Here is a 533081-nt window from a genome sequence, read left to right on the forward strand (position 1 = left end):
CTTTTGTTCCGGCCCTCCGGTCCAGTTTAAGAACCCATTGTGGCCCTCGAGTCAAAAAGTTTACCCACCCTGATTCTATTCCTTTGGCATTACACTTGTTTGTTTGTGTGGGTTTTTTTTTTTTTACTAACAATTTTTTTAAAATATATTTTATTGATTTTTTTACAGAGAGGAAGGGAGAGGGATAGAGAGTTAGAAACATCAATGAGAGAGAAACATCGATCAGCTGCCTCCTGCACACCCCCCACTGGGGATGTGCCCACAACGAAGGTACATGCCCTTGTCCGGAATCGAACCTGGGACCCTTGAGTCTGCAGGCTGATGCTCTATCCACTGAGCCAAACCGGTTAGGGCCAAAATTGTTTTTTATTAAAAGAGATATCCATTTCCAACTAAAGAATCAATAATTAATGTGCTCAAAGACTATTGTGAATTAGTAACCGCCACTTTTTTATTTGTCATAGCTTGGTAAACTTTTGGTTTGGATGGATAGAAGTGATGACTGTGCTCCCGGAAGGATTTGATAAGTTCTATCATAGATGCAATCTGGCTTTATATGTAGCTGTTATGATCAGTTATTTTAAGACCACTGCATCTATTTGCTGTATAGGCCATTATGAGAGCTAAGTCCTATCTAATAAAAGAGAGACATGGTAATTAGCGTACGACCGCTACCCTTCCCATCGGCTAATCAGCGAGATATGCAAATTAACTGCCAGCCAAGATGGTGGCCGGCAGCCAGGCAGCTTGAAACTAACATGAAGCTTGCTTGCTTCAGTGACGGAGGAAACCAACGTTCTCCGCCTGCCTTGCTGGCCTCTGAGCCTGCAGTTTAAGAAACATTGTAACAAATATAGAAGCTAAACAAAACCCCAGAAACCTGCTTTCAGCAAGCCTGGGATCTCAGAGCTGGAGTTGATACAGAGTTTCGATTATAGAACCTAAACAAATCAGATACCTTCTTTCAGCAGCAGAGGCCTCAGAGCTGGAGCCTCAGAGCTAAAGCTGGCCCTTAAAAAAAGGAGCAGTTGGGAGCTTCAGCCCTTAGCCCCTCACCCAGACTGGCCAGGCACCCCAGTGGGGGCTCCCACCCTGAAGGGTGTGTGACCAGCTGCAAACAGCCATCATCCCCTCACCCAGGCTGGCCAGGCACCCCAGTGGGGACCCCCCACCCTGTTCCAGGACACCCTTCAGGGAAAACCAGTCGGCCCTCACCCATGCACCAGGCCTCTATCCTATATAGTAAAAGGGTAATATGCCTCCCAGCACCGGGATCAGAGGAGCTGCGAGGCCTCCCAGCACCGGGATCAGCATGACAGGGGGCAGCGCCCAAACCCCCTGATCTCCCTGTGGCTCTGTGTGTGACAGGGGGCGGGGCCACACCTCCCTATCCGCCCTGCTCTGCTCGTGACAGGGGAAGGCGCCCCAACCTCCTGATCAGCCCTGCTCTGTGCCTGATAGTGGGGAGCTCCCCAACCCCCTGATCGCCCCACAGCTCTGTGTGTGACAGGGTGCGGCGCTCCAACCCCCTGACCGGCCCTGCTCTGTGTGTGACGGGGTAGAGCCATAACCTCCCCATTGGCCCTGCCCTGAGTGTGACAGTGGCGGCGCCCCAACCCCCTGATCGGCCCTGCTCTGTGGGTGATAGAGGGCGGCACCCCAACCCCCTGACCCCCCCTGCTCTGTGTGTGACAGGGGGCGGTGCCCCAACTCCCCTATCGCCCCTACTCTGTGAGTGACAGGGGGGAGCTCCTCAACCCCCTGATGGGCCCTGCTCTGTGCGTGACAGGGTGGAGCTCCCCAACCTCCCTGATGGGCCCTGCTCTGTGTATGACAGGGGGGAGCTCCCCAACCCCCTGATCGACCCTGCTCTGTGAGTGACAGAGGGGAGCTCCCCAACACCCCCTGATGGGCCCTGCTCTGTGCGTGACAGGGGGGAGCTCCCCAACCCCCTGATCGACCCTGGTCTGTGCGTGACAGGGTAAGGAGCCCCAACCCCCCTGATGGGCCCTGCTCTATGCATGACAGGGTACGGAGCCCCAACCCCCCTGATGGACCCTGCTCTGTGAGTGATAGGGGGCAGCTCCCCAATCCCCGGATTAGCCCTGCTCTGTGCTTGACAGGGGGTGGTGCCGCAACCTCCCCATCGACCCTGCCTTGAGTGTGACAGGGGGCGGTGCCCCAACCCCCCAATCGGCCCTACCCTGAGCATGACTGAGGGTGGCATCACAACCTCCTGATCCGCCCCATTCTGTGCATGACAGGGGGTGGCGCCCCAACTCCCCAATCGGCCCTGCTCTGAGCCCGACCAGGGGCTGCACCTAGGGATTGGGCCTGCCCTCTGCCACCCGGGAGCAGGCCTAAGCCAGCAGGTCGTTATCTCCCGAGGGGTCCCAGACTGCAAGAGGGCACAGGCTGGGCTGAGGGACCCCCCTCCCCACCGAGTGCACAAATTTTTGTGCACCTGGCCTCTAGTTTATCTATAATAATGAAAGCTTAATATGCTAATTAGACTAGACATCCTTCTGGAGGTCCTTCTGGACGTAGCTAGGGCTGTGAGGGAAGCCTGGGTGCCCAGGTGCCTGCCAGTGGCCAGAGGGTAGCCCAGGTCCTGGGTGCCAGAGGGAAGCCTGTGCCGGCAGCTGGGGGAAGGAAGGCCTACTCTTGCACCAATTTCATGCATCAGGCCTCCAGTATAATATAAAAATGGGAGTACTGCCCTGGCTGGTTTGGCTCAGAGGATTGAGCATGGACTGAAGGGTCCCGGGTTTGATTCTGGTCAAGGGCATGTGCCTTGGTTGTGGGCTCCACCCCTGGCCCTGGTTGGGAGACATACTGGAGGCAGCCAATGAATGTGTCTCTCTGACGGAGATGTTTCTCTATCTCTGTCTCTCTGCCTCCCTTCTACTTTCTCTAAAAACCAGTGGAAGAATATCCTCTGGTGAGGATTAATTCCCCTCCCGCCCCCTGCCCCATGCCAAAAAAATGGAAGTACTGCAGGAACTTCTTTGTCAACGGAGAAATGAAACCAAACTCCATACCTTAAGTCTGCCAAAAACAAACCAAACTGCCAACCAGTTAGTTTATCTTTTCTTTTTTTTTAATCCTCACCTTAGGATACATTTTTTTAAAATTGATTTTAGAGACAGAAGGGAGAGAGAGAGAGCTCCAACCAACTGAGCCACATTGGCAGGGCCAGTTATTTTATGTTTGTGGTAAAATTACCTTATGGCCAATGAGTTAAGGTGGTGAAATGCTTGCCCAAACATCTTGTGGCAAAGGTGTTTACTGTAAAACTGATAGGGGGCGGTGACATTCTATTTCTTCATCTTGTGGTGGTTACAAGAATGTTCACTTTAGACTGAGCAAATGTGATGGGGTGTTTTTTTTCTCTGTTTATTTATTTTTGTTTTTTCTTTTTTTTGTATCGGTGTTTTTGTTTGTAGTTAAAAAAAGAGTTCTATGGACAACAGAAGCCTGGAGCCCCAAGGTGCTATGATGCCTTCTTTATGCATAGAGTTGCTTTGAGAATGTATCCATCCCAGAGTAATGCAGGGTCTACACATAGTTGTGAGACACAGAGTTCACAATGATCTTGTTTGATTACCTGAATCCAGCTGTTTCTGAAGCTTGATTTATCCCTGTAATTTTCATTATATTAAGCAATTGAGTTCCTTTTTATTTATACTGCTTTGGTTTATAACCAAAATAGACCATCTACATATCTGTAGATCCTGAAAAGGCTAGTGAATATTTCTCAAGAAACTAGTTTTGTTGGATTTTTAGTGATTGCTTCAACTGTCTACAGTAACTCACATTCTCTGCCACCCACAGAAAAACCTGTTTTTTCTCATTTTCTCTGTGCTCTTGAAAGCTTTATTTCATATTCCATAGTGATGGGGTCCATTTTCATTCACTGAGGCATGATTCGTTCTGTTCTGACCTTGTCTGAGGGTCTGCAGAGCTCACTGAGGGAGGGGATGGGAAGGAATATTCTGCCAAAGGCAGATAAAAATCTTGCCAAAAGTGCAAGTTTGTTGGGTTAGTCTGAAGCCGAGGGGAAGTAAGGCACAGTCCTGTGTTTCAGGTCTCACTCATTTATTCTATATTTATTAATTTCCAGGCATTAAACATGCATGGCTCTCAGGAAACTCACAGCTGGGGCTACAGGGGTGGGGTGAAGAGCTTTGTGACCCAATCTGGGGAACTCTCAGAGGCCTGCTTGTCTCTGGTATGATCCACCCGCCTCTTCCAGGTCTGAAATTTCTATCATTTGAATTTGTTAGTGTTACAACAGTTTTTCTCTGTGGGTCATTGGAGCTTAACACATTTGAGTTATCCTATATAATAAAAGCCTAATATGCAAATCGACCAAACAGCAGAAGTACTGGTGGAACAAATGGTCGCTATGATGCGTACTGACCACCAGGGGGCAGATGCTCAACGCAGGAGCTGTCCCCAGCCCGCAAGACCCAGGCCAGCCAAGGTGGGTGCCAGCGGGGGGCCTCCAGATTGCCCCACCAGTCACCCCACAGAGGGAGGCAACTGGCGGCAGCGGCAGGGTGATGGGGGGGGGGGGAAGGCAGGCAAGCGGCGCCAAGCCGGCCAAGCAGGTGCCAGCGGGTGCCCCCCAATCACCCCACTGGTCGCCCCACAGATTGGCCCTGATTGCCAGCCAGGTCTAGGGACACTACCCATGCACGCATTTCATGCATCAGGCCTCTAGTTTCTTCATATTGTTCCAAATACTCCCAGGAATCCAATTTAGAATGTGAAAATGTATTGCAAATGTGTTAATTAGAGGAATGAGCACATTTTAGGATACAATATCACTATGGTGAAAAGTAGGAGATATATTTTGATGAGAAGACAGTTTCGGGGAAGAGTTTGGAGTCCTGGGCAGCCAGGAGGTATAGGCAACAGATAATTTAAAATCATGATGTATTGTGTGCTGGCTATGTGCTAAGCAAAAAGGCTCTGCATCTTTACAACAACCCTATGAGTGGGAATTTAGGACCCTATAGGGATTTTTGAGGAATAAATAAGGTTAGGGAGAAGGACATAGGAGAAAATGTAGGAGAAAGAGAACTAGAGAAGTGACTATTATTTCATCAGTTTCCTTGGGTTTCGGTAGCACCTCATACCTTAAATCTCTCTCCTTGGTAGGAAAGTGGGACTTATTTTGTATTCTAAGCTTTGAAGTCAGACCTGTGTTTGAATGCCAGCCTTGCTACTTACTATCTGGTAACCTGCACTAAGTCACTTCTTTTATATTCTTATTTATTTTTATTAAAAACAATTTTAACCATATTTTTATTGATTTCAGAGAGGAAGGGAGAGGGAGAGAGAGATAGAAACATCAATGATGAGAGAGAATCATTGATTGGCAGCCTTCTGCATGCCCCACACTGGGGATTGAGCCTAAAACCCAGGCATGTACCCTTGACCAGAATCGAACCCGGGATCCCTCAATCTGCAGGCCGATGCTCTATCTACTGAGCCAAACCGGCTAGGGCTGCACTAAGTCACTTCTAATTTCTCAGCCTCAGTTTCCTTACCTGTATAATGCAGAGAAAATACTCACCTTACTGGATGGTGGGAGGAGTAAAAGATATTGCTGTATACAAAGAGCTCACTCAGTACAGAGCCCAAGCACATTGGTTTTTCTCTGTGAATGTTAGTTCTTGCTCTTGGATGAATACTCCAGTTGTTTGACAGCATTCAGGTTAGAGATGAAAAACTTCAAATGGATCTTTAGCTCAGCTTTACAGATGGACTTTTTTGGGGGAAGTTCTATCCTCTTAAAAAGAAATAAAGAAAAACCTAGCCTCATCTCATTCAGTTGACATTCCACAGTCATATTTCTCAATCCTACTTTCTCTCTCTTTCTCTCTCTCTCACTTCTCTTCCTGGCCTACTTTAACCCCTATTACCAGGTGTACCAGTTAATAATGCGGATTTTTTTCAATAAGATGGAGTTACACATATGTTGATATATATGTGATTTGATATGTATGCTATTTTGTTGTATTGACAGCAAGCTTCAGAACTTCATATGTCAAATTTTCTGAAGGTGTTAACATCATAGATATTTTTATGCTTAAAAATGTCGAATTTTGTGCCAAAAAAAGAGCATTTGCGGGAAGTTTTAATTCATTACTTTATTTTGAAGAAAAAGTTATCATATACTTCAGGAAGCTTATGGTGAACATGCTCCATCTCAAGATACTTGTGAATGCTGGTTTAAATGCTTTAAAAGTGATTTGATGTGAAAAACAAAGAACGTCCAGGTCAACTGAAAAAGTTTGAAGACCAACAATTACAAGCATTATTGGATAAAGATGAGTGTCAAACTCAAAAACAACTTGCAGAAAGATTAAACGTTGCTCAGCAAACAATTTCCGATCGTTTACAAGAAATGGGAAAGATTTTAAAGGAAGAAAAATGGGTGCCACATCAACTGAACGAAAGATAAATGGAAAACCAAAAAGTCATCAGTAAAATGTTGCTTCAATGGCACGAAAGTCTTTATCGCATCGAATTGTGACTGGCGATGAAAAGTGGATTTATTTTGAGAATCCCAAATGCACAAAATCATGGGTTGATCCAGGATCCAGGTCAACCATCAACATCAATTTGCAAGGCCAAATCACTTCGAAAAGAAGACAATGCTCTGCGTTTGGTGGGATCAGGAAGGTGTGGTGTAGTCTGAGCTTCTAAAACCAGGTGAAACCATTAATACTGATTGCTACCAGACAACAAATAATCAATTTGATTGTAAAATGACCAGAATGGGCCAGAAGACATGGCAAAGTAATTTTGCTTCATGATAACGCACCATCACACACTTCAAAACCAGTTAAAGACATGTTAAAAGTTCTTGCCTAGGAAATATTAACTCACCCACTGTATTCACCAGACTTTGCTCCTTCAGGTTACCACTTGTCCCGATCGATGGCACATGCACTTTCTGAGCAGCACTTCAAAACATATACCAAGAAGTGAAAAATTTGGTCTTTGAATGGTTTGCCTCAAAACAAGAAAAGTTCTATTGGGATGGTATCCATAAATTACCTGAAAGATGGGGGAAATGTGTAGCTAGAGATGAGCATTCCTTTGAATAAAGCACTTTTGATGTTTCTCTTGAAATTATCGTGTTTTCTTTGATTACAAAATCTGCCATTATTAACTGGTACACCTAGTAGGTCAGACTCCCCCTTCTATGTCAGTGACAAGGAGTCATAGAGTTCTTCCCTTCCCTTTGTTTTCTCAACACATCAGCTTCTGGTGTCAGAAGCAATCAGGAAATATGGGGAGTTCCCTTTTCTGGGCAACAGATAATTTAAAATAATGATGTATTATGTGCTGTATTGTGTGGCTACTAGTATGTACTAAGCAAAAAGGCTCTGCATCTTTATAATAACCCTATGAGTGTGAATTACTTCAGATTAGAGCCCTATAGGGATTTTTGAGGAATAAATGAAACAATGTTTGAAAAGTGCTGAGTACATCTAGATTTAATAGATGTTAGCTGTCATTATTACTATTACTTTTCAGTGAGGAAATTGAGGTTCAGGTTGGGGAAGATAGCCACCTAAAGTCATCCAGCTAGAAGGTTAAAGAAGGATTCCAGGTCTTGCTGCCCTTAAAGTCAATGTGAGAGTCCCACTGTTTCACATCTTGATTGAAATTATAAAACATTAATTAATTTTAAATCCCATTTTAACCTAATTGTTCATCATAATTTGGGGCCAACACATCTCCCTACTCATGCCCCCTTGTTGATATGCTCCTTATACAGATACCAACTTCAGTTCTTACTGACTCCCAGAGCACAGCCTCACATGGCTGACTGCTTTCCAGACCCATCTCCCACTTGTTCTCATACTGTTAGTGGTTACTATGGTCTACATCTATGATATCCCCTGCCCTTCCCTTTGGCCCCCTGGGATTGTTCTAGGGGTGGGTACCGATTCAAGATTGGTCAATCAGCACTCCTACCCCCACCCCAGCATTGTTCAAACTTGAATTAAGAGTGCTATTCCCTTTCTAGTGGTGGAAACAGTAAGATGTAAAACTTGGGGGTGCCATATTTCCAGACAATATGAAGAAAGCCAGTCTTGAGAGAAACTGAAACCAATCCAGCGAGAGAAGCAAAGAAGCAAAAGAGTTCTAGTGGTGTTAAAGTTTCTGGTTCTAGAAGTTCCTGAAGCCTCTGTTCATCACTCTCCCCACCCCCTTTGTTTGGCTGTTCAACCTTCTTTTGGCTTTCTTGAGCTAATTCTTATTCTTCACTTTTGCCCAAGCAAGTTCAAGTGGATTTCTGCTACTGGTAACCAAGAGTCCTGGATAACATACTGGTAAGTACCACACATCCACAACTAATGTGGACTACCTGCTGATCCTGAGCACACTTTGCTTATGCTGTTCTTTGTATCTAAAATGTTTCCTATTCCCTTATGTCCAAAACTAACCACTCAATCTTAAAGACCCATTTCCCATGAACTATCCCTGACCCAACCTGCTAGAATTTATCTCTTCTAAGCTCTTGTACTCAGAACTTTCTAATATCTCTATCTCTATCTATCCTATCTAATAAAAGAGAAAAATGGTAATTGGCGTACGACGATACCCTTTTCATTGGCTAATCAGGGCTATATGCAAATTAACTGCCAACTAAGATTGGCAGTTACCTGCCAACAAGATGGCGGTTAATTTGCATATGTAGGCACAACGCAGGGAGGCAAAAGGGAAAGCAGGAAGAAGCCCGCTGCCACTGACAGTGATCAGAAACCCAGGGGGGAGCTAAGAGCTGGGGGGCAGGGCAAAGGCGGCCCTGGGGCCGCCTTTGCCCTGCCCCCCAGCCATGATCGGAGAATCAGGTGCCTTTTCTGCCCTGGCCAGTGATAGCAGGAAGTACGGGTGGAGCCAGCGATGGGAGCTGGGCACGGTCGAAGCTGGCAGTCCCGGGAGCTAGGGGTCCCTTGCCTGGGCCTAAAGCGAAGCCCACGATCGCGGGGCCGCTGCAGCTGCGGGTCCCCGCTGCCCGGGCTGGACGCCTAGGCCAGAGGCGTTAGGCCTGGGCAGGGGCGGAGCCTGCAACCGCGGGGAGCTGGGGGTTCCCTGCCCAGGCCTGACACCTCTGCCGGAGGCCTCAGGCCTGGTCAAGGGGCTGATCTGGTGATTGGTGATTGGAGGGTGATGAGGGTCAACTCCTCTGGCCGAGGCATCAGGCCTGGGTGGGGGGCAGAGCCGGGGATTGGGGGGATATGATGGTCCCCTTGCCCAGGCCTGAAGCCTGGGTCAGAGGCGTCAGGCTTGGGCGGGGGGTGGAGCAAGCGATCAGAGGGAGATGGGGGTCCCCTGCCCAGGCATGATTCCTGGGCCAGAGGCCTCAGGCCTGGGCGGGGGTCAGAGCCAGTGATCAGGGGGAGATGGGTGTCCCCTGTCCAAGCCTGACACCTCTGGCAGAGGCGTCAGGCCTGGGCAAGGGGCCGATCCTGCGATTGGAGGGTGATGGGGGTCAACGCCTGAGGGTTCCCAGTATGTGAGAGGGGGCAGGCTGGGCTGAGGGACACTCCCCGCCCCCACACACACACCCAGTGCACGAATTTCGTGCACCGGGCCCCTAGTATATAGATATATTCTCTGTACTATTTTGAGAGAGAGAGAGAGAAAGAGAGAAGAGATGAGAGAGAAACATGGATTGGCCTATAAAGGCCCTGACTGGGGATTGAACCCGAAACCTAGGTATGTGACCTGACTGGGAATCCAACCTAAAACCTTTTGGTGTATGGGAGGATGCTGCAACCAACTGAGCCACCTGGCCAGGGCTCTACTATTTTTTTCTAGAACAAAGATTTGCCTTGTTCATCTTGTTCCCATTGTGCTATCAGTGTCTGGCATGGATAGCATTAGATAAGTGTTAGTTCTCTTCTTTTTCCCTTCTCCTCATTATAGGCATACTTTTTTCCTGTAGCTTCATTTTCTTTGTCTGACATCAACATTCCATTCCCTGCTGCTGAGTGAGAAAATGTTCATATGTGTCTGCCCCAGGCAGTTGTGTTTTGATAACACAACACTAACAAACTATTATAAAAATAATTTATTCAAAAATCGTTACAAAGGGGACATCTATAATACTTTCAACAATAAAGATAAATTGCAAAAAATGGTTACTTCATGAAGGCTTAAGTAACTAGTGTGAGAAGTTGTTAATACTGTTTAGATGGTGGGTTGTCCTGGTATACATGATATTTCACTTAGCATATGGATTTCATATAGGAATCCTATAAGGTTTGCATTTAGCAAGAAGAAACTCCATTTGCAAAAACTATCTGGCAATCTTGTGCTCCCATTTTTAGTATCCCTGCTTCCCTTAAAACTTCTGGCAGATCCATTATTCATTAGTGAGAAAAGAGACAATGACTGTGTTCTCATATGTAGATGTACATAACAAAAGTTCTATGCAACTTTCATGGCTTGGAGGTGTTTTGAGAATAATACATTATTATTAGAATATGTAACTTTTAATATTTAGCTCCCCTCTCAAATTTTACCACCTGAATGAAGTTCTCTCTGTCCAGCAATCTCTTTTCTGAGTTCTGGGAATATTTAATTTTCTGCATCATCTTTTAGCTTGTTATCATATTGCTTTTTATTGATGGCTGTTTTTTGGTGCAAGTCATTGTGTTCCAGAATAATGTTTGTTGGCGTTGGTGGTGTAGTGGTGAGCATAGCTGCCTTCCAGAATAATGTTAATTGATCCTTGGTTAATTTCAAATTTTACTTGTACCCAGAGAAAACTGTCATGGTTACACTGTGTTTAAAGATGATGTATTCCTGAGAATTTACTAAAATACCTATCATACACCTATAAATATCAAGTTACATTAAGCATCTTGCCCTTCCTTTTATTTTTATTGTTTAAAGTATTACATATGTCTCCTTTCCCCCCAATTGACATCCCACGGCCACTTGCACCCTTCAGGACAAGCCCCTACTGCCCCAGTATCTGTGTCTATTGGTTATGCTAATATGCATGCATACAAGTCCTTTGGTTGATCTCTAACCCCCCTCCCCCATCCCTGCCTTCTCTCTGAGTTTGGATGGTCTGTTCAGTGTTACCTTGTCTCAGGATCTATTTTTGTTCATCAGTTTATGTTGTTCATTATATCCCACATATGAGTGAGATCGTGTGATATTTATCTTTCTCTACCTGGCTTATTTTGCTTAGCATAATTCTCTCCAGTTCCATCCATGCTGTTGCAAATGGTAAAAGTTCCTTCTTTTTTATAGCAGCATAGTATTCCATTATGTAGATGTACTACAGTTTTCTAATCCACTCATCTGCTGATGGGCACTTTGGCTGTTTCCAAATCTTAGCTATTGTAAATTGTGCTGCTATAAACATAGGGGTGCATATATCCTTTCTGATTGGTGTTTCTGGTTTCTTGGGATATATTCCTAGAAGTGGGATTACTGAGTCAAATGGGAGTTCCATTTTTAACTTTTGAGGAAACTCCATACTAGCTTCCACAGTGGCTGCACCAGTCTGCATTCCCACCAGCAGTGCACGAGGGTTCCTTTTTCTCCACATCCTCACCAGCACTTGTTGTTTGTTGATTTACTGATGATAGCCATTCTGACAGGTGTGAGATGGTACCTCATTGTTTTGATTTGCATCTCTCAGATGATTAGTGACTTTGAGCATGTTTTCATATGTCTCTCAGCCTTCTGTATGTCCACTTTCGAAAAGTGTCTACTTAGGTCCTTTGCCATTTTTTGATTGCATAGTTTATCTTCCTTTTGTTAAGTTGTATGAGTTCCCTGTAAATTTTGGAGATTAAACCCTTATTGGAGATAGCATTGGCAAGTATGTTCTCCCATGCAGTGGGCTTTCTTGTTTTATTGATGGCTTCTTTTGCTGTGCCGAAGCTTTTTATTTTGATGTAGTTCCATTAGTTTATTTTCTCCTTAGTCTCCATTGCCCTACAGTGGTTCTCAACCTTCCTAATGTTGCGACCCTTTAATACAGTTCCTCATGTTGTGGTGACCCCCAATTTCATTGTTACAAATTGAACATAATTAAAGCATAGTGATTAATCACAAAACAATATGTAATTATATATGTTTTCCGATGGTCTTAGGCGACCCCTGTGAAAGGGTGTCGCGACCTACAGGTTGAGAACTGCTGCCCTAGGAGCTGTATCAGTAAAGATATTGCTTCGACATATGTCTGATATTTTGCTGCTTATGGAGTCTTCTAAGATTTTTATGGTTTCCCGTCTTACATTTAAGTCCTTTAACCATTTTGAGTTTATTTTTGTGTATGGTGTAAGTTGGTGATCTAGTTTCATTTTTTTGCATGTATCTGACCAATTTTCCCAGCACCATTTATTGGAGAGACTGTCTTAACTCCGTTGTATGCTCTTGCCTCCTTTGTCAAATACTAACTGAGCATAATGGCTTGGGTTGATTTCTGGGTTCTCTGTTCTGTTCCATTGGACTATATGTCTGTTCTTGTGCCAGTACCAGGCAGTTTTGAGAACAGTGGCTTTGTAATATAGCTTGATATCTGGTATTGTGATCTCTCCAACTTTGTTTTTCTTTCTCAAGATTGCTGTGGCTCTTCAGGGTCCTTTTTTATTTCAGATGAATTTTTGGAGGGTTTGTTCTAGGTCTGTGAAATATGCCGTTGGCATTTTAATGGTGATTGCATTGAATCTATAAATTGCTTTGGGTAGTATGGACATTTTAATGATGTTAATACATGAACACGGTATGATCTTCCATTTGTTTATGTCTTCCTCTATCACTTTTTTCAATGTCCTATAGTTTTCCGACTAAAAGGTCTTTTACCTCCTTAGTTAAGTTTATTCTTAGGTATCTTAATTTTTTTGGTGCAATGGTAAATGGGTTGCCCTTCCTTTTTAATCCTACTTCTCTGGAGGAGCAGCAGGGTTGTAGAATAAACAAGTTCCAGAAGTTGGGCACCTAACTTCATAATTTTGTTCATTTAACCAATGAAAAATATAGGGGGATAGAATCCACACTGTTGGTTATTTAGCTATCTTTTCATGGATCTTTATTTACATGTTTAGTTTTCAGTACCCTAGAGGGCATGGACCTACTTTGTTCAGCCTATATTTCTAACCAGGTGTTGTATACATAGTAGGCACCAATCAATATGAGAAATGATTGAGTCACACACACACACACACACACACACACACACATACGCGCGCGCACTTGGAGTTTCTTTGTGGGGAACATGATTCAGAATAAAGTGCTTACAGTTATCTCCAAATCTTTTTGAGAAGAAGTAGAGTATAAATAAACATACATAAAAATAAAATATTACTATCACATTTTGGAAATGCCTCTTGGCCTCTGATCTGTAATATTCCCTGGATCAGAAAGACTGGCTGAAGGGAACTACTGGGGACAGTCTGTGAGGTAGAATGCATTCTCTTTTTCTGGTTTTTAAACACAAGCTGTAAGAACAAAATGTTTGCAATTAAGATACCACTGATTTTTTTTCTCCATTAATTTCATCTTTCTTCAAAGCTAATGGGGATATATAATGATTCCACATCAAAGACTCTTTTCTAATGGTTTAGGAGATGTGCGTTTTATTAGAACAAAGCAGAATTCACAACCCACAACAGAGCAATTAGTTGAAGTTATTTTAGAGTTGATTTACGAATCACTCTTCATGAAATGAGCTGGATCCTCATATGTGCTCTCCTTCTAAACCTCCTTTTCCAAGAAGCCTTTCTAGCTCTTTGTCCTTCCTCCTGTTCCATCCTTCCCCCCTTGTCCTTGCACTCACTTCACATGGTATTATAATATTTATTTTCTTCTCTATCTCCTCCCATTAGACCACAAGGGATCTTGAGGGCAGGTATACTAGGTAAAGCTTGCTCGACTCAGTATATTCAATGCCTTGCACAAGTGCCTGGTTTACGATAGGCATTCAACAAAGATCTGTTAAGTGAATTAATAGTAACACCTCACATTTAGGTGTACTAAGGGCTTACAAAGTTCTTTCCTATGTTGTGATTCCCATGATATTCTGAGGCAGGCAGAAAACCTATTATCACCCGTATATACAGATGTGAGAAGAGATTCAGAAAGGCTGTGTTACCTGAGGGCAAATAGGCTGCCTTTCCAGGAGATACCAGGACTCGTGACTGGATTCTGGCTCTGCAGCCCTTTTCTGAACATTGGAGCTATTTGTTTCTTGAGCCAAGTGCCAAAGGGAAAACAAATTTATGCCCAGAATCCTTTTAACCTTCTCCTCTGCTCTGTCTTTACTCCTCTGTTGGATTCTTTCACTTCTGACTTAGCCCTACTTTTTATTTAGGAGGCACATATTTCCTATTTGCAGATGAAAGATGTAAAATATATATTCTTCTCTTGATTCTCCAGTTCCTCTGTCTGGGACCTCCTGGTTGGGGTGTGGGATTGTGGAATGTGTGGCTGAGATGGGGGTGGTGTACACATGTGGGAAAAGATGTAGCAGACTGAAGTGGCTAGTGTGCTACTCAGACTATCAGGGCAAAGGCCTGGGATGCTGAGGCCTTGGCCTTCAGTTTCTTCTATCCCCCCCCTTCCATGTCCAACACTTTTCTAGGGGGAATCTGGATACAATGAACTGGTAAGAGTTGGGAGAATGATCCTGACAATAAGACTCCAGCATACGGAGATTTAAGAATTAGAGTGTTTAGGGAAGGGGTGGAGTGGTCAAGGTGAGGTTGGACAGTAGTTAGGGCTTACTTGCAGACATTAACTGTATTTGTTAATTGTATGAAATTGAATTCAATTCTTTCCAGACAGCCCTGAGGGTGGAAGCTAAGGAGAGGGCAAAAGAGAGAATCTCTTAAATGGCCTTGAAAGTAAGTAGAGTCCTTTTCTTGAAAGAGAAAAGGCAATGACGCCTACATCACTAGCAAGTGAAAATGAAAATGACAAGGGGGCGTGTTGGCCTTATCTCAGCTTCACACACAATACCCAGATCATAGAGCACTAGCAACAATGACATCACTCTACATATACCCACTCGCTCACATCTAGTTTACCAGGGAGGCAGACATTTTATATGGACAAACTTGAAAGTTACACACGTTTAAATAAGGCCTAACATTTAATGCGTAATATATGTCAGAGACTTTACATATATTTTACTTCTCACAGGAACCCTGTGATAATAAGAACCAACGTTATAAGTTGACAGATAAGAAACTGAGGTTCAGAGAGGTCAAGCAACTTGCCCAAGGACATACACCTGGTAAATGGGATCCCAGAATTCTCCTCTATGTCTGACGGTGAAACCAGTTATCTCAGAGTCTAACAACTCTCCAGCTAACCTGCCTCACACACATCCAATTTAACCAGTCCGTCTTTACCTCTACCATCTTTTTTTTTTTTTTTTTACATTAGTGAAACATGCATGACTCGGATGTTGTATTTTCCTCTTATGTCCCCAATTAGTGAACTTCTTGAGGGCGGAGACCAACTCCATACCCTCAGTCAGTTGCACCTAACTGGTGCTCGGTAGAGTATTTTCCAGGAAGGACAGACACCCGGAAGGTGGCTAGACATGCAGGAGCCTAAGAGTAAGCACAGGGCAGGAAGGAAGACGGGGACGGGAATATCCTCCAACAATGTCATGAGTACCTGGACCAGTGTGAGGTGCTGGGGATACAGTGATGACACAGCCAGTTAGGGTCCCTCTCGGAACCTCATCGTAGAGTTCGGGGTTATGGTGAAGGATGTAAGTCCACCAAAGAAAATGTACCCCATGTTCCTCAGCACGAAAGAAAACCGAGGGTCGGAAGCCCCAGTATTTGCAGGATTCTGGCAGTCCGGCCGCGAAAAGACATGAGTGAGAAGATATTAGTAGGTCAAGTGAAATACTTGCATGGGACTGAACTTGACCGGGCAAAGGTCTAGCTGGGGTGTGATGGGAGATAAGGAGCGCAGAGCGCCGGGTGCGCGGCGGAGATAAAGGGGTGTGGCCGGCGGGCGCTGCAGTCAGCTTCTCCTCGCGGGGTTCCGTCCCGCAGCACCAGGAGGCCCCCGGGAGTGAAGACGGGCGCGCCGCCTGGCTCCCCACTCCTCCCTCCCTTTGTGAAACGCCCCCATTGTGCTTCACTGGCGGAGTCCGGTCCACTCCGCGAGGGCTGAAAGGTGAGGGGCCGCGCGGTACTTGAGTCTCCAAAAACCCTCGGTTTCCCTCACCCTCATGAAATCCTCTGCCCTGTCCCCTCCCTCCTGCAACTTCCTCGGGCCCTCGGGCCCTCTCGCCTCCCGCGCACGGCCTGGGGGGCGGGGCGAGGGCGCCGGGCTGCGCGAGACTTCCGCCTAAATCCCGCGAGACTCGCCTGCCGCTGCTGCTGCTGCTGCTGCCGCCGCCTCTTACGTCTTTCCCTTTGACAAGTGGCCGCTGCTGCAGCAAAAATAAAGGACGCGGCCACCACCGCCGCCGCCGCCGCCGCTGAGCGGGGCCCGGGTCACAGGATTCGCGTTTCACCCCTCGCCAGCTCCGGAGCCGCGTATGGTAACGCCTCCTCTTCTGTCTTCCTGGCCGCCTTTGCTTGCGCCCCGCCGGCTGGGCAAGGCCGGCCGGAGCCGTTCCGGGGCCGCTGCCGAGCGGGGCGCCGGGGTCCCGGGTGGGCGGCCGTCGAAGGCCTGAGGGAGCCCTGCCGGCGCGGTGAGGCCCCCTGGCCCCGGGTGCTTCTCGCGGCCCGGATGCCTACCAAGTCACGTTAGAAGCCGAGCCGCTCGCCCCAGAGGGCGGAGGGACCCGCCCCTCCGGCGGCTGCCTGTACGTGTCCCTCAGCCCTCCGGGGTCGCCTCTCTGACCTTTTCCTTCACCCCTTTATCCGCTAACGAGCGCCCCTCCCCTGGCTGGCACCAGGCGGGCCGGGCGCGGCGGTCGACTCCTTTTCCCAGCTCCGAGGAGAGCTGCGCCCCCGGTGTCCCTCTCGCCGGCCACCTTTTGAGGGGTGGCGGTGGAGGTTGGGGCGAGGTGCCTTTCTCACTTCCTCTGCTTTTGGGTGGGGGCAGCTCATCATCTGGCAAACCGTTTTCCAAATCTCCCGCCCCGGTTAAAATAATTGAGAGCCTCTGCTAGCAGGAGGGGAGACGAGATGCATTGTGTAGTCTTTGGAGTGAGATGAGGAGGAGGATGACAGGAGCTGCCCCAGAGAATATGGTGATGGGTGGCGTGTTCATGGGAGACAGGAGGGAGACCGGAGCGGGTAGGTACCGCATTTCCCAGGAGGTTATGTAAAAGACGTGTTTTCCATCCCGGAGAGCTGTGAAGCACCGGGGCGTAATTTGCCTTAATTTTGAAATATCTGTAATACTGTGTTAAATATGGATAATCAGAATAGTAGGAATACCAAACCTGAGCAGACTAACGCATCACTGTAATTCCATTTCCAGAGATAACATTTCATGGTTAACATTTTGTTGTATTTCTAGCAGACAGTTAATTTTTTCCAGTAGTACCCGGCTCATCCTTGATTGGGGTCTCTCTCTCTCTCTCTCTCTCTCTCTCTCTCTCTCTCTATATATATATATATATATATATATATTGCAGAAATGATAAATGATTTGTTTTGAGTCACATCTTTGGCCTGCTTGATTAAATCCAGTTACTTGTTCATTAACACCGGTTGTACTCTGTCATCACTCACTCTTTCTTTGGGCCTAGTTCTTTAAGTGATTGTTAGCCAAATGGTTTTAAAAATCAAACATTAAAAAGTATCTGCTTGGATCTCGTACATTACGTGTTTTTGCAGTTTTGCCTGAGGTGGATGGTGAAAAGGAGCAGTGTTTCGGAAAGCAAATAAACTTTAGTTATTCATAGAGGGAAGAAACCTGTTTACCTCGAGGTTTATGAAATTGATTTCCGTTGGTTATTTTTAGGCCAAAATAGTTATGTGACATTGTTTCATAGTGCTTTTGTGATTGGGATGGGGTGGATGTGTGCCTTTGATTATGTAGGTTTTTCTATAGCGTGTGTTTATACAAGCAAAATTGAGTGAGTGTTCTAGGTGCCTGTATGCACATGTGTATGACCTCCTTGATTTTATTTATTTTTATTTTAAGAAATGTATTTTTATTGATTGCAGAGAGGAAAGGAGAGAGAGAGAGAAACATCAGTGATGAGAGAGAATCATTGATAGGTTGCCTCCTGCATGCCCTCCACTGGGGATAGAGTCCATAACCTGGGCATGTGCCCTGACGGAATGGAACTGTGACCTCCTGGTTCTTAGGTCAACGCTTGACCATTGCTCGACCATTGAGCCACACTGGCACATCCTTGACTACACACACACACACACACACACACACACACACACACACTCTAGAGGCCTGGTGCACGGATTTGTGCATGGGTGGGGTCCCTCAGGATGGCCTGCAGAGATAGGGCCCCAGCTTGCGCCCCCAGCCTTGCAGCCCCGCCCAGCACCCCGCCTTGGCCTGACACCGCCTTTCACCATCCCCACCCCCGGCTGCTGTGACTGGTTGCAATCTGTGGGGTGATCTGTCTGCAGGGTGATCGGCGGGGCAGTCCGGCCCCACTTGCACCTGCCTTGACCTGGCGCTGCCCGCTCACCTGCTCCACCATCCCACCACAGTCCCGCTCTTGGCTCTTGTCGGGCCCATTGGGGCCAGCAGCACCTACACTACCGCCCGCCATGTTCCACACCGCCCCCTGGTGGTCAGCGCATGTCATAGAGAGCAGTTGAACGCCTGGTCTAACGGCCACCCCCGAGGGGACAGTTTGCATATTGGGCTTTTATTATATAGGATAATTATGTCATTTGAGAAAATAAAGTATTAGGTAGGGCAAAGAATAGTCTTGTAATATTTCCCCCAATCACATGATATGATTAAATGGCAGAATCTAGGGAAGTTGGAAATCTAAGGGCTTTTAAAATTAGGATAGATTGTCATCTGTCTGGTGTTGTCATTGGAATGGATTAAATGGCCTATTAAGGCCTCTTGAAATTCTAAACTTTTATGAATTTTGCTTTCATAAGGTTCTTATCACGTTGTTGCTTAAATTTCTAGTCATACTGTTTGCATATGACACTTCTCATTCATTTGCTGGTCATGTAGGTATTTCACTCTCAATATAGACATCCAAGTGGTGTATGGATGAGAAAGCAACTATAAACAATCACTTAATCTGCTTATTGATATAAATGTGTACTAAAAATCCCATTTGATTAAAGAAATTTAGAAGACTGTGTTGTTTATTGGACTGGATTGGTCAGTAGAGGTTGTACATCATAAATAGCCATACAATTCAGTTGTCCCAAGCATTTTTCCCTAAGAAAGACTAAATGGCTCTTTCTTGATATTTGGAACAAAAAAAGAGGACTGGGTACATTGAACAGCTGATTTTTTAAAATTCAGATTTTCAGAACTTAAAATAACAATGACTGCTGTTTGGAGTATGGAGAAACAGTTATGTTAGGATAAAGCAAATTGAGGCCCTAGCCAGTTTGGCTCATTGGATAGAGCGTTGGCTTGCAGACCATAGGGTCCCGGGTTTGATTCCGGTCAAGGGCACATACCTTGGTTGCAGGCTTCTTAGTGGCCCAGGCCGTGGTTGGGACGTGTGCAGGAGGCAAACAGTCAACATGTTTCTCTCTCTTTCCCTCTCTCTTCCACACTCTCTAAAAGATCAATAGAAAAATTTCCTTGGGTGAGAATTAACCAAAAAAAAAAAGCAAATTAACTTGTGAAACAAAATTTGAATTTTATAGTTGAACAACTATATAATAATAAATAACAAATGCTATAATCTATTGTAGATAATTTTATAAATGTAAATGCATTTGGTTTAACAGACAAATGAAATGCATTCTTACATGCACATATTGCAGGTTATCATGATGTTGAAAACATAAAAAGTTTCTCATGTCATTTAAAAAGAAGTTAGCATAGCCAATAAAGTCACAGCAGCTAGTATATATTTTTGATGAAATGTTTTCATTTATAAGGGAACATAAAATATGCAATTAACTTTTGCGATGCCAGATCTTATTTTTATGATTTTAGCAGAGAAGGAAGGGTGATGTAAGTGGGAGTTACATTCTTTTCTTTTTTTTTTTTTTAATATATATTTTTATTGATTTCAGAGAGGAAGGGAGAGGGCTAGAGAGATAGAAACATCAATGATGAGAGAGAATTACCGATTGGCTTTCTCCTGCATACCCCACACTGGGGATCAAGCCCGCAACCTGGGCATATGCCCCGACTAGGAATCGAACTGTGACCTCCTGGTTCATACGTTGATGCTCAACCACTGAGCCACACCGGCCGGTCTATTTTTATGATTTTAGTTTGTTTTACTGTCACTTACTGGGCTCTCTAAGTTAATTGGAATATTAAATTCCAGATGAGATCACTGAGCAGGGAAAAAGGAAATTGAATAAGATGATTGATTGATGGCTTTTATTTATTTTCAGCTCTTTACTTTGAAATGTTAGACTTACAGAAATGTTGCAAAGATAGTGCAGTTTCTATATACCTTTCACACATCTAATGTTGACCACTTACATAACCATAGTACCATGATCAAAATTAGGAAATTAGCATTGGTATACTACTATTAACTAAACTAGAGTTTATTTTTTCCTTTCTTTCATGACCTTGATATGATGAGTATTGATCAGTTATTTTGTAGAATTCTCATTTTGGGCTTCTCTGATATTTTTCTAATGATTAGATTGAGGTTATGTGTGTTTGCAAGAAAACCACAGAAGTGATCTGTCCTTCTCAGTGTATCATATTAGAGGGTACATGGTGTTGATGTATCTTACTGCTAGTAATACTTTAACCTTGGTGACTTTGTTAAGGTGGCCTCTGCTGATTCTCTACTGTGAAGTTACTATTCTTTATACTTTGAGAGATATTGTTTCTTCTCAAACTTTCTCTCAGTGATTTTAGCAACTGTTGGTGGATCTTGTCTGCAACAGTTATTACTGTGGCATTTGCCTAATGGTGATTTTGTGTTTTTTTCTTAAAAATATATTTTTAATTAATTTCAGAGAGGAAGAGAAAGGGAGAGAGAGATAGAAACATTAATGATGAGAGAGAATTATTGATCGGCTGCCTCCTGCACGCCCCACACTGGGGATCGAGTCCGCAACCTGGGCATGTACCCTGACCAGGAATTGAATGTTGACCTCCTAGTTCATAAGTCAATGCTTGACCATTGAATCACATCACTGGGCCCAGGGTCGGTTTTGTATTTCCCTCATTCTTTTTGCATTTATTATTGGAATTCTTCTGTAAGGAAGAGATGTCCCTTCTTCATTTTATTCAGTTATTTATTTATGTAAGTATGATCTCGTAGGTAATTATTCTACAGGTTATAATCCAGTAGTAATATTTTATTGCTCACATTGTTTCAGTTTTGGCCATTAGGAACTCTTTCACGTTGGCCTTCACCCTTTTTTGAGCACTGTTTTATATCCTGGCACTACAGACTATTCCATGTTTATTTTGTATCTTTTCTGGAATCAACCACTTCTCTCTCTAAGGAGCTTTGCTTCCTTTTATTGGAGAATAGAATTTAAATCGAGATCTGGATGCTAGGTGTGCTCATTGGGGTGTCATTATTCCTAGGCCCTCCGAGGACAGAACTAGCAGATAATATGTTATATACTAAATCATCCATGCATACACACATTTCTTTCTATATATAGTAATATGAACTCTGTATGAGTTCATATTGTTATCTTCTACTCCAGTCTAACACCACAAGGTTCATTGCAACTTGTCTCCTATTCTTATAACTTCTTTTCTGAAGTGAGAAGCCTGGCTCTCATCTGTAGTGTACGAACTTATTTATTCACTTTTAGAATGCACATCAAGTAGTTACGATTGCTAACCCATGCCCTTGTGAGAAACATAGTTGCTAATTAAATGCAGTATTTGTATACAGCTTTTTGGTGTGTCTTTGGCCTTACAGTATCTGACTCAAAATACTGTTTTCCAAAGTTACCTAGGTTTGTTTTTTTCTTCCCCACTCCTTTTAGTGTGGTTATGTTATTAATCTGTAATGCAATTAAGTTCTTTTCTCACTCTTTTCCATTTTGGGTTTCCCCCAGTCCTAGTTGATTTTCATTATTTGTATATTTACATTGTTACATGAAACATTACTGCTACTAAACATTAGTACATAAAAGGATATACTTAGAGAAGTATTACTCCTTATTTCTGCTACCCTATTCCCATCCCCTCTTCTCCCCACCTGTTTTCTATGTCCTGTAGTTATTAACCAGTCTCTTAAGTTTCTGGTTTATTCTTCCTCTATTTCTTCTACACAAATGAACAGATTGTGTTTTCTTATATTTCTTTTTTTTCTCACACAATTTTTTAAATTGAGATACAATGCATATACCGTAAAACTCACACTTTTGAAGTGTACGATTTAGTGGTTTTTAGTATATTCACAAGGTTGTGAAACCATCACCATTAATTCAAGAACATTTTCATCACCCCCAAGAGAAATCCTTGTATCCATAAGCAGTTATTTCCCATTCCCCTTTCCCCAGTCCCTGGTAACCACTAATCTACTTTCTTTTTTTAAGGAATTGCCTATTGTGGACATTTCATGTAAGTGAAATCATATAATATGTGGACTTTTGTGCATGGCTTCTTTCACTTAGCATAATTTTTTGAGGTTCATCCATGTTGAAGCATGTATCAATACTTTATTCCTTTTTATGGCTGAATGATATTCTGTTGTAAGAATATACCACATTTTGTTTCATGCATCAATTGATGGACATTTGGTTTCTCTCTCTCTCTCTCTCTCTTTTTTTTTTTTTGCTATTATGAATGATACTTCTGTGAACATTCCTATATAAGATTATGTGTGGACATATGTTTTCAATTTCCTTGTATATATAACTTACAGTGAAATTGCTGGGTCATGTGGTAACTCTTTAACTTTTTGAGAACTGACATGCTGTTTTCCTATTCTCTATTTTTTGTATAAAGAGTGACATGTAATACTCTTTTGAACTTTACTTTTATCACTTATAAGTACAGTATATCCTGGAAATCACTCCAAATCTGTTCATTCTTTTGAAGAGAGATTTAAAAAGTAATTCTTCACTTTTTTTCTTTTTACAGCTGTATCCTACTCTACTGTGAGGATGGATCCTAATTTATTTAACTATTCTTCTACTTATGGTCATTTATGTTTTTTTCCCCTGTGTTTTGCAATTATAAGCAACTAGAGGCCCGATGCACAAAAATTTGTGCAAGAGTAGGCCTTCCTTCCCCTGGCTGTCAGCACCGGCTTCCCTCCAACACCCGGGACTTGGGCTTCCCTCCTCCGGCTGCTGGCAGCACCTGAGACCCGGGCTCCTTCCCTCCTCCGGCCGCCGGCAGGCACCCGGGACCCGGGCCGGCTTTCTCTGGCCCTGGTTTTGTCAGGAAGGACGCCTGGAATGACATCTGGAAGATGTCTGGTCTAATTAGCATATTACCTTTTATTATTATAGATTATAGATGTTGCAATAAATGACCTGTGCAAATGTATTTTTGTATTGTTAGAGTTGTACCTTCAAGATAGATTCATATCAGTGGGATTGCTGGGTCAAAAGTTAAGTGCATATGTAGTTTTGTTAGGTATTGCCAAGTTTTTCTCCAGAAGTATTGTACTAATTTGCATATCTACAAGTAATGTATGAGAGCACTTGTTTTCCCTACAATATGTTTTACCAGAGGTAACTGATTTAAAAAAATGCTCTGTAGTCTTTTCAGTGACCCATTGTGGGAAGGACTTAATGCCTGTGGTTGGCAGGTCTTTATAGCTCAAAAATGAAATTCGTTGTCCACTAATACTGCACTGATACATGTAGGTTATTATGTGCAGATGAAATCGATTGGAATGCAATTCCTGGTCTAGCCAGAATTGTTCATTTGAAACCTTTTGCATTTAATGGAGGTGCTGCATTGATTCATAATATCCATGCTCAGAAAGAATACTTAAGGAGTTTAACAGGATAACTGAAATTGTAAGGAGAATATTTTTTTCTTTAGAGTATGTATGATATAGTAGTTATTGGTTCACACTGTATGCTAGTTATTTTGAACAGTATACAGAAGATATATTGACACCATGGTATGGGAATTATTTTGACCATTAATGGCCATATCTAGAACCTTTTATGTTTCCATAAGAAAGAAGGCCAATTTTAGGAAGATTAAGTGGAGAGTTTAAAGTTCTGAATTAGGATACATACATTTTAGTGGTGCCAATAACTAAAATAACATGAAAAACATCCTTATCTTATAAGGTAACAAGCTCTATCCAGGGAGGCTGGAAATTTAGGTTCTTTCCGAGAAAGGGCACTGTTTAGGTGCTTGGAACACATTAATGAAAAAACAGATTCTTGCATTGGAGAACTTGACATTCTGGTTTTCTGATGAATTGATGTTCTGAGGAAAACAGATGCTGAATGTTGATTGTGAGTGGATCCAACAGAGGTCTGGTGTAGTCTTAATTAAAGTGAAATCATCTTTGGTGCTATAAAAACCCAAATAATACTTGGTTTACTGGTTACAAAGAGAAGGCTATGAAACATCACAGGATGGTTACTTATTTTGTCTATCAATCTTTCTTATTTTATTTTTAAAAAATATATTCTTACCAGAGGCGCAGTGCACAAATTTGTGCACCGGCGGGGTCCCTTGGCCTGGCCTGCGGGGATCAGGCTGAAACCAGCCTGGTACACGGGTTCATTCAGGGTGTGTCTGGCCCGTCTCGCCCAGTCCTGATTGGGGCCATCTCACCTAGTGATTGGGGTTGATTGGGGCCGGCTGGCTGGGGAAGGACCCTGGGAGGTTGGCCAGCTGGGAAAGGGCCATGGGAGGGCTCCAGGGTGTGTCCAGCCCATTTTGCCCAGTCTCAATCGGCTGGACCCCAGCAGCAAGGTAACATACTAGTTAGTGTCTGCCCCCTGGTGGTCAGTGCATGTCATACTGACTGGTCAAATGGTTGAATGAACAGTCGGACACTTAGCATATTAGGCTTTTATTATATAGGATTGATTTCAGAGAGGAAGGGAGAGGGAGAGAGAGAAACATCAATGATGAGAGAGAATCATTGACTGGCTGTCTCCTGCATGCCCCCCACTGAAAATTGAGCCCACAGCCTCAGCATGTGCCCCCACCAGGAATTGAACTGTGACCTCCTGGTTCATAGGTCATCGCTCAGCCACTGAGTCATGCCAGCTGGGCTCTTTCTCATTTTATTGTATGTATGTAAGTATGTATTTATTTTTAATATAAATCTTTATTGTTGAAAGTATTACATATGTCCCTTCCCCCCACCCCCCATTGTCCTCTCTCCTCCCTTCCCCCCAAGCCTTCACTACTCTATTGTCTGTGTCTATGGGTTATGCATATATGCATATGAGGTCATTGGTTGATTTCTTCCCCCCTTCAGCCTCCCCTGCCTTCCCTCTCTTTCTCATTTTAAATGATTCCTAGTCATAGTCAACTTTGTCATCATAGTAATGGAATAATAATAGACATAATAGTGTAGGACAGGCTTTCTCAATTGGCTTTCTATGAGAATACTAAACCCTAATGTTTATTTGGACATTCATTGTATGTAAAAAATTGACTTCTCTCTAGAGCAGTGGTTCTCAACCTGTGGGTTGCAACCCCTTTGTGGGTCAAATGACCCTTTCACAGGGGTCGCCTAAGACCATCGGAAAACACATATATAATTACATATTGTTTTTGTGATTAATCACTATGCTTTAATTATGTTCAATTTGTAACAATGAAATTGGGGGTCACCACAACATGAGGAACTGCGGCATTAGGAAGGTTGAGAACCACTGCTCTAGAGCATCTAGAATGGGACTAGTTATGTACCATCCTTGGGAGAATTGAGAAAAGGTTCACTCCAGTATTCATGTGAAGTTCTGTAGTTCCAATGATGAATATCAGTTCAGAAAGGGCATGGCCACTGTAGTCAGATCTGGTTTTTTTTTTTTCTTCCTAACTCTAGCAGAGCGATGTTGGACAAGTCATAATCTCTTAGCTTCAGTTTCCTGATCTATAAAATGGGATTAATGATAGTTGCTTCCTCTAGGGCTGGTGTGAAGATTAAATAAAAAAATCTTTCCAATCTACGTTTACCCATTTCTTTGGCTTTAAAAACGATCTGTATATCTTCAGCCTAGACCTGAAGACCCTGAGGTCCAGTGTCATAGTTCATCTGTCTACTTCACATCTCTCTTGTCTCTCTGGTAGGCATCTCAAACTAAACTTGCACAACATAGAAGGTGTGATTCCTACCATCATCATTTCCTATGAAACTATTCTTAGTAAAAGGCAGGGCCATTTAACTAGCCACTCAGGCCAAAAGCCTAGATATCATCTGTAATTCTTCTCTTTGTACCCTATAACCAGCTCATCAGAAAATGTTCTTGGCTCTATCTCTTGAATATATTTTTAATCTGTTCACATATCATTATCTCTACCTTAATATTCTGGCCTACACCACCTCCTCATCTGTTTAGATCAGTGATGGCGAACCTTTTGAGCTCGGCGTGTCAGCATTTTGAAAAACCCTAACTTAACTCTGGTGCCATGTCACATATAGAAATATTTTGATATTTGCAAACATAGTAAAACAAAGATTTATATTTTTTATATTTATTTTATATATTTAAATGCCATTTAACAAAGAAAAATCAACCAAAAAAATGAGTTTGCGTGTCACCTCTGACACGCGTGTCATAGGTTTGCCATCGCTGGTTTAGATAATTACGATATTCTCTTAACTGGTTTCCCTTCTTTCTTGCTTGACCTCCCATAGTCTATTATGCACTTCATAGCTAGGATGATCTTTTTAATCAATCAGATAGACCCCTCTTCTATTTAATATTTTACGATGACTTCCTCTTACAATTAAAATGGCCAAATTCCTAGCCATGGCCTACAAGTTTCTGCATGATATAGTTAGTTCCTGCCTACCTTTCTCTATAAACTACACTTCGGCTACACTGAACTTCCCTATATTTTTTTTATCTTGCTAGGTGCATTCCCAGGGCTTAATATTTGTTTTCACTCTGTTTGGAGTGCTCTTCTCTCAGGTTTTTGCATTGCTTGCTTCCTTACATCATTCAGAGGGGTTCTCCGAATCCACCTCTTTAGAGAGATCTTCAACGATCACACTATAGAAAGCAGTGGTCATCTATCTCTCCTCCTTGTCTCTCTTGCTTTATTTTTTATGATATTTATGTGTCCTGAAATTTAGTGACTTATTTGTCTACTTATTTATTATTTGTCTTCCTCACTAGAATGTAAACTCCACGAAAGCAGAAACCTTACATGTCTTGTTCATTCCAGTGCCTAGAAAGATCCTGGCTCATAGTAAGCCAGATGCAGCTCTAGGAAGTTGTCTGTGGAATAAAATTATCTCTACTTTTTTAAGGTTTTAAGCCAGAGGAAAACTATTAAGTCAGTTAAACAACCCAACAGTACTTTGGGTACTCACATGTGGAATGTTAAGTTTTAGAATTTATAACTTTATCAAGAACACTTAATTATGCATAGGATGTGTTACATGATATGTAAAAAATAAATTTGGAGTTCAGCTCTTGTGCTTATTGCAGAGTTTAAGATACTCCTTGTTTGTTGTCTAATTATAATGGTAGTGATGTTGATGTAATAGTAATATTTTCTCTTGTTTTGTCAAGGGAATATTTTCCTCTAAACTCTTGATTTAAAGTCTCTGTTGATTTTGATTTGGGGGGAGGAGGGAATACATTGTTTTCCAAGCTCTTAAAAAAAAAACTTAATAGAGGAGCATTTATAGGAGCCTTTAAGTTTTACCATGTTTTTAAGACGTTTCCTATTAGTCACTATACCATAAAACTGTTTGGCCATGAGCAATTTTATATGATACAATTCAAGGAAGCAGCTTTGTTGTATTAGAAATATAGGATAACCTAATCTAGAAGTAGGAAGATTATATTATTTGTGTTACTATAATTGAAAACCATTTAGGAGCTAGTATCTTTTATGTAAGGTTATCATTGAACTTATACAACCAAGTATCCAGTTATATATAGTACTAGAGGCCTGGTGCACAAAAATTTGTGCACTCGGTGGAGAGGGGGGTCCCTCAGCCCAGCCTGTGCCCTCTTGCAGTCTGGGACCCCTCGGGAGATAACAACCTGCTGGCTTAGGCCTGCTCCCAGGTGGCAGAGGGCAGGCCCAATCCCTAGGTGCAGCCCCTGGTCGGGCTCAGAGCAGGGCTGATTGGGGAGTTGGGGTGCCGCCCCCTGTCACACACAGAGCAGGGCCCATCAGGGGGGTTGGGGCTCCGTACCCTGTCACGCACAGAGAAGGGCCCATCAGGGGTTTGGGGAGCTCCCCCCTGCCACGCACAGAGCAGGGCGGATCAGGGGGTTGGGGCGCCACCCTCTATCACCCACAGAGCAGGGCCAATCAGGGGGTTGGGGCGCCGCCACTGTCACACTCAGGGCAGGGCCGATGGGGAGGTTATGACTCTACCCCGTCACACAAACAGCAGGGCCTGTGGAGGGGGGGTTGGGGCGCCGCCCTCTATCACCCACAGAGCAGGGCCGATCAGGTGGTTGGGGCACCGCCACTCTCACACTCAGGGCAGGGCTGATGGGGAGGTTATGCCTCTACCCCGTCACACAAACAGCAGGGCCCATTGGGGAGGGGGGGCGCCGCACCCTGTCACACACACAGCCGCAGGGTGATCAGGGGGTTGGGGAGCTCCACCCTATCAGGCACAGAGCAGGGCTGATCAGGGGGCTGGGGCAACTTCCCCTGTCATGAACAGAGCAGGGCGGATAGGGAGGTTGTAGCCCTGCCCCCTGTCACACACACAGCCGCAGGGCGATCAGGGGGTTTGGGCACTGCCCCCTGTCACACTGATCCTGGTGCTGGGAGGCATATTACCCTTTTACTATATAGGATAGAGGCCTGGTGCACGGGTGGGGGCCGGCTGGTTTGCCCTGAACGGTGTCGTGGATCAGGGTGGGGGTCCCCACTGGGGTGCCTGGCCATCCTGGGTGAGGGGATGATGGCTGTTTGCAGCTGGTCACACACCCTTCAGGGTGGGGGTCCCCACTGGGGTGCCTGGCCAGTCTGGGTGAGGGGCTGAGGGTTGTTTTCAGGCTGTCGGGTGACTGAAGCTCCCAACTGCTCCTTGTTTGTTTGTTTTTTTTATTCTGGGCCAGCTTTAGCTCTGGCTCCAGCTCTGAGGCCTCTGCTGCTGAAAGCAGGTACCTGGTTTGTTTGGGTTCTATAATCAAAACACTGTATCAACTCCAGCTCTGAGATACCGGCGGGCTGAAAGCAGGTTTCTGGGGTTTTGTTTAGCTTCTATATTTGTTAACAATGTTTCAAACTGCAAGCTCAGAGGACGGCAAGGCAGGCGGGGAACGTTGGAGTCCTCCGTCACTGAAGCAAGCAAGCTTCATGTTAACTTCAAGCTGCCTGGCTGCTGGCCGCCATCTTGGCTGGCAGTTAATTTGCCTATCTCGCTGATTAGCCAATGGGAAAGGGTAGCAGACGTACACTAATTACCATGTTTCTCTTTTATTAGATAGGATAATGAAATTTTGTCAATTATATGGTTATAGTTTCTGCTTCCTCAAAATTGCTCATTTCTTTGAAAAGAAGGGATTATGGAGAATGATGGAGAGGTTTCTATAATTTAGTGAAAGTGGTATGGCAGAATAGACAGATGCTCACATAAAGGAATAATGGTAATACTTGGTGAGCATTTACTGTGCACCAGTCACTATTCTAAGCACTTTCATTTGAACTATGTTTAAATCTGGTTGAACTGTCTATTATTTAAACCACGTTTAGCTAATTTATTTTGCAGATAAGGAAATTAAAGCACAAGAGAGGTTAAGTAACTTGCCCAAGATCACACAACTAGTAAGTGGTGAAGCCTGGATTAGAATTCAGAAACAAGGGGCGTGTTAGTGGAAATTGTGGGGGGCAGAACATGGAAATGGCCAGCCTCATTTCAATGGTTTTAGCTGATCTAAAATTCTAGCCAAGTAATGTCGTATGGGTAGGATATAGGTGTTCAGAAACTCACAATTACAATTAGAATTTTAGGTGCTGCATGTTGCTTTGACTTCTAAAAGAATGTTTCTAGTTCTGTTCTTCCAAAGAGGGGCAATAGATGTTACAAGTGAACAATAATTGGTATAAATATTGGACTTTTCTATAGAAAAATAAATATTAGTGAATCTTTATGCTCTGAAATAGGAAGTTTTTCTTGGTAGACCTTGAAACCCAATGGTACTAAGGAGCAAGTTTAGTCTGCCACCTGTCTAAAGTGCAAACAAGTTGTGAAATAATAATGACTTACATTTGTATATTGCCTTTCAATTTACAAAGTACTTTGGTAAACATTTTCTCAGTTGATATTATAATACCTCTGTGAAATAGGCAGGGTAGATATTATACCATTTGACAAGCTTCCACAGAGGAGAGAAGTAGCTGCCTACAGAAAGAGCCCTTGAATAACCTGAGTTGCCAGACCCTCTTTTATGAAGTTTCTATACATAAAGAAAGTTGCTATTCCTTGGCAAAACTGTCAGAATGTGAGTTGTAGACGTCTCCATTGTATGGTGTTATGGGCTTAATTTCTTAAGTAAGTGATTGGAAAGTTGCTTAATTTGAAAGTAGAAGATACTTGGCATAAAGAATGGGCAAATATGGCTTGTTATAATTAGCATGTTTTTAATGTTTATTAAACTGAAAGCCTGGGCATTTTAAAGAAATACGTATAATTTAGTTTAAAATTATAATTTTAATAGCAACATTGTAATCTTTTTTAAACCAGTATTTTAATTAAAACCTACTAGTTAGGCTGAAGTGATATTGTAGATTAGCATAGAGGTGGGGAGCTTTACTTTTCTGAGGTCAAAAAACGAAAGTTTGGTAGCTTCTGAAAAGGCTGATATAACATATAGCCTTAGTGAAATGTTAATAAAAGTTTACAGTATTTCCTGTTTCCTTTGTTCATTTTGGAGTAGTTTAAATTGCTTTGGTTCATTTAAATTGGTCTGAGGTGTTAAGCGGGACTTTCAAAATTCTTAAAGGTACCTTGTATGAGGGAATGAAGTCAGATGCAAATTCATAGAATAACTTCACTTTATAGTATATGCGACTTTATTTTGCAAAAATCTAAGGAATTGCTGAATATTTTGTATTCTTATTATCTCAGTTCTGTGTTATTTTTTTTTTTTTTTGCCATGGTGCTCTTTTGCAACTGCCTCCTTATCACCACCCTTTCTCTTGTGGTCTGCCATCTGTTGGTTTGACTCTTTACTTCAGAGTAGGAAGGCAGGAAAGGGTGTTTATATACAAGATAAAACTAGTCCTGTTTGGAGCTCAGTGAGTTGGAGTGCTTCTGCAATAAGACTGCTGCTGATAAATTCCAGAAGTACCATAGGCCCATAGAACTTAGAACAGCGATTTTCAACCCTGTTCACCTCTTGCCACACACAAACTAATTACTAAAATTCTGCAGCACACCAAAAAATATATTCTTTGCTGATCTGACAAAAAAAAAGCTATTATTTTGATTCATTCACACTGCACCTGATCTTGGCCAAAAGACCGAGAATTGATTAACTTAATATATCAATATCATAGTTATTATTCCAATTCAATACATTCCAGATAATTACAGATATTCCTCATTCATTTTAATGATTGCCTTGAATCGCAGTGTATATTTATAATTTACTTAACCAGTTTCTTATTGGTGGACTTTAGATTCTTTCCCCTTTTTGTTTTTTACCTTATTTTTCTTTTTGCTATTCCAAACAAGGCTGCAAAGAATAGGATATTTTTTAGTTTAAGCATACCTTATTTCTTGATTAAAACTACATTGTAAAAGATTAAAACTGTAAGGTAAAAATGTTGATTGGGCCTAGTCTTGTACCTTCTAAATATCCTTAAAATTCATCTCACAAGCCCAGTACATTATTGCTCTTTTATTTTAAGTCTCAACTCAACTTTTGGGGGTGTCTCTTGTGTCTTGATCACTCTGTCTGTCCTCATTATTCCCTTAGTATTATCCATAGCTCCTGTTGGGTAACTTTGTTATGTAATGTTATCATATTGTGTTGTAACTGCTTATATATCCTTGTCTTATTCTGGGTTCTGAGTCATTTAGAGCACTGGGCTTTCTATCTAATAGACCTTCCTACTGTGGATCCAAATATTGCATGTTCTTGTTAAGTTCCTGGTAGAAATAAATACGCATACCTTTATTAAAATTAATATACAGGGTAGGGCAAAAGTAGGTTTATAGTTGTTCATTTGGAAAATAATACAATAATTAATAAATAATAATACAAGAATAAACTCTGTGTTTTGTGTACTCAAAACTGTAAACTTACTTTTGCCTCACTCTGTATAGCTACAGAAGAGTTTTAAAAAAATGTGCAAATAGTACTGACCTTACTTAGTTCATTAATGAATGTACTAGGGTACAACCCTTTGATTTCCCCTTCCTCCCTCCCTTCCTTTCTTTAGAAGAGGTGAAAAGGTTACTTTTCTAAAAATTTTATTTTATTGTTTAATGTATTACAAATAATAGTACATATCAAATAATAGTACATATGTCTCCTTTTTTCCCCCATTGACCTCCCCCCCGGCCTCCCCTTCCCCCCGGCACATGCCCTCCCGCCCCCCCCCCCCAGTGTCTTGCGTCCATTGGTTATACTTATTTGCATGCATACAAGTCCTTTGGTTGATCTCTTACCCCCCCCCCCAACCCTCCCCTGCCTTCCCACTGTAATTTGACAGCCTGTTCGATGCTTCTTTGCCTCTGTATCTATTTTTGTTCATCAGTTTATAATGTTCTTTATATTCCACAAATGAGTGAGATCATGTGGTATTTATCTTTCACTGACTGGCTTATTTCACTTAGCATAATGCTCTCCAGTTCCATCCATGCTGCTTCAAATGGTAAGAATTCCTTCTTTTTTACAGCACCGTAGTATTCTGTTGTGTAGATGTACCACAATTTTCTAATCCACTCATCTGCTGATGGACATTTAGGCTGTTTCCAAATCTTAGCTATTGTAAATTGTGCTGCTATGAACATAGGGGTGCATATATCCTTTCTGATGGGTGTTTCTGATTTCTTGGGATATACTCCTAGAAGTGGTATTACTGGGTCAAATGGCAGTTCCATTTTTAATTTTTTGAGGAAACGCCATACTGTTTTCCACAGTGGTTGCACCAGTCTGCATTCCCATCAGCAGTGAAGGTTACTTTTAAGTTAGTTAGGTTTTGGTTCTATTTTGTCTCCCCCAGCCCCTTTTGTTTTGATGTCATCAGATAGTCTTAATTTTATTTTTTCCTCCTCAAAATCATATTCACGTGTTGATATTCTGAGATTTTGTGAGGAGTTAGCTATAGTATCTACTTTCAACATTTTTGCTATTTCTTCATTATTTATTTTAGGAAACCTCATAAGAATGTTTTCTTGAAGTATAAAATGGATATGTCATTGGGTTCAGTGAGGATAAATTTATCAAAAACATTATGATTGCCATGACTTAAGCTTTATTTTATTTATTTTTATTTTTTTTAATTAAATCTTTATTGTTCAGATTATTACATTTGTTCTTCTCCCCCCCCCCCATAACTCCCCTCCACCTAGTTCCCACCCCACTCTCCGCCCTCACTCCCCACCCACTGTCCTCATCCATAGGTGCACTATTTTTGTCCAGTCTCTTCCTGCATCCCCCACACTCCTCCCCCCAGCCCAAGAATAGTCAGTCCATTCCCTTTCTATGTCCCTGATTCTATTATAATCACCAGTTCATTCTGTTCATCAGATTATATATTCCCTTGATTTTTAGATTCACTTGTTGATAGATGTGTATTTATTGTTCATAATTTGTATCTTTACCTTTTTCTTCTTCTTCCTCTTCTGAAAGGATACCTTTCAGCATTTCATATAATACTGGTTTGGTGGTGATGAACTCCTTTAGCTTTTCCTTATCGGTGAAGCTCTTTATCTGACCTTCAATTCTGAATGATAGCTTTGCTGGATAAAGTAATCTTGGTTGTAGGTTCTTGGCATTCATCACTTTGAATATTTCTTGCCACTCCCTTCTGGCCTGCAAAGTTTCTGTTGAGAAATCAGCTGACAGTCATATGGGTACTCCCTTGTAGGTAACTGACTGTCTTTCTCTTGCTTCTTTTAAGATTCTCTCTTTGTCTTTTGCTCTTGGCATTTTAATGATGATGTGTCTTGGTGTGGTCCTCTTTGGATTCCTTTTGTTTGGGGTTCTTTGCGCTTCCTGGACTTATAAGTCTATTTCTTTCACCAGGTAGGGGAAGTTTTCTGTCATTATTTCTTCAGCTAGGTTTTCAATATTTTGCTCTCTCTTATTTTCTGGCGCCCCTATAATTCGGATGTTGGTATGCTTGAAGCTGTCCCAGAGGCTCCTTACACTATCTTCGTATTTTCGGATTCTTTTTTCATTTTGCTTTTCCGGTTGGGTGTTTTTTGCTTCTTCGCATTTCAAATCTTTGACTTGATTCTTGCGATCCTCTGGTCTGCTGTTGGGAGTCTGTATAATATTCTTTATTTCAGTCAGTGTATGCTTAATTTGTAGTTGGTCCTTTATCACAACCTCGAGGGTCTCACTAGATTTCTTGAGGGTCTCATTAAGTTTATCGGCGGTTTCTAGAAAATTCTTGAAAAACCTTGAAAGTGTGGTTTTGAACTCTATATCCAGTAGTTTGCTTTCCTCCATTTCTGTCATTTGTGTCCTGTTTCTTTGTCTCGGCCTTTTTTATGCTTCGCTGTGTCGATAGAGTGGTTTTCTGTGCTAGGTGTCCTATAGGGCCCAGTGGCTCAGCCTCCCCAATTACCTGAGATAGACACTCTTGGTGCACCCCCTTGTGGGCTTTGTGGACAGTCTTGTTGTAGTAAAGCCTTGATTGTTGTAGGTAACACTGGGAGGATTTGACCTCCAGGCCAATTGGCTGTGAGAATCAGCTGTGTCTACGGTGGGAGAACTTCTGTGCTGAAGACACCCTTCTGGGGCAAGACATACTTCAGTGGGGCTTTGGTGCTCACTGAGTCTGCCCCCTGAGTGTGTCCCTTATGGATCTGAGGAGTTGTAATTGGATGGTCCCACTCTGACCACTGGGTACACTGGCTTTGGATCTAAGGAGGTGCTAATCTAGCCTCTGCCTGCAGCTACCCAGCAGAAGCCAGCTGTAAAGCAATGCAAGTTGCCCTGGGGCCTTGGGCAGTTGCAGCTTGTTAACTAATTTTCAGATTACAAAGGGCCGGGCCTTTCATATGCAAAAGCCTCTGTGCAGGGCTTGGGCGGGGCAGAGCCCCCCACCCCCACCCCAGGGGATCAACTGGGTGGGCGGAGCAAGCAGTATGGCTGCTCTCTCAGTCCTGTCCTCAGAGGCCCCAGCAATCGCTGTGTGTGCCTCCAAGAGAAAGCTGCCCGCGAGTTCCGACCGATTCCAGACAGTCCCGTTTCTCCCTGTATGAGTCTGGGTCCCAAGAGTCTCGCCTGGAACTGGAGCTCAGAGCCTGAGACTCCCTCCTGATTGAAAAAGACAATCGTGACCTCACCCGCCAGCCCTCTCCGCATGCACCTCCGCATCTTTGTTTACTTCCGCACCGCACCTCCTCTGAGTCTCGGTATGCTTTTCTCTTTCCTTCTAGTTGTAGAATTTCCACTCAGCCAGCCTTCCTGTGGTATTTTTGAAGTGGTTGTGCGAGACAGCAATCTCCGGTGTTTACCTATGTCGCCATCTTGGTTTCTCTGACTTAAGCTTTAGATGCTAGCAAATTAAAGGTTCTAAAGAAAGGGGGAGGAGATTTTTCTCTACAGTGTATGGTGAGGACCACTGGCTCCTTTAAGCCTCTAGAAAATCTCCTTTTGTTGAACTCTATTGTCTGGCTCATCACCAATAGTCAGCTACAAATTAAAGTATCCTGCATGTGCTGACAGTTCTATTTGCATTTGTGCACTAATTGCATCTATTTGTGTAACAGGTTGTTGAACTTGACAAATTGATAACTTGGCTTTTCTCTTTTTGTTCCCAGGGACTCTTTTTTTTATAAAGTGCATTGATGTTCTAAAATCTTATGGTTGGTAGCAGCCATTCTTTGTAATCATATTGAAAATAATAATTAAAAACATAGTAAATTTGCTTATAGCTAGTTATCATCAACTTTTTGTACTAGAAAATTGTGATGTAACAAGAGTTCAACAAGAGTTACTATATTTCTAATGTTATACTAACTTCCTATATTGTCAACAAGAGTTAGTGTATTTCTAATGTTATACTAACTTCCATGATGGAATATAAAAGAAGGAACTTAAAATAGTTCAGATTACTTCCCTTTGGGGGTTATATATTGAACAGTTAGAGACCATACAATGCAATACCTCACGTTATTTTTACAGTTTCAAAGTACTTCTCTGTAAGAGACATGGAAATTCCAAGATTAGACAGATTGTAGGTTAAGCTTATTAGAATAGGTTTAAGTGGTACATGAAGGAAGTTTAGGATTTGCTAGGAAGAGAGGAAGAGGGGGTGGACATTCTAGGGGGCAGTAGAATGAGTAAGGGCGGGAGTGAACATGTCCCAGCTGAAGGATGGTAAGGATTGGTAGGAATGCCTTCCTGAGAAGAACAGAGGGCAGCTGAGGAAAGAGCATGGGGTAAAGATTTGATTGACTGGAAGAAACAGTTGCTTGTGACCTTGGAAAACAGAGTGAGGAATTTTCAGCCTAGGGAACTATATCACTCAGTATCCTGGCAGGAAATAAGTGAACTAGTTATAGAGGTTTGGGTAGGATTAAGTAAAGCAACAAGGGATTGGAAGTTCCCAGGGCCTAGTGCTATCAGGAAGCCATTAATACTTTCAAGCCAGAGGGGGCAAGAACAAGAACACTGAAACCTGATGAGAGCTGGAGCAATCGAAGCCAAACCAGTGGAGACGACCTGTGGCTGTAGAGGGAAGGTTCCAAGGTGAGAAGAGGGACATAAGGACCCCAGTTTCTTTTTCTTCTCATCCTCTGATTTCCTGCTGTTGCCTTTTATTGGCTTGATACAGTTGAAGGCCAAGGGAACTTGGGCTAGTGGTCAGCCTTAAAGGGCACAAAGCAGAGCATGGAAGGATAGAGATTAAGTATGGGAAGATTGAGGTTAAACAGAGAAAGCCTAGCCCAGAACCCATTAAAAATTATTGTAAATTTGTAAGCAGAGGAATGTTATACTGAAAATGCTCTTTGGTACAGAAGATTTTGAGGGTCTAAAAAAAAATTACTTCAGGTAAAATTCTAATTTATAACAAAAAAGGCAGAATGCAATCTATTATCTGATTTATCTTCATACCTCACGGGGGACCTCCACCGCTTCTCAATTTTTAACCACTTCATGTGGGTGTGGGACCTACCTGTTCCTAGCCTCCATCCCTCCTATGTGTCTTCTATATATCCTCAGTTATAGAACTTCAGTTCAGCTAGACTTCAGGTGGTTCTCAATGACAGTGTTCTATAATTTAGTGATAATTTTGATGTGGTTGTGAGCGGATGTGAATACTGAGTTTACCTGCTGAGCCCTTAATGTACCATTAAAAAAAAAAAATCCTCACCTGAGGATGTTCATTGATTTTTAGAGAGAGAGGAAAAGAGAAAGATGTGAGAGAGAAACATCGATGCTTGCCTCCCGTACTTGCCGTGACCGGGGATCATGCTTGAAACCTAGGTATGTGCCCTGAGCAGGAATCTAACCTTGAAAGGTTAACATGGGTGGTGTGGGTGGGCAGGCTAAGTAGCCATCTCAGATGGTGATATCAGAAAAATTGAATTTATTTAAGGAAAAGGGTACAAGGGGATGGGATATCAAAGGGAAGGGCTGTACAGCACCAAGCCAAAGGGACATTGGGTAGATGATGGCAGCACCCAGGAGCTGGAGTTTCATTTTTTTTTAAAGTATATTTTTATTGATTTCAGCAAGGAAGGGAGAGGGAGAGAAAGAAACATCAATGATGAGAGAGAATCATTGATTGGCTGCCTCCTGCACGCCCCTATTGGGGATCCAGGCTGCAGCCCGGTCATGTGCCCTGACTGGGAATCAAACCGTGACTTCCTGGTTCATAGGTTGGTGCTAATCCACTGAGCCATGCTGGCTGGGCTAGAGTTTCATTCTTATATGCAGTCATTAGTGGGAAGCTTTTGTTTCCATTGGGTCTGGGGGCTGATTTGGTGGGCTTGGAATATGGATGGAATGCAGGTGTGTAATCAGGTGTCATCAGGACAGTTTCAGTTCCTTATATGGTCTGATTCCTGGTGTCTAGCGAGTTTTTCCTGGCTTTGTCCTGTGGCGGAAAGCTTACAAATGGCCGTTAAGGGTTATATTGCCCTATAGATCTAACAAACCCAAAACCTTTTGATGTATGGGACAATGCTCCAACCAACTGAACAACCAGGCCAGGGCCTTAACATGCTTTTTGAAGAATAAAAGTTTTAAATTTTGATGAAGTTCACTGTCTCAAATTTTTGAATCCAATTTAAGAAATCTTTGCCCAATTCAGTGTTGCTAAGATTTTTTTCCTATATTTTTTATAGTTTAACTTTTACATTTGGGTCTGTGAACCAATTTGAGTTGATTTTTGTATATGGTATGAAATTAGGGTTAAGGTTCATTTTTTCCTATATGCATATCTAGTGTTCCAGCACCCTTTATTGAGATTATCTTTCCTGCAGTAAACTACCATGGCATCCTAGTTTAAAATCAATTGGCTATATATGTGTTGGGTCTATTTCTTGAATTTCGATTCTGTTCTGTTGATCTCTCTTGATACCAGTTTTGCTTACTCTAGCTTTATAATAATCCTTAAAGGCAGATACTGGAATTTCTCCAGCTTTGTTCTCTTTCAAAATTGTTTGCTTTTCTCAGTGTTTTGCATGTCTGTCCTGAAAATTTCTGATGAGAACTTTGAAAAGTGTTTTGTTGTTGCTACCTGATTGTGATCATGTAATGTTACCTGGAGATCATGGCTAGGAGAAACAGATTTTATCATAGTACCAGGACTCTAAGAATGAGCTGAATTGGTAATTAATTCCTTAAAACCTTTTAATTTTAAAAAATTTAGAGTGATATAGAACATGTGAAACCACCATGACAGTGATAAGAAGTAGCATGATTTAGTCATTAAGAAGTTGGATGTCAGTCTGCTCTGATTTGAATCCTTACTCTCAGTTACTGGCATTTTGACCTTGGATTAAACTACTTAGCCTCTCTGTGTCTTTTTGTTTCCTTTCCTGGCAAATGGGAATAATAATAGTACCTATTTCATAGGATTGTTTTGATATTAAGATAACACATGTAAGTATTTAGCACTAGTGCCTGCCATATAGAAGATGCTCAAAGAATGTTAACTGCTAAGAAATGCTCAAATTAAACCTGGAAAGGAAAAAAAAAAAAGGGAATTTTAACTGCTATTACTGTTCTCTTCACCTAGACAATGTTAGAAACTTAATAATTCGATAAATTCTCTTGTAGGAAGTATTAAGTCTACACCTGTGCTTAAATCCTCCTTCTTTCTTCATTTATTTCAGTTTAGAAAGATAGTGATAGTGCTATTTGGTTTATTTTCCCGTCTTTTGGTAATTTTTCCAGTCCCACTTGTCATTGGTGAACTTGGTACTTTTTATGCAATTAAATTTGGATTTGTGCATTGGACCATGAGTGGAAAAAAGAATAATTGGCCTTTAGTAATAATAACCATACTGTAAATTCAAAACAAAACAAAACAGCTGCAGGTTTTTTTTTTTCTTTGACAGTATTTAGCTGGTTTATTAGGATTGTGAGTTGGTGATTCGATTTTGATTCAATTTGATTAGTTTGATTTGATTTTGTCCATAGTTCGTTATTTGCTGAATAAGCATGTCTGCTTCCTGGTTTTTTCAACTAGTTCTAATTATTATGTAGCAAAACTGCTTGACCAGTCACTATGATGAGGACTGACCACCAGGGGACAGACACTCCGACTGGTAGGTTAGCTTGCTGCTTGGGTCTGGCCGATCGGGACTGGGTGAGACAGCCCCAATTGGCCCCGATCACTAGCCAGGCCGAGGGACCCCACCTGTGCATGAATTCGTGCACCGGGCCTCTAGTGTATGATAAAAAAAACAACAACAAAAACACCTCATCACCTTGGGGATAGAGGGAATGTACCTTACCATAATGAAGGCCATATTTGACAAACCTACAGCTAACATCATACTCTGTTAAAATGCTGAAATTTTTTCTTTAAAATCAGAAACTAGACAAGGATGTCTACTTTAACCACATTTATTCAACATAGTATTGGAACTCTTAGCCACATCAGAGAAGAAAAAGAAATAAAAGGCATCCAAGTTGGAAAGAAGTAAAATTGACATTATTTGCAGATGACATGATGCTATATATAGAGAACCCTAAAGAATTGACCATAAAACTGTTAGAACTAATAAATGAATTCAGTAAAGTAGCAGGATATAAAATTAACATTCAGAAACTGGTTGCATTTTTATATAGGAATAATAAACTATCACAAAGAGAAACAAAGAAAAACAGTCCCAATTATAATTGCATCAAAAAGAATAAAATACTTAGGACTAAATTTAACCAAGGAGGTAAAAAAGACCTGTACTCAGAAAAGTATAAGACATTGAAGAAAGAAATTGCAAATGATAACCAATAATTGGAAGACAATACCGGGCTCATGGATAGGAAGAATTAATATAGTTGAAATGTTCCTATTACCCAAAGTCACCAATAGATTCACTGCAATCTCTGTCAGAATACCAAAGCAATTCTCACAGAACTAGAACTAATATTCCATAAGTGTATATGTAAACATAAAAGACTCTAATAGCTAAAGCAATCTTGAGAAAGAACAAAGTTGGAGATATCATGCTACTGATATCAAACTATACTTCAAGACTGTAGTAATCAAAACAGCATGATACTGGCATAAAAACAGACACATAGGTCAATGGAACAGAATTTGGAGCCCAGAAATAAACCCATGCCTATATAGTCAATTAATATTTGACAAAGGAGGCAAGGACATACAATGAGGTTATAGACAGTTTATTTAATAGCTGATTTTGGGAAAACTAGATGATACATGCAAAAGAATGAAACTGGATCACTTTTTTGCACCACATACAAGAATAATCTCAAGATGGATTAAAGACTTAAATGTAAGGTCCAAAAACTTCTAGAAGAAAATGTAGTCAGTAAACTCTTCCACATTGTTATTAGTAATAGTTTTTTGGATGTGTCTCCCTGACAAAGTAAACAAAAGAAAAACTACACAAATCAGACTACATCAAAGTAAAAAGTTTTACACAACAAAGGAAACCATCAGTGTAACAAAAATAAAACCTAATGGGAGAAGATATTTGCCAATGATACATTTGATAATGTGTTAATATCCAAAGTATATAAGGAACTCATACAACTTAACCAAAAATATAAACAATGCGATTAAAAAGTGGACAGAGGACCTGAATAGACATACAGATAGCCAATAGACATGAAAAGTTGCTCAATATCACTAATCATAAGGGAAGTACATTATGAGATGTCACCTCGCACCTGTCAGAACGGCTATCATCCATAAATCAACAAACAGCAACTGTTGGTGAGGATGTGGAGAAAGGGAACCCTTGGACACTGTTGATGGCATTGTAAATTGATATAACCACTATAGAAAATAGTATGGAGGTTCCTGAAAAAGTTAGAAGTAGAACTACCATATGACCCAGCAATTCCACTTTGGGTATTTATGTGAAGAAATCCAAAACACTAATTCAAAAAGATATATGTACCCTTATGCTTATTGCAGCTTTATTTACAGTAGCCAAGATAAGGACGCAACCTAAGTGTCCATCGATATGTGAATGGATAAAAGAAGAGGTAGGTGGTACATATGTAAAGTGGAATATTCCTCACCCGTAAAAAGGAATTAAATCTTGCCATTTTCAACAACATAGATGGACCTCTAGAGTATTATGCTAATTGGAAATAAGTCAGACAGAGAAAGACAAATAACATATGATTTTGCATATATGTGGAATCTAAAAAATAAAATGAACAAACAAAACAGAAACAAACTCATAGATACAGAGAACAAATTGATGGTTGCCAGATGAGAGGGAAGTTAGGGAGATTGATGAAAAATGTGAAGAGATTAAGAAGAAGGACTTGCCAGTTATAAAAGTAGTCATGGGAATATAAGGCACAGCATAGGGAATATAATAAATACTATTGTAATAACTATATAGGGTGTCAGATGGATATGCAACTTATTGGAGGGACCACTTAAGTTATAAAAATGTCTAGTCACCATGTGATGGTGGTACACCTGAAACTAATATAGTATTGTATGTCTGCTGTAATTGAAAAAGAAAAAGAAAAATTAAATTGTTTCATGGTATTATTAACTAGCAGATTTTTATAATTTAAAGGATCTGAAATCTAGTAGGTAGGTGCTCAGTAAAGGTTTGTGAATTTTAAATTCTAATCTACTTTCAAATATTAAAATAATTTACCTTGGAAACTAAATTTATTCATATTTTAGTACCTTTAATCATGTATAGAATGAAACATTTCTTAAAAATTGCATAAGATGCCCAGCTGGTGTGGTTCAGTGGTTGAGCATCGACTCAAGAACCAGGAGGTCACGGTCAGGGCACATGCCTAGGCTTCAGGCTTGATGCCCAGCCAGTCAATGATTTTCTTTCATTGATGTTTCTATCTCTCTCCCTCTCCCTTCCTCTCTCTGAAATCAATAAAATATTTTTTAAAATTGCAATAATATGTGATTGCTGGAAAATGTATTTGTTGTTGAGTGGACTTAAGTGATGATTCCCTTTAGTTGTGGACTAGATTTAGTTTTTTAAAAATACGTAATCCTTCTGAGTTTACTGGTGTTTCAAATGGGCCAACAAATTATCCTCAGATTGATTTTAAATAGGAACTTTTGTCTACCAAATTATAGAAATGAACATAAAGTTTGAACAAAACCACAGTAAAAGGCAATTGTTAGTGACTAAGAAAATGGACCAGATTTTCTTTTCCCAGGGTTTTAAACTCTCTAGAGCAGAAACTTGTGCTTTAAGAACCTAATGCTATATCCTTAAGTGTTATAATTTGTGAGTGTTCATTAAATTTTTCAAGTAGGAAATGGATGATTACTCCTTTTTTTTGTTTTGTTCCAACTGCTGAAGTTGGGCTTGGAGATTGAGGGTGAAGGGAGGGAGAAATCCTAGCTATTCCAGGGTAGAAGTATGGCATCTTCTGATAATCTCCGTTTTATGTAGGTAAGTTATTTAACTTTTTAGTTTTAAATTCTCAGTTTTATGTAGGAAACATTATTTTATTTAAAAGCATGCCATATATTATGAAGTTAAAAGTCAAGATTGTAGGAATTTAAAGTAATTTCTTGCTTAAAATGGACTACTTAGTTTGGGATACCACTTACCTCCTGGAAGTGCACATTCAATCTACTCTGCTGTTAGGACTATTTCTGGGAAGAGATTTGAAAAGTCAGCAATATCTTCTGCACTTTTTCTGTTCTTTCCAGAAGTGATTAGAATGCAATAAGATCCAGTTTTGTATGTTTTCAGACATTTGGGTTTTATTTAAAATATAAATGCTTATAGTGTCTTAGAACTGGAAGGGACTTTGAAGATTATTTCATTTGAATCTCATTTTTTAGACAAGTCCTGGGGAGTGTAAGTAGTTTTTCCCAAGGTCATTTCTTAAGTGTTATCATCTTAATTTCCTGATTCTATTCTAATATTTACTGAATCATACTTGTCTTCTTTGTAGCTAAAGTAGGAAGGAGGTTGACAAAGTGACTTAAGACATTAAGGTTTGAAAATGTTGGTTGGTTGAATATAAAGATATAAACGATGTGAATTTATTATATACAATCTTGGAGTTTCAGGGAAAATGAAAAAATAAATCAGTTATCAGTAAGTGCAACTTGCCCCAACTTAACTGTTCCTGATAACAAGAACTACACTGAAAGTGGTTGATTAAATAAACAATTTTACTTTGTTTTTGAGCAGTTGTGGGACATCAACACTAGAGATGCTAGGATTTTTTGTTGTTAAAATGCTGTTTATAAAAACAAATCCATTATAAAGATATCTTGGCATTTTTATATCTCCTGAATTAAAATAATGTGACAGTGGTAATTGTTTTATAAAGATTTTTTTTTATTGATTTTTTTTTTTTTTAAGAGAGAGAGACAAGGGAGAAAGAGCATCTATATGAGAGTGAAACATCCATCAGCTGCCTCCTGTACGCCTCCTAATGGGGATTGAGCTTGCAGCCCGGGCATGTGCCCTGACAGGTGATTGAACCACCAACCATTCTGTGAGCGGGATGACGCCCAATCACCTGAGCTACCTGACCAGGGTGATAACTTTTGATTATATAGAATTGTAATGGAAAACAATATGATCATAAAGCTTTTTTGTTTTTCCTTTTCTTGACAAAAATTTTAAGACTGAAGAGACGTACAGAGAATAAAAAGACCCTATGTTTTTTCTACCATCATTTAACAGGTGTTATAATTTTGTCGCATTTATGTGACCATTTAAAAAAATGAAAGAATGGAAGCATAACACAAAGTTATGTTCTCTTTGACACCTGCCATCCTCCTGGGCAATCACTATTATGAGTTTAGGGCTGGGGTGGTCCTTCTAAACTTAAAAAAAAACCTTTTATAATACATCTCTGCATATATGTGCAACCAATATATAGTAGAGATAGTAATAATGAACAATAGCAGTTTACATTTATTAAGTGTGCACTTTGTTTCAAGCAATGATTCTAAGAATTTCATTTGTTATTCTCATTTAACCCTTAGGGTGACCGTAGAGGTTCTCTTATTACCCTCCCATTTACAGATAAGTAAATATAGCCATGGAGAAATTAATGCTAGCTCCAGAATGATTTGTTGAAGTTTGGTTCTGCTTTAGTAATTTTCTTCATTCTTTGTCCAGTTCTGAAAAATGGTAACTATTTTTGTTTTGAAAACTTGCCCTGAAGTTTGCCACCATCTTCCTATTTTCTGTTTCAACTATGTTCAGTGGCAATTGATCAGCTGGGTCACGATAGTGTGAAACCACCTTGGAGTTGGATTGTGGCTCTGGGACATGATTATGTAGAGCAAGATACTTTTGAGGTTTTTTATAAAATCTTTATTGTTGAAAGTATTACATATGTCCCCTATTTTCCCCCATTGACCCCTGAGTTTGGATTTTCATTTACTCTGTAATCAACTACTTCACAGTGCTCTTGTGGTTTTTTGTTTGTTTGTTTGTTTTTAAAATATGTTTTATTGATTTTTTACAGAGAGGAAGGGAGAGGGATAGAGAATTAGAAACATCTATGAGAGAGAAACATCGATCAGCTGCCTCCTGCACGCCCCCTACTGGGGATGTGCCTGCAACCAAAGTACATGCCCTAACTGGAATTGAACCTGGGACCCTTGAGTCCGCAGGCCGATGCTCTATCCACTGAGCCAAACTGGTTCTGGCTTGTTTTTAATATTTAGGCAGATTCTCTGATGGGTTATCTAGGTATTTAATAATGTCACCTGCAAATAACAGTTTCTAGAATATATAATACTTATCTTTTTGTTTAATTTTATCATCAATAATAGTGGTGAAATGTGCACTCTTTCCTTGCATTTGACTCCAAGAGCAAGTGCTACTTGTGTTTTTCTTTTGTTTTGCAACTTTTATTCATTTAAAAAAGAAAATCTTTATTCTTGCCTTATTAGTAGATTTTTATTGGAAATGGATGTTGGATTTTATCAGATGCCTTTTTAACATTTCACAATATGACATGTGTTTGGTAATGTTAATAGATTTGCTTATGTTGCACCATCATATTTCTGGAATAAACCAGACTCACATTTCATGTGTTAATCTTTTAATATTTAAAATGTTAACTTTTAAACAGGGGATTTGTCAAGGGCGGGGGAAAAAAGGAGACATATGTAATACTCTTTGTAATACTTTAAGCAATAAAACAATTACAAAAAATAAAATGTTAACTTTTAAAACTTTCTAATGTTTTAAATTTAATGTCTTAAAGTTAAAACTTTATTGTTAACTTTTAAAATTAACCACTTGCTAATATTTTAGTTGTGAATTTTTACAACCATCTTTATGGGGCAGTATTATAATTGTATTTTTTGTGCATTGTTGTGTGTTGGTATTGTTACTTTACTGATTACTTAAGAAGAGCTGAGACTCTCTCCTTATTGCCCTAATGCATTTAAAGTAGCTTAAGAATTGTTTTTTTTCTTGAAGGGATGAAAGATTTCTTTCTTAAACATTCAGAACTTGGTTTTTGTTGTTGTTCGTTCCTTTGAATCTCATTACTGATTTAATTCATTAGTATCCTAACTATATTATTCCAGCTCTCTAGCTCACTGTTAATTACTGTCAAATTTGTTTTTTTGAAATGCATCCTTAATTGAGGAAGTATGAGATATCAGACACTGCTAGATATAGATATCATTTTTGTCTCCCAAACCACCAGTTTTGACTCATTACAGATTATAGAACTAAAAGCAAATTCATTGACTCATTTTTTTTCACATTCTGAATTCAGTGTTCATTTTCTTTCTTTTTTTATATTTTTAATTCTCATCTGAGGATATGCTTTCATCAATTTCTAGAGAGAGAGGGAGGGAGAGGGAGAGAGAATGAGAAACATTGATGTGAGAAACATTGGTAGGTTGCTTCCTGTATGCACTTCAATTGGTATCTAACCTGCAACCTGGGTATGTGTCCTGGCTGGGAAACGAACCTGCGACCTTTGGTGCACAGGCCAACACTCCAACCATACCATCCAGGGCCATACCATCCAGGGCCAAATTTTTTAAATAATATTTTTATTTTGTAATAATTTTAGATTTACACAAAAGTTGCAAAAATAGTACAGAGTTCCCATATGTCCTTCACTCATCTTCTGCTATTATTACCTTCTGTAACCATGGTACATTACTGTTAATTAGTCCAGACGTTACTTGAAATCACTATTGTAATATAAGATAGAGTTAAAAACATTTTATGAATTATCAATATAAGTTTTTGACTGCTTTTTCTTCTCCCTTTACAGAACTAATGGCTAAAGAATAAATCAACATGGCAACTATGGTTCCACCAGTGAAACTGAAATGGCTTGAACACCTAAACAGTTCTTGGATTACAGAGGACAGTGAATCTATTGCTACAAGAGAAGGGGTTGCTGTTCTGTATTCTAAACTGGTCAGTAATAAGGAAGTAATACTTTTGCCCCAACAAGTTTTGTGTCTCAAAGGACCACAGTTGCCAGACTTTGAACGTGAGTCTCTTTCAAGTGATGAGCAGGACCACTATTTGGATGCCCTTCTTAGCAGCCAGCTAGCACTCGCGAAGATGGTTTGTTCAGATTCCCCATTTGCTGGGGCACTTCGAAAACGACTGCTTGTACTCCAGCGTGTTTTTTATGCACTTTCTAATAAATATCATGACAAAGGCAAAGTGAAACAGCAGCAGCATTCTCCAGAGAGCAGTTCTGGTTCAGCAGATGTCCATTCTGTTAGTGAACGTCCCCGGTCAAGCACGGATGCACTTATAGAAATGGGTGTTCGAACTGGTCTAAGTTTATTATTTGCACTTCTAAGACAAAGTTGGATGATGCCTGTGTCGGGACCCGGTCTCAGTCTTTGCAATGACGTTATTCATACTGCAATTGAAGTTGTCAGTTCTTTACCACCATTATCTTTAGCAAATGAAAGCAAGATTCCTCCAATGGGCTTGGACTGCTTATCACAAGTAACAACATTTCTTAAAGGAGTAACTATTCCCAATTCTGGGGCAGACACTTTAGGTCGAAGATTAGCTTCTGAGTTGCTGCTTGGTTTAGCAGCTCAACGAGGCTCTTTGAGATATCTTCTTGAATGGATCGAAATGGCTTTAGGGGCTTCCGCAGTTGTAAATTCCATGGAGAAAAGCAAATTACTATCAAGCCAGGAAGGAATGATCAGCTTTGACTGCTTTATGACGATATTAATGCAGATGAGGCGTTCTTTGGTATGTATTGTATAAATCTCAACTTTAAAATTTTTATCTAATGATTTTGGGAAAAGTCCACCAAACCGTTAACATATTTGTGGTAATATTGAATGATTTGAGAGTTCTGATGATTGTTATTTAAATATTTTATGTACTTGGAGTGAAGAAACTTAGTTGATGTGAATAGGTAATTCAAGGACAGGCTAGTTAGTTCAGTTAAGACCATTGCATCAGGAGTCAGGATTGTAGTTTTAGTTTTATGGCTACTTATGTGACTTTGGAAGTTCATCTAATTCTTTGTGGTAAACTCATGTAAAATGAGTGTACTCATATAGTAAACTCATGTAAAATGAGTGTGGAGGTCTTTTGAAAAAACTCTCTAATTTTATCCTTCTCAATTTTTATTAAGCATTGTGCCAAGTGTTACTGTAGGCCCTAGGGATACAGCAGAGAAAAATACAGTTTCTGCTGCATGGAGCTAACAGCCTGGTAAGGGAATCAGACAGTCAATAAATAATTTCAGATAGTGAGAAATCCTAAGAATTAAAATTAGGGAGGTAAAGGGAGCCTGTCACACAAAATTATAGGCTCAGGGCAAAGAGTGGGGAGGGGAAAGGTATGCTATTAATATGGTCGGGGAAAGATGACTCTGAATTGTGACATTTGAGCAGAGACCTGAATGAAGGGGAGTGATGAGCTAATAAGCAAAGATCTGTGAAAAGAGTGTATTATTCTTAGAGGAAATTAATTGCTTGACTATTATTATGAAACTAATCCTGGGTCCTGCCGGAGTGGCTCGGTTGGTTGAGTGAAGTCCTGTGCACTGAAGGATTGCCAGTTTCATTCCCAGTGGGGGCACATACCTGGGTTGTGGTTTGATCCTGGTTGGGTCATATGGAGGGCAACTGATCGATGTTTCTCACATACATGTTTCTTCCTCTCTTCCTCTTTCCCTCTCTCCTCCTCCCTCTCTTTAAGCACGTCCTCTGGTGAGGATTAAAAATGGGTACCACATTAAAGAACAAACAATAAATTCAAGTGTAGTATGATCAATTTCAAGAATTTCTAAGACTGAAACATAATGCCTTTGTGAAAACCAAGAATAAAAATTCAAATTAAGAATACAAATTTAGCCCAGTCGGTGTGAATCATTGGTTGAGCACAGTCCCATGAACCAGGAAGTCACAGTTAGATCCCAGTCAGAGCACATGCCAGGGTTTCCAGCTCGATCCCCAGTAGGGGGGCGTGTATGGGCAGCTGATCAACGATTCTCTCTCATCATTGATGTTTTTATCCTCTCCCTTTCCCTTCTTCTCTCTGAAATTAATAAGAAAACGTAAAAAATAATACAAATTTAGAATATAAAGACTGAAACATTTATAAACTGACTTAATTTCAATTGGGTTACATGGATCAGTCTTCTGGTGTCCTTTATTACCAAATATCAATTAACAAATTTAGTTAAAATAACTAAAAATTCCACTTATAAATTATGTACGTATATTTCAAGACTCCCTCCACCCTCCAAAAAAAGGTGGGAAGCTCTTAGATTAACAGGAATGTTTCATAAAAAACAATTGTGTTGACTTTGTTTTAAAACCAGAGCATTTAATTTTCACCTGGTTTACATTAAAATCAAGACAAAGAAAGCATACAGTTTTTTGTTCAATATATGAAAGTGTTGACAGGGTCCTATGATCTTCACCTGAAGTGGAAACTGAGAGCGGGAGATGCAATAATTTAAGTAACAACATTTCTTAAAGGAGTAACTATTCCTTTAAGAAAAGTTTGAGGGAACACATGTGAGAGGCAATTAGGCCTTGTTCTGTTTTCTTATTCAATATTTAAACTCATTTACTTGCACATCTATTTTTTTAATTTTCTGATCTTAATACTTTCTGGTAACATTCTCTAAATTTACACTGCTTTCAAACATGTAATGCCATTTAATGACCTGAAATAATGTATCTATTCATGGGCATGTGTTAGTATTTCTGGGAGAGTTGCTAAATTTTTCATTTTACAATCTATTTATTTTGCATTGCCTTGTTACAAAGAAAATATATTAATGATTGCACAATTTAGTTATCCTATATAATAAAAGCCTAATATGCAAATTGTCCACTCGACCAGGAGTTTGACCGGGAGTTCGACCAGGAAGTGGGGCTGGCTGGCCAACCACCCACGACCCCTCCCCCCCGGCCAGCCCCGCCCTGGCTGGCGGCAGCAGGCAGCTGGGGGAAGGGAGGCCCCGACTGGCAACCGGCAGCTGCTAGGGACCCTACTCGTGCACGAATTTTGTGCTCTGGGCCTCTAGTATGCTTATATGCTTGCTCATGGTGTATTTTCCTTCTTAAACAAAGTGCTAAATACCTTGAGTCAGAGTTTTCTTCCCCACCTTACTCTCTAAGGCCTTATCTACATTATTGCCCCTTAGTGGGAAGAGGGTGCCCCAGGAAACTAGATTGGTTTCTTCAGTATCTGTTTAGTCTCATTGTCTTTAGGTTTGTATGCATATTTGGCTATTAGTTTAAATTGGCCCTAAAGCTTAAGAAATATTTATAGTAAATATATTTACCTACCCCAGTGCTTGGCAAACTCATTAGTCAACAGAGCCAAATATCAACAGTACAACGATTGAAATTTATTTTGAGGGCCAATTTTTTTAAACTTAAACTATATAGGTAGGTACATTGTTATTAACTTAATTAGGGTACTCCTCAGTCTTAGGAAGAGCCACACTCAAGGGGCCAAAAAGCCGCATGTGGCTCGAGAGCCACAGTTTGCCAACCACAGACTTACCCAGTGTATTTTAATCTTCATTTAATTAACCTATAATAAACATTTTATTCCTTTTTGGCTTGTTTTATTTACTGCTTTCCAATACCTGCACTTAGGGAAGAGGCGAGGTAATCTTTGTTGAGTGCCTACTACCTACCAGGTGGTTTATGTGCACTGTCTCATTTATTTATCATGTTAATTTCTAAGATATTATTTATCCTTATCTTAAGGATGAAGAAACTGGCAATTATCCTAAATTTACACACCTACTTCTCAAAAGAACTAGAAGTATAATGTGTACTTTTGATTAAGCACTTATGGGCCAGGCAGTGTTAACTAATTCCTACTACAACCCTGAATGTCTGTAAAGCCCATGTTTTTTCTGCCTCCCTCCTCCCCCCATATATGTTAAATCAATTTATTTATTTATTTCCCTATGAAGGCCTACTTTTTTTTTTAAAATGAGCTGAAAGCATTTCCTACTTCTTCTTCTTTTTTTTTTAATATATTGATTTTTTTACAGAGAGGAAGGGAGAGGGATATAGAGTTAGAAACATCAATGAGAGAGAAACATCCATCAGCTGCCTCCTGCACACCCTCTACTGGGAATGTGCCCACAACCAAGGTTCATGCCCTTGACTGGAATTGAACCCAGGACCCTTCAGTCTGCAGGCCAATGCTCTATCCACTGAGCCAAACCAGTTAGGGCATGAAGGCCTACCTTAAAGTAGACTGAAAATACATTGTTTATTTTATGGCTGTATTTCTAGTTTCTCTCCACTTGGTCTCTTTCATTCATGGGCAAAATGTCAAATACACCTAGTCAGAAAGGTGTCTTTACTCACCAAGACTGTACCCTATAATATAACCTCTTGTTAGGACAAGGGCACCCCAGAAAACTAGATTGCTTTCCTCAGAATCCTGGATCTATTCTGGGGGAAGAATTTTGTTTTTGATTTAGTTTGGCTCTCCCAAAGTCACAACAGACCTACATTATATTGAATTTAATTAAATCTCAGATTGACTTTTTAGGGGAAAGACATGGTTGTTTAATTGAATTTTATATTCAGTATTTTTTCTTGCACAATAAGCAATAGAGTCTGATGCTCTTGGTCTCCAGAACCCATGTTTCTTACACTTTACAGTAGTGTCTGAGAACTCAGAAAATATCTAGAACCTTTCCTGGTACATTGGACCACAACTGAGCTGATCATCCCTGTCTTAAGTTTCTCTGCCCTTAAAAACTGGGATAAAATTTATCCCCAACCTAGATGTTAGAGGAAGAGACACTAACCATCAATTGAGTACTTGGCATAAGGATTAAAAAAATACAAGTTTAATCCATAAGTTGTATTTACTTGTGTGATTTTTAAATTCTGCTACCCATACACATAATAATTGTGTTTGAATGGGAGTGCACAAGATATTCATTAACTTAGATTTAAATAGAGAGTAGGGAAACAATGTCAATGTACATCTGTGAATTCTAAAAAAATATCAATAAACACATTGGACTTTGATGCCACTAGGTGTTTACTGAGCACTATGTGCCAAATACTGTTAGGCACTGGGTTAAAAAAATGAATAAGCTTTGTAATGTCCATGCCCTCAGCCAGCTCGCAGTTTAAGGAAAGAGAGATACATGGACATTTCCAATTAATGATAATGGATTGTACTAGAAGTCTGTACAGGGAGAAGGTGGTGAGATACAGGAGGAGAACTGGAGGGAAAGGGGCAGGAATTGACTTATGGTGGAGGAACCCCTGAGCTTAGTTGAAATGTAGGTAGAGTTTGGCTAAAAACATATATGTCAGTGAGGGGACTGGAGAATTTTTTAGATGAGAGGACCAGATTTCACAAAGTGATAGTGTGGAAGAGCAAGCCCTGGATGGATGGATGGGGTAGAATGGGTGAAATGAGGCTGCCAAGCGAGGCAGGGCCTTGTATCCCTTGCTTCTTGATCCTGTGGCTTCTTGATCCATTGAAACAATTTTAAGTAGAGTAAAACCAGATAGCAAGAAAATAAATGTATTCCATCCAGTCTTATGTTCTTGTCTTAATATCTTCTAAGGACAAATGTGAAAAAATAAAAGGTATTACATTATTTTTAATGGTAGGTATTTAAGAAGAAGGTAATTAAATGAAGACCTATGAAACCACTAGTTTGTTATTTTAATTTCTACTTTATCTCTGGACCATTGAACTTCCTATGGTATATTGTAATGTATATAGTTATACATTTAATGTACTATATTTTTCAAAATTTAATTTCTTTTAAAATGCCTAGGTATAGCCTTTTGTTGTTGTTTTTATATTATGCAGTATGTTTACAAAACACATAAGAATTCTGTATACAATGGGTTTTAGAGATCTCTGTAATCCTAGTTGACCGGGACTAGCCTCTCAACTATTTTGGGAAGAACAGAAAACAGTGACAGTCTCTGCAGACAATGTTTGAAGGATATTTTATTGGTTTCTTATTTTTAAATCTAGTAAGAATTTATTAAAGACTCCCTGTATTTTCTCTTCTTTCTCAGTGTACATGGTGCAAAATGCAATTAGTACTTACTATATGTTAGGAACTGTGTTAGGCGTGTTTTATACATAATTTCAGTTAATCCTCTCAACAGCCCTATATAATATAGGCATTATTTCTATCTAAGGCTAAGGGATCTTATCTTTCAACCACACAGTCAAAAAGTGATGGGAGTTTGGATTTAAACCCAGGTCTGTCTGTTATGAAAACTTTTATATAGTTTTTAACATTTTCCTCTATACTGTAGAAAAGCATAGAAAAGGTATTGATGGTACTGGTGCCAGCTCTTAGGAAGGTACAACATGCTGTTCCTCATCTGCTATTGGCTTGGTGATCACTAGAAGTGTTCTTTAAACAGTGGAGCCAAAGATTACAGTTTTTCCCAATTATGGAATTTGGAGAGGCTATGCCACAAAGTATTTGCTAATATAGCAACACCTGGGATGTCTAAGGATTAATTAATTTTGAACACTCAGCTTCTGGTATGACTCCAGACCTACAAGTGGCTCTCTAAAGCCTTACCACTCAAAGTGTGAACAGTAGACAGCAGCATTGGCATCAACGGGGAGCTTGTTAAGAAATACAGAATCTCAGGCTCCCATCTATATTTATTGAATTAGAATTTGTATTTTAACAAGATCTCTAAATAATTCATGTCTATTTTAAAATTTGAGAAGTGCCACCTTAAATAATTAAAAAGAAAAGTTGTTTTGGTAGCAGCAGGTTTGTACCTGATGACCCAGTGATAAATTAAATAGCCAACATGTTCATTTCTCTCATTACTTATTAATCATGTTGATTAAAATAATTTGAATTGATAAAAGCATAATCATTGAGTTGGATGAGATCTTACTGGGCATCCAGGCCAAACACTTCCACAATAGAGGATATACTTTTCAATGGTATATCTGCCTTGTGATCTTCTAGAAGATAAATATTTTTATAATACACTGTCCTTTGAAATAAATGCCACTGATGAAAATTTCAAAATTATAGGATTGGCAAATCAGAGAAAGAACTTGACATTTGTGATCTAAAGATTTAATAATATGTATGGGAATTTGAGGGAGCAATGAAGATTAAGTTCATTTTCTGGTTTATGATTTTTCAATGAGAGAATGATTTCTAGTCATAGCCTTTGGGCCCTATTGTGGAGAGTAGGCATTTAGTCCCAGAGAGGTACTATTGTTACCTGATTGGGTCTGGGCCTGGGGTAGGTCTCCGTTAGTGTGTAGATTCTTGACTTCATGTAGGAAAGATTTCACAATACGAGTCCAGGTGATTTTGAGAGTATGTTCATTAAAGCTGGAGACAGTGAAACAAAAGAAGGGCTTAAGGTAGGAAAAGCAATAGGAGAGGAAAAGTCAGAGAAAAGGGATCCTTGAAGACAGGTTCAGGGGGTCAGCCCGGATCAAGCTGCCATTGCCCACTGCTCCCCTGGTTGCAAGTCTTGTGGGGTCTCTTAAGAGTTTAGGAGAAAAACAGCAGAGATACAAGGCCTGGGAGTGCTGTTGCCAGAGTGAGCTGTGGCTTTTTTGTCTTGAGGCTTTTTACCTCTCTGGCCTGCCGGAATTCTAGGGAAGGTCTCAGGGAGAGTCTTAACAGAATATTCATTAGCTTTTCAGGTGTGTCTTTCAGTATGTTGATTCACCAAAGTGTGCATATAGAGGGCTCAGGGGTTATTTTCTGGTTAGTTTCAGTTTTAAAAGAACATCATTAAGAAGGTCATTGAAGAGGGGTGGGGACTGAGGCCCTTCTGTCCGAGGACAGTCTGGAACCGTGGTCAGCAAACTGTGGCTCACGAGCCACATGCGGCTCTTTGGCCCCTTGAATGTGGCTCTTCCTAAGCCTTAGGAGTACCCTAATTAAGTTAATAACAATGTACCTACCTATATAGTTTAAGTTTAAAAAATTTGGCTCTCAAAAGAAATTTCAATCGTCGTACTGTTGATATTTGGCTCTGTTGACTAATGAGTTTGCCGACCACTGGCTGGAATATGTAACCCATTTGCTCCTTAGTGTCCTTGGTTAGGGAAGATAAAACCTTGTGATTCATTAGCTAGCTGTACATTGCTCAGATTGTTTGGTCCTGTTTAATTATACTATCTTATTTTCCCTTATTCCACTTGTCAAGGAATCTCCTAGCTTTTTACTGTCCTTCCTCCAGCTGTACTAGAAAAAAAGATGCTTTGTTGCTGGTATAGTCAGTTAGCTACATGAACTGACTTTAGGACTTTAGTTGTGCTGAAACTAAAAAGGGAGGGCCAGACTTCCTGCTCTGGTCAGGGTCATCACTCAAGTTGGCTATGTTCTACTTGCCTGTATCCTTGGGGGCAGTTGGGCAAGGCAGCCCCAGAGGAGTAGAATATTTCCTGGGATCCCATTTACTGCGTTCTGAACACCCACAAAGAATGTGTAATTTGCAAAATTCTGCCTCTTTGGTTGTTTTTGGCTCAAGCCCTGTGACCCTTAGAACAAATCACTATTTAATAAGGTCATCAGTGAGGGAGTGGCACTTAATTTATGGTTTCACTCTATAGCCACATCCTATATAATAAAAGGGTAATATGCAAATTGACCCTAACAGCAAAACAACCACTGGACCAGTCACCATGAGGTGCACTGACCACCTCTTGGTCCCTTTCCCTGGCTGGCAGGCTCCGATTGCATGATGGCAACCTATGGCAGGGGTGGGGCTGGCGACTGGGCAGGAACAGTTGACCTCTCAGTCCCTTCCCCCCGGCCATCAGGCACCAATCACTCGATGGAGAACTGGTAACTAGGGATGGGTGGTGGTGAGGGGGCGGGGCTGGCTGCAGACAGCTGAGGAAGATGGCCTTGATCACAGGCCAGGCCTAGGGACCGTACCTGCGCACGAATTTCGTGTGCCAGGCCTCTAGTCTTTTATAACAGTTGATTTCATGACCTAATGTTCAGATTTGATCTTAATGCACATAATCATATAAACAGTTCTCAAATGTTTTTGTGGACTATTTAAGTGATTTTAATACATATGTCTCTTTTCTTCCTCACAATGTTTTAATTATAGGGTTCATCTGCTGATCGGAGTCAGTGGAGGGAGCCAACCAGAACATCTGATGGGTTGTGCTCGCTCTATGAGGCAGCTTTATGTCTCTTTGAAGAGGTAGGTAATAATCATGGCTTTTACATTACAAATTACTTTGTGTTAAAATGCTATTGCATGTATTTATCCTTTAAAAATTATCTGTTCTACCTCTGGAAAGGATGCAAAAGAAAATGACATCAATGATTATCTCTAGAAAAGGGATCTGGGGTGTCTGGCATCAGGGATAGGGAACATATTTTTCAGCGTATACCCTTTTATTCATTTTGAATTTTGAATTTTGTATCATATGAAGATAACTGTAATTTTATCAAAAGTAAAACAGATATAGAAAGACATACAAACAAATGTATAGTTTAATGATTTATCGTTTTTAAAAATCCTTCTAATCTGTATCCAGGTAAACGAATAAAACTTTTCTTTCATGTCCTGGCCATAACCCTTTTCCTCCTCACTTAAGTATCCACTGACTTTCAGAGTACAGATGCTCCTCAACTTATGATTGGGTTACGTCCCAATAAACCCCTTGTAAGTTTAAAATATCATTTAGTCAAAAGTGCACTTAATACACGTAACCTACCAAACATCATAGCCTAGCCTACGCTACTTTAAACATGTTCAGAACACTTACAGTTAGGCATAATCATCTCACCCAAAGCCTATTTTATAATAAAGTGTTGAATATCTCATTTAGTTTATTATGCATATCATTTCTGTACCATCTTAAAGTAAAAAAGTTTTAAATCAAGCCATTATAAATTGGAGACTGTTTGTAATCACTTCATTGCATTTCTTTATAGTTCTTTACAGGTGTACATCCTTAGACACTATGTATAGTCTTGCCCATTATTGTGGAATATTTAAGTGATTTTAATACATATGTCTCTCTTCTTCCCCTGGCCATTGCGCTCAGTGGTTAGAGCTTCAGCTTGTGAACTGAAGGGTCTGTTCATGGGTTGCAGGTTCGATCCCCGGTCCCGTGTGGGCTCGTGTGGGAGGCAACCAATCTATGTATTTTTCTCACATCAATGCTTTTCTCCCCTCTTCCCCCCCTTCCACTCTCTAAAAATCAATGGAAAAAATATTCTTGGGTAAGGATTAACAATAACAAAAAAAGTCTTGCACTGGCCAGTGTGGTTCAGTTGGTTGAGTGTCTTTCTGTGCAATAAAAGATGGCCAGTTTGATTCCCGGCCGGGGCACATACTCAGGTTGTGGATTCAATCCCCAGTTAGGGGTGTGCCTGAGGAGCTGATTGATGTTTCTCTCTCACATCGATGTTTCTCTCCTTCCCTCTTTCTCTAAAATCAATTAGAAAAAATTTTTTTTAAGTCTTAAATCTTTTTATCTATTGCTTCCCTCCATTTTTTTTTTTTTCCTTTTCTTTCATTGTATTTGTTCGGAAACCTGTTTTGTTTTTTTTTAGGCTGTAGAATTGCCTACAATCTGTATTTTGCTAATTACTCATAATCCAGTTCAGTAGGTCCTATGTATTTTCTGAAAGTTGACAGGTGGATCCAGAGCCTTGGGCAAAATTATATACATGGTGGTGTAATCTTCCATCAAGTTCTCTTTTTTTCGTGATATTAGCAGCCCTGATACTTCATGACTTATTCTATTAATTCATTTGTGGTTGGTTGCAAAATGGTGGTATTCTATCATTCCTCTTTCATTTACTAATTAGAATGTTTTCATAAAGAAATGATTCCTTTATTGACCACTTGGTTACTCTGCTATAGTTCATATAGAAAATGCAGAATAAATGCTTGATTTTTCCCCACCTGATTTTTTTATTAAACACTGATTTTTATTTTACTAGGTTTCAGTTTAATGACTCGATCTCCTGTCATCCTCCAAACTTGACCAATTGATTTCATTTGAAAAACATTATGAACTGATAGATTTAAACCTATTTGAGTTTCAGTCCATTGAATTATTATCTGTAGTGAAGCTTCTGTTGTTTCATCTTTGGTCTCTTCCCTCTATGGTTTTTGTGTAATGTTTTAAAAAAAAGGTTTCCCACTATGTTCCTCTTCCCAACTGTATCCTTTCTGTTGACGGTATTCTGTTAAATTTTTATTTCTTCTCAGCGTGGGTGCGCTGTCCTGTAAGGGGATATCAATTTTAAGAGTTCACAAGAGCTAGATTGCTCTAAGTTTTAAACTTTTCATCATGGACCCCTTGTACTTTCTGCCGTCAGAGAGAGCACAGCTCTTCTCAATTGCAACTGCTATTCTTAGCTTCTTGGTTCACTGTTCTTTCCAGTGGCTGCCTGATTGGTTGTTTTGGTTTCTTTCTTTCTTCCTTTTTTTTTTCTTTTCTTTTTTTCTGTTCTGAGGTCTGTCAGACACTCTGTTGCTTCCTCCTGCACAAATGTCATTACCACACAAATTTTATTTTGTGTTGGGTGGTGGTTTGTCTCCCCTACTTATATTTGGAGTTATTGGAACTGCCCTTGTTGCCTAGTTTTGTTATGAATGCTAAGCATGGTTTTGGAGTTTTGATTTACAGAGAGAGTTGAAGGGAGGGAGAGAGACAGAGAAAGAGAAACATCAATGTGAGAGAGACACATCGATTGGTTGTCTCCCTTACGTGGGGCAGGAATCAAGCCTGCAACCGAGGTACGTGCCCTTGACTGGAATCAAACCCATAACCCTTCTGTCTGCAGACCGATGCTCTAACCACTGAGCGAATTTTGCCTTCTAGTTGCTCTGTGTAGTGATCCAGAAGGTTTAGAAAACTATGTTGCTCCTGCTATTGTTATCTTCCCTGAATCCTACCTACCTCCTAGTTGTTTTCAAAAAACACATTTCTAAGCTCTGTGAGTAGACTTTTTTCTGCCTCCCTTCTCTTGCTTTGTTGGGGGTTGGCTATGATTTTTCTTTTAAGTCATATTATAGTAATACTAGTGGCCCGGTGCACGAATTCGTGCACATTGAAAGGAAATTAATTAGAAGAAATATTTTAATATTGCTATTCACCCTTTCTCTATAATAGAAGTGGACCAAATTCACGATCGACAATGACAGATTGAAACATACTCGTGTGGTTGGCGGCAGTGAGAGCTTTATATGTATCGCGCATGCACGAGTCAACGTTTATTTTTAAATTGCCAGTATACGTTATTTGTATCAGCCGGTTGGTCGGATGGTTGGACGGACGTACAGTCAGTCACTTAGCCTTTTTTATATATAGATATCTTTAGAAGAAATATTCTAACCCACTTGGACCCACCATCCTTTTATCTCCAGCAAAATTTCAGATCTTTTATTAGGGACTGGCAGCTTTCCCTTATACATATTTTGTATGTTCTCGGAACTGTCCTCATTGTTCACTGGAAAATATTTGTCTAGACACATATTATTCCATTGTAGATACTATTTAAAGATTCTGACTTAAATTATTCTATTTCCTTTATGTAATGGGTTGGTAATCAAATATATTGAGTATTGCAGATTTGTCTTTTATTGTTTCATTTGATTCAGGAAAAAAACTAAAAGGCAGACAACATATTGATAGCAGTCATAGTCAGAGTTAATATCTGTATTGTATGGAGTTCATACAAATCAGTAAAATCTATTAAGCTCCAATAAATAAATAAATAATAAAAAATAGATGGAAAAACTTCAGTTCTATTGATAATAAGGAAATGTAAGGTTAAAATGATGCATCTTCTTTTCCCCACTTAAGTTTGCACAAAAGAAAAAAGCACAATAATTATTATTGGTTTGGATGCAGTGAAAACTTGTACTCATATCACTCTATTTCTTGGTTGGGGTAACTGGGATGGCAGTCCTGGGTCCTTCAGTTTTGGTAGGGCTGGTAGGATGGGGAAGAAGCCTGGATTTTTAAAAAGCATTATGAATGGCAACAAACTTTACCATTATATTCAACACAAATGGTAAATAAGTCATGATTTTTATTTTATGTATATACTAGGGGCCCAGTGCGTGAATTCGTGCACCTTGAAAGGAACTGTGGGCCGCGAGGCTGTGGTGGGCATGGGGCAGGTCTTGGCCCATCCTCTGTGCCCCCATCCGGCCCCTCCTGCTGCAGCCCCTGGTCCCCTGTCTTCCGGCAGCCCTGCTCCCACCCGCTGACAGGGGGTGAAGCCCTCATGGGTGATTGGGGCTGGCAGCCGCCGCTTGCACCTGCTGATGGCGCCAGCAGCGGGTGCGAGCGGTGGCTCCAGTGCCTACAGTGGGTGCGAGCTGGTCTGTCACCAGCAGTGGGTGTGAAAGGTGGCTACTGGCCCTTATCGCCTCTCAGGAGCAGGGGAAGGTAGAGAAGCCCTGAGGGGTGACTGGGGTCAGCAGCTGCTGCTCACATCCGCTGATGGTGTAGAACAATTTGGGCCATCGTCAGGCACCAGCAGCGGGTGCGAGCGGGGCCAGCGCAGGCAGCAGGTGTGAGCGCCAGGTGATACCACGGCGCATGGGAGCAAAGAATTTTCAGTAACCACAAACACCCGCCATGTTCCATGCACGCCCCCTGGTGGTTAGTGCATGTCATAGCGACCAGTTGTTCTGCCGTTCAGCCTATTTGCATATTAGCCTTTTATTATATAGGATTATATAGGATGTGTATACTGTATGTGTGACTATTGAATTGCTCTGGACTATTACTGTTTTTAGGGTAGCCCTAGTGATATAATAATGTGCTGTTTTGGAAAGCAGTTTAGTATATAGTATGTGTCAAGAATCATAAGATTGTTATTATTTTTTTTATGTAGTAGTCCCATTTCTGAGTTTTCTCTAGGTCTACTGAGGAAGTAATAAAAATGTCATAACAAATATATTAAAAATAGCTTATATTACAAATAAGTAGGAAGAATCTAAATGACCAGTAAAAGGAAAATAGTTAAATACATTGTGATTTTTATATTAGATGGAATATTATCAGTTCAGTTAGGAAGAGTAGGTAGAAATATGGAAATTTTTGCATGAGTTTTATATCATTACCTTTTTTTTTTTTTTAATCCTCACCTGAGGATATTTGTCCATTGATTTTTAGAGAGAGTGGAAGAGAGAGGGAAAGACAGAGAGAAATATCAATGTGAAAGAAACACATCAGTTGGTTGCCTCCTGCACGAGCCTCAACCAGGGCCCGGGCCAAGGAGGAGCCTGCAACTGAGGTATGTGCCCTTGATCAGAATTGAACCCAGGACCCTTTGAAGAAAGCTCTATCCACTGAGCCAAACTTGCTGGGGGCGGTATCATCACTTTTATATATCCACTGTGATAACTGTTAAAGAACATAAAATTCTGGAAGGACATATGTAAAAAAAAGAACATTTATTGTATTATGGTGAGGGGATTATCAGTGGTTTTTTCCTACTTTGGTAAGCTCTGTTTTCCTATAATGCTGTTGTATGCAATAATAAAATTTTTAGTTAAAAAAGTTTGCTTGTGTATCTCCATCTCCTCATTTTTGTCATTTTTATTTGTATCTTTTAGTGGTTTATTCTATAGTAGTACATAGTCTAGCCATCTGTGCTTAAGAATGGATGAGTTGTTAGGTTATTTGAGCAGTTGGGAGTTTTAGAAGAAGGAAAGTTAACAGTAAAATGTCTAATTTAAAAATATTTTGACAATTCATTGTATGTTTTTAATTTTAATAGGTTTGCAGAATGGCTTCTGATTACTCAAGAACATGTGCTAGCCCAGATAGCATTCAGACTGGTGATGCTCCCATTGTCTCAGAAACCTGTGAGGTTTATGTTTGGGGGAGCAATAGCAGCCATCAGTTGGTAGAAGGCACACAGGAGAAAATATTACAGCCCAAACTGGCTCCCAGTTTCTCCGATGCTCAGACCGTGAGTTACCTGCATACCTTACGGATTGGTAGATGACAGGGTTTGCTTTAAATAATGTTAAGAGTGTTTTTTAAATTGAGTGAAGATTCTTGATTGTTTCTTATCTCTGTTGTTTCTATATCATACTGTGTCAGTTTTTTCATTTTAATAGAAAAAATATTTTTAGTCCCCCATTTCCCTAATGCTGTTCCCAAGTTTTAAAAAATTAAGTTGGGATCTGGATTTTTAAAGAGTTATGAGTGGCAACATACTTACCATTATATTCAACATAAGTGGTAATACTAAATAAAAACTGGAATTTTCCCTTTAGCAGATAGGCATTTCATTTTTCTATGATGGTCACTTTTTTACATTTGTAACTACCGTTAGCCAAGCTGGATGTTCTATTTTATTATTTTCATTAAGACATTTTAAAATGAATTTAGAATATATATGGTTCTATAATGGACCCTAAGAAATTTATAGGAACATTTTATTTTTTATCCTTTAAGAAACACCATTTTACTTTGTTGTTTCATTGAACCATGACCAGGTAAATAACCTGGAAAGATAAATATATGTTAATCTGAGCACAACAAAGGTAATGTGAAAAGGCCATTAATGGGTTTCTTAATTTTCTATTTACTTTTCAATCACTATGAAGATCCATGCCCTAGTTGGCTTTAAAAGACTGCTTTTGAGCCTCTTTGGTAAAAAACAGCCTTAAATGTTAACACATTGTTTCTAACAGAAGCATTTTATATTTACATTTCTATTTGTTTGCTTATAGATTGAAGCTGGACAATACTGCACTTTTGTCATTTCTACGGATGGCTCTGTCAGAGCTTGTGGTAAAGGCAGCTATGGGAGACTGGGCCTTGGAGATTCTAATAATCAGTCTACCTTAAAAAAGTTAACATTTGAGCCTCACAGGTCCATTAAAAAGGTTTCATCTTCCAAAGGATCTGATGGTCACACTTTAGCTTTTACCACAGAAGGAGAAGTCTTCAGTTGGGGAGATGGTGATTATGGGAAACTGGGACATGGAAATAGTTCAACACAGAAATATCCCAAGCTTATTCAGGGCCCTCTTCAAGGAAAGGTATGTGTTTTCTTTTTTAACTTAAAAAAATAATTAGATGCACTGGGGCTATCTTTCAGATTTTGTTGTGTTCCTTCTGAAGTTGCATTCCCCCCAGCTCTTTGGCTTGTCTTTTGTATAATTCTTTTATGATTTACCAAACATTTTCACATATATTATTTAATTTTAATTCTTATATAACCTTATTCAGGTAGTTTTTCTCATTTCACAGGTAAGGGAACTGAATATGGGGCTCTAAGGAATTTCAGGCCCTTGCTCTCATGGAGCTTTAATCTGTGGGATAAAGATAATAAATAAGTAAACAAACAGATAAAATAATTTCAAATAATAGTAAAGGAAAATTGAGTAATGTAATAGATACTAACTTGGGTGAGGTGTGTGATATTAGATAATTAGGTCAGAGTTCTCTTGGAGGAAGTAGCATCTTAACAGAAACTTACTTGAGGCTTTTTTTCCCCCCAGGGTCTGCAGTTTTATTAGGTCCCCAAATTATGTGCTGTCATAGTTACAATATCCCTAGTTTCTGCTTTATGCATCTTAAATCCATCCTAAAAGTTTAATAAGAAAAGCTTGCTTTTATGAAAATAATATTGAAATTATCATTTCATAGGTTTACTTTTTCTGATCTCTGAGTTTGTTTTTTTTGTAAAAAAAAAAAAAAAGATTTTGTTTCATACTTTACAAGAAACATTATATATACAAATCCTGCAGTATAAAATGATTCACATTTTAAATAAATTCATTTTCAGAAAGATTTAAAACAGCATTTGTAACTAAGAATTTTGAGAGAAAATATTTTTCAAAATTATTTCAAATATATAGTATATTTATATATATATTTTTGTACATTTTTAAAATTTTTTATTTTATTGTTTAAAGTATCATATATAATATTACATATGTCTCCGTTTTCCCCCATTGATCTCCCCCTGGCCACCACCGCCCCACGCCTCCCCCCCCCCCCCATGTCCTTACCCCTTTAGTGTCTGTGTCCATTGTTTATGCTATATGCATGCATACAAGTCCTTTGGTTGATCTCTTACCGCCCGCCCCTCCAACCCTCCCCTGCCTTCCCACTGAAATTTGACATGAGGCTTTTGAAGTGGCTAAGTAACTTGCCCAAGGTCACACAAAAATAAACACTAAACCTAAATCTCCTTCCTTAGTATATAATTATATGCATTTATATGGGTCTCACCATTTTAAAATTGTATTCTTTCCATGAAAGTTTCCTCACATAGAAATCTCTTAATGTTTAAGTTTCAATTTTTTTGTTGTTGTTGTTAATCCTCACCGGAGGATATTTTTCCATTGATTTTTTAGAGAGAGTGGAAGGGATGGGGAGAGACAGAGTGAGAGAAACATCGATGTGAGAGAGACACATGGATTGATTGCCTCCCACCCACACCCTGACCAGGGCTAGGGGTTGAGCCTGCAACCTAGGTACGAGCCCTTGACTGGAATCGAACCTGAGACCCTTCAGTCCACAGATGGACAGTATATCTGCTGAGCCAAACTGGCTAGGGCTAAGTTTTAATTTTATATCTGAATTACATGTAGGACACTTTTCCTTCATGGGAGGTTGGTTGACAAGGTTGGCTAATCGAATGAATTTTAGTTTAATGTAACTTTCAGTAGTTTAATTTAGACATCAACCCCCAAGCAGTGACCTTTGGAATATTCCACTTGACAATATCAGGGGATACTTGATAAGATGTTGCATATAGGGCTCTAAGGAACTTCAGATAAACACTATTTGAAGTTGTATATTCCTAGTCTTTGTACCTCCTTTCTTCCTTAATTATAATTTTTTTAAATTAGTTCTAATTTTTTATATTAGACAAACTAGAAATTGAAAAGATATGGAGTTATTGGTGTAGATTTTTTTCCTGTGTATCTTTATTAAGTAGTCAGTGATTTTGATCAGTGTTAGAAGGTATGAGTGGTCCCCAAAATATATTGGTATATGCCTTTATTCCCCTAATTTTTACTCACCAAGTTTTTACCCTACTGTCAGGAGTTTCATTAATGTAAGCTTATATATTGCTTAGATCTTTCTGCATTGGTAATAGTGTGTTTTTGAGAGTTATTCCTATTATATAATGAGTTTTATTTGATTAGCCAGGATTGGAGGTTTTATTTTAATGGTTTATTTAAACTTTTTTTTTTTATTGTTCCATTAGTGTTTAGCCCTGTCTAACTCTTTGAGTAAAGACTTGAGTAGTGATATAATATTCTTTTTTTTTAGAAAAATATATATTTTATTGATTTTTACAGAGAGGAAGGGAGAGGGATAGAGAGCTAGAAACATTGATGAGAGAGAAGCATCGACCAGCTGCCTCCTGCACACCCCCCACTGGGGATGTGCCCGCAACCAAGGTACATGCCCCTGACCGGAATCGAACCCGGGACCCTTCAGTTCCCAGGCCGACGCTCTATCCACTGAGCCAAACCGGCGAGGGCATGATATAATATTCTTGCAAGTAATTGATTGATATATTTGGGGTTGGGGGAGTTGCTAGCTTTTACACTGCCTTTGTGTGAATTGAATTAAGAAAAATTGTCCTCTCCTTTGGGTGGAAACCAGGGTTTGTGGCCTGGCCAATGTAGAGCATATAGCCATTGCTCTAAAATACATAACGTATTTCAGCACCTTCTTGACCCTTTAGCCAGGCAGCCTTGTCCTGGATGAGTTGTGAATATCAGTATCTTTGAAGTCTCTTCATATGGGGTCAAATATGAACTATATGTTTTTTCATCTTCATGTTCATCAAATTCACTTTGTGTGCAATGCAGGTAGTTGTTTGTGTGTCGGCTGGGTACAGACATAGCGCTGCTGTAACAGAGGATGGCGAATTGTACACATGGGGTGAAGGAGACTTTGGAAGATTAGGTAACATTTTTTATTGAAATTATTCTCATAGAAAAATAGAAATGATGATGGTTATTGAGTGAGACTAGAATTAATAGGCCAAAGACTGTAATTTATTTTGTTATTTTTTTAAGTTCAGAGGAAGATAAATTTATATACAGAATACCTAGATTTTGGTGCTAAAATTTGAAAATGTAATGAAATCTATCAAGTATTTACTGAGTGTATACTATGAGCAGGCACTGTAGGATTTCAGTGATAAGAAAGATACCATCATGATCTTGGTGTGTATAATTTAGTGGGAAGGGAAAACAAATCAATATGAGCATGATACTAGACAGCATTTGACAAAGTGCTATGAGAGGAGCATAAATAGAATGTCCTAATGAGTCATTGGCAGACTGGGTGACACAGTTTGGGAGTTGTCCAGAAGATTTGATGAGAGAAGATGATAGAAATGATTCTGTTTTTCATATTTATCTGTACTTAAAAATGCATCAGTTCTATTAATTTGTAATGTGTATTCCAGCTGTGAAGTAATAGCCAAAAGAAGAAGAGTTAACATTTCTTTTTTGTTGTGTTTTACCAAGGTCACGGTGACAGTAATAGCCGTAACATTCCAACATTAGTAAAAGACATTAGCAATGTAGGAGAAGTTTCTTGTGGCAGTTCACATACTATTGCTTTATCTAAAGATGGGAGAACTGTATGGTCGTTTGGAGGAGGAGACAATGGTATGTAAATATTTATTGGTTGATTACTTTGGCCTTTTTTCCTGAGATGTTTAAAAATTATTTTTCAGTTGTACATGTCTATTGTAGAAAAACCAAATACTGATGGCAGAAATTAAAAAACCTAAAATGAATTGTTTCTACAAATGTTGCTATAACTATTGTTAAAACTGGTAGATAGACATCTAAATATGTATGCATTTACACAAATTTGTACATACTATATATTGCTGCACAGATGTCTTTTAAAAACCAAAGCAGGCCTATCTTTACGTAGATATTATTTAATAACCTGCTGGTTTTTATCTAACAGTATTTTATGAATATCTTTCTATGTCAACAAGCATGGCTCTACATTTTTCTTTTAAATGGCTCAAAGTGTTCTTTCATGCGATTGTAGCACAACTGATAAAACTAGTTTATTGTTGAGTAGAGAGTTTACATTTTTTTCCCCAGTATTAAAAACAGTACAATGAATGACTAAATCTTTGTCCATTTTACTTAGTCACTCCTGTCAGCAATGTGAGAATGCCCCTTTCCCCATATTCTTTAATACCCCACTAGGTATTAAAGTAAGATAATTTAAAACATTATTTCAGTAGTGAAAATAATATTTTAATTGCATTTCTTTGGTTCTTAGTAAGGTTGAATATATGTTAGCCATTTGTTTTTCTTCTTTAGTGATTTGCCAAGTTTTCTAGTTCATGAACTATTAAATCTTTTCAAAAATTAAAAACAATTATTTCATATGCACTCTAATATAGGAGCTATTTAGTATATCAGCAATTTTGAAGTTAGAAATATCACTATAAAAGGAGAGAAAAACAGAAAAAATAATTGTCTATATCTAACTTAAGGTGGTTTTAATTGCAAGAATAGAGGTTCTTTAAAACAAATTATTTAACTTGAGTGTGTTTGTTTTCATAGGCAAACTTGGCCATGGTGATACGAACAGGGTGTATAAACCTAAAATTATTGAAGCTTTACAAGGAATGTTCATACGCAAAGTTTGTGCTGGGAGCCAGTCTTCACTTTCTTTGACATCAACAGGGCAGGTAAGACTAAGGGATGAGCATGAAGGCTTAGATCATTTCCTAAAACTAGGTGACTAAAAAGTAATTTAAATTTTAAAGTTAAAAAATACATTTAAAACATATGTATTTTCTCCTGTTTGAAGTACAGTATCTGAGAAGGAATCAGATTTTTTGAACTGGCCTGTGTGACCCAGGTAAACCTGCCCTTAGCCCTGTTTCATTGTATTAAGATGGTTTTGTAAAACCTTTTACCACTTAAGTGTTTTCCTAAAAATCATGGATAGTGGGGGAAAGAGAGACTAGCTCTTGCTGGAACCAGTGATATGAACTAACTAACAAAGCAAGAAGGTGATCAAAAGAGAGGGTAAGGAGAACATTTTCATACGTAAAATAATCTGAGAGGTTTAGGTGTCCTGAGAAAGGGTTAGTCAGGCTTAGGATAGTCAGAATTTTACAAGCTCTTTATAAACTTTTGAACTTATACATGAGTATCTTGACTTCCCTTTGTTTGTTTGTGATGGAAAGGGTCCTGGTATGGTGATAGACTGACAGTAATTTCCTGCTTACATTCATCAGCAATGACTGTGGAAAAGGGAGCTAACCACACATTCTCTCACATATAGGAATCCCTTATGTGCCAGGTAGTGTTATAAAAATGTTTTCTAACTATATCAAAAGGCAGATAAGCAGCAAAGTGGAAATTAACATATAACTAAAAAAATTTTTTTTGAGAGACTTGAATGCCTTGTGTCCTAAAATACCTACCTCATGCCCTGGCCGGTTAGCTCAGTTGGTTAGAACGTCATCCCCTTACACCAAGGTTGCAGGCTCTGTCCCCAGTCAGGACACATATAAGAATCAACCAATCTACACTAATAAAAGAAAAAGATGCAAATTGACCATACCTTTGTGATGCCCACCAGCCAATCAGGAGTGAGCATACAAATTAACCTCATCGCCTCTGGGGAGACTGACAGCAGAGAGGAAGCAGCTCCCAGCACAGCACGGCCTGCTTGGCCATCGCTGCGGCGACCCAGGAGCAGGCAAGCATGGCCTGTAGGCAGCACCCAGGACAGCCTGCTTGGCCGTCGCTGCAGTGTGGAGCAGGCAGGCCCCGCAGAGAGCAGAGAACCATGAGGAGCGGGCCTAAGGCATCAGTAGCACATCCCCTGAGGGCTCACGGATTGGAGAGGGTGCAGGTCAGGCTGAGGGAAACACACACACACACACACACACACACACACACACACACACACACGCACTAATTTCGTGCACCGTGCCCCTAGTGAGTACATAAATAAGTGGAGCAACAGATCTATTTTTCTTTCTCTTTCTCTCTCTCTCTCTCTCTCTCTCTCTCTCTCTCTCTCTCTCCCTCCCTCGCTCCCTCCCTCCCTCCCTCTCCTCCTCTCTCTCCCTTCCCTTCTCCCCCTCTCCCCTCTCTTCTCTTCTTCTCTCTTCAACCCTCCTCTCCCTCTTTCTCTCTAAAAAAAATCAATCAATAAACTAAAAAAATCTACCTCAAACTATCACCTTGTACTTCACTACATTAGTTATCCTATCTAATAATGAAGGAATATGCTAATTGACCCTCACGCTGTTGCAAAGATGGTGGCACCCACAGCCAATAAGGAGGGAATATGCTAATTGACTGCCACACCACAAAAAGATGGTGGTGCCCACAGCCACAAGATGGCGGTGCCCAGTCCCCTCAGCCCCGAGCTGCCCAGGGCCAGCTCGAGGTGCAGGCAAGCCTCGGATGGTGGCTGCCCAAGGCTCAGGTAACCAGGGCCGACTGAGGCTTGTGCTGCTGGCAGTGGCAGCAGCAGAGGTGTGATGGGGGTGTTGCCTTCCCCTGATCACCGGGGCGCCTCCCGCCCTGAGGGCTCCTGGACTGTGAGAGGGGGCAGGCTGGGCTGAGGGACCGCCCCCCTCCAGTGCATGAATTTCCATGCACCGGGCCTCTAGTTTGTTATAATGCTGGTTGCTACCTTAAAACTTAAAACTTCTGTTTTACATCTTTCTCACTGAGAGTTTTGTGCTAAGAATCAATGAATTGAAGCCAGAAGATGCTCATTTATTTGTTGTATAACCACAGACAAATCACCGACCTCCCTTGAGTATCAATGCTTCTTTTGCAAGAGAGGGGTAATAGTTTCTGCTTTGCTTACAAATGATCATAAACAACAATTATTTGAATGGAAAGTTTCTATAAACCAAGAAGTACTGTTTAACTACTAGTCGCTAATCCTCCTATATAATAAAAGCCTAATATGCTAAGTGTCTGGTTGTTCGGTCGTCCGTTCAACTAATCAAAGTGTAATATGCTGATATGCTAAGGCCGCTCAACCGCTTGCTCTGACGTGCACTGACTACCAGGGGTTAGACGCTCCAACCGGTAGGTTAGCTTGCTGCTGGTGTCTGGCCGATCAGGACGGAGTGAGATGGGCCGGACATGCCCTGGAGCCCCTCTGTGGTCCATCCCTGGTTGGCCAACCTCCCGCATCCCGCCCCGGCCCTGATCGTGCACTGGTGGGGTCCCTCGGCCTGGCCTGCACCCTCTTGCGATCTGGGACGCCTCATGGGATGTCAGAGAGCCAGTTTTGGGCTGATCCCACAGGCCAGGCCGAGGGACCCCACTGGTGCACGAATTTGTGCCCCGGGCCTCTAGTAATATAATAATAGTGATAAATTCAGTACATTAAATTCCAAAGAAAAGTGTAAATTATTTGCACTATGAGTACACTAAGTTATGTGAAGTCAAATACATAAACTGAGAAAAAAATAAAGTGAGAGAGATACTTTTGAATGGTAAGGGTAGTTCTGTTTACCATTATACTACTTGCTGAGTATGAAATGAATATCTACTTTTTCCTTGGTTCATCTCAGTCCCTTAGGCCTCTTCAGTACTAACTCACCACCATATTAAGTATGATTCTTGTGTTGAAAAATACAGTATGTATGCAAGCCAAGTAGTTCTTCATCTTGTGTTCAAGCAAAGGAATACTGCAGTAGCAAAACTTAGCTATGTGAGTCTTTTTTTGGGGGGGTGGGGCACAGGCACGGCTGTGCTCCTGAGAGGGAGAGCACGAGCTGTGTGGGTCTTAATGAGTGACAGTATTATATTGTATTTGAATGATTTAGGAGGTTTTCAATGACATTGGCTATATATTTTATCAATTTATTTATCTTTAGTTCCTAATCCCTCCTAACAAGCCTTTCTTGTACTGGAATTATGTGGCATTCTATACTTAAATAAGTTTTCTGGCAACTGGTACAAGTATTTGCTCTTCATTTTTTTGTTGAAGAGGTTTAACCTCTCAGTAGTCTTTCCTGAAATAATTGCAAGACAAAATAATTCCCAAACTTGATGGCACAAATATAAGAGTCTATAAGACCCATTGAAAGAAAAGAAGTTGTTCGGTTTGCTGATTATTTTGATTTTGGGTTGCCACATTGGCAGTCGTTTATTCTTTTATATTCCATATTTTTCACCTCATATTTCCCTCAAACATCTTTAATCAGTATTAGTCAAAAATAAAGATGTTTGTTTCACATGATCCTCTTTCTAAGTGGTAATTAAAATTGTTATCACAATGAGATAAGGTATTTTTCAACTAAATCATAAATGGCAGTTTTATGATTTATAGATTTTTTTTTATATGATCACACCTTGGTCTAGTCAACACAATAATATTTGTTGGGACTTTCAATGTGAGAAACATGTAAAGGAGAAGTTTTAAGATAGCAACAGTATTTCTAAGCTACTAAGCTTGGGCAAATATAACACAATGCAAGCCAATAAGTAGCTTTGGCAGAATCTCTCAGAAGATCATTCTATGTTTTTTTTATGACAAATTATTTTTCTTTCAGCTCAGGTTTTTGTCTGCCTGTATAATGAACTTTTAAAAACAGCAAAATTACTATAAGCATCTTTAAAAGAATCAAAACAATAAATACTATTTTTAACAATAAAGTTATTATTTAGTATTAAACCACACTGTTCTTTATGATATTTATTCCTAATTTCTCAGGTTATTATGTGTAGTGTATTTCTATTTGTTTCAGGTCTATGCTTGGGGCTGTGGAGCTTGTCTAGGTTGTGGTTCTTCAGAAGCTACAGCTTTGAGACCCAAGCTTATTGAAGAACTGGCTGCCACCAGAATAGTTGATATTTCTATTGGAGACAGTCATTGTTTGGCTCTTTCTCATGGTAAAGTCATTTGTTTTTAAGAAATAGTATTAACTATCACCTTCCACAAATACATTACATTTAAATTGGGCTTTTCTTTTGTTCTTTGTGTTTTGTTTTTAGATAATGAAGTTTATGCCTGGGGCAATAACTCAATGGGGCAGTGTGGACAAGGAAATTCCACAGGTCCTATTACTAAACCAAAGAAAGTGAGTGGCTTAGATGGCATAGCTATTCAGCAGATCTCTGCTGGAACATCACATAGTCTGGCATGGACTGCTCTTCCTAGAGACAGGTAAGAGTGGCCACATTTAAAAAATTTTGTGTTTTAATAACAGTAGAAGTAAAATCAGAAATAATTGTGCTTTGTTTATAAAATACCCTTCTGAACATTTTTAGTATTGTTTTTTTATTATTGTAAGTTGACATTAGATTTCTTTCCATTTGAATATTGGGGTTAGATATGTTTTATAACATGAGGTTATCCCTGTATCCTATCTAATAAAAGAGAAAAATGGTAATTGGCGTACGACGATACCCTTTTCATTGGCTACTCAGGGCTATATGCAAATTAACTGCCAACTATGATTGGCAGTTAACTGCCAACTAAGATTGGCAGTTAACTGCCAACAAGATGGCGGCTAATTTGCATATGTAGGCATAATGCAGGGAGGCGAAAGGGAAAGCAGGAAGAAGCCCCCTGCCACTGACAGTGATCAGAAACCCAGGGGGGAGCTAAGAGCTGGGGGGCAGGGCAAAGGCGGCCCCCAGCCACGATCGGAGAATCAGGCGCCTTTTCCACCCTGGCCAGTGACAGCAGGAAGTAGGGGTGGAGCCAGAGATGGGAGCTGGGCACGGTCGAAGCTGGCAGTCCCGGGAGCTAGGGGTCCCTTGCCTGGGCCTAAAGCGGAGCCCACAATCGTGGGGCCGCTGCAGCTGTGGGTCCCCGCTGCCCGGGCCGGACGCCTAGGCCAGAGGCTTTAGGCCTGGGCAGGGGTGGAGCCTGCAACCATGGGGAGCTGGGGGTCCCCTGCCCAGGCCTGACACCTCTGCCGGAGGCCTCAGGCCTGGTCAAGGGGCCGATCCGGTGATTGGTGATCGGAGGGTGATGAGGGTCAACTCCTCTGGCCGAGCCATCAGGCCTGGGTGGGGGGCGGAGCTGGGGATTGGGGGGATATGATGGTCCCCTTGCCCAGGCCTGAAGCCTGGGTCAGAGGCATCAGGCTTGGGTGGGGGGTGGAGCCAGCGATCAGAGGGAGATGGGGGTCCCCTGCCCAGGCATGATTCCTGGGCCAGAGGCCTCAGGCTTGGGCGCGGGCCAGAGTCAGTGATCAGGGGGAGATGGGGGTCCCCTGTCCAAGCCTGACACCTCTGGCGGAGGCGTCAGGCCTGGGCAAGGGGCCGATCCTGCGATTGGAGGGTGATGGGGGTCAATGCCTGAGGGCTCCCAGTATGTGAGAGGGGGCAGGCTGGGGGGGGAGTGTCCCCCCAACACACACCCAGTGCACGAATTTTGTGCACCGGGCCCCTAGTTTAAGATATTTTCGTAATTTGTCTTCTAAACATTTTGAATTTCTTCTGTGTCCAGATAATGATTAAAAAAAAATGTTTTATTTCAGAGAGAGGAAGGGAGAGAAATAGAAACATCAGTGATGAGAGATAATCACTGATCGACTGCCTCCTGCACACCCCCTACTGGGGATAGAGCCCACAACCTGGGCATGTGCCCTGACCTGTTAGTGAACCATGACCCCCTGGTTCATGGGTTAATGCTCAACCATTGAGTCACACTGGCCGGGCCCAGATAATTATTTTAAAATTTAATGTATAAGCATCAACAGGAAATTATATTAAAATAATCAAAACCAGAAGTAGGCTTAATTGATTTAAATAATTAATTAGCCTCTGTACCCTTTATCTGGTTGGTTTTTTGGAAAGAGTAGTTGCCAGACTTTTAAATAAAATAAGTTACTTTTTGCAGAAATTTAGCTTTTTTGTGAAGTGATAATAAACATAGATCTGTTTAATTGGGTTGGTGACTTTTAGCCAATATTAGGAGATTGGATTTTAAGGAATTTGAGGGTTGTTTCAGATATTTTTAGATGCATGTGGGCTAATTTACAACCTAGAATGTATTACACAGTTGACCCTTGAACAACGTGGCTTTGAACTGTGCTGGTCCACTTATACATACACAGATTTTTTCCCAATAAATATACAGCCAGTCCTCCATATCTGTGCATTTTGCATCCACGAATTCAGTCAACTGCGGATTGAAAACAGTAGTTTTCAATCTGTGGCTGGGAGTCTGTGGAAGTTGGCCCAACTGTATGCATTTTTCTCTGCCATTTTATATAGGGGACATGAGTACCTGCGGATTTTGGTATTCACAAGGGGCAGGGAGGCGGCGGGTGTGTCCTACAACCAATCCTGTGCAGATACTAAGGGACAACTACAGTTAAGTTTTTGGGGATTCAAAAGTTCTACATGGATTTTTTACTGCACTTGGGTAGAGAGTCAGCACCTGTAACCCCTGCATTGTTCAATGGTCAACTGTATTTGCATTCTAGACCTTTGATTCAGGTGGGGTTTTTTATGACATTGTAACCAATTAAATACATTTATACCCTCTAAAACAAAAGCCCAAAAGTATAATAAATTTAATATAAATAATTTATTAGTATTAACTCTGCAACTTCCCATTTTATATGTAGGTAGTTTGTTTCCAAGATCTTGAAAATCTTCACAAGCGTTTTTAGGAGTTTTTCTTTTAATAGATGTCAGTATGTCACTGTATAGAGTCAGGCTATGTTTCTTAAAATGAAATAAACATTTTATAGACCCTTAGAAGGGGTTATAGTAGCTCATGTGTCTCAGCCTTCTGCCTTCAGGTGAGTGAATATCCAAACCTTACAAAACAGATGGTGGTTATATATTTTCTTCTTGAAGAACTCTAGGGATGGCCAATTCTTGGTTTTCCTCAGTTGCTAAAATGAAGGGTTTTATCACCTTCATAATCAAGAAAGTTTTCTGTGTATCTTGTTGAAACTTTCAGCTTTAGTAATGGTATAGATTTTGTTTTTGATCATGTGTAATAATTTTATGTTAAGGCGGTTCCATGATTTTTCTTAATGCTTTTTTCTAGACAAGTTGTTGCATGGCACCGACCTTATTGTGTAGATCTTGAAGAGAGTACCTTCTCACACCTGCGTTCTTTTCTTGAGAGATACTGTGATAAAATAAACAGTGAGATTCCCCCACTCCCTTTCCCTTCATCAAGGTATGTTCTATATATGTATATTTGTGTGTGCGCACGTGCATGTCTATTAATTACTCATTTCAAGTTTTGACTTATTTTCTTTTTATTTTTGGAATGCTGGATGAATTTATTTTTTTAATTCTTTATTGTTTAAAGTAGTGGTTGCCAACCTTTAGGACCTCATGGACCGCCAGTGGTCTGTGGACCACCGGTTGGTGACGCTGCTCCTAAGGTTTCCTTAAACCAGTGGTCGCCAACCTTTTGGACCTCATGGACTACCAGTTGGCGACTGCTGGTTTAAAGTATTACATAGGCCTCCTTTTTCCCCCATTGACCTCTCCCCAGAGTTTTGACTTACTATTCTTTCTTGTTTGATTTTCCTCTCAATTATATGAAATTCTTTACAATCTAAAAAAGAGCTAAACTTTAGATACTTGTTGATAATAATCTTTCTGGAGAGTTACCCATAATTTCATGAATCATGTTTTAAAAATTACTGTGGTCATAATTTCACAAAATTTTTAAAGAGAAAAAAATGTTACTGAAACTGGAAAGCACGTGCTCTTTATGTTCCAAAAGTTCACTGCAGTTTTTTTGGTTTCAGGGAACACCATAGTTTCCTCAAGCTGTGCCTGAAGCTGCTATCAAATCACCTTGCTCTTGCACTTGCGGGAGGGGTAGCTACCAGCATTCTTGGGAGACAGGCAGGTCCACTTCGAAATTTGCTCTTCAGACTGATGGACTCAACTGTCCCAGATGAAATCCAAGAGGTAAGAGTATAGGACTCATGAATCTGTTTCTCAAGGCACATTTTTCTCTGAGGTTGTAGCTTATAAATTCAACTATATCTTAGAAAACTTCAGTTGGATGTTCTTTCCCCTACTCCTATTTTCTTGGGAGAACAAATGTTTTTGGTCAATCTGTCCTTTAAAATAGAGCTCAAATGTCATTTCTGAGAAACCCTTTCAGTCCCTGCTATCCTGCCAGGTTAGGTTTCTCTTATATGTGTTCTCATTGTAAGGCATTGTATTGAAGTTGTCTATTTATAAACATGCCTGTTTTTGAGCACCAGAAAATGAATTTATGAGGACAATGACCTAGTTTATTTTTTATTATGTTAAAATACATATAATATAAAATTTACCATCTTAACTATTTTTTAAGTGTACAGTTCAGTGGCATTAAATACATTCATAATGTTGTACAGCTATTACCACCATCCATCTCCATAACTTTTCATTTTGTAAAATTGAAATTCTATATCCATGTTTAATAACTTCCCATTTTCCCTCCCTCAAGCTCCTGGCAATTACCATTCTACTTTTTGTCTCTATGACTTGGATATGCTAGGTGTGTCATATAAGTGGAATCATATACTGTTTGTCTATTCATGACTAGCTTGTTTCATTTATTATAATGTCTTCAAGGTTCATCTATGTTGTAGCATATGGCAGTGTTTACTTCTTTTTTAAGGCTGGATAACCTTCTGTTTTATGTATATACCACATTTTGCTCACCCATTCATCCATCATATTTATGACCTTAGATTAGACACTGATTTCTTAGCCAAAGCACAAGCAACTAAAGAATAAAAGGTAAATTGGACTTCATCAAAATGAAAAACATTCATGCTTCAAAGGACATTATCAAGAAAATAAAAATATAATTTACAGAATGGGAGAAATATTTGTAAATCATATGTCTGATAAGCTAGTTTCTAGAATATGTAAAGGATTCTTACAACTCAACAATAAAAAAGATAACCCAATTTAAAAAAAAATGAACAAAGAATCTGAGTAGTTGTGTCTCCAAAGATATAAATATAGTCAATAAAAACATGAAAAAATATACATTGTAAGTCATTAGGGAAATGCAAATAAAAACCACATGAGATATGCTTCATACCCACTAGGAGGCTATAATAAAAAAGACTGACAATGATAAATATTGGTGAGGATGTAGAGAAATTGGAACCCTCATACATTGCTGGTGGGAATGTAAAATGGAACACCTACTTTGGAAAACAGGTAATCTCTTAGTTACACATAGAGTTACTGTGTAATGCAGCAATTCCACACCTAGATCTATACCCATGGAAACTGAAAACATGTCCGTGCAAAAATGTGTACAAGAATGTTTATAGCAATATCTATACTACTAATAAAGGAATATGCAAATTGTCCGGGATGCCATCACAATATAACGACCAAACAGCAGGCTGCTTGGGGCGACAAGGCCAGCGGGGGGAGGGTGTTAGTGAGGGATAACCAAACGACTAAACAGCAGGCTGCATGGGGTGACCCGGTTGGCAGGAGGGTTAGTAAGGGACGACCAAACGACTGAACAGCAGGCTGCGAGGGGTGACCAGGTTGGCGGGGGGGGGGGGGGCAGTTGGGGATGACCAGGCTGGCAGGGAAGGGCAGTTGGGGGCGACCAGGCTGGCAGGGAGGCAGTTGGGGGCGAACAGGCCAGCAGGGGAGGGCAGTTGGGGGCCATTAGGCCAGCAGGGGAGGGCAGTTAGGGGCGAGATCAGGCCAGCATGGGAGGGCAGTTGGGTGTGACAGGTCAGCAGGGGAGGGCATTTGGGGGCTACCAGGCCGGTAGGGGAGGGCAGTTAGGGGCGAGATCAGGCTGGTAGGGTAGGGCAATTGCAGGGGACCAGGCCAGCAGGGGAGGGCAGTTGGGGGTGATCAGGCTGGCAGGTGAGAGCAGTTGGGGGCAATCGTGCCCGTAGGGGAGGGCAGTTGGGGGCAATCAGGCTGGCAGGGTAGCAGTTAGGTGTCAATCAGGCCAGCAGGGGAGTAGTTAGGGGGCAATCAGGCTGGCAGGCGAGTGGTTAGGAGACAGCAGTCCTGGATTGTGAGAGGGATGTCCGACTGCCAGTTTAGGCATAAACCAGCAGTTGAACATCCTCCAAGGGGCCCCAAATTGGAGAGGGTGCAGGCTGGGCTGAGGGACACCCCCCCCCCTCTGTGCACAAATTTTGTGCACCGGGCCTCTAGTTATTTGTAATAGCCAAAAAGTAGAAATAAACAAATGTCTGTTAAATGGTGGATAAACAAAATGTAATATTACTCAGCTATAAAAAGAAATGAAAAACTGACACGTTACAATGTGACTGAACCTAGTAAACAGTATGCTAAGTGAAAAAAGCCATATACAAAAGGCCACATGTTGTATGATTCCATATACATGAAATGTTCAGGGTAAGCAAATTCATAGAGATAGAAAATAGATTAGTTGGTTGTTAGGGGTTTGAGGGAGGGAGAGATGAGGAGTGACTACTAATGGGCTCAGAGTTTCTTTGTTTGGGTGATGACAAAATGTTCTAAAATTAGTGGTGATGGTTGTTCAACTCTGAATATACTAAAAACCACTGAATTTCATACTTTCAAAAGGTGAGTCCTGGCCCGTTGGTTCAGTTGGTTGGATCATTGTCCCATGCATCAAAAGGTTGCAAGTTCGATTCCCAGTCAGGGCATATACCTAGGTTGTGGGTTCAACCCCCAGTCGGTGCATGTATGGAAGGCAATCAATTGATTTCTCCCCCTCTTTCTCCCCCTTTCTCTCTGAAAATCAATAAAAACATATCCTTGGGTGATAATTTTTTTTTTTAAAAAAAGGTGAATTTAGCCCTGTCGGCATGGCTCAGTGGTTGAGCGTCGACCTGTGAACCAGGAGATCAGGGTTTGATTCCTGGTCAGGGTACATACCCTGGTTTCAGGCTCAATCCCCAGTGGGGGGCATGCAGGAATTTTATGACATGTGACTTACATGTCAGTTTAAAATAAAACAAAAAAGATGGTGATTTTTCTGCTGCAGGGGCATGTCGCTGGGATGTAGGTAGGAGTATTAACATTAACGTGAAACTGAGAATTTAATATCAGCAATAAGTAGTGAAATATTTTTTTAAAGGTTGATAAGTATTGGAATTAAGTAAGGAAAGTTAACTTAAAAAAAATATCCTTAGAATCGTTTATTTATTCCTTGAGCCTCCTTGGTAGCTCCTCTGTTTTAGGAGAGTTCTTAGGAGATGGATTCTCCCAGGGTGTGTATAAGGCTGTTTCTGTTGAGGAATGTTTGTATTCCTTTTTCCTTCTCCCCGAAACTTCTAATAATTTATCTGTTTTCAGCAATCACTGTTGCTGTGTTTTGTTTCTTTCTTTTTTAGTGCTATATTTTGAACCAATTGTAGACTTAAGGAAAAGTTGCATAAATAATAGGATTTTCATGTATCTGTCACCCAGCTTCCCCTAATACTAATGTCTTTATATAACCACAGTACAGTGCTCAAACCCTAGAAATTTCATTGGCTTAATACTATTAATTAAACTAAAAACCTTATTAGAAATTATATCAGTTTTCCACTAATGTCCTTGTTCTTTTGTAGGATCCTATCTAGGATCCCGTTTTGCATTTAATTGTTATTTCTCCTTAGTCTCCTGCACTCTGTTACAGTTCCTTATCTTTCATAATTGGGACACTTCAGGAGTTTTGCTCAACTTTGCAGAGAGCCTTACGAGGCCCAATGCTGTATTCAACACTAAATATTTGTTGGATGATGATTATCTATTTAGTGGCAAATCGAAAATATGTATTCTGGTCTTCTTAAAGACATTTAAATAAGGACTTGCATGCTTTCTTTTTTCACATAACTTCTATTTAGATTTTCATGATCCACTTTCTGTGATTTCTGTGATCCTAATGTCAGTGGATTTAATTTATCTTATTTATTAAAAAGGTAAGAACCAGGCCAATAAATACACTTTTCTTTTTTAATATTAGGTGGTAATTGAAACTCTGTCAGTGGGAGCAACCATGCTATTACCTCCATTACGAGAACGTATGGAGTTACTTCATTCTCTTTTACCCCAAGGACCTGATAGATGGGAAAGCTTATCCAAAGGACAGGTGAGCTTCTGCATGGTATCTAAGTAAACCAGTAATATCACATACAAAGCACAGAGAGAGAAAAATAAAACTAATCGATTGCCTTGTGTTTATGAAATAATAGTGCACTTAACTTGATGGTTCTGGTGAATCCTTGTATTTAATGTTTTCTGCTGGGAGAGTTCCCAGATTTCTAATGAAGGTGAAGTAAATGATAACTTATTAAATTATGGGGGTAATTATTAAAATTATGGCTAATTTTTCCAGTGTTGCTTACACTTTCAAATCAGAGACCTTTTAGTTTATTTGTAATGTACTGAATTGAAATCAAGGGCATGCACTATTATTGATTCCATGCCCAGAACTTTGTCTGAAATTGCTTACATAAAAGGTAAAAGATGACTATTATGAAAAAGTATTTGATGATATGAATGTGCTTATTCTTTTTTTAATATCTTCTGTACATTAAAGTAAGTACATTTTGCTTAATCAAGTAGAACAATCAATTGTAGAGTTAAACATGTCTGGGGAAAATGGTGCGTCCTTGTAATATAATATTCACAGGTGCCTTGCAATGAGTATTTTGCATTAGCTTAGGTTTCAGTTACATATTTTAAACGTTAGAATAAATAGTTTCATTGGTAATTCTGTAGAAGAATGTGTAGTATAGTTTATTTGTTGACGTTTCTGACTCCTTTCTACGTACAGTGCTAAAATCATTATGCAGAGTATGCCATTTTAGCTTAGAGTTTTAGGTTTTATAATAAAGAATGGAATAAAACTCTAAGTTGCATTTTCCCAAGTGGTATTAATGGGATAGCTTTTCTTTTTTTAATTTTTCTTTCTTTCTTTTTTTTTTCAGAGAGAGGAAAAGAGAAAGGTAGGGAGGGAGAAACATCGATGTCAGAGGGAAACATTGAAGAGTTGCCTCCCACATGCGCCCCGACTGGAAACCGAACCTGCTACCTTTTGGTGTATGGGATGATGCTCCAACTCACTGAGCCACACCAGCCAGGGCCAGATAGCTTTTCTTTTGATTACTTATTTGCTAAAAGATTATTGTTAATCAGAATATGAAGTGGATTATTTATCATCATTAGTATAGTTTTTTTCTGGGATCTTTTTTTTTCCTAGTGAGTTTTAAGCTAATTCCTATTTTATCAATGGAAATATTTTTCTTTAGAGAATGCAACTGGATATCATTCTGACAAGTTTGCAAGATCATACCCATGTAGCCTCCTTACTTGGCTATAGTTCACCCTCTGATGCTGCTGACCTCTCTTCTGTGTGTACTGGCTACGGAAACCTGTCAGATCAACCTTATGGCACTCAAAGCTGCCATCCAGACACCCATCTAGCTGAAATTTTGATGAAGACTCTCTTAAGGAATTTAGGATTTTATACAGTAAGTTCTTTTTTGTGTGTGGTTAAAATAATAATAATAATAAAGCTCTTATTTTTTTCTTTGTTTTTAGAGGTGGAAGATATCACTTTAAGTCAAGATATTTTGACATTTAAACACTAATGAAATAAAGCTCTAGATTCCACTCCTCCATAGGGCAAAAAACATGTCAAATCTTCTGAAATGTTCTGGCTGCCTACTGACTTATAATTGACAATTCCAAAGAGATTTATTTTAGAATTTTACTGAAATTTTTTTGATGTTAATGTACAAGAATAAACAGATACAAATAGTCAACATTTTGCAAGAAAGGAATAATGAGGATGGGTATAATAATGATTGACTTTACCAGATATAATCTTATAATTAAACAATATGATTGGCACTAACTAAGAATAGGCTGTTCAACTGGTGAAAAGAAGGTGGACACTGTAGCTTTCCCTGTATTAGGGGGCCATTAATTTTTACTTTGTGGTGTTTCTTAGATCCATCTCTTTTTTTCTTTTCATTTCTATAGGTTCTAACTCGGGCCATCAGGACCTAATATTAATAGTAGTGTTATAGCTGTTTTCACTATTGGTGTCTTCTCAGTATCCTACTGCTGGAATAACCTTGTTTTATTAAAAAACAAGATTGTATTAAATTAAAACTTTTTCAGACCTTTTATCATTTGGCTTACATACCACTCTTGATCTCCTGCACATGGCATACCTATCTTCTGCTTGCTCTTCTGTCTACCAATCTGTAACTTAAAAAAACACACAATCATTATTGTTGAAAGTATCACATATGTCTCCTTTTTCCCTCATTGACCCCCTCTGGTCCACCCCCACCCCCTGCCCCAGACCTTCACCACCCTATTGTCAGTGTCCATGGATTATACATATATGCATACAAGTTCTTTGGTTGATATCTTCCCATCTACCAACCCACCCCCCGCCTTATTCTAGGAATCCTTGCCCAAATAACCCCATCTAACCATAGCATTATAACTGCATACCCTTTAGCAATTTTTAGAGTCAAAATGTACTGTATAACTTAACTTCAACTTGTTTGTGTATCCTTTCACATTGTTTCCTAGACCTCTTCAGTGTCAGGTCTGTATATTCTTTTCCTTCTATATAAGTTTTAGTGTTTTGTTCTGCCTACATTAAAAGGTTGTTGACTAGATTAGAGTATAGTTGTTCTTATAAATTATTTTCTCTCAGATTTAAGAATGTAAATTTGACTTGATATTTGACTATAAGTGGAATGGGAAGTGATATATATATATATGTATGTGTGTGTGTGTGTGTGTATACACACACACACACATACATACATATATACACACACACACACACACATACCCACTTGTTATTGTCTGAAATTTTTTTCCAAAGTTTTAAGGAACATTTATGCTAAATTAAAGTAGTTCCTTTATTATGTCATTAGGGCTAAGGTAGATGTGTATATTATGTGGACATGGCAATAAAATACTACTTTTGGGCTAAAATAATAAATTATCTTAATCTGTTTGGTTTGCTATATCAGTACCCTGGACTGGGTGCCTTATAAAGAACACAAATTTATTAATTAGTTTGCAGATGGGAAATTCAGGACAAAGACACTGGAGGACTGGGTGGTTTTCTTGCCTGTGTCCTCACACAGGCAAGCTCTCTGTGATCTCTTTTGTAAGGGCATAATCCCATTCATGAGGGCTCTGCCCTCACAACAATTCACCTTCCAAAGATCCTGCTTCCAATTATTAAAATATTTGAGGAGATTGGCCTTCAACATATGAATTTTGAGGGGATACAAACAGTCAGTTTCTCTTTAATAGTGCTTATTTCGGAGCTTATAATGGTGCTTATATTGCAAGGGTCTTAAAATGTTCTGAGATCCTCTTTTGCATATTGTAAACAGACCATATATTATGCATAAAGATGTTCATTGCATCATTAATTATAACCAACTAGAAGCCCAGTGCATGAAATACTGCATGGGTAGGGTCCCTAGCAGCTGCCCGCCAGGGCCTCCCTTCCCCTGGCTGCCTGCTGCTGCCGCTGGCCGGGGCCTCCCTTCGCACCCGCCTTAGCCAGGCACTGCCTGCTCACCTGCTCCACCGTCCTGCTGCGGTCCTGCTCTCGTCAGGGCCCATCTGGGTTGGCAGCACCTCCATTGCCACCCACTGCCAGCGCTGTGTCGCTGACACCTGCTATGTTCCACGCCACCCCCTGGTGATCAGCGCACGTCTAACTCCTGGTTGGTCAAACTCCCGCCCGTAGGGACAATTTTCATATTAGCCTTTTATTATATAGGATAATAAGAAGTTAGAAACAACTGAAATGTCTAAAATATGGGAATGATTAAATTATATGATATATATATATATAATATATATATACATATATATATTATATATATGTGTGTGTGTGTGTGTATATATATATATATATATATATATATATATATATATATATACACATACACATTATCAAATAAAAGAGAAACATGGCCCTAACCGGTTTGGCTCAGTGGATAGAGCGTCGGTCTGCGGACTGAAGGGTCCCAGGTTCGATTCTGGTCAAGGGCATGTGCCTTGGTTGCGGACACATCCCCAGTGGGGGGTGTGCAGGAGACAGCTGATCGATGTTTCTGACTCTCTATTCCTCTCCCTTCCTCTCTGTGAAAAATCAATAAAATATATATTTAAAAAAAAAAAAAGAAAGAAAGAAAGAAAAAAAAGAGAAACATGGTAATTAGCGTACAACTGCTACCCTTCCCATTGGCTAATCAGGGCGATATGCAAAATAACTGCCAGCCAAGATGGCGGCCGGCAGCCAGGCAGCTTGAAACTAACATGAGGCTTGCTTGCTTCAGTGATGGAGGAAACCACCGTTCCCCACCTGCCTTGCCGGCCTCTGAGCCTGCAGTTTAAGAAACATTGTAACAAATATAGAAGCTAAACAAAACCCCAGAAACCAGCCTTCAGCGGGCTGGGATCTCAGAGCTGGAGTTGATACAGAGTTTTGATTATAGAACCTAAACAAACCAGATACCTACTTTCAGCAGCTGAGGCCTCAGAGCTGGAGCCAGAGCTAAAGCTGGCCCAGAATAAAAACAAAAAAGAAAAAAAGGAGCAGTTGGGAGCTTCAGTCCTAGCCTGAAAACAGCCCTCAGCCCCTCACCCAGACTGGCCAGGCACCCTAGTGGGGACCCCCACCCTGAAGGGTGTGTGACCAGCTGCAAACAGCCATCATCCCCTTACCCAGGATGGCCAGGCACCCCAGTGGGGACCCCCACCCTGATCCAGGACACCCTTCAGGGCAAACCAGCCAGCCCCCACCCATGCACCAGGCCTCTATTCTATATAGTAAAAGGGTAATATGCCTCCCAGCACCGGGATCAGCAGAGCCGCGAGGCCTCCCGGCACCGGGATCAGCGTGACAGGGGGCAGCGCCCAAACCCCCTGATCGCCCTGCGGCTCTGTGTGTGACAGGGGGCGGGGCCACAACCTCTCTATCGGCCCTGCTCTGTTCCTAACAGGGGAAGGCGCCCCAATCCCCTGATCGGCCCTGCTCTGTGCCTGATAGGGGGAGCTCCCCAACCCCCTGATCACCCTGCGGCTCTGTGTGTGACAGGGTGCGGCGCCCCAACCCCCCCCCCCCCCGCACCCCATGGGCCCTGCTCTGTGTGTGACGGGGTAGAGCCATAACCTCCCCATTGGCCCTGCCCTGGGTGTGACAGTGGCAGCGCCCCAACCCCCTGATCCGCCCTGCTCTGTGTGTGACAGGGGGCGGTGCCCCAACTCCCCTATCGGACCTACTCTGTGAGTGACGGGGGGAGCTCCTCAACCCCCTGATGGGCCCTGCTCTGTGCGTGACAGCGGGGAGCTCCCCAACCCCCTGATTGACCCTGCTCTGTGCGTGACAGGGGGCAGCACCCCAACCCCCGGATTGGCCCTCCTCTGTGCGTGACGGGGTGGCGCTGCAACCTCCCCATCGACCCTGCCTTGAGTGTGACAGGGGGCGGTGCCCCAACCCCCCAATCGGCCCTACCCTGAGTGTGACTGGGGGTGGCATCGCAACCTCCCAATCCGCCCTGCTCTGTGCATGACAGGGGGCGGCGCCCCAACTCCCCAATCGGCCCCGCTCTGAGCCTGACCAGGGGCTGCACCTAGGGATTAGGCCTGCCCTCTGCCACCCGGGAGCAATCCTAAGCCAGCAGGTCGCTATCTCCCGAGGGGTCCCAGACTGTGAGAGGGCACAGGCCAGGCTGAGGGACCCTCCCCCCCCCCCAAGTGCACAAATTTTTGTGCACCGGGCCTCTAGTATATGTGTGTGTGTGTGTGTGTGTGTGTGTGTGTGTGTATATATATATATACATACTCAGTGAAATATTATATGACTCAAGTTTTATATACACTAGGGGCCCAGTGCACAAATTTGTGCACCTTCAAAGGAACTGTGGGCCACAAGGCTGCGGTGGGCGCAGGGGCGGGTCTCGCCCCATCCTCCATGCCCCAGCCCGGCCCCTCCTGCTGTGGCCCTTGGTCCCCTCTCTGCCGGCAGCCCAGCTGCTGCCACTCTCATGTGCTGATGGCACTGGCCTTGCTCACACCTGCTGATGGCGCAGAGCGATTGGGGCCTGTGCCAGCAGCGGATGCGAGAGGAGCCGGCACTGTCAATGTGTGTGAGCAGCCATTGCTGCCCCGATTGCCCTTCACGAGCAGGGGGAGGTGGAGAAGCCCTGAGGGGCTGGCAGCCGCCACTCGCACCCGCTGACAGCGCCGAGCGATCGGGACTGGCAACCAGCGCTGGCAGTGTGTGTGAGCAGCGGCTCTGGCGCTGGCTACAGGTGTGAGTGGGGCCATCACCGGCAGCAAGTGCAAGAGGCGGCTGTGGTCACTGATTGTCCCTCAGGAGCTGGGGGAGGTGGAGAAGTCCTGAGGGGCGATTGGGGCCTGCAGCCAGCCACTTGCACCTGCTGATGGCACCAAACAATTGGGGCTGGAGCCAGGCACCGGCAGTGGATGAGAACAGCGGCTCTGGTCTCTGGTGCCAGTAGTGGGTGCGAGTGGGGCTGGTGCCAGCAGTAGGTGTGAACGTCGGGTGGGGCCATGGCATGTAGGAGCAAAGAATTTTCAGTAACCACTAGAGGCTCGCCCGAATGACAGTGACCGGTGCACTGGATCGTGGTGCCCCTGCTCACCTGCTCCACCATACTGCCATGGCTGATGCCTGCCATGTTCCACACTCTGCTGCCTGCTGCTGATGCCTTCCATGTTTTGTGTGCACCCCCTGGTGGTCAGCACACGTCATAGCGACCGGTTCGGTTCTGCTATTCGGTCTATTTGCATAGTAGGGTTTTATATATATATAGGTGGTTTATGAAAATGTAGATAATATTTGTGAATTTGTTGGAAAAGAGAAGAGTAAAAATAGAATGAGCAATATTATCAAAAAGTCACAAAAATCAGGAAAGAAATACATCAAAAATATTAATAGTGATTTTCTTTGGGTGATTGGTTGAATGATGCTTTTTAAGTTTTTTAAAATACAGTTTTGGTACTTTCTAAATTTTTTACATTATGCATTTAAAAAAATATTTTAAACTTGAAATAATTTAAAGCTTACACAAGAGTTACAAGAATCATTGAAAGAACTCCGTGTATTCTTTACCCAAATTTGCCTTATCTATCTATCTATCTATCTATCTATCTATCTATCGATCTTTTTCTTCTGAATCATTTGAGGTAAGTTGCAGATGTCATGCTGGCTATTCCTAAGCACTTAAACATGTATTTCTTAAGAAGAAGTACATTCTCTCACATAACAACAGAACATTTATAGAATTCAAGAAATTTAACATTGATGCAGAACTACTATCCTATATAATATCACCCTAATATGCAAATCGACCGAATGGTGGAATGACTGGTCGCTATGAACTGACCACTAAGGGGCAGACGCTCAACGTAGGGGCTGCCTCCTGGTGGTCAGTGTGCTCCCACAGAGGGAGTGCTGCTCAGCCAGAAGCTGGGCTCACAACTGGTGAGCTCAGCGGCAGTGGCGGGAGCCTCTGCGGCAACACTAAGGAGCAGCGAGCTGAGCTGTAGGGAGCAGCAAGCAGGTGGCTGGTAAGGAGAGAGGGGTCCTGGACTGTGAGAGGGCACAGGCTGGGCTGAGGGATCCCCCCACACCCCCAGTGCACAAATTTCATGCACCCGGCCTCGAGTCTAATATATAGTCCATATTCAAATTTCTATAATTGTCCCATTAAATTGTCCTTTATAGCAGCTCCCTTTCAATCCAGGATCACATATTATATTTAATTATCATCTCTACTTAGTCCACTTATTTATTTTACTTTTTTTTTTTTATCTTCATCTGAGGACATGCTTCTTAAATTGATTTGAGACAGAGAGGGAGGGAGAGAGAGAGAGATTGAGAGGTTGGTTGCCTCCTGTACGCCCGATGACTGGGGAATTGAAACCACAACCTTTTGGTGTATGTGACGGCACTCCAACCAAGTGAGCTATCTGGCCAGTGCTAGTCCACTTATTTCTTTTATAGTCAGAAATAAATTTCCTTTTTAAGAATTGTGATGTTAGAAATTCACAAGCGTGTGAAAACAAAAACTTTACAGAAATCTGGAAAACAATAGCATTAAAATGTTGAAATATGTTGTCTTTGGGTACTGTACTGTTTTCCTATTATTTTCTGTATTTTCAAAATTTCTTTGGTGAAATATGTATTGTTTCTTTAATGGAAAAACAAATTGAGATTTTTTTGATAAATCTTATCTAATAGCTAATAACAACATAGCAATGATTTAAAAATCTATAATATTGAAGAAAGATGGCAATGGCTTCTTAAATCAGAATCATTTATGGTAGGACCTTACTTTCATTTTCAAGCACTTCATATATGATCTTCATTTATGTATCATTTTAGGATCAAGCATTTGGAGAGCTAGAAAAGAATAGTGATAAATTTCTGCTTGGAACATCATCTTCGGAGAACAGTCAGCCTGCTCATCTTCATGAACTGCTGTGTTCACTGCAGAAACAGCTGCTGGCATTTTGTCACATCAATAACATTAGCGAGGTATTTGATTCTTTGCCTTTTATGGTGATCTCTCAGGGACCTTGAAACTCAGATATTTGGTTAAGCCATGACATTTGTGTACCTTGAATCTTTTAAAGTGTAGTAATTTAGCAACTTTCCCCCTCAGAATTCAAGCAGTGTGGCATTGCTTCATAAACATCTTCAGCTCTTGTTGCCTCATGCCACAGATATTTATTCACGTTCTGCAAATTTACTCAAAGAAAGTCCTTGGAATGGCAGTGTTGGAGAAAAATTAAGAGGTATGTTTAGAACTAGCTTTCAAATGTAATCAGTGATTATAAAATAAGAGTCCTTAGCCTTTCCAAAGCCTTATGAGGGCTTGAAACCTCTGAGTAGAATAAGGATGATCTTGAATCTCCTTATTGAAAACCCCTTTGGTTTGGGTTGATTTTGGGGTGATGGTAATAGTGATTGATCTGGTTAATCTTAAAAGAAGCTCTTGGCATGACAGAGGCCTAATTTTAAGACATTGGATGATATATACTCAAAGTGATTAATATTAAGTGGTATAAAGTGAGATTTTTAATTTGCTATTTCTTTTCCTTCAACATTTTCCAGTGTTCCTTTTTTCTTCTTGAAATGCCTTCTTTTCCTTGGGCTTCTGTGTAGTAATAATCTGTTTTTACTCATATATCTCTGGTCACTGTTTTTTGTTGGTTCCTATAAACTCCTCTTTCTTGGACATGCCCTTTAATGTGTATGATCCTCTGACTTTTTTGCCCTAAACCCTTATTTCTCCCTGAATGATCCTATCAGGTCCCATTGCTTTTAACCACCATATGAATGTTGACTCCTGTATCTGCACCTAGCTGAGAAGTCCCCTTTTCACATGGGCCTTTCTCTAGTTACCTACTGGTGTCTTTTTTTGTTTGTTTGTTTTAAAGGCAACTAAAATTCAGTATGTCTGTCCAAAACCAATTTACTCTGAGGTTCCCCCACTGATAAAAGAGACTGCTTACTAGACATTTCCATTTTGCTGTTGCACGGGCATTAAAATTTAATCCATTCAAACTGAACTCATCTCTGAATGATCCACCCAAAATACAATGAAGTATTGAAACAAATGTGATTTAAAACCGATAGTGATAATAAAAAGATAGATGCTTTGAGGTGATGTTAATTTTTTAAAAAGTAAATTTGGTTTAAAAAACATAAAAGGCTTCCCTCACTAAAATGTAAGCACTATGAGGGCAGGAATTTTTATGTCTTTTTTCAGGGCTGTATCTCACCTAGAACAGTGCTTGGTATGTTGTATAGGTACTCAGGAAATATTTTTTGAGTAAACCTAAAGAGGATAGATTTGTGAATCAGAAATTCATAATGCATTTTAAGGGGAGGAGTTATAATCTTTTGAATTTCTTGGCATGAGGATACGTATGCTTTCCCACAAAGTGTCTGTTAGTGGCACTCTCTGCAAGTAAGTAAATACTAATATCACGCCACCTACCAGGTAGGTGTTCAACAAAGAGTTACTGAATTAGTGTATTGTAAGTTAAAATTTATTGGTTTTAAAGTTCGTAACGTTGAATTGATCCATGTTGAATTTCTTACCCTTCATAGATGTGATATATGTCTCAGCTGCAGGCAGTATGCTCTGCCAGATTGTTAATTCCCTACTGTTACTCCCTGTGTCCGTGGCTCGGCCTTTATTGAGTTACCTCCTCGACTTGTTGCCACCTCTTGATTGCCTTAATAGACTCCTGCCAGCTGCCGCTCTTTTAGAAGACCAAGAGTTACAGTGGCCTCTTCATGGTAAGTAAAGATGGTAAAAGAGCAAATAATGCTTTTGAGAAAAGTTGTTCCTCTTTGCATTCATCAGGTAAATTCTATTTGACACTTGGATGTGTTTTGTAATGAAAAAGATAAAGTTGTCATCTTCTCAGAGATTATAGTCTAAAGTGGGCTCTTATATGGGAAAACATTATGAAGTTGCTCATATATAATAATGTCATGAGTAGGATGTTTATATGGTCAGCAGGTTTGAATAGTATATTTTACTGATTCTAAGAAACTTTTTTTTACCTAAATTTTGACATGGTTTAAATTAGAATACATGTTACAATGGATGATAGGGAAGCTTTCTTTCCTTTTGTTTCCTTTTCTTTTCTATAATATTCTTATTAATTTAAGAGAGAGGAAGGGAGAGGAAGAGAGAAACATCAATATTAGAGAGATACATCTATCGGTCACCTCCCATATGCGCCTTGACCTGGGATTGAGCCCACAATCTGGGGATGTGTCCCGACTGGGAATTGAACCAGGGAGCTTTTGGTGCACTGGACAATGCTCAACCGAGTCACACCAGCCAGAGCAGAAAAGCATTCTTTCATAATTCAGTCAGCAGCATAAGGACACATTTTATAGTCAATAGATGGATTTGATTTTAAAAGTTTTATTTCTTGCCCTAGCTGGTTTGGCTCAGTGGATAGAGCGTTGGCCTGCGGGCTGAAGGGTCCCGGGTTCCATTCCGGTCAAGAGCACATGCCTGGGTTGTGGGCTCGATCCCCAGTAGGGGGTGTGCAGGAGGCAGTTGATCAATGATTCTCTCTCATCATTGATGTTTCTATCTTTCCCTTTCCCTTTCTCTCTGAAATCAATAAAAATACATTTTTTAAAAAGTTTTATTAAGTGCAAAAATTTTTATTTTTAAATCTCTTTGACAGTAAAATATTTTTTATTTTGGTTGGATATATAGGTAACTGAATGCAAAAGATGGGAATTGAGAATCTATTTTTCTGTGTTTTCCCTTTTAGATATTTTATAGGAAATAACATTCTGATTTTAGGCAAGGCACTTGAAATCGCTTAATTTATAAAATGCTGATGATTCTGTGTATTTGAATATAGCTTAAAATATCATGTCTAGAAAACAGTGTGTTTTCCCACTGAAGTCTCTCTGTCCTAAGGCTATCAAAGGAGTTTCATTACTACAATTTTAAAATGTTTCAAGTTTAAGTGAGGTCACATGTTTTGATCTTGGACTAATGCATAAAAAGATCCTAGATTTTAGTCTTGGCTCTGCTAGTAATTTGGCTGTCTGATCTTGGGCAAGTCACTTACAACTTCTTAAAGCCTTTGTTTGTTTCTCCTGGAAAGATTAAGGTTAACAAGATGACATTGAGGGCCTATATTACTTTAACATTGTATGGTTCTGTGACAACTGGATTTAGATGAAGTCAAGTGTCAAGGTTACAGCTGTGTTGTTTAGGTTACAGCTGATGTTGATTAGGCTTAATATGGAGCCATTCGAGGTTTACCCTTCCTTTGCGAAAGCATCTCAGAACTTTGCATTAGTTGATTAGGTGTCATTTTATTTTGGATTTCCACATCTGTGTTTACAATTGATATTTTTCTATAATTTTTCTGTGATGCTATTATTGTTGTATTATTTTTACTACCACCATTATACCATCCTCATAATATCAGTTTAGAATCTTCCTTTTTCCCCCCTTTTTTTTCTGAAATAATTTGTGTAAGATAGGGATTATCTTTTCTTGAGGTTTAGAAGACTTTATCTATAAAACTATCTGTGCCTGGTTTTTTTAGATAGACTTTGGCTATTAGTTTTCTTTCTTAGAGGTTTTGTTCTCTTTCAGCTTTTTGTTTTTTTATCAAGCCCATTTTGGAAATTGATTTTTTTCCAGAAAATATCATTTGTTGGTTTTCATTTATTTATATAAAATTGTTCATAATATTTACTCATGATTTCTTAAAATCTCTGTTGTTAAGTCCTCTTGTGTATTCCTAATTAAAAATCATTTAAAAAAAATCCTTACCCAGGGATATGTTTCTATTGATTTTTAGACAGAAAATCAATAGGAGGGGAGAGGGAGAAGGAGAGGGAGAGTGAGTGAGAGAGAGAGAAACATTGGTATGAGAGAGGAACATCCATCAGTTGCCTCCTGTATGCACCCTGACCAGGGATCAAACCTGTCCGGGAATTGAACCTTCAACTTTTTGGTGTATGGGATGATGCTCCAACCAACTGAGGCACACTGGCAGGGCTTTTATTCCTAATTTTTGAATTTTTTAAAGATTACTTTTTTAGAGATTTATGCATCTTTATTAGTCTTTTCAAATAACCAATTTTGGATTTATTGATCTGGTTTCTCCCCTCCCCCCACTAATCCCCCCTACACACAATTTCACTGATATCTGTTTTTATCTTTATGGCTAAGTTTTATCTTTATGGTATAGTTTTTTGTTTTTTGTTTTTTTAATGTGAAGAACTGTTGAAAGCAAATGTACAAAAAGAAAGCATGGGTCAGGATCTTAGTATAATTCTCAATTCAAGCTTTAAAGGTATTAATACTAAATGTAATTTTACTAAATCAACCTTGTTTTGATTTTGGATGGATGAGTTGTTTCAAGTACTCTTATGGTAAAATTTGATCTGGATAATGAAAAGTAGGAATAGAATCCTTTGGGTTAATTCTGTCATATACTATTTTAATGTTTATCTTAAAATTAATAATTTTACAAAGGAAAATTTTGATAAGTATAACTTATCTGAATGTTTTAAATTAGTAAAGGAAATATATACAGAAAGTGTTATAATTTCTTTTCATTATAAGATTATTTTGCTTCAACGTCTTATTATAATGCAAGAGAAAGCTTGAGAATCTTGAATACCTGATAAGGACACAATTACTAATGATTTTTGTCTTCAGGAGGGCCAGAACTGATCGATCCTGCTGGTGTGCCATTACCTCAGCCAGCCCAGTCCTGGGTGTGGCTTGTGGATCTGGAAAGAACAATTGCTCTCCTTATTGGGCGATGTCTTGGTGGCATGCTTCAGGGCTCCCCGGTGTCTCCGGAGGAACAGGACACTGCATATTGGATGAAAACACCACTTTTTAGTGACGGTGTAGAAATGGACACCCCTCAGTTAGGTAATGTGCTTTTTCACAACATTTAAAATATATAGTTATGTTTGTACCTCCATTGGAGATTTCATTTATTCTGGATTTGCTGAATAGAAAACTGATAGGAAACTAAAGTGGCATTTGCAGGGTAGGGTATCTGAGACTATAAATTGGAGCTCTGAGAAAAACAGTTAAATCCTGCAGCAGTGTGTAGTGAAAAGAGCCTTTAAAATAGGAAAATGAAGGCCTAGTCCTATTCTGTCATTATTTATCACTCATTTGGAGCAACTTATCTAATCTATAAAAATGGGAAAATTCTTGATTGTCTTCTGGGGCTTAGAGGTTATGAAACTGCTTATAGAATATAAAGCTTTGTAAGTTTACCACCATGACTTACCAGTGCTCGGTTTTCAAACACCTCTCAGATGAGAGTGGCAGTCCTCCTCCTCCTTGCCGGTCCTGCTTTCATGTTGTTGTTACCTTGTGTGATTCTTCATTTATTTCCTCCTTATTTATGGTATCTTTGGAGATTCCTTTGTTCTGCCTCATCTTCTACTTGTCTACTTTGCTGGGAAGCTACCTCTCTGACTGTCTGAACATAAGAATTTCTCCAGTTCCTAAACAGATAATCTAGTTGTTTATCTAGGATAGGTCCTTTAATTAATGTCTCTGGGTTTCTAATTTTAATCCATAAAATAATGAGTTAGATTAGAAAGCCTACGTGGTCATATTAGATCTAAAGTTCATTATCTCTATATATAAAAGGCTAAGTGTCCGTCCTTTCGTCCATCTGACTGGTAGCTATGATGCACACTGATCACCAGGAGGCGGACACTCAATGCAGGAGCTGCTGTGAAGTGCATGGGCCACCTATACTAATAAAAGGGTAATATGCTAATTAGACCAGATATCTTCCGGACATTCTTCTGGACGTCCTTCTGGACAAAGCCACAGTGGCGGGGACTGAGGCAGAGGCGGTTAGGGGCGATCAGGCCGGCAGGCAGAGAGGTTAGGGGCAATCAGGCAGTCAGGCAGAGTGGTTAGAGGTGATCAGGTAGGCAGGCAGGTGAGCGGTTAGGAGCCAGCAGTCCCGCAGGGATCGGACATCCCCTGCGGGGTTCTAGATTAGAGAGGGTGCAGGCCGGGCTGAGGGACACCACCCCCCCCCCCCCCCGCACAAATTTTGTGCACCAGGCCTCTAGTTTAAAAATAAACAACACCATGGACCTGGCACTGACAAAACCAGCACTCTGCTTCCCCCAAGTAGGACACAGGCCCTGCACCACCCCAGAGCGACACCCTACCAAATTGCAGCCAATGCTGCCAACACCCCATGGCGCAAAATGTTGCCCACAGCCCAGCCCAGCCCAGAAACGGTCGCTGTGGGCACCAGGTAATGACATCGCATAGCAATGCCTGGCCTCTTCTCCCTAGCAACTAGTCTCCTTGGAGTTTCTTCAGCCCAGGAACCCAACTTGCTTTATACCCAGGTGCAGACATTTTACAGTTTAACCAAATGTCTGTGAAGCATTTTCCTGTGCCTCTTCTCATTTGATCTTCAATAGTCCTGGAGTACGTAGATAGGAGACTCAGTAGAATCCTATTTTCTTTTTATTAGCTGGAAAATGGAGATTTAGAAAAATGTAGAAACTTGACCCGACTGGAAAGAAGTAAGAAATGGTGGAACTTGAAAATGACTTCAGGTTTTCTCACTGCGCAGAATATAGTCAAACACTGCTGCAGTTAAATATTTTACCCTTTGTTCTCCCTGCATGATCTACAATAATAATCTGCTTCATGTTGATATTTACTGCTGTGTTGCTGACAATTACCTGAGAGAGAAGTTGGGGTGCTTCACTGGGCTGGAAAAAGTTTAAATCAGAAAACAGGTCTAATTAAGCAAGTTTATCCTATATAATAAAGAGGGAATTTGCAAATTGACAGTCACTCCGCCACAAAGATGGCGGTGCACATAGTGGATGGGGGTGTGTGAGGGTTTCCGTAACACAAGGTGACTGCACCCACAGTGGAGGCCAAGTTCCTGTAACGAGCCTTAACGAGCAATCAGCAGGGACCTGAGGCTGTGCCCTCCCCAACACCCCCCCCCCCCAGGGGCTTGACAGGACCTCAGGCTGCACCTCCCCTGCCTGGCAGGGCTTGATGGGGGACCTCAGGACATGCCGCCATGCCCTGGCACCAGGCCAGGGGACCTGAGGCCGTGCCCCCTGCCTGGTAGGTCTTGACAGGGGACCTCAGGCCATGCCCCCCTGCCCTGCAGGGCTTGACGGGTGACCTCAAGGTGCGTCCCCCACCCCGGTCCTGGGCCGGGTGACCTCAGACTGTGACCCCCTGCCCAGGGGGCCTGATGGGGGACCTGAGGCTGCGCCTCCCTCCTGGCGCCGGGCCAGGGGACCTGAAGCTGTGCCCCCTGCCTGGTGGGGCTTGACGGGGGATCTTAGACTGCACCCCAGCCCGGCTTGATGGGGGATCTCAGGCCGTGTCCCCCACCTGGCGGGGCTTGATGGGGGACCTCAAGGCGTGACTCCTGGCCTGGGATAGGGACCTCAGGCCGCACCCCTCTCCCCGGCACTGGGCCAAGGGACCTCAGGCCGTGCCCCTTACCCCGGCACCAGGCCAGGGGACCTCAGGCTGCAGCCCCACCTGGCGCCGGGCCAGGTGACCTGGGGCTTGACAAGGGTGGGACTGGCCAGGTCTGGATCTAGCCCAATGGGGGTGGGGCCAGCCAGGTCTGGGTCTTGCATGATTTTGAGGCACACCTGGGTGGGTGGGGACTTGACTCTGGGTCCCGTGGTGTGCCCCAGACTCTGACAGGAGGAAGATTTTCATATACATTTTACTAATTTTCTTTCATCTCTGACACTTCTATTATAGACAAAGGGCAAATAGCAATATTAAAATATTTCCTCTAACTAATCCCCTTTTAATGTGCACGAATTTCGTGCACCAGGCCACTAGTTATTCTATATATTAAAAGAGAAATAAGCCACGCCCATAAGCCACACCCACCAGTCAATCAGGAGTGAGTATGCAAATTAACCCAACTAAGATGGCGGTGGCCATGGAGCTGGAGTGAGCAGGAGGCTTGGGTTGTCCCCAGTGATGGAGAAAGCCAAGTTTCCCGCCTGTCCTGGCCAGCCCTGGCCTCTGCTCAAGGCTACAAAGTTTCAATTATAGAAGATAAATAAATCCCGGGAAGAAAAAAAAACAAGAGGCTGGGAGCTTGGGTCGCCGGGGGGCGTGGCCAGCCTGAAAATGGCCATCAGCGCCTCACCTAGGTCAGCTGGTCACCCCAGTGGGGACCCCCACCCTGAAGGGGGTGTGGCCAGCCTGAAAACAGCCCTCAGCCCCTCACCCAGGCTGTCCAGACACCCCAGCGGGACCCCCACCCTGGTCCAGGACACCCTTCAGGGCAAATCACCCAGCCCCCACCCATGCACCAGGTCTCTATCCTATATAATAAAACCCTAATATGCAAATTGACCAAATGGTAGAATGACCAGTCTCTATGCACGCACTGACCACCAGGGGGCAGACACTCAATGCAGGAGCTGCCCACTGGTGGTCAGTGCACTCCCACAGAGGGAGCACCACCCAGCCAGAAGCTGGGCTCACGGCTGGCAAGCGCAGCAGTGGTGGTGGGAGCCTCTCCCGCCTCCACAGCAGCACTAAGGACCCCTTGGGGGGATGTCTGACTGCTGGCTTAGGCCCAGGTCTAAGCCAGCAAGCAGGCATCCCCCCAGGGGTCCTGGACTGCAAGGGCTGAGGGACCCTTCCCACTCCAGTGCACGAATGTCGTGCACTGAGCCTCTAGTATATTCATAAGTTTATTTATGAACCAGAAGGTGAGTTTGGCCATGGCCGATGAATGCTAGACTAGTACTTTATGATACATGTATCAAAAAAAAAAGTAAAATCATGGTTTTTCAAGCAATATTTAACATCATAAAGATGGTTACAGTAATATCAGTGTTTAACTGTGTTAACCCCAGATGTCCTCCTTGGACAAAAGTTATCTCTACCTTTCTCATATTTCTGTTATATTTACTTTAACTGGCCTTTAGTATGAATAAAATCACTTTTCATTTCTTTTTTTTTTCTTTTTATTGAACTTACTAGAGGCCTGGTGCACAAAAATGTGTGCACTCGGGGGGTCCCTCAGCCCGACCTGTGCCCTTTCGAAGTCTGGGACCCCTTGGGGGATGTCCACCTGCTGGCTTAGGCCCGCTTCCCAGGGGATTGGGCCTCAGCTGGCAGTCAGACATCCCTCTGGCAGCCTGGGAGCCCTCGGGGGATGTCCACTTGCCAGCGGGGAGCAGACCTAAGCTGTAGTCGGACATCCTTAGCGCTGCTAAAGAGGCGGGAGAGGCTCCTGCCACCACTGCTGTGCTGGCAACCATCAGCCTGGCTTGTGGCTGAGCAGAGCTCCCCTCTGTGGGAGCGCACTGACCACCAGGGGGCAGCTCCTGCATTGAGTGTCTGCCCCCTGGTGGTCAGTGTGTGTCATAGTGACCAGTCATTCCCAGTCGTTCTGCTCTTAGGGTCAATTTGCATATTACCCTTTTATTATATAGGGTAGAGGCCTGGTGCACAGGTGGGGGCCGGCTGGTTTGCCCTGAAGGGTGTCCCGGATCAGGGTGGGAGTCCCGCTGGGGTGCCTGGACAGCCTGGGTGATGGGCTGAGGGCTGTTTTCTGGCTGGCCACACTCCCTTCAGGGTGGGGGTCCCCACTGGGGTGCCTGGCCAGCCTGCGTGAGGGGCTAATGGCTATTTTCAGGCTGGTCAAGCCCCCCAGTGGGGACTCTCATCCCATGGCGGTGTGGCCAGCGTGGTTGAGGGGCTGAGGACTGTTTTCTGGCTGGCCACACTTCCTTCAGGGTTGGGGGCCCCACTGGGGTGTCTGGGTGAAGGGCTGAGGGCCATTTTCAGGCTGGCCATAGTCCCTTTAGGGTGGTGGTGGGGTCCCACTGGGGTGCCTGACCAGCCTGAGTGAGGCGCTGAGGGCTATTTTCAGGCTGGCCACGCCCATGGGCTGGAAGCAGGTATCTGGGATTTATTTAACGTCTATAATTGAAACTTTGTAGTGTTGGTCTGGCTGGAGCCTGGGTTGCCCTTGGCAACTGAGGCTCCCAGTGCCTCCTTGAGCAGAGGCCCTGCCAGCTGGATGCAGGTATCTGGGATTTATTTATCTTCTATAATTGAAACTTTGTAGCCTTGAGCAGAGCTCAGGGCTGGCCAGGGCAGCCGGGAAGCTTGGCTTTGCTCCATCGCCGGGGGCAACCCAAGCCTCCTGCTCGCTCCAGCTCCGTAGCCACTGCCATCTTTGTGATGGAGTGATGGAATGACAGAGTGAGGAAGTGATGGTTAATTTGCATATTATTCTTTTATAGATAGGATTGGGGTGACACTGGTTAACAAAATTATACAGGTTTCAGGTGCTCAATTCTACAACACATCATCTGTACACTATATTGTGTGTTTCCCACCTCAAGTCAATTTATCCCCCCTATAGCCTTTTCCACCTTCCCCTGACAATTTCCACACTGTTGTCTATGTCCATAAATGTTTTCTCCTTTTTCTTTTTTGCTCAATCTCTCTACCTCTGCCCATAGGTAACTCCCCCCCACCCATAGGACAACTGTCAGTCTGCTTTCTCTCTATGAGTCTGTCTCTATTTTGCTTGTTTGTTCATTTGTACATTGGATTCCACATATGAATGAAAAATCATATTATACTTATCTTTCTCTGACTGGCTTATTTCAGTTTTAGTTTTCATGTTACTTTGGAAATTATAATAGATCATAATTGATCTATTAAAATATTACATTTTATGTTTAAATACTTGCATATATTAAGAAAGGGTATTTGTCCTTTGTAAAATTGTAAATGTATGATGATTCAGTTTTATTATGGGTTACATTGACTTGGTATTAGCTCAAGAACCTGGCTATCATTTAGAGAATTGTTTTCTTTGTTTTTTAAATGGAAAATTAATTCAGAATATCAAATGTCCCATTGAAAAGTTAGGAACCACCTGAACAAATGTTTATGGTATCACTGATCTCTCTTGAATCATACGTAAGTCTAGAAAAAAGAAAAAAATTATCTTCTAATCTCTTTCCCAGTGGTCACATGTTTCTCAAAAAGGATGTAATTACATTTTGAACAAGAGTGTTCTTTGTTGTATATGACAGTGGTGCAGGTGTAGGCTCCCTGCATACTAATATGCCAGACCTCTTCCCTGGAGTGTTACATCTAGTCACACATCCTTCTGGAGCAGACGGAAGAGGGATACTACCTGCAGTTGAGAAACATTAAAGAACTTTGTAGCACCTACTTAAACGAGTTTGAAATGTACCATTTTATATGCATTAAGTAAATGTAAGATTTTGTTTGTGGCACCAAAATTTATGAGGTTCAAAATGAATAACTTGAATAATTTTCTTTTTAGATAAATGTATGAGTTGCCTATTAGAAGTAGCTCTTTCAGGAAATGAAGAACAGAAACCTTTTGACTACAAATTGCGACCTGAAATTGCTGTCTTTGTAGACTTGGCATTGGGTTGTTCAAAAGAGCCTGCACGAAGCCTTTGGATCAGCATGCAGGATTATGCTGTTAGTAAAGGTAAGATGAAGAGAATAAAGGGGATAAATATGTAGCTAGCTCATAATACTATGTATGTGTGATACATGTAAATAGAAGATCATAGCCTTCTCCCTATACTTTTTTTTTATAGAAAAGGGTATTTTAGAAATGACATTTTTTAAAAATTTATTTTTCCTCTTTGTGAAAAATACCCTTGAGGTTTTTTTTTAATTTATTTTATTTTAAATCTTTATTGTTGAAAGTATTACATATGTCCCCTTTTTCTTTTCTCCCATTGACCGTTTGTAGCCCGCCCCCACCCCTGGCCTCCACCATCCTATTGTCTGTATCCATGGGTTATGCATATATGCATACAAGTTCTTTGGTTAATCTTTCCCAGGCCCCCCTTCCCCACTCCCCTACCTTCCCTCTGAGATCCGTCATTCTGTTGCATGACTCCATGCCTCTGGATCTATTTTTTTCATCAGTTTATTTTGTTCATCAGATTCCACATATAAGTGAGATCATGTGATACTTGTCTTTCTCATTGGTTTATTTTGCGTAGCATAATAATCTCCAGGTGCCTCCATGTTGAGGGACTCAGTTTTGCTTACTGCTGTATGTCTAGCACACAGAACAGTGTGTGGGATCTAGGAGGTGTACTTGTTAAGTAAGTGTGTAGAAAAATGACATTCAGATGTGGGATTACTAAAGCTATGACCTCTGAACTGTTTTCTGAGCCCTTTTAAATATTTAATACATCATTTTTATTTTCAGATTGGGACAGTGCAACTTTAAGTAATGAATCACTCTTGGACACTGTGTCTAGATTTGTTCTTGCAGCTCTTCTGAAACACACGAATTTACTTAGTCAAGCATGTGGAGAAAGCCGGCAAGTAACTTAAAACTATCCTCTGACAAATATTTGCTCTCATGATGTTAGAAATTAGGTAACTTTTCTATTTTGGTTCTTTATTTAGATATCAACCTGGTAAAAGCTTATCAGAAGTGTACCGTTGTGTGTATAAAGTTCGAAGTCGTTTACTTGCTTGCAAGAACCTTGAACTTATTCAGACCAGGTCATCATCACGAGACAGATGGGTAAAGTTTGAAATTAGTTAATTTCTGTGTTTTTCTGCAAGCTGTGAGAGATAGCTAATTATTGATTTATGTCAGGAAAAGAAAAATGCCTTGCTTATTGCAGATGTACAATTAAATATTGAGCAGTTCTTTTTCTAGTGAAAAAAAAAATTGGACAAGTAAAAGATTTGGGGATTATTTAACTCCATATTTATCAAGTATGATACGGCTGTTAAGAAAGTTTATATATTCTTAGGCTATATAAATTATTTAACGAATTGTCTAATCATGAAATATTATTCCTTTATTTTATGCTGATCAGACCACATTTGAATTATCATTTAATTTGGGGTACCATAATTTATGAGGGACATTAACAAACTACCTTGGATTAGTGAAAGGTCCAAAAATCATACAGAAGTGAAAGAAATGGGAGGCACAGGATAGCTACCTCAGAAATACTGGGCACAGGTAGGATCAAAGGGTAATAATTTTATGGTGAATCATTGCTAGCTGAATGTAAGGAAAACAACCTTCTATGTTAGGGTTATGTACTATTGGGGGTAAAGATTGAAACCTCTTATTAAGGATGTTCCAGAAGTAATTCATGCATCAAAAATGAGATGATTTTTAAAGTACTTGGTAATCCTGATAACATGACCTTGTAGTTATAAGTATAAGCCTGTATAATACATCAACTTCAGAAATGCTTACTTTGAAAGTTTATACAGTAGATGTTTTGCACTGTACTCTTTAGATCTTAGATTTTAAAAATCAAACTCTATCTCTACATTTCTATTACAGTATTCTTTTAGCCTGCCCTTATTTAATATTTTGGATCTGACTATTTGCTAGTGACCTTGAAATTCTATGAAATGTATTAATTTGTCATTTTGTTGAGCCTCATATTTGAAAGTCACATATATAGTGATAATGATTTATGTACTGTGTGAGACTGACATTGCTCAGTATCTCAATCTCAGTGAAATTCTTAAGTTATTTCCTGGCCATAAATCATAAAATAACTTTTGTTATGCGTTAAAGGATATCATTAAAATCTTTATTTGTGCTTTGTACTTATATTGGTGTGGGAAAAGATGTACTATTATGATACATGTGCCTCTCTTGGTACCTGTTTTAAGGATTCTTTCCTCTAGATGACTTCTAGATAGCACAACCACCATGGGAAATAAAATTAACATTGTTCTTACCAGGTTTCCAAATTTGGGTTTCTTCAGGGGCAAACAGAGTAAAGAAAAACCTAAAAATAATACTGTTTGAAGAATTGAAATTTGCTAAGAGCAGAATTTAAATGTTCTCACCAAAAAAAAGTTAAAAATACTGTTTTAAATTAGAATTATTAAACATTTATACAAAGTAATAATATATATAACTTAAGGGGAGACTGAATGGAATCAAAATTATATTTTTTAAGTACCTTTTATTCTTGGTGTCAACTCATTTTAAGTTGCAGAACTATAGTTTACAGCTGAATAACAATATAAATGTCAATTTATAGCATGGCATTTTTTATTTTTATATTTTTATTGATTTCAGAAAGGAAGGGAGTGGGTGAGAGAGATAGCAACATCAATGATGAGAGAGAATCAGTGATTGGCTGCCTCCTGCATGCCCCACACTGGGGATCAAGCCCGAAACTTGGGCATGTGCCCTGACCAGGAATCAAACCGTGACCTCCTGGTTCATAGGTCGATGCTCAACCATTGAGCCATGCTGGCCAGGCTGCAGCATGGCATTTTAATAAAAATACTGAGACACAAAGAGTATATAGGTATCTCTGTATGTATTTTGTGTAGATACATTCTTTCTATTTTTTTCAGATTTATCTAGTATGTCTTTTTGTAGTAACTTCATTTGTTATTATTGGTATTAGTGGTATTTTCCATGATAAAAAGTCAGGGTTTTAATGAAGTTTTTCAAAGTTTTTGAAAAATATGTTCAATATAACTTGATCATTTCTTTAAGATCTCAGAAAACCAAGACTCTGCAGATGTTGATCCTCAGGACCATTCATTTACCCGGACCATTGACGAAGAAGCTGAAATGGAAGAACAGGCTGAGCGAGACCGGGAAGAGGGGCATCCAGAGCCAGAGGATGAGGAGGAAGAGCGGGAACATGAAGTGATGACAGCTGGCAGTGAGTATACACCTTACTTTACAGAGATGCACAGATGTGTGTTCTTTTTGGTATGGGAACTGAGTAGAGAAGAAAGAGAAAGACATGTTTCTCTATGGTTTTTCTAAAAGAATTTGATATGCTACTTGTGATCTGAATGTACATTAGTTAATATGTCAGCCCTGTGCTAGTTATTGAATTTCATGTTTGGGGCTGAAAAGTTCTGGAAGGAGGCTTTGGAAACCATACCAGTTCCACCAGTCTCATGCATGAAATGATGTCCATGAGTCATTAGATAAGGTCATTCAAAGTATGTCCTCTCAGGGGTTCCAAGTTATCCATTGATCAGGCCTACCTCTGTCTGGTGAGGAAGAGAGCCCCCTTCTATGCATATTAGGAGAGCCCAATTATTTCATATGTAGAACTTTTTAATAAGTTATAAATTTTACTCACTGACTACGCTGCTCTTCTCAGAAGGGAACAAGAATATATGTGAGAATATTGTTGGCTGGGTAAATAACACTTTTCATACTTTCATATCCTGGGGCTATAGACAGTTTTTAAAGGTAATCATTTATATATTTAAAGAGAAATATTAAAGCTTTTAGAACAGCGGTCCTCAACCTGTGGATCGCGACCCCTTTGGGGGTCGAACGACCCTTTCACAGGAGTCGCCTAAGACCATCGGAAAACACATATATAATTACATATTGTTTTTGTGATTAATCACTATGCTTTAATTATGTTCAATTTGTAACAGTGAAATTGGGGGTCACCACAACATTAAAGGGTCATGGCATTAGGAAGGTTGAGAACCACTGTTTTAAAACATTTGTTATTTTTTGAGTGATTTGGCTATTTCAAGTTAAGGTGTATATTCACTTTGTAGCCTAAAACATTATGTCCAGCTATGCATTTATTTTTGGGATTGTCTGTCTATATCATTTAGTTGGACATTTACTTTATTATCAGTTTGTTTGTGTTCTGGGTACTTCTAAAAATGATTTTGAGGCTGCTCAAAACAAGACCAAAAACCATTAAAAACGAGGGAAAGATAAAGTCTAAATGGAGAAAAGTATATTGGAAATGGAAACGGAGAATAATTAGTAAAAACGTAGGCTGAGAAACCTTTTGCAGTTGAACTTAAAACTTTATGAAAGCAGAGTATAACACACAGTTATAATAACAGAAAGCATAATAGTCATCCGCAGAGTAATAATTTTTAAACTAGCTACCATTTTTGAGCACTTACTGTATGCTGGGCACTGGGTCAAATTCTTCACATAAATTAACTCATAAATCCTTGCAAAAGTTTTATGAGATGAGTATTACTCTATTCTTAAGATGGTCGAACAGAGGTTTTAAGAAGCAAAATTATGTGTTAGCACCACAAGTAGCAGCAGCTGGAATTAGAACCAGGTCTGCCCAAAATTCCAGTGACTATTCTCTTAATCACTTTAACTGATTTCTAGTTCTGGACTCTGTGTTTGTCGCTTTGATTTTCATTGAAATAGAGATTTTCAACAACATAATGAAAATATCATCATAATAATCCGATAAAACATACAGATGCATTTTTAAAGTTTGTATTTCCATATAAACAGATGAATCTAATATTTTACTAACTTTCCTGCCTTGGTTCTCCAAGAATGCCCTCTTCAGTTCAAATTTGAGCAAAATATTATTTTCCTATTGTGAAGTATCTGCCACTACATCAGAACCTTGGTACACCCACTGACTTTTTACACTTATAGGTTGGCACGAGCTGCTATCAGATAGGACATTCCTGGTGATGCCATTTGACTCTCGAGCCAATCTTGGCCATATATGTAATCAGACTCTGTTTCAGCAAAGACCTTTAGAGGTTGTATTTTTTTAATGTATTCAAGTTATAGCAAAGTGTAGGTGTTAGGTATTATACGGAATTTGGAATGGGAAAGAGGCCTTTTCATTGTAACTATTGCAACTTAAATTTTTGTCTGTTTCTTTTGTAACCTGACATTTTTCATACCAAGGTCATGAATGTAAGTAGTTATTTTTATCTAACTCAGTGCTTCTCAAACGCTTGTGGACTTCAGAATCATCTGGAAGGCTTATTAAAACACAAATTTTTGGTCCCATGTCTAGAGCTTACATTCAGAAGTTCTGGGATGGGTCCGATAATTTGCATTTCTAACAAGTGTTCAGATGATGTTGATGCTGCCAGTCTGAGACCACACTTTGAAAACCACTGATCTAACTTATAAAAAAGAGTAGAAATAGAATTAATCAATCTAAATTCTATAAAGGCATGAGTATTTCCTGTTGTAATTTTCATGAAAAGTTTAATATTTTGTGTATTTTTTATATAATTTTAACTTAGTTACTATGCTGCATTTAATATCTAAAATAAGATTTTCCCCTTTTTCAGTAAGTTTTTGGTCCAAATATTTTGACTATTTTTATTGTTATTTTCTTTGCTTTTCTCTCCCCATGTGTTAAGACCTTGTTTTTGTGTTGCATGTTACAGAAATCTTTCAGTGTTTCCTCTCAGCCCGTGAAGTAGCTCGTAGCCGAGATCGAGATAGAATGAACAGTGGGGCAGGGTCTGGGGCTCGATCTGATGATCCACCTCCTCAGTCTCAGCAAGAGCGAAGGGTCAGCACAGACCTTCCCGAGGGTCAGGATGTGTACACTGCTGCCTGCAACTCCGTGATCCATCGGTGTGCCCTCTTAATATTAGGAGTAAGCCCTGTGATTGATGAGCTTCAGAAGCGGAGGGAAGAAGGACAGTTGCAGCAGCCTTCAACAAGTGCCTCTGAAGGGGGTGGACTTATGACCAGGTGGGACTGGCTAGAAACTTAACAATTACTCTCTTCCCTTTGTTTATGCATTGAAATGGTTTATTCTCAAAGTTAGAGTATTCTTCTGAAATTAACACAGACATGGAATAGGAAATGCAAATTGACTAGGAGTAATTAAAAGTAATATAAAGAATAATACTATTTTAGCCTGGAATGTAAATTTCTGAGACACAGTATTTCATATGTGTAAACAGCAGTAGTTAGAAACATATGAAGTTATTGCATGTCTCTGTAATTTAGTGGCATGCAGATTATTTTGATGTAATTGAGAACGACTTTGTGCTTAGATAAGAGCCAGGATTTCCCATCAACAGGTGTAATTACTCCTCATTGTGTCTGTATTATCTCTGTGCTGCCAGTTCCATTACATTTTATGTTCACTAACAGTCCCAAATAAAAACCTTTTCTTTGTGCATGTGAGACAGGAGTGAAAGTCTTACTGCAGAGAGCCGGCTAGTCCACACAAGCCCAAATTATAGACTGATCAAATCGAGGAGTGAATCTGATTTGTCTCAGCCTGAATCAGATGAAGAGGGTTACGCGCTGGTAGGTATACCTAGATTCAGCCAAGAAGAATTTTTGTTTTTAAGGTATAGATACTATATGAGGCTTTAATTAGAGTAATATACATTTGTTTTAGACATATAAAAACTTTTTTAAAAGAACTTTTAGATAAATTAGATACCTATATTGCATAGATATTTTCCACTTACCTGTTAACGACTCTCAGATTTCTGTCTTTAGCTCTGAGTTCTTAAACTGCAAATTCATGTCTCTGATGGATATTTCACTTGAACATGTGGGGTTACCCCAATCTTTTTTTTTTTTAACATATATTTCTTTATTGATTTCAGAGAGTATGGGAAAGGTAGAGAGAGATAGAAACATCAATGATGAGAGAGAATCATTGATCAGCTGCCTTCTGGATGCCATCTACCAGGGATTGAGCCTGCAACCCGGGCATGTGCCCTCGGTCGGAATCGAACCTGGGAACCTTTAGTCCGCAGGCCGAGGCTCTATCCACTGAGCCAAACCAGCTGGGCATGGGTTACCCCAGTCTTAACCTGTCCAAATATGAACTTATCTTTCTCCTAAATCTCCTTCTCTCATATTGCCTTTCTTAGTAGGTGGTACTGTTAACTAGCCAGGCTGGAAACCTGGGCTTACACAAATGGTACATAAACAAAAGATGTTTAAAAGGAACTTCTAGCTGAAACCGGTTTGGCTCAGTGGATAGAGCGTCGGCCTGCGGACTGAAGGGTCCCGGGTTCGGTTCCGGTCGGGGGCATGTACCTGGGTTGCGGGCATGTCCCCAGTGGGAGATGTGCGGGAGGCAGCTGATCGATGTTTCTAACTCTCTATCTCTCTCCCTTCCTCTCTGTAAAAAATCAATAGAATATATTTAAAAAAAAAAAAAAAAGGAACTTCTAAGCATAAAAGATTCCTCCTCTAAGGAAAGTCGAACAGTGTCTTCAAGCAAGCTTCATTATCTCATGATGTTTTTGTTCTTCTTTCTTTTATTCTTTATTCCCATTAGTTTCTTTGTGCTCTCAGTTCATGTTCCTAGTTTTGCAGTCTACTGAGATTTCTCTCTGTCCATTTTCCCTTTCTAGTCTGATAAGTCTCATCTAATCTCCCATCCCTGTGATAATTTTATAACATAGATCATGTCCTTCTCTACTCAAAACCTCCAGTGACCTCACTTTTTCTCAAAGTAGAAGCCTAAATCCTCACAGTGGCCTACAAGACTCTATACATCCTGGCCACATTACCTCTCCTATCTCCTCCTCTACTACTCTCTTGGTGATTTTCCTGCCACACTAGGCTTTTGGCTTTTCTATAAACATACCACACAACTTCACCTAAGGGCCTTTACTTAGCAGTTTCTTCTGACTGGAATACTGTTGTCTACATGACTAATTCCCTCACCTCAAATAATCATTCTGTTATTACTTTTTCAGTGAGGCCTATTCTGACCACTCTATGCACTTTTAAAAAATGTTTATTCCAGAGAGAGACAGAGTAACTGAGAGATAAACATCAATATGAGAGAGAAACACTGATTGGTTGCCACAATTACACGCCCCCAACTGTGGATTGAACCTGCAACCTGGGTTTGTGCCCTGACCAGGAACCAAACCCGCCACCTTTTGGTGTACAGGACGACACTCTAACCAACTTACCACACCAGCCAGGGCCTGACCACTCTATTTAAAATTTCAGTTTGCCCTCCCTTCTACATATTCGTTCACTCCCTGTATACCTTGCCTTGCGCTGCTCCCCTTTCCCCCCACAGCACCTAATGTAATTTATTTATTATATTTATATCAGTTTCTGTTAGCCTACAGTAGAGTATAAGTTCCTTGAGGACAGAAACTTTTGCTATTTTATTCACTGCTGTAGGCCAAGCATCTGTACTTCCTGGCACACAGTAGGCAGTCACTGAATATTTTTTGAATAAATGAATGACTGTTGAATCTATTTTGGTAAAATTTCTGTGCCCATTCTTTCTTTTTTTACTTTTTGATTCAGGCTCTTGTTACCTTTGTCTGAAATGGTAGTTTTCAAACTGAAATCCCTGCTTTTCCCCGTTCCTCTCCTTAGTCACTGCTCTCTAAGATAGAGCTCTTGAAGACACAAACAACAAGAACAACAAAAAACCTGCTTATCATGCTACCTTCCTATTCAAAACCTCAGTGATTATACTGACTACTAGAAATCAAAGATTCTGGAACATATTGCCTGCCTGCATTTGGAACCAGTTTTCTCCTGCAGTAATCTGCATTTTTGCCATACTAGTCCATCTGCCAGACTCTAAACATACCTCTTGAGCCTCCCCTCAAGCATTGTTTGCTTTAATGTCTATTTTCTGGGTTTTTTTGATCAAGCCCTGTCTCTTTTAAGGATTGGCTAAAATGTCCACTGTTAGAGAAAGCTTCCCAAGATTACTTGACTCACATTGACTTTCACTGTTTTTTTTGTTTGTTTGTTTGTTTTTTTATAGCAGTTTTTAGTAGCTTTGATAAACCACTAGGGTTTCAGAATTATTTATGTATTATTAGTATTTTTTTAACTTTTTGATTTAGAGAGAGAGAAACATCAATTTGTTCATCCACTTATTTATGCATTCATTGATTGATTTAAAAAATATTTTTTATTGTTGATAGTATTACAGATATCTCCCATTTCCCCTTCTTTTATCTTCCTAGTCTCTACCCAACCTCCAACCCCACCCCACCCCCAAAATTGGTTGATTCTTGTCTGTGCCCTAACCGGGGATCGAACCTGCAACTTTGGTGTATCAAGATGATGCTTTAACCAACTGAGCTACCCAGCCAGGGTCCCAGCTTCTTTATATTTGAAGTGGGGAATAATACTCCCTGTTACGCTTGTCTCAACTGGACTGTGAAGATCAAGTTTGGTAATACAATTTAAAACATTTTGAAAATTGCTTGTCCAGTAGCTCAGTTGGTTGGAGAATCATCCCATACAACAAAAGATTGCAGGTTCAATCCCCAGTCAGGGCATGTATGGGAGACAACTGATTGATTTTTCTCTCTCACATCAATGTTTCTCGTTTTCTCCTTTCCTCTCTCTAAAATAAATAAAAACATATCCCCAGGTAAGGATTAAAAATTTTTTTGAAAATTGTTTGTTTTCAAAACAAAATGGGAAGATAGATCAGTAGAGGTGGGCCAAGTCTAGATTTAATTGCCAAAATTGTTCATTTAGTTTCTACAGAATTTAAAAAAAATTAATAAATACATTTTTGAAAAAGATTAACTCGATTATTTTTCCTTATGGAATGTATAGAAAGATAGTATCATAAAAGATAGAAAAGTCAACTAGAGAAAAGCAGATTCTGTTGCAGATGAAGGATGATCTAGGCACAGCTTCAGACAGCCTGCCTGGTGCAGATGAAGCGCAGAACAAGCAGTGGAGGCAGTTTCGGTTTTTCCGCTGAAATATGTTACCCTCCTGTCTGAGGTTGTGTGGTCGTGTTGCTATCCTCAACATCTAGTAGTACTTCATTTATCCTGAATTATTAGTGACTAGAATGGTTTTTTAAAAATAACTGAAGTTAACTAGTTTAATAATTCTAAACCTTTGTTTTACCTTTCATAAAGAGTATTATGTGATACATTATCTATTTCTCTTAGTAAACAGAGAAGAAACCTAAGTAAACAATTAAATCTAAGTTTAACTCCTACCCCCACTCATTTCACAATGGATTTGATGTGGTGTACACAAATAAGTACTTTATAAAAGGATAAATTAGGATGAAAGAATAAAAGATGACAAAAATAAAAGATGACAAAGTGATGTTTTCAGGGGCTGGGTGATAACCATTTCATGTTTTGTCCAGCACCAAATGGCTTGAGAATATATTATTTCTGGGGGGTGTGTTTGTTTGACAAAATGTATTTATCTACAATGTGAATACTTGTGTCTATATGTGTGACCAGGTAAAGATTTTCTATAATAACGTTTACTAAATGGATCTATTTTGTCACTCTGCAGCCTTTCTTCTTTGCCACCATTTTTTTTTTCGTGGGATAGAGGACAATTGAAATTGTTGAGACCATAATATCGAGTCTGTGCATAAATTTAAGACGTGTAGTTTGTGCATGGTTGATTGTACATAAGAGCAGGCAGTTGTTTATACTGCCCCCCCACCACACATACACAGAAATATACTTATGTTCTTCCTGAAGCCTTTACTATTTTATTAAGCTCTCTGCCATTTTAACAATTTGAGATTTCTTTATTTAATAGGCTCTTAAAAAAATTTAAAACCTTTAAAAATACTACCACAAGGGTTAGGACTATGCTATTTTTCTGTTAGTGTGGATTGGATTCATCGGATTCTCTTTCTCTAAACACTTAGCCAGGACTAGTGGGAGCTTTGAAAAGAATGAAAGTTAAGGATAGAGCAAGTAAGGATTGTGGAAAATGGGACTTTGCTACACAGGCTTTAGGCATCTAGAGGATATTAATGAGATGTGTTTGGAAGGTAAAAGACAAAGATTCCAGAGAAGAAAAGGTGGGAACAAAGAAACACTTCTGCTACTTCAGTGTTTGTTAATGTGAACATTTGTGTTTTAGTTTCTGAGAATTAGGTGCTATGCTTTCTTATAGCTGTTTTCAGTGAGCTTTTAGAGACTTATTGTTGATGTGACTTGACTGGTAGCACATTAAGTAGCAAATTATTATAATTATATAGATTAATTTTTGTTAGTACTCTGTTACATTCTAATTTTATTAATAACTTTTATTACGTATATTTAACGTTAATAGAATGGAAGACGAAATGTTGATTTGGACTTGGCATCATCTCATAGAAAGAGAGGTGAGTATTAAGAAATATTAAATATCTGGTTAAATTAAGTAGTTGTTTTTATATCTGATGTATTTACAATTTGATTGTTTGAAAATTAATTGCAAAATTTAGAAACATTTTATTAGAAGAGTTAAATGGAAGATCATTTTCTTTAAAATATACACCCTTTTAAAATCTAGGAATGCCTAGGAGTTAATAATAGGCTCTGTTTCTCATTTGTCATGTGTTTTGACTTACTAAAAGGCCTATGGAATGCCAGAAGTGGTGCTTTATAATTGGGGAAGAGGGGTTATGTACATAATTTGTCATGTTTTAGCTCACTAATATAGTTGTTATAGTTTAAATGGTATTACAGGGAAAACTCTTTACCCCATTTGCCTCCATATATACACACTTTCAAACAAAGTTTCTAGTTTTCCTCTTTGCCTCATAAGATAAAGCATGTAAGGAGATGAACTGATGGTTTCTAAAAAAAATTTCCCATGAGGAATAGTTTTAGTGTCATCAAGAGTTACACTTACTTGTTAGAAGCTCTGTCTTAGTGAATAATATAGTTAACTCTTGCTTATATGGGCAAATGGGTGAAAGAACAGCAGTTTTAAATAATAAAAATACAAGGATAACTAAAAATTCTCGAAGTATTATTCTCTATTTACGGGCACTCTTATTAAGCCCATGTGTATTGTGGTTTTGAAAAGATGAAATATTAAAAATTGTCACTAGTGGTAGTTTTCTATAAGCCTGTGGGGGAAAACATTTTTTTTTTTCATGGATTAAGTCTTTTATATTTCAAAATGAAACCCATTACCTGATAGTTTCCTTGGCAGAATGTTAAGTGCCCTTCATAGGAAAAAAATGGAATGAGGGAAGAAACACACACACACAGTTTTTCATTTTTGTGTTGGTACTTCTATAGAATAAAATATGGCAATATTTTGTCCTTTAATTATTAGAATATATGAAGGATTTTTCTCAAATATTAGGAATAAGGACTAGAGCTGGTGCTTTCTCTATTGAAAAGTCTTTTGAGACTATAACATATCAGTGCTGTTGAGTTTCTTAAAACAATTATGTTATTTGTGATAAATAAATTAAATGATGTACTAATGTGCAGTATGTGTTTCTCTTCTGGTTATTTGAAAATTGGCAATTCATGTGCTATAATTAGCCAGAATATCTTTTTCCTTAACAACTGACTTAGGAATTAAATTTTTGGAATAAAAAATTTTGATTAACTTCAGTGAATAGTGTTAAAAATCTGTTATATTAATGAATGCATATCATTTTATGCTAAAGAGAAGATAGCTCCAAACTTACTGAGTAGCATAAGGGATCCAACTTATAGTTTAAAAGCTTCCTACTATATTTATAGATGATAATCCATTGGCTAAAATGATTCTTTTCTCTCAGATCTTTATCATGCTTGTAAAATATAAAATTGAGATTCAGTCTATGTTAACCATGTCAGCATGTACCAAAGTCATCCCTTGGAATAAAATAGAAAGTGTTAAGAATAACCTAGAGCCCAATGCAAGTTATAAAATTTTACTCTTAGCCCTAGCTGGTTGCTCAATGGTTAGAGCTACAGCCTGAGAACTGAAGAGCTTCAGATTTGATTCTGATTAAGGACCTGTACCTTGGTTGCAGTCTCAATCCCCGGCCCCATTTGAAGGGGAGAGTCCATGTGGGAGGCAACTGATGGAAGTGTCTCTCACACATCAATGTTTCTGTCTTTCCCCTCCCTTCTACTCTCTGTAAAAATCAATGGGAAAAATATCCTCCAGTGAGGATTAACAAAAATAAAATAATACTAAAGGGCTTAATTCAAGCAAAATATTATTCAAACAAGTGTTTCAGATGTACCAAATGTAAGATAGTTAATTTTCATGCCTCCCTGCTCCTAAAAACGTATGTTTTGTGTGATCTGGCAGCCATTCCAATGCTAAACCTATGTTGTGTGTATCTGATGTCATTTTCCTATTAAGACCAAGCATCATGTTTGTGTTTGTAAATCTTGTCTTGAAATCAGAGAAAAAGAATAACCTAGAATTATTAACTATTAGTAACCTAGTGTTATTAAGAATAACCTAGAATTTGAATATAAATTCTTAGGAAGAATTAGGTAACATTTTAAAATTAGCCGTAACCAGTTTGGCTCAGTGGATAGAGCATCAGCCTGCGGACTGAAAGGTCCCAGGTTCGATTCCGGTCAAGGGCATGTACCTTGGTTACAGGCACATCCCCAGTGGGGGATGTGCAGGAGGCAGCTGGTCGATGTTTCTCTCTCATTGATGTTTCTAACTCTCTATCCCTCTCCCTTCCTCTCTGTAAAAAATCAATAAAATATATTTAAGAAATAAAATAAAATAAAATAAAATTAGTATCCTCCGAGTTGCTACCTGTTCAAAAATTTTAAACAATTATCCTATAAGTAGATGTGGAATTCCTGTAGTTTTAGATCTAAGTAGATATAAATTAATTAAGCCATTAATTCAAGTTTTGTTTATAGATAAACCAGTTTCTCAAAAAAGCTCAAGGTAGTACCAAAATCTATTAACTTGTTGGAATTTAATTTTATTTTGTTGAAAACAGAAAAGCAAATGCAGGACCTCATGGAGAATTTCTTTTTAATTATCTGTTAAGGAAGTTAGACAAACTAGTTATGTCACTTTTTAAAAAATACATTTTTATTGATTTCAGAGAAAAAGGGCGGGAGAGAGAGATAGAAACATCAGTGATGAGAGATAATCATTGATTGGCTGTCTCCTGCACACCCACTATTTGGGATCAAGCCTGCAATCCAGGCATGTGCCCTGACAGGAAATCGAACCATGACCTCCTGGTTCATAGGTTGACACTCAACCACTGAGCCATGCCAGCCAGGCAGTTATGTCACTTTTCATGATATAACTTAATGTGGTACCAATTTATTATAGTTATTACATTTTTAATGTTCCCAGGAGAAAATTTTGCTGATGGCTTTGTCTCTAGGAAAAGGTAACTAGAAAATAGAATTACTATTCCAGAAAGGATAGTAAAAATAGTTTTTAATCTCATGAATCCTAGAGCTTGTGGATTATACAATAAAAATGTACTTAGAATTTGAAATGAAATTGCTGCTTCTCCCCGCACTCCAGTTAATGTTTCACAGTTGGTCCAAGGAAGCTAATATGTTAGGAAGGGGTAAAGCAAAGTGAGCTCTTTAGAAGCATCAAAGCTAAATTCTAAAACCAAAAATGACATAAATTACTTTAAAAAGAGACAGGTGACACATATTTCTGCTGAGCACCTCAGAGATAATATGAAATTTATACTCATTAAACACTTATAAACTGCATTGTTCTCATCACTTCAAACATATTAAGTTATTTAATTCTCATAACAGCCTGAGAAAACTTGTTAAATATGTTGGTGTTCTGGTACTTTGATAAATAATTTAAAGATTTGCTATGGTTGTGCAGAACTGGGCTCCTCCTTTACTGAAACTTAGTAAAGAAACTTAACTTCAGTTTTCATATTTAAGCTGAAACTGATACAGTAAGAGATAGTGGGGGAGGAAATGGTGGGTATGCCAAAGCAATTTAAGAAGCAACATATAGTATTAGTAAGAATACTATATAGTTTGACTATTTCCCCCACCCTGGTTCTTTAAATAAAGTTAGGGTTTTATTGCTAAAATGGAAACATTTATCAGCGTGTGTTTTGTGGTGTAACATGAATGGGTGAAATGCTATTTTATCTCTGCATTTCAAATTAGATTATATAAAGAGGAGCAAATGTAAATGTTGTCATCTGTATCAAATTTCTCCTTTTGTCTTCTGATTCTTGTGTGGTAGTGTATTTACTCCTTTTTGGCCAGTTGAGCCCCAGAAAAAAGAAGAGCTTCAAGCAAGTACATGATGGCATGTTTAATTTTTTTTTCCCTTTTAGCTTGCCTACATATTTTATGGTTTATAAAGTATGTATTGCAGCTCTGCCATGTTCATTTTGAAAATTCCATTTAAGAACCAAAGTTGTAAGGACAAGTAAACAATTTCAAAAATTTCTTGTTGGACTTTTATATTATTTTCTTTTCATAGTAGGTGATTCTGAATTAATGTTAAGTAAGAATTGGGCTTAGTCACAGTTATGCTATAGAAGCTTTTGATATGCTTTTCAGACACAGTATTTGCTATATTCAAATAAAAAATATAGAACAAACTGAAGTTACCAGGTTGTTATAATTTTTAAAAGAATTTAGAATGCTTTCATCTCTCACTTTCATACTGTTTTTGTTTTAAAGTATTATTGATGTCAGCCTAATGTTTTATCCTAATGCTTTCAGATAAGTGTCCTTTCTGTTCTTTTCTTATATTCACGCAAAGTTTTATTTGGGTCATATACCTAAGTTGTATCCTTTAAATTAGGGGTCTGCAAACTATGGCTAGTGGGCCAAATTTGGCCTCCCACCTTTTTGGTGTGTTTTTTTAATCTATAAATAATGTTTTGTTGGAATACAGCTACACATTTGTTTGTGGCTGCTTTCACCCTATAGCAGCACAGTTAAGTCCTGCAACAGAGACTTTCATGACCCACAAAACTTAAAATATTTACTATCTGGCTCTTTACAGAAAAAGTTTGCTTACCTCTGCTTGAAATTGTAGAGAGGATTTAATTTGGGTGTTGGCCACCCACTCCATAGAATATTTTGGAGTGTATTAAGGCAATTCAGTATTTGTATATGCTTTACATTCAAACCTTAGTGTAGGCAGGCAATTGAAATTCCCATGGGTTAATGATTTATGACTTGATTGATAACAGGAATATATAAGACAGCCTCCCATAAAATTAAGGAATTAGTATTAATAATTTAGCAGATCAATTTAATTGAACACCTCTTTCCTCAAGTTCAAGGAAATTGGACAAGATAATCTTTAAGATCTCTTTTACTTTGGTCCTAACACTAACTCATTGCACATTTTTTTCATTTTGAAAAGTGGTTTGTAAGTGATGGAAAACAGAACTTTTTATTCTGAATTGTATTATTGAACAAACAAGCTCAATGCAATGAGCCAAAAACTATAATTTGTAAGTTAAGGATACATCTAGATTCTGAATATGCAATGCTTAGGAAAATGGAAAATAATTTTTTTTCCCTTAACCCCTACTTTAGTCTTTAAATACTTCTAATTTAATTAAAAATTATATATCTGTGACATTATTAATTACTTAATTAGGCATCTTTGAAGTTTTACTCTTTTCTATTTTACATAAAAAAATATTTAGCTATGTAATTTGGGGAAATTTCAGATTGGTATTTTTCGTGTTCAGTAAAACAGAATATTCAACATTTTTAAAGAATTCTTGCTAAAACATGAAAGGCAGATAAACCATATATTCTTTGTCATTCTAAATTATTTAGTAGAATGTATATAATTGTTTTACAGTTACTTTATATTACTAGCTGCCTGTTATGACTTTCTATTTTGATTTTGCAGTCCTGGGGTTTTACTGACACCAATGTGATAATTCAAAAATAAATTATACAATTACTATTTTGTTAGTTTGTTTTCTCTGTGGGCATTAGTGCTTAAATAGTTCTCTTCCCAAATCTTTTCCATCTAGTATGTAACAAATATAATTTTTGTAATGCATAATTTATTGGATACCTTTAGATACATTTCTAATAGAGAAATTTAGTATATTCACATGATAGAATATTATGCAGCACTCAAACAAATGAGCCATGACTATATGCAATAGTGTGAATGAATATTAGCAATATACTATTGAATGAAAAGAGTATGTCATATATATATACATATGTATATAAATTATACTTTTTTATAAAGTCTAAAGTAACTAGAACTAAACTTTGTTAGGGAATATATATATATATATATATATATATATAATAAAACAATATTTTACAACAATAAAACCAAAGGAATGATAAAACCAGACTTACGGATAGTAAAAACCTTAGATAGGAGACAGGGAGAGATGGGTTGGAAGAGGAACAGATAGATACAAGTTATTGTTAGTTTTCTAGTTCTTGTGTTCACATTTATTATAAATAAATATAAATACAAAAGCAGGCCATGAATGGACCAACGATGAGAATATATCATGAGCCCAGGATTATGACTAATCTAATTTGTATACCTGAGATCAGTTAAACTAAAAAAGACAAAGCCTGTAGGAATTGGACATTTCTGTATTTATTTAAAGCTAATATTGCCATATGACTTGGACAGTTGTTGTATTCAAACATATTAACATTTTTGCTGTCTAAAGATTTTAGTCTAGAAAAGGCTCATTGGCAAAACTAATGGTATTATATTTTGCAACTACTGTGAACCATTTGGTAATTTTATATACCTGTCACTTTATGGTAAATCTTACATATTCTTGTCTGTGAAACTTTGCTTCCTCTATATAGGAGTTTCACAATGTGTAATAAATATGCACATGAAACAGTGAAAGTGTTCCTTATATTAATGAAATCCAAAGGGTGATGTTTGTGTCTCCTTTTTGTGTAAGTTTACTTGCCCTTCAATATTCATTTTTTTGGTAATGTTTTATTGCAGATATGTAGACACTTTGCACAGTCTTAACTTACTTTTTGCAATGATACGTTAAATCAGATGAAGTCCTATTACTATAGGTCTTAGCAGCAGTGTCCTAAGTGCCCAGTTCCTTTTTGTTCATAAATAATGGTCTGGTTTAATACTGCAGAGCATTTTAAGCTAAGCATTTTGAGAGCAGCTTCTGCCTTCCTTTTTCTTGTGGCAGTGTGTTGCTAAAGCGCTTACAGAGATACTGGTACATCGAACAGGGCTTTCCCTTTATTTTCTTACATTGCTATAGTTTTTGTTTGTTTGTTATTTTTTTACAAAAGCATTTTGCTCAGATTCACTTAATGCATGCATGTATTCAAACATAAGTATCCATTTCTCACCAGTTGGTATGGTAGCAGTAATCAGCCCTCATCTAGTTTCAAATTGTATGCTCTACTAGGTTACCATTGATGCATGTTTGTTCTGTTTGTATGTAGGTCCTATCCACAGTCAGTTGGAATCCCGGAACGACTCTTGGGCTCGCCTGAAACATAGCAGAGACTGGTTGTGCAATTCCTCTTACTCCTTTGAGTCTGATTTTGATCTTACCAAGTCTTTGGGAGTTCACACTTTGATTGAAAATGTTGTAAGTTTTGTGAGTGGAGATGTGGGGAATGCCCCAGGTTTTAAAGAGCCAGAGGAAAGTATGTCTACAAGTCCCCAGGCCTCCATCATTGCAATGGAACAGCAGCAGTTAAGGGCAGAAGTAAGTCTTTGATATTTATTCCTGTGAGGGACTATGGAAACTTAAACTGAACCACTGAATGGAAAATTGTGGGGAAAACTTTTCCTTTTCTTATATTCATTTCCTCCCCCTTTCCTCCACCTGAACACTTTGGTATCATTATCTTAACTGTAACAGCATATTTTGTTTGAAAAGTGCATTTTTTATTTCCATCTCTTAGAACAAGATACTTTAATCAGAAGTCTTATCTCCTAGATTCTAGAAACTAGAGTGAGACTGGCTATCTCTTCTCAGAGCCTCCATTTGTCTTCCTTTAAAAAGGGTTAGATTAGAACACCATAGTAATAATGATGAATGCTAAAATTAGGGAGCAGAACTTTAAGGAGACACAGGATGTCTGCTTAACCTCAAAGTATCTCCCTCAAAATATTTATTAATTATTGTGGTTTTAACACGTCCACAAATTCTTTGATACTCGTCTCTCTGGGAGCTGGAGCTTAACTCCTCCTCCTTTTGAGGGTAAGTTGGACTTAGTGACTCAGGGCTAACAACAGTATGAAAAGGGAGTAATTTTATGTTGCAGAAACCTGGCATACATCTCCTGAACCAAGTGATCAAGAATAACATTGCCCTAGCTGGTTTGGCTCAGTAGATAGAACCTTGGCCTGCGGACTGAAGGGTCCCAGGTTTGATTCCAATCAAGGGCACATGCCCGGGTTGTGGGCTTGATCCCAGTAGAAGGCATGCAGAAGGCAGCCAATCAATGATTCTCTGTCATCATTGATGTTTCTCTCTCTCTCTCCATCTCCCTTCCTCTCTGAAATTAATAAAAATAGATAAAAAGAAAAAAAAGAACATTACTACCTGGCTAGTATGGCTGTGATTAAGCATTGATCTATGAACCAGGAGGTCACAGTTCCATTCCCAGTCAGGGTACATGCCCAGGTTTTAGGCTCAATCCCCAGTATGGTGCATGCAGGAAGCAGCCGATCAGTGATTCTCTCTTATCATTGATGTTTCTGTCTCTCCCTTTCCCTTTCCCTTTCTCTTTGAAATCAATAAAGATATATTTAAAAAGAAAGAGTAACATTACCAGTAATAAGATGGTGATATCATGTAACTCTGATAATGTTAAAAGAAGACTTTAAAGTATTCTTCTCCCAAATCCATAACTCTAGTTCAGTCATGAGAAAACATCAGGCAAACCCAAATTGAGGGACATTCTATAAGCTACATGAATAGCTCTTTCAGTGTGTCATGGTCATGAAAAACAAGAAAAGACAGAAACTGTCATAGATGAAAGGAGATTAAGGAAACATGACAACTAAATGCAATGTGATATCCTGGAATAGAAAAGGGATATTATGGGCAAATTGGTGAATTCTAAATGAAGTCTGTGGTTTAGTCAGTAGTGTTGTCCCAATGTTAATTTCTTAGTTCTGTCTCTCTTTCCCTCTCCCTTCCTCTCTGAAATCAATGAAGATATATTTAAAAAGAAAGAGTAACATTACCATAGTTACATAAGATATTAACATTAGGGGAAGATATGCAAGAACTCTATCTTCAAAACTCTTCTGTAAATGTAAAATTATTTCCAAAAAAAAAAAAGAGGAGGGTTAGGCTGATTGATTACAGTGATAGATATTGTCCCCCTAGGGAAGGTAGAGTCAGAAGTTGAAGCGAACCACAGAGAAACCTTTCAGAAATACTTCTCACTTATATGTGGGATGTAAAACTGAAATCAACAAATGGACAAACAAGAAAAGCAAATAGACAAATAAAACAGATAAAAACGCATAGACACAACAGTATCTATGACAAGCGGGGGAGGGTAGTAAAGGATAAGTCAAATATTTGGTGATGGAAAAAGATCTGACTTTAGGTGATAGACACACAATGCAATATAGATATGTGTCATAGAAATGTACACTTGAAAACTATATAATCTTATTAACCAGTGTCACCCACTAAGTTTAATTATAAAAAAGAAATATTTCTAATTCTTGAGCTAGAATATTATAAAGTTACTAATATAGCAGTAACTATACTACCTTACAGTTTTGAAACCTTCACATATATCTCCTCATGAGCATCATAGTAGCTTTGCGAGTAGGTTACAATAGTACTGTTAGCCTCATTTTACATCTGAAGAAAGGGAGACTCAAGAAGTTAAGTGAGTTTCCTAAGGCCACACAGTAGGTAGCAGGGTCCAGCCTTGAAACCAGGTCTTCTACATTCAAATCTATTACTTTTCACATTGTACTGTAGCCTCTTTTGTACTATAGTATGCTTATAAGGTTTCTAGAGATATTTTGATTTTTAAAAATTTTCATCTTAATAAAATAAATTCCTAAGAAATGTTAGAATATTCTGTGATATATAATATATTGTTTGTGACATACAGAGTTCCTTTGTGTCTCAGTTCAGTGAAGAACTCTAACCTATGTTTATTTTACTTTTCTTAAGCTTCGTTTAGAGGCACTTCACCAGATCCTCATTCTGTTGTCTGGAATGGAGGAAAAAGGTAGCATCTCTCTGGCAGGAAGCAGGTTGAGCTCAGGCTTCCAGTCATCCACACTGCTCACATCTGTGAGGCTGCAGTTTCTAGCAGGGTGTTTTGGTTTAGGCACTGTTGGACACGCAGGAGCCAAAGGAGAGAGTGGCCGACTGCATCACTATCAGGTAGGTGACGATGACACCTTGCAGTATATTCAGATTTTAACTGTTTTTTTACAAAACCAGTTTTGTAATTTTGGGTTTAAGATTGAAGTTTTAAAATACAGACTTTTAGCCCAGCCGGTGTGGCTCGGTGGTTGAACATTATTGACTTATAAACCAGGAGGTCACAGTTCGGATTCCCAGTCAGGACATGCAGGAGTCAGCCAATGATTCTCTCTCATTGATGTTTCTATCTCTATGTCTTCCTCTCTAAAATCAATAAAAATATATTTTAAAAAAACACTTTCAGATGACTCCTAATGATATCTCATTGGCTTTGTTTCCTGAATAATAGTATTATAGTTGGGGTTAGGTGAGCCATAGCACTGTTGTACTTTCAGATTCTCTGCTGGCTTAGTTTTATTAACCCTTAGCCAAGTTGGTAGAAAGAAATCTAAGTTGGGATAGGGTGTTTGGAAGGATGGGTTTCAAAAATTTACATTTTAGACTTAATCATTCTGTCTAGATTCTCAGGTTGTTTGAAAAAACGTTTTTAAGTGTTATCTTTACATCTTTCATATTTACAAAGGAACACATGCTTTGTGGGAAAGGAGAAAGATTGTATAGAATTAGGAATTATCAATTTAAAAATAAATTTATTTTAAAACTTTTATGTACTGAAATATACTAAATAATTAAAAGCCACCATAGGGCTCTACCAGTTAGCTAGACTAAGGATAAAAGGGCTATTACTTTTATTTTGGTAAGAGGAATTATTTAATAGAAAAAGTAAATCTTTATTTGTAATTCAGGATGGGATCAGAGCAGCTAAGAGAAACATACAGATTGAAATCCAGGTGGCTGTGCATAAGATTTATCAACAATTGTCTGCTACCCTGGAGAGAGCCCTGCAAGCAAACAAGCATCACATTGGTAAGTAACTGCCCGTGGAAATACAGGTTGCAAATTATTTTTGCCTACGTTTATGCTAGATAGTTGTGCTAGACTAGAGGCCTGATGCATGAAATTCGTGCAAGGGCCTTTGCCCCTGCCGCAGCTGCGGCGGCTACCTCTGCCTCGACCCCTGCCTACTGCAGCTTTGTCTGGAAGGAAGGACATCAGGAATGACGTCTGGTCTAATTAGCATATTATGCTTTTATTATTATAGACTAGAGGCCTGATGCACGAATTCATGCATGGGTGGAGTCTGGCCAACCCACCCCAATGGAGGCCAATCAGGCCAGGCCGGCGGGGAGGTGGGGAGGGAGAGGGAAGGTGGGAGGTTGGCAGCCGGCCCGTCTCCAATCGGTGCCCAATCAGGGCTGAGCTGGCCTGGGGGAAGGGCTGCGGGAGGTTAGGTGGGGGCAATTGGGCCAGTTGGTTGCCGCAGTGCGCGTCATAGCCACAGGTTATCCCAGTTGTTCTGGTCGTTCTGTCCTTCTGGTTTGTATTTGACATTAATAGATCAACTTACAGGTAAAGAATAAATATTTGAGCCCTAACCGGTTTGGCTCAGCAGATAGAGCGTCGGCCTGTGGACTCAAGGGTCCCAGGTTCGATTCCGGTCAGGGGTATGTACCTTGGTTGCAGGCACAGCCCCAGTGGGGAGTGTGCAGGAGGCAGCTGATTGATGTTTCTCTCTCATCGATGTTTCTAACTCTCTATCCCTCTCCCTTCCTCTCTGAAAAATCAATAAAATATATTTTTTTAAAAAAAGAATAAATATTTGAAATTGTAATGGTATTCCATATTAGTATTTATATTTTAGAATATAGTCCATTTTAGTAAATGCTTCATTTACTTAAAAGGAGATTCTCAATTGTCTTTCTTTCCCATTTTTTTTTAGAAGCCCAGCAGCGTCTCCTTTTGGTTACAGTGTTTGCTTTGAGTGTTCACTATCAACCAGTGGATGTTTCTTTGGCAATTTCCACTGGTCTGCTAAACGTATTATCGCAGTTATGTGGCACAGACACTATGCTAGGACAGCCTCTGCAGTTATTGCCGAAGACGGGCGTTTCTCAGCTTAGCACAGCTTTAAAAGTGGCTAGTACAAGATTGCTCCAGATTCTAGCCATCACTACAGGGTGAGCATTATAGATGTCTTGATAGAACTGTGTTGAATCTGGTATTTTCACATTTTAGTAATTTCACTTTTCTCCTAATCTCCTTTATGTGTTTAATTATAACATTTGCCCTTCTGTGTTATTACCATTTATTTTTTTCCTGTTATTTCATGTAGGACCTATGCCGATAAACTGAGCCCCAAGGTAGTTCAATCCTTGTTGGATCTACTCTGTAGTCAGTTGAAGAATTTGTTATCCCAAACTGGTGTACTGCTTATGGCCTCTTTTGGAGAAGGCGAAGGAGAAGATGGTGAAGAAGAAGAAAAAAAACTTGACTCCAGTGGAGAAACTGAGAAGAGAGATTTCAGAGGTATCTGTCACAAACCCTTTTTTCTGTCATTATTTACAAGCATTTATTGAGTCCCCTTTGTGTGCATATCATTAGAATGTATACTTTTTTCTGTTGTGGGCATGAAAGGAATTTTATTTGTTCATTTAGAAACTCTTTTTCTATACCAATGTGTATGATATCGGTGGGTTTCTAACTAAACCTTCTTTCCTTAAAGTCCATTAAATCTGATATGGTGACCATATTGCTTACTCTCTAGATTCAGTGTCTCCTTGGCTGTCCTGGTTCAAGAACCTAGAGGTTCTAGGTGACTAATTTCCCCAGGATATGTTTTTTTAGCATCTGATCCTGACAACCCATCTCTAATCATACTTTTGACTTAAGTGTTTCCCCAGGACCAAGGGTTTTATTATTTGGGAACTGGGTTAGAATTAGAGGAGTTGAATTTCTTGCTAGGTTAGCTGCTCTGTTCCCTAGTCACGAAAAAGATTCTTGTTATCCTTAGCCATTATAATTTTTGATTGCTGTAATATGATCATCTGCTCATAGCTTTAAAAAAGTATAGTGAACATTGTATTTCAGTAAATTAAATTAAATTAATTAAACCCTGAATAGAACCACCACAATGTATGTTACATAATTAAGGAAGTAAAGGTCTAAAATTGGTCATTTATTTAAAAATGTGTGTGAAACTACCATATCTTATTACCATAATGAACTCCAGGGGATGGGTAGATACATAGATAACACAGACAAAATGAAGCGTGGATGTATAGATGAATGGATGGATGCATAGAGAACAAGTTACTTAACCATTCTGTGCTCCAATTCCCTAATCTATAAAATAAGAATAATAGAACCAATTGCCTAAGGTTGTTATGAGGATTAAATAATTTAATACATGTAAAACAGAGCAGTGTCTGTCACACAGTGAGAGCTCAATGGATATTAATATTATAATATGATATTCCAATATCTATAGATAGGTGGGTAGATAGAGGAAATTACTTGGGGTTACAAAAATGATAAACTATTGTTGTTCTGAAGGACCTTCTAGGATAATAAGGGAGGCACACATGTAAACAAATAATTATAGTGCAATACAGGAAACTCATAAGAAATAGCTAAATCTCTTAAGTCAGAATCTAGGAGGATGTATGAGTCTGATTAAGGACTAGCTTTTAGTTTCAGAGACTGAACCTATGGCAAATTTTTTTCTCCCGTTTTATATAAAGAGTGTGGTGCTTATAGATAGAGCATATACAGGCTCACAGGGTCTGATAAAATAAATACTAGCATTTAATTTCACCTCCTATTTTCCTGCGACCTAGTCGTAGATACAGGGTTGTTAAGGTGATAGCTTCTCACTATTCTGTGCTGAGTATTGCACATATGGACAGCAGGGAATACATAGTAGAGTTACTTCTCAGCCTATTGGTTCCCAAGAAAACTGGATCCTCCCATATCCAGGAAAGAATGAAACAGTTCTGTGAGTCAATCTCAGCAGGTCAAATACACATCCACTCCCCTCACCTCATCCTGGAGAGAAGGCCATTGCAATTTTTGATTTATGGGGATGGCTGGGAGTGAGTCTGATTCTAGTCAGCGCTGGCCAGGTGTTCAGAGGCAGGCTGCCCTCTAAAATTCTTAATTGAAAGGTGTACCCTTCATTTCAAATGTACTATTGATAATGAAACACAAATTATATCAAGTTCTATCAACCAGTTTTATATATAATGTCTCCAGGCATTATTTAATTTAATTAATTTAGTGTCTTATAGAAATACTTGCTTGGGAGTAAGGGGGGTGGGTAGGATGGATGCCTCATAAAAGAAATTCTCCCAAGTATCTCCACCAAAAGCTAAAGGTTTATTGAACTGGATTTTGAAGGAATGTGTTGGAGTGAGATATGTGGGTACTCAGGGCAGGCTAATAATTTTATATTCTTCAAACTAATATTATAAAAAAATATTTGCTTATTAACATTAAGTAAAGAAGAGGTAAAACTGTGTAGAAGAAATGTAGAGGAGTTACTAGCTTTTTCCCTCATATTATTCCTAGCAGTTTAGTCACGGACTTGCACACCCATCTCAGTAAAACGTAAGTCCTCTAGTTAATTAGACATCTGTGAAGATAGATTACTGACTATCTAAGCATGCCCCTTGGTGGCAGGGGTTGGGGGCCGGGGTGAAGGGGCATGCTTAGATGGCCAGTAATCTATCTATCATCTGTCTGTCTATCTATCTATCTATCTATCTATCTATCTATCTATCTATCTATCTATTATCTATCACAAGTGACTTGTCTGTGTTTTCCTTAATTTAATATGCCAGGATCTTCCTGAAAGAAGTGCTATATACACTTGTCTTTAAATTATTAAGATTTTCTATGTTTTAATGCCCCTTGGGGATTGACATTCTGGGCAGCTGCCCCACTGGCACACTTTCCCCTGGTTCTGAGTGGGACTTTGCCAGGACAAGGAGGTATTTTAAAGGTTGGATGATGAGAGACCATACCATGGTGTATTACAGGAAGAACAGATGGTTCTCTGGCTTCAAAAGCAGAGGGTGGAGGGAAACTATGACAAGAGAAAGGCTGGTGCTGATGCTGATGGGAAAACTAGGAAGTTTGGTTAGGGCAAGTTTGTGTCAAAAATCTTATAGATTTTGAGCTTAGGCAAACCAGAATCAGGCCTAGAAATTTGCTTCTTTGTAGAATCTGAAAATACAGTCTTTTTTAGAGATATGATTCTTAATTTGACTGGTGGAGTGGAATCATGAACTTTTTGAAAATGTGATTAAATTTATGAACTCTCTTATTAGTCATATACACATGCATACATAATTTTTCATACATCTCCCACTAATTCTGTCCAGTAGAACTCTAGACTTGGGTAGGGAACTATTGTTTTATAGAATAACATTAAAAATATATACAAAACCAAGTATACATATTTTATTCTAGCAACACACTGTTGTACACAGAGGTAAAAGATGTTTTATATTTGGCTTTATTTTCTATCTTTTCCCCATTCTGTTATTTAAATTGTAAAAATTCAGCAGCAGACAATCTAGACGTTAAATTTAAGTTTCTGCTTGCTGCAATCTAAATGTAACTTATTTGATATAAGGCTATTTCCTGTTTGTTGGCTTTTGACTGTAATGTAAACTTGTCTCTTCATTCTTCAGCTGCTCTTAGGAAGCAACACGCAGCCGAACTGCATCTGGGGGATTTTCTAGTTTTTCTTCGCAGAGTTGTATCTTCAAAAGCAATTCAGTCAAAAATGGCTTCCCCTAAGTGGACAGAAGTGCTTCTGAATATAGCGTCTCAGAAGTGTTCTGCAGGTATATTACTTTTGTCTTGTTTTAGAGTATTTTTATACATCACATGTGTTTTATTCAGATAATGCCAGACTTTAACAACATCGGATACTTGACCTGATTTCAAGACTTTTTTTTTCTCGTTTTATAAGTACTTTATTTGTTGAAAAGAAAACTAATTTTAGAAGTAAAATTGATAGGAATTAATAATAGAAAATAGCCCTGGACAAGATCATGGATTTAATTGAGAACTTGTTCGTTTGTTCAAATTACAGTAATAAAAATAATCAGAAAATATCCTGTTTAATATGATAATTTGGCACAGATTTTGAATATCAGAATACAAATCTGAATGTGTTCATTCTTTCTTACCATGATATGATTACTTTGTTTTGCTTATAGCTTCTCATTGTGCTTACTTTAGGAATGTACAAATTGCTTACTCCCATTAATCCTAACAATCTCTCTGAGGCAGTCAGGTCAGTCAGAGAAGAAGCAATGAAAGGGTATGATAAATCTTACCTTTAGAGATTAATAGATGTGTTTAAAACTCTATTTCTGCCTCCACTGAGCTGTGTAGCTTCATCAAGTTAGTTAATGTTTCTGAGCTTCAAATTCCTCATCAGTAAAATCAGGATATAATACTGTAGGGTTTGTGAGGATCAACAAAATTATGTGTATGAAATCCATCGCACAGTAACCTGGCACATGGGTATGGGTATGGGATGAGTCCAGAATTATTGTGATAATAAGTTGAAGTGAAGTCCATTTCACCCATATATGCTTAGCAGCCTTGAATATTTTTTCAAGAAGCTCATTTAAACTTTGAATTTCAGTTACATTAATAATAAGAAAATGTCTTTCCTTCCTCAGGTATTCCTCTAGTTGGTAACTTAAGAACAAGGCTTCTTGCCCTTCACGTCCTTGAGGCTGTGCTACCAGCTTGTGAGTCTGGTGTAGAAGATGATCAAATGGCCCAGGTTTCTATTTTTAAAGTTGTTAGAAAATGTTTTTGACATATACAACATGATTCAACCAAAATCTAAACCTACAGCTTCTTCAGTTGTAAATGTGTTATTTTCTCAGTAGCAAAACTTCTACTTCTGAGATTCCTTTCTTATAATTTCATCTCTAAGCAAGGAGAAAGAAATTAATGGAGTGTAAGAAATTAATGGAGGGGATAGTGAATGCTTACAAGGTCAGAAGGAAAGGAACGTCTGTGAAATTTCTTACTAGGTTTGGGCATCTACAGAGAAATGATGAGGTTGTGCAGCCTATTCAGAGGTCTATATAGTGAGGCAACATGAGGGCAATGTAACCCACTTTCTAGTGAGTTAATACTCTTTCTAAAAAAAAAAAAAATAATAAATATATATTTAAATTGCAACCACCCAAAATAGCTGTAGGACATTGATATAATAAAATGTTACATGTGACTTAGTATTATAGTTGAATGATTTTATTTTTCCTAAACTTAAAATTATCTTTACAAATTTTATTCTTTTTCCTTCAATAAATAGGTTGTTGAACGCCTATTTTCCCTTTTGTCGGATTGTATGTGGGAGACACCAATTGCTCAGGCCAAACATGCTATTCAGATAAAGGAAAAAGAACAAGAAATAAAACTACAGGTAATCGATTTTCCCCAAAAGGTATTTTTAGACAGCACAAGTGAATATCCTGTCTCTTGATCCCTTTTCCTCTGAGGAACCTTGTTCTATCCCATTATTCTGTTTCCTCTCCACATCTTCTCTATTGTCCTACATTGCTAAGCTTCTCAGAAGAGTACTCTTATACATGTTTCCATCACTTCCTTTCTTCTCATTATCTCTTCAACCTAATTGTTTATCTTCCATCAAAGTATGGAAATTAAATGACAAAGCTAAGTGTTAAATACAGTACATTTTTTCCCCCCTGTCTTACTTGACCTTTTGAAACTCTAGCCTTCTATTGTTTTCAGAACACTGCCTTCTCCCAGATCTTCATCTATTCTCTGCCAATTCTTTATTCCTTTTGGAGGCATCTTTCCTTTGCTGCCACTTTCTCTTTGTCTTCATCTCAAACTTTGGTGTTCCTCAGGATTCTGTCCTTAGCTTTTCCAGCAGTCTCAGTCACACCTGCCCATATGCATTACCTTCCAAATTTAAGTGCTAGGCCAGGTGTCTCCCCCTAAAACCTTTACCCCTGAATTCTTGGGAACTCTAGACATCTCCTAATGTCCCTATCCATGTAGTCAGTAGGCCTTATTGATTTTACCTCCTAAATAGCTTGAATCCATCCATCTAAAACTACCTAATTCTTCTTTTGGTTTTCAGATTTCACACTTTTTCTGGCTTTCCTTCTGTCTCAGTAAAATGGCCTTTTCTTACCATTCTCTTTTATTGGTTGTTCCTCTTCTATTTAATCTAAGTGTTGGAGTATTTCTTGGGCGTAAAACTTAATATTAAAATAGCATTCAAGGCCTTTTATGCTTTTGTTTCATTTTCTCTTTGTAGGCTCCTTTTCTGTCAATCTCCTCCTCCAGAACTTCCACATTGCTTGCAATTACTTTAAATCAATGAATTCTGTTGCACCTTCATACACATGCTATGCATACTGCCCTAAATGCCTTTCTCTCCTTTGATCAGCCGTTAAAGGCCTTATCATTCAGGACCCAGCTCACAAGTTATTCTCTTTTGAATGCTTACTTATCCTTTCCAACCATAGTTAGATACTTAAACTTTTATCTTGCTGCTATATACCTGTTATGTAACTTCTGTTATTCTCTTAGCTACAATATTGGTCATATTTATTTGTTTCTCTATCCCCTAATTGTAAGCTCCTTATGGGCAAGGGCCATGCTATATTTATCATTGTGTTTTTATTGCCTACACAGTAACTGGTATGTAGTAGATACCAGTTATTTCTAGGCTCAAACCAAGTAATTTTAGAATATATATTAAGTGAGATCTAGATTACTGCATAATACTGACCCAGCTTCCTTTCTGGTAGAAGCAAGGAGAGTTGGAGGAAGAAGATGAGAATCTCCCTATACAAGAAGTATCCTTTGACCCAGAGAAAGCTCAATGTTGCCTAGTGGAGAATGGACAGATATTAACTCATGGCAGTGGAGGAAAAGGATATGGATTGGCATCAACTGGAGTAACTTCTGGTTGCTATCAGTGGAAGGTGCGTAGAATTGCAAATAGTTTTTAACATTTTGTATTTTAGTCCTTTTTCCAGGTTCTTTTGAAAAAATGTATGAAATTACTTTTTAAAAAACCATTATACGTAAATATTCTATCATTGTGTACTATGTTACTATAATGGAAAGTGAGTGAAAAATATACATAGCGTATATAGGAGGCAACCAATTCATGTTTCTCTCTCTCTCTCTCTCCCTCTCTCTCCTCCTTCCTCCCTCTCTAAAAACTAATAAAAAAATAAAAAATGTTTCAAAATAGATTGACCAAATTTTCTACCTCCTTTTATCATAATCATTTATCCAGTGAGCAGCCTAAGAAAAGATCCATCTCTTTCCGGGTAGAGCTTCATCTACTAAGGCATGTATATCGGAAGAAAGATGAGACATGTAGAGATAAGCAAATAAACCAAAAAGCTGAACATAATAAGTCAATAGCAGTGGGAAATTCCCAAGAAGAGGTCAAAAGTCTAATTTGTTAAGAGTAATCAGAGCAGTCATACACTCTGTGGTGGTATACCCTTTCAACTTTCAGCTTACAGTAAGAATCACAAGTTAGGAAGGTAATCAGTTTCTATGTCAGAAATCTAAGAATAAGACCTTTCCCAGGGGCATTTGCAAGAGATCTATACAGTCCAGCCAGAATCCATGATGTTTTCATAGTTTATGATATCAGAGAGAAATCCAAAATCTGCAATAGTCCCAGAGTTTGAGTTTTGTCCATTGCGCCTTTAGTTGAGCACAGTTCATGTTGGGTTGAAACAGCCCATAGCAGACAGTAACAGGTTTTAACCTAGAGTCAGGTCCAGGCAATTAGAATCTGTGAATTCAGAATTCTGAAAAGCTAGTAACTTTTTTGACAGCAAGAAATCCTAGATGTAGTCCCATACAGCTGGTTTTTAAAGTCCAAGTGATAAGGCTTTCCTAAGCCCTTTTTAAGCATTGTCAGTCTGAGTCCAAATTAACCCACTCAAAAAATAGGCACTTCAGGCTGAATCAGACATCTGATTTTACAAGAATTCATTGGCAACTAAAAACTTCTTTTTACAACTCTAAAAATTGCTATTCTTTTTATTTTGTCTCCCTTTTTCCAGAGGCTCCAATAGTCAAAAACCATAGCAAAATATCACCAGTTATGGATACCTGTTTTATTTCTAATACTTAAAGAGTTTAAATTCCAGTATACCCACAAGTGGCAAAAAAAACAAGGAGGTTGTGTCCCACGAGCATGTTTTTTCTTTGCAGCTTTAACTGATCAGGACTATCTCTTAGCATTTATGAAGTTACACGCCTATAACATCTCACATCCATTTTTATCATACATCCAGATGCAGTAGCCATAAAACACAGCTGTTTTTAAATTTTACTTCCCCTGCTCAGATCCCAAGTTTACTGAAACTTTTACCAGTCAATTTACCCTTTATAGGGTTAATTGATTGGATAAAAGGCACTGCTACAGCAGTGGTTGTATCTAAAGAAAATAGTTGGCATGGCTTTTTTCTTTTTCTTTCTGTAATCTTTTTAAGCTTTGCTCTAGCCCTAGAAACTGATTTAATACCCCTTTCCCTCTCTTTTGGAGGAAAGAGCAGCATACAGTTCTCTTATTTTTGGTCTACCCAAAACTCATCTTCAGGGATTTTGTTATTGTTAACCTCACCCAAGGATATTCTTTTCCTTTTTTTTTTTTTTTTTTTAAGAGAGAATGGAAGGGAGGACAGAAAGAGAAACATTGATGTGAGAGAGACACATCAATTGGTTGCCTCCCCCATGTGCCCTGACCAGGGTGGGGATTGAGCCTGCAACTGAGGTACTTGCCCTTGATCAGAATTGAAGCCATGACCCTTCAGTCTAAGAGCCAATGCTCTAAACAGTGAGCCAAACCGGCCAGGGCACCTTCAGGGATTTTTTAACTTTTCCCCAGCCACCTGGAGAAAAGAGCAACTGCAAGCTAATGTTTATTCTTTGGCCTATCTAAAGTCTATTTCTTGGAATATTTAGGTCCTTTTTTTTTCTGTCTAAAGTAAAAAACAACAAATTTTCCCTTGGCTTCTCTTTTTCTTTCACCCCTTTGGCAGTCGAATGATCCTTTCACAGGGGTCACCTAAGACCATCCTGAATATCAGATATTTACATTACGATTCATAACAGTAGCAACATTACAGTTATGAAGTAGCAACGAAAATAATTTTATGGTTGGGTCACAACATGAGGAACTGTATTTAAAGGGCCAGAAGGTTCAGAACCACTGCTAGACGCTGATGATTTTCCAGCCTGAAGTGCATATTTTTGAGATGGATCATTTTTTTGTTGTTGTTTTTTCTGTTTTGTTTTGGATCTGTTATTTTTTAATTCTATAGGTAACTTTTACCTCTCTCAACAGTTAGCAACTCACCTGCTATTTCATAGCAGGTGTAACTCCATAGCCACCAGGCACCAGAGTTTTGTCTTTCCCTACTTCTCTTTTTTCCCCAAGTCAGACTATAACTATATTTTAATGAGTTGGAGTTGGAGTGAATCTCATGGTTGCCATCACTGTGTTGGAGACCCCCAAGATTATCCCTATATTCAAAGATTTGTTAGAAAGACTTATAGAACTCAACATGTAGTTGTAGTTACGACTAAGATTTCTTATAATAACTTTGCTTATTAAGGACACATAGCTGGATCATAAGGGGAAAAGATGCAGGTGGAATCTGGAGGAATCCATGTGCAAGCTTTCTTATGTTCTCTCCCTCCTATGAGAGGTCACATGGAACATACTCTTTACCCAGCAACAAAATGCAACAACATGTGTGTGATGTTTTAGGTAAGGCCGTTAGAGACTTAACACCCAAGATTTCTACTGGGGGCTGGTCATGAAGGTATGCTCTGCCTGTCATTACCAAAATTCCAGACTTCCAGAAAGAAAACAGGTTTCAACATAGAACACATTGTTTGTTCAAACATTCTAGGCCACGCTTACCACTTTGGGACAGTTTTGTATCAATGTAGGACATTTTACCAGTTGAATTCCCAGATACCAACCAAGGACCTGTGTTAAAAGCATGCATTTTTAAAGATAGCGGTCTCAGGCCTGCTATATTAACTCTTTTCTGTATAGAAGTATACACGAGAGTTGTTAGATAATTTGTATGTAAAGAATTGAAGCTTCCCATTAATAATTTTCTGGATTAGATATGCTTCCTCAGCTTCATAATTAAGATGTAAGCTAAAACTGCTTATTTAAAATAAGTACTCAAGCTAGGGAATATTATAATAACTATGTATGGTATTGCGTGGGTACTAGACTTATTGGGGGAATCACCTTGTAAGTTATAAGAATGCCTAACCACTATGCTGTATACCTGAAACTAGTATAAAATATTAACATTCACTAGAATGTCAACTCTAATCGAAAATTTTTTTAAATAACTAAATGTTCTACAAGGTAAAAATTAATTTTGTTGAAAAATCTTTACAGAATTATGAAATTTATTTTATTCATATATTAGTTTCACTTGGTCTAAAAATAAACTTAGGCGCTAACTGGTTTGGCTCAGTGGCTAGAGCATCGGCCTGCAGACTGAAGGGTCCCAGGTTCGATTCTGGTCAAGAGGATGTACCTTGGTTGCGGGCACATCCCCAGTGGGAGGTGTGCAGGAGGCAGCTGATCGATGTTTCTCTCTCATCGATGTTTCTAGCTCTCTGTCCCACTCCCTTCCTCTCTGTAAAAAATCAATAAAAATATTTTAAAAAAATAAAAATAAACTTAGGTTTCCATAAATGGATAAATATTATTTATAAATATATTCCTCAGTATTGATTTATGCAGTTAATAGTATATGAACAGATTTTTTAATATTAGTGAATGTTACCATTTTCATTTTAGTTTTACATTGTGAAGGAAAACAGAGGTAATGAAGGCACGTGTGTTGGAGTTTCTCGTTGGCCAGTACATGACTTTAACCACCGTACTACCTCGGATATGTGGCTCTATCGGGCCTACAGTGGTAACCTCTATCACAATGGAGAACAGACTCTGACATTGTCCAGCTTTACTCAAGGAGATTTCATTACCTGTGTGTTAGATATGGAAGCCAGGACCATTTCCTTTGGGAAAAATGGAGAGGTACTAAAACTCATTCACAAGCATTGCATGTTTTCTTGTTTTTATTTACACTCAAATTAGTTTTCAGATGCTAGTTATTCAGTTTATGGATTATCCATTCTTCTTTGCCTTTCTCTGATACTTTTTGGTTCTTATATATTTACTAGAGGCTCGGTGCACGGATTTGTGCACTGGTGGAATCCCTTGGCCTGGCGTGCGGGGATCGGGCCGAAACTGGGGTCTCTGACATCCCCTGTTGGGTCCTGGATTGTGAGAGGGCGGTTCTCAGGTGACGCACCCTAGAATTGGGCTCCCTCTTCTCTGGTTCTGGGTGCGTCACCCGAGAATTGCTGCTGCCAAGTGACCACAGCTTGGCAGCTCCTGCGTTGAGCATTCGCCCCCTGGTGGTCGGTGTGCATCATAGCTACTGGCCGGTCGGCTGGTCGCTTAGGCTTTTATATATATAGATCACCAGATCAACAACAGATAGTAAAATTTCAGTAACATGGTTGAAACAGACAAACAAATTAGGATTATTTATTATGTGTAGAATTTCCTTGGTTAGTAAGGTTAATTGAGATTTGGCTGTAGTAACTTTGTTCTGTTTCCTAAGAGCTTTGAATCTTTTGGATATTACCAATTTTTAAAAATATTTTGTTTCCTTTTCTTCTCATCATCTGTGCCACACTATAGGAACCAAAATTAGCTTTTGAAGATGTTGATGCAGCAGAGTTGTACCCATGCGTGATGTTCTATAGTAGCAACCCAGGGGAAAAGGTAATGAAACCTCAAGTCTAAAACATAAAGTATTTGTTAATACTTGTTAACATCAAATAGAGCTTATAAATATAAGTTATTACCATTAAAAATTCCTGCTCAGGTAATTTACTATTCTAGAAGAAGATTAGATTTCTTTTAGAAATTGCCTTCACTTTTTATTAAGGCACTATTTGATATTCTGACAATGTGAATAGAGTGAGTCAACTTTCAAGTATATGTGCAATTATAACAATTATAGAAAATAGTTTAGGAGATTAAAAATGGTGGTAGAGTAGGAGGATGCTGCATGGACATGTTCCCAGGAACAAGCTGGAATTACAACTGAAATACAGAAAGGCTTCCTGAATAATCAACAGACTATTCACAGGAGAGAACCCAAGGTCCAAAGGTGTAGACCGCATAGAGACTGGTAGGAGGGGCAGAGGTGCGAAAGGCCTAGCCAGGCTCCCACAGACGGCAACTGAAGTAAGTCCCGGAGAGATAGCTCAACTGTGGGAGGGTACCACTGAGAACTCTGGGATCTAATCCCGAAGCCTGGCTCTCCATCAGAGAACACCAAATCTGAGGAGGGTACCCACATAACACCTCGCTGTGAAAAGCAGTGGAGTGCTGTCTGCCAGGGAGTGGCAGCTGAAAGTTCAGGCACCCTCTTGAAGGGCCAATGCACAAAAATTCCCTGTGGAACCACCCACCTTGTGCTCTGGCAGAAGGAGGCTGAATTGGACTAGAGCTGTGAGAGCAGAAGCCAGGAGTGGGGATATGGGGGATAGAGCTCAGAAGGCAGACACCCCAAGTTTCCTGGGCTGAGCCATTCCCTCACACAGCAGAGGACATCTTTCCTACATAGACACCTGCCTTGCCTGGGGTGAAGACAGTTGACCCACCTATTGGAAAACACCTTGCCTTAAGGCCACTTAAGAGATTAAAAGTAACAATTAGCCTCCAGGCAGAAACAACTGCCCCACACTGTTGAAAAAACTCCTGCCACACCTGAGGATGATTGCCTGGGGGGAATTAAAGTCAGAATCCTATTAGTCTGTAGACAGAAGTGGTCTCTGGAGGCTTTGAGTCTTTGCCTGATCCAACTAGTTAGAAACAACCTTTATCACTGTCCTGCACTAGAGATTGAGAGGTGTAGAGGATCTACCTAATACATAGTCACAAACCCAAACAGACAACCAAAATGAGGAAACAAAGAATCCCCAAATGAAAGAACTAGAGAATTATCTGGAAGAAGAGATAAATGAAGCAGAGATAAGAAATTTATCTGAAACAGAGTTCAGAGTAATGATGTTAAAGATGCTCCACAGCATGAAAAAAGATATAATAACTATGAAAAAATAACAGTCTGAGATAGAGAATGACATATCACAAATAACATATTGGAAGGGAATATACAGCAGATTAGGGGAAGCTTAGGATGAAATGAGTGAATTAGAGGACAGAGTTGAAAATATCACTCAATTAGAGAACAAAAAGAAAAAGCAATTAAGAAACAGGAGGACAGCTTAAGGGAGCTGTGGGACAAAGTGAAACGCAATATTAGAATAGTAGGTGTGCCTGAATAGGCAGAAAGGAAAAAAGGAATAGAGAAGGTGTTTGAAGAAATAATGGTAGAAAACTTCCCTAACTGGTAAAGGAAAAAGTCACACAAATTCAGGAGGCACAGAGAACCCCAAACAAGAAAAACCCAAACAGACCCACGCCCAGACACATCATAATTAAAATGCCAAAAATTAAAAACAAAAGAGAGAATTTTAAAGGCAGCAAGAGAAAAGGGATTCCTATAAGGCTGACACCTGATTTCTCATCAGAAACTCTAAAGGCCAGAAGGGAATGGCATGAAGTACTCAAGGTAATGGAAAGCAAGGATCTGAGATCAAGATTACTATATCCAGCAAGGCTATCATTCAAAATAGATGGTCAAATAAAGAGCTTCCCAGATAAAAAAAAAAAAAAAAGGCTAAAGGAGTTCATCACCACCAAGCCAGCATTACAAGAAATGCTAAAGGGATTGCTTGTAAGAGATTGCTGAGAAGAAGAAACAGAGAGAGAAACCTAGCCATAAGTACCTCTCAATAATAACCCTAAATGAAAATGGATTAAATGCTCCAATCAAAAGGTTTGGGTAGCTGAATGGATACAAAAACATGACCCAACTATATGCTGTCTACAAGAGACTCACCTCAAAACAAAAGACACACACAGGATGAAAGTAAAGGGATGGAAAAAAATTTCCCACACAAATGGAAAAGGAAAAAAAAAGTTGAAGTAGCAATACTCATATCTGACAAAATAGACTTTAAAATGAAGACCATCACAAGAGACAACACAGGTCATTACATAATACTAATGGGATTGATCCAGCAAGAGGATATAATCCTGATAAACATTTTTGCACCCAATATAGGTGCACCTAAATATATAAAAAAAACTTCTAGAGGACTTTAACAGAGAGATTGATAACAATACAGTCATAGTAGGAGACTTTAACACCCTCTGACTTCCCTGGACAGATCTTCTAAAAACTTAACAAAGAAACAGAGACTCCAAAGGACACTCTGGATCAGATGGATTTAATAGATATTTATAGAACATTTCATCCCAATGAAGCAGACTATACATTCTTCCCAAATGCACATGAATCATTCACAAAGTATGGAATTTCCTCAAAAAATTAAAAATGGAACTCCCATTTCACCCAGTAATCCCACTTCTAGGAATATATCCCAAGAAATCAGAAACACCAATCAGAAAGGATATATGCACCCCTATGTTCATAGCCACACAATTTACAATAGCTAAGATTTGGAAACAGCCTAAGTGCCCATCAGCAGATGAGTAGATTAGAAAACTGTGGTACATCTACACAATGGAATTTACGCTACAGTAAAAAAGGAACTTTTACCATTTGCAACAGCATGAATGGAATTGGAGAGCATCATGCTAAGCAAAATAAGCCAGTTGGAGAAAGATAAATATCATATAATCTCACTCATTTGTGGATTATAATAAACAACATAAACTGATAAATAAAAATAGAGCCAGAGGGAAAAATATTTGAATTTAATAGAAGTAATCCTGTCATTTGCAGATTTTTAATATTTCCTACAACTTTTGTGATATCATACTATGTTAGTATAGTTTTGGTAATATTATTATACTTAAAGTTATTTTATTCTTGAAATATTAATGTTTATTGCATGCAATATTATATGTAAGATAATTTTTCTTGAATAATTGGTGTTTATTGCATGTGACATTATCATATTTAAAATCATTTTTCTTGAGATATTAATATTTATTCCATGTAACATTATTATATTTAAGATCATTTTTCTTGAAATATTAAAGTTTATTGCATGTAATATTATTATATTTAAAATTTTTTCTTGAAATAAAAAAAGCTAAAACATGAAATAAAATGTACCATAAAGGATTGAAAAAAGAAGAAGAAGAAAATATTTTAGGGATAATCTGGTTCATTGGCAATTATGAATATGAGAGAAAAATATAGAAACAACCTTAAATGTAATCAGGTATTATTAGCAGAATAATGGACATTCCAACTGTGGTGGGGAAGCTACCTTTCATTTATTCAGTTGAAGGGGTTCTCAGATCTTGTAGTTGGTATAAATTCAATCTCTAAACTTTTGGGAGGACTGTATTAAAGAGATGCCCTTTCATAAACTCTTTTTCTCCTCATATAAAACTTAGGCCAGACAGACTTCTCTATGGTGTCCTATACTGGTGGGTCCGTTTGTTTTCCACCCTATCCTTTTACTTGAGGATGTTGTGCAGCCTAGATCTGATATTCAGAATTTCTAGTTATTCTTTAGTAGAAAGTTTTCACGCTGTCTCATATATAATATTTCTGTAATGGAAGGCCTGGACTTGGTAAATCCTAATCATGAAAGTTACATTTTAGTCTCTGCTTTTAACTGTATTTTTTAAATTTTCAAAAGTTATAATTTCAGGCTAATCATTGACATTTTTGAACATTTACTGTGTCTGGCATTGTAGTAATAAGCATTTATGTGCAGTCTCATTTAATCTTTAAAATAACCTACTATTACTATTAAAGTAACCTACTAGATGAAAAAGCTGAGGTTTAGTGAGATTAAATTTTCTAAGACTGTGCAGAGTTATGGTTTGAACTAAGTCTTGCTCTTCTTTTAACCTCTATAAGTCTTACTTGAAATGCGTGTTCAGATTGGGACTATCCCAATTATCTAGATTTATGATTTTCTTTCTGTCCCTTAAACAATATAAGATGGACCCATAACTCAGTATTATTCTGGAGTCTTGAAGATGAAAGAGAATAGATCCTCAAGGCTTTTTTTTTTTTTTTTTTTTTTTTATTAAATTGAATCAGTCACATATACCTTAGTCTGTATCCATCTTTCGTGTGGCCACAACAGTTCTGATACTTACGGGCTTCAGGAATTTTAAATGACTGGGCAGCTTATTTCAGAGAATCATAATGCTACTAATTTAAGTAGATCTGTAATATTTGCTCACTCCTTACTGGGGCCAGTGATATAATGCCAGGTATTAGGAGGCCAAACACTAGTTTCACATGGGATTGCACATGTCAGAATTTATAGTGACTAATAATTTGGGAGAACTATTACTATTATGTATTTTCCACTCCTTTTCTTTTACAGGTAAAAATTTGTGATATGCAGATGCGTGGCACACCACGAGACTTACTTCCAGGAGACCCCATTTGTAGTCCAGTAGCAGCGGTGTTGGCAGAGGCCACTATTCAGCTTATCCGAATCCTTCACCGAACAGACCGTTGGACTTACTGCATTAACAAAAAAATGATGGAAAGGCTGCACAAAATTAAAATATGTATTAAAGAGTCAGGCCAGAAGCTAAAGAAAAGCCGCTCGGTTCAAAGCCGAGAGGAAAATGAAATGAGAGAGGAGAAGGAGAGCAAAGAGGAAGAGAAAAGTAAACATAATAGACATGGCCTTGCTGACCTCTCAGAGCTACAGCTGAGGACCCTTTGCATAGAGGTGTGGCCGGTGCTGGCAGTGATAGGAGGAGTTGATGCTGGTCTTAGAGTTGGAGGTCGGTGTGTTCACAGGCAAACTGGGCGCCATGCCACACTGCTGGGAGTGGTCAAAGAGGGCAGCACGTCTGCCAAGGTCCAATGGGATGAAGCAGAAATTACTATCAGGTACGATCTGTTGAGTTATACTTGTTACAAATGAGTATGTAATGGTGACATGGGCCATTGCCTATGGGCAGTGAGAAATTATGTGTTTAGGTGAGCTGCCAGTTAACTTTTTAAAATACTTTTGTTCATATAGTTGTGTGTGAGTACTGTGATTTCTAAAGGAATATTTCCCAAATTTGTGTTCCTTGGAATACTAGTGATTTATAAAGTTTATAGTTTCTGTTTTGTTTTTTTGAAGAAATGGTAAGCTTACTAGTTTATGTTTAACTGGGATCTTTTCTTCTATTTTTCATTTAGTTTCTTGCTTTTTGAACATTTCCATTACTCACTGGGATAGAAAAAAAGCCAGCCAGTAGATCCATCAATTACATTTTGTGTAGGAGGTCTTTGAATGTATGACAGAACATTTTTGTGACTAAAATTAGGTTTTGGATTATCTGTGATTTTAAGTATTCTTTTTTAAAAAAGATCTTTTTATTGATTTTTAGAGAGAGGAAGGGAGAGAGATAGATAGAAACATTGATGAGAGAAACTTCATCAATCGGTTGCCTCCTGCATACCCGCTACTGGGGATCAAGCCCACAACCTGGGCATGTGCCCTGACTGGGAATCAGATCAATTTACCTCTTGGTTCCTTGGTTAAGTGAAACCAAGACTTAGGTTAATAAAACAAATGTTTACCACCAAACTTTTTATACTTGCTAAAGCTTTCTATTACATTTTGTATACTTATAACATTTTTAAAAATCTGGAAATTCTTGCCAAATATCAGGAAATATGTGATTATATTTTTGCTTAAACTATAAATTAGAAGCATTAATTGAAGATTACAAAGCAATTTTTTTAAAAGAAACAATGCCTTCTCTGGGATAGGTTATAAATGGCCATTACCCACATAATAAGCTATATTTATTATACAGACTTTCCAAATAGCTTTCATCAGGAATTGTCAGAGAACATCTAGCCCACCTCCTGTTTTTATAAATAATATTACATAGCCACACCCTTTTGTTTAGGTGTATCATTGGCCACTTTCACACTATTGTGGTGGGGTTGAAAGATTGCAACAGAGATTGGCCTACAGGGTCTAAAATATGGGTTGGGCAAAAGTAAGTTTACAGTTATTCCTGTGGAAAAATGTATAATAAAGAATAAATACTAATGCAAGAATAAACTCTGTATTTCATGTACCCACACTGTAAACCTCCTTTTGCTCACCCCATACTTTTTGGCTCACAGAAATTTTGCTAATTTCTGGCTTACATTATGTTATGGTAAATATTCTTTGAAAGCACATGCACATCTCATTGCTTTTGCATTTAACATCACATCTCCCCATTTTCTCATAATAGACTAATTTTTCTCTGTAATGTCTTTTCTAGCTTGTGTAGATTATTCTCTGTAGTGTGTACATGATGCATCTTATTTTGTCTACATTATATTCTGTACCTTCCTCCTGTCTATCCCTCACTTGCTTCTTCCTGTGTCATTCTGATCTTTATTAAAGCTTCCCAACTTTTTGGTCGCCTAGTGATACTCCATTGTATAATCTGGAACCCTGTGAACCACTGCCTTTTGACGTGGCGCGATTCCGAGGCCTGACGGCTTCTGTGCTGCTGGACCTCACGTATCTGACTGGCATTCACGAAGACATGGGCAAACAGAGCACCAAGCGACATGAAAAAAAACACCGACATGAGTCTGAAGAGAAAGGGGACATTGAGCAGAAAACTGAGAGTGAATCTGCTTTAGATACGCGAACAGGCCTAACATCTGACGATGTCAAAAGTCAGGGTACTACAAGCTCCAAATCAGAAGGTGAAATAGCTTCATTTTCTTTAGATCCAACCCTGCCAGGTGTGGAATACCAACACCAAATAACAGAAGGAAAGAGAAAAAATCATGAACACATGTCCAAAATCCATGACATACCCCAGACAGAAATCAGAGCAGTCCAGTTGTCTTATCTCTACCTCGGTGCTATGAAATCACTTAGTGCTCTTCTTGGCTGTAGTAAATATGCTGAGCTGTTGCTGATACCAAAAGTTCTGGCTGAAAATGGCCACAACTCAGACTGTGCAAGCTCTCCAGTTGTTCACGAAGACGTGGAGATGCGTGCAGCCCTGCAGTTCTTGATGCGACACATGGTGAAGCGAGCAGTCATGCGGTCCCCCATAAAGAGAGCATTGGGATTAGCTGATCTGGAACGAGCTCAAGCCATGATCTATAAATTAGTGGTCAGTGGGCTTTTGGAAGACCAGTTTGGGGGCAAAATTAAGCAAGGTATGTTATCTGATTTTTTTTAACTGCTTTTGTGCTGTTGAAATTATAATTGTCAGAACTGATGTACTCTGTAAGTGATTTATAAAAAAAAATTTTTTGGCAAAAGCAATTTTCATGTCATTTTTCCTTTGCAAGGTGAACAGTTCTTTTTTGTTTCTTTTATATCAATAATCTACCTATAATTTTCTGTTTTAAATCTATAAAGCATTCAAATTTAATAATTACTACTACATTTTGTAAAACTGAAATTTAATTCATGCCACAAAATATACTCAAGTATTTATTGATATGATTCAAAATACATATTATTCTGATGACTTCTCAGAGGCATTTTAAAGGATTACTTTTATAGATCCTGTACTGTATGTAAAAAAATCTAGTTTTATCTTTTATCCTCACCTTTGGAGATAATTTGAATTCTAAGATTAAAATGAGATTCATTCAGTAAATATTTATTGAATGCCTACCATGTGCCAGGTACTCTTCTAGGTTCTGAGGAGTCAGCAATGACAAAACAAAGTCCCTTGTTGTAATGAAACTTCAATTGCTGTTATTCTTTCTTCCCTTCCTTTTTCTCCTTTCCTTTTTCTTTACTCCTCTCCTTCCTGTCTTAGCTTAGACAGCGAATAGGCAGAGAGAGGTGCATGGTGCATATAATAGGAGTGTTAAGATCATGATGTTTATGAAAGTATGTGGCCATTTAGCAAACCTTAATAGAATTAGCTATCTTTGTAGCAACAACCCCCCCCCCCCCCAACTTTTAGGAGTAGTTTGTTTTGTGAGCCATTGTCCTTTTCAGAGCATGGAGTTTCTGTCTAGGTTTTCATAATCTTGTATTTACATGTCTTCATCTTTGCTTGCTTAAAGACTAAAAATAGGCATCAAAATAAAAGTGCTAAGGAAATACAGTTTTAATAATAAAATACCTTTAGGGAATCTCTGGTCAAATCTCACATACACAAATGAGACTTTTTGTTGTTGTTTTTAAGAGAACCTTTCCTAACAGAAAGAAATGAATAATTACAAGGGCTGGTTCCTTTTTTTTTTGTCTGTAGAGTCTACAGTTATGAGGATAATAGTGAATTCAGTGTAGATGTAAAAACATTTTTTCTGTAAATCTTTTATAGAATTGATATTTATGAAATATGTTAGAAACTTTCCAAGTTAAAGGTTAAAAGCTTTCCATTCCCATTTGAAAGAAAAAAAATCCTTACCACTTTCTTAACCTTGGTTTATAGAGATTGATCAACAAGCTGAAGAAAGTGACCCAGCCCAGCAGGCACAGACTCCAGTTACCACTAGCCCATCAGCCTCGAGCACGACTTCCTTTATGAGTAGCTCGCTGGAGGACACCACAACTGCCACCACTCCAGTCACTGACACAGAAACAGTGCCTGCATCTGAGTCCCCAGGAGTGATGCCACTAAGTCTCCTCAGGTAGGGAAGTTAACCTTTAAATTGTGCCACATTTGATGCCTATGGTTATGAGCACACAGGTATTCTCTTATGAAGAATGTGCCCAACTAAATCAAGGTGTTTTAGAGTTAGAAGGAATCTAAAGAATCATATGGTCAAACCCAATTTACTGAAGTTGGAAATGTCCTTCAGAAAAAGTTTAACAACTTGCCCAAGTCTCATAGCTAGTTTTGGTCCCAGATCTAATCAATGGTTCCATTGCCAATCAGGTACTCCAGCACTATTCTATCTCCTTATAATGGTTCTTTCATTTTTTGGCTAGGCTTTTGAATATGTTTTCCCTGAAAAAGTAAATACTTGTGTTTTGATTGTTACAACTTTAAGAAAGAGCTTGCCTCCATGAGTTAATTTTCTTTTCTCAGGTTATTTTCCCTTTAGAATAATTTCTTTATTCTTTATTTCTTTCTTATTATAAGATCAAGAAAGTCTACTTTTCAAATGAAAGAGCGTGTCTTATGATGCTTCTTCAACCAACCCTATTTTAATAGATTTATAAATTTCAAATAATGTTCCAGTTTCTTTTTGCTTCAGTTTGCCAGATGTATACACAAACCAAAAACCTTGAGAGAAGATCTCTAGGGAGGGAGTGTTTTGTGAACTTTCTCACCTAGGGCTTAAGTGAAATAAAGGGAAGGAAAATGAATAGTATCCTTTTTTCTTATTTCTTTTCCCCCTTCTCTTAATTGACGGGTCACTATTATTCCCCTGTGTGTAGATTGACTTCTTAGGGAGAGTGGCTATTATTGTAATAATTCTCAATATTTGGTCTTCACAAGAGCTACCTGGGAGGCTTTTTAAAGCTCTGGGGATGTATTCCCCAAGTCTCTCACTAGGTCTGGTGGGGGCACATAATTTGCATTTGAATTGTTTCCTCAATAATTCTGACACAGTGGCCACACTAAGAATTATTGCTCTGTCTCATGACCTCAACCCCCTGGCATGAGTGGGGGGGATGGGAGGCAATGTGGGGATAAGGACACATATGTAATAACTTAATCAATAAAGAAATTTTAAAAAAAGAATTATTGCTCTGGTTTGGGGCAGAAGGAGCACTAATCCTAGTAGCTGTTATTGCCCACTCCCCACACATCTCCTCCCACTTAGCTCTCACTTAAGTAACACAGATCCAGGAGGTGCTTCTGTTTAAGAAAGCAAGAAGAGAGAAATGATAGAATATTCTAATATGGTTTTTAATTCCTCCAGCAATTAATAGAATTCAAGGCATCCATAGAGGATCAATAGCACCATGACTCCTTTTGCCTTTCAAGTTCTGTAGTGTAGGCATGGGATTCAGTGGTATAATAATGCTCCCTTGCTCCCAGAACCATTCACCAGGGCTTGGGACCCCTCCTTTCTTCTTAGTCTTTGTAGTCTTTGTTTTCCTGTTAATGACTGGGACTATATTAGAGCTGCAATTGTGTCTGCCTTCCGAATATCAGAAATCAGGGAACAAGTGCCTCTTACATGAATATGATCTTACAATTATTTGAGTGCATCGACAATGCTTTCTTGATGCTTAAAAGTTATTAGTTCTATTGAACAAATCGAAAGAGCAGTCAGTCGGTGAGGATCTTCCTGGACTTTCTTCTTTACCCAGTGTCTGCCTTCTCAGCCTGAGGGGTCTGCCTCTCTATATCTTGTCTCCTTTACACAGCTGGTATCTCATTTTTATGCTATATTTCAGTTGTGCTGGGTGACTGAGCAGTTATCTTTTCTTTTGGTAACTTACCTATAGATTATTACTTGGAATCCATGTGAATAATTTCATGGCTAGCTAGTGAACTTATGTTTGAAGTAATTGTAAATTATCTATCTGTACAAGTTTTTTTTATCCTGTAACTGCTGTATGCCTGTCAAAATATCCCTGTTTCTTGGTATTATAGTAGAGGAAAGCTCCTTAAGACAGGGATTTAAAAAAATGTTTTGTTTATTGCTGTATTCCCCCACATGCTATGTTATTGGCATTTTGCTGAACAAATGATAAGGTATTATTACTTGTATAGATTACTTGTATTACTTGTATAGATTATCTTATGAGATAATGATTTTTAAAACTGTGGAATCTTCCTCACCCCAATTAATTATAGCTAACTTGTGTAGTTTTCCAGGTCACATATTCTTTTATAAGACTGTGATATATATATACAGGGTGGGACAAAAGTAGGTTTACAGTTGTGAGTATGCAAAAGAGTTTATTCTTGTATTATTATTTATTAATTATTGTATTATTTTCCATATGAACAACTGTAAATCTACTTTCGCCCACCTTGTATTTTGTAATTGGATTTTTATACTAACGTTGTTTTCTTTAAAGGCAAATGTTCTCTAGTTACCCAACTACCACCGTACTTCCCACACGTCGTGCACAGACTCCTCCAATATCATCATTACCAACCTCTCCTTCTGATGAAGTAGGAAGAAGGCAAAGCTTAACTTCTCCTGATTCCCAGTCAGCAAGGCCGGTTAACCGCACAGGTGCGTGTATTATCATGCGCTATGACACCCAGACGTTTTGACATTCCAAATGTGTGAGACTTTATTATGTAGGCATTGTGTTTTGTCTTCATGGAGGTAAAAGCAATGATTTTAATTATGGGGGATAGTCTGCCCCATCAAAATGAGCTGTCTTCTGTATTTTGAGTCTCTAGATTGAATTATGGCTATTTGGGAGGGAAATAACATACTGTACATCAGTTATATTAGTCCTTTTTTTAAAAAATTTTGAAAAATTTTTATTTAATTACAGTTGTCATTCCATGTTATATTAATTTCAGGCATACAGCATGGTGGTTAGACATTTATTTAACTTAATGAATTGATCCTTTTGATTTATCTAGTACCCACCTGGCACCATACATAATTATTACAAAATTATAGACTGTATTTCCTTTGCTGTGCTTTATATCCTGGTGACTATTTTGTAACTACCAATATGTACTTTTAAAAAATATGTACATTTTTATTGATTTTAGAGAGAAAAAAGGAGAGGGAGACAGAAACATCAGTGAGAGAGAAACATCGGTCAGCTGTCTCCTGCATGCCCCCTACTGGGGACCCAAGCCTGCAATCTGGGCATGTGCCCTGATTGGGAATAGAACCGTGACCTCCTGTTTAAGGGGCTGATGCTCAACCACTGGGCCAATCTGTACTTCTTACTCCTTTCACCTTTTTCACCCATCCCTTTAGTCCAGCTTCCCTCCCATCTGGCAACCATCCTTTTGGTTTTTTTCTAATAATATAGGTATTTTTAGTGCTACGAATTTTCCTCTAAACAATACTTTTGCTACAACTCAAACATTTTGAAATGCTGTGTTTTCATTTTCATTCAGTTTAAAGTACTTTCTCATTTACCATAGTATCTTCTTTGGCATAATTAGAAGTGCAGTATTTTGTTTCCAAATTTGGGGAAATTTTTCAAATACCTCTATTCTTGATTTTTAATTTAATTTAATTATCATCAAAGAACATACCTTGTACAATTTGAATTTTTTAAATTTATTTTTTAAAATTAAATCTTTATTGTTCAGATTATTACAGTTGTTCCTCTTTTTTCCCCCCATAGCTCCTCTCCACCCGTTCCCCGCCCCCCCCCCCGGCCCTCACCCCCCTCCCCACTGTCCTCATCCATAGGTGCACAATTTTTGTCCAGTCTCTTCCCGAATCCCCCACACCCCTTCCCCCCACCCAAGAATAGTCAGTCCATTCTATGTCCCTGATTCTATTACAACCGCCGGTTCATACTGTTCATCAGATTATTTATTCCCTTGATTTTTAGATTCACTTGTTGATAGATGTGTATTTGTTGTTCATAATTTGTCTCTTTACCTTTTTCTTCTTCTTCCTCTTCTTAAAGGATACCTTTCAGCATTTCATATAATACTGGTTTGGTGCTGATGAACTCCTTTAGCTTTTTCTTATCTGTGAAGCTCTTTATCTGGCCTTCACTTCTGAATGATAGCTTTGCTGGATAAAGTAGTCTTGCTTGTAGGTTCTTGGTATTCATCACTTTGAATATTTCTTGCCACTCCCTTCTGGCCTGCATAGTTTCTGTTGAGAAATCAGCTGACAGTCATATGGGTACTCCCTTGTAGGTAACTGATTTTCTTTCTCTTGCTGCTTTTAAGATTCTCTCTTTGTCTTTTGCTCTTGGCATTTTAATGATGATGTGTCTTGGTGTGGTCCTCTTTGGATTCCTTTTGTTTGGGGTTCTCTGCACTTCCTGGACCTGTAAGTCTATTTCTTTCACCAGGTGGGGGAAGTTTTCTGTCATTATTTCTTCAAATAGGTTTTCAATATCTTGCTCTCTCTCTTCTTTCCGACACCTCCATAATTAGGATGTTGGTTCGCTTGAAGCTGTCCCAGAGGCTCCTTACACTATCTTCGTATTTTTGGATTCTTTTTTCATTTTGTTTTTCCGGTTGGGTGTTTTGCTTCTTCGTATTTCAAATCGTTGACTTGATTCTTGCGATCCTCTAGTTTGCTGTTGGGAGTCTGTATAATATTCTTTATTTCAGTCAGTGTATGCTTAATTTCTAGTTGGTCCTTTATCACAACCTCGAGGGTCTCACTAGATTTCTTGAGGGTCTCATTAAGTTTATCGGTGGTTTCTAGAAAATTCTTGAAAAACCTTAAAAGTGTGGTTTTGAACTCTATATCCAGTAGTTTGCTTTCCTCCATTTCTGTCATTTGTGTCTTGTTTCTTTGTCACCGCATTTTTTTTATGCTTCGCTGTGTTGATATAGTGGCTTTCTGTGCTAAGTGTCCTATAGGGCCCAGTGGCTCAGCCTCCCCAATTACCTGAGGTAGACACTCTTGGTGCACCCCCTTGTGGGCTTTATGCACAGTCTTGTTGTAGTTAAGCCTTGATTGTTGTAGGTAACACTGGGAGGGATTGACCTCCAGGCCAATTGGCTGTGAGAATCAGCTGTGTCTGCAGTGAGAGAACTTCTGTGCTGGAGACACCCCTCCGGGGCAAGACTTGCTTCAATGGGGCTTTGGTGCTCACTGAGTCTGCCCCCTGAGTGTGTCCTTTATGGATCTGAGGAGCTGCAATCTGGATGGTCCCACTCTGACCACCAGGCACACTGGCTCCTGGATCTCTAAGGAGGTGCTAATCTAGCCTCTGCCTGAGGCTATCCAGCAGGAGCCAGTTTGAAGCAATGCAAGTTGCCCTGGAGCCTTGGGCCAGCTGCAGTTTGTTAGGTTATTATCAGTTTGCAAAGGGCCAGGCTTTTCATATGCAAAAGCCTCCGTGCACGGCTTGGGTGGGGCGGGGTCCCAGGGGATCAGCAGGGCAGAGCAAGCAGTTATGGCTGCTCTCAGTCCTGCCCTCAGAGGCCCTGCTTCTCAGTGTCCCGGCAATCGCTGCAAGCACCCCTGAGAGAAAGCTACCCTCGAGTTCCGACTGATACCAGACAGTCCAGTTTCTCCCGTATGAGTCTGGGTCCCCAGAGACTCACCGGAACTGGAGCTCAGAGCTTGAGACTCCCTCCTGATTGCAAAAGACAACCCTGTACTCAGCCGCCAGCCCTTCTGCATGCGCCTCTGTACCTCTGTATTTTACTTCCGCACCGCACCTCCTCTGAGTCTCGGTATGCTTTTTTCTTTCCTTCTAGTTGTAGAATTTCCACTCAGCCAGCCTTCCTGTGGTTCTGGATGATGTCCGTTTCGTCTTTTAGTTGTATTTTTGAAGTGGTTGTGCGAGGCAGCAATCTCCGGTGTTTACCTATGCCACCATCTTCTTTTTAAATTTATTGATACTTGTTTTATGGTCCAGAATATGGTCTGTTTGAAATATATTCCACGTGCACTTGGGAAAAGTGTGTATTGTGCTATTATTGAGTGGAATGTTCTATAAATTGTTGGTTAGGTCAGGTAGGTTTTTAGTATTATCTAAGTCAGGGGTCCTCAAACTTTTTAAACAGGGGGCCAGTTCACTGTCCCTCAGACTGTTGGAGAGTCAGACTATAATTTAAAAAAAAACTATGAACAAATTCCTATGCACACTGCACATATCTTATTTTGAAGTAAAAAAACAAAACGGGAACAAATACAATATTTGTATTTGCATGTGACCTGCGGGCCGTAGTTTGTGGACCCCTGATCTAAGTCTTTGTTATTTTGATTTTTGGTCTACTTATTCTATAAGTTATTGAGAGAGAGGTGTTAAAACCTCTGTTATAGTGGATTTGTCTATTTTTCCTTTCATCGATCAGTTTTGTTTCATGTATTTTAAAGCCTTGTCTTTGGGTCCATAAAAATTTAGTATTCTTATGTCTTCCTAATGAATTGACCCCTTTATCATTATGTAATGACTCTTTTTATCCCTGGTATTATTATTTGCCCTTAAATCTGTTTTGTCGGGTATAAATATAGCCACTTCTAGTTTTTTTCATTAGTGTTGGGTGGTATATCTTTTCCCATCATTTTACTTTTAACTTATTTGTGTCTTTATATTTTAAGTGGTTTTTGGAAAGGCAGCCTATATTTAAGTCTTGCCTTTTAAAATCCAACCTGATGTTTTCTGCCTTTTAATTGGGGTAGATCATTGACATTTAGTGTGATTATTGGTATGGTTGGGCTTAAATTTACCATCTTTCTGTTTATCTCACCTGTACTTTTGTCCCCTTTGTCTACTTTCTTTGGATTAAATGATTTTTAAAAAATTTTATCTCCTTTGTTGGTTTATTATACTTTGTATTATATTTTTAGAATTTACTTTTAGGTTTATAGTATACACCTTTAATTGTCACAGTCTATCTTTAAGTAATGTTTTACCATTTCATGTATACTAACAGAATCTAACAACAGTGTGCCTTCATTTCCCTTTTCTCAGCCTTTGTACTTTTGTTGTAACACATTTAACTTCTACATATGTTATAAAGCCCCATAATACATTTTTATTATTTTTGCTGTAAACAGGCAATTATCTTTTAAGGAGATTCAAAAACTTATATATATACTAGAGGCCCGGTGCACGAGGTTTGTGTACTTAGGGGGTCCCTTAAGGAGATTCAAAAACTTACATATATGCTAGAGGCCCGGTGCACGAGGTTTGTGTACTTAGGGGGTCCCTTAGCCCAGCCTGTGCCCTCTTGCAGTCCGGCACCCCTCAGGGGATGGCCTACTGATGGCCATCCATAGCACTGCCATGGAGGCAGGAGGGCTCCTGCCACCACCGCTGTGCTCGCCAGCTGTGAGCCCGGCTTCTGGGCTTCTGGCTGAGCTGCGCTCCCCCTGTGGGAGCACACTGACCACTAGGGGGCAGCTCCTGTGTTGAGCGTCTGCCCCTGGTGGTCAGTGCACATCATAGTGACCGGTCTGCCATTCCGTCAATTTGCATATTACTCATTTATTATATAGAATAGGATTATATTTACTCACATATTTACCAGTTCTGATATTCTTTATTCCTTTATGTAGATCCAGATTTCCATCTGGTGTCATTTCTTTCTGCTTGAAAGACTTCCTTGTAGCGATTTGCTGGTGATGAATTATTTTGTCTCTTGTATGTCTGAAAGAGTTTATTTCACCTTAATTTTGAAAAATATTTTTACTGGTGTAGAATTCTAGATTGACAGGCATTATACCACATACCTGGCCTATAATCTTCAAAGTACCTAAGTGATTGAAGGATACTGAAGAAAAACATGAAAACTAAATAAATGCAAAGGGGATCCTAGAGAGGATCCTTTGCTGTGAAGAACATTACCTAGACTTTTGGTGAAACTGGAATGAGATATAGAATAAGTGATAATATTCTTAAGTTCCTGACTTTGATGGTTGTGTTGTGGTTATGCAGGAGAATGTCCTTATTTGTAGGAGTTACATATTAGCGTATTCAGGGAAGATTGTCTGAAAAAAAGTCTCAGATGGTTCAGGGGTGAAATAATCCATTGTGCATTCTTGCAAATGTCTGTTAAGTATGAAATTTTTTGTAAGTAGGTAACTATTTCAAAATAAAATGTCTTATATTATTTCAGTAGTTTTATTTTGTATTAGCAGGTTTATCTTTATGAAAAACCATAATCTATAACAGGTTTAATAATAGTTATACATTTAATGAATTCTTGCTAGAGTAAATTTTCGTTGAATTTGAACTACATTAAGAAACTTATAGTTACACGGAGAAGACTTTATTCATGTTATATAGTGATATTTAGGTCTTTACTTCTCTTTCTTTTTCTCAGCCTTGTCAGACCCAAGCAGTAGACTTTCAACTTCTCCTCCTCCTCCAGCAATTGCAGTACCCTTGTTGGAAATGGGGTTCTCCCTCCGACAGATTGCCAAAGCCATGGAAGCCACAGGTAGAATAAGTTTTTATATGTCAGTATATACAGATATGAGAAACTTAATCTTATTAAGGGCAATATTTTTTTAAGAGGCCATAAAGCTTGGTAAGATTTTTAACATCAGGTTTAGTTCAGTGACATCATAACAGACACTAGCATGAATAACTATTTTGCCCAAAGTCAATATCAGACTTGTTTTTCCCCCTGTTCAGGTGCTCGAGGGGAGGCTGATGCCCAGAACATCACTGTCCTTGCCATGTGGATGATAGAGCACCCTGGGCATGAGGATGAGGAGGAGCCTCAGTCAGGCAGCACAGCAGACTCAAGGCACGGAGCAGCAGTTCTAGGCAGTGCTGGGAAATCAAATGATCCCTGTTATTTGCAGTCACCAGGAGACATACCATCGGCTGATGCTGCTGAAATGGAGGAAGGCTTTAGTGAAAGGTGAAATTCCCATCCTCCATATTTCTGTTCAGTGTGTTATAAATGGTACCCCCAAAAGCCCCATTTGTTTCCCTTTTATAGAAGCTTCTAATGGTATGTAAAGGTGATAGACATATATGAAAAGATGGACATTTTAGTTTCAAGTTAATGTTTCTGTGAAGGGGAAGAATGACATAACCATTTTATCTTGAAGGGATGTTTTCAGGGAAAGAAGGAAAAAAGTTTATGTAAAATTGATCTGAAAAGAGGAAACTGAAAAATAATTTTCTTTCATATAGGTGATATGAAATACAATGTTCATTTTAATATTAGCAATTGATTTAATTAATGCATTTGATGGAAATGGACTTTTAAGCTTTTTTAACTCTTAAAATAGATTTATATTTTTATTCTTTAGTTTCTAATATCTGTACAATATACCCTTTTTAAAATCTGTGATAATACCTAGCCCAAAATGATCTATAATATATTTTATAGTTCTTCCTAAAATCTTCCTCCTTCATCACTTATGACTTTAAATCTTAACTTTTCATTTTAGCTCATGAAGTCATATGGTTACCATGGCTTGCACCTTATGTAATATACAGACCTTTCTGACAAGATTAGTGAATATTTTTGTAATTTATTTTGAAATACTTGTTTTTCTTATGCAAGGATGCACAATCACTTTAATTTTTAAGTATTTAATCATTTAGAATTTAGTTAAGGCCATTGACCTCGTTTCAATTTGAACATGCATTAAGCATCATTTCATTGTTGGCATAATTCAAAATCATATAAAATTATTGCTCATGGCAATGTGACACATTTAAAACTTAGGATCTTTACCAGGGACAAAAGATATGTTTCAAAGTTTTATAACTATATTTTATTCTCGGTAATATTTGGAGAAAAAAGTACCCTCACAAGCAAGCATGCACCTTTTCCTTCTATTAATGATCATTTTTAAAAATCCATGTTGCTTTCAAACTTACACTTACAGCCCTGATAATCTGGATCATACAGAGAATGCAGCTTCTGGTAGTGGACCACCAACTAGGGGTCGCTCAGCAGTAACACGAAGGCACAAGTTTGATTTAGCTGCTCGCACATTGCTAGCAAGAGCAGGTAATTATATGTTTCACATCCTTCTCTTGGTTATAGTATTATATAGCTTGCTTTTATATTTTAAAGTAAATGTAAAAGGAATGGTACAGGCAATGTAAACTAATGATACTAAGTACTCAGTTCCTCCACATTAACAGTGACTATTTTCATATTATTTTCAGTGTATTCACATAGTTTTCAAAAATTGAAACCACAGTATACATTCATAGATTTATTTTTAAGTTCCCTGAGGGTGCAGAAGGACTGGTTATTTTTAGACACTGAGAAATTTCATAAATGCTCTCTGTGGTCAAGCAACTTACAATTTAAGACGTGAAGATGCACATTTAAAATTTAATATTAATAGTGAGAACAAGCTGAAAAAGTACACAGTACCAAAGAAGTAGGCACTGGCTTTTCTGATGTACTCTGTAGACCTTAGGGCTTCATTACTAGGTAAGACCCTAGATAAGCAAAAATAGATTTCCTCATTAAATTAATAAATACTTCTAGGATTGTGTTCTGGAGGGTAAGTTATAGAGAACCTATTTTCCAAATTAAATATTAAGATACATAATTTGTCAAAACAGAGTTTGATCCTTGAAATATTAAAATATAAATAGTGATTCCATGATTTATGGGAACAGAGGCAAGTTCTAAAAAATATAGGATGTATAGTTAATATACAATATAATGAAGAGACCCATGTAAAAAAATAAACCTAAAGGAACAATAACAGCCCACATTCTTGGGTGTTTTTTAATTTAACAAACGTCATGAAGTATTTTACACGGATTATCTTATTTAAACCTATCAAGAGCCCTGCCAGGTGTGAGTGCTGCTGTCCTCATTTTAAAGAAGAGGAAGCAAAATTGATAGGTATAATTTTATGTTTATGGTCTGGAATCCAATAAGTCAGCTGAGATAGGCTCTCACCTGCATGCATGGCAATTAAGAATTGGCACAATATTCAGAATTATTTTATACATGCAAATAAAATACCTTTTTTGTTTTGTTCTGAGCGGGGTTATACCGCTCTGTGCAGGCCCACAGGAATCAAAGTCGGAGAGAAGGAATATCTTTGCAGCAAGACCCAGGGGCATTGTATGACTTTAATTTAGATGAGGAATTGGAAATTGATCTTGATGATGAAGCAATGGAAGCAATGTTTGGACAAGACCTGACCAGTGAAAATGATATTCTGGGAATGTGGATCCCAGAGGTACTGGATTGGCCTACCTGGGTGTGTGTGACTGCAGCGGGGGCTGCTCTGACTTATTTTCCTGCCCTCTTGTTTATGCAGCTTACTAATAACAGCCTTGCCTAGACTTGTAACACGGAAAATTTTTACATCTCATCCTAAAGTTTGGGGCTCTAATGGTTAATGTTACTTTCATACTTGCAAACTAATAAGAAAAAGTCTCTCTTTTTGCTATTTCTGTGCGATTTTATTGCTTCTCTCTCTAGACTAGATGAATAGAGCTGTATTATGGTAATATTTGATTTTAATATCAAAGATAGATTACAAAACAGGCATCACGTCTCAGTTGACTGCTGGGTATATAACATGGCTGCTGTTTTCACCTTGCTATCTGAATGCATGCTCTTCTCCTTCAGGTTTCATTTAATCACTGTTAATGCCTCATTCTAGGAACCAGTGCCACCTAGATCTTATAAATACCTCTATCCAGGGTCAGGGTACGTGGTGGGTTTGTATGTTTACATTATTTAGCATTATGCTTTTATAGCAGTGAAACTGAAAAGTTCACAGGTCTAAGTCCTACAGGAAAGAGCATCTACCACAGTGGTTCTCAACCTTCCTAATGCTGTGACCCTTTAATACAGTTCCTCGTGTTGTGGTGACCCCCAACCATAAAATTATTTTCGTTGCTACTTCATAACTGTCATTTTGCTACTGTTATGAATCGTATTGTAAATATCTGATATGCAGGATATATTTTCATTGTTACAAATTGAACATAATTAAAGCATAGTGATTAATCACAAAAACAATATGTAATTATATATGTGTTTTCTGATGGTCTTAGGCGACCCCTATGAAAGGGTCATTCGACCCCCCCAAAGGGGTCGCGACCCACAGGTTGAGAACCGCTGATATACCGTTAGGTTAATAAGATAAATGAATCCTAATAACTTCTTAGAAATTCAGAAAATAGATATGCATGTTATGACTAGATTAAAGAAAGTAATTTTCATTAGAGGGATTTAAAAAAAATCATTTGAGCTGGGGCAGATGGTCATTTTTATTAACTCTCTTTTCAGTAGGATAGTCACTTTTATTAGAGAGAGGAATGGCAAAAAAAACCACTTTAAGATTGTATGATGTGAATTTGGATTTGAAAGAAATTTCTTATATAGCATTAATGAACATATTGCAAATATTCCAGCATAAGTAAATAAAATAGTTAATTTAATATCAATAATCTGTTGACCTCTTCTTAATTTTGTTAAATTGACTAATAATTTGATATGTAATCATTTGTGCAGCATGTTTGTGAGTCTGAAGACAGGGAAGAAGTGGTGGTGTGTGAACTGTGTGAATGCAGTGTTGTCAGCTTCAATCAGCACATGAAGAGAAATCACCCAGGCTGTGGGCGCAGTGCAAACCGCCAGGGCTACCGCAGCAATGGCTCCTATGTTGATGGCTGGTTTGGTGGTGAATGTGGGAGTGGAAATCCATACTACCTGCTCTGTGGCAGCTGCAGGGAAAAGTACTTAGCCCTGAAGACCAAATCCAAGACCACAAGTTCTGAAAGGTACCTTGAAATTGTATGGAGATCCAGTCCCCCTGAATGATAGTCTCTCTCATTAAAGACATGGGAATAGTAGCTTTTTTCATGTTAGGAGTTACTTTTTAACATTTCCTAAAGTCCTGTGATTGCTGGATTGGGAGCAGGAAGGATGGTGGAGGTTGAGGAATTCATGTTCCTGTCAGAGCTGGGGACCTGTAGTCCAGGAACAGTCGTTTATCCCCAGGTCCTTCACTGGCGTTCGTGTTACCTTTGACTTGTTGACAAATTGTGGGTAGGATCCTTGCCTTAACCTTTTGGAAGCTTAATATATATTTATTGATTTTTTACAGAGAGGAAGGGAGAGGGATAGAGAGTTAGAAACGTCGATGAGAGAGAAACATCGACCAGCTGCCTCCTGCACACCTCCTACTGGAGATGTGCCTGTACATGCCCTTGACCGGAATCGAACCTGGGACCTTTCAGTCTGCAGGACGATGCTCTATCCACTGAGCCAAACCGGTTAGGACATAGTACATATATATATCAATGGTTTTTATTACATTAGCCCATAACATGAAATACACTTCTTTATTTTGTGTTGCTTTATTAATGACCTTTTAAAATGTTCTAATGACTTAATTTGCATTTTTGGGTACTAACTGTTTTATGTAAAAACACACTGTTCTTCGTATTTGGTGCAGGTACAAGGGACAAGCTCCAGATCTAATTGGCAAGCAGGACAGTGTATATGAAGGTAGTTGTTTTGAGAGCTTCTTTATTTTACATGTATTTTTATGTATACCTTCTGCTTAACATCTGGTTACTAAAATTTACCTTCATGTGTTTGTATTTATGTACATGTTAACTTAAATTGTCTCTAAAAAGCTCAAGATAGTTTGATAGCATCAGCCCTAGTTTTAAAAAGTTAAAGCAAAAGAACCTGGTTGAAATACTAGTTTTACCACAAAATGTGAATTTCTGTGTGGCATTTTGTTTTCAAAGTAGAAGAAGTGTATATACATGTTCAATATCCTTGTTGAGGAAAGTAAAAAAAAAAAAAATTGAAGCAAGCATCAGTTTATCTAGAGCATTCATTTACTTGAAACAATTATTTCCTAATGATTATGGACAGGGTTAAAAACTCTTTGTTGATCCTATAACAATATTTTTTATTAGTTGAAACCTTCATTACCAGCTGTAACATTTGCTATTGCCTTGGCTGGGGAGAAGTCAATGGGGAAAAAAGTAGACTTATTGTAATACTTTTAACAATAAAGAATTAAGGGGGGAAAAATAAATGGATTTGACTGCTTTGACTGCCTTTCCCATCTAGTCTCCCTATACCTTAGGAGAGCAGTTTGTCAGCTCACCAGAAGATGGTGCCATAGTACATTTTGTGGGCACTGGACTTTTAGTTCATCTGCATCTTAGACATATCTTACAATAACAATTGCTAGCAGAGTCATATCATGTTTATATTCACATACTATACATATGTTTATTTAAATTCCAGAAGACTGGGACATGTTGGATGTTGATGAAGATGAAAAGCTAACAGGTGAAGAAGAATTTGAATTACTTGCTGGACCACTTGGTTTAAACGATCGACGTATTGTACCAGAACCAGTTCAGTTCCCTGACAGTGATCCATTGGGAGCATCAGTAGCAATGGTTACAGCCACCAACAGTATGGAAGAGACTCTGATGCAAATAGGTAAATTGACATGCTAATTGGCATGGATTTCATAGAGTCTATATTTATTTATTTTTTAGATAAATAATAAGACAGTAAAGGTAAATAATAAGAAAAAGGATTCAACATTTTCTCACCCCATCAAGTATTTTGAGCCAGTTGTTTTAACATATTTTGAAGGTATAATACAATATTAAGGTTTGATGTTTGTGTTTTTTATGAAATAGTGAAGTGTTAAAAAATTGATAAAATATAAGATTTTTTTAAAAACTCTGTGATAAGAGAATCCTGGAACTGATTAGAAACTATTTTGCCAACTTTTTTTATTTAGGTGCGAGGGTGTGGTAACTTTGCTATAGGGAATACAGAATAAAGAATTGGGACAGTATTGATGACCCTTTATGTGTAAAAAGCATGCTTTTAAAACCATGTCTTTTCTGTATTTGTTAATATCAGTAGATGTGATACATGAGCAAAATAAATAAAACCAAAATATTTTAAGAAGCATGTTTCTTTTACAATAGACTAGAGGCCTGGTGCACAAAGTTGTGCCCAGGTGGGGTCCCTAGGCCTTGCCTGCAATCAGGGCTGATCGGGGCTATCTCGTCCAGTCCCAGTCAGGGCCTGCTGGCCAGGGGGAGGGCCTGCTGGCCAGGGGGAGAGCCACGAGTCGTTGGCAGGCCAGCCGGCCGGGTTGGGGAGGGACCAGGGGAGGTTGGCTGGCTGCAGGAGGTTGGCTGTGGGAGCACACTGACCACAAGGGGGCAGCTCCTACATTGAGCATCTGCCCCTTCGTGGTCAGAGCATGTCATAGCGACTGGTCGACTGGTCATTCCGGCTGTAATGGTTGCTTAGGCACATACACACACACACACACACACCCTAGAGGCCTGGTGCATGAAATTCGTGCATGGAGGGGTGTCCCTCAGCCCAGCCTGCACCCTCTCCAATCTGGGATCCCTCTCACAATCCAGGGCTGCTGACTCCCAACCACTCGCCTTCCTGCCTGCCTGATTGCCCCTGACCGCTTCTGCTTGCCAGCCTGATCACCCCCTAACCACTCCCCTGCCAGCCTGATCAATGCCTAACTGCTCCCCTGCTGGCCAATTGCCCCTAACTGCTCCTTTGCCGGCCTGATTGCCCCTAACTGCCCTCCCCTGCTGGCCTGGTCATCCCCAACTGCCCTCTCCTGCAGGCCTGGTTGCCCCCAACTGCCCTCCCCTGCTGGCCTGGTCGCCCTTAACTGCCCTCCCTTGCCAGCCTGATTGCCCCTAATTGCCCTCCCCTGCTGGCCTGGTCCCCCCAACTGCCCTCCCCTGCAGGCCTGGTCCCCCCAACTTCCCTCCCCTGCAGGCCTGATCGCCCACAACTGCCCTCCCCTGCGGGCCATCTTGTGGTGGCCATCTTTGACCACATGGAGGTGGCCATCTTTGTGTGTTGGAGTGATGGTCAATTTGCATATTACCTCTTTATTATGTAGGATAGATTATTTTTTTTTAAATATATTTTATTGATTTTTTACAGAGAGGAAGGGAGAGGGATAGAGAGTTAGAAACATCGACGAGAGAGAAACATCGATCAGCTGCCTCCTGCACATCTCCCACTGGGGATGTGCCCGCAACCCAGGTACATGCCCTTGACCGGAATCGAACCCGTGACCTCCCAGTCCGCAGGCTGATGCTCCATCCACTGAGCCAAACCGGTTTCGGCAGGATAGATTATTGATTTAGAAATATCTATTTCTCCCAAGGACTTTTCTGATTAACAAAGTTCCAGATGAGCAAAACACTTTCGTTTTCTGTATTTCCTTGCAGCCTGGAACCTAGAAAATTTGCAGTAGTCCAGATACTTTTTCCTTACTTACCATGTTGAGAACTAAACAAAATCTTGTTTTTCAGGTTGCCATGGCTCGGTAGAAAAGAGTTCCTCTGGGAGAATAACATTAGGTGAGCAGGCAGCTGCCTTAGCAAACCCTCACGACCGAGTGGTGGCTTTAAGGAGAGTGACTGCTGCTGCTCAGGTACTTCTGTCCAGAACCATGGTCATGAGAGCGCTGTCTCTTCTCTCAGTCAGGTAGGTGTTAGTTTGTGTCAAGTTATGCTAAGTTAGCTTCAAGAATATGTTAGACTGGAGTCTGGTATTGTTGGGAGAATGAGATAGAATTTTTAGAAACTTAATATCTACTATTAAATGACACAAGTTGGACATAGTCATCATTGCTATTTATTCATTCAGTCATTCAGTTAATACTTGGCACTTCTTAGGTAGAAAATAATGCCATTATAGTAACTGAGTCAACTGCTAACATTTTATTATCTGAAATGGGAAACTCAGACTGTTGATCCATTTGGTACAAGGTAGAAATAAAAGATCAAATGAGTTTTTCTGCAGAATTAATCAACTGTGTAGCTAAGTCAACCTGCAGATTCCATCATGAAGACTTGCCATGTTCATACTATGGAGTAAAAAAGGGAACAGAGCCAAAGAGTACCTGAAAGTCATCCATTTAAGAAATGGTTAAGCTAGGGTATTTAACTGTCATTGAAGATAGAAGGACCCTGAAAAAAACTCAAAATAAAATTTAGATAAGACTATGTGGTATTGGCTTAAGAATAGATAATTTGGACAGTGCTAGAGAAGAGTTCAGAATCTGACCCACATCTATAAACACTTGATTTATGGATTGATTTATGACACTGTTTATACTGCAGAGCAATGAGGAAAGGATGGTCTTTTCAATAACCTGGGCTAAGTCAGATGGTTTACTCACACTATAAAACAAATATTTCCAAGTGATTCTTCCATCTAAATGTAAAATGTAAATCAATAATATTTCTATAAGGTAACATAGGAAGAACTTATTCTTGATTTTGGGACAGGCAGAGATTTCTTAAGCAAGTCACAAAAGACATTCACCATAAAGAAAAAGATTGATATATTGAACTACATTAAAAAAGAACTTCTGTTCAGCAAAAGTCATTAAGTCAGAAAGTTTTTTAAAAAGTCACTAAATGGGAGAAGATATTAGCAATGCATATAACCAACAGAATATATAAAGAATTCCTATAAATCAATAAGATGAAGACTTACCCCCCAAAATGGGCAAAATACCAAATAATACAAAAGAGGATCTCCAAATGGCCAATGAACATGAAAGATGAATTGTTCAATCTCATTAGTTTTCAGAGAAATGAAAACCAATGAGATACTACTACATACCCATCAGACTGACTAACTTTAAAACACTGAGGGAACAAGGTGAGCATGAGGATGTGGAACACTTAACACTCTCATACACTGCTGGTGAGGAAATAAATTGGTACAACTACTTTGGAAAACTGTCTGATGGTACAGTGCCAACTGAAGGTGAATATTAACATATTCCATGACCCAGACATTCACTTCTGGGTATACATCCAATAGAAATGCTGACATATGTACACCAAAGACATAAGCAAGAACAAACACAGCAGCACTATCATAATAGCACTGTGCTGGAAATCACCTGATTGCCATCTGTATGGATAAATTAATTGCAGTACATTTTATTTATACATCAATGAAAATGAATAACCACTTCTGTGATGTAACAACATGGATGAATCTGTTACAAGTAGTGCCTTGAGCCGGTCCATCCTTGCTGTTTCCAGGGACCTGGCATATATGGCATACGGTTCTTAATATGTTTGCTCACCTTCTTGGCGCTGTGTTTTAACCAAGGTCACCTCTCAGAGAAAGGTTGAATCCCCAGGTAGGGATTTTCCCCTGCAGTTAGGGAGGGAATAAAACCCCTCAACTAAGTGCCAGGCGGGTAATTAATCCCTTTAACTACGAACAATCATGCTTAAACTACATAATCTTTTCTCCCTGGAATGGAGATAAGAAACGCCCTAACCTTTGTAATAGAGATTGATAGGATTGAATCAACTGGTATAAATACAGTTGTAAGAAGACAGAAAGACACAGAACTTAGAACAAAGGGCTTGGAAGACAGGACCAAGAGAGACAGAGCCTAGGCACAGAACCTACACAGAACGTTCTCTAGGGACAGAAGAACTTCGCTGGCGAGAGCATGCCGGAGGATCCTGGACAGGGACTGGCCTCGGAGCCTGGAGGCGGAGCCTGGCGAGAGAACATGGCAGGGGATCCTGGACTGAACCTGACTGCGGAGATTGGCAGGAGAGCCTGACTAGAACCTGGTGACTGGACCTGCCTGGAGAACCTGGACAGAACCTGGCTGGAGATCCTAAGCAGAACCTCTCTGGAGATCGAGACCAGAACTTGGCTGGAGATCCTGGCTAGGCTGCTGATCAACTGAACGCTGTCTCCGTGTCATTCCTTCTTTGCCGACTCCGTCTGCGCCTTTGGGGACCCCTGGACCCGCTGGGGCTGGACCCCAGCAAAGTAGTGTTGAACAAAAGAAGCCAGACACAAAAGAATACTTTATTATTTTAGTTATACAAAGCTCAAAAACAGGTCTGACTGATTTATGGCTTTAGAAGTGAGGATAGTGGTTACTTTAGAGGGCCCAGTGACTGAGAAGGGCCCAAGTATGCTTCTGAGGACCTGGCAATGTTCTCTTCTTGATCTGGAAGTTGCATGGGTTTGTTCAGTTTGTGAAAATTCATGATTTGTGAACATTCCTGTATGTTATACTTTAGTAATTCAGTTATTCTTCAAGTATACATCAATGTATTTTTTTAAGTTTCAGTAACAGTTTCTAGTGGACATAATATTTTTGGACATCTCTTAGGAAATGTATGATTAGTGATAGTGCAGCATGCCTTTAATTTTGTTTTTTGTACTATGGATGATATGTAGGGCTCCAAACAGTCCCTTAAGAAAACTTTTATTTTTATCCATCTGAAGTGTTTTTCTTTCCTGACAGTGGTTCCAGTTGTAGCCTGGCTGCTGGTCTTGAATCTCTGGGGCTTACAGATATCCGAACGCTCGTTCGATTAATGTGCTTGGCTGCAGCAGGGAGAGCTGGCCTCTCCACCAGCCCTTCTGCCATGGGAAGCACCACAGAACGCTCACGAGGTGGGCACAGCAAAGCCAACAAACCCATCTCTTGCCTGGCCTATCTGAGCACAGCAGTGGGATGTCTGGCATCAAACACACCTAGTGCTGCAAAACTCCTAGTGCAGTTGTGTACACAGGTAAGCTAGTTTCCAGTGCTTTTCTAGTTGCTTTGCTTATTTCTAACTGATTCTTAAAAGAGCCTTTTGAGATAAAATCTTTGTTCCAAAATTATATGTAAAAATTAAACCTATTTGTTCCAATTGCCTCTTCAGAACTTGATTTCTGCTGCAACAGGTGTAAATCTAACTACAGTTGATGATCCAATTCAGCGAAAGTTTCTACCCAGCTTTCTCCGAGGAATTGCTGAAGAAAATAAGCTTGTGACCTCCCCAAACTTTGTTGTAACTCAGGCCCTTGTGGCATTACTAGCAGACAAGGGGGCCAAACTGAGACCTAACTATGATAAGTCAGAAGTTGAAAAGAAAGGTAACTTTCATACCATTTAATTTATGCAATCTTCTAATTGATTTGTATGATCTAATCAGTTTGATTAATGTTTTTTAAAAATGTGTTTTTCATTGCTCTATATGGTGAATTACATAACATGTATACTTAAGTTTAGATCATAAAAGTACATGAATACTTTTTCAATGTACATGAAAATAAATACTAGAAAACATACCATATTAGTCTTGTTTGATTAGATAATTTTTATTAGATTATGGTTTGAGTCAACATAGATCAGTGATTTTCAACCTTTTTCATCTTATGGCATGCACCAACTAATTACTAAAATTCTGTGGCACACCAAAAAATATGTTTTTTGCTGATCTGACAAAAATAATAGATATAATTTTGATTCATTCACATGGAACAGCTATTGTGTGGGCTGTTGTCATTCTTTTTATTTGACTATCTAAGGGAAAAGAGGTCAGTGCCCCTGACTAAATAGTCAGGTATTGCATGTTATAAAAATTCTTGCAGCACACCAGTGTGTCGTGATACACTGGTTGAAAAATCACTGCCATAGATAATAACCCTGATAGGTTTTCTTAATAAAATTTAGATAATGGCAGTACTGTTTTTCTCTTAGGACGATAACGCTGTGAAAGGAGTACTTAATCACTGCTGTCTACCTTTCTTTTTATAAAGACCATGTGGTCAAGAGAGATGGGCCTTAGGATCTCAGTCCAGTCCCTTGACTCTGTTAAGGTCACTTTTGAGCAGCAAAGGCCGAATTCTTATTTTTTAGGGCATGCTGCCTTTGCCCTAGCCTTAAAATTATTTTTGCTGCATTCTTAGTCTGTGTGTCTTTAGAGTAAAGACTATTTATTGATTGACGAATATAAATGTACATTTGCAGTGAATCAGATTTCTTATAGAGTTTGATGAGATAAATGTTTATTATTTCTTGTATGCATTAGTTAGTGAAATGATTGCTTGCAAAAGTGCTAGTTATTAAAAGATATGGGTTAACCCATTTTTGTTTGTTCACTACCACCAGCTCTCACCGGGGTATCATTTCATTGTTTTGTTTAAGCAGGTTTAACTGCTCAATTGTATGTCCATCCTTCCTATGATCCTTCTGCTGTAGGCCCTCTGGAGCTGGCTAATGCCCTGGCAGCTTGCTGCCTGTCCTCCAGGCTGTCCTCACAGCATAGGCAATGGGCTGCTCAACAGCTTGTGCGCACTCTTGCTGCACACGACCGTGACAACCAAACTACTCCACAAACACTTGCTGATATGGGAGGAGATCTCAGAAAATGTTCTTTTATCAAGTTGGAGGCTCATCAGAACAGAGTATGTATTTTGAGTCCCAAGTGTGCTGATTGCTTTATGTAAGATAAAATAGTTTCTGCCCTTCTCAAAGAGCTCAAAGTTTACACATCTCTTCTCCCCCACCCCCCCGCCCCCGCACCACACACACAAAATTATCAATATTTATCTGGTAGTTACCAACTCTCTCTGTATGTTGGTTTGATATAATATTATACAAACAGGAAAATCAGATGGTGGATAAGAAGAAAACCAAAGAAATAGCCTCATAAGAGATTAAGGCTTATACATGCAAGAGGAAAAGACATTGGCCTCACTTTTTCAATATAACCCACTGGGCCTTTGAGCAGTGACAAGGGCAGTTTAGGAAATGAAGACTGGCTTCTGTTCACTAATTTTAAAATCACTTCTTGCCTGGCTGGTGTGGTTCAGTGATTGAGAATCGATCTGTGTACCAGGAGGTTCTGGTTCCATTCCCGGTCAGGGCACATACCTGGGTTATAGGCTCAATCCTCAGTACAGGGCGTGCAGGAGGGCACAGATCAGTGATTCTCTCTCATCATTGATGTTTTTATTTCTCTCTCCTCCCTTCCTCTCTGAAATCAATGAAAAAATATAAAGAAATGACTTCTTAGTATGTGTTATTTTATAAAACATACAAATATGTTGCAGTATTTATACTTCATTGAATTAAATAAACATGTTTTTATTTTTTTTTATTCTTTTTTTTTTTTATTGCTTAAAGTATTACAAAGGGTATTACATATGTGTCCATTTCCCCCCCCCCCCCCCCCCGCCCTAGACAGTCCCCTAGCCTCCCCTATCCCCCGGTGTCTCATGTCCATTGGTTATGCTTATATGCATGCATACAAGTCCTTTGGTTGATCTCTTACCCCCCTACCTCCTGCACCCCCACCCTCCCCGGCCTTCCCGCTGCAGTTTGACAATCTGTTTGAGGCAGCTCTGCCTCTGTATCTATTATTGTTCAAAAATTTATAATGGTCTCTATTATCCATGAATGAGTGAGATCATGTGGTATTTTTCCTTTATTGACTGGCTTATTTCACTTAGCATAATGCTCTCCAGTTCCATCCATGACATTGCAAATGGTAAGAGTTCCTTCCTTTTTACAGCAGCATAGTATTCCATCGTGTAGATGTACCACAGTTTTCTAATCCATTCATCTACTGATGGGCACTTAGGCTGTTTCCAGATCTTAGCTATGGTGAATTGTGCTGCTATGAACATAGGGGTGCATATATCCTTTCTGATTGGTGTTTCTGGTTTCTTGGGATATATTCCTAGAAGTGGGATCACAGGGTCAAATGGGAGTTCCATTTTCAGTTTTTTGAGGAAACTCCATAATGTCTTCCATAGTGGCTGCACCAGTCTGCATTCCCACCAGCAGTGCACAAGTGTTCCAATAAACATGTTTTTAAATTAAATAAACATGTTTAATAAATATTTCAACAGGTTTCAGATAACAAATGATTTGGTGCATAGTACTTTAAAGCTATACTTTAAATAGGTGTGTATTCATAAGCTAATTAGAAAAGAATGAGACCATGCCTATTGCATTATAACATGGATACTTTCTTTTACAATTTCATGATAGATTTATTTTTTAATTTGATAGAACTTTTTCAAATGACAGAATCATTTGAATTAAAACTTGCTCAAATATTGCTGGACATTTTCACCTTTTCTAGGTAATGACGTGTGTTTGGTGTAATAAAAAAGGACTCTTGGCTACAAGTGGCAATGATGGCACCATCCGGGTGTGGAATGTTACCAAGAAGCAGTATTCACTGCAACAGACCTGTGTGTTCAACAGATTGTGAGTGCTAACGTGACCTTTCTTATGCAACATCTAAAGTAAGAGAATTCTAAACATGCTGTATTTTGGTTGTGTTAATGTAATCAAACTGTCACTAAAATTTTTTGCAGTTTTTTTAGAATAGTCTTACTATATCCCCAATGTGTGTTTTTAAATAATCAGAACTAGAGGCCCGGTGCACGAATTCATGCACCAGTGGGGTACCCTCGGCCTGGCCTGCGGGATTGGGCCAAAACTGGCTCTCTGACACCCCCTGAGCGGTCCCAGATTGCAAGAGGGCGCAGGCCAGGCCGAGGGACCCCCACTGGTGCACAATCAGGGCGTGGGAGGTTGGCCATCTGGGGAAGGACCACCGGAGGGCTCCAGGGCATGTCTGGCCCATCTCAGTCCCGATCGGCCGGACCCCAGCAGCAAGCTCACCTACCGGTTGGAGCGTCTTCCTCCTGGTGGTCAGTGCACGTCATAGTGACTGGTTGACCCGTCGACTGTCTGCCCCTTGGTGGTCAGTGCACATCATGGTGAGCAGTTGAGCAGCCTTAGCATATCATTAGCATGTTATGTTTTGATTGGTTGAATGGACAACCAGATGACCGGACACTTAGCATATTAGTAGGCTTTTATTATATAGGATAGTATTTGGCAAGTAAAATTATTAACTACCAATATCTGGAATTACTCAGAATTAAATCAAAATCTATTATCTTACAAATAAATGTTCATTTCTGTAAAACAGTAGGCTAATATTCCATCATTCTTTAAGGATTATTTAGGAATTAGAGTAATGATATTGCTTTTGTAGTAGAAGTAGCTAACTATAGTAGGTGTTTCTTTTCTGTGAATTTACCTAGAGATCAGGCAAACAAGACTCAGTGTGTTCTGAATAGAAACCATTTACAACCCATACAGAATTAGTATGTCTTTATTGACAAATGATGTTCTATATTAAATGGTGTATGATCTAAGCATCACTCTTTTATAATTCTTTTTTTGACATTATGACAAACACTAGAATATGTGATTGTCAAATACTGCTGGCCAAGTTTTTGAAATGTTAAGACTCTGCTATTATGTACTGAGGTCTACATAAAGCCCTTACTTTAAGATTCAAGGTTTAGTTTACTTTTGGATGATGGGGATTAAAATTTCATACTTGTCTATTATTTTCTAGGGAAGGGGATGCTGAGGAAAGCCTGGGATCACCCAGTGATCCAAGTTTCTTGCCTGTTTCCTGGAGTATCAGTGGCAAATATCTAGCTGGCGCTTTGGAAAAGATGGTGAATATCTGGCAAGTTAATGGTAAGTCATGTAAATACTAAAGGCACTGTTGAGTCCAAGCAATGGCTTCCCTTCACCTTGAAACTCACAGTCTGTTAATGAACTGTGAAAATCTATGTATAATATGGTTTAAATTAAAGAGGAAGTGTTCATTTCCTGATTTTCCTTTCTTGGAGTTTCAACTAATTCAGTAGCTGTAAACTAAAAATGCTTTTCATGTACCACTAAATATTCAGAGTAGGATTTGAGGAGTAGTGGTCACTGACTTTTCAGCTATGTATTCTTTTAAAACACTTAAAAATATTTTTATTAATTATGTCTTTCACTGGTAAAAATTCTTGTCAATTTTTAATAATACCTCCCTTGAAAGTAAAAATAAATAATGTAATCCTAAACAACAAAAAAATAATGTAATCTTGGGCTTATCAGTATTTTGTTCATTTTTGCACATTTGAGGAAAGGCTATTCTATTTCACATATGTGAAGGACTAGCTAGCCTTATTGTAGGTGAATTTCTTATGTTAATTTGTTTTTTAGAAATTATTAGGAAAGGACATAAGTGATTAACATTTGTACACTATTTTCCTTTACTCTTTTTTCTACAAAGTTACCATTCTTGTTCCATTTATAGTTCTAGAAAAGCCTATTAATGTCTTAATCTAGGTCTTCTATAAATGAAGGATCTTGTCTAATATTCATTGGTAGGCTATTTTGAAAATGGGGACTGCTTTGAGCTATGTTAGAATTAAGTAGCATTTATTTTTGTTCTTGTTATTGTTTTTAAGAATTAAGTAACAAGCAGTTAACATTTCTTTCTCTTTAGGAGGAAAAGGATTAGTAGACATTCAGCCCCATTGGGTATCTTCCCTGGCTTGGCCAGAGGAGGGTCCAGCTACAGCCTGGTCAGGAGAGTCTCCAGAATTATTGTTGGTGGGGCGGATGGATGGATCTCTAGGATTGATTGAAGTTGTTGATGTGTCCACCATGCACCGTCAAGAATTGGAGCATTGCTATCGAAAGGATGGTAAATGACCAGATTTGTGTCTAGTTGGGAAAGTGATTTTCCCTAATCAAATAAACTGTGTGGTTTTTTGGGGGAACTTACTTTTAAAAATGCTGAGTGAATATTACTTTTGGCTTTGTTTTCTGAATTGTCCAATTGGCGTTTTATTTTAATTAGTCACTAAGTTGAAAGATACTTCCCTTCCAACCCATACCACAGGTCTCTATGCCAAAAGAGATCTAATCAATACTAATAAAAGAGAAAAATGGTAATTGGCGTACGACGATACCCTTTTCATTGGCTAATCAGGGCTATATGCAAATTAACTGCCAACTATGATTGGCAGTTAACTGCCAACAAGATGGCGGTTAATTTGCATATGTAGGCACAATGCAGGGAGGCGAAAGGGAAAGCAGGAAGAAGCCCCCTGCCACTGACAGTGATCGGAAACCCAGGGGGGAGCTAAGAACCGGGCCCCTAGTAGTGATATATTAGTCATTCATCTTTTGTGTATCTGAACACTTACGACAGTCTCTAAGTCTTCTTTGAAAGTTAGGAATACCCAAGAAAAAAGAGATAATCATTGGTAGAGATGAAATTGTTAACAAATGAGTGAAATTGAGGAACTGGGGGAAAGAAGAGGAGAGGGTAGTTCCTAGTCTTTCAAGAGATAGTAGGAAATCTACTTTCATTTATTTTCTCACTTTGTTCCCTTTGGGTACATAGGTATTACTAGATAGTTTTTGTTGGTTGTTTGCAGCAGTGGGCTCTTTCAAAGTTCACAGCCCTACTTTTCAGTGGTACTCTGTTTACAGAATAAAACAATTCAGGGATTTTTTAAAGTATTTTTTAAATACATTTATAGGGTTTAAAATTTTTTAAACTTAAAAAGGTATACAACAAAAAGTTTTTCTCTCATCTGCTTAGTTCCCATGTCCCCATTCTACTCACAAATAAATACTGTTTTTTACTTTTTTCTGTAGGTATCCAGTGTTATATATACTTAAAGAAGCAAATATGAGTATGCCTTGTTGGAATAGAATCTGCTTGATAGAATGTGGAAACATGCTGAGAAGGGTATATTAAGCAAAAGAAAGGACAAGGAATTTTCTTTCTATGACTTTGGCTATTTCACTTCTCAGTTTCATGGCAGATTCTGGTCCAAAAGGAAAGAACCTGGTACAATCACTTAAAATCAGCATGGGAATTCAATACTTGTCTTTTTCAATAACCACCTGAAAATAATGGAAGATTTAAAAAATGAGGTATTCCATACACCTGAAACTAATACAAAATAATACTGAATGTAAACTATAATCAAAATACTAAAATACATATACAGGATGTCCCCCAAAATGTATACACATTTGAATACCATTATTAATTCCAATGGGTTAAATCTGAAAAGAAAGAAACATCAATTGAGCTATCAGCTGTTAAAATGTATATACATTTTGGGGGACACCCTGTATATATTTTAAATGAGGTAGTCCTTGTCACTTGTAAATAACACTTGTGAAGTGGGTCACATGGAATCCTTGCAATAAGCCTACATTTTATCTAAATTCATTACAGAGATGTCTGGAAACCTACTTACAATTTTGCAGGAAGATATATTTTTTGCGGAGTCTTTTGTCTTTTTAAGTTAGATAATGACAAATGAATCACTCTCTTTTATTTTCTTTTTCTATTATTCTTATCATGTTAGTGTCCGTAACTTGCATTGCTTGGTTCAGTGAAGACAGACCATTTGCGGTGGGATATTTTGATGGAAAATTATTATTGGGGACAAAGGAGCCACTTGAGAAAGGAGGCATTGTTCTAATCGATGCACATAAGGTAAAGCATCTTTGCCAGGTGGTTATTTTTTGTGTTTCTTACTGTAGTGTTCTTTGATACTGATTTCTTTTTAAAAGTTTTTACATCAGTCACTTATGATTTAATATTTATTGTTAGCCCAGCTGGAGTGGCTCAGTGGATTGCATGTCGCCCCATGCACCAAGAGGTCACCCGTTCGATTTCTGGTCAGGGCACATGCCTGGGTTGCTGGCTCAACCCCCAGTATGGCGTGCAGGGAACAGCCAGTTGATGTTTCTTTCTGATCAATGTTTCTATCTCTCTCTCCCTCTTCCTTTCTTCCTTGAAAAAAATCAATAAAAACATATTTTTAAAAAAACAGTAAGCAGGCTTTTAATGTAAAACAAAAAATTCTATAGTTACACAAAATCTGTAAACCATGGTATATACATGAAAAAGTTTATGTAAGAAAGCCATCAAGCCAAGAGAGAAGTAAAACCAAAGCAGTAAAACCAAAGCAGTGACGGGATATCCTTGGAATATCCCGTCAGAGTACCTCCCTCTAATAAGAGAAATTCCATCTATGAGGAATGATTCCTTTACCTTAAACTAAGGTTGCCAGTTCAGATGTTTACAGGCCAGCTAGGCAAGTAACATAAATGCATGAAGCCAGGAGTTTGAAGTTGTGAAGGAGTGTTAAAAAAAGAAAGAAAGAGAGAGAGCGCAATGATAACAACCATATAAACACAAAACATGATTCTCATAAGTATTTGCTAGTTTGGTATGAGGGGTACATTTTTTTTAAAGTTTCTTCTTTTTCAAAGTTAATGTCAATAAAGATAACTTAAAAATACTAATGAGGGGTAACATTCCTTCTAAGTCAGAATTTATTTAACCAATATTTATTGAGCATTGACTACAGCAAATATGATGCAGACTTTATTAAAGGGTGAGTTGGGTCTAGTATGATTGGAAACCATATAACAGTATCTGATATGCATATAATGTTGATTTCCAAATAAGTGCTAGAATGGGTCATAAATATTGAGTTTAATATATTTGTAAAGGAAGTATTAATATGATTTTTCTCCCCTTACTGTTTTAAGGATACTCTTGTTAGTATGAAGTGGGACCCAACAGGTCATATTCTTATGACATGTGCCAAAGAAGAAAATGTGAAACTCTGGGGGCCTATTTCAGGATGCTGGTGCTGTCTACATTCACTCTGCCATCCATCTATTGTAAATGGCATCGCTTGGTGCAGCCTCCCAGGGAAAGGATCCAAGTTGCATTTACTGATGGCTACGTATGTTGTAAATGTGTGTGTGTGTGTGTGTGTTCGTGTGTACATCTGTCTTAATTTTTATGTTAATATAAACTGTTACTTGCATTACATGTGGCTTCTCTGTAGTCTCAAAAAGTTTATTGTCAGGTGTTAATCTTAAAATGTGTAACATCATAAGATCACCATAGAGAAATAAAGAATTTGAAACTTGGTATGTGATCTACTTATCTGGGTGTGATGATGTTAGAATATCAAACCTAGTTGTATTATAGCATACCTACTATAAATAAATTTTAAAATAATACTGTAGTAGTTCTATCAGTTGATATTTGAAAATATTTTTACTTCTGCATATTGACATGTTTTGGTTTTATGTGGTCATTTTTTTAAGTGGCTGTCAGAGTGGCTTAGTGTGTGTTTGGCGTATTCCACAAGATACCACACAAACCAGTGTGGCCACTTCAGAAGGATGGTGGGACCAGGAATCAAATTGCCAGGTAAACATTCTGGTGTTTTTTAAGACCTTATCTGAAACCATAGATAGTATAAGTTATCAAAGGACAAGAACCATTAAGGAAACGTGAGTAATTGTCATGCTTATGTGCTCTCTGAATTGGATTACTTTTTTGTAAGTCCTAGACACCATATTACTTGTTAAGATGATATATTCAATAAATATTGAGTGATGATCATTTATGGTAATGGATATAATCGATACCACAGATAGATGAATCCTAAATTAAGTCTTTGGTACAGTGAAATAGGAACACCACCGGAGCACACCTTATTTAAAGTATTTTCTACTGCCCTAACTGGTTTGGCTCAGGGGATACTAGAGCGTCGGCCTGCGGACTGAAAGGTCCCAGGTTCAATTCCAGTCAAGGGCATGTACCTTGGTTGTGGGTACATCCCCAGTGGGAGGTGTGCAGGAGGCAGCTGATCAATGTTTCTTTCTCATCGATGTTTCTATCTCTCTATCCTTCTCCCTTCCTCTCTGTAAAAAATCAATAAAATATATTTAAAAAAAAATAAACTATCTCCTACTGATACCAGAATTCCATCTATGAAGAGCAATTCCTTTTATCTTAAACAGAGGTTATGAATTCAAATACATGCTTACAAGGCCATCTAGGCAAATAAAAAATTCCTGAAGCTGGGAATTGGAAGGTGTGGAGAGGGTTAAAAAACACACACAAAAACAGAAGTGCACATGCTTCATATAATGGGCACAGTTGCTACAAAGCTGTTTGTTACCCTGAAGAAATAAGAGCCTATTGTTACCAAATTGTCTAATTTTTTTAATAGAAGCCCCAAATCCAGTGTTTTAAATAAAATCTCCCAATATTACACATTTTGATGCCTGACTTAAAATTCTTTAAAACACTGGGTGGCCAATCAAATTGCATCCCTGAGCTAACAGTTTGCAACTTTTGTTGCTCTTTATTTTGTTCATGACACAAACACCCCTGGAAGAAATAGGTTTTATGTCATCTTTGGATAAATGAGTACATCTGATATTATACTCTATCATAGCTAGAAGGAAGAGGAACCTTAAGGGCAGGGCGAAATGGGTAGGGAAGGATGGATAGGTAGCTTATTAATGAGAGGAAGATATCTCAAAGGTGGAGGTGAAAGCGCTAAAGGTAAATCTAGTTTGCTCTTTGTGGTAGATAGTATTTAGACACGCCTTACCTATCACACTTCTAAAACCTGCAGAACAAACACCAAATTAGACACCATATGAGAGAACCATCTGCAACAAAAAGAGGGGCCTGTTTGTATAGAGCCAGCATGTACAATTCATAAATGTTAGATGCTAAAAATGAAAATTACATAAAGCTCATGTTAAAAATTAAAACATTCATTAAGAAGTAAAAGTTAGAATTTTCCTACCTCTGAGGGATAATTAGAATTTAGAAATGTAGAAACGTCTGCCAGTTTGAAAAGTTAGGAAACAGTTTAGAAATGTATCAAAAAGGATGAAACTCACCTCAGCAAAGGAGAACCACGTTAGTGTTTTATTATTTCTTCATTCAGGCTAATCCTTCTGAGAGTTATCCTTCCCTCCTCCCTAATGTTACACTGAAATATAAAATTTCAAAGAATGAATTGTAAATCTTGAATCTATAAATTATTTTGCTTTCAATATATGTTAAAAATAAAAATGAATTGCAGGATGGATATAGGAAACCAGCTGGAGCCAAATGTGTTTATCAGCTACGGGGACACATCACCCCTGTCCGGACAGTTGCCTTCAGTTCAGATGGGTTGGCCCTGGTGTCTGGTGGACTAGGTGGCCTCATGAACATTTGGTCTTTAAGGGTAAGAGTACCGATGTTATTTTTATCTTAAATATTTTTACATTAACTCCCATATGATGAAAATTAACCCAACCAATTCTAGGAATATTTTGTGTAATAAATATCTTGAATACTGATGAAACTTCTTTCAGAATCCTCCACTCTTTTAATTTTTCTTATTGAAAGTGATCTAGGCTCTAGAAAATTGGGTAAAAGGTATATAATTGGACATTACCAAATTTAGCGGAAGTGCAGATTTTAGAATGTTTTTGTGACTGTGAAGTATAAATTTAAAATGTAAATAATAACTAAGATTAAGTAATGTGTATTGATAAATACATTTAATTTTAGGATGGCTCTGTCTTGCAAACTGTTGTGATAGGCTCTGGAGCTATTCAGGCCACAGTCTGGATTCCAGATGTTGGGGTTGCTGCTTGTTCAAACAGATCAAAGGTAACTTGCAGTTATATCAAATCATAGGGTATCAGCCTATAAGGTATCTTAGAAATCATAGTCAAACATCACACTTTACAAAGGAGAAAACTGATATTCAAAGGGATTTTTTCTTGCAGTTATTTAGTGGCAGAAAGAAAACTAGAACCCAGGTCTCCCGGTGTATAATCTAGCACTCATTCTACTATACCCTAGACATCACTGAAATGTTTAATTATTGAACGGCTTTATTTCCATTGGAAATTATTTGTGGATTTTGACTTTCTGCCATTTTTTAAGAAAGCAGCAGACTTTCTTAAAAGAACATTCCCTAAAAGAAGAACCATCCCAAAGATTTTTAACTCAAGTATACACAATATATTTTGTCTTCCAAATTTAATATTCTGTGAAGAAAAATACTAGCCCTCTGCTGTGAAGTAATTCTATGATATGACATTATTACCTACAGTATTGCCTTTTATACCCTTAATGAATAGAACCAATGTGCTGCTTTGGTTTATACTTTATGTGGTTAAATAATATTAAAGTAGAGCTGTAAACCTGCATGAATAGTCCTACTAAAGTCACATATAGAATCAGACCCTAGGCAGTAGTGGCTTGTGTATAATAAACTATAGAGCCACAGTTAGAATGTGTTGCTTCTTTTGCAGATATGTCCCTCAGCAGCAGAGGACTAGATATGTCCTCTAGTACCCTGTGGTCATGTCAGACTTTTAAATTACATTAGATGCCTGTCTTACAATTCCTATGTATAGCAAATAATTGCTGTTATCTCTTTAAGAAGAATCAGCTAATCCAAGGTAGTTCACAAATTTTATGGTTATTTATTATTCACCTGTTTTTACTTAGACGAAATTTAGGATATTTCAAAGTTCATAGGCATTAAAAGTACAGCATAAAATGTCCAAAAAGCAAATGTATTTAATGCAGTTATTGAAATGAACTTTCTCAGATGTGAATGGTAATAGAATTTTCTCTTATTAAGACAAGTCATGTGGCATGATTTATTTCCCATCAGGATGTTTTGGTCGTGAATTGTACGACAGAATGGGCTGCTGCCAATCATGTGTTAGCAACCTGCAGGACAGCCCTAAAACAGCAGGGTGTCCTGGGACTAAATATGGCTCCCTGCATGAGAGCATTTCTGGAGCGGCTTCCCATGATGCTGCAGGAACAGTATGCCTATGAAAAGGTGAGCAATTACACTTATTCTGACATTTATTGATGCCTGGTGCTTTGGAATTTGAATTATAGGTTTGAATTTATCCCTTAAGAGCATGAGATCTGAGGAAAATAAATGGGGCTATTTGGGCAGAATCAAATGAAGCTAAGTCGTGCCTAAAACAGTTAAGTCTACTCCTACTTTATTTAAGTGAGAGTAAAGTTTTAAAATGAACCTTAAATTTGTGTTGTGCTTATATCATTCTTCAGATTATTTTTTCACTCCAAAACTTTTTGAAATACCTGTACCTCAGAGTATCATCTTCCCTTTTTTAACCCATATATCTATTTTTATGTGGTTTTGCCATCCCAAAGTTGGGAGGTGGGAGTGAGTGTGGGTGTCAGAGTGAACATCCTTTCCACTTAACAGGTGGACCTCGTGGAAAGTTGTGTGGAAGAGCTAAGGTTGAACTATTAAATAGGGTCATTAAATACTAGAATGAGGAATTATGGAATTTGAGCCTGTGTGACCTGTCTTTCAGGCCTTACTAGTCACTGTGCTGCCTCCTAGGTAAAGCTTGTTGGGTTTGGTTGTTTTGTGTTTGGGGGTTGTTTCTATTGTTTGTTTTTTGTCAAGCTACATTAATATTATTTCACTGATGTATTTGCCCAGGTTTTCTATTCTGAATCCCTTAGCTCTTACAGAGTTGTTCTGCTAGGACCAGGGAGAGCCATGAACGAAGAATTTTCTTGGCTGCCAGGCTTCCCTTGGGTAAAGGAGCAGTTGTGACAGGGAGCAGATCACTATGGTTCAGTTGTTACCAGTCTTCTTTTTTTTAAACTTAAGAAAAATTAATGAAAATATACTAAATACAATGAGATATCCTGAATTGGATTCTGGAGCAGAAAAGGGGCATTAGTGGGGAAATAAAACAAATAAAATTGTGTTGTTTAGTTATTATTGTACCAATGTTTCTTTCTTTTTTTTTTTTTAAATATATTTTATTGATTTTATACAGAGAAGAAGGGAGAGAGATAGAGAGTTAGAAACATCGATGGGAGAGAAACATTGATCAGTCGCCTCCTGCACATCTCCTACTGGGGATGTGCCCGCAACCCAGGTACATGCCCTTGACCGGAATCGAACCTGGGACCTTTCAGTCTGCAGGCTGACGCTCTATCCACTGAGCCAAACCGGTTTCGGCCCAATGTTTATTTCTTAGTTTTGATAACTGCACTATAGTTACGTAAGATGTCAACATTAGAGGAAGTTGTGTGAAGGGTTTTCTGTACTGTCTCTGCAACTCTTTATATCTGAAATTATTTCAAAGTAAAAAGTTAAAAAAAAACAATAAACTTAAAGAATAAACTACAGGCTTTCGGCATTCACTAGATTAATTTAGAATATTTCGGAAAGGCTCTATAACATAATGTCCTTGCATTTTCTCTTAGCCTCATGTGGTTTGTGGCGATCAGCTTGTTCACAGTCCCTACATGCAGTGTCTGGCCTCCCTTGCTGTGGGACTTCATCTGGATCAGCTGTTGTGTAACCCTCCAGTGCCACCACACCACCAGAACTGTCTCCCTGACCCTGCATCCTGGAATCCGAATGAGTGGGCCTGGCTAGAGTGTTTCTCAACCACCATAAAAGCTGCTGAAGCCTTGACCAACGGAGCGCAGTTCCCGGAATCTTTTACTGTTCCAGATCTAGAGCCTGTTCCAGAGGATGAACTTGTATTACTAATGGTAAGTGTAAGGTGAACTGCTGTTATTTGCAGCAGCAATTGTATCATGGGTGTTTAGCATATAGCAGACCCTCAGTAAGTATTTGCTAACTTGAGTAGCTAGAAGCATATCCTTAGATAAATTTAAAATATTTTGCTTTTAGATAGTATCTTCGATCTGGTGACAGGCCTCTATGGTGATAGGAGAACTGTGGAGCTCTTGTAAACATCCTGGCTCTCAAAGATATAGTCCCATATCTCCCCCCTCACCCCTTTTTCTAAGTCCATAAGTGCATTGTTCGTATATATTTTATTTGTACAGGGGGGAGCAAAAATAGGTTTGCAGTTGTTTGTATGGAAAATAATATAGTAACTAATAAATAATAATACAAGAATAAACTGTTTTGCATATTCACAACTGTAAACCTACTTTTGCCCCATTATGTATATATTTTAACATATTTTCCTGGTCATCTTATGAGATTTATTCCACATATGGATTCAAATTATTTGGCACTTCAATCATGTTTTTAATTACCATTAAGTAAGAATTGTGGAAGAGCATTCTGATGTTACCTAAGAGTATCTTGCTATAGAAACTGTCATTTTATAGATGAGGAAACTGAAACAAGTCCAGCAAAATGAAGTGACCTGCCCAAAGCTATACAGAAAGTTCACAGGGTCAGTGACTCTTGCACATGACTTTGTATCTGCAGGTGCTCAGAAGTTAGCTTTGAATTTCCAAGGCAATTGTGATAGTGATATAATTGATAGTGAAAGTGTTTATAATAAAGGGAAATATTAACAATGCAAAAAATCAAGTTTGGTGTAATTATAAAATTGCTCTTAATTTCTCATAATATTACTAAGTTCTTTTTTGGAAAGAAGACTTAGTTATTACAACAACACTTAGTTGTTAGTTAAAAACAGATATGCAAGATTGATCCTGATGTTTACTCTGCCTTACAGGATAACAGTAAATGGATTAATGGCATGGATGAACAAATTATGTCTTGGGCAACTTCCAGACCTGAGGTCAGTAAAGATGAAGACAATTATATGGTTTTTCTCAGTAAATCTTCTCATTCTAAATGCTTGTGTGTTTGAGCCCTGATGTCTCCCATAGAGACTGGCACATACTTGGTACAGATGATTGTGTTTTTCTAGGACTGGCACCTGGGAGGTAAATGTGATGTCTACTTGTGGGGTGCTGGCAGGCATGGACAGCTGGCAGAAGCTGGAAGAAATGTAATGGTACCTGCAGCGGCTCCCTCATTCTCACAAGCCCAGCAGGTAACTAACAGGGTGAAGAAATGAAGAAGAAACTTGGGAAGTGACAATTCTGATTCTCTAACTGTCAGCTGTCAGTAACTTACAGAGGAATAAAGTTTGTCCACTTCATAGTTTTCTGTAAGGAATCACTAAAGAAAGTCATGATGTTAGAGCTTCCAAATAAAAGCTTTCTAAGATTTTTATCAGACTTAAGTTTTGTTAATAAATTCCTAAATTTTTCTTGCTTTCGTGTGTAGTGAATTAACATCTTGATTTATTAAGCCTGATCTACACTAATAAAAGAGAAAAATGGTAATTGGCGTACGACGATACCCTTTTCATTGGCTAATCAGGACTATATGCAAATTAACTGCCAACTAAGATTGACAGTTAACTGCCAACAAGATGGCGGTTAATTTGCATATGTAGGCACAATGCAGGGAGGCGAAAGGGAAAGCAGGAAGAAACCCCCTGCCACTGACAGTGATCGGAAACCCAGGGGGGAGCTAAGAGCTGGGGGGCAGGGCAAAGGCGGCCCTGGGGCCGCCTTTGCCCTGCCCCCCAGCCATGATCAGAGAATCAGGCGCCTTTTCCGCCCTGGCCAGTGATAGCAGGAAGTAGGGGTGGAGCCAGCGATGGGAGCTGGGCATGGTCGAAGCTGGCAGTCCCAGGAGCTAGGGGTCCCTTGCCTGGGCCTAAAGCGAAGCCCACGATTGCGGGGCCGCTGCAGCTGCGGGTCCCCGCTGCCCGGGCCAGATGCCTCAGCCAGAGGCATCCTGCAAAGGCAGGGGTGGAGCCCACGAGATCGCGACCCCCCCCCCCCCCTCGCTGCCACTGCAGGTCCCCGCTGCCCGGGCCGGACGCCTAGGCCAGAGGCATCAGGCCTGGGCAAGGGGCCGATCCTGTGATTGGAGGGTGATGGGGGTCAACGCCTGAGGGCTCCCAGTATGTGAGAGGGGGCAGGCTAGGCTGAGGGACACTCTCCCCCCGGCACACACACACACACACACACACACCCAGTGCACGAATTTCGTGCACCGGGCCCCTAGTCACTATATATTTATAGAAATTAAGATAATCCTAACTATTGATTCTCTCTTCGCAGCTATAGAATTATTGGGGTCTTTAGCCAGATTTAGTTGACACTCCTTCCCTCTTCTAATAATTGTGTACTATATTTCCAAACCTTTCTTTCTTTCTTTTTTTTTTTTTTATCCTCACCTGAGGATATTTTTCCCATTGCTTTTCAGGGAGAGTGGAAGGGAGGGAAAGGGGAGAGGGAGGGAAGGAGAAAGAGACAGACAGACAGACATCGATATGAGAGTATGAGAGAGACACATCGATTGGTTGCCTTCCCCATACTCTCCAACCGGGGCAAAGAGTAAACCTGCAACACAGGTATGCCCTTGACTGGGAATCGAACCCATGACCTCTAACCACTGAGCTCACTGACAGGGCTCCAAACTCTTCTTGAGGCAACTGCTTTCTCTTTTGGTCTTCTCTACCTCATGAAGGCACTATTCTTTCTCCTATATATCCTTTCTAGTTCTTGCCTCTTGCTGACCTGTAGCCCTGTCTTTACTATTTCCCCATCATCTTTTCCTCCTTCTTTTATTGATTGTGTTGTTAAGGTTATTATTTGAACTTCGCACAATTGGCTGAAACTATTTTAAACTATCTTAAATATATTAAATAGTCAAATGAGCCTCATACATCTCTTAATTAAATAAGCAGTTTTATAATAATCAAGAGCTTATAGGAACCCAAAGTCACATTAACCCCTGGAGTGAAAAGATAACAAAATTGATGAAGTATCTTAGGTATACATGGAATCATTTTGAATGTTTGCATGTTAAAGCTATATAATAAAGGATAATGTATTTAGTTATGTGTTTTTATACTAGGTCATATGTGGTCAGAATTGTACCTTTGTCATCCAGGCCAATGGCACAGTGTTGGCTTGTGGGGAAGGAAGTTACGGCAGATTAGGACAAGGAAACTCAGATGACCTTCATGTGCTGACAGTTATTTCAGCCTTACAAGGTAAAATTATCCTCAATTAAAAGCTGGTCAGAAATGATGGCCTAACTATAGGAATGTTTGTTTATATTGGAACTCATCTCAAACCTTTGCTAGATAGTTATATATTGAAGTTCTTGTTTAGACATGTACAGCCTTAATTTTCATATTTTAAACATTATTTTGTAAGTTACTTATAGTGTTCAAATTCAGTGGTATAAATAACTGTTTCAAGACCCACTGAGGAATATAAAATTCTTTAAAAGCGCAAAATTAGGCAACTATTAATAGAAGTAGCAATTATGCATGTGCATCATTAAAATTAAAAATCTGTTTATATGGATATGTACTAAAGACTTTAAAGGGCATCTCTGTCAAAGTTATCTGTGACTTGGAAAAGGAGTATCTCTAGAGAAACCACTGTAGGGGACTCTGGCTTGTTCCTTAACTTTGACTTTGAAGCCTACAAAAAAAGTAGGATTTTTAAAGTAAAAGCATACAAGTAACAAGGAGTTCAGAACCAATTCGTGATTGGCTCTGAGTTCTCTTCCCTGAGATCCTAGTGTGGAGAGGACAGTAGTGAGGATGGGATGGCTGGCTGGGCTGCTATCTGGTTCTACTACCCTACCTCTGGAACCTTACACAAGTTAATAGACCTCTTTGTAACTCGGTTTCCCCAATTGTCAAAGTGATAACGATAATAGCTGCCTCATAGGTTCTAAGTGAAAATAGAAAATGAGATACTTCATGTAAAGCATTTATAGAAGTAGTTAGAACATGGTCCTTATATAACTGCTGCTATAACCATCCTCTTCCTTGTCACATTATTGTTTAGTGTGATTGCTCCCAATTTGTTAGGCTGTTTCTGCAAATTTGATTTAAAATTAAGAAATTATTTTTATTTCTGTAGTACTATTTTGTTATATTTCAATTTTGAGAATATTCTGTGGTAGCTGCAAGTGAAGAGGGGAGTTTTAACATACAGTAACTCTTACTGGGTTTCTGCTCTGTTCCAGGTTTTGTGGTGACTCAGCTGGTGACTTCCTGTGGTTCTGATGGGCACTCCATGGCCCTGACTGAGAGCGGTGAGGTCTTTAGCTGGGGAGATGGTGATTATGGCAAACTTGGCCATGGGAACAGTGACAGGCAGCGGCGACCCAGGCAGATTGAGGCCTTACAAGGAGAAGAAGTGGTGCAGGTCAGTCAGGACATGGATAAGTTTGGCTTTGAATGTACACATACTAGTTGTCCAATCAAATTCAGGTAATGGGAAATAATAGTAAAAATATATTACACAGTCATTTTAAGAGATCCATTGCTTTTGGAAAATAGAAAATGAGATAATTCATTCACTTCTTGTGCTTGTCAGAAGTTTGAATGGGCTTTGATATTAGAATGGACTCTTTCCTGAGCCAGCTGCTTGGCCCAGGCTAGGGTGCTGCAGGTCCTTAGAGGAAACATTATGGGGTTTAGCTCTTGCCCCACAGATACGTGAATAAATGGAAAACTTTGCTTTCAACCTATCTTCATTGTTACAAAGGCTGAGTTAATATACATTTCTGAAAAATCAATTAGTGATCTAGAATAATATTGTAAAATTGTGTACCACTGCCGGGGTCCAGCCCCAGCAGGTCCAGGGGTCCCCAAAGGCGTAGATGGAGTCGGCGAAGAAGGAAGGACACGGATACAGCATTCAGTTGATCAGCAGCCTAGCCAGGATCTCTAGCCCGGATCTCCAGCCAAGTTCTGGTCTGGATCTCCAGAGAGGTTCTGCTTCGGATCTCCAGCGAGGTTCTCTAGCCATGTTCCCTCGCTAGGTTCTCCAGCCAGGTTCAGTCACCAGGTTCTAATCAGGTTCTCTTGCCAATTTCTGTAGTCAGGTTCAGTCCAGGATCTTTTGCCATGTTCTTTCCAGCGAAGTTCTTCTGTCTGTAGGTTCTGTGTAGATTCTGTCTGTAGGTTCTCTCTTCTTAGTTCTGTGTTCTGAGTTCTGTCTCTGAAGTTCTGTCTTGTTACATCTGTATTTATACCAGTTGATTCAATCCTATCAATCTCTATTACAATGGTTAGGGCATTTCTTATCTCCATTCCAGGGAGTAAAGATTATGGAGCTTAAGCATGATTGTTTGTAGTTAAAGTTATTAACTACCCACCTGGCTCTTAGTTAAGGGGTTTTATTCCCTCCCTAACTTCAGGGGAAAATCCCTACCTGGGGAAACAACCTTTCTCAGAGAGGAGACCTTGGTTAAAACACATAGTGCCAAGAAGGTGAGCAAACATTTTAAGAACAGTATGCCATATATGCCAGGTCCTTTGAAACAGCAAGGATGGACCGGCTCCCGGCATACCACTTTTGAGTTAACAGATAATTTCCCCATTCATTTCATGTAGTCTAAGTCATCTGTACACAGGTAAAGAGTAGCAACAGTTCTTCCAAGGTATGCAGTTTATTTTGGTCTTCCTGAGGATGATGAGGTAGATCAGACGTAGGGGAGCAGGAGGGCCATTTGGGCAGGTAGAACATACCAGTCTTTAAGATCCTAATTTATCAGTGAAATTTATTACTATACTAATAACCAAAAATGACTGATTTCTTTTTTTCTTAGTATCCCCTCTTAATAAATTGTTTTTCTCCTTATTTATCTATAGATGTCTTGTGGCTTCAAGCACTCAGCAGTTGTAACTTCAGATGGCAAACTATTTACCTTTGGGAATGGCGACTATGGCCGTCTGGGTCTTGGAAACACCTCTAATAAAAAGCTTCCAGAGAGAGTGACTGCACTGGAGGGGTATCAGATTGGACAGGCACGGAATAAGTCAATAATATGTTCTGTCAGATCATAGTTGCTTATATGCTCTGCATGCTCTTAGACATTGTCCTTTCAGGAAGAAAGAAGTCACCAGTTATATTTAACTTCATGCGCATTTTGCTTGGCTTGATAATTTTTCATGGTTTTTTTCCCATGTGAAAATTCACATTTTAAGTTAATTTCAGTTAGTTTGTCATATAAGTTTGTCATATTTGATTCCACATTAATTCAAGATGTTTAAAACCCCCTCCATAAAGTATTAATACAACTTGATATACAATTTTTAAACAGTACAAACGGTTGTGGCTCCCGTCCAATAGGCTGGAAGTGGATGGCTGAACTGCAGCATCACTGATAGCTACTGCTTGCCTTTTTTTTTTTTTTTTTTTTGCTACTGCTTGCTCTTAAGCAATAATTGTTCTTGTCCTGTAACTGTTAGTATTTTTATTGGAAATCTAGAGGCCTAGTGCACGAATTCGTGCACCAGTTGGGGGGTCCCTCAGCCTGGCCTGCCGGATCAGGCTGAAACCCGCTCTCTGACATCCCCTGAGGGGTTCTGGATTGTGAGAGGGGGCAGGCCAGGCCGAGGGACCCCACCAGTGCACAATCGGGGCCAGGGAGGGATGTGGGAGGTTGACCAGCCAGGGAGGGACGGCAGGAGGGCTCCAGGGCATGTCTGGCCCGTCCAGCTCAGTCCCGATCGGCCGGACCCCAACAGCAAGCTCACCTACTAGTCGAAGCGTCTGCCCCCTGGTGGTCAGTGCACGTCATAGCGAGCAGTTGAGCGGCCTTAGCATATCATTAGCATATTACGCTTTGATTGGTTGAATGGACAACCGGACACTTAGCATATTACACTTTTATTATATAGGCTAATTCTTGAGTTTATACATGCTAGTAGGCACATTGAGGTTTTCTTTTTATAAAGAGATAAGATATTTTTATCTTTTTCTATATTATTCCTTAGACTTCTCTGGTATGAATGAGTATATTTGAGTTATATGTACTTTTCCCCTATCTTTTGTGCTCTCTGATTCTGAGTTAGCCACAGATATTTGAAGGATTTCCTTTGAAGAAAAATGTTATTTTTTTCTTTGTGAACATTAGGAATTATTTCTTATGGACACTTTTTTTTTTTTTTAACATATGTAAAAGGCCCTGAAACCAATAAAAATCTTTAGAAACAAGCTAAGTTTTCCTCTAAAGTGGAGGAAAGGGCCCCAGAAATGCGTATGTGTTGTAGGTATTATGACTTGCCTTACTGAACACTCTGTTATTTCTCCAGGTGGCTTGTGGCTTAAACCACACTTTGGCAGTATCAGCAGATGGCTCCATGGTGTGGGCTTTTGGAGATGGTGACTATGGAAAACTAGGTTTAGGAAATTCCACTGCAAAATCTTCACCCCAGGTCAGTTTTATTGTTAGTGTTTCAGACAACATAGTTTTTGTCTATATCGGTACCTCTTTTTAGTTGGGAATAATTTAAATTTAGCATTTATGGTAATTCATAATGAAGCTTAGAAGCTTCTGTTGCTTATTCTTAAATGATCTACATTCTACAGCTTGATTTTAAATAAGCCATTAATAGTTAAACTGGATGTAAAAATTCTGCAAAGGTAAGTGTCTATCTCTGTACATGGCTGAACACCATAGAGACTACCTTCCATTGTAAAGAAAAAAATAGTATAAACATATCTCCAGGGTGTTTTATGGAGGGAACCATGAACTATCTTACAGCTGCCCTTATCAGTTTATTGTTATTACTGAATTATACAGATTCGCACCTCTGTTTAAGAAGTAATGAAAAGGAAATTTGAGTGCATAAACAAATAAATTAGAAGCTCTTGTTCACATTATAAAAAGTTTCTTGGCTCTGCAGAAGACCTCTTACATAATTCTTTTATGTGGATTGTCCTAACATTTTTAACAAGCAGCATGATTTACAAATACTCAGTTTATATTCAACTCCAGATTTACCATCATACATAGTCTGTGACATCCAGAAAGTTAGACAGGATTCAGCTAGGGGTTCACAAAACCAGGAAGTCCCTCTCTGGGGACATTTAAGCAGTGACTGTTGCCTCTGAAAGCAGAAGTCTGCTGGGAGCAGCCCATGTCTTACAGGAGTCTTCAAAAGGCCACAGGTTTTTCATTGGTTTCTGTTATCCAGAGGAATGCTTCCACTTCACATGAGGTTCTGGGGGTTTTGCCAAATGCCCCTGCACACTTCCTCCCCCAAATTCAGATAGTTTGCAGAACAATATGGGAAAATAACATTTAGGAGTGTGGGTTTGAGTGGAAACAGGTAATTAACTGTTAGTGTTTTTATTGGAAGATAATTCTTGAGTTTATACATGCCAGTAGGCAAATTCAAGAGTATTTTCTTTTCCTTTTTAAAGTGTGCCTTACACCTTTTATTTTGCAGAAAGTTGATGTTCTTTGTGGAATTGGAATTAAAAAGGTTGCTTGTGGAACTCAGTTTTCTGTTGCATTGACCAAAGATGGTCAAGTGTATACCTTTGGTCAAGGTAAGGCATTTTCTATGCTTTGCATTGCTTATTTTGTGTACACATATATTATAGGAACATTTACCTTCAAGTTTTATAGAAAGGGCTCTAAATTGAGTCATTTTTTATTCTGGGTCATAAGTGGGTCTATGACCTTCGTTCACTAGCTACTTTCCTGTTCCTCTCTGTGAACTTGGTCATAAAGATACTCTACTCCCCATTGATGGCCCTTCCCCTCCTTTTTTGCTGCCTTCACTGTGCTGCCACAAACACTGCCTTGACCACCAGAGTGCCTCTGGATCCTGCCTCTCTAGTCCTTCCAAGGACTGGGGCTTCAGGTCTTATGAATTCATAGGTTCAAGGTTCAAATTTTGAGGGGCTGAAGGAACCATGTTATCAGAAGGTGTTGTGGGCTCTGTTGGCTGGAGCCTGAGAAGAAGCTGCTGCCGTAGGCAGAAGTTAGTTAATGCTTTGGAGAATACATTTTCAGTACAGTAGTAAGAGTGGAAGTTAAGTTGTAGACAGTGCCCAAGCCAGACAGGCCTAGTGGACATGGAGAAACAGGGACTGGCCTGCACTTTCTAGAAGTGTGGCAGCAAAGGTAAGGGGAGAGGTTGGCTGGAAGTTTGAGGACAAGACGTCTTTTCTTAGAATGCAAGAACTTTAGGGCCTTTGTGATTTATGTACCAATCCTCTCAAATATGGGGACACTGAAGTGCCTCTTGGTTTGAAAGAAGCTACTGATTTTAGATGTACTTTTATTTTCTATTGATAAGGAGACTGTGACATTTTGCAGTGAAATAGTTTCAAACTTTTTATGTACTTAGAATCCAGTATACCTTACCAGAATAGCAGCTTTGGCCCCAATGAGTTAAATATTTCATTGACATTCCACCATAAAAATTAAATGATTCCTTAGAAAAACATAAAAGGACAATGATGTGCCATCCATAAACTTCCTCCTTGCTGTTTTTTCTCAGATCGCTTGATAGGCTTGCCAGAGGGTCGTGCTCGCAATCATAATCGGCCACAGCAAGTCCCTGTCCTGGCAGGAGTAGTCATTGAAGACGTGGCAGTTGGAGCTGAGCACACACTTGCTTTGACATCAACAGGAGATATATATGCCTGGGGGAGCAATTCAGAAGGACAGGTACATATTTATCTTGCTTACTGCCCTCATATTCTAGAGAACTGAACATCCTTCAGTTGGGTAAGAGATAAGCTAAGAACCTCATAATGTCTACCACAGTGCCTCAAGGACATCCTCTGCCACAGGACTGATTGCTTTGTGAGTCCAGTTATCCATCTTTCTCTCTCTCTCTCTTGATTGTGGCCAAGTACTATACCAGGAGCGGGCAAACTTTTTGACTCGAGGGCCACAATGGGTTCTTAAACTGGACTGGAGTGCTGGAACAAAAGCATGGATGGAGTGTTTGTGTGAACTAATATAAATTCAAAGTAAACATCATTACATAAAAGGGTACGGTCTTTTTTTTTTTTTTTTTTTTAGTTTTATTCATTTCAAATGAGCCAGATCCGGCCCGCGATTCGTAGTTTGCCCACGGCTGTACTATACCATGGTGGGGTTTTTTGGGGTGTGTGTGTGTGTGTGTGTGTGTGTGTGTGTGTGTGTGTGTGTGTGTTTTAAAATATGTTTTTATTGATTTGAGAGAGAGAGAGGAAGGAGAGAGAGGGGGAGGGAAATACTGATGAGAGAGAACCATCAATTGGCTGCCTCCTGCGTGCTCCCTACTGTGGATCAAGTCTGAAACCCAGGTATGTGTCCTGACCTGGAATTGAACTGGTGACTGGGGGGCGCGGTTACGGTGTTTTGGCCAGATTCAAGCCTCGGACTAACGAAAGGACCAGGTCCTCTCATTGCCACGTGCAAGTCCCAGCTAGAGGGCAGGTGCTGGGGTCCAACCCCAGCAGGTCCAGGGGTCCCCAAAGGTGTGGACGGAGTTGGCGAAGAAGGAATGACACGGAGACAGCGTTCAGTTGATCAGCAGCCAAGCCAGGACCTCCAGCCAAGTTCTGGTTTTTTATTGTCTTAATTACATCTGTATTTATACCAGTTGATTTTAATCCTATCAATTTCTATTCCAAAGGTTAGGGCGTTTCTTATCTCCATTCCAGGGAGTAAAGATTATCTAGCTTAAGTGTGATTGTTCATAGTTAAAGTGATTAACTACCCACCTGGCTCTTAGTTAAGGGGTTTTATCCCTCCCTAACTTCAGGGAAAAATCCCTACCTGGGGAAACAACCTTTCTCAGAGAGGTGACCTTTGTTAAAACACATAGCGCCAAGAAGGTGAGCAAACATTTTAAGAACAGTATGCCATTTACGCCAGGTCCCTTGAAACATGCTGTGCAGGTGTTTCTTCCCTGCAGCGACTGTGTCAAGCAGCAAGGATGGACCGGCTTCCAGCAGGCAGGGCCCCCCCAGCATAATTATAGCCAACGGCTGTGGTTGTAAGCTTGAACCTATGGTCCAAACATGTAGCCTCACGTGCCTTGTGCTAGAGTTCAGGTGCATGTAGTTGAGTAGGGTTGGAGCTCACAAGAATGCTGTAAACAACGTGATCACGCCCCTGCTTTGCCTTGTGACATGTGCTATAAAATAAAGACACGGCTTGTGGGCGCTGTCGTTGTCTCCCCATCAGGGAGGCAGCGTCTCACCAAGACCCAGCTATTATTTTCTTGTCTGTCTTTTCCTTAATCCTTTCACGCCCCCCCCCCCCTCAGTTTACCTTTGGCCGTAACAGGTGACCTCTTGGTGCATGGGACAATCCTCAACCAACTGAGTCACACCAGCCAGGGCTATCCCATGGTTTTAAAAAAATCACAGCAAAAAGATTAAGGGGATTAACTGAGTATATGTATGTGTTTACACACATTGATAGGTGCCTGGCACATAGTAAGCAGCACTTTGTAAGTATTTGGTACTGTCATCATCATTTCTACTACAGTAATATGTGAGGTTAGGTACTAGGAACATCAGCTGATGGAAAGAAAGAAACAACAATACTTTTATATTTTATAATATAACGTTGTGCAAAGAACAGTTGTGTTTGTGCAGGAGGTCTTGTCACCCCCATTATACAGAGGAATGAACTAAGCCTCTAAGACAGCGGTTCTCAACCTGTGGGTCGTGACCCACAGGGGTCGCCTAAGACCATTGGGAAACACATATATAATTACATATTGTTTTTGTGGTTAATCACTATGCTTTAATTACGTTCAATTTGTAACAATGAAAATACATCCTGCATATCAGATATTTACATTACAATTCATAACAGTAGCAAAATTACAGTTATGAAGTAGCAGCGAAAATAATTTTATGGTTGGGGGTCACCACAACATGAGGAACTGTATTAAAGGGTCGTAGCATTAGGAAGGTTGAAAACCAGTGCTCTAACACATTGAGGAAAGATTTGAGGTTGACAGGTTTAGCCTACCCTAGATATGGAAGAGGGAGGGACTTTGGTGGGAGATGTCTGAGATGCCTGCTACTGCAGAGCCACATCCCCTTCCTCTATAAATCCTCTCTGGGTTTGGCTGCCACTAGAGTAGGTACTCAGGTGCCCTCAAGTTCAAGGTCCAGTATTACCCATTTTGGCCCTGTTGTCTCCTTACCAGATCAGGAAGCTGCTCATCATCGTGGTTGCATATTGTCTTAATGAAGGAAAATTGACGTTGAGGACACTTTTGGCAGGTCCCTGACAAGACCTTGACATGATCCTGTCTAATGATGTTGTGGTGCTTAGCTGCTGGCACACTGAGTGTTTTGGGTTCTTTTTTAATATGTTTTTGTTGACTTGAGAGAGACCCTAAGAACAGAGATCTGGAAGAAAGAGGGAAACATTGATGAGAGAAAACCATCAGTTGGCTGCCTCCTGCCTGCCCCCTACTGGGGATCAAGCCCGAAACCCAGGTATGTGTCCTGACCTGGAATTGAACTGGAGAACAGAAATCTGGAGGAGACCCTGAGAAAAGTCAGAGCCTAAGAACAGAGATATGGAGGAGAGAATCTGCTTCTGTAACTATGTTAAAAATCAAGAAATAAATGTATTTTAAGTAAAAGCTCTAAAGATCACTGTTACCTTTTAAACTTTCTAAGAATTCATTTCCTCTCCAGAAGTGGAATCCAAGGATGTGTTCAGTCATTAAGACTCTGCTAGATTGGGAATGGCTTTGTTGTATCTTGGTTTTTAGGAGACAGTCTGAGCTCTGAGGTCCATTCTGATAGAGAAAAATCAGAATTAATTTCTTTATTTTGATGCTGTGGCTTGGTACAGATATTAACCTATTTAGACCTGCTACCTCTAAGACAGATTTCATCATCTTGGTGTCCTCTCTTCCTCTTTCTAATTGAATCTCTGTGTATTTGTAATTTACCCCAGCTTGGCCTAGGCCACACCAACCACGTTCGAGAACCGACCCTGGTTACAGTTTTGCAAGGGAAAAATGTTCGGCAGATCTCAGCTGGCCGCTGCCACAGTGCTGCATGGACAGCGCCGCCTGTCCCACCAAGAGCACCAGGTGAGGGATGAAATATCCATGCTCCTGCAGCTTCTCTTTCAGCAGTACCCAGCTGCACTCTCTGCTTGCCAGTTTCAAACTGCATCCAGACATTGTTCTGAAACCATCAAACCTTCCCCCACAAACCAAAGCACTTTTTGTGCTACCAGCACTGTAAGTACTTTCACAGCAAGAAGTTCTTCTGCAACTTCCTTATGAAGCAGTCTCTCTCTGTACCCCCAAAAGAAAGCATATCACTTAAGCAAGCAAAAATAGTTTTAGAGCAGCAACTAAGTGTTTTTATCTATTATAAAATGATAAATTGTAGCTAAGGCCTATTGTTGCCATGTTACTCCAGCATGTAGCAGGACTGATGGGGCTGTTTTTGTCTTTTCGTTGTTTTGTTTTTAATTTATTATGACATCCTTATAGATCTACAAAAATATGTTAAAGTAATACAATGCATATTTGTGTACTTAATATCCAACTGTTTACTCTCCCAATTAGACCCAACTTCCATTCCCCACAAATGTAACTATTACTTTAAGTGTGACATTTATCACTATTATGAATTTCTTTATATCTGTACTATTTCTTTCCCAGGTCTTCAAGCCCTCTCTTTTTACCACCCTCTGTTGTCTAAGGCACTAGAATTTCTCTGAAGTGAACTTGTGCCTGAGAACTCAGCATTCTCTTCCTTTTTTGCTAACATCTCTACTTAGCCACAGGTCCGTAGGAAAGACTCCCCATGGATATTTTTTCTCTTAGATAAACCCTAAGAGAACAAGGCAGTACTACCAAGTAGGTTCCAAACAAGCAGGAGGCAGTTTCTGATTAACAGGATCCAGAATGAGCAGTACTGCCCATCCACTCACAGTTTTAGGTACTTTGGGGCTTCTGATTCTTCCAGAGGGATTTCCCTCCCACTTCAGGACAGAGGCTACACGTGTGGTGGTTTAAAGTTCAGACTCTGGAACCACACTGCCTGGGTTGAATCCTGACTCTTCCATTTATGAGCTGAGTGACCTTGAGACTCGATTTTCTTGTTTATAAAATGAGGGTTATAATAGCACCTATTATAAAGAGCTATAGGAGTAAATGAACCAATTCCTGGCTCTTAGAATAGTGCCAGACACATAAAAATACTCAACAAATGTTAGCTTTTATTAATAGTAGTAAAATACCTCTAGGAATTGAGTTATACAAATCTTTATTTACAGGAAACTCAAATGAGTTGAATGTCTTGTTTCTACTTCTCTGTGCATTTTTATTAGAGGGTAACCATAGATACAGTCCTGGTAGTCTTTGCTTCTACAAAGCTCTTATTCTTGCAGTAAAAAGCTTTTATGAGTCATGCACCTATATCTTTCTTTCTGTCATAGTCACTTTCTGTCAGATCCCTAGTAAGTGTGGGAGGTGGCTCTGCTAAATTGCTCATTTTCATTTTCCAGAACTTCTTGCCTGGTCTTGGCCCACACCTAATGTTATTATGAATACAACATTTATTGAGTATGAAAGGAAGAATTTGGGTTTTGTTTTTAATTACTTATGAAATTCTTATAGATCTAAAAAAATATATAAAGAAAAATAAAATGCATATTTGTGACTGAACTGTTTCAGGTCCCACAGTTCAATGGGAAACTAAATTAAAGGAGAAATAAAACAAGTGTCCATAATGATAAATAAAAAAGATGTTTTATAAACCCATACAAGTTCATCATAAATTAAGATTAATTGATGGATAGAGAAATTGATAAATATGTGATATAGCAAATATAGCAAAATATTAATTATAGGATTTAAGTGGTAGGAATGAATGTTTGTTGTACACTTTCTGTGTGTTTGAAATTTTTCAAAATACTGAAAATGCAGGCAATGCATTTTCCTTTATAAGTGTTCATTTGCTTTCTGAGCAGGTGTGTCAGTCCCTCTGCAGCTGGGCCTGCCCGATGCAGTGCCCCCCCAGTATGGGGCACTGAGGGAGGTGAGCATCCACACCGCGAGGGCCAGGCTCCGGCTGCTTTACCACTTCTCGGACCTCATGTACTCGTCTTGGAGGTTACTGAACCTCAGCCCCAACAACCAGGTAACATGCTGGCTTGGGAACAGCACCCATGATGTGCTCGCTGTGCCCGGGCCTTTCTCTCAGCCTTTGGAAAGTTCTTTCATGGCTAATACTTTTTACTCTTAGCACCAGAGAGATGTAGAAAAGGCAACAATTCTGTTTCCATTTTATTGTTCGCTTAGTGACAGACCAGATATTGGAAATAATACAAGACACAAAGTGGTTTTCTGTTTGTTTTGATTTATCTAAACCTCAAGGAAGAATGAATGGTTAAGCATATATTTTCTATAAAGTTTTTATATGATTTTAAAATTTAAGCACAGAAAGCTATTAATACCAATTATGGCTGTTACATAAATGCATCCACTACATTTAGGAGACTTTTTGCTCTTACAAATGTGTATTCTGGGCCCTATGGAATGGGACCGGGGGAAATAAAGTAAATTAGGATGATTTAACTATATTTATGGAATAGTCTAGAAATATAGAAGAAAAGCAAGCTGGCTATGTTTGTTTGTTTAATGTATAGGCATACTAAAATGTATATCCTAATATATAAAAAGCCAGGGGCCGCCATGACCGAAACAACTGAATGGATGACTGAACAGCAGGCTGTGTGGGGCAACCAGGCTGGCGGGGGGGCTGGGGGGGGACATTGGGTGAGGGATGACCAAACAACCAAACAGCAGGCTGTGTGGGGTGACCGGTATGGCAGGGGGTGGGGGCAGTTGGGGGCAACCAGGCTGGCAGGGGGGGCAGTGAAGGGTAACTAGGCCGCCATGGGGGGCAGTTTGGGGTGACCAGCCGGCAAGGGGGGCAGTGAGGGGCGACCAGGCCAGCAGGGGGCGGGCAGTTGGGGGCAACCATGCTGGGGGGGGGGGGGCGGGCAGTTGGGGGAGACCATGCCAGAAGGTGGGGCAATGAGAGGCAACCAGGCCAGCAGAGGGGGGCAGTTCGGGGCGACCAGGCAGGCAGGCAGGTGAGCGGTTAGGAGCCAGCAGTCCAGGATTGTGAGAGGGATGTCTGGCAGTTGGACATCCCCCAAGGGGTCCCAGATTGGAGAGGGTGCAGACTGGGCTGAGGGGAACCGCCCCCGCCCCCCCCCCCCCATGAATTTCATGCACCGGGCGTCTAGTCTACATTAATAAAAGAGAAAAATGGTAATTGGCGTACAACGATACCCTTTTCATTGGCTAATCAGGGCTATATGCAAATTAACTGCCAACTAAGATTGGCAGTTAACTGCCAACTAAGATTGGCAGTTAACTGCCAACGAGGTGGCGGTTAATTTGCATATGTAGGCACAATGCAGGGAGGCGAAAGGGAAAGCAGGAAGAAGCCCCCTGCCACTGACAGTGATCGGAAACCCAGTGGGGAGCTAAGAGCTGGGGGGCAGGGCAAAGGCGGCCCTGGGGCCGCCTTTGCCCTGCCCCCCAGCCATGATCGGAGAATCAGGTGCCTTTTCCGCCCTGGCCAGTGATAGCAGGAAGTAGGGGTAGAGCCAGCGATGGGAGCAGGACACGGTCGAAGCTGGCAGTCCCGGGAACTAGGGCTCCCTTGCCTGGGCCTAAAGCGGAGCCCACGATCACGGGGCCGCTGCAGCTGTGGGTCCCCGCTGCCCGGGCCGGACGCCTCAGCCAGAGGCGTTAGGCCTGTGCAGGGGCGGAGCCTGCAACCGCGGGGAGCTGGGGGTCCCCTGCCCAGGCCTGACACCTCTGCCGGAGGCCTCAGGCCTGGTCAAGGGGCTGATCCGGTGATTGGTGATCGGAGGGTGATGAGGGTCAACTCCTCTGGCCGAGGCATCAGGCCTGGGCGGGGGGCTGAGCCGGGGATTGGGGGGATATGATGGTCCCCTTGCCCAGGCCTGACGCCTGGGTCAGAGGCGTCAGGCTTGGGCGGGGGGTGGAGCAAGCGATCAGAGGGAGATGGGGGTCCCCTGCCCAGGCATGATTCCTGGGCCAGAGGCCTCAGGCCTGGGCGGGGGCCAGAGCCAGTGATCGGGGGGAGATGGGGGTCCCCTGTCCAAGCCTGACACCTCTGGCGGAGGCATCAGGCCTGGGCAAGGGGCCGATCAGGTGATCAAAGGGTGATGGGGGTCTACGCCTCTGGCTGAGGCATCACGCCTGGGCAAGGGGCAGAGCCAGCAATCGGAGGGGTCTGGGGGTCCCCTGCCCATGCCTGATGCCTGGGCCAGAGGCATCAGGCCTGGGCTGGGGGCAGAACCAGTGATGGGGGGAAATGAGGGTCCCCTGCCCAGGCCTGACGCCTCTGTCAGAGGCGTCAGGCCTGGGCAAGGGGCCGATCCTGCGATTGGAGGGTGATGGGGGTCAACACCTGAGGGCTCCCAGTATGTGAGAGGGGGCAGGCTGGGCTGAGGGACACTCCCCCCACACACACACCCAGTGCACGAATTTCGTGCACCGGGCCCCTAGTCATTTTATAAAACTGTTCATCAGAAATCTTTTGGGGAGCCAGTCATGGGGCAGATGAGAGATTTGACAAATCATTGTTAGAAGTAAATAATCAGCCAGGATATAGAATATTGTGTGCACTAAACAAAGTGTCAACAACTGTTTATAATTAGTGTGGAAATGTTTAATGATATAAAGTTAGGTGCGAAAAGCAGTGGAAAATCATATAAACAGCGTGATCTCAACAATGTAAAAAATGTATGTCTACATAACATGGAAGAAATAGATCAACGTGTTAATGGTACCATCTCCATATGGTAGGATCACAGATGATTTTATTTGTTTCTACATGTGTGTGTCCTTTTCCAACTTTTTTAAAAAAATATTTTATCAGAAAAAATTTCTTAAGTGATTAATAGTTGCTCATTAAAAAAACTATATTCTAAAAATGACAAGTGTTACTTCTTTTAAGCCTTAGAGTATACCATTTCTGATAAGCTTACTTTCTGTTACAGAACAGTACATCTCATTATAATGCTGGAACGTGGGGCATTGTACAGGGACAGCTTCGGCCTTTGTTAGCCCCAAGAGTCTACACCCTCCCCATGGTGCGCTCCATAGGAAAAACCATGGTTCAAGGCAAAAACTATGGACCTCAAATTACAGTAAAGAGGATATCAACCAGGTTAGCATATGTGTGTATGTTTCACTAACTAGTTAGCATTTCTTTAGATGAACATTACTAACTAATCTCTGTGAGTCTTAGCTTCCTCATTGTAAACTAGGATAATAGCAGTGCTTACACTAGTACCCAAGGTGGCTATCGTGGGCCTAGCGCAGTGTTTGACTGTTATTAAACTGGCCTGTTCATTCACGGATGGGAAGATATCTTCAAGTGACCTTTGTGGTAATATGCAAAGTTGGTGAGAGTTGTATTTTATTCTGTTTTCCCTTTCTTTTAAAGAGGACGAAAGTGTAAGCCCATCTTTGTCCAAATAGCAAGACAAGTAGTTAAACTGAATGCATCAGACCTTCGTCTGCCCTCCAGAGCATGGAAGGTTAAGCTTGTTGGAGAAGGGGCTGATGATGCTGGAGGAGTGTTTGATGACACAATCACAGAGATGTGCCAGGTATATTCATTCAGTGTCCCCTGCTGAGCTGTCCACTCAACTATTGGCCATTCTATTGTTTCCAGTGTTTACCCTGTCAGCCCTCCTATATAAAAGGGCAATATGCAAATTGACCCTAATGGCGGAACGACCAGTCACTATGATGTGCACTGACCACCAAGGGGCATACGCTCAACGCAGGATCTGCCCCCTGGTGGTCACTGCGCTCCCACGGCGGGAGCTCCGCTCAGCCACAAGCCGGGCTGACGGCTGTGAGCTCAGCAGCGGTGGCGGGAGCCTCTACCGCCTCCTCAGCAGTGCTAAGGATGTCTGACTGCCATCAGTTGGACATCTCCCGCGGGTTCCCGGGCTGCCAGAGGGATGTCTGACTGCCAGCTTAGGCCTGATCCCCTAGAGAGCGGGCCTAAGCCGGCAGGTGGACATATCCCAAGTGGTCCCAGACTGCGAGAGGGCGCAGGCCAGGCAGATGGCCCCCCTCCCCAGTGCATGAATTTTCATGCACTGTGCCTGTAGTGTTTTTATAAATGTAGCAGTGATGCATTTGTGAACCTTACATAAAGTCATGCTATTAATGGTTGTATAGGTAAATTATAGTAAGGGTTTGTGAAATGCTTTATGAAGATACCTTATTGAATAAATGTCAGTGCTTAGCCATCTCCCATTGATTCACCATTTGTTGTGCTATACTACTGGCAGGGAAAACAATAGTAACACATATTTATATTTATACTTATATTTATATTTATAATGTAAAAGACAAATCCAGGATAACTCACATGCTCTGACTTATTCTGGTGCTTTTAGAACTGCCAGGTGAAGTAGAAAAGCAAGTGTGAAGTGTTTGGATGTCTTCTTATTTAAGATCTACAGTGGCAGCTTTGCTTCCAGATCAGCTCTGACCCTTTCAGCTTTGTGTGGTATTAGGATTTTCCTGATAAATCAATCATAGAGAGTTGGCTGGTTGTCACATAGCATTATAAAGTTCTCAAATATTCTCTTTTCAGTATGATACTTAATACAGTTCATTCTCTTGATGTATTTTATTTTCATTTCTCAAAAATTTTTCTTTCTTCTACAGGAACTTGAAACTGGTATTGTTGACCTTCTTATACCCTCTCCCAATGCTACTGCAGAAGTGGGTTACAATAGGGACAGGTAAGACAATCAGCAAGTGTTTATGGAATGTCAGTAATAATGATAATAATAATAACAACAACAACAACAGCAGCAGCTCACATTTATAGAGTGCTTACTGTGTGCCAGGCACTGCTTTAAGTGCCTTACGTGTATTATCCCACCAAATCCTCATTATAAACCTACGGACTAGCAACTACTAATATTCTCTTTTCACAGATAAGAAAACTGAGGCACTTTTATCATGACTTGGTATTTAATATGGGACTAACTCTGATAATATAGAAGGGTAGAGGAAACTCAGACTTGATTATGAAACCTGACATCTTGTGTGTTCATGAAGGCCAATATGTACTCTCTTCAAGGAATTTTCTGCATCAAAGTTTATTTAAAAGCTTTGAACTGGTGCAGCCACTGTGGAAAACAGTATGGAGTTTCCTCAAAAAATTAAAAAGGGAACTCCCGTTTGACCCAGTGATCCCACTTCTAGGAATATATCCCAGGAAATCAGAAACACCAATCAGAAAGGATATATGCACCCCTATGTTCATAGCAGCACAATTTACAATAGCTAAGATTTGGAAACAGCCTAAGTGCCCATCAGCAGATGAGTGGATTAGAAAACTGGTACATCTACACAGTGGAATACTTTGCTGCAGTAAAAAAGAAGGAACTCTTACCATTTGCAACAACTTTCCAGGATGGACCTGGAGAGTATCATGCTAAGCAAAATAAGCCAGTCGTAGAAAGATAAATATCGAATGATCTCACTCATTTGTGAGTGAACATATATATAATGAACAACATAAACTGATGAACAAAAATAGAGCGGGAGGGGGGGGAATATTCTAGAATATAATAGCAATCCTATTTGCAGATTTTGAATATTTCCTACAACTTCTGTGATATCATAATGTTAGTACAGTTTTATACTTAAAATCATTTTATTCTTGAAGCATTAATGTTTATTTCATGTAATATTATATATGTAAGATCATTTTTCTTAAACAATTGGTGTTTATTGCATGTAACATATTTAAAATCGTTTTTCGTGCCGAAACCGGTTTGGCTTAGTGGATAGAGCATCAGCCTGTGGACTGAAAGGTCCCAGGTTCGATTCCGGTCAGGGGCATGTACTTGGGTTGCGGGCACGTCCCCAGTAGGGGATGTGCAGGAGGCAGCTGATCGATGTTTCTCTCTCATCGATGTTTCTAACTCTCAATCTCTCTCCCTTCCTCTCTGTGGAAAATCAATAAAATATTTAAAAAATAAAAATAAAAAATAAATAAAATCGTTTTTCATGAGGAAAAAAAAGCTTTCATATGCTATCAAGTCACAGCGCTTAGTATTTGCAATTATATATTATCCCTGTATTTGCCAAATTTTGAATTTTGGATCTTTTGTTATGCATTTGTACATGATAAATGAAATGATTTTAGGAAATAGAGCTTCCTGAAGTAGATAGCTTAAGGGTTTATAGACCATTTACTTGCCCTTTTATGGTTCTTCAAAAAACAATTCAAAATGTGGTCGCTGTGCTATTCAGAATAGTAGCTACAGGCTACATGTAACTGCTGAGCACTTGAAATGTGGTTAGAGTGGCTGAATAACTGAACTTTAAATTTTATTTAATTAATTTAAATGGCCACATGTTGGGCAGCGCAGGTCTAGACTAATGTTATAGCTGTTGGGTAACTTATTCTAATAAAATTGAGGACAACTCTGTTTGAAATATTTTCTTTACTTCTGCAGGTTCCTTTTTAACCCTTCTGCCTGTCTTGATGAACATTTAATGCAATTTAAGTTCTTGGGAATTTTAATGGGGGTTGCCATTCGCACAAAGAAGCCTCTGGACCTGCACTTGGCCCCTCTGGTATGGAAGCAGCTGTGCTGTGTCCCCCTTGCCCTGGAGGACCTGGAGGAGGTGGACCTGCTGTATGTGCAGACCCTCCACAGCATCCTTCACCTTGAAGACAGTGGGATCACTGAGGAGAGTTTCCATGAGGTAACTGCAGCCAGTCCATTATTCTGCTAGTGTGTAGTAGAATATATATATATACTAGAGGCCCAGTGCACGAATTCGTGCATGGGTGGGGTCCGGCCAGCTCAGCCCCAGTCAGGAGGGATCAGGGCTGGACCTGTCAGGAGGAGGAGATGGTGGGAGGTTGGCCAGCCGGCTGGCTGGCCCTGATCAGGGCCAATCAGGGCTGGGCTGGTTGGGGAAGGGGCTATGGACGATTGGCCGATGGGGCCCATCCCCGATTGGGGTTGGGGACCAACCCGGCCATGGGGAGGGGCTGTGGGTGGTGGGCTGGCTGGCCCCACCCTTGAATGGGGTGGGGGGTGCCAATCAGGAGCCAGTGGCCTGGTGGAGGGGCCAGGGGTGGTTGGCCAGCTGGCCCCGCCCCTGATTGGGTGGGGGAGCCGATCTGGGGTGAGGCCAGGCAGGGGGAGGGGTTGCAGGAGGTCGGTGGGCTGGCCCCGCCCCCTTTGGGGGCGGGGAGGTGATCAGGGATGGGGCTGGGTAGGGAGAGGGGCTGCGGGTCGATCAGGGTGGTGGAGGCCCATCAGGGGCTTGGACAGCCAGGGGGAAGGGCTGCAGGAGGTTTGCTGGCCAGCCCTGCCCCCTATTGGAGTAGGGGGTGCGATCAGGGGTGGGGTGGCCAGGGGGAGGGGCTGTAGGAGGTTGGCCACCAAACCCCACTCCCTATCGGGGTGGGGGGTTGCAGTCCGGCAGGCTGGCCGTGGAGAGGGGCTGCGGGCCTATCGTGGTGGGGTGGACTGGTCGGGGGCAGGGCTGGCTGGGGGGAAGGGAAGGGGACATTTGGCTGGCAGCTGGCTCTTGATCAGGGTGGGAGGGTGCAATCAGGGGCAGGTCCGCAGCGGGGAGGGGCCACGAGGTTGGCAAAAAGGTCCCACCCTCTGATTGGGCGGTTCACTGGCCATAGTGGGCATCATAGCGACCGGTCATTAAGGTCATTATGGCCATTATGGTCGCTAGCTTTATATATATATATGTTTAGCTCAGATATTGTTTCATACTTGCTGTCTAGCTGGCCCACGCATGTCCCATTGCTGCCCTTAGCAGTTCAACCCCAGCAATGTATTTATTTATTTATTTGTTTGTTGTTAATCCTCACTTGAGGGTATTTTTTCCACTGATTTCTAGAGAGAGTAGAAGGGATGGAGGGAGTGAGAGAGAAGAAGAGAGAGAGAAAGAGAGAGAAGAGAGACAACGATGTGAAGGAGACACATCGATTGGTTGCCTCCTGCATGGGCCCCTACTGGGCTAGGGGATCACTGGACCAAGAATAGAACCCACAACCCTTTGGTGTATGGGCGGACACACTAACCACTTTGCCATGCCAGCCCCTGTTCAACCCCAGCGATTTAAATTGCTTCTAACAGAGTTGGCTCCAGCACCCAGCTTCTGCTCCTTCCCCTTTAATCACTCCTGTGCATGTTAGAGTGAAGGACCCAAAGAACCAAGGTGGAGAGGGAGGCCTGGGGCAAACACAGTTCATCGAACTTTGTTTAGGGGAGAAAGATTCAGCCTCATTCTTTTTTTTTAACATATTTTCTTGATTTCAGAGAGAGGAAGGGAGAGAAACATCAGTGATGAGCAGAATCATTGATTGGCTGCTTCCTGCATGCCCCCTACTGGGGATCTCACCCACAATCTGGGCATGTGCACTGACTGGGAATCGAACCTGACCTGCCGGTTCATGGGTTGACACTCGACCAACTGAGCCACACCCAGCTGGGCCAGCCTCAGTCTTTATTTATTTATTTATTTATTTATTTATTTATTTATTTTATTTTATTTTTCTCTCTCAATCTTAATTATAGCCAGATGACACAGCATTCCCTGCTGATCAAGTAGCCTGACCAGCTATCTTGATTGCCTTGTTTATCCTTAAAAATATTGATGATGCCCGGCTGGTATGGCTCAGTGGTTGAGTGTTGACCCATGAACCAGGATCATTGTTCCATTCCTGGTCAGGGCACATGCTTGGGTTGCGGGCTCAATCCCCAGGAGGGGGCATGTAGGAGGCAGCCGATCGATGATTCTCTTCATTGATGTCTCTATCCCTCCCTCTCTCTTCCTCTCTCTGAAAACCAATAAAAACAGCCCTAGCCAGTTTGGCTCAGTGGATAGAGTGTTGGCCCGCAGACAGAAGGATCCCGGATTCCATTCCGGTCAAGGGCACGTAGCACAGTTGCAGGTTCCTCCCCGGCCCGGGCCCTAGTCAGGGCTCATGCAGGAGCAACTAATCGATGTGTTTCTCTCACATTGATATTTCTCTCTGTCTTTCCCTCTCTCCTCCACTCTCTTTAAAAATCAATGGAAAAATATCCCTGGGCGAGGATTAAAAAAAAAAAATCAATAAAAACATTTTTTAAAAGTATATTGATGATGTTACTGTTTTGCTATACTTGTGTAACATACTTTTTGTTGTCATTTCTACCATGTAGTTAAAAGTCTTTTTTCTTCTATTCTTAGATGATTCCTCTTGATTCTTTTGTTGGTCAGAGTGCTGATGGCAAAATGGTTCCCATAATCCCTGGTGGAAATAGTATCCCACTCACATTTTCCAATAGGAAGGAATATGTGGAGAGGGCCATTGAATATCGACTTCATGAGATGGACCGACAGGTGAGATGAAACATTTTGGGAGGTGCCTTTGTCTCCCAACAGGAGCTGAATAAGTATTACTGAATTTTGGCATATGAATTTACTGTGTTGATTCATTTGTATCTATATTTCAGCCCCTATTCAGAGACCTTTCAGGCCATATCTCTGGGTCTCCTATCTCCTTACTCAAGGCCTTTTTTGGGGCAGCTCTGAATTCATCACTGGTTGGATTGAGGCCAAGCTCTGACATAGGCCTTCATACCCTGCATTCCTACTCCTCCTCATGTCTTACTGCTCTCCAACCCAATGTCCCCACTCCAGTTTGGTCATCAGGGTCCATATAAAGAAGCCCTGAACCACGGATCTTGCAATCCCACATGAGTGCCTCTTCCTCTCTCCTGCTACAGTCCTTCAAGTCCCAGCTAAGAGTGTGTCTCCTCTACAGACCAGCTTTCCTACAGGTCCATTACCTGTAGAGGTCTTTTTTGTTGCTTAGAAATTCCTCAAGATATCACATGCTCTGTATTGTCTAAGAATTAGGCTGCAGAGTTTTGGTCTTGTTTCTTCAATTAGCTTGTAAGACATTAAATAAAAAATGTATTCTTTCCGTCTATATCCTATATATTCTTGTTTTATGTCGACATAATAAGCATTTAATAAATGATGGGAGTATGATCATAGAAATTAATATTGTGTCCAAAAATGATTTTTTGGTTATCCAATTCTTAATAGCAACTTCAGTAATACTTTATTTGCAAAACATATTGAGGTCTTATTGAGAGCTGGACTCAGGCTCTGAGGCTTTGTAGTAATTTAAAATACATATATTCTGTACCCTTAACTCCTGGTTCCTTCTTTGATTCTGACTTTGGGCCAATTCCTATCAAAACACTAAATCCCTTAGTTGAAAGAGGGTGGGTTTGGTCAGCAATACTATTTACACAGCCTGGGCTTAGGATTTGTCTCTAGTTCTTGACTATTTTTAATCCTCAAAGAGTGAATAACTGGCTAAAAATGTATTGATCACCTCCTGCATGCCACGCATAGTTTGGGCACCTTCATGTATAGTTTTTCCCATAGTTACTCTGTGAGATAAGGATTACTACTACCATTTCACAGATGAAGACACTGAGTCCAGAGACATGCAGTGATGTGCCCAAGGCATAACCAGGATCCCAAGCCAGGTTTAACTTCGGGATCCAGGCTCTTCTGCTGCCCTTCCTCTGAGGATTGCATTGACCCTCCACTTTCTGTCAGTGATGCTCTGCTCTGCCTGGCTTTGTTCCTTTCTCATAAGGAGCCCTTCTTCCTCTTTTGCTTCCTCTTGTCGCTTAGAACCCAGTGTTCTTCCCATAGCTGCCCCCAGTTATCCCCTGCCCAAGCAGCCAGCCAGCCCATACTGTAGCCTCAGTTTTTCAGACAGCTTTTGGTTTATATTCTACCAGGCATGACATCTTGTTTTGGGATGACTTTGTCTGACGTATTTTATTCATTTTTAATTTATTTTATTGTTGATATTATTACAGATGTCCCCTTTTTTTCACCATTGACCCCCCTCAACCCCACTCCCACCCCAGGCCTTAACCACACTATTGTCTCTGTCCATGGATTATACGTATATGCATATAAATTCTTTGGTTAATCTCTCAGCTGAGGTATTTTAATATCAGTAGAGACTGCCAATCCTGTTTCTTAGTCCCAGGCATGACAACTCTATATCAATCATACCTCCAGGGCTTCCTCAAGGTATGGCCCTGTGGAGGTTCTTGGGTTTTGTTTGGGTTTGTTCTTTTTATGTTAGATAGTTTTGAGTTGGCCAAGAGTGAAGGTGTATTTATGAAATAAACCTTGAAGAGTGGTGATTCTGTTTGTATGGGATGCACTACTTGCAACCTTAGAGGAGTTCTAAACAGACTGTGTGGGCAGCCCCAGCAGCTCCCCCTCGGCATTCTCAGAGAACAGGCAGTATAAACTCCCATCACACAGACTTTCTTGTAGTTACTCAATTAAAATCCTCATCATAATTATGTGAGCAGCAGTATGTGCCTCACTTTTCAGGTGAGAAAATTACAGTAAAAGAAGTGGTAGAGCTGGGATTTGGAACTTGAGTTTCCTAATTAAATTCTCTGTCCTTTCTACTGCCCTCTTACAAAGAATTTCCAGTTTTACTTTCTTCTTTGTACTTTTCGGCCTTATTTTTTAACAATGAACACAAATATTTTTTACCAAGAAATGACTGTTTTCAAAAGAAAAACGTAAGTTACAAAAACAGTGGAAGCTGGACACGTCCTCTAAGAGCTTCTTACTGTGTCGGGGATTCAGACTATCCCACACAGCACACTTTCACAGCTTGTGGCCACATGTGTGGCAATGTGAATGAGTGGGCTTGGCATTGGGGAGGCCCAGCAGACTGGGATTGTGTGGGGAAGGGGAGGTGGGCTCCTAAATTGAACTTGAACTAGGACCAGAGGAGCATCTGAGTCTCATAAGCAGGGAGAAGCTCTAACAAAGGGTCTGAGGGAAGGAGGGTGGGCTGAGCACGTGGGCAATGGTTGTTGGAGTTCTGAGGGGTAACAGGAAGGTCTGGGGAGTGGCTGGGCCGGTGGAAGGTGCCCACTCTGTGCTCACATATTGAATGAACACCCTCTTCTGGGGGCAGGTGGCTGCAGTCCGAGAAGGGATGTCCTGGATTATCCCCGTGCCACTGCTGTCCCTCCTCACAGCGAAGCAGCTGGAGCAGATGGTGTGTGGGATGCCAGAGATCTCGGTAGAAGTGCTGAAGAAAGTGGTGCGGTACCGGGAGGTAGATGAGCAGCATCAGCTGGTGCAGTGGTTCTGGCACACGCTGGAGGAGTTCTCCAATGAGGAGCGGGTGCTGTTCATGAGGTTTGTGTCTGGAAGATCTCGACTACCAGCCAACACTGCTGACATTTCTCAGAGATTTCAAATCATGAAGGTTGATAGGGTAAGTAAGCTATATTTTCCTCCTTGGTAATGTCTGTCCTTATTGCATGTTAAGGAAACCAAATTGTGACCCTCAAGTAGGCCTGCCAATTCAGGCTTAATGCTTGGAATTTCCTAATTTAAAAAAAATTCAAGCAGAAAAACTTGTTCAGAAAAATCACATAACCTCAGTTTAAAAAGTCCAAAATGGATGTAGAATGTGCACTATAACCAACAACCTTCCATAAACCCTAGTATCTTCCTGAGTGAAAGCTAGGCTTGGAGGATGGGTCATTATGTTGCCTTTGTCTCTTATTTCCTACCCCCTTTTCTTTGTGTGACTTACCACTGGAACATGGTCCTGTTTGTTTCATGAAGATGCTAACCATTAGCTGGTGCACATGCTCTAGAAGGAACTTGAAGACGTGGGGAGCAGCGGTAACGTGCTCTGCGACTACTTGTGTGATGTGCCTCGTGGAGCAGGCAGTGCAGCGTCTCTGGGGCCTGATGAAAGGCCCCAGCTGCAGAGCCCCAGCCCAGCTGCCGTTTTGACAGATGGCCTAGGAATAAAAGGGCTTAGAGTCTTGAATGCACACTGCTGCCAGAGTCATCTTTCTCAAGCACCCATCTGACCATGTCCCTCCTCCCTTCAGACCACTCAGGAGCCCCTGCATTGACTCCAGGACAAATGCTGACCCCCTTTGCAGCCTTAAACACCTCCAGTCTGGCCTCTGCCCCACTTTGTGATATAACCTCTTGACACTTACTATGTTCTGGCTATAATGGACCGCCGGCCTTTCTCCCCATATTTTTAAACTTCCATGCCTTTGTACGCTGTTCCCTAGCTTTAGCAAGTTCTCTTTTACACACTTTTCCATCTATGCTTAGCAGGCACTTATTTATCTTTTAAGCCTAACAACAATGTCATCTCCTCCAGGAAGCCCTCCTGGATGCTTTCCTGAGGGCAGACTTAGATCCCCTTTTTTCTACCTCCTGAACATCTGGTATATCCCTCAAACCCAGCATTAAGTTAGAAGTGGCTATGTTCCCTCTATCCCTGCTCCCTCCTCCTGCCCCAAGCTGGGCAGTCCTCCAAACAGGGTCCATGGTGTTTATTCTGGAAACAGTAAGGAAAGTTCGGCCTCTTCACACAAGGGCCCTTCCTGCCAGTTTCAGCAGGTTTCAGTATCTGCCTTTCTGGTGTTTTTCCAGTAACTACTCCTGGAAGTTGCTGTAGCCAAAGCCATCCCTCCCCCACTGCCTCTTGAGGCTGCCCGCCTGGGCTCCACTCCTGGGCTAGGCTTATTGGAGAGGCCATGCACAGGAAGGGCTATGAAAGAGCCTTTCCATAAATTTTCTACATGACTTGCCAGAAACTATAAGTTGTAAATCTGTTTTGTTGCTTCAGAAAGAGGTGGGGAGGAGGAACTGGTTTATTTCTATTCAGCTCTGGAAAAACCCCTTGCCTTATATCTATCCAGGGCTACCCCTGCCATCCCTGGAGTTAATCTGCCACTAATCCCCTGCCTGGTGGGGGAGGGAGGAGAGGGCGGGGTGTCAGCCTTAGAAAATTGACCACTGCTGGTCTCTCCTTTGTGACTGACTCTTAAACCATTTCTCCAGTTTCCAAGTCCGAGCCACCTGCTAACATTCCCTCCAGTGTCTTTGCTACTTCGGGTTTTTCTGCATTCAAGCTTCCTGTGTCCTCACTGGCTTGGGCACAGTTAGGCTTCTGGGCCCTCCCTCTCCCACCTCTTCGAAATGCACTCACCTGGTGTGGGGTGTTGGTCTCAGAGAAGGAGAGGATGCTGGTTTCAAGAGGGAGTGGGCAGGTTCTTTTTTTAAAACTAAAACAACACATAAAATCAATGTAATATTGTTAAAATTATTACAGTTTGAAAATGGTTGTGTTTGCAGGGAGAGACAGGGAACATGTATAATCCTCTCTCTCTAGTCGTAGCCACTCTCACCTTACACCTTTGTGTAATTCCTCCCAGTCCTTGCCTCAAGCATACACATTTTTTATGTAAAATTTTGTATTTTTCTTTTTTCCGCTTAACAGTCTAACCCAGCCGTGGGCAAACTACGGCCCTCGGGCCGGATCCTGCCCATTTGAAATGAATAAAACTAAAAAAAAAAAAAAAAAAGACCGTACCCTTGTATGTAATGATGTTTACTTTGAATTTATATTAGTTCACACAAACACTCCATCCATGCTTTTGTCCCAGCCCTCCGGTCCAGTTTAAGAATCCATTGTGGCCCTTGAGTCAAAAAGTTTGCCCACCCCTGGAACCCCAGCACTTTTCTGTTTTGCTGCAAGTCATCAAAATTATCATTTTAAATGGCTGCATCCCTGTCAGTGAAATGGATGCCCTGGGACTTAGTTAACGTCTCCTTTCTCACTTGAGCTGTGTGCTGGTGGCCATGGCGGGTGAAGCGGGCAGAGTGCCCGCTGCAAGGACATGGAGGGAAGCAGAAGCGTGGTGGGTTCCTGGCAATTGTTCCTTCCATTTCACCAGCTCTGTTGGGGTCCTGAAGCAGCTTCACATTTGTACCCTCTTGGTGAAAGGGAGGGAACTCTGTTGCACCCTTATTCTATGGCAGGCACTGTGTGAAGCATGTTCTCTCACATCATCCTGCCAGTCAGGGCTTGCTCTCACTGTACACACGAAGGTATTGGAAGAGTGAGAAGAGGAAGGGAAGCATCTTCGCCAAAAGTCTTGATGGTTATGGACACCAGAGCCCACGCTCTTTCCACCGTGGCCAGTCTACTCCCCCCGAGTTGGCCACTCAGTCATGCCCGTGCAGCCCATCTTGAAGGCAGGGAGAAGTGCTTTCCCGACTTTGGGTGGTGGTAATGGGCAGCCCCTCTCCCCCCATGGCACCCTGATGCTGCACTCATGGCTCTGGGTCTCTCTCTCCACAGCCTTATGATAGTCTGCCTACCTCACAGACCTGCTTCTTCCAGCTGAGGCTGCCCCCCTACTCCAGCCAGCTGGTCATGGCTGAGCGCCTGCGCTACGCCATCAACAACTGCCGCTCCATCGACATGGACAACTACATGCTCTCGCGAAACGTGGACAACACTGAGGGCTCCGACACTGACTACTGACGGCTGGGGGTGCCGTGCTGCCACCCCCTTTTTTCTCAGTAATGCTCACTTCCAATTTCATGTTGATATACATAGATGTTTTAGGAACATAAACCAATATTATAAACAGTGGCCACATTTAGTTACTCTAAATGTAACAAAGAAATTAGATGTTTTTATTTTTCTGTGATTGTACAAAACAAAGACAAAGTGCTCTCAGTCAGGTTTTTCCCTCCATATTTTGGTCACTTTTGATAAGTTTGCATGGAACCATTTTGGTGCATTTTTAGTTGGGAATGGTACATTTTTGTAAACCCACCCAGTGAACATGAGATTGTACATTGTGTATAATTGTTCATTAGAAAGGACAGTTTTACATGAATATTCATATATTTATTTTGTTTTAATTTGAATTGCCTGTGCAGGGTTCCTTATGCAGAGAAATAAAGCCAGTCAGGAAACAGGATGTGGGCTGCTTTTGTTACCAGCATGGAGCTTCTGACTGAGAGAAAGCGAGCTTTCAGGCTACTCTGATGCCTGATGGCTTTTGACCACCAGAGAGATTCCTTCCCACTGAGAGTGGGCTTTGCGTGGCGATGGCCTAGCAGAGAGGCCAGGCCGCATGGGCACAGACCCAGGGGCTGGGAAGGCCCTGCCGTCATTTGTTCGGCCATCTTGGGTCTCTCACTGTGCTCACTCCAGAGGCCTTGCGTTAGCCACTCAGCCCGTCTTCTCAGCACCACCCTTCCTCCTCCATAGCTGGCTGAAAGTGTAACGTGCTAAAAAGAGCCTTTCCTGAAGCCCTGGGGTATGCCGAGTACGGCACGCAGCTGTACCAGGCAAGGGGGAAATTAACCGAAGTAACACGGTTCTGGTCCTGCCTGTGAAGAACAAGCTGATGGGATGAAAGAGCCGGGCAGTTTACGGTAACGTGCATACTGCGGGGACGAGAGACCGGGTGAGTGAGTGAGTAAACATGTGAACTAATACGAGAACGGATGAGTGGCTTTCATGTTCTCGAGTGATGGACGGTGGGGAGCGGTACAGGGGCTGGGGAAGAGGTGACTTCAGGCACTCTTGGTGCTTGTCCCAGCGCTGGAGGACCCTGGGCATGTGCTTGTGTGTGGAGGAATGTCAGGGTGAGCATGTGGTTCTAGGGGAAAGGCCATCTTGGAGCCCAGAAGACAGACTGGCTGTTGGGAGTGGGAAAGGAAGAGGACAAGACTTGTGGGTGGCTTTCTCTGCCATCTACAGCAAGTTCAAGCCAGAAGCTGCTTCGAGTGTACTTCAAGACTGATGCCTGCTCAAGGGTGCCAGACAGCCTTGCAGGCAGTTGTTTTCCACAAGGAAATAGAAGGTGTGTATTTCAAAGAGAAATTGGAAGAAGAAAATGGTTTTGTTGTCCAAGATAATGTGGTGCACGGATCTTTCCCAATGAGACTGTCTAATAATAATTAGAATAATGACATCTTATTTTATCGAACAGAGGCTTCAACCAGAACAGGGTCTCCGAGAGAGATCACAGGTTTGGGGAACCTGGGGTTTCTGGGCAAAGACAAGCTTTTACTACTTGACCTGCGAGCTCAGTCAGCAGTGGTGAAGGGCTCTGAGCTAGAAGCACTCGGGGTCACGAGGCACTGCCCAGGCCCCTGGAGCAGGAGGCTCCGTTAGGGAAGGGAGGCCTCTGTGTGCTGCTCAGATCCGGGGCTACTAGAGACGGGCCTTCCGCTTCTGTGCTGGTTCCTAGTGACAAGGGCTCTTGCTGGGCTGGGCTGGCTGAGGGTGTGCTGAGCTGAAGGATACATCTGCTGCCTCGAAGACTATTTTAAATCAAAGTAATACTTTGGCCTTGTGAGGCTCTGACCTCTGCCGTCAGTTTGCTCTGGACTGAAGGGCAGAGGCACCCCCAACAGGCTAACGCTCACGGTTCCAGGTCCTGTTGTTACCGGACAGGGACTGGGCCAGGAGAGTGTCTGCCTCAGGCTGGCCTGTAGTATGTGGGTTCTTGACTTTGTGCAGGAAAGATTTCACAAGACAAGTCCAACTGACTTTGAGAGGATGTTTCTTCAAGCTGGGGACAGTGACACAAAGGCAGCACTCAGGGTAGAAGAAGCACCAGGGGAGAGCCTAGGCCAGGAGTGGGCAAACTTTTTGACTCGAGGGCCACAATGGATTCTTAAACTGGACCAGAGGGCTGGAACAAAAGCATGGATGGAGTGTTTGTGTGAACTAATATAAATTCAAAGTAAATATCATCATCTAAACTAATAAAAGAGAAAAATGGTAATTGGCGTACGACGATACCCTTTTCATTGGCTAATCAGGGCTATATGCAAATTAACTGCCAACTAAGATTGGCAGTTAACTGCAAACAAGATGGCGGTTAATTTGCATATGTAGGCACAATGCAGGGAGGCGAAAGGGAAAGCAGGAAGAAGCCCCCTGCCACTGACAGTGATCGGAAACCCAGTGGGGAGCTAAGAGCTGGGGGGCAGGGCAAAGGCGGCCCTAGGGTCCCCGCTGCCCGAGCCAGAAGCCTCAGGCCTGGTCAAGGGGCCGATCCGGTGATTGGTGATCGGAGGGTGATGAGGGTCAACTCCTCTGGCCGAGGCATCAGGCCTGGGCGGGGGGCTGAGCCGGGGATTGGGGGGATATGATGGTCCCCTTGCCCAGGCCTGAAGCCTGGGTCAGAGGCGTCAGGCTTGGGCGGGGGGTGGAGCAAGTGATCAGAGGGAGATGGGGGTCCCCTGCCCAGGCATGATTCCTGGGCCAGAGGCCTCAGGCCTGGGCAGGGGCCAGAGCCAGTGATTGGGGGGAGATGGGGGTCCCCTGTCCAAGCCTGACACCTCTGGCGGAGGCATCAGGCCTGGGCAAGGGGCCGATCAGGTGATCAAAGGGTGATGGGGGTCTACGCCTCTGGCTGAGGCATCACGCCTGGGCAAGGGGCAGAGCCAGCAATCGGAGGGGTCTGGGGGTCCCCTGCCCAGGCCTGATGCCTGGGCCAGAGGCATCAGGCCTGGGCTGGGGGCAGAACCAGTGATGGGGGGAAATGAGGGTCCCCTGCCCAGGCCTGACGCCTCTGTCAGAGGCGTCAGGCCTGGGCAAGGGGCCGATCCTGCGATTGGAGGGTGATGGGGGTCAACGCCTGAGGGCTCCCAGTATGTGAGAGGGGGCAGGCTGGGCTGAGGGACACTCCCCCCCCCCCCAACACCCAGTGCACGAATTTCGTGCACCGGGCCCCTAGTTACATAATAAAAGAGAAAAATGGTAATTGGCGTACGACGATACCCTTTTCATTGGCTAATCAGGGCTATATGCAAGTTAACTGCCAACTAAGATTGGCAGTTAACTGCCAACAAGATGGTGGTTAATTTGCATATGTAGGCACAATGCAGGGAGGCGAAAGGGAAAGCAGGAAGAAGCCCCCTGCCACTGACAATGATCGGAAACCCGCCTTTGCCCTGCCCCCCAGCCATGATTGGAGAATCAGGTGCCTTTCCCGCCCTGGCCAGTGATAGCAGGAAGTAGGGGTGGAGCCAGCGATGGGAGCTGGGCACGGTCGAAGCTGGCAGTCCCAGGAGCTAGGGGTCCCTTGCCTGGGCCTAAAGCGAAGCCCACGATCGTGGGGCCGCTGCAGCTGCGGGTCCCCACTGCCCGAGCCGGACGCCTCAGCCAGAGGTGTCCTGCAGGGGCAGGGGCGGAGCCCGCCGATCGTGGCACCCCCCGCTGCCACTGCAGGTCCCGCTGCCCGGGTGGATGCCTAGGCCAGAGGCGTCAGGCCTGGGCAAGGGGCCGATCCTGCGATTGGAGGGTGATGGAGGTCAACGCCTGAGGGCTCCCAGTATGTGAGAGGGGGCAGGCTGTGCTGAGGGACACTCCCCCCCCCCCGCCACCCAGTGCACGAATTTCGTGCACCGGGCCCCTAGTCATTACATAAAAGGGTACGGTCTTTTTTTTTTTTTTTTTAGTTTTAGTCATTTCAAACGGGCAGGATCCGGCCCGCGGGCCGTAGTTTGCCCACGGCTGGCCTAGGCGGTGCTCTGCTTTGGCTCTCTAGAAACGTAGGAAAGAAGTGAGCCACAGTGGGGCTGCCATCAGCCCACTGGGAAGTCAGAGAAAAGGGGGCATTGGAGACAGGTTCTGGGGGTGAGCCCTGGACAAGCTGCCATTGCTCACTGTTCCCCTGGCTGCATGCCTCATGGGGACCCTTAGAGGTTAGGAGGAAGCAAAAAGTTCATGTCCGAGAAGGGGCATGAGCATACAGTAGAGGGAGCCCACACTAGGTCTTTGTTATTGAGGGTTTTTATCTTTTCTGTGGGCAGGGATTTTAGGGGAGGGTTTCAGCAGAATATTCATCAGCTTTCCAGGTGAGCACCAAAATGAGCATATAGGGGAATTGGGGATTATTCTTTGGTCCGCTTTCCTGTTTTACTTTTATCTGGGATATGCCTGGCTCTAATTGGATTTTTATTTGTTCCCCTGACTTCATCTGTCCGTGGATTTGCCTGGCACAGATGGCACTAATTGGGTCTCTATTCTCTATCTCCCCAACCAGAGTGATTTAAGCCATGCATTCTCTGGTTAGGGAGGAGAGGTATGAACTATGCTCTCGAGTGCCCTTGGTTAGGGGAAGTAAGATCTTGCAGTTTACCAGGTAGCTGGAAGTGGTTCAGATTGTTTGGCCTTGTTTAATTTTTTTGTCTGTTTCCCCATCCCATTTGCCAGGAATTTTCCTAGTGTGTTACTATCCTGCCTCACTGACTGTCAGGTCTAATGGACAGCTTCTCAGAAGGTCTGACCCTACGAGGAAAATCTGCACAGATGCCTTAGTTTGTAATATGCCGTTTCTTTGCTGGGGAGCCTGTCACTGTTCTTCATTCTCTCAACTTTGGAAGCTCTGGGGAGAGGGAGGTGTGCATCCCTGAGCTGAGGAGCTGAAATGCCAGATACGATACTTCTTTTACTCGGGTCACTTCCAGCCCCTGTGGAGGCTTGGGCACTTTCTCTGTTTGCTGGACTCATTCAGTTAGCAAATACTTGTGGTTTTTTTATGACCCGTAACTAGTCTCGAGAACTTTGACCTCCAGCCTTTAAAATTTAAGATTTCTCAGGCCCTTCAAGGTAGGGCCTTGTTCTGGGCCTCCCAGCTTTGTGGCCAGCACTCCCAGCCATGAGACACCCACATCTGGTTAACTCGGTTTTTAGCAAAAAGCAAGTCTTGGGCATGGAATCCTAGAGCTGGAGGAGCTCAAGCTAAGGGATCAGCTTCTCCCTTTACAGACCAGAAATCCAGGGTCAGGAGAGGGAAAGCACTGGATCATAGATACACCAGGTTAGAGCTGAGAGTCCCAGCTTCCTGTCAGCACACCCGTGTGGGAGCTGATGGGGGCCGAGCAGTCCTCTCCAAACATTCAGCCTTTGCAGAAACTGGCCAGTGTGTCCCTGAAAGACAGGCCTCAGCACCACCTCTCAGGGAGCAATCTGGGGCCTCTGACCTAAGAGCATGTAGCCCCAGTCTGCTGGCACTGAGGTTCCCGTGCAAACCAGCCGGCGCTGTGTGGTACCTGAGGTCGGCCTCCAGTCAGGGGGTCTGTTCTGCATCCTCCCCCTAGCATTCCCTCTATGTGGCCATTGGTTATCTCGGTCACAACAGAATGAAAAGAATTAACATTCAGGAGCTGGGGAAAGTCTGTGGTCTGTTCTGATGGAGGCTGTGAAGGCACAGGTAACTCCCAGTCGTTTCTAGGTGCCTCCTCTGGAGGTCAGGCCCCCATCTCCCCAGCTCGCCCTCCTCTGCACTATGCCTTGGGTTCTGCCAGGCACTTGGCTTTTCTAGTGCCACCCCCTCCCCCCCCCCAACACACACAGGTGTGAGGACTCCTTTTCCTACCCCTACCTTCCAGCACTACACATCTATATATGTAAAAGCCTAAGCGACCATCTGACCATTCGACTGGTAGCTATGACACACAATGACCACCAGGGGGCAGATGCTCCGACCAGTAGCTATGATACGCACTGACCACCAGGGGGCAGATGCTCAACACAGGAGTTGCTGAGCTGCGGTGACTTGGCAGCTGCAGTTCTGGGGTGACGCACCCAGAACCAGAGAGGAGGGAGCCCAATTCTAGGGTGTGTCACCTGAGAACCTCCCTCTCCCAATCCAGGACCCCTCAGGGAATGTCAGAGAGCCGGTTTCAGCCCGATCCCCACAGGCCAGGCCGAGGGACCCCACTCCGCAGACACCCTTCAAGCCCCAGTGCTGCTCCAGGTGTGGCCAGCTGGCGAAGGCCCACAGGAGGTTGGCTCCAGGATGTGTCCAGCTCGTCTCACTCAGTCCTGCCCTGCCAGCCACCTTCTAATTCATTTCCTTTCAATGTGCACGAATCCGTGCACCAGGCCTCTAGTTTAGACATGATCTCATCGCAGGGTCACAGAGAGGGTCCCATTATACAGATAAAGAAACTGAAGCTCAGAGAGGTCATAACTTGTCAGAAGTTATGGATGGTGGAGCTGAGTGAGCACTTGAAATCTCCCCTCACCCGAAGCTGCATGTCTTCTGACTAGAGTGAGTCCTTTGGGGGAGGGCGTGGCCCCGCCCACGACCAATACCCACTGTTTGCTAGATGAATTAAGCATGCAGTGAGTGCCCCTTGTTCTGTGCAGATCTGAGAGAAGACCCAGAAAGTAGTTTTTAGATTCAGCAGGACACTGTTCTGTCAGGTGCTTTGCTCAGTGCTGCTGATGGTGAGCAGTGACTGTGAGGAGGCAGAGTGCTGTCCACCTTCTGGGAGCACCTCGGATGGCCCTGGGCTCAGGGACCCAAAGCTTCCCTGGGTGGGCGGGGCAGAATTAGGAGCCCTAGAACAGTGTGGGACACAGCTTTAGTCCTGTGGTCACCACAGTCTTGGTATATTGGTGGGGGGTTGGGGGGGGGGGTTACTAGGCATTGAAGGGTTAGCTGGGGAATGTAACCTCATTTATAAATGAGCATCCATGGGAAAAGGGGCCTCAAAGGCATGCAGGTTACCCCATTCCAGCTGAACTTGCAGTGACCTCTGTTCTACAAACACACTGCTCCTTACAAAACCCTGGCAATAAGATTCTCTAGCCATCCCAATACACAGGTAAGAGAGCTGAGGTTTAGAGGGGGCTGACCTGCCTTGGCCAGAGGAGAATCAGAAACCACAACCCTGTTGTTCCCCAGACTAAACCTCCAACTTGGGCAAACAGAGCCTGCTGGGAATTGGGGTTATTGAGAAGCCAAAAGCAAAGTCCCGAGGCTTAAGTGGCTCTGTTTTAAACATTTAACCCCCTGGAAGCCTGAGCTTTTTTTCAACATTGTTGCAGTAGTGGAAGAAAAGGAAGTTCCTGCAAGACCTGTCTCCTGAGCCCAGCGTATGGTGCGTAAACTGTAAAATCCCCCATAGGTAGCTAGTCTCACAGGCTGGTGGTGGGCCCTCCCCACTGCAGGTGGTGGCTGAGAGACTGGTTCTCCCACACAGGCCAGGCTGGGATTCAGTGCCAACCAGTTTCCAGGCAAAGCACTGGCCCAAATGGGCCCAGGGGGCAGCAACAGGCCTTCAGCAGTCCCTGGAAGGGTTGGGTTCTGCTTGCTTGCCCACAGGTTCTGCCTGGAGAAATTTCAGCACCTTCCCTTGGCTCCTGCTCAGGGTAGGCTGGATGGGAGAAGTCCAGCTCTCATTTCAATCTCATAATTACCTGTGAGGCCTCCATGGCTTCCCCTGTCCCTTATTTCTCTGATCACTCCTGCTTGCCCTTCTTTCTCACTCTCTGCTCTAGACACACCCACCTCCTCTCTTTCCCCTATTCCCCTAGTATAGCAGCTGAGCTCCTAGTCTGGTGAACCGGCTACTCCCTCTTCCTGGAATAACTCCCAGGTGCTGCTCAGCTCCCTCCCTGCCTCCCTCACTTCATGTCTCAGGTGCCACCTTCTCAAATGAGGCTTATGTTGGTCAACCCCCTTGAAGAGGCTTCCCCCTTACCCTGTGCTCACTCCCCTCCCCCATCCTATCTAATAATAGACAAACATGTTAATTAACCATACCTCCGACACGCTTCCCATTGGCTAATCAGGGCGATATGCAAATAAACTGCCAACCAAGATGGCGGCCGGCAGCCAGGCAGCTGAAGCAAACAGGAGGCTTGCTTGCTCCAGTGAAGGAGGAAGCCAAAGTTCCCCGCCTGCCGCTGCTGGGCTCGGAGCTGCACTTAAGAAACAATGTTGCAATTATAGAAGCTAAACAAACCCCATGCTTTCAGCCAGCCAGCAGAACTGGAGTTGCAACAGTGTTTCAATTATAGAAGCCAAACAAAGCCAGATACCTGCTTTCAGCAGCCGAGGTCTCAGGGCTGGAGCCGAGCCTCAGAGCTAAGGCCGCTCTCAGTTCCAGTGACAGCCATACAAGGTAAATAAATCCCAGGATAAAAAAAAAAAAAAAGAGGTTGGGAGCTTCAGTCACCCGCCAGCCTGAAAACGGCCCTCAGCCCCTCACCCAGACTGGCCAGGCACCCCAGTGGGGACCCCGACCCTGAAAGGGGTGTGACCAGCTGTAAACAACCATCATCCCCTCATCCAGGCTGGCCAGGCACCCAAGCGGGACCCCCGCCCTGATCCAGGACACCCTTCAGAGCAAACCAGCCAGCCCCCACCCGTGCATCAGGCCTCTATCCCAGGGGTGGGCAAACTTTTTGACTCGAGGACCACAATGGGTTCTTAAACTGGACCAGAGGGCCGGAACAAAAGCATGGATGGAGTGTTTGTGTGAACTAATATAAATTCAAAGTAAACATCATTACATAAAAGGGTACGGTCTTTTTTTTTTAGTTTTATTCATTTCAAATGGGCCGGATTCGGCCCGCGGGCCGTAGTTTGCCCACGGCTGCTCTATCCTGTATAGTAAAAGGGTAATATGCCTCCCAGCACCGGTATCAGCGGAGCCGCAAGGCCTCCCGAACCCGGGATCAGTGGAGCCGCAAGGCCTCACTGCCCTGATGTCAAGCAGAGCCGCGAGGCCTCCCGGCACTGGGATCAGCAGAGCCGTGAGGCCTCCTGGCTCTGGAGCAGCTTGACAGGGGGCAGCGCCCAAACCCCCTGATTGCCCTGCAGCTGTGTGTGTGTGACGGGGGGTGGGGCCCCAACCCCCCTGATGGGCCCTGCTTTGTGCATGACATGGGGGAGCTCCCCAACCCCCTGATCGACCCTGCTCTGTATGTGACAGGGGAGAGCTCCCCAACCTCCCGATCCGCCCTGCTCTGTGCATGACAGGGGGCGGCGCCCCAACTCCCCAATCGGCCCTGCTCTGAGTTCAACCAGGGGCTGCGGGGCAGGCACCTAGGGATTGGGCCTGCCCTCTGCCACCCGGGAGCAGGTCTAAGCCAGCAGGTTGTTATCTCCCGAGGGGTCCCAGACTGTGAGAGGGCACAAGTGGGGCTGAGGGATACCCCCCCGCCAGTGCACAAATTTTTGTGCACCGGGCCTCTAGTACTTATATAAAGACTAGAGTCCCAGTGCACAAAATTCATGCACTCGGGGGCGGGGATTATCCCTCAGCCCAGCCTGTGCCCTCTCACAGTCTGGGACCCCCTCACTCCTTACCACCTGCCAATATCGCGGAGGTGGGAGAGGCTCCCGCCACCACCACTGCTCGCCAGTCGTGAGCCGGGCTTCTGGCTGAGTAGCACTCCCCCTGTGGCAGTGCACTGACCACCAGGGGGCAGCTCCTGCGTTGAGCGTCTGCCCCTTGGTGGTCAGTGCATATCATAGCAACTGGTTGTTCCACCGTTTGGTCCATTTGCATATTAGCCTTTTATTATATAGGAGGATTACAGCAGGCACTGTAACCTTTCATTCAACATTGTTTAGTTATAACGCTTATGAGATCTAGGAAGTTAACTTGTTTATATCAACTAGCTTATGGTAGAATTGATTTCATTATATGCGCATTTGCCCAGTTCCAAGAACCTATCAATAATAAGTGAGAACTCTACTTAATGTCTCTTCAACCATTGGAATGTAAGCACCATGAGAACAGAACTTGTCGTTTTCCTCACTGGTCCCCCAATATTTGGGCAAAAAAATAAGGAACCTGTGAGTAGGGATCAAGCTCCCCTTTCACAAAGAGGAAACACCCGGCCTCAGGTGTGTAAAGAAGGGGTCTTGGTCTCAGCGGGTGATGGGCTGAGCCAGAGTGTGAGCATCACCCACCACTCAGTGCTCATTAGTGCTGGCAGACTTGCTCCCTAAACCAGTTTCCCGCCATGTTCCTGGGACCAGAAAGCTGCTGGGTGACCTAAGTGACTAAAGCCCTGAAATCGAAGACCAGGCATGTGCCCACGTTCAACAAGTCCAACAGGTAAACACCTAACTGCATCAGTTTATAATCGTTTATCTAAGGACCTAGACAGGGTTGCTGCTTGTTTTTAATTCTCTGCTGCTTTTGTTTTTAATTATCTACTCTGGGTTTTTGAAATGCCTCATTTTCCTTTATGATATGAGAAAACGGTAGAAAATAAGGATAACTGTAATTTATGTAAGAATCTCAACAAGCACATTTCTAGGATCGTGTGTGCAGTAGCTCCTAGGAATACACCTCCCTCCCCCGAGGAAAAGCGAGCCGACTCGTGTGAGCGCGGAGCGAAGCCGCGGGCGGGGCCGGGCACCTGGAGCCCCGCTCCGTACGGAACCCCTGTCGCCCTCGGGCCGCTCTCTCGGGCCTCGAGCCCCGCCCAGATTCCTGGCCAGAGGCCCCTTTCCTGGGAAGCCGGCGCCTCCGCCGCCGGCGGGGCCTCCGGGGGCCGCTAGGGGCGCTGCTGGAGCGAGCGGTCGGCCCCCTGAGCCACTCAGTCCCCTTCCCAGGGCTCCCTGCCCGCGTCGGCCGCGAAGTCCTGGCCTCCCGGGCGGGCAGCCTCGCCCAGGCGCACCGGCCCGCTCGGCGGTCCTTGTCTCACTGGGGTTAGACCCCCGACGGCGGTCGCAGACCCCGAGGGTGTAGGCGCCTCCCGCTGCTGCGGAAGGAGGCGGGCAAGGTGCTGGAATTTAGAGAGAACCACGCGAGTGTTTTCCAAGGTTCAGGTCATTTAATCTCGTATTCATCCTGCATATAAAATCCTAAAGTGAGGTAGACATTCATATCCCCATTTTGCAAACGGGCAAACAGGCTCAGAAGATCAGCCTCCGTCGGAAGGTGGCGGAGCTGGGGTGGCTCCTTCGGCCGAGCGCCGTGGCCGGTGTCCTTCCGCGGCCCGGCGGCCTAGCGCGGGAGCAGCGTGCGGAGGGCCGGGCCTGGCGCCGGCGGGCAGCGCGGCTGGTCGGGGATCATGGTCGCGCTGTGCTCGGCTCGCAGCGCCAGGCGCGGGCACGCGGCGCGGAGGCGGCGCAGGCCGGCGGCGCTCACGTTGCGGCAGAAGTCCACGTGCAGCGTCTGCAGCGCGCGCCCGTGCGCCGCCACGGCCGCCAGCGTGCGGTTGGTGACGCGCGCGCAGTTCTCCAGGCGCAGGGTGCGGAGGCGCGGGCAGCAGCGCAGCAGCCGCGCCAGGCAGTCGTCGGTGACGTGGCCGCAGCCGGACAGCGTGACGGACGCCAAGTTGGGGCACCTGTGCAGAGAGGGTGACTGTCACAGGGGCGGGGCTGAGGAGGACGCGGTTGGCGGCCCCGGCCACGCCGGTGCAGGAGCGCCCGGTCTCGGTCGTCCCCCCCAGGAACCCTGGGAGGCGGTGCCCGACCCCTAACAGGAGGAACGGCCCAGCGACTTGAAGGCACGTCCTGGCTGCGATGCTGCGGCCGGGGCCGAGCCCGGGCTGGGGCCCCATTTCCCTTCCCCGTGCCGCACTCCGCGTGGCTGCTTAGGCCCAGGATCCCCGGTCCTGCTGGGACAGAGGCGGCGCTGGGTCCTGGAGGCACCGCTGTAGTTCTTGCCATCAGTATGCGCGAGAAGCGGGCGTGGCGAGCGCGCCAGGCCAGGCCGCCTCTCCTGGCCTCGGAGGAGGGAGGAAGGGCTGCCAGGGCCCGGCTAGAGACAGGCCCACTCCCGCTGTGAGGAGGGCAGGCTGGGGGCTCTGGGTTCTAAGCCCTGGTTTCAGCTCAGCTGACGGGGCAGTTATTGCATCCCCACTGTGACCCCAGACGACAAACCAGGCCCAGGGTGCGCAGTGAGGGACAGCGGTAGCCTGTCCAGGAAGCTTGGAGACCCTCTACCCAGCCTTGCCAGGGCCTGATGGAGCCAAGTTGGACTTGCCTGATTGCGGTGTGCCCTGGGCTGTCACTCAGCCTAATGTTCCCGGTGGGGCAGTAGGGAGGGAACAATGCCAGTGGGGATGTGAGGACTTTTATTTAGGGTGTAGAGAGCATGGGTAGTTGTAAACACAGTCTGCTCCGGTCAAGAAGGACCTATGGACCTGGCCAGTGTAGCTCAGTCGTTGAGCTGCAGCCTATGAACCAGGAGATCATGGTTCGATTCCCGGGGGTCACTTGCTGGGGTTGCAGGGTGAGGGGTGTGCATGAGGCAGCCAGTCAGTGAGTCCCTCATCATTGATGTCCCTCCCTCCCTCTCTGAAATCAATAAAAATATATATTTAAAAAGAACTCCTGGTGGGCACAGGCCTTGGCTCCCTGTAAGCAGAGGGAGGAACTGAGAGGGGGAAGTCCCTGTCCCTTGCCCCATCAGCTTCCCCAGTCCCTTGACTGCACCTGCCTAGGCCAGCTCAGCTCCCTGGTGCCTGGGGCAGAGGGTACAGAACTAAAATAAAAGACTTGCCTAGCCACATTTCGCACACTGAACCCACCCCACCCAGTAGGGAGGGAATAATGCCAGTGGGGGTGTGAGGATTTTTATTTGGGGTGTAGACAGCATGGGTAGTTGTAAACACATGTCTGCCTTAGTCTTCACATCAGCCCCGGTACCCTCGGTTTTGTGAGTGAAGACACTGGCCCAGAGAGCTCCAGTGACTTGCCTGTGACTGACTTGCTGGTTTGAGCCAGGACAAATGTCTGAACCTTGTTGAGCCACCTCCTTGTGTCAAGTGGAAGAAATTGTTACCTTCAGGAGGGTTATGGGGATTAGGTGTTTAAGCCCCAAGGGTGGTGAGTGATCCCGTCCTCTAAGAACCTTTAGAATAATCCTGATGCAGGAAGAGACTGGAAAGAGAAAGAGCCACTCCCTCCCTGCCCAGCCAGCCCCTGCTGTTCCCACCACCAGCCCCGCTGATGCCAGACCAGCTTTGATGATACTTATCTATATGCACTACATGCCAGTGCTACTGTGTCACTAACCCTCCTATCCTGTGAGATAGGCGACTTGTCCTATTTTACAGATGAAGAAATGAGGTTGAAAGTTTAAATACTTGGGTTGGGGTCACATAATCGGACAATAGAACTGGGGGACTCAGCACAGAACCCCAACCTCCAAGCCCTTGCTGCACCCAGACAGTGGCCTGGGAGGCCCATTCCACACCTTGCTGGTTTGGGGGATTAGAGCAACTTCAGGGCAAGCTTTCTGCGCCATTTTATCACCTCCCCCCCCCCCCCCAGTCTGATGTCTGGGCCCTGTTAAACCCATTGGAATGGGCTGGTCCTGTGAGGGCCTCGTCCTAGTGGCTAGGTCAGACCTAGCCTGTCTTGTTTTCTTCCTACCGCCTTAAAAGAACAGGTGGGCTACGACACCATTTTCTTCTATTCCTGTCGTGCTGCCTGGCTGGCCCAGCCTGGTGTTAGTAGCCAGCGGCTGCCCTGCCCGAAGGCAGGCCGCATTAGTGACGGCTCAGGGAGAGCCTGGTGAGGGAGTCTGTGTTCTTGCTCTGGGCAGGAGGCTGTGACAAGGGAGCTGGCATGTGGCTCAGCCTCTGTCTGCTGTAGGGTTGACGTATCGAATACAGGATGTATTTGGACATACTTTTAACAAAGATATTCTATCTGAAATTTAAACTGGGAGTCTTGAATTTTTATTTACTAAAATCTGGCAATCCTAGATTGTGGGCAAATCATCCGACCTCTTAGAGCTTTGGTTTGAAAAATTAGACTAAAACACCCTTCCCTAGAACTGTGCAGATTAGTACGTTTCTACTGGGGAGACCATGACGACGTATCACCACCCCTACCCCGAGTCTGGCTGGGTTCAGCTCATCCAGAGCATCCCAGCTCTCCTTCCGCAGCTGCAGTTCATGACCCCTGGGGTTTGCTTGCTGGAGGGGGGAGAGAGAGTGTGTATGTGTGTGTGTGTGTTGGGCGGGGGAGGGGGAGACTGATTGCTGAATCTAGGAATCTTTTTTTGAGGTCTGACCTTGAAAATCCTGGCTCAGCAGGACCCACCTAACATGTAATGGCTGCCAGGGAGGGCGGCCGCCTGAAGGACAGCGCGCTGAGGCCAGTTCTTCCTCTGCTCTAGGCCTGTGAGGCTGAGAGGAGCTTGTTTCCTCATGATTTTATCCATCTTCTGGGGGCTGTGCTGTGGGTGGGCCTAGGGCAGTGGTTCTCAACCTTGGCTGCACATTAGAATCACCTGGGAATCTTTAAAATCCTGGTTTCTGGGCCTCATCCTCCGGAAATTCTGTTTCTTTGTTATGGGGTGGGGCCACATTAGTAACAAAGAAACAGAATTTCCGGAGGATGAGGCCCAGAAATCAGGATTTTAAAAAGATTCCCAGGTGATTCTAACGTGCAGCCGAGGTTGAGAACCACTGCCCTAGAGGGTCTGAGGACCCTGGAAGCAGAGCCATCTAGGTCTTGTGAGCTGCTCTTCCCTGCTCCCCGGAAGCCTCCTAGAGCTCTGGATGCCAGTGCCAGCGCTGCCCAGGAGGCGGCCTACCTGTCGCACACCTGGAGGAGGAAGTCACTGACCAGGCTCTCGTGCCGGCTGCAGATGGTCCTCTGGAAGGCGCTCTTGAGCCAGTCCTCAACGCTGCACACCTGCACGCGGCTGGAGTGCCAGCAGATGGAGAGGCTCCTGAGCACCGGGCTCAGGAGGAAGTTGTCCTTCTTGAGTTCCGTGAGGGAGCGAAAGTGCAACAGGGGCCAGAGCGCGGGGTCCTCAAACACGGCCCGGAGCTGGGGGCAGGTGCTGGCGAGGTTCTTCCTGCTGTCCTTGTCCAGGAAGGAGAAGAGGTGCAGCAGGCATTCCCGGTTGAGCTGGGTGATGTGCATGGTGTGCAGCAGCCACGGAGTGTGGCTGGGGCCCAGGGACCTGACCTACCTCCTGCTGCTCCTCCCCAGCTCTGGGCCCGTGGACATATATGGTTGTGGAATGGGGTTTATTTTGGGCTAACAACTGGTGCTGGAGCTGGGGGGAGGGGGGGCAGTATCAGACATACGTGCAGCAGTCTGTGTCTCGGCTTTGAATGTTCAGAGGAATTGAAAATCCTGGCAGAAAAGCAGCCTATTGAAGTTAAATAGTTTCCTTAAAAGGGATCTCTTTTCCTTTTAGCTGACAATGGTGTTCAGCAGTGAGCTCGTTTGGCTTTTCCCGAGGCATTTTCATTCTAGGTGGCCAGCCAGACCACCTCTGCCCGGGCTTGCAGCTCTGCGCACGGAGGGACTGACTGTAAATAGGATCTGCTCGTCTCCTCCTGAACATCGGAGTTCTGGCCCACTCTTAGTAGGAAGAAGCCTGTTGTCTGGAAAGAGCTCAGGGTGACATTTCTGTTTCCGGAGCTGTGAGCAGACACGGATAATGCCTCTCCTGCTTTTACTCAGTGGTGATGGCTTTTCCAGGCTGGGCTGATCTGCCCTCCACCAGGCAGAGGGGTGTCCTGGGCCTCCCACGGGCTCCGCTTTTATCCCGAGTTGTTCCTAAACATTTACCTTCAGTAGCTTACCTTTCTGGTTTCTTCTGTATGTCATGTTTTAAATTTGCGCGCTTTACCTTTTTCTAATGTGTCCTATTGTATCTAGCCTGTATTTCCAAAACACTCAGGATGGATAAAGTAGCTCTTCATACAAAACTGCGTGAAACAACTTTAGGTGAAAGTATTTTAGGCCGCGTTTTCCCTTTAAGCGAACCTCCCACCGTCCTTGTGAATGCCTTACTTCCGCTTAGCAGATTGCATGGAAGTCTTTTCCATTAAGTTCTCCCTCCCAAAGTAACCCAGATTTCCAACACATGGATCCACTGCCTAACAGTGCTTGCTCAAACCCGTTCTACCCTGGACTCTGCTCTGAGGGCCTGGCTTTGGGTGCAGGGTGGGTGGGTGGGTGGTGCAATGCCGATCGGAAAAAGCTGCGTCGGACCACAGGAGCGAGGTGAGCAGCCCTTTCTCCCTCTGCTGGACCAGGAACTCCACCCAAGGGGCTACCTTTCTTCCTTCTCCCACTTAACTGACACAGGAAGGAACAGGAATTCTTTATGTCCAGTTTGTAGAGTAAGAGAGAGGAAGCAACTATGCTGGACCCCCTTCAGGAACTCCACCTTGGTCAGGCCCAGTGCAGCTTTGCCTGCCCTTAAAAGCGGATACAGCTGAGGAGGAGAGGATTCTGGCCAGCTCCCTTGCTCCTAGAAGCCCGTCTCAGCTGTCCTCCATTGAGGACAAATCGGCAAAGCGGCTAAAAGGAAGCTTTTATCAAAGGAAAGGGGAACTAGCTAATATTTCAAGCTAATCATTTTAACTGTTAAAAATGACAGCTGAAGGCCCTCCTTGGGCTCTAGCTGGACTTCCCCTCTCAAAAGGTTCGCTGCAGCAGCACAGACGGGCTTAATAGAAAGCCGTATGATCGTCACTTCCCCTCCCCAATCCTTTCCAAACCAGCACTTCTCCGAGGGCTGACCCTGGAAATAGGCAGTTCATTCACTTAAAAGGCAGGGCTGTGTGAGCCACTGGCCACTGGGAAGGGTCATTCTGGTTTGTGTGGCTTCCAGCCTGCATCCCCACCGCCCTGTTGGAGCGGCAGAACCCGGCAGGGACTGTCTAGAGCAGCGGTTCTCAACCTGTGGGTCGTAACCCTTTTGGGGGTCAAACGACCCTTTCGCAGGGGTCGCCTAAGACCATCGGAAAACACATATATAATTACATATTGTTTTTGTGATTAATCACTATTAAAGGGTCGCAGCATTAGGAAGGTTGAGAACCACTGGTTTAGAGCCTGGCCCCCCCTGCTCCTCGGGGGGGGGGGGGGGGCGGGGCGGGGAGGGCTGTAGGACAGGCCTGCGCCTTCCTCTTCTCTGTGTAGAGCCTGGCTCCTTGGCTGCAACAGCAGCAGCTGCACAACCTCTGACCAGCACAGCTGCCAACTGTATACGGGACCTGGAGGCAAAAGCTTTTGGGCTGCAGGCACCTCTGTCTTCAGTTTTATTTTTTCCCTTTTCATTGAATTTTATTAGGGAGACATTGGTTAATAAATTACATAGGTCTCAGGTGTACAGTTCTAGAACACATCACCTGTATATTGTATTGTGTGTTCACCACCCGTCTTCAGTTTTAGAAGACTTATAGGAACAGGCCAATAAGTAACAGGAAAACCATGGTATGGACACAGGGCAGTTCTTTTTTTTTTTTCTGTTTACAGGGGACATGGGCAGAGAAGGTAGTATTCAGTAGCTTGCTGTCAAGCAGAATGTTTAACAGCTCTTACTTGCCTGCTTTTACTTAAGAAGATCAGTATCCTTCACTCAGAGTCCAAAACCTGGTTCCTCAGGGTCGAGTCTAGCTGTGAAGGAGGTGAGCCGAGCTCATCTCTCTAAGGTCAGCTGGCCCAAGGAGAGACAGGGTGACTTCATTCCGCAGTGAGCTCCCACAGGCTCCTGGCGGCAGCACTGGAAGGTCTCTTCCCGCCACCACCCTGACCCACAGGCCACCTCATCCGGATCCACAGTCACCAGCAGCCCCGGATGATGAGGGTTCTGTAAGGATTTACCACCTGACTGACAAGGCCCAGAGCTTGAGGGAGGATATTATTATTCACTTGGCTCCACTGAAAGGTGTTCAGAAATAATAGTCGAAAGGAAAGAGACCAGACTTTTAATGATACTTTCCATAAAACAGTTCAGGTTGGTGAAGCAGAAAAGGGATGTGATTACAATTTAAATGAAATCAGTCACTTGCACAATTAATCCTCTCGGCATCATACACACTAGGTTTTAATGGCAAATGATTATAGCACAGCCAACGTGCGGAGGGCGGTCTGGAGTCCAGCACACTCTGACCTGAGGGGGAGGTGCTGCATCCAGGCAGCGAGCAGGGACCTGGGCCACAGCATGACACTGCCCCGCGCCCACCTCTCCCCATGCTGTGGGCGCCTCCTGTGGCTGCACTGCGGTCACGGCGACCCATGCCCCGGCTGCAGGAACAGACGGTTCATGCTCTTTTCCAGGGCCTGAGGGAAGAGGCCACTTCAGCAACAGAGGGGACGTGAGAGAGGTTAGGGGAGGGGGAGGTTGAAGTGGGGTTAGTAAATCTAAATAGACGCATGTACACTAAACCAATGAAGGAGAGGTTTGGCTTTAAGAAATAAGTATGTTCCCAACCCCAGAAACCAGGCTGCTGAGTAGGTTCCACAGGTGAGATACACATTTAACACTCAACCAGGGCCAGTACACTTGACTGGTTTAATTCTGTTACATTTGTCATCACTATACACTGAGTAGAATACAGTGGATTAGCAAAGGTTTCTCCACCATGGAGAGAGATTTGTGTTGCCACAAACTGTTCTATCACCCACCGAGGTGGGAGGACTTCTGAGAAAGGTTTCTCGTCCAAGGAGCCACATGGCGGCGTGAGGCCCGGCCTCCGCAGAAGCTCTGAGCGAGGAGCCACACAAGCCCGAGAGAGCGTGGCACAGGGAAAGCCCTGAAGAGCACAAAAAGGTCAGCTTTTAAGAGGTGTGATAAGGCTACACAGTTAAATTTTAAAATACAAACAGGCACATTTACATCACTGGCAGTAAGCGCACAATTCAAATGGGTCCAATCACTTTTCCAAAGAGCCTTCATGATATTCAAACAGTTCTGCTCAAGTAAAATCAAGCAATAAAAATACTACAGCAATTCAAAAGAGATGTGTGCATCTTTTGAGCCAAGAGTGCCAGCCTGTCTGAGGACCACTTCCCCCAACAAGTGGTCTGTTGTAATCCAGTCTGCTGCTAGATTCCATCTGGTATAAAAATACAGCTCTTCCCCATCACCATCAACACTGCCCAAGGCTTTACTGCTGAAGCAATGGCAGCTGCCCACTGGGAGACTCCCGACCTGCGTGCGGATGCTAGAAGTTACAGCTGTGCACCTTCTACAGTAGAAAAGCCTGGGTTCATCAGAGATGCTCAGCAAGATCAGAGTGGTGTTAAATTAAGGTATTGATATGTTAGATCAAATTAAGTGAAACTAATTTTTGTAGATCAAAAACAATTTCACATGGTTCACATAGTGTAATTTAGCATTGTGAACTATTTTAAATATGTTCCTCTTAATTATCTTCTAGACTAAGTTGTAAGACCTAAACATGACGGCAAAGCTTTTTTTCTCTGGAGTGAAAACTTAGACCAGCACCGTCCGAGAAAACTACAAATGATGGAACGTCTTGGTCTGCGCAGTCCCATGCCACGTGCTGGAGTGACTGAAGAACTGCGTTCTTTAACTTTAGTTAAATGTGTGGCTTATGACCACTGTCCTGGGTAGGTCAGGGTTAGACATGATCTCCGTTTGCTCCTGGTCATGCTGAAGTGTTAGCGGATGGGAGCACCTTTCTATTTACTTGGTGGGATGCTACCTGATTCACAAATTGTTGAATAAAGCCAATTAGATTTTTTTAAAAAAAGAAGTGTTTAGTGCAGCAGTTTTCAACCTGTGGGTCGCGACCCCTTTGGGGGTCGAACGACCCTTTCACAGGGGTCGCCTAAGACCATCGGAAAACACATATATAATTATATATTGTTTTTGTGATTAATCACTATGCTTTAATTATGTTCAATTTGTAACAATGAAATTGGGGGTCACCACAACATGAGGAACTGTATTAAAGGGTCGCGGCCTTAGGAAGGTTGAGAACCACTGGTTTAGTGGATATGATCTGCTCTGAGGGAATGTGGGATTTAACATGGGATTCTAGTTCCAAATTTCAATTTGGGTTAAATTTGAATAGTGCTTGTACCAATTTTTCCTGAAAATTTAGAGAGACTACTAAGAGATAGAAACTACTTATTCAAAGTGAGAATACTTTCAACTTGCTCTGCTAAGTTGGATAGGCCAATGAAATAGGGCCATAAAGACTCATTTCCTTCTGTAGAAGCAGGGCCCACAGTGTTACCTGAGAAGTAGGTGGTCAAAATAAACTCTGGAGTTAGGCGAAGTAAGACCACAGTGAGCATGCAGTTATCCCCAGGGCTACAGTGAATGGGGGAACAGATGCTGATGCAAACAAAGCCATGTTCGCATCTCACCGGGAGCACCAAAACCATGTAGCTGAGTCAGAGGATTTTTTAAACACTAAATGCATTTGGTCTTTTCTGTACTCCTATCTTCTCCATGAAAACACACATTAAAAATATACCTCAAAACCTAAAAACCAACAGAGTAATTCTTGAATTTGCAGTACAGATATCACTGAACCAACAAAGTTATTTAGTTCGTGCTGATGAACAGCAGCCTTGAGAAAGACAAGAGCTCCGTTCCCTGGTCTACTTCGTGATGCCGTTACCTTTACAAGCAGAACGGATGGTTCCTGAGCAGTCACTGAAACCTCATGGGCCAGACCACACACGCACGCGATTCCTGATTCAGAGTCAGCCTGGACTCCGGCACAGCTGTGCAGAGCAGCAGGCAGCCGCAGTGCTCTCCCATCAGGAACATGCCTTACTGTCAGCATGTGAGAGCAACGAAGCATTGATGTAAATGTGCCTCAAAGTGAGAACTGAAACATTAATATAAAAACGTCCAATAGAACTAAGTTCTTGGAACCACATATAAAAATTGAATTATTACCACTAAAGCAGCAAATCAAAATATCTGCTGAGGTTTTCTGGTAGAACTAAAAAAAAAAAAATTAGTTGGTGCCCATGTTCACTACCATTGACAAAATAAAACTAAACCCCAAATAGGAAATTGAAAAGTGCATAATGAAATTAAATCTTGGATCAAGTATTTACGGAAAATTGGAAATGTTTGTCCGGCATAGTTGACGAGTAACGATTGAGAGGAGGTATTAAAGTTTATCCGGCCCAGCTCTGGCCTGGCGCTCCGCGTAGAAAAGGATGTAGGCCTTGGCCTTCACCACGGTGTCTTCCTCCGTCAGCGTCACAGTGCTGTCATTGAAATGGAACCAGCGGCCTTCGTGAGTTGCATATGCTGTGTAATGTCCAGAACCCACCCTGTAAGGAGGAGTCAGAAGATAAAACTTTAGTAAGTGCTATAATGGAATAAACTCTAGAGAACTGTGGTTTAACACCTTTTGTACTGCATAGAAATCTCTAAGACATACGCCAGGGACCGCACGTTTTGGGGCAAACTGCACGTTATTTAAATCATCATAACTACAGATCATAATGCACTTTAGGTGTTTTTCAATAATTTTAACATTTTTATTTACAAAAACAATTAAAGAATTAAACAATTAAAGTTCCTAGTACTTTTTTAACGTATAGTACTGCATAAAACATTTTCTAAAAGCGCCAGGAACTTGAAGACGAAGACTATTCGAATGACCAAAATACAATGTAACTGCAATGCTTTATGGGTTCGTGCAATTATATAGTTTTTCGTAGATTGACCTGCACAGTTTCCACCAATGAGATCGCTTCATTCGATGTGGACAAGACAGTGTGTTGACATCTAAGGTCCATAACAGATGGCGCGCGAAACACGAGAAAGCTCGTGAGCGGTACGGAAGGTGTTAAGATGGTTTACTGAGCTCAATGTTTATCCTCAAAACCCACTGAAATGACAAGGCAGAGACTGACACTGGAACCAGAAGTGGAAGACTTTCTAGAACATAAAGGTGTATTCATGGCACTGGATTAATGGAGAAACTAGCTGAGTAACGCTCAACCTAACAAGCACAGGCTAAGACCTATAGGAAACATAGAAAACAGAACCAGACTTCCCATTAGAGTTTGGGGGTATAACTGAGCTTAAGAAAATACATAGCTCGAGGAAAGTGCCTTTCCCCTACTTTGGCCATCAAGGGCTTTTTTCTGTCAGCACGACCCACCCACTCTCCCAGGCAGAATAGCCTGCAGGTATAACAGAGACCTTCACAACTGTTAGAAAAACCTTACCATCCTATATAATCCTATATAATAAAAGCATAATATGCTAAGTGTCTGGTCATCCGGTGACTAATTGACTGTTTAACCAATCAAAACATAATATGCTAATGATATGCTAAGGCCGCTCAACCATTCGCTATGACATGCACTGACCACCAGGGGGGCAGTTGACTGGTTGACCACTAGCTATGACATGCACTGATCACCAGGGGGCAGATGCTCCAACTGGTAGGTTAGCTTGCTGCTGGGGTCCAGCTGATCGGGACTGGGCGAGATGGGCCGGACACTCCCTGGAGCCCTCCCATGGTCCCTCCCAGGCCCGATCGCACACCAGTGGGGCCCCTTGGACTGGCCTGCACCTTCTTGCAAGCCGGGACCCCTCGGGGGATGTCAGAGAGCTGGTTTCAGCCTGATCCCCTTGGGAGGGCGCCAGATGCAGGGCTCACGGTTACGAACGCTGCTGCAGCAGCAGCATGAGCCTTTCCCAATCGGGACTGATTGGGTGCGAGACTGCGGCATGAGTAGGGAGCAGCAGGTAGGAGCTGCAGGTGGCATTGGACTGGGTTTTGGCTCAATCCCTGCAGGTCACCCAAAGGTGCCCCACCTGTGCACGAATTGGTGCACCAGGCCTCTAGTTTACCAATAATGACCAATCTCATTTATTATGATTCTGAATAAACATCCCAAAATCATCAATCATGAGGGGAAAAAATAGCATGAAAGAGAAGTACCAGAAAAAGAAACACACAGTAATTAACAACTGAGGAAATGAAGGCAAAAAAACAGAGACTTTAAAAATTCTAATTAGTACCAATGTTTTCAAGAAGATACTGCAACCATAAAACAAGAACGGGCTGTTATGAAACAGTTATGAGAAAAAAATGTGATCTCCACAATATAAAAATTCATGGAGGTGCTAATCTTTAATTTGGAGAGATGTAACACAGATTGCTGATTTGGCAAAATAGGCCATGGCCGCCTTCAGGAACAAAAAAATAGAAAACGTTAAAGAATAATTGAAATAATATGTGAAAGATCCAAGAAAGTTACAATACATTTAACAGGTGAGGTGTTCCAGAGGAGAGAATGGGGTGGGGAAAAAAATTCCCATTATTGGAAGACACCAGACTAAGACTGTCCCTTATCAACTATCAAGCAGGAATATATCTGATGTTATTTCTTAAGTCCAAAGACAGAGGATCCTACAACCTTTCAAAGAGAGAAAACAGGTTGACTACAGAGAAGTGAGTTGCCCAGCCAGTGTGGCTCAGTGGTTGAGTATCAACCTATGAACCAGGAGGAGGTCACGGTTCGATTCCCAGTCAGGGCACATGCCCGAATTGCTGGCTTGATCTCCCGTGTAGGACTTGCAGGAAACAGCCAATCAATGATCTCTCTCATCATTGATGTTTCTATTTCTCTCTCCCTCTCACTTCCTCTCTGAAGTCAATAAAAAAATATTTTTTAAAAAAGGAGTAAAGAGTCAAAATTGTAGTGGGTGTGTTTATAATTCTGGGTGGTGAAGTCAATGGAGCAAAGTCTACAAAGTTCTGAGGAAAAGGGTATTCAATATAGATAGTGGTTTTTTGAAGGTAAAATAGTCATTCTCATCAGACCAAACTTTCAGGGAGAAAAATAATCAAAAATTATTCAACAAAATAAAAAATGAAGTACAGGACATGAAGTTATAAATAATTTTCCATTTTCCCTATTTAAACATCAACTGGCAAAGGAAATTACTTGAGTAAAGAATGCTCTGGATTTGTGAACAACTGATTGGGTTCTGGATGCTGGGTTCAAATAAACCATGTTCCATTTAGCTTTTATGTGCCTTCACTTCACAACATTCTTGCAGGAATATTCTTTCACACCAAAACTGAAGGAAAATTCTATTTCACCCACTTTAACCCTTAGAGTGCCCGGGAGCTCGATCACGCTCCTCATGTCTTTCGCCAAAAGTGCCGGGAGTGCTATCAAAGCTTCGAAATGGCGTCCAGTTCTAAGTCTGCTTTTATTAGTGATGATGATATTGCTAAATATGTCAATGTAGTAAAGGTTTCCTTAAGTTTTTGAATATGTAACTTCATTTACTGGCGATTCATAATTTTTTTCCTAAACTGCTGTAAAATCAGCAAAAATGCCTTGGCAATTTTAGCATAGTCCCTAGGATATTGGTTGGCACTCAAAGGGTTAATGTACCTGAATCCACATTTTTTAGGGAGTTTGGGGAGAATTATCAAAAGTGGTGCTATTCCTAACCAGGACCAGCCCGCTAACGTACTCACCCGGAACCATGGTGCACCACCACAGCGGCGAGGTCGTACAGGCAGTTCTCAGGGCCACTGTTCTCAGGCTGCGGACAAGGGAGAAGGCATCCAGGACCGAGTTAGGAGCAGTGGTCAATGGCATCCGTATCTCCCACCTCAATGACCTCTACCCTGTGTCAGTGAAGACTTAATTTTACTGAAGAGCGTCTTCTCACCAGCTTACAATGGTATTACCTTACCTCTAGTAAGTAGCATTTCATGTCTAGACCTCTCAGTGGAAACTCTACGTATGTGTCAACTTTGTTTCTTAAATATGCTGTCCAATGAAATCTTTTCAAATGTAAGCATAGCACCTGGATCAGAAACAAAGGCAAAGACTGTAAACAAACTACTTGGTTAACTGTCTCTCAAATATTTTAGGTGGCTTATCAGTTTATCTTTTGATCCTGGAAATGGCTTTCTTCCATGCACATACTATTGTGATATTATGATTTGTAATAATGAAACGTATTATTTGGTCGTAGTTCTTTTCTGGTATATGGCTCCTAAAACTTAGAATTTCCTAAGTGATGAGAGTAATCAAGGTCTTTTGTTACGTGAATTAGGTGACTGGTGGACCTCACTTTAGGATGAGGGCCCTACCTCCCTGCTCTCTGGTAGGGTAGAGGGATTGGAAGTTGAATCAATGGCCAATGGCCAGGATTTTAATCAGTTATGTCTATGTCATGAGGGCTGCAGAGTTCCAGGTTGGAGAAGCAGAATGCTTTCATATGCCCCATGCTGGGCCCCAAACTCCACAAGACAGGAGGGTCCTTTGGGACCTCATCCTATGTATCCTTTCATCTCGTTATTGATTCCTATCCTTGGTAAATCAGTAATCTAGTGACTAAACAGGTTTCTTCAGTTCTGTGAGCTGCTCTAGCAAATTAATGGAACCCAAGGAGGGAGGTTGGAAATCTCTCATTTATAGCCAATCAGAAGAATAGGCATCTAAAGTGCAAAGTGTGTGGGGGGGGGGGGGGGGGAGTGCGGGTGCGGATAAAATAACCTCCAATGTGCAGGTCAGAAACCTAAAGCGGCAACCTGGGCTTATGACTGGCTCTGAAGCGGAGGACAGTCGTGGGACGGAGCCCTTAAGATGACATTCCCTTCAGCCAGTGTCAGAATTGAGTTGGAGTGTAGGTCACCCAGCTGGTGCAGTGGGAACCTCTCTCCCCGCCACACACTACAAACTATGATGGGGACACATTTATGCCTTATCAGAGGGTTTATTTAGCTTTTACTGAAAACACTAGAGACTAATACAGGAGAGATTACATAAAGTTACAGAAACAATTTGCTTTTCATCAGTCATAAAAGCACTGTTCCCTTGAAACTGCATTAGACTTTGAAACTCAACACTTACCTTGGGTAGTTTTTGAATCCAAAACTTTTTAGTGGACTTTTGTTTCTTTTTGCATTTGTGGCACATATATAACTCTGTCTCATCAAGCTCTTCTAGGTCGGTAAAACTGCGAAGACAATCTAAAACCAAATTGATTTTGGCAGCATTACATCAGAAAGTCTTTAATAGAGGCAGTGTACTGTAGAAAAAGACTAAACTTTGAAAGCGAGCAACTTAGGCTCAAATCTCAGCTCTATTAGCTATGTGTGACTGTGGAAAAGTCAGCTCTCCTCAGTTATAAAATGAAGATAAAAAAATAACAACAACAATAATAATACCTACTGTGAAGAACTGCTGTAAGGGAGACAAATAATGTGTACAAAGTGCCTGGCATCATGTCTGACATTTGGTAATGATTAATTAATGACAGATGGTATTTTTTTTAAGTTGGTATTGTTGTTGGGTTTGCTATTGTTAATGAGATAGTCTGAATAACTCTGATTTAAAAATTTAAAAACTACCCTAATGCAATCAAGGTTCAAACAGCAATTTTCTCTCAAAGTTCATAAAAAAAAAATCACCTTTAGATCAAGCAGTTTTCAAGTCGTAACTTATTAGAAAATAAACATAGATTACAGAAGGCTACCTTATCAACCTTCCTCCTGTACTGCAACAAATCCTCTGTTCCAGACTTTACTTTCAGTCCCTTGGATAGACCACATATCTACCTAACTATCTACCTATCTATCCACCTACTTTTAAAAAAGATCTGTGTGTTCTGGAGCTTGGTAAACTGTGGCTCCAAGCCACAACCAGCCACCCTGGGTTTTGTAAATAAAGTTCTGCTGGAGCACAACCACACCCACTCCTTTATATATTGTCTGGCTGCTTTTAGGCTGCAACAGCAGGGTTGAGTAGTTGGGACATGGACCTTTATAAAACCTAAAATATTTTTTAAAAAAATATTTTTATTGATTTCAGAGAGGGAGGGAGAGAGAGAATCATTGATCAGCTGCCTCCTGCACGCCTGCAACCCTGGCATGTGCCCTGACCTCCTGGTTCATAAGTCAATGCTCAACCACTGAGCCATGCCGGCTGGGCAAACCTAAAATATTTACTTATCTGGCCTCTAATGAAACTGCTGTATTTATGAATATTAATAAAAATGCTTGGATGGTTTACTTTAAAAAACACCCAATTAAAAAATGGGCAAAGATAAGATATACAAATGGCTAACATGCACTAAAAAGATATTCAACTTCATTAATTATTAGGAAATGCAAATCAAAACCACAATGAGTCCTAGCTGGTTTGGCTCAGTTTATAGAGCGTCAGCCTACGGGCTAGATCTCCAGTAGGGGGCATGCCAGAGGCAGCCAATCAATGATTCTTTCTCATCATTGATGTCTCTCTCTCTCTCTCTCTCTCTCTCTCTCTCCCCCCGCCCCCTTTGTTCTCTGAAATAAATAAAAATATATTTAAAAAAAAACAAAATCTATGGAAAAATATCCTCAGGTAAGGATTAAAAAAATAAAAAATATATAAAGTTTAAAAAATAAACAAGACACAATGAGATACATTTTACACTCATGATGGTTATTATTTTTAAAAAACAAAAAATGGGAAATAACATGTTATCTAGAATGTGGAGAAATGAGAACCCTCATGCATTGCTGATGAGAATGTCAGATGGTGCAGTCACTGAGGAAACCAGTGTGGTGGTTCCTCAAAAAGTTAAACATAGAATTACCATATGATCTAGCAATTCCACTCCTAGGTCTATACCCAAAAGAACTGAAAGCAGGGACTCAAACAGGCATTTGTACATTTATGTTCAAAACAGCATTGTTCACAATAGCTAAAAGGTGGAAGCACCAGGCCCTGCACCACCTGCTCCTTTTCTGCTAATGAAGCCCCCTTCCTCCAGCAACCTCCCATCCCTCAGCTTCTCGCCATTTCCCAGCATTTCTTGCTTCCCAGTATTTTCTTCCTTCTACCTTTTTGAGAAGCTAAGACTTACAGGGTGACCGCAAAGTGGTCCCACAGCCCATTTATGCACAAGATAGCGCCGTTTCCTCCTTTTCATGTGAGGCCATGTGATAAACCAAAACAGAATGAAAGGCCCATGCAAGCATGTCAAACAAGCAATACAAGCTGAGCCTGGTTTTTCAAGCACTCGGTTTAAAAAATGGTGGCCCAGCTGCCTCTAGGAGCCCTTTTCTTTTCTTTTCACACCTCTCCCTGCAGCTACAACAGGCTCAGGAGTCCCACAATTGCTACTGTACCCAGACAATGAAGCAGCCTCACTGTCAGCTGCATCAGGTCAGAAGGCTGGTGTGCCCGGGGCAGCCACTAGGGAATTTCAACAAAGAAGCAACATCATACACTCTCACTAAGCTAGTGCAGAACTACCACAGTCATCTCCATCTGGGTTTTTAAAAGCTTCTTAAGCTCTTCTGAAAACCTAATGCCCATTTGTAATGGTTTCTATGGGTTAAAAAACAAAACACAGAACATACTTTTTTTCCTAAAAAGTTCCAACTGCTGCCCCTTTATAAAACAGCTTTTAAATCCGTTTTTAAACACAAATATTCTTTTTAAAGTTTTATCTTTTTTTAAAAAATATATTTTATTGATTTTTCACAGAGAGGAAGGGAGAGAGATAGAGAGTTAGAAACATCGATCAGCTGCCTCCTGCACATCTCCCACTGGGGGTGTGCCCGCAACCCAGGTACATGCCCTTGACCGGAATCGAACCTGGGACCCTTCAGTCCGCAGGCCGACGCTCTATCCACTGAGCCAAACGGGTTTCGGCTAAACACAAATATTCTTAACCATGGTATTTCTGGGCTTATTAGGAATGGGTGTTTATTTTCCTTTCTGCACTCTTGAATTTTCCTTGGTTGTAATAAGGAAAACCATTATGAAAACACATCCACACACATATCTCTTTAAGAGGAATATTGCCTCAATACAGCATCTCCTCTATATTCATAGATTTGACAGTTGCCATCTATAATAATAAAAGTGTAATATGCAAATCGACTGAACAGCCAAACAGCAGAACGACCATCCTGATGACCATGCTATGACACGCACTGGCGCCAGGCTAGCCAAGACGGGTGTGATGCGATTGGTTGGGGGGCCCCGCCATCACCCCATGATTGCCCCACAGAGGAAGGCCCAGGCCACCCTCTGCAGGGCGACTGATTGGGGAGGCGGGGCTCTGCACTTGATTGGCCCAAAGAGGGAGGCCCAGGCAACCAACCTGAGGGCTGAGACAGGTGGGCAAGGCCTCCCTCTGTGGGGCGATTGATTCGTGGGGCTCCGGGACTGTAAGAGGGCGCAGGCTGGGCTGAGGAACCCTCCCCCCGCCCCCGCACCAAGTTCACGAATCCGTGCACTGGGCCTCTAGTTTTAAATATTTGAACAGTCTGACCCTGAATGTACTAGAGTAATATTTTGCAGCAGCACAAATAGGAATTTCACTTCAAAGCTTATATATGGAAGTGAATTATCTCTAGTGGGTACCCAACAGTCACATCTAGCAAAGCTTTGTTGTTCTCTAGTGACCTTCACGTCTCTCATTAAGGACTTCAAGAAGCTGCTTAAATTTTCATTTGTATTTCATGAGGGGGAAAATGCCTTGGTGGTTTTTGAAACTCCTAAGATTTTCAAAGGTTTCAGGGCATATATTTCACAAGTGTCAGTCTTTTACATTATATTAACTGTTAAATAGGATCCCTACGGAAAGCAAGGAATAAAACTCGTTTGTTGAAGTTATTAAGTCATTTTTATGTATTATGTAAATTTAATTTAGCAAAGCAGTAATTGGGAAGTATACATGAATTAATCCACATTTTTATTCCTCTCAAATAAATACATAATTATAAAGGTGACACAAGTTAAAAAATGCAAACAATATAAAAGAACATGAAAAAGAAGTCACAATTCCATTTATTCCTGAATCCCATTCCCTAAGATAATCACTGTGAACAGACGGTGTATGCTGCTCAAGAATTTTAATGCTCATATGAATGTTTTTTTATCTTACACAAATGGATTAATTCAATATACATCCATCCATGGTGCGTTTTATCCTACAATATTTTGTATTTATCTTTCTGTGCCTGGGCTATTCATCAACTTTAGATTTCTTAATTGCTACATAGTATAATTTATTGAGCCAATGCCCTACTATTGGGCATATAAACTGTTTCTGATTTTTTTGCAGTAACAAAGAATGCTCCAATGAATACCATTTACATATGCTACTGTCCACATTTGCAAGTGAAATTACTATGTCTAAGGAAATGCCTATTAAAAATGATCACTACCCTCCAAAAACTATACCAGTTTATACTCCTAACACCAATGAGTGCCCACTTTCAAAAATTTTCACTAACAATGCCTATTATCTATCATTTTGACCAATTTTATCTTACTTATACTTGAAAATGTGAGACATTTTTCAGATGTTAAACTGACCATTTGCATTTTTCTTCTTAATATACTTTGCCCAAGTACTCTTTCTCATATATGTTACAAATGTTTGTTTCACGTTTATCAACTCCATTTGCCATTTTTCTTGTTTTTAGTACCAATCAATCACCTAAGCTGTATCATACACTCTCCAGGATGGTCTTAAGAAAGGAAGGTTGATATTAAAGCATCTGGGATGGGTAGTAAGTGCAATGCTACAGAGAGCGGTAAGAACCATGGATATGACCAATTCAGGCGGGGGGGGGGGGGGCGGGGGGAGACACAACAAAAAAAGGGAAAGAAGTCTGAAACCAGTGTCTCTTGGGGCTTCCACCAAATATCATCTGGATTTACTGGGTTTTGTTAAATATTAGGAAATACTTTTTAAATATATAACCACATATTTATATCAAGAACAGTATTTTTTAAAAATTAATGCCAATATTAATACTATTCTTATTGGAGAAATTTCAAAATGAAGTCAATCCAATTTAGATTATATAGTTTTGGGCTAATTCCTTTAATAATTTAATTTTTACTGATTCCCTCTAACTGATCAAATAATGTTTATTTTATGACTAGAGGCCCGGTGCATGAAATTCGTGCATGGGGGAGGGGGTCCCTCAGCCCGGCCTGCATGCTCTTGCATTTCGGGACATCCCTCTCACAATCTGGGACTGCTGGCTCCTAACTGCTCACCTGCCTGCCAGCCTGATTGCCCCTAACCACTCTGCCTGCCTCCCTGATCACCCCTAACTGCTCGCCTGATCACCCCTAACCACTCTGCCTGCCTGCCTGATTGCCCCTAATCCCTCTGCCTGCCTGCCTGATCGCCCCTAACCACTCTGCCTGGCTGCCTGATTGCCCCTAATCCCTCTGTCTGCCTGCCTGATCACCCCTAATCATCTCTGCCTCAGCCTTCCTGCCACAGCTTCATCAGGAAGGACGTTCAGAATGACATCCGGAAGGTCGTTTGGCTGTCTGGTCTAATTAGCATATTACGCTTTTATTATTATAGATTAAGTTCACCTGTGTTCACATGCTACAAATATAAAGTATATCTGATATCAAGTATACTGTGATATTTAAAAAATTGATCTCAAGCCAAAAACAGTTTTGGAGAAACACACAATAGCCTATATATTAGGGGGAAGTGGAGTGGATAGGGCTTCCTTAAACTTCTGTACTCCTGTTCAACAGAGACAATCAGCACTCACACAAGTGGGAACAAACTGAAAGCATCTATGAGGGTTCGTTTGCTCTTGTTTCTCAGAGTAGTCCAGTGCCTTTGACCGTCATCCATTGAGAGATTTCCAGAAACTACCTGAGCAACAGTTCTACAAGCGAGACTCTGCTGCTCCTATTTAACAAGCCAAATGCCGCACAATGCACCTGTGACACAGAGAAGCTTGCCCCTCCCCAAACAGCTATATTTTCCCTCAGATAAGTTGATTCTAGAGAGGTGCTGTCCAGTAGAATTTTCTGCAATAATGGAAATGTTCTGCACCTGTGCTTGAATACCATAGCCACTAGCCACGTGGTTACTGAACACTTAAAATATGACTAGTGCAGGTGAGCAACAAAAATTTTAAATTTCATTTTAATTGCATTTTAATAACCACATGCAACTATGGTTGCCATACAAGGCAGTGCAGTTTTCAAATCTCTTCTTTTTTAAAAACCACACACAAAACCTTCCTGTCTATCTAAAAGCCAGCGACCAGAATGCCGTAATGACTATAACGACCAGTCACTATGACGCCCACTGCAGCCAGGGAACCGGCCCGATCGAGGGTGGGGCTGGCGGGCCAACCTCCCAAAGCCCCTCCCTCCAGCTGGCCCCAACTCCAATAAGCTCCAACCAGCCTGATTGGCCCACGGCCCCTCCCCCCAGTCAGCTCCGCCCCCGATTGGCCCCTCACTCCCATTAGGAAGGACGGCCAGCCAACCACCCATGGCCCCTCCCCCAGGCTGCTGGCATCCAATTGGCCACCCAACCCCACTCAGGGGTGGGGCCAGCTGGCCAATTGGCGATCAGGGAAGGCTGGCTGGCCAACCTCCGACCGTCTCCTCCTCCCGAGAGGCCCAGCCCTGATCCACCCCAATTGGGGCTGGGCCGGCCCGACCCCGCCCGTGCACAAATTTGTGCACTGGGCCTCTAATCTAACTATAATTGTGACAATACTCCCTAAAACAGTTGAAGGGAAAAGAATTACTTTTAGTCAACATACAATTTAGGGCAGAAATTATGTTGCTTGCCTTCAGTGTACAGTTGCTTAATGATAGAACATGTATTAGGTTCTCTTTTTTCTATACTAGTTTCTTTTTATGACTAAGGAAAAAAGTTGTTCAAAATCTTGCAAAGTAAATGTAAATTTTAATATTCTTGCAATTAAAAGTAGGGCCTATGTTTAACCAATGGTAGTATCAACAGATTTCCTCACTATTTGTCATACAAAAGCATAAATAACACCATAATTCATAAAACTTTGCTGAGTTTTCTTTCTTCCTGTGATGCTAGTGGGATATCCATAGCATAATTCTATTTCATTAGGTCAGAAAAGGTTTTGTTATGAACTTTCACTTTTAAAAGAGAAAAGTGAGAAATGTTTTATGCTTGACCTACTACCTCTGACAGGCGTTCTCATTAAACAGAATTTTTTTGGACAGGAAGAGACATCCAGGTTTGATTTTTGTTAAGTTACAACACAAATTCATTAAAGTGATTAACAACACAGCACATATTGATGGAACTTACAAACATATTCGGGTATATAAGAGCAAAAAAAGAATTCTAGAAGATTAATTTAATATCTTACCTCGTAATGAACAAACTGGTCCATTTTCTTGATTCTTAGAGCGCTTATTTCTGAATTGACTTGGAATATCTAATGAAAGGTCTTAAAAGGAAATAGGAAAACAACTGTTAAAGTCATATAACTCAAAAAGTAATTTCAAAAAATGTTTTTTTTAAAAAAATATATTTCTTTATTCATTTCAGAGAGGAAGGGAGAGGGAGAGAGAGATAGAAACATCAATGATGAGATGATGAGAGAGAATCATTGATCGGCTGCCTCCTGCACACCCCCTACTGGGGATTGAGCCCACAACCCAGTCATGTGCCCTTGGCCGGAATCGAACCTTCAGTCTGCAGGCGGATGCTATATCCACTGAACCAAACCGACTAGGGCAAATGATGTATTCTTAATGATTTATCTCCACTGTCTTAATTTTCAAAGGAAATAAAATTATTTTAATACAATATCATATCTCCACATACCAAATGTCTTACCTAGGAATGGATCAAACTTTCTAGATTCTGTCCCACATATAAGGCAGTTAACCTCATTTTGGAGAATGCCTCCAAATATAGCCGTGACAACTGTAGATGCTCCATTTCTAAAGAAAATCACGTAAGAAAACATCTCAGTAAAAAAAAGAAAATAATTTATATTTAAATTACAAAATAATGCAAAAACTTTAAATTTATATAAATGTATTCTAAATAAAAGAGTTAAGCCATTGTTTGGCCTCCCCCCAAGCCCTCTTCCAATCCACTACTTTCTCCAACAGTAACCAACACTGGACATTTGCCACTCCTAACAGGAGTCACGTAAGTGCCTACACTCAGGGCCAGAGAACACCTTCCCCACAATTATATGCTGAAGAAAAGCAGGAACTGCCTTGTATTTGAGTCTTTGCAAGGCCTCTCATCTTACAGGGAACTCTCAATTCCTTTACTTTGAACCACTACCTCAATCGGAAGTAGATTTCCATTTTTCAGATGGTCATCTGTCAGGTTTGGGGAAAAAGAAGAAATTTCATACTTATTTAGTAGTTATTGAGGGAGTTCTAACTTCACAATTAAAGTGCTGAATGTTACTGTCAATGAGACTTAAAAAGCTCACTTAAAATATTATAAATAACTAGAAGCCCAGTGCACAAAATTTGTGTACGAGAGGGGAGTCCCTCAGCCCGGCCTGCGCCCTTGGGGGATGTCTGACTGCTGGTTTAGGCCTGATCCCCATAGGGTCTAAACTGGCAGACGGACATCCCTCTCACAATCCAGGATGCTGCATGCACCAGTGACCATATTTTCATACAGGTGAAAGGCATCTTGCTGTTGTATGAGCAGCTACATTTTTCTTGCCCTGATTATAAAAAGTAGTACATAACATGATCCTTCTGAGGCAGTAGTACCATTTTCCCCATCTTATGGGTGGAAAAACTGAAGCAGAGAGAAGTTAAGTAATTGGCTTTGTCACACAGTTGTGTCAGAATCAGGGCTGACCACAGAATGTGCAAGCCAGAGTCCATGCATGTCATCGCTGCATCATCCTGTTTCTTCAGTGTTAAGAGTAGCCTTGCCAGGTTTTAATTTTTAAATCTAAGAGACTGCTCCCAATATATAGATAGGGTAGGGTCCCTAGGCCTGGCCAGTGATCAGGGCCGATCTGTGGGGTGACTGGTGGACGGGGTGATCGGGGGACCCCTGCTGGCACCCGCCTTGGCTGGTGGCCTGGTGCCACCTGCTCGCCAGTCCTGCCCCCCACCACCACTGCCAGTCACCTCTCTCTGCGGGATGACTGATGTGCAGGGCAATTGGGGGACCCCTGCTGGCACCTGCCTTGGCTGGTGGCCTGGCACTGTCCGCTGGCTAGCACCACCCCCCAACCCCCACCACCAGTCAACTCCCTCTTGAGGGGACAGATGCTCAATGCAGGAGCTGCATTGGACGTCTGCCCCCTGGTGGTAAGTATCATAATGGCCAGTCATTCTGCCAATCGTTCTGCCATTGGGTCAATTTGCATATTAGGGTTTTATTATATAGGATTCCTTTGTGGAGATCAAGAATACACTGCTTTAATAAAAACACACACACAATTGTCCTAATGTTAGTGAACCTCTTGTTGCCTCAACTTCATCAAATGTAAAACAGGAACAATGTCTATTTCTCTCAGAGTCCTGGTGTGAAGATGAAATGAGTTATGTATGTATAGTGCATTTAGGCAAGTGCTTACCAAAAAGTGCTTGCCTTAAATAATTAGGATCATACCTGCTTTTTGCTCTTATTTCCTTAAGTACATATTTTGAACATGTACCCCACTTTTTTGACAGCTGCATGGCATGCCACAGTATGCACATAGAATGAACACAAGAATAACTGAGAAAGTGCACTAGTGAGAGCATCTTACCTAAGAATAGACAAATGTGTAAATTGACCGTCCCTCCGCTATGCTCACCAGCCAATCAGGAGAATATGCAAAGTAACCCAACAAAGATGGTGCTTAATTTGCATACGTAGGCATGAGGCAGCAGAGGGAAGACTGATGTCTCCGTCTGGAGCCACGAAGATTTAAGGCTCCATCCGTAGCGAAGGCCTGGGTCCTGGGTGCCGGAGGAAAACCAGTGCCGGCAGCCAGGGGAAGGGAAGGCCTATTGCATGAACCTCTTCGTGCAACGGGCCTCTAGTCTATATATATAAAAGCCTAAGCAACCGAATGACCAGTCGCTATGACGCGCACTGACCATCAGAGGGCAGACGCTCAACGCAGACGCTGCCCCTGGTAGTCAGTACGCTCCCACAGTGGGAGCACTACTCAGCTGACCAACGGGCACCAGACACAGCTCACAGCTCTCCTAACTGGGACTGACTGGGCGCGAGCCCGCAGCAGGTGCAGTGGGGCCAGGATGAGTGGGAGTGGCAGGCAGCATCGGACTGCTGGTTTCAGCCCAATCCCCACAGGCCATGCCAAGGGACCCCACTGGTGCACGAATCTGTGCACTGGGCCTCTAGTGCTATCATAATAGCACATGCAAAGCACCATTCTAAGTACTTTGTATTTATTAACTCAGTTAACCCACACAAAAACTCTATGAGGTAGACATGATTATCCCCATTTCACAGACCAGGAAGCTGAAGTCCAAAAGGTTAAGTAACCTGGCCCAAGGTCACACAGCTAGTCTGGCCTAAGCAGCTGTTCTTAACACTATGCTCTTGCTCTTAACTTAACCAATATAATATTAATGGACACTGAGGTTGTTTCAATATTTTACTGTCATTAATTGTACTACAACATACACTTATATATCACCCTTTGTGCACTTAAACAGTTAACTTCAGCCAGTAAATGCTTCTATGTTAATAGAAATTTGAGGTGTTTTCTGACACTTGCAATCAATAATGCTAATACATTGAGCTGTACTTTCTGAACTGCTCTGAATCAACTGCAGTGATGAGATAGGCAATTCTATTATTTTAAACGTTTGCTTCCTTTGGCTTCCTTCCTTTACTGGAAAAAGAAATATATTGCAGCTTTATTATTTTCTTAAGTTGTTCATAAGATATTTGGCTTTTGTTTAGAAGTTTAAAAAAGGGGAAGATATATTGGGAACTGTAGAACACAATGGCCATTTTAGGTGTTAGGTTTAGTATCTGTGTCATAAACAAAAGGCATACCCAAAAAATAACTACTGAAAATAAAGAGACTCTGACTGATCCTCTCATACTGACTCACATACAATGCTGCCTTTAATTTAAAGAGAAATTACTCTATTTCAAAGCAGAACATTTAAACTCAGTGTAGTCCTTCCTCTATCATTTCTGCCTCTGAGAAAAGGATACCAATCAAGTCAAAATACAAAACAAAGTTTTTCATTTAATACTATTTTTAATTTGGTGCTAGCAGCAAGAACAATTCTTCCAGACATAGGTAATTCCCTTTATTTTAATTTAAAATTTTTTTTTATTGATTTTAGAGAGAGGAAGGGAGAGGGATAGAGAGATAGAAACGTCGATGAGAGAGAAACATCAATATTGAGTTTGCAACCCAGGCATTTGCCCTGACCAGGAATCGAACTAGCAACCTCTTGATTCTTGGGTTGACACTCAACCACTGAGCTACACCTGCAGGCAGGTCCTTCCCTTTCTGTGCTAGATTCTAATTGGAACCATAGCTAACCTTCCAGGGCCTAGAAGGTCAAACATTTTGAGAAGTATGGAAATTCATACTGGTTACCCTTCTCTGACACAGCCAGATTAGCTATGAGGCTGCTTAGTCAGTCAAAAGACCTTATCTTACAAATCAGACTTAGCAACTTCCAGGCAATATTACAACCTCTATATATTTCCTACTCTTTCTTTCTTTGGGGAGTTTGTCTTATAAATCCCTTTCCTACATAGGTCAACACAAACCTTTCAAAAATACGAACAGAAGAAAACTACAATTAACTAATATCCAAGCTCAAATATCATAAAACATCTATTTCTCAAGCAAAATAAACATAATAATCTCAATGTCAATTCTGAGTTATTAGTACTTGAAAAAGCAACCTAAAAGGTTTATTTTGTTCATATCGAGAGGTAAGAAAAATTTTCAAGAACTTACAAATTCCTCAATTTCAATAAAGAACAGATATACTTAAAGAAAATTCAAGTCCAGAATGAGGCATTAGGAAAATTCACATTCAAATATTTTAAGCCTTTGCTTTTAGTGAACAAATATAATTACTTTTAATATACTAAAATTAAGTCTTTGAGCCATTCTTCAGTACATCTGGAGGAAAACTTTTAAGTGCTAAATTGTACAAATATTTTCTATTTTTTTTCAAGTTTTAAAATGATCTATCCCAAATAACAATCAGAACTACACCAAGATGCAAATACAAGATGCCTCTGGTCTGGAAGTGGGAGGCATGTGCCAGTCCACTGGTCACAAAGTTCAAGAGCAAACATTTGTAGCAAAGATTAAGGGAAACTCTCCACTTCCATTATAAATCTAACAAACAATAACACCAACAGAAATATCTGAGGTGCTCCTAAAACAGCAAAGGAAATTAAATCTTACATGCAACATTTGTTACTTGCAGACAGGGTAGAATTCTCCTGCAGAATTGGTGAGCAGGAAACACCATTGAAACCGCCCTGGAGTTCCAAGTGCAGGTGGTCCAAAAGGTAGCGCATGAATTCATGGGCATCCTGCTGCTGATAGCCCCTGAAACAAACAGAAACAGTCTGTCATGGAGGAGGCTCCACCTGCCCAGCCAAAGCCACAGGAGGGAAAAGCACGGGGCGGAGATATAGCCCTGCGCTCAGAGCTCAGACACAGCGAGGCTCCTGGAGACTTTTCATCTCCACATGCTCCATGTTTTACACACAAAATTTCTCAACAAGAAAAATAATTCTGTTTGAAAACATGGAATTTTAGAGCTAATTGGACTTGTAGTAATCGCAACTGACCCCACTTTAGAGATGAGGTAAAAATGGGGTGTGAGGGTGTGATTTGCCTAAAGTCCTGCAGAGACAGAGCTATAACCCATGTCTCTCTCCTGGATGGACTCTGAATCTTCCCATTGTCCCACTGGCCCCTCCAGAAGATGCTCAAATGTTAAAATTTCACATCTTAACCTCACCATAAAACTAGATCTAAACCACCACCACATGAAATAAGGAATCTAAAACTAATTCTTTAGATTGAAAGATACTAATTTTTAAGCACTGGCTGAAAGGAAAAGAAAAATTTTCTAAAAAGTTAAGAAGACATCTAACATTCTATACCTAAATCCTAATCTCGATTCCAAAGACACTTTTAAATAAATACTTTTAAAAATGCATTGACTCATACACAATTATTCTCTATCCTAAAATTTGAATATATATAGCAACATATTCTTAGGTTACTTCTTTCACTATATTCAACTAGGAAATTACGTGGAATTCTTATACTAATGCAGATCGATGACAAGTAAACAGAAATGAAGACTGACAGAAAATAAAGCTGATACAACTGGAAGGTCACAGAGGTTTATGTAGAAAAAAATAAATCAAGCAATGAAATATAAGGTACTTGCATAAAACTGTTGATGGAAAAGACTTCTGCCTACATTTTGCCAGCATGGGAGGTTCTCTTTAATCTATCCTCTAAATCTCAAGGTTTTCTGGCTTGGTCTTGAGTCAAAACTTCCACCGCTCTTCCAGGCAATGGTTCCATAAACAAAATTTCCTTCAACCAGAGTTCCCCTCAATCTATATATTTCCCCCTTTTCCTGAAATTTCTCCTGGAAATAAGAAATTATGAAAACAGTCTGCCTAATCAATGAAACTTAAATCAGAAGTCACTTCAGCACTGCACTATAACTTTTTCTGAACTACTTAGCTACTAAATTTCAACATGTGTTCAAATATTTCTTCTAATATTCATATGAATAAATGTTAACATTCCCAGTCAAAACTATTCATTCAAAGTTGGTAGTTCCTTTATGTACCTAACGAGGTGCTTTAAACCTTTTCAATACAACATCCTTTTTTTTCCATGACTCAAAGGTAGTGTTACTACTTTAGGACATGTGTGAAGTTCTGCACATACAAAAAGAGTTTCGTTCCTTCACCAAAATAACCTGATATCTAATCATCATGTTTCTAAAATGGATCATGAAAAACCAGTACTTTGTAGTTATGCCAATTTGCATTTTCATCAAATACATTAAAAAAATGTTCCTAGGGGGAATGTCAAGGAGGAAAAAAAAGGAGACATATGTAATACTCTTTGTAATACTTTAAGCAATAAAAATAAAAAAAAAGAAAAATAAAAAATAAAAAAAATGTTCCTAATGTACTAATGAATGATTCCAACCACACCATGATTTTATATTCTTTTATCAAAATACATTATATTCTAATGTGTTTTTTTTACCATTGGAAACACATTTTTAAAAAATATATTTTATTGATTTTTTACAGAGAGGAATCGAGAGGGATAGAGAGTTAGAAACACTGATGAGAGAGAAACATCGATCAGCTGCCTTCTGCACACCTCCTACTGGGGATGTGCCCGCAACCAAGGTACATGCCCTTGACTGGAATCAAGCCTGGGACTCTTCAGTCCACAGGCCAACGCTCTAGCGCAGTGATGGTGAACCTATGACACACGTGTCAGAGGTGACACGCGAACTCATTTTTTTGGTTGGCTTTTCTTTGTTAAATGGCATTTAAATATATAAAATAAATATCAAAAATATAAGTCTTTGTTTTACTATGGTTGCAAATATCAAAAAATTTCTATATGTGACACGGCACCAGAGTTAAGTTAGGGTTTTTCAAAATGCTGACACGCCGAGCTCAAAAGGTTCACCATCACTGCTCTAGCCACTGAGCCAAACTAGTCAGGGCTGGAAACACACTTTTTACCTACATGAGATCATGGAACACTCAGAATTTTTATAAAGGTAAGTTATGGGTTTTTGTTTTAATGTGTGATCTTTACCAGAAAACAGTCTCTTTTAAGACTAGGAACATTTTCTGATTCTGACTAAAGAGACATTTATCATTCCATTTTTAAACATTTAAATAAAACCTTTTATTGAATTATCTGACAGTCTTAATAAATATTTAGTATGTTAAATTCAACAAACTTCAGTTACCTTTTCAATTATTTGCCAAATATACAATATGAGCTTCAGAGTTTTCTCTGTAGTCAACTTAGGTTTCTCTTGTTAATCACATTAAAGGAAACACTGCTCTCATGTGGGTGCAGTGTTTGTGTTTTGTATACAAATTATTTAATGGATGTCACCCAAACAGGTGTTTGTGAGTTACTGAGGAAATGGGTATATGAAGAACCCATTGGCATCTGTGACAGAGCAGAAATGAGAGAAGAGGGGAATAAAAATGGCTCCAATTTTAGCACTTCCTTATCGTCACTTGTTTTACCTTAAAAATGACCTCCTTCTCCTTAATGTCTACAGGAAATCTGTGTCCTAAAGATGCTGTGAGAAGTAACTGTTGGAAAGCACACTGCAAATACAAAAAGCCTAAAGGGTCATGAACCATCTCTTCTGAACGAGAGGCTGAAAAGGGCAATACTGAAGCACAATGAATAGGCACACGGGGCAACTGGCTCTTCACAACAATTTTTGGCATAATGAGGCAACCAATATTTACCCAAATCTTTAAAAGAAAGAAATGTCCCAATAAAGAATGAATGAAGAAAATGTTAATTTGTCCTGGCTGGTGTGGCTCAGTTGGTTGGGCATCTTTCCATGTACCAGGAGGTTGCCGGTTCCATTCCCGGTCAAGGGCACATGCCTGGATTGCGGGGCTTGCAGGGGGCAATTGATCAATGTGCTCTCACATCGATGTTTCTCTCTCTCTCAAAATCAACAAACTATTCTTTTAAAAAACACACACACAAAAAAAACAAAATCATGCTCACAGTCGAGCTACAGAAAATATAAAGGGAAGAGAGATGGGCAGATTTATAGGAAAAGTAGAATTCTATTGAATAAAGGTTTCATAATGTTTCTAAACTCCCAGTTAAGAACGAGGGGCCTGAGTCATCATGGGGACCAAGCAGAACAGTATGGAGTTAGTTGCTGGCCTCACTCAGGCACGTGGACAAATTACTGTTAAAAGATCTATCATTAACCAAGCCCACAAAGACCTGGTTCTCATACTGGTCCTGACATCTACTAGCTGTACAAGACCGAACACGTTGCCCCTCCTCTGTCTCGTTGTCTTCTTTAAAATGGGGCTAACACTTCCTACCTTGACAGGAATTTTGTTTGTTTTTTAATGAAGATCAGATATAAAAGATCTAAAGTGCTAGGCACATAGTAGGCATTCAATAAATGACAACTAGCCCTAGCTGGTTTGGCTCAGTGGATAGAGTGTCAGCCTGTGGACTGAAGGGTCCCAGGTACGATTCTGGTCAAGGGCATATGCCCAGGTTGCGGGCTCGATCCCCAGTAGAGGGTGTGCAGGAGGCAGCCAATCAATGATTCTCTCTCATCACTGATGTTTCTCTCTCCCTTCCTCTCTGAAATCAATAAAAATATATTTTAAAAATAAAGAAATAAATAACTATTTTATACAATAAAACATAAAGATTAAGTCCCTATCAACAGTCTAACTAGGCGTGTCAGAAATTTTATATTAAGTCCAAACCAGATCAGTAGTAACTTTTTTTTTTTTTTAAATATATTTTATTGATTTTTTACAGAGAGGAAGGGAGAGAGATAGAGAGCTAGAAACATCGATGAGAGAGAAACACCGATCAGCCGCCTCCTGCACACCCCCCACTGGGGGATGTGCCCGCAACCCAGGCACATGCCCTTGACCGGAATCGAACCTGGGACCCTTCAGTCCGCAGGCTGACGCTCTATCCACTGAGCCAAACCGGTTTCGGCCAGATCAGTAGTAACTTAATAGTCATTTTCACCTTTCCTACTTAAGAGTCAAGAAATCTTAAAATTCTTACAAAATCAGTCTCTCCTGAGAGATTTACATGGCATGATATACATAAAAGAAGTTTCCTTCAAAACAAAGATCAGGGGTAACAATAGTCAATCACAACAACTTACAGTTCTTTAAAGTTACTATCTTTTAAACATTTCTCTATACCACCCATATATCTAAACCACTAGTAGGAAATAGAGCAAGATTTATGCTAAGTTTCACTACAGCATGCTGATTTAGTTTAAAACAAAACAAGGAGAGGGATGTACATTAGGTGCCTAAATCCTGAGTAGTAAGAACCATGATTGCTTCAGAAGGATAAAATCAACAAGGTGGTAACAGCTATTGTCAAACACCTGCAGTGCCCAAATCTGCTATTACCTGAAGTGCTAGGGCTGATGAATAAAACAGGACTAAGATAGGAGGGGAGGTAGGGATGCACAGCAGGGCTCTCTCCCTACTCAGCGAGGCTCTACTGCGAGCACAGAAAACACAGGGACTCTGAAGCCACATTAGGATGGGACCCAGGAACCTTCTGGAAAGTGAATCCCAATGGACTTGACTACAGTCTCCTAAAACCTTCAGGACCCAGAGCAGAACTGTGGATATAATACCATAGACATCTACTGTTTACATTTGGATTTTTTTTAGTTGAAATAATAAGATAGCGTATGACAGTAATTATTCTTTGTAAGGTTTTGAAAGAATCAAGGAAATTTTGGCCAGTATGTTTTCCTAGAGCACATTAAATAATTCATAAGGGATTTAAAAATAAACTTTACTGTTGAGAGTATTACAGATGTCCCCTCTTCTCTCCTCCCACTGCTCCCCTCCCCATTTCCTGCCCCACCCCAGGCTTTCATCACCCTATTGTCTGTGTCCATAGGCAATGTATATATGCATATAAATTCTTTGGTTAATCTCTTCTCACCCCCTTCTCCTCTTCCCTCTGAGATTCATCAGTTTGTTCCATGTTGCCATGCCACTGGTTCTGTTTTATTCATCAGTTTATTTTGTTTATTAGATTCCACATATAAGTGAGTTCATGTGATATTTGTCTTTCTCTAATTGGCTTATTTCACTTAGCATAGTAATCTCCAGGTCCCTCCATGCTGTCTCAAAGGGTAATAGATCCTTCTTTTTTACTGCTGCATAGTATTCTGTGGTATAAATGTACCACAGCTTTTTTATCTGCTCATCTGGGCACTAATCATCAGAGAGATGCAAATTAAAATGACAATGAGTTATCTCACACCTGCCAGAATGCCTGCCATCAATCAGTCAATCAACTAACAACAAGTGTTGGCGAGGATGTGGAGAAAAGGGAACCCTAGTACAGTGCTGGTGGGAATGCAGACTGGTGCAGCCACTATGGAAAAACAGTGTGGAGATCCCTCAAAAAATTAAAAATGGAACTGCCATTTGACCCAGTGATCCCATTTCTAGGAATATATCCTAAGAATCCTGAAACACCAATCTGAAAGAATATATACACCCCTATGTTCATAGTTGTTTATAATAGCTAAGACATGGAAACAGGGCTTTGTTTTTATAACAAAATACCCTACCCTTTGTTAAAGACATTCAAATATCTATTATTTAAACAAACATTTGTCTAGTCAGATATATCCAACTTCTGTTCTCTTCCTTTAAAAAAAAAAAGAGCAAAACCAGTCTTTACAATACCACCACTTCATTGGAAATTGTTTCAGGAACAGTATAAAGACTAATATTAATGTTTTAAGTACCTTTCGTTAAATAATACTTACCTAAAATTTGGCATAATCTTCCAAACAACATAAAATAAGGACTCTGGGCTAAATGCAGTTTGGCTACCTTGCCATAAAGCACAGAGTGTCTTTCTAAACTCTTCCACCAAAGACCTGCAAAAGAGGAAGGGACAAGACCCTGCGCGTTAATGAGAGGCTATTATTTCAATGCATAATGTCCAACTGTCTAAAGTTCATAATAAATTAAAAATAAAAACATAAAGAAGGCCTGGTCTCTTCTAAGCTAAGTCTGACAGTTAAGTAAAAGCATTTCAAAAAACCATGTAAATAGCAGTAATTACTGACAAAACCAGTTTTGTAACCATATGGTGAAGTCTGTGCCAAAATACTGTCATACTTGTACAATAAAGCAATGAGAAAGTTACAAACCTAATTATTTAAGAATATACATTTTTAAAACTTAAAATCTTCATTTCTCCTTCTTGCCCCTCACTAGGAGCACTTCTCAGACCTCAGTGTGACATCTTCTCATCTCTGCCTCAGAGAGTCCATCTGACCACAAAGCTTTAACATTCGGCTCCATACCAATGACTCTCAAAAATCCAAATCTAAAAGCCACATTTTCTCATGACCACTTTTATTCAGGTTTCTCCAGCTTCCAACAGGAATTTTCCACTGAATGTCCTCCTGCCACTTCAAACCCAATGTGCACTGAACCTCCTCTCTGTGCTCTCTCTATTGTCCCCCAATATCCATTCTCATCTTCTCCGTAGGAGTAAAACTTCCCTTTTTCCCTTTGGCACATAAATTCCTGGAATAAAAAACTTTGAGTGTGTTTAAATTCTGAGAAATTTCCTTAAAGAGAAATAGTCCTTATTAACCGTTCCTGCCTCCTTCTAGCTGAAATGAGGATGAACTGGTGGCACTCCAGCACCGTCTTGGACTATGTGGCTGAGAGCCCCATCCCAGGGCTGACGGCACAGAGAGCAAGACGGAGCCTAAAAGCTAGAAATGTCTAACTTTTGCATGAGAAAATAAACTGTGGATGTTTAAGTCATGGTTAATTTTGGTTATCTATGCATGTAGCTAAGTTGATACACCTCCTCAACTTCAATGACTCTATCTGTCAATACAACTACCATACTCATGAATAGCTAATTGATAACTCAGGGAATCTCAGTATCTTCTTTCTCAACCTGTTATCCTGTAGGTCCCTGGAATACAAAGCATATTTTTTACTTAGTGCCTGGACTTGTTTGAGGAAATCTCCACCTGAGTCTTGGTGAGAGTCAGAGCCTGTCTCCCACTATGGAAGCTGGAAAGTCCAGATACTTGCTTTCCCAGCCTATCCCTCCACCCCCACTGCAGGAATTGGATACAAGGCCTGGGCTCTGCCTATCTGAAGCAAGTGTTAGTGATGCAAAGAAGCTGGGACAGTACCAAATCCTTTCTGGTGAAAAAAATCATCATCTGGAGTTCACCAAGCACCCAGATCCAGCAGTGCCAGCAGTGGGAGCTCGAGTTGCACTGGGCAGCAAAAGCAGTGATGTTTTCATGGGGAAGTTCTGTGGGGGTGATTGTGGCTTTGGTTCTAGATGCCTAGACTTCATACCTGATTTTCTACCCATCCAGTAATGGTGAGCACACCAATTAGACCTCCAATAAGTTTCTTTTCTGCTTAACATGGCCAGAAGCAATTTCTACAGTTTGTAACTAAACCCTGAATGATATTAATGCATCAAGTACTACTCACTCTTCCCTTCAGTTTTGTGCACATGCATTTTTCCTCTACATTTCACTCTATCCCCTCCAATCCAATCCTATGTAATAAAAGGCTAATATGCAAATTGTCCCCTTGATTGGGAGTTCAACCAGGGGGTGGGGCCAGCTGGCCAACAGCCCACAGCCCCTCCACCCGGCTGGCCCAACCCCTGATCAGGGCCCCTCCACCCCTATCAGGGTAGGCCGGCTGGACCCCCCACCTGTGCACGAGTTCGTGCACCGGGCCTCTAGTTACTATAGAGTGTAAAGCCTCCCTGAATGCAGGCATTTTCCAGTTCATCCTATATGCTGTTATCAAAGTGAACTCTTTTTTTAATATATGTTTATTGATTTCAGAGAGGAAGAGAAAAAGAGAGAGAGAAACATCAATGATGAGAATCACTGATCAGCTGTCTTCTGCACACCCCCTACTGGGGATCGTGCCCACAACCCAGGCATGTACCCTGACCGTGAACTGAACCGGGACCTCCTGGTTCATAGGTCAGTGCTCAATCACTAAGCCATGCCAGCCAGGCAAAGAAAACACCACTTCCAGTGATGTCATTCCATCCCTCTTCAATGCCTGGCTTTAAAGTTGCCCCATATTTTGGCTCTAACCATACTGGTATACTCGTCTAACATGTTCTATCCTATTCTCCCTCAGCCACCTAGGCAGAACAGTACCAGATTATAAGACGGCTATTTGGAATGTGTGGGATGGGGGTGTGGGTATGGGATGGGCAGGCAGGGAAAACATTACATTAAAAGCATACACAGATGCCCTAGCCCAGTGGTCAGCAAACTGCGGCTTGCGAGTCACATGCAGCTCTTTGGCCCCTTGAGTGTGGCTCTTCCACAAAATACCATGTGCGGGCGCACATGTACAGTGTGACTGGAACTTCGTGGCCCATTCGCAGAAGTTGGTATTTTGTGGAAGAGCCACACTCAGGGGGCCAAAGAGCCACATGAGGCTTGCGAGCCGCAGTTTGCCGACCACTGCCCTAGCCAATTTGGCTTAGTGGATAGATAATCAGCTTGCGTACTGAAGAGTCCCAGGTTCGATTCTAGTCAAGGGCACATACCTTGGTTGCAGGCTCCCAGCCCTAGTTGGGGGCATGCAGGAGGTAACCCATCGATGTATCTCTCTCACATCAGTGTTTCTCTCTGTCTCTCCCTCTCCCTTCTACTCTCTCTAAAAATCAATGGAAAAAATATCCTCAGGTAAGAATGAAAAACACACACACACCAGATTATAAACCATAGACCTGTTACAGTAATGGTAAGATATGTAAAAAATGTGCCCCTTACAAATCATGATAATATGATAGATCTTCTAAACCCCAAATAGTGTGTGGCTGCACTGGATAGATACTGGTTCTCAAGAATCACTTATCAATTCTTCCCCTCTTCATGTCAATGAAAAATTAACTGTATTGTCCCTGTAATTAATTTGATGAGTACAATTTAATTTTACTATCCAAGACAGGTTTTCCTAACAATATCAGACAAGTCAATTCACAAAGACTAGTGATATTCATGCTGGTCTACACCTAAAACTGTATTTCATATATAGATGTCAGTTTTAGAATGTCCAAATTCACAAAGGCTCAGTAAGTAGAGTGCTAAATTTATGCTGGCTTTTAGGTAAATACATGTAAAAGAATCTCAACAATTATTAAGATTACCTGCTAGATACTTAAACACAATTTTTAGAAGAGTTTTTTAAAAATGTATGTGCCTATGAACTCACATATGCAATGGAAATCACCAGTGAGAGTCTTTTGTTTTGTATCAAAGCCAGAAAGGATATAGTCTTAGAACTCACACGTTGTTATCCCCTTGGCTCCTGGTGTGGTATGTTCGCCTTCCTGCCGTCTTCCCATTCCTTAACTCCACAGCGGGCAGTTCTTTGAAATAACAGCAAAACTGTTCAATGTTACTATTTAAAAAGGAAGGGAAGAAAATTATTTTTTTGAATTTACTGTAAAGAAAGTTCTATGAAACCTACATATGGATTTTGTGAAAACACAATCTCAATTTTTCATTTAAATTGTACTCAATGTATTCTCTTGCACTGGGTATCTTCATTAAGTTCCCACATTAATACTAAGTATAAATAGATGACTGCAGAAATGAACAAAGATCTTAAAACAAAATCTCTGTTCAAAAAAACCCTCAATCTCCCCTCCCCACACATCTTTAGAAATGGTTGTCACCATTTCTTTCTTCTCAGGGTGTTTATAGGTGGTCAATAATTCCCTCAAATAAAAACAACCCATAAAACCAAACATATTGTTTAGAGACACTATAAAGAGTGACAAGGAGAATTCAGTAGTGACTCAAATTTCTTCTTTGGGCAAACTGGATAAGCTAACAGTACCTTTAAGAAGAAATAAAATATGGCTTCTGCCTTATTCCCAAGGTGGTCTTGGGAAGATAATTTATTCTGACTTTTGATGGCTCATTAAAATCTAAAAGTACACAACTTTCAAAATAATTTATTCTATACAACTTAGGGCAGCCCTCTTGACCATTTTATTTTTACTGCTTATCTTACAGTCTGAAGATCTTCTAAACATCCAATCTTATGACTACACTTAAGGCTCAACTAATGATTCAAATAGGTTTTCTGAACAAGGTTCCTTGTAGCCCAGGAGTCTGCAAACTACAGCCCACACACCGTATCTGGCCCTGGGCCAGTGAGCTTTTACATTTTAAAACAGATGTTTAAAAATGGGGGGAAGGGCACGATTGAGGGGAAAAGAATATGTGAGAGACTGTATGTGGCAGGCAAAGATTAAAAAATATTTATTTAATTTGGCCTTTTACAGAAGAAATTTGCTGGTCTCTGCTCTAGCCTATTCAAGAAGCAACAGAAAATAAATAATAACCGCCAGCAGTTATTTAATGCAAGGCACTTTTCTAATAAGCACTTTATATAAATTACATCATATACTACCCAATTACCTGTGAGGTAGAATTATTATCCCCAATTTTACTGATGAGAAATCTAAGGAATTGAGGTAACTTGCCCCAAGCCATATGACTAGAGTCAATGGCAGAGAGGATCTGAACCCATAGCCTTTGCTCTTAACTATTCCACTAGAAACTAACAGCAGATACTTAAGCTCTGTCATATTACCTGAGTGACTGAAGGATGGCATTCATAAAACACGTGTTCCCCAAATTCCGAAGGCCTGTGGCACAAATGGCAGTGGTGCTTCCCTGTAAAATGGGACAAGAAGAGGCCATCAGTAATGCCAAGAGAAGGCCGATTTTTTCAAACATCAAAGCAAAGCAAAGGCCTATATTTGAAACTCCAAATTCAAGCCAATCTAGAATTGGTCCTTTTCTGTCCAATTAATATTTCAAACTCTGTTTATATTCTCTGTATAAGTGTCTACATATGTTTAGACGGTTGTTTCTAATCCTGGGACTGTTCTAAATCGAAGTATCTTGTGGACGCTTATCAGGAAAGCAACATTAATAAGTACCGTGTAGTGCACAATGCAAAAATCAGGAAGATCCTTAAAAGAAGTAAAAATTAAGACTTAATGTCGTTACAAAATTCTATTAAAACTACTACACGTTACAAAAAATATAAATGTATACACCCCAAGTATTTCTGTCACCAAACTTTTAACTCTAAGCCATGCATAAATGACCAATATATGTTTTTCTAGCATTAGAGTATTAATCTTAAAAAACTACCTGAATTTCCCTTAAACTAAGGCTTGGTTTTCTAATTAGCTCTACAAGTTCATCATGACATCTGAATACTACACCTGAACATTGAAAGTGAATCTACCCATCCAAATCAAAGCATCTCTGACCATAATTCAGTTGGCCAGAGAACACTTTAGCTCTTTCTTCCACAAAATCGTTAACACTTTGGTTAAGAGTGTGTCTATACATAGCTAGCACGAGAGCAGAGAGGTAGATGCAGGGTAAAATTATTAAAATATTTTCTGATTTTGCCCTGGCTGGTGTGTTTCAGTTGGTTGGAGCGTCGTCCAGCACACCAAAAGGGTGGTGGGTTCAATCCTGGTCAGGGCACATGTGGGAGGCAACCAAAGGTGTTTCTCTCTCACATCTGTTTCTTTCTCTATCTCTCCCTTCTCTCTCTAAAATCAATAAAAATTGTTTCAAAATAAATAAATATTTCATGACTTTAAAATTTTGCTAATCCATTAATGGCTCATACATCTGGTAACAGATGGTTACCAGAATGAGGAAGCATATTCTCTTATGGTGAAGTTGTATTAATAAAGTCCTAAGAAATAAAATACCAATACTTCAGACCCATAGACTTTATACTAGGGACCTTTAACAGAAAGCAAAGGATCTTTGCATCTTACAGAAACGTTGTAATAAGGTACGTGCGTAGGCATTAAGAACAAACACTTTGGTGTGGTGAACACACAATACAATATACAGAAGATGTATTATAAAATTGTACCCCTGAAACCTATATAATTTTATTAACCAATGTCACCCCAATATAGTCAATAAAATTAAATAATTTTAAAAAACACACACAAATTCTTGCTAAGGCAGAGGAGTACAGTGGCAATCCTGACAAAAGAAAGGCACTGAAAGATGGACTCATTGGGGTATTTAGCCACATTAAGAATCATTGGGCCCTGGCCGGCTTAGCTCAGGGGACAGAGCGTCGGCCTGCGGACTGAAGGGTCCCGGGTTTGATTCTGGTCAAGGGCACATGCCCAGGTTGCAGGCTCAATCCCCAGTAGGGGGCGTGCAGGAGGCAGCCGACCAATGATTCTCTCTCATCATTGATGTCTCTCTCTCTCTCCCTGCCTCTCTGAAATCAATAAAAACATATATTAAAAAAAAAAAAAAAAAGAATCATTGGTACAAATGGCAAACATTTTATAAAATATTCCAAATCCAAGGCACCCTATATAATAAAGAGGTAATATGCAAATTAACCCTCACACCCTCACAAGATGGCTGCCTACGACCAGGCCAGCAGGGGGGTTAGGGAGGGACAACTAAATGACTGAACAGCAGGCTGCGTGAGGTGAGCAGGCCGACAGGGGGGTTAGTGAGGGACGACCAAATGACTAAACAGCAGGTTGCGTGGGGTGACCAGGCCAACGGGGAAGCTGTGAGGGGTGACCAGGCTGGCGGGGGGGGGGGGCAGTTAGGGGCAACCAGGCCAGCAGATGGGGGCAGCTGGGGGTGACCAGGCCAGCAGGAAGGGCAGTAAGAGGCAACCAGGCCAGCGGGGGGGGGGGGCAGTTTGGGGCCACCAGGCCGGCATGGGTTAGCAGTTCGGAACGATTAGGTTGGCGGGGGGAGGGGCAGTGAGGGGCGACTAGGCCGGTGGGGGTGGGGGGCAGTTAGGGGTGACCAGGCAGGCAGGCAGGTGAGCAGTTAGGAGCCAGCAGTCCAGATTTGTGAGAGGTCCCGGATTGGAGAGGGTACAGGCTGGGCTGAGGGGACCCCCCCCCCCGCACGAATTTCGTGCACCGGGCCTCTAGTCTACACTAATAAAAGAGAAACATGGTAATTGGCATACGACCGCTACCCTTTTCATTGGCTAATCAGGGCAATATGCAAATTAACTGTCAGACAAGATGGTGGCCGGCAGCCAGGCAGCTTGAAACTAACTAACATGAGGCTTGGTTGCCTCAGTGATGGAGGAAACCAACGTTCCCCGCCTGGGGCTGCAGACCTCTGAGCCTGCAGTTTCAAACACTGTAACAAATACTGCCGGACTTCAGCCAGCAGATTCGCAACATTGTAAGCAAAGGCCAGAAGCCTACTTTCAGGAGCGGAGGCCTAAGCGCTGGAGCCAAGCCTCAAGCTAAAGCTGGCCCAGAATAAGAAAAAAAAAAGGAAAAAAGGAGCGTCTGGGAGTTCAGTCACCCCCAGCCTGAAAACAGCCCTCAGCCCCTCACCCAGACTGGCCAGGCACCCCAGTGCGGACCCCCACCCTGAAGGGTGTGTGACCAGCTGCAAACAGCCATCATCCCCTCACCCAGGCTGGCCAGGCACCCCAGTGGGGACCCCCACCCTGATCCGGGACACCCTTCAGGGCAAACCAGCCGGCCCCCACCCATGCACCAGGCCTCTATTCTATATAGTAAAAGGGTAATATGCCTCCCAGCACCGGGATCAGCGGAGCCAAGAGGCCTCCCGGCACGGGGATCAGCATGACAGGGGGCAGTGCCCAAACACCCTGATCGGCCCTGCTCTGTGTGTGACAGGGTGCGGCACCTCAACCCCCCCCGCCCCCGGGCCCTGCTCTGTGTGTGACGGGGTAGAGCCATAACCTCCCCATCAGCCCTGCCCTGAGTGTGACAGTGGCGGCGCCCCAACCCCCGATCGGCCCTGCTCTGTGGGTGATAGAGGGCGGCGCCCCAACTCCCCTATCGGACCTACTCTGTGAGTGACTGGGGGAGCTCCTCAATCCCCTGATGGGCCCTGCTCTGTGCATGACAGGGGTTCGCGCCGCAACCTCCCAATCAACCCTGCCTTGAGTGTGACAGGGGGTGGTGCCCCAACCCCCCAATCGGCCCTGCTCTGAGCCCGACCAGGGGCTGCCCCTAGGCATTGGGCCTGCCCTCTGCCACCCGGGAGCAGGCCTAAGCCAGCAGGTCGTTATCTCCCGAGGGGTCCCAGACTGCTAGAGGGCACAGGCCGGGCTGAGGGACACCCCCCTTCCTCCCGAGTGCACAAATTTTTGTGCACCGGGCCTCTAGTATACTTATAAAAGTGTATAAGGACCAACATTAATGTAATAAAGCAGACTATATCTCAACCAATTCTTATTAACACTAATAAAAGAGAAAAATGGTAATTGGCGTACGAGCTACCCTTTTCATTGGCTAATCAGGGCTATATGCAAATTAACTGCCAACTAAGATTGGCAGTTAACTGCCAACAGGATGGCGGTTAATTTGCATATGTAGGCACAATGCAGGGAGGCGAAAGGGAAAGCAGGAAGAAGCCCCCTGCCACTGACAGTGATCGGAAACCCAGGGGGGAGCTAAGAGCTGGGGGGCAGGGCAAAGGCGGCCCAGGGGCCACCTTTGCCCCGCCCCCCAGCCATGATTGGAGAATCAGGTGCCTTTTCCACCCTGGCCAGTGATAGCAGGAAGTAGGGGTGGAGCCAGCGATGGGAGCTGGGCATGGTCGAAGCTGGCAGTACCAGGAGCTAGGGGTCCCTTGCCTGGGCCTAAAGCGAAGCCCACAATCGTGGGGCCGCTGCAGCTGCGGGTCCCCGCTGCCCGGGCCGGACGCCTCAGCCAGAGGCGTCCGGCCTGGGCAAGGGGCCGATCCTGCGATTGGAGGGTGATGGGGGTCAACGCCTGAGGGCTCCCAGTATGTGAGAGGGGGCAGGGCAGGCTGGGCTGAGGGACACTCCCCCCCACACACACCCAGTGCACGAATTTCGTGCACCGGGCCCCTAGTATTTGAATAAATTTTAATTACTTACATTTACTTTTAGTAACTTGCTGTTTAGTGATGAGTTTTCCAAAAGTTTTCTTTTCCTATGCCTGTCAGCTGTGAAAGCTGAGCTATTGAAACACAAACAAACAAACAATCAAAAAGACATTCATGTACACAGACTTCACAGAAGGTTTTAGAGAATAAACTTGGCTGTTCTTAGTCAGGCAAGGAAATGACCTATTAGGTCCACTGTGGCCCACAAAGTACTGAAGTAACTGAGGAGCTCCACTCCCTGGAAAAGCCCTACGCTCCTTCAGCAAGATGAACCAGAAGAAGCCACCACCAGGTGCTTCCAAGGAAAGCTGGCCAGGTAGATAAAGCCTGTGAGACAATCCCTTGCCACCACCACTCTAACTGCCTAGGTGAAGCTTCAAAAAATGAGAACAGTCATTCCTCATAACAAAAAGAAAACCCTGGTCTGACAAGATTATTTTAAGAGTTATCATAAGTCTCAAATACTGTGCTACTTCTTTTATAATTTTGATAAAGATATCAATCATGTTTTATTCATTTGTCATATTAGGCTATGACATAATCTGAGTTTGTGAAATGATAAAAAAGTATAGACATATACAAATTCATTTGATCCAGCTATGCTAGAAAGGATATTCTAAAACAAATACTAATTAGCACAGAAATTCTGAATTAAAATTGTTTAAATTTCTCTTCATGAAAGAAATACTTTATCCCAGCCCATGTGATTCAGTGGTTAAGCATTGATTCATGAACCAAGAGGTCGCTAATTTGATTCCCAGTCAGGGCACATGTCTGGGTTGCAGGCTCAATCCCCAGTAGGGGGCGTGTAGGAGGCAGCTGATTGATGTCTCATTGATGCTTTTATCTCTGTATTCCTTTTCCTTCCTCTCTCTCTAAAAATCAATAAAAACATATTTTTTAAAAAGAAAGATATATTTTGCTTAAATTTATCAGAGAGTAAGTCCTATCTTCAAAGGGTCACTTTAAAATTATTATGTATCAGGAGGTAAAATTATCATTAAACAACACAGACTTTCAAGTCTGCCAATTCTTTCCCCTCTCCTAAAAATACTACTAAGCTTATCCATAGGAAATACAAAATTATTTCTCTTTCCAGAATTTCCACATGAACTAAGTCTTTGGAGCATCAGATCTAGTAATAGTTGCTTCAAATCTAAACACACTCATAGGAAACATTTCTTCAAAACGGCATGTCCCTCACAGTGTTGGTGGCTGTAAGGTAAGAACAGACCAGTTCCATAGACTACTATGTTAAGTTATTCCTTCAAAAATTCTCTGTAAAGAAGTTGAATCACAAGCATAGTACATATACTACTTAGTGACAATGCCTAATAGTTAACTTTATTTTTAACCTACATAAAACATTTAGTTTTTAAAAACAGAAGTTATTAAAATTTACCATCAGTAAGTCTCAAAATAGCAAAATCCTCTAGATCCACACTGTCTACTATGGTAGCCACTTGCTACATGTGGCAACATATATTTAAATAAATTAAAATTAAGTAATATTTAAAATTCAGTTCTTTAGTCACACTAGCCACTTTTCTGGTGCTCAATAGCCACATGTGACCAGTGGCTATCATACCGGACAATGCAGATTATAGAAAGTTCTAGTGCAGAGTGCTGCTCTAGAGAATATGCAGAAAAGTCTCAAGTTAAGTAAAACATAAATGTAATCATAGTTTTTAAATTGTAGCTTCCATTATAAACGAAAGCCTATGTTTGAAAACATAAAAATGAAAGTAGGTAATGTTTTTCAACACAGGAAAAACATTGATTACAAGGTAGATGTTCCAGTGGGCCAAGTAGAAGTGTAGACAAGGTGGTCTGTAATATCTTTTACATGATGAAATGGTCAACGGAAATAAAAGATTGATAACTGCATAAATACATGCAGGTTACTGAGTGTTCTCTTTTCCCTTTGACTTAGTTCTGATTAATTTATTATGGATTGGATGGTAGTCTTAGAGAAAAAATATTCTGCTAGCTACCCACTTCTATAACAAAGCACCAACGTAGTAAGATCTTTACAATGACTTCACCACACCAAAAAATGATATTGCTTCAATTACCACAGGAATCTCCTACTTCACAGTTAATTGTGACTATTTCAGACAAAATTAAATATTTTGGATCTGTTTGTCTAATCCAGATAGGGCTCTGACTGCTTTATTCCAATTAAGGGAAGAAGTGCTTTGAAAAAGAAAAAAGCCAAAAAAAAGATGACAAGCCAAAAAGTACTTAAACCCACAGTGCTTTAGTTTAGATTTTAAAGAAATAAATCCTGCCCTTATCAGCTTTATAATCTATTTAGTCAAAGAGATGCATACAGACTTTGGTTAACCAAAGCTATATAGTGTTTCACTTGAAGAACTTAGTTATTTCCTCTCAGTATACAATTTTAAAATACTCTATTAGCTTTACATTTAAGTTTGCTTTTGGCATCCTATATAATAAAAACCTAATATGCTAAGTGTCTGGTCGGCCATTCAACTAATCAAAGCGTAATATCCTAATGATATGCTAAGGCTGCTCAACCTCTCACTATGACGTGCACTGACCACCAGGGGGCAGACGCTCCGACCAGGAGGTTAGCTTGCTGCTGGGGTCTGGCTGACAGGACTGAGTGAGATGGGCCAGACACACCCTGGAGCCCTCCCATGATCCCTCCCCTGGCTGGCCAACCTCCTGCGTTCCTCCCCGGGCCCAATCATCCACAGTGGGGTCCCTCAGCCTGGCCTGCACCCTCTTGCAATCTAGGACACCTTGAGGAATGTCAGAGAGCCGGTTTCGGCCAGATGGTGGAACAACCAGTCGCTATGATGCACACTGACCAACAGGGGGCAGACGCCCAACACAGGAGCTGCCCCCTGGTGGTCAGTGCGCTCCCACAGGGGGAGCTCTGCTCAGCCACAAGCCGGGCTCATGGCTGGCAAGCGCAGCAGCGGTGGTGGGAGTCTCTCCCACCTATGCAGCAGTGCTAAGGATGTCCAACTGCTGCAGAGGGCGGGCCTAAGCCGGCAGTCAGTCATTCCCCGAGGGCTCCTGGACTGCGAGATGGTGCAGGCAGGGCTGAGGGACACCCCCCTCTCCCTGAGTACACGAATTTCGTGCGCCAGGCCTGTAGTATTCTCATAATACCTTTTATATATCAACTGTGACAATAAATTTGATGACACCTAATGACTCAGGATGATTTACACAGATTACAGTTGAGTCAGCAGTCATTCCAGGACTATGCTTCTATCCATTGCAACTTTAAAGGCACTGCTATTTGGATTTTTATTTAACTGCTTGAATTTTGGGCCCAGTGAGTTTTATCTGAATGGCCTATTTGGCTACAGCAAGAAAATTCTATTCATATAAGTACTTTAATTTTTTTTATGGTGACATAATGAAACATTTTACAGCTTCTTGTACTATCCAGTGGAAACAAAAAGGAAAAACAAAAAGGAAAAAAAAGAAACTAGGATCTTGTGCTATCACAAAGATTCAAAGTAGACAATATAATTAAACCTAATTTCCCTTAAAAAGAACACATAAACTTTAGTGCTTCTAAGAAGACCTCATAATACATTTGATAAGGATTTTCTAGTATCAAAGGTAACTGTATAAAGATTTCATATTGTCTTCTGACCTTTCCTTGCACCCCGAAAATTCCCCTTGCAAATAAACCGGGTAGCCTACAAGTCGGTGGGTTATAACTGAAAAACAGGCCCTGGGACCCTTGGATATATTTATGACAAATATTAAATGAAATAAATGCTGAGATATGACCATTAACTATGGACACAGTTTAAGATAGCCAAACCCAAAGCTTATTTTATTAACATTTCAATTACACTAAAAGCATGATGAAGTTATGGAACTCATAAACAAAAACCCCACTCAAAAATTCGGAAAGACCTCTCGACCCCAATCAATCCTTTTCCCCCACTGCTTATTTACTTACTTTTCCAAGTTCTGCAAGTGTTCTCTGACTTTCTGTACCAGTCCCAGCTTGGTGTCATTAACCACAAAATCATCACAGCGATAACTGCAAGAAAAATATTCATCAATGTGTGTAAAGAGCTTGAGGAAACCACAGTAATGAAATCACTAAAAGGTCTGGCTGCTGCCAAGATGATCACATGGCTCTGCAGGCAGTTCTGTTGGTGGCAAGTTTAAAGAGGACTTGGAATCCACAGTGGAATGTTTTTTATGAGCCTTTTTAAAAAGCCACGTAGGCAATGAACACTAGTTTATTTCACATTTTTATTCAAAAGCTCGATTCCCCCTTCAAAAATGAAATAAACTACTACTTGTATTATATTCTTTTTAGGGTGCGTAATATGTGAAAAATGAAATAAAAAGCAACCAATTCTATTTATAAAGCTTTAAAGTGATACTTCCCAACTCAAATTAATGGAGAAATTGGGGGCAGGGAGAGATTTAAATGAAAAGTAGGGAAAAGGTAACTAACCTGTAGGGATAGTTGAATAAAAACACTAAAAATAAAGCTATATGTTTTAAACATAATTTAATTAAATAAATTGTATTCAGATGGTTGAGAAGAATGAATCTTTTCATTCTGAGATGCTAGAAAACAAAAGTATAAGACAGTGGCCACCTCTTTTGGAAAACTGATAACTGCTTTGAAGAAAGATATTTAAGGTTTTCTTTAAAAATGATTCTGTGTGTGTGTGTGTGTGTGTTCACATGCTTCAGAACGTCAATAACCAAATAACATAAGGAATACACATAAATAAACTTTAACTTGTACATTAGCATTCAATTTTTTTCCCTGAGATAAGACCAATTTTAACAAAACCAATTTATGAGTTAGTACCAATATATTCTTTTGAATATCAGCTTTGTATAAAAGCACTAATCATAACTACTGAGGAATAATGACAATAACACTGCCATTCTGAGCAAACAAAACTTTGAATGCATAGGAATTAGCAAAAATTAGGTAATCTCTAGCAGAATCCAAAAACCATTTCTTACATATCTGAAACAGCAAATCTATTTTAAAAAATGGAGAGAATGGGGCAAAGTAACTAAAAATAAAATTTTATACAAAAGCATGGTTTGTGTCTTTTATTCTCATGAATAAAATTTTAAATGAATGCTTTTGAAAACTTTAAAATATTATATATGTAATAATTTACACCCCCCCTCCTCCCATTAACATTACCTATGCTGTCAATCAAGTATCTCTAATTTACTGTCCAAGTTCCCAGAGTCAAACCCTAACATTTCCATAAATAACAAAAGCCACCTTTTACATCCTAGATTGTTTCTCTTTGGTCAAATACCAGTAATGGCAGGAGAGTAATTATCAGTTTTATGATAAATATGTAAAAAATTTAAGAGAAAAGTTTTAATTCTTTGTTCCTCTCAGCAAAGATGTTAACAGGGTCAAGTCTACTGTCTAAATCTGGGCTTAAGGCACGTGGTTCTTCCATGAACAGTCAGCATTCACTGAAGAAGGAAATTGCACTGTTACTCTAATTCCTCCTTATATTTTCATTTTATGTTTGCATATATTTATGCATGTATTTCAGATAAAACAGTACTCTATTCAAAACAAAAATACTCCAAATGCTAGTGTTCATCTGGGAAATGAAGTCTAAAAGGAAATTTACATCACCTTTCATGTACTGACAGGATATTCTACTATCTAATTGAAAAGTAAACCCCTTAACCTCCATAAATAGTGTAACCTATTGCTTTATTTACACAAAGCAATAGTGGTTGCTTTGTGTAAAGAAACAAACTGTTTCAAATTAAATAACAGATTTTTTTCTTATTAAAGTAATTATTTAATTCATGCATTCAGCCGGGATATAAAATTACTTAACATTTGTTAAAGTAACATTTTCATATATCAAAATATACTTATTTTGGGCCTTGTTTCTTCCAACTAATCTTGTTTAATTGGGTCTAGTTGTTTCATCTCTCTGAACTTTTATCATTAAAGTGAATAAGTTGCTATAGATTCTAGAGCTGTGCTAATATGTCTCACGCAACTGAGGAACTGAATTTTATTTTTTTAAGGATTTTTAAGCTGATTTTTAGAGAGAGAGGAAGGGAGAGGAAGAGAGAGAAACATTGATGTGATAGTGAAACATCAAATGGCTGCCTCTTATACGCCCCCTACTGGGGATGGAACCATCAACCTTTTGGTGCACAGGACTATGTCCAACCAAGTGAGCCAAATTGGCCAGGGCTGACTTTTAATTTTTCAAAGTTGTAATTAATATAAAATTTTACTTAACAGCTGAAGCAGTACAAAATATGTTTTAATTAATGACAATTTTATGGTCTTGGTGAAACTATGTTTCACTTTTATTATATCACATAGATGTATTGCTGCACCCATGATGGGGGCATGTCATTTCTAGTATATTATACATAAGCAGAGCACCAATGTAGCTTGTGTCAACAGAATGATTCAGTTGAAGTTATTTTTCTTTGCAAAAATGCAGCACTGTAATGTCTTTATTTGAATATTTTATGAAGACAGCATGAGTTACAGTGATATTTATGTAAATCACAAATGGTAGTAAAATTGAAATATATTTTAAATTATAACATTATTTTTCTAGCTTACTAGTAAGAATGAAAAAATTTTAACTTTCAAATGAAAGCACACTAATGAGGCAGAATTAAAAGGAGAATGTATGTCACAAATTTTATAAAGAATGGCAATTATGATTTGCTACAGCAGAGTAAAATAAATCAGTTGTGTAAAACTAATCTATCCTATCTAATAAAAGACAAAAGGGTAATTGACCATACCTTTGCTATGCTTCCCATTGGCTAATCAGGGCAATATGCAAATTAGCTGCCAACTAAGATGGCAGCCGGCAGCCACACAGCTCAAGCGAGCAGGAGGCTTGCTTGCTCCAGTGATGGAGGAAGCCAAGGTTCCCCGCCTGCCGCGGCCCAGCTCTGAGCTCCAAAAGCAACAAAGTTTCAATTATAGAAGCTAAACAAACCCCAGATACCTGCTTTCAGCAGGCCAGCTCTCAGCTCCAGTGACAGCAACAAAGTTTCAATTATAGAAGGTAAATAAATCCCAGAATAAAAAGAAAAAAAAGAAAAAAAGGAGAGCCTGGGAGTTAAGTCGCCGGCCAGCCTGAAAACGGCCCTCAGCCCCTCACCCAGACTGGCCAGGCACCCCAGTGGGGACCCCCACCCTAAAGGGGGTGTGGCCAGCCTGAAAACAGCCATCAGCCCCTCATCCAGGCTAGACAGACACCCCAGTGGGGACCCCCACCCTGAAGGGGGTGTGACCAGCTGCAAACAACCATCATCCCCTCACCCAGGCTGGCCAGGCACCCAAGCGGGACCCCCACCCTGATCTGGGACATCCTTCAGGGCAAAACAGCCGGCCCCCACCCATGCACCAGGCCTCTATCCTATATAGTAAAGGGGTAATATGCAAACTGACCCTAACAGCAGAAAGACTGGGAATGACTGGTTACTATGACAAACACTGACCACCAGGGGGCAGACGCTCAATGCAGGAGCTGCCCTCTGGTGATCAGTGTGCTCCCACATGGGGAAGCTCTGCTCAGCCACAAGCCAGGCTGATGGCTGCCAGTACAGCGGTGGTGGTGGGAGCCTCTCCTGCCTCCTCAGCAGCGCTAAGGATGTCTGACTGCAGCTTAGGTCTGCTCCCCGCTGGCAAGTGGACATCCACCGAGGGCTGTCGGGTTGCCAGAGGGATGTCTGATTGCCAGCTTAGGCCCAATCCCCCGGGGAACAGGCCTAAGCCAGCAGTTGGTCATCCCCCGAGGGGTCCCAGACTGCGAGTGGGCACAGGCCGTGCTGAGGGACCGCCCCCTCCGAGTGCACAAATTTTTGTGCACCAGGCCTCTAGTATATATATATATATATATATATATATATATATATATATATATATATATATATATAAATAAAACCCTAATATGCAAATAGGCCAAGCAGCGGAACAACCAAACCAGTCGCTATGATGTGTGCTGACCACCAGGGGGCGCGCACAGAACATGGCAGGTGTCGACAGCAGAGCACGAAACATGGCAGGTATTGGCTGCAGTGGGACGTTGGAGCAGGTGAGCAGGGGCACCAGACCAAGGCAGGGCGCTGGTTGCTATCATCAGGGCGAGTCTCTGGTGGTTACTGAAAATTCTTTGCTCCTGCACACTGTGGTCCTGCCAGGCGCTCGCACCTGCTCCTGGTGCCAGCCCCACTTGCACCCACTGCCGGGGCCAGAGCTTCCGCTCGCACCCACTGTCTGCACCTGGTGCCGGCCCCGATTGCTTGGTGCCGTCAGCAGGTGCAAGTGGTGGATGCCGGCCCCGATCACCCCTCCGGGCTTCTTCAACTCCCCCTGCTCCTGAGGGTGATAGGAGCTGGCAGCCGCTGCTCACACTTGCTGCCAGCGCTGGCCCTGGTGCTGGCCCCGCTCATACCGCTGCTGGTGCCAGCCCCAATCGCTCTGCACCATCATCAGGTGCGAGCAGCAGGAGCGGGAGCGGGGCTGCCGGCAGAGGGGACCAGGGGCCATGGCGGGAGGGGCCGGATGGGGGCATGGAGGATGGGCCAAGACCTGCCCCTGTGCCCACCACAGCCTCATGGCCCACAGTTCTTTTCAAGGTACATGAATTCGTGCACTGAGCCCCTAGTTTTAAGATCAAATAGCAAGAGTCATTTTCAGCAAGTGCATACTAATTTAATAAGAAGCTGTCTCTCAACAGACAAAAAAATCAATGAAACCAGTCACAATCAATGAAATCAGAATGAAATACACAACATTTTTAAATGCTTATTAAAGGATTTGAGTTCGTAATTTTGGCCAACTATAAAATGGCTTGAATTCTTCTGTGACAGAAGAAAGAAAAACATTAAATTATCGTTTCAGGCAAGGGAATTATGTTTAAAAATGAGGAAAAAAATAAAACGTGAAAGATCTTCAATTGACCCACCAAGAAACTGTCAGTGAATAAAAGGCCTAACAATCTAAAGATCGATCATTTCAACATCTGAAAAATTGTAAGCACTTTTATTTTTAGCTTTAGATGAGTTTTACAAGACAAGAGATACTGGCCAATTATTACTTTGGGTTTGTTTTGACTCAAATGACTTCCAAATCTATGACGAATTGTCTTCATCCATTTGCAACCTTATAAATAATTGATCTCATGTTGTAGACATATTTTAATCTCTTATATCTGTTACTTTGGGCTAGAGAGGAAAATGTTTCCTATCAAGACAGAAAATGGGCCAGATATGTGAGATCAAAATCTGGATTTGCTAGAACAATTTCCCTTATTTGTTCTACTGTGTAACATAATGAAAATATTTGTGCTCTGAAATAGACTATCATTGGCCCTGACCGGTTTGGCTCAGTGGATAGAGCATCAGCCTGTGGACTGAAGGGTCCCAGGTTTGATTCCGGTCAAGGGCATGTACCTTGGTTGCAGGCACATCCTCAGTAGGGAGTGTGCAGGAGGCAGCTGATCGATGTTTCTCTTCGATGTTTCTAACTCCCTCTCCCTCTCCCTTCCTCTCTGTAAAAAATTAATAAAATATATTTTAAAAAAAAGAAACAGACTATCATTGATACAGTTATTAAAATTGCTCAGAATTGCCCTCATCGGTTTGGCTAGTGGATAGAGCGTCGGTCTGTGGACTGAAGGGTCCTGGGTTCAATTTCAGTCAAGGGCACATATCTTGGTTGTGGGCTCAGTTCCCCGCACGCAGGAGGCAACCAATCAATATGTCCCTCTCACATTGATGTTTCTCTCTCTTTGACTTTCTCCATCCCTTCCACACTCTAAGAATCAATGGAAAAATATCCTTGGATGAGGATCAACAAAAATAAAATATAAGAAGTACTTCCATTGTGTTGGAAAATACTCCTTATTTTTAAAAAAATTACTCAGTATTATGTGCAAATGCTATGAATCAACACCAGTTTATGAAACTGCTCAAAGAAATAGAAGATAATGAATTTAATGACCACATGTTCTTTGCCCGAGTCATGGAAGAATTTTACAAATATTTACTGTACTGCTAACTCTATCTAATTCAAGATTTTCTTGAAACAGAAGAAATACTTGCCAATATTCAAAGAGAAAACATCAGTGAAACCTACATTTTTTCCACCTACATCACAGTGTACATGAATGAGCTAAATTTAAAGACCCAAGGAGAGAAAAAGCTTATTGTAACCTAGCTAGACAGGTACAAAAATTCATGTTAAAATTTAAACTACTCATAACATAAATCAATAATGTTACTACACATTTTGTAACATGAATATGCAGATTTTCATTGTAACAGCATTAAATAAATTGGCTGCAAATCTATGAGAAAAATTGAAGAACACTGCTGATAATAATACATTTAAAGTTGATTTTCAGTTTATATAATATCCCTTTAAATTTGAAGTAAAGTGCAAAATATACTCTAGATTTTTGAAGATTTCATATGAAAAAAACAATCTCCAATAATTTCATATTGATTACAGGTTGACATAAAACTGGGTTAAATAAAATATACAATTAAAATTAATTCACCTGATTCTACTTTCTTTTTCAATATGACTACTAGAAAATTTAAAATTGCATTTTTGATTTGTATTAAATTTTGGACTGCACTGCTAGTCGAAAGTGTATCTTAGACACTGTTTGCTCTAATATTCTATACTACTACCCACTATCATAAAGAGGTAACAAATGACTTTATTTGAACTATAAGAAATCAATTTTGGCTGGATTTGTTTTCATTGGCTAAAATAATTTTCTTAAATATTTCTACAATTGTCCCTATTTCTCAAGAGCCAATTTCAGGTTTTCTTACATCACTAAGAAGGACACTACTCCTAAGATAACTTTTGTACTTTCTAATTTTACTAGATTATACTAGTGTTATTTGAGGGTGATGATGATGATGATGGAAGGAAAGCACCTTCTACAGGTCAAAACTTCTTAGTGTTTGGCATGTGGTAAACAATCGACAATTTGAGTTTCCTTCCCTTGTGTAACCAAGAGCTGCCTCACAGCACAAGTTTCTCTAGCTGCTCCTATTTCCCTGCTTTGATCTCTTCTTCCTCACTGGCCGAGAGGTTAATAGAAAGTAAGTGGCAAGAGTAGGAAAAACATAACAATTTAAATGTTGTCTGATTGCCTGAGTCTTTAGCTGTGCCATTGCTTTCAAACTGGAAGCTATCCAACTAATAATACTGGTATTACAGATGGCCAAGAGACATATGAAAAAATGCTCAAAGTCACTGATATCAGAGAGATGCAAATTAAAATAACAATGAGGTATCACTTCACACCTGTCAAAATGGCTACTATCAACAAATCAATAAATGACAAGTGCTGGTGAGAATGCGGAGAAAAGGGAAGCCTAGTACACTGCTGGTGGGAATGCAGACTGGTGCAGCCACTGTGGAAAACAGTATGGAGTTTCCTCAAAAAATTAAATATGGAACTGCCATTTGACCCAGTGATCTCACTTCTAGGAATTTATCCTAAGAAACCCAAATACCAATAAAAACAGAATGCATGCACTCCTATGTTCATAGCAGCACAATTTACAATAGCTAAGATCTGGAAACTGCCCAAGTGCCCATCAGTAGATGAGTGGGTAAAAAAACTGTGGTACATTTATACGGTGGAATACTATGCAGCAGTAAAAAAGAAGAATCTCTTACCCTTTGAGACAGCATGGAGGGACCTGGAGAGTATCATGTTAACTGAAGTCAGTCAGAGAAAGACAAGTATCACATGATCTCACTCAAATGTGGAATCTAAGTAACAAAATAAACTGATGAAGGAATGGATCCAGAGACATGGAAGCATGGAACAGAGTTCAGAATCTCAGAGGGAAGGCAGGGGAGGGTGGATGGGTGGGAGGTAATCAACCAAGGACCTTGTATACATATATACATGGCCCATGGACACAGACAATGGGGCAGTGAGGGCCTGGGGCAGGGGCAGGCTGGATGGGGAGGGGGGGGCTATGGGGGGGAAAAGGGGACATATGCAATACTTTCAACAATACAGATTTTAAAAAAAAATCCTATCTAATAAAGAGAGAATATGCTAATTGACCCTCATGCCATCACAAAGATGGCAGCGCCCACAGCCAATAAGGAGGGAATATGCTAATTGACTGCCCCACCTTCAAAGATGGAGACGCCCACAGCCACAAGATGGTGGTGCCCAGTCTCCTTAGCCCCGTCTAGGCACCTGCCTCCAGAGTGCCCCAGTCCTCTCAGCCCCCCAGCTGCCCAGGACCAGCCCGAGGCGCAGGTAACCAGGGCCAGCCAAGGCTTGCGCTGCCAGCAGTGGCAGCAGCAGAGGTGTGATGGGGTGTCCCCTGCTCACTGGGTCACCTCCCGCTCCTGAGGGCTCCCGGACTGTGAGAGGGGGCAGGCTGGGCTGAGGGACGCCCCCTCCAGTGCATGAATTTTCATGCACCAGTAATATTAATAATACTGGTATTAAAAAGTCCCAAGACAAACTAAAGGACTTAAAGTAAACAAGTTCTAAAAATATCTTCCTGGTTTACAATTGTGTTGAAACTATTGGTCAGAACTATGCCTACCTATAACACCTGAAAAAAATTAAATCACGATTCTTAATATTCCCTTCAAGAAGATTATGTCAGAATGAAAAGCACAAAAAATTATGTAACTTGTAGATTGCCTTTTAAAAGTTTGTCCTCTGAAACTGGAATACATTTCCTGTTTTGAAATAAATCTGGTTATAAACTATGGTTAGCCCTGGCCAGTGTTTCTCAGTGGTTAGAGTGTCAACCCAATGCCGGGGTTCATGTCCTAGCATCAAGAAGGGTTCTGGAATCTGGAAAAGGCTGCGCGTAGATGACATAGGAATCCAGACACTAATAAAGAGTCCGGAGACGAGATATAATTTTGAAAGGCACTGGGGGTCAGAGGACCTTCAGCTAAAGGAACTGAAGAGTTCCTCCTTGCCTAGGACCCTTGCTTTTATTAACACAATTTGTCCTAAGGCAAGGTGGAGATAATACACTTCAAAGGGTAAGGTGTCAAAGGGTACAGAGGCATTGTCAGTTTGGGGAATAGCCTACAGCTGTTCAGGTGTTTGGCCAGTAGGAGGCAATAACATGTAGATTAAGATGCCCTTTAATTGTCTGGCAGTCAGAATCAGTTTCCTATTCAGGTTTGGGGAAATGCCTTTAGCCATTCCCAACAGGTGACTCCATGTGTGACTCAACCCTGTTGAGTCCCCAAGTCTCATCAACCTTTTGATGAAACTCTTGAAATTATGACATGCTGGTATTGGTCTACAGCAGCCCAAGCACCAAAGGGTAGTGGGTTTGATTCCAGGTCAGAGGCATATAACTGGGTTGCAGGTTCAATTTCAACCCCAGTTGGGATGCATGCAGGAGGCAACCAATTGATATCTCTCTCTCTCTCTCTCTCTCTCTCTCTCTCTCTCTCTCTCTCTCTCTCTCTCTCTCTCCTCTCTCCCACTTCCCTCTCTCCCCCATCCCCCTCTCTCTAAAACAAAAATAAAAAAAAAAATCCTTAGGTGAGGATTAACAGACAAACAACTAAATAAAAATAAACTATGGTTAAATGTCGTAAGAAGAAAATACACCTGGTTCCCAAATGGTAGTTAAATATTATAAAAAATTCTATATCTCTTCTTTTTTTCTGTACCATTGGCAGTGAGAAGTTGTGTGAGGAGAAAGCTAGGCAGGGTTCAGATAACCTGATTAGTACTTCCCTAGGAGAGAAGTTAAGGGTTCAGTATTTCTTCATGTACATAGGACTTCAAGTGACTAACAAAAGTCAAGAACTACCTATATTTATACAACCAACTTTTAGCCTATTAAATTTATACTTATTCAAGTTTTTATTTAGTGATTTTAGGTGATTCTTCAAGTAAAGATGAACTTTACTTCTAATAGACTAGTTGTCAGATAAGAAAAAGGTTCACTTTTGTATTTATAAAAGAACTGTTTAAGAAAATGTAAGTCAACTGAACATTAAAGATAAAATTATACTTAGGAATCATATTGGGCAAAATATTAGAGATTATCAGACAAGGAAACAGAATGTAAAAAGGCAAGGTAGGAGAGGCATTGCGTTATCTTTCTTTACTTCTAATATCTTCATCTCTACATTATCATCTCAGCCATGAGCCAAATATGATCTTAAAGTACTTTTAAATTACCTTAAGCCAATAGTTAAGAAACCACTACATGTAAAATATGGTATTATATGCATACTGTGGTTAAGAGAAAAAGATAAACAGTTAATTCTACTACCTGGCACTGAAAAAATATACATCAAGTAGCATTTGAATATAAGTCAAATTTTCATAAGAAACAGAAGTTCTCTATAGTGTTATGTAATTAGGGAGGTAAAAAAAAAAGATAAAATCACAACGTAAGTTATTTTAAATTCTGCTTACTCTAATAAACACCAGAATGAAATTATCCAACTTTTTATCACATTGATTCCTTATCAGTACATTTTTAGATTTTCTAATTCTAGCATCTAATCATGCCTAATCCTTTCTACTTTTCTTCCCATAATCTCGCCCAAACCCATCTTTTTTTCTTCCCCATTTCAACTAGCATTCTATTCCAGTTGAAATAGAGTATTTCCTTTGGTGCGATATCTTCTTCCCCCACTTCCTTATACTGACTTTCAAATCCATAGATATCCGTAGCTGAGTTAAGACAGTATTTGATGGTCCCACAATGACAGCCTTATCTATATTTTCTTTTCGATTTTCCCTCCCAATTTTTTTTTACTTCAGTGATTCCTGCTTTACATTTAAATGTAAGCTTTCATCCCATATACCATTGACCTCCTTACCCTTCCTGAGTATTTTTCATATAGCATCATTCACTTGTTTAATGGCAAAAAACATTCTTCACTTGGTCATACTGATCTGTATCTTCTTCCCTCATTCTCCAGATGAAAACATACAGCATGGCTGTATTATTTTCTTGTCCTAAAATTTAATGTGGGTTTACTTCTTTTAAAAATTCTAATTTTAGAAACACTTGCTTCCTCCCTATTTTTGCCCTATTATTTTAAAATCCCCTCATTTTAAAAGGCAAAACACTAGTCTAATTATTTTCATTGGGTTCCTAATCAAGTCAAAAAATAAACTACAAAACTGAGCACCTGCCACCCCCAATATACTTATACATGTTTACATTAATTGCATATGCAAATAAATCTAAATTAATGTGTGTAGTATAAAAAATAAAAATGTTAGTTGAGCAAGAGTTGAAGCAAACTATTTAAAAATGTCTTGCTATTATGATATCTTCATACTATCATACTAAATTAATATCTCAAAGTACAATATACACATAGTAGCCGTGGGCAAACTACGGCCCTCGGGCCGGATCCGGCCCATTTGAAATGAATAAAACTAAAAAAAAAGACCGTACCCTTTTATGTAATGATGTTTACTTTGAATTTATATTAGTTCACACAAACACTCCATCCATGCTTTTGTTCCGGCCCTCCGGTCCAGTTTAAGAACCCATTGTGGCCCTCGAGTCAAAAAGTTTGCCCACCCCTGACATAGGGTATGGTTTGGCATTAATGATAATGAATATAATTCATGCTTGTATAGTCCTTTGAACTTTTTGTCCAATTTATCAGATCTGATTAGACTGTGTTTTTATTAGATAACCAATATTTTTACTTGATAATGTGTTTGGGGATCAGAATAGGAAAATCTGTCAGCTCACCTTTATTCTTTACCAGTATTTGCATTATTGTTATTATTATCATCTTACATGATTGAAATACTTTTTTAATGTGTACCCATTTGAGGAGTGTTGATTTGGTATAATTAAGTAAATTCTTAACTAGGCAGACAAAAGCTGCAATATACTGCAAAATGCTAGAAGCAACTAAGGATGAGGACACCACACGTGAAACTGATTCAGGCCACTCTGTGTGGTTCATGACACACAACCATCTATCTTACAGGCCATTGGGATAAGTACACTAAAACTTTTTTTTAAAACATAAGCTTTAATAAGTTCTGATATTTTCTCCCCATACTTTCAAGTACATTATTTTAGAGACAGCTGCACTGAAAATAGATCCCCTAGCACACAGCAGGTTTTCAACGAATATTTGTTTACTGAATAAAACACACCTGCTATTCTGATTTTTTTGTGGGGGTGTTCACACTATGTTTGAGGACCATCATGTAAATCAGACTCGATCTCAAGTAAAAGTTTTGAAGGTAAAAATTTTGGGGGGAAAGGGACAACTTATAATACCAAGTTTTCTTTATAAAGGATTTATATCTTTGCTTTGTATCTTTAATACATTTATTCCTAGATATAGCTTATGGTTTTTTCATTATATTGAATATTCATTTGTTTTGTCAGTTTCATTTTTGACTGCTAATGAAAGATATATATATATATATATATATATACACACACACACACACACACATACACACACATATACATATATATACACATATGTGTGTGTGTATATATATGTGTGTCACCATTTCAAAATTTATTAATTCTAGTTGTTTTCTACTACCCCGAATTTTCTGAGCATCCTATTATATAATTTGAAAACAGAAATAATTATTTTCTTCTTTTCCAACGTTTATAGCAATTGCTTCATTTACTTATTACTTACTTCAATGGCTGGAATTGCCAAAATGAAGTTTAATTGCAATGACAATCATGTAATTGATGATAGGAAGTATTTGTCTTGTTTCTGACTTCAACAAAAATAGCTTTTGTATTTCATCAATTAGTATAGGATATTAGCTTTCTTTTTTGGGGGAAAACTGTAATATTTTAATAGTTTCCTTTTATTTTGATGTTAGTTTTGTAAAATCAGAATTGGTTTCTTTATCAATGTATTTTTGTTTCTAATGGTACAATAATCTGAGGTTTCTTTAATAATGAATATGTTGGCAGACTGCAGGTATAATTTACTCAGTAGTTATATAATTTTTCTTTTGATACTTCTTACTGGGCTAGATTTTCTTAAAGTTATAATTATTTGTAACTATTTTAATTAGTGAAATTTACTTGTTTTCTTTTGGGAGTTTCTATCAAATTTTTATCTTAGGTTTTCAAAGTTTCATAACAATATACTCAATGTTAAATTTTAATAGTTTGAGATTGTATTATGCAATATAATAACTACCAGCCACATATGGCAATTTAACTTATATTAATTAAAACAAAATAAAACATTCAATTCCTCAGACCCCAAGCCACTTTTAATTGCTACCATATTGTATTGCACAGATGTTACATCTGGCTTTAAAATTCTAAGGTGTTTTTTTTCCATTCCTATTATCAATGTTATTGAAGCTACACAAGTCATAAGGTTCTACATCATATTCTTGAAGAACTAATACTCCCAAACCAAACCTTTCTTCACTCATCTCAAATAAGCAGCAATCATACAAATGAACGTGATTTTCTATGCAACAGGAAAGAAAAAATTCCTTTAATCTACTGGCTACAAAGCTATCTTTATACAATAAGTCATATATAATACTAAAACCAAACAAAACTTTTATGCAGAAAGTACCCTCAAGGAGGGGGCAATGGCAAATCTATCATTAAGTTTTAAATTCCTTTTCATTCCCTAGCATAATATTTTTATACCTTAGAGGCAAATTTGACCTCTAGCTTTATTATAAACTAGTGGCCCAGGGCAAGAAATTCATGCGGGGGGGGGGGGGGGAGCGGGGGGGGGGGGGGTCCCTCAGCCCAGACTCACCCTCTCCAATCGGAGACTCCTTGTGGGATGTTCCACTGCCGGTTTAGGCCCGATCCCCGGCAGTCGGACATCCCTCTCGCAATCTGGGACTGCTGGCTCCTAACCACTCACCTACCTGCCTGCCTGTCTGATCACCCCTAACTGCCCTCCCCTGCCAGCCTGATCTCGCCCCTCACTGCTCTCCCCTGCTGGCCTGATCGCTCCTAACTGCCTCTGCCTGCCTGATTGCCCCTAACTGCCCTCCCCTGCAGGCCTGATCTTGCCCCCAACTGCCCTCCCCTGCTGGCCTGATCTCGCCCCCAACTGCCCTCCCCTGCCAGCCTGATTGCCCCTAACTGCCTCTGCCTTGGCCGCCACCACCATGGCTTTGTCCAGAAGAAAGTTGGACATCCAGAAGATGGCTGGTCGACCCAGTCTAATTAGCATATTACCCTTTTATTAGTATAGATAGATTATATAGGATAGGATTGCTTAAATGGGCGGGGGGGGGGAGCCTTTTTCATCAGAAGGAGATGCTCTTGGCAGACAAAAATACATAATCCCTATTATCTGGACTGCTAGCCAGCCATATGCACTGTACTGCCAAACCGGTCATTATAAAATTGAACCCTATCTTACACCTTACACCAAATAGCTGTTGCCCTTAAAACCCCTCCTCAACCCCCTTAGATTCTGCCTTCACAGTTCACCCAGATTAAGTTCTGATTGGTCCGTTTCTATGTCAGTCAGCGTCAAAAGCTCTGCCTCCTAGGCAGCCATTGGCTCCTCGCAGTTCACCCAGATTTGGTTCTGATTGGTCAGTTTCTATGCCAGTCAGTGTCTCCGGGCCAATCTCTGGGCCTGATCAGAGAGGCGGGGCTGAGCAGCCCCCCGCGGTTGCTAGTGAGGCCTGGAGAGAAAGAGAGGCAAGGGCTGATCAACAGCTGCCATGGAGGCTGTGAATCAGACCCTGCTTTTCTCTCCAGGCCTGATCCACAGCCCTTTTGACAGTCAGTGCTGGGTCACTGCAGGACTGACTTCCAGTGTTTGGTCAAGGCTTCGGTTGTTTTGGACATTACAGACCCTGGCGCTTTAGATAGATAGATAGATTAGATAGATAGATAGATAGATAGATAGATAGATAGATAGATAGATGATAGAGAGATAGATAGATAGACAGATAGATAACATAGATACAGAAAAAGAAAAACATCCAAGTTGATACTCTAGTAGCTTCATCTATTTCAAGCCAAGAAAAGTTAAAATCCAAAAATCTACTTTAGAAAAGCAAGCTTATTTTAAAATTCTCCTTCATTAAATTCTGGTGTATTGCCATCAAATAAGCCAATTTTAGGAAATTAGGAGAATACCTGCAGAAAATACTCATATTCTTTGTTAAAAGCAGACAAATACCAGTTTTTATGCTTTCAGACCACTTCTGTTAAAGGGTTTCTTTTTAAACTTCAAAATACTGTCTTTAAATAAACAAAACTCTTCCTGTTCTCTAATCTGTACACATTGAAGATTTGTTTCCAAAGAGTTTATAATGATAATCAACAAAAAATTTTCTCCTTTTTTATTTTTAATCACAACTGCCTTAGAAAATGATTTAGTATTAACTTAAGCACACTAGGTAAGAGCTTTATTTTCATAAGTTTTGATTAAAACTGCTAATGTTACAGGTGTTTAAAATGTGAAATACAAGGGTTTTTCTTTTTAGACAAATGAATCGATTAATATCATTTCATAATATTTGTTTGGAGTTCTTTAATACATTACCCTGCCAGGAAGAAAAAAAATCTATAGAAATTTTGTTTTAATACTCCTTTTATACTTTTGCATTCTCAGAAATTCAGCTATTGTTGATAAGGATCAATTTGACAAGACTATACCAGATGTCAAAAACTATTTGTTCAGTATTTTAAATCAATTAACTCAATTTAATAAGATATCAAATTAAAGTTACTATTTTTTTTTGTTTAAAGTTTTACATGTCTCCTTTTTCCTGACTGATCCCATGCCACTCCCACCCCTGAGGGCAACACGCTACCACCCCAGTGTCTGTGTCCATTGGTTATGCTAATATGCATGCATACATATTAGCATACATTTAAGTCCTTTAGCCATTTTGAGTTTGTTTTTGTGTATGGTGTAAGTTGGTTGATCTCTAAACCTTCCCCCTGCCACCATTTGTCTCTGGATCTATTTTTGTTCATCAGTTTATGTTGATCATTATATCTCACCTACGAGTGAGATCATGTGATATTTACTTTCTCCGACTGGCTTATTTCACTTAGCATAATGCTCTCCAGTTGCATCCATGCTGTTGCAAATGGTAAAAGTTCCTTCTTTTTTATAGTGGCATAGTATTCCACTGTGTAGATGTACCACTGTTTTTTAAGCCACTCATCTGCTGATGGGCACTTAGGCTGTTTCCAAATCTTAGCTATTGTAAACTGTGCTGCTATGAACACAGGGGTGCATATATCCTTTCTGATTGGCATTTCTAGTTTCTTGGAATATAGTCCTAGAAGTGGGATTACTGGGTCAAATGGGAGCTCCAGAGGAAACTCCATACTGTCTTCCACAGTGGCTGCACCAGTCTGCATTCCCACTAGCAGTGCCCGAGGGTTCCTTTTTCCCCACATCCTCACCAGCATTTGTTGTTTGTTGACAGGTGTGAGATGGCATCTCATTGTTCTGATTTGCATTTCTCAGATTAGTGACTTTGAGCATGTTTTATGTCTCTCGGTCTTCTGTATGTCCTCTTTCGAAAAGTGTCTATTTAGGTCCTTTGCCCATTTTTTTGATTGGATTGTTTATCTTCCTTTTGTTAAGTTGTATGAGTTCTTTGTAAATTTTGAAGATTAGGACCTTATCTGAAATAGCATGGGAAATATGTTCTCTCATGCAGTGGGCTTTCTTGTTTTGTTGATGGTTTCTTTTGCTGTGCAGAAGCTTTTTATTTTGATGTAGTCCATTTATTTTCTCCTTAGTCTCCATTGCCCTAGGAGCTGTATCAGTAAAGATACTGCTACGACATATGTCTGATATTTTGCTGCCTATGGAGTCTTCTAATATTTTTATGGTTTCCCATCTTACATTCAAGTCCTTTAGCCATTTTCTTTTTGTGTATGGTATAAGTTGGTGATCTATTTTTTTTTTTTTTTGCATGTATCTGACCAAATTTCCCAGCGCCATTTATTGAAGAGACGGTCTTGACTCCATTTTATGCTCTTGCCTCCTTTGTCAAATATTAATTGAGCATAATGGCTTGGGTCATTTTCTGGGTTGTCTGTTCAGTTCCATTGGTCTATATGTCTGTTCTTGTGCCACTACCAGGCAGTTTTGAGAACCATGGCTTGGTATTATAGCTGGATATCTGGTATTGTGATCCCTCCAACTTTGTTGTTCTTCCCCAGGATTGCTGTGGCTATCTGGGGTCTTTTTTTATTCTAGATGAATTTTTGAAGTTTGTTTTAGGTCTTTGAAATATGCCATTGGTATTTTAATGGTGATTGCATTGAATCTGTAGATTGCTTTGGGTAGTATGGACATTTTAATGATGTTGATTCTACCAATCCATGAACATGGTATGTTATTCCATTTGTTTATGTCTTCCTCTATCTCTTTTTTCAATGTACTGCAGTTTTCCAAGTACAGGTCTTTTACCTCCTTAGTTATATTTATTCCTAGGTATCTTAATTTTTTTGGTGCAATGGTAAATGGGATTGGCTTTTTTTAGTTTCTCTTTCTGTAAATTCATTATTGGTGTATAAAAAGGCCATAGATTTCTGGGTGTTAATTTTGTATCCTGCTACAGTGCTGAATTCATTTATTAAATCTAGTAGTTTTTTTATGGAGTCTTTGGAGTTTTCTATGTACAGTATCATGTCATCTGTGAATAAGGACAGTTTTACTTCTTTTCCAATTTGGATGCCTTTTATTTCTTCTTCTTGTCTGATCACTATGGCTAGCACTTCCAGTACTTTATCAAACAGGAGTGGTGAAAGTTTCTGTTCTTAGGGGAAATGGATTTAGTTTTTGCCCACTGAGTATGATGTTGGCTGTAGGTTTGTCATATAAGGCTTTTATTATGTTGAGATATGATCCCTCTATTCCCACTTTGCTGGAAGTTTTTTATCAAGAAAGGGTGTTGGATTTTGTCAAATGCTTTTTCTGCAACGATTGATATGATTATGTGATTTTTGTCTCTCAATTTGTTTATGCAATATATCACATTTATTGATTTGTGGGTATTGTACCATCCTTGCATCCCCAGAATAAATCCCACTTGGTCATGGTGTATGATCTTTCTAATGTAATGCTGGATTTGATTTGTTAGAATTTTGTTGAGGATTTTAGCATCTATGTTCATCAAGAATATTGGCCTGTAGTTCTCTTTTTTTGTGGTGTCTTTATCTGGTTTTGGAATTAGGGTAATGCTGGCTTCATAGAAAGAGCTTGGAAGTGTGCCTTCCTCTTGAATTTTTTGGAATAGTCTGAGGAGGATAGGTAATAGTTCTTCTTTGAATGCTTGGTAGAACTACCCTGTAAAGCCGTCCAAACCAGGGCTTTTGTTTGCTGGAAGATTTTTGATTACTGCTTCAATTTCTTTAGTAGTTGTCAGCCTGTGCTCCCACAGTGGGGCTGCTGCTCAGCTGACTGACCTGTCCCAGCAGCCTAGCGGCAGCTCAGTAGTCCTGCAAGTTCAATCTCTGGAGAATGGGCCAGGCACTGATGGACCAGTGCTGCTGGCATGATCCTGACAGCACTGCAGGCCTCCTGGAAGTTGCTCTCTGGCACTGTGGCCCCTTCCAGTTCCTGCTTTGGCTGCTGCATCTTGACAGATATGCCTTCCCACTGCTTCCTGGGCCCAGGGCTGGTTGGTAGAAAGCATCCCACCTCTCAGGATTCCCAATCAGGGATGATCTTGACATCGTGTTGCTGGGAATGAAGCCATTCCTGGATGCAATCGGGGGCGGGGCGGGGCGGGTCAGTGCTAAAGCTGAGCATGAAATCCCTCTGGGTCTTCAGCTGGTTGATGGACTCAGTGGTCTCATGGATTCTGATATCAAGGGAGGCAATCTCCTACTGATTGGTGGTAGAGGCCAGAAAATTGCTCTGTGGGTTGTCCACCTCCAATGGCATAACAAGCTGTCTTCTTCTGGTTAGGGTCCAACCTAAGGATATGGTTGATAACAATGGGTTCTGGGGGCTGGGGCTGGGGCACAAGCAGACATTTTCGGAATGGGTCCATCATGGTAGGTGGCATGCCAGATCGAAGTGGAGTAGCTATGCCAAATGGGGAACCCACAAGGGGTTCCACCTACAAGCCAGCCATGGACATCCAGCTCCCTGGTGACATGCCAGGCCACCGGTCCTGCACTACAGGGCCTGCAGAGCCCATGGGGTGGAAGGCAGCAGCCCCAGGGGCCCCTCATACCTCCAGCTGGCCCTGGCCTCCTGAGCACTGGTCCTGGGTTGGCTTGCATAATACTAACTCTTATTCTAGACACAAAGTAACAGATATAAAACCACTCCATACTCATTAATTTGGTTTAATATTAAGCACGATTCATTATTCTGAAAAATGGCAAATAAAGAAGGAGAGTCAGCATTTACCCCCTTTTTTTTTAATTTCAGAGAGAAAAGAAGAGGGAGAGATAGAAACATCGATGAGAGAGAACCACCCATCAGCCGCCTGCTGCATGCCCCCTACTGGGGATGGAGCCAGCAACCTGGGCATGTGCCACTAACCGGAATCAAACCCGGGGCCCTTCAGTCTGCAGGCCAACACTATCCACTGTGCAACTGGCTAGGGCTACCCTGCTATTTTCATACGAACTATACCTCAGGGTAACCAAATAGATGCAAGAATAAAAGATTCTAAACTTGAGGGGTTTCTTTTTTTTTTTTTCTCCCAGCAAAACAAAATAACTTATGTTTATTTTTCTTACAAATAAAGTAACATGTTTTTCTTAAAACAAAAAACAAGAACACCATATTTTAACTAGGTAACACCTATTTTATCAGAATGTAATTTGCTGCTAACCCACCTTACTTAAAAAAGTCTTCATAGTTGAAAGTATTACATATATCCCCTTTCCCCCCATTGACCCCTTCTAGCCCACCACCTAATTTTTTTATATAAGAGGAATATTCATCAATAAGCATTAACTCAGCAAGTACAGAGACTTTAAGGAATGGCATCTCACCCGGCCAGCATGGGGTTGAGCATCAACCTATGAACCAAGAGGTCATGGTTCAATTCCTCAATCAGGACACATGCCTGGTTGCAGGCTCGATCCTCAATGTGGGGCACATAGGAGGCAGCCAAACAATGAATGACTCTCTCCTATCATCAATGCCTTTCTCTCCCCTCCTCTCTGAAATCAATAAAAATATATTTAAAAAAAGAAAGAAAAAAGAATGGTGTCTCTTCCTAGTGAGTCAAATCTCAGAAATGCAAAGGACTCTAAACAACCATGGTCTTAGGTATGGAAACACAGAGATTGATAGGCCTTCTTTCTCTTCATGTCATCAAGACTGATAAAGAAAAGACCTGGTCAATAGCATTAAGTAAAAATTATGACTTAATAAGGTAATGATTCATTCATGAATAAATATTAATAAACACATACTAATAAACTGGGCTAATTGTTATTGAAGTATTTTACATTCTTTTTCATTTGTAAGAAAAGCAATTTTGAAAATATTTTTAAGTCCTCCATATACTACATTTGGCTAAAAAATTTCTCACCGAAACCGGTTTGGCTCAGTGGATAGAGCGTCAGCCTGCGGACTGAGGGGTCCCGGGTTCGATTCCGGTCAAGGGCATGTACCTGGGTTGCGGGCACGTCCCCAGTGGGAGATGTGCAGGAGGCAGCTGATCGATGTTTCTCTCTCATCGATGTTTCTAACTCTCTATCTCTCTCCCTTCTTTGTAAAAAATCAATAAAGTGTATTAAAAAAAAAATTTCTCAATACTATATTTTCTAACTTACAAATATTCTAAAACCAGATGGAAAATTCGGGGGAGCCAATATACCTAAATCAAAGATAAAAGCAAATATTGCCTCAACTTTTTGACCTCAAATCACTGAATAAGATGGACTCCTCTGAACTGTATGTTCAATTTGGCAAATGGAGTCACTGCAGTTAGCTACAAAGCAAAACCAGCAGAGTGGGTATACAGGCAGCTATTAATGGGCCACCAGTGGTTTGTCCCACAGTCTCCAAGAAACTGAGAGCCCAGTAGTGGACTAGACCCTGAGAGTTACTAGGCCAGCAGAGTAGTGATTACAGAGGTTGACAGATAAAAAATTCCAACAAGTTTTATCTATGATAATTATACTGGCAACTTACTATTTTAAATTTAAATGTTTGATTATGGGAAAGTTAAAATATATATAAAAATAGAACACTATAATGAACCCCATGTACCATCACTGAGTTTCAATAATTAGCCAATCATGTTTCATCTATGCCTTCTACCCACTTACTGGTGCCCATATTATTCTGAAACAAGTTCTAGATCATATCATTTCACCTGTAAATATCTCAATACTAGTGGCCCAGTGCACGGATTCGTGCACATTGAAAGGAAATTAATTAGAAGAAATATTTTAATATTGCTATTCACCCTTTCTCTATAATAGAAGTGTCATAGATGAAAGAAAATTAGTAAAACGTACATGAAAATAATATATAAATTCATTAACAAATAAACAATAACAACATGATATAACAACAAAGACATATGAAAACAACAAAAAGATGATGTAAAAATAACAAAAACATGATATAAAAACAACTGATAAAAAAATGACTGATAAATTGATTAAACTTAATCTAATATCTCCCTGTATACCACATTAAGAGTAAAAACACTTTCAGAGTGCTTGACTAATTTCCCTTGTGATGAAGTTATTACAACTTTAGCGTCATACGCTCTTCGAACTCGAGAGAAGGCAACATATAACTCCATTTCGTCGGAGAAATTTAGGGATAGGCAAAATTGACATGTAACACCACATGTGTTACATTCCACCACAACTGTTCGCTAACTGCATCCTCATTTACCTCATTTTCGCTATGAAGGCAGTTCCTATCAGCACTGGTAGTACTTGTCGATGACTGTTCTTCATACATTTTCTGTCGACGACGCCGGCTTCTTTCAGTTGCAGAGGTACGTTGTGCCAATCGTTGTTCTTCAGACATATTCTGCCGGCACCACTTTCTTTCGGCATTGTCGTCAGCAATTAGTCTGACAAGAGTCCTCTTTGTACCGTCTCTGTTCTCTGCCCCGCTGTGCTTAACAGAAGCATAGAGAGCGATGGGCACTGGAGCTGAGACTGGCTGCTGGCTTACAGAAACTATAGTCGTTTTATCCACTGAATTATCGTCTTCAACTTCAGAATCCTCAATGACATCACTGATTTCCTGCCATGGCTCCAGCTCCCGCTCCTCACATTCCATGAACAGGCCTGCATCCGCCTTGCTCCCGGTGTCCACCAGGCCCCCGTGGTTGCCGCTGGCAGTCTGACCCGGAGAAGGCGCCGTTGCCTTAAAGAGACCTTATGTTTAAGTGGTAAACACCACTGAAGCTTGACTCTTAGCAGGGCCCAGTAGGAGCTGCCAAAGAACAATGAGGTACTGTTGGCGCGAACCTAATAATAACCAAATAGTCCTCTTCATGTACTTCCTAAACCTCCACACAATACTACTTCCGTTACCACTTCCGGTTCTTCCAAAGTATTGAGCTTCTCTGGGTCCAGGATAGTTCTAATCAAATCATAAACCTCTAGCGCTTTCTCTTCCATGATCCGGGGCTGCCGGTCAGCTCCCCGCTCAGAGGCCCGAGAGCCACAGGACCCTGCTCAGCGTCCAGGAGAGCAGCCCCGACACCCGCTTCATCCTCACGCTCCGCCATCCCTGGCGACTGTACCACCGATTTATCAACTTCCTGGTTTCCAAACCGGCCGAGACCAACCTAAAAGTGTCCAGGGGAGCAGGGAATGGGCCTAAAGTTCTAATTTTAATCTGCTCCTGTTTGATACAATAATGCATACCACATACAGTTCCATTTGTATTGACTAAAGGAGAGAAGTTGGGGTGGGAAGAAAGAAAATATTACTTAGCGAACAAGAGAAGTGAACACTAGCCCTTATGTGAAAATCTTGGGAAGATACTCATTGCTATTGAAAGCTTCACTTACCTCTAGCTCAGTTGATGTGACCTATCAAAGGAGTGGGTTTTGGTGTTCCTTTCTCTCGTTTCAAATAGTGACCGATTTTATCTTGTTCCATTTGCTTAATATGTGCCTCTTCCAAATGCCCTGTTTTATATCAGAAATGAAGGGAGCTGCTCTGCTAGGGTCTCCCTCTTGGGAGGTAAATGAAATTAGCTCACATATGTCTGATTTAGGTCTTCTTCGGGAATAGTGTTCTGTGGCCCAAGATGATCAGAGGGCACAGTATTACAGATTTGGTATAAACCTGCCCATTCTGGGGAGATAGTAACATAATTCAATCTTTCTAATATATACTGCCTTTTCTGTACCAGACACTAAGTACTGTGGAAGATACAAAGATCTGACATATGGTTCCTGCAGTCCCCAACAACATTTTCAAATATCTAACACACAGTAGGAGATTACAAGTATCCCAAGCACTATGAGTTTAGAAGTTACATCCAGCTACAGTTGGAGCTGGAAGGCGGGAATGGGCTCAGTTCAGTGACAATGTCATAAAGGGTTTGTAAAGATAGGACAAGGCAGGGACTCTTGAAAAGGAAAGGATAGAGAAATTGTAGGCCTCTATGCCTTTAGAGCATAGAGCAGATGGAAATGAAGTTTTACCATTAGCTAAAGTCAAAATATTTGACTACAAGCACAATTAATTAATTAATTAATTAATAATTAATAATCAAATAGGTTACACCTAATATATCAATATTTTACCTCTAAACCAAATCATTCAGTCTAACCACAAGAAATTTATGTACAAAGAAAACTTACAAACGGGAGTGGAATTACTAAAATGCCCTGGAAAATAACACATATACACATACCTCATACAGAAAAAAAGAAATATTTTTGTTTGTGTCCTAATCATAGTGAGGTGTGGGGAAAATGTTCATTTAAACTCCAGCTTCATCAATGTACAGCTATCACAGAGCTCTTTTAGGCCATCACTGTAATAATGATACAGGATGAATCCCTGGCATTTTGTTTTAAAACCCACAAATGAGACGGTAATGTGCCCAGCTGCAGCTCCCTTCCTGAATTTCAGAAGCTCTGAGTGTCGCACACATGCAGCTCTGTATCACTTCACACAAAAGGCTGGCAACTGGCCAAGAAGCCTCTGTGTGGTATATATTCCCCAAGGTTTAAGAACTGCCATTTAATTACAATTAGCCATAAAACGACATGTACTTTTAGGACATTATCCCAATATAAAACAAATTCATTTCAAATTTATTTAACAAAGTTATTCCTCCAAAATGCAATATATAAAGACAGTAAAGTATATAACCTATATTTTTAAAGAGACCTATAATTATAATTCCATTCCATTAAGATAATTCTAAGATAATTCTTAAAATTTCCTCAGATTACTATTTCCTTATAATCTTACCAACAGCGAGAAAGCCCACCACACAGAGATTTAACTGTATTTGTAAACTTTTCCATAAGCAGTTCATGCACATTGCTAACTAAAAATCAAGATGAATGAATGTTTTAACATCTGGTACATGTAGGTTGACATGACCAACAACAATGAATGTGAGATAGATACCTCAAGAATGATCTTATTTTCTGCTGTCTTACAACCCTATAGAAACGCATGGTTCTACCAATTAGGTAGCTACATCATTCTAGTATGTAAGTTTTCTAAGAAAAAGGGGGAAAAAATAAAGAAAACACTTCAACAGCTTGGCTAATACTTAACTTTCATAGAAAGGAGTGTTTTTTTGTTGTTCTTTTTTAAAAAACATATTTTATTGATTTTTTACAGAGAGGACGGGAGAGGGATAGAGAGCCAGAAACATCGATGAGAAAGAAACATCAATCAGCTGCCTCCTGCACACCCCGCACTGGGACGTGCCCGCAACCAAGGTACATGCCCTTGACCGGAATCGAACCCAGGACCCTTGAGTCCGCAGGCCGATGCTCCATCCGCTGAGCCAAACCAGTCAGGGCAGAAAGGAGTGTTTTACAAGAGCAAATAATAAACTGAGCACTAGCCTTTGTGTGAAAAGCTTGGGGAGATTTTCATCTTTACTGAAATCTTCATCTACCTCTAGCTTCTCTTTCTCCCGTGGCTGGACATCTTCCACACAAAGGATCACTGATATATTAGTGATCTGAATGAATGAACCTTAAGATGTTATATTCAACAGTCACAAGTTAATAATGTTAAGCCTGTCAAAATTTAAGACTTAGGAAGCCAACTGACCCTTTTTTCCTCCTTTTGATGGACACCGTTCTACAATACAACTATCAACTAAAGATGATGTAGAAAGGATTAGCACACAACTTCAGTAGAAAGTGTGAATTCAACATATTTGGAGTTTAAATTTCCACTCTGCCTAGTACCACTTCATATGACAGTCAAGGGCTATACGGGAAAAACAAACACACACAAAAACCTTCCAAAGAAATCCTTTAACTGGCCTTTCCCACTTCAATGTCAAAAACCTTTTGAATTGAATAAACTGATTAAAACAAGAATTGTTCATCATAATTTTCTAGTCAAGGAAAGAAATTTGTTTCACACCAAAGTTAAAATTGCAAAATACACTGACTTTCTAAGGATATGAATTGTTAAATATCACTGTAATCTAAATAACCTAGATCTAAGTAGTTCTAAAAAGAGACACTTAACTTTATTGTCATTTATATGAAAATCTCCCCCTAAAGGATTTGATATTTTAAAAAATAGCTACACATGAAATTTCTCACATTCACCTGCAGAGGAGTAGGAGAATGGAGCTATTCTGGGAGAGGGGACACGGTCACAGTAGTTTTTCATACAAAGAAATTAAATTTTTAGGGATTATGTAACAAAATGTTAACTTGCACCGTAGAAACATGGTTTTGTATCATATTCTTCAATTAAAAACAAAATAAGGAAAAAAGGAATTGTAATGAACAACAAAGAAATAGATACTTTTCATTTTCCTAAAAATTACTGGGATAGCCAAGAACATAAGGTAGGAAAGAAGAGGGGGCCAGAAGTTGAAAGGAACAATGCAAAGTAAAAGCTAAGTGAATAGGATAGGCATTTTCTGATGGCTCCAGGCCCATGAGTGAATGCTAACAGAACTAAAAGGCGGTGTTGGCAGTAGCAACTGGCTTAGAGGTTGGTGAGGAAGGGGAGCGAGGAAATGAAAAAACACTTGCACACTCATAGAAAGAATTATTTCCAGGAAAATATTAATACTTACCAGTATGTACTGTAGCTACTACAATCCATACACACTGTGTGCTGAGCTTTATCTTGTTTTTCTGATTTCTTATGGTTGGTTAAGGGTACTTGTGCATCTTCATAATGCTTCTTTGCATGGCCATTCACATACCTTACAAAAAGCAAATGAAAAATTATTTTAATCTAAATATTGCTTTGGAAGTTAAAGTAGTAGGAGATGATGATAAAATTAGATGGTAAACAAACCAGAATAAGAAAGAATTCCTCCTTGTAAGAGCATTCAATCATTTAGTTATTTATTAAGTTGAATACTTAAAATATGCTCCTTTTTCTGCAAATATGACAATCAACTTTTAATTACAGCAATATACAAGGTAATCAAAGGTTGACTATAGTCCTATTTTGTAACACTTTCCAACTCAGATTTAGTAAATCACTGTATTACAGAAAGCAGAATGAAACAGTTTGAAATAAGTGTTTATATGCACCCAAATTCATCTACACTTTCACCTAAATACTGTACAATGCTGTAACTAACCACAACTGTGAAGACCCTTATAAAACAAAACCTCCCAGTACCTAAAAAAGCAGCCAATTTGTAGAAAGCAAGGCCTAATTGAAAACTCTGAACCGTCAAAACAAATGTTGGTTAAATGGTACCAAAATAAACATGCTCAGAGTTAAGGTGCCATTTTTGTCATGAGGCACCTTAACTGTACCAGGAGCAACACTTACCTTGTGGTAAGTAGGAAAGATCTACTTCAAGCCCAGCCTCTCCATCCCACAAAGCTGGAAGTGACAAAAGCACTACTAATCTCAACTCAAAATTTGATCATGTTGTTTTCCCATGTTTTCATTCAAGTAAACATAACCAACATCTGTATGTAGTACATGAGTCCTCTGTCCACAAAAGTGGATTAAAGTGAATTTTTAAATAAAATAATGGTTAAGAGTATAAACTCAAAAACTAGACTGCCTGAGTTCAAAAGTAGGCTTTGTCCACATGCAGTCCATATGAGTTTGGGTGAGTCATGTAACCTCTCTGTACTTATGTTTCTCATCTGTAAAATGGAGATAACAGTGCTCAGATCTCATACACCAAGCATGTCAAACTCATGGCCCACAACAAATATTTTTGCGGCCAGGCCAATATAACGGTATGTAAGAAATGTTTTAATAAAAATTTCGTAACTTAATTTTTACAATATCCTGTTATGCATAATTAATAACGAACTACAATGTTCGCTAATGACTGATTACTATAATCGTGTTGTATTCATTTCCCTTACGTGCCTTACGCACAGGCGCACCATTTCTCTCCACTAATACTAGCAGCAAATATTTTAGCAGCTGATTGTCACGTCATTAGTCTTGGGCTAACTTGTTTGGTGTGCGCAACAGGAAATACATCGCTTTCGGAGAACAAGAAAAATAGGTTTATTTGCATTACACTTGTAATTTGTACAGTTATTCAGTGTCTGGTAAGTTAATGTTCAAAAAAATATTACTTTTTATTAAAATGTCCTATTATTTTATGTTAACGATTACTCATTTATTTCAGCCCTTTGTATTCAGCATGTCTCTATTAAAATAAACCTATGTTTCTATGAAAATTGAAGCTTTTGTTTTTTTATGGCCCACATAAACTTAAACCTCATTTGGACCGTGTTAGCCTTTGAGTTTGACATGCTTGTCATACACTGTTTAGTGATTAAATTAAATAATGCATGGCTCAGAATGCATGCATGAATAAGTATTAGTAATTATTTTATTCATGTTTTCCTTTATATGTTTAACTACTATTTATTCAGAATCCAAACAGCATAATTATTTAAAAAGTGGTAATGTTAAGCACATATTTTGAGATGACATATTGCACAGTTTAAGAAACACCCAATATTTAATTAAAAAGGTAAACACCAAGATGTAATATAGGCTTAAAAACTAACCAGCTCAATTTCTAATGTTTATATATATTTATTCTGTGCCATGAAAAGAATAATATTTATGAGTGCCTTTGAAATCAAAGAAAAGGTAATACTGAACAATAATAATAAAGGCATTACTACTTGAAGTCTTTGAAAACTGATTATTTGTACATTGTACATATGGTTCATCTGGCCACCACACTGTGGTCTCCAAATAGACTAGACTAGAGGCCCGGTGCACGAATTTGTGCACCAGTGGAGTCCCTCGGCCTGGCCTGTGGGATCGAGCTGAAACCGGGTCTCCGACATCCCCCGAGGGGCCCCAGATTGCGAGAGGGCACAGGTCAGGCCAAGGGACCCCACCAGTGTACGATCGGGGCTGGGGAGGGACTCAGGAGGTTGGCCAGCCAGGGAGGGACCAGAGGAGGGCTCCAGGGCATGTCCAGCCCATCTAGCTCAGTCCTGATTGGCCGGATCCCAGCAGCAAGTTAACCTACTGGTGAGAGCGTCTGCCCCCTGGTGGTCAGTGCACATCATAGCAAGAGGTTGACCGGACACTTAGCATATTAGGCTTTTATTATATAGTACGTTTAAATGATTACTGTAAATGTCAGTGATAAAATAAGAAATGTATTACTACCAATATTAAGATTAGCAATGTTTTGGCTAATACTCAAATACATCAGTCAGATGTTAACAGTTTTGTATAAAAAAATGGCTAATATAAAAATAAGTATTTCCCTCAACTAGTTTTAGATTTTAACTAGACAATTTGGTCTAAAAAGGAAAATGTCAATATTTGTCACACATTTCTAACAACAAGCACAAAAACTTTTTAGATAACTTAAATGGGATGGTATTATGAAGGCCAATAAATATATAACTCAAATATGCTGATAAACTTGTTTCCTAGTTGAAAAATATTCAATTTAAGACTTCCCTACAGACAAGTGGTCTAAAATTATTATAATCAGAATCCGTGGCAATCAACACATAATAAAAGGGAATTAACCAATCAGCTATGTAAAATGAAAATCCAAATGCAGGCTACTCTCACCTGTTTAATCTACTTAATCATATTTTCCTGCAACTATATAAAATATTTAAATTTAAGATTGCTTGCAAATGGAAACAGACTACCTGCATAGTCTAGGAAATTTTTAATTTATTTTCTCAAAACCTGCTTAGAGAACTGTTTATTGTTTGCTATTAAGAACATTAATATCTCCAATTTTTTAGTTTGTCAGGTCTTTTTGTTGGCATATGACCTTCAAGATTTAGGTTGTAGAGCACTATGAGACAACTGGAGAACAGAAGTATATAAATTTTATTGCATTATAATTCTCACCTCTCAAAATCTAGGAGAGGAATCTGTCTCTTCAAGTGCAGAATTTAAGTGCTTGTACATTTCTTCTGTTTTAAAAAAGTGTTATCTGTACAAAGTATTTTCAGGCTCCCCAAATCCTAGAGATTTCAAAACCACAACAGCCAAAATTAAGAAAGATATGCAGTTAACATTTTCCAAAGGTACTCTTAAGTGTACATGGAAAAAAAAATACTAAATTTCAGGGTTCAAAATGTAAAAAATCAAGTTAACTGAACAAAGATGCTCTCTTCATGCAATGAGGGTTTTAAAATAACAATGGGGAAACAGTCCTAATAAATATGATATAGATTTCAGCCTGTGTGACTTAGTATAATTTCCCATCTCCTGCTGCTAAGCTTTTAACTCTGAAGCAAATTCAAAGTGGATTTTTTTAAACTACAAGAACAATAGATATAAATGTGCCACTGCCAGACTAAAGGAACACAAAGGTTGATATTTGCGTTTGTGTCAAAAGAAAAGAGTTACTAAAGTATTTTAGTAACATCATTTTAAAACCAAGAACTGGGAGGAAATGCTCAGGCTTCAACCAGGATGGGGTGGGGGTGTGGAATTAGGTCCCTGGAAAACAAAAATATCTTAATGGAACAATGAAACATTTGATACATCTTAGAAATTAACTATGAACTCCACAGTGAGAACATTTTCAAGGGAATTCCTTTAGCTATAAATATTTTAGTGTTGCTTTTTCTTTCTTTTTTTTCTTCAGAAGAATAATGTAATACCTGGGATTTGAATCAAAAGTCAGGAAATTAGGTGGAGATGGGGTAGGTAATAGGTGAAACAAACTGGGCCATGTGCTGATGATTGTTGAAGCTGGGTGATGAAAATATGGGGTTCAATTATACTATCTCTCTCCTTTTGTGTATGTTTAAATTCACCCTAATAAAAGGTTTAAAAAACAACCATGAGGTAAACTTTTATTTAAATACTAGAGGCCCGATGCATGAAATTAGTGCACGGGTAGGGTCCCTAGGCCTGGCCAGCGATCAGGGTGGATCAGGTCCTTTCAGCTGCCAGCTGGGGCCTCCCTTCCCTGGCTGCCAGCTGGGGTCCACTTTCCCCAGCTGTCGGCTGCCAGCCGGGGTCCCCCTTCCCTGGTGGCCAGCTGCTGGCTGGGGCCTACCTTTCCCAGCTGCCAACTGCTGGCCAGGGCCTTCCTTCCTTCTGCACTGCCCCCTGGTGGTCAGTGTATGCCATAGCAAGCAATCGGTCTCCCAGTTGAACTCCCGTGGGGACAATTTGCATATTAGGCTTTTATATATATAGAAGATTTGAAAGTTCCCACATATCATCTTTTCAATCAAATATTACTAGGTTTAGGTTATCTTGATCATCAAATGAATTCTGAGTATCAATATAAAGGGTTCCTCCCCCCCTAGATTTTCCTTAGTTGTATCACTGGGGGGAAAAAAACCCAACAGATTCTATGGGGACAGATAAACTCTACAGAGAATTACACATTATGATTATGCAATGGTGCTAAATAAATCCAAATCAATAAACCGTTAACATAAAGCTTAAAAGCAAACTGAAAAATGCAAGTAGGGAAGCAAAGTAATAAGAATGTCACCTACCTTCCACAGTGGACACTTGAACAAGTCAAACAGACCCAGGGGCTTTTGTTGGATCGGCACACTAATAAAAAGAAAAATACACAATATACCAATTGTACATGTTAATTCTCAATTTTTCCCCTAATCCATAATGTCATATCCTATGATTCAGTTGTGAATTCAATGTCAGCATAGGCGTACTGAGCTCATAGATCCCTGCCCTGGGAGAGCACTGACACAAAGAGACAGCCTAATTAGTTCTACTGAGAAGAACGTAAATGCACATACTCAGCAGCTGCTCATTTAATTGTTGACTCAAATAGTTTAATTACTAGTTAAATGCATATTTACTTTTTTCCATTATTACTTATTCCTTTTACCAGTCTGACAAAATTGATAGTCTATTTTCTCATAGCATTTTTAAAATTTTAAATTTATCTTTCACTAAAAGCATTTTTAAGTCTAATATTTAATCACATGTCTTTGCCATGTAGATCACATACTATACTATTATAAATGACAACTTTCAGTTTATTTACCAAAGGTATACCTAAGGATACAATTAAGAACACTAAACCCAATTCTTCCCAAATCAATGTCTGTTACATAAAATATAACTCTAAATATGACAACTGCATTTAATTCTTGCTGAGAGTGTAATCAGAACATTAATTATTTTAGTTTAAGTATTATGGAGTGAGGAAAGCTAACAGGGTTATGAATATTTTAAAAATATTAATTACAATTTTGCTTGCTGTTTATTCAATTTTTTTTTCAAAAAGCCCAACAAACATAACAATGATTTTCCAAAGGGAAGGAATATAAAAATCACCTGGGAAGATTTTTCAAAACACATATGTTCTACTGGGGCAGAAGGAACGTGTATTTTGAGAAAAGCAGCTTCCCAGATAACTGCTTAATAATACAACCCCTTGAGAACCACTAGTTAGCCTCCTAGGAGCATGGGAGGGGCAGCACAGCACAACCACACACTCAGGAATATAGTAAATCCCTAGTCTGGCATATAACATGTGTTCAATAAACATTTGTTGATCAACCAAAAGACTTGTATGCATGCATATAAGCATAACCAATGGACACAGACAATAGGGGGATCAGGGCCTCTACTGGGAGGTGGGAGTGGACTAGGAGAAGTCAATGGAAGAAAAAGGAGACATATTAATACTTTCAACGATAAAGAATTAAAAAAAATAATAATAAACATTTGTTGAAAGTTTAAATTTCTTAGTTTAAAACACCAAGCTCTTCCAAAACCTGGTCCCAAGAGCCTTACTGCTCTTGCCTTATCATACATTACAACAGGCCTTTCTCACTGTTAAGAAAAATTAACCAGACCTAGCTGGTTTGACTCAGTGGATAGAGCATTGGCCAGAGGACTGAAGGGTCCCTGGTTTGATTCTGGTCAAGGGCAAGTACCTTGGTTGCAGGCTCAATCCTGTAGCCAATCGATGTGTCTCTCTCACATCGATATTTTCTCTCTCTGTCTCTCCCCCTCCTTTCCACTCTCTCTAAGAATCAATGTAAAAAATATCCTTAGGTGAGGATTAACAAAACAAAAAAAAGAAAGAAGGAAAGAGAAGAAAAATTACCCAAAATGGAGAATAAGGTGAATCTAGAACTGTAAACCCTTCAAACGTATAATGAAACATTTTTTAATAGGTCCTCCTAAAGACATTTTATTATAGTGCCACTAGAAGTCCAATGCAAGGGGCTTGGCCTGTGCAGCCCCGGCTTCATCGGGAAAGTTGTCCGGAAGGGCGTTCAGCCATCCGGTCTAATTAGCATATTACGCTTTTATTATTATAGACTAGAGGCCCAGTGCACAAAAATTTGTGCACTCGGGGGTGGGGGGGTCCCTCAGCCCAGCCTGTGCCCTCTCGCAGTCTGGGACCCCTCAGGAGATGACCACTTGCTGGCTTAGGCCTGCTCCCTGGGGGATTGGGCCTAAGATGGCAATCAGACATCCCTCTGGCAGCCCGGCAGCCCTCGGGGGAATGTCCACTTGCCAGCGGGGAGCAGGCCTAAACTGCAGTTGGACATCCTTAGTGCTGCTGAGGAGGCAGGAGAGGCTCCCACCACCGCCGCTGTACTGGCAGCCATCAGCCTGGCTTGTGGCTGAGCAGAGCTCCTCCCATGTGAGAGCGCCCTGACCACCAGAGGGCAGCTCCTGCATTGAGCGTCTGCCCCTTGGTGGTCAGTGTGTGTCATAGTGACCAGTCATTCCCAGTCTTTCTGCTGTTAGGGTCAGTTTGCATATTACCCTTTTATTATAGGATAGAGGCCTGGTGCACGGGTGGGGGCTGGCTGGTTTTCCCTGAAGGATGTCCCAGATCAGGGTGGGGTTCCCGCTTGGGTGCCTGGCCAGTCTGGATGAGGGGATGATGGTTGTTTGCAGCTGGTCACACCCCCTTCAGGGTGGGGGTCCCCACTGGGGTGCCTGGCCAGTCTGGGTGAGGGGCTGAGGGCCGTTTTCAGGCTGGCAGGTGACTGAAGCTCCCAACCTCTCCTTTTTTTCTTTTTTATTCTGGGGTTTATTTACCTTCTATAGCTGTCACTGGAGCTGAGAGCCGGCTTTAGCTCTGAGGCCGGCTCCAGCTTGAGGCCTCAGCTGCTGAAAGCAGGTATCTGGGATTTATTTACCTTCTATAATTGAAACACTGTTGCAGCTCCAGCTCCGAGGCTGGCTGGCTGAAAGCAGGTATCTGGGGATTGTTTAGCTTCTATAATTGCAACATTGTTTCTTAGAGTGCAGCTCGGAGCCCAGCAGTGGCAGGCGGGAAATCTTGGCTTCCTCCATCGCCAGGGCAACCAAGCTTTCTGTTCACTTCAGCTGCCTGGCTGCCGGCCGCCATCTTGGTTGGCAGTTAATTTGCATATCGCCCTGATTAGCCAATGGGAAGCGTGTCGGAGGTACGGTTAATTACCCTATTTGTCTTTTATTAGATTAGATTGCTTGACCTGTTGTTTACTATAGATTAGGAACCAAATTCTACTAAGTTAAGGTAAATTTGTAGATTTTTAAAATATATATATTTTATTGATTTTTTACAGAGAGGAGGGGAGAGGGATAGAGAGCCAGAAACATCGATGAGCTGCCTCCTGCACACCCCCTATTGGGAATGTGCCTGCAACCAAGGTATAGGCCCTTGACCGGAATCGAACCCGGGACCCTTCAGTCCGCAGGCCGACGCTCTATCCACTGAGCCAAACCAGTTAGGGCTGTAGATTTTTATTCAGTAGAGATCATTTCTGTCCAACAGGATCCAAAGGTTTTACTTCCCTGTAGGACATGAACCAATTTTGTACCTAGTTAACAATTTATTTAAATGTTCTTTCTTTAGTGTCAACATACACTCAATTCCTCAAATGCTTTTGGAATCAGCTTTACCATCCTGCTGTTTCCCTAATAGTGAGTTAAATAAACCTATGACATATGGTCATTCTATATTTGTCTGGGAGAAATGGAGTGGACAAGGAAGAATAAAAGAGCACAGTGATATTCTGACCAACAGGGCTCTATTTTTAATAGTTTTATATTGATATTTAGAGAGAGAGGAAAACAAGAGGGAGAGAGAAACATCTACGTGAGAGCACAACATCAATGGCTGTCTCCTGAATGCACCCCAACAGGGGGATCAAGCCACAACCCTGGCATGTGCTCTTGATTGGGAATCAAACCAGCAACCTCCTGGTGCACTAGATGACCCTCAATCAACTGAGTCACACATGGCCCAGAGCTCTAACTATTCTTGAATATGAACGCTTTGAATGTAAAACCCCTTTCCAGTTAGCCAAAGGCCCTACCCTTCTTTAGGGTAACTAACACATTTACATTAATTGCCAGGGCCATCCTAAAGGTATCTGAGTTTTTTACTCAGTTGGGTCCAATTTTGTTATGTTTTTGTAAACTAAATGACAGAAAGGCTAAGAAGGATACCTGCCAAACTGCTAACAATTATTTTAGGCAGGTACATGAGAAAACTGTTTGTGGAGGGAGACTGTTGGCTTTTCATTTGTACACTCCTGTGGTACTGGATTTATATCAACAAGATGATGATGTATTTATAGTTTGAAAAGAAAGTCCTAAAAAGTATATTTTTAAAAAGGAAAATAACCCTATCTGGTTTGGCTCAGAGGATAAAGCATCAGCCTGTGGACTGAAGAGTTTCAGGTTCAATTCCAGTCAAGGGCACATGCCTGGGTTGCAGGCTCAATCCCCAGTAGGGGGTGTGCAGGAGGCAGCCAATCAATGATTCTCTCTTATCACTGATGTCTGAATCTCTCTCTCTTCCTTCCTTTCTGAAATCAATAAAAATATATTTAAAATAATAAAGTAAAAGAAAAATAAATTAGAAAATAGCTTACATATTCATGGTTTGGGATATAATTTGCAGAATTGAAAAACTACAAATATTAGAGTTTTGTTCCTACAGCAAATCTCCTTTTATTTTTTTATCTTAGTAAATAGTAAGAAACCCTGTAACTCAATCTGGGAAAAAATAACTGTTGAAGTTTAATATTATTCTCAGATAATTGCTATAACACTAACTAGGGGCCCAATTTTTTAAAAACATATTTTATTGATTTTTTACAGAGAGGAAGGGAGAGGGATAGAGTTAGAAACATCGATGAGAGAGAAACATTGATCAGCTGCCTCCTGCACACCCCCCACTGGGGATGTGCCCGCAACCAAGGCACATCCCTTGACTGGAATCAAACCTGGGACCCTTCAGTCCACAGGCTGACGCTCTATCCACTGAGCCAAACCAGTTAGGGCTGGGCCCAATTTTTTAACTACCTAGAGTTCTTTTTAATTATGAAATATTTTTTTATTATTTTAAATGAAGGGAAAGAAATCTACAGCTAAATCACTATTACTTTGATGTGTTTCCTACCAAGTGTTCCTTTTCCCCCCTTATAGTTGTAAATATACACACAGTACATAACATTTTATAATCTAACTATTGGCCCAGTGCACAGATTCGTGTACATTGAAAGGAAATTAATTAGAAGGTTGCTGGCAGGGCAGGACTGGACAAGACAAGCCGGACATGCCTGGAGCCAACCTACAGCAGTCCCTCCCCGGCCAGCCACACCAGGGGCGGTGCCATGGCTCAAAGGGCATCTGCAGAGTGAGCAGGGTCCCTCTGGCAGGTAGGGTCCCTCAGCCTGGCCCTCGGGATTGGCCAAAACCAGCTCTTCGACATCCCCCAAGGGGTCCCAGAGTGTGAGAGAGCACTCTGCAAAGTTGCTGTCATACAGGGTGTGGAACGCAAATGCAAGTGTTCAGTAAACCAGATTCGGGGCCGACAGTGCCCCAGCAACAACATAACCCATGACCCAAGGTGGAATCGTGCGGCCCCGCGAGGAATTGGGCTCCCTCCTCTCTGGTTCTGGGGTGCGTCACCTGAAAACCACCGCTGCCAAGACACCACAGCTTAGCAGTAAACCAGATTCAGGCTGACAGTGCCCTAACAACATAACCCACGGCCGAAGGAGAATCGCAGGGCCCCGCAAGGAATTGGGCTCTTTCCTCTCTGGTCCCGGGGTACATCACCCAAAAAGCACCGCTGCCAAGTCACCGGAGCTTGGCAGCTCCTGCGTTGAGCATCTGTCCCCTGGTGGTCAGTGCATGTCATACCTACCAGCCGGTTGGCCAGTTGCTTAGCCTTTTATGTATATAGACTGGTGGCCCGGTGCACAAATTTGTGCACATTATAAGAAAATTAATTAGAAGAAATATTTTAATATCGCTATTCGCCCTCTCTCTATAATAGAAGTGTCAACCAAGTTCATGATCTACAATGGCCGATCGAAAGGTGTGCAATTGGCGCCAGCGAGAGCTTTATATGTATCGTGCATGCAAGAGTCAACTTAGTCTTTTATAAATATAGAATAAACTTGCTTAATTAGAATTGCTTTCTGATTTAGCTAAACTTTTTCCAGCCCAATGAAGCACCTCAACTTCTCTTCCAGGTAATTGTCAGCAACACAGCAGTAAATATCAACACAAAGCAGATTATTATTGTAGATCATGCAGGGAGAACAAAGGGTAAAATATTTAACTGCAGCAGTGTTTGACTATATTCTGCGCAGTGAGAAAACCTGAAGTCATTTTCAAGGTCCAACAGTTCTCCTTTTCAGTCGGATCAAGTTTCTAAGCTTTCTAAATCTCCATTTTCTGACTAATGAAAAGAAAATAGGATTCCACCAAGTATCCTATCTACCTACTCCAGGACTTCTGAGAGGATCAAATGAGATGAAGCACAGGAAAACATTTCACAGGCATTTGGTTAAAGTGTAAAATGTTTGCACCTGGGTATAGAGCAATTCATGTTCCTGGGCTGAAGAAACTCCAAGGAGGCTAATTGCTAGGGAGAGGAAGCTGGGTATTGCTATGTGATGTCATTACCCAGCACCCTCAGTGACCATTTCTGGGCTAGGCTGGGTTGTGGGCCTCATTTTGTGCTATGGGGTCTTGGCAGCATTGGCTACGATTTGGTGGGGTGTTGCTCTGGGGTGGTGGTGGGGCCTGTGTCCCACTTGGGGGAAGCTGAGTGTTGCTTTGTGGGCACCAGGTCTGCCTTGCCATTTATTGTTAAATGGCCTGCCACTAGGGAAAGGAAGCTGGGTGTTGCTACATGACATCATTACCCAGTGCCCACTACCACTGTTTCTGGGCTGGGCTGGGCTACGGGCCGCATTTTGCACCATGGGTCTCGGCAGAGTCAGCTGTGATTTGGTGGGCTATCACTCCAGAGTGGTGGCAGTGCCTGTGTCCCACTTGCAGGAAGCCGAGTGTTGCTTTGTGGGTGCCAGGTCCGCGGTGCTGTTTCTGTATAAATGGCCAGTGTGTGTCATGGCAGCTCCTGCATTGAGCGTCTGTCCTCTGGTGGTCAGTGCACATCATAGCTACCAGTCAGACAGACACTTAGTATATTAGCCTTTTATATGTATACTAGAGGCCCGGTGCACAAAAATTTGTGCACTCGGGGGGGAGGGGGCCCCTCAGCCCGGCCTGTGCCCTCTCGCAGTCTGGGACCCCTCGGGAGATAACGACCTGCTGGCTTAGGCCTGCTCCCGGGTGGCAGAGGGCAGGCCCAATCCCTAGGTGCAGCCCCTGGTCGGGCTCAGAACAGGGCCGATTGGGGAGTTGGGGTGCCGCCCCCTGTCATGCACAGAGCAGGGTGATCAGGAGGTTGTGATGCCACCCTCAGTCATGCTCAGGGTAGGGCCAATTGGGGGGTTGGGGCACCGTCCCCTGTCACACTCAAGGCAGGGTCAATGGGGAGGTTGAGGCGCCACCCCCTGTCATGCACAGAGCAGGGCCAATCAGGGGGTTGGGGCACTGCCCCCTGTCATTCACAGAGCAGGGCCCAACAGGGGGGTTGGGGCTCTGTACCCTGTCACGCACAGAGCAGGGCCAATCGGGGTTGGGGCGCTGCCCCCTGTCACGCACAGAGCAGGGCCGATCAGGGGGTTGGGGCGCCGCCACTCTCACACTCAGGGCAGGGCTGATAGGGAGGTTATGGCTCTACCCCGTCACACACAGAGCAGGGCCCGTGGGGGGTGGCGGGGGTTGGGGCACCACACCCTGTCACACAGAGCCACAGAGCGATCAGGGGGTTGGGGAGCTCCCCCCTATCAGGCACAGAGCAGGGCTGATCAGGGGGTTGGGGCGCCTTCCCCTGTCACGAACAGAGCACGGTGGATAGGGAGGTTGTGGCCCCGCCCCCTGTCACACACAGAGCCACAGGGCGATCAGGGGGTTTGGGCGCTGCCCCCCGTCACACTGATCCCGGTGCCAGGAGGCCTCGCGGCTCCGCTGATCCCAGTGGTGGGAGGCATATTACCCTTTTACTATATAGGATAGAGGCCTGGTGCATGGGTGGGTGCTGGCTGGTTTGCCCTGAAGGGTGTCCTGGATCAGGGTGGGGGTCCCCACTGGGGTGCCTGGCCATCCTGGGTGAGGGGATGATGGCTGTTTGCAGCTGATCACACACCCTTCAGGGTGGGGGTCCCCACTGGGGTGCCTGGCCAGCCTGGATGAGGGGATGATGGCTGTTTGTAGCTGGTCACACATCCTTCAGGGTGGGGGTCCCCACTGGGGTGCCTGGCCAGTCTGGGTGAGGGGCTGAGGGCTGTTTTCAGGCTGGGGGTGACTGAAGCTCCCAACCGCTCCTTTTTTTCTTTTTAATTCTGGGCCAGCTTTAGGTTTGAGGCTTGGCTCCAGCTCTTAGGCCTCCGCTGCTGAAAGTAGGTTTCTGGCCTTTGCTTACAATGTTGCGATCCTGCTGGCTGAAGCCTGGTGGACTAAAGCAGGTTTCTGGGGTTTTGTTTAGCTTCTATATTTGTTACATAGTTGCAGCTCAGAGGCCAGCAGCGGCAGGCGGGGAACATTGGAGTCCTCCGTCACTGAAGCAAGCAAGCCTTATGTTAGTTTCAAGATGCCTGGCTGCCGGCCGCCATCTTGGCTGGCAGTTAATTTGCATATTGCCCTGATGAGCCAATGGGAAGGGTAGCGTTCGTACGCCAATTACCATGTTTCTCTTCTATTAGATAGGACTAGAGGCCCGGTGCACAAAAATTTGTGCACTAGGGGGGGAGGGGGGCCCCTCAGCCCGGCCTGTGCCCTCTCGCAGTCTGGGACCCCTCAGGAGATAACGACCTGCTGTCTTAGGCCTGCTCCCGGGTGGCAGAGGGCAGGCCCAATCCCTAGGTGCAGCCCCTGGTCAGGCTCAGAGCAGGGCCGATTGGGGAGTTGGGGCGCCGCCCCTTGTCGTGCACAGAGCAGTGCGGGTCGGGAGGTTGTGATGCCACCCCCAGTCACACTCAGGGTAGGGCTGATTGGGGGGTTGGGGCACCACCCCCTGTCACACTCAAGGCAGGGTCGATGGGAAGGTTGCGGCGCCACCCCGTCACGCACAAAGCAGGGCCAATCAGGGGGTTGGGGTGCTGCCCCCTGTCACGCACAGAGCAGGCCAATCAGGGGTTTGGGGCACTGCCCCTTGTCACTCACAGAGCAGGGCCCGTCGGGGGGTTGGGGCTCCGTACCCTATCTCACACAGAGCAGGGCCCATCAGGGGGTTGGGGAGCTCCCCCCTGTCATGCACAGGGGAGGGCCAATCAGGGGTTTGGGGCACTGCCCCCTGTCACTCACAGAGCAGGGCCCATCAGGGGGTTAAGGAGCTCCCCCCGTCACTCACAGAGTAGGGCTGATACGGGAGTTGGGGCACCGCCTCCTGTCACACACAGAGCAGGGCGGATCAGGGGATTGGGGCGCCGCACCCTGTCACACTCAGAGCAGGGCTGATGGGGAGGTTATGGCTCTACCCCGTCACACATAGAGCAGGGCCCGTGGGGGCGGGGGGTTGGGGCGCCGCCCTCTATCACCCACAGAGCAGGGCCAATCAGGGGGTTGGGCGACGCACCCTGTCACACACACAGCCGCAGGGCGATCAGTGGGTTGGGGAGCTCCCCCCTATCAGGCACAGAGCAGGGCTGATCAGGGGGTTGGGGCACCTTCCCATGTCACGAACAGAGCACGGTGGATAGGGAGGTTGTGGCCCCGCCCCCTGTCACACACAGAGCCACAGGGCGATCAGGGGGTTTGGGCACTGCCCCCCATTACACTGATCCCGGTGCCAGGAGGCCTCGCGGCTCCGCTGATCCCGGTGCTGGGAGGCATATTACCCTTTTACTATATAAGATAGAGGCCTGGTGCATGGGTGGGGGCTGGCTGGTTTGCCCTGAAGGGTGTCCTGGATCAGGGTGGGGGTCCCCACTGGGGTGCCTGGCCATCCTGGATGAGGGGATGATGGCTGTTTGCAGCTGGTCACACACCCTTCAGGGTGGGGGTCCCCACTGGGGTGCCTGGCCAGTCTGGGTGAGGGGCTGAGGGCTGTTTTCAGGCTGGGGGTGACTGAAGCTCCCTACCGCTCCTTTTTTTCTTTTTTCTTTTTTATTCTGGGCCAGCTTTAGCTCTGAGGCTTGGCTCCAGCTCTTAGGCCTCTGCTGCTGAAAGCAGGTACCTGGTTTGTTTGGGTTCTATAATCGAAACACTGTTTCAACTCCAGCTCTGAGATCCCGGCTGGCTGAAAGCAGGTTTCTGGGGTTTTGTTTAGCTTCTATATTTGTAACAATGTTTCAAACTGCAAGCTCAGAGGCCGGCAGTGGCAGGCGCGGAATGTTGGAGTCCTCCGTCACTGAAGCAAGCAAGCCTCATGTTCGCTTCAAGCTGCCTGGCTGCCGGCCGCCATCTTGGCTGGCAGTTAATTTGCATATCGCCCTGATTAGCCAATGGGAAGGGTAGTGGAGGTATGGCTAATTACCATGTTTCTCTTTTATTAGATAGGATAGATTGTTTCACTATCGGTATATTGAATGCATTTCTTCTAAAAAATATATATTTTTACTGATTTCAGAAAGGAAGTGTGAGGCAGAGAGAGAAACATCAATGATGAGATTCATTGATTGGCAGCCTCCTGCCCACCTGCTACTGGGGAGTGAGCCTGCAACCAGGGCATATGCCCTGACCAGAAATTGAACTCTGACCTCCTGGCTCATAGGTCAACACTCAACCACTGAGCCACACTGGTGGGGCTGAATGCATTTCTTCATGTTTTTGAATTTAGAACAATGTATTCTAAATCTAGTCTAGATTATCTCAGAAAGTTTTATTAATATTTCAATTTCTTCATTTTAAGTTTTTAAAAAAGTACCCTAAGGCTGAGGGGAGGAAGGAGTGAGGAGTAACTGTTTAATAGGTCTGAGGTTTATTTTGGGGTGATGAAAATGTCTTGAAACTAGATAGAAGTGGTGGTTGTAGATTTTACTAAGCGTCACTGAATTGTGCACTTTGAAAGGGTTAATGTTATGTTATATGAATCGCACCTCAATAAAATAAATATAAGTAGATAAATAAGTAAGTATTTAAGACAGGAAAGAGGAGTGACAATAAAAGAGAATATTGACTTTCAAAAACATTGGAAACAAGTGACTATACCTTGTAATAAATCTCAAAAAAGACATTCTGAATCAAGATACCCAATTTCTTCTATCATAAACATTTATAATAAGAGAGTGAAGACTTATTAAGTCTTAATAAGAGAGTAAGGGAGTTGGTCTTGGCTATTTAAAGGATAGTCATCTGAAGGCTTAATACTTTCACACTGGAAAAAACATTTGAAGGCTAAGAGTTATAAAAAATAGGGTACGATAGGCATTCTAAAGCCATATATTGCATTGATTTGGGGAATATTCTCTCTGTCTATACACACCTTATCTCTCTGTCTATATAATGTACTAAAGACAATTATAAAATAGAATGAAAAATACTGGCTTTAAATTAACCTAATTCTCAATAATTATGACTAGAACAGGTCATAGCATGAATAAAAGATACATATAATCTTAAAGTCATTTATTTTAATCACCTTAAGGGGAAATAATTTAAAAAGGCAGTCTCAATTTATAGACAGATGAGTTCAAAAGTTTATCTGTAGGATGAACCTATTTCCCATGGGAACAGTATTAGAGGTACCCAGGCTCTTCTGTAAAACTCTAAATGAACCATAACATAACTGAATTTTTATAAATATATGATAGAATAAAATCATAATCCCTAAAATATTTTAAGCTCTAAATTTACTATGTATTCAGTATGACATAAAAATATTAAACTGAAGGTTTATTTTAAAATTTGTAAGTGCTAGTATTTGAGAGAAAGAGAGTAATCTGGATGGAAAGTTGTAGAAGTTCAAAAGATAAGTTTGAGAATTTATATACTCTTTTTATTACACCTAATTACATTTCAAGGTCATTTGAATTTGCAGTGTATTTCTCACACTGTTCCACTTGGCCACAGCAGGGTCATTGGACCTCATAAACAGAGACTTGTCTTCTTTCACTGAGATTATAAAATTTCTTTAAAGTTACTCTCTCCTCCAGCAATCTCTCATTGGCTTCAATTCTTCTAAACCCAAGTTCAGTGTCTCTTCTCTCAGTCTCTGGACATCTCAGCCTGAAGGTTGGCACTACCGAGGCTCCCTCCACTATTATTCTCCTTCAGGTATGGCTGCAGAACCTTCCTCTGGCCCACTTCTCACCCCAGCCACAAGCTCTGCAAGGTGTCAGCAGGCCTCTTTGGAGGAAGTGGAGAATCTTGATCCTCTCCTAAGGCCATTCTCCAGAAGGTAGAAGCTGTTAACACATGCAGAGTGGGGCAGAGGGGTGGAGGAGCACAGGCCTCTAAAACCTGCTCACTCTCAGGTCTTCTTCCTAAAGCCCCCCAAAATGTTAATCCTCAGGAACCAGGGGCACAGAGGCAGAGGGGAGGCATCCAAGTGCTCTAGAAACCAAAATGGTTTTCCGCCCTACTAGTTCTGGGAAAGGGAATTGTAGTGTGCTCCTTTATCAAGAGAGAAAGAAGGGCAGAAAACTAGGGAGTTCGGCGCTTAACACATTAAGTGCCCAGCATGTTTTGTCTTCCATACAGAAAGTATAGTGTCAGTCACCAGTGACTGACTGGGTGCTTAAAGTGTTAAAGGAACCTATTTATACAGGGGTATTTTCAGGTTGTGTTCAGGAGACAAAGAGTTCATAAGACAAAATGGCATGGACACCAAATATAACATTCTTTCCACATAACCAATAATCTTCAAAATCCTTCGTATTCATACATAGAACCTAGTAATATAGACTACATTTGATATTCAAGGCCTATCAAGGATTCTCCTAGAATTCTAAAAAAATATGATGCACTTAAGGTTTATGATACAACTTAGTCACTGTCTCTACACAGAAAACAGTTCAAGCACACAGCACTAACAGGCAAGCCATTTATAGTGCATCCATTATTGAACAGTGGCTGCAACTGGGAGAGAGGCCCTTTATCAAGAATGCAAAAGGTGAGGATCTGATGACCTGGATTTTAGTCCTGGCTCTTCCATTACTAGCTATAGAACTGAGAACATCATTACTCTCTGGGTCTATTTCTTCACTGTAGTTGGGTGATGAGCATGTCGCTTCTAATCATAAAATTATTCAAAGAGCGTAAGGCAAAAAATAGATGAAGCAATCATGTTATCTTCTCCTATAGATAAAATTTTTTTAATTCTACTTTTCACCTACTTTTCTTTAAAGGCTTAACAACAAAAAGTTAATTGCTAATGTAGTATAATTTTCCAAACTAACAGCTTTTTTTTCCTGCCTCCCACCACCCCCGAGAAGCAAACACATTCCACCACATTGCCCATCAGTAACAGCAACTCACTGCAAATGCGGGGTGGTAAGTGTGTGGAATCACTGTTCAAAACCATCATAGGCAAACATGCTGCTACAACAGTAAAGCTCAGAACATCCCCACCAACGCATGCAGAATTGTTAAAGTTCAGCACTCTAAAAATATCAGCAATCCATAAGAAAACACCCATAATATGCATTTCTTACTAAGTAAATTCATACATACTATGTGCTAAGTACTATTGCATCCACTTTATGACTATTACTTCATTTAATCCTTTACAATCCAGTGCGATGCATATTGTTATTTGGCATGTTTACAAGGCAAAGAGAAGTTATGTAACTTGCTAAGTTAGTGACAGAATTGGAACTCAAACTCAAACAGTGTGTGCAAATCATTTTAGTTTTAAAAAGACCCCATTCTCTATGTTTCTGTATATAGAGAAACACTGACAGGCCAGATTATTATGACCACCTGACGTTTGCAGGCAAATTAGCTATAATTTAACGCTGAAGTTGCTAGAGGGCCAGACCATTATAAATAGGGAAGCAGGTTGTTTACCACGACAGAAGTGATTTTTTTCTGAAGATATGGGTAAACAATGCGATTTAACAGCCTTTAAACAACAGCGATTTAACATTTTATCCTAAAATGTAGGATAGCTTGTTATGCAGCAATAGATAACCAGAATACCACCTGTAGAAGGAGGGATATCAGTGATACAGCATTAACCACTCACCCCCATCAAACAACTCACTGGAATGATTGACACTGTTGTTCAGAAGTGAATATGGGAACCTTCAAAGTGAATATGGGAACCTTCAAGGGCTGTTAAATCGCGTTGTTTACCCATATCTTCAGAAAAAAATCACTTCTGTCGTGGTAAACCACCTGCTTCCCTATTTATAATGGTCTGGCCCTCTAGCAACTTCAGTGCGAAATTATAGCTAATTTGCCTGCAAACGTCAGGTGGTCATAATAATCTCGCCACTCAGTGTATATTACATATCTTTATGTAAACTTTTTAAAAATCTGAGAGGTATATAGTAACTATGAACAATTAAGTAAAAGGAATGAGATGGAGGATTACAAGCACACGGACCACCTTTCAACTATACTGTTTGAATTTTTTCAGAAAAAAAATTACTTCTTTTATAATAAAAATAAATTTTAAATGCCTTAAATTTAAAGATACTGGTATTCAGGGTATCCTAATGAAAGGAACCTATTCTAAATTAAGCATGAGTGATAAGCTAAATCAAAATCCAAGATTACAACTCAATGGGTTTGTAAAAATTTGATCAATGAAAACAAAATTTTTGCAGCTGTTATTCAACACACACACACACCACATAAAAGTAGTATCAATAGTAAAAGTGTTATTCTTCTCGAAATTGGAGGATAGGGCACATATACCCAAGTTGCAGGTTCAGTCCCCAGTGGGAGCACGGGCGTGAGGCAACCGATCAATTGATGTTTCCCTCTCTCCATCTCTCTCTAAAATCGATTAAAAAAAAACATATCCTCAAGTAGAGAGAGAGAGAGAGAGAGAGAGAGAGAGAGAGAAACTGGCCCAAAATGTAGTCTAGAAAAGAAGAAATCCAGGTATACTAAGTAACTGCCAAAAGTGCCAAAGCTGCCAGAGTACAGCCAAAATCACTGTCTGTTGCACCCCCCTATCCGCCCCCTGCTGGGCATTGGGTTCCCAGGAATTCCCAGGAATAGGGAAACAGGAGATTTTCTCTTACAAAGCAACCGAAGGTGCCCAGGGCCAAAGGATGATCCAAAGCCGAGCTTGGGAAGCTAAGCAGAGGTCTAAATAAGGCAGGAGGAAGAGACCAAGCATGAGCACCAAATTCAAAATGGTTGGAAGTAGAGGTTTGGACTGAAGGCCAAGATCATAGGAGCAAGAATTCACAACCAAGGCAAGGAGGGCAATTATGAAGCAAAGTTTTTCTTGGTTGTCTTTCTCCTTTGTCCCAATGAGAATATTTTCCACCTTCCTCCTTCTGGCAGCTCCCTCTTGCCTCAGTCCCATTCTTATTCAAGGCTAGCAATCAATTTCTCCTGAATCATTAGATAAGTAAATTGTTTTCTGCTGAAGTCATAGTTCAGTATTTCCCATAACCATTCTCTTTCCATTTAATGGCCCTCTGATAGATTAAAGATAGCGACAAATTCTTTTGACACTCTTCTCATCGAGACAGGTCTTTGCATTCCTTGTAGGGGCCAGCTCTGAACTGCCCTGGCCAACTGAATGGCAGAAGTGACTGTGTCAATTTGCAGGTCCAGGCCTTAAGAAACTGACGGGTTCCTCTTCCTATTGCTTGGGAGGCTAGCTTTTAGAGAAGCCAACCACCATATAAGAAGTCTGATCACCCTGAACCAACATACTATAAGAAGCCCAAACCTCATGGAGAGACCTTGGAGAATATGACACTTGCCAGGGTGGGGGAGACTGGGAGAGGAAGAAAGAGAGACAGAGACCAGAGAGCACAGAGGCTCCAGACATGCGAATTAAGAAGCCATCTTGGAAGAGGACGTTCCAGCCCCAGGCACTCCAGTCACAGGTACTCCAGCTGATGCAACACCAGCTAAATTCTTTCTGAATTCCTGACCCAGAAAATCATAAGCAAAATCAAATGGTTGTTTTAAATCACTAAAATGTAGGATGGCTTGTTATGCAGCAATAGATAACCAGAATACCACCTGTAGGAGAGATATCAGTGATACAGTATTAACCACTCACCCCCACCAAACAACTCACTGGAATGATTGACACTGTTGTTCAGAAGTGAATATGGGAACCTTCAAGACTTTCTACCTGATATGAATCAAAACTCTTTAAAGACTAGACTATCCCCTCTGCAACAGAGATAGTAAGAGTAAAGACATAGCAGTCTATCATCAACTAATCTGTTATCATCCTTTGGGCTGGCTCTTTTTGTGGCCCATCAATATTTTAATAACTCAAATCCAGATGTGCTGTCATTATCATAAGGCAGAATAATTCTTTTTTTTATAAAAAATATATTTTATTGGTTTTTCACAGAGAGGAAGGGAGAGGAATAGAGAGTCAGAAACATCGATGAGGAGAAACATCGATCAGCTGCCTCCTGCACACTCCCTACTGGGGATGTGCCCACAATCAAGGTACATGCCCTTGACCGGAATCAAACCTGGGACCCCTGAGTCTGCAGGCCTACGCTCTATCCACTGACCAAACCGGTTAGGGTTAATTCTTTCTTGAGCACAAACATCACTCCAAGTATTGTTCAGTATTGTAAAAACGACCTTCAAAATCTCAAAAACAGTACTCCTATAGTAACCCCAAAGTCTGGGTTAAGTCCTTAAGAAGGTCATTGGCACTTGCAGAATTCCTTTTCTCATTAAAAGCTACAAAGCCTTACCCTTCATTCCTTTTGTGTCATCGGATTATGTTCTTTAGAAGCATTCTGGGAAACCTCAGATTTTATTGAAGGTTGAATTTGAAAAACTGACTCTGAATAAAAAGTTGAGAACATCCTACTCCATCTCTGTTTCCAATTCTATTTTTACTCTAAGAGTTCTGACACATTCCTCTGCCAGCCTGACTTGATCCCCATCATACCAAGTGATGTCTCACCCCAGGCCTTTGAAGCTGGGATCAAGAGCCCACATCCAAACCAGAATCCCAAGATTTCTGCAGAAATACACTTTTCTCTTCACGCTCTCAGTCAATTGTTGCACAGAGGCCCAGAAGGAGGAGGTAGGCAAGGGGCACACTGACCAGAATTCTGCTCCACCTCATTTTTGACTGAACTGAGCAGAGGCCTTGATGACTTGCCCATGACCTTTAACACTACCAAAAGAACTCCTTCCTTCTTTAATACAAAAATGTACCAAACTGATTGGATTACTCTCATAGAAATGTAATGCTACTCTGTAGATTCAAACATTTTACAGTGCTTGCCCGAGCCAGATAGTTTAGTTGGTTGGAGCATTGTTCTATACACCAAAAATGTTACAAGTTTTATTCCAGGTCAGGGCACATATGTAAGTTGAGTTCATCCCTGATTGGAGTGCGTTCTGGAGGCAACCAATCAATGTTTCTCTCTCACATTGATGTTTCTCTCTTTCTTCCCCTCTCCCCTTCCTCTCTCTCTAAAATCAGTAAAAAAACATATCCTTGGGTGAGATTTTTTTAAAAAAACATTGTAGAGGACATGTGATATATAATGAAGTAAGCAGGGCCTTCAGAACCAACAGTCTTAGTTTACCTTCTAGCTTTACCATTCTTTTATTCAAAAACTTAGGGGAGTTGTTCCAGAGTCTACTTCCTCATCTGTAGAATAGAATAAATACCACCTCTACTCACATGGCTATGGTAAGGATTTCATGAGATAAACAATATAAAGTGTACAGCAAAGGGCCTAACAAATAGAAAGCACCCCATGATTGTTACTGCCTTCCCCACTATTTAAATATATCTTTATTGATTTTAGAGAGGGAGAAGGGAGAGAGAGAAACATCAATGATGAGAGAGAATCATTGATTGGCTGCCTCCTGCATGTCCCCTACTGGGGATCAAGCCCACAACCTAGGCATGTGCCCTTGACAGGAATCAAACCTGGGACCCCTCAGTCCGCAGGTTGACGCTCTGAGCCAAACCAGCTAGGGCTGAACATATATTTTAATAAGCTTATTTCAAAACTGATGTAACTACCATAACCACCTTAATATAAGAATCATTAAATTTTATATATGCAATGTAAAATACACACCTTAGGAAGCAAATGCATTTTAGAAACAAATTTTGAGAGATGTGCAAGGAGGTTTAGAAACACTTAAGTAAGTATAGAAGCAACTTAGGTGTCAAACCATACTGAAATATACCGAACTTAGAGGTATTCAAACAGCAATTAAATTGTGATTCACTAATCTGATCGACCAGAATACACCTTAGGTATTCCAATATCCAATACAATAGGGTTAGAGGCCAAGTCATTTAAAAATATTTTCAAATTTCTAACTTTTGTTTTAACAAAGAAATAAATAGGAATGATTTCAAAACATTCTAGATTTAAGATAGGGTGATCAGCTTATTTTTAGGGACCAGTAAGTTCAAACTTCTACTCTAAATAAAACACTTCTTCTTTTCCACTTTATTGCCTGCTTCTCTTTAAGGGGCAATGTCCTTGGCTCTTAGAGGCTAATTTTGCTCTAGCCTACTTTCTCAACCTTTTCCATGTCAGGACATGCACAGAAAATGATAGCATCTGTAAGGCATATGCACACAAACTGAAGAGGCGTCTCAGGGCCAGAAGTGATCTGCTTGGAGGCTCTAACCACCCTTAGACTGAGATTATTATCTCAACCCACATGTAATCCATTCATGGCTCCCCTAATGGGAAGCCATGCTCACCAATCTTTTACATGGTTATCTAGCAATGTAGGAGGAAGTCCTCCTACTCCAATGCCCACTTGTTTGAACAAAAGACTGGAAGGGCCAGCAGAATTATCTGGCAATTTAAGATGCCACTCCTCTGAGAATCTGCAGTTTATAATACCCCTAATGCTCTGAAACCTATCAGAGAAAATAGATGCCCAAATCTTTATTTCCATCCTATGTAAAACTGTCTGTTCCACTGCCATTCTATAACCGCAGGGAGCAGCCAGTCAACAGTATGACATGAAGGAACCTAAAATGAATTAAATTAAAAGAGAGAAATGCCAGAAATAGATGAGTCTGAGTAGAGGGTGGTAAAACAGCATTGCTGAATATGTACAAGCAATAGTCAACTGCTAAAAATGTACCTGGATCCAGAGCATATGGTTAGCTACTACTGACTAAAAATGTTTCCATGGTCGCTTCCAGGTCTCTGATTTCAAGGTTGCCCAGGCAGAGAAATAATTACAATAAAGTATTTCACTTCAGCAGTCTTGAACACATTTTTAAGATCACAGTAAGAGCTCAAAGACAGGAGCAGGCAGACAAATATCTTGAAGTATTCTTTTTTTAAAAAAATGTTTTTATTGATTTTTAGAGAGAAAAACATTGATGTGAGAGAGAAACATCAATCATGTGCCTCCTACACACACCTCCAGCAGGGATCAAACGCGCAACCTAGCCATGTGACCTGACCAGCTATTGAACCAGCGACCCTTCGATGCTTGGGATAATGTTCAACCAACCGAATCACACCAGCTAGGGCTTGAGGTATTCTTATAAAATCACTTACATATTACTGTTCATACAATTAGAAAGTTAAAACTTTTCATCTTCCCTGTAGACACCCAAAATACAAAGATGTATTTATATAAGGCTATCAGTTGCATCATTATTTGTAACTATAATATGTTGGAGACAACCTAAATGCCCTAACATAGGAGAGTGTTTGAATTCGATGTGACACATCCACAAACGAGAGTACTATGAAACTATTAGTGCTATCCAAAATATACTGTTAAATGAAAGAAGCGAAGTCCAAAAGAGTATACTTAAGCTTGCGACCTTTTGTGAGAGAAAATAAGAAAAGACTCCTATATTTTCATAAAAAAAAGAAATGCAGGAAGGATAAATCAAAATAATTGGTTGTCTACAAGGAGTGAGTGTGAATGAGTGGAGGGGTTGGGTAGTAACACTTCTAGATACAGTTTTCATTTTTGGAACCATGCTAATGCTTTACATACTCAAAAAGTAAATAAAAATCAGCAAGGATGATGTGCAAAAACATCTAAAATGGAAATTAAACACAAACAAATGAACTTAACTGTATGTCAAATAAATAATATGTGTCGTAACAGGAGGGAGACTAACCCAAATAACTTTTGAACATATACTTTATACAGACAAAAAGAACTGTAAAGAAATACTGACCTCTAGTTATAAGGGTTTTCTTTGCAGTGGTATGGGTTAGCAGTTCTGGAACTACTTTCTCTGATTATGGCATTGAGCAAATGAGTACATATGTTGGGGATAATGGGAACCAGATTATCAGTGTTGGAAAGGGGCATTACAAGTAAGGAAAAGGGCAAGACTACATCTGTAGTGTGAAGTTGGAATTATAGGCATCAATATAAACTATTGGTTTTACACGCGCGCGCGCGCACACACACACACACGTATAGACATGTATATTTGTTTTTCTTAGCTCTTATCCACTGAGAGATCTTAGTTTATAAACATCATTTATTCCCAACAAAAAGAAATGAGTGCTACTTAGAGAAATGGCTGATTACAAGCAAGGCTGGGGCAGGCTCAGTACAAGATGAGCCTGGAGCATCTTGCTGTGCCAGAGTAAGAAAGAACTCAAAGAGCCATAGGGACATGTCAAAATTATGGCTCTAGGGGTTTCCCACTAGCCAAATCTAGGACATTTTGAGCCTCAAAATAAATAAAAAAATATCGCAAAATAAAGTAAAAATCTGAGTCCATACTAATAAATAAACAAGTGGGAGAGAAAGGAAAACTTTCCCTCATAGAATATCAACTAATATGTTTAGAAGAAATACAAATTAGAAGATCAACATCTTGCAACTGCCCTAATAATTACTGATTCAGTCAAGAATTATCAACGTGTGATAAGTTTAGGTGAAAGTTTCGTAACGAACAGGATATATATACGTACACACAAGGTGGAGCAAAAGTAGGTTTACAGTTGTATGAGAAACACAGTTTATTTTTGTATTATTATTTATTAATTACTGTATTATTTTCCACAAGAACAACCATAAACCTACTTTTGCCCCATCCTGTGCAAAGTCTCTTCCACAAATTACTTATTAGTAACAAAGAGAAAAATAATAACTTTACAGTGGAAACTTACTTGCAAACAATACCTTAATAAAGTAATCAACGTTAAAAGGTGAAGGGATTAAAAAAAAAATCCTCACAGACACAGACAACAGTATGGTGATTACCAGAGGGAAAGGGGGAGGTAGAAGATGGCTTAGGAAGGTAAATGGTAATTGAAGGAGACTTGACTTGGGGTGGTAAACACACAATAAAATATATAGTTGATGCATTATAGAATTGGATACTTGAAACCTATATAATTTTATTAATCAATGTCATCCCAATAAATTCTACTAAAAATAAAAAAATTTTAAATAAATTCAAGTTTTAAAAAATTAAATAAAAAGTAAAGTAATCAAAGTTAACATCACCAAAAATATAAACTATCATATACCTCTTAATATGTCCTGAGAACAAAATGTTACTTCTGCAGTATTTCTACCAAAATAATGCATAACCTAAATCTAATCATGAAAAAACATTAGAAAAACTGAAATTGAGAAACATTCTACAAAATCATTGGCCTGTATTCTTAAAAAACACCAAAATGAGAGAGAAAAAGGCTAAGGAACTTCTCCAAATTAAAGGAGACTAAAAAGTTATGACAACAAAATGAAATGCATGGTCCAGGATTAGATCCAGGGGAGGTAGAAGGGGGAACAAAAAAATGAAATACATAAAACAAAAAACATTATATATAAAAAATATAATTGGGACAACTGGAAAAATCTGAATATGAAATGTGCATTAGCTAATACTATTGTATCAGTATTAAATGTCCTGATTTTGACCAATATTCTGTGCTAATTGAAAAGAAAGTTCTTGTTCTTGGAGAAAAAAAGCAAAGCTAAAGTACAGATAAAGGACCATTTTATCTGCAAATTACTGGGAGGAGTTATATAAATATAAGGTGCATTCATAAGTGATAACACACATGGGGCAAAATGTTAACAACTGGTGAATCTAGATAAAGAGTACATGGGAGTACTTTGTACTATTCTTAGCAATATTTCTTTGAGTGTGAAATGCAAAATAAAAAAGTTTTTGAGATTAAAAAAAATCTATTCTTTGCTTCCAATTAAGAACATACTATTTAAAAAAAAAGAAAAAAAGAACATACTATTTTTTTTCCCCAGAACACAAAGGAAAGGCTTAAAATACCAATGTGCAGAGCCAGAGTCCTATAAACCTGACATTAACTTCCCTTTACTGACGAATGATGAACTAATCCAGTAAAAATATTACAACACTAGAGGCCTGGTGCACGAATTCGTCCAACAGTGGGGTCACTCAGCCTGGCCTGTGGAATCGGGCCGAAACTGGCTCTCCGACATCCCTAGAGGGGTCCCGGATTGTGAGAGGGTGCAGGCCAGGCTGAGGGACCCCACCTGGGCACAATCGGGGCTGGGGAGGGATGCAGGAGGTTGGCCAGCCACGGAGGGCTCCAGGGCATGTCCGACCCATCTTGCTCAGTCCCGATTGGCTGGAACCCAGCAGCAAGCTAACCTACCTGTCAGAGCGTCTGCCCCCTGCTGGTCAGTGCACATCATAGGGAGCAGTTGAGCTGCCTTAGCATATCATTAGCATATTATGCTTTGATAGGTTGAATGGCTGACCAGATGACCAGACACTTAGCATATTAGGCTTTTATTATATAGGATATTCATTGCAGTAATCCAAATGACCTTACAACTATGTTTCTTTTACATATCCACAGTCTGGCTTGTCAAGCAGAGTCAAACCCTCTGACTTACCTATTCTCTCTGCTGGCTCTGATAACAGCAAAAATATTTTGCTCAGCTTATCAGAGAAGGTAAATCAGAGTTTGAACTTTAACTCAAATACAGTCATGTAAAATTTCAATCTTAGTGATTTAACTTTCTGAATAAGATCCATTTCTGATAGGGCAACCCCTTTTTGCCCTAAAAACTGGGTTAGATATTTCATTTAAAAATAAACACCAATTTAAACATGGCAGACCAACTTCTCTCTTATCTCCTTTCTTTCCTAACATCCTACTAAAATGACAATAGAGGAATTAAATGGATGTTAACTCACAAGGATAAAGAGAGAATGGGAGGCATGTTCAAAAGCAGACAAAAGATTTCAACATGTTTTTGGAAGTCAAAGAAGTTAGAGTAGTAACAATCTTAGTGCAAAAGAAACTACAATCTAAATGCCAGCTGAAAGAATGCTGACAAGAAGAGGCTCTGAGCTCAGGGACACTGGACACAGGAGACAGCAAAGGTAGGAATAGGGCTGAAAACTACTGTCCAAGGGCTGTGGAAACAACTAAATCATGAAACTTCCTGCACCCTGCTGTCACAGCATGAGTGCCCAGAGGAAGATCTGGAAAACTAAATGGTACTTTAAAAAAAAAGTCTTACAGAAATGTTGCTTGCTTCCTTCAATGAAGAAGGTGGCTTGCTCCCTCATCTCAAGGTGAAGTCCACTGTAGACAAGCCCCACTCATTTACAGATCTTTTTATTGCTTCACTCTTATATGAAAAGACAAAAATAAAATAGATCATTGAAGAAAGCCTCTAGTCTGACAGAACCTTTTTAAAAAGAGAAGGAACCCAGAAGAAACAGAAACAATGTAAGGAGCAAGGAAAACTTTAAAACAAACTCAAAAACCCTGGAGTAATCAGAGCAGATACTGCAAAACAACAGCAACGGAATGTATGAAAAGGCAATGGTCAGAAAAATGAGAAAAAAGCTATTGAGAATTAAAAATATGATTATCAAAAGTCAATAGATGGGTGGAAGAAAAAAACAACAACAAAGAAGTATCTCAGAACTAGAACCAAAAGGCAGAATATTACAGGTTCTACTCAGGATATCCAACATTCAATTAGTAGCAGTTCCAGAAAGAAAAAGTACAAATTAGGAGATGTAAGTATGGGAGAATGAGTGTGCTATCAAATGTATAGATTGAAAGATCTCTTGAGTACCCATCACAATAAAGGAAGACTACCCATGCCAAGACAAGTCATTTTGAAATTTCAGAAGATAAAATACCTATTCTAAAAGCTTCCAGGAAAAAGAATTACAGAAAAGAATATATATATGTAAAGAAATAGTAATCAGAAAGGCATCAGGTTTCTCAACAGTAACACTAGAAAACTAAAAACAAAAGAGCAATGACCTCATAATTCTAAGAGAAAATCTTTCTTTCCTAATAGTAGAGTCAGCCAAGCAATCCTATATAATAAAAGCCTAATATGCCAAGTGTCCGTTCATTCGACCATTTGACCAGTTCCTATGACACACACTGACCACCAAGGGGAAGATGTTTGGACGTGTAAGTTAGCTTGCTGCTGAGGTCCAGCAGATCAGGACTGGGCGAGACGGGCCGGACACGCCCTGGAGCCCTCCCATGGTCCCTCCCTGGCCCCAATTGTGCACCAGTGGGGTCCCTCAGCCTGTCCTGCACCCTCTCACAATCCGGGACCCCTCGGGCGATGTCCACAGGCCAGGTCAAAGGACCCCACCATGCACGAACCTGTGCACCAGGCCTCTAGTTAAATATAAAGGTAGAATAAAAGCATCAGACTTGCATGGGGTCAAAAAGTAACCTATCGCTTCTCCGCCTTTTGGCTAAGATCAAGTGTAGTAAAAAGTAACCTCCCACGGGAAGAGAGCTCAATGATATACCCCAGCAAAACAGTTTATAAACCAAGAAAGAGAAAGACAAGGGATCCAGGAAGTAGATCTAATACAGAGAATAGCAAGGGAATCACAGGATAAGAACTGTCCAATAGGCCTAAGGAACAATTACTTCAAATGGGAGCAAGAGGGCTCTGGGAAAGAGGGCTTCAGCAAAACACAGTGGTAAGAAAGAGATTATCTCGCTGTATGAGTGCTTGGAAAATAATATTCGTGGACATTTGGCAGACTTATAAGTACACTTGGGAGAAAGCATGTAGAAGGTGAACTAAGCAATTTTTTAAAAAGGCAACTATTTACTCAAGGAAAAACAAAATGCTGGACAAAAAAGAAAAAGCAACCACCATATTAATCAGAATTTGTCATCAAATTACATTGAGAAATGGAGAGGGGGGCAGAGAGAAGGTGGTGCAACCATGAATGTCCCACTTACCATAGCAAGATGTCGAGAGATAATGCCTAAAATTGATAAATTAAGAAATAAGAGTGTATTACTTAGCAGTATGCAGGAAAATATGAGAGAAAAAGCTAAGGAGGGCTTAAAGTGGTTGTCTGTGGACAGTAGGACTGAGGGTGAAGGGGTGGGAAGGAGATTACTGTTCTATTTTAAACCTTTTGATACTATGACTTACTGTTTATATGTATTACTTTTTGAAAGCATGAATTAATATTTATAAGGTAAACTGACATATAACAGTTATATCAATTCATGAGACTACCCAAACTTTATCTTTTTTTAAAAAAAAAGTATGCCTAAAATCCACTATATGGCATAAAAATTAAAATAGCAGTTTATCATTTGGGACCAATTCCCTATAAACTGTAAGGCTAATTTGCAGAACTTAATATGTGTCCTCTAACTAGAGAAAGTAATTTCAAGCTGGCCAAAATTTGTCATGCATATGTTAACAGATCCAGATACCTACAGAGCCAGAAAAGAGAGGGCATCTGGTCCTGCTGACTTCCCACATAGAGGCAAATTTCGATCCATAAGGCTGGTCCCCTCACCGGTTCAAGCACTTTAGTTTTGAAATGGATTTTTGAAATCAGTTTTCAACATCAAATGAAAACAACATATGGAAACAATATGTGAAACCATATATTCTCATAAACTGTAATGCACTAAACAAATTTGTTATTATTCATTTTGTCACAAACTCAGACTTGTTCAGACCTAGTGTGGAGAAAAACACCTAATGAGGCTATTATGCTATAGCTACCAGTCTTCAGCTAAATACTGGACCTGTGCCCCTACCTCCAAATGAGGGGAAAGGGTAATGGGGAGAAGGATTAATACTACTAAAGCCAAAGCAGATTACAAAATCAGAGTCAAAATGGGCCACTTTTGCCTTTGGAAGACCAGACACAAATAACTACAGAAAAATTACCAGTTTACATTGTTTCGAAAATAACTTCCCCCATGAAGCTAATTATGTGGAGAATGAACACAAAAAAACATGAATCACTTTAGAAAAATTCTGACATCCAATATTTTCATTTATTTAATATAGCAAGATCTGATGCAACTGTATGCTTTTGCCAACAACCTGAGTAAGCAAAGCCAAGGTTAAACAGCAGTGTGATCTTCAAAAGAAATGAATCAAATCATAAATGTAAACACCACACAACTATTATTTAAAAATAATTGCAAGTGTATGCAATATAAGAAAAGATTCGTATGTATATATTTTTATAGGAAGCACTCCCATAAATAAATTTTAAAAAACTAAGAGCTTTAGGGACCTCTTATGATCAGACTTAACTCAGAGAACAATGTGTTTAATATTTACATTATACAAGTCTCTTCCTATTTTTTGTGATTATATAATAAAGGTTAGTGCTAAAGCACATGGGGAGATTACCACACATGTATTTATTGGTGTGCTGGGAAACTCTTTATTCTTTTAAAATCAATGGGACTATTTATGAAGAAGTGGGAAATACATATATAACAACTGGGCACAGACATACTCTGCTTAAAGGGCTGGATACCCAATATTACCAAAAATAGGCACCTGCAGACTCCAACCGCTGTTGTAATTATTTAATAAAAACCAAGAGTTGGAATTTTTTATAGCCAATAGACACAATTTTAAAATATGACACACATTTCCCCAAGAATCTCTATTATTAATTCAAAGGTGAAAAAAAAAACCACAAACACCTGAAAATATTTTTTAAAATGTATTTCTATTGATTTCAGAGAGAAAGGGAGTGGGAAAGAGAGATAGAAACATCAATGATGAAAGAGAATCATTGTTTGGCTGCCTCCTGCATTCCCCACACTGGGGATTGAGCCCCACAACCTGGGCATGTGCCCTGACCAGGAATCAAACCCTGACCTCCTGGTTCATAGGTTGACACTCAACCACTGAGACATGCCGGCTGGGCTGAAAAAATATTTTTTACACGAAGCTCTAAAAATACTACTATATACAAACAAAACACTTGAAAAAATGAAACTAATACAGTAAAACTCTCAGAATTAAATTTTCATGGCACAGCCCTGCCGGTGGCTCAGTTGGTTGGAGTTTCTTCTGGTACATCAAAAAGGTTGTGGGTTTGACCCCATTTGGGGCTCATACTGGAGGCAACCTATGTTTCTCTCTCTCTCTCTCTCTCTCTCTCTCTCTCTCTCTCTTCCTCTCTCTCTAAAATCAATTTTAAAAACATATCCTCGGGTGAGGATTAAAAAATAATATTCTCATAGCATGAACGTTGGTAGCTACGTCATATACATAAGGTGAAACTTGAGTTCTTAGTTGTTGCAGAGCAACTGTTAACACATCTATTAACATTCAGAATAATTCAGGTGAAAACTAGAGTTAATCTCAAGTCAAAGGACATTTTATTGTATGACACTAAAACATACATAAATATTAATAATGTCAGCCACAAAGTTTTAAGTTATATAAAAGTTCTTTTTAAAAAATATTATATCAAAACATTTCTCTAACATGTTATCTATCAATAATCCCAAGGAAACATTCTATCACAATAATTTGTTTACTAAAAGTTTCAGGTTGATCTTCAAAACTTTGATTAAGATAGTACAATCCCAATATTGTGCAAAAAATGTTCAAAACAAAGGAATGGACAATAATCTATTTTTTGAAAAAGAAAACCTGAGCATGGACAGTAAGGACAAATATTTAAAGAAGCTAAAACAATAAGTGTACTATCTTATAATCAGTTAAATTAAACCTGCAGGAAGAACAGTTAATCACCAGCCAGTTCTTCCCGGTGATGAGATAGTACAAGAACAGTCCATAAAATTAAGAGTCTTCTGGTTGGGCCAAGGATAAACAGGCAAGCATATTTCTATAAAGCTGTCTTAAACCCATCTAGAACAAAGAAAAATATCAGGACAGAACATCTACTCAAAATAGAAAACAGCTCACTGGTAGAGCTCTTCCATCGTAAAGCAGAATACAAATTCTCCAGATAAAATCCACTTGGTTGTAATATCTTTTCAGAGATACAAGCCAGTTCCTTAAAAATAAACTCTCAATTCCCTCCTTAAAGAGGTCTTATAAAATTTAATTAGCTAGCATTTACTTAACTTCGAAGAATTTAGCTAACACAACAACTAATACAACTATAAACTTCATTTTTCAATGTCCAAATTTAATTTCAATAGTTTTCAAAATCTGAAATATTCTTTCTAAGCTCATCTGTATTTTATGCATCTGTAAATAGCACACATATACCTACTTTTCAGTGTATCTGAAAAAGAGAGAGAAATGTGTTTTTAAGCTTTGCAGTCTAAAGACTATAATTAACTTTTGCAAGGAAGACGATTAGAAAATCTTAGAATACAACTAAATGGAACCAACAAAGTACACTACCTAAAAACAAAGATTCCAATAACCTCTGAACTACCAGAGGCAAAAGCTAGATTCAGTATCTTAACAATTTTCTTCCTCTCCCACCCCACAACAAACGACCTCCAAGAATCTTTCTACCAGAAACAAAATGAAAAAATGGGAGGGGCAACTTCAAAAACAGAAGCACATTTAAAAAATAACCTAAAGCTAACTGCATTTTATCCACAGCTATGTTAAGATGGCTAGTTTGTTACATCTGAAGTAATGTGAATAGACCACAAAGAAATTAGACCTGAACTGTAAGGAAGTTAAGACATTAAAAACCAGTTTTCTACCAACTGTACTACCAATCTTGTCCCAACTTGCCTTCACTTTAATAAACAGGGGGAGAAAGAGCTCATCAAATTCAGAATTTAAATAAATTATTTTTAAAATATGAAATTTAAAATATATTTTTATGTCAAGAATCTTCAAAGGAAGTATTTCAAGTATGTTTCTACACACTTTAAATCCTTTAAATTTATCAAGCATTAAGTTACTGGATGAGAAAATAAAGACAACCCAAAAGTATAGTTTGAATGGCATTTGAATGTAAACTTTAGGCTCTATCTACTACTCTCCCCCTCCCCCAAGTATGTTAAGCAACTCTCTTAATCTGTCTCAGTTTCACAATCTATAAAACAGGAAAAACTACAAGGATGGGTAGTTAATTAAATTAGGCATAAATGCTAGCAAACTGCTTTGAAGTTACTTTATGCTGTTCTCAGTTCTCCTCCTACTCAGTAAAACCAACAAATGAGAAAACATCTGGAATTACTATAGATACTAACATCTGCAGTCTCACAGCAGTTAAAAGATGATCTCTGTTTACAAGCTTCTAAACCAAAGTTCATTCAACAACCCCAAAAGATTTCAGGATACAACTGCAAAGAACATTTTTTAGGTAAATTTCCTTTCAGTCTGAAAGATACCTAATCTTACCTACGTTCTCAAAACAGGCTATTACAAATTGCAGAGCATCTTGAGCAGTCTTGGCACAAAACAATTCTTGGTAAGATGAACAAGCTGTTACTGTTGTTAATGCTATTTTCAGCATTCTAAACTGTCAATCAAGGTAAGCTTCATCACAAATACTCCCTCCAAAAAGTACTAGTCCCTACTGAGAATCTAAGTACTTCCTTCTAAGCCATCTGTCCAGGAAAGCTCTATTAACACACCTAGAAAGCAGTTGCTCTCAGTCTAAAGGAGCTATGAATAAACATAAAACACTAAAACATTAAACCATCTACATTTTCCACTTCTCACACTGATAAACTACCTACCCAAGTCTATTCCGATGCCCAGGTTAAACACAAAACCCATAGGCAGGTTGGTCAGAAACTGTAGCTTAATCAAAGGAGGCTAATACAGTATTTTTTTTTTCCAAAGAAGGAAAATATATAAAATAGCTCAAGAGGGGGGGAGGGGGCTCAAAAAGAGAAAAACAAAGCAGGTTAGGAGGAAATGTACATGTAAATTACTCCCTGATGGAAGACTCAATTAAATTTTAAAACAGGAATTTAAATTACTCAGTGAGCTACAAACTCAATTACTCACTGTTCTGCTTACTAGCTACAAACACTATAAAAATGTAAGTATCTCTAAATCTAATTTGAAGGATCCAAAATTAATCTATTATATTCTAGTAAAGAAGGAAGTTGCACAAATTTCAACGAGGAAACAGTAGGATGTTCTAAGAGGCTAAGGCTAATGCTATAAAAGCAAAGAATAATGAGAATGAATTATTTTGAGAATAAAGGATCAATGGGAAAGTGAACCAAAGAGTTCAAATTCTCCCCTCAACCCCATTCTTTCCTGGCCTAAGAAGACTGTTTAGAAAATAACCTCGGGTCAATGTGTCAAAACTTTTTCACAACAGCAAAATACTAACCTCAATCCCTAGAGGGCAATTTCCTCAACCAAACAAATGATACACATTCTAAATTCCAGCTCTTTCACATCTACCACAAATTATTTTGAGACTATTAAAATATGGTGAGGTTACCTTAAGGTCTGGGGGTGGTGGTGGGGGCAGAATACTACGGTCAGAAAAACTAGAAAGGCAATTATATTTGGCTCAAGCTTACAAATATTACCTTAAAAAGTTTAAATCCTCTAGAAAAGTAAGTAAAATTTAAATATTAATCTTGAGAATGTGAAAAAAGTATCACCTGCCCACGGATTTTTAACTGCCTTAGTCAGATTTACTACTACAATGTCCACCTGCCCACCTAGAAATACAGAATGTCAAAATTCAAATTCATTGTGGTAACAGCATCGCAGCAGATGGTCACGTGCTGACAATCCAGTCAAAGTTACAGAATAAAATACAGGGAGTGAGGACAGGTGAAAGCATTCTGGGGGGAAGCTCACTTGCTCTGCATTCATTTTCAACATAAAGACCATTCCAGCCACGATGTAAATGGAAGAAAATTTCTTCATTCTTTAAATACATATTTACTGTCTTATGTTCTAGGCACTTAATAAATACTTCATAAAGTGTTACTTCAAAAGGTAAATGCATTTTTCCTAAGGAACTAATCCTATCTAGAAAATTTAATCAGAATACCAGAATCCTCTTTATAAGTGGGCTGTAAGAGAAATGTGACACAAAATAACTGATTTCTTACTTTTGTCACAAATTACACATTTATTACCACTGACAAGGACTCAATAATCAGTATATTATCCTACTAAATGGATCTTCAAAAATAGGGTTTATCTCCAATATCCACTCCAAACCTGCCAACCATTTACTTGATCTATACTTACTTTTCATAAGTAATGCGAGGGGAAGTGTGTACTGGATACCTATAAAGAGGCATACACAACTCTTTGAAGAATTAATCAGGGAAAATTTTTTATGCCTGTAACTATGAAAATATTGCCAATTTAACTGGCTCACCAAACACCCTAAAGTTCAAATGCCTGGTCTTCAGCCTTCCTAAGTTATTGAAAATAGTTGTGTTTAGGATATTTTTTTAAAAACAATTTGTGTATTTTTTCCCTGTATTTTGCCTCTGGTTCAACGCTTCTATCCACAGAAAAAAATAACTGCCTAAGCCTCCAGCTTCTGAATATAATATCTGGTATGTGCACACACCAAAAAGCTTGAGAGAATTCCTAGTTTGTATTTAAAAAATTTTCATTTAAAATGAGAATGCCTTTAGCAAAGATTAGACATAAATCAGCTTTTACCTTATTAGGAGATTGCTATTTTCAACATTTACCTTAAACCACAACATGGATTTATCTTCTAACCAGTTAGCTTCCTGTCTCTCCCCAACTAGATTAGACTAACATTTTTCAAAGCAAAGGACTATTGGACCCCATGATCTGTTGCCCAGCTAATATATTTCAAAAGCTTTGTAAGTTTCCACAAAGACATAACGGTTGCTAGCCTTAAAGCTTTAAGGATTTCCCTAATACTTCATAGCTATTCTATTAAGAGCAGGTGTCCTTAGCTGTTGCTATAGTTGTATACTAGTGGGTTCTCAAAGTGTGGTCCTGGACTCCTGAGAATTTTCAAGACCCTCTTAGGGGGCACATGAGGTCAAATGATTCTCATAAATAATATTAAAGTGTTACTTATACTTTTTATCCTCATTCTCTCACAAGCATGCATTAGAGTTTTCCAGATTCTACATGATGTATAATGTAACCAGAGACTGAATGCAAAAGCAGATATGAAAATCCAGCTGTCTCCTATTATGCTAGACAACAAGTTGCAAAAATATAAAATAATGCTGCTCTTTTTACTAAATTTTGTTTTGAAAAGATATTTTATGGAAACTATGATTTATGTTAACAGGTAATGGATTATTTTTATTTGTAAGTGATTTAATAAATACACATTAAAAAATTTTTCCGTTTTAATTTCTGGTACAGCAACTTCAATAAACGTGAGCCATAGCAACAAAAGCTCTTTGGGTTCTCAATAACTTTTAAGGGTAAAGGGTTCCTGAGAACAAAAAAGTTTGAGAACAGCTACAGTACACAATTACATAACCTAAGACACAGTGCCTTCCACAGATAAGAAGCTCAAGTTAACTCTGAAATATAATTACTTCTTAGACCCTTTAATCTTGTTGAGTAATATATCTCCTTGGAAAGCATAATTCAGCATGAAGCCATTCTATCCTAGGCCCTATTTAAGGGGCTTTAGATATTTACGTATTTAGAGTCCTCTTTATAAAGATGTTCTGACCTATAATACTTCCTATTGTTTGAATAGTGTTTCTTAACCTTTTTCACAAAAATTGCCTTATTCATCCTAACAGCAACCTGTGAAGTATTACCCTTTTTACAGATGACTTCATGAAACTGATGCTTAAAGGAAACAGAACTACTTGTCCAAGGATGTACTGCTAGCTAATAGGGCCTAGGGATGTTCATCTTTTGCAATTTCTTGGCTGCTTTAAAGCTGTTTCACTGTGGTGTAATTCCAATGAAAACAGGGCAAGGGCATTACTTTTATGGTCCCAGTGCTAAACAGGGATTTTTTTTGCTCGTTAATAAGAACATAATCAGGCACAATACTCAGTCACACCATTATTCAACATATTGGCTACCCTTTGGTTCCCTACCAAAAGAGAGAGAGAGAGAGAGAGAGAGAGAGAGAGAGAGAGAGAGAGAGAGAGAGAGAGAGAGAGAGAGAGAGAGAGAAAATTCAAGAGTATTGGAGGATAAATACCAGAATATATAATCCTCCAAGATCATGAATTAGTTAAGGACACACACACACACACACACACACACACACACAGATAAGGACTCACAGATTTACTAATCATTTAATCACTGAAACAACGGGCAGGTAAGAATAAGATGGAGCTCAATACAGTAACATTAAATTAATGAATGGATGGATGCCAATAGGCTCAATTTACAGAATGGAATATGGACAGAAGAAAATCCCCACATAAAGTTAAACTTGCTTTATTGGTCTACAAACCCAAGCGAGGGGCAAAGTACCATCCTACCCCTTGGACAGAAATTATCCCTCCATTAGGGCTAGAAACGTTCTTGTTACCAGCACAAGTCTCTAGTTATGCTCCATTTTAACTTACATTCCTCAAGAAATGCCCACTTTTCTGCATCTCTTTTCCACGACTGACAAAGGCAAGACTGACTCACAAGAGGTTATCTGCCATTTGCATGTGCCCAGCGAGGCCATTTTAAAATTTGATGTGATTTTACCAGAAAACAACAACAAAACAACACAAAAACAGAATTGTGCTAACTGTCCTGTAGTTTATTTACAACAGATGAGCAAGAGTAATTTCATCATTCCTCATGAGGTATGCTTTTCCTAGTGTTTACTTAGGCCATTTTTTTTTTCAAATCTCTTTTGGAAAAAAATTAAAAGTTACAGTTACAGTATCACAGCTATAACTACAATTGTAGCTAATGCACCAACAACCAATTTGTAAAGCAATTCGATGCACCTTTATTTGTTGTTCCATACTCAACATTCACTGCAAAAGATGAATTCATATGTAAGAGCTAACTTATACAAGTTTCTGTACCCTCATAAAAGAACTGCAATACCGCACTGTAAAACCAATTAACCGGTTGATCTTTAAAAGGCTTCTTGCAGAAAAAAAGACAATCCGACTTTACAAAGGCAAGCAAAGCACCAAACCTCTGAGAGGTCCGAGGGAACCGGGGTTATTTCTACTCCTTATCCCAGAGTATATCTTTCTTTGTGGCGTTACCTATGTTTTCCTCCAAGGACATGATTACCATTGAAGAAGAAACCTGTCAAAAGTGTTACGGCAGCCTCTAAACTACCTTCCCAGCTGCAGCCCGTAACGAGAAATGTCACACTGCTGAATCGTACCAGGGCTGTGTGCCTAGATTTCTGCAAATAAATTTTAAGGTTTTTGTAGGGCACCATTCGAATTTTACCCTACAATCCAAGCTACCACGGACCGTCTCAAATCTAATAAACAAAGACTCTAGCGGCGGCACCAGGGCCCTACCAGGAAGTAATCAATGCGGTGCGGCCGGTGCGATCCTAAGTCGGCCGAACAGACAATAAGAGGGCACTGGGGTTTCCAACGGGCCGGCAGAAGGAGTTCATTTGCGTAAGCGATGCAAAAGCCTTGCATAAACCTAGTAACTGTTACGCCGCACTTCAACTCGGGAACCCCAGCGCAGTTTCAGACCACACAACACCCTCCAGGCCATCGAGCCGCCCTCCCAAGCGGCTGCTGGGTCGGCCCCCGAGCTTTCCGGGCCACAGCTTGTTTTCAAACTTCAACCTCCCCGGGTGATGAAAGACTCCAACCTCGGCCGCCCGAGCGCTGAGCGCTGGGCACCGAGCACCTCCCGCGGCCCGGAGCTCCCGCCCGGCACAGATCGGGTTGCCTGCGGGCAAGCGGAGGGCAGCGGGGCTGGGGCCAGCGGCGAAAGGCCGGGGCGCCCCGAAGCCCAGACAAAGCTGCGCCCGGAGAGCGGCGTCTTCCCGTCCCGCCGAGGGCGCGACGCCACTCGGGCCCCTCCACACGTGAGACCGCCCTGTGGGGGCCGGACACCCGCCACTACCGCCCCCGACCCGGCGACTCGGGCGAGCACAGCCCCAGGGCGGGGCGGGGGCGCAGCCGCGGGCCCGGCTCCCGGTGCGGTGCGTCGCTGCCCCCACGCGCTCGCGGCCCCAGCGGGCTCCCGCCCCGCGCGGCCTCCCCTTCGCCGGCCCGACCGTCGGGCCGCGTAAAACAAAGGAGCCGCGGCCGCTCTGCCCGCCGCGCCCGCCCGCGCCCGCCCGCGCCCGCCTCACCGCATACCCTCCCCGGCCCCCGCAACCGGCTCGCCCTCATCCCTGCCGAGTCCGCGCGCCGGCCGCCCTCGGCCCCTAGACGGCAGGCCCGGCGGAGCCGGGGCCTCGGGTGCGCGGCGGGGCCGCCTGGGGCCGCACTCACCGCTGCAGCACCACGACGACGGGGAGCCGTTGGGGAACTTGGCTGAGTCCGGAGCGATGCAGACGCTGGAGCTGAGGTGCGGACACTCCATGGCCACGAGGAGAGCGGCGAGGAGGACCGAGGCTCGGGGTCCGGGCGAGGTGGGGGCGGACGGACTCCTAAGGCTCCGTCTGGGGTCGCTCCTCGCTGGGCGCTCGGCCGAAGGCGGCTGCGTCCCGAGCCCTTGCGTCAAAGAAAGCAAAGGCTTCCGGGCGCCGGGTTTTCTCGCCCGCCGTCTCCAGAAGCCCCGCTCCGGAGAACTGGACGCTCCGGGATCCGGGTTCTGCCGCCACCCCTAGGCGGGGGCTTCCGTCTTCCCAGGCCGGCCACGCCCCTCCCCTGGACAGGCCACGCCCCATCGCCCAGCTCCGCCCCCTGCCACTCCGCGGGGTGGGGTCCTGCCGCGCCGGAGCTCCCCCGCGGGTGGCCCAGAGTCAAACTGCGCTCCTAAATGACTTTCTCAACTCTGCCGCCCGGGGCGGCCTCGGCTTCCCCGAGCCCCTGGGCTCCAGGAGGAGACACGCCGGTCCGGTCCACGGTGTTAACCGCGGCCAGCGAGCACTCGCACTCACAAGACTGATTGATCCTGCGTGGTGTGCGGTGGTCTGACTACACCGTGGTAGAAAATCTGGCCATACAAGAAAGTGTGAAAGAGACAAAAAAAAAATAAAAGAATTAGAAGAAGAAGAAAGTGAAGGAGAAAATAAAACCACTCGGGCCGACTCGCACTATAGCCCCCATGTTACACAAGACGACACAAGCTCAGGTTAAGAGCCTGCCGCCTCCCCCCGCGGCCCAGCGGGCTGCAGAGCAGTATTGAGTTCTCCTGGCGGCAGGTGCGATGCTGACCAGGTTCTAGGTTCTGAACACGTGGCCTGAGCCAGTCACCTGGGTGCTGCGTGACCGGACCCGCTGGGGCGCCCACGAATCTGAGTTCAACCCCTGTCGTTGTGACTCACCTTGTGCATTACCTCAAGCACGTGGTAGGATTTCCATACCTCACCCTACACTGGGCGGTTGAGAGATGCCTAACCAGGCTTGCTGAGCGAGAGGTCCTGGTAGCCAGCCGATAAAAAGACAAGGGATCTAACTTTTGTTAAACACCTACTACTGTCTCCCAACCAGGCACTTGCCACACAATACCCATTTAAACCTCGCTCCACCCTGCAAGCTGCAGTTAGCGCGCGCGCACACACACACACACACACACACACACACACACACTTTTTTTTCCTGCGGGGCGGGGGTGGGGGGGACTGATTCTGCCTGTAATTGGTTAAGGCGTGCGGGAGGCGGGTGGGGGGATAGGATCCTCGACGCTGACCTCTTCGTCGAAAGTGAATAGGGAAAGCTGCAAGGGGCCTTTTGAGCAGGCGTTACACCCAGGCGAGCCTGCGATCTCTCTGGGACAAGGCCTTGAGGACCTTTGGGGCTATTACAAATACTGATTCGAAGTTGGAGCTCCTTGTAAAACCCGGCGAAGGAACAGCAAGGCCAGGAAGCGAGCAGGAGGAGGAGGAGGAGGATGTGGCAATCCTGCGGGCAGGACGAAAGGAGGAAGGTCAGGAAATGATTAACCGGGCTGGGCCGGGTAGTGGTTAGAGCAGGGCACCTCCCTGCAGAGCAGGAGCAGCTCAGGGACGCCCTCTCGGTTACTTCCCATGCCTCGCCACCCCACCCCTCACCGCACCCCACCCCCTCCACCCTCCGGTCCCCCAGCACCATTCGATTTTTGCCTAACGGTGTCCACTCACCTGGGGCATCTGTGCTGGCCCTGTCTGCCAGTACTATTTCCGATTCCTCAGTTAACTTTCCACGTTTTGATTATTGTTCGCTTTCCAAGTTTTGATTGCTGTTATAGAGCAAGCTTTAGTTTGGGATTTTATGACAGTAAAGAGTTGGGAGCCCTAACTGGTTTGGCTCCGTGGATAGAGCGTCGGCCTGCGGACTGAAGGATCCCAGGTTCTGTTCCAGTCAAGGGCATGTACCTTGGTTGTGGGCATATTCCCAGTAGGGGGTGTGCAGGAGGCAGCTGATCAGTTCCTAACTCTCTATCCCTCTCCCTTCCTCTCCGTAAAGAATCAATAAAATGTAAAAAAAAAAAAAAAAAGACTTGGAAAAAGTACAACTTTAGTCCTCCCAAGCCTTTCTTTTTCTTTTCTTTTTCATTTGTAAAACTGGGACAATAATACTTATTTGGCAAGGAAGACGTGAGAGTTCGTGTGAATTGCTACCACGTGGTAAGTAGCAAGTAAATTATAGCTTTTAAAATTATAGCAGGTGAGGGAACAATTCTTAGGAAAGGGGATGATAAATAAATCTGACTTTTGCTCAACTTTCCAGCCCTCTCCTATCAACTGATTTTTTTTTTCAAGGTCTGGCTGGACCAACTTCTGTCTCCCTCTGGACACCTACCCCATTTAGTATCCATGCCCCCAGATTTAGGCCAGGAGGATGCCCTGCCCCATGCCATCTTCCATGTTGGCATGCAATGTTTCTTTTTCCACCCTCTCAGAGCCTCAGTTTCCTCATTCTCTAGACTTCATCTTAAACATCACTTCCTCAGGGAGACCTTCCTGACCCTGCTGTACCCCTAGGTTATCTCCAGGTGTGTAATGCCCTGTCTGCCTCCACACTCAGCCTTTTTAAAAACACTCTTCATGCGTATAATTATTTGTTTAATGTCTGTCTTCCCCCTGGAGTTCCATAAGGATAACAAACAAGTCTGCCTGCTTTCCTGTTGTGTTCCTAACATAACAGGTCCAATAAATGTGTTCAATAACGAGTGAGTGATCAATTAGCCATGTCTTCCATGGGCAGGAGTTTAGGAAGTGGCACAGTACATGCCAGGCATTTGCCCGCACCAAGGTGATCTCTAAGTTTCCTTCAGCTTTGAATTTATGATTTTGACATCATTGGGAATGTGAAAGCACCTTGTAAGGTGTAAACTGCTAATAATAATAATAATAATAAAAATAAAGAAAAGAAAGGTTTTTATTAGAATTCTCTCCCCAGCTAGAATAAAAACCTCTGGGGCCGTAATTTAGTCATCTTTGACTGCGGTGGTCCCCAGAGGGAGAGCTATGACTACCGGGCAGTCCCTAGAAGCTGGGCAAAATCAAAGAGGTCCTCCTGGGGCTTCAGCTAGGTTTTCCTAAAGCACAGGGAACTTTCCTGTGTCTCTGAAAGTTTTCATAATAAAATAAATTTTTTAAAAAACTCGTGGTGAGTAAATGTGTCAAATGGGGGAAGACCACGGGGCACACTGGGAAATCGGCTTTTTTAAAAAATAAATATATTTTATTGATTTTTTTACAGAGAGGAAGGGAGAGGGATAGAGAGTTAGAAACATCGATGAGAGAGAAACATCGATCAGCTGCCTCCTGCACACCCCCTACTGGGGATATGCCCACAACCAAGGTACGTGCCCCTGACCAGAATCGAACCTGGGACCTTTTAGTCCACAGGCCAATGCTCTATCCACTGAGCCAAACCGGTTAGGGTGGAAATTGGCTTTTTTAGTTCCTTGTTTCTTTGGCTACATTTAATACAACGTTTGCTTTTTTGTTCTTGGCCAGAATCGCTTTGGCACTGAGGAGTTCTGACATACATACCAGTGAGCCCTGATGGTGATGAGCCAGCTCCAGCTCCAGTGCTCAGTGCTCGGCCTGGGGGTCACCAGCCAGCCCTCAGCAGCCACCCCCCCCACACACACACCAGTTCTCAGCACACACACACACCAGCCCTCAGCACACACACACACACACATACACACACACACAGCAGCCCTCAGCACACACACACACACACAGCAGCCCTCAGCACACATACGCACACACATACACACACACCAGCCCTCAGCGCGTGTGCACACACACACACCAACCCTCAGCACACACACACACACACACACCAGCCCTCAGCACGCGCACACACACACAAACACCAGCCCTCAGTATACACACACACACACACACACAACAGCCCTCAGTATACACACACACATGCACAAAACAGCCCTCAGCACACACACACACACCAGCCCTCAGCGCGCACAGACACACACATGCACAAACCAGCCCTCAGCACACACACACACACACACACACACACACATGTCCCCATGGAGCCGTTCCTGCCCACAGAGATGAGTGAGTTTTAAGTTTATATTTTTCAGAGAAGAACACACAATTTCAACCATACTAACAAATGTTTCTCTTCTAAAGGAGATATATAGATTTATGAGGTTGGGGGGTGCTGACACGGGAAGGGGGCATACGTTGCCATGGGAACAATGATCAGGAAAGGTCTCAAGGTTGCTGTGACCTTCCTCTAGCCTTAGACTTGAGACTTATGGCAGAATCGGGAGTCCTAAAGCAAGGATCACTAGCTGACCGGGCCCTGGGGAAGACTAGCTGTGACTGACCCCATTCAGGCAAGGCTTACTGGAAGAACCCAGAGAGCTAGGTTAATTATTTACCATAGAGGTTCTTCTAGGAGCAAAGCCTCCTAGGGAAATCAAAGCTAAATCAAGAAGAAGCTTGGAGAGAATTCAGAAGGGTGTGAAGGGGTAGCGGGGGAGGGCCCCCAGGAACTCTTTTATCACCTCATTTAATTTCCCAAGCAGCATTTATCTGATGGCTCTTCGCTTGTTTACTTGTTTATCTATTGTCAGTCTCCTCCATGGGAACAGAAACCTTGCCAGTCCTGTTCATTGCCTAACTGAAGCTCCTGGAATTCAGCCTGGTCCATGCCAGGCCCTCAGGAACTATCTGTTGAATGACTAAATGAACGAAGGGGCTGCGCTAGGCTTCAGCCAGCCAGCCTCACTTCTGCACTCAGGAACACCAGAGTGGCTTCTCCCACTTCTTTCCATTCATCCCTGTCCCATTATTTTCCTGACCAAAATCATTCAGTGGCTCCCTGGCTCTGGCAAGATAAAATCAGTTGGAACCTCACAGTCACCTGTCCCTGTCTTTTGCTAAAAGGTTTTGCTTTTTGTTTTTTTTTTAACTGTTCCAGCAGTACCTAAAATAGGTCCCTCGTGATGGAAAATCTGCTTCTTCACACCTCTGTATCCCCCCCTATCTCTTCCCCTTCTACCAGGCCAGCTCCTACTCCTTTCTCCATGAAGCATATGGCCTCCTCAGGGAAGCCCTCCATCACTCACCCAAGCAGACTTCTCAGCTCTCCCTCTCCCCGCACCCCCATTCTGTCTCTGCTGCTTGTTACATGGTGCTGTTATTTTCTGTCTCCCTTGGAAACAGAAGCTTTTCTTTTTAGCTGTGGATCCTAGGCACCTAGTTTAATAATTACAGATATATTTTTTTAAAAGATTATATGGAGTGGGGCGGGAAGAGGTAGAAGAGGGCATAAAGGGGGTACATGGTGATGGAAACAAAAAAATAAAATAATAAAAAGATTATATTTGTAGATTAAATGTTGGGAGTGTCCCTTTGAGCATGATTATATCGATTATTACATGTAATGGTCCCCTAGGTATTCACAGAAAGGACCTCAACTCTGTAAGAACAAACCTCACATTTATTGGGTTCCAACTAGGTGCCAGCTACTTTATCAAGTTGTTTTCATTTCTCCATTAATTCCCACAGCAAACCTGACAGGTAGGCATTATCGTCTCCATTTTACGGAGGACAGAACTAAGGCTCGAGAAAGGTTAAATAATTGCACAGATAAGCACAATTAGTATCGGGTCTTTTGTCAAAGGTGGTAACATCCCACCCCTCAAACACATGGTTAGCTAAATGGTTTTGCAGTATTATATGGGGGTAGCTGACGTTCTCCTGATAAGGAGGATTCTTAGGGACCACAGGACACCGAAGAGCCTTCTGAGTAACTGAAGAATCTTTTAGGTACCATAGTCATCATTATTCATCAACATCTTAATTTGTATTGCTTTTAAGGCTTCTTCTTTATCATTGACATTCGAACAGCACTTTTATGAAGGAGATGAGAAGGTTCTCTTTGTTTAAAGACCCACTTTGCAGACAAAACACTGACCAGTTAAGAAAAATGGTGTTGCTCTAGCAGCAAACAACTTCGACAATGAAGGAGTCACTTCTTTCCCTGGGCGCCCTTCTCCCATCAGTAAAATCAGGGGGTTGAATGAAATGATTTCCAAGGGCCTTTCAGGAGTGAGCATTCAGGGATCCTATGCTTGCGTATGGCCACCTAGTGACACTGGCACAGGCAAGAAGGCTCTTGTACCTTTGCGGCAGGGACTGCTAACTGCTCGCCTCAAATCTGTTCTCTTTTCCTCCCAGAGGAGAAATTTCTCATCTTCCTTGTAGCTAGGTGTAGCCATTTTTAGCCAATGGAATCTGAGCACAAATCATAAGGATCAGCCTTGGCAAAAGACAAAAATACCTCAGCTGCCCAAGACAAAAATACCTCAGTGTCCAGTTTTGTTTATCAACACATGGAAGGCAAGAGGGAAATAGATTAGGACAGGTCCAGGAAGAAATGTGGCTTTCAGCCTGTCCTTTCTGTGTTCTCGCTTCAACCATTTGTTCTTTTATTCAACTAATCTTATCTGTGCTCCTGCCACGTGCCAGGCACTGAAGATACAGGGACTCAACTCTGACCAGTGTGGTTAAATGTTTAGAGCATTAGCCTGCCGTCGAGGGATCTCAGATTTGATTCCTAGCCAAGGGCACATACAGGTTCAATCTCTGGCCCCAGTCAGGGCACATGTGGGAGGCAACCAGTTGATGTGTCTCTCTCATTTTGATCTCTCTCCCTCCCTCCCTCCCTCCCTCCCTCCTTCCCTCGCTTCCACTCTAAAAATCACTGGGGGGAAAAATCCTCTGATGAAGATTAACAACAACAACAAAAAGATACAGGGACTCAGAGCTTAGTACTACTTGGGGTCCTCCTCTATTGACATCTCATTGCCACTATCTATCAAGATGAAAAACATTGTGATACCACTCTTTCCCCCTGAACTTGTCTGTGGCCCGATTGGACATCAGAGCCTCTGAGTTTCAAAGTGCTGTCTAGACATGGGGCTTTAAGCCTTTTAATTGTAATGACTTTACATGTAAAGGGCTTGTCTTGGTGCTTGGCATACAGTACACCCTCAATAAATGTTCATTTTCTTGAGACCTTGTCAGATAGGAGGATTGATGAGGGAGAGAAAAGATGATGGCCTGAAATCATTGATTCTAGTATAGCTGGCGCAGAAGGTTAAATTGTTATTCTTTGAAAGGAATATGGACCAGATCATCCATTCAACAAATATCTCTGATGCTCAAGGCTCATGGGGTATAAAAGTGGGCAACACAAAGTCTCATCTGCAAAAGAATGAGGAAGGGGCAAGAGAAACAGACCAGCAAACAAGCAATGACAACACAGTGTGATAAGTGCTAGGAGGGGAAGTACAGGATGTTGCTTAGCCACAAACAAGGGGCAACTAACCCAGGCAGATGGGTGGGGGTGGAGGAAGCATGAGACAGGGCTTCCTGGAGGAAATGACATATGACCTGAAACTCGATTGATACCTAAGATTGAACCAGGTAAAATGGAGTGGGGGGGAGGGGACATGGTATCCCAAACAGAGCGAACTGTATCTGCACAGGCTCAGAGGCTCGGAGAGGACCTGATACTGTCAGTCTGGCCGTCGAGTCATGTGCAAGGAGATGAAAAGCTGAGAGGTGAGGTTGTCAAGGCAGGCGAAGCTGCCTCCATAACAGAGGACTGCCAACACAGGGAGACCCGGTCCTCAGGACCCTGACATCGTTGAGGCTTGCACTTTGCCAGGTCTGGGAGGAGGGCTAAGGGGGCAAAGACGCAGAAAGTTAAGAGATAAGACAGAGTAAAGGAAGAAACTAGCAATTACTAAACATCTGTAAGATGTTCAACAGCAGTAGTCATCTGAGCAATGCAAATTAAAACCACAGTGCACACCTACCTAGAAACAAATAAGCAGGAATTAGAAAGCAGATGTGACTCCCCCTCTCCCCCTCCCCCCACAGTCATGACCATGAAATCCCTGAAACTGTGTGCTTGAGGAGCTTACAACCCACTGGGAGGGAGAGGCTCAGACACACCGAGGAGTAGAATTTTGATGGCGTAAAGAATCCTAGGCCCGGAGAACCTCCACCTCTGCCTTCCTTCTTTGCCAACCTTAATCTGACCTACAATTCAGCTCTCTGAACTATTCAGCTAACCAGAAAGGAATTTCTCAAACATCCAGAGCATAGATTCTTACAGCCCCAGACCCTTCTATGAGGTGCCTGGTGCATTGGAAAGATTCAGGGTTTGGGGTGCAATCAGGCTGGGCCTTGTCTCCGCCACTAGCCTGCTACGTAACCGTGAGCCAGCAGCCTCACCTCCTGAGCCTCCGCCTATGCAATGGGAATAATAGTAGCTGCTTCCAGTGTGGTGACTTGCCTGTTCTGTCTCCCTTCGCCAAATACTTATGTTTGGAAAGAGAAAACAGGGATTCATGTGTTATGATCAGAACCATTTCCTGAAGTTGCCAACACCCATAATTTATGCACTGACATAACCAGGCCAAAGGTTCTAAGCATATTTTATAAGTACATCATCTAGAAAGCACTGCTGCGCCTGACCTGGTGATAAAGGGGCAGCCGTGGGTGTGGGGGAAGGTATCGAACACTATTACCATCTAAAGAACAATGGTGGGAAAGGAGGCAACGTGCCTTGGAGCCCTTTGGGCCTTTCTCAGTTACCTGTGGAGCAGCTGGGGCTTTCAGGCCGCAAATGGCAAATGGCGGCCAGAAGCAGCAAGGCTTCCTGGAAGCACCCTTGCTGAGAGCCTCTGGGGCAGGATGATTAGACACCTGGCAGGGGCAGGCCTTTCACAGGGAGGACACTGGTCTCAGAGATTCCATGTGTTTGTCCAGCACTCCCCAGAGTTCTCGGGCTGGCTCCTGACCCCTTGGTGCTCCTCGCTTGTGGGAGTCTCTGTGCAGCCAAGTTGGAGAAGTGTTTGCTTGTGCTCCTCCTTTGGCCTTGTCCTGAACTTAGGATGCACAAGCTGGTTCTACTGGAGAAAGAGATGGTACGGAGGGGAAAGCTCTGAGTGCAGCAGTCAGTAGAGCAGGTCCCTCCATAAATAACCTTCAGACTCAAGCCAGGGAGCCCTGTGAAGGCAGCAGTAGTCCCGAGCAGAGGGCCTGGCGTGCATGAGGCACTCCGGGAATTCCATTAGTCTGGTATAAATAAATGTGCATCAAGTGAGAAGTTCAGTCTAAAGCTTGCTCTGGATGCTGTTGGCTCTGGAGAGGAAGACTTGGTGGGAGAAGGAGGGAGATTTACTTTTCACTGTACATCCTTTTATTCCTTTTGAATTTGGTACCACTGGTTATGAAAAAGTTATAATTAAAGAAAAAATTTTAAGCCTAATGTGCCCCCCTCCCCTGCCCCACCCCACTCAGAAAAATGAGTACTGCAATAGGAGGGAGAGAGGTGGGTCTTTAGAGCTAAACTAACTTAACTTTGACTCCCAGCTAATCCTGCTACTTCCTAGCTCCGTGTCCTAAAACAAGCTACCTCCTTTCTCTGAGCCTCAGTATCTAACTACAGTGGGGACAATGATCCTCCACTGGACGGTTGTGAAGGTCAAATGTAATAACATAGTAACACCTTGAGAGGCTCAACATGTGCCAAGCGCTTTTCCAGATGCTTTCTGTCTCTGTGTTAACTCACTTCCTCCTTAAGACAACTCTATTGGAGGGATACTACTCATTCCCTCCTCCCTATTTTACAGATGAGGAAACTGCGGCGCAGAGAGACTAAGGAACTTGCTTAGAGTCTCACAGCCAGGCAGATCACCTCCTGAACCTGGCTCTTCCCACCTCCACTCTGCTGCCTTGAAATGTTAGCAGCTCCTTTTCAATAGGGAATTCTTAAAAAATAGAAACATTTTCAAGATCCCCCAAAATATCTGTATAATTGTGGGCTGTTGGATGTGGTGACAGGCTAGTGAGGGCAGTGCTGGTTAAGGAATCAGCAAAGCAAAAATAGGGAGGGAGGTGGGGGGGGGGGGGGAGAGAGAGAGAGAGAGAGAGAGAGAGAGAGAGAGAGAGGTGTGCATCAGTTCTAATGCAATCAGAGAATATAGTTGAATTGTAGCATATGTATAATTTTTCTGTTTTATACTTTATTTCTATTTTTTTAAAATTCTGAATTATATATTGGAGGAGGGCACCAAAAGTTCTTAAGACTTGGGCCTCTGCAAACATTCAGAAGGTGAAGCAAACTTTTAGGCAGGTGCTTCCCCCGCACCCCTCCGGTGGGTCCTAGGCTGAGTCACCTCCTGCTTACACTGCGGATTCTGCCTGTGGTGTCGATAGTAGGTGTTTTTATGGTTTACATCTGATATTAACTTATCTGTGATCCTTTACCTCTTTTTCTTCTAATTCAATTTTTAAAACTTCCAATGAATTGAACACCCAGGCAATTGGGCTCTCCATTTCATTGACTTTCTATTGCACCTGGAAGAAAAATATGGAGTAACCTCAAAAAATTAAAACTGGGACTGCCTTGTGACCCAGCAATTCCACTTCTGGGAATATATCTTAAGAAACCCAAAACACTAATTCGAAAGAATATATTTGCACCTCTATGTTCATTGCAGTGTTATTTACAAAAGCCAAGATTTGGAAGCAGCCCAAGTGTCCATCAGTAGATGAGTGGGTAAAAAAAGCCATGGTACATTTACACAATGGACTACTGGTACTACTCAGCCATAAAAAAGAAGGAAAGCTTACCTTTTGCAACAGCATGGGTGGCCCTGGAGAGCATTATGCTAAGTGAAATAAGCCAGTCAGAGAAAGACAAGTACAATATGATTTCACTTATACGTGGAATCTAATGAAAACAATAAGCTAACAAACAATAGAAACAGACTCATAGATAGGGAACAGACTGACAGCTGTCAGAGGAGTGGGTTTGGGGGCTGCGGGGGAAGGTGAAGGGATTAAGAAAAAAACAAACAAACAAACTCATACACACACAGACAACAGTATGGTGATTACTGGATAGAGGGGGGATAAATGGTGACGGAAGGCAACTTGACTTCGGGTGGTGAAGACACAATACAATATACAGATGATGTAGTATAGAATTGTACACCTGAAACCTATATAATTTTATTAACCAACGCCACCCCAATAAATTCAATAAAAAAGTAAAAAAAAAAAAAAAAAAGATAAGATAAGATAATCACAATTCCAATGAATTGAACACCCAGGCAATTGGGTTCTTAATTTCATTACATTTTTATTGGAAGAAAAAAATTAATCTGTGTGTGCTTCCTTAAAAAAAGTTCAAAGTCAGAAATGAGTCTGAATGTGTGAGGAGTGAGGGCCAGCCTTCTTCACCATGCCCCAGCTTGTGTTTCCTTTCCATTTCCCCTGTCCATGCCCCTAGGAACCTCGATGTTTCTATTACCCTCCCACTCCGCCCCCAACAATCAGGCCACCCCTCTCTGAGCCCCGCCCAAAGGCCTTGAACGGGCCTGTGCTCGGCCTGTGCTAAGACAGGGAACTCCTCCCGCTAGAACTCCTCTTCATGCCCCGCCCCTCAGTGCTCAGCCTGGCAGTGGGCATTGGCCAAAGAAAGGAGGAACCGTAAAAAGGCCCCATCCCCACCTCCCACCGCCCCGTTCTCACTGCAAACTTGCATCATCTCTTCCTGCCGACGCTCTTATCAGAAGCTTTCAGCAACTCCCCCGCTGCTCCTAGAAGCAAGTCTGGACCCTTCCCTGGCATGGCATCAAGGCTCCCCTACATTTGGTCCTGACCCACCTGCCAGCCTGGCTTCTCTCCACACCCCCACAGGGGCCTGACTGCTGAGCAGATCCTGAATGCTCTGGCCCTGGCTTCTCCCTCAAGCTGTTTCCTCTGCTCCATTCGCTCCAACCGGTGGCAGTCCTCCCCTTCACTAAGGTGTACCACCAAGCCCATCACCTTGAAAAATTCTTCCCAGCACCCCTCATTCATATTTTCTGTCTTTCCCTCCCTCCATCCCCTTTCCCTCCCTCTCTCCCTTCTCTCCTCTCTTCCATGCCTCTCTCTCACACACACAGTGTGACTCTGTCTCCGTTCCCTTGGGCCTCTGCTTGTACCTTAGAGACAGCACTTATTTCAGTCTGCTTTGGAATAGAATTCATGTTTGCCTCACCTCCCAGTTAAAAACTGCATCCCTAGAATGCAAGAGCTACTCATTCTTCATTCACATCTGCACATTTATCATAGTACTGGCCCCAGGGTTTTGCACATAATAGGTTCTCAATACGTGGTTGGCCCTCGAGTACAGTGACTTGATGGACAGAGCTTTGGCTTTGGCAATGGACACAACTGGATTTGAGTGCCCCACCACTTTCAATAAGTGTGTGACCTTGGACAAACCACCTACTCTCTCTGAACTTCTTAGGTCCAAAAGCTATAAAATGTGGCTTATAACAGTGCCTACCCATTAGGTGGTGAGGAATGATTGAGATGATGTGTGTAGAACATGTAACTCTTGCCATTCATAAAGTAGGTTCCTAATACACCTGAGTTCCCAACTTCATCTTACGAATACTTTTAAAGCGCTGGACCCCGTGGAGTGGCTATCTGGGGGAAAGGCTATGAGAACATTTGCATTGGAAGACAAAGATGACCTCCTTTCATCCTGGGCCTCTCTTCAAAAGGATGGCAAAGGCTGCGAGGATTCTTACGAAGAAAGGGGGTGGCACAAAACTGGCAGCCCCAGGCCTGGTAGGGTGTGGGCCACACCCTCCCCAACTGAACAGGTCAGACACTGCCCAGGAAATCAGCTCCTCCAGTATCATGTGTGATGGAGCAGCACCTACTAGAGCAGTGAGGCCCAGAAATCAGGATCTTAAAAAGATTCCCAGGTGATTCTAATGTGCAGCCAAGGTTGAGAACCACTGAGCTAGAGACTCTCCATACCTTAATATGAGTCTGTGTAGTTGGAGACTAGGACAAGCAGCTTGGAGCATGTGATGGCCTTTTCAAAGGAATTGGCCAGTGTGTCTCTGGCACTTGGAGCGGGGGTGAGGGAAACAGAGGCCCAGTAGGACAGGATTCTGGAGGGCCCCCTATCATGGAGACACTCACACCTTCTGATCTTTCATTGGTTTCTAGGAGCAGCCATCCTAGAAACAGGTGAGGGGGGACAGGGTATAGTATGGGGTAGAGAAGGGCAGGTGAGAACAAAGCAATATCCCCTGTTTGGCAGCTCTGGTTCTCAGTGCACATTATTAAATGGTGGTTTTGATACATTTCAGTCTCCTGAGAATTTGGGCAGAATCAGCTTTTCTCAGGGCTGATCTACTTCTTTCTGTGCAGCATCCCCATCAGCCTGCCCAATACCTAGGTCCCTGTGAGGGGGCAGCGTGGTGGGGTTGTGGCTGGTGGTGATACTAGTTAGCAGAGTGAGAAGATCTGAATACCATATGGCAGCCTGTCCCTTGGAGACAGGATCCTGTACTAGGATCTTGACATTTCAATGACTTTGAGAGATCACCTCGTCCACCCCACTCTTTTCTAGATGAGAAAACTGAGACTCAAAGAGATGGAGTCAGTTCACAATGTACACTTTAAATATCTCATATATAAGCTAAAAATTAAAATTAATTTTAAAAGAGGTCAAGCAAGGAGAACCCAGGTCTCCTCATCTTCAGTTCAGAGTTTTTAATCCTATTTCTGTACAATAGCCCCCAAAAGACACTTTAATGTGGTATGATGCAAGTGTTTCCACATGGTTGAAAATTATATATTTGGATTTGACTCAAAAGTGTGAATCTTACTTGTTCTAATCTCAAATTGGAGCCCCAACTTACTCTTTGCCTGACTTATAGCTTCTCATTCTTTGTGTGTGTGTGTGGGGGGGGGGGTGCTAAGAGGGGAAGGGTGGGACTTGTGCAAACTGTATCTAGATTTACACTCTGATAAAACCTTGGGGTGGAGCTGGGGAAAGTCCATGGCATGAGAGTTTTGTCTTAATCAGCCTGATTTTTTAAAATGTTGAGTAGACAGGCAGGCAGGCATTCTCTCCTTCTTCCCTAAAAAATACCCAGCCTCTTTAAGTCCAAAGAAGTAGGTGTGCCATGAGATGCCCCTGGGAGGTAGTAGCTAGCACCTCTCCCAGTGGTGAAAAACTGACAGTAACTCATGTTGGCTCAAAAAGAGCACAGCCCCAGTGGGTGGCTCAGTTGGTTGGAGCATCGTCCTGAACACTGAAAAGGTTGTGGGTTCAATTCCTGGTCACATACCTAGGTTGCAGGTTTGATCCCCTGTCAGGGTGTGTATGGGAGGCAAACAATCAATGTTTCTCTCACACCTCTCTCTCTCTCTCTCTCTCTCTCTCTCTCTCTCTCTCTCTCTCTCTCTCTCTCTTCTTTCCTTGCTCTCCAAAAAGAAAAAAAATCAACAAACATATGCTTGGGTGAGGATAAAACAAACAAACAAACAAATAAAAAAAAACACAAATACATGAAGCTAGGGGATGACGAAAGGAAGGGGGATATCAAAAGGACTAATGAAACATTCATTCACTCTTTCAAGAGATCTTTAACTGGACACTTAATTAAATCAGGGACAGTTCTAAGCACTGGGGAAATCAGTCCAAGAAGGGTACAGAGCACCATGCAAGTAATCTAGAAGAGGAAAACGCCAAGTCATGGACAGATTCTCAGTTAAATGGAAAGTGAGGTTAAAGGAGGACAGTGGAAGGAATGGGATCTTAAAAAAATTAGTCAGAAATCTCAAGAGGATAACATCTACACAGATAACATTTTTTAAAATATTAAAGAAAGGAGCCAGAGGGAGATCACATTGGCATTCTAGAGTAAACCAAAGTGTTTGCACTGAATGCTGGGATGATTCATTCACTCAGCAAGTACTGACTGGACATCTATTTCCCTGGCCCACAGCAGGCTCTTTGCTGTTCCTTGCCTTCACCAGACACACTCCCCACCTTGCCTTTAATCTGTCAGTGTCCTCTCTGTTTGAGGGCTCCCCCCCCTCCAAAACAATAGCACCATTTAGAGAAACATAAACAAGCTGAAAGTGCTGTGACCGGAGAATGAAAAATATACTAGTGAGGACCCTGTCTAAGTCATCTTCACACTCCAGTGCCAGGCACGTAGTAGGCATTGAGAAGTTGTTTGGTGAATGAATGAATGTCACTGCTAGGCAATGAGAAGGCCACATTTGTATAATAAGAAATGCTACAATGATTACACTTTTGTAAAAGTTCACTTAAAATTGTTTTAAAAATCCATTGGAAAATACTAACAGGGTTGAATGATGGAATTATGGGATTTTCTTTTCTTTATTTTCCCCATTTTGTGTACTATAGCAACATTTTTTAAATAATGAAATTATACTAGTATTTTAGCCCATTCCTGCCCTGCTTGCTCCCCAAAAGAGAATTGTAAGAATAATTTACTCCCTAATTTTGTGCCATGTGAAGACTGAGAAAACATGACCTGAATTTCATAATGCAACCAGATAAAATTTATCACCACATTATTTTGATGTGTTTGGTGATAGGCATGATCATTGTGTAGCTGGGCATAAATAATAGTTCCCATAAAACACTTTGATTGGTGTTAACTTGGAATAGGCAAACTGGGCCTTTTGTTGGAGTATTGGAGGAGGGGAGGCAGGAACTGGACCGAGGAGGATATGACTCTGTTGACTTCACGAGGTACCCCACTTTCCTGGCAGATGATGTCAGGACCTGGGAGCTCTGAGGACCTCGGCTGACAGATGTTCTGGCCTCCAAGTGTTGGCAGCAGAGGAGGTCAGTAACTGGGGCTTTCGGGCTTCACAAGGAGCTTTTCACCCCACCAGGGGTGCCACTACCACCCCAAACTCTCCTTTCCCTCCAGGGTCAGCCTTCCAGATATGAGGACGCCAATGAGGATACTGTCTATAATGTCATCAATAAATACTTATTTGGGCAGCGGAACCATTGCTTTTTAGAGGGCTAGAGGGACATGTTCATTCATTCACACGACAAATACTTATTGAGAACCTGCAGCGCACCAATCAAAAGCAAGGTCCTATACGTACATGATATCATCTCTTGCTTCTATCAATATTATGTGGATGTTATTGTCCCTATTATATAGATAACGAAACAGGCTCAGAAAGGTTAAGGAACTAGACCTAGGTCAGACATATAAGAAAGTGATGGGAATTGGTTGGAGAGGGATGTAGAGAGGGAAGGAGGAGTGATCCAGGCTGACCTCTGTCAGACTTGGATAACCATTCTCTCCACACTTCTCATTGGGACAAAGCAGAGGTTTCCAGACGTGGTGTTTAAAGGCTGTAGGATTATCAGTGACCACTCTGGGTCTCAAATCTCCTTGTTTATAAAAATATAACTTGAGAAGTATGTTTTTCAAGTGTCTTTCCAGCGCTGGGTTCTTTTCACAGTGTTTCCACTTCTTGTGTTGGTAAAAGCTCTGCTGAACAATTCTCTCTGGCCACCAGTGTAGAGCAACATTCAGGTCTCTCCTGAGATCGCCCCCTAGAGGATGTCGGTGGTGCTGCAGGAGCCTTGGCTCCCTGGGAGAATACACACAACAGACAAAACCAACATAATCACTTGGTAGAAGCCAACTTTAATTACCTCTTTGCTTTAAAAAAATAGATTTAGAAAACATTCTCACACCCCTTCCCACGCTTACCGCACCAAGGCTGCTGGCACATTTAATGATGGGGAGCATTTGTAGCCTGAACTACTGGTTCTATGAGTCATTTTAAGATTGGATTATATTTTACTTCCTACACCTCAGTTTCTTTTAGGCCTCTTAATGATTCAGTCCTGATTTTGCAGGGCTGCCAAACAGTGATTCTAAAACAACATATTTGTCTCTACTTCTTTTTTTTATTACAATAGTCAATTTTTGGTTAGGTACTATATGCACGTGGTAAACATTCACAAGTTACTACAGAGTTTTCAGTAATTATCATGTGACCCAGCAATTCCACTCCTGGGTATATACCCCCAAAATTGAAAACAGACATTCAAACAAAAAGACATGAATTTTCATAGTGGCACTGTTCATAATAGCCCCAAAGTGGAAACAACTGAAATGTCATCAACTGGCAAGAGATAAAATGTGGTTTAGCCAAACAATGGAATATTATTCAGTCATAAAAAAGGAATGAATTCCTGATATATGCCATTACTTGGGTGGACCTTGAAAACATTATGCTAACTAAAAGAAGCCAGACACAAAAGGCCAGATATTATATTATTCCATTTATATGACATATTCAGAAGAAGTAAATCAATAGAGATTTTCTCATCTGTAAATTAGTGGTTCCCAGGGTCTGGGAGAAGGAGGGCAATGGAAAGTGACTGCTAGTGAGTATGAAGTCTCCTTCTGGGGTGATGGAAATGTTCTAGAACTAGATAGTGGCAGTGGTGCACAACATTGTGAATGTACTAAATGTCACTGAATTGAGCACTTGAAAATAGTTAAAAAGGTAAATGTTATGTTATGTGTATTTTACCACAATACAAAGAAAGAAAGGAGGTTCATAAAAACTAAGTTCCTCTTTCTCTAGGTCCCCTTCCTGAAGACAAAACCAATACCAGCTCTCTTCTCTATCCTTCCAGATATTATTGTATGTATGCATATGTATGTGCATGTATATAGTGTTCATATATTATATGTGTGCTTATGCTATGTATAGTGTGTGTATACATATATATATATATATATGAAAAATATATATGTCCTTTTCTCTCTTGTTTTGAACACAGATGGTCACACCATTCTGTAACTTGCTTTTTCCATTTAAATGGGTTCATCTTTTTAATGGATTTTGATCTTTCCAAAATGATATGTGAAAAATATCATCTCATTACAGTTTCTATTTTTATTTACTTTCTTATGAATGAGATTGAACATCTTTTTATGTATTTCAGATCTTTTTGAATTTCCTTATCTGTGAATTTTCTTTTTATATACTTTGTCCATTTTTATGTGAGATTTTTTGTGTGTGTTTTGTTTTATTTTTGGTTTGTAGGTGCTCTTTATAAAATAATATTCTTAGTTCTCTATGATATGAATTCCAAATACGTTACCCAATTGTCTTTGACCCTCCCCCCTTAACATCTGTGTAACCAGAAGCATTAATTGTCCCTGTTTGAATTACCCAGCATGGTTCCAGTTTTCCTGACTGGATCTTGACTGATACATTTGGGTGTTTTTTTTCCTTATTATTCATTTGTAAGAACTCTTTGAATATTAAAGAAATTGGCCAATTAGCTATCATATGTTGCAATTATTTTTATTAGTTTGTTTTTGCCCTTGTTTATTCTTATTCAGACATTTAACATTTTTATATACTCAAATTTATCAATGTTTGCCATTATAGTTTCCATACTTCTTTTTAAAAATGTTTTCATTTTATTTTACTTTTTTTCATCACCATTTATTCTCCCTATACCCTCTTCCAGCTCCATTTTCCCCCAATCACCATACTGTTGCTCATGTCCATGAGTTCTTTCTTTTTATTTTTTTCCTTTTTGCTCAATCCCTCCACCACCTCCCCAACCAGAGCTGTCTGTCTGCTCTCTATGAGTCTGTCTCTATTTCGCTTATTAGTTCAGTTTGTTCATTAAATTCCACATATGAGTGAAATCATATGGTACTTATCTTTCTCTGACTGGTTGAATTCAATATAGTTTCCATATTTCATGGCCTGATTAGATAGGCCTTCTTTATTCCAAAGTTATAAACACATTCACCTGTATTTTCTTGATAATACTTTCATGTTTTACATTGAGTTTTTTATTCATCTGGAATTTATTTTGGAGTAAGGAGTGAGGTAGCAGAATAGTTTAAATGGTTTTCCCAAATGCAAAATGGTGTTTAGTCAATTGTCTCAATAGTATTTATTGAATAGCTCTTCCTTTCTCCTTTAATTTAAGATGCCAATTTATTAAGTATTACATTCACATGTTTACTTGGGCCTATTTCTAGACTTTTTTTTCTATTGGCCCATCTGTCTATTTATAAGTCAGTTATACTTTATTTAACCAGAAATCAGCATTTGACTTTAGGGACTCATTCATTTAAATACCTCTACCTTTGAAGTAAGTAACTCTTGGAAGTGAAAACACAAGAAAAGGAGGGTGGAGTCCCTTCATGTCTGAGAAGTCAGAGGCCGATTCTAAAAGATATATTGGAAAATTAATCTCTTAAACCAAGGCTTCCTGAATAATTTTTGGTTGATAAAGCAAATACATCTTAAATGTCTGATTTCAACCAAAAGTTATGGGTTTTTTTTTTGTTTGTTTATTTATGTATTTTCTGGGAAATTTCATAAATTCTATCTTCCAACTCTTTTACTGAGCTGTCCCTTCTGCTATCATTTTTTTAAAAAATTCCGAGAGTTCCTTGTTGTTTTCCAAAGCTCCTTTTTTTAAAATAGCACCTGTTCTTGTTTCATGGATATATTACTTTCTCTTCTCTTTTCTGTCTGCTTTTATATTCTCTGAGTTCATCGTTTTGTTTGTTTTACCTTTTATCTTTTAAATTAGAGATTTTCCTCAGTTATATATATGATTTTGGTTCTTTAGCCTGAAGAGTGAAGCATGAAAAGGCTCATTGGAAAGTGGGGGGTGGGGAGAGGGAGAGAGAGAATAGGGTTATTGATTAAAAGGCTTCAGGCAGGATAACTAGGCAGAGACCTCGCTGTTTATTTAGGTGACCTTCAACTGTCAATCTCTTAAGCCTTTTTTTCTTGGGCAACTTTCTCCTGAAAAGAAACCTCCAGTCTCTTGTCTAGTGTGTACATATCTGGCTGCCTGCTCCTTGGGAGTTAAGCTTGGGAAGAAACTGGGGGGCTGGGGGGTGGGGAGGTGGTACTGGCATCACAGGGACACTACAAAATGGGAAAATTTGGGGGGGGGGGTGAAATTTGACATTTGATTTCTCAAAAAAGCATTAAAGTACTACTATGTGGAAAATCTATGTTCAAGACCAGGGAGTTTGCTGGGCAAGGCCTCTGGATGCATGAGGTATCACTATATTAATAACTATTGATGTAAGTGTGTGTTTGAAGTACAGACACAGCTTGTACCCTTCGCAGTTCAGTGGTCCCTGGCCACTGCAATGCTACCGCTTGCACCTAAACACTGTACAGAACCCATATGTGTTTGTTGGCGGGAAGTGGGGATATGGTGGTGGGGGGCGCCCTTTGGGAAACAATTTCATTCACAGGAATCCTAGTCTAGTTCCCTATAACCTTTAGGATTTTGTGCTGATTAGGACCATTTGGGTGGCCTGTCTGGCCTCTCTAAAAAGCTCTCAATTGTTCCTTCTTCCCTTTTAACTGGGGGGTCAGATGTGTGGGAAGGGTTTGCTTTGAAATGATTTTGTGCCAGCAAGAAGGCTCAGCTTTAAACACAACATGTACTTGTTTTAGTGCTCTGCTCTCAAACTTCCAAAGGGAAGATCTTTTATAAATTTGCTAAATTCTCTGTGAGCTTGTGTTCATCAAGCCCCTCTGTTGGCAAAGTATTTTGCAGGTGACATAGCCATCATTTTAAAACAGGAAGTTAGCTTTTCATCCTTAGTCTGAAATCAAGTGCTTCAGAAAATAAAGTCTTCAGCCTGAGAATTTAACATGACAAAAGTCACAACAGGAAGCTAGGTGACTCTGGCTTTGCCTCTCCATTCACAGCGTGTTCATTCACTCTGCCATCTCTTAAATACCCAATTTGTGCACGGGCCTCCATTAACACTGCAGTCTACACCAACCAAATGAGCTGCACAGTCAAAATGCAAGCGCTCTGTTAATACATAGACTTCCCAGGTGCAAACATGGGGAGAAGGGGCTTTCTTTTCACTGCTGTAAAATATTCTCCGTCGTGGGAACGAACCACAAGTCATTTATTCATTCTCCTGCTGATTCACGACCTTGGGTTGGTTCCAGTTTTCCTGTTACTAGCAGTAGTGCAATAAGCAACCGAGCACATCCTCCTGTTGCCTATGTGCAAGTTTCACTAAGACAGCCGTTCTCGAAGTGCAATCTAAGGACTCGTGGGGGTCCCTGAGGTCGATTTAGGCACGTGTCCATCTTTAAATGGTAGATCTCATAACTACTGAGAATTAAGTTCAGATTTATTTAAAAATTTTTTTTAAATTTATTATTTTTTATTTTGTTAGAGAGAGTAGAAGGGAGAGGAGAGGTAGAGAGATTGGTTGCCTCTGGCTCCTGCCTGACCGGGACCGGGGTTCTAACCTGCAACCGAGGTACATGCCCTTGGCTGGGAATCGAACCCGTGATTCTCTGGTCTGTGGGCCAACACTCTGGGGCCAGATTGATATTATTTATATAGAACCCCACCCCCAAAAACAGCACAATTAAAGTATATGTAGCTCAGGAATGCATGCATATTTACTGACAGAGAAAACAAAAAACAGAAGGCAATGTGAAGCTGAAATGCAGGATAGTGGCTACCTTTTATGAGGAGGCAGGGGCATCGATGGGAGGCGGCAGATTGGACTAGTTCTTGGCCTGTGTTTTGTAAGGAAGGAAGAACCTTTTCTCTAGACTTTAATGTCCTCTCAGCAGGTCTCAAGTAAATTGACATGAGACAGCCCTAGCCAGCTTGGCTCAATGGATGGAGTGGGGGAGGGCATATGCCTGGGTTGCAGGCTCAATCCCCAGTAGGGGGCGTGTAGGAGGCAGCTGATTGATGATTCTCTCTCACCATTGATGTTTCTCTCTCTCCCTCTCCTTTCCTCTCTGAAATCAATAACAATCTATTTTAGAAAAATTGACATGAGACAGATAAACAAAAGAAAAATAACCAAATTTAATTACAAAGGTATGTATGGGGGACTCCACATACATGAGAGAGTCAAAGAGCCTACATGCATGAGAGGTTCCGAGACAGAAATGAAAAATATGGCGTATGACATGCTGAGCTGGATGAGGTCAAGTGCCTTGGGCTTTAGACGGCCATTGCAGAAAGATAGGAGCAGATGTTCAGGAATTAATCGTCTGCTCTGCCACACAGATGGGTCAAAAAAGTTACTTCCGATGGTAACGCTTCTGATGGGCAAGGTCCCTGATTTAAATTCTTTAGGGACAGGTAAAAGTTTCCGATGAGCTCTCAGGGTCTTGTCTGCCTTTAGCTCAGAATAACCCACATGCTCAGAGCACATCTTGGGGTGACTCACTCTGAATCCCTATAGTTTATTATTGTGCTTTACAATTTACAGATAGGCTGCAGTTTTCGTTTATATGTATTACATGCTGTGTAAATATTTTATTTACTAAATATAGGAAGACACAGTTTCAGGGGCTCCCAGTCTGCTGCTGAGGTCTGAGTGGAAATCACACCCCTATTGCCTCTGGGTTTTAACCAACTGAGGAAGAGACGCAGGGTGAAAAGGCTCGGCTTTGTGGCTGACAAAGCTGGATTTGAGAAAGTGGAGGCAGATGGTTTTCTTCTCCTTTCTCACTGGACCCAAGTGGTCAGGTGCAAACTAGAGGGCCCCTGCTGACCGCTCCCCAGGTGGCAGGGCCTACTTGGTGGGGGAGGAGGCAGGAGAGAAGCCACTGAAGGGACAAGGAGGGAGGCGGCTTTCCTTCCTGGGGAGTGGAGTGCAGTCCCCTGGATGAGACACACAAACTCCTTCCCAGATGAGTCCCTGGGTGCAGAGCAGGAGGTGACAAGTGCTATATGAGGGCCAAGAGCAAGTGAGCTGTGCCAGGCCGAGCTGTTTGCAGTAACAGTGGATGGAAGGCTTCTCAGAGGAGGCCACAAGTATTTTGCCTCCGAGTGAAAGATGGTTGGGATCTGGGCCAGTAAGGGGAAATGGTATTAACCCAGTGGCTGAAGCAGTGAGATCAGGCAAGGGGCTGAGGTCTCAGTTGGGGTTCTGTGAGTCCCATGGGACAGAACTGGCCTTTTTGTGGACATTTAAGGGTGTGTCACCTGAAAGCATGGCAGCAGGGGGTCACCAGGCTGGGCCAGTGAGGCAGGGTCAGGGGAGGGGCTGGCTAGGAGTGGGGAGAACCTCCTGTCTCCTCCCACCTGTGAGAGAACCCTGCCAGCTGCCGATTCCAGGGCAGGCACAGGGAGACAGGAGGAAGTATGGGGTCCTGCCCTAAAGAGAAGTCCCTACCTCACCCTCCAGGGAGACAGGCGAGCTGGGTTTGTGACCTGGTGGCCTGCCAGCGGCTTGATTTTGAGCAAGGAGCCAGATGAGTCACATTCGGTGAAAACCTATTTCCTATGTGTCAGGGTCTTATTTTCTGTGCGTCGTTTCCTTTGATTGTACCTAATCCTGACAACCCCTCCGTGAGGTGGGCAGTCACATCTCCCATCCACAGATGAAGACTTGGTAGGTCTGGGGAGGCAGGTAATTATCCAAGTAATGCAGGTGGTAAGCAATGCCACCTGTGAGGTTAGAACCCAGTTCTGTCTGTCACTAAAGGTGATGCCCTTCCCATTACACTGCTTAACCTTTCTGGGCCTCACTGTCCCCTCCTGTAAAATGGGAATAACATCTACATCCCAGATCTGTCATGAAAACGAATTGCCCAGCCTAGCACAGGGTTGACTTCCCTTCAAGTCCCAGCTGCAGGGTCAGGCTGACTCAGAGGTTGGCTGTCCCTGTCTGGGTCTGGCTGCTCTGTGCCTAACCACAGAGGGCAGGATGGTGAGTTCCACGGCTCATTTCACATCATTCATGCTCTCACGTTTCTAATAGTTAGATGTTCCCCCTCACTGACAGTAGGGAGAGGCCCTCTCCCCCAAGACCTAGGCTGACCTCATACCCAGGCTCTCTCATGAGTTAGAGACTCACACTCTTGACCTGAGAGCCAGCCGTCTCCCACAGGCAGTGACTAAGAAACCAGAGTGGACCCACAGAGCAGTGAGCTAAGAAGAGGAACCCCTCAAACCATCAGAATGGGCCCCACGCTGTGCCCGCCTCCTCTTAGATGCTGTGGCTTCAGCGAGGCTGCATTTAAGGGGCCAGTGGACCTTATTTTCAAGGCTTGTTTACAGTTCAATTTGTCTGATTCTACTTAATTAGATTTAGTTTCTTTCAACAGTGAAGTGGCAGGTGCTGGGCAAGGTTAGTGTGTTTAGGTTGCTGAAGCTCAGCTCCTCAGAAAACAACTTGGTTAGGGATGTAATTCCAGAAATGGAGCCTAATCCGCAGATATTTTAACTACAACAAGGGATGGAATGGGAGGGACTTGAAGGCTCTGTGGGTTTTATTATTATTGAGGAGTCTAGTTCTCTGCCTGTTGTGCTTCGCCAGGGAGAGGAAGGATTAATTCACGTCTCACCCCAAATAGGCCATGCCACTGAGAGCTGCTCCTCCACTGTAGTTTATAAACGTGCGTGTTTATGTCTCTGTGGAGCTGGACAAGGGGAAAGAACAAACATAGTTAAAGCTGTCCCCTTAGCATTTTCTCAACCGGAAATTTCCGATTCTGACATCCTGGTTAGTTTTAAACACACTGAAAATATATCTTCATCTACTGTGAGTGGGCCATACTGACCACAAAACAGTAAGCGGGGAGTGACAGATGTCAAGGTTAGCTGGCGAAAATAAAATGAGTTGAACTAGTCAATTGCCGGAGAAACCTTACATGTCAGCAGGACCTTACAAAGAGAGACAAAACAAGATGAAGAAAAAACCCAGCAGAACGGAACACTGTTTACATTCTTGCAACCACAAATGTGAAGTGAGCTCAGAGCCCAGTGGGAGGGTAACAGAATAGAGTAAAGGTGGAGGTGGAGGCTGCTCTGTGCCTTAGTCCCATCCAGGTGCCTGGGCAGTGAAATGTCTGTCTTGCAGACACTGAAATCGGATTGAGGAGAAAGTCACAAGCACAAGAGACTTTGTGAGTCTACAGACTTGGGTTTCTCCCTCCATCTTGGCCTGTGAATGTAGAAAAAGCGATAAGGTGGTCCTGTATGCCTGTGGCTGCCCCTTTGGCCCATTGGCACCACTGCCTGGCAGGAAACTTCAGGAGCCCAGGACTGGGAAGCGTCAGGAGCTTAACCTCCTGGAGGCTGGCCTGAGGACATGGATCAGAGCCTTAACAGCAGCCCTATCCCTCAGGAGGGGTGAGAGAGAGGAGAGCCCCAGTCCACTCGTTAGCCAGCTAATTAATTCTTGAGCATGTCGTGGAGATGTCACGGGGAGGACAAAATGAATGAGATGAGGCCCAGGCCCCCAAGGGGAGGGGAAGGCCAATGCATATTCACGACTAGTGATATAAGCCACATTAAGGTGGGTAAACAAAGCACAACAGGAACTCTTTTTCTCTTCAGTAGTCTTTTTCTTATAGAGGCCATGGTGGGATTTGTTGTTGTTGTTTTCATTGATTTTTAGAGAGAGAGGAAGGGAGAGGAAGAGGGAGATAGAAACATCTGTGTGAAAGTGAAACATTGATCAGCTGCCTTCTGCCCACCCCCTACCAGGGATCGAGCCTGAAAACCGGAAACTGGGCATATACCCTGAGCAGGAATAGACCCAGCAACCTTTTGGTGCATGGGACGATGCCCAACCAACTGAGCCACATCTGCTAGGGTAAGGCCATGTTTTTATAGGGGCGGGGGTGGGGTGGCATGGAAACTTAGCAAAAGGAAAAAATGAAAATCGCATGACATTATCCCATTCAGAGAAGCATCATTAACATTTTGGAGTACATCCTTTCCAGACTTTGACCTTATGCAAATATATGCATGAGTTCAAGACAAATACGTGCTCTCTCGCTCTATTTTTCTGAAACAGAACTATCCTATATAATAAAGATGTAATATGCAAATAGTCATTACGTAATGACCGGTTCTCGGATCAGCAGGAAGGTGGGGCAGCGAGCTACAAGCGGGTGGCAGAGAGCTACAGGAGAAGGCAGGACAGCAAGCCATTGGGTGGGGTGGGGTGGGGGCGGGGAGGGGGAGCTACTGGCACACAGATTCGTGCGCAGGGCTACTAGTATTATATATAGGATTTTGCCTTTTGGAATCTCACAACACACCATGAACGTCTTTTCAACTAATACATGTATATATACTAGTATTAGCATTGATGTATTTAATATCTGCATTGCATTTGTCATTTGACTTTAAAATAATTTAGTTAATGGAGGTGGAGAGATGGGGGATTCCTGTCCTTTCCCTCGAGTCAGGTAGGGGAGGGGGGCCACAATGACTACCCTCGGTGAACTTGATATGTGTTTCCTACAGTTTTGAGAAGCAGCATTGGTATCAGATCCTGCCTAAGAAATCTAAAGGGCAAATGCAGGCAGGCTGGCAACTGATGGACAAGATAAAGGCGAGGGGCTGTGCAGGGATCAGCCTCCGGTCCCCTGGGCTGAGGGTGTGAGCGCTTCTGAGAAAAGCCGAGGCTGGGTGATTGCATCAGCATAAAGGTTACAGCGGGTAAAAGAGCTCAGACTTTATTTCCATGCTAATGAGGACCCTCTGGGAGGCCGAGGAGGGGAATGAGGCTGTCAGAGCCCTGCTGTAGGAGATGGATCTGCTAATTGTGTGTAAGACAACTGGAGGGAGGGAGGCCAGAGGACAGGAAGCCCGTTCAGCCTCCAGCCGCTTACCAAAGTCTGAAGACAAATGTTCCCTCCTTCCAGTGGAGTTAAAGGTTCTGGGATCAAGTGTGGCCTCTACCATCAATGAAATGGAATCAGTCAGTCACTTTCCTGAGCCTTACGGTCTCATCTGTAACAAGGGCACAAAAGCAGCCCCAAGGGGCGATGCCAATGCTTTGGCACTTGCTAAAGGTGGTGGTTGTACAACTTCGTGAACAGCAATAAATACCGCTGAATTGTACACACTGTAGTAATTAATCCTATGTTATGTGAATTTCACCTCAATTAAAAAACAAAATAACCCCCAGAGTTGTTGTGAAGATTAAGTGAGTCCAGTGGGTTTGTTTTTATCGCATGTGGGCAAACACGAAACTAGCTTTATTCCCATAGTTGCATTAACCCTTCTGTGCCTGGATCCCTCCACAGGCATTGGGCAACAACTTACTGGAATCCCTTTAAGGTTTCCAGGCTTTTAGTTCAACTTGGTCACTAAAATCTCACTCACGGCGCAGTTTATAATTTCAATACAGGCCTAGCTCAGACATACTGCGGGTTTGGCTCCAGACCCCTGTAATAAAGCGAGTATGGCAATCAATCGAGTTGTAATCTTTTTTCTGGTGGAGGATCTCGCCTTCAGTTTGTTAAAGACACATCATCTGTAAAGCACAATAAAACCAGAGCTGCCTGCATCCTTGTTCTTCCTGGTCCTGCTGCTTCTGCACCAGGCGGGCTGTGCCTGGCTGCAGAGAGCACAGGTGAGGAGTGGGGAGGGCGGAGAGGAGGCACGTGGTGGCAGGTTGCTGAGTGTGGGAGGTGGCAAAACTGGCTCACAGTCACTTCCTGGGGCTTCCCTTGCCTGAGTCATCACCACGTGGCTCCTGGCCACAAAGCCTCCACTGGGTGTTGCCGGGGATGGCGGTTCTCTCCCTGCTCCAGTGTGGGTGCTGGACAAGCTTCCTGGGGCAGCATTCAGCCAGGCCCCACTGAGGACCCCAGGGGGCAGCTATGTCTCCCTCCCCCACCCACCTCCCGCCCCATTCCAAAGCTCTCCTGGTACTAGCTTGGCTGTGACTGACCACTCAGGCAACACAAAGGTTCTCACCCCTTCCCCCCGCCTCCCCCCGCCCCCGCCTCCCCGCCAACGAATGCCTGGTTTCCTTCTGAGAGTCCCTGTGTCCCCTCAGCTTCTGGCGCCCCAGCCGCTTAGGGTGAAGCTCTGCTGAATTCCAGCCCGCTGCCTGCTTTAGCACTGGCCACTAGCTACAGGAAGCATTTAGTTCTCCTCCTCCTCTGGCTTTATGCTCGGTTTTTCATGGACACCAGGCTAACAGTGTCTTTCAGCCACTCAGTAAGGACAGATGCCGCATGCGGTTGATGGCTCCTCCCTCGTTGGTCACTGGCCTGGCCTGTCGCAGTCGTTACGCGATGGACTCTAGGAAACCAGTCGTTGGGGAAAAAGGAATGGCAGAGAGAGAGAAGAAACAGACATTCTTAGCTTCTGTCCCCACGCCAGCCCTTGTCGGCTGAAAGCACGCTCGCCGCCCCCCACCCCCACCCCCCACCCAAGACGCCTGCTTGCCAGCACTTTAGACATTCTGGTTCCTCGGAGGGAGCTGCCACCGAAGACATGTCAAAATGTTAGGGCTTTTCAGACCGAAATGGAAGAAGGCGAGGCCTGTCTCAAGCCTCCCTTGCCCCAGGTAAAGCTGCAAGTGCTTACAGACACCGCCATCACAGTAAGTATAAAAGTGGCAGTTTCCTCTCCGGCAGTAACCTCCGATCCTTCCAAGCCCAGCTCAAGGGCTATACTTCTGGGAAGCCTCACCCACCCCCCGAGGAGCAGTTAGGACCCCGTCCTCTGTGTGGCCCTTGGGGTGGGCCCGGGCCCATGAGACGTCAGGTTGGAAGGACAGAATTCTTGGCACGGCGCCTTTCCTCTCTCCCCGGCAGGAGTACCCTGCGAGGGCCACTGGACATCGCGTGTGTATGCTAACTGGTGCCGTAAGCTACGAAGCACCACATTAAAAATAAGAGCTGGCTGGGTTTAGTTAGTTGCTTGTACCTGTTCCTGGACTATGAGCTCTTTGATGACAAGGATGCTTTACTTATTTATTTATATTTTTAAAATATGTTTTTATTGATTTTTTTAGAGAGAAGGGAAGGGAGAGGGAGAGATAGAGATAGATGGGGAAAGAGAGAGAGAGGAGAGAGAGAGAGAGAGAGAGAGAGAGAGAGTAGCATTGATGTGAGAGAAACATTGATCGGTTGCCTCCCGCATGTGCCCTGATGGGGAATCAAACTAGCAACTTTTCGGTGCATGGGACTGAGCCACATCGTGTAAAATGTAGCCTCAACACTTTACACGATGTTGAGTACAAAAGTAGGCAGTTGACAGACATGCCAGGCAGGGCAGCTGCTTTACCCAGGCCGACAGCCAGGCCAGGAAGGCTGGCACCTGGCGCCTTAGAGCAGCACAGCTGCTAGCTTTGCCTGTGGTGAGGCCCTGGCTGGTCTTCCTCTGGGACTCCTGTGATCTGGTTTGCCTTTGCTGCTCCCAGGAGCTCTTGCTATGAACTCCTCCAGACTCCTGGCACCCCCCACTCACTCCCCCCGCCACCCAGCACTTGACCATGGCCTCTGTCTTCAGCTTCCCCCTGGCAGGTTCACAAACAGGACCTGCCATAGCCTCCCCAGCACTGAGCCCTGCTTGACGGACCCAGGTTTTGTCTCCTTAAGCCAGACTTCAGGCCTCACATGTGATCCCAAGCTCAGTGCATTTATATCAGAGTTACAGAGAACATCAGTGCTGTGAACTGATGGGCTGCAGCCAAGCATGGGCAGGCCTGGGGTCAGGTCCAGGCTCAGCTCCTGACTAGCTGTGTGACCAGGACCAGCCACTGAACTTCCTAGAAGCTCAGTTTTCTCATCTGTACATGCAAGTACACACACACACCCACACCCACACCCACACCCCTAATGCAGAGGGTCACTGTGAAGAGTAAATACGATGACACATAGTAAGCCTCTGGCCCTGTGCTTGACACACAGCAGATTCTCAGTAAGTGTCAGTTTCCTTCCTTTCCTGTTTTCAGGGAAGTCTCGTCTGAGTCTAAAAGTCCAGGAGCCTTTGAAACACAGGTGCCCATGTTAAACTACAACCTGGAAAGGTCACCACGTTGCTAGAAAGTTTATCTTCCCAGAGGAACAAGGACCCCAGGCGACCTCGGTGTCCTGAACAGCCTCACCCAGTGAAAAGCCGGGCAGGAAGCCGGTGTGGAAGGAGTTCGGAGCTCACACGGCACACCGACAGAGCAGTGAAAGCAGGAGCGGTCTTCCGAGAAGCAACGAGTGAGGAGAGCTCCCGGAGGCCTGGGCATGACCCCGGGGCTCAGAGGGAGGGCAGTGACCTGACAGCAGGTGACTCTGTACACAGCTGGGAGCACAGGGCTCACCCAGGAACCTCTGCCCTCGGCAGGGTGGAGCATGCAGTCTCTGACACAGACTCCCAGGAAAACGGGACAACAGAGGCAGCACGTGCCCTCTTGGCCAGACCGGTGAAATGGGTACATTTGGGAGATGCCACGCTGAACAGAAAGGTGGTGGCAGCAGAGTGGGGGGCAGCCAATGGGGTCAACTTGCTGCTGTCCCTGGGAACAGTGGTTCTGAAAAGGGTCCCAGGACCTGCTGTGTCAGTGTCACAAGGGTTTGTTAGAGATGCAGGTCAGCAGGTCCCACCCACCCTCCTATGGACCTACTGAATCAGAAACTCCGGGGGTGCGACCAGCTGCCTGGATTCTAACAAGCCCTCTTTGGGTGACATGGATGCTGGCTGAAGTTTGAGAACCATCGACTTGGTGGGTGCTTTGCTCACTAACCTGAAATCTCCTTCCCATTTTTTTTAAAATATATTTTATTGATTTTTTACAGAGAGGAAAGGAGAGAGATAGAGAGTTAGAAACATCGATGAGAGAGAAACATCGATCAGCTGCCTCCTGCACATCTCCCACCGGGGATGTGCCCGCAACCCAGGTACATGCCCTTGACCGGAATCGAACCCGGGACCCTTTAGTCCGCAAGCCGACGCTCTATCCACTGAGCCAAACCGGTTTCGGCTCCTTCCCATTTTGAAGTGATGGGAGATGGCATGACGCTGGAATGGTTATAACTTTCAGAGACAATATCTGAGTTCAGAGCCTGGCTCCGCCCCCAAGTGGCAGTGTGGGCTTGGGCGAATCCATTTACCTCTCCGAATCCTGATTTCTTCAAGTGTAGCATCTCTACTATGCAGGGTTAGATGGTCAGGTTTGGAGAGCACGTATGGAAAGTATTTAGCAGAGTATCTGGCACATAGTAGGTGCTCACCATCACTACCACCACCATGACCAGGAAGGAGCCCCTGCTGAGTAACAACCATAGATGCATCTAAGGAAAGTCATCAGGCCACACAGAGAGCATCTTGGCCCATGAGTGTTTAATAAGCTGTTCAGGATGTTACTTTGTGCCACCTGTCACCTGGCTACATCCTCATTAAGCTAGGGACGACGCAAAGATAATAAGCACTCTCCAATTTGAAGAGAAACTAACTTCCCTATCTAATTTGGATATACCAAGTAAAGCCCCAAGGAGAGAAATAATTCTTATTATAATATAACCAGACATTTCCCCACCCTACCACTTTCCCTTTCCCCTTTAGATAAGCCCCTTAAGCACACAGAAGCCCTGGGTAAATATTTGCTGAATGTTGAATGAATGGATTGACTCAATTTGATTTGAAAATGCCCAGCTGTTGTGCAATATAAAGAAACCAATTTGTGACCAGACCTTTAGCCTCTTGTGGAGGAAGCATGACAGCCATAGTACCTACAGGGCAATACATTGAAATCTGGAGAAATGAGGCACTGGGGGGACCAGAAGAGACCAAGTCACCGGGACAGGGGATGCAGGTGGTTTTCTGAACTTGGTGAAGGCCTTTTATGATGACACGGCTAGTGGCGCTCACCCCTGGCCGTGCACATGGCATCTTTCACGCCCAGTGCTGCAGTAGTCGCCATGTGGGCTTCCCTGCTTCTAGCTTGACTTTCTCCACTCAGCTTCCCCATTGTCTACAACACTTGTCTTATCATTCACCCCCACTCCCTGCTCGCAGGATGAAGTCCCCATGCCTTGGCAGGGCGGCCAGGGTCCTTGGCAATTGGGTCCCAACTTCCATGTCCAGCTTTACTACCTGCAGTCAGTGCCTCGGCCATACCTAAGTCCCGCCTGCTAGAGCCCTGCTCGGCCACACCTCCAGCCCCTGACTGACAGGCCCAGGCTGCTATTGTCCGCCTGGAGGACCTGGACACCTCTTCCCAGGCCCTGCTCCAGGCAGTTTTGTGTGAAGTAGGCCCGCCAACGCCCGGTGGCTTCTTGAATGCTTTCCAAAGTCTCTACTGGACCTGAATGTCCCTCTACCTCCTTTTCCAACCCACGGATTCCTACTCTTCAGGACTTGACTCTAATATTGCTTTAAAATTTTTTAAAAAATGATTTCTTGCCCTAACCGGTTTGGCTCTGTGGATAGAGCGCCGGCCTGCAGACTGAAGGGTCCCAGGTTTGATTCTGGTCAAGGGCATGTACCTTGGTTGCAGGCACATCCCCAACAGGGGGCATGCAGGAGGCAGCTGATCGGTGTTTCTCATTGATGTTTCTATCCCTCTCCCTTCCTCTCTGTAAAAAAATCAATAAAATATATTTAACAACAAAAATAAATAAATAAATAAAAACAATTTCTTGATGTAATTCCAGGCTTAAAGAGAAGTTGCAAGGATAGTACAAAGGATTCTTGTACACCTTCCACCCAGATTTCCTAACTATTAAGGTTTTGCAACATCTGCCTTAATCTTATCGATCTAGATGTATCATTTTATTTTTTTTCTAAACTGTGAGTTATCTGTAGACATTATACTTCTCTATTCCTTCAATGTGCATGTTTTCCAAAACCAAGGACATTCTCTGACATAATTACCAAACATTTATCAAAATTAAGAAGTTAACTTTGATGCCAACTGTTACCTAATATGCTGATGTTATAGCAAAGGAAAATCCCGGATCATGCACTACATTTAGTTGTCATGTCTCCAGTATCTCTCTTTCGTGTCCCTTAAACTAGAACAGTTCCTTAGTCTTTGGTTTGTTTGTTTTAGTCTTTCATGACAAGTGACATTTTTAAAGTGTCTGGGCAGTTATTTTATAGAAAGTACCTCATTTGGGGTTTGTTTGATGTCTCCTCACGAGGGGTTCGTGTTGTATAGATTTGGTCAGCGCATCAGCATCGCAGAGCTGATGCTGTGTTTGTCTTTGTGTCATAGCAGGAGGCATATGACGTTGCTTTGTCCCATTCTGGTGATGTTAACATTGGTCAGGTGGTTGACGTGTTGATACATATGACTCCTCCCTGGCCCATGAGGCCCTTCTCAAGGTCAAGGAGAGGCTCCATCTGATGTCCAGTACTTGAAGATGTGGAGATGCAGTTAGGTGAGAGTCAAACACTGACTCAGCCGGGCTCTGTGGCTGCTTCTCAGCTAAGCCTCCCGGCAGCCCTATACTAGTCATTTAGTGGTGGTTGTGCTCAGTTGACAGGTATGCTCAGGGAAGAGGAGTAAGTTGCCTAAGGGCACTTGACTGGTAAGTAGCAGATCCAGATTCAAATCCAGTTCCATTTGCCACCTCCCATAACACTAATGCCCCGAGACAATAGACAGTCAATAACATCCATTGTTTTAAAAAATGTTCTAAATGGAAAAATCTAACACCAAAACCATAAAAAACAACAACCTTAATACCTTAATACCATCCTACATCAGTGAAGATGGGTTTTACTCATGTATCCCATCAACAAATGTTTATGGTGGGTCTACTAGGTACCAGGCAGTGTTATAGATAATAGGGGCGTGGTAGTGAACAAATAGCTTGCATCAGAGTGTGCTGGGACCCTGCAAGTACCAGCAAATCCAACTAAAGTGACTTGAACAATAACAAGAAGACTCACTGTAGAGCAGCTCCAGGGTTGACTGAGCAGCTCCAAGATGTCAGGGCTAAGGTTTATAGTCTCTGGAATTCTCTTAGCTTTCCCCTTGGGAAACAAGATGCTTGCCTTAGTTTTAAGCAAGACATCCTCAAAGGGAACAAAGGGGACATCCTTGTATATTGGGAAAGAAAGTCTCGCTAGAATCCTCCCAATAGACTTCCCTTTCACCTCATTGGCCAGAACCACATTACCAGCCCATGCCTACACCCACCACTTGGCAAGAGGCGTGAGGCACCATGCCTGCCACCACCCAGACCACCTCCTGGCTCAACCGTCCCCAAAGCACTGGGTTGTCAGAAGAGTAGGAGGAGAGTGAACAAAATCGCAATTTTCTTTTAAGAAGAAAAGAGGGGGAAAGGTTATTGAGAGGGCAACTGACAGTATTTGTCAACTCTCCCATTTACTTACCAAATATTTACAGACTCTGGCTTCTTAGAAACTCCTGTTTATACAAATATAAAGTCGCCTCATTGCTGTTCCTCATATTCATTGTATCAAGTTCTACTTTTTTACTTGCTAAGTTACATAATGTCTCTACATCTATCCCTCTGTCTCTTGTCTCATTCCAAAATAACGTCTCCAATTTCTGAGTGCACAGAAGCTTAGCCAGGGACGATTTTAAAAAGATTCAATAACTGCTTCCAGGATGTCCATGGACCACTGCACAGGGCAGGGCCTGGAGGGTTCGGCTGCGCCAGCGTTCACCATTTAGTTGCTGGATGGGGAGACCCAGTGGAAGGGCCAGGAAGGCTGGGAAGACACTCAGGTCCGCTTTCTCAACTGGTATGGAAGTATTTATTTCAATATTTTAACAACCAGGATGACGGTACCCATGGGACAAGCTGGACATTGGCTCCAATTCTCACAAGACCATTTGCACTGTCAATATACTGTCTATGGCACAATCTTCCCTGATTCTGCCTCAGGGTCAGGCATTCGGGCTGCCTCCATTTAAAAAAATATATTTTTTATTGATTTCAGAGAGGAAGGGAGCGGGAAAGAAAGACAGACACATCAATGATGAGAGAGAATCATTGACTGGCTGCCTCCTGCATGTTCTCTACTGGGAACCAAGCCCACAACCCAGGCATGTGCCCTGACCGGGAATCGAACCGGTGACCTCTTGGTTCATAGGTCGACGCTCTGAGCCACACAGGCTGGACTGCCTCCAGTTTTAACTGCAGTATTTAGCTTAGTTCTAAGCATCTCTGTATACCCCTTTGTTATAATTTCTAATATCTAAAAATATATTTATATGATATATGTGTATTTATAAACACATCCTTCATATTTTTTATTTGTTTCCTTGGAACACATTTCTCAAAGTGGTGCTCCAAGGTCAAAGGGTATGACCAATTTTATAATTTGATGCAGTGATTTAAAAAGCATGAAACAATGGTTTAGAAACGTCCTTACCTAATTTTCATAGACTACTGCTGCTGGAGCATGGGGAGGCACATGGTACAGTGGGAAGAGGGTGGGCATTGGAATGAGAAGAGCTGGGCTCAGTTCTGGGCGATGTTACTTTGCGGTAGGGCCTGGGAACCTGGCAGTCTCTCAGCCTTTCTGAAGCTTGGTTTCCCCAACTGTAAAACAGGGGAGATGCCACCTCTCTCAGCACCGGCACAGTAGCATCCGTTGCCTCTGTCTGTTCCTGACATTGGCCTGGGGCCCTCGCCACCCTTGCCACGCCCTTACCAGGACTCACCTTTGAGAGATTAACTATCCGTGTCCGGGAAGGGGTGGGTTTGTACCAGAAGGCAGTGTGTAGACTGCCACCTTCTGGTGTAAAGCGTCAGTGTTCAGATGACGCAGGGCACCGAGCTGCTCCCCGAGTGTCCCATGAGGGTCTGCCCCAACAGCGAAGCTGCAGAAGGAAGGGGAGGTCCTCCCCACCTAGACTCGCCCTGGTGTTGGTGGTGCTTTACGGTGATGTCCTCCTCCTGCCAGTGAAACCTGTGGAGGGAGAGGCTGGGTTTTCAAAAAGCTGCTTGTAAATGATGGTGTTTTGGGTTTTGAAGACGGTGAAGGTGCTGGCAAAGGCACCTTTGCAAAAGCAGGAGGCCTGCCAGTGAGCTGTTAACCTTGCTTGGAGAGGCTGACGGCGGTGGTCAGTCAGTCCACACACATTTACAGAACCTACCATGTGCCAGACAAGTGCTTTGGCAAACAACGTTGAATAAGACAGTCAGGGTCCCTATTGTTCTTGTCTAGTGGGAAAGTTAGGGGATAAGATCACTTATTTTAAAATAAGTATAATTTTTACCCTGGCTGGTGTGGCTCTGTTGATTGGAGCATCATCCCAAACACTGAAAGGTTGTGGGTTCAATTCCAGTCAGGGCACATAACCAGGTTGCGGGTTTGATCCCCCATCAGCAACCTGAATCAATGTTTCTCTCTCACATCACTGTTTCTCCCTCTCTTCCTTTCCTCCCTCTCTAAAATCAATAAACATATCCTCATGTGAGGCTTAACATTTTTTTTTAAAATTAATATACTTAAAAACATGAAACGCTTCATGAATTTGCAGGGGCCATGCTAATCTTCTCTGTATGGTCACAATTTTAGTATACATGCTGCCGAGGTGAGAACTATACTCTTTTATTTATGTAATTGAAGACAAAATGGCATCTATAGCAGAAGAATTTTATACACAATATTTCACTTCCTGAACACTATAGCTACTTTTACTATCTTCTAGTCCCTGTATGGTTGTAAGCACATTTTTAGAGCTATAGTCATGATACACATTATCCTGAAGTTTGTTATATTTTACCCATAATAAATACTTCTCCATATTGCTACTTAATCTTCATAATTATCACTATGGCTCTATAAGAGGCAAAGTGTGACTGTATCAAAATCTATGTAGCAATTTCTGGGGTTTTTTTTTCCCATTTGCTGTAATAGATACTGCTGATGTTAACTTCTTCATGCAGGTTTTTATTGCATTTCAGTAATCATGAATACGCTTCATCCCCTTTGCTGCCATATTGCTTCTCAAAAGAACTATTACTAATTTACAATGCCACCAATATGATACCAGTGAGTCAATTTTACTACATCAGGTGCTTTGAATATTGTTGCTTTCATACATTTTTGAGAATTAATATTTTAAAGGTGGGTCCCAAATTTGCTTTAATCTGCATTTTTTTTGGATGCCAGTAGGCAGGTTCTCTTTTGCACGTGCGCTGTTTGTAATTGCCCTTGTGTGAAATGTCTGTTCATATTGTGGTTAAATTTTGAATGAGTTTCTTGTTTGATGTCCTTCCTTAGAAGAGAGAAAAGCAATAGGAGAGAGAGTGCAGCATTGCAGCCCAGGGACCAGAGTGGTACTTACTACATTATTCATTGGGGGAATAACTCCTCCTGGAGTCTTCCTAAGAAAGCCTAGCTGTTCCAGAATCTAAAGTGCTAGTCTCTTCTGCTGCCCTGAACTGCGAAGTGAGAAAAGTGATTGTATAATAAACACCCTTGGCTGTGCTTGACTCAGTGGTGGAAATGACATAATTTCTTACTGTTTATGAAAAAGAGTTGGACACCAGCCCCGTTACAATAATGCAAATGAAAATTATGTGATTGGAGAGTCAATTTGTTTCCTAACGTCTCTGAAGTATACGGAGTGTCCCTGAGGGTCTCCTTTGGAGGAGTCCTTCTGAGATGGTCCCCACCCTTGGCCCAGAGGAGTGAAGTGACTTGCCCAAACTCACACAGGAAGCTAAAAGCCCAGCTCCCGATTCTCATTGCATCTTTCCTGTGTCCCGAATGTGACTGTAAATGAGCCTGTGATTCTCTCCTTCCAGGGACTGTCTGCCTCCCAGTCTGGACAATTTCCAGAACACAGCTCTGGGAGTGCTTTCTGTGTTGGGCGTTGGCTTCCTTTTCCTGCAGGCCTCCAATGAGAACTCTGGGCCTTTTCTTTCTGGGAACTCAAAGTATTGTACCATGCAGGGCCTGAGCAGTAGCTGAAATAGTTCGCCAGAGCACAAACCCTCCTGGAAGAACCTATGAGTGTTAGAAACTGGGTTTGTATGAAGGTGAGCCTTTTGACTCAGTCAGTAAGGCTTTCTGGTTTAATACCTCATTTCTGTTTTCCCGATGATTAGATGAAGAAGGGAACTAACCTTTGATTAACACATACTATGTAGTAGGTACTCTCTCTTTTAATTTCATAAAAACACAGCCGCCTTCACACCAGTCACAGATTTAGAAACGGAGGCTCAGAGAGGTGGCATAACAGCTAAGGTATCATTATCTCATTGATCCTCAACTGGGGTGGGGCCCTAGGATGGCCAGTCAGAACGGCCTAGGAGCGTTTCCAAACTATCCGTGCGTGTTTCCATGCACCTCTCCTACTGGGAACAAGTGCATCCTACAGTGCCACCTGTGGGATTTGTGTGCCCAGGTGCTACCCCACAGACATCCATGCTGGACAGGTGCCAACAAACTGGTGCTGTCCAGTGGGAGGTAGGAACCCACGTAGAGGGGCCATAACAAAGACAAGGAAAGTAAGCACCTGGGAAAATTCCTTATAGAAGAAGAGATAGAAGAATTCCAAGGATTGTGACACTGGGGAGCATGACTCAAGACCAGAGAAGAGAGAAGTCTTGGTGGGTGGGAGCGTACCAGGGGCAGGCCCAGAGGAGGCTGACCAATTCCCAGGGAGAATGTGGTCAGGGAGGGGGGCCTGGTGCAGGATTTGGGGGGCACTTGTGGCAGAATCTCGGTCTACCACATTAGTATAGAGAGACAGCAGCTCTGGTAGAAGGAGCACTTGACCAGGAGTTCTAAGACTTAGTCCTGGATGTGTGACTTCAGGCAAGTCACATCACCTCTCTGTGACTTGGTTTCATTGATTGATTGATTTGGTTAATTCTACCCGAGGATATTTTCCCCACTGATTTCTAGAGAGAGTAGAAGGGTTGGAGGGTGGGAAGGGGGAGAGAGAGAGAGAGAGAGAGAGAGAGAGAGAGAGAGAGAGAGAGAGAGATGAGAGAGACACATTGTTCAGTTGCCTCCCCCATGTGCCCTAACTGGGACCAGGGATCGAACCTGCAGCCCAGGTATGTGCTCTTGAGTGGGAATGGAACCTGAAATCCTTCGGTGTGTGGGCTGATGCTCCAACCACTGAACAACATTGGCTAGGGTGTCTTTCTCTTTAAAATAGACAGAAAAATAACCTTCTCTGGCTACCTCTCAGAAGGATTATGGGAAATGATTGAGTTAACTCATATGACAGTTTTTAATAAATTATGAAACACTATGCAAATGTCACAGAAGGACTACTAGGTACAGCTATAAGTTCTAACTCATCATTCAGAATTTCAGTGTTTTCAGCTGTGTTTTATCAATGAGGTGAATTTGATGCCTATTGAGAATCTGTGCACCAAAGCCTGGCTCAGGGCAAGCCCCCCATGCTAGTATCCCTACCCCACCCTGATGTTGTTGTACCACCAGCCCAATTAGTATGGATTTCAGCTACATAGAAAATACCCTCTGATAGTGGTCTGACTGCCCTTTAAAAAAAAACCCAGCTCTTGTTCTTTAAACAGTTTTCGATGGAAAGGTCATTCATATGTATGTATATATATATATATATATTAGAAATACAACTTAAAGAACAATAAAACAAACCACACACTGAGCTGAGGATAAATATCTCAGTATCTGAAAAGCTCCTACTTGTCCATCCCTGATGCAATCCCTTCACTCTCCTGTTCCCATTGTGTGTCAGTCTTTCTCTTGCATTTAAAAAACAGCTTTACCACATTATTATCCCTAAGCAATATATTCTTTAGTTTTCCCTCTGAACGTCTATAAAGGGGGTGATAGTATGAGTATTCTTCTATAACTTGCTTTTTGCATCTGTGACCTCCCTGTGCTGGATAGTACTCCCCTGGGGGAATGTATTATAATTTATTTATCCTCCAACAACGAATGGGCACTGGGTGGTTTCCAGTTTGGGACTATTATAAGCAACACTTGTATATGTCTCCTGTGCACGCTCTTGTGCGATTGATTTGTAGTAGCTCTTTATAGATTCTGCACACGACTCGGTTGCCAGGTGAGTGTATTGTCCTCTCCTGGTCTCCGGCTGGTCTTCGCGCTCTGTGTGTGATTTCTTTTTCTTAAATGAATAGACATGTTTAATTGTAGTGCAGTTAACCTCAGTCTTTTCTTTCATCTCTTCCTTTCATTGTTGGCATCTTGTTCAAGAAATTATTATTTTTTTATCCGAGGTCAGAAATAGGATCTCCTGTAAAGTTTAAAAATGCCAAATGCCTTCCTTAGGGCTGTCCTGTCACCAGCTCCCGAATCTTTCCACAAAGTGCTCCTGGAAGCTTGAGGCTATTTCCGTTCCCGTGCGTCTTCTCAGCACGGAGGGCTTTGAGTTCTGACGCCATTCCTGCAGTGGGCGCTGCGGGCCCAGCTCTCGGAGGCCGCGTGTGTCCTGCGCTCTCTAACGGCCTCAGGGCTCCAGGGGGCGCTCTCACACCAGATACGGAGCTCCCTGCAGCCTGCGGGGCTCGAGATGGAGCCATCCAGGGGCTCCTCATGCCCAGCCTCTGCCAGGGTGCCCGTACCTCCCTGCAGGCCGCAGGGGCAGCACCTCTGCCTCAGCCGATGCCCTCCTGCTCTCACCCAGCTTCACCCTGGGCCTAAACCGCTGGTCCCCGGCCTCTCTCCCTTCTTGCTTTTGAAGGAACGACACCAAAGCTTCCCAGCGGGTCTTGCTTTTGAATCTGCCCTCCCACCTCTTGCTCTAGCTCCTTTCTTGGGAACTTTCTGATCCCTAATGTCTTTTGGGGGACAACTCAGTAAAGCTTGGTTATTGGGTCAGAGGCTACTGTGGTTCAAGCCTGAGCTGCTGTGGCTCCTGGTGCAGAGGGCGGGATGGAAACGTGCTGCACTCCGGCCCTGGTCCTGGGGGGAGGCCGAGGCTACCAGGGGCGCTAGGAGAGGGAGGGGCGTGGTGGCTGCTAGGGCTCATGGGCTCAGGAACAGGGTGAGCTACCACCAGGACCACTCGGGCCAAGAAGCAGGGCGAGGGGCTGAGGTCTGGGACGGGGAAGGCTGGTGCGCCAGATACTAATTTGAATCCCAGCTCCTCCACTAACCAGATGCCAGACCTTAGTCAAGTTACTCACCCTTTCTCCAACTCAATCTCTTCATCTGCACAATGAGATAACAAAGTCTGTCTTGCAGGTAATTGCATGTACAGTGCCTTGCAGTTCATTTAGTTGCCTCTGGTTTCCCTTTCTCGTCTCATCTCTAATCTCAGGAGTCACTGATACAGTATTGGGGGTGCTTGAACCTCCTAGAAGGTGCAAGAAGCCCTCCTGGCTTCTGGGTCTGGAAGCTTTTCTAAGTGAGCGCTTCTCAAGCTGTAACATCCATAGGAGTCATTGTTTCGCCATAGCTTTTCTCAAACTCTGCAGGTTAGTGACTAGGACCAGGCGCCTCACACTTAATACTCGCTGTAATACGTACATCAGATCACTTGGAGATGTTGTTAAAATGTAGATTCAGAGTCTCTGAGTCAGCCTGGGATTCTGCATGTCCAAAATTCTCCCAGGTAGTGCTGTTGTCTAGTCCTTAGAAACACCTGCATAGTGTGGTACTACGTCACTGGAATCATTAAGCTAGAATGATTTAATAGAACCTTCCTCAAGTAGCAAACTTTGAGTAACTATTTAAGGTAGGTCGAGACAAAATAAATTAATATGGGTTTCATAACTAAAATGCTTACAAAGACAGAGTCTGACTTACTAGAAAATATTTTTAAAGTCCTTTTAGGTGTTCATGGAAATATTTTTAGACTTCCATGAGGGTCCAGAGTTGACATATAAAATCTAATTTGAACCATAAAAATTAATGGTTGCATGGAGTGTCAACATTTCCCAAGCACAGCTTATATCTAGTATCTTTTTTACACCCCCCCCCCCTTAAACCAGTGATTTTCAACTTTTTTCATCTCATGGCACATATAAACTAATTACTAAAATTCTGTGGCACACCAAAAAATATATTTTCCTCAATCTGACAAAAAAATAGGTATAATTTTGATTCATTTACACCAGATGGCTGTTGATGTGTTAGTTGTCATTTTTTTAATTTGACAATCTAAGGGAAAAGAGGTTAATGCCCCTGACTAAATGGTCAGGTACTGCATGTTTTAAAAATTCTTGTGGCACACCAGTGTGCCGTGGCACGCCTGTTGAAGATCGCTAGCTTAGACCAAGTCTAGGCAGAGCAGAATAATTGTTCTCATTTGTAGATGACAAAATTGAGGCTCAGACAGATTAAGCGATCTGTTAAATCACTTGGATTGTCCCTGGCCCCTCCCTGTACCTGGGTCCTGGGTCCCTCCCTCCTATGATGATGTGACACAGGATTCTATGCAACTTCAGATCCTGTGTGTACAAGCAAGGCAGCTTTGGGGATAAGGAGACTAGAGAACCCCTAGCCCAGGTCAGAGGTGCAAGATAATAGAGCTAGTGCATTGATACCCTTCTCCCTGACCCCACTCCGTACTTCAGGATTTTAAAATGCCACAATCTTGCCTATACCAAAACAAGCATGTTTGCGATGCAAACACCCATCCTGTTATCTTCTCGCACTTGCTGTTTATAGGACAGCAGGAAGGTCACAGCAGCCAGTGCTCAGCACCAACTCCCTTTCACACAGCACACCTGGGCCTATCTGATTGGCCCTTGAAAGCTCTTAGACCAGTGGTTCTCAACCTTGGCTGCATATTAGAATCACCTGGAAATCTTTTTAAAATCCTGATTTCCGGGCCTCATCCTCTGGAAATTCTGTTTCTTTGTTACTAATGTTGTGGCCCCACCCCATAACAAAGAAACAGAATTTCCGAAGAATGAGGCCCAGAAATCAGGATTTTAAAAAAGATTCCCAGGTGAATCCCAGCAACAACACAGAGCGGGTAACTATTAAGGAACCAGCTCTGAGCAGTGGACTTCCCCACACCAGTGTTAAGTGCAATAGAGACGATAAACCCAAGCTACTGGACAGAGAGGCCCTATAGCCTCAGAGGCCAACCCAAAAACACTGCCACCCAGAGGCTGAGCCACAAACTGACTCTTAGCTAAATACAAATTAAGGCAGTCTGGGAAACGAATACGGCCTGCTTTAAAATCAGGACTGTGGTTTACAACACGGAGGAACAGTGTATCTCAGGGAAATTCAACACTCTCCTGAATACCTGACAGGACGAAGGCGAGCCAGACTGACGAGTAGAAGAACCAAAGGACCTTCACTACTGCAAAAAAATTTTTTTTCTTTTTTCTTTTTTCACCTTTTAACTAAGAAACCAATTTTTTTTTCTTTTTCCATCACCTGATTTTACCCTTTTAGTTACTACATTTTTATTTTTAACAAGTATTATTACTGCTACCATTTTACCATTTTTTAAAGTGCATTTTATTTTCTCTTTATTTTATTTTGGGATTAGTGTTCTCCATTCTATTTTCATCATTCCTTTAGCATCAATTTTCCCTACCTCAATTTTACCTCTATGCTAAAACCCTCTCCCTCACTTTTCCCCTTTTGTTGTCCTGTTTCTCTTACCCTATTCCTGCTTTAGATTTTCCCTATTCCTTCTGTTTACCTCCTGTCAAAATTTCACCCTACTTATATATCCTATTTCCAATCCACTGCTCTAAATCCTTATACACATATCCCTTATCTTTCTTCACTATCCAAATTTTCTTTTTTCCTCTTTTATCTTTCTATTGTTTTGTTGCTGTTTGCTTGATTGTTGAGTATATTGTTTGTTGTTGTTGTTGTTTGTTTTTTGTGTGTGTCTGTGTGTGTGTGTGTGTGTTTTTTAGGACTGGTTGTGAGGCTGTTTTTCTTTTTCTTTTTTTCTGCTGGTTTTCCCCCTTCCTCCACCCCCCACCCCCGTTATTTTTGTGCTTCTGTTTTCCCTTGCCTCTCTTGATATTATTGGTTGTTTCTAGTTTGCATTCATCTCCAGGGAGCTGTTGCTGGAATTTGTTGGGATTAGTGGTGGTTCTATAGGAGTTTTCTCCTCATATACATAGTCTCTTCCCCTCTTCTACTTCATTCTCTCTTTTTTTTCTTCTCTTTATTTTTTCTCTTTTCTTTCCCTCTCCTTTTTCCCGATTTCATTTTTTGCACTCCTTTTTTCTTTCTTCCCTACTTTTCTTTTTTCTCTTTTCTCTTTTTCTCTTCTTTCTTCCTTATCCCTTAATTCTCTTAATTTGGGTGGTCACCTTTATTTGGGGTTATTAATATCGTGAATATATTTGTGTTTAGTGCCTGGTACATGGTGCCTTGTAGTGTTGTATTTTGTGCCTTTAAATCAACGCAGCAGATCCAAGCAACAGCAGCCTCCTGAGCACCACACCCTCTGTCTGAGGAACAGCAGCTGTACGTGAAACCTCCCCCTACCAGCCAGAAGAGCCACCACAGCTGTGAACAGCACCCACCAGAGGAGCTGCTGCCAACTGAGGAGCAGCTGCTACCGCAACCGCCCAAGGAGCAACCACAGCCCAAGGAGCCACTGCCACCCAGGGAGCAGCCACTGAATGACTCAACGTCTAGATATGTCAGTGAGATCAAACATGGGTAGACAAAGAAACCCCCAAAGGAAAGAGAAAGAGGACTCTCCAGAAAAGCAGCTAAGTAATACAGAGGCATGCAACATGACAGAAAAAGAATTCAGAATAAGGAAGGGTCCTAGAGTGCATAAACCGGATGGAGGAAAAAATCAACAACCTCTGCAAGAAGCTAGAAGAAACAGATGAAAAAGTCAAATACCTATGCAAGAAGCAAGAAGAAACAGATGAAAAAATCAATAATGTATGGAAGAAGCTAGAAGAAACAGATGAAAAAAATCAACAACTTAAGACCCAAGAAGAAATGAAGAGTGATATAGCTGCAATAAAAAACACCATTGAAAGTATCAACAGTAGACTAGGAGAAGTGGAGGACCAAATTAGTGAATTAGAAGACAAGGAAGCAAAACACACCCAAAATGTACTGCAATTGGAGAAAAAAATTAAAAGACAGGAGGAGAGCCTAAGGGAGCTTTGGAACAACATGAAATGAAACAACATACGAATAATAGGGGTGCCAGAACAACAGAAAGATGAACAAGGATTAGAAAACCTATTCGAAGAAATAATATCAGAAAACTTCCCTGAGGTGGGGAAGAAAAAAGTCACACAAGCCCAGAGAGTCCCAAACAAGGTGAACCCGAAAAGACCCACACCAAGACACATCATAATTACCATGGCAAATGTTCAGGACAAAGAGAGAATCTTACAGGCTGCAAGAGAGAGACGGAAAGTTACATACAAGGGATCTACCATTAGATTATCAAATGATTTCTCAACAGAAACACATCAGGCCAGAAAAGAATGGATGGAAATTTACAAAGTGATGCAAAGCAAAGGACTGAATCCAAGAATACTCTATCCAGCAAGGCTATCATTCAAACTTGAAGGGGAAATAAGAAGCTTCACAGACAAAAAAAGGCTAAGGGAGTTTATCACCACCAAGCCAGCAATGCAAGGAATGCTAAAGGGACTGGTGTAAAAAGAAGAAATAAAAAGCTCAGAAAGAAAACAGCCACACACAAAAAAGAAATGGCTACAAACAAGTACCTTTCAATAATAACTTTAAACGTAAATGGACTAAATGCTCCAAGCAAAAGACATCAAGTAGCTGAATGGATAAAAAAACATGACCCACACATCTGCTGTCTACAAGAGACCCACCTCATTAGAAGGGACTCACACAGACTGAAAGTGAAAGGATGGAAAAATATCTTTCAGGCAAGTGGAAAGGAAAAGAAAGCTGGGGTAGCAATACTTATATTGGATAAAATAGACCTCAAAGTGAAGGCCATAACAAGAGATAAGGAAGGCCACTTCATAATACTAAAGGGATCAATACAACAAGAAGCTATAACCCTGGTAAACATATATGCACCCAATGCAGGAGCACCCAAATTCATAAAAAAAAAACTCCTGGAAGATATCAAAGGAGAGATCGACAACAATACAATCATAGTAGGGGACTTTAATACACCACTGACAGCACTGGATAAGTCCTCTAGACAAACAATCAGCAAAGAAACAGCAATCCTAAATGACTCACTAGATCAGATGGACTTAATAGACATCTTCAGAACACTTCACCCCAAAGCCACAGAATATACATTCTACTCAAGTGCTCATAAGACATATTCAAAAATAGACCATATATTGGGTCACAAGCAAAGTATCCCCAAATTCAAGAAGATTGAAGTCATACCAAGCATCTTCTCAGACCATGATGGCGTAATATTAGAAATAAACTACAATAAAAACAACCCAAAATACTCAAACACCTGGAAGCTGAGTAGCATGCTATTAAATATTGATTGGGTTACCAATGAGATCAAAGAAGAAATTAAAAACATCCTGGAAACTAATGACAATGAAAACACAACAATCCAAAACCTATGGGACACAATGAAAGCAGTCCTGAGAGGGAAGTTTATAGCTCTACAGGCCTATCTCAAAAAACAAGAAAAAATGGTAGTAAATCATCTAACTCTACAACTCAAAGAATTAGAAAGAGAGCAACAAGAAAACCCCAGAGTGAGCAGAAGGAAGGAGATAATAAAGATTAGAGCAGAAATAAATGACATAGAGACCAAAATAACAATACAGGAAATCAATGAAACCAAGAGCTGGTTCTTTGAAAGGATAAACAAGATTGACAAACCTCTAGCCAGACTCACCAAGAAGCAAAGAGAGAGGACCCAAGTAAACAAAATCAGAAACGATAGAGGCGAAATAACAACAGACCTCACAGAAATACAAATGATTGTTAAAAAATACTATGGACAGCTCTACTCCAATAAACTAGACAACCCGGAGGAAATGGACAAATTCCTAGAAAAATACAACATTCCAAAACTCAATCAGGAAGAATCTAAAAATCTCAACAGGCCAATAACTATGGAAGAAATTGAAGCAGTCATCAAAAAGCTTCCATCAAACAAAAGCCCAGGACTAGACGGCTTCACAGGGGAGTTTTACCAAACATTCAAGGAAGAACTAAAACCTATCCTCCTCAGACTACTACAAAAAATTCAAGAGGAAGGAACACTTCCAAGCTCATTCTATGAAGCCAACATCACCCTAATACCAAAACCAGGTAAAGACAACACAATGAAAGAGAATTACAGGCCAATATCCCTTATGAACATAGATGCCAAAATCCTCAACAAAATCTTAGCAAATCAGATCCAGCAGTACATCATAAAGATCCTCTTTATCTGGAAGTATTCCTTAGTCTTTCTTTGTCTTTCAAAATATTGACACTTTTGAAGCTTATGAGCCAGTTTTTTTCATAGCATGCCCCTCAATTTGCATTTGTCTGATTGTTCTCTCATGATCAGATCTGATTTATGAATTTTTGGCAGAAATACTCCAGGAATAGTGTCCTTTTCTGTGAGTCAGGCCAGGAGGCACACGATGTTGGTTGTTTCATTACTGGTGAGGGTAATGTTGATCATTTGGTTAAGGTTGTGTTTCCAGATCCCTCAACTATAAAGGGTCCCTTCACCCTTTGTAATTAATAAATAATTTGTGGGAGAAGACTTGCGACTATGTAAATATTCTGTTTTCCAACACATTTTCACTTGATGCTTTTATCATCCTTTGGAGACTTTTTGCCCATATCATTTATTAGTATAATAGTTACAAAATAGTAATTCTCTTACCTATCATTTCTTCCACATTTGTTATTTGACATGAAGAAGAGCTTTCCTTTCCCTTACTAGTTCTTATTCTTTGCTTATTTATTATATGTATATATGTTTATATTTATAAGTATCAGTATAGGCTAATAGATTCTTTTGATAGATATAAAATGTTATAATCTTTTACTGTTATTATTTACTTTGATGCCGAAGTTGTCCCTGATTTGTCTAAGAGTAAACTCCTCATGGTGGCTCCTGTTTTTATTTTATGTATTTTTAATGTCCCTATCAGCTCTTTTTAAATTAATTAAGAATTTTCTCATAGATTTCTTAGCACTCTCTCATTTTCTGGGTCCCACAAGATGTTCCAGGCTCACCTTGTAGTTCCCTGCTCTGGTCCTGGATTCAACCATTTCTCCAAGGAGCCCTCCATCCTGTTAGTGGAGGACGGTTTTTAGAAAACAAGATTTGGGTTCTGGGTGTGGTAGAATATGCATTTTAGAGAAATAACATAAAACTCAGCAGGTCATGTCAGGGAAGCGGCGCTGGAGCCAGACAGCAGGCTTCTCCCTTCCTTGCTGTCTTCCCTGCGCATGGCCCTCGGGCCCGGAGCCTTCACTCAGCCACACGTGCTTCACTGCGCTGGGCTGGCTGAAGGAGGCCCAGCTGCAGAATTGGTGGAGCCATTTTTTTGGTGGCCTCCTGCCCTCTTTTGCTGCCTCCTGGGAATTGAAGGTGAGCCTGAGATCCTGTCCTGTTCTGAAACTACTTAACCTTCTACATTCAAAGAATTTGCTGCCTTGGCTGGGACACTCAGTTGGTTGGAATGTAGTCCTGTACACCAAAGGGTTGTGGGTCAGGGCATGTACTGGAGGCAACCGATCCATCTCTCTCTCTCTCTCTCTCTCTCTCTCTCTCTTCTCTCTCTCATATCCTCAGATGAGGATTTAAAAAAAAATATATCCCCCCCCCCCCCCCATTTTTCAATGGCTCCATTCTTTGGAAACATAACCTTTTCACTCAGACTCTGGTTCCCCTACCTGTGTGACGGTGAGCAAGTTAATATTTCTGGGCCTCAGTTTACTCTGCTCTAAAATGGAGGGACAATCTTTAATATAAAATAAATTAATATGAAAGTGCTTTGTGAACCATACACCTCTATTAAAAGGTAAGGGACCATTATTCCTGTAAACTAAATCTTTTGATGTATTAATAGCTTAATGAGCTAACCCTCTCAAGTCACCAAAGCAGTTTGAAGAAATGGCAATCACTTTGAAGCCAGAGAGATCCAGTTTGCTATAGTTACCTTGAGTAAAGTCACTTAGCCTCTCTGGGTCTCAGTGTCTTCATCTGTAAAATGGGATCACAATACCTACTTGTAATTTGTTCCTGGGTGTCTGCTGACTGACAGGGCTGGAGCCAGAGGAGGGAAAGAGGTGAGGGTTGAGTGTCAGGGTGAGAGGGCATAGGGCAGGGATTCTCAATCTTGGCTGAACCCTAGAATCACTTGGGGAACTATTTAAAAACCTCAATGCCCAAGCTGCACCCCAGAACCTCTGGGAGCTGAGAGCAGGCATCAGTAGTTCTCAAAGCTCCTCAGGTGATTCCAATGTTAAGTGAGCTAAAACATTGAAATCTAGCTCCTGCTGTTGCTTCTCTGGTCTTTCGTGGGGTCATAACCCAAAAAGATAGCTAATGGCGGCCACTCTAGGCCTGGGGGCAAGGGAGCGAGGAAGCCACTTCAGGATGGGCGAGCCTTTCAGATTCCCTCACATGAGCAACTGTCGCATCAGGGCTGCCTGTTTCCTCACGAGAGTTAGGTCGAACTTGTTAAGTGATGTCATTTGAAAGCTAAACAGGTCAGATTGCAGCACACGCCGATGCCTCCCCACCCCCTCCCCAAGGACATAGGATCTTATTTTTAAAAACCCTCCTTAATGATAGTTATATAGTGAAATGTTGTTGAAGCTGCCTGTTCAAAACATCAACAATATACTTAAGTGTATAATAAGCACATTATGCATTTAACCTGGGGTTAGGTGGAGAATTGTCATCTTGACCACATGTCGGGCGGGGAGAGGCTTCCAGGAGACCACGTGGGCGCCCTCGGCTGGGCCCTCCCAGGCGGGGCTGGCCCCTGGCCCACATTGGAGTAATCTGGGCTTGGGAATTACAACGAGGCTTTGTGTCTACTTTAGTTCTTGCCAGCAGGTTAGGAGTGCCTCTAATTTAATGCCCGAACCCCCAAAGACGGAGGGCTGTATCCCTTTGCTTTGTCAAAGGGTGGTGAGAAGAGCCAGTGCAAGACCCAGGAAGGAGTCTTAGCTCCTGGGATCCCCCTTTCTGCCTGGAGCAGATGTCGTTGCTTCCTGGAGATCTTTCCCTTTCCCAGGTAAATGCCTGATTCCATCTGCAAGGAGGCCTGATGCATAGATCACACAATAAGTAGTCCAGGTGGCTCTCAAATTGTCCAGGTGCCCCTCCACAACCGTCAAATGGAGAGGAAGTACTTGCAGAAGTCCCACTGTCCTTCCAGAGAGACTCCCTCTGACCTCTACGACCACCACCACACAGATGTGGCCAACAAGCAGCAAGGAAAAGCAGGTCTTTCACTCTGGCTGTTCCCAGGGGCCGGTTCCCAGCCTTCCCTGGGAAGCGCACTGTGTGGACACATCTAGGCCTCCAAGATGTGTTTCTGGTTTCACACTCCTTGTGGCCTCTCTGTGTTGGTGCCCGTCCAGTGCTGGTCCCCCTGGGCAGCAGAGGCTAGAGTTGTAATTAATTTAATCTTAACGTTTTGTCTTGATTTTTTGGGGGGTGGGACGGGACGGTGGTGCTTAAACAGCAAACGTTTATTTCTCATAGTTCTGGAGACGGGGAGGTCCAAGATCAAGGTGTGGGCAGATTCAGTGTCTGGGAGGGCCTCTCCCTGGAGCATAAACAGCTGTCTTCTGGCTGTGTCCTTGTGTGGAGGAAGGGATCTGTTTTATAGAGACATTAATCCTATTCATGAGGCCCCACCCTCATGACCTAATCACCTCCCACCTCCTAAACCACCTCACTGGGGATTAGGTTTCCACAGATGCATACTTGGGAGGGGACACAGCCATTTAGTGTACAGCAATGGGAGATTCCTTGAGGGCAGGGATGTAGCTGTCTTGCCTTTGTTTCTTTCATTCCTAGTTTGGAAACTCACTCCAAAGTAATTGAAGCAAAACACAAGTAAGCAGATGGGGATTTACCTGGATGTGGGGTGAAAACTGACCATTGTGAGCAAGACTGGGACCAGAAACCCAAGCACTTTAGCATCTTTAATGCTTTCTCCTCTCCACGGCTCCCCGCCCCCCGCCTTCCCTCTCTCCTTCTCAATCTCTCTCCCTTCCCTCCCCCCCCCCCCCCCGCCTTCCTTGTGTCTCCTCTCTAGACATTAATTTCCTCTTTTCCTTTCTGTCATCCAGTCTTGATTTTTAAAATTCATGTCCATAGAATTACACTCACAGCATTACCCACTTAAATTTCCTTGGTTTACAGTTGGGGAAACGGAGGTCTAGAGTTGTTTAGACACCCACTAAGGTAACACCATGAGTTAGTGGTCGGAACACAGTCTTAACTACGAAAGGCTATCGTCATGGGCTCCCCTTCCCCTTGTTGGTCTGTCCTAGGTTTTGTTCCTCTCTGATACTTCGATTCCTTTCCTAGAACCTACCACTGGGAACCCTCCATCAAGAGATGAGACAAGGTGGGCAGGACCCGTGGCATCCGTGGGAGGGCATGGATGAAACACTGGCCCAGCGCCTGCCCGTGGGGAAGGCGCTCACTGAATAGTAGCTAATGCTTGCATTCACCCATTCGCCAGGCTCAGAGTTGAATTTTAAAGAGGATACTAGAGCAGCCAGTTCCATTTGAATGTGCACAGGAAAGGTGAAGAATTTCCATTCTCCCCCCTTAACTGCTTGGATGTGGACACGGAGTTTGCAGTGAGCCACTGTAATGATAGTTAGTGTCTCTCCAATGGGTATTGATCCATCATTACCCTTCCAGAGGTGGCCACACTTCAGTGCCAGAATGGAAAGCAGATTGTGTGAAAGTCCTTCAAAACATTCACTACCTTTCATGATGGAAAGAAACAACTCCCCTCTCACACAGACGTTCAGATGCTGACTGCTTTCAAACTGGAGATGGAGAGCTGAGGGGAAGAGGTCCCCAGCAGCAATAGTCACACTTCCTTATGTTTATAAGATGCTTCCAGTTTTCAAAGCATTTCCCATAATCGCCACAGTAACCTTGGGAGAAAGGCGGGGGAACCTTCTACCCAGTTTACAGATATAGAAACTGTGGACTAAAGTTGTGCAATCGGACTGGGGCCGAAATGTCTGATGTTTCCAAGAAAGCACACTGATTCCCGTCGCCAGAGAGGAGAGGCAGGGTCCACTCAGTAACTATTTACTACTTACTCCATGAGCTGGGCACTGTTTGCGTGTCAGGAAGGACAGTGAAGGGGACAGATATGCTGCCTGCCTTCACGGAGCCACAGTGTAATGGAGTTGGACCAGGAGAGTCACTCTCCATCTCCAGTTTGTTCCTCTGCTCAGGGTGCTTGCTCTTTCCAACATGACCTTGGCATGAGCCTCTGCTGTAATTCTCCACCGGCACGCACTTCTGAAAAGGCCGCTCCTTTTGCCCATCAGCCAGACACAGGCCTCCTCCAAGCCTGCAGATGCTGGCACTTCCCTCAGTGTGGTCGGCGGTGCCCACAGACGGGCGGGCGATCAGAGCCCCACACGTGTCCTCTCTCACGTCTCAGACACTTGGGGTCTGCGGGCCGGCGGTCGGAGGCCTGTCCTCACTTGTTGACCCAAAGCTCACAGAGGAGCCTTCTTGGTGCATGTGCCCTTCACCACAGCTGTGGTGACGGACCCCTGGCCATGGGCCCAGCGACTTCTGTGTCAGGCTGGAGGTAGGACGGCAAGGGACTGGGAGGCCGGGAGCTATTTTCATCCTGTCCGAATGGCCTAAAACACCGGCTCCTGGCGTGCCTTATTTAGATGAATAGTCTTGCCCTAAAAAAAGGCAGGGCTGTGGCTCGATTGAGCTCCCAAGTTGCTCAAAATGCTCTGGGTCCTGTCTGGGGCTATTCTGAACGTCGTTAGATGGTGTGAGGTGGACACGATGATTAGGCAACTGGAAGAGCTTTTGGGAATCATCCCCCTGGCTGTTGGGGCCAGGATGAAAAGCACTGGTGTCTGGGAGCCCAGCTTGCCCATTCTGCCCACTGTTATTTTTAAACAGCCTGGCTGGGAGGGCGACTTACCCATTCAAAGAAAAGTGTGTTTCTAGCCTCCCAAAGCAGAGGGGCTGGCACTTGCAGACATACCAAGGGGAGCCCAGAGGCCAGCTCCCACCTGGGAACCACACACGCTACGTGCACCAGGGACACGCTCTCTTGCGGAAAGGAGCCACGCGGCGGGGCTCTGGTGGGTAAACACATTCGTTTCAAGCCTCTTCTTAGCGCCAGGCTGGCCTGAGGGAAAGCTGTGGAATAGGGTGAGTTTGCCTCTGGTGTCCTGTGCTGCCTCCTGTCACTCACAGCCCCTTCCCTGCCCCACTGCTGAGTCCTGTCCACACCCTCCTTTCCCAGACAGCACCCTGTGCTCCAAAACGATCTCTTCATCTTGCCACACCCACCTCATTAAACAATCGCTTTTTTTTTTTTCCATGCAGAACCCTCAGTGGCAGGAGAAAAGTGTTCCTCCCTTTGTTCGAGTGCAGCATGCCTGGTCTCAGGATCTGAGCAGGATGCACAGAGGCGAACGGGTGTGAGGACAGATTGTGGGTTCTGGAATCTTGGTTCCATTCCTGCCCCTGCTGCTTCCTGGCCCCGTGACCATGGGGGAAGGCTCTTCTCCTATTTGAGCTTCTGTTTACTTTTCTGTGATGGCCTCACGGGCCACCAACCTACAGAAACCTTTCTGTCACTGGCTTCAGACAAATGGAAGCAATAATGGTGGGCCCTGTGTGAGTTTTGAAATCAGCCTCCGTCACGGTGTCAATGCTGGCATCCATCCACTTCAACACGGACAGGCTTGTCTGAGTTACAGTCGGAGGGTGATGGCGGCAGCGATGCTCAGAGTGTGCAGCTAGCAGTGCAGGCTCTGCAGCCAGGCCAGGGCACTCCGCAAATATTACTTCACCAGCAGTTTACTCTTGTAGAGAGGGCTCAGGTGCAACCTTGAATTTGCACTGAGCCCTACAGCATCGTCCTGGGAGAGGCGGAGAATCATACCCATTTTACGGGTTAGGAAATTCAGACTCAAAACGGACGAGATGTCTCGTCTGAGCGCGGAGGTTAGGTTTTCTGATTCCAAGACCAGGGCTCTCCCTATTGTTCTTTGCCACCTGGACAGAGGTACTCCTTAAAGCCAAACAACAAAAGCTCATTACAGTCAAGATACAGGTCAATATTGTTGTAACTCTTTGTCAGTGGCTACATAAAATCAAGCAAAGGCTTGGAGGCGGCTTTTGAATGGTGAGTTCCCCACCCCAATGCTTGCAGCTTTGCAAAGCTGCAGAGTCAGGTAGGACCTGCCAGGTGACAACGGCTCTGTAAGGAGGACCTCAGAGGAGTGATCTAGTCTCCCCCAAGATGACTGGGGAACAGCTGGACTCTTTCTGGGCTGCTGGGGGGGGGGGGCGAGGAGGGAGGACATGAGAAGTCAGATGACTGCTTCCAACTAGCTGTATCGAGGGAGTTCTTTCACTAGAGTCCAACTGCTCTCCTTAAATTCCCACTTCAATTTGAGAATGAAAATATTTGGTTAAAGGCAGAATGCAATATTCCACCCTGAAGAATAGTTCCAGAAATAAGGAGGAACAAATGCAACTGGAACCCTCTGCCTGTGGAAACAATGGTGGCAAAGCAGCGATTCTTTCATTCTGTTCCTCCCACCCACCCACCAGTCCATCCCCACGGGCATTCTTTCATCCAACACAGAGTTACTCAGCTTTTACTCTTTTTTTTACCCCGGTCCTCACTCGAGGATAGATATCTACATCTACATCTATCCTATATAATAAAGAGCTAATATGCTAATTAGACCGGACAGCAGAACAACCTTCTGGAACGACCTTCCGGAATGATGATTGGGTGGGGGGCAGGGCTGTGGGGTAGCGAGGCAGCCGGGGCTGAGGCAGCTGGGACTGCGAAGGCCTACCCTTGCACAAATTTCGTGCATCGGGCCTCTAGTATATATATATATTTGCTTTTAGAAAGAGATGAAGGGGGTGGGGAGAGAGAGAAAAACATCAATGCAAGATCAGTTGTCTCTCCTGGGATCGAACCTGCAACCTAGGTATGTGCCCTAACAAGGAATTGAACCCGCAGTCTTTTGATTACACGACACACTCCAACCAACCGAGCCACCCAGCCGGGGCATCCACTTTGACTCTTAAGGTGCCTTTCCGAGTTGCTGTGGCTCACCCAGCGGTCACAGTGAACCGCAGCCAAGAACAGTAGCCTGGCGCCTCCTCTCAGGGGCAAACCTGGCTCCCGGCAGCAGCGTGGTCTCCTCAGTGTGCCCCTTCCCTCCCTCCTTCCCTTTTCATCTGGGCAGTGTCCTCAGATGTGGTGAGGATGGTGATTTCCCAGAGCACGGCTGTTATTTTGTTTCCATATTCAGCCCACCTTGATGCCATGTGTTTAATTTCAAGGCACCCTTGGACCCTTTCTCCCCCTGGGCTTCTTGGGAACAGGTCCTCCCAGACTGACTCTTGGCTCCTTCCCCCCCTCCCTCCCATACAACTGGTTACACCCACACCCCCTCATCCGAAGAGCCCAGAATGATGACTTCCTATTGTCATTGTCAGGAATCCGCCCCCGAGTGGGGAGTCACATGGCTGTCAGGAGCAGGAGGCCCAGAGCTCTCTCCTCCACCATCAACATGTGGAGGAAGGTGGGGCAGGGAAGGAGACAGTGCAGCAGAAGTGGACAGCACGCAGCCCCGGGGGATGGGGTGGGGCAGGAGACCTGGTGCTGCCTGGTACTTGTCCTGGCTCTGCCAGTAAATAACTTGCTCTCAGACCCCAGGCAAGTGGCTTCCCCTCCCCTTCTTCAGTTTCTCTATCTGTCTTTCAAGGATGGGCACTTGCTTTGACTACAGGGCTACAGGGAGGACCATTAGCCACAACGAGATGCCACACGTTAAAAGATGCCAGTCCTATAAAATACTGTTCTGAACGACAGACTGCTGCAGGGACAAAAGAGAGTCCCTTGGGTTCCCCTCCCACCTGGGTCTGCTTTTCTGGGCCATGAAGTAAGAGGAATCACCCTGCGATCTGGGGCTGCAGCGTCAAGCCCAGACAGCTCCAGAAAGGGTTGAGAAACCAGAAGTCTGTCACACAACCTCACAGGGCAGGTCCGTAGAGATGCTATCGCTGATGCTATGCTATACAGAGATGCTATGCTATGCTATCTGTGGCTGTGAAACATGCAACATGTTTCAGAATCTTTAGCAAGGGCTGGAGAATGTTCACCTGTGTCGGCAGGTCTTTTATAGTTTCTGTTTCTCATTGTCTGTGCGTACATCTCTGTTTCTCCCTATATTTATCCCATGTCATTTATTGTTTAAAATTACTTTGCTTTTTCATTCCCATTTCTTTTGGTATTTCACCCTTAACGTGGTCATAATTCAAAAACAAGGTTAAAAACAATAATTATTCAAGGTTCATTGTTATTACCTGTGTTTATTGAGTGTGTGGGGTTTTTTGTTGTTTGTTTGTTTGTTTGTTTTGTTAATCCTCACCCAAGGATATTTTTTCCATTAATTTTTAGAGAGAGTGGAAGGGAGGAAGGAGTTGGGGTAGGGGGGGGGGAAGAGAGAGAAGAGAGAGGAACATGGATGTGAGAGAGACACATAGATTAGTTGCCACCTGCATGTACCCTTGGGGCCAGGGATCCAAAACTACAACCCAGGTACATGCCCTTGATTAGGAATTAAACCTGTGACCCTTTGGTGCTCTAACCACTGAGCGCACTGGCAAGGACATCTATTGAGTCTTAAATACCCTGTTCTGGTTTTTAAATAGGATGGATAGAATATTTTATGAATGGTGAAACCATTAAGCAAGAAAGCTTATTTTTCACCAACATTCCAGAATGTTTTTTACAACAGAGTGTTTGAAACTGTTTACAGAGGGTTCTTTCAAGATCCTTAATGAGCAAAACCTTCCTTTCAGGGAAGATTTTTAGAAACAGCCAAAAATGAGTTGGATTTGCCTCTGAACCTTAAACAACTCTGTCCTTAGCACCATCTAAACCAGTTGTTCTCAACCGTCTGGCCCTTTAAATACAGTTCCTCATGTTGTGACCCAACCATAAAATTATTTTCGTTGCTACTTCATAACTCTAATGTTGCTACTGTTATGAATCATAATGTAAATATCTGATATTCAGGATGGTCTTAGGCGACTCCTGTGAAAGGGTCTTTCGACCGCCAAAGGGGTCGCGACCCACAGGTTGAGAACCGCTGAAACAGACCTGTATCCCCTCTTCCCTGCCTCGGGCAAGCTCTCTGGCCCCTCTCCCCAATACCCTCCATGCCTGCTAAGTTATGGGTCTGGGAGGCACTGCCTGTAGACCTGAGTGAGACGGGCACTTGTCCTGGGCCTTACACTTTACAAGGCCTGCTCTGACCTCCTCCCGCCCTCCTGCCCCTCCCTGGAGTGAGGAGTTCATGCGGCCAAGTGGCTGTGTACGGGGAGGCCCCCCCCGCCCCCCACACACACACTTGACCATCCCTAAGGTACCAGGAACTCCCGAATTCCCTGCCCAAGGGTCTCCAAGTGTAATTTCAGGGCCTGCACAACCCCTTTTTCAGGCTGTACTGCTGTTGTGGTCACCCTTGGCAGAGAGAAGGGCTTTTAGACAGTGCAGGTGGGGAAGGGATCATGAAAGGCCTCTTGGAGGAAGCGACATTGAGCAGAGGCCTCAAGGAAGTGGGGAAGCCATGTGGGTGGGAGCTGGGGAGAGGAGCACTGCTGAGCAAGGCCCTAAGGGCAAGGGCAGGCCGAGTGGAATGAGTGAGAGAAGGTGGGGGCGATGGGGGCGGGTGGCGGTGGGGGGAGGCAGCCAGGGCCGGATCACGTAGGGCCTCCTTGGCTGTTGTGAGGACTTTGGATTTTATTCCTGGTGATGGGGTATTGCTGGAGGGTTTGCCACAGGGCAATGGTATAATATGGCACACACAGGAGAGGGGACACTGGGACTTCTGTGTGGAGAATGGACTGAGGGAGGCCAGGTTGAAGCCTGGAGCCTCCTGCGAAACTCCAGGCCAGAGTGCTAGTGGAGTGAACTCCGTCAGATGCTCTCATCTGGGAGTTCATGCACTTAGATGGGAAGAATATATATATAATCCCCTCAGGGATGCAGAAAGAGTGTTTATATTCACCGCTGCTCTGAAATGATAGTCATCAGACTCACCACTAGATCCGTTCACCTATTGTGGTAATATTGAAGCAATCTATTAATATGTTTGTTACTTAAAATATTTTGGTATCTATATTTCAAAATGATTAGTTTCTTTTGCAAGCCTCACTATTTTAGTTAATGTCTTTAAAAACAATCGGATGCAGGGATCCCTAGGTTCCTGGTGAAACAGCTGCCAGGACTGGGTAGAGATAGTGCCTGTGGGGACACCCGCGCGGGTTCTGGGTGTATTTTGCAGGCAGAGCCGGCAGAACTAGCTGATGGGTTAGGTTGGAGTGGGAAGCAAGAGGACACAGGGGTCTTTGGCCTGAGCAGGTGGATGAAAACTGAGTGTTACCACAGAGAAGATGCAGATGAGGGGAAGAGCCGGTTAGGGGGTGGGGCAGGAAATGGAAAGCTCCGTTTGGGGCATGTTGATTAGCGCACCTCCAAGAGCAGAGGGCCAGTGGACCGTCGTATACAGCAAAGTAGAGCTCAGGGCAGAGACTGGGGCTGGAGATTCAAATTTGGGAGGCCTTAGGCTGTAGACTGTGTTGAAAGTCATAGGACTGAATGGGGTAAATGTCACTGCACTCATCTTCTAGACAAGGAAACGGAGGCTAAGAACAATGAAGTGTGGTACCTGCTATGGGCAGTCTGTTCTTTACCCCTGGCCTCCTCTACTCAGCAGCCCTGCCTGCTCAGTGGGCTGATAGTCACCTGTGTGGCAGATCAAGCCCCTCACGTAAGGACACGTCAAGGGAGATTGTCAGACAGGAGCAGGCTGGTACCAGAACGATGAAATACATGAAGTCACCTTCCACCTTGACAAGTGGGACATCTTCTCCTAGTTCAGACCTTTGCGGGCCTGCGGAGCCCGGTCCCTTCCCAGGCACGGACTGCTCCAGCCACAGCGTCTTTCAGGCCGAGATTACTTCAAAAAGGTGGTAATTTACCGGCCCAGCCAGAGACATTCTCATATATGATTGCTCACATTGAGCTAAACCTCAAACACTATTTACCAGAAACACAAGGGTGGTTAGTAAGTTTGTTTTCAGACACAAAGGAACACACAGAGCAGCCGTGATCAGCGTGACTGCCGGGAGGCCTTGGTTTCCTTATCTGTTATCGAAAAGGATTAACGAGGTTCTACAATGGGGTTTCACTTTTCTCTCAACTTGCTTCCCTGTGTGTGGATTCTGGGAACATTGGAGAGGGGTAGAGAGTTCAGGTGAGGTCACCAGGGTTTCTGTTCTGGCTGGCTGCTCCGATCAGGGGTAAATCTTTCTATATTGGGGGTTGTGCAGGGATTGGGGGGGGGGGGCGGTATGACTCCATCCTTTTTAAGCTCCTGAATAAGAAGGGAAAATGTCAGAAGTGACTGGAGAGATGAAGTTCATGAGTATAGAACACTGAACATAACGCTAAAAGCCCAGAAGAATCCTGTATTTGAATCACCTGAAGGTATTTCTCAAGCGTTTTGTATCACAGACCGAGGTAGCACAGGGATAAGTGCGGTGTGGTGGAAGGAACCCAGCCCCAATCTCTGTGCTGCCACTTCCTAGCTGTGTGACCCGAAGGCAAGATTCCGATGGGAGTCACTGCTGGCTGCCTGCAAAGTGCCAGGTGCTTCACAGAAAAGAGCTCGTCCCGCCTGAAAACCACTCCCGTTTTGCACATGAGGAGACAGCACCTCCAGTTCAGTGCAGGTCCCAGCTAGTGGGCATCCAGGCTTCAGACACAGGTTGACCCCAGTTCTGCTCAGTAAGGCTGGGAGGCCTGGGGCGGGAAATATACGTGAAGTACCTGGACATAATTGTTGCTCAGTGAATACCAGCTCTCTCTCTCTCTCTCTCTCTCTCTTTCTCTCTCTCTCTCTCTCTCTCTCTCTCTCTCTCTAACACAGATAATACAGGCTCACAATTTCAGAGAAGACTCTTTCCATTCTCTTTTTGGTTAATACTCACACCAGGATATTTTTCCCATTGATTTTTAAAGAGTGGAAGGGAGGGAGTGATCGGGGCTGGAGATCGAACCTGCATTCCAGGCACAGGCCATTGACTGGTAATCAAACCCTCAACACTTTGGTGCATGGGCCGATGCTCTAACCACTGACCCATACCGGCCAGGGTGCTGAGCATTCTTCATCACCCCCTTCCTTTCTTCCTTCCATCATGTAATTTTCACCAGCGTAAGGAGTAACATTCCCGGCCCAGGAACCTGCGTGGTCACCAGGAAGCTTTGTGGGAGCTCCTGCAGCCTTCCCCTCAGCAGGGCTGGGCTCTGCCCCAGATGTCCAGGTCTGTGGAAGGAGCGTTTTTGCGGATCTTAGAATCAGCTTGCTATCTGCTGAGCACATGCTATGGGCCAACCACGGCAGCCAGCACTTTGAGTGTATTTTCTCACTTCATCTTCAGAAAAGACCCGTGAGGTAGGTGCAGTGATATATCTCTATTTCAGAGACGAGGAGACTGAGCTCCAGAGAGGGCCAGTTCCTAAGGCCACGTAACTCACCAGTGGCAGCTAGAATTAGAGATCAGGTTTGCCCGACTCCTAAATTCTTCATGCCCCTTAGGAAATAGACATTTCTTTGGGCAAACTGGGGTTTGCCCATCTCCTCCCAGCTGCCTCCTTTGTCCTCCCCACAACCCAGTAAAACAAAAACAAGCCAATATAGATTATCTGTAAAATGAAGATTTCTAGGCGCCTGTGAAGCCCAGGGCTTTAAGTAACCAGCCATTGTCCAAGGGAAAGCTGTATGTGTTCTGTGACAAAGGCCACGTGGATAGTCCACGCCCCCGGACTTAGTAATTGTACCCCTGGGCTTCTGCTAAGGTTATATTTAACATAAACAAAAGCCTCCCTGAGTATGCTGATCATAAAGTTATTTTCATATCTAAAATTTAGAAGCAACATAAATGTCCAAATAAGGAACTGGTTGTGAACCATATGCATGCATCCGCACGCCCGATCATTACACAGCCATCAAAGTGGTGATTTTTAGACCATTTAGAAATGGACAGACGTTTATGGACACATCCCATATGATTAAGTGGGAAAAGTAGAGTATGAAATACATATGCACCTAAGCCCAGTGTGTGTGCGTGTGGGCATGGTCTGGAAAGGAATTAATGAAAATGAAACTAGTGGTGTTGGGTTGGTGGGACTGTAGGTGCTTTTAGATTTTTAAAAAAGCAGTTTCTGCTCCTGTCAAAAAATAGTTCAAACAATAAAGAAGGGGTGAAATCACAAGTATTTTTACTTTCCAGTGGCAGTTCCTATTTTCTCGTGCCCTTTTCATGGAAGAATTTTTAAATTTAAAAAACTCCTCAATGCTGCTTTTAGTTATAAACACAGCAAAAAAGTCATTTCACACACCCTCCCCGCCCACCAATAGCCAGTACCTGTTTCTTTCAGATCATCTGATTCTTTTAGTAAGATTTCACTTTGTTTATTACCATTTTTAAAAATTTGAAATATTCCAGACATACAAAAAATTTAGAGTGGACTGTAATGGTCACATGCATACCTACTACCCAGTATAAAAAACAAACTTGTATTTAAAATACAGTTTTATTTTAAAGCCATTGTATATACCCCCTAATCCCATCCCTTCCTCCCTTCCTGTTCATGGTCACCTCTCCCCTGAATTTGCTGTTCATCATGTATTTCTACTTTTGCTATGTATATATAGCTCTCAAAAAATATCTGCTCTTGCCTGGCCTGTTTTAAGTTTCTCTATAATTTACATTATACTATATGTCTCCTTTCCAACTTGCTTGTTTCAATTAATATTATTTTTGTGAGATTTATCCACACTGATATAATAGTTCATTCGTTTTTGCTGCTGCTGGAGCTGGAGGCTGACCCCTGACCTCAAACCAACAGCTGGGCAGCAATGCCTTCCTTAAAGGGGGCTCTGGGAAGTATGTTGGGGTGAAAGAAATTTTCCTCTATAGGGTCTTTCAGTTGGTCCAATAATTAAATTACATGAGACAGATTAACAAGAGAAAACAATCCAATTTAATTACATACATATGTATGGGAACCCCATAAACATGAGCAGTTCAGACGCAAAAAGATAGAATCCTATATAATAAAGAGCTAATATGTTAATCAGACCGAACAGCAGAATGACTGTCTGGATGACCTTCCGGACGAAGCCAGGGCTGTGAGGGCCGAGCTCCTTGCACGAATTTCGTGCATTGGGCCTCTAGTTATATATATAAAGGAATAAGGTAATGCCCGAGGCCTCCAAGGGCCAGAAGATAATTTGCAGGGTGATAAGAAGAGCATGTGCAGTAATTAAAACTTTGCCCTATCCTCTAATTAGGCCATAAAAGCTTATCTATGGCAATAACTCTTATTATGGGCAAGGTCCAAATTTAAATTCTTTCAGAAAGAGGGAAAAGTTTCTCCTGAGCCTGAAGGGTCTTGGGTTGCCTTCAGCTCAAAAAACCCACATGCCAAAGTAGCACATCCCCAAGGAGGCCTGTTTGGCAGCCCTTCACAGCACATCCATGCCTACACAAGAACACACTTTTATTGGCTTTCCTGTCACATATTTGGCATCACCTCCCCCATAAACTACTTGTACTTGTGTCCTTTGTCTCAGGATCTGCCTTTGGGGGAACTCAGACTAAGACAATGAAAAGATCTCAATGTACTTATTTATTTTCCCGTGAAGAGACACCCAAATTGTCTTCAATTTTTTTGTACCACAAACTCTGCTGCAATGAAACTTCTTGTACAAGTCTCCTTGTGTACACGTTGTGGAAGTTCTAAAGTAAATACCTAGAAGCAGAGTTCTTGGGTTATAAGGTAGGCATGTCTTTGACTTTACCAGGGGTTGGACCAAGGCCCTGTAGCTGAGGTCAAGATTGAGGATAAGGACATACTCGGGGACAGCCTCATATTGAAAAGGTTTTGTGATACATGGACTTCATCACAGACCAACCCTCAGGATCTTGCCTCTAGAGAAGAGCATCTCAAACTTTAATGTGCACACAAACCCCTGAGGATCTTATTAAATTACAGATTCTAATCTAGTAGGATTAGGCTGAGACCTGTAATTCTACATTTTTGTCATTTTTTTAGTCCTCACCTGAGGATGTGTTTTCCATTTATTTTTAGAGAATAGAAAGGAGGGAGGGAGGAAGGGGGAGAGAGACAAGCAGAGAGGGAGAGAGAGGAAGAGGAAGGGAGCGAGGGAAGTGGGGAGACGGAGGGAGAGACAGAGTAACATCAATGTGAGAGACACATGGATTTGGTTGCCTCTGGCACACGCTCTGACCAGTCCAGGAATGGCACCTGCAACCCAGGCAGGTACATGCCCTTGACCAGGAATCGAACCTGCAACCCTTTGGTGCTCTGCAGATGTTCTAACCACTGATCCCACTGGCCAGGGCTGAAGTTCTACAGTTTTAAGCTTATGATGCTCTTCTGCTGCTCCATGGACCTTATATGGACCTCTAGAGCAGTGGTTCTCAACCTTCCTAATGCTGCGACCCTTTAATACAGTTCCTCATGTGGTGGTGACCCCCAACCATAAAATTATTTTTGTTGCTACTTCATAACTGTAATTTTGCTACTGTTATGAATCATAATATAAATATCTGATATGCAGGATGTATTTTCATTGTTACAAATTGAACATAATTAAAGCATAGTGATTAATCACAAAAACAATATATAATTATATATGTGTTTTCCGATGGTCTTAGGCGACCCTTGTGAAAGGGTTGTTCGACCCCCAAAGGGGTCGCGACCCACAGGTTGAGAACTGCTGCTCTAGAGAATGAGTCTGATTAGGGAGCTATCAGAATATCAAAGTATAAGATCCATGATTTTTTTTTTTTTTTTTTTTACCATTGCTAACATAATAGGGTGGAAAGAGCTGACCTAAGAGAGGGGAATGGGCTATGGCTATGGACTAAACCCCTGGTCGGCAAATTGCGGCTCATGAGCCACATGTGGCTCTTTGGCCCCTTGAGTGTGGCTCTGCCACAAAATACCACGTGCAGGCGCGCATGTACAATGCAACTGAAACTTCGTGGCCCATGCGCCAAAGTCGGTATTTTGTGGAAGAGCCACACTCAAGGGGCCAAAGAGCCGCATGTGGCTCGCGAGCCACAGTTTGCCAACCACTGGACTAAACCATTGGGATATTAGAGGGGTCTTATGCTAGTAGGTATCTAGGGACCATTGGTGGATTTTGGGGTAATGCCAATTCTAGTTTACTCCTCACTTTTGTCACAGTGGAAGATATAGACCAGTGTGGTCTTACAGGAATACAAGTCTATCTTGTTAAATGTCATCTGATTTTTCATCTCATTTTCATTGTTGTTCCAGCACAATGTTTGGCTGTCAATTTGCCTTTGAAGAGTGCCCAGGCCAGGTGGGTTTGTACCTGAGTCCCCAGAGGGGTAGACCTGCTGGGCTGCTTTGAGGATTCACAGCCATGAACTGGTCTGGGAGGGTTCTCTGTTTATTCCCATAAACGTAGAGGGGCATTTAACATCAGTTAAAAACAACAACAACAACAACAACAAACCCTTCCACTTCTATTCAAGATAGAGTAACAAGGATTGAATTTATCCTAAAAAATAAGATAAAATAACTAAAAAACTGAACAGAATATTTGAAACAATGGCAATAAATAAGATGGGGAACAAATGAGGTGAGCCCTGAAATTATCTAGCTCACTACCTGGAGAAAGTTTCTAGGCTGTGGCATATGGAGGGGGAGTCCAGGCAGAGCACAGGATACTCTCTGGGTTGAATCAACAGAAATGGGGTCTGGCAAAGCCAAGGCAGCTAGAGCCCACAGGGCAGAGTAGCAGAGAGGAGACAGCTGAATACAGAGACCTCTGACCTGCTGAGAATCCCCTTTGAGTATCCATATGAGTAATGCTCAGCCCATGCTTGTGAAGAATCTTGCGGAGACCAGGGAAGGAGCCACCAAAAAGGATTAGAGGGAAAAGTACTCAGAGTTCATATAAGGCAAAAAATAATGCCTGTTTCCACAGTCAGAGTGGAATTCAGGAGGCTCTGATTATAATACCAAGAAGGGTCTTGCCTTGGGGAAAAATTTTAACTCTAAATTAAATGCAGCTCTGATCTTGCCTAACAACAACAACAAAAAAAGATCTGAAATGATCAAACTATATCCAATTAACTGCATTTCAGAACAAAACTCAAGAGTTTTTTATAAATACAAAAATATTTAACATCCTACAAAGTGAAATTCACAATGTTTGGCATCCAAACAAAAAGTATCAGACATGCAAAAAGGCAGGAAAATACAACCCAGGATGAGGAGAAAAATCAATTAGTTGAAACTGACCCAGAGAGAATACAGATGATAAAATTCATATACAACAATATTTCTAAAGAGTAATTATGAGTATTTACACTAATAAAAGAGAAACATGCAAATTGGCATCACTCCGCTACACCCACCAGCCAATCAGAGCGATTATGCAAATTAACCCAACAAAGATGGCAGTTAATTTGCATATGCAGGCGTGGAGCAAAGACTGAAGACACCTAGAAGGAAGCCAAGCACTATGAAAGATATAACACAGACCCAAAGTGAACTTTTAGAGAGAAAAACTACAATGTCTAAGATGAAAAACAGGCTAACTAAGATTATTAGATTAGACATCACAGAAAAAAGAAGTGTGAACTTGAAATCATAACAATAGAAACTATCCAAAATGAAACTTAGAAAAAAGATGTAAAAAACCAGAGAATCATCGAATTATGCTATAACTTCAAGTGGTTTGACATATGTGTAATTTAGAGAATGGAGTCCCTAAAATTGGGGGCCAAAGCCAAAAATAATATTGAAAGAAATAATGGCCAAAATGTTATAAAATTTGATGAAAACTATAAACTCACAGACCCAAGAAGTTCAACAAACCCCAAGCATAAAAGCCTGAAGAAACAACATGGGGGCATATCATAATCAAATTGCTTCAAGTGAGAAATAAAGAGGAAATCAAAAGCAGATGAGTAAAAAGACACATTATTACAGAGAAACAAAGTAAAGATGACAGATTTCTTGTCAGAAACAAAGCAAACTAGAGGACAATAGAATTTTTAAAGTATTAAAAAAATGATCAAACTAGCATTCTATACCCAATGAAAATATCTTTTAAAAATGAAGATGATCAAGAGAATGAGAAGAAAGCCACAGACTAGGAGAAAATATTTACAAAAGACACTACTGATAAAAGATTGTTATCCAAAACATACAAAGAACTCTTAAAACTCAACAGTAAGAAAACAAACAAAGAGCCTGGCCAGGTGGCTCAGGTGGTCGGAGCATTGTCCTGTGTACCAAAAAGGCTGTGGGTTCAATTCCCAGTCAGGGCACATACCTGGGTTGTGGGTTTGATCCTTGGTGGAGCACCTACAGGAGGCAACCAACTGATGCTTCTCTCTCTAATTGATCTCTCTCTCTCTCTCTCTCTCTCTCTCTCTCTCTCTCTCTCAATAAAAAACAGCGCTAATCAGTTTAGCTTAATGGATAGAGCATCGGCCTATGGACTGAAAGGTCTCAGGATCAATTCTGGTCAAGGGCATGTACCTTGGTTTCAGGCACATCCTCAGTAGGAGGTGTTCAGGAAGCAGCTGATCAATGTTCTCTCTCATCAATGTTTCTAACTATCCCTCTCTCTTCCTCTCTATAAAAAAATATAAAATATATTAAAAAAAACAACAACATATCCTCAGGTTAAGGTTAAAAAAAAAAAAAGAAACAAAAAATGGGCTGGATGGCGGCATAGGTAAACACCGGAAATTGCTGCCTCACACAACCACTTCAAAAATACAACTAAAAGACAAAACGGACATCACCCAGAACCACGGGAAGGCTGGCTGAGTGGAAATTCTACAACTAGAAGGAAAGAGAAAAGCACACTGAGACTCAGAGGAGGTGTGGAAGTAAAGTGCAGAGGTACGGAGGCACACACCTAAAGGGCTGGCAACTGAGGATGCGGCGCATGTGGAAAGGGCTGGCAACTGAGGACGCAGTTGTCTTTTTCAATCAGGAGGGAGACACAAGCTCCCGACTGCTCTGAACTCCAGTTCCGGGCGAGTCTCTGGGGACATACAGGGAGAAACTGGACTGTCTGGTATCGGGTGAAACTCGAGGGTGGCTTTCTCTCAGAGGTGCTTACAGCGATTACCAAGAAACACTGAGACCCGGGGCCTCTTAGGGCAGGGCTGAGGATCAGCCATAGCTGTTTGCTCTGCCCTGTTAATTCCCTGAGACCCTGCCCCATCCAAGCTGTGCACAGAGGCTTTTGCATATGAATGGCCTGGCCCTTTGCAATCTAAAATTACCTAACAAACTGCAGCTGGGTCAGAGAGACCCAGAACATCCAAAAGAAGGCCCAAGGCCCCACAGCAGCTTGCATTGCTTCACAGCTGGGCCTCATCTGGGCACCTCCAAACCCCAAACAAAGAAGAGGAATCTGCAGATCTCTCCATAGCTCCTGCTGGGTAGCCTCAGGCAGAGGCTAAATTAGCACCTCCTTAGAGATCCAAGAGCCAGTGTACCCAGAGGTCAGAGTGGGACCATCCGGATTACAACTCCTCAGATCCATAAGGGACACACTCAGGAGGCAGACTCAGTGAGCACCAAAGCCCCACTGAAGAAAGTCTTGCCCCTAAGGGGGTCTCCAGCACAGAAGTTCTCCCACTGTAGACACAGCTGATTCTCACAGCCAACTGGCCTGGAGGTCAATTCCTCCCAGTGATACCTACAACAATCAAGGCTTAACTACAACAAGACTGTGCACAAAGCCCACAAAGGGGTGCACCAAGAGTGTCCACCTCAGGTCATTGGGGAGGCTGAGCCACTGGGCCCTATAGGACACCTAGCACAGAACGCCACTCTACCAATACAGGGAAGCATAAAAAATGCAGAGACAGAGAAACAAGTCACAAATGACAGAAATGGAGGAAAGCAAACTACTGGATATAGAGTTCAAAACCACGGTTATAAGGTTTTTCAAGAATTTTCTAGAGACCGCTGATAAACTTAGTAAGACCCTCAATAAATCTAGTGAGACCCTTGAGGTTATGAAAAAGGACCAACTAGAAATTAAGCATACACTGACTGAAATAAAGAATATTATACAGAGTTCCAACAGCAGACTAGAGGATTCCAAGAATCAAGTCAAAGATTTGAAATACGAAGAAGCAAAAAACACCCAACCAGAAAAACAAAAAGAAAAAAGAATCCAAAAATATGAAGATAGTGTAAGGAGCCTCTGGGACAACTTCAAGCGAACCAACATCCGAATTATAGGGGTGCCAGAAGATGAGAGAGAGCAAGATATTGAAAACCTATTTGAAGAAATAATGACAGAAAACTTCCCCTACCTGCTGAAAGAAATAGACTTACAAGTCCAGGAAGCAAAGAGAACCCCAAGCAAAAGGAATCCAAAGAGGACCACACCAAGGCACATCATAATTAAAATGCCAAGAGCAAAAGACAAAGAGAGAATCTTAAAACAGCAAGAGAAAAACAGTCAGTTACCTACAAGGGAGTACCCATATGACTGTCAGCTGATTTCTCAACAGAAACTATGCAGGCCAGAAGGGTGTGGCAAGAAACATTCAAAGTGATGAATAGCACGAACCTACAACCAAGATTACTTTATCCAGCAAAGCTATCATTCAGAACTGAAGGTCAGATAAAGAGCTTCACAGATAAGAAAAAGCTAAAGGAGTTCATCACCACCAAACCAGTATTATATGAAATGGTGAAAGGTATCCTTTAAGAAGAGGAAGAAGAAGAAAAAGGTAAAGATACAAATTATGAACAACAAATACACATCTATCAACAAATGAATCTGAAAATCAAGTGAATAAATAATTGAATGAACAGAAAAAAAAATGGGCCAAAACCTTAACAAATATCTCACCAAAGGAGTTATTTAGATGGCAAATGAGCACATGAAAAGATGCCTCACAATATATGTCAGTGGTTCTCAACCTGCTGGCCCTTTAAATACAGTTCCTCATGTTGTGACCCAACCATAAAGTTATTTTTGTTGCTATTTCATAACTGCAATGTTGCTACTGTTATATTGTAATATAAATATCTGATATGCAGGATGGTCTTAGGTGACCCCTGTGAAAGGGTCGTTTGACCGCCAAATGGGCCGCGACCCACAGGTTGAGAACCACTGATATATGTCATCAGGGAAATGCAAATTAAACCAATGAGATACCACTATACTAGTATCCTATTAGAATAGCCAAAATATGGGACACTGACAACATCAAATGCTGGTGAGGATGTGGAGCAGGAGGAACTCTCATTCAGTGCTAGTGCTGATACAAACTGGTAAAGCCACTTTGGAAGACAGTTTGGAGGTTTCTTATAAAACTAAATACACTCTTTTTTTAAAAAAATATATTTTATTGATTTTTTTACAGAGAGGAAGGGAGAGAGATAGAGAGTTAGAAACATCGATGATGAGAGAGAAACATCGATCAGCTGCCTCCCGCACACCTCCCACTGGGGATGTGCCCGCAACCCAGGTACATGCCCTTGACCGGAATCGAACCTGGGACCCTTCAGTCCACAGACCGACGCTCTATCCACTGAGCCAAACCGGTTTCGGCACTAAATACACTCTTACCATAAGATCCATCAGTCAGATTTCTTGGTATTTACCCAAAGTAGTTGAAAACTTAGGTTCACAAAAACCTGCGCATGGATGTTTACAGCAGTTTTATTCATAATTGCCAGAACTTTTAAGTAACCAAGATGTCCTTCAGTAGGTGAACGGATAAACTGTGGTACATCCAGACAATGGACTATTATTTAGTGCCAAAAAGATATGAGCTATCAAGCCATGAAAAAAACATGCATATATCTAAGTAAAAGAAGTTAATTGAAAAGGCTATATGCTTTATGATTCCAACCATATGACATTCTGGAAAAGGTAAAACTATGGAGATAGTAAAAATATCAGAGTGGTTGCCAGGGGTTGGGGTATGAGGGAAGAATGAATAGGCAGAGCACAGAGGATTTTTAGGGCAATGAGAATACTCTATTATGCCATAACAGTGGATATGTGCCATTATACATTTTCCCAGAACTCACAGAACGTACACCACCAACAGTGAACTCTAAGATAAACTGTGCACTTTTGATTGTGATGTGTCAATGTAGATTCATCAGTGCAACAAATGTACCATACTGATGAGGGATGTTGATAATGGGAGAGCTATAAAGGGTTGAATGCATGTTTGGAGGCAGGGAGTACGTCGAAAATCTTTGTATTTTTTCTTTCTTCCCATTTTTCTGTGAACCTAAACCTGCCCTAAAACAACCTTGAAAAGAAAGAATTATAACAGGCACAAAAAAAAAAAAAAAAAAGAAAAAAAAAAGAAAAGAAAGAAAGACAGGTGAAATACTTTTACAGACATACAAAAGCTAAAAGAATTAATCACCAGACTTATTTTGTAAGACATGTTATTGCAAGTCTTACAAGTAGAGGGAAAATGATACCAGAGGGAAACCTAGGTATATATCTACACTAATAAAAGAGAAACATGGTAATTGGCGTACGACCGCTACCCTTTTCATTGGCTAATCAGCGAGATATGCAAATTAACTGTCAGCCAAGATGGCGGCCTGCAGCCAGGCAGCTTGAAACTAACATGAGGCTTGCTTGCCTCAGTGGCGGAGGACTCCAACGTTCCCCGCCTGCCACTGCAGGCCTCTGAGCCTGCAGTTTCAAACATTGTAACAAATACCGCCCAACTTCAGCCAGGAGATTCGCAACATTGTATGCAAAGGCCAGAAACCTACTTTCAGCCGAGGCCTAAGAGCTGGAGCCAAGCCTCAAGCTAAAGCTGGCCCAGAATAAAAAAAAAAAAAAGGAAAAAAGGAGCGTTTGGGAGTTCAGTCACCCCCAGCCTGAAAACAGCCCTCAGCCCCTCACCCAGACTGGCCAGGCACCCCAGTGGGGACCCCCACCCTGATCCAGGACACCCTTCAGGGCAAACGAGCTGGCACCCACCCATGCACCAGGCCTCTACCCTATATAGTAAAAGGGTAATATGCCTCCCAGCACCGGGATCAGCGGAGCCGAGAGGCCTCCCGGCACCGGGATCAGCATGACAGGGGGCAGCGCCCAAACACCCTGATCAGCCCTGCTCTGTGTGTGACAGGGTGCAGCACCCCAACCCCCGCCCCCCCCCGGGCCCTGCTCTGTGTGTGATGGGGTAGAGCCATAACCTCCCCATCGGCCCTGCCCTGAGTGTGATAGTGGCGGCGCCCCAACCCCCTGATCGGCCCTGCTCTGTGGGTGATAGAGGGCGGTGCCCCAACTCCCCCAACCCCCACGGGCCCTGCTCTGTGTGTGATGGGGTAGAGCCATAACCTCCCCATCAGCCCTGCCCTGAGTGTGACAGTGGCGGCGCCCCAATCCCCTGATTGGCCCTGCTCTGTGTGTGACAGGGGACGGTGCCCCAACTCCCCTATCGGACCTACTCTGTGAGTGACAGGGGGGAGCTCCTCAACCCCTTGATGGGCCCTGCTCTGTTCATGACAGGAGGGAGCTCCCCAACCCCCTGATGGGCCCTGCTCTGTGCATGACAGGGTATGGAGCCCCAACCCCCCTGATGGGCCCTGCTCTGTGCGTGACAGGGGGTCGCGCCACAACCTCCCTATCGACCCTGCCTTGAGTGTGACAGGTGGTGGTGACCCAACCCCCCAATCAGCCCTGCTCTGAGCCCGACCAGGGGCTGCACCTAGGGATTGGGTCTGCCCTCTGCCACCCGGGAGCAGGCCTAAGCCAGCAGGTCGTTATCTTCCGAGGGGTCCCAGACTGCTAGAAGGCACAGGCTGGGCTGAGGGACCCCCCCTTCCCCCCGAGTGCACAAATTTTTGTGCACCGGGCCTCTAGTAAAGGAATAAAGAACATCAGAAATTTAAAGATATTTTTCTTCATAGCTAATAACCCAAAGACCATGAGGAGAGAAGTAGAAGTTTACTGTTACAAGACTTTTATAGATGAAGTGGCATAATGCCACTTGAGGGTAAACTGTGATAAGTTAAAGATGTCTCTATATATAAAAGGCTAGGTGACCATCGACTGGCTGACCGGCCAGTACATATGACGTGCACTGACCACCAGGGTGCAGACGCTCAACACAGGAGCTGCCAAGCTGTGGTGACTTGGCAGCAGTGGTTCTTGGGGTAATGCACCCTGGAACCAGAGAGGAGGGAGCCTGATTCCTCGTGGGACCACGTGATTCCACCTTTGACAGTGCTTTATGTGGTTCCTGGGGCACTGTCGACCCCGAATCTGGTTTACTGCTGAGCTGCAGTAATCAATTTCCTTTCCATGTGCACGAATCCATGCGCCAGGCCACTAGTATATTCTGAACCCTAACTCACAATAAAGAGTTATGATTAATCAAAAAAGAGGCAGAACAAGATGGGAAAATGGACAAAAAATAGAGGGGGGAAATAGAAAACAAATAGGAAGGTGGTAGAATTAAAGCCAACCATATCAACAATCACAATAAATGTAAATGGGCTAAATATTCAAATAAAAACAGAGATTGTTATATTGGATAAAAAAGCAAGACTCAGCTATATGCTGTCTTCAAGATACCAACTGTAAACATAAAAACACAAATAGGTTCAAAGTAAAAGAATGGAAGAAAATACTCCAGTAGTCAAAAGAAAACTGGAGTAGTTACATTAATACCAGACATAGTAGATTTTAGAGAAAGAATACTGCCAGAGATAAAAAGGGTAATTTCATAATGACAAAGGTGTCAATTCATCAAGATAATATAATAATCCTAACCATTTATGTACTTCATAATAGAGCTTCAAAATGCATGAAGCAAAAATTGATAGAACTGCAAGGAATTATAGACAAATCCACAATTATTGTCGGAAATTTTAAAACCTCTCTATCAACAACTGATGGGACAACTGAATAGAAAAAATCTGATCCAAGGTGCAGGAAAGGAGTGAGGAGGAGATTAATTAACAATCCTTAAGGGCAGATAATTGGCCAAAATGTGAAAACAGGGTTGATGAATTCAGTAACTCTGGGGCCAAGGGAAAGGAAATATTTGGTAAATAGGAAGCTCTCTTACTACTAACTATAATTAGGTCAGAAGATTTCCAGCTTCCAGAATCTCAACCATCCTTCCTATTTTTATATAAACAATCTATAATAGGAATATTGTTGCTCTTTGATCATACAAGACCATCTGCAGCAGAATCTTTTGAATTTTATAAAATCAAACTGAGAGAACAGTCTACAACAGAGAGGAGACCTGCTTTTTAGTCTAGTCATACATGCACTCTGAGAGACTCCAAGCATAGAAGGCTGAAACCAGGAAATGATGTAAACCACCATAATTAGAGGATAGTGAAGAATGGGCAGAGCTACTGAGGAGACAATCCCTCCTCTATCTACCCATCATCCATCCATCCATCTTCCCCCTACTTACTTATCTACTGTTCAACACTTATCCTTCATCTGTCTATCCATCCATCCACTCACTCATCGTATCTAATAAAAGAGAAAAATGGTAATTGGCGTACGACGATACCCTTTTCATTGGCTAATCAGGGCTATATGCAAATTAACTGCCAACTAAGATTGGCAGTTAACTGCCAACAAGATGGTGGTTAATTTGCATATGTAGGCACAATGCAGGGAGGCAAAAGGGAAAGCAGGAAGAAGCCCCCTGCCACTGACAGTGATCAGAAACCCAGGGGGGAGCTAAGAGCTGGGGGGCATGATCGGAGAATCAGGTGCCTTTTCCGCCCTGGCCAGTGATAGCAGGAAGTAGGGGTGGAGCCAGCGATGGGAGCTGGGCACGGTCGAAGCTGGCAGTCCCGGGAGCTAGGGGTCCCTTGCCTGGGCCTAAAGCGGAGCCCGCGATCTCGGGGCTGCTGCAGCTGCGGGTCCCCGCTGCCCGGGCCGGACGCCTAGGCCAGAGGCGTTAGGCCTGGGCAGGGGTGGAGCCTGCAATGCGGGGAGCTGGGGGTCCCCTACCCAGGCCTGACACCTCTGCCGGAGGCCTCAGGCCTGGTCAAGGGGCCGATCCGGTGATTGGTGATCGGAGGGTGATGAGGGTCAACTCCTCTGGCCGAGGCATCAGGCCTGGGCTGGGGGCGGAGCCAGGGATTGGGGGGATATGATGGTCCCCTTGCCCAGGCCTGAAGCCTGGGTCAGAGGTGTCAGGCTTGGGCGGGGGGTGGAGCAAGCGATCAGAGGGAGATGGGGGTCCCCTGCCCAGGCATGATTCCTGGGCCAGAGGCCTCAGGCCTGGGTGGGGGTCAGAGCCAGTGATCAGGGGGAGATGGGGGTCCCCTGTCCAAGCCTGACACCTCTGGCGGAGGCATCAGGCCTGGGCAAGGGGCCAATCAGGCGATCGGAGGGTGATGGGGGTCTACGCCTCTGTCAGAGGCATCAGGCCTGGGCAAGGGGCCGATCCTGCGATTGGAGGGTGATGGGGATCAATGCCTGAGGGTTCCCAGTATGTGAGAGGGGGCAGGCTGGGCTGAGGGACACTCCCCCCACACACACACACCCAGTGCACGAATTTCGTGCACCGGGCCCCTAGTTCATATAATAAGTAGTCACTACCACTCTGGGTCAGGGAGTGGGGGTGGGGGACAGCTTCACTTGTGGCTCCCTGATCTTTGGTCCTATTGAAGAGTAACTAGATTTCGTATCTTATTTGCCTTCAGGAGAAATTACCATCATTGTCCCTAGGGTGGCACTCTGGAAAAAAGGTATCCTGTTGCATGAAACCATGATCTATCCTGTCAACTCAAGCCTTCTCAGACCAGGCCCTACAGCACTGGGTTTCCAGGAATTAGGGCAGAGTGAGAGACACACCTTGGTTGAATTGTGCTGAATGAAGGGAGAGAGAACCGTCAGACAAGAGGCTCTTCTCCAAAAAGGGCACCAGAGATGGGTGGGAGTGGGGGTTCACTTCTTTCCCTCTATTTCTCCCATTCCTCCCTTGTTTCTGTTTTTTCTACCTTCTCCACTCAAGAATATAATTTGGTCCTTAAGAGCCAAACAGTTGGCAGATCTGTGAACTTCTCTTAGAAATGCTGAAATAAACCCCACGTGAGAGGGAATTTGGAGTTCCCAAGACAACATCAGCTTTGAAGCCTAGGTTCAAATCTCAGAACTTAGAAGATATATAATATTAAGTTATTTTACTTCTCAAGTCTTGGTCTTCCCATCTGAAAAATGAGAATAATACCAAACTTGTAGGGGTGATTGGGAAGACTAAACAAAATTATGCACTTGTGGGCATTGTATTTTCCAGGCTACAGCCTTAGCATCCAAAAAAGAAAATCTAACTTTATTTTTCTGTATTTTAACTTTAAACACTATCCTGAGCTCCCATTTTGCCTCCTGGTTAAGTATAAATAAACAACAATAACAAGACAATAGTCTATTCCAGGCAAATGCAGACAGTTGAAGGTGTTTCTTAGTCATTTTGGTTTTAAACTACTCAGTCAAGTAAGTATTTTCTCATCTCTTTTCTTCTGGGTTATCTGTCCTCCTTTATCCTGAGGGCTTAAATGTTATCACCATAGTGGATGAAGACACCTTCCCTGGTTCATTCCCTGAAATTTGATCCATCTTACCTAGCCTTTGTTCCAGAATATTGTGGCATCTTTCTCTACAATAGGGCTTATTTTCTCTTGGAAATTCTGATTCTTACAAATCCAAGCTCTGATTTGTTCACTAAGAACTATTCCGGGCCCTGAGTTCAGCATGTACCTACACATCGCTGGTACTGTTCTGCCTTTCCCAGAGAGTGAGGCCTTGTAGTGAGTATCCCTGAAGCCATTGTATTGAGAAACCTGGACTGAAAGCTTAATTTATTTTTCATTTTAAAAATCAGATAAAATATTGATTATCCCAGTAACTAAGATTCATTTGCTTAAAAAATGGTAATAGTAAGTCCCTATATTATTGTGAGGATAAGATGAGAATGCAGGCAGTGTCTGGTGGAGGGAAGCACTTAATACATGCTAATAGGATTTCTCTGTTTTCCCCAGCTGGTCCTTAAGATAATGTTCAAAGCTTCACCTTTCCCTTCATTTGTCTTACACTGTCTGGTGGGATATGGCTAATAAAAAACAGATACTAAGATGTTTTTAAATGTCAAGTTAAGACAAGTTAGGACTTGCTCTCCCACTGTAGCAGACTGTGGTCCAGTATCAAAAGCAATTGTTTTTCTACTTTTCAAAGCTGCCAGAATTCCCTAAGGGGTGTGCAGCTGGTAACTGTGGGGACAGGCTTAGAATTGGAATGATATCATCAACATAGCTCACGCCAGACCCCAGTCTGATGAAGATATGATTTAATCCACCTTGTCTGAAAAGAAAGGAAGAGCCGAAAAGCCATGCCGATGGGCCGTGCAATCCACTTAAATATCAAAAACTCACTACCTGTGGAGCGTCTTCAAAGGCCAGTGAAGTTGCAGGGGATGGGGCTCATGCCAGAAATCACAGTGGGTAGCACGTGGTTGTTTCCATGGCGCTGCCGCGGACATAATTTCACATCACCCTTTGATGGAGGCGCGGAGCTTGTCCACACCGAGCACCTGGGGCCTGCACCCTCCGCATCCTTTAAAGGTCCATTTGGAGAGCATGACGTTACCTTTGGGAGGAGGGCGGAGCACTGTGTGCTCAGGAAGTAGCCCATCAGTGGCCATTGGGTTCGGTTGTGCCACCCTCTGCAAAACCCCCAACCAATGTGGAAGCCGCAATGCGTTCAGGGAAACACCCACGCAGGGCCCCAGGGCATCCGCTCCACCAAGGCCCAGCCAATGGGGAGGCTGTTAGGCTGTGCCCACGGCCTTGGGAATTTGTCTCTCCTCTGCCTGCCCTGGAGGAACAGTTGCTCCTAAGATGGGTGGACAGCAGGAGACCCACGTTTTGAGTCACAGATGTCTGAAAGGGAGCTCTGGTCTGCAGATCTGACAGGTGGGAATGGTCCTGAGGGTGTTCCTCTCAGGGCTTGGGGCCAGGTGCTCAACAGCCTCATCATGGGTGTTCAGGCTGGTGCCCTCAGCAGAGGCAGAGGCAGGCAGGCAGCCAAACCAACCCAAATTATCACGACTACCATTTACAGAGTACCTGTCTCCAGGCACTTAGCACTCTGCCTATATTAACTCATTTAATCCTCACAACACCTTGCATTGGTTTTATTATTCCCATTTCACAGATAAGGAAACTGAGGCTTAGTGAAGAAATTTCCCAAAGGCACCCAGCAGACAGTGTGGGACCAAGGGCTTCTATAAAGAGTCTGCTTATAGAAAGTCAGCGGGTGCTGCCAGGGCATTGCCTAGGGACCCTTATTTCACACCTGGGGTTTTCATACCTGCAAGCACGATCACCTAAGATTCTACAAAATGCACTGTGTTCCATGTCCATCGGGGCAATGTGCAGCCTGGCATGGCTCACTCGCACAGTCTGGGTCTCCTGGTCCAGGCCTTCTGCACACCTTCTGGAGGCCTCTCTGTGGTTATGGGACTAAGTCTGGAAAGTGCCCTGTGCTATTTGTCAGATCTTTGCCTCTTTCAGCAGCACAAGGAACTCGGTTGGGGGATGTGCAGGAAGAAATACGATTCTTCACAAGGCCTATCAGCTCTGGGTATCAGCGGAAACAACCCGCTGGGGCTTAGCAGCTCCTGGGAACCAAGGCCTCTCGTCTCTAGTTCTGCTTCAGGCTTCCCGAGTTTTCCTCGCAGAGGAGGAGAAACACAGTGGAAGCCTCCCTCCCAGTCCCGGTGGTTTTTAACCCTCCTGGAAGACAGAGAGAACACATCCTGGAGGGGCGAGGGTTGGCGGGGGGAGTGTGGGACCGAGATCCAACGCTGGGACTGATGCTGGGTCCTGGCTGGGTCAGGCGGGTCAGTGCACAGGAGGAGACTGCACCCCAGCACGCAGGGACAGTGAGTGAGGGCACCTGAGGAGAGGAGGGGCTGGGTGCAGGAGGGTGAAACTGAAGATGAGAGAGTGAGGCAGGTGGGTGGGTGGGAGCCAGGTGGAGCAGGAGCTGTGGGAATCAGCGGGCTCCAGGTGGAAATGAAGCGATAGGGGGCAGGAGTTTGGCTAGAGGCGACAGGGGCAAGTGGAGTTAGCTTGCTGGGCCCATGGATTCATCAGAGTTAAGAGAGAGAGACAGGCCAATCCACTTGTTCACTCCTCTGAGGCATAGTGTACAAGTTCAACTAAAAACCGTACAGGATTCAAAACAAACTTTTGCACGCGCTGGCCTCCACTTTCCTTTCCAGCCTCACCTCCACCAGGTCCCTCTTTAGTGGCCCCTCTCTCCCAGCCAAAAACACGTGTTCCTGCACATGCATGCTCCCCTCCCTCTGGCTGATGAAGTGCCGCTGTCTGCCTGTGGAAATCCTGCTCCTCTGACCTGAAGAGCTCCCACCAGGAAGGATATTGGAAACATAGTTATCAAAAACGTAAATTAAGATAATAACAAGGCATCCCAGATACCTATGAAATCAGCAGATCGGAAAAACAAACAAACAAACAAAAAATACCCAATGCCAACACAATTGTGTCAAACAGGTACATCTACTGCCGGGGACATTGTAAATGGGTCCAATATTTTGGGGGGAACCATGGAGCAATATATTTCAGGGTAGAGAAATGTTCTTGCCCTTTGACCCCCATCAATCTTATTTTGCAGAGCTAACGAAAGGATATTAAAGAAGAAATAAGCTACATGCATAAAGATACTCGTAATTTTTAACTATGAAAAAACTGGAAATAACCCATTTACCACACAAGAGGGTACTGAAAAGGAAATTACATTCACTAACAGATGGAAATTATGATGAAAACTAGCAAAAGGAAATGCTTATAATGCTTAGGAGAGCACAAAATTGTATTATGATTATACTATAAAAATCATGTAAATGTATGAATAAGGATGTGTAAGAGAACACAGAGAAAGGAAAATCAGTACTTATTAGGGTATTATTTTTATAGAACGTTGTTGATGTAATAAAAGTCCCCTATAGTAAATGCTACCCTTCCTTCAAAACCCCTGATTCACCTTATTCCTACTTGGTTTGTGGTCCTTATTGCATTATGCTTTGAATGCAATTATTGTAGTGTACTCGTTTAAGTCCCCTTTGGACCATAAAACTCTTCAAGAGCAAGGACTCTGTTTTACTTTTCCTTGTCTCATCTGAGGACTGGAATTTGACTGGCACATAGCAAACGGTCAATAAATATTTATTCTACTGCTAAGGATTATATTATGCTTAAAAATAAAACTCAACAAATTACTCTCCCTACTCTCTTGTCTCTGCAAAAAGCACGCAGATAAATAGATAACTATGTTATTTTCAAAGGCTTTCTGGAAAGGGAAATTCACATTTTAAAAGCACTTTGGAGCCGCCTGCTGAAGCCAGCACTTCTTGGTGTGAGGGGGTAGGGGTGCCGGGGGTGGAGGGAGGTGGGGGTGGAGGGAGGTGAGGGTGGAAGGGTTAGCAGTGGGATGGGGTGGGGTGGGGCTCTGGCCAGCACCATGTGTGGTCCCTGGACGACTGGCACTGTGCTCAGTCCATGCCCGAGCTCTCAGCCAAGGGCATCGACCAGCACATGGTTAACCTGGACAAGTACCAGGGCTTCGTGTGCATTGTCACCAAGGTGCCTCGTGGTTTCCCAATGAGGCAAAACAGACGTAAAGTACACTCAGGTGGTCGACCTGAGTGAGCGCTGATATGCTGAGTGTCATTTATGGATCTTGGCTTTCCCTTGCAACCAGTTTGGGAGGCAGGAGGCAGGGATTCCTGCCAAGATCAAAGGGTTCACTGCTGGCTATAATGTCCAATTCGACAGCAAGATCTGTGTGGACGGGGATGACGCCCACCCGCGTGGAAGTGGATGAAAGTCCAGCCCCAGGGGAGAGGCACTGGGGAAATGCCATCAAAGGGCACTTCAACAAGATCCTTATTGACAAGAGAAGTTGCGGTGAGGTGGTACGGTTCCATGGAACAGCCCCTGATCATAGAGAAGGACCTGCCCTGCTTCCTCAAGTGTGCACCCCAATCGAAGCCCATCATCTGTGCCCCTTGGAGCCTTCCACCGGCACCCATGACAGTCTATCTAAAAACCAGCCTGCTGGTTGGGCAGACTTGAGAACTCGGTGTGCACCCTTGCTGGAGGAACTCGGTGTGCACCCCTCTGCCTGGCCTGGCTCACAGCTGGCAACCCCACCCCTGGCTGCCTTGTGGGAATACAAATTGAGGGATGGGTCGGGGGAGTTAGCAATCTGGAGATAAACATAAATGGAGCAATGCAGGCAATACTTGGAAATCTACTGAGGCTCTGGGGACGTATTCACCTTTGCCTCTTAAGACAACAAGACGTTTAAAGATTGGGGCCTTGCTGAGGTTTGCCCCTTGGGGCCACTGGATCCCTGCCAGAAGGAAAACTCCTTGCCATGCCTACTGGGAGCCCTAAAGCGGCTGGGCCTAATCAGAGCCAGTCTGGTAGGAGCCTAAGCATCAGGGCTGGTGAGGGGACAGGAAATGGGATCACATGGCAGAAGCTTATCCCTTGTCTCAAAGAGAATAACGGGCCGTGGGCAAGAAACTATTTCCAAGTACCAGGTTTGACCGACTGCCAGTCATGCTATGCGCATCACCCGAAGCTTCTGCTTTACAGGTAACAACTTCAAGTTCAGAGCTATTACATGACTTACCCGAGGTCAAACAGCTGGTGGGGGTCGGGGCAGGAGCCCAAAGCAGCCACAGCAGGAACCTACTCAGCATGCCTTGCAACTCGTTCTAAGCACCCATACGTTGACTGTTTGTCCGGGATGATGAAATGGTCCTTTTCCTTCTTTCTTTTTTCTTTTTCTAATTTTCAGGAGGTCAGTTAGATTTTTTTCCAGGATCATGATGAGGGAGCAGGTAAATTCTTGCATATACAAATGTCTCCTTTCTTGCAGCTGCAACTCAGACTTTTTACACCTAGCTTATACATTTTTTTTTTCTTATTTTCAGCCTGATTTTACTCCATGCTCTTTGAATCACTGCGGTCATCAGTCATTTTCTCCTTAAGAAAATCGCACACTCCCTTTTATCAGTGCCTTTTCCTGATACTTGAGTATATAAATCATTTCTAGGACATGTTTTCTTTAACTGAATACATATTGAGGATAAGGTTTGTACCATAATATATACATTTAAAAAAAAAGTAGTTGCTTAGGTCTTAAAGGCAATTGCTTTCTTTGGATGTCCTCCATACACAGGGTACAGATTAGAAATGGACTTTTAAGAGGATAAATAGCAGACAGCCTAAGAATTTGCAATAGCAATATTAGGCAAATAAAACTTGCACACATCAAAAATATATGTGGCCTCTCCCAGTACCTAATCAGCATGTGAGAAGTATGCATATTAAAAGCACTTTTGTTATGAAATATGTCCAGTCTACACAAAGGATAGAAAATAATATCAAATAGCCGTACGCCACCATCTAACTAAAGAAAGAGTATTGTAAATGCAATGAGAGCCCCTCCCAACCACATTCTCCTCCCTCCCTCCCTCCCTCCCTCCCTCCCTCCCTCCCTCCCTCCCCAGAGGGAATCCCTGTCCCTAATTGGCATTGATCACTCCTGTGAATGTCCATATTTAACATATAACTTTGAAGCTTTACAATTTTGTGTAATGTGAACCATCTGCAGGCACCTACAATCTGCTTTCTTTGCTCACCGTTAGGTTTTTGAGGTTCATCGATGTTGGTGTAGGTGGTGAGACACTGGACTCTACTCTTGGAATGGTGAGATACTCACCTCACGAGAGTTGAGTACAGGAACCGGGACCACTCAAGGGGACAGTGGAACATTATGTCCCATTTCACACTCAGAGCATGCAGAAAGTCACCTGCCCTGCTTCCCTCTTGTCCTCTCCCTCCTCTACCCTCCATCCTCCCAGTGCAGGTACGTGACATGTGTGTACACAGGTGACCCCACTGTAACATGATGCCTTAGTCTGCAAAGCAGAAGTCAGAGTCTATGTTGTGTATCTCAGTGTTATCCAATAGAAATGTAATGAGAGCTACACATCACTTGAAATGTTCTAGCAGCCATATCTTAAAAAGTAAAAAGAAATGGGTAATGTTAATAACATATTTTAACCTAATATATCTAAAATATTATCATTTCAATACATAATCAATATAAAACTATTCCTGAATAGTTTCACCCACATTTTTTTCATACCAAGTATTCAAAATCCGATGTGTACTTTACAGTTATAGCATGCGTTAGTTTGCACTGGCCACGGTCCAAGAGCTCAGTAGCCACATGTGGCTAGTAGCTACTGCATTAGACAGCACAGATGTACCTATAATCTGGCCTGCGAACACACTGAGCAATCCTCGGTGTGTCAGCAATCACAGCAATGAACGCACATCGTTACGGCGTCTGGACCCGGCCGTGAGCCGGCAGGAAGAGTCTTTGCGCAGGGTCCCTGGGCTGTCAGGAGGTGCAGGGGAGCCTGCGGGAGGCTCAGCACTGCAATCCCCTTCCATAATCTTAGGAAGGTCCCTTGGCCTCCTAACCTGTGGGGCCTGTTTCCCTCTCTATACCATGCGAGGGTACATTGGAGTTGTTTCGAGGGCCTTGTAGCATCGATGATCCTGAGCTTTCTGCCTCCCACGGCCAGTCTCCCTTCAAGGGAGGACGTGCTGGTCCTTGGCTGAAGGAATGGCGGCTGTTTGTCTTCCCAACATGGAGCGCCGCGAGCCCCTCCTTAGACACAGGCTCCTGCGTGTTCCACGGAGCCTACGCGTCCCCCTTTGTTCCTCTAGGAGAACCACGATTCCTCCCCGGGCCAGGCTGGCACCACAGAGGTCCACAGTTGGGAAGAACCACAGACCAGCTCCCCTGGGTGGCATGGTCCAGGCGGCGCTTTATTTAGATGAATGTTCACAGGGATGCTACAGTTCTGTCTGGGCATATGATTATACGGTTTGCCTGCCTTGTGGTCTTACGGGAAGTCAAGAGCACTGACTGCAAATCCCAGCTCACACCAAATTTACTGTGCCCTGCCTCGGTTTCCCTTTACCTCAGATTGGCAGTCCAGCTGTTATGTAAGGTATGAGGGTTCTATCCCAAATCCCCTTTTAAAGAAGCATGAGCCTTTACTCTAAATGCAACGTAAGTCCAAGTTTCCAAGGACCTTTGGGCTGAAAGCAGCTCTCCAGTCAGGAGGGATCTCAGGCTCCATCCTTTCTTCTTGAAGACCCAGTGGCCTCAGGAGGACACGCCGCCAGGACCAGCCTGGGAGAGCTGAGGACAAGGACGAGACGTGGTGCCTTTTATTTCACTCATCAAGACATTACTGAGAGAGGGGCGGGTGAGTGTATCCCCGGGCAGAAAGGATAGCTCTCGGCTCACATTTTCCATCCCTTCGGAGGGGGCCCCGAGGGAACAGTCTCTCAGCCACTGCTCCTTGATCATGGGGGGAGGGAGAGGAAGGCTCTTTCTAATGGGAACCTCTATCAACAGTCAGGAGGGGCCGCGTGTCAGGGCATCTGAATCTTGGCAGGTCGTCATTGGACGTAAATCTAAAGTTAATGCAGCCTGGCTGGCGGGGCTCAGTAGTTGAGCATCAACCTATGAACCGGGAGGTCACGGTTTGATTTCTGGTCAGAGCACATGCCCGAGTTGCAGGCTCTATCCCCAGTGTGGGGTGTGCAGGAGGCAGCTGATCAATGATTCTCTCTCATCATTGATGTTTTTTTCTCTATCGCTCTCCCTTCTTCTCTGAAATCAATAAAGGTATATTTTAAAAAATAAAGTTAATGCAGTGCTACCTCTGCCTGCATCATCTCTTTAAAGAGACATCATCACCCAAACACCTTGCAGGCTCATTCAGAACTTACCTTTTCTCTGAGAGTTCATCTTCCTGGACTGTCTTTGGTTCCATCCTCTCAGGGTTGTGACATTTATTTTAATTTCAAAAGTCATTTAGAATTCAGGCCTGAGCTCTGCCGCCTTTGTCTACACTGCAACCACACCGCCCTACATGAATAGGCTACTTCCCTATTATAGGGCACAGCGAGGCCATGCGTGTGCTGCTGGCTGACCAGGGCAGAGCTGGAAGGAGGTGGTGGTGACCAAGGAGACCTGGCTGCAGGGCTCACTCAAGGCCTCCTGTCTATGCAGGCAACTCCCCAAATTTCAGGACGAAAGCCTCACTCAGGCCAATGCCATCCTATGACTTCTGGGCCCTCTTGGGCTGTATGGGAAGGCCAAGTGGGAGGAAGCCCTGGTGCTCTCGGCCTACGTGGCATGCCTTTAGAGCCCAGCCCAAGCTCAAGGCCTTCCTGGCCCTCCTCGAGCACATGAACCTCCCCATCAATGCCAACAGGACACAGTGAGGGCTTGTGGCAGCCTCAGCAGGAGGCTGGGTCTGCCTTCCTCTCTTTCCTCAGGAACAATAACACTTCCAACAGAGGAAAAAAGTAATTTAGAATTCATTAAATTCAAAAAGTTACATACATACTAATCTGGTAAAAAAATATTATAAAAGTGCATTCAACAAAAAGTGAATGTCCATTTCATCTGAGTCAAACATCAATCTGCAACCAGTTTCCTGTGTGTTGTTTCAAAGCTACTCTATACATAAAAAGATATATTTTCAGGCATTAATAAAAAGGTGTACTGTTCAATTTTAAAGCTATTTTACTCAAGGTAGAAAGGTAGAAACCTGTGGATTAAAAAAAGCAAGAAAAAAAAAAGAGAGAGAGAACGAGAAAGGCTTGGGGTATAATTTTTTTAAATGATGTGTTGATGTGTTGAGTTTAAAAATATTTTGATGAGTTTCAAATCATGGAAAACAAGATGCCGTGAATCATGGACTGTCCCAAATAAACTGGCCAGCATGATTATATATTTTTGTGTTCACTTGGCAAGGACATCTTAATGAGTTTACATAATAATATACAGAGAACAGAAGCCACCAACTAAACTGGAGAGAGTAGAGAGAGCCGGGAAGGGGCAGAGCGCAGACCGCCTCAAGAACTACCACTTAGAGGTGTCGAGAAGGAAAAGGTGAAAGACTGGAGAGGGAGGTGAGCCAAGCTCCAGGCCAGTGCTTTCCTGTAGGATATTCTGCAATGATAGAAGTGACCATGCTCTGCACTGTCCAACAGAGTAGCCACTGCTGCTACTGAGCAGTTGCAATGTGACTAGTGTGATATAGGGATTGGCTTTTTAATTCATTTGAATTTGAATGGCCACCTGGGTTAGTGGTTACCATACTAAACAGTACAGATCTGGGATTCCCGACATCTTTGGGAACATCAATGAGCACTGAGGAGTATTAAAAGGAGGGAGAGAATAAATGAGGGGAAAGAAACAGTAGAAGAGAAGAGAAGGAAGGGATGGAGAGAAAGAGTGAGAAGAAAGAGGAGCCATCAGGTCTTGCCAGAGGAGAAGGAGAAGGAAAGAGAATAATAATAAAAAAAAAAATGGACAATTACAAGAACTGCGGGAAGGAGATGGGAAAAGAGAAAGACACAGTGGAAAGGCACAGACAGCTGAGAACAGCTATCTTAAGTGACGAAGTGACCTTGGACTTGGAAGGGGGCTTCCCACCACCTCTGGCATTTATTCAGGGGGTCTCTGTGACAGCAGCACTGGACCGTGCTCTGGAGGGCTCACTTCTGGAACAATATCCCACCCACACTGACCTTGCGAGGCCTGCGGACCTTAACTAGTCTGTGAAGGGGTCAGGGGTCCACTATCCCAAGGACCCCTCCACCCTGACGTGCAAAATAAACTACTCCCAGGAAGACCCACAGATCTGATATACCACCAGGTGTCACCATGAACCAAAATGAATTTTTATTTTTTATTTAATTTTTATACTATGATGTTGATTTCTTCTTTGAATTTACATCTGATCTACACATTTTGTTTGATATTTTCTCACTTTGGCACCCAAAAGCAAAGTGGTATGCTCTGGGAGCTCACTAAACAGGGATCCTCATTCCAGTTTGGTTTATTTTTCTTTCCAGTTAAAACTCTGCTAAATGCCACAAACATCATGTGTATGCATGCACACGCGCTCACTCGCCTGCTTGCCATTCATCGAACATTCACTGTGTGCCAGGCAGGGGCCTCATGTGTGGCTGTGTAAGTTGTACACTGAACAACTCCAGGGGAAACTGCTCACATGGACCTCAATGAGGTTGTTCAGCTCAGCAGCTCTGCAAGGCTCTGGTCTGGGCCATGGTCCCGGCTTTTTCCTTCCTCTCTGTTTTCTCTCTTAAGAGAGAAGGTTAGTCTAAAACTTTCTTTGTAATTAAAAATATCTGTGCCCTATATACATTTTGAGAGTTATACACACCACGTGTTGCTTTACCTTCTATCCTCATGAGAACTAAACTTTTGCTCCTTTACAGAAAAATAATATCTCTCATCTTCTTTATTAATAAAGCAATGTACTAAGCCAGCTGGGAAAATCAAGTCTTGGCCTTTGCCCTTGAGGAATTCAAGAAGAGGCTTGATCGCATTTAAGATACAAAACAATATCCTATGTTTTGCATATCTCAACCTCACCTTTGACTAGATAAGGAGTAGCAGCAATTGAACATGAACCTGTTGACTAGGACCTCTAGAGCTAAGTCTGAGTAGGCTCTCTTGGGGTTTTGCTGTGTCACCAACCACCTCAAAACTTAATGGCTTAAAACAACAAACATTTATTTTTTCTCATGCTTTCGTGAGTCATTCTAGGTTGGTGTGGCAGATCTCTGAGGGTCTGTCGGTAGCTCATGTGGGGCTGTCTGGCCTCACTCACATACCTGGAGATTCACTGGTTAGTTGAGGGGGACTCAGCTGGGATGGTTTGTCTCTGCTCCATGTGACCTCTCATTCTCTAGCAGACTAATCTGGCTTCACATGGTAGTCACACCATGGTGGTTTCAGGGTACCAACGATCACTAAGAGAGGGCAGGCTGCAAATTTCTACTTATGTCATGTTTGCTCTTTTCCCCTTGGTCAAAGAAAGTCACATGGCCATGACTGGAGTCACTGTGAAAGATATTGCTCAAGGATGTGGATTCAGGGAGGTAGGAACAGATTAAGGGCGGCTGCTACAACAATTTACTGAAGTAATTTAATGCTTCCTTATTCCGCTTTTACCAACATGATAATAATACTTTCTTTACCTATTGCCTAGGGATGTAAAAAGAAAAAACACAGAAGAAACTGCTGTGTGTCATTCAAAGAGAAGGGAGACTATAAACATTATTATTAATTTTACTTTAGTTTCTTCATTTATTTTTTTTGTGTATGTCTCTTCCACAACATGAACAATCTATTCCACTTATTAGAAATTCCTAATAAATATAAAATAATATTGAGTGTAAAGTATGATTGAAAAATAAAATTTAAAAAAGTAGAGGTAATATTTTCAAAAGAAATGTCCATCTGTCTCATAATCTTCACTTATAAATAGGTACATTTCAAGGGCTGTGTGTAGGGATGGACACCCACCTAACCCACCTAATAGTACAACTAGGACATTTTTCAGGAGCAGAAGCCTAGGAATATCTGACCACATGCTAATGTCCACCATTGCCCCTGTATGTTAGACTTTGCAGGTACATTTTGTTCTAAATAGTTGCACAACGCTGCACAGGTTGAATACCTGCTATTATAGCACTTTAAGGGTTTATCAGACCATAAAGAGAATGACCAGGGGTTTACAGTGTCTGTTCTCATTCCTATTTGCATGTTGCCAAGTATTACTAAAGATAACCACACCCCTGCAAGTTCACATTCGATCCTCCTGATACCAAGATTAGGCAAGAGCATTGCTTCTTTTTCCTATAATTTGTGATCTCTGCCATTTAATCAAATAAGTAAACACTTATTGAGCGTTTACTGTATGAAGAACTGCTGCAGAGCTAGAGATGAATGAAGCACTGTTCTTGCTCTCCCAAAGGTCGCTATCTATGGGACAGTTAGATAACTAACAACAAACTATAAGGCAAACCTGACAGGTCAGTGCTATGGGGAGCATTGGGGAAGGAATGATTGACACCAATGGGATGAACTCGAGAGGACCTCATAAGGATGATGATGTTTGTTCTGAGCCTTGAAGAATGAGTAGAATTTCTCCGTGTGGAGAAAGGTGAGAGAACACTATGGAGAGGGAACTGTATGGTAAACAGTTCATTACATGCTCTGGAGGAGATCACCCAGGGTGATTTGTGGGCTATGTTTTAGTTAATGGAAAAGGAGGTGAGGTCAGCTTGTCAAGACCCTGAATGTTCTTATGAAAGAGTTTATATGCACTAGCAGATGGCTCAGTTGGTTGGAGCATTGTCTTGTGCACTGAAGGGTCACAGGTTCAATCCTTGGTCGGGGCAAATGTAGGAGGCAACAGATTGATGCTTCTCTCTTACATCGATGCTTCTTTCTCTCTCGCACTCTCCATCTCCCTTCTGCTCTTTCTAGAACCAAAGAAAAACATATCCTCGGGTAAGGAGTAAAATAAATAAAAATAAAGATGTTATAATGAGGGCCTCCAAGAGTCTATGATTAAAGCATTCTCATGATTATAATTATTTTAGAAATGTCACTCTGTCCTCTGGATCCTGACAAAATGGCAACCCATTTTAAGCTACTGGCTGTCTCACACAGCCCAGCCCTGTGAGTATCCAGAAACGAGGCAGCTGGTGGGTCTGAGTATCTAATGTAATAACTGTGAGAAGCTTCTAGAGGAACAGCAAAGTGTTGGGTCCCAGGGTTTGTGGGGTATGTGACTACAGTCTATAGGGTAAAGAGGAAAGGTGACACAGGTAGAAAAACTTATATCTTGGGCTCTTTTCTCCCCCACATTTTCATGGACAGATTACAGTTTACTCTAACTCCACTCGAAGAGTTAGAGCAAAACAGAATCACCATTCCTACATCAGCAGGAAGCGGAGCCTCTGGCTACATTAGGGCAGGCTTCACTCCTGGGGATGGGAAGGAAATAGCAGGTGGAGATAGATTCACACTTCCTCTAAGAACAGGAACGGCCCTACTCAGCAGAGTACTGGAGGTCTTGGCCAATGTGATAAGACAGAAAAAGGAATAGGTATAGGATTTGAAAGGAAGTGACAAAACTGACATTATTTATAGGTGATCTGATTATATACATAGAACACCTCACAGAATTAATAGAAAAATCTTTAGAACTATGGCTTATGCTTGACAAGGCTGTCAGGAATAAGATCCACTTACAAAAAAATAGCATTCTTGTACATCAGCAATATTCAATCAGAAAATATAATAGAAAATAAGATGTTTCACAAGAGTTACAAAACTACAAAGTACCTAAAAATTAATAAGAAGTTCAAAATAAAGTTTTGGAGAACATGTAAAACTATTATAAGACATAATATAAGAGTTGAATAGGCAAAAGATATGCCATATTGGTGGACAAGACTCCTTAACATGTAAAGATATCTATTCTCCCCAAAGTTAATCTAAAAATTCAAGGCAATTTCAGTACACACCCAACAATTTTTTTGATGGAATGAAAAGATGTCTTCAGAAATTTATATGAAAGAGGCAGGGGAGAGGGAATTAGATAAAGGTGGTCAGGAAGTACAAATGTCCACTTATAAGATAAGTAAGTACTGGGATGTAAGGTACAAACTGGTGACTTCAGCTAACACTGATATATGGTATATATGAAAGTCATTAAGAGAGTTGATCCTAAGAGTTTCATCACAAGGAAAATAATATTGTTCTTTTTTGTATCTATAAGAGATGTTGGATGTTAGCTAAACTTATTGTAATCATCTCACAATTATGTAAATCTAATCACTATGCTGCACCTTAACCTTATACAGGAATGTCATTTTTTAAAAAAGAGCAAAGAAGAAGGACTTGCCCCACTATATTCCAATGTTACACATTAAAACACTATGGTGCTGATGCAGAAACATGCACATTGACCAAGGATCAGAAAGTACTCAGAATCGTATATGTGTTTGTTGATGCATTTGGATGTGATTGTGCTCTCTGTATTGAAAAGAAGTCACCACAAATCAATGGGATGAGGGTGGATTGCTTAGGAGATAGTGCAGGGAAAACTAGCTCACTACATGGAGAAAAATTAAGTTGGATACCTAACACCATAAACAAAGGTGAACTTCAGATGCATCAAATATATGAATGTGAAAGGCAATCCCTCAAAACAAATAAATAGAAATGTACATAGGAAAATATATGTATAATCTTAAAACCGGGTTGGATTTTTTAAAAAACAAAATCTAACAAATATACCCATAGGTCAAAAAATTGATGAATTTAACTATGAAAAATCAATAATAATGTAATGATAGATGTCATTTTCAAAATTAACTGACAGGTGCTGGACTGAGGAAAAACATTGGAGACTTCTAAAGCCAGCAAGGGATTATTACCCAGAACATATAAGAAAGTGCTACAAGTCAACCAGAAAAAGATAGAGAACCCAAGAAAATCCACTAGTTTTGCTCAATCCAACTAGTTATTTGATAAGTGAAAAAATTTTTTAATACATTTTTATTGATTTCAGAGAAGAAGGGAGATGGAGAGAGAGAGAGAGAGAAACATCAATGATGAGAATCATTGGTTAGCCGCCTCCCACAAGACACCCACCCGGGATGGAGCCCACAACCCAGGCATGTGCCCTGACCAGAAACCAAACTGTGACCTCCTGGTTCATAGGTAGACACTCAACCACTGAGCAACACCGGCTGGGCTAGATAAGTGACAATTAAAACAATAGCAAGATATCTCTTTTTATCGACAAGGCTGGCAAATATTAGGATGTTGGCAAATGCCAAATTTTGGCAAGGTTGTAGGGAAACAGGAACTCTTTTGCTCATCCGGTGGAAAGTAAACTGGCAGAACTATTCCAGGACATGTCAAAGATAAACAAAGCAGACACTAATTAAAGCAGCAAGGACAGGTTCTGTTCAGTGACTACTGCAAGGTTTTGGGGAGAACAAATGGTAAATCTTGGGCAAGTCCCTCGGTGCAGGGGTTTAGATGGAGTTTCTAGATGCCCAGGATTCTGCAGGTCTCAGGCACGACTTGGCCTCTCTCTTCAAAATCTCTTTCCCCTGGAGGACAGGGAAGGGGAAAGGCCTCAGTCATTCCATGTTTTTAATAGTGGCTCTGCCACTTAATTCCAGTGAGAATTCGGAAAACTCTTTCAAGTTGTTTAGGAAGGACACCACAATCCATAATTATAAACTACACTGATGCTTGTAACTAGAGTTGTTTGTTTTTAATGGAGGCATCAGACCCGTCTGTGATAAGAAGGATCCCTGGGCTCATTACCCCTCTGAGAGAAAGTACAAGTCAACACAGGCCCAGTTCATAGGAATGAAATCAATGCAGAAGTAGTAAGAGGAAGCCTCTCAGAGTTGGTCTCATGGAATTAGCTGTCAGTGGAAGGGGAAGAGGGCAGAGAAAAACGAAGAAAGGAGCAGAGCTGACTTGCAGCCATTGTCCAGACAAAGAGGGAAATACAGGGAAATAAAAGATAACTCCTTGGTCTTCCACCGGGGGCAAGAGCACCACAGTGATTTTGTGAAGATTCAGTAGCAGGTTTAATGCTGGACAAAGCATGCCTGGCCAGGACTGGAAACAGAACCTCCAACGTTGAGCTAGGACAGGGAAACATCTCAGCCAAGTGACTTTTATAAACAAACTTATTTAGAGGGAATTTGTAAAAGAAAAAATTATCCACTAATCCAACCTACCCGACAATAACTTCCTTCTTGCACATTCCATCCTTGTTCTTGTTCATGTCAACAAAAAATATTTACCTGGTTACTACTATTGAGTAAATACACTGTATTTTGAACACGAATTTAAAATAAAACTAACACTGGACCATAAGCACTTCCCCACATTTCTACACAGTATTAATAATTTTCACAATGATAACATCTTAACACAAGTTTCAAAAAGTCACACAACCTGGAAAGACTAGCGATTTAAAACGGGGGGTCAGGTTTCTTGAGTGATTTCCTCAAGAAGGCCAGGAAGCTCCTAGAAGAGCAAAAAAGATCCAATGTGATGCATTCAGATAAATATGGCAATGGGCAGATGGCCAGTAAGTCAGTGGCTTGGCTTCGGGAACAAGGGGAAGTGGGTGTACACGTAGTGCTGGTCACATGGGGGAAGTGGCCCACTAAGATGGGTTCAAGTTCACAGCCAGAGCAGAGGCGGCCACATGATTGACAATGAGTCTTCATTCTAAGTTTTCATGCTGATCAGTGTTTCATCAATAGGCCCTCCCAAAGAAGCTTCTGGACCTCAGAGCTCCTCAAAGAGCCCAAGAGCCATGGCTAAGAACCAGGACCCTCAATGAAGAGAAACGTTTGGGGAGTCATCAGAGCTGGACATCCATTTCATTTCTTGTCACAGTTCTAGGCAGCTGCCAGCCATCCTCCCCACACTCACGCTGGCTCTGTTTTTGTTCTCTTCTCTATTTCATTGACACCCACCCCCCTTCAACTTTCTCTGTCTTTCAGCATGAGGAATCCATGGGCTGTGGTCTTCAGGTTCTCTAGAGTAAGTTGTCCTGGGGAACCTAAGGAATGAACTCAGATCTGGCAGAGAGATTACCTAGGCAGTAGGAAGTCACTAGAAAGATAGTGTCCAGAAAACATAAATAGTCTAGTTATAACTAGCTCCACTAAAAAGTGAGCCCAAACTCTAATTTTAAGGATAAGGAGTGGAGTGGGCAGAAAGAAGTTAGCTCCATAGGTGAGATACCCTTGTCTGGCTCAGTGGGCTCGCCATGCAGCTTCTTCTCCTCTGGAAGTCTTTCTAGTCCGCTGGCTGTTTGTTGTCTTGGGTGAGAGGACTCTATGAAGCCTTGGCTGCCTACCTGCTCTGCTGGCCATGGGATACACCTCAGCCCTTTCTCAGGGATTGAGAAGAAGCTGGATCCTTGCCAGGGATGGCCTCTGGCCAAGAGGCAACTCAACTCGAATGGTATGTTGGGAAGCTCCCTGGCCTTCCCCTGTGCATGCCACAAAGCCAGCAATGTTAACTGCACCCGGCTTTGTCAGGCCTGTGCAGTGCATGAGCCTTGTCAGGCATGGGAGCTGAAGCAAGGTGGCCCAGCTCAGTGTGCAAACTCCAGTGGGCGAGAAGCAGGAGAACCACACTGCGCGCTCCCAGCACTCTATAACCAGTAGCGATGGATGCAAACTGAAATCAGTTTTCTTTGTAAGGAACTGAAATGAGGGATCAGCTTATAAATTCTTGTGATTGTAGAGAAATAGAGAATCCAAGCAAAAGGAAATTACCAGCATATTCCAATCATATGTGGCATCTCTGAGCTCAGGAATACCTCCCAGCTTCAAGACTCCAGTGATCAAGCATTTCCTATGGCCAAGTTGTTCTGAATCTACTTGCTTGGAAGGCATCATTGTTCAGTAGGAAAACTGGTTTGTTATGACAAAGGATGTTCTTTCAGAGACCAATGTGTAGAATTATGGGAGGAAGAGGTACCTGGAAATCTTCACTCATTCTTCTCTTAGGGTTCATGGGTTTTGGTGGGGCTACCCAAACTAGAAACTATGGGGTGAAATAGATCCCCTTCAGCCAGTCAAGAGCTTTCTACAGCAGAGGACTACCTCTTATTTAGTGCTAATTATGTGCCACTGTGCTAAGTTCTTTACCTGCCTAGTTTATTATGTTTATTCCTCCCTATTGCTCCTTGGGCTATACATATTCTATGGCCCTCATCTTCTGAAAAAGTAGAAAACTGAGACTCATAGAGGTTACATGACTTTCCCAAGGTCACACAGGTAGTGCGTGGTAGAGCTGAGTTTCAAAACCCAGGTTCATGTGCTGCCAAATCTCCTGCCCTATACCATTTGTCCTCCCTAACCCTGGGTCCCTGGGTGGAAGTTGTCAGAATTGATATTAGGACTATTTGCTTTAGGTTGGCACCTGTGAGTTTGCTAGAATGTGATCTGTGAGTCTAACTGTACTTTGGGTGTTTTTTTAATATATATATTTTATTGATTTTTTACAGAGAGGAAGGGAGAGAGAGAGTTAGAAACATCGATGAGAGAGAAACATCGATCAGCTGCCTCCTGCACATCCCCCACTGGGAATGTGCCCGCAACCCCGGCACATGCCCCTGGCCGGAATCGAACCTGGGACCCTTCAGTCCGCAGGCCGACGCTCTATCCACTGAGCCAAACCGGCTTCGGCTGTACTTTGGTTTTAAAAATGGGTGAGATCAACCGAAGGACTTGTATGCATGCATATAAGCATAACCAATGGACATAAGACACTGGAGGGTAGAGGAGGCCAGGGGATTGTCAAGGGCGGGGGGGGGGGGGGGAAGGACACATATGTAATACCCTTTGTAATACTTTAAGCAATAAAACAATAAATAAATAAATAAATAAATAAATAAATAAATAAATAAAAATAAAAACGGGTGAGAGATGACAGTGCTTCAGACTAAGAACAAGAAGAACAGGATCTGAACCAAACCCCTTAGAGAAGAGTGGCTCCAGCAGGTATGAAAGGGGAGAAGGTGTGAGAAATCGTAAGTTATTCTATTCTAATGATATCTCTTAAGTAATTTCGATGTCAGCTAACTATAGTTTTCAGAATAATTTACCTGAAGAAGGTAAAACATATTGGACAAGGTTTATTTTCACTTAAAATGATAACTTTGTGTGTAGAATTTTGAATTATTGTAATTTATTATTAATCACACAGAGTGCTTTATAAAAGTCCTGATGACGAGCCATTATTCCCCACTCAACAGAAGCAGCAGGTAAAGGATTTGGTGGACAAGTAATTGGGCCAGAGTCACCAGTAACCATGGTACATGGTGGCAGGGGCTGGGTGAATCCAGTCCCTTGTTTGGAATCCAGTTTTCATTTTCTTAGATTAGTAAACCAATCCTGAGATCAAAATAACGTCCTTTCTTTTATTTCAAGCCCACTTCTTAGGAGTATCTTGTGTATGTCAAGTGTTTTCATTTTGTTTTACAAGGTACATGCACGTCTATGGTCTCATGCCACGCCCACAGACCCTGTGTGAGGTTAGACATTCTTATTTCAATTTAATGGGTCAGAAAACGGAGGCATATACCGGGCAAGAGGTTTGCTAAGGGCCCAGAACTGGCTCCAGGCAGAGCCACGAGTCTGGCTCCTTTCCTGCAGGTCACATTGCCCTTCAACTGATCTGCCTGAAACTGAGCAGGGCAGCGAGGGTTCACACAGAGGGTATGACTCCAAGCCACAGCTGCAGAAGTAGCTGTGAGGAAAGCTACAAAACTGACTATTTTCAAAGACCTGGACATTTGCACTGGGATTAGTGGGTCCATTCAAGTCCTGGCTTAGAGAGTCCCTCAGCCACTGCTCAGTGAGAAGAAACCCTTTGGCCTTTTCCTTTCTTCTCCTTTCCCCCCTCCCTTTCCCCGCTGTCCCTCCGGCTCTCACTCTGTGCTTCCCTCCATACCCTCAAGCAGACTTCATTAATATAACACGGAACTATGAGGTTGGGCTCATATTCTCTGTCTCGTTTACTGTGTTTAATCAAATCTCTGTGGGCTCAGGTTCCTCTTATCACATTTTGGCTGCTCTGGGCATGGATCAGAGTGCAGGGCTCCTCAGTAACAGGGCTTGGGGAGGAGGACACGGCCATGACCTGTGCTGGGCATTATGCAATCGCCACCTTGTGCTCCTGGCCAACAGATAACTGATCACAGCATCTAGGAAACTAGAGAATCTACATCTCAGAGGGATCCAGAAAGAAATCGGCTCCATTTGAGGCATGTATTAGGAGACCCGTGGAAAGAGCCTGCCTGGGCCTTGGAGACAGTCCTCTGGCTGAGAATTCAGTCTCTACCACTCAAAAGCCTCATGAACTCGTGTATGGAAAGGATTTAACTTCTCCAAGCCTCAGATTGCTCATCTGTAAAGGGAAGGTTGTAATCCTGGCCCTTGGGTCACTAACAGAATTGATATGTAACTGGAATAAGATAAGGCGATTGGAAATTCCTCTGTTCATTCACCCTCTATGTGTCAGACACTGTGCTAGGTAGGCATAGTCCTTGTTCTGAGCAAATGTGCCAACTTAAAACAAATAATCTCATGCCCAGCTGGTATGGCTCAGTGGCTGAGCGTTGTCCCATGCACCAAGAAGTTGCTGGTTTGAACCCCCGTCAGGGAACATGCCTGGGTTGCAGGCTCGATCCCCAGCAGGAGGCATGCAGGAGGCAGCCAACCGATATTGATGTTTTCCTCTCATTGATGTTTCTCTCTCTCCCGCTCCCTTCCTCTCTAAAATCAATAAAAACATCTTTTTTAAAAACCTCATAATAACTATGTCATTACAATTGTAATAAGTGTAATAAAAGGTTGATGTATAACCAGGAGGGACCCATTCTGTCCTGGGGCAGAGAGGGAGGACGTTGGTGTAAGAATTAGATTCTGTGACTTCATAAGAACTGTGAAGTGCACAGCTAACACCAGGCTCTTCTTTCTCAAAGCTGGTGCCATTTGGCAGTATTTGCCCTAATCATTGACCTTCCAGGCATAAGGGTTAGAGTACAGAGAATTTTATTTCTTCAGGCCATCTAGTCAGTGGTGAGGCAGGCACTTCAGCCCAGACCGTCTGACACTAAACCCCACATTCTTGTCCTCCACACTCCTTTGCCCTTTGACTCATCAGCCTCACCCTCATGTCGAGTCAGATGGTGACATTTTTTTAAAGTGGAGGTATAATTGGCATATAACATATTAGTTTTAGGTGTACAACATAATGATTCAATATTTGCATCCCCTGCAAAATGATCACCACAATAAGTCTAGTTACCATCGCTCACCATACTGGTACAAAGGTACAAAAAATCCCCCCATCTCCCTTTATGATGAGAACTTTCAGGATTTACTCTCTTGGAAACTTTCAAGTATGCGCTACAGTATTATTGACTATAGTCACCACGCTGTACATTACACCCCCATGACTTATTTTATAATTGGAAGTTTGTACCCTTCACCCATTTCATCCATTTCACCCACTCCTGTACCCTTCTCCTCTAGTAACCACCATTCTGTTTTCTGTATCTATGAGTTTTGTTTTTTATATTCTACATAAAGGTGAAATCATATGGTATTTATCCTTCTCTGACTTATTTTACTTAGCATGATTTCCTCAAGGCCCATCCATATTGTCATAAATGGCAAGATTTCATTCTTTTTATGGCTAAGTAGTATGCCATTGTATATATGGTACCACATCTTCTTTATCCATATATCTATTGATGGACACTTAGGTTGTTTCTATACTTTGGTTGTTATAAATAATGCTAACTTAGGGGTGCATATATCTTTTCTAATTCATGTTTCTGTTTCCTTTGGATACATACCTACTAGTGAAATTGCTGGATCATATGGTAGTTCTATTTTATTTTATTTTTTTAAATCCTCACCAGATGATAGTTTTTCCATTGCTTTTAATTTTTTTTGTTGTTAATCATCACCCAAGAATATTTTCTCATTGATTTGTAGAGAGAGTGGAAGGGAGGGGGAGAGACACACAGAGAGAAACATCAATGTGAGAGACACACATTGATTGGTTGCCTCCTGCATGCACCCTAACTGACTGGGGTTGGGGATCGAGCAACTGAGGTATGTGCCCTTGACTGAATCGAACCCAAGACCCTTCAGTGTGCAAGCCAACGCTCTAACCACTGAAAACACCAGCCAGGGTGATAGCTCTATTTTTAACTTTTTAAGGAATCTCCATACTGTTGTCCATAGTGGCTGCACCAATTTATATTCCCACCAACAGTGCAAGAGGGTTTCTCCAACTAGGGTCCCCTATGGTATAAGAGAGTAGTCCAGTTTCATTCTTTTACATGTGACTGTCTAGTTTTCCCAACACCATTTACTAAAGAGACTATCCTTTCCCTCATTGTATATTCTTGCCTTCTTTGTCATAAATTAACTATATATGCATGGGTTTATTACTGTGATCTCTATTCTGTTCCATTGATCTATGTGTCTGTTTTGATGCCAATACAATACTGTTTTGATTAATATAGTTTTGTAATACAGTTTGAAATCAAGGAGTGTGATATCCCTGGCTTTGTTTTTCATTCTCAAGATTGCTTTGGCTATTCAGAGTCTTTAGTGGCTCCATACAAATTTTAGGATTATTTGTTCTATTTCTGTAAAAATGTCATTAAAATTTTGACAGGAAATTCACTGATTCTGTAGGTAGATTGCATTGGGTAGTATGGTCATTTTAACAATATTAATTCTTCCGATCAGATATTTTATTTTATTTTTTAAATATTTTAAAATTGATTTCAGAGAGGGAGAGGGAGACAGAGATAGAAACATCAAGGATAAGAGAGAATCATTCATCAGCTGCCTCCTGCGCACACCCTACTGGGGATCAAGCCCCCAACCTGGGCATGTGCCCTGACTGGGAATCAAACCATGACCTGGTTCATAGGTTGATACTCAACCACTGAGCCACACCTGCCGGGCAGATGGTGACATTTTAAAGAAGGTCTGTTCCCTAGAGTCTTCTGAATGGGTGTGTCATTTGGCGGCCAACAGCTTCATTTTGAACTGAAGGTCTGCTTTTCACCTTAACCCACTGAGTAATGGTTATTTATTGACAACAGTCCCATCTGATGACGGCGAAGCAAGTTGGTACATGTTCAGCCACACAAGCCTCAGATGAAGCATCTGGCAGGAAAAGTTCCCACAGTTGGGAACTTAAGCTGATTAGCTTTGCGGGCTGTTTGAGGGGGAAATGGGGTGGCCTTGACATTCAGCTTCAATACTTTAGAAGTTTGGCCATTCCATACATTTCTGTTTGCTTTTCCCCTTTGCTTCCCTAAGATTAAAGAAAAAAATTACCCAAAACAATTAGGGCAATGGGTCTCAGTTTATATTCTCAATTCTCATTTAATTGCTACCCATTCTTCCTCATTAACCAGGTCTCTGACCTAAACATGCAGTAAACATCCCATCACTGTCTTTCCATCAAACCCAGTTCACAATTTTGCCGTACTGTTCCACTAAATCCAGCCCACTTTTAAAAACCCTCTTCATCTCTGGGGATCCCTGGAGAACACTTAGAGGGGCATGTTTGAGGAGAAGTTGAACTTAATGTTTAGCCAGACATCATGGGAAAACACCTGGAGTGGGAATAACAAAATGCATGTGCAGGGCCTGCTTACCTTTAAGTAGTCTTGAGATGGGGCGAGTGACTTCACCTCCATGGGCTCAGTATGCGCATCTCTGAATTGCAGTGGCTCCCCCACCTGCGTTCCACCAGTACACTCATCTTCTGAAGCCCTGGGTGACAGGCCGGAGACATGAATATCCTAAGAACCACAAGTGAAATGCTCACTCACCACTCACCACTCGGGAGCTCACTCAAGGCTCTTTCAAAGGTCATCCCTAAGCCGACTGTGGTCTGGAAGTGCTTGTAACTAGATTGTCATTGTAACTACTTCCTTAACAAGACTTCAAAGCTCTTTATGAACCCAAACAATAGCTGAACTGATAGGGACAGAACAATCGCACCCCTTGAAATGCAGGTGGTGTGTGCTTCCTGGTGGCCCTCAGCAGAGAATTTTCTTTATCCCCCCGAACCCAGCACAGACAAGACGCTTCGCTGGTCGCTGAGGCCAGACTGAGAGTCCACCTAGGCTGAGAGTCAGCACAGACCTGAGGGAGGTAAGGGCTGGTCAGGCCACTGTGGCCAAGAGAAGAGGGCACGATGGACCAGGTCACAAAACCAGAGGTCATGTACCAGGGCTTGGGGTGGGCACCCTTCAGCACACCATGTAGCCTGAACAATGTCTGTGGGCAGCAGGGAGCCAAGGGAACAGGCCTGGGCACGGAGCGGGAGGGAAACTGAGCCCAGCACTGGGAGCCGTGCAGAGGCGTTCGGAGGGCTCAGGGAGCCAAAACACTAGTGACAAGGGCGGTGAGAACAGCAAGTCACAGTAACCGCAGCAGGAAGATCTGGGGAGAATTGGGGTAGCAGGTTAATTAGGCCTTTGACTTAACAACTGAACATGGACTACATCCAAAGGGGATCAGAACCACATGCGTATGACTAGATGTATGTCTACACATTTAAATGAATACAGATATGTGAGGAAAGTGGGCAGAAATGGGCAACAGGTGATGATAATACATGCACTGAAAACAGAACTCAGAACTCAAACAGAACTGGAAACAGTGCTCGACACATACTAGGTGCTCAATAAATGATGAAGACCCTTCCCTCCACTGCTACCCAGAGAAGGGACCCATCCCACTTCCCAGAGAATGAATGGGTATTATGAACCAGCATGAGCCTTGTCTGCTTACCTGATACTAGAGGGAAATCTAATTGCTTCGTAAAGCTGTTCACTTGTACCCACTGTGCTATTTACCTAGTCTTATTTTTTTAAACCTCATCAGAGGACATGCTTAGAGAGAGGAAGGGAAGGAGAAGGAGGGAAGGAGGGAAAGAGGAAGAGAGGCAGAGAAGCAGAGAGAGAGAGGGAGAGGGAGAGAGAGAGAGAGAGAGACTGCTTTCCATACATGCCCTGATGGGGGGGATGGAACCCACAACCCAGGTATGTGCCCTGACCAGGAATCCAACCAGCAATCTTTTGGTGCACAGGGTTGACTCAACCAACTGAGCCACTCCAGCTGGGGCATACCTAGTCTTAATTAATTTCATTGTATCTACATTTCAAAGGTACGACCTTATCAGGATGCACTATCCAGTCCACAGAAACTGAATTTGCATGCAGCCCCTCTGCAGTCTTGTCTAGTCCCTAACGGGTGCCCAGTCCAGGCTGACACACCACTGGGGCCCTGGAGGAGGATCTTGTCCACATGGCATGGTACTCAGGGGGCTTCTCATTAAGGGCAGGGCCACTGGAGTGAGTCCCTAGACACACTCGTCCCGATGGGGCTGATCGCACCCACGCCTACCCGCTGCTCCCACGGAAAACTGGGATCCCAGGTCAGCCGCGTTCAGGAGGAGCCACTGCCCCACAGAGCTTGGCTGAAGTCCGGATGACAGTTCACCTGGGAACTGGGGCGCCAGACCTCCTGTAGGCAGGGCGTCCTTCCCCTCCGCACGGTGACATCACGGAGCTGCTCCATAAAAGCAGCCCGCAGGGAGCCAGGAGCGCAAAGCACAGACGTGCTGGCCGAGCCTGCTCCTGCGCTGCGCGCACGTGGTCGCGGTGCCCCGTGCCCGGTGTGGCGCGCGCTCCCTGGTCCCAGACGGGCGATCAGATTGGGAAGGAGCCGAGCCCAGGGCAGTCCGCGCCGGCCCCGCAGGAGCCACCGAAGATGCCCCACAGCAGCCTGCACGCCGCGGCCGTCCTCCTGCTCTTGATCTTAAAGGAACAGCTTTCCAGCACAGCCCCACTCAACGGTAAAGTTTCTGCCTCTTTCCTAACAGTCCCGGAGCGCTCAGCCACCCCTGGACTGAGGGATTTCCTGCGGGGCTTGTAAATGAAAAAGTAAAATCATTTAGGGGGAGGGGGATGCCTGGGGTGCGGGGAGGGGGAGCAGGGAAGGACAAGCCTCGTGTCCAATTGCACACTGTTAGGAGGGATGCTCCGTTTCCCTTTGGAACGCACGACCTGCCGTGGCTGGGGGAACGCACTGTCTTCCTATTGAAATTTGTCTGTGTTCTCTGAGCACCTGCAGCTCCGCAGGGGTTGCTTGGGAACTTGCTCACTGGGGCCGGGAACCGGGATTTTAAATGCTGCGCGATGGGAAGGGGACTGTGCATCCTGAGCAGGGTCGCGGCGGGAAGGGTTTGCAGTGGCTCCAGGGCAGAAGCCTCCCATCCGAGCGAGTGCTTTACTGGGGGGGGGGGGGGGGGGGAGGGATGGGGGGGGGGGAGAGGCTCCTCGCCATTGGGTTTTACCTGCAAGTCAAAGAGATGATGCATCCCATCCTTAATCATTGTTTTTCTCCAGGAAAAACTGTCCTAAACGTGTGTGTGTGTGTGTGTGTGTGTGTGTGTGTGTGTGTGTGTGTGTGTGGATACGCGCACAGATGAGCACACACACCTTATTTCTGAGTGTAATTAGGGTCCTTAACCCTGATGCTGGAGCTGAGGGTGCGGACGGAGGTGGCAGGAGGCGGTGGGTGGACCTGGCTGTAGACTCAGGTCTGTGCAGTGAATTGCGGAGAGTAGCTAAGGTCAGGTTAGCCAGTCCTTTGTAACACCTGGAGGAGGATGCCACGCTTTTGCCTGCCTCCCCAACAGCTGGGTGAATGCTGTTCTGAGAGAGTAAATGGTGACTTTTGTGGAAACTCCCTGGTAACTGATGGTGGCCCCGCCCTTGACAGTTTGCCTCAAGTTGTAAAGACGTGTGTGGGTGCTATAATCCCGAACCCGTTAGGCTGAAATATTTACAGAAGGACCCAAAGGGACCATAACGGCTGAACATGTATACCCCCTGGCTAGGCAGTGGTGGTGGGGAATCGGTCCTGTTCAGCATGTGAAACGGGAGCCCCCTTCCTTCTTGGAGGTCATTGTGCCCCCTCCCCCCGGGGGGTAGGGGGTGCAGGGCAGGGGACAGCGGGGAGCTGGGCTGTCAGCAGCTTTGCCATTACTCTGAATTCAATTCCAGTCCACGGGCATGATATGCTTAATATTATCTCCCCCACCCCTGGGAGAAATAGAAGGTCAGTGAGAGAAAGGCGTTATGTAAAAGTGGAAATTAATTTTTTAAACTGCAAACTTTGGCATGTATCCCCCTCTGGAGAAAGCTGCACTGAGACCTGAAGTTTCACTAAAAGTCTCCCTTTTGGTTCCAAGCTGTTCTAAGACCAGAGACAGAAACAGCCATTCATTGGCTGGCATTCCTGAAAGCCTGTTACTCCCCTCACTCTGGGGGCAGCTCCTCCGGCTTGTTCTCTTCCTGCCTGATTTCCCTCTCCCTCCTCCCCTGCCCTCCTTGCCCTTCTTCCTCGCCCCCCTCTCTCCTTTGTCCTCCCTTCTCCCCTCCCCATTCTCCAAGTTAGGATGGTGTAAAAACTCCACTTTCACCCCACACTGAGCAGCCCACCTGCCTACCCCTAGGTTTGAAGAACACAGTTTTTATTTTATGATTCCTCATGAGATTCTGGGCGTCTTAACTGCCTTGGGGACAAGGTCAAGGCAAAAATCACTGAGGTGTGGAGTGTCAGTATTAACCCAAGGCTGGGGCTGAAGGAGGGGTAAGCTTGGTAATGGGGTCAAAGTGTGGCCTGCCCTCTGCCCGGAGCATTTAAATTTCCAGCCGTTGGCCCTGGAGAATGTCAGAGGAAAACTCTGAGGTTGGGAGGGAGCAAAATCAGGTGAAGTCGGGTGTCTTCCGGAGAAAACCTTGGGTTCTTAGCTGCTGGGGGGAAACATGGCAGTGAATTCTGCAGCACCCGCTCTGTGTGGACCTGGTGTGGCGAGCTGGGCAGTCTCAAGAACTCAGGGAAGCTTCTAGCACCCAGGACAGGAAGCAGGCAAAGCCCCAAACCCCTGACTTGGATCTATGTAAATATCACTTCCTTGGAGAGCACACAGGGTATTCTCCCTGCCTGGGACACACTGGGCTGCACGTTCTAACAGGCATCGGCTGGGCCTCCCAAGGCTCACCCTCTTGGGAAGGAGTAGTTCCCCTCCCCAAAGGGCCCCGAAGGGGGAAGGGGCAGCGGCAGCAGCCTTGGCCTGACCTGTCCTGCAGGGTCAGCTTGGTCCTGCTAAGTAAGACGCCTGTCCCTAAAGCTAACGGTGGGGAATCAGGAGGCGCCACGTCCATAAAGCGCAGACAGACACACACACTTCCTTATGAAGTCTGCCTGAGGTCAGGTCTGAGCTGACGGTGAACCGGGCTGGGGCCTGACCTTCCCCGGTGAACCCCCCAACTCAGATCACCCTCGCTTCCATTTTACGGCTATTAATCCCCCAGCCCCCTGCTCCCGAGCCCCTCCACGCTGCCACTTGCACTCAAAGCGCTGAGTGGCCCAACCAGGCTTGGGCAGAGAGAGGAGGGCAGCGAAGGGTGCTCTGGATGTTGCTGCTTTTCAAGGACATCTAGGGCTGCTGGGCCTCAGGTGTCCACTCTGCAACCTCGGTCCCTGAGCTCCCACAGCATCATGCTGGTGCCTCATCTGAGGATGAGCGCTGCAATCACAGGAGAAACCTCAACTGAGTGAGCTTTTGGGAGCGGGGCAGAAGGTGCAGGGTATTGGGGTACGATTCGATTTGGGGGGAAAGTGCAGCCAAAACTTCCGGCCAGAGCAGGACTGCTCCGAGGCAGCAGCTGCTTTCCTGGTGGCCTCCAGGATCCCTGGAGTGGCCTGTGTCCCAGGGCAGCGGTGAGGGGCGCTCCCGTGAGCTGTCAGACGACATCCCAGGCCTCTCTACCTGGCTAAGTGGAAACCATCTGGCTTCTCTGTGTGAAGTCCGTGGTTGTATTTTAATAGCGAACCCCGAAACAAAACGCTGAAGGAAAATGTTCGGGGAGGAGGTTTGATGTCGTCTGGAGCGTGGTTCGAAGGCAGTGCTTCCTTTGTCCCTTTTCTCTGCTGTTTCAGTGCAGAGCTGGTGCACATGTGGGAGCCACACACAAGTCCGGTTCGCCTGTGGTCCTGACCGCCTTCATCCAATTGCTAATCCAGGGGAGGTTAATCTTGGGACTGTTGATGCCTGTGGAGTCCATAGTAGGTCCCAGTGGTCCGTGGACCTCCTGAAACTAATTGTACATAAACTTGTGTGTGTCTAAGCTTAGGTATTTTTAGGAGGAAAAGGTCCATAGTTTACATCAGCTACTTGGATTGGTCTGGTCTCCCCCTAGTCCCCAAAGAGTGAGAAGAAGAATCAAAGATTCCTTAAGTTTATGGGAACTTAGGGTGGGCTTTCTGTAAATGCCTGAGCCTAAACAAATCATGAAAGAGCAAAAGAGGGGCAAGTTTTATAGCGATATGGAGATAATACCAAAAGAATTAACTGAAGAGTAGTCAAAGTGGGTGCCATAAGGAGCAGGAAAAAGACTAGGGGTGTCAGGGGACCGATTTAAAAAAAGCTTTGTTAGAACCACCTGACTCTATAAACCATGTACAAGTGTATTTTGATAAGATTACCAATTAATAATTGAGAATTAAAATAATTAAAAGCACTGAAGCACAGAAATGAAACAGAACAACAACAAAAATATGAGGTTAAACCAGCTTTAAAAATAAAAGCAAAGTCCTCTTTTAGCTTTTAAAATCCACCATTGGCTTGAGTAGGAGATGCCCAGTTGTCATAAGTGACCAGTTAAATTTTACTCAAATCAGTTCTCGAGAGAGAAAGGGGATGGGAGAGCCTTTCTCTTCCTGCTGTCCCCGGTGGGCCGAGAACACGGAGACACTGGGAGAAGCTAGGAGAGAGGGACTTAGGAGCTGGACAGTCCCCACATTGGGATGTGGCCCTGAGACACCCCGAGTCTTCATTCAGGGTCTCGATGTCCTTCTGGAGGTAAGGAGGGAGGTGTCAGGCAGGGTCTGCAACAGCTTTTCAAACAATGTGTTTTGATGTAGGAATGAAGGACTTTTACATGTGCAGGGTGGGGAGTGGGAAGTGGCAGGTGACTTCCGTTATATTCCTGGCAGAATTTTTCCTACACATTCCTCCCACCCCTGGAATCTAACTCGTGCGAGGGCGGCAGCGTCCCCAAAGAAACACTTTCCTTTTGAGAGTAGTGTTTTCCTCCTTATGTACCGATGTGAACTATTCTCCAGGATATGTTGTTAAGTAGGGGAAAAGCAAGATGCAAAATAGTGTTTCCAACATGCCAGCCTTTGTGTGAAAAAAGGGGGGGGAGCCCTGGCCAGTGTGCTTAGTGGTTAGAGTGCCAGCCTGTGCACCGAAGGGTCGTGGGTTGGATTCTGGGCCAAGGGTATGTACCTGGGTTGCAGGTTCAATCCCCTGCCCCAGTTAGGATGCATGTGGGAGACAACCAATCGATGTGTTTCTCATATTGATGTCTCTCTCTCCCCGTCTCTCCCTTCCTTCCTCTCTCCCTCCTTTTCTCCCTTTCTTCCCCCTCCCTCCCTCTTTGCCTCCCTTCTACTGTCTTTAACAATCAATGGGAAAAATAGCCTCAGGTGAGGATTAACAAAACAAGGGGGGGTGGTGCGGGAAGAATACAATACATAAGTGTGTGCAGTCATACCATAAAAGATTCCATCAACTGATGAATTGGCCATCTCCAGTGGAAACAGAGAGATCTGGCAGGAGAAAGGACTTTTACTGTAGACCCTTCGGCAGCTTTTGGGGTTTGAGCCTTGTGAATTTATTACCCACTCAGCTAATAAAATTTGGCATCTCTAGGATGTCTGGGGAGGCTTTTACTGAAGAGGTTTTGGGCATCCACCCCCTTTTCCGTCTCACCCATTTCAAAATGAAATCTGTGTTTTTTCCCAACTTGTTCAAGCACAATTGTACTTAACTTGCTTTGTTTTGTTCTTTGCAGGGTTCGACTGGACCTATATTGGTAAGTGGAGATCTTAAATATTTTTTTTAGGAGATGGCTGTGTTTAATGAGAAAGCCAGAAATGTCACGATCTCTGGAGATATTTTTTTGGAGTAGAGAGAGCAGTTCTGATATTATTAAATAGGCACAAAGGCCTCTCTGAGAAATCACTCCATAGGGGTTGCATGCTACACTTTCTCCTAGCAGACGAGCCTGCTCTGTGTACTTGAACTTTGAGTCAGTGTTAAGGCTTCCAGATTCCTGCACGGATTTCTACCAGACCTCCCAGGTGAAGATACCCAGGGTACTTCCACACTGCAAGGGCCGTGGGCAGGAGAGAGCCTTTCTCTTTTGTAGGACATTTACCCTACAATAAACAAAGAATAAAGGGCTCTTTTCTGAAAGTTTGGCTCAGGCCCCAAGACTTAAGCCAGCGGTTCTCAACCTTCTGGCCCTTTAAATACAGTTCCTCATGTTGTGACCCAACCATAAAATTATTTTCGTTGCTACTTCATAACTGTAATGTTGCTACTGTTACGAATCGTAATGTAAATATCTGATATGCAGGATGGTCTTAGGCGACCCCTGTGAAAGGGTTGTTCGACCGCCAAAGGGGTCGCGACCCACAGGTTGAGAACCGCTGATTAAGCTGTCAGTAGGTCTAGAATTAACTACTTCTTGCCCTGTTTGTAAACAAGCAATAGACGAAGTGGAGATGGAACATCCTTAGTGAAAAGAGACGCTTGTCTTAAATGGGAAGAGAGGGACATCAGCCGTGCAATGGGTTTCTGTGGGACTGGGTCAAGAACGACCTTGGCCACTGATGGCAGGCTTGCAAGATAAGCACCTTGAAATCAGCGTAGCTGGTGTGTTGCACTGAATGGGAAACGTGGTCATCAGCGGGAGTGGGGACGGGAGGCCAAGTACTTGGGTCCCCTGGCAAGTGCAGAATGCTAACACAGTCCCCCCTTATCTGCAGTTGCACTTTCTGTGGTTTCAGTTACCCAAGGTCAACCACAGTCTGAAAATATTAAATGGAAAATTCCAGAAATAAGCAATTCATCGGTTTTACATGATGCGCCGTTCTGAGTAGAGTGATGAAATCGCGAGCCGTCCCACTCCGTCTTGCCCAAGACGTGAATCATCGCTTTTGTTCTGCACATCCACGCTGCCTAGCTCCCCGCCTCTTAGTCACATAGTAGCTCTCTTGGTTCTGGGGGTGGCGAGGGGAAGGCCACACACACACAGCCTTTAATATGGTATATTATACTTGTTCCATTTTGTTATTTTTGTTGTTAATTTCTTATTGTGCCTAATTTATAAATTAAACTGTATCATAGGTATGTATGTACTGATAAAAACATATAGATATATATATATATTTCGATATTATGTATAGTTTCAGGCATCTACTGGGGGTCTTGGGATGTATCTCCATGGATAAGGGAGAACTACTATTATGTCCTGTTTAGGACAGAGTCACAAGGGATTTGCAACATAGCTTGTTATGGTAAGTGGGAGGGTGGAACTGGCCTTGTTGACAAGCAGGGAAGTTGATTACTACAGTGGACGCAGAATCCAGATAAAGCCCTGGCTTAAATTTGTAAAAGCCTTTGTTAGCCCAGGAGGCATAGAAAAGTCATCAAACTAATTGATCAGCTACCTACAGGCCAAGGTTTCCATGGCTCTAGCATTGATGGCTCCGGCATTACTAACATCCCTTATGTAGTTATTACGTGCAAAGCACCGTTGCTAAGTGGGTGGGTAACTAGAAGGGTAGGCTGTGATCTGTAGCTGGGAATTATTTAAGGCTCACAATTCAAAGCAGAATATAAAAGGTAATAATAAGACATAATAAATGGTTCAGTGCTCTGATGGTTCAGAGAAGGATGAGAATGCTAGGGCTGCATGGTCAAGGAAAGCTTCCTGGAGGAGGAGGTCTTTCACCTGGGCCTTGGGGGATTGGAAGAGTCAGTGTGACAGGGCAGAAGTGCTGTTGGCAATGCTGATGATGATGGCATCGCATGAGTGGAGGCAAGAAAGAACAAAGTGGTATTTGAGGGAAATCATGTAGATAAGGAGTTACAAGGGAGTGATGGGTTCTGAGGTCAAAAAGATAGGTTGAGACAAACAGGGGAGACATGGAAGTGCAGGGCAGGCCTTTCTGACTTTGTCCCATAGATGGCAGGGCCGGGAGTGATTTGCATTATAGGGAGAGTAACATGGTGGTGGGGGGTGAGAGGGCTGGATAAGCAGGAAGCAAGAAGGAGTTAGGTCCTTGGAGAAGACATCTCATCCTGTGTCTTAACATCCAGTTTATGGTGTTGGCAGTAAGAGAGAAAGAAGAGCAGAGCAAGAGGCCCCACAAAGGAAGAATAGACAGGTCAGGGCCTCAGGGCCTCCAGGCTCCACGGGCAAGTTCAATGTGTGGGACGTGACAAGAGCAGTGCAGGCATGTAAAGAAGGCGGGACTCAGGTCCTGGGCCTTATTCCCTATGATCTTTAGTAAGCCACTGGAGTCCTCTGGGTCTCGCTTTCTCCCCATCTGTAACCTGGGGAAGGTGCTGCTCTCTAGATCATTGTCCCTCCACCTATGGCTCGGGGTCCCCCAATCAGAGCCGCCTGGACTGCTTTCCTAGTATGCAGATTGCTGGGACTTAGCCTGGACCTGGGGAAAGGAGGAACCTCAAAAGCTTGTCTATTTCATGCACTTCCCAAGTGACTTTTGCACACACTCTATAAGAGAACCACTGACCAGATGGGGTAGCTTGCTCCACCTCTTGTACCAGCCTCCCAGGTATAGTGGAAACACAATTCCACTCTCTCCAGGGCTCCCTGCCTCTGTGTGACCGCCCCCCTCCCCCCTTGCCCGGGGCAGAGTGAGATAGTTCCAGAGAACAGAAAGTTGAGAAGGTGTGGGAGGAAGATCTTTCTGCACCTTAGTCATGACACGGTGTTCCCCGAAAGAGGGCTTCTCTGTCCAGCCACGTCAACTAGTTCAGAAACATTTTTTCCTGACCACTAGCTCTGGCCAGCCCTCTGTCCCTCTGTTCTGCACAATTAAAGCAGCTATTTGCTGAGGAAGCAGAGGGTAGAGTCTAATGATGCATGCCATGAAAGGGGGGAGGGGGATGAGCGTAAAGGCAAATCTGGCTTTTCATTAGTGAAATGAGCTCGTGATATGGAGTTAGCTCTCAGTGGGGGCCAGTGAAGGAAGACGGGATGGAGGACAACTGAGGAGGCAAACGGGTCCCGGCTGGCAGCTGGCACTGGGCTCAGAGTCGCCCAGGTAAACAGAAGACCTGGCATAGGTGCTGGGGAAGAACGGTTTCCACACAGAAGGGCTGCCCTGAATGAGGTGGTTCCAACCAAACACCACGTGGCTTGCCCAGGGCGCAGGCTCAGCTATTTTGCACGTAGAAGCTGCTGAATCATCCTGATCAGGGACCTCCCACTGCCTGGAACACGTGGCAGGACTTCTAGAAACACGTGGAAAGAGAACTCTACCCCCATCCCTCTCCACATTGAGTCACCAGGCTGACCTCTCAGAGGCCACAGGAGGACCATCTGGTAGCCAAGACAGGGCCAGTCGTCCCCTGTGCACTCTGCCCGGGCGGCTGAAGCAGCCGCTGGACATGTGCTGGGTTGAGAATTGCTGGGTGGGCCCCTCCCCAATGGAAATCAGTCCCAGGTCAACCCAGCTGAGCCCCCCGGCAGCTTCGCCAACTCCGACCTGGAGGGCAGCTGCAAGTCAGGCTGTCATGTGAGCTGAGGATGACTCCGGCCGCTGAAGCGAGTCCGCGCTGGTAAAGTCAGGAGAGTGAGTGCCCTCGGGGGCTGGGGGTGACGGAAGGAGGCGCCAGGAGAGGAGCCGCTCATGTTCAGTCAGTGAAAATTCGTCATGCTGTTCGCTATGATACAGGCACTTTTCTGTGTGTATATTGTAGCCAAGGAAAGAGTTAAACAATTCCAGCTGGCTGGGAGAGTCATCCTCCCCCGATAGTGTTTTTAGCCCTCCCCAAGAAAACCCCAAAATTCCTCAGTGTGTGTTCAAAACAGCAGAGCAACCAAAAAGAATGATTCTGTTGGAACGAACAACCCAAGACCACGTCATGTGAGCAGAGAATGCGCTCCGTCCTGGGTAACCAGGCGTCGCTCTGGTGCTCCTCGAGTCAGGCTAGTTCAGCAGTCAGCCACCACCACAGTCTGCTAGAGATTTTGGAGAAATAAGACCCTTAACCCTTCAAAGGAGATGGGGTAGATGGGGTGACAAGGGAACATGGAAGCCAAGTCCACCTCCTGGAGGTTGAGTCCCACCTTCCCCTGGTCAGGGCCCTCGAGGCAACCAGCGGCCCAGCGCTCCTGCTGCGGGAGCCCTGGGATGACGTGGCTGGGCCTGGGGGTGCGGGCGGCAGGCTGCAGCCACTCCCAGGCTCCTGCCCATCTTCTCTGCAGCGGCTGGGCAGCCCTCAGCCCTGGCAGCACCCGCGTGACCCGGGAATGCCACAGCATTCCTCCTGTGCTCTCCTTCCTCCCAGACTGTAGATGCTCTGTCTTAGAGATTTGTCTTTGGGAACTGGGAAGGGGTCTTCCATGGGGCAAACACTGCTTCTCCGGGCTCCCGCTTTCCTCCTCCACCCACCTTCTGGCCTGAATCTGCTGGAATATGAAATTGTTATCCATGACCTTTCCCTGAGACTTGGGACATCCTCCTGAGCCCTGCCCGAACTCTGAGAGCCGACAGGGGACACACGGAAGGAGGCGAGGAGGAAAACCCCTTTACCTTCTATTCTTTAGTGGTGATCAAGGTGCCATGTGGCCTCACAGTCAAAGGCAGTATGAAGAGCAGACTAAGTGAGACCTCACGAGAGAACGCAAAGGGCAGCCAGGGAGCGCGTGCAATTACAAGGCTGGTTGAAGGGAGGAGAGCACTTGTTTTCCCCAAAGGTAGGGGGGTTAGCCAACTAAAACACCAGCGACTTCTCTCCTGAGGATGACTGAGGAGAGCAAGCGCGAGGCACTCCTGGGGAGAGAGCAAGAAAGGCCAGAACATGTTTTTCATACCAGGAAATCCTTACCCCTGTATCTTGGGGACGTCCCTTGAGGCTGGCAATCCAACAAACCTCCATTTATTAACTCTGAGCTATAGTTCCAGTTACTTCTAACTGACGCTGTGACAGCCTGGGCCTGATGAGCTGTGGCCTGATTCACCCCCTGGTAATTGTTTCTCATCTGTCTCGAGTTGCAGCATTGAGGTCCATGTGTTCTGGAGGACCTTGGCCTGTGGCTGCCCACAGGCCTGCATTTAGCTGGCCTTCCCCGCTGGGTAGGCAGATAGGAGAGCTGGCATTATTCCTCAAGGCAGGTGCAGTGTCAGGAGGGGCAGCACGAGGCAGAAGACCAGGCCGGAGAAGTATGAAGTGCACAGAGCCACACCCAGGCAGACTTCCATTTGGAAATATCTGCTGGCTCACTCTCTGGCGGACTGACCTTAGGAAAGTAAGGACCTTTCCGAACCTTGGTTCTCTCAACTACAACATGAGAGCAATAGCACCTACCTCAATGGTTCTCCAAGTGTGGTCCCCGGACCAGCAACATCAGCATCATCTGGGCCCTCAGATGCCCTTCCTGAACACTGCGCATCAGAAGTGAAACTCATGGGAAGAGGCTGGGAGGAAATAGCCAACGCCTATCTTCTGTGTGCCTTTGTTAGAAATATACTCTCTCGGCTCATCCCAGATCTACCTGTGACTCAAAAACTCTAGGTCAGGGCCCAGCAATCTCTCTCTCTCTTTTTTTAAAATTTTCACCCAAGGATATGTTGACTGATTGTTTAGAGAGAGAGGAAGGGAGAGAGAGAAAAGCATCGATGTGAGAGAGAAACATGTCGGTTTCCTCCCATGCATGCCCCGACCGGGGATTGGAGCCACAACCTTTATGGTGCACGGGACGATGCTGCAAACAACTGAGCCGCCCGGCCACGGCCCAGCAGCCTCGTTTAACAAGGCCACCATGTGATCCTGATGCTTAGTCAAGTTTGAGTACCAATTGCTTCATAGAGGTGTGGTGAGGATTAAATAAGAACACAGCAGGATTAGATAAGATACACATTGAATAAGATGCCTTAGAACCAACTTGTTTCTATCAATAAGCCGATGGTAGAATTGGTTTCATTATACGTCATTTTGCTTAAAGTCCCAGAACCTCTGGGGGAACATTAAGTGAGGACTTACTGTACACGGAGAGAGGCTGATGTGCCTGGCGCACTGTACACAGTCAGCAACACTGATCATCATTTTCTTTCCTTCACCTCCCAGTTATGGTAGAATTTTATCTGCTGATAATTGAGAAATGCTTGAAAACTCTGCAATAGCCAACGAACGTGAGTTTTGTTAGAAAGGATCCGCTTCTCTCTGCCTTTCGAATTGCCTGAGTTTTTAACAGCCAGGAGGCATCCACTTATAGTCCGAACAAAGGGCATCCCTTTGTGAGAAAGAAAGGGGCTGAACAAAACAGAGGACTCTCAGCCTCACAAGGACATCGGAGGCCAGAATGTTCTTACTAGGCTCGTCCTTCCTTCCGACCAGGGTGGAGTCGGAGCTACTCTCCCTGATGCTTTCCTGGCCTCTAGGGACTGGATATCTGGCTCCATAGCCATGGACACCTCTGCGTGTAGCTGAAGTCAGGGGAGAGGAGGCCGATCCTGGCCTCCCCATGGAGCCCAGGGCCGCTGGGCCCCACTCCCACCTGAGCCTCGGGGCTAAGCCTTGACTTAGGACTCAGGCGTGGAGGCCTGGACCCGGGAAGAAACCTGGGGCTCCATAAGCCCAGCCCGATGCAGGGCCCCTCACTTCCCTGAGCAGAGTGGAGCCTTGGACTGCAGGTGAGAGCTGGCTTTGGGGCTGGGACCAGCCCTGCCAGGTCTCTGGCTGTGCTCAAACTTGCCCTTTCTGCTTCCTGCTAGTCGGGAGCCAGGCATTCAGGGGAGGGCAGGTCACAGCTCCCCTGGAGCCGGTTAATGCCCTTGGCAGCAAGAGGGAGAGGAGCCCGTGTGGTTCACCAGCTCAAAGGAAAGGTTTAAAGCTAAGAGGCTGAATTCAAAGCAGGCTGATGAAGGCAGCTCCAGGCAGATATGTACTAAAAAGTCTGGCTTCCAGGAGGGAGAGAATGGATCAGGGGCTGTTTCAGTCTCCGTGGAGGGAGCAGGGGCCCTCTTCCCTGGCGTGTTACTATCTTCCCTGCGGTGGCAGCCATGGGGGTGAAGGCGGCGGGCACCACCGTGGAGCCCAGGAGCACGGCCAGGCTCTTCCGGGCCACGCCATGTGCTGCGGGCGAAGACCGTGTTTCATCGATCGATTCTCAGATACACACTTTCCCTGTGTTTCAGCGTCTCTGAAACTGGGATGTATCCTCAGTGGCATCTAGAAGCCAGGAAATAGGGTAGTTGTCTCATTCTCACTCACACTCACCTGTTAGATGCTCAGAACACAAGGAAAGGAGCCGGAATGATTAATTTCAAGAATTAAATCATGAAGACAGTGGGGGCAAAAAGTGTAAAAATAATGGCTAGTCTGCATACTGTTCAATATAGCATATAGGAATGATGGGGAGCATTAGATTTTTAACTACAACTTTTTCCAATTTTCAATCACTTCATAGTTCACATATACTTTTTGATGGTGTTTGATCAGTATTGCAAGTATTTATAAACAAAGTAATTTAGGTGCCATTTAAAAAAAATTTACTAAAGAGTTCCTTTAAGGACAGGCTTTCCAGTGACCAGACAAGCATTTGATTTATGCCAACCAGGAAGGAACAAATACTAGTTGCCGCCTCCTTCTATCTAAAAAGGTTGACTCAGAACTGGTGTAAACTCTACCTTTTTTATTTTAATCCTCACCTGAGGATATTTTCCCATTGATCTTTAGAGAGAGTGGAAGAGAGAGGGAACGACAGAAAGAAATACCAATGTGAGAGAAACACATCAATTGGTTGCCTTCTGCATGCGCTCTGACCAGGGCCCAGGCCAGAGAGGAGCCTGAAACCGAGGTATGTGCCCTTAACTGGAATCAAACCCGGGGCCCTTCGGTCCGGAGGCAGACGCTCTATCCACTAAGCCAAACTGGCTAGAGCAGAACTGGTGTAACTCTAAATGGTTCATTCAGTTCATCTTAAAACTTTAAATGCTTTTTCAATCATTAACTTGTGGCTAGATCAGCTGTGACTTCCGGGTGAACTGGCCGAGACCCACCCGGATTCTGTAAGGATGCTTGCAGGTTTAGGGCCAGTGGTTCATGCTGCCCCACCTCCTAGGACACGTAGCTCAGGAAAGGCCCCTCAGCTGTGACAAGAGAGAGCTTTACTGACAGCAGGGAACAGTGACATAGGCAAATGGCGCCTGCCACCTTCAGAAGGTGGTCCCTCCTCTGCGCCCAGTCTCCTGAGAATTGCATGAGAAGTGCAGAAAGGAGAAGAGGTGACTCTGAAGGTTGTGGAACAAAGAGGTTTTGTAGCAGGTCTGCAGCAGTCACGCAAAGAACTGCTGTCCCTTTTGGCTTTGGCCACCAGGAAGCTCAGGAGCCCAGAGGCAAATTGGTGGCTCCAACTTGAGTGACTGTCTATTCTCCTAGGACTTGTGAATCTAAAGGTTCTCCCTTCTAGTGCCCTTCTAGTCTACAGGTATTTTTCCTGATCCTGAGCCAAAATGTTGTAACAAATAGATTTCAGGGATTTTTTTCCAGAAGTGGCACCCTACATTTTTATCCCTCTTTTATTCTGCCATCCCCTTCATGGATACCATTGCTTAAAAGATTTGTTTTAAAAATTCATGTCTGAATGAAATAATCCCAAGATAACTGACTCACATTCCTTCCACAATTATTTATTGAGTAAATACTAAGTGCCAAGTGTTGGACAGATCCTAAGCAGCGGTTCTCAACCTATGGGTCGCGAACAATGAAAATACATCCTGCATATCAGATATTTACATTAAGATTCATAGCAGTAGCAAAATTACAGTTACGAAGTAGCAACAAAAATAATTTTATGGTTGCGGGTCACCACAACATGAGGAACTGTATTAAAGGGTCGCAGCATTAGGAAGGTTGAGAACCACCTTAGACTAAGGAATGATGAATAAGGTACGGTCCCTCTCATTATGGGCCTGAGAATCTGGTCAGAGAAAATACATTAGACAGGCCTTATGCTACAGGGAGATGAGCATGGAAGAGAGAGACCTCACCTAGTGCCTTTGGGAAAGAACTAAAGAGGCTTCCTGGCGGAGGTGAAGTCCACGCTGAGACCTCCAAGCTGGAGGACACATAAGCGCTAGCAAGGCGAAGGGGAAGAGATGAAAGGGCACTTGGGCAAAGGGACACACTGTGTGAAGATCACCGAGGCTGGCACGTTCTGGGGACTGCCAAGGACCTCACTGAGGAGGGAAGGGGCTGGGGAGATGGGCCAGGGTCAGAGTGTGAGGAGCTCAGGAAGCTGGGGAGTTGGGACCTCACTCTGGAGGCAGCAGGCGGATGGTAGGAGCGTCCCAAGTAGGAAACTGAGGTGATCAGATAAGCATTTTAGGAGGGTCATCCTGGCGGCAGGGTGGAGAGGGATGAGTGTGCAACACCAGAGGGAGACCAGAGGGATGGAGGAGAAGGGGATAGGGGTCTGAGCAAAGGGAGGGGCGATGGGGTCAGACCTGTTGGTACAATTCAACCTGACGTTGTAATTGGCCAGTGCAGCCTGGTTGGGGATGAGTGCCTGGCTCTGTTGGGCTTCACACTAAGTATTCCGAAGTGTCAATAAGACCGACATCATTGCCTAGTGGACCTACGGGGCAGGGGCAGGGGGGCGGTGGGGGGCGCAGTGCTGATGTGGCCAAGCCCCAACCCCAATTACCAATGAGGCAATTGGCCCAACGAGAGCACAAGGAGCCCAGCCGGGACCAGAACTGTCTCCTGACCCCCGTCTCATGCTCTTCCCTGGTCATTTGGCGAATGCTTGTTTCATGCCGGTCACGGTGTGCCCTGCACCCACACCACCCGGCTGTCTAACGGCCACTGAGGACATGCAGCAATGTCTTCAAATCCTCACCTGAGGATGTATTTTTATTGATGAGAGAGAGAGAGAGAGAGAGAGAGAGAGGAGAGAAATATTGATTGGTTGCCTCCAGTATGCGCTCCAGTCAGGGATCGAACCCGCAGCCTAGGTATATGCCCTGACCAGGAATCAAACCCCAAACCTTTTGGTGTTCGGGATCAAACAGAGCCACCAGGCCAGGGCTGCAGTGATTTTTTTAAAAAAGAAAATAATATAGATTTGCCAGAAACAAATTATGCCAAAACCTGCTATTCTTCCCCACATCAGGATAAGAGGCTTAGTGGTTAAAGAAAGCACAATGGACTTAATACCTCTTGACATAATATTTGATATGGTGCCTTGTGACACATCCGTGAGAAATGTGGATCAAAGACCAGGGTGGTTGCTAGGAAAAAAAAGTAAAAATAGAATCCACTCTTCGTTACTGTCGTAGCACAGCTGGGAGAGAGGTCGGCATTCCTGTGGGGACGATCCTTTCAGATTCTCAGGAAGAGGACGGGCAGCTGAGGGGTGCGGTGATTCAAACTGGAAGGATTAGTGTTAGACGGAGAATAGGGAGCAGGGGACACGTACGTGAGGAAGCATGCCAGAAAAGCGGATCAGAGTGAGTGGGCTGGGCTGCAGGGCAGGAGGGAGCATGCAGGGAGCAAATATCACGTACGCACAGCACAGGGCAAGACAGGGCCCGGCTGCAGGGCTGCAGAGGGAGACACTTCTTGCCCGGGTGAGGGAAGGATGGCTGTTCCCCTATTGCTGGCTCTGGGAGTCAGAGGAACCAGCGGGGAGAAGGTGGCACTTGATCCGGGATGGGAGGGTTTCAGAGGGAAAGCCAGTCTGAAACAAAATGCCACGGCGCCATGCATTTCTCTTTAGAAGTAAAAGGAGACACAGGGAACCTGTGAGGGGGACGGCGAACCTTTTGAGCTCGGCGTGTCAGCATTTTGAAAAACCCTAACTTAGCTCTGGTGCTGTGTCACATATAGAAATGTTTTGATATTTGCAACCGTAGTAAAACAAAGACTTCTAATTTTGATATTTATTGTATATATTTAAATGCCATTTAACAAAGAAAAATCAACCAAAAAAATGAGTTCACGTGTCACCTCTGACACGCGTGTCAGGGGTTCGCCATTACAGCTCTAAAAGGTCAGAGCAAGTTCTCTCTAAAAGGAAGAGTTGACACTAGTCAGTCCAGAAAGGCCTGGCCCTGGCGTGTCTTGGAAGTCTGTCACATCTGGACACTGCCCTCCTGCTACCGACTTACTCCTCACGCCAGCCCTGGGAGGCGGCACTGCCACTTTCATTGTGTAAGTGAAGCTCAGGGGACCTCAGAGCTGTGCTCAAGGTCACAAAGCTAGTGGGTGGCAGCTTGGTGAGATGGCTGCAAAGCCCTCTTACACTGCCTTTCATGACCTTCCCACTGCACTTCCCGACCTTCTCACTGCCCTTCATGCCTCTCTGGCAAGGGGACAGCCTGGATGAAGGTCTACAGGTGTGAGAAGAACCATCGAAAAGCAAGTTTTTGGAATAAAGATTGAATTAATTACTATATGTTAAGAATATAGAATGGGGGTGGGCATTTAGCCCATGGCCAAAATCCAGTCTACCATCTGCTTTTATAAATAAAGTTTTCTTTAAACACAGCTGTGCTCATCCGTTCGCATATTCTCTGTGGCAGCTTTTGCGTTACAACAGCGGAGCTGGGTAATAGCCACAGTGCATAGCCCCCAAACCTAAAGTCTCTCCTGGCTGGCCTTTTGCAGAGAGCGCTAGCTCACCTCTGGATGCATGGCACAGAGTGAGTGCTCATTGAATGGTAAGTTAGAGAAGCCTGGCAGCCCATCAGGCCTTGGAGTTTAACGGAATTGGATTGAGGCCCTGGGACGACAGAAGGCGATTACAGCCTAAAAGGAGAAGCCAAAACAGATAGCTGTGTCCTCAGTACTCCCCGTGGGCAATACCATCCCTTTCCTCAGGGGTCCCCTGCCATCACGCTGTAGGCTCTAGCCTTGCTCTCCTGGCCTGGAATCCTTCTGCCTGTGTTTCTTCTTCCCTGAAGCCAGGCCTCTTACCTGCCTCAGGATGACTGCCAGAGAGGACACAATGCCTTTAAAAAGAACCTGCTCCCCAGTGTGTGATCTGGTCCTGCCTTCCGTGTGGTCCAGAGTCACAGTAATCTAGAGAGGGCTTCTCAGCCTAGGTATGCACTGTTGACATTTTGGGCAGGATAGTTCTTTGTTGGGAGGGGCTATCCTGGGCACTGTAGGATGTCTAGCAGCATCCCTAGCCACTCACCCGTCAGATGCCAGTAGCAAAACATGTCTCCAGACAGTGCCAAACATCCCGAGGGACAAAATCACCCCACGGGAGAACCACCGGCTTACTCTGAAACATCACGGGGGTAACAACATTCCAGTCCAGGACAATGAAATCCACATTCAGAAAGACAATGTTCCTTGTAAGGGCGCAGGCCTGTTAAAGATGCCCCCAGTTGGTACCACTGGACGGCTAAACCAAACGCTGAGCATCTCAGCCTGCAGCACCAGCATTTGGTCGCTACAGCTGGCGCTATGCTTTTGCAGAAACCTTGGGTAGTTACCGCCTCATGTCTGCGTAACCGAGGAGGCTTATCCAAGTGCTCCTTCCTGCAACACGGGTAGCACCTCTCCAAGGACAATTTCTGGTCCCTCCCCCAGGATGTAGGAAGTGCTTATGAACCCCAGCCTGCCCTGCCCCTGACTCCAGGCCAGTTCCCCAGTTGCATCAGTTTTTACATCCATCTCAAGTGACAGGAAGAAGCTGCGGGAGAGCCTTAAAATACCAGTTTACTCACTGGTTCACTTATTCTGTCGACCGGTCCTTAACGATGCCCTTTGTGGGCTGGCCAGTGGGGATCCACAAGACGACACGGCACTCGCCTTCAGTGGGTTGATGGCTGAGGGGCTAGCAGGCGTATGAACGAGAAATCACAATGGAGCAGATTAAGTGCTATGCTAATGCACACTGGTTCCATGGACTCGGGGACAAACAGTCTCAATTTGGGGGCAAAGGTAGCTATCAGAGCAGGGAGAGTGTGTGTGTTCCTGTGTGTGCGTTACAGGGATGGGACGGCACTCCACTGCAGGCAACAGACGTCCAAAAAGCTGGCAAGAGAGAGCGTGGGGCACAGAGAGTCAGGGCGGCAGCAGCCGGGTGTTTGAGGCGTGTGTTGGCAGCCAGTTCTCCCCGGGTGTCCTGTTTCATCCCGTGTGAGCAGAGGCACTGACGGCTTCTGTTACAGACTATCTTTTCAAGGATGTTTATGTAGCAAATTGTCTTATAAGATAGAGGGAGTGTGTCTCCTGCCAGGACAGGGGGCAGATTTGTTTCCTATCCAGTTAAGTAAAGATAATGCCTCCCTTGGGAGCGAAGGTGGGGGCAGGCTTGCTAATTGCCCCCTTTAAAAGATTAGGGTTTCCTAAATGCGGAGTTCCCTGGCCGGCTGGCCATATGCTGAGCAGTTAGCATGTGCAGGCGTCATCTGGCCCTCATGGCATCACTCTGTGAAATCGGGGCTTGGGGAACAGGCACGGATGACACTCTGTCACTGTTGTGAGTACAGCAGGTCCTCGAATCACTTCATTTTGTTCAAAGTTGTTTTGTTATCACATTGAAGTGCTGCAAGAACGTAACTCTTGTTGACAGCAATTAGCCCATGGTAAAATTGTGGCCTGGCCCTGCCTTCCATGCGGTCCAGACGATGCAGTCACAATAATCTAGACCAGGGCTCTCAGCCTAGGTATGCACTGTTGACATTTTGGGCAGGACAGTTCTTGGTTGGGAGGGACTACCCTGGGCACTGTAGGACGTCTGGCAGCATCCCTAGCCCTAGGTTTTGTTCTATGTTGTTTTGCTTTAAGTTGCAGAACCTGTCAACGACATTGAGAATTTACCATATTAAACTGGCCTTTGTCTCTGACTCAGGGGTCTTGTGTCTTGGCCAGCATCCATGAAACCGGCAGGCTAACTTGTTAGTCTGGGTCAGGTCTTAGACCCTCCGCCCACCACTCTCCCCCACCCAGTGTTTGACAGGTGGAGAGGGAGTGGAATCATGAGGGTCTTGGGTGCTGAACTACAGGCCTTGGGATTAATCCTGAAGAACTTTCCGTACTGAAATGTCCTGATTTGGTGTGCAGGTGTGGAGAGCAGAGGGCTGTGAGGTAAGTCTGGAGGAACAAGACAACTGAGGGGTATAGACATGGAGCTGTGGGTCTGAACAAGGGCTGTGCTGGGGCAGACAGATGAAGGCCAAGTTGGTTTTTTTTAAAGTCTAGTTGTTTTTGTGTTTTTTTTTTAAGTCTAAATGGTTCTTGATAGCATCTTTTTTTTTCCTGAACCAGGAGTCAATCCAGATAGCCTTTTGCATTTATTTGGGTATCTCTTTAGATCTCCAATGCCCTTGACATTTCTGAAGCATACAGACCAGATATCTTATAGAATGTCCCTCAGCTTGGGTTCCTTGGAAGGTCTCTCATGAGATTCAGGTTGTAGGTTTTGGCATGAATCCCACAGAAATAATGTGTCCTTCACCATGCATTTCCTCAAGAAGCACTTGGTGTCACTTGTCCCATTACTGGTGATGATTTTGATGTCTGTTTGATGTCTGACTTTCTCCAGTTTAATGTCACCATTTCCCACTTTATAAAGAATAGGTCATCTGTGGGCAGATCCTTTGATACTGGGTGTAAAAATTTGAACATTGATTGTTTATCAGAGTACTGTATTAATTGTTCAATTTCCTGATTTTGATAAATATTGTGATTATGTAAGAAAATGTCCTTGTTCTCAGGAGATAGACATTCAGGTATTTAAGTATGACAGAGCATGATGTCTGTGACTTTCTCTCAGCTGGTTCAGAAGCAATGGCAATAATAGCACGTAGATGTATGTATATAGAGAGGGTAAGAGAGCAGGTGTGACAAATGTTAACAACTAGTGATTCTAGGTGAAGAGTAATGAGACTTCACTGTGCTATTCTTCTAAATGTTCTGTATGTTTTTAAATGAAAAGTGTTTTGAAAAGATACCTATAAGAGTAAAACTGTCATGTCTCTGTGCCTGGAAGGGGGGGCCCAAGGAGAGGAAAAGAGGACTTGATTGCGATTCCAGGCTTTGGGTGTGGCGAGGGGTACCATCAGCTGAATGTCCGAGGAGGTAGAAGAGATTGTGGAGGGAGGAGGTGAGAGAGGAAAAGATGGTGAGTTTGGTTATTTTATTTTTTAAAATATATTTTTATTGATTTTAGAGAGGAAGGGAGAAGGAGAGAGCGATAAAACATCAATGATGGGAGTCATTGATCAGCTGCCTCCTGCATGCCCCACACTGGAGATTGAGCCCCCAAACCCAAGCATATGCCCTGACAGGGAATTGAATCTTGACCTCCTGGTTCATAGGTTGGCGCCCAACCACGGAACCACACCAGCCAAGCAAGTTTGGTTATTTTCAAAAATTATTTGTTTGTCTGTCTGCCTTCTGCTTCAGCATGTCTGATTTCAGGAACCCCCTGAGCATCCAATGGGGGCCTCCAGTAGGCATCTGACTGGTCTAGAGCTCAGGGAAACCTGGGCAGGCCAGGGAAGGGATTATGCCAGGGGAGTGTGTGTGGGAGGAGAAGAGCCAAGGACAAAACCTCGGGGACAGCTGACACGAGGGGGCAAGGAGCTACGGAGAGCTCTGAAGGGGCAGAAGAAATGGTAGAACAACTCAGACAAAGCCATGTCGCCAGAAACTGGGAAAGCTTTCAGAAATGAGGTGGGGAGTGGGGTGGAGAAGGTACTATGGCCAAGGCCTGAAGTGTCAGATTCAGTGGGATGTTGGCTGGGAGGTCAGAGTCCCGGACTGTGAGCTCTGAATGGGAAGATGCTGGCTGGGAAGAGGCGGCGAGACATCAGAGCGGAGAGAGGGGAGGCACTCGTCCTAGTAAACAGGTAGCAAAGTCCACAGCTAAACAACTTGTTCAGAGCCACGTTCACCTTAGCGGTACAGGATCGTCCCTGACGTGCTGTCTGACTGCCAAAGCAAGTCACAGCGGCGCACGCACAGCCAGCCCCCCATGCTAACGAGGCGTGCCCAGAGGTGGACGGGGGAGGCAGCGTTCTGCCAGCCGGAACAGACAGCTATGCCAGCGATTGAAAGCACCTGTGACGATTTCAAATCTCTCTCTGCCCAGGAAGGAACCTGCCACGGGGCAGCCTCTGCTCACAGTATTGCTCTCCCACCCAGTTTCTTTAGTGCCAGAGAACATGACTACATTGTCTTGTACAGAATATGCCCTTATTATCCTTCCTAGAGGCCCGATGCATGAAATTCCTTCTCCCAGCTGCCGGCACCTGCTTCCCTCTGGCACCCAGGACCCGGGCTTCCCTCACAGCCTCGGCTGGCCCTCACGGCCCAGCTTCGTCTGGACCGTCCTCCGGAAGGATGTCCGGACGGGTGTTCTGCTGTTCAGTCTAATTAGCATATTAGCTCTTAATTATATAGGATTGTTTGAAGTTCCCCCTTTTCAGTAGAAGCTGGTTACAAATAGCCTCTTGACCCCTGGACTCTCATTTCCAGGAAGAGGATGTAGTCCCTCCGGCTTCCTCTCTGCCAGCGCCAGTCACAGCCCGTTTTCTAAAACCCACACGGAGAACACCGGCGCTCCACCTCAGTCAACAACCGTTTTATAGAGTCAAATATTTAAACTACAGCAAAGGCAACAACTCATGGCCTAGCCATTCAATGGGATACGACCCAGCCATAGAAAGGAATGAAATACCGACAGGCTACGACCTGGATGAACTTGGAAACAATGTGAAAGAAGCCAGACACAAATTGTACAACTCCTTCTCAATGAGGTATCCAGAGCAGGCAAATCCTTAGAGAGGAAGGGAGTGGACGAGCAGTTGCCAGGGGCTGGGGGAGGAGGGGAAACGAAGAGCGACTGCTTAATGGCTATGGGGTTTCCTTTGGGTGATGAAAATGCTCCGGAGCTAAACAGTGGCGATGGTTGCACAGCGCTGTGAATATCACTAATGGTAAATTTATATATATATCTAATATGTATATTTGTATGTATATTAACATGTATATATTTTTACCACAATAAAAATTAATTATAGTTGACCCTTGAACAACACGGGTTTGAACTGCACAGACCCCCTTGTACGTGGGTGTGTTTTTTCCCCAGTAAATATACATAGGGCTGAATATATGGTTGGTTGACCATATGATTTCACTCATATGTGGAATTTAATGAGCAAAATGAATTACCAAGTAAAATACAGACTCATAGACAGAGATCAGGCAGACAGCTCTGTTGTGTTTGTGTGTGTGTGTGTGTGTAGGGATTGAGCAAAAAAGAAAAAAAAGTAAACTCATGGACACAGACAACAGTATGGTGATTGCGGGTGGTAGGGGAGGGGTGGGTGGAGGTGGACAAGCTCACAGAGGGGTTAATGATGATAGATAAAATAAAATATTATATATACACACACACACACATATATATATATGGTTGGTTGAATCTGACTTCACAGATTCAACCAACCACAGATCAAAAGCAGTATTTCCATCCCCGGTTGGGAATCCAGGGAAGTGGACGGCTGACAGAATGCGCTGTGCCACGCCGGTTTATAGGAGGGACTTGCACATCTGGGATTTTGGTGTGGGGGAGGGTGTCCCCGAGGATACCGAGGGACGACTGAAGTTCTAGGGGAGTTAAAAGGTATACAAGGATTTCAACTGCACGGGGGAGCCCAGGAGGTGTCACTGCCCCAACCCTAAGTTGTTTAAGGGTCAACTATAATTTTTTTATTTTTAAAAAAGCAACCTTACCTGACACGGGAGAGTAAGGTGCCCTGGCTCCACTCACAAAGCCGAGACCTGCTGAGAAGGGCTTTCTACCCGGTCTCTTCACTCTGGCTGCACGTTTGAATCACCTGGCAGCTCTTAAAAACGTCCTGTACTTGGGCCCCACCTGGGACCAATTAAACCAGATCTCAGGTGCTGGGCCCAGGGCAAAGTTAGGAGTTTTGGGAGATTCCAGTGTGCACCCAGGGTTGAGAAATGCTGCTCTAGACCTGGGGTCTCAACGTGTGGTCCTCAGACCAGCAACAGCACCTGGGAACCTGTTAGAAACGCAGATTCTGGGGCTCCAGCCCAAACCTGCTCTGTCAGGCACTCTGAGGGTGGGGCCCAGCAATCAGTGTTTAACAAGCCATCCAGGGGATTCTGATGCACACTCAAGCTTGACAACCACTCTTCAGAGTCTAGATCAGTGGTTCTCAACCTTGGCTGCACATTAGAATCACCTGGGAATCTTTTTTAAATCCTGATTTCTGGGCCTCATCCTCTGGAAATTCTGTTTCTTTGTTTCTAATGTTGTGGCCTCACCCTATAACAAATAAACAGAATTTCTGGAGGATGAGGCCCAGAGATCAGGATTTTAAAAAGATTCCCAGGTGATTCTAATGTGCAGCCAAGGTTGAGAACCACTGGTCTAGACCAAGTAAATTACACAAAGTTTTACTCAACCGATGAGTGTTTCCTGAGCATGGGCATAAGTTTGGTTCTGTGCTATGAAAATATAGAGACTTTCCTCAACTCTCCTCTATATAATGGGTTAGATTCTTAGAAAGGAACTGTACATTAAACGGAGATGAGCCTTTTTATAGCTGAATAATATTCCATTGTATGCGTATGCCACATTTTGTTTATCTACTCGCGTGTTGATGGGCACTTAGGTATTGATGGGTAATTTCCACCTTCTGGCTATTATGAATAATTCTGCTATGAATATTAATGTATAGCTATCTGTTTGAGTCCCCTGCTTTCAATTCCTTTGAGTCTGTACCTAGTAGAATTGCTGAATCTCGTGATCACTGTATGTTTAACTTTTTAAGGAACCACCAAACTTTTTTCACAGTGGCTGTACCATTTTATATTCCCACCAGGAATATGTGTTTGGGATGATGGGAAAAGTTCTGGAAGTGGATATTGGTGCTGGTTGCACAACAGTGTGAATGTGCTTAATGCCACTGAATTCACTTATAAACGATCAAAATAGTCAATACTGTTACTTATATTTTACCACAATAACAAAAAGATCAATGACATGAGCCAAGAAAATGGGTTTAGAAAAGCAAGTTATGCTCCTCATGGTCAACAAGGGTCGTAGTCTTTTTAAAGAGCATAGAGCAGGGCGTCTCGCTCCACTGTGGAATTAGCATTTCCACGTTAACCACGATTTCTTTGTGAATGAGTCAGAGAAGAGCAAAGGGAATATGGTGACACGGGCCAGACTAGGTTTCAGTCTTGGGATTAGGCTGTTATCACCGAAGAAATCTGTCTAACTTATTAGTGGTTTGTTGTTGCTGTTCAGAAACCATTTATTGAACCCTTCAGTGTGGCAGGCTCTGTGTAGGAGGCAGGGATACAAGAATGAATGAGCTGAGAGCCTGGTGCAGTGGTTCTCAACCTCCATCCAGCATCCATGGGCTTGTTCAATGGCAGATGCCTGGTGTCCCTTCAGAGTGTCTGATTCACAGGTCTGGGGTGGGGCCTAACAATCTGCATTTCAAACAAGTTCCCAGTGGTGATGATGGTGCTTGTCCAGGGACTACACTTTGAGAGCTGCTGGTCTACCGGGGTAGAAAGATATAAAATCTTATTTTGATAAGTGTGGTGCTGCTAGGAAAGCACGATGCAAAGGGCTCTACAGGAGAGAGGTGGGTAGAGCTTCTCCACAGTGAACACTCTCAAAGAAGGCGGCAGGGATGGAGGAGCAGAAGCAAACAGTTGCCACCTATTTGCCTTTGGCAGCCTGCCAACCCCACGCTCCTCCCCATAACAGCCTTCCCTCCAGCCCGGCTGATGGGCTCAGTGGTTGAGCATCGACCAGGAGGTTGAGGTTCCATTCCTGGTCAGGTCACATGCCCGGGTTGTGGGCTTGATCCCCAGTGTGTGGTGTGTTGGAGGCAGCCGATCAATAATTCTCTCTCATCATTGATGTTTCTATCTCTCTTTCCCTCTCTGAAATATATATATATATATCCTTCCCTCCAGAAAGAACCTGACATAGAGCCCCTGTTCTCCACCCACTCCCTGGATCTCTCCTCTCCCTTCACCCCCACAATATTGCAGACGGATTACTGGGGAAGGTAGAGGGGAGGTGAGGGGGAGGAGACTCCAGATATGGCAAGGTGGAGAAGGACTTCCCAAGGACTCTCAGAGTTAAGTCGATAGCTCCAGTCTTGCGGTGTATGTCTTCCCACCTCCAGCCTGCGAGACTGGCCCCCACTGCCATGGCTAAACTGGAAATGATGCCAAGAGTGGCTTGGCAGGACTTTACCCCTGTCCTCCCTCTCAAGCTGATCCAAACAAAAACTGAAATAAGAAAAAGTTTGTATAAAGAATGGATTAAAGCACCTTTAGGAAACATTTCCATTTGTATTGATCTGTAACATAAAATCCCAGGAAGACACATGGGCCTGCAGTGGAAGTCCTGCTCGAAGCTTTCTAAGTAATAAGTAACCCTGACCCGAGTCTAGCCCGTGCTCACCGCCCTTGCTCTGACTCATTTGTAGCATTAATGGGGGAAAAGCTTCAACACCAGTTTGGTTCCTCGGCTTCTGCTTGTTTATAATAAAATCATAAGACCTTGTCCATCAATCATTAACCCACACCCCTGCTGGTCTCCTTTCCTCCTGATCACCTTTGCAGGCCTGCTGAGTTCCAGGATTTTTGATTGAGTTTTCACTCTCTGGGTTTCCTCTCCAGGCAGGCTTCGGTGTTCTGGTCTGATCCATTCAGCAAACATTAGCTGAGTGCCTCCTTCAGCCCAGAGTTAATTTCTACCTCTGCTGGCTGGATCCATCCCATGCTATCTGCTCAGGGCCACACTCCATTAATGAGCTTCTCTCTCTCCTGATCCACCTTCCTGCTCTACTCCCATTGCTTCTGCGTGGAAATACGCTCAAATCTCTCCATTAAAACACCAAAGTTTTACTGTTATCTTCATCTTCCTATAATACATATGTATGTATGCACCCACACTCTTCTCTCATCTCTTTATGGCTAGATTTCTGAAATGAGCTTAAGAAGTCCTTCACATCAATTCATTAAGCATTTAGTAAGTGCCGCCATGTGCTCAGGCTTGGGGGAGAGATGTGACAAAAGTTCCAGTCTTCAAAAGGTCTTTGAAGCTTGCGGACTTGGAGTTCTAGTCTGGAACAGGTTTGTGCTCTAGCCTGGAGATGACAGTCCTGGGTGAAACAGGTTAAATGACAATTCAAGTCCCTGTACCAACAGAGGCTGGCTAAGGTGTTCGGGGTGGGGAGAAAGCACTGGAGTAGCTTTGGCAGAACTTGAGATGGACTTTGAGGAGTGGACGAGATTTGGAAAGCTGAAGAGGAAAGAAGAACGCATTTCATTCACACTCTTAGCATAAGAACATTTGGGAAGGTTGGTTAGCACGGCTTGTTCTGAGGATGGGGGAGCTGGCCGACCAGGGGGCGGACGGGGGAGGGCCTCTGAAGGCCTTGACAATCTGAAGGGTTTTAGGTCATGACAGACGGCTATGGTTCTGCTTTGTTTTATTGAGGTGAGATAGGGCATGCTGTAGGAAAGGGAGTGGAGAGATGGAGTACGGCCAAAGAAGCGGGGCTGCCCCTGGTTAAACCTGGTTATTAGAGAGGAGATTGGCAGCTCACAGGAAAGACTGAGGCAGGGACCCTGCAGGGAACCTTTGCAGTGTGACCTGCGAGGGCCTAACCTGGAGTGTGGAGGGGATGGAAACTTGACTCTAGGACAGGGGTGGGCAAACTTTTTGACTCGAGAGCCACAATGGTTTCTTAAACTGGACCGGAGGGCCGGAACAAAAGCATGGATGGAGTGTTTGTGTGAACTAATACATGTTAACACTGCTGCTGGTGAAGGAGCGGAGGGGAGAGCAAGAGAACCCTCCGCTCTTTCGGCTCCGCGGGCCATAGTTTGCCCACGGCTGCTCTAGGACCTGGTGAAGGTGGTGAAGGTGATGGAAACCTGACTCCAGGACCTGGTGGAGGTGCTGAAAACTTGACTCCAGGACCTGGTGGAGCTGATGGAGGTGATGGAAACTTGACTCCAGGACCTGATGAAGGTTGTGATGATGGAAACTTGACTCCAGCACCTGGTAGAAGTGGTGGTGATGGAAACCTGACTCCAGGACCTGGTGGAGATGATGGAGGTGATGGAAACTTGACTCCAGGAACTGATGAAGGTGGTGGTGATGGAAACTTGACTCCAAGACCTGGTAGAGGTAGTGGTAGTGATGGAAAGCTGACTCCAGGGCCTGGTGGAGGTGGTGGAGGTGATGGACACTTGACTCCAGGGCCTGGTGGAGGTGGTGGTAGTGATGGAAACCTGACTCTAGGACCTGGTGAAGGTGGTAGAGGTGATCGAAACTTGACTCCAGGACCTGGTGGAGGTAGTGGTGGTGATGGAAACTTGACTCCAGGGCCTGGTGGAGGTGGTGGAGGTGATGGAAACCTGACTCCAGGGCCTGGTGGAGGTGGTGGAGGTGATGGAAACCTGACTCCAGGACTTGGTGGAGGTGATGGAAACTTGACTCCAGGACCTGGTGGAGGTAGTGGTGGTGATGGAAACTTGACTCCAGGGCCTGGTGGAGGTGGTGGAGGTGATGGAAACCTGACTCCAGGGCCTGGTGGAGGTGGTGGAGGTGATGGAAACCTGACTCCAGGACTTGGTGGAGGTGATGGATACTTGACTCCAGGGCCTGGTGGAGATGGTGGTGGTGATGAAAACCTGACTGCAGGACTTGGTGGAGGTGATGGAAACTTGACTCCAGGACCTGATAGAGTTGGTGGAGGTGATGGAAACCTGACTCTAGGACCTGGTGGAGGTGGTGGAGGTGATGGGAACCTGACTCTAGCACCTGGTGGAGGTGGTGGAGGTGATGGGAACTTGACTCCAGGACCTGGTGGAGGTGGTGGAGGTGATGGGAACTTGACTCCAGGACCTGGTAGAGGGGGTGGAGGTGATGGGAACTTGACTCCAGGACCTGGTAGAAGTAGTAGTGATGGAAACATGACTCCAGGACCTGGTGGAGGGGGTGGAGGTGATGGAAACCTGACTTCAGGACCTAGTGGAGGTGGTGGTGGTGATGGAAACCTGACTCCAGGACCTGGTGGAGAGGATGGAAACTTGACTCCAGGACCTTTTGAAGGTGGTGGTGATGGAAACTCGACTCCAGGACCTGGTGGAGGTGATGGATATTTGACTCCAGGACCTGGTGGAGGTGGTGGTGGTGATGAAACCTGACTCCAGGACCTAGTGGAGGTGGTTGTGTTGGTGATGGAAACTTGGCTTCAGGACCTGGTGGAAGTGGTTGTGGTGGTGATGGAAACTTGGCTCCAGGACCAAATGAGGGCAAAGAATGGACTGAGCCAGCCTGGCTCTGAGATTTTGAGTCTTGGAATAGTGGGTCCAATTGTTCACTGATGAGGCATTGCTCTATTCAGTTCAGATCTAGGTCAGAACACAGCAACTAGCTGCTATATGTGGATCTCATTTGAACCCTGAATTTTACAAATAAACCATTACAAATTTATGAGAAAATTTGAAAAATTTTAATTTTGCCTGGATTTGATAACATTAAGGAATTGTTTTCTTTTTAAGAGTGGTAACGATATTTTGAGTCCTTATATTTTGGAGAGACATACTGAAATATGTACTAATGACATATATTTGGATTCATTTCAGAATTATCCAAGAACAGGGGAGTGTTGGTATAGGGAAGATGAAGCCGGATTGACTATGAATTGTTAGTTGTTGAAGCTGGGGTGTGCTCTCCTCTCTACTGTTGTATACATATGAAATTTTCCATAAAAAAATTCTGGGCCTCGGGTAATGCAAGTCTTACACCCTGGGCCTGATCGTTTCCAGTCAGAAATCACAAGAGGCATTTAAAACTGTGCCATGTTAATCTCTTGTTACATTTCAAAACAGAAATTCGGTCCTCTTCTGTTTTGCCTAAAGCAGTTAAAGTCATGAACTGGGAAGAAATAATGCCTTGCTTTTATGTGGAAACAAACTGGGAGATACACATGATCTCCTTTATCATGATCATGGGAGGAATCCAACCAATCGAAGAGGCAAAGCCAACCCTCAAGAGAAAAGCCACATTTTAGGTAGCTGGAAATAAATGCTTCTTTTGGAAGAGTTGGTCCCAAGGGAGGTCTTCTGGCAGCAGACACAAGGCATGAGTGTGAAAGCTGAGACTGAGTTGAAAAATTACAGCCTGAGCTTCAACTACCAGCGAAGAGGCCGGTGCTACTGTGGAGGTGGGTCACATGTTGCCAGACAGAGTCTGGGGGCAGAAAGGAGCCTCCCACTGACACCCTGATACTAGTTGCCTGGTGCCCACCCACATGGCACCTCGTTCTCACTTACAAGCCACAAAGATGGAGGCTGCTTTGACAACGTCCCCAGTCATGTGAGAGGGGGACACCAGCCGTCACCTGCTGGCGGAGAGTCCCAGGAATTGCCATAAAACCCATACTGGGCAGGCCATCTCCCAGGCTACAGGACAGCGACCCGGTTTCTTTTCCAGTGAGGTCCCAGACAGAACAAATTGTCATACATGTTAACTAGAAAGCTAGGAGGGCAAATTTTGAACTTGAGGGGGAAAGATTATATCTGGGAATGGGAAGCTAGGAGATTATGTAGGCGTGTGCTTCCCTGGGGACAAACAAGCACACAGGTAGCATGAGAAAAGCCCGCAGTGAGCACGTGAGGGCCTGCTCATTGCGGTCAAGGGGGAATGAGTGAGCCATGATTCTTGTCTTCAAGGAGCGCACAGGAAGGGAGGAGACGGGTGCGCAGAATCTCCTGGGAAAGTGTTGAAACAGAGGGCATGTCGGTCCTGTGACTCAGGCAGGGCAGCTCAGCCAAAGTCTAACTTTGGGCAAATCGGTTCATCTCATTTTCATCTATAAAATGGGGCAATTCTTGCCTTGCTGATATGGTAGAGTTGTAGAGCTGTAAGGAGCTCTAGACCATTAAAACAACAACGATGATAAATAAAGAAGCTTCAGCAGCCCTGCCAGCGTGGCTCAGTGGTTGAGTGTTGACCTATGAACCAGGAGGTAATGGTTTGATTCCTGGTCAGGGCACATGCCCCGGTTGTGGGCCCTATCCCCAGTCTGGGGCGTGCAGGGGGCAACGATCAATGATTCTCTCTCATCATTGATGTTTCTATCTCTTTCCCTCCCCCTTCCTCTCTGAAATCAATATGTATATTTTAATACCTTATATATAAAAAAGCATCAGCAGTTGCATCAGCAGCTGCAGGCGTAGCCCTCTTCTCTAAGGGCCTGTGACTGGTGCTCATGGGCGCGTGCCCTCTGTGGACGGCAGCCAAGACCCAGGGCAGGTTCCTGATGCAGATGCTGCCCACTCTCCAGCCAGCCCCGGAGTAGCGGCGCCTGTAACCGCATTCCCATAGTTGGTTCCTTGTCACGAGCCCAGGAGCTGCTGTGGCATGAGCAACCCTCTCCAACTCGTTCAGACTCGCCTGATTCAGAGGGTGAAGGCGCTTAGTTCTAGTAATCTTAGTAAATCCAGAGCTTGAGAGGCAGAAGGGACGTTTGGAACATGCTGTCCAATCCTCCCATTTGTACGCAGGGCAAAGGAGACTTGGGCAGGATGTCACTGGCTGGAGGTCACTGAGCTGGTGCCAGAATCTGGTTCTCGGACTGTCCTGGTCCAAGAGAGCTGCTTCTCTTTCCTGGGAGGTTTGGCCACCATTGTTGCCTTTTATAACCTTAGTCTTTCCTGTCTCCAAATACCTCATTCAGCCGAATGGCCAAGGAAGGGTACTTAGAACAAAATAAAGGAGAAAAATTCCTCCCAAGCTTTCCCCCAAGCTCTCTGTTCTCCGGGATCGTTCATTCTTTGGAAAATGTTTCCTAAATGCCTGTTAGGTGTGTGGCCCCCATCACAACCCGGGTTCACAGAGATGAAAATGAGATGGCCCAGTCTCCAAGGAGCTCCTGGGTTAGTCACCATGAAAACGCTCTCTCCGTGAAACCTCTGCTCTGGGAAAAGAAAGTCCTTCTTCTAACCTGGTTCCCTTTAGTCACGTGTGCATGGAGAAGTCCTCTCATGGCCTCTTTACTTCCTGAGAATTTCCATTCATGCCCATCTGGCAGCTTCTGCCACCTGGACTGTGGGCCCAGGTGGCGCAGTGAGCAGAGAAAAGGCGGCTGCCTTACTCTGGCGGCTTTGCCCCCACTCCATGTGCCTCTTCCTGACCTAACTTAGGGTTTGCATGACACCTCCCCGCTCCCTCCTGTCCCTGAAGAGTTTGGTTTTGCCCTCAGCTGGATCACTGTCTTCCCCCCGGCTGCCCCATTGCTTCGGTTCCTCCAGCCTCTCCCCAGTCACCATCTTGGTGCAGTTGAGTTGCCTTGAGTCCAGCGCTTTGAGGCTGTGGCTACAAAAACAGCATAGTTCAGTGGAAACCCTGACTGACGTGTGTAAGTGAGGAAACGTGTCCAGTGAAAGGTTGGACTGGAGATTCTGATGTCCCTTCCAGCTCTAGCATTTCTGAAAAGGTATATGCAAAGGTTGACAGCCTGGAAGGTTCTAGAAGGGTTCTACTGCGTGCGTCCAGACCTAGGACATACTCCTCGCAGCATTTTAAATGAATGTGGGCACTGAGTTTTGCTTCTGACTCTCCCTACTCTCAGAAGAGGTCTAATGGTTAGAGACTGCAGTGCAGGGAACGGAGGTGCTGAGGGCCAGGACACGCACTCACAGTCTTGTTGTCTATGGAAGGGTCCCCAGAAGCAGTGGTGCTCCTTCCTCCTCTGCTCTAGTTACCACCCTTCTCTGTGCTGAGCACTGATGAATGGACCCCAGAAGGCAATGCTGGGTTCCCAACTCCGAGCGGGCCCACAGGGCACCACCATCTACTCTAACAAGCCGTAACATGCCAATTATTTGCTCTTCTGGAGAAACCTCAGCCTGAAATCTGTTTAATTACCATGGAGATAATCTTTTAAACATAGCTTTTACATTCTTTAAAGACGTTTCCCTGTGGGAGCGAGGAGGTTTCGCTGACCGTGGGACGGGATTATTTCTTTTCATTTCCAGAGGAAGGACTATCACCTGGTAGTCATCAGGGGCCCTGGGCCATGGAGGATTTATTTTTAAGTCTGCCTCCTCACTGATAGTTTGTCAATGAGGTCGTAATAATTAGTTTGTAGTACCGTCTTACTTTTTCTCAGTGTGAACCTTGCACGTTGCTCTGTGATTCCAGGCCTGTAATTACTTGATGTTTGAAAAGTATCCCTATCAGGTTGGGTTCTGTACTTACCCTGGCGGTGGGTATCAAGAACCAATATCTTCAAGGGTTTCCTCTCAGGAAGATTATACCTGTAAACCCATTAGCCTCAAAGACCTACCTGGCACTGCGGTCAGTCCGACACCGATTTTTCCCACCTGGGCGTCCCAGCAGATTCATAAGCTCTTCCCACTAGAATGCATGCTTGGGCCAGCAGGGGCTCCAGCTGGTGTGCAACCTGGAGGCCCTAAGGCCCAGGGCGATCCCTGCTCACAACAGGTAGACTGTGAAAGTCAACAGGCCTTCGTGTGGAGAGGATGTGCTGTATCGAAATAGGAACAACGTACAGAATAAAGCAGAGCTGGTGGGCCCTAGTCCCTGGTCTGCTGCTCTAGTCCTTTCCCCACATCACTACCAGCAAGTGGTCTGGGGCATTGGCTGGACCTAATTCTGTAGGCTGAGATCTCTGGGCCTCAGAGAACAGACCTCTGGGGAGTAAGAAGATAAAAGGTGTAATTCTATTGAACGCAGAATTAGAAGGTTAGAAAAAAATTGTTTGTGGAAAACTGAATAAACCTTGGGCTTGAATCTCTTCTTCCAGGTCCTGCCGGGGAGAAGAGCTGGCCCAAGAGCTACCCGTCTTGTGGGGGCCTGATGCAGTCCCCGATAGACCTGCACAGTGACATCCTCCAGTACGATGCCAGCCTGGTGCCCCTTGAGTTCCAGGGCTATAACGTGTCTGCCAATGAGCAATTGACCCTGACCAACAACGGCCACTCTGGTGAGAGACAGACCCCAGAGACCTGCAGGTGTCCAGCTTCCCTAGGCTGCCTGCCCGCCCTCGTCCATCTGCCGGGGAGGGGGCTCCACTGCGGCACCAGGGGGAGGGACCCGGACCACTCCCTCCAGGGGTGCTGGGGGTCCTGGGCTCAGCCCCTCTGCCAGGGCAGCACCCGTCAGAAGAAGCACGTGTCTTGGGCTGCCGGGGGGGGGGGGGCGGGGGGGACAGGCCCCTTTGGCCACTGGCTGTGGCGTGGGAGGAAATTCTTGGGCGTCATGAACTCAAGGAGCCACACAGTTCATTGCGGGCCCAGGCTTTGGAGTCAGACACACCTGGATCTGAATTCTGGCTTGAACTTTCACCTGGAAAAGCGGCATATGGGTGGGTACTGTGAAGACAGGAGAGTATGTATGTTGGGATCTGTTATCGAGTCGATGCTTCATAAATGGCAATTACTATTGTTGCTGTGATAGAATTCTACAGCTTGGCAGGCGCTTCACGGTCAGGTGTGCGATGCATGGACATGTGAACCAGCATCCGTTGGTCTAGTATCAGCGTTCCCATCGTTTCCATTTTCCAAGGGGAACCAGGAAGGTGCTGGTGCCGCTGGCATTGCTTTAGTGAAACAGGGATGTTCTCAGGGAAGGAGGCCTGTGCCTGACCCGCAGGCTGTGTTTCCCGGGTCTCCACCTTGCTGTATCCACCTGCCCCCTGTATGGGACCCGAGCAGGTGCTGGCTCCTGACCCTGAAGGTCACCTCTCCACTCCCCGCAGTGAAGCTGAAGCTGCCCCCGGGCATGCATATCCAGGGCCTGCCATCCCGCTACAGCGCCACCCAGCTGCACCTGCACTGGGGGGACCAGAATGACCCCCACGGCTCCGAGCACACTGTTGGTGGGAAGCACTTCGCTGCCGAGGTGAGTGGGGCGGCCAGGCTGGCAGAAGCTGCCCACGGTGGGTGATCTGGCATTCTTCCCCTTGGCTGGTGTGCAGATAAGACCAGAGCATGGGGGTGGGCGGCGGGGGGGCTGTAAGATCAGTGACGGGTGGCGGTGGGGGCTCTGCCTTCATGCTCTCCACAGCCACACCCGGCCGTGAGCAGCACAGGACGGTGTAGCCACTCCGGCCACACTGCGGCTCCTCTGTGGTGTCCCGGTCCCCTCTCTCTCCCGAACAGGCTGAGTTTGTCTCTGTATCGTCTGCTGAGCGATGCTGCTCAGAAGGCAGTGCTCCAGGGGGCCCCGTTTTCTAGACATCGCCCTTCTGTTGGCACAGATCCCACCAGCTCGTCCAGCTGATGCACCCCCTGCTGAATTACCCTGGGCTAACTGCTCCCCCAGCTTCTCAGTCTTTTCCACATGCCATGTTGTTGGCACAGGTCTTTCCCGTCCCATCTTTCCTGTCCCTGAACATGGGCTGTGCTTGGAACTTGGGACCCAAGTCCAGGGCTACTGTTTTACTTGGCCACAAACCAAGGGATGGCTGGCATCGTAATGTGCAGGGCATGATGGCAACCAGAGACTAGCCGAGGACAGGTTTGGGTGTCAGCAGAGCACTGTGTTACGTAGCCCTGAAGCACTAACCCAAAAGGCAAAGGAAGACAGGAGGAGGTGGGGCGGTGCGATGGTGGGAGAGGGGAGAGTTGCTTTACGTCAGAGCTCCCATGGACTTGAACTTCGGGTGTGTTCTGAATGTTTACAGGGCAGTACGAGGAGGTAAATACAACTGATCAGCCAGTGGAGCCCACAGTAAATACTGACAAGACCGCTCTCCTCTGTTCTTAATTGCTGAACTGCTTAATGCCTCAGGCTAATTACAGGTTGAGCTTCAAATGTGGAAAGACTGTAATGCTGGCCCAGTCGCATGGCACTGCTGGAGGTGCACATATTCAGGCTAGGCTCCTCTCTGAAACCCCAGGACTGCGAGTCCTTCCAGGCCAATTGCCGCGTGGAGACTCCTACTTTCCCCTGGGGAATAGAGGAGTGAGGGTGTAGGCCGGGAGGGTTTGGACATTTAAAAATATTTTAGTTATTGTATTTTCTGCTATTACGCCACATCATCAGGCCAAGAGCCTGGTGAAGATGGACCATAGATGTCAATAACAGAGACAATGCATCAGGTGAACCCTAAAGTGGCGGGTTCTCTATGGAGGGTCCTTGGGAGTTGGAGGTTCTTCTGGGTGGAGTGTAAGACAACGCCATCCTCGCGGCAGGGCTTCCCTTCCGTTTGTATTCATCTTCACCTCCTCTCGATTAGTCTGAACACAGTGCCCACAAGCTCAAAGGTCAGCTGTAAAAAGAAATAAGGCTCTAGGACCTCCGGGGTTTTAACCATATCGGATTCTGTTCCTTTTGTCAAAGCGATGCCAGGCAAGGATGGTGTTGGACAATAGGGGAGGCTGCATCCTTCAGGGGGTGGGGGTGGGCGGGGATGGTAAAGTAGGACCCCCTAAGAAATTCTGAATAGAGGTCCACATAAAAAGAGCAATAGTTCGATGTAATTTTTAAAAATTAGGAAGGGCCACTTGAAAAGTGGAGAACATTGAGCTGTATTTAAGAAAATATTCTTGAATTCTAAATATAACCATATAAGATGGAAAACGAGGCAAAGAATCAACAAAAATGCATGTGTCAAACCTACAGATCTGTTTACTAAGATGGTTTTTTGGAGAACAAATAACACCACTTTTAGGATTAAAAAGCAGGTTATCAACATTGTCAGAATGTGTCCCAACAATGCCTTAATGCTTACCTAGACTTGTTTTCACTCGAGACCAAATATTAGACCTGCGATTTTCTCTACCCGAGGGATAAATGCGTGTCCTACTGAGGATACAATTACAATTAAGTCACAGTTAGAGGTTTACTGCCCCAGCCCCCACTGCTTCCAGATCAAGTGCATAGGGGCCAGACACATGAGGCCATTTTGCCCCGTCTCCAGAACAAGTAAGGAAAATTAGAAGGGAGAAGTGTTCCAAAGTTCCAGGCTAGTATAAAAACCCATTTGATCATTCATTCATTCTTCATTCATTCAACATTATTGTGCACCTGGTACTTTCCAAGCAGGATATCAGACACAGGGATACAATGAGCTAGTAAGGTGGACAGTCTGGCCTGGCAATTTACAGGGAGGAATGAGGGAAAAGGGAAACTGTGGAGGCCATGAGGGGAGGGTCTGAGAGGTGTGATCTACCTGGGGGGGTGGTCGGTCCTCCCCATGGGACTCCAGACTCTTGCAAAAGCCAGAGGTTCCCATGAGTCCTCGATCCCCTCATAGCGGCTTCTCTCCCACTGCAGCTGCACATTGTCCATTATAACTCGGACCTGTACCCCAACGCCAGCATCGCCAGTAACGAGTCAGACGGCCTCGCTGTCCTAGCTGTTCTCATCGAGGTAAGAGATGTTAAGAGGGGTTTTACGTGAAGTTTGAAGCTGGGATGACATCAGACTCGGCATTTGGTTCCATGCAACCGGTGTCTTGCCTCCAGAGCAGGGGGGTGTTCCCCATAGAGTTCCTTCTCTCTTGGCCTGGGAGCAGCACTTCCTGTGGCTGAGCAGCAGAAAGGGGCATGTCCTTCGTGACATCGGGAAAATGAGCCTTAGTCCCCATCCCTAATGCATAAGGGATGGAATTGCCCAGTTGGACAGGGCATGTGAGTGAGTGTGTGTGTGTGTGTGTGTGTGTGTGTGTGTGTGTGTGTGTGTTTGAGGGGGAGGTAGTGGTGGTGGTGGTGAAGAAGGAATCATTCAGTTCTGTTCCATCAAATGCCTGAACCCCTGACACAACTCCAGGCATCCAAGTTCCATCCTGGAATGAGTTCTTTCCTAGTCCCAGAGAATGGGACCCTCTCCCGATTCCCCTGCAGTATTTTCCCTAATGAGACAGCCTGTGCCTTGTTTCTCCACATGCACACTGCCTGGCCTGGCGGCATGCGCGCAGGCTCCCTCCCTCGAGTTCTGGTTAGAGAACAAGCCTTCGGGAGCACAGCGGGTCGTTGGGAGCACAGGCTACACCCCTTCTCCTGGGACACTCCAGCCCAGCGCCTTGGGTGGAAACAGCACATCCTGAGCTACAGGAAGGCAGGATCGTTCTACCAACCCGGGCCAGCCTAGAGACCCATCGTAACTGTCCTCGTAAAGGGCGTTCTTCAGGGAGGCCTGGCAGCAGTGACCGTGGCCCCAGCCAAGCCCTCCCACTGCCATTGTCAGTCCAGCTCGGCCTATAGAAATCTCTCCCAGTTCAGCCCGCCCTGTCTCTGTTGCAGGTGGGCTCCTTCAGTCCTTCCTACGACAAGATCTTCAGTCACCTTCAGCACGTCAAGTACAGAGGTGAGGCGTCCTGGGTGCTGCTTCGCCCTCTGTGGGGGCGGATGTAGTGACTCCCTGCCGGGAGCCGGTCCATCCTTGCTGTTTCAAGGGACCTGGCATATATGGCATACGGTTCTTAATATGTTTGCTCACCTTCTTGGCGCTGTGTTTTAACCAAAGTCACCTCTCTGAGAAAGGTTGAATCCCCAGGTAGGGATTTTCCCCTGAAGTTAGGGAGGGAATAAAACCCCTCAACTAAGTGCCAGGCGGGTAATTAATCCCTTTAACTACGAACAATCATGCTTAAACTACATAATCTTTTCTCCCTGGAATGGAGATAAGAAACGCCCTAACCTTTGTAATAGAGATTGATAGGATTGAATCAACTGGTATAAATACAGTTGTAACAAGACAGAAAGACTCAGAACTCAGAACACAGAACTAAGAAGACAGGGCTTGGAAGACAGGACCAAGAGAGACAGAGCCTAGGCACAGAACCTACACAGAACGTTCTCTAGAGACAGAAGAACTTCGCTGGCGAGAGCATGCCGGAGGATCCTGGAGAGGGACTGGCCTCAGAGCCTAGAGACAGAGCCTAGCGGGAGAACATGGCAAGGGATCCTGGACTGAACCTGACTACAGAGATTGGCAGGAGAACCTGACTGGAACCTGGACACTGGACCTGCCTGGGGAACCTGGACAGAACCTGGCTGGAGATCCTAAGCAGAACCTCTCTGGAGATCCAGACCAGAACCTGGCTGGAGATCCGGGCTAGAGATCCTGGCTAGGCTGCTGATCAACTGAACGCTGTCTCCATGTCATTCCTTCTTCGCCGACTCCGTCCACACCTTTGGGGACCCCTGGACCCGCTGGGGTTGGACCCCGGCAAATGGCGCCCGAACAGGGACCCCTAGGTAAGCGCCCCGCACTCGGGACGGATCGGACTCCACCGTAGGAAGAAGGTGGATAGTCTTCGCCGACTCCGTCCACACCTTTGGGAACCCCTGGAACAGGATTCCCCTAGGTAAGCCCCCCTCCCCCATTGAGAAACCCCACACTCGGGACGGATAGGACTCCACCAGGGTGCTACAGACCCCCCTATAGAGGATAAGTAGGGTAAGAAGGTGGATAGTACAGAACTTAGATTGAGAAGATGTGCCATACTGAGTCTAAAGAAAAAAGACTCTGTATTGAACTTTTAACATATATGCTTGCTAGCAGAGGAATTAAGGTTACTCCCAGTCAGACAGAACGTTTTAGACAAGAAGTATGTCCATGCTTTTCTGAGGAAGGAAAGGTAAATGTAATGGCATGGGAGAAGGTAGGCCCAAGGAGCCTTATCCTTAACTCCACTGCAGCCTTTTCCACCCCGGGAAAGTGCAGGATTGGCAAGCTCTCCCTGAGGTGATAGATCAGGACTCAGGTAATAGCAGAAAGCGCCAATCCTACTCTTAAAATGGATACAAGAGAGCGTTTCAGGTTTTTCTTTTTAATGCTTGCTTTTAAAAAATAAAAAAGGGGGAATTTGCCGGGAGCCGGTCCATCCTTGCTGTTTCAAGGGACCTGGCATATATGGCATACGGTTCTTAATATGTTTGCTCACCTTCTTGGCGCTGTGTTTTAACCAAAGTCACCTCTCTGAGAAAGGTTGAATCCCCAGGTAGGGATTTTCCCCTGAAGTTAGGGAGGGAATAAAACCCCTCAACTAAGTGCCAGGCGGGTAATTAATCCCTTTAACTACGAACAATCATGCTTAAACTACATAATCTTTTCTCCCTGGAATGGAGATAAGAAACGCCCTAACCTTTGTAATAGAGATTGATAGGATTGAATCAACTGGTATAAATACAGTTGTAACAAGACAGAAAGACTCAGAACTCAGAACACAGAACTAAGAAGACAGGGCTTGGAAGACAGGACCAAGAGAGACAGAGCCTAGGCACAGAACCTACACAGAACGTTCTCTAGAGACAGAAGAACTTCGCTGGCGAGAGCATGCCGGAGGATCCTGGAGAGGGACTGGCCTCAGAGCCTAGAGACAGAGCCTAGCGGGAGAACATGGCAAGGGATCCTGGACTGAACCTGACTACAGAGATTGTCAGGAGAACCTGACTGGAACCTGGACACTGAACCTGACTGGAGAGCCTGGACAGAACCTGGCTGGAGAACCTAGCGTGGGAACATGGCTACAGAACCTCGCTGGAAATCCGAAGCAGAACCTCTCTGGAGATCCGGGCTAGAGATCCTGGCTAGGTTGCTGATCAACTGAACGCTGTCTCCATGTCATTCCTTCTTCGCCGACTCCGTCCACACCTTTGGGGACCCCTGGACCCGCTGGGGTTGGACCCCGGCAACTCCCGTGTGACCTGAGGGCAGGTGTCTGGGACCAGGCCCCTGGGTCCGATGGCCCAGAAAGGGGCTAGTTTCCTCCACGTTTCTAGGCTCAGTCACATGCTCAGCTGCTCCTCTGCTGTGAGGAGCGAGGCCAACACATCCCCCAACCTGTCTCTCCAGGCCAAGAAGCGCACATTCCCGGCTTCAGCATTGAAGAGCTGCTGCCCGAGAGGCCGGCCGAGTACTACCGCTACAGAGGGTCCCTGACCACGCCGCCCTGCAGCCCCACGGTGCTCTGGACGGTGTTCCGGAACCCCGTGCACATTTCCCAGGAGCAGGTGAGTGTCGGCCCCTCCTCGTCAGAGGCCACAGGTGTCCCCCATGGCCTCCCCAAGGGCCTGCTTTCCTCACTTAGAGTTTCACTGGCTATGACTCCAACCTCCCAAATGCCACAGGCGCCCGGGAAGCGCTGTGTGGGGCTATCAAGTCTAACGAAAACGAATCCATCTCCACCGTTCTTTAAGTAGAGTTGCCAAGTTGCATTTCCCACGATATCCCTGGGTGGATGGTGTTCACTCCCAGGTGGGAGGGAGTGCGGTTCCTTTGCAGGGGGGCGGGGGTGGGGGTGGGGGTGGGTAGGTGGGAATAAAGGCAGGGTCAGGTTGAATCGGTTCAGAGGAACCGGGGAGCTGGGGCTGCTGCCATGAGGGAGTGAAGGTCTCCGCCCTCAAGCTCACAGTCTAGCGCGAGAGGGAGGGCCAGAAGCCTGGCAGTCATCTCAGCCCCTCTCATCGTACAGGGGATGAAAGTGAGGGTTAGATCTGAGGAGACCTGCGGGATCACCGCTGTCTAGTGACAGAGCCAAGAGTTCCAGGCCACTGCCTGGCCCTCTACACGCAGCCTCAATTCAAGAAGGAAGCGGCCAGGAGCCAGGGCTCACGGCCCAGCCCCCCGTCCCCCCCCCCCCCCCCCCACAGAGTGGCTCCTTTCGTCCTGTGAGCTACCGATCTGAGTAACCTAGATAAAGGCAGCAAGTAGGCAGACAGGAATAAAGATGTGGTGAATCAAGGGGAGAAACGTGTCGGGAAGCAGTCACATCCTACCCGGAAACTGCCTCGCAAACACTCTGTAATCCATGTGGGCAGATGAAAACCCATGGGACTGGCAATCAGATGACCTGAGCAACTCCTGTCTCCTCTTTCCCTTCCTTCTGATGGGAGGAAGCCCCATCAGACTAAGCCCCAGGCCCCTCTGACTTAGAGTCCGGTCCCAAACCAGGCTCGGGAGAGCGGAGCCCCTCCAGCACCCCGGGCTTCCCTCCCTGCACACAGACGGCAGGCACTACCTGGAGGTAACTGCACCAACCTTCCCAAGCCTGGGAGGTGGGCAGACAGCCACCTTACCCAGTGCCTGTCACCCAGAGGCCCGCAGGGGAAGGGCCGTTCTCTAGCCTTCCCGCCTCTCTCTACTGAGGCTCTGCCAAAGCCCTGTGGGGGGGGGAAGGGCAGTGCCCCCTCCTGAGGTCAGGCCAGGGAGCCCTCACTCTGCCTGAGGGTGTGTGTGTGCTCCCCTCCCACAGCTGCTGGCTCTGGAGACAGCTCTGTACTGCACACATGAGAACGACCCATCCCCCAGGGGAATGGTCAACAACTTCCGGCGGGTGCAGAAGTTTGATGAGCGGCTGGTGTACATCTCCTTCCAACAAGGTGAGGACATGCAGGGCGTGGGGGCGTGTGGTGCCAAGACCTCCTTGCCCCCCCCCCCCCCGCCCCAGGCTTTGTCCCAATGTCCTTGGGTGGGTTACGAGCACCCTGGCCGCCAAAGGAACCAGGGTGCATGAGGAGCTAGTGAGGGCTGGGGGGAGGTTCACTGAGACCTCCCTTCGTGCCCCTGACTCCCCTGAGCCTCTGTAGGGAGCACGCCAGGGCCTCCGGGCGCATAGACCGGAGCCCTCGTTCAGCCTGGGAGTGTCCCACAGCTGGGAGAGAGAGAAGGCTCCGGGACCTCTCTGCCCTGGAGACCCCCCCCTTCTCCTGAGGCACATGGCAGCCCCCTTTCACGCGATCACACTGCTCACGTCTCCTTCCAGGCTTTCTGAGCCCCAAGGCCCGTCCCCAGCCTTGCTGGGTGGTTGGCCACCAGCACCATCCATGTCCAGGGTCTCCCCTGGGAGGAGGCGCATCCGTGGGCACAGCCGCTCGCGGTCCAGTGGGGCGGGCCCGCAGGCAGGGAAGCGCCTGCATCACTGCCTTTCGGCCTCCTCCCCCGGAAGCTGCTTGGGCACCGGCACACAGCGGCTCCTGAAGGAAACCTACAGTTTGCTTTATTCCTCCTGCTGCGAAAGCCCCGCTCTCCCTTTCAAACCCAGACCCATAACTCCCCAGAAGGACACTTACCATCTTTACTTGCTCGGCACCTCCATCGACACTGCAGGAGGCTAGGGGTCTGGGACAAGGGGGTCAGGGAGCACTCCCTTCTTCAAACCCCCAGTTCTACTCTCTCCCTGCAGAGGCGTGAGCTTTCCCCCGTGGGAGCCTCAAGTGGTCAGGGAGGTGCGAGGAAGGACCACGTCACCCTCTTACACATCACTGGTGGCCGAACTGGGCCAGGTGTTCATATTTCAAGACGTTCCCATTAATCCACGTGCCAGAAAATCAGCCCTCCGTGCCTCACCGGGTCCACCTTTTTTGTTCCTTTCTTATTGTGTGAGATTGTAAATATCACCCACTAAGCTTAGTTAAACATTTGAAGATTGTATTTCAAAGCCTTAGTCAGAAAGCTTTAGAAGCATGCCCTTCTGAATCACCCATACCTCTGGTCACAAGCATGTCCTTATCTGTCAGTTGCTTAATCAAGAACTGCCCACGAATTTATCTTCTGCGTTCTCTCCAGATACCACTAGTTAAGGTGATTTCCCCCTTTCCCCTCCTTTTTCTGGCCTGAAAACGGAATCTGTGAACCACAGACCTTCCTGAAAATTGAGAATGTACGTGATGTGACTAAGAGAGCTCCGTAAAAGCCTCAGATGTGCAGAATTCTCCCTCTGGGATCTAACCGGATATAACCTTCTCGTTTCCTGTTCCTCTAAACAGAGTATATAGTGTCAAACGTTAAATAGAAATTCTTCGTCTCTTAAACAAACCTGAGGACTCTGCCTGCAGGGAAGGGACTTGCCCATGTAGACCGGGTGGACGTGGCTTGTGATTTGAGATAACAATCGGCTCTCTTCTCCGGCTCGTCTATACACGGCGCAGGGGCCAGGGTGACAAATGCTCCCCTGTGGTCAGGAGACGGAGGTTCAAGAACTCGCTTGGTTTCCTCCCGACTGTATGATGTGGGCAAACTATGTCCCTCATTGGCCCTGGATTCCTCGGCCGTAGACTCCCAGGCGGGCCTGGTGAGCCGACCCCTTCCAGGGCTGATGCGCTGATCCTGAGTGGACACTAACGGCCTCCCATCCTGCCTTTACGTTGCAGGGACAGTGTTTGAGGGCAGTTACAGAGGATGAGAAGAAGCCACGCAGGAACTTGAGGCTGGCATCCCAAAGTAACCCCCACTTGTAACGATACGCTGTGGCGTGGGCAGTAATTAGCCATCTTCTTAGACCGGCTCAGGTCTAAGCTGGCGCTTGTAGAGTGGGCGGTGCCGTCGGGGGTGTAGCGGGGTGCTTCAGTAGACTGCCAGGTGGTGAAGGGAGCAGCCCACAGGCCGAGTCCCAGCTTTTAGGGCGTCAAGATCAAGGCCCAAATGCAGCGCTGCCACTGCCCGCACTGCCCGGCTCACCCAGAGCTGCTGCTGGCAGGAGCCCAGCTGGGCCCAGCTCGCTCCTTGGAGTGGGACTCCACGGCAGTCCAAGGCAAACCTGTTCATTTGGAGGCTGATTATAGAAACATGGCCAGAATTCTCCCCTCCCTCTCACTTCCAAAGGATGCGGGCGGCAAACGGGCTGTTACCAAGGAGCAATGAGGAGGCAGCCCCACAGGAGCGAAGCCCCAAACCAGGGCACTGCATTCACGAGGCCCTCTCACACCGGCTGCCTCAGACAGGGGTGCAGGTGTGTGGGGGTTGCAGGTGTGTGTGGGTTGCAGGTGTGTGGAGGTTGCAGGTGTGTGGGGGTTGTAGGTGTGTGGGGGTTGCAGGTGTGTGGGGGTTGCAGATGTGTGGGGGTTGCAGGTGTGTGGGGGTTGCAGGTGTGTGGGGGTTGCAGGCGTGTGGGGGTTGCAGGTGTGTGGGTGAGCCTGTTGCTCAGTGAGAGCCTGGAGCGGTTTGGACTTGATTATTTGCACACACTGTCTCTGAGGCATGTTTGCAATGAGGTGCGGTTCCCTCAGGGTTTTCTCTGGAAGTTATCGGGAACAGCGGAGTTGGAAAACGTTGCCAGGAGAAAAGTAACGTTAAGGAAATCCTCTGGGAGAGAAAGTGCATGGACTGAGAGGAGGATCTGAGACTGAACCAGATTAGAACGACTGGGACGGAGTCGTTTACCTTGGCCCTGCCCTTTCCTCAGCTGTGCTCAGAAAGGCGGACAGGACCTGGGTCCTGTCCTCAAGGGGGTGTAGTGTAACCCTGACTTAGCCCTGTGGCAGGGCTGTCCAGCCCGTACATTTGGGGCTGGGTGATTCTCGCAGTGGGGCTGACCTGTGCACTGTAGCATTAGCAGCAGCTGGTCTCTGCCCACTAGATGCCTGTAGCACCCAACCTGTCACAGCCAAAACTGCCCGCAGACGTGGCCAGATGTCTCTGGGGGCAGAGGGGCAGTTGCCCCTGGCTGAGAACTACTGCCCCAGGAGCGTGCAGTGACTTTTCTACCACAGGACTCCAGAGCGTTACATCACACGCCCTGGTGATGACTCTATTGAGAAGGTTACCCCTGAAACAATAAGGCTGGGGTTACTCACGTCAAACCATCAAACCCAAGAGGGACTCTGGGCCCCATATTCTTTTAGAACTTGCGTATTCTTTTATATAATCGGGTATGTCCAAGGCTAAGAGAAATGGGTGAGAGAGAACTATTCACCCTTAAGATTACAAACCTCTTTCCCTGGGGTCCAGATGTTGCTCAGGTAGCAACTTCCCTCAGAATCCCCTCATCATTCCCCTCCCTCCCTTAGTACGAGGTTTTCTCCCGTCATTGCCTTTGGTCACAATGCCCACTCTTTACGGGGAGGTGCCAGGTGTGCCAGGCACATCTGCAGCTCCTACGAGGTGCCTCCACTAAGTGACACAAATGGAAAGCTGGACTGAAGGGGTAAACAAGGCTCATTGTCCTGAAGGCAGGATCCGGGGAGAGGAGCACATCCAGGACCATCCCCGCCTGCCTCACAGGAAGTCAGATGCCCCCGTGAGGAAGGGAGGGGCTGCAGGGGTGGAGTCACAGTCCAGCAGTTCTTGGTTTCTGCAAATTGACTCTTCCTGACCTCAGACACCGACGCTGAGTCCAGATGGTGATGGGCGACAAAGCTAGAGCCCATCCAACCTGAGTACTCATGTTGTCTAGCCCTGTTTTCAACACTGAGGGACAAGAGGAAGCCAAAAAGTTTCTATAATCCTGTCTTTAGTGGGCCTGCACTGAGCAACTGCATGCGCTCAGTGGGACCGGAGCCGGCCGAGGTGCAGGTAGACAAGAGCGCTGCACAGTGGTGGTGGGGTGGGGTGGGGGGCTCACCCACAGCAACTCTGTGGAGTAGCACGATCAGATTCCGCTTGACCCTAAGGAAACCGGGTAGTTTTAGAAAACCTTTAAAAAAGAGGTAGAACAAAAGCTTGCCAAGCTAAGATGGCTAATTATCTAATTTTTTGAGACCAGAATGTATGCTGTGTGGTTCTTGACCTTGTGTTTCTCCAAGTTCCTATTTATAAATAAACTCTATGAGATGGGAAAGGATCCGTTCTTCCAAAGTATCCCAATGAGAGGCCAGAGGGGCTCCTGCCTTCCAGCTGCCCCTGGAGACGGGGGGCTGACGGGTCAGGAGCAAAATCATCAATGTGCTGAGCAGTGAGTCCCAGTCCCTTCATCTAAGGCAGTCGCCACACCGCTTTCTTTCTTTCTTTCTTTCTTTCTTTCTTTCTTTCTTTCTTTCTTTCTTTCTTTCTTTCTTTCTTTCTAAAATATATTTTATTGATTTTTTTACAGAGAGGAAGGGAGAGGGATAGAGAGTTAGAAACATCGATGAGAGAGAAGCATCGATCAGCTGCCTCCTGCACCCCCCCTACTGGGGATGTGCCTGCAACCAAGGTACATGCCCTTGACTGGAATCAAACCTGGGACCCTTTAGTCCCCAGGCCGATGCTCTATCCAGTGAGCCAAACCGGTTAGGGTGACACACTGCGTGCTTTCTGCGCACAGCCCAGGCCCGGCTCTGAGGGGAACGCCCAGGGAGCAACTTTCCTGGGAAAGCCCGCCGTGGGCGTCACCTTGCCCCTAACAACAAGCCCCTGGCCTGGAGCAGACCGTGCCCAGAAACGATGTGGGCAAAGGGGTCAGGCCGGGAGCTGGCGCTGCCTTGGCGAGGTGGCCCGGCTGACCTGTCCAGCACCGTCTCCCCAGCACCCATCCACACGATGCCAGCCCCCTTCTAAAATGGCAGCTGTCTCCGAGTGAGCACCCCATTTACGTCACCCACACGATTCCTTTGGGAGGCCCTTCGCCTCTTCCACCTGGAAAATTCTTTCAAAGCCCAATTCCAATCATATCCTCCCAGAAGTCCCCCCGATCCCGTGGACGGCGACTCATAGTCTCCCTCGGAGAAGCTGGGGTCACGCGCCGTCTCTGACTCTGAGTGCGCCGCAGGGCGATCTGTTACCACACGGAAACAGAAAAGTGTCTAACTTGTCCGCACACTTCAGGCGCCGTACGGACAGGGACCATTGGTGTCTTTCTCGCTTTTTGTGCCTGGCACTGTGCCTGGTGCTCAGGATGAGTTTGAAAGAATGTAACCAATCCGTCTCCCTTCCCCTCCCCTTGCCAGTGTCTTCTCTGCAGAATGATTTGAACATAAGCCTGGCGGACTGTTACATTTTAGTTTTATCTTTATTTTGCTTTGTTACCAATTTGCCAACAGCATTAAAATCAATTCATTTGTTTAAGAAAAACTAGAGATGGGCACTTAGCTGCCAGGCTTCGAAGGCCTGGGAGGGAGTTGCCTAGAGATGCTACCAGGCTTCCCGTTCCCTGGCCTGATGAGGATACAGGCCCCAGTCTCACCACCCATCATTCCTTCAGCAGGGAGGTTACCAAGCACCCCGGGCTGGCACTGTAACCCGCGCCTACTGGCCCGCGCCTAGGCCCTAGAGCGGGGCGGCTCCCTCTCCTGGGCATGCATTCCTGCAACCTGGAAGGGTAGGGCCCTTAGTCCCTATCATGGTCTTAGAAAACCAGTTCTCTCAGGTAATCCCGTAGTATCTTCTTGGCCGGTTTATTTGTAGAAATTGCTTCTTTACTGGATCATTTCTTTGTAGTGTTAATAAGGAAAAGTCCCCAGTTAGGTCCTCCAAAGACGGTGGTGTTCTGCGATGACTGAGGGCTTCTTTCTTGCTCTTCTTACCAAAGCATCATCCAGATGAGGGCTAGCATGTCGCTGACCTGAGTCTAGGACAGTCAGAGTTTTGCCATTCGGACTGGGATTACCCCCACTCTCCCTGCCTCTTTCCATTTTCACTAGGTAACATGGCCCCTACCCAAACCGTCCATACTTTAAAGTAACACTTTGAAAAGGGACTGTATCCCTTTTTACTCAAAATTCCATTTGAGTGAACAGAATTGCAAATAGCCTGGGAAAGGCTGGGCTTGTTCCAGGACCCGCGAGCTGTGTCAGTGAGGCGCTTGTTCCTCGGCTGGACTTTTCTGTTTGCACTTGAGGCCTCAGAAGACCTCAAAAGCAGTTAAGCCGCATCCCTCGGTCCAGCGAGATGCCAGTGGAAGACGCAGCTCCTGAGCCAGCCAGACCAGGTAGCAGTGCCCCCGTGGCAGGCAGCCTGCCCATCTCTCTAAGCTGTACCTTCCTGGGCGAGGCATGTGACAGTCCGTTCTGTGTCTGTGTGGTTTCCTTCTGAGTGTCGCATGGCCCTGTCTCTGCTCGCCCTGACGTGCGCCGGAGCACTTGATGGAGCGCGGACGGCTCCCCCACGTCTGCCCGGCGTGCCCCCCGTCACGCAGCCCAGGAACTCCTCTGGGTTCTCATCCAGGGGCTCTCGTGTCCGTCTCTGTCCGCCAGCCCGCCTCCATCTCTCCTGTCTGCCCACCGGTCTACAGTGGGAACTGCTTGTCTTGTTCACCGTCAGAAACAAACCACGTCTGTGTTCCATCTGCAGCTGAATTTCTCTCCGGCATCATCTTTGACGCCTGTTCTCTGCAGCATCCCAGAGGCTGCTGTGATGCAGGCGTTGGTTTCTCTCTCTGGGCCTGGTTCTCCGGTCGCCCCAACAGCTCTCCCTGCACCTCAGAGTCTCCCTGGCTTCCCCTCTCCCTTTAGTTCGTAGATGCTTTGGTGTCTGCCTCCCATGGGACCCCGGCCCCGTGGCTTCACCCTGCTCTGCAGAGAAGCCCTGCTTCTGTGATGGTGGGTGGGGCAGGAGGCAGGCATAGCATCCCAACACCTTCCTGCCCTGGGCTTCTGCAGGGCACAAGTCTGAGGAGGTGGCGCCTCGCCCCCATCCCCCTTGCGTAGTGGCTGGCGCTCTTTGCTTGCTCAGTCAAGCTGCGTTGTTGAAGCTGCATCGAGTCGCGGCTGAAAGCTCTGTCCTGGTCTTGGGGCGCCCCTCGTCGTGGTGCTGGCTCTCCTCTCGCTGTTTCCACGGAGGCGCAACCTGGGCCCTGACAAGTAGTTGCCCTGGAGCAAGGAGCCCGGCCAAGCCCCGGAGAAAATCGGGCCGTTGTACACAGCGCCTAGTGCAGCACAGGCACCGCTCAGGGAGCCGGGAAAGCGGACTCTCCCTCCAGACAAGCCACCCAGCGGGGCTCTTGAGAGGAGCCCGTTCCCGGAGGCCCGGCCTCCACAGGCTGCCCCGCTCCCCAAGGCCACGGCGGGGCAGCTCCCCCAGCCCCGAGCCCTGCTGGCTGTCGGGGCCGGTGGCTCCCAGGACGTGTGAGGTGACTGTGAAGGTGACGACGGTAGAAACTGTCCGGTTTGGACGGCTTAGCCAAGTGGTCGGGCTTCCTGGTTATAGTCTCATGTGGTGAGAACTAGTTTGGTACCACAGGCATCTGGAGTTTTAGGAACAAAGAACAAAGGTGTATTTCATTGGAAGGCCTAGAAAGACAACCATGACTAGTTGGGGGTTTTCTGGGTGGTGGCTGTTTTTAAGATCCTAGAGGCCTTGGTCGCCTCCAGGTACCTTAAAAGGAAAAACACACCCAATACCAAATTCCCGAGAGCAGAGGCCGCAGCCGAGCGGGAACAAGCATGAGTTGCACAAACACAACACGCTCCCAGGGGAAAGCCGTGTGTGAGTGCCTCCCAGGCCACACACGGGCCCTGTGTTCAGGCCGGGGAGCCACTTGGGGGGCCATGGGCTACCGGTGGTGGCTGATAAGAGCCCAGAGAGCAGGTACCCCTGTGCTTGAGGACAGCTCCTCGCCACACCGGCCATTCATCCTTACAACTCCCGGGACCACCTGGGAAGTCAGACCAGAGACTCCAGGGCCGGCCTTGGCCCAGGAGGCTGCAGACTCACTATGAGATTGCAGAATAGCAGGAAAGGACACTGGCCGGCGGCCCCGAGGGAATCAGCCCGGCGCTGGTCACATGGCAGAGGCGTGAGCAGAACCTCGCCGGCTGTCTCAGGTCTGGTTCCCTAGGGTGTCAAGTGACCCCAAGGTAAGGGCCTGGCCCTCTGCTGGCCCTTCACACCTGGCTAGGGCTCGCCCAGGGTCTCAGTGCCTTAGTGTCAGGCTGGGTAGCCACCTCCTGCACAACTCCTACCTCCACTGTGAACTGGAACACACATCCACACACACAGGCCACAAGTTCCTCCTGAATCAGAGAAGCCACCAGACCAGAGGGGTGTGTAAGCAGAGGCTGGGTTTAGATGGAGGCCCTGCTGGGAGGAGGATGAGTGGCTCTAAGAACTGGACGGAGCAGGCTGGGGCACCCCGAGGCTTCAGGACTGGGCTCCCTGTCCTACGGAAGCAGATGGAGTCACCGTGCCCCTCCTCCGGGGAGGTCCCCCATAGGCTGACTACGGAATTTCACCTTAGACACTGGGCACTGTTTCAGCCCCACTGAGGACGCCCAACTTGCCCCATTTATCTGCAACAATAACTGCTGAGAGAAGCCACACTCCCCTGGTCCCACCTGGCACAGAAGGGAGGCTGGTATGGAGGAGTTTCTCGTTTATCCAGTGGGGCCAGAGTAATAATAGAACCAGACCAGGACAACGAGACTGGCTGGGGACGGAGCAGAAGTGTGGGGACAGGTTCCAGCTACGCTCTGCCAGCCCCGCCAGCCTGACATGGCTGGCTCCTTGCTGAGGAAGAGTGGCCAGGTGACAGAGAGGCAGGTGACAGCCTGCCAAGTAGACGCTGACGCTTAGCCTTCCTCACCTGCCACCTGGGCCATTTTGTATGAAAAGCTGAAGTCTGGCCCAAGCAGAGAAACTGCTGTGATCAAAGACCATCAGAATGAGGGGCCACTGTGTGAATCCCCTCGGTGGGCAATTCCCTCCACCCCGTCTGCCTAATACCTCCAACCCAACGAAAGGTAGAGCTTCGAAACACTGGTCATGCCTGCCATGGCTTGACTCGGTTAACTTCCCATCTTTTCCTTCCCTTTCAAAGAGCGAGACCTCACCTACACAGGACTGAGCCTGGGTATGTGGCTGCCGGCCATGCATGCTGCCGCGGGTGATCGCTGTGACTCTCAGTGTGATCTGGGCCTGCGGCACTTCCTGCCCCTCCTCTGTGCTTCTCTGTGCTGCTGCTCTGGCTCCGGCCCTTCACACTGTGGGTCTGACCCTCAAGTCTCTCTCTGATTCAAAGATGATCCGCCAATCAAATGCTCCCCTAATGAAAGACCTAATCACTCTGTACAGCATGTGTGCATCCAAAGAGCCTGTCTCCGATCTTTGTTGGCCATGGTGGAAAGCCATTGCCTGAAAACATGCCTGGGCCCACTGTGGAGGTCGGGGGACTGGCGAGGTGACCTTGGGGATGGGCCCCTGGTTTAGGACTGTGCAATGGAACTTGGGGCGGGGAAGGCAACCCTGATACAGAGGCATCCCAGTGGGCCTTATACCCAACAAGCAAAGGTGGAGCAAGTTCTTATTCTGTAGCCCAGGGTTTCTCAAAGGGTGGTACATGGACCACGTACACCAGCATCAGCTGAGGAGCTTTAATACAAATGCAGATTCCTGGGCTCCACCCCAGATGGAATCAGAGTCTCTGAGGGCTGGACTCAAAAAAGTCTACATTTTAAACAAGCTCTTCAAACGATCCTGGTGCAAATTTGAGAACCCCTGCTGGAGAAGGACCACAGTTTGCACATGGCCCCCTCTAAGTACTCCAGCCAGTCCTGCTAAGGCCAGAACCTGGGAACAGAGATGGGGAAATTGCACCTTCCAGTGGATGATTATGTACCTGTCATTTGATGTCACACCGTGTGCTGTGGGGAGAGAGGAAGGGGAAGGGAGGAATGTAACGTGTGTTTGCTGCCTCTTCCCCAGGAATCATCCTTTCGGTGGTCCTGGCTTGCACTCTTGGCTTCTGCATCGTCCTGGCAGTATTCATCTGGCTTTTCAGAAGGAAGAAGAGGTGAGCTGGTTTTGCTTTGAAGTAGGAGTGGGTGGCGTATGTGTCCCTGAGGATGACTCTGTCTGGAAGGCAGCCTGCACAGTGAAGAGCCCCTCCCCGGTACCAACACCCCTGGCTCAGGCCTCCTTTGCATGAGATGCTGGTCGTACAAGGGTCGTTGTGCCGGAGGTTCTGCCAGCCTTGCTGCTGTGGCTAAAACCTTGGACAAAGCTCTTTGTGGTGGGGTGGGGCGGGGGGGCAGGGTCCCATTTGCCTAAATGTAAGCAGCAAGGCTGTCTTCCAAGATCTTTACATCTGGTGTGTCCTCTTTTCTTATACGTATATTTTTTATTGAACTTATTGGGGTTATATTGGTTAATAGGTTTCAAGTGTACAATTCTGTAATACATCATCTGAATATTGTGTGTTCACCCCACAGGGTCTAGTTTCCTTCCATCACCATGTATCCTCCCTTTACCCTCTTTTACCACCACCGCCCCCCCCCCCCAGCTTCCCCCTGGTACTGTTGTCTGTGTCTACAAGTTTGTTTGTTTTTCTTAATCCCTTCACTTTTTTCACCCAGCCCCTAAACCTCCTGACAGCTGTCAGTCCGTTCTCTGTACCTATGAGTGCGTTTCTATTTTGTTTATTTTGTTCGTTAGATTCCACATGGAAGTGAAATCATATGGTATTTGTCTTTTATGAATCCAAAAAGAAAAGTGAAGGAAAACTTTATTTTTCACTCACTTTAGCTATAGTGCCCTTTGCTCCTATTTCATTGTTATGTTTATTTTTTTCCCCCCTAAAACCCAACTGATTTTTCCTGGCATGAAAAAAGAGGTTGCCAGGAACCCTGCTATGAAGTCGAAGGTTCGAAGCAAGGGTGGTAACGAGTGCTGGTTCCCACACGCAGGCCTAGTATTGTCAGGTGTTAAAAAAGAACAGTTGGACGATGAACGGGTCCCATTTTGGTTAATGCTTTAGTTGCCGCCATTCCCTCCGAAAACCAACAGAAAAGGTCCCGAGACAGGAATCTGGCCCCTAAAACTTGCCTCGTTTCATAGCTGAGTCAGGCTGCGCTCCGCCTCTCTCCCCTCGTTGACTAATGAGCTGTGTGTGTCCTTCCCGTTCCAGCAGCAAGAAGGGTGGCAGCAATAAAGGCGTCATTTACAAACCGGCCCTCAGGAAGGAGGCGGAGGCCCACGCCTGAGGTCCTGGCGCCGCAGGCGCCGAGGGAGGACTTCGCTTTGGATGCTTTTAGGCAAAACAGTGAAGGATGGCTTTCATCACGGCGGCTCCCTGGACGCTTGCACTACCCGAAGGTTCTATGCGCCTCACCCCCAAACACCCCAGACCCGTGGGGGCCTCTAGCTGGGTGCCCCCCACCCTGACGCTCGGCCTCTCCCCGGGCGATCGTGGGTGGGAGAGCTCGCCCAGGAGCAGGAACTCGGAGCTGTGTGCTTCATCTGTGTGAGACCGGAAGAGGTCTGACTCTGGGGACACACCCCACGCCGCCCGTGGGGCTGTGATAACTGAACGTCCCTCTTCTCCAGGGCTTCACTCAGGTGTGGTTTCGAAAGTCCCGGAAGGTCAGCTCCTTGTCCAAGATTTCACACCAGCGTGTGCGCCTGTGGGCCCTCTACTTCTCTGTGCTTTGGAGACTCACGTCTTGCCTCAGGGAAGCCGGTGTTGTCTTCCTCTGGTCCTCCTGCGGTGACAGGACTTTTAGTCTGACCTTGCCACCCGGGCAGTGGGGGCGGGGGGGGGGGTGGAGCACAGGCACAGGGTCAAGGTGCCTGAGACAAAAGGAGGGGGATATTCTTTGAAAGATGGAAGAGGCATCTTCCCAGTCCTGTCCTTGGGGTCAGACACGCTGCCTAGACTGCAGAGAGCGTGGGAGACACGGTCTGAGGAACCTTAGAAGCTGTGAGTGTGAGGAGGTCAGACTGGGAAGCCCGAGCCCGCCCGCCCGCCCGCCCGCAGGGCAGTGAGGGTTTATGCTCCGTAGCGTTTATCAGTAATTGGCCCAGCCCTGAAAATGTGCGGTTGCTTTCTCTCTCCTGGCGCGGACGTGCGCTCTGAGAACCTAGGAAACAGGCAGAAGCAAAGTGGTTGATGAGCTTTGTCCCTTTGGCCTAAATTTCATTTCTGCCTCCTTCGTGGGATTGGGACTTGGCGACTTCTCTGACCCTCAGGATGGAGCCACAGCTTAGTTAAAAGATATTTCAAGGTGTGACAGCAGGGAGTTCTCTGTGCTGGGCTGGCAGCATGGGATGCAGGGACCAAACCAAAGGAATGTTCCAAAGATCCCTCATGGTCTTCCCCCCAAGTCCCAAAGGCAGTTCCTGAGGAGACAACTCCTTCCCTGTCCCCTCCGATGCCAGAGCCCAGGAGCCCAGGGAGTCCCAGGCCCGAGGAGGGGCCCCACCGCAGCCTCTCAGGTCAGCACCTCCCAGTTCACAGAACCCGCTGGTCCCCAGCCTCATCTGACAGCATGGAATGTCCTCCTGAAGCACGGGTCCCTTTCTGTCCTCCTCCCCTCCTGCTCTCCCTCTGACTCTCACAGGTCTTCGCCACTCTCTGCTCTCACGACTTCCCTGGTGACGCCAGCCTGTGCCTGTGGCTCCTGTGCCTGGCGGAGTTACAAATGAGCCCGCGGCGCCTGGGAGACGTGGGTGCTCGCGAGGCCTCTGGCAGGGCTGGGGCCTGGGGCGGCCTCCCATGCTGCCGCCAGCGCACCTGATGCTGGTCAGGTGGCAGCAGGGACAGCCCAGTGACCAGCGACGGGAACGAGGCAAAGCTTTCTTGGCCTCGGCCCAACGTGGCCCATCAGACACCAACAGCAGCCACTCCAGAGCCAAAAGCTCTCTACGCCTTCGGTAGATGAATTTTGTACGAGAACGGGGAGATCACTGTACCTGGCAATGGCTTTCATCAGAAGAGAGATTTACTGGGTGGTGAGAGCAGTGGCGTTTCTCTTTCCCCCTCCCCCCAACACAGCCCAGGCTCTGGCTTCCTGGGCCTCTCGGCTGAGAAAAAACAAAGCCGGGGAAGCAAGCAGAGGCTCCCAGAACCAACAGGCGACCTCCCTGCTAATCCTTATGGGACTGGGAAGCCTTTCCTCAGGCTCTCACTGACCCACTGACACCAGTCGCCACTGAGGGAAACCTGGGGCGGCGGGGGGTGTGGGGGGGGTGGGGAGCGGCGCACGCGGGAAGGCCTGGCTTCGTCGCCTCTCACTAGTGGGGGTCAGGAGTCTCTCTGTTTTGTTTCTTTAGTATCCTCTGATAAACAGTAAAAACCTGCACCTGTTTTCTTAATAGACATTCTAAGATTTTGCTGCATTGACTATTAATGGCATTTCAAGTTCAGACCTTAAATTCTTCTCCCCTTCACTAAGCTCTCTGAGCGCCTCCTGGCTGGCTCCTTGGGGAGCCCTCTGTCCCTGTGCCTGGGACGGAGCGTCGGCCACTGTGACGAAGGTCTGTTTAGCACTTATGTATTTATTGTAAGATTGATTGTAATGAAGACACTGTAAATATGAGAAATTATAAATAAAGTTTTTCACAGGAGACTGAGTTTCTGGAGGTGAGGGTAAAGCACTGCTATCAGCAAGGCACTGGGCAGTTCCCAGGGTCGGGTGACAAGTGACCCATCAGAATGAACAGCAATGCCGTTCGCCTCCAGGTCTCAGCACCTGGCTCCGAAGGCGCACACACTGGCGTCCTCCATCCCTCTATTGCAGGTGGAGGCCTGCGGCCCAGGGTCCCAGCCGCTTACCCGGAGCCGGGAAGTCTAGAGCAGTGGTCGGCAAACTCATTAGTCAACAGAGCCAAATATCAACAGGACAACGATTGAAATTTCTTTTGAGAGCCAACTTTTTTAAACTTAAACTATATAGGTAGGTACATTGTTATCTTAATTAGGGCACTCCTAAGGCTTAGGAAGAGCCACACTCAAGGGGTCAAAGAGCCGCATGTGGCTCGCGAGTCGCGGTTTGCCAACCACTGGTCTAGAGTGATCAGAGAAAGAGCCTTGAAAACTAAGTCAGAGATAAACAGATGCTTGGAAAAGAGGGAGCTATTCTTAACCAAAGGGCCGTGAACACAGGAAACGGGTCTTCTGTCCCTTTACCAGATATTATACCTCGTAGGTGGTAGCCTCTCTTGGTTGCCTGAATGTGACCTTATTTTGGATTCTTTTTACAAAACACACTATCACCCTCCGTGTCATCTTTTGTCTAAGTCCAGATTTCAGATTCTGGTTTGCTAAAGAAGCCAGGCCATCACTGTGTACCTGACTTATTTAGAAAAGCTCCCGGTTCTCACTTCAGTCGCCCCAGGGTGGAGATGGGTATAACACAAGTCACCCCCCACCTGCCCCACAGCCCTCGCCCCCACTCCCTGCTCTTCCTTCCCTCGCAGTGAGGACCGGCACGTGTGGTGACAAGAGCCACAGGCTGGCCGAGGAGACTCCAGTCCTCTTTCAGTGCGGCCATTGCCTCCTCATCGAAATCCAGCTAAATGGGCATTCTAAGCACACAGCCCAGCAGGATTCCAATAAAATATAATGCAAGATGTGAAATTTTAAAGGTCTAGTAGCCACACCAAAAAAGGTAAAAGAAACCAGTGACATTAATTTTACTATATTTTATGTAACCCAGTAGATCCAAAATACTATAATTTCAACATGTGATCAATATTTTGATATGAAAGAATTTCATTCGTGGGTTTTTTTCTCACAGCAAGTCTGAAATCTGGTGTGTATTTTACCCTTCTAGCACATCTCAATTCAGATGCTACGTTTTCATTGAAAACATTTTATCTATATTTAGACTTCATAACATTTACAGTTGAAAAAGCAGATTCACATACTTGCTCCAAACACACCCAGAAGTTTTCCAAATAACTGAATTATCAGCTTAAACTTATGAAAATTAAATAAACGGAGTCTCTCTCATTTCACTAACCACACTCCAGTGCTCCGTCCGCCCATGAGGCCAGGGCAGCACAGCCACCGTGCGGATGTGGAACACTGGCCTCTTCCTTTGAGAGGGTTAGACCTGGAGGACTTTCACTCAAAAATAAACACTAGCGTGAGGGACAGGGGGTGGGAGACAGAAGCTAGGAGGACCCAGGGAGGCAGATACGGAGGGCAAGGGCGGAAGGAAAGAGGGCAGATGGAAAATCAGGCCAAGGCGAACAGGCCAGCTGACCTTAGACCAGCTGCAGGCCCCCTCCACCTCTTTCCCTGGCTCAGGAAGGAGCACTCCCCAGCCCTCCCTGCCCTGGCCATGCCTCTGGGCCATGGCCTGGGGCCCAGGTGCTCAGCTGTGACTCCAGCCTGGGGCGTCCCAGTGCCTTGTGGGGAAGCTCTGGCTGTGGACACAAGGGGGCCCGGTTAATTGCCAGGGACCTGATGCTGTGGGACCCTGACCCAGGGCTCACTGCAACCTGCCCAACCCCCATCTCCTTGGTCCTGACATTCCTGCACCTGACAAGGCAATCTCCACTCCAGCCCCCAGGGGACCAGCACCTCTTGAATTGTTAGTGGTGCCTCTGTTAGAACAAGTCCAGTTCTTCCTTCGAGGTGGGGGGAGAAGTCTTGAGACCCACTTAGGAGAGGAAACCAGACCTCTGGGGCTGCCTGCGGGGAAACGGGTGTCACCTGTGCCGTGGGCACTGTTCTGGCATCACCATCCATGTCCACACTGGAAACGGCCTGGCAGGCATGCATGGCCCAGGGTGGGGGGGGAAGGTGAGGAGGGTCCCATGCCTCACCATGCCCTTTCATTATTGAATGACTGGGCAGAGAGAAGGGCCCAAGTGCTTTGTGGTATGGAATGATTCACCATAACAACTTATTGCAACCAGGTCAGCATATCATTATGACTGCAGGTCACCCAGGGCTTCAGTATTGCCTCTCACTTGTATACCTTTGACTGTTTCAATGCACCTTCACTCCAACAACCCAGGGAAGAGGGAGCAAGGCCCTTATCTTACAGGTGGGAAACGAACCCGGGGCTCTGGCTCTGGGCTAAGCCAAGGCCGCACAGCTCCTGCAGTGCTAGGATCTGCACAGCTTCCACAGCTCCAGTGACATGGAAACACCTTGTAATAGAATTTACTGTGCTGATCTCCATCATGCCGTAACCTCGTAAAACCCCACAGGCTAAAGGCACTAAAGCGTCTCTGCCAATGATTTCTGGAAAGTCAACAGCCACCCCCTGCCTCCAATCTGACTGGTAACATTAAACCCTGGCCGCTGTTCAGGAAAGTCTGACCAAGGAGTGGCAACTGCAAGTGAGCAAAGGTGCCGGGAGCCAGTCCATCCTTGCTGCTTGACACAGTCGCTGCAGGGAAGAAACATCTGCACAGCATATGTTTCAAGGGACCTGGTGTATATAGCATACTGTTCTTAATATGTTTGCTCCCCTTAGCGCTATGTGTTTTAACCAAGGTCACCTCTCCGAGAAAGGTTGTTTCCCCAAGTAGGGATTTTTCCCTGAAGTTAGGGAGGGGATAAAACCCCTTAACTAAGTGCCGGGCGGGTAGTTAATCACTTTAACTACAAACAATCACGCTTAAGCTACATAATCTTTACTCCCTGGAATGGAGATAAGAAACACCCTAACCTTTGGAATAGAGATTGATAGGATTGGAATCAACTGGTATAAATACAGATGTAACAAGACAACAGGAGACAGAACCTGGACTCAGAACCTAGAGACAGAACATGGCAAAAGATCCTGGACAGAAACTGGCAATAGAACCTAGAGACAGAACCTAGCGAGAGAACATGGCTGAAGAACCCGGCTACAGAACCTGGCAAGCGAACCTGGATAGAGAACCTAGCGAGGGAACATGGCTACAGAACCTGGCTGGAGAACCTAGCAAGAGAACATGGACACAGAACCTGGCTGGAGATCCTAAGCAGAACTTCGCTGGAGATCCTGAACAGAACTTGGCTGGAGATCCTGACTAGGCTGCTGATCAACTGAGCGCTGTCTCCGTGTCATTCCTTCTTTGCCGACTCCGTCCACACCTTTGGGGACCCCTGGACCTGCTGGGGTTGGACCCCAGCACAAAGGAGTCAGCCCAGCGCCTGGGAGGTACCCTCACCTCTTCATGCAGCAGCGCAGGTTCCCAAGGCCACGTTCATTGAACCCTCCCTTTTCCTAAGGCTGAACTGGAGAGAAGGAACACACATCCACAGTATAATTCCATTTGTATAAAATCCCAAACGATGCAAACTATCGTGACAGAAACAGATCAGTGGTTGACTGGGGATGAGGTGGGGAGGACAGGGGGAATGAAGGGATTGCGAAGGGGCAGGGGAAATGGTTGAGGTGAAGGTGTGTTCATTATCTTGATGGTGGTGATGGTTTCTCCACATGTCAAACCTGTTCAAATTTTACACTTTAAATATGTGCCACTTATCTTATATCAATGATAACTCAATAAACCTGCAAAAAAAGGGAAAAATACTCCCCCACCCTCAGCCAGATGACACCCTTCCGCCTCCCCCACCCTCAGCCAGATGACACCCTTCCGCCTCCCCCACCCTCAGCCAGATGACACCCTGCCTGTCTCCCCCACCCTCAGCCAGATAACACCCGCCCGCCTCCCCCACCCTCAGCCAGATGACACCCTGCCTGTCTCCCCCACCCTCAGCCAGATAACACCCGCCCGCCTCCCCCACCCTCAGCCAGAAGACACCCGCCCGTTCTGGCAGGTCCATTCGGAGCTTATCCTCCTGGTCCATCTAGAAGCTTGGTGGGAGCCCAGGCTGCATGATCTCTATTCACCCGGCTGGATGTGACCTCTCGATGCTCTAAGTCAAAGTCATTATTTCTGCCTGAGTTCACTCATTTCAAATATTAACTTTTAATTACCTGCAAGGAGGACAACAAACACAGGGCCCCTGGGTTCAAGGGCGGACTGAGACCTCTCCAGCAACTCCGTGTCAGTGATGACAGAGTCAGCCGGCTCCTCTGGAAGGAGCAGACTCTTCTGGAGAGGCAGGCGACATAACCAGTTAGTGCCTCCTGAAACCAGTTTCCCACGCTGCCTAGACATCCAACAACAGCTCTCAGGCATCTCAGTTCCCCTCCCTCCTAACTACCCAACACATAACTATCTGAAAATCTTTCCTGAATATGGTACATGCTTTCTGTGGAGAGCATGCATGATCAGGAACTTACTGTTCCCTCCTAGTTGCTGCAGAAAATGTGGATTGATCTCTTATGATACTGTTATACACCAAGAAGTAGCTATTTGGTCCCCAGTTCCTGGCACAGAGTTGCTAAATATCCTCATGATAAGCCCCGAAGCCATACCTCAGTTCGCTAAGGAGGTGGTGCTTGGATGGGAGGGTGCTGCTTGTCAGAGGGACCAAGCATATGACCAGTGAACTGGACCTTTTAGCCCCACTCCCGACCCCGGGAGTTCAGTCACCAATGGCCGGTGATTTAATCCATCATGCCTTCATAATGCAACCTCCATATAAACCTCAAAACCACAGGTCAGAGAGCTTCCAATCCAGGCAGGTGCTGGGAGGGTGTGCACCCAGGAGGGCACAGACTCTGAATTCCTTCTCCATGCCTCGATCTATATTCCCCTTTATCTGGCTATTCATCTGTGTCCCTTATGAATTATAAGTAAATGTGAGCTATTCTAAGTGTTGTGAGCTGTTCTAACAAATGATCAGACTTGGGGAGGGATCATGGGAATCCACAATTTAGAGCGGGTTAGTCAGATTAAGGGATTAAGCAGAAACAACAACAATGAAAAAAAAAACACTCGTAGACACAGACATCAGGATGGTGACTACCAGAAGGAAAAGGAGTTGGGGCAGGGAGAAGAGGGTAAAGGGGAGATAAATGGTGACAGAAGGAGACTTGACTTGGGGTGGTGAACACACAATACAATATACCGATGGTGTATTACAGAACCTGAGACCTATATAATTTTATTAACCAATGCCACTACAATAAGTTCAATAAAAATAAAATAATAAAACTATGTGCATATGTGGAAACTTTAGAAAGAAAAGAAATACAGGTGACAACCTGGGACTTGGGATTGGTGTCTGAAGTGGCGTGAGTCTTGTGGAATTGAGCCCTTGCTTTTGTGGCGTCTGCACTAACCTCGGGCAGTCAGTACCAGAACTGAGTGAAATTGTAAAACATCCCAGTGGGTGTCCATCAGGAACTGGAGAATTGCTTGGTGTCAAAAACCCCGCACATTTGGTGTCAGAAGGGTTATGAATAAAAGAAAAGGCATTTCCTTTCATCTCGCATCTATCATTCAAAGTAGTTTCCAACAGACTTTCTCATACCTTCTTATTCAGAAGCAAAGATTTAATGAAACTACTGTTTGCTGAGCACAGACTGCATGATGGGGATGCAGCCATGATTTAGATAGCGTCCCCATATTCAATGACGACTGGTATCACAGTCTCACTTGGGGAGACAGACAGAAACCACCAATCAAAAAGAAGAGTAGTATGAAGAGGATACTAGGTGTCTATCAACAGAAGAATGGCTAAGCAAACTGTATATCCATAAAAGGGAATACTATTCAGCAAAAAGTTGCAAATTATTGATACACACAAAAACATGAATCAATCTCAGAAAATTATGTTGGGTGAGAGAAGTCAGACACAAAAGAGTACATTTTGTGTTAGTCCATTTATATGCAGTTCAAAACAAGTGAAACTAATCTGTGGTGATAGACGTTGGAGCCAGTGGCCCTCTGCAGAAGGCGGGGAACCAGCTGGGGAAAAGGAAACGTTCTGTATCTACATGGTGGTTACACATTTGTCCAAACCCATCTAAGTATGCACTTCAAATCTGTGCATTTTACTGTAAGTAATTATTCTTTGATTAAAAAATATGCTAATAAATCACAGTGGAGAAAGCCACTTTTCTGAGTCTAATCAGGAAAGACTCCACAGTGACATTTGAGCAGGACCTTGACGGAGGAATAGGATGTTTTCTGTTTGGAACTAAAACCAAAGGCAAAAATGTGGAGGTCTGAGAGTCCATGGGGCATGGTAAGCAGAGGCCTCGGGGATGTGTTTGAGAATGTGTGGGAAGGGAGAATAGAGGATGGTGGGAGGCAAGAAAAAGTGGTTGGGATCAGATTGTGAAAGACTTCGAATGACACACACTTTCTAATAAAGACAAAAAAATCAGAAAGTGCCTAGTTATGGTTTTATCTGATTACATAAATAATGTATACTCATTGAAAAAAATAAAAATAACTATGTATAAAGCAAAACGTTCCCCTTCGGTGCTCGGGCAATGCTCTCACCAGTGAGTCACATCGCCAGGGCTTACATTTGTAATTACATAGACTAATAGGATACATATCGTATGCTCTATAAGGGCTAGGACCATAGTTTCACTTTTGTATTCTCAACATTTAGCACAACGTCTGGCATGACCTTGAGTGTAATAAGATTCTATATTAATTGCTAATAAATACATTTTCAATGAACATGTACATTTTTGTAATTCTTTCCTTTTACCTTGTTTTTATTTTATTTAATGAAATGTAATTTTGTATACCAATTTGGAGTTTGTAATTTGAATATCTGTTTTATCGTTTTTGTAATAACGCATTTTTATTGTGTTTTACAAAAGTATTGATCTGTGATGGATTAGGAAAAAAATTTTTAAATAGCTCTTCACTTCAGAGAGTTTGAGAAGCAAACTAGTTCTAGAGGACCAATCAATTTCAATTTCTAATTCTTTGCTGCTTGTGTAGAAAAACATGATTGATTTTTGTATGTTGATATTGAATCCTATGACTATACGAAGTTCAATAATTAGTTCTAGTCACCTCTTTGTAGCTTCCTTAGGATTTTCAACACTGACAATTATACCATCTGAAAATAAATTGATTTATTTATTTCCAATCTGTATGACTTATTTCTTTCCTTGTCTTTTTGCACTGGCTAAGACAGTGATGGCGAACACATGACACGCGTGTCAGAGGTGACACACGAACTCATTTTTTTGGTTGATTTTTCTTTGTTAAATGGCATTTAAATATATAAAATAATATCAAAAATATAAGTCTTTGTTTTACTATGGTTGCAAATATCAAAAAATTTCTATATGTGACACGGCACCAGAGTTAAGTTAGGTGTTTTTCAAAATGCTGACACGCTGAGCTCAAAAGGTTCGCCATCAGTGGGCTAGGATCTCCAGCACAATGTTGAATAAAAGTGGGAAGAGTGGACATCCTTGCCTTGTTTCCAATCTTAGTGAAGAAGACATTCACTCTTTTATCGTTTTAAGTATGGCGTTAGCTGTAGGTTTTACATAGATGTCCCCTTTTCAGGTTAGAGAAATTCTTTTTTATTATATTCCCAGTTTGCCGAGAATTTTTTTTTTAAATAAAAAATGGGTGTTAGATTTTGTTTAAAACTTTTCTGCATCTATTGATGTGATCCTGTTGGTTTTAGTCTGTTATTATGGTGAACTGAATGATATTTGTATGTTAAAACAATCTTGTATTATTGGGATAAACTCCACTTGGTCATATGTACTATACCTTTTATATATTACCGGATTCAATTTGCTAAAACATTGTTGATGACTTTTGTATGTATATTAGTGATAGATATTTGTCCATTTCATCTAAGTGTTTAATTTATTAGCTTTAATTTTTTTATAATATTCCCTTTTATTAACTAGAAGCCCATTGCATGAAAATTCATTCAATAGGCCTTCCTTCCCCTGGCTGCTGGCACTGGTTTTCCTCCGGCACCTGGGACTCAGGCCTTTGGTCCAGCCGCAGGGGAGAAGCCAAGCCTCGAGGCTAGGCTTCTCCCCTCGGGCCCGCAGCAAGCCAAACCTCTTCAGTCTTCAGTCTTCACTCCACGCCTGTGTATGCAAATTAACCACCATCTTTGTTGACTTAATTTGCATAGTTGCTCTGATTGGCTGGTGAGCGTAGCGGAATGACACCAATTTGTATGTTTCTCTTTTATTAGTGTAGATATAAGATCTGTGGTGATGTCTCTTCCCATTCCTGATATCCCTAATTTGTGCCTTCTTTTCCCCTTATCAATCTGGCCAGAACTTTACCAAGTATATTGATTTTTCTCAAAGAACCAGATTTTTGTTTTATTGATTTCTTCTGTTGTTTTTCTGCTTTCTAGCTGATTTTTGCTATTTTCTTCATTACTTCATTTCTTCTACTTATTTTAGCTGTTGCCTGCTCCTCTTTTTAAAAAAAAAAAATTATTTACTTACTTACTTACTTATTTATTTATTTATTTATTTATTACCTGCTCCTCTTTTTCTGGTTTCTTAAGTAGAAGCTTAAGGCATTGATTTTAAACATTTTTACTTACCTAATAAGCATTTAATGCTCAAAATGTTCCACTCTATTCCTTCCTTAGGCACTTCGCTTTGACAAGTATCTTCACTCTCTCCTGCATCATCAATTATTCCTTTTCCACTGAGTCATTCCTATCTTCATACAAACATGCTGTTATACTGTTATTGTATAGGAAAGAAAGAAAGAAAGAAAGAAAGAAAGAAAGAAAGAAAGAAAGAAAGAAAGAAAGAAAGAAAGAAAGAAAGAAAGAAAACACACCCTCTCTTTCCCCCACATCCTCCTCAGGATATCATACCTCTACTATAATTATATGGTTATCTGTACTCTAATACTGTGCCTAATTCCTTATCTCCCACTCTCTATAATCCACTCCATTTAGCTATTTGTCCCCACATTGAAATTGCTTTTATCAATGTCACCCAGCAAATCCATATCTTCATATGCAACCACCAATTCTTACTCCTCACCTTATTCATTATTTAGCATTATTTCACATACTTTCCCCTGGCTCTCAGGACCAGCAAACTTTGCTGGTTTTCCTTCTTTCCTCAGTGACAAGTCCACCTCCCCTTTCTACCCCCTCAATTGGAGCAGCCAGGGTTGTCCTCAGTTCCCACCTTTCCTCTTGATCTACATCCATTACCCAGGTGCCCGCCATCCACTCCTAAATTTTAATACCATCTTATGTATTGGAGCTCTTCTATATTATTTCAAAATTTGTAGTGCATTTTGTAGCTGCCTTAAAGTAATACTTATGTATTTTAATCTGGGCAGTTAGATTAAATGTTCCACAAGGACAGAGATCTCTACCACCTGTTATTTTCTTTGTCATCCTTTGTCTGTGCATGGTAAGCCCTGGTTAAAACTGTAAACCCCATCTCTGTGCTCAAGCACTGAAAACATATGGTTTTACTTCTGGTAGAAGCAGCAGGGTTTACAGTCGTCCACACTTAAGCAACAAGTACCATCTGTACCTTACTGAGCCTTGAAGCCAGGACCTGCTCAGGGCTCATAGTCTATTATGGTCACCTTACTAGTAGACTGCCTGCCTCGTTTATTTGGCCCGTGTTAGCCTTTGAGTTTGACATGCTGGCCTTACAGTGTGTCAACCCCCCAATTCTTTTACTGAGACGGAGACCATAAGCCAGTTGAGTTGTTCCTTCTACTTAGCATTTTCAATGAGGGGAAGGTAAATATACACTTCTTTCCTTTGGAGGTTTCTCATGTGTTGAGGCTGGTCACAGGGAAATTCCTGTCCCAACTAAATACCAGAAATAGCAATTAAACTAGAGCCACAATTTCAGTGTGGAAAGGCCGACAAAATTGTACACAAATCTGGTCTGTTACCTGAGGAATGCACAGCCCCCCTGCCCCCTGGCTTACAAGTTAGGAGCAAAGAGCCCTTGGTCCCTGGGGCTATTTCATCTAATAACACAGTCAACATAAACGTGGAGCCTCATTTCAAAGCAGAGTGAACAGGCACCACGTGGTTTTCTGTTTCAGCACAAAAATCTCTGTGCAGCCTTTCTGATGGCAAAGGCCAAGCTCGACCTCTTAGCTGCACAGTCTCCTCACCAAGGGGAAGGGGAAAAAGGACTCTGTAGGCCGCTCAGGGTCACTGGGTAGAAACTAAACTGCACTCTCCTTGTCAATCAACTCCCACCTTTAGCCACAATTACATGGTATTTTATAAATTCACTATTTTACAATTATAGTTTTCAAGGTGAGGTTCCAGGACCTCGGAGGACTCTCCTCCACATCTCAAGGAACTTCTGTGCACCAAACTGCTTCTGGACACACAGAAATGAAATAGGCCTTATGATTTTAAACCAGATAACAAAGACTTATCTTTCAAAAAAAAGTCTCAGAGCTGACAGTCATAAACAACAGAATGTACAGCCAAGTTTTATAAAGGACAAAAACTGTAATAATAGATACCAAAGGATACATCATTCCAAAAAAAAGAGAGGACACATGGAAAATGAATAGTGCCAAACAATCTTTTTATTGTTCACTGAAAAATACAGGTCTGGAAAGAGTGTACTGCATTGTGTACTGACTGCAAGGTCTGATATTGCAAGTATATATAACAGTATAACATATTAAATGATGCCTATTGTACATAAAGATAATACCCACCTCTCTAAACACTAATATTTAATAGAATGAAGTAAAAAGCCTTTTATAAAATGAGAAATGTAAACATTGCAATAAACAAAGTGCTCTAAGCAAAGCACTTTAAAATTGTTTTGTTGTGACATGTACTCTGTCTACCTGGAGTCAGGAATGGTGGGGACCAGGAAAAACACAGCTAACAAAAAACTAGAACTCTCAAGAAGTGCTTGAGAGTGCTATCAACTCTGTGGATAAGAACACCTAGCACTTATGAATGAATCTGACACTCTCAGCAAACACGTAAATGTGCTTGAGAATAGAGATACTAACGTTGAGAACAAAAGCTATTTTCTTTCTTTTTTTTTTTTTTTTACAAAAGCTATTTTCTATGCAGTCTGCAGATATCACCATTTATTCCTTTCAGCAATGTTTTCATTGCGATGCACTAAAAGAGGCTATCCTGCCAGACAGGCAGGCCAGGATCGAGGTAACAGAACTTCTCCAGTTACTACGACTAATTTAAATGAATTAAAAATAAATACAAATGTATAGAGAGTAACAAAATCAATCTCTATTATTCACGTGGCAACATATTCAAGAGCGGCAACACGAGTCAAGGTCCACTCACTACATGTCCCTCCAAACTGAGGAAGCTCTGTGTGGAGAACATTCGACATCAACACCACCTCCCTCTCTCCAAATACTATCAGGGTTCAAAAGCTCATTATAGATAACAATTTTTTAAAAATTGCATCTCAATATATATACAGTAACAGAGGAAGACCGTACACTCCCTCTGGGCTTTCTTGGCGGTAGGCAAAGCAAGGCTCTGAGGCTATTTGCAACAACATTGCTGAAGCTAACTATGACAATGCTCGCATTCTACGAGAAATCGGGATTACAAGTTCCTTTATTCATAGGTAATCAAGGACTGTTAAGTAACTTCCTGAACTAAGACAACAGTCTCACCATCAAAGAAAATTTTCTTCTCACCTGAGAAGTTTTTATAAGTGAGATTTTACAATATCTCAGCTTCCTTATTTAATATGAAACTATCAATGCACAGAGGACATCCTCAGAGGTCAAGTATGAATAATATTAACACTCTCAGATTTTTCTACACTTTACGGGCCAGCAAATACTTTATCAGACTAACCATTTAAGAGATTTTAAGTCAATAGCAATAACCAACTATGTATTTTTCTTATTGTGTTCATCAAAAAATACCATGTTCCAATAGGAATAAAGCTCAATTCAGTGGGAATCTTGTTCCCTTCAACTCTGCACAGTAACTTTCACTGTTTGGTCTCTACATCTCTTGCTCTTCCTATGACTCTTCTAGCCTAAGGGAAATCTCGTATTAAGGTGGAAAACTGCAAACTCCAGCAGAACCATTGGCTTAGGACTGAAGTAGACTTTAGGAGAATAACTGTAATTGTTTAGGGGACTAAGCAATTGCTGTTTCAGGCAAGACTGTAGCCTTGCTAGAAATACAACTGCTCTTGAGTCCCTAGACTGAGAAATTCTAGTAATTTAAACACAGGAGGGAATTTCATTGCAAAAGGTCTAGTTCAACGGTAAGGTTCTGGTTCCCAGAATGATGGTGAGTGGCGGCCCAAAATACTGGCCACATTTCCATTTCGCACATGCTCATGACTCTTTCCCCATTACAGTTGGTCCAGTTCTTCCATACGTCCTATCACTGGTGAGCCCCGCCACTGCTGCTCCTGTTTCATTTGGATGGTCTGCTGCACATATGGGATTCGCTGAGGTTATCACTTTAATGTGCAGGAAATCTCCATTTCACACCATAAGCTTCCTAAAAGCCATCAACTGGAAACCATTTCAAGTGAGTAAAGGCACAATTCATGGCACTTTCTCTTTATAAAGGAAATCAAAAGCGTTGTTTGGAAGCCGAACAAACACCTTGGGTATTCCTATAAATGGAGTTATGTATCTGCTACCAACACTCAGAGACATTTAGGAGATCTACAGATTAGACAGATTAGGTAAAAGCATGAATTTGGCCGTTGAAAACTTATTTCCAATTTTCCACTACACCATTCGGGGCAAGTGCTGGTTAGTTCCACAGGAGCGAATCATGTCCACACCACCCCCTTGGTTTGTTTTCCTCATACACTTCCTCCAGTTCCAGCGAACCTGGCGCAGGGACCTCACTCAGCAGCCGCCACGCTGCTCAGAGGCAGACAATGGGATTCACCTCAACCAGCCCAGCAGCTAGCAGTCGCTGTGCTGCGGGCCCGGGAAAAGCCTTACTCGCAGAAAAGACTCATAGAATTGCATGAAAATTCCTGGTTTCAGAATACCTTCCCAGGAAGTCAGAAAATGATTGGGTTTTTAGTTAAACTGAATCTGTGCTGAAAAACAATGTAATGCCTCGGAAAGCAAAATCTAGAATGGAAAAACTACAGACTAATACAGCTTGCTAGTCAATAGCTTACTTTGGCTAAATTATCATAGTGCTCCAGTGCAATGTATTATTGCATTTAGAAGCACAGCCTGCCATGTTCTCATAAGACAGGGTACTAGTGAAGTACAGGAAACAGTCCATGGCCTTTTGTGACTTCAGAACTGGAAAGGACAAAGGCTGGCTAGGACTTGCCTGCCATTCAGCACGAGGTGAGTCAGGAGACAGCTAAACATCTGGGTTCTTATTCACTCATGGTGGTCTCAGCAAGCTCTTATTTGGACACTGATGGTTCTCAACTTGGCTGCACATCAGAGTCATCGAGGAAGCTTTTGAAAATCACCAAACGCCCAGACCAATTACACCTGGAGGGGAAGCCCAGAAACCAGTGTTCTCTGTTTCCCCACCAGGCCATTCTCATGTGCAGGCAGGATGAGCTGCTGCATGAAAGCCATATCACAGCTCGATAGTTTTGTTTTTCAGTCAATTCCACCAGGAAGAGGAATTTTTAGAAAAAGGCACAGTTATGCTTCCTCTAAAGATGCAGCTTACTGTTTGAGCGTGCTGGCTCTGGGAGGTTATCTGGAGCGCTGGCTGTAGAGGAGGAAGTTCTTGTCTTGGCAGAGTAGGTATCGTTTCAGGCTTCGGCGGCTGCCTCCAGCAACAAAGAATGCCCAGATGCCAGTGAGCACCATGATCATATATGCTGACACAAGACTTATTTCATACTGAGGGTTAAGGAAGGTCTGCAAAGGAAAAATAAACCAGCGTGGGTAATAATGGCTAGCATATTAAACATGCAAATAACCAAAGACAAAGGGAAATAGGAAATACTTGTAATAGCTGGGATGCTATTAAACACCAAACATGCGATGTATGTGCTGTCCTGGGGAGCACCAGAACCCACAAAGACACACGGACTAACCTAGGCAGCAGACACCTATAGATCTGGGCTGTGCTGTATTCCAATGGCAACCCTAGGAGGTAATGAGAAGCCAGAACCTACTGGAATACCCACCAGACGATACATGTTATATAACTGGGCCCCATTTATAATCCTTTCTGTGCAAGAACCAGTTAGCTCTTAGAACGTGGAAGAAAGCCAGACAAGTCCAAATTACTTCAGTATGAGTCCTTAGTATTTGAGGGAACACAAGGGAACAGCAGCATCTCTTTTTCAGCTGCACAACTGCTGTCGGTCCCAAAAGTTGATTTGAAAAACACTGACGGGGTGCTGAGAGGTAATGGGCTACTCAATAGTGAAGACCCTAGTTTCTATCCTGACGGAGTTCATACACTGTAAGGAAGATAGGTAATGAATGAAGAAACAACTAAATTAATTACATAATTACAAACTGTGATGAATACCAGATCAGAACAGTTATAACTGTGATGGTGACAGGACAGGTAAGAATGAGGTGATCCATTAGGGTGGTCAAGGAAGGCCCCGAGGAAGTGGCATTTAGACTGAGACGCACACAGGGGAGGAGTGAGCCAGCCTGTGGAGACTAAGGGGGAGAATAAAAGGAGACCCTGAGAAGAGTCAGTATTAACCACATGTAGCGATGGAGGGGCAGCACATGAGATGAGGTCGGAGAGGAGGGCAGCCAGCTACAGAGCATGTTGGTAAGGAGTGTGGATTTTACACTCAGTGCAATGGAGGGTCACCGTGTTTCCGGTAGGGGAGCTGAATGACTTGAGTTAGATTTTTAAACTGCAGAGAAAGATTAAAGGAGGCGGTGGTGAAAGCAGTGAGACTAGTGAGGAAGATTTTGTACTGGACGGGAGAGTACAGGATGGTGAGTTAGACTAGGTGGAGGTAGAGATAGAGAGTGGATGAAAAGAACTGACTTGCTGATGGATGGAATGTGAGGGACAGTGAGAGGCCACGTTTCTGGCTTTAGATAAATGGTGGTGCTATTTAATGTGATAACAAAGACTTGAGGAAGACCAAGCTTGGAGTGGTGGGTGAGAATCTAGTCCAAAGGGGACATGTTAAGGGTGACATGCCTGTCAGATTTCAAAAGGCAGATGTCATGTAAGCAGTTAGATATATGAGTATGGGAGAGGAGAGGCCTGGGTTAGAAACAGGAATAAAGAGGCACAGTCCATAGATGGTATTTAAAACCATGGCTACGAATGAAGTTACCCAGGGAGCTTTTGCAGAGAGAAGGGAAAAGAAAAGTCAAGATCAAGCCCTGAGAACATTTATGAATTGTTTGTGCTGTTCGGTATCACAGGAACACATCAGAAGTGTCAACACCACTCCATTGGCCTGACTTATTAAAAAAGAGTCAGCAAGGACTCTGAGAAGAGCCAGCAGTGGGGTCAGAGGAAAACCAGGACAGTGTGATGCAGAAGTCAGAATAGAAAAATGTCTCAGAAAAATGGTCAACTCTTTTTAAAGGTTGCTGAGATGAAAAAAGAACATTGCCCATTAGATCTGTAGAAACGAAGGTCCTTTTTGACCTTGACAAGTGCAGTTTTAAAGGGGTGGTTGAGCAGAAACTAGATTGGGCTAGAAGTATGAGAGGTGAAGGAGTGAAGACAATCTGGGGGATCACTCTGAGAAGTTTTGCGGTGATGGGGGACAGGGAAAAAGAGGGTGGTGCTGGGAGGGGAGAAGGCAATAATGAAGTGTTATGAAGATATGTCTGTTAGCTGATACAGACATGGAAAGGCTGGTGAAGGAGGACAGAGGACAGTCAAAGGAGCAAAGTCTTCAGTAGGAAAGAATTAGGTCTAGAACCCAAATGGAGGAACTGCCCTTTACAGGAGGAGGGATTCTCTGCTGGGCCAGGGTCAGGTGGGGAGATAGGTTTGCATCTAGCCTAGCATTTGCACTTAACAAAAGGGAGGATCTGATTGGGCCAGTTTGTCACTGTACACCTCTGCGAATCAGAGGCTAGGGGTGTGCCTCCAAGGCTCCTCACTTTCCTCACTCACCCGACCTGCACATGTCCCTGGCTAAGGTGTCAACACCGCCTATAAGCTCTGGCCAGGGAAATAGCTGATTTTGCAGATAGCACCTATGTAAAAAGAATGCTTTTCTCAAGAGGCATCTGTGGGCATGGCAGGTATTGAACATTTTCTGGATTCTTCTTCAGAATAATTCTAAAGCTCAAATCCACTGAATTTTAAGTGCAAAACGTAAAGAAAAAATTGATTAGACTACATTAAATAACTTTTGTTCATTAAAAGACAACATCAGGAGACTATAAAGACAAACTACACTGTAGAAGAAGTTATTTGCAATGCATACATCTGACAAAAACCTCTCTTAAAGAGTACGGGATGCCCCCCCTCCCCAAAAAATGTATATACTCTTTAACAGCTCATAGCTCAATGCTGAAAATTAAATATATTTTACTAAGCGAAGATTTGACTTTACACAGTTGCCATCGTGTTAAGGGTAACGTTAGCATCCTGTACCACTGGAAGGTTTTAGGTAGGAGAGGCAGTAAGACTGGCTCAGAGGACAAGGAGGCCAATGTAAGAAAACCTGATACAAATTCAATGTGTGTATACATTTTTTGGACATTCTATATATAAAGACCCCCCCCCCCACCAAAAAAAAAAAAATCCAAACAAAACAGACAGACAACCCAATAGAAAGATGGGCAAAAGACCGGAACAGGCACTTCATAAAGGATTACCCAAATGGCCAATAACTGTATGAAGACATTCCCAACCTCCTGCCCCAGCTGTTCGGTCCAGGATGCTTTCTCCAGACCAGCTACAGAACCACCTCTGCTTCAAGTCTTTGCTCAAATGCCACCTTCACACTGAAGCCTATGCTGACTACTAATCCAAAAATTCGCCATCCCTCCACCTCCCACACTCTGGATCCCTTTTAACCTGCTCCACTTCTCCTTTCTTTCACAGGACCTACCGATTTCTAGATGCTATATAATTTCTCATTCTGTCTATTGCTTATTGCCCCGTCCTTCTTACTAGCTTATAAAGGCAGTGATCTTTGTTTTGGTCACTAAACTGTTTTGTTCACCTAGAACAGTACCTGGAACATAGAAGGCACTTAATAATTATTTGTCAAATGAACGGTCCATTGGATTCATAAGGACATTTGCTTTTTCATGTAACTTCCTTTCTGGTTATAAAATGTATGTTGTAAAAAACTTAGAACATGGCAAAAACTATAAGGAGTTAAAAGAATCCACCCAGAGATAAATGTATTTAATATTTTCATGCACTCTCTTTCTGATGTGTTTTTTTTTCTCTCATGAAGATTTAACTTTACACAGTTGCCATCATATTATGGATAACGTTAGTATCCTGTACCACTGGTAGGAGAGTCAGTAAGCCTGGGTCAGGACAAGGCGGCCAATGTAAGAAAACCTGATACAAATTCTAAGTGGGTGGGGAGGAGAGAAACATAAGACAGGACACCATCAGAAGAAAGCTTTTACATCCTTTAGATGAGAAATAATAAGGGTCTGGACAAGGCAGTGATGGGAATGATTCTGATGGAAATATCTGACAAACTATAATAAAAGTCGGGCCCAAGGCATTCAAAATTATTTAAAAATGTATCTAGTCCAGTTTTCTTTTTAAACATTGCTCTTGAAAATTGTCATTATTATAATGTCAGAGAGAAGGGATTGAAATGGTCATTCTTGTTATTGATCAGTTAGAGTAAAAATGATACAACCCCATGATGATGCAGTATTTTAGCAATTTGCATCAAGGGTTTTAAAAATATTCATACTATTTAACCTTATAATTCCATTCCTTGGAACAATATATTTTAAAAGTTTCATGTACAAAGATGTCCAAGACAGCGTTATAATAACCAAAAGTAGAAACAGAAGGGATCAGTCAGTTAAGCATTCTATAATACAATTTTTCTGTGATGATATAAAGCCATTAAAATTTATATATTAAAAATACTTATAAGAACATGGAGATTGTCTAAGATGTGTTACACGACAAAGCATAATTCAAGACTATTTCAGGTTTGACTGTACCCATTAAAAAGAAAGACACTAGGGAAACATCTTTAATGAGATCTACCAACAAATTAATAGTTGTCTTTCTGTAGTAAGACTTAGATGATTTATCTATCATTCATCCATTCTTTCAAGTAACATTTCTGAATTTCCTCATTTTCCCATGAGCATGTACTTCATTTAGGGTGGAATCTACCACTGTACACAGGTGGACTTGAGCTCCAAAAAACAGGTTGAGCACAGTGGCCATACTCACCAGGGCTGACACCAGCAGGTGGGTCAGAATAACTGCAAGAAGGGGGTACCAGTTTTTCTTCTCACAGCCATCAAAGAATATGATGCCCCAGAACATGTGCAGCAATATGATCACCTGCGTCATGAAAGCTGAAAGACAGCCACCCATTAGTGCTCAGGCATTCGAACAGCAGACGCCAAAGCCCACTGAACACCTCACCTGGTCGTGGTACACAGGCTCTTGGGGGTCCACACCACTGGGGGAGCTTCGCTGCCACCTGACAGAAGCAGGACCAGGACACACATTCGCTCAAATGTAACTTGGAAAACAACATTTCTAAACCAGGGGTCAGCTCTGCAGCAGCTTCTCTAGAATGGGAACCTGTTAAAAGTCAACTTGAATCTGGCTTTCAAGAAGTGTCTCTGACGCCTAGCCAGTTTGGCTTAGTGGGTGAGTGTCGGCCAGGCCACTAAAGGGTCCCGGGTTCAATTCCAGTCAAGGGCACGTACCTCAGTTGCAGGCTCTATCCCGAGGGCTGGGTGTGGGAAGCAACCAATCAATGTTTCTCTCTCTCTCTCTCTCTCTCTCTCTCTCTCTCTCTCTCTCTCTCTCTCTCCCCCTCTCCCCCTCCTTTCCACTCTCTCTAAAAATCAATGGAAAAATATCCTCAGGTGCGGATTAACAACAACAAAAATAAGTTTCTCTGAGGAATGCAATAAACCTGTTGTGATATCTAATCAGCTTCTTCTAAATTAGCCTTCCACACTAATTAAGAGACACTTTTCTCAATTAAATGGAATATCTTTATTTCTTTGTTTGTTTGTTTGTTTTTGTTAATCCTCACCTGAGGATTTTTTTCCCATTGATTTTTTTTTTTTTTTTTTTTTTTTTTTTTTTTTTTTTTAGGGAGAGTGGGAGAGGGAAATACAGAGAGAAACATCAATATGAGAGAAACACATCAATTGGCTGCCTCCTGCATGAGCCCTGACCAGGGCCCAGGCCCAGGAAGGGCCTGCAACCAAGGTACATGCCCTTGACCGGAAACAAACCCGGGACTCTTTGGTCTGTAGGCCAACTCTCTAAACACTGAGCTAAACCAGGTAGGGCAGGAATATCTTTGTCTTAAACAAGTTTTCACTGAAGTGAAATTTCTCCTTGGATTTTTTTTAAAAGGCCAAATGGAAGAATAAAAATATTCAACATTGCAATAATTATCTAAAATTCTTCTGAGGCAACTGAAATTGAATCTGATTAGCGCATACAGCTTTTCCTGTGGAATATTGTGGGGGGGTGTGTCCTGGATAACATTCTTCATTTTAAAAGGTGAAGTTCCACATATTCTGAAAGTTTTAACATGAAAAAAGAAAAGGCACACAGAGTTCCCTTTTTTGGCCATGTAATAAGACACCATTAACACCTACCAGTCTGGCAAAAATTCAGGTCTGATGCTTCTCTTTCACACTGCTGGTAGGAAAACAATCTAGCATTACCTACTAAAGTTAAAAATTTGCGCACTCTTTTTCACTCCAGCAATTCCACAGCTAGATCTGAACTCTGAAGCAGTTAGTTCTTGAATCAATAGATCACTAGCACCTGAGAACTTATTAGAAATGCAATCTCTTGGGCCCTGGCCAGTGTTGCTAAGTGGTTAAAGCATCAGCCCATGCACTGAAGGGTCTTGGGTTCGATTCCCAGTCAAGGGAATGTACCTGGGTTGAAGGTTGAATCCTAAGCCCATATAGGGGCATATTCGGGAGGCAACCAATCAATGTGTCTCACATCAATGTTTCTCTCCCTGCCTCCCGAGTCCCAATCTCTCTAAAAATCAATGGCACAATATCCTCTTGAGGATTAGCAAAACATACAAACAAACAAAAACGCAATGCAAATTTTTGGGACCCCCACCAAACTCCCAGGATTAGACACAACGAGCCCAGCAATCTGTTTAAATAGCCCTTCAGTTGATTCTGATGCAGTCAAGTTTGAGAACCTCTGCTCTAGAGAAACTCTCATATATTTGCACAAGGAGATATATATATATATATATTTACATCAGCACTCTTTGTAATAACAAAAAAATGTCCATCATTACCAGAAAACATAGACTGTAGTACTATACATTCACACATGGAATACTATATAATCTATAATATAAATGATCGCAAGAATATAATGCTGAGTGGAAGGGAAAACATTGTGGAAAAATGACTATTATTTCATTTATACAAAGTAAAACACACACAAAACAATATTAAAAAGACCTAACTGTTGTGGTTTGAGAAAAGCAAGTTGTTACATCTAGTGATAGTGTGCTATCCTTTCTGTAAATGATGGTAAATACTTTAACTAAAGTAGAAAAGGGATTTTTTACGCTGAGGACAAGGTTGACTAAACTAAAACGATGTATTTTAACCCCAGTGATGATCCTGGAAAGGGAAGCTGCCCTGAGGATAGATGTCTGGTGAAGTGATGGTGCAGAGTTGATACCACTGAAGACACCCAGGGGTTAAGTTTACTATATCAGAAAAGACGGTGTAGAAACTACAATCTACACAGCACAAACGTTCACACTGTAAGGTTTTTCTAAAACCTAGATGTCAATCCAATGGCAAGAGAAAGCAATGGCACCATAAATGTGTCATCTATTTGTCAGCTTATGTTTGCCCTTCTGTCTACGCGTTACCGTGAACATTAAACCAGCCAATCACGCTCCCAAGTCCTGGAGTTCAGCTACTTGGAAAATGATCTAACTTAGGGAATTTTCAGTCCATTCTCATCTAAAAGAGCATTCTTCTGTGAGTTTCAGACAAAGATCCTCAAGATATCCTTAGCTCTGACGTATCTTCCAAATTCTAGGCCCACATTTCTGTTTGCAAGGCCCTTTCCTGCCCCCAAAACTACCTTTTATGGATTGGCCCTGTCTCCAAAGTACAGTCTACATCTATGCCTGTCTGTGCCGGGCACTGATCTAAGCACTGGGAGTATCATGGTGCACAAAACACAGTCTCGCCCAGCCAATATTCCTCAGTGGTTAAGCATCGACCTATAAACCAGGAGGTACAGTTTGATTCCTAGTCTGGGCACATGCCTGGGTTTCGGGCTCCATCCCCAGAAGGGGTCATACAGGAAACAGCCAATCGATGATTCTTCCTCATCATTCTATCTCTCTCTCCCTCTCTGAAATCAGTAAGAATATATTAAAACAAAACAAAACAAAAACACAGTCTCATGGAACTCTCCCTACTTTTACTGTTTACTGTCTTATTAACACAATATCTGATCTCTTGGGCAATTATTAAAACAACATACATTTCTACTGGACTGCTTATTTATTCAGCTAGCACTAGTTTCTGGCTGACTCCCTTGGTCATCATAAGTCTTTACTATTACAATGTGCTATTTAAAATACTGGAATTTTATTGTTTATTCTACCCATAATTGGTTCAAGGTCCAACAGAAACAGAGGCCTGGATATCTAAACTATTCTGCCACATACATGCATATATACCATTTGATACTCCTCTCTAGTAAGTGGAATTAACTCCAACTGGAAATGAAAATTTACAAAGAGTATCTATAGGGTACTATCATTTAATTACAAAACCTTTCTCATTTCATATTCCTAAATATAAAATTCTAAAGTTCCTTCAGTGAATCTATCCCTAAAATTTACTTTGTTCTAATATTCTTAAAAGTAAAAAAAAAATTCTCTAAATTAACCATAAGACTATCAAAATTAGTTTATAATCCAGATTAATGAAAGGAGCTTCCATAATTTGTAATACTTTGAAACATTAATAAAAAGATAAACAATTCTAATAAGTATTGAATGTGTGAAACTGTAGCTGTCTAGTTTGATAATGGACTTCCTGTACTGATAGTTTTTAAAATCAAATTCTCTTGGTACAAAATATTTCAAACTAACCTATTTCTAAGCAAAATGTTTCAGTGTTATCTTTAAGAGGCTACATTTAGCTGTTTGGTTCTTTCATCCCTCCTGAATATACCCCAAATACGCTAGCACACAGATTCATAAATATCTTCATTTTCCCCTTTCTCTCTCATTCCTGATTTCTACTTCTCTGCCCTTGCAAAGACAATCACCTAAGATAGCAACTAATCGTACTACTGGATCCTGCCAGCACAGAAGTTGCTATCTTCTGGCCTCCCCTGACAGCTTCAGAGTATCTCTAACCATGCCAGAAAGAGCCAAGGGCTGCTGCTGGGCGAGGGCAGCAACAGAAAGGATGTGACTAGCAATGGGCTTCAGGCTTCTTTTTCCAAATAAGAGTCTGGAGTGTCAAGTTTCGGTGACACTCCTCGGTCCCTCTTGGTTACAAAAACTCCCTGGATTCAATCTCTAATGACCTAGCCCAAGTAGAAGTCAGGCCACAAAACAAAATTAAGTGAAAATGCCTTTCCTGTAACAGGGACTCAACTTTAAACCTTTGCTTTAACAAATGTAAGAGAATTTTATGACCTACTTTATTGTAATACAGATGTACATATATTACTAGTCAAATAACATTCTCCAAGATTAAAGAGACATTTTAAAAATCATCTCATAATACATAGTCCATAAGAAAGGCATAGTACTGTCTCTTAATACCAACTAGATCATAAAGGAGACATCCTGAAAACAATTTGAATGACTACAGGTGTTTAAGTAGCAGTAAATATTTTATATTATGACTGTGCCCCCAAAGTATGTTTATGAGCCAAAAAGACTGCCAAGGATATAATTTTATGTTTAAAATCCCTCTGGCAAATGTTGAAAATAAAGAAATTCTCTCCTCAAATTAGCTCATCAGTGTGGAGTGAGGGGGAAGCCCCTTAGAAGTTGTTTGATCTAGACGCCTATGCAATGAAAAAGTAGATCCCACAGGGTCTACTTCAAATGATTGCATTTTAGGAGTTTGTTTCATTAAAACAGTCACTGTAGAATGTCCATTCTCAGACTGAACCCGAATCTGCCTTCTAACTCAGTGGTTCCCAGCGAGGATGATTTTGCCCCAGGGGGCGTTTGTCAATGTCCATAGACATTTTGGTTGCCACAGCGGGGGGTGGGGTACCTCTGGCATACAGTACATAGAACCAGGGGTACTGTTGGACACCCTACAATACACAAGACAGCCCCACAACAAAGTATTATCTGACCCCAAATATCAATAGTGCTAAGAAAGCCTAGGACCTAGGAAAGCTCTTGAAGAATCATGAGTCAACTCTTTCCATAAGTGACACATTTAAAAATACTTGAAACTCTCTATTAGTCAACTATTGTCACAAAAATGCTACATAAGCCCTAACTGGTTTGGCTCAGTGGACAGAGCGTCAGCCTGCAGACTGAAGGGTCCCAGGTTCAATTCCCGTCAAGGCATGTACCTTGGTTGCAGTTAGATCTATAAACTTATAGATCTAACTGAAAAATTCAAAATGGGCTCATGCTAAATAAATGGTAACAATGACAATCATAAATAACAAACGCAAATATATACAAATTGGGAGTTATTTTAAAATACGAGAAAAGGCAATTCCTTAAATGTTTATGCTATAAAGAACAGTGTTATACTAATAAGAAACTCTTGCACATGATAAAGTAACAGCTGTTCTTTCACCCTACAGGTCCATATTCGCAGCAGGTCAGCCTGCCATCCTAACTTAGACATTAAAATATTTTATTTTATTTTTAAATATATATCTTTATTGATTTCAGTCAGGGAGGGAGAGGGAGAGAGATAGGAACATCAATGATGAGAGAGAATCATTGATCGGCTGCCTCCTGCACGCCCCACACTGGGGATCGAACCTGCAACTCATGTATGTGTCCTGACCAAGAATCGAACCGTGACGTCCTACTTCATATGTCGACACTCAACCACTGGGCCACGCCAGCCAGACAAATATTTTCTTTAAAATTTTCTGTGAATTTATAGAAATTACAAATACAATCCTCAAATTGCTAGCATATGTTTCTTTTACCTTCTCCCAAAAGAATTACTGAAAGCTAGTCCTAGGAAAACGGCCTAGCTCACTACAGTGAATTAGCACCCTCTAGTGAAAAAAGGTGGCAGAAAAGTAAGTTCCCTTACAGTGGTTCTCAACCTTCTGGCCCTTTAAATACAGTTCCTCATGTTGTGACCCAACCATAAAAATATTTTCATTGCTACTTCATAACTGTAATGTTGCTACTGTTATGAATCGTAATGTAAATATCTGATATGCAGGATGGTCTTAGGCGACCCCTGTGAAAGGGTCGTCCGACCGCCAAAGAGGTTGCAACCCACAGGTTGAGAACCGCTGCCTTAGTAGAACACTATTTCATATCCAAAGGTTGCTGATGTAGCAGTATAATAGGACAATTTTTAAAAAATATATATTTTATTGATTTTTTACAGAGAGGAAGGGAGAGGGATAGAGAGTTAGAAACATCAATGAGAGAGAAACATCAATCAGCCACCTCCTGCACACCTCCTACTGGGGATGTGCCCACAACCAAGGTACATGCCCTTGGCCGGAATCGAACCTGGGACCTTTCAGTCTGCAGACTGACGCTCTATCCACTGAGCCAAACCGGTTAGGGCTAACAGGACAATTTAAGAAAATATAGAAAACTGTTGCAGTAACACAATATCCTGATTATGTTTTTTTTTTATATATTAGAATCTAACATACTTTATCTATTAATATTACATTTACTCTAAGAAACTGACACTCAGTACTATAATCATTAAAAAATATTCTAATTATGGAATGTTTTTAAAAAAGATAATTTGCTATGTTGGAAGCACCACTAAATAAGTATGGCCCATTAACCCACTTTCCCATCCTCATCACGTAGCCAGATGCAAAGGGCCTTGACTTTATCCTGCAGACCTTGGGAAACCATAACACATTTTCATATAGTTTGGTGGCTGCATACAGGATGGATTCACATGGAAAGTGGAGGTTGGTGATAGTAATCAAGGCAGGAGATGCCCAGGCCTGTATCAAAATGGTGAACAAGTGTCCAGTGGGTTTGGGGTCACTACAACATGCAGAATGTCTCTAAACTTCTGCAGCAATATTTTTTTAAATTTGGTCATACCTCTGTATATCTTTTCTATTATTAAGCTGTACTGAAAAGCTTAATCATTTTTTAGTCTTGTCCTTCCTATAAAGGGTAACTTCCTTGAGGATAGAAATTACCTCAGTATAGACAATAAATAATGATTTAATTTGAAAAATGTGTGAAATGTTATTTCAATGATATAACTTGTGCGGATAAAAAAAACATATGGTGAGTTTTTTAAAAAGTACTTTTAAAAGATTCTTTTAAGGAGAAATATTATGTTAATTATGTACATCAACTCTCAAATGTGATCACTACATCATGATGACAATTTTTATCTTGTGGATAAAAAAGTTCTTAGAAATGAGTTGGTCCTTTTATACTGTATCTTTGAGTTTAAAAAGTCAACTCATCTATTATCATTTTTCCTCTCAATTTCTTTTTAAAAAATATAGTATGATTTATTTTTAAATGTTCAAAGGCAAGAAAACGAAACATTAATTTTCTTTCAGATACATACGTGAAGGTAAAACTTTCAAAACAAAACATGTATACGTGTTAGAAACCTGACTTTCAAACCTGATTAAACTAGGAAATTAGTAACAGAATCAGGTTACCTGCGAGGAAGGAGTGATGAGGAACAAGGGGCTCCAAGTCCCTGATAATGCTCTAGTTCTAGCCTGCCCCAGGCTTTCACCACCCTATTGCCTGTGTCCATGGGTTACGCATGTATGCATACAAGTTCTTTGTGTGCTCTCTTCCTCTCAAAGTTTTTATTTTCCTATCCTTTACTTTGTGGTGCCTATTAGAAAATATAACATAAATTTCTATTCGCTTGAATTCCTAAGCCAGGGAACTCCAACAGGATGATCAATTAGATCAGAAGCTTAAACATTCACAGCTACCCGGCACATACCTGAATTTAGGAAGAAGTAGGGAGAGTCTCCATGAATGCCCACTGTGCCTGGCCCCAGGGCGTCGGACAGGGTGTTCACAAAGGAAAATACTCCACTCATGATTCCAAAGCCCAGGCCAGAAACTAAAGAGACAGAAAAAACACTGTTAAACCCTTTCATGCTGTGATTTGTCTTCAAATTTCCAAGGACTGGGAAATACTATTTTGTGGAAGGGGAAAGGTGCACACGCTATCGGGGAAACAGTGGAAAGCCGGCTCAGAAGAGGCAGGTGCTTGGCTAAATGATGAATCTGGTGAGAAGAGGAAAGGGAATGACTAGTGGGACGTAGCAGAGAAATGAAAAAGCTCTAGACAGAAGCAACAGGTGAAATGGGGAAGGATACGATGGTGAAGCTCTGGCTTTAGTAACAACAGTCTAAGTGCGATGGCTGAGAGCTCGGAGCTGTACGTGAAGTGTGACTGCAGTGTAAGAAGCGATCCCTGGGCCAAACTGGCCGATTCAACTTACGGACCTAGATCCAATTTTAAAAACGTAATTCTAGCCCTGGCTAGTGTGGCTCCGAGGTTAGAACACCGGCCGGAGCACCAAAGGCCGCACGTTCAATTCCTGGTCAAGGGCATGTACCTGGGTTGCCATTTGCTCCCTGCCCCAATCAGGGTGTGTGCAGGAGGCACAGTCGATGTGTCTCTCTCACATTGATCTTCCTTTCTTTCTCTCTCCCTCTCTCTCTCTCTCCCCCTCACCTTCACTCTCTCTGAAAAGCAATGGAAAAAAATTTCCTCATGTGAGGATTAACAACCTCCCACCCCCACAAAAAAACACACACAACATAAATCTAAAAAATATGCAGAGGTATTAACTATAGCAATATAATGAGGTATTAACTATAGCAATATAATGAGGTATTAACTATAGCAATATAATGAGTCCTCCTAGTCCAGCCAAAGTCATGGTAACCACCCAGAGAAGGTAACAGTAATCTCACTTAGAAATTGTTAGTTAACTAGAGTCTTAAAAACTTAACTTTCAAACCTGGCTAATATTTAATGGACACACAGATAAACATCACCTGCAATCATTTCCCCCTTTACATAAGGGCGCTGAAAAGCTAGAAAAATAAACAATATATACCAAGAGACCAGACAGCAATAAAATACTATATCCACAAAGATGTAAAAGACAAAAATGGCTTTCATGCCAAATTTTATTTCTTTCTTAATGACCATGCAATTCTAACTTACCATAGGCCAGCAGTCGCATAGAAGGTGCTGGCTCATCTGGATTAATAGTCTTCAAACCCTCATTGGCTTTTCTAAAATAAAACCATACAGATAATTTTTTTAAAGAAAAAGTAGTATATCAGGAAAATACATGCAATACTTCAAAATCCAGACACTTAATAAGGCTTTTGGTAAGGCTATACTCTAAATCCAAAATCCATTAAAAAACAAAATAGCAAATTTGCAACTAACCTAAAATCAACCAAAATTTCCAACCCACTTTTACTTTTTATCTAATCTTCACATAAAAGAGAAAAATAAGAAAAATAAAAGTAAACAAGACATCAGGAAAAAAGCAATACTTCTGACTACTTCCTGAGATTAGTAAATACTTAGTTCAATATCCTATGGTGATCAGAGGAGTGGCAGCATGAGAGAGGACCTTGGTCTCTCCCCCTGAAACTTTAACAAGTTGATCAACCATAACTCAACAAAGGCCTCCCTGCTCAATATAGAGGCACGCCTACAGGATCCACACATTGAAACACATAGAGGTGGGAAAACGGGAACCAATGGGAAGGCGAGAAGGGAGGAGAGCTCAGATGGTCATGGGTGCACCCTGCAGTGGGGGGCTCCAGGCCCCAGCCCCCTTGGCCAGAAGAGGGGAGGAAACCAGCAGTAGCCGGCAATTCCTTCCCTCGGCTGGGAGGAACAGGGAGTGAGCACTGCTTCAGGAGTGAGTGGTGTTACCTGGTACAGCCACTATGGGAAACAGTCTGGTGATTCCTCAAAAAATTAAGAGTAGAGTTACCATATGACCTAGCAATCCCTCTCCTGGGTATATACCCAAAAACCTCAAAAACATGTATTCACAAAGATATATGCACCCCTAAGTTTATTGCAGCATTCTTCATGGTGGCCAAGACATAGAGACAACCAAAGTGTCCTTCAATAGATGATTGGATAAAGAAGATGTGGTACATATGCACAATGGAATACTATTCAGCCATAAGAAAAGATGAAATACTGCCATTTGTGACAGCATAGATAGACCTTGAGACTATTACGCTAAATGAGTCATTCAGAAAAAGCTAAGAACCATATGATTTCCCTCATATGTGGGATATAAAACAAACTCGTGGACACAAAGAGCAATGTGGTGGTTGCCAGAGGGAAGGGGGTAAGAGGGGATGGAGGGTTAAGGGGGACTAATATATGGTGACAGAAAATGATTTGACTTTGGGTGGTGGACACACAGGGCAATATACAGATCTTGAATCAGAAATGTACACTTGAAATCTATATGATCCTATTAAGCAATGTCAACCCCCCACCCCAAAAATTAAAAAATGTATATCCTGTGGCATTTACCACTGAATTTTTTAAAAAAATTTTATTGATTGATTTTTTTGATTTTTTTTTTAAAGAGAGAGAAATGTCAGTGAGAGAGAATCATCGATCAGCTGCCTCCTGCACATCCCCTACTGGTAAACAAGCCAGGAATGCAGGCATGTGCCCTGATGGGGAATTGGAACCGGTGACCTCTCATGCACAGGAGGATGCTCAACCAACTCAGTGACACCATCCAGGGCTGTCACTGAAATTTTTCCTTTTCCCAGAGAGATACATCTTCAACCCCGCTGTGTTGGTACTTCCTTATATCTTCCACCTGGCTATACTTATTCTGCCACCCTCCCTTCTGGTTTCCACTCTATAGAACTTCACTTGTATTCAAACTTCACAGTCTATTTCAGGCAGGAATTTCTCAAAGAAACCGTCTTTACCAATGATTGGTAATCACTATCTCTCCTTTCTCTTAAATCCTGTAATAATGATGGTCTAAACTTCTATATGGGTATTTAATCATATGGTTGTCTGATTCTAAAATATTTACATATTTGATTCATATTCCTCCCCTCCCCGCCCATACAAGCTTCAGGGGAAAAATAATCAGGGGGGAATATAATGCTACCATCAAAAAAGAAACTAAATGAATACCTGAATGAAAGATTAGGAAATTGCTTATCAAGAAATGATCCTTAGAGGGATCACATCTGTGCTTCTGCTGTGGACAATTCACAAACTTTCCCTGCTCCCCACACAAATGTGTTAGGAATGCAAGGTGTGCCTGGTCGGGTCCACTGTGGTCACCATTACTAACCCTTGTTGGCTACAATCTCTGCGACAATGACTCAAGGGATACTTAAGTTATATTTACTATAAATATCATTAAATTAAAGGCAATGCAGAGGTCAACCAAAATAGTAATAAGCAGAACGAAAAAGAGTCTTTTGTTTTTCTAGACTCAAAAGAAACAATTTGCCATTTCATTCTCCATTTGGTAGGATCATGAGCCAATGATTGCCAACCTCTTTCTCTGGAGCAGTAACCAACTAAAATGTCCAATTTTCCTGAACAACAAACTTATGTGTCACGGGAATGTTGTTAAAGGCTAATTAAAGCTTAGAAACATAGCAGCAATACTCTCCATCAACAAATGAATAGTATAATGGTATAAAAGAATCGATAAATTTCGGAGGATTTTTGTTTTATATAAATTGCTCAGTAATGAATAAAAGATTTTTGCTATCTGGAATAGCAAAGTACTACGCCAAATGTATTAAATATATAAACTCAGAGGTTAATAAACTTCCTCATTCTATATTACAAGTTTGTGGGAGGAAAGGTCTATGGCACTGATAGTTCTCCATGTTAAGATTAGGAAGTGAGAAAGTACAAAACACCACCCGTTTCCGTGTTCCTGACAAAACACACGACTGATGGTATAAGGGACAGTGTTCTTATTACAACCATTGTATTGAAGTGGAAAATTCTTTGTTTTCATTTGTGATAGTTTCCAAGAACAAAAAAGAAAAAGCCCGATTTTAAAAATATAAACTTTGAAAAACTACTGATAAATCATTCCATCTTTCTTCTTTGTTCTGATTCTTTTTTTTTGTACGTGTGTGTAAGAGGGGACAGTACAAAGGAATATGCATATAAATTAAATACATCATTGTAGAAATTTTAAAAAAATATGCCTCTTAAGAAATTATAGCAATGATTGTCTTAACTTATTTTATAAATGAAAAATCTTCTCAAATTACTAAGTATTTATGGTATTAGCATTATAAGACAAAATTGAACTAAACTACAAAAACTTCAATCAAGCCAAAAAAAAATTCGAATGTAGGTTTTAGGCAATGTACAGGACCATAACTTGGATTTTTTTAAAAAAAAAATTAAGATAGAAAGGGCTGCCACTTGTAGCCAATTTTCACAGTGCAACTCTTTGCTAGGCTGAAAGTTAGAATTCATTCACTCAAGATGAAGTACTGTTCTGAAGACTTGACCATAAAATAAACTTAGGTAGACTGCAATGATAAATATTTTGATTCAAGTCCATAAATGTAAAAAAAATACTGGTGCAAACTCTCCACATTTTCATCTTGGCATCAACGTCAGATAACAAAAAATTTGAGGATGTACTTTAAATTTAAATGTTCAAAATGCACTTTGGCAATGGAACACTTAAAATATTGATTAAGCCAGAGTTCCTATATTTGAAGATAGTGTAGCATAAGAGAAGAATTTAAATGCATCTATATAAATGTTAGCCATGAATAAAGGTATCGTAATAATTCTCAAACTTGTTTTAACACATAACTACATAACATCAACATTCTAAAATCTTCTAGGAAGATACTGTACAAAATTCCAAAGGCTTGCTAAAGATGCATTCCAAAGGCTCCTGCTAATACAGGTTTGTTCTAATATCTTATTTGCAAATTTCCAAAGGTCCTTTTGGAGCAGTAAACATGCTTTTTCTGGAAGGCCAAAGAGGCTTCTCTGAACTTGCTGGCATGAGAGCCTGCAAATTGACAGCCATAATTCCTTCTGCATGTGGCCCTATTCCCTCACTACCCTCATTAAAATGTCAACCAATGTTCAGTGGGTAGCCCTTTGTGCTGGGGTCCAACCCCAGCAGGTCCAGGGGTCCCCAAAGGTGTGGACGGAGTCGGCGAAGAAGGAATGACACGGAGACAACGTTCAGTTGATCAGCAGCCTAGCCAGGATCTCTAGCCAGGATCTCCAGCCAAGTTCTGGTCTGGATCTCCAGCAAAGTTCTGGTCTGGATCTCCAGTGAAGTTCTGGTTAGGATCTCCATCCAAGTTCTGTGTCCATGTTCTCTTGCTAGGTTCTCCAGGTTCTGTCCAGGTTCTCCAGCCAGGTTCAGTCACCAGGTTCTAGTCAGGTTCTCTTGCCAATTTCTGTAGTCAGGTTCAGTCCAGGATCTTTTGCCATGTTCTCTCGCTAGGTTCTGTCTCTAGGTTCTGAGGCCAGTTTCTGTCCAGGATCTTTTGCCATGTTCTGTCTCTAGGTTCTGTGTAGGTTCTGTGCCTCTTGGTTCTGTCTTCTAAGTTCTGTTTTGTTACATCTGTATTTATACCAGTTGATTCCAATCCTATCAATCTCTATTCCAAAGGTTAGGGCGTTTCTTATCTCCATTCCAGGGAGTAAAGATTATGTAGCTTAAGCATGATTGTTCATAGTTAAAGTGATTAATTACCCGCCTGGCACTTAGTTAAGGGGTTTTATTCCCTCCCTAACTTCAGGGGAAAATCCCTACCTGGGGAAACAACCTTTCTCAGAGACCTTGGTTAAAACACATAGTGCCAAGAAGGTGAGCAAACATTTTAAGAACAGTATGCCATATATGCCAGGTCCCTTGAAACAGCAAGCATGGACCAGCTCCCGGCACCTTTGGAACCAAAGGTTAGTACCAATAAAGAGTTACATGTCAGCCTGGCCGGTGTGGCTCACTGGTTGAAATGTTTACCTATAAACCAGGAGGTCACAGTTTGATTCCTGGTCAGGGCACATGCCCGGGTTATGGGCTCGATTCCCAGTGTGGGGAGTGCAGGAGGCAGCCAATCAATGATTTTCTCTCATCACTGATGTTTCTATCTATCTCTCCCTCTCCCTTCCTCTCTCTGAAATCAATAAAAACATTTTTTTAAAAAAGTTGCATTTCAGGTGGGAACTGTGAAGAAATAAGAAGATACCCTGAGTCCTAAAGGCTTACTAAATCCATGTCTTAAACTGTGAAAATCTATTCAAAGTTTTGCTTCAACATTAGAATCATCGTATGTGAAAATGCAAAACCAACATGAGCCAAAGATGTTGCTGACAGGAAACCCAGAGCAGCCTCTGATGCTGACGCCCAGGCAGAGAGGAAAGGGCCACCGGCCTCCGCACCACTGTGATCACAGGGTGCTCTGCTGGGTCCGGAGCACAGGCAGGTTCCAGGTACTGACCAAGAGGGACATGTCCACTGACATAAAAGAACACGGGCCGGAAAAGGTTTGGAGCCACAGACATGTCTTCCAAGGACTAGGTCAGTGACGGCAAACCTATGACACGCGTGTCAGAGGGGACACGCAAACTCATTTTTTTGGTTGATTTTTCTTTGTTAAATGGCATTTAAATATATAAAATAAATATCAAAAATGTAAGTCTTTGTTTTACTATGGTTGCAAATATCAAAAAATTTCTATATGTGACACGGCACCAGAGTTAAGTTACGGTTTTTCAAAATGCTGACACGCCGAGCTCAAAAGGTTCGCCATCACTGGACTAGGTGAAGAAATGAGGAACATTTAGCTGTGAAAGAGACAACAACCAGGGGACAGAGATTTCATTTGACTGTATGTTTCTTGAGTGGGGCAGAGGTCAGAAAGAGGGAGATTTTGATTACCTTAATAATATTCTATTGTTAAAATGCTCCATACAACCACAGATTAATGTTGATCTGTTAAGGATAATGTATTCCTGTGGAAACATAAATTTTATCCTTGACAGCTGTTGGTTGCTTTTTAATATTTCCATGAACTAATGGAAATTTCAAATTTAAATCTTTTCTAAGATATGACTTTTGCTTGTTAAGCAATGGCTTCATGGTTTTCAATTTGTAATTTAAATTGCTTCATTATTAAATTTCAATGTCTGTTGTTTAAAGCAACCAGTAAACAATATTGAAAGCTTAGCATATTGGCAAGAACAGAAGTTATTATAAGAGATATTGTTGAAGTTCTGTCTTGGTTACATCCATGAAATTCATGGAGTGGCTTAACTATCTCATGTGCCAAAAGGGAAAGAGTACATTTATCATTCTACTAAACTTTACTACATAATCAAAGCCAACCTCATGACTGCCTGAAAGAAAACATGATTCTAAGTTCAAGCTGTGTTTCAAATCACTGGTTTCATGTGACGGCCTCATGAATCCTAGATGACCTGCTGTCTGGCCTAAAGTTCCCTAAAGGGGAACTCATGCCCATAGCTTTTTTTTCAAATGTGTTTTTCTATTACAGATATGAAATCACATGAACTATCACAAAATGAACCCTTATTTTCCCTAATACAATCAAAATAATGGTAGGCATAATATCTATAAGAATTATTTATTTTAGTCAGTGGCAAAGGGAAGCTGGTATAAATTCTAAGGTGAAACAGTTTTTGTTGTTGTTTCAATGACTATTTCTCTAGCTTATTTTTCTTCATAGCAATTATCTTCTAATACACAATGAATTACTCATTCATTTGTTGCCTGTCACTTTCCATTATAACATAACCTCCACGAGGACAGAAACTGTCTTTTAATCATGATATATTATTCTCAGTGCCTAGAATAATGCCTAGCATTGAGTAAATTATAAAAAAAAAATATTTTTTGAATGAGTGAATGAAGGAAGGAGTATCCACAGCTAAAATACTCAATATTTTCAGGTTAGAAATGTTCTAATCCTTTGGCTACAAACTGTGCAGGAAGGCATGGATCTTCAAAAACCACACTGCATTAATGTTTCAAATTACTAAAACATACTTCAAATTAACTGGAGAAAAGGGGTAAACAAATGTTTCACTTACTTTAAAAGTCTATAATATGCAAACCGAAACATTTCTTGGATAAGGACTGAGACTAACACTCCAAAGATCAGCAGATATTTCTCTATCGGTCCATCTCTGTTGTCAGTAATGGCTCTTGCCACGAACCAGACAAAGGAGGAAAGCAGTAGAGATATCAACCAGAAGAAAGCTCTGAAATTGGGAGGGGTGGGGGGAGGAAGGGGAAAAGTCACACGTAAGCATAAGTACAGGATTAATTTTAAAAAAAAAAATTACGTGCTCGTAAAGTGATGTTCTGGATCCACTGTTCTTAACCAGTGGGTCAGTGGTGCATTTCCTCTGTTGAGATGAACATGTGATCCAAAAGGAATTTAGGATTTTTCCTAACAATCACTCGTTTTCAGTGACCCTGCTATTTATTAAGTACATCTGCAGACTATCTGCCAAGCACTGTCTAGCTGGGAATATTTGTTATTCCTCCTAAGTGATGCTTTGCTCATTGATGTGCAAATATGTCTTTCCCAGGAAAAAGAAAAAGTCTGTATCTCTATTAATAGAGTGATTGGTATAAAATCCAGAAGTTGGAAGTCTGCGCTCTGATCTAGATCAGTTTCCCAGGCCTGGTTTTTGCAACATTCCCGTGGGCTCTAACGATTATAACAAGCTTTACAAACCCTCTGCCCAGTCTCTATGGCTTTTTAAATGATAGTATGATGCAGCACTCTCAACACAGGTGTGAGAGGTGAAGAGACTCAGAAAAAGTGCGCATCCCTGGCCTAGTCTGGCTGTTTCTCCTGGTGCCGAGCGAGTGAGTGAGACTCAAGTGTGTAGGGTACGAGGGAGCCTCAGCAAGAGCTGCCGGACAGAGGAAAACCGGGCTGTGACCATAGTCGCCGCCAGAGTTCGGTGTTGACCAAGCTCCCGCAAAGAGGCGCACTGACAGGTGCTCTGTGTTGGTGCAGGTTGGATCCCGCCCCCTGGACATTCCCACTCAGCGGACCCGGGGTAGGGGCCGGGCATCGAGATGTTTGAAAGCACCAGATGCCCGGGCTCTTAACCCCTTTGGGATGACAAACTCTGAAGTTAACTTGGGACGCCCGTCTGCAGAAAAATAAAAGATGCGTATTTGAACGTATCCACATTTTTTCATGCAATTTAAGTGGTTTCACGACTCACTACAGCCCACCCACGGGCCCTAAGCAAAACTCAGGAGCCCAGTCTCAGGGCGTTTGAGACCCACAGTGTGAGCTCCTTCCCCGAGCCCGCCTCGGGGGACGGGAGTTCTCGTGCCTCTCCTGGCGGGTCTCGGCTCTCCCCGTCTCAACCCTTTCCCCCTCAAAGCCCAAGGTCGAGCCCTGTGGTGGGGAAGCCTGGGGTCGGAACCCCCCCGCGGGGGAGGGGAGCCCCGGTTCCGGGTTTCCCAGCGCAACCGCCTCACCCGACGATGAGGAAGATGATGCGCAACGGGTCCGTGGCGATAGTGACGATGTAGAGGGCGAGCGCGGGCCCGAAGGCAATGAAGGCGCAGCCGAAGAACACAGCCGCCGTCATGGCGACCGCGCCCGCGGAGCCTGGCAAAGACGCGCAGTGCTTAGCACAGCTGAGCTGAGCGCCAGGCGGGGCGGGGCTGGGCGGGGCGGAGGGGGTGGGGCGGGGCGGAGAGGCGGGGCGCGGTGGGGTGGGGCCGCGGGCGGAGGGGCGGGGCTAGATGGAGGGCCGGGGCGCCGTGGGGGCGCGGGCGTAAGGGATGGGGCGTGGCGTGGGGGCGGGGACTGACGGAGGGGCGGGGGCATGTGGGCGTGGCAGAGGGGGTGAGGCGTGGCGGAGGGGTGGGCGTGGCTGGGGCGGGGCCTGGACGAGGGGCGGGGCGCTAAGGGGCGTGGCGGAGGGGGATGGGACGGGGAGGGGCGTGACGGAGGGGGGTGACGGGGGCAGGGGCGCGGGCGGGGCTCGGGCCTCACCGCCTGAAAGGCTTTAGGTCTCACCCAGCGTCTGCAGCCCACCTGGGCCCGCAGCTGCGTTGAGGGCGACTTTAGTGCCGGAGCTGTAGCGCCCCCTTACGTCTCGCTACGCGTCCACAGAGATCAGTCCAATGGTGCCGGCTTCTGTAAGGCTAACAGGAGGAGAGGTCCCCCAGACACCTTAGGGGCCGGAGCCCGGTAACATTCCAGATCAACTAAAATAAAACAGTACCCGACAGAGACACGATTCCATTTCTAAATAAAGGAATTTTTTTAAGCAATTTTTTTTATTTGCATAGCTGCGGGAACTTCGTGCTTCATCATAAATAAGACCCAAGTTGGGATAGCGGTGACTCAGATAAGGAAAAGGATGAAATAGAGGTGGAACACGCTGTCCTTCCCAGAGTTGTGCTGGCCAGCCGCTTTTGTTTCCCAACCCCCACTCCAAGTCTTCAAAAAAGTTGTTTTTGAAGGCCTTCTCTGATCGCCCTATAGCAGTAACGGCAAATCTTTTGAGCTCGGCGTGTCAGCATTTTGAAAAACCCTAACTTAACTCTGGTGCCGTGCCACATACCAAAAAAATGAGTTCGCGTGTCACCTCTGACACACGTGTCATAGGTTTGCCATAACTGCCCTAAAGTAAGGGGAGTATCTCCTTGCTCTGTTTTTACTTGCTCATTGGTCTCCACCCTTAAAAATGAACTTTTGGAGCGCGGGGGCTTTGTTTTGTTATTTGTTATTTCTGCAGCACCTAGAATATCTGTTCAATTAATGAAATAACTTAAAAAGTGGAACTTACAAACATTTGTTATTTTATATTAATTTAACAATTTCTGAGAGATTTAAAAATTAAAACCGGGAGGTTATGTTTTCTGATCATTCATATCTAAGATTTTTCTCCATGTTTAATGGGAATATTAATAATAATACTTCATGGATTATTTTGAGGATTGTGCCTGCACATTAAGTGCTATTTGTGTTAGCCATTTCTACTCATTATTTAATGTCTACCATGAATAAAGCTCTTGGAAATTAACATTAAAAAGAAAAACACCAGTAGGCAAAAGTTGGGACTTAAATGAAGATGTTTTACAGGTCACCTGGAAATAGGCCTTCAAATTATACATCTGCAGGTATTTAATTTTTATGGTAAAATGCCGCCTTTGCTCATTTAAAATAGACATATGTATTTTTCATTTACTCCACAGAATACTTCTTTATTTTCAAATATCTTATCCAGCATCCATCAAAACCGAGGTAGAGACAACAGCTCAAAGAGGTAGGGTGACTCACCATTAGACAGATTATTCTGGTTCTATCCTGAATCACAGTTATCAAATGCAATTCCATTATTTCAGCTCCATGCAGAAATGCTTTCACAGAAGTGTAATGTGCTTGTGCCTTGGCTTAAATAAAGATTTTTATACAAGAAATGGCCATCTATATTTTTTTCTGCATGTTTTATAAAACTGATTCATTATCATTGTTCAATATCTAAGGGGGGACATGCTAATTGACCCTCATGTCATCGCAAAAGATGGTGGTGCCCACAGCCAATAAGGAGGGAATATGCTAATTGACTGCCCCACCCTCAAAGATGGCAGCGCCCAGTCCCCTCAGTCCCATTATTCAATATCTCTAATAGATCCATGCTTTACTATTTAAGTTCAGGGCTAGAAAGAGTTTTGTTTCTCCTGACACATTCATATATATACATTTGAGAGTTAACTCATCACACTCAGGCTTTACCTGACTCCCAGGAAACGTGGAACTAAATTTAATAGTCAATTATAGCAACTATTGCTTTTTAAAATTATAATTACTGCCATGACACCGGAATATGACATTCTTTTATCACTAGATTAATAATTTGATTACCTCAATTTTAGCCAAGATCTATGTGTCTTGGATAAAACCTACTCAAATACTTTGGAAGTTAGCAATTCATGCAGTGGTATGTCATGGAAATGTGTATTCATGCTATCTTGACCATATTTTGGTTCAATCTTAGTTCCCAAGTCCATTTAAAAAATGGGAAGGCAATGCAAAATGAAATGAGCCTGCCCCCACCCCCACTGCCATCTGTGAAGACTTCTTTACCTGCGGTCTGTTGGAATAGAAGAAGAAAGCAACTAGACCAGGGGTGGGCAAACTTTTTGACTCGAGGGCCACAATGGGTTCTTAAACTGGGCCGGAGGGCCGGAACAAAAGCATGGATGGAGTGTTTGTGTGAACTAATATAAATTCAAAGTAAACATCATTACATAAAAGGATACGGTCTTTTTTTTTTTTTTTAGTTTTATTCATTTCAAACGGGCTGGATCCGGCCCGCGGGCCGTAGTTTGCCCACGGCTGAACTAGACCAAACTGGCAAAATAACCAATAAAATAGTCATCTTCAGAATTCATTCTTATTTACCAGAGAAACTTATTTCAAGTTCTCTCTGAATAATGGCACCTCACATTGCTGTTTACAAAGCACATTACACTGATTTCAACAATTTGGTTTACAAGTGAGAGATTTGAGGCTAAGAATAGTGTGCAGACTCCTTAAGGTTTTTAAAATTTTATTTTATTTTATTGCTGAGAGTATTACAAATTCTTTGGTTAATCTCTTTCAGCTCTCCTTAAGTTTTTATGAACTTACTATTAGTTTTCCCCAAGACCTGAAAACATAAGGGTACTAAGTGATATTGTGGGTTAAATCCCTAAAAGGTGACTGGGGGAAGGAGGAAAGCACACACCATGGATACAAATATAGTTTGCTAAGAATTCCTCAGAACTGGGGGGGTGTTAGGGGAGAGGGCAAAAAACAATACCACATTTTTAGCAATTTATCAAATAAGGGTTTGACATAGCTACCAGTAATTCACAATATACTAATGAATTCACGTGAGCTTTGTTTTCTGGCAGTGCTGATAGATGTATGTTTACTCAACCACTCATTTGTTCATTCATTCAAAATGCATTTTGGATGCTACTAAGTATGAAGTACAATGGTAGGCACTGGGAATACACCAATGAAACAGATGTGTTCCTGTCTCCATGGAGCTTACAGCCTAGTGGGGAAGCTAGACAGGCAAGTATAGGGTGCTATGAGAATATACAGGAAGGGGGAAGGGCACCCAATCCAAACTTGTGAGGTTTTGATAACAATAACATCCACCCATTCAGGTCTCATCTTCAAAATTAGCAAAACTAGGAAGCAGGCAAGAAATGCAAGGACAAATGAAAAGGCCTCAAAGTGAAAGAAAATAGTTCAGGATGTCCTAGGAATGTGAGGAGAGGGATGAGAGATAAGACTGGAAAGGTCAGCAGGTTAGAGTTTACCTCAAGTCCTGGGTTTATACATGCAAGTGACATGGTCAGAGCTTTGCACAGCTATGGAAAGTGAGATTCCAGATAGGACATCTTCGGCATACTGCAGGCATGAGATGATGGTGGCCTGAGTCAGGGAAATAGCTGGAGTCTGCAGAGGAACAGACAAACTGAAGAGAGATTTAGGAACTGTGCAACAAAATTTAGTGACTGATGAGCTACACAAATTGAGGGAGAGGAAAAAATTAAGGAAAGATATATATATATCTTTCGAATATATCTTGCAAAATTCGTGCAAGGAGCTTGGCCCTTGCAGCTGTGGCGGCTTGCCTCGGCCCTCACAGCCCTGGCTTCATCTGGAAGGTCATCTGGAAGGACATATGGAAGGTCGTTGGGCTGTCCAGTCTAATTAGCATATTATGCTTTTAATATATATATATATATATTTTATTTTTCAATTATAATTGACAACATAATTTTTTATTTTTTTTTTAATTTCCACATATAAGTGAAATTGTATGGTATTTGTCTTTCTCTGTCTGACTTATTTCACTTAGCATAATACCCTCTAGGTTCATCCATGTTGTTGCAGATAGTAAGATTTTATCTTTTTTTGTGGCCAAGTAATATTCCATTGTATATATGTACTACATCTTCTTTACCCAATTGTCTATTGATAGACACTTAGGTTGCTTCCCTATCTTGGCTATAATATATGAAATGTCCTTTGTCTTTTGTTAGTCTTTGTTTTAAAGTCTACTTTGTCTAATATAAGAATCGCTGCCCCTACCTTTTTTTTTTTCATTTCCATTTGCATAAAATCTTTTTTCATCCCTTTGCTTTCTTCTGTATCTATATTTTGATCGGATCTAGGTCTCTTATAGGCAGCAAATGTATGGTTCTTGTTTTCTTCTCCATTCAGCCACCCTATGTCTTTTGATTGGAGCATTTAACTTATTTACATTTAAAGTAATTATTGGTAGGTCTGTAGTTATTGCCATTTTACTATTCATATTTTTAATCGTTTTCTTCTTCTTAAAGAAGCCCTTTAAACATTTCATGTAATATTGGTCTGGTGGTAGCTTCACCAGGCACTTGGTGTGGTTAACATATATGCAGAACCAAAACAGCAGCAGAAAGAGCTATTCATTCATCTTTTGATTAGAGCATTTTGTCCTTAAAGTAATTATTTATAAGTATGTAGTTATTGCCATTTTATTGTTTTCTGATTGTTTCATTTTTTTGTAGTTCTTTGCTCCTTTCTTTTTAAAAAATATTTTTTTATTGATTTCAGAAAGGAAGGGAGAGGGAGAGATAGAAACATCAATGATGAGACTCATTGATTGGCTGCCTCCTGCATGCCCCCTATTAGGGACTGAGCCTGCAACATGGGCATGTGCCCTTAACCAGAATTGAACCTGGAACTCTGCAGTCTGCAGGCTGACACTCTATCCACTGAGCCAAACTGGCTAGGGCTCTGTTCCTTTCTTATTCTCCTGCTCTTTTCTCTTGTTGATGACTTTCTGTAGTGTTGTTTGGATTCCTTTCTCTTTATTTCTTGTAGATTTTGGTTGTGGTTACCATGTGCTTCATATATACCAAGCTATGTTTATAGTAGTCTATTTTAAGTTGATAGTTGCTTAAGTTTGAACACACTCTAGAATCACTACCATTTTTATTCACCCCCTGCACATTTATGTTTTATGTTTTTCTTGTGTGTTTGTGTGTATCCCTTAATTTGCTGTTGTAATTACACATGATCTTCCTTTCCTACTTTTGCCTTTTAGCCTTTCTACTGGCCTTAGTGTTGGTTGACTCATTATTTTTATTATGTGTTTGCCTTTGTCAGTGAGAATTTTTTCTTAGCAATATTTTTTATTTTTTTCTTCTTCTTAAAGAAGCCACTTTAACATCCTATCTAATAAAAGAGAAACATGGTAATTAGCATACAACCGCTACCCTTCCCATTGGCTAATCAGGGAGATATGCAAAGTAACTGCCAGCCAAGATGGCGGCCGGCAGCCAGGCAGCTGATGCAAACAGGGAGGCTTCCTTGCTTCAGTGAAGGAGGAAGCCAAGCTTCCCTGCCTGCCTTGCCGGCCTCTCAGCTGCACTCTAAGCAACATTGTTTCAAATACAGAAGGTAAACAAAGGCCAGAAACCTGCTTTCAGCAACGGAGGTCTCATAGCTGGAGCCTAGCCTCAGAGCTAAAGCTGGCCCAGAATTAAAAAAAAAAGAAAAAAATGACAGGTTGGGAGCTTCAGTCACCCGTCAGCCTGAAAACGGCCATCATCCCCTCACCCAGGCTGGCCAGGCACCCAAGTAGGACCCCCACCCTGAAGGGGGTGTGACCAGATGCAAACAGCCATCAACCCCTCACCCAGGCTGGCCAGGCACCCAAGCGGGACCCCCACCCTGATCCAGGACACCCTTCAGGGCAAACCAACTGGCCCCCACCCGTGCACCAGGCTTCTATCCTATATAGTAAAAGGGTAATATGCCTCCCAGCACCAGGATCAGCGGAGCCGCGAGTACTCCCAGCACGGGGATCAGCGGAGCTGAGAGGCCTCCCGGCACCAGGATCAGCATGACAGGGGGCAGCGACCAAACCCCCTGATCGCCCTGCAGCTCTGTGTGTGACAGTGGGCGGGGCCACAACCTCCCTATCCGCCCTGCTCTGTTCGTGACAGGGGGGAGCTCCTCAACCCCCTGATTGCCTTGCGGCTCTGTGTGTGACAGGGTGCAGCGCCCCAACCCCCTGATCGGCCCTGCTCTGTGTGTGACAGAGTGTGGCGCCCCAACCCCCCCCCCCCATTGGCCCTGCCCTGAGTGTGACAGTGGCGGCGCCCCAACCCCCTGATCCACCCTGCTCTGTGAGTGACAGGGGGGAGCTCCTCAACCCCCTGATCGGCCCTGCTCTGTGCGTGACAGGGGGTCACGCCGCAACCTCCCTATCGACCCTGCCTTGAGTGTGACAGGGGGCGGTGCCCCAACCCCCCAATCGGCCCTACCCTGAGCGTGACTAGGGGTGGCATCGCAACCTCCCAATCCGCCCTGCTCTGTGCATGACAGGGGGCGGCGCCCAAATTCCCCAATCGGCCCTGCTCTGAGCCCGACCAGGGGCTGCACCTAGGGATTGGGCCTGCCTTCTGCCACCCCGGAGCAGGCCTAAGCCAGCAGGTCGTTATCTCCCGAGGGGTCCCAGAGTGCGAGAGGGCACAGGCCGGGCTGAGAGTCCCCCTCTCCCCCCTGAATGCACAAATTTTTGTGCACCGGGCCTCTAGTCCTATATAATAAAAGCCTACTATGCTAAGTGTCCAGTTGACCAGTCGGCTGTTCAACCAAAGTGTAATATGCTAATGATATAGTAAGGCTGCTCAACCACTTGTTATGA

General features: G+C 43.1%; 5 protein-coding genes, 1 long non-coding RNA gene and 2 pseudogenes across 25 annotated transcripts; 3 read left to right on the top strand and 5 right to left on the bottom strand.

Annotated features, from left to right (window-relative positions):
* Window positions 1-16415: 16415 nt before the first annotated feature.
* Window positions 16416-209453, top strand: HERC1 (HECT and RLD domain containing E3 ubiquitin protein ligase family member 1). Of its 11 annotated transcripts, none has more exons than XM_059698824.1 (78): window positions 16416-16559; window positions 47283-48238; window positions 56587-56682; window positions 62241-62435; window positions 63205-63516; window positions 66313-66409; window positions 66979-67122; window positions 68047-68174; window positions 72222-72366; window positions 72469-72640; window positions 75491-75625; window positions 76209-76374; window positions 80390-80515; window positions 81678-81899; window positions 88835-88987; window positions 89115-89247; window positions 90569-90760; window positions 93678-93899; window positions 100342-100515; window positions 101254-101368; window positions 101457-101577; window positions 103543-103714; window positions 106176-106515; window positions 106962-107082; window positions 111835-111886; window positions 118914-119182; window positions 121628-121843; window positions 122632-122752; window positions 123666-123903; window positions 124059-124252; window positions 127420-127575; window positions 128425-128531; window positions 129072-129182; window positions 130543-130719; window positions 134601-134840; window positions 135513-135596; window positions 140267-140787; window positions 142295-143070; window positions 144309-144507; window positions 146861-147021; window positions 152736-152852; window positions 153050-153281; window positions 154264-154388; window positions 155390-155610; window positions 156876-157144; window positions 157822-157874; window positions 158634-158834; window positions 160712-160886; window positions 163702-163972; window positions 164108-164321; window positions 165379-165635; window positions 167321-167448; window positions 168617-168744; window positions 169547-169747; window positions 171435-171565; window positions 172630-172829; window positions 173200-173305; window positions 174984-175130; window positions 175460-175561; window positions 176580-176753; window positions 178175-178468; window positions 179416-179481; window positions 179614-179739; window positions 181623-181761; window positions 182754-182935; window positions 184387-184542; window positions 185833-185955; window positions 186973-187075; window positions 188035-188204; window positions 191460-191598; window positions 193494-193663; window positions 196569-196738; window positions 197018-197183; window positions 198262-198338; window positions 200070-200322; window positions 202822-202974; window positions 205613-205918; window positions 208823-209453. In XM_059698824.1, exons 2-78 carry the CDS (start codon window positions 47309-47311, stop codon window positions 209006-209008), a joined length of 14664 nt encoding a protein of 4887 aa, XP_059554807.1. In that variant the 5' UTR covers window positions 16416-16559; window positions 47283-47308; the 3' UTR covers window positions 209009-209453. The 11 variants fall into 11 exon arrangements, with proteins under 11 accessions (XP_059554807.1, XP_059554797.1, XP_059554866.1 ...); XM_059698814.1 differs by having other exon boundaries at window positions 16418-16564; XM_059698883.1 differs by having other exon boundaries at window positions 16418-16564; window positions 165430-165635.
* Window positions 209454-219642: 10189 nt separating this feature from the next.
* On the bottom strand, window positions 219643-224792 carry FBXL22 (F-box and leucine rich repeat protein 22). The gene is made up of 2 exons (XM_059698916.1): window positions 223810-224792; window positions 219643-220603 (listed from the first exon to the last, which is right to left on the bottom strand). The coding sequence occupies exons 1-2, from the start codon at window positions 224142-224144 to the stop codon at window positions 220261-220263; spliced, it is 678 nt and encodes a 225-aa protein (XP_059554899.1). The 5' UTR covers window positions 224145-224792; the 3' UTR covers window positions 219643-220260.
* A 2143-nt stretch (window positions 224793-226935) lies between these two features.
* Window positions 226936-334250, bottom strand: USP3 (ubiquitin specific peptidase 3). Of its 4 annotated transcripts, none has more exons than XM_059698947.1 (15): window positions 334078-334250; window positions 297602-297662; window positions 292732-292863; window positions 266473-266556; window positions 262510-262591; window positions 258187-258269; window positions 256870-256983; window positions 253323-253436; window positions 247169-247315; window positions 242614-242720; window positions 242141-242221; window positions 234861-234979; window positions 233695-233808; window positions 233474-233541; window positions 226936-230291 (listed from the first exon to the last, which is right to left on the bottom strand). In XM_059698947.1, exons 3-15 carry the CDS (start codon window positions 292758-292760, stop codon window positions 230126-230128), a joined length of 1308 nt encoding a protein of 435 aa, XP_059554930.1. In that variant the 5' UTR covers window positions 292761-292863; window positions 297602-297662; window positions 334078-334250; the 3' UTR covers window positions 226936-230125. The 4 variants fall into 4 exon arrangements, with proteins under 4 accessions (XP_059554930.1, XP_059554913.1, XP_059554939.1 ...); XM_059698930.1 differs by lacking the exon at window positions 334078-334250 and adding an exon at window positions 333080-333730; XM_059698956.1 differs by lacking the exon at window positions 334078-334250 and adding an exon at window positions 295989-296104.
* LOC132235917 (uncharacterized) lies at window positions 230433-233460 on the bottom strand. The gene is made up of 2 exons (XR_009453123.1): window positions 232995-233460; window positions 230433-232960 (listed from the first exon to the last, which is right to left on the bottom strand). It is a non-coding gene; the product is annotated as an uncharacterized LOC132235917 (long non-coding RNA).
* A 35046-nt stretch (window positions 334251-369296) lies between the features above and the next one.
* LOC132224205 (U6 spliceosomal RNA) lies at window positions 369297-369388 on the bottom strand (annotated as a pseudogene).
* Window positions 369389-412561: 43173 nt separating this feature from the next.
* On the top strand, window positions 412562-413205 carry LOC132241177 (phospholipid hydroperoxide glutathione peroxidase-like; annotated as a pseudogene).
* Window positions 413206-434280: 21075 nt separating this feature from the next.
* CA12 (carbonic anhydrase 12) lies at window positions 434281-489061 on the top strand. Of its 4 annotated transcripts, none has more exons than XM_059699113.1 (11): window positions 434281-434530; window positions 439605-439625; window positions 467668-467847; window positions 468622-468764; window positions 471144-471239; window positions 472112-472175; window positions 474669-474826; window positions 476068-476194; window positions 485263-485295; window positions 486147-486234; window positions 487351-489061. In XM_059699113.1, the coding sequence occupies exons 1-11, from the start codon at window positions 434446-434448 to the stop codon at window positions 487421-487423; spliced, it is 1068 nt and encodes a 355-aa protein (XP_059555096.1). In that variant the 5' UTR covers window positions 434281-434445; the 3' UTR covers window positions 487424-489061. The 4 variants fall into 4 exon arrangements, with proteins under 4 accessions (XP_059555096.1, XP_059555113.1, XP_059555087.1 ...); XM_059699104.1 differs by having other exon boundaries at window positions 434282-434530; window positions 487348-489061; XM_059699130.1 differs by lacking the exon at window positions 485263-485295.
* An 11494-nt stretch (window positions 489062-500555) lies between these two features.
* APH1B (aph-1 homolog B, gamma-secretase subunit) lies at window positions 500556-526022 on the bottom strand. 4 transcript variants are annotated; one of them, XM_059699151.1, is made up of 6 exons: window positions 525847-526022; window positions 524685-524747; window positions 517521-517591; window positions 516279-516401; window positions 508336-508463; window positions 500556-503858 (listed from the first exon to the last, which is right to left on the bottom strand). In XM_059699151.1, exons 1-6 carry the CDS (start codon window positions 525957-525959, stop codon window positions 503691-503693), a joined length of 666 nt encoding a protein of 221 aa, XP_059555134.1. In that variant the 5' UTR covers window positions 525960-526022; the 3' UTR covers window positions 500556-503690. The 4 variants fall into 4 exon arrangements, with proteins under 4 accessions (XP_059555134.1, XP_059555125.1, XP_059555152.1 ...); XM_059699142.1 differs by lacking the exon at window positions 524685-524747 and adding an exon at window positions 524430-524600 and having other exon boundaries at window positions 525847-526019; XM_059699169.1 differs by lacking the exon at window positions 524685-524747.
* Window positions 526023-533081: the final 7059 nt, after the last annotated feature.

Source organism: Myotis daubentonii, chromosome 1 (genome assembly GCF_963259705.1).
Source record: "Myotis daubentonii chromosome 1, mMyoDau2.1, whole genome shotgun sequence".
Lineage (NCBI taxonomy): Eukaryota > Metazoa > Chordata > Mammalia > Chiroptera > Vespertilionidae > Myotis > Myotis daubentonii.

What these genes read in the sequence shown, in the direction of transcription:
- HERC1 (XM_059698824.1), top strand. Translation starts at nt 47,309, where the DNA reads ATGGCAACTATGGTTCCACCAGTGAAACTGAAATGGCTTGAACACCTA. An exon ending in ATTCTAGCCATCACTACAGG is followed by an intron (nt 123,904 to 124,058) that starts GTGAGCATTATA and finishes TATTTCATGTAG; the next exon opens with GACCTATGCCGATAAACTGA. An exon ending in AGAGACTCTGATGCAAATAG is followed by an intron (nt 158,835 to 160,711) that starts GTAAATTGACAT and finishes CTTGTTTTTCAG; the next exon opens with GTTGCCATGGCTCGGTAGAA.
- FBXL22 (XM_059698916.1), bottom strand. Translation starts at nt 224,144, where the DNA reads ATGCACATCACCCAGCTCAACCGGGAATGCCTGCTGCACCTCTTCTCC. An exon ending in CTCCTCCAGGTGTGCGACAG is followed by an intron (nt 220,604 to 223,809) that starts GTAGGCCGCCTC and finishes CTCTCTGCACAG; the next exon opens with GTGCCCCAACTTGGCGTCCG.
- USP3 (XM_059698930.1), bottom strand. Translation starts at nt 333,170, where the DNA reads ATGGAGTGTCCGCACCTCAGCTCCAGCGTCTGCATCGCTCCGGACTCA. An exon ending in AAGATTATGCCAAATTTTAG is followed by an intron (nt 247,316 to 253,322) that starts GTAAGTATTATT and finishes TGTTTGTTTCAG; the next exon opens with GGGCTATCAGCAGCAGGATG. An exon ending in ACCAGTTTGTTCATTACGAG is followed by an intron (nt 234,980 to 242,140) that starts GTAAGATATTAA and finishes ATTTGGTTTTAG; the next exon opens with ATTGTCTTCGCAGTTTTACC.
- CA12 (XM_059699104.1), top strand. Translation starts at nt 434,446, where the DNA reads ATGCCCCACAGCAGCCTGCACGCCGCGGCCGTCCTCCTGCTCTTGATC. An exon ending in TGCACATTTCCCAGGAGCAG is followed by an intron (nt 474,827 to 476,067) that starts GTGAGTGTCGGC and finishes CCCCTCCCACAG; the next exon opens with CTGCTGGCTCTGGAGACAGC. An exon ending in CTACACAGGACTGAGCCTGG is followed by an intron (nt 485,296 to 486,146) that starts GTATGTGGCTGC and finishes CCTCTTCCCCAG; the next exon opens with GAATCATCCTTTCGGTGGTC.
- APH1B (XM_059699142.1), bottom strand. Translation starts at nt 525,959, where the DNA reads ATGACGGCGGCTGTGTTCTTCGGCTGCGCCTTCATTGCCTTCGGGCCC. An exon ending in ATCATCTTCCTCATCGTCGG is followed by an intron (nt 524,601 to 525,846) that starts GTGAGGCGGTTG and finishes TCCCAATTTCAG; the next exon opens with AGCTTTCTTCTGGTTGATAT. An exon ending in ACCTGCTGGTGTCAGCCCTG is followed by an intron (nt 503,859 to 508,335) that starts GTGAGTATGGCC and finishes TTTCCTTTGCAG; the next exon opens with ACCTTCCTTAACCCTCAGTA.